Source organism: Canis aureus, chromosome 5 (genome assembly GCF_053574225.1).
Source record: "Canis aureus isolate CA01 chromosome 5, VMU_Caureus_v.1.0, whole genome shotgun sequence".
Classification (NCBI taxonomy): Eukaryota; Metazoa; Chordata; class Mammalia; order Carnivora; family Canidae; genus Canis; species Canis aureus.
The window spans coordinates 34192409-34721585 of NC_135615.1; the positions used below are offsets into that span (position 1 = coordinate 34192409).

Sequence of the window (529177 nt, forward strand, 5' to 3'; positions counted from 1 at the left end):
TGACACGGAGAGAGAGGGGAGAGGAGCGGAGAGAGGAGAGAGGGGGAGAGAAGAGAGAGAGGGAGAGAGAAGAGGAGAGAGGGAAGGGGAGAGGGAAGCGGGAGGAAGAAGGGGGGAGACAGAGCGACAGGCAGGGGAGAGGGGAGAGGAGAGAGAGGAGAGACGGGTGGAGAGCAGGTTTTAGGACAAGGTATTCTCACCTGGAAAGCATGGCTGTGTCTCTAAATCAAAGTCTGTCTCCTTCTGGGGACCCAACAACAGACAGGTGCAGCCTCGGGGCTCAGGTCGGGGGCTGGGGAACACTCCGGGTCTCGGGGTCGCGCCCTGCCGGACGGCCCTGTGTGGCCCTGAACGGGGCAGCACTTGGGGGATGGGGGCACGCGGGGCCCCTTTGTGAAAGCTGGGGGGCCAAGGACAGAGCCGGGGAGCGTGTGCGTCCCAGCGGGGAGCTCAGTGAATCGTGGGGGCAACGATGAGCCCGAGCACACGGCCTTCACCCGCAGGTCGGGGCCGCGGGGACCTGGCACTCCCGACCCTGAACGCAGGGGCCTGCCGGGCTGCTGCTTAGCTCTGTCGGCTGCTCCGGGTCGCGCTTGTTCTGCTGCGTCGTGTTCCTTCCACCCGAAGGCCTGGCGCCGGTCCCCGGGCGAGCAGACGGAGAGGGCTCCGCGCGGGAAGGCCGCGCACCCCGGCATCTCTGAGGGCCCCAGAGAAGCAGCCCCCCCCGCCCCCGGGCTCTGGCCTCTCCTCCACCCGAGGGGGCTGCGGGCCAGTCTGCGCCTCTGGGAGACTGGGCGTCTCGTCTCCCTCTCCTGCATAGACGGGGGTCAGAGGCGCTCCAAGGGTTGTTCCGGCCTCCACCCTGACCCCAGGGCCTGAACCATCGGCCTTTGCAGCATAATGATCGCACCGTTAGGGCCCCTGTGTCCGGCACAGCAGCAGAGCCGTGACTGTCCCCGCTCCCGACCCCAGGACCCCAGGACCCCAAGACTTGGCCCCCGCGCTCTGCACCTGCTGCTCCTCCTCGCTCAGCCCCAGGAACCGTAACCAGCCTTGGCGGCCGCGTCCTTAACCCACACTCAGTCCTCAGCAGGAGGCGGGCACTGGGGTGCACCCCCCGGTAACAGGGCACACACTCGGGGCAGGAGAAAAGCATTTATCTTTGCAAAAAGAGCAAGATTCCTGCTAACTTACTTTGTGATTCATTTCATGAGACACAGATGATGCGAGAACCCATGAAGGGGACGCGGCTGTCACGCTTACCTGACTACACGCGGGCGGATGTCGGGGCGTACGCGTGAATACGCTTGCTCCAACACATGTGCCAACGTCCAGCGCCCCGCACTTGCGGCTGGACCCTTGTTTCCGACGGCTCCGACGTAACATCACCGTGTAATGAGAAATCTCCGGCCAGGCAGCTGAATTTCACTTTTAGTTTTTTTTTTTTTTTCTCGAGAACATCAAGATTGGTAACTCGCAAAGGAAAACAAAAATTAGGAGAAAAACCCCAAACTTCTTTAGATCTAAAGGAAATATGTATTAAGGCCAGAGAAATCTTTTCTCTGACTTTAGAGATTTCTTTGACTTTAGAGATTGAATTAATGTTAATTATGGTGAGAGCACAAAGTTCTCTTTCATCCATTTTTTTTCTTTTCTGTTTTTGAAAGAAACTTTTAAATACAGCGTAGGTAAAAGTACAAACAAATGGGGTTGAACACTTGGGTGTTAACTAAACATTAGAAATAAGCTACCTCCTGGGGCAACTGGGGGGCTCAGCCGCCTTCAGCTCAGGTCATGATCCCGGGGTCCTGGGTTCGAGTCTCACATCTGGCTCGGAGCTCAGCCGAGAATCCGCTTCTCCCTCTGCCCCTCTCCCCTTCCACTCTCTCTCTCTCGAATCAATGAATAAAAGCTTAAAAAGAAATCCATATCCTATTGGATGTGTGAGTCATGAAAATTTCTATTTTGAGTTGTGGGGAAGGTGGAGTGATGTGCTTAATATCCACGCCCAGATACAGTCGGAACCGAATCCTGGGGGGACTTTTCCACCAGCGGTAGAAATTATAATATATAATATATATATATATATAATAAACAGTGTGGTTTGGAAGCATTTGGCTTTCGTGGAGATGTGGGTTTCTCGTTTTTCCTCCCTGCCGGTTTTAGAAAGCTGCCTCCTCTCCGGGTCCGCTGGGACGTCGTGTCGAGCCTTCACTGTGGCTCACTTCATGAGCCTTTCCATAAGGAAAAAGGCCCAGGTGCACTCGAAAGGACAGCCAAGCGGGAGGACGACCTGCTCGAGCCGCAGCCCTGCTCCTTCCCGGTTCACGCCCCCGCAGTAGACCCGGTGTCACCGTCTGTCCTTGGGACCCTCCTGAATAGACACTTTAAATACACAGTTCTCCTTCTCTAGTGTCAGTAAGTGAAGTGCACGCGTCCGGCACCTGCCCCTCCCGCTGCCTCCCCGGGACGCCGGCGCGTGCTCAGCACACCTGTCTCCTTAGCTGGGCCTGCGGGAGTCATCCTCGCCCTCGTAACCAGCGTGCCCACGGGAAACCCGTAGTTAAGACACACTTATAGCATGGATCTAGCATGTGAGGTTTGCTAACCGCCTCCCTTGGGCGCCCTGTCAGCCCCCCGGGTCCTGCCGCCGCCGTCGGTGTCTGAGCGCGTGCTCTCGGCTGGCACTGGGCTTCAGACCACGACCCTTGAATAAGACTCCCGTTCGGGGCCGTGTGAACCCCAAAAAGCCTCGTTGACCAGAACGCACTTGTGGTAGTTATCCTGGTTTACTCAAATTCTCCTTGATCGAAGTAAGAGGCCAACAGTAATGTTGATTTTCCAAAATCCGCTGAAAATGATTGCAGAGCTGCTGGCCAGACTGGGGACGCACGGTCCTGTCCCGGTCCATGAAGGTGTGTGACCTGCGGGGGTGGTTCGGGAGTCAATGGCCCCGCACTGTGTGGCACGGGGTCCTTGGGCCCGGGGCAACCCTGATGACGCTGGTGCCCCCTGCCCCCCGCCGAGCCTCCAAGCCCGCCTTCCACGGAGGCCTGAACACCTGCTGTCCGTGTAATGCCCCAGCGGGGCTGAGATTCCCCGTGGCCAGCCCTGATGGGACCACCTGGTGGCCTGCGGAACTTCCGGCTCAGAGTGTCTTGAACTTCTACAAAGCTCTGATACCCATTTGCTTTCTCGCTTTTCTTCTCTGGTTCCCAACTGTGAAGTCCTGAGAATCGTCGCAGCTCACGGAAGGCGCGCCTAGTTAGAATGGCTTTTACATGAAATTGAGCTGCGACAAGGCAACGGACTACGCCGGTTTGGGCGTCTGCGGGGCGAGCTGTTGCTGGGCGGCTGGAGGCACCTGCCAGCGGTCGGGATCATCGCTTTTACGTAATGTGTTTAAATATATGCCAGGGCTGCCCGGGGGGCTCAGCAGCCTAGCGCCGCCTTCAGCCCAGGGCGTGGTCCTGGAGACCCGGGATCGAGTCCCACGTCGGGGACATGGAGCCTGCTTCTCCCTCTGCTTGTGTCTCTGCCTCTCTCTCTGTGTCTTTCATGAATAAATAAATAAAATCTTTAAAAAATAATAAAAAAATAAAAATAAACATATGCCTAACCTGAAATACTTTTCATTTGTCAAGAGGACTCCATGCACAGGACCTAGATATAGGCCCCGTCCTAAGCAGACTGACTCTTTTGAGAAAGATGGCTTAGAGAATTACCTCCGTCGTCACATAACATGAGCAGGTTTTCTAACAATGTCTCCTTCGATAAAGGTGCCCTTGCCTTAACCAACATGTGATGTGCTCACGTATTTTACCTCCTTTCTCATGTCTGTAACAGGAACGGTCACTGTCTCCAGATACGCGTTTGATGCAGCTACAGTGGGAGGGGGGCCTTGACCTGTATTTTTAAAGCTTCTTATATTTGCAATTAATAGATGTATTTCAGAGCAGTTTTATGTTTTATAGGAAAGTTTTACTGAGACTTCCTGAAGAATCTCTCCCCCTGCCCCCTGGAAGCCGTATCACCAGTATCTTGCGCTAGAGTGGCACATTTTGTTGCAACAGATGATCCAATACTATTAATTGATTAATGATTGATTATTACTAGCTGAATCAGCAGTTTGCCTTAGGAGGCACCTGGCTGATTTAGTCAGAAGAGCACGTGGCTCTTGATGTTGAGGCCATAGTTTGAGCTCCATCTTGGGTAGAGAGATTACTTCAATAAATAAATGAGCTTAAAAAAATAGCTTGCTCTAGGATCCACTCTGATGTCACACATTGTATGGGTTTGGACATGTGTGTAAGGACATGTAGCCACCATGACGGTGTCATACAGAGTCGTGTCACTGCCCCCCCAAATCCCGCATGTTCCAGCAGCTCATCCCTCCCACCCCTCAACTCCTAGAAATTACTGTTATTTCTTACTGTCCCCCTAGTTATGCCTTCTCCACAGCGTCATATAGCGGGAATGACGCAGGAGGAAGGCTTGTCAGACTGACGTCCTTCACCGCGTAACACGCTTTCCAGTTCCATCTACGTCTTTCGACGGCTTGTCAGCTCACTTCATTTAAGTGCCGAATCGTCTGGATGGACCACAGCTATTTATCCATCACCTGCTGAAGGACATCTGGATGCCTCCAAGTTTTCACAATTTTAAATAAAGCTGCTTGCAAACATCTGTGTGCTGTTTTTTTGTATAAACGTTGTTTTCGAGATCCTCGGGTGGCTCAGCAGTTGAGCGTCTGCCTTCGGCCCAGGGCGTGATCCCGGGGACCCAGGATCGAGTCCCACGTCGGGCTCCCTGCATGGAGCCTGCTTCTCCCTCTGTCTGTGTCTCTGCCTCTCTCTCTCTCTCTCTGTGTCTCTCATAAATAAATAAATAAATCTTAAAAAATAAATGAACGTAGTTTTCAGCTCATCTGAGTCAATACCAAGGAGCATAATTGCTGGATCGTGGGGTAAGGGTACGTTTAGTTTTGTGGGAAACCACCGACCGTCCTCCAGGGTGGCGGCCCCGTCTGCATGCCCACCAGCAGCCAGGGAGTGTCCCTGGGCCTCCGAGTCCCTGCCAGCACCTGCTGGTGTCAGGGTCCTGGATTCCAGCCCCTCTGATGGGCCTGCTGTGGTGTCTCCTTGCTGTTTGAATTTGCATTTCCCTGATAAAATACGATATTGAGCTTCTTTGCAGATGCTCATCTGCCATCTGTATCTCTTCTTTGGAGAGGTGTCTTTTCAGATAATTAGATCATTTTCTTAACTGTGGAGGTTTTTAGGATTTTTTTTTCAATGAATGAAATTTTCATTCAAATGAAGATGAAAAAAACATTTTTTAGATATCCATAATAGACTAGTTGAACAAATTATGATAGATTATATGGTACAATATTAAGACAACTCTGACCGTTATCTTTTATTTATTTATTATTTTTTAAGTATTGTCAGCTATATTTTACGAGTTATAAAGCAACATCATTGTAGAAAACACTTGAAATGTTTAGAATCATTGGCAAATATTGCTTTCAGTCTTTTAAACTCAAAAGTATTATTTAAACTGAATTTATTTTTTTTTAAATTTTCAGATTAATGACGATTTAAGCACTTTTCTTTGGCATTAATCTTTTGGACCATATCACTTTAATTACCGTGGAGTTTTAAGAGCTCTTTGTACATTTTGGATGCCAGTCCTTTATCAGATATGTGTTATGCAAATATTTCCCGCAATCTGTGGTTTGTCTTTTTCTTCATTTTTGAAGGGTAATTTTGCTAGCTACAGAATTCTAGGTTTAGTTGGGTCTTTCCTTTCTACACTTTGAATATTTCACTCCTCTCTCTTACTCTCCTAGTTTCCGAAAAGTCCAGTGCAACTCATGTCTTCGTGCCCCTGTGGGTAAGGAGGGTTATCTCTCAGCTTTTTAAAAAATCTTTGTCCTTGATTTTCTGCAGCTCACCTCAAGCCTTGGTGTAGACATATTTGCATTCATCCTTCTTGGAGCTCCCTGGGCTTCCTGTCTCTGTGGTGTGCTGTGTGCCATTTCCAACTGGCACTTCCTGCTCTTCCTTGTCCTCCAGGTAGTCCCATTACGCCTGTTATAGTGATACCAGTTTTTGCATATTCTCTTGTCTTCTTTCTCTGTCTATCTCTGTATTTCAGTTTCGGAAGTTTCTCCAAGCCGCCTGATGCTTCTCCCCTCAGCTGTGTTGTCTCCTCACGAGCCCATCAAAGGCATCCTTCATTTCTACAGTATGCTTGATCCCTGGCCTTTCCTTGTGAGTCATCCTGGGATTTCCATCTCTCTGCTCATGACTCACCTGTACCTGTCTGGTGTCCACGGTTTTCCATTAGAGCCTCCAGCCTATTATCCATAGTTGTTCTATATTCCTGGTCTGCTAGTTCCATCATCTCTGCAGCTTCTGCTGTTTCTCTGTCTCTTTAAACCGTCTTCATTTGTCTTTTCATATGTCTTTTGTCTTTTCATATGCCTTTTCATATGCCTGCTCTGTTGTTGAGAGCCAGACATAATGCACTGGGTGAAGAGGCTTTAGCTAGAAGTTAGGACTGTTTTACTGCTTGCTGTCACTGTATATATCAGACTGAAATTTCCTCCAGTGTCCTTGTTTTGTCTTTTCTGTCATCTTTGGATATCCCTAGAGACTTCTTTCTAGATGAGGTCTGAGATGTGACCCCTGTTTTCACTCAGGAGCCCTTCTGATGTGGTGGTGGGGGGACCGGGGAGATGCATTGTGCGGCCCCAGGATTGCGATTAGGTCTCACTCTTTCTGTGGCCAGCTGCCCCTGGGCTACAACCTTCACAGCCCCTCTCAATTTTCTCCACTTTAGGTGGGACAGGTGATGACCATGGACTGGAGTTGGGTCCATCTCTTCCTTCAGATCTGTTAGACTCTGATAAAACCCAAAAATATTAGGCTCGGCTGAGCCAGCTCCCCCCACCCCACCCCACCCCCGCCGGCAGGCCTTGTAGAGAACCGAGTGCCCCATCCTATCACAAGATGGTTTGCACCCCTGCCCATACTAGAAACCCAAGGGATTTTCTCTGATATTCATTATGACGACCTGGTAGGGCTCCAGGAGGTAAAACTCTCAGAGGTGTGGGCTCCCGCGCTCGACTGGGTCTCAGAATTGTCCTCACCGAGCCTCCTGGTTCCTGCGCCAGCACGTTAGGAGTCTCTGCCTCCCTAATCCTGGGGTGGTAGTTTCTAACCAGATGAGTCCACAAGAGTGACTGTGCTGATGTGTCCAACTGGAAACTCCAAGTCTCATCATTCAAATAGAAAACCAGTATTCCTGTGCTCTGATTATCAAGAATCCAAACCTAATCCTCACTTCTGAAGATAAAGAGGTTTTAAAATAATGATCACCTAATATTTTCCTCTTTCACATGGGCCAACGGAGCTGAGACCCCGTGGGATGAACTCACACAGGAGTGTGTCTACACGGAACCACCCGCCTTATGAGCACATGAAGCAAAATTTCATAAAAACAAAACTCAAGGTAATTATGATAGAAAAATAGGTAGCTATTTTTAGAAACAAGACTATTAGGTACAGCTTCTTGGGTGACCAAGTTAGGAGCAGACAATGAGAGACATCCGTCATTCACTTACTGGACCTAGGGACTCAGTTTCCCCACCTGCAAATGAAGGGAGCAGGTCAATCATTTTTGTATTGCTCCCCTGGAGGACATGGAGCAAGGCTGTGCCCCGGAGGCGTCCCCAGAGCATGGGGCACCTGAGGTGGTGGAGCCCAGGGTGTCCCGTACCCGGCTCCGTTTACAGTGGACTCACGGGCACTCCGCACGCTCCTTCATGCAAACATAGGCACTCTGGATTTGAAAACCCTTGGATATTCATTGCTTTAGTTGATCACTTAAGGTTCCTTTCGGTTCTACATTTTCATAAAATCCATGAGCTGATGTGATGAGGAAGAGTAAATTATTTGGAGAATAAAGGGTGGAGCAAAATTTACTTAAAATCATAAATATGGCTTCCTTTTAAACTTGTGTCTGAGGCAGGCTGGTTTTAAGGCTGGGCATGTGAGCTTGTGTGGCCCTTTCCCCGTCACCAGCTTCCATTCTCGTCGTTGCTTTACCTGGATTGACTTGCCTGGATGAACCAGAAAGTGCCTTCTGAGGCCTACCCACCTCTCAAAACCTGGGACTGGCATGCCCGTAACAGCAGCCTCTTGACCCCTGGCACCTCGGGGCTAGGAGAGCTCGCCGGACCCACGACAGGTGTACAGGGTACTGATGCCTCTCAGACAAAGGTCACATAATCCACGTAGCATCGCAACAGCCATAACAGATAGGGACCGAGGTCTGCAGATCTTTACCAAACGTCTTTTATTACAATATAAAAATTAAAGGTATCGTTTACCAAAGAAAACAGTTTTCATCAAGACTCTGCTTTGTTCCAATAAACACTCCTTTGGCCTATAAACCCTGAAAAAACTAATGCTTGTTAATGAACATTATTACACTGTGTGCCTCCCTGAAATATTTTTCTTAATTATGTGGGCAAATCAATGTTTGGAGAAATAGGTGAGAATATGCAAGACTGTTAACAACTGTTGTTACGTGAGAGCGAAGACAGCGGCAGAAAGCGGGTTTGGAATGTGACACACTTGAAGAAGCACAAGCCTGAGGGTGGGGAGCTGCCCACGTGCCCACGCTGGCCCCAGGGGACGGCTGGGGGTCCCCTGGCCTCACTCCTGGAGGTCAGAAAACCCACCTTCCAGAGGGAGAAACCCGCGTTTGGTGTCCAGTTATCCATCCTGAGAAGGTGACCGGCTCCAGGGTCCGGCCTCGCCGACCGCATTGGTGCCTTAGTGCTCTTTAGTAGCGCGACATAATCATCAGATGAATTTGTTTTCCTAGTATACTTAAAGCTTTAAAGACTCTAAAAAGCAATATATTTAATTATTAATACAGTAATCCTTAGATAAGTGGTCATTTCAGTCATAAAACTGTGAGTTCCTTGTAAAAGTCCGACGATGACAGCGCCTGGTAATATTGTGCTATGATTTAAAAAGCAAACAAATGGTTTTAGGGGCACCTGGGTGGCTCAGTCGATGAAGCGTCTGACTTTTGACTTCGGCTCAGGTCGTGATCTCAGGGTTGCGATCTCAGATCCGTGAGGTCCAGCCCGGTGTCAGGCTCCACGCTGAGCAGGGAGTCTGCTTAGGATTCTCTCCCTCTCCCTCTGCCCCCACTTCTCTGTCCAAAAACAAAAGCAAAGCAACAACAACAACAATAAAAAAAAAACACAGTTTTAGGGAAATAGAAATATATTCACAATGTTAGAGGTCATGAAAACCCACATTTCAAAATTATTAAATTCCGATTATCAGACCTAGCAAGACGCCACTGTACGGGCCAGTCATAGACATAAGACTAATTTTTCAAATTGCGTCTCAAATTTCCCCTTTTTTAACAGAAACAGCATATTAGCATATTTCCCTTCATTTGTCACAAACTGTTTCTTGAATACCGGAGACATTGAAAACATTTTAATGATAGCCCAAAGTGATTGTGCATTCCGGTCCTCCTCCAGGAGAGCCCCAGAATTCATTATTGCTTTAATGACAGGCCTCTTGACTCCAGACGAGGAGGCTCGGCATTTTCCACGGTGTCTCGTCCACCGGGAGGTGGTCACTGACAGGACGGATCAGCAGCCTGCGCCACACGGAACCGCAGCACAAATGCAGCTGAGCACCTGCCCTCCGCGCCTCGGCGCTCCGCTGCCACTAGCAATTACCAGGGACAGGAGCACCGGCGCGCTCGCAGCAGGGACTCCTGACCCGAACGCGGCGGCTCATTTTGCACCGCACTCATTCAATACGGCCCTGCCCTGCAATTTTCCCTGCATTGTTATCTGCCGGCGTTTACACAGTCACACCTGCATTATGTCCCCAGTCGCCAGCATTAGCTGTTTGTCATATCTATTGATTGCACTCAAACTGCAATTTACATGGATCGCTTTCGACGGTCCTGAGAAAATCCCACCTGCCTCCGTCGGGATGGCGGCTGGCTGGTGGGGACCCGAGGCCATCGCTGGGAGTGCAGTGTAGACCAGCATGACCCGACGCAGGCCTGCGGTCATATCAGGGCGTCACCCAAGACGTGGCCTTCCCATTTGCCGTGATAATAAGATGCAAGTGACGTGCGGGGAAGTAAGTGCCATGGATAACATCCTGTTCCCTGCGTGGGGACAGAGAACACAGTCGGGTCACAGAAGGACCCCTAGGGCAAGCCCCTGGTGCCCACGCCTTACATAAACAGGTGTGTCTGAGCATCTGTGTCCCCGTCCCGCAGATGAGGGAACTGAGGCCCGTGGACAACTTGCCATATGCCCTGGTCCATGCAGATGCTCAGCAAAGCACAGGTCTGCGTGGCTCAGAGCACCTGTCGTCTTGCCCCGCACCCTGTCTCCCACAAACGGGCCTCTGCTCCGTGTGTCCGGGGCCTTTGCTCGTTCCTGTTTGGCTGTAACATCCTTCCCCCGCCCCCCTCGTTTCTCTTGGAATGTTCCTGACTTAGCTCCTTTCTGCATCCTTCCCTCTTCAAAGCCTGTGGTTGCCTCTCCCATCCCTTCTCCACAAAGTATCCTTCAATGACACCTTGAGGTACAAAGAAGGCTCCTCACGGGGAGGCGTAGGCTAAGGATTGGGCACAGCGTCGGCACCGCCCCGGGCCCCGCTCTGCTTGGGTTCGCGCTCGGCAGCCCGGCCTGCAGGGGAGAGGAAGACCCAGGGTCACCACGCTGGTGTGAGAGGCCGGCCACCAGCGCCGTGTCAGGGTAGTGCCATGATGTCATGGGGGCCTGCACCGCCGCGCACCGTGCATGTGACTCACCCAGGCCAGCCACTGGTCCAAGTGGGCAATGGGTGTCGCTCTGTTGGCCGTGGTCTGGACGCAGCTGTCAGCCCTGGCCCCGACTATCCAGGCTGCAGTACCATCCGCAGATGATCTATATCCTCGCATCTGCACAAGCTTCCCAGCGTTCGAATAATGTTCACAAATCCTGCCTCCCCATCTTGGCTTCGAGGCTTTGGAGAAAACGCGCTTCCCCTGGTGCACCAGGGAGCCCGGGCCGCAGGCTCACACCCCCCAGGATTGCCACCGACCCCCCGAGGACTTCCCGCAAAGTGGGATTCCCCAAAGTCATGGTTTGGGCTGCAAGTATAAGAATAGGAAGGAGGAAGCCTGGGGGTGGACCCCTGGGGGGCAGCCTCCGCTGGGAAGACCAGGGTGCCCGTTGGTGGGGTTGCAGGCCGGTGGGGAGAGCCAGGGTTCTCAGAGGTAGAGGGGGTCTCGCTGCGGAGAAGGTCTCATGAGCTCACCTCTTTCACTTTGCTGTCATCAATGTGTCTGTCCCCCCCCATGGGACACCTTCACCCGCCCTCTGTGTCCGCGTCTCCAGCTCGCGGTGGCCGCGGCCGTTTCCACCCTAGCGAGCGTGGGGAGGAGTGCCCTCCTGGCCGCCCTGGGAACACTGAGGAGCGCTCTCCCCAGGCCAAGAGTCTCTGTGAATATGAGAATAGTGGGGCAACTCTGGGAATTCAGACACTCAACCAGCCGGGGTGCGTCTTGCGTTGACAGATGACGGCCAAGCTGCCATCTGAGTACAGCGACGCTGTCACATGCTCTTTGCATAAACCTCTTCTAACCAAATTAGGTTCCTTGCTAATATGTCTGGTTACCTTTCCCGAGGACCATGTCTCTTCAGTGACAGGATCGTGTTAAGCGCTTTCCGCTCTGAGGGACCCCCCACAGCCCGCGAGCCCGTCTGCTGCTCAGGAGCAGGATCGGGGGGACAAGGCGGGAGGAGGCCCCCGAGCCGAGGGTCCTCTCAGAGAGGTCGGGGCAGGTGCGTGCACTTTCCATTTGAGTTTCAAACCCTCTGAGGAACCCACATCCACATTCCTTCTAGTATTTCCCTGGCTCTGTCTTCTTTGCCTTGTCCAAAAGTTGGCAATTATCATACAAGCTTTTAAAAATCACCTCTGTGAAATGGTAGAAGATCCCAGTTGGGACCACCCCATTCCCCCAATTCCGGTTGTTGCGGGCAGACGAAGGGGAGAGACGCGGACACCAACCAGCTGGAGCTTCATCACGTCCGCACAGCCCACGGCTCAGATGATGGGAGCATCCAGGAAACCGTGGGAGGAAGCGAAGTGTTCAGACTTTAAACATCCGGGTAGAGAACAAACATAAATCCATCCATCAGCCTACCCCATTCTCACGACAGAAATGTATTCCTGACGTGCTTTCATCCTGCCTTTCAATTTATTACACTGATTAACACCCCAAACCATTAATTCCATCTGTGTTCCCTTCTCTTCCTTTCTTCGTGCTGTCACATGGCACTCTGGGGATGCGACATTGTTCCTTCTGAAAACCACGGGTTCCAGGAGAAGATTTGGAACATAAATGCATATATATGTTAAGTGTTTGAACTGTATTGGTTTAAGGGTATGTCTAGGATGGGGTATGCATTAGTAAAGGTTTTAAATAATGGTAGCTCTTTATGAATAAAATGTTAGGGTTTCACACTTCAAAACCTGGCAACCAAGGGCCTTTTAAGTGTAAGTGCGGGTAACTGGATCTATCCACAGTGTTGTGGAGGAGGAGTATTTCAGTCATGGTTTCTCGTACCCTACACAAATATTTGGTAGTAAAATGCCGCACTTTGCTCTACCAAGAGATGGATGGCTCCATCACCTGTGCTGCGTGATCCATGGGGCCCCGAGACGTGCGGGGTCGACACGGGGGCAGGCCGTCTTCTCATGGGCCCTGCTTATCCCAAAGACCATCTTGATTTGCATTGGTTTTGCTGGTTGTTGGGGAGTCACTGGTTCAAAGGCGGGAAGACAGCAGCAAACACAGTCAGGGACGTTGGCAGGCCAGAGTGTCCTCCTTTCACCGGCATTTTCTAAGTCGTGCTCCTTTAAACGTTAAGACGAACTCCAGTAAGTTCTAGCCTAAAGATGCGCTCTGGCGAATGTACGTTGGAGTTAAAACCTGTGGTGCTGACCCATGAAGAAAACTTTGCATTCCTGAATTATCTGACCCAAGAATGCGTGTGCGTGCGTGTGTACGTGCGTGCACGCGTGCGTGTACCAGCAAGCGCATCCCATGGACGTCTGAGAAAGGGATCTCGGAAACCTGCTCTACACCACGTTCATTCAGGAAACTGATAAGAATGCATCTGGTGTTCTCTCGAACCGTAGACATGCTTAGGAGAAAGAAAAAGAACAAAGGGAAAATAATTCTAGTAATAACATCGTACAAAGAGCATCTCCACATTCAGGACTGTGTCCTGCACCTGGGGGCCTCCCAGCGCTCCCTCTGCGCCCTCGGGCAGAATGTGAATATGGATGCCTGTGTCGTAGCAGCTGTTGCCTTGATATATCATTTTCCGATACTTTCAGGTCTCATGTCTAAGTTCTTTGATGTGAGTTATTTAAATTTAAGAACAATGGGCGAAGATGAAAGAGTAAAAAAAAAGGCGCTCTTGTGCTATTTCCCTGTTTGTGAAAAGTAATGATTTCATGCCGTCTGTGAGACCGTTGTGAGTCAGCAGACATACATATCTCCGGGGGGGGGGGGGGGGGCTTTGTTCTGCTGCTTTCCACCTAGAGGGCATAGCCTCCCCGGGGATGGGGTACTGGCCAAAATTTGGATTCTAAAGAAGTCACAGTAGTTTCCGTGGTATTCTTAGCAGTTGGGGGAGCCCAAAAGAAACCGAGTTAACTATACTTTTAACTGACTAGAAATGTGTGGTGAACACTGATGAATCAGGAAGTGAAGTCCTTGTAAGTTGGCCAAGGAGTCTGGAAGAAAACTCCATCGGGGATGGCGATAAAGGGACTTGCGTTTTGGCCAGGAGGTACAATTCCTGGAACCATCCATCCCCGTGCACCCCTCAGGCTCCTCTTTGGCAGAAAGAGAAGGTCAGGCCAGTGGTGTGAGCCCCTGAGAGTTCTGATTTGTGTTGTTGCTGGAAGACGATGGAACATCCTAACCCAGACTTGGCTCTTCCTCCGTCTAGTAATGCAAGGGACGCGCCAACACTCAGAGCCTGCATAACCCCGGGGGGAAGATAAGGATGATACGGTCTTTCCTGCCCATGTCAGAGGCTCGTTCTGAGAAAGGAGGGTAAACGTGGAAGGCTCAAGAGTGATAAACACGTGTGCAGGACTCTGCAGGTGTGCCCAGGAATGGTGGACGTCACAGTGAGCATCGATGACCAGCTCCCCACTCGTACAGACGCACATGTCCACATCCAGGTGTTCACAGATACCTGTGGGTCTAGAGGCCCATCGTGATGGAGACATCCAGGTGCGGAGGTAAAGGTACAGGCGTAGGTACAGGTAGGAGTTATCTCGGGGTTCTATGTGACCCTACATATTTATAAATCACACACACGTTAACACTGAAGCTCGGAGTCACTATTTGACAGAGTGTCACATATCTCAGAGTCGGCTTGTACAAGTCCCCAGAATGCACCAGCCTCCGAATCTAGAATGAAAACTGGTAGAGCAATGCGGTAAAGGTCACGGGCCGGCCAGCTCGGATGACCCAGGTGTGAATCCGCCATCTGAGCCTCGCCACTTTGGGCAAGTTGCTGTGTTCTCTGAGCCCCCTCCTCCCTGCGTGTAGGAGGAACTCAGCTTCAGGTCCGCGCTCTCCGAGTCGAGTCTTCGGGAACATCAAAGTCGGTGCAGCGCCGCAGGCCATCAATCTTGAGCAAACGGCCGCCACCATCAGGACTCCCGCGGGGCCACTTCTGCACTGGCTCAGGGTGCTCCACAGTGAGTGACAGAGGCCGCGCCCCTCGTGCTTCGTCTGGTGGGTGGAGAGGCACACGGGGAGACGGGGCAGACAAAACAAGAGGTAGCGGCGCAGCTAGAGTCCCAGCAAGGGCGAGGAGGGAAGGCAGGGGGGCCGCCCAGCCGCTGTGGGAGCCACCTGCCCGGCACAGACGGGGAGGCTGGGCCTGCGGAGCCCCTACTACCATCCCATGGCCGGCCCCCGGCCTGCAGCCCCGTCTGCCCTGGGAGCCTCCTGCCTGGGTCTTCGTTCTGTGGAAGGGCAGGGAGCGGCTCAGACAGGCAAAGCCATGCATCAGTGACGGCTCCTGATGGGCATAGGGTGACGTTGGCTCCTGCTCCTCTTCCAACTTCTGCTTGTCCCTTTAGGCTGCCGAAGCCTCCTGGGAAACAGACAAAAGGCAGAGCAAAGGATGGCAGGTTGTGGACATCGCTCACTTGACGCCACCCTTGAGTTAAAAATATTAGTAATCACGAACCTTTTCGAAGCCCGCCCTCCTACGAGGGACAGACTTTTTTTTTTCTTTTCTGGGGCTCATGCGCTGTGCATTATTGTGTGCAAAATAAATACGGAAAGTAGGACATTTCTAGGCTAAAGCCGTGTTTGCGGAAACTACACCAAAATAAATAAGGAAATAAACGGGAACCTCAGGAAAGGCCAAGATTGGCCAAGATTTTTTATCTTGACCAACGTTTAAATCTGGATCCACACGAAGGGTTAAAATCCAAGTTTTTGTTTTGATTTTGGTTCTGTGCCCCACACCCCCCACACACACCCCCGAAGTCGGAAGCAACACGTAAGCACAAGCAGCTGTATTCTCTGCTTTTCGAACCCACGCTTCAAAACAGTAGGAGTCAATGCACCCGCGTGTCTCGGGCGCAGCATCTATGCCTCCTACAAGGCTGGGGGTGTGAACCAGGCCGGCACTGGGTGCAAGCAGCCTTGAGGGTGACTGTGCATCTGTTTGCAGGGCTCCCCTAAAGTGCCCTCCCTGGGTTTCTGGGCTCGGGAACCAGTTCTAAGTGGGGCAACCTCGTGTGAGCGTGGAGGAGGTGCAGGGAGCCAGGAGCCCGAGCGTCCCACCCCTGCGTCTCCGCGTGCAGTGCCTGCTCTCAACTATCTCTTGTCCCACAGACAGTAGGTGGGCGCGTCATGCCCTCGTCCAGCATCTGAGACCAGTTGCGGGCGGCTTTCCTTAGCTGCGCTGCTGGAGGAAGGCAGCACGTGCGTCTCCATAGCAGCCTGAAATGGGCCAGACGGGGAAGGCGCCTTCTCTCTGAGGCCCACCTGTGACACGCGCTCAGTCTCCCCAACGCATTTCCCGGATTCACGCACCGAACAATGACACGTACCGAGTAATTAACGTGCGGGTGAAGCCACGCGGCGGATGCCGCTGTGACGCCCCTTTCGCAGGTGGGGAAACTGAGGCACTGTGTACTCACCCAAAGTCAGAGCAGGGGACCAAAGACTTGAAATCGCACGTCCTGTTCTCTCTCTCACCAGTGAAAAATGAGTTCTGACTCCTCAGCTCAGCACGTAACACACGTGAACCTCCTGATTATTTCCCACATTCCCTAAGGGGTTATTTTTTTCTTATAGAAGAAAATCATCAAGACATTTCTAGGTCCGTCAAGAGCTTGGAAACAGTAGGGATAAGGTAGTCAATAGCATACAGATACTTGTGTGCCATCTCCACATCAACATACGACAATAACGCTGGCTAACAACTCCGCGGGTGGATTTTTTTTTTCCCAAATCATTACTATTACAATTAATAGCTTATTGGACCTGAAGGCAAAAAGGCAGTAATGATGCCTCGATTATTTTTCTTCTTATAGCTCGTGTTAGATTTTTAGTGTTCCATAAGTACAGTCTTGAAACAATAGGATAGCCCTGAAAAAAATATTGTTGAAAACTATTTCAATTTGCAATCCACCTCCTGGTTAAATATGACTTTTCTTTCATCTGAATGTTTTATTTGGCGTTAAACCCATCAGATGAAAGCCCTTTCTCTGTGCATTTCATTGTTACCTCCATAAAGCAACCCATTAAAATCCCTCTCCTTAAAAACCAGACTCCGATCCCAACACCTCTGTCTTTATGCAATTTCTGCCTTTTGCAAAGGGAACAGCCAAGGGGTAGGAAGGGGAAAGCAAAACAAAACAAACAAGCAAACAGACAAACGTGCCTTCTCTGGAAAAAAAAAAAAAAAAAGAAAAAAGAAAAGAAAAGAAAAAAAAACCCGAATACCCCTAAGAGGCTGTCTTCCGGGGGAATTGCAAATCTTAGTCCCCTCCTCCGGGGGAGGTGAGGTCTCCAGCATTTCTTGGAGAGATATTTCCCCCCTGGCACAAGGAGCATTATAATGAATTAACTAGTTAAAAACTGTTGGGCTGGAGAGAGAGCCGCTGCATCTTGCCGGGTGTGCGGGGTCGGGCGCTGTCCTGCGGTCTGAGGCCGGGAGCCTGCAGCCCCGGGGCTGAGCCCTCCTGCAAGCGGCCCCCTCGGGCTGCTCCCCGATGAGCTGGCTCTGCGTGTTGTTCCCTCCCTCCCGAGCAGTCTCCTTCCCTTTCAACCGGGTCCTGGGCAGCTCCATCCGTCCAAATGGGAGCTGAGTTTGCAAGCTGACAGAGGATGCAAAGGGCTGGTGGTGCTGATGTCAGAGCCAGAAGACAGTTGTGATTGGACCTAATTAGACTTTGCAGCAGCAAATAGACAAGCTCCCTGCGTGATTGGCTTCAAAGTGGCTGGTGCCAAACAACTAGCAGAGGTGCCAAAGTAGAAGCCCTGCGTCTGGAGCCCAGATCAAGAGAGGCCGCCCGGAAGAGGAGGAGAGCCGGGGAGGGAGCGCCCACGGCGCCCGGCGCACCTTTCCTTCCCAGCGCGTCCTGTCGTCCTGCCGCGGAGCGCGGAGCTGCTGGCAGGCGGTGGGCTCTCAGCCCAGCCCCAGCCGGTGACAGAGAACAATTAGGGGGAAGGAGGCGGGAGCGAGCGAGGAGGGCTCCGTCCTAAAAAGTGAGCCCCGCCGCCTGGTTTGCAGAAGCGGGGAGCGGCGGCGGTGCAGGAGCAGGAAAGGTGAGCTGCTGGGAGGCAGGATCCCCTCCCACGCTCGTGCGGAGCCCCAGCCATGGCATCCGTCCTGGGGACCAGCAGAGGGTCCGGAGGGCTGAGCGGCCAACTCAGATGCAAGTCTAAGAGGCGGCGGCGGCGGCGGTCGAAGAGGAAAGGTAAGGACCTGGCTTTCTGTGCTGCCTCCACTAACTGCACTCTTCTCCGCCTTGCTCGGGTCGTGCCCCCCCTTCAGCAGCTTCGGTGCGGGTGCTGGGGGGTGTCCGTTCGAAGCAGAGCGCGCTGGAGTCCCGATCCCTTTGTAAAGGGCCGGGGGCTTCTGCGAGCTCAGAGGGGACGGCGCGCAGCGGACAGACAGCCGCGGGCTCAGCCCAGCCGGGCTGCGAGCGGCCGGGAAGCAGGGCAGGGACCAAGGATGGGGCAGCCGTGCCCTGGAGTGCAGCACGGTCCCCTCCCTGGTCCCCTCCCTGGCTCGCGCTCCGCAGTCCAGCTCTGCCTCTGACCCTCTCCGAGGCGACATTAGCACGCGGTGCCAAAGGAAACACTCACTTAAGCCAGCAGCCCCAGAAACAGGGACAGGACCCGGTGCCAGCGCCTCCATCCAAATTGTCTCGGAGGAAGGAGTGGGCACAGCCCCGGCCGTCACGTTTCCAAACTGGCCCACAGTTCCTACTTAGTCTGGTTGGTACCCGTTGTTCCATAAACACCAGGACCCGCGGGAAGCACGGGCTGGTCCCGGGGGGGGGGGGGGGGAGAGGATGAGCAGAAATTAAAATCTGGAAAGAGACATAGGGACCGCGGCTCGTTGGCGGCAAAGCCCTGCAAAGCAGAAAGGGAGGAAAAGCAGCCGGGTGACAGGTTGCCGCTGACTCCCTGTCGCGTCCGTGCCCGTCCCCGATATTCCGGGGACCGCTGCCCCAAACTTAGTGCGTTCCATCAGCAGCCCGGGGCTTCCCGCGGGGAGCCCAGGGGAAATGCCCTGAAATGCCATCGGAGCCTGCACGCAGTCCACGGGGCGAGCTCCAAGCTGCCGGCGCCGCTAGCTTTCTTTCCCGGAGAGGAACTTGTTATCAGCAGCTCCCCGTGATGAGTCCACCGGAGAAAGTTCGGCTCTTATTATTATTTGAGATGTGCTGATTAATAAAACAATAATAATAATAATAACAGAGTGAATACAGAGCCTTGCAGAACAGTGGGGCAGACACCAGACAGGACCCAATCTCTCAGATTTTCCAGTTTTCTGCGGCAGGGCGCATTGTCGGCTACGGTGGCGGTGGCTCGCCCTGCCTGGAGATCACTGTATTTGCAGGGCCTGCCCTAAGTTTCTGACACATGGCTCTCCCCGCTGCTCTCAGACACCCCCGGCTCCTTCCAGTAACAGAAATGAGCGAGGCGGTTTGGAGAGGCGTGGGCCGACGTCCAAGGTCCCCGCTGACGGCTTTGTGTCAAGACCGCAGGGAGCAGGGGTGGCCGACACCGTGCCCCCCAGAGGGCTCCCAACCGGGGGGACCCGGAGATTCTGGTGTAACTCAGAGCTGCTGCTCAGTCTGTTACCTGAAAAACCTCATCCTGACACGGATCTGTGGGTGCCTTCCAAAACAATGCCCGCTGAAAGTGGCAATAAAGGGGGGGGGGAGGCACAGAATTTAATTAATAAGGAATATAACTTTTAAAAGAAGAGAAAAGGAAACACTGCCTTGTAAATCGTAAGTGGTCGTGTTTCCCAAGACCTCCCTTTAGTCTATTTTGAATATTTAGTAATATTTTCCCTTTATGTTGAATATTGAGTAATATTTTCCCTTTAGTCTATTTTGAATATTAAAATGTTGGACTATGGACTCCTGTTTCACCATAAAACAGCGTTCCACAGAAATAAAATGCAAGCTGACGGACGCTGGTGCCTTTCTCCAAATTCATTTTTCTTACCTTTAAATGTCAGTCGTGCTGGCTTAGAAAACATCCAATTTTGGAAAAAAAAAAATAAGGAATCTGAACGAAGACTTCCTTTGCTATAAACTTACTGACAACAAATCAGAGTGAAATTTCTAGATGAGATGTTTGTATGCCTTGGTTATTTGGAATAGACCAAGTCCCCTCATTTCCACACCCCAAAACTGAGGAGGGGAAGGGCTCGCGGGCACGCGTGTGCTAATTCCAATGCCTCAGAGATGCACGGGTGGGGGTGAAGCCTCCTGCGCACCTGCTACCTGGGTCGGAGAGTCAAGTCGAACTGCTAAATACTTCTTAGGGAAAAGTTAGTAATATAAATGTGAGTGAGCCGATGAAAAGAAAGCATAGCGACCGTGGGGCACGTCAGACCGTGATTTGCACTTGCTGGGAATAGGTCAGTGGATGTGCAATTCCTAATTATTACAGATCCTTGTTTTTCTCTTGTACCAAGAAAAATGGTGGATTTAAATCATGCTCTAACGGTCATGGGTCTCGACAACAGCCATAGGATGGGATGGCTTCGGCTCTGAAGCCCAACCAGTTATGAAAACTCTATTTGTCACGATTTAGAATCCACGTGTGTATGGATGGTTGTTAAGGAATTTGGAGAAGGCTCCGTGGGCACTAACGGGGGCTCTTCTCATACGGGAATAAGTAAATTAGGATAAATGTTGCCCCGATCTGCCAGCGGAACGCATTTTTCCACCTATTCTAATCAACGAGGGTGATTTTTTTGGCTCCACCATAACTTTTAGCTCCCGGGCTGTGCAAAGCTGTCCATATTCTGTGTGCAAACTCCAAACACGGCTTTGATATGATCTTGTTGTTTTGTTTTGTTTCACTTATTATTGTCAACATACTCTATGGGTTTTGAAATAAAAAAAAAAACTGTAGCTACAGTTTAAGTGTGGGATTGATCCAGGGCTCTCATTGCTCTTAGGTGTGATCCAGGGCCTCAGAAATAAAATATTTTCCTGTGCTCAGTATTTTATAGTCCCGATAGCACACGGGGGAGAGGATATATCTTTAAGAATCCAGAAAAAATGTGAAAACTGAAAAAACTTAGTCCCAAGTATTAACTTGGGGGGACCTGCATTTGTTCCCCAGATAAACTTTAAAGGAGATGCTCAGAGGAAAAACCCACGCACCCACCCATGTGTTCCCACTCTCTCATCAGGACCCAGGATGATGCATTTCTGCACTTCCTCTCTCCGTTACTTTTCAGTCGGGACTTTATCTTAAAATTATTTACGAATGATTTACATTTTCTATACCAGGGAAACAGTGTCAAAATTTGAGTTTCGAGTAGGAGAAAAATAGGCAGCTAAGAAAAAAAAGGGAAAAAAAAAAAGACAACAGCAGTGTAAAGGACGAGGAAGCCGTGTAATTTCTCCACATGTGACGATACAGGATGCTCACACGCCGGGTCACACGTGGGAGACGTATCAGCTCCGTGTCAGGAGATACCGGCAGCGCTTAGTAGTTTGTAGAGTCTGTTTATCTGCTAAGTACCCACGGAGCTCGCTGCTTGGGGGGTTCCGGGAGGCAGCCCTTTATCCGGTGGCTCCGCGTGGAATCCTACGATGTGATTGTGCACGACCAAGTGTGCGTTAGGTGCTTAGGGCGGCGTCTCTTGTGCGAGACAGGAACTTGGATGCGTGAATATTGTCAAGGATCTGTCTTGTGGCCCAAAATAATGAAGGTTAAAGGTTTAAGGTTATTTGGGATTTAGTGCCCACTCGGCCAGGTGGAATAAGAGGCAGGGACTGATGGAAACGGTAGGATCTATGAAGATAGATCACTTCAGATTCGATCAGGTAATCTCTCCACCATCGGCTGCATTCCGGGCAACGTGTCCAAGGGATTTCACAGGCGCATTTTTAATCATTGAAGTAGTAGCTGCGTTCTGTTGTGTTTGCGTGCAGTTCTCTCTTCCGTGGGTGTGCTTGTCCTACAGGAAGCTCTGCACCAGCATGAAATGCATTTTGTAAATAAAATATCTTGAGTGTTGGACCGTGAGCTCCTACAACGTATCAAAGTGACTCAAGTTTGTGGAAATTTTTTTAAAAGATTGTTTTTTTGTTTTGTTTTGTTTTGTTTTGTTTTTTTGATGCAAACCTATTTGGAGATGGATCAGGACGCTGGTTCCCAGAGGTAGACAGGAGGACAGGGTTCTGAGCCGGGGCCACAGTCACCAGACACAGAAGGGGAAGGAACTTGAGAAAACTCTGTGAAATGCTCTATAAACAATCATTTGTTAAGTCGGCAAATTGGATTCGGTCATCAGCACATGACCTTTCTTTTTCTTTTTCTTTTCTTTTTTTTTTTTTTTTTTTTTTTAAGGCATTCGGCAGCAAGATAAGCTAACAGTTGAGATCTAGCTATTGTTGCAAGGTGATGGGTTATCGAGAGTTTCAGGAGATCGGAGGTGAATTTTGGAAACGGCCACACAGGGTGTTGCTCTGTAGAGGTCAGGCGAGGGATCCCGGCTGGAGCAGGAGCGCGGGCTGCTTGCCGCGTGTTGTGAAATGCGGATAAAAAGTTGGCAAAAGGAGCAGAATAAGTGCAGCAGATGGACGACAGACGCAGGCTTGTGGTGAAACGGGATTCCATGAAAAATTAATGAAATAGAAAGAGTGTGTCAAGGATGAGGTGGGCAGGCTGTGGGGCTCTTCCTCCCCGGCGGGCGCCCAGGTGCCGGGAGCGAGCCTCACCCCGGCCGTGGGGACGCGGCGCAGTGCCACCGCCACGCGTCCCCGTGAGCCCGCCCGCCCGCTGCTGACAGCTCCCGAGGAACAACTGGATGTCGTGATAAAACTAAATTGATTAAACCGTTCGCCATCATCTAATTGTGTCGGGCTTCCTGCCCCCCTCCCCTTTCTCTCTTTAAAATTTGTGTTAGTACCTCTGGTTTCTGGTGACCCGTGTCACAAGCAGTAATTTGAGATTGCTTCGAGGGCATTAGATATGATGAGTGAACTTGAATTTAGAATGAAAATGTGACATTCGTGTATCCGTATCTAAATAGGGGTGATCCAGCGATTGCCGAAGCGCTGTCCCAGAAGAGCATTATGTAAGGAAATACAGAATGAGGAAATTGTATTTTTCTTGTTGGAGGCATGGAAAGATAACTCAGGCTCCGAAAGCATTCGGTGTCCAATTTAAAAACCACATATGTGCTTGTGGTTGTGCCTGTGTGCGCCTGCATGCACAGTGCAGACAGTTGAAACCTTTGAGCATTCTCTATGTCTGCCTGCCTCTTTTTCCAAAATGCTGGAGAATGAATGTTGGTGTTTTCGTGACATGAGCAATTCTAAGCAATTCGTAAGAACAAAAATAATTATACTACTCTGCTCTTCGTCATTTAAATATGTTGTTTCTAAATAGATGCTGCATTGACTAATTGGGCTCTTAATTACCAGCAAAGAAGATTTCTAAAAGGATAGATTTCCACGTAGTAAAAGCAAGATTTTAGAAGCACTTCTTAGAGCCATTTCTAAACTTTAAAAAAAAAAAAAAGGCGAAGGCCAAGCGAAATATGAAAAGCACGATGTCCTTCACAAAATATTTCAACTATTGAGTGATAGCGCTAACCATGCAGCTCTGAATTACGCGGAAAAACAGCCCAGCAGTGCCCCGTCTGAATTCACATTGTTAAGTATCTGTAAATAGAGTGAACCTGAATTAACCCCATCTCTTCAATTAAAATGTTTTTCCTCCCACTGAAATACAGAAGTATATGCCGTTAAATCGTCCGCTAGGCAAAGAGAATTGTTTCCTCCTAGCCGTTAATATACTGCGATTCACTTAAGAACGCACCACTATCCAATAAAGGGACGTTACTTTCAGAAAGAGGAGAGCATTTGTTCAATTCCTGACCACGTGTAAATCTGATACGCTCCGTGAGGCTTTAGGAAACGGGAAGGAAGGCACGTCTAGAAATTTGTGAGAGACTCCTGCCCCTGCATGGGCCTAACACATGCTCCCTCCGTCATTAAACTCACATTGATCTGTTTATTTTATTTCTAAAGAGAGGGGTGCAGAGGCCATTGCGCCTGGTTTTTGACCGGCTCCGTCTCGGGAAGGCCCTGGCGCACACAGCTCTTACAGCCCCCGTCCCCACTGCACAGTGAGGAGTGGGTGAGCTTCCCAGGAACCACATCAAACTATCACAACCTACAAATGGATAGATTTGCTCCTTAAGAGATCTATAATTTTCCCAAAAGTAAGCCTGATCCCTTGCAAAGACAGAAGGTGTTGTTTTTGTTTTTGTTTTCTGAAGAGTGATAAATTTTTTTGGGGGGGAAAAACCTTAATCTGAATGTCTGGGTCTTCTCCATACCCTGTGGGCATTTACTCATCTTTTATTCTACTTACAGATATTGCATATGAAGGGCAGCAAAAAAACAAGTTGATTTCATTATTTTATTGATGAGAAATGAATACAATTAGTATCTGGTTTCTGTAAGAGAGCGGCTAGTGAACGTCCTCTTTGCATTACGCGCACACACACACACACACAGAATTACTATTACCTGTTTCAAATCATAAAAATCATCAATAGTTAACGTTACCTTTTAAATCTCACAAAATAGCCAACAGGTAACATCAATTTTATATTTATGCTGAGGAGGGGACTTTAAGATTAAGAAATAGTGTCCAGAAAAAAAAAAAAAAGAAAAAAAAAGAAATAGTATCCGGGAAAGGGGCCATTTAGGTAAAGAAAAGTAGCGTTTATGTTTAGGATGGAAGGGACCTATGACATAAACTCTCAGTTGGCTCCCAGATTCTAAGATGGTCTCTCTTGACTCTCTAAGAGGTGAGGCGGTGAACGCTCCTCCTGTGCTGTGTCCACTTGAAATGCAGGAGCGAAGGTGGCTCGGCCAAGCATCCAGTGCAAGGACAGCCCGAGTGGCCGCGTGTGCAGCCGCTAATCCCGCTCCAACGTGACGATTCCCAGGAGCTGGCCTCCAGCCGAAAGGCACAGCTCTGTCTCCACTCCCAGGAGGATCAAAATCGCTGAGGGATTAGGGAGCGAAGTCCAGCAGTGTAGACAAAAGGTGGACAGGACAGTTATTATTTCTAGGGTAAGCACCTGCTCACTTAGCCGGAGTCTGCTTGCATTCATCCCACTGAGCGTGTTTGTCACAGCGCCCACGGAGCACTTATTTATGAAAGAGATTGAGGTTTCTATCTGGTGCTGTTGCTTCACCATTTGGTCAAAAAAAAAATGAAACAGAGATTACTCAGAATTTATTAGTAAACACTTTTTTCTGGAGTCTCTACTATACAGAAGTGAATCTTACACCTGAGTGATGATAGCCCCATACTTCTAGGTGATTTGCACATAATAGGAAGTGTTCTTTTAAATACCTTGACCAGGATGTGCTTAGGAGAATTTTATAGATTTAATTAATCTTTGCTGCTCCATTTGTTTCGGATGAAACCCCTGACTCTTGTTTCCCACAGCCGAGAGATAGAAGACGGCCTCGTCGTTTTGCAGTGTCTGACACCGTGTCTCAAATACGTCTTTCTAGATGTGGCCTTAAAACAGGGTGGAGGGGACCCGGCTCTCTGAAACCGGACCTGTGACTCGTTGAAAATGCAAACCCGAGCGGAGCCCCCTTTTGGGCTTAAAAACAATAAAAAGTGGGGGAGCTACTGTTCCTGAGAGGTAGGACCCGGGAATCATAATAAACCAGCTCAGAGCATATGCCTGGGACCCCAGCAATTGATTAAAAAACAGATTTTATCAGTCTGAGTCCGTCGGAAGTACCCAGATTCCCTCTCGTTAAAATTAATGCAGTATTTCCTAAAAGTTTAATTGCTTTTGGAAAAGTGCAATTTAATAAACATGACAGAAACGTCAGCAAAATAGATTCTGACCTCCTCTGCACCCCAAGTCTGGCTGGGTTCACTCAACCCTGGCGGTAACAGATGCTCCACTTGCGTTAGGCTCGGGGCTGTGAAAGCATCGTGTCCTTAAAGGAAACTCGCTCTCTCTCTGTCTCTCTCTCTCTCACCCGGACCGTGTGGGGCCCGAGAGCCGAGGCAGCAAACGTGCAGGAGCTCAGGAGGTCTGACATGTCTGATGTGCATCCTTCAAACAAAAGAAGACTTCTCTAAATTTGGGTGTGCAGAGAAAGAATATTTAAAAAAAAAAAAAAAACCCTTCTACTGTTCCTTGGGTGGATAAAAACACAGAGGGCCAAATTCGACCACTGACATAAAGGTACATTTACGTGTGCCTCAGCCTCCCTACTAACACTGGAGGCGAAAGTTTTTAAGGGACAACCCAGATTCCAGCAGAATCACAACAGGAAGTGACTTTTTCACTCCAAACATATGGTTCAAGGATATGTTTTGTTTTGTTTTTTTATTCAAATGACTCGATGCTGCTCATTTTCCTCCTAAAGAAAAAAATAAATTTGGACTAGAAATCATTGCTATACTCCCAAGGAAAAATCCTAGGATAATCAGCAGCTTGTAAAAAAAAAACCCAAGGCAGCAGAGTGGGGGTCCCCTTGCTTTGCCGGCCCATGAAAGACACAGTACTGGGGGCAGACACGGCGCCCTGGGCAGGTGGCCTTGCCGTGTGCTAAACGTGTGCTCGGTCCTCACATCCGTGCTCCGTCAGCATCTGCAGACGGGCGTCTGTTGGGTTCTGATTGAAACTCAGGGAAATGTTCACTTACCAAGCATTTAGGATGATCCTTATTTTAGATCTAACAAATTTGAGGGTTCATATAATTTTATGTAATCACCTGAATTTTTTCGTCCAATTTGTAAGGGAAGTTAAATTATGATTTGGGCTTTTGTGTGTAGATAATGGATAGAACTCAAGTCATTTAAAAAATTGCACTTGTGTGTTTTTGGTAGATTCCTCATACATGGAAGCCATATGTAGAGATGGCTGAGACTGGATTTAAAACACAGCTGACCCTCGAACAATGCGGGTTTGAACCCCAAGGGCCCACCCATGCACAGGTTTTTTTTCCCATAAATACAGGGCGGTCCTGTAAGTTTATTTTCTCTTCCTTACAATTTTCCTAACGACGTTTTCTTTTGTTTAGCTTGCTTTATTGCGCAAATATAGTATTCAATACATACAACGTACACGCTGCGTTACGTTATCAATAAGGCTTCCTGTCAACAGCAGGCCTTAGTAGTTAGATTGGGGGGGGGGGTTCAGATGTCATACGCGGATTTTCAGCCACACAGGGGTTGGCCCCTGTACCCCGATGTTACTCACGGGTCCACTACACACATAAGCATTTGTCAAAACGAGGGATAGATATCGAAATATTAAAAGATTATCTGACTCTGAAACAGCAAATATAATATATACGCACATTTTTTAGACGGGCATTTATAAAATCGTGTACAGAAAACAAAAATCCTGAGTAAACTTCTGAGAGCACAGACTCCTTGAGAGAGAGCGTAAAAAAATGCCGTTGGTTGACGACCATGCTTTCTGGTCCTGAGGTCAACGCTCGTTCATTGTAAAGTTCCAAAATATTGTCTCACATCACAAAACAAGAGGGAAACATAAACCACGTGGTTGGACAAGATCTCAATGACCAGAGAATGACAGAGACAGGAAGACGGAGGGACAATAACCTCTTTCCCTTCCTTCCTCTGCTCCCATCAGAGCGTACCTTCCTACATTTTCTCTTCTGTACCTTCTGAAACAGAAAGGGCCCTTCACATAAAAGTGCTCTGCTTGCAGGTTTGCCCTCAACATTTTATGTCTATTTAGACAACGGCTGTATCTGATGGAAGGACCATGTCTTCATTATGGGCAAAGAGCTACGAACTAAAAACACACACCAAAAAATCAGTTGGCATGGTCCTCGTCTCTGGGATTATGTTGTATTTGGGGATACACACATACCAACATGAAATAAAAAATACAGAATAAAAATAGAATAAAAGCACAGAATAAAAATACACCATCAAGACCCTAACGCACTATTAGGTTCTATGGGAAATTTTTTTTCAATGCAAAATATTATTGTATTCTTTACAAAATTGTTGGATTCCTATTATATTTCTTGTATTACATCAAGTGAAACTCCTGTGTGAAAAGTAACTCATTAAAATATAAACCCCTCCAGGTTTGAAGGGTTTTATTTCCACACAATGTCAAAACGTAATAGCTACTCAATTAAAACCCACTGAGAAAATGGATTTTTGTTTTTGAAATAAGAATTGCTTAGAGAAATAATCAAGACAGGATAGTAGGAAGGAACATTTTCTAAGGGGATTGTATACAGACCGTATGAGCTGTACCAGTTTACATAAAGGAACAAACCATGGGCGACAGCAGGTGGGGTAATGCTCCAAAGCCATCCCCGGGAGGATGACGTGGAATTACCTGCTGGTGTGAGTGGCAGGCATCGTTCTGTGTGTGTAGTGACTTTGGGCGTGGGGGCCTCGATGAGCTGTGTTCCCATAAATCAGGACAGTGGCTATCTCATTGTACACCATCAATAAACGGTTGCCGTAGAATCAATTATTAGATTTAGATTGCAACTTTGTAAAGGCTGCTGTCTGACTTACCTTGAAGTTGTTGCTATGTAAATCTGAATTTATTCGCGCAGCAAACATTTATGGGACACCTTTATATGTCGGCCACCATGGTAAATGGCAGGGATTAAGCGGTAACAAAAGCTGTGAAGATGTCCTAAAAGAGTCAGGAAGCACATCTCACTTGGCTCTGGCGTCTTTGTAGTCCACACGGAAGAAATAGCTTACAAAACCCCCTTCCAGAGAGCTGGAGGCACATCTGTATCGTTTGTCAACCCAGCTACACCGATGATTGGTTGTTTGTGGGTTATTTGTGTGGATGGGGTGACATGAAACCCTGAGGCCCATACAAACTCCAAAGATGCTTCTCGGGGAGCAGGCTCCCAGAGCGGGGTGTCCCGTGGCCCTGACTCTTCAGCAGCCTCTCTCCTGTGCCTCTAGCTTGCACACCAGGCCACACCTCCTGCCTCGAGGGTGCATGTCTGTCCCTGACTCTCCCAAACCTGTAACTGGTGCCAAGCTCCTCCTATAGAGGTGCAGGCACTGCTCAAGAACTCAGCCACCATCTTGCTACTTGGCTCACAAAAGTCCAGCTCTGTCCTCCTTGCTAAGGGCACACATTGTGTGTGTCTGTGTAATGCAAAAGTCCAGCACCAAGGCTAAGAAACAAAGCAAACATGGCATCTAACTCATGATGCAGCTTGGCTCTCTTTGTGACAAGGATGGCAGGTCTTTGCCTGGAGGTCTTGCAAAGTAGGACATAGATCTCATCTGAATAGTCCTAGAAGCTGTTCCCACTGCCGTGTCCACTCAATACTGTGGACACAGACCATGTCCTGAAGAAGAGAGGGCCCCTGAATCTGTCCCCCGCTCGCCTCTGTGCAGATGGCTTGATTCTTGGTCTTTCTTGACTCTCACCTATTAGAGACCTCTGGAGTTATCTCTGTCCCTCTGTCTCTGTTCCTGTCTCAACCTTGTTCACGAAGCAGGATGTGTGCGGAACCCATGCCCACGCTGGAGCCCTGGAAGAGAAAAGTCATCCGTGCGTCCTACTTACTTGTCTGCTGACGTCGGCGGCAGAGATGCTGGCTGCAGTCATTAGGTCTAGATGTTTATCTATCATGAGACTTGGGAACATTTCCAAACTCAAACATCAGGGCAACAATAAGAGTGGGAATTGATAAAATTGAAGCCAGCAGAAAGCTGACATTAGCATCCACACTTCTCCACCAGGAAACCGTCTGATCCTTAATCCAGGTGGTTAAGGAAATCCGTAAGTCCAGCTGCCCTTGACTCCTTTGGACTTTTCTTCTTTGAGTGTTTAGGCCGAGCTGATCTGTTTCCCTAAATAGCCTTGACTCGTTTCTTTCCACTCTAAAATGTTACTGCTTATATTGAGGTTCTTATCACTAGTATCAAAATCCTCTCCATCCAAAAATATTTAAGTTTCACACAGGAATGCAGAGACATCACCAACACTTACATGCATGTGTGTGTACGTATATATGTACTCACACAGTGTCATATTTAGGTGACCTATAAATAAAGTTCTAAGATAAAATTTAGAATAGGAAGAGCTGTAGATCCTGAGGGTTTCAGTGGGGTGAAGCGTCTGCCTTCAGCTCAGGTCATGGTCTCAGGGTCCTGGGACCAAGGCCCGAGTTGGGCTCCCCGCTCAGCAGGGAGTCTGCTCCTCTTGTTCTCTCTGCCCCTCTTCCTGCTTGTGCTTTCTCCCTTTCTCAAATAAATAAATAAAATAAATAAAATCTTTTTTTTAAAGAAACTTTAGAATAGGAAGGGTACTCATTAGTCAAAATAACTATACAAAAACATGTAAATCCCAGCGTATGAGTGCGCTAGAGCTGCTGTAATGAAGCACCACGGATGGAGCAGCTTCAACAAAGTTCACTGCCTCACGTCCTGGAGGCTGGAGCCCACGGTCCGGGCGGGCGGGGCAGGTGTCCCCGAGGCCTCCGCCCTGGGTGTGCGGATGCCGTCCCCTCCCCGTGTCCCCACACGGTCATCCCTCTGCACATGTCTGTGTCCTCATCTCCTCTTCCTATGAGGACCCCAGTCAACCTGGATCAGGGTCCATCCTAGTGACCACATCTTACCTTAGTCACCTCTCTAAAGACCCCGTCCCCAGATGCAGGCTCATTCTGAGATCCTCGGGGTTAGGAGTCTATCACATGGATTTCAGGCACATAATCCAGCCCATAACAGACAGAAAAGCACAATTCTATTCACTTTCAGAGATATTTTCTGAAAACTAAGGGTTCTATGGGTTTTCAGAGCCCCCTCTCCAGAAACACCACGTCTGCCTCTGTGCGGGCCAGAGAATCCATGGGTTCCGTGTCATGACCGTCATATCTCCAGCATGTGAACCATGATATCTCCAGTGGATGATCTACACTCGTATAGTTGGGCTAAAAGAGATTTGATTAAATAGCATCCAGACTGTTTTTCTCCAGGATTTGCCATGAGTGTTGTCAGCTGACGTAGGGAAACAAAGCTCAGTGAATTTGACCTTATCCTGCCTTGTTTCCTCGTCTCCTCCCCTCTGATAGTGAACTAGCATGATTGTAAGGGGAGTGAATGGGGGAGGATCATTTTCAGCCCCGACTGACCACTCTTCTTCCAAGTGGAGTAGGATCCGCGCTGTACCTTTCTTACCAGGATCCTAGGATACCATCGACTCAACATCAGCTTCGTGTTGGATGAGGGAAGTGGGACCCAAAAAGATAAGCAGCTACTTCGGGAAGCTAAGGAGTGAGAGCCTGGAGCTTGGGTCCTCAGTCAGCTGCTCTTGGGCAAGAGGCACCATCACCGTGGGTGGAACGGAAAGCCCACGGAAGCGCTGTGGTGGCAGCGCGGGGCCCTAGGTCTGGGGGATTCCACGCACCGGCAGGGGTGGGCCGCGCACCGAGCCCGCGTTCCCTGAGCCACCAGGGGTCCTCCTGGGGAAACTCTCAGAAGCAGCGTGGCCGGTGCCCGTAATAGCCGCAACACAGAGCTGGGTGCAAGGGCTCCAAGGAGGTCTCCCACGTGCCATGTTCACCGTGAAACCAGCTCATAACATCTTAATGACTGTGTGGATGTGGATGAGTTTGTATATATGTAAATACACACATATGCAAATATTTGTGTCTGCATATCTTCCACTGTGCGTTCATTTGCTTAAGTGGTATCAGTAACACAATTTTCTGATTTGAAGATTAAAGAGACCGTAGAGATCATTGAACAAACTCAGGCATCAGCATTTTCAGTTTTCAGACGCCTGTGTAGCACGTATATTGAATTCCAAAATAAACGTATTCCAAAATAAGGATAGCGCGCATATTAAATTCCCAAATAAATTGTCGCATAAGGCAAAAATTTTTTAAGGAATACCACAAATTAAGATTAGAGATGAGGACGTTTTAAAATTCTCTCAAAAGACAAATGGGAAAAAAACGAAGCCGGCATGCTGTACATACACTGCACCGTATGCAGATGAAGCACCTTGTCTGTGGTGACTTTCAGATTAGTTAACGCTTCACAATGAAAATAATACATACTGTTCATTCAGTGAAATGCCGGAACTAAATTTGGATATTATAGAATGAATTCATCAGATTTATTTGCACTTTTTTGGGTTATTCTGCATCTGGATTTAAAACGAAAACACCCTGCGTTACTTTGTGTGTGTGTTTCTGTGTGTTTGTGTACAGGATGCGTTTTATCCACTCTCATGCGTAAAGGATAAGTTCGCCGTTCCAATTTCCTAGATTAAGCTGGCTCAGACTCTGTGCTGGAGAAACAAAGTCAAAATCACATCGAAGCCACAGGTAAACATATAGGCTGTGTTTTAAATTCACTGAGTAAATGGATGAAATCTGGACTCCAGAAACAAATCTGGACTCCAAAACAAAACTCCAGAGGACGGAATAGTTAAGAGGACATCTGAACTCACCCTGGGAGCACCGATTCTGGAAATGCCAACTGGAACACAAAACGGTGAAAGCACACACCCTCGTAAGGAAGCACCGTGCGCTCCCACAACATATCAAAGGGGCGGTAACGCGGACGACGAGATACACACACACACCTCGTCCGCGCACAAGCTCGGAAATCACTCCTGCCCTCTGTTCAGAATCTTACTTATAAAATCATTCCACCTCGACACACACAGGCGGGATCTCTGTTGTTTTTCCAGTTCCTCTGTAGACAACTCACTCATTCTTGGTGACATTTTATCTATGAATCTTGATCCCTTTTCCCCAGAAATGAGAATGGGAAGTCCCCTCCGGCCTGAACTTAGAGAGCGAGCGGAGATTTGGGGCGGCTCCCCCGCCAGTTACATGGACTGAGGGAGGCTCTGCATCAGGGATCGTAGTGTGAACTCGCATGATTGAAGGGGAGTCAATGGGGGAGGATCATTTTCACCCCCGGACTGACCACTCTTCTTCCAAGTGGAGTAGGATCCGCGCTGTACCTTTCTTACCAGGATCCTAGGATACCATCGACTCAACATCGGCTTCGTGTTGGATGAGGGAAGTGGGACCCAAAGAGATAAGCAGCTACTTCAGGAAGCTACGGGGTGAGAGAGCAGGGAAGAGGGGAGAGCTGAGAAATGATAAAGGGCAGATTGCATCGCGGCAGAAGGGGCTTGAGCCTGGGACGTGGAGCCCAGTCCACCAAGGGTGCAGCCTCTCAACAGCCATATGCATGGGACTCAGGCGACACGTGGCGGGCAGTATATCTGGCTTCACTGGGCTTTTGTGAACGTCCCGCTGGCGTAATACATATCCATAAATTTCTTTATTTGTAAACCTGTCTTCCAACTCCCCGTTGATTTACAACAAAAATTGCGCCTAATCTGAGAGACTTAAAATGTGTGTGCAAGGCCTCTGCCCTTCGTGTTACGAGTATGAAAACAGCAAAGCCCGGTCGCGGAATCTAACTGCTGATGTTTCCAGATGAAAACAATACATGGGCAAATTTAGAAAATACTCTGATGATAACCTTGTAGTTTTTAAGTTAGTTTTTAATACCTGTTCTTTCTGAATTCTTTTAGATCCACATTAACATTTATTTGGCCCTAAAACAGAGTAAACGTTTACCTCTTGTAATATTTTGGTCCATTTCCTTCTTCTTTGTAGCTTTGTTGTTTATTTGTTTGTTTCTAAGTGGTTTTAATTTTTTTTTAAGTGGCTTTAATTCTTTACACAAGTTGGATAATAATGAATCAGTTACTGTCCTGGTCCGGCTTCTGCTGAGAGTCCCCCAAGCTGACGAAGGGAAAACTCTGGAATTTGAGATGTAGGTCTATTCATCAATCCCTTGCTACCTTCATTGGGGCGAGCACTGCCTTGGCTCTCCGCTGTGATCATTGCAGGTCTTGTAGAGTTTCAGAGCGGAACAGTATTTGTGGGATCATTTTCATTAAAGGAATGAGAACATCGAACGGATAATGTCTAATGTGGACCCACCTAAGGAAAAGTTACAGATGCCATAAGCCTGATAACCTTCCAGATAGATGCATCCACACCAGGCACATGCAAGTCAAAAAAAAATCAGTAACAAAACAATAAATACAACTGTTCATCTACTTGTCTTTTATACTCTTTCCTCTTCTTCTTCACTGTTAGATTAGTTGGTGTCCCAAAATTTCCTGCAAGTGGACTGTCAAGCCTCCACCAATGATTTCCTGACAAGGGTAGTCACGGGGCACACAGAGCGGGTCCGCCAGAGTAGGGCCAGGGTCCATCTGCAGTGGGGGACTACTTAGAAATGATGCTTGTAAGCTCCCCGATTTAGACGGTCAAGCTCACCGGCCCCGGAATTTATGAAACAGCACTAAATATTATTATAATTCTGCTAATTACCCAAAGACCCCACACACACAAGACATTCTTTTCTCCTTCCCTTTTTTTGTTACACCTCCCCGAGCTGCATTACTTACCCATCTGTGACTTTGGTGTTCCTGCTTTATATCTGCCTAAGACAGCATTTAATTTTTTTATGGTTTTCACAAAATCAACTCAAAGCCATCCTTGGTGCGCGTGTATATTGAAACAGACCAGAACCTTTTCTAGAGTCTCAGAACAGGGATGAAAGCAGAGAGCCAGTGCAGTGGATGGAGGACTACCAGTGGGGGAGTGGAGGACACGACCTGGGACAGGACCGAGACACCCATGGTCGGGCGGGGCCGCCACAGGGTGTCACTGCCCCCCAGGCCCCAGCGCTGCCCCTTGTCACACCCATGGTGGCCAGACATCAACCGCCATCACATGTACCTGCTGATGTCTCTGCTCCAAATCGCTGAGAAATCCCGATTTGTGCCCGCAAATGAGAAGAGTTCAGAAAACTTGAAAAATTAAAACTGACGCAAAACTCGTGACCTAGTCAAGCAGATACAGGAAGTGTGGCTTTGTGCACCTGTGCGGGGAGGCCCATTTGCGGTCCTGCCAGGGGACGGGCGGGTCAGGAATGCATGACCTGAAAGTGTGAGGACACACACTCAGTGGGATCTCGAGAGCGCTGCCTGGTGGGAACCCAAAAGGCGCGAGTACACCTCCGGGTCCTCCAAGGCAGATGTGAACTTGAGGACTATTTTCTAAACTTTTAAAGGAACTAATATTTTATTATAATACTCTCTTCAGCAGATCCTTGTCATCCATGGGAGATATATATATATTCAGAGATTTGTGAATCGTAAATTTGGCAACATTTTATAGCACGTCATTTCTCCCATGGAATGGAGTAAAGTAAAATTTCCAAATGGGGAGATTCATGCAACGTTCAAGATGCATGGTTTAGTTTGGTTTGGTCTTTTTTTTTTTTTAAGCTTGGGATATTTTGATTTTTATAAATTTATTTTTTTTAATTTTTATTTATTTATGATAGTCACACAGGGAGAGAGAGAGAGAGAGGCAGAGACACAGGCAGAGGGAGAAGCAGGCTCCATGCACCAGGAGCCCAACGTGGGATTTGATCTCAGGTCTCCAGGATCGCGCCCTGGGCCAAAGGCAGGCGCCAAACCACTGCGCCACCCAGGGATCCCTGATTTTTATAAATTTAACAAACTGTTTTACTGAAAGACTTCTCAGAGCTAGTGCTTGTTGATAAGATCTAAGGCGAGAAGAAGCAGGCAGTGTGATTTATTTTTAAAAATTTTGGTGTAATATTTTAAACTTAACTTTTGTGGGCCATACGTGAAAGCCTCACTTAACATTAACATTCTGTGGGATAAAGTTTAGGAAATGTCCAAATAATTGAGCACTGCTGACCTTTCCCATAGGCTCCTTCACAATGGAATCTGCTGTATTAGGATTTTTAATTTCCCTACACCTATTTTCTTCCTCAGAACCATAATTTTTTTAGACCCATTGATACCTTCTTTATTACTGTCACCAGCTATATTAGAGGACTATCTACGAGATTTCAGGTGACTTTCTATCATCTGTTCAGAATCCGAGCCACCTTTATGGGTAAGCCACGTAGCCCATGGTGGCACTTCCACGTACACTAGCACATGACACAGCACACAAACGATGGATCTGGAGGGGCTTCCCCAAAGCAAAACCCACGACTAAAGTTCATCCTTGTCCAGCAAGGTGTCCAGAGCTCTGTCCGTCATCTGGAGGAGAGGGGAGGCCAGTGGTGATGGAGGCATCCAGCCCCACTGTCCCACCACCCAGCTCTGGAGACTTCTGGAGCATCTCCTCCCTTCCCTCCACTTCCCCAGCCTCTGTCACTCTATGAGTCCCCTCCCTATTCCCAGTAAATGCTCTTTTAGCTTAAAACTGGCTTGTTTAGTTTCAACTGCTTATAAATAAGAATATCATATTACTTTCTTTTCAGAGTCCTTTTAAAATAATAGAGCAAAGCACAAATGAGACACACAGTGTCGGGAAGTGGGTGGTGAGTCATTGGTGGGGTCACCCTCCCGTGCAGTGATTTGACTCCCGTTCAGCATCTCTTGGGAGGCTATTCAGTTTCAATACCACAATACCTGCACATCTCTACATTTCCTAGATCTTTGGGGTCAATTGTCAGCCACAGTTTTAAAAGAATTATGTTATTACATTTAATATGAAATAAACCCTGAAAGTTTCCCAATCAGCTAATCAACATCTATTATTCAAATAGAAAAGAAAATGCACTTAGTGGTCTTTGTTTCTTCCTTAAACCCCACTTACTTTCAGAAAGAAGGTTATATGATCATCCTATCCTCCCACAGTGAGACTCTGCGAATAAAAATACACGACCAGATTGAATGGAAGAGTTTGGGAGGATAATCTGACTACCGAGCGTTAGAGGAAGTGCTGGTCTTCCTGGTGGCCAAGGCAAAAGGGGAAACAGAAAGAGGGGTGTTATGGACTTCTTGTTTTCTAGTCAAAGCAGTCAACCAGGGTGTGAAGAAAAAAAAAATAGGTTATTTGACTCCGGAACATAAGAGAGCATATGTAACTAATTGGATATGATGGTTATAAAAGGACTTCATTAAGGTTTCACCGAAGCATCTGGTTCTCCATCAGCTGGTCCTGACGGACCATCCACACACAGCCAGATCTAAAATGTGCTCCCGATGGCTGGAGGAGCTCACGGTCTTCGTGGGGTCACTCCATACAGTCCAGGCTGGCACGGCCATGTCAGGGCCATACAGGTGGGTGTGAAGCGCCCTATGAATCCAATACATTAATATGCCAACCCAAGTTGATTAAATGAAAAATGTAAGAAGTGGGTTAGGATTCACACCTAGTCTTTACCACGTAAAGGCTGAATTTTGAGGATACCATTTTTACATTCTGAATGCACGCCCAGTACGCCAGCGCTGATCAGCAAAGTAAAGGCTCCAGGCACGTAAGACATGCTCGTTAGGTGAATTATTTTAGCTTTAGTTTTTAGTAAACAAAACAAAGATTAGAATTTAGCCTTAAAAATACCATGCCTCAATTTTGCTTGCTCCTCCTGCTGGCTTCTGGATGGAGAGGCTCACCCCTCAGCTGACCAAAGGGCCTGACAGCCCAGCGTAGACACATCCGATGTTGGATGACCTCCCTGCCCCCCAGATAACCATCGACCTGGAGCACTGACCTCTAATGCTTCCAAATCCTGGCCTCCAATTTTATATAGAAGCTGTTCAAATTTTCTTTCTTTCTTTTTTTTTTTAAACTGCCATTACAGCTCAGATAAAACCTTTCTTCTCCTAAGTTTTTTACACACACACTGTCCTACCTATTCTCGCCAAATGTTTTTTAAGCAGTGGAATGCTTGGTAACTGAAATCACATGGAGTCTCCTCATGCAAAAGAAAGAAGTAAGCTTTGAAAACCGTTAGAACTGCAGGGAAAGGTTTTGTAAGCCCTGGTGGACGGAGCACTGGGCCCTGATGGGGCTGTGCTGTAGTTACCACCCCGCGGTAGGGACTGTCCTGCGCACTCTGCCGTCACTTTCCCTGTTTCCCGTGGAAGCAGTAGAGCCCTTACGCGGATGGCCACCTCGAAGGTGGCAGAGCGTGACTTCAGCATTTCATGTCCCCCCGAGACCTGGGACATGGGCTTCACGATCCACGGGAGGTGCTCTGTAGTGCCCATGGATGGAATTCTGCTCCCGCCGTCATCGAGCAATCTTCTGTGCCTAAGGCAGCGAGGTGGACTTACAGTCTCGTCATAGGGCACCTTGCCTGAAACGCTCAATTCCCATCTCCTTTTGGCCAAAGCAAAGAGGATGTGGGGCCTTGAAAAAGCTCCTTAACCCCCTGAGAGGGGGGAAACCTGAGAACAACCCCGTAGCACAGTCCCGCCAGGGTACTTCACATGCCCAGACTATGCATTTCTGTGTGCGTGCTTGTCATGTCCGAGCATCCCCTTCCCTCACCAGGCTCCACACCCCGCTACCCGCTCATCCGATTGTGAAATCCCAAGGTTGATATGACTTGACGTAATTTTCTTTCTTGAGTCCCCCCGTGGCCGGGACAGTTCCACACGTAAGGCGAGAGCTGGCCAGGGACACGGTTTTACTGGGTGCTCTGTGCCCTTCAGCTTAAAGCATTTCTGAAACAGGTCAGCCCCATTCCCCTGGTGACCCGTCACCTGCCAGCCTCTCCGGGTTGTCTTCCTCCCAGGTGTTCCGGGGCTTCCGTCTGACTTCTCATGGCCCAGGCTCTGACTCCACCTGTCTCCTTCCAACGAGACTTTTCTCTTCAACTGGTCACTCTTACAACCTGATGTCACCTAGCTGACGTTGGCAACCATTCAATACACCTTCACAAGGAAGAATGAGTGACCAAAAAACACGTTGTTGTAACTAAGGAGCTTGCTTGCTAATAGGAAGAGAAGAGCGTTTTTACCCAATGCAATCACGACACTGTGGTTTCAGTCATCCACAGCGAGACTGGGAGAGATCTTTCTGGAGAATGGTGAAGGAAGCCTTCCCAGTGCCCTCAGTTCATGCTCCACAGGCACAGCTCTCCGCACAGAAACCACACGAGGTGCTCCCACACCGACTTCCTCATACAGAGCATACGCAAAGAAAAAGAAAAGAAAGGAATGAATAATGTAATACACCTGGTAATTTCTTACTTTTGTAGGAAACAGAGCTCATCAGAAGTATGTAATGTTTGCCTACATACGAGCTGTGTGAGCTCTTTCCGAAAATACTAATTTTTTACAAGATGAAAAACTATTATATTTCTGTTTGGAAAATAACCAGTGAGTATAGAGCACCTGTTGTGAACGCCCATTGTGTTGTCAGCAGCTGGACAGAGATTCAGTCATAAATTAGAAAATAGTCCCTGTCACTTAGGCTTCCGTCCTGGAGGGACTTGGAGGCATGAATTTGGAACACCCGTTTCAGATACAGCTTAGAACATTATTGCTTTGTGAATTGTCTTAATGGATCTGAGGCATACATAATTTGGAAATTAATTTTTTTAATAGGGTGGATTTTGAACAGCACAAATAATGGGCAGTTTGAATGTCCTGGAAATAAAAATTAAGCATTGGTCTAACTTTGGGTGGATAAAACACATAGAGAATGTAATTAAGCTTTACCTTTCTTATTGGGAAGCTTTTGGAGGCGTGGAAGCACAATTCAGAGTCGTACTGAATTCTAGGCAGCTATAAGAAGTCTACCACCATCTGGAATAACCTAGAAATGTCAGAGCCAACACTCTTCCTATTCCATTTAAGGAAGAAGTTACACGTGTAAATCTACAATAAAACAGACAAAGAGGAAACACTTTATCAGTCATCTTCATGAAAAGAGATAGCACTCATCCCTTCCAAGGGCCCAGCCAGGCTGCAGCCCCATTCACCAGAATCCATAATGCAAGACAAGACTGAGTTCCTGAGATGTTAAGTAGCTTGCCTGAGATCACACAGCTGGTAGATTAGCTCTGAACATCTCCAAATTTCTTATCGTCGTCACCTCTCTCCTCTGTCAAGCGTAGGAAACCCTCAGGGAGGAGTCCCCCATGAGAACTCCTCTGTCAAAGGGCAGGAAATGAAACCTGGGCCCAGAATCAAGTGTTCATGGACGTGCCCGAGGCTCCCCACTGGCACCGCGGTGCCAGGGATATCTAATAGCCATCTTTGCTTCTCACGTTGAAGGTGCCAGTGCCAACTCCCCTTGGAAAGAATGGCCAGATCCAGGCCAGCCGTAGCACGAGAGCTGGCTGATGTCCCAGAGTTCCTCAGGGTTGGGTTAAGATGCCCCGAGCCTGTTTCAGGGGCCAGGTGAGCACTGGGCCAGGCCTCAGGTGACCCACTGTCACTCCACCAGTGGCTGAATGCTCCCTGAGACTTTTTGAGAACTGACTTCCAAACACTGACATACACTGCGTAGAACACAATGCCTTTCCACACTCGGCCCCTTGGTTTGGCTGTATTTGCTCTGCAGCCTCCCTGGGAAGTCCTTGTAAACATTTCAGGCGTGTGTGGAAAGCCCTGCTCTTCCCCATGCTGGTCTGAACAGGTTGGGAAATGGTATATGGAGCAAAGTCCAAGACCCATTATGGCTTTTATGGCCAATAAAAACAAGGTTGAAGGCGAGAGCGTGGAGTGAACTGTGAAGTGGGTGATGAGATCCCGAGGATAGGTAACCCCATGTCTTCCTCGGGCTCCTGCCCACGGAGGAGTGACAGAGGACACCATCAGGCCTCCCGAATTTCCCAGGTAAGCAAGCGTGTCCACTTCCTCATGGGGGGGGGGAGCAAACCAAGGGACGAAGGCGCCCCTCCAACACCCACATGAATGTTGAGTGTACCAAATATCTCATGCTGATTGATCCAGTTTCTCCTCTATTGGGCTCGTGCCAATGACAGATACAACGTTTATGTGACCAACATCAAATCCAGAAATTCATACCTCGTTTCTCTTCCAAATAGTAACTTTTTAGGAGAAAGGGTGATAATCATCCAAGACTCATAAAGCCCAGAGTGTTTAATTCAGTGCCACACAACACTCCCGAGGACTCAGATACTCAGGATTTATTATTAAGATTCAGAGATGATGACGGAAAAATAGAGATATATTAGAAATTAAATGTACTCTTCTGGTCTGAGTATGAAGGACAATAAATATTGTTGTCATGGGACAAATTAATAAGTAATATAAATCACTGATGACGAGGACATTGACTGTCCTAGAAGATCTCCAGTCTTGCTTCCCTTTCTGATGGACTATAAACCTTCACAGACTCGGGGTGTGGAGGTTCAGGACGTGCTGTCCTCCACCAAGCACCTCAGAGGGAAGGCGATTAACACATGGAGGGGACAGTCTCTCAGGAGAGCTGCACGTAAAATGACCGGGGAAGGGAAAGGCAGCTACTTCTCAAATTAGCATAATTAGTAATTATCTCTTAATAGCCCCACTTGGCTTTGGAGACTTGGCACTTGAAATTCTGCTTAAAGTTCAGTGAGGAAAAACAAATTTCACGCTGAAATGTCTCAATAACACAGCCGAGCTGCTGAGGTAATGGTCTGGGTGAGGCGAGGGGAAGGAGGTGAGCATATGGACACCTCTGGCTCTCCCCTATAAGAACCAGGTAGGCAATCGCACGTATTTTGACAGAAAACACCAAAGAGCATGTAGCACCACTGAAACTCCCCCTGGTCTTTCTGTCTTTGAAAATACTTTCAGAATTTTCCCTCCCTGGGGAGCCCGTGTCACCAGCTAGGTATTGAGAGTCATCCCATCTAATAAAAACATAATATAGCTTCCCTGAGTTCAAAATAATAAAAAAAAAGATGAAAAATAAAAATAAACTACAATAAGAGAAAGAAAAACAGCATCAATGTCATAATCAGCCTCTAACAAATCCTAGAAGGACCTTCCTAAGTTGCTTACAGAATTTAAATCCAAATAAGATTCATAAGCAGCAAAGGGCTAATGGCAAGGAAACCGGTGGATGATTTTCATTTTTTATTAAGATATGGTTGGCAGGACACGAAGAAGACATATTTACATTTTTACGTAGCTCAATGACATCCTTCTTTAGCCTGGACAAGGTACACTTTGCCACTTGTCAAAGCAATCTTTTGTTATTAATCAGCTGCACTTGATTTGTGTATTGTAGCAATTTGAGGGAAGTCTAAACTATCACCTTACAATATTGATCGATAAACCACTGGATGATGGGTTCAAAGAGGAAGGTAAGCAAGTCTCCAGTCTGCAGACATTTATTTAGCTATTTAGCACAGGAGCAAAAAAAAAAAAAGATGCCCACGGGGTTGGTCATTCTTACTTTAAGAGCGCAATAGTGTCAAGAGGTTGAGAGTGAACACATTCATGGGGATCTGACACTACTCATCCTCCTTCCTCCATGTTTAAAATATTCTGCTTGGGCCCTCCTCCTTCCTCCTTCCCTAACCTCAACCTCATTTCTTCCAGCCATCACATGCTCCTCTCGATTATATTCATGATTCATGCAGCACTCCCCGGTCCCAAGCCCAGATCTGCCCACGGTGTTGGGTGTTCTTTGATGTGGCTCACAGGCTGATGGGTTGATCGCATAAATGACTCTTGAAAGAGGAAGAAGAAAGGAAGGATTTAATATTCATGATCCCTCAGTGCAGAGCACATGCACATCATCTCACTGAATCTTCACAAGAACCCAAGCAGATAGATGCTATTATTTCTGTTTTCCAGGAAAGGAGAATCAAGTCTTAAAATTATATGAAATATGGCAGAAAGAGAACTTGAACCTACACTTTTCCTCCCTCAAAGCTCATGCCTTCCCCCCTAAAATGATGTAGCCACACAGCACATTAGCAGCTACGGTTTTTGAGGAACTTCCGTACTGTTTTCCAGAGTGGCTGCACCAGTTTGCATTCCCACCAACAGTACACAAGGGTTCCCCTTTCTCTACATACTCACCAACACTGGTTGTTTTGGGGTTCTTTGAAAGTAGCCATTTTAGTAGGTGTGAAGTGACATCTCATTGTGGTTTTGACTTGCATTTCCCTGATTATTGGTGATGTTGAGCACTTTTTCATGTGTCTGTTGACCTTCTGTGTAGCTTCATTGAAGAGATGTCTGCGAAGTCCTTTGCTCATTTTTTAATCTGGTTATTTGTTTTTGCTATTGAGTTGTAGGAGTTCCTTATATATTTCGGAATTAACCGCTTCTCAGTTGTATGGTTTGCAAATATTTTCTCCCATTCTATAGGTTCCTTTTTCTCTTCTGTAGTTTCCTTTGCTGTGCAGAAGCTTTTTCATTTTATGGAGTATTGCTTGCTTATTTTTACTTACGTAGTCTATGCTTTTGGTATAAATAAATGTTCAACTTTATTTTTTCATATGGTTATCTAGTTTTCTCAATATCATTTATTTAAGAGACTGTCCTGTGCCCTTTCTGTAATCCTGGCTCCCTTGTCAAAGATCATTAACCACATGTGTGAGTTTATCTATAAGCTTTATGCTGGTCGATCAGTATACACGTCTGCCTTTACACCAGTGCCATATTGTTTTAACTACTGCATCTTTGAAATATATTTTGAAATCTAGAAGGGTGATGCCTTCAGCTTGCCTATTTTTCTCCAGATTGATTTGGCTATTTGGGATCTTTTATGGTTCCACGTGAATTTTAGGATTATCTATTCTATTTCCATAAAAGATGCTATTGAGATTTTGATGGAGATAACGTTGAATCTGTAGATTGCGTTGAGTAGTATGAACTATCTAACAATAGTTAGTCTTCCAATCCATGAACATGGAATGTCTTTCCATTTATTTATATCTCCTTTAATTTCTTTCATCAGTGTTTTATACTTTTCAGTGTATAAATCTTTCACTTCCTTGGTTAAGTTTATTTTTAAATATTTTATTCTTTTTGATGTTATCATAAGTGGGATTATTTTCTTAGTTCCCCTTTCAGATGGTCCAGTGTTTATGTATAGAAATTAAACGGACTTTTGTATGTTGATTTTGTATTCTGCAACTTTACTGAATGTATTATGTCCAGAAATTTTTTAATGTGGCGTCTTCAGGGTTTTCTGACTATAAGATCATATCATCTGCAAATATAACCATTTTACTTCTTCCTTTCTGATTTAGATTTCTTTTATTTCCTTTTTCTTGACTAATTTATCTAGCTATGGCTTACATACTGTGTTGAATAGAAGTGGTGAGAGTAGGCATCTTTGTCTTGTTCCTGATCTTCAAGGAAAAGCTTTCAATTTTTCATTATTGAGTAATGTAAACAATCTCATTTCTGGGTATATATCCTAAAAAATGAAATAGAAATCACAAAAGCTATCTTATCCCCATCTTTATTGAAGCATTACTCATAATAACAAAGATATGAAAATGATCCATATCTTGGAATAAGTTAGAATGTTATATTTCAGACTTAAAAAAAAAAAGAAAATCCTGCCATTTTTGTCAATACAGATGAACCCGGAGGACATTATGCTAAGTGCAATAAGCCAGTCACAGAAGCACAAATAGTACATGATTCCTCTTCTGTGAGATATCTAAAGTAGTCAAATTCATAAAAGTAAAGATTCTGACACTTGTCAGGAGTGTGGGAAATAGAAGATGCAAGATGAGCAAGTTATAGTGATCTGCTGTACAACATAGAGCCTGTGGTCAACAATACAGTTTTGTGCACTTAAACATTATTTAGGAGGGCAGATCTCATGTTGTGTTCTTAACACGCATACACATCAAACCTAAAGGAACACAAGGAAACTTTGGGAGGTATCGGGTATCTCTATTTCCTGATCGTGGTGATGGTATCACAGATGTTTGCATATGTACAAACTCATCAAAATGTGCACATTTAGGATGTGCAGTTCTTTGTACATCAATTATACCTTGGTAAAGCTGTAAAAAAATTATTCTGGAAGTTAGGGAGTAGAATCATGTAATACTGACACGTCCTCAGTCGCCATCTTACATGGATGAATCTTGACCTGCTGTGTTTGCCAGCAGAGTGCCTTGCTGCAGGGTCTAAGCAGGGAAGATGTGAGCACAGTCATACTTTCCTGTCCATGCAAAGTTAACATTCTTACAGTCAAGGTCAATCTGTATCACTGCCTACTACTTAAATGAACACATCACTGCATCTTTGGATGGAACAGACTGTGCTCTCCAGACCAAAGCTTGGTTTCTGTAGTTTGGCTTTGAAAGTCCAATATATTTTTTCTTTGCCCCCACCAATTTTCTCATGTCATCCCTAATACACAGGGTTTTCCCTCAGTTTCTATAATTTTCCTGTTCTTACAAGGCACTGGATGATATATAAAGTTAAATTAGAGTCTTTGCCCCTGAGAAACAGAAATCCCAAGGGCACCAAGGAAGCCTGTGCTGAACAGAATCCCAGATAGAATCACTATTAGCCATGTGGTTTCCAGATCTTGTATCTTCCCTAAGGTGAGCATGAGTCAATGTGTCACTTTTCCCAAAGAGACCTAAGTCTTAAGCTTCAGCATATATAGGATGTTGGAGATGTTCAGAGTCCCTACCCCTCCATGAGTATAGGAAGTCCTGGTTTCCTCCACAGGGGGAGATGAAACAGAGAAAATCTTTAATTCTATGATGCTATGGAAACCAGAACTTTAGTCCTAGTTTAATGCCAGTTTTCTGAGCCTGATGTCTACTTACTTATAACCAGAGGAGAAGCCAAGATGTTTCTTTTGGAAAACTCAAGGTTGATGAACTAAGTCAACAATGCTTGCATATGCACTAGGCCCCACTCTCCCATTCTAAGGTGACATGTGGCACTGGGCCTCTAGAACGGTGCTCAAACCACATACTTCTAATAAAATAATAAAGTTCATATTCCAAATCAGAAGATTGGAAGGCTGAAAAATACAGGATTATGAAACTGAATCAAAATGATGATACGAAAAAAATATGGTATGAAGGAAGCACCAGGGCTGAACAGATGTCAAACCAGAGATTAAAGTGGCATCCCTGAGCCACACAAGTGTTTACAAGAAGAATAAGATTCTAGAAAATGGGATTAATGAGAACTTGAAGAATTGTGGGTTACATCTGTTCCTCCCCCCACCTCAGAGCATCCCCTCGGCCGCCTCTGGTGAGGTAGATATGAAGTGAAAGTAATAAACGAGTGTCATGTGGAAAGGTTGACAGCCGACCAGGGTCACAAGTGTTGAACTGTGAAACTGTGAAATTGTGTAAGAATCTGGGACACTTTGAAAAGTAGGCTCCAAAACAGGAATCCTGTGAGGGAGAGAATGTCTTTGGAAGCAATATTTGTTTCAATGGAAATAATTTGTTATCGATTTGATAAAATAAGAAAAACCCTGAACTTTTCACTCTTTGTGCATAGCTCCTTTGGGGCAGGGTATGGAGAGAAGGGCGCATGAGGTGCGGCATCGGAGGCACTGGGGGGAGGGTGGCCCCAGTGGGAGCTCTGCTGTCCACTATGCTCCCGGGCATCATTCAGGAAGAGATGATGTTCATTCGATCCTGAAGGGTCTCCTACCAAAAGGGCAGTGCTCTGGCAAGGTTTGCCTTTCTGGCCAATTCCTCAGGGTGTGTTGTTCATTTAATGGGGCCAGAACTGTGAGCTCAGGTGCAGCAAGAACAGCTTCTGAGGAACCTGGTTCTGCAAATCATCGTGTAAAGCTGTGCCTTCCACCGTATGGTCCTAGAATGGAAGGTCTGGAGACACGGCGCTCCACTGGGGGAAGAATAGGGCCATTTTTCTTTGGAATCAAACTGCTCAGAGGACTGCACAGAACTGAAATACTGCTCCTGGGGCATTCCAGGCTCCTGGATCCTAGTCTTGAAAGGAGGGACAAAAAGACTACAGAGCAGAGTACCATCAAAATACATAAATACTGCAGTTTGCCTTCCCTTAGCTTCCAGAATGAAGACAAACGCAGGCAAACAAGATCAGATTTGGGGTAGGGACACCTACCTTCTGTGCTCCTAGTTGGCCTTTCCCTGCCTCGCCGGTCTCTCTGTATCCATTTCTCACCTTGCCATGAGACGCGGAGGCTGACGGCTTCTGAGCAGCAAGTAAGTCAATGTGGTGATGCAATGAGCATACTTGGACATTAGTCAATAGCCCCATTTAGGAGAAGAAAGGAGCCGCCTACATTTCCAGAGCAGGTTGAAAAAGCACCAGCATTTTCACAGACAAAGTAAATAACCTAGCTAAAAAAGACAAAGTAGAAAGGCTAGCCAGCCCTGTGAGTTCTTTTTATCTAATAAAAGCAGGACAGCGTGTTTCGCTGCTCATATTGGTGTCATCCTTTTTACCTTGACTAATAAAAACCAATGGCTGGTTAACTATTAGTGTGGGCCAGAAGCTCAGATAAAGAATAAAAAGTAAGATAAAATGGTAAATATGCATTTAAAAATCAGGCATTAAAGCACTAAAATAGTCCTAAGATATGTTTTGTAACTTTCTGATTCTATGATACCTAGGGAAGAAATTTTTAAGAGAATGAAAATCAACCCAAAATTTGGTCTCACAATTCCAGTGACTTCCAAACAAACTCTTATTAATACCTTTAGCTGCCCCTCCAAGATGCCGACAATGGAGCTGGTTGCCAACTAGAATCTTTGAGCGGGAAATCCGGAGAGAGGCATAACAATATAATGTGTTTCTCTGAAAGAATGACTCTAGGCTGTGACATATGTCAAACCATCCAGTGCTGAATGCTGAAATAGAGGAAGCCCCTGAACAACCCTCCCCAGTCACCATACCCTGCATTTTGGGGCCGTTCTATGTCAAGATTTCAGTTTATCCATCTTATTCTCCACAAGGGTCCTCGTAGACACTTCCCTGCTCACCTCCTGAGCCCTACCACCCTTCGACCACCACTTGGTGCATTTGCTGCACCCAGCATTCTCCTACTCCATCCGTCCTCCTCTCTCCCAGGGGTTGCTGCCTACTGCTGCCCCCATGCTTCCCTAGGGGCTAAAGGAGTCGTCCATCCACAGCCCTTGGCCTCATCCGTTCTACCAGCAACTCTTCAAAGCCCTGTCCACCCTCCCAGGCTCAGAATCCACACAAGACAGCCGTGGGCTCAACACAGAGCACAGACGTGCCCTTCAAATACAGCCACCCCATGGGCCAAAAAGCTTTAAAATCACTACTTTATTAAATCGAGATGACCAACATGTCAAAGCCATTCTAACACTGCAGAAGTTTGGAAAATTAAATTTTAATTAAATAATGGGAAAACCAATCTAATTTGTCCTTTAATTTTTAATGAAATTAGGGATTTCGAGTATTTTTTTTTTGTGCACTGATGAAACAAATCAAAAGGATTTCTATCACCCTTTTGCCGGCGGATGTGTGGACTCAGCACCTCTGGAAACTAGGGCTCGACTGTTCACATCCTCGCCGTCTCTGTCTACTCTTCCCATGTAGACCGGTGAGTTAGGTAACAAGAAAACAGAGAGGATGATCCAGAAGGGGACATGTGAAGGCTGGAGCATTCGACTGATTCGCAGAGTGACTGGCCAGTGGCCTAGATCACAATATGCAAGGGAGTGTGAGGGACCTGGGGGCCCTACGTCAGGAGAAGTCGTAGGTCCCACTAAATTCCCCTTTCTCAGGATTCTCATGCTCAGCCTGCTGCTGGGACCAAATTATCCCTAAAATCCATCCTGTCCACCATTCTGTTTGCCACTGATACAGTTGAGGCCTTCCTCGGTGCTTTTCCAGGCAGCCAGAGTAGTTAAGAGTGGGTCCTGGAATCACAAAGACACACACTGACACTCAGCTCCTTGACCACGTAGAGGCTTGACCTTGGAGCCTCTGCTTTTCAGCTGTTACAGGAGCTTGCGGTTGAGATGGAAGGAACACAATGCACGTGAAGTGCTTGTTGTTGTCTCAAATTATGTGACATGATGAGCGGTCATTACTGGTAGGTCGCGGGGATCATCATGTCTTTTCCTACCACAGCTCGTCCTCTGTGCCCTTCACGAACCTAGCCTACAAAGAATGCAGTTAATCGTGTCACTCTTGGGATTGGAAATCCTCAGTGCCCCCCTCCCCAGACCAACCGAACCTTACTCCAAAGCCTTGGCAGTGGGTGCAAGGGCTATATGACCTGATGCAGCTGTCCCTCCGCAACCGTGTCACCCATATCCCTCACCCAGCCACGCAGGGCTTCGGTGCCCATGTCCTGGTATATTTATCAGACAGTCACCGAATGCCCATCTGTGGCCAGGTGTAGCGGATGCATCCGTGAGTGAAACAAACAAACAACAAAACAACAACAACAACAACAAAAACAACAACAAAAACAGTCCTGAGCCTTAAGTAATTTTCATTCTGTCTTTTTTTGGGGGACATTCTTTGTTCTCCCATTTCTCTTCTCTGCTCCTTCTCTTGGGATTTAATCTAATTACTGATTCTTGGTTAAAATATTCTGTGGACTCTCCGAAGTCACACATTCAACTAGGGCACTTGCTTTATGAGATTTGCCACCTTGTGTTCTAATTATTCTTCTGTGTGTCGTCTCCCCTACTGAGCTGGGAGCTCCTCTGAAGGCTGGATCCTTCATCCTAGCGTTCTCGACGCCAGCATGGTACCTAGCACAGAGGAGGCGTCTGTATCGAGTTGGTCTCTTTGTTTGCAAGCACCATAAGTCAAATCTGAGTAACTTTAGTGAATAATTTATGGGAAATGTGCTGGGTGGGTAATGAGATCAAAGCTGGGGGTAAACAAACAGAGCACAGTACTAATAACAGGTACCAGAGGTGGCTCTTGGGAGCCGCCGTGAATCGCCAGCTCAGGGTGTTTCCATCAAGGGCTCCAGATGCCTGCGGATTGGTTTATGGAGATGAGGCACCCCTCTTGAAGAACGAAGGAGTAGGAGCTCACCAACGGAGAAGTGGGGTGCTCTACCCAGAAAAGAGAGCCTGAGACAGGTGCTTCCTACAGCATTTGTCTTAAATTATTACAGTCTCCTTTGTTTATTGTCAAACAATGATTTTCAATGGTGCTGTCCCAGGAGACAATGTGCACGGTGTGCAATACATTAAACATGCTCAAAATCAAAGTCCAGAGTACATCCCAGTGAGCAAGTGATTATGTGTTCACCTGCCCCCTCGCCCCTACACCAGATACCACAGTGAGTAATGGAGAAAAACAAAGTCACGCTGTGCCCCCAGAAGTCCGAGGACCCGCATGTCATGTAACCGCCTCCCGCGCACAAACCCAGCTTGAGGGCAGCCAGAGAGACCTCGCTTCTGATGACTGGAGTACGACAAAAGCAATGGGCAGCCACTTCTGAGATGAGGGGACACAGTGACTGAGCCTTGCGTCTGGCTTGCCCTCTTGCTGTTGCTTGCAAGGCTTGACTGCCTTGCCGTGAGCCGCTCCACGGAGGGGCCCACGAGGCCAACCACAAGCAGCTAAGTCCCCCGGGGAGCACGGGGGTGAGCGTGGATTGGGTCCCCTCCGTCCTGTGTCCAGGCAAGACCCGCAGCCTGGGGAGAGGCCTCGGCCAGAGCGACGCTCGGCTGCTCGCAGAGTAGGGAGAGATGAGCCCCTGCCACCCGAGTTCTCGTGGGCGCTGCTCCGGGGCCCCGGAGCCTCCTACATCGCTGCTGGTCTCCAGGGCACAGCTCCTCTCCCACGCCCCCACCCCTCTCCCACCTCGTCGGACGGATGGACGGACATGTCGGAAGCACCAGCTCTGCACGGAGCGCAGTTGTAACTTGCAGGTGGCCGCGTGCAAGGCCCTGGTTTGGTGACCTTCCTTGTGTAACATTGCTCTGGTACCCCGTTGGTCAGGCGACGAGGGGGGCGGGGGACAGACACAGAGAAATAGGGCCTTTTCCCGCTGATTTGCAGCTCCACTAGCTAATTACAATTAAATGTGCTTTCCACTCCTCTGCTCCCTTTGAACTACTCTTTCACAAGACAGAGAGCTGGGCCTTTTTCCGACATTAGAAATTACTCCTTAAAGCAAGTTTTCGCTCGTACCCATTCCCCTCTCCCAACTGGAATGCTGGCCGACGGCCGTTCAGGGCGTCGTCAAGGAGGAGTGTTTGAAGCCCGCCCTCGCCGGGAATAGCATGTAGTTGCCCGGTCGGGTCGAGAATCGGTCGTGATCTCGGGGTCCTGGGATGGAGCCCCGTGTCGGGTTCCCTGCAGTCGGGAGCCTGCTGCTCCCTCTCACTCTGTCCCTCTCCCTGCTCTTGCTCTTACTCTTAAATACATAAAATCTTAAAAAAAAAACAAAAAACAAAAAACTAGAATCTTGGAGGAGATAAAAGGGAATGGATACATATAAAACTCTGTTAAGAGTTTTCATTTTTGTTTCAAAGTCATCATATTCCATTTTGACAGGGCGATGAGATGTGTGTTCGTCACAAGACTTGAAGGGAGGGACGCTGGCCAGCACGTGGCCACTGAGCAGACAGGCACGTGCAAACGGCGCCGGCAGGGCTGCGGGGCCCATCACAGAGAGGAAGAGTAGTAGGGCGGTGGGAGGCGGAGCTGGTTTCCGCTGACTCGGGACTTGTGCTCCAGCGTACGTGTGGCCGTAGCTTAAAGTCAGGTAAACCCAGAGGATAAACAAAGCACCTGGAGGAACGATGTGCCAACGTGTGTGTCGGGAGCGGCTCCCCGTATCATGAACTGCAGTGCAGCCTACAGCGGCTGACCGTTTGCAGGGTTTTTCAAGGTACAGCTCAAGTGTTCAAAGACCTCACAGGCAGGCCTGGCTGTTTGGGGCTGTGTTTCCATCGGCCTCTGAGGACCCGGGTGGAAAGTGTGAAGGGATGTAGGACGGGGAGACACCGCTAGCAAGCGTCTCTCTTGGAAGAACTGTGAGCGCCCGCAGAGAGCGTACTCGCCTTAGGGGCACTGGAGATTTTCCAGCCAGAGCACTTGCCTACCAAACACTGAGTGCCTTGGAGGGATTTAATGGGATGGGATAGGATGAGGTGGGATGGGATGGGATGGGATGGGATGGGATGGGATGGGATGGGATGGGGAGAGATGGGATGGGGAGGGATGGGGAGGGATGGGATGGGATGGGATGGGATGGGATGGGGAGGGATGGGGAGGGATGGGATGGGTTGGGATAGGATGGGATGGGATGGGGAGGGATGGGAAGGGATGGGATGGGATGGGATAGGATGGGATGGGATGGGATGGGGAGGGACGAGGAAGGATGGGATGGGGCCCACCGACCTTGCCCTTGCTCCACAGCACCTTTGTGCCTCTCCCTCCCGCCTTGGGGCCCTCAACCGAATGTACACTGAGCTTCTACACTGACCAACCGGGCGGGGAACCTGGTTCACCAAACTGCAGAACAGCGGGCTCCGTGGCCCCCTCCCCAAGTGTCAGCACACGTCTGTTCCAGACAAAGTCCCAGCCATGAGAAAGTGCCGCTAACTGTTGTGGGTGGGCCGTGTGCAGAGTTCATAAAGCCTGATTTGTGTTCAATTAAAGACCGAATAAAAGTTAAAAATCAGCATCCAGGAGACAAAATAAGCACATACATTATTTATATTCCATTGACCCTCGCGGAAGACTAATTGCGTGCTCCACCTGACACTTCGCAAGACAATGAATTAGCTGAATATCACGTTACTCTTAATTAATATATGAAATGGTTTGCTATTCACAAGTATATGGATTTCGGAAACTTTGAATTTCACACGGAGGACTGCACCTTAATCAATATTTCCTCGTGGATTAATACGTGAAATAAGGGCATACAGACTATTTTAAAGAAACACTCTTTGGAATTAAATCGGAATAAAAATGTAATGGTCCTAAAAGTAACTCAGGCGATATAAGGAACTTGCATGCCATATACATGGGGTTGTAGGATAGCACCTGCTCCGGGAAGCCCTCCCGGACTGTGGCTAAAGACTTGCTTCTCCGTGCAGCGCCGGCTGCCTCTCCGCCCCAGGATCTCACGGCGCACAGTTCGGGGAACCCCCCGGGGTGGGTGGTACCACCGGATTCCCCACCTGCTTGGAGGAGAGACCACAGCCACATAGTGGTCTCTAAAGTAATTTTTGAGAGTCACCCGGGCAGCTCCGCGGGCGAAGCGTGTGCCCTCAGCTCAGGTCACAATCCCCGGGTCCTGGGGTCGAGCCCCCGCGTCGGGCTCCCTGCTCAGCGAGGAGCCTGCTTCTCCCTCTCCCTCTGCCCCTGCTCGTGCTTTCTCTCTCGAATACATAAATAACATCTTTAAAATTAATAACAACAAAATAAAAATAAATTTTGAAGTAACGAGAGACTATACGATGCCAAAATCCATTCTTAACAGGGAAACTGGAGGAGCGTATTATTTTTCTTCTCTTTTCCTCAGTAGAACGACTATAAATATTTGAGATGACTTTCCTTTTAATTTAAGCTTCTATCCATTGTTCCTCTGCAGCGAAGCTCTCGGGTCACTGTGTGCAGAGCAGGCTATCGTGCTAGCACGTTGGCTGCGACACATTCACACCCTGCTATGCAAGTCAACTATGTCGGAGAATGAGTGGATTTCCAGTGTAATTTATAAGAATTTTATTACTGGCGATTCTACTTTTTTTTTTTTTTTAATCTAAAAACAATAGGGACACCTGGGTGGCTCAGCGATTGAGCATCTGCCTTCGGCCCAGGGCGTGATCCTGGAGTCCCGGGATCGAGTCCCACGTCGGGCTCCCTGCATGGAGCCTGCTTCTCCCTCTGCCTGTGTCTCTGCCTCTCTCTCTGTGTGTGTGTCTCCTATGAATAAATAAATAAAAATCTTTAAAAAAAATTTTTAAAAATAAAAAAAAATCTAAAAATAATAGTGCAAGTCATTTTAGAGTGAGCGGATGCTAAATGAAAAATACCTTCTTCATCTGGCTGTGCTGGGTTACTGTTTTGAGTTATATTCTTGTCTTTTCGTGATGTGGCAAAAATAAAAATGAGAGAAAACAGAAGCAGTTTATTAGGGGTGTTTTGGCTCCTCGGCGCCCTCCTTCCCACCTTATATGTCCAGGAACCGAGCAGGACCCCCTGAGAGGCCCCTCTGGGCCCAGATCGCACAGGGGTCGTGGCTGAGGCTTCAAAGGTCACGAGTCCATGGTGCTGATGCCTCCGGCTCTCAGCAGGAAACAAAGCCATCGGTCCCCTAATTAGCAATAAAAGGCTTCACCCCTACATGAGAGAGCCCATGACCCTCCCCTGCAGGGCAGCACATCCAATCCCACCCTGCTGACTGGGCAGGGAATGTTCCAGAGATGGGGAGGCCTGGGGCCCCGGGAGGGCGAGGACAAGCGTGAAGGGAGCACGTGGAAGGGGGAAGAAAATGCTCTGGGAACCGAGGAGCCCAGGAATGTGGTGGAAGCCTGAGTCCGCTCCGGCCTCTGCTCACGCAGGAACCAGAGTCCTCCCCAACCCCTCGGGGCGGCCCCTAGAATCTGCCGCCCTGGTGTGGCTCCCCCCGGGGGCGCGCCCTGCTCCCACCCGCCCGGTAGCACGGGCACGGCCATCCGTGGCAGGCGTCTGCGTGTTTCCAGTTTGAAGGGGACGGTGACTCCCAGCAGCCTCGCAGGGAGTGGGGGCCTCGGGAGCCCGCAGAGGGTCAGCTGGCTGCCCACGCATGCAGCCTCTGAGCCGGGGAGTCTGGCCAAGCCCCCCACTCGCTCTCGCCATCTTGGTAACACGGCACCCCTGCTCCGTAACCTGTCGGCATTTTCACCAAGATCCCCCGTGGGAGTCCAAAGCCATCCCTCCCGACTTGGGGAATCGGGACACGGTGGCGTGGAAGCGTGTGCTGGCTCCCCGAGCTCACGTCTGACCCTAGTCACGAGGCCCTGTAAACCCAGCATGTGTCCCTATGCACCCTCCGCAGCAGACCTGGCTGGTCCGTGTGCGACCACGGACGGCCCTGGGCCCAGCACCCGTGGATAGGGCAATGCCACCTGTCACCCAGTGCTGCCCGGCAAATAAGTTTCGTTGGGGAGAACTGATTCTCTAGTGTTGACCCTAAAAGTTGATGCTGGGCTTTTGAACCCCGGCTGTGAGAAGAGTCACGACCCCTACCCGGTGCCCGCTGCCGGGGGCCTGTTAGAGGGCCTCCACCTCCCACACAGAGGCCAGCGGCCAGGAGACCCAGGGGACCCCGGTCCACTCGTCATCGTTGGGGACACAGGTGATTCCAGCAGACACAGCGAGAGCATGTTCAACAGTAAATAAACCTCGTCAGCCCAATATATTCGAATATCATCCTTCCAACAAGGACTCAAAATGAACGTTGTGAGTGAGACGGTTCACATTATTTGCTCATATTGGTCTATGAGATGGACAAGAGCAAAGGCTCCATCCCCGTGTTGGTCAGCTCGGGTCCCCGTGACGGGCAGCCCAGCTCGGGGCTCACAGCAGGCCTTCGCCCTCCCCGTCCTAGAGGCGGGGGGCCCAGGGTCCGGGTGGGCAGGGAGCCCGGGGTGTGGGTGGGCAGGGAACCCTGAGATCCTGGAGGCCAGAAGCCTGGGTTCTGGGTGGGTAGGAACCTTGAGGTCCAGATGGGTGGGAACCCTGAGATTCCGGAGGTGGGGAGCCTGGGGTTTGGGTGGGCAGAGAACCCCAAGATCCTGGAGGTGGGGAGCCCGGGGTCCACGTGGGCAGCGAACCCCAAGATCCTGGAGGCAGGCAGCCCAGGGTCTGGGTGGGTGGGGAACCCTGAGGTCCTGGAGGTGGGGGGCCCTCAGTCCCGGGGTAGGCAGGACTGGTGTCCCTGAGGCCTCTATCCTGGGCACGCAGACACTGTCCCCTCCCCGTGTCCTCACATGGCGGTCCCTCTGTGGGACCTCAGATCCTCTCCCGATAAGGGCACCATCACATTGGATCCCAGTCCACCCTAGTGACCTCCTGTTACCTTACCTGCCGCCCTAAAGACCCTGTGTGGGAACATGATCACATTCTGAGGTCCTGAGAGCCAGGGCATCAGCATCGGAATTCGGGGTAGGCCCGTCGGGCCAGAGTGCCTGGGGTGCCCGTACCTAGATGGGTGGGGACACCGTTTGGGGGTGGGGAGGTGGGCACAGGGCGCAGGAGGCACCAGGTTTGATCCACCAGAGCTGGGCGGCCAGGCTCAGACACGCATTCCTGAGAGGTCCCGGGCGGCTGCGTGGAGACAGACAGATGGAGCAGGGGAGGAAGCGGGACAGACGGGATGGAGTGCAGGAGCGGGGGGTGCGTGCCTTGGTGGGGGAGTAGGTGCAGGGAGGTCTGCACGTGGGTCCTGGAGCCGCGGCGGGAGCAGAGGGGAGCCCGGGGTCTGGGACACCTTGCCTCCCAGAAGCCCTAGTGCTGTGGAGCCACCGCGTGGACACACATACCTGCCCCGGGGCAGGAGTACCTGGGCCCTGCCACTTTCATCCGGGGGCCCCTCACCCTCCGCCCGTCACAGGAGCATCCAGGGCTCCGGTTTGCCCACACCAAGGCCCTGGATCAGCTGCAGCACCGCCGCGCGCCGACGACCTGCGTCTAACACCCTGAGCCGACCCGTCCTAAGCTGCCGGCGTTGGCATTGATCCGACACCAAAACAAGGCTTCCTGTTAGGGGCTGCTGTGAGCCCGGCACAAGCTCCTTCCTGCAAGCCGCACCTCGGCCTGGGGCCCTGCCGTGGATCTGTGACCGCTCAGTGGAAATTACTCTCTCAGCGCGTGTGGCTCTCTCTCGAGCTCCCGTGTGACAGGGGCCACTGCACTAGCGTGTGTTCTGCTCCCCACACACCCGGCGCCCCATCCCGTCACCCGCAGGGAGGCCCGGCTTTGCAAGGGAAGCTTGTTTCTCTCTACGATCATATTTTCCTTAACGGAGTTTCCCCGTTGGATTTTTCCAGAAATCGGGTTAGACAGGTAGGGAGAGGGGCTCCAACCCAGTCGTTGTGCATGTGGCTCGCTGGCCGCTGTAACCCCCTCGCGTTCCAAAGCCCGGCCACCCGAGACTTGGCCATTCCGCGTTAGGTGAGCTCGTGTTTGCCGCACGGGCGTGGGTGCAGCAGAGGAGCTTTGCAGGAGGGCGCGTGTTGCTGCATCTCCTGTGAGAGCTAAAGCCCCCCGAGGTCTCCCCGAGCGCCCAGCAGGAGGAGGCGATGCAAGGACTGGGGTCGGCCCTGCCACCGAGTACGCCCGGGGCAGGTGTGCCTGTGTGGCTGCGGAACCTTGTCCAGGACGCGCAGTCGGGTGCTGTGTAGGGACTCCTCTTTCCCCCGGCCGTCGTGTGAGTCCAGATGACCCCATGTCCCGAAGGCCCTGCCGCTGCTGCTTCCCGAGTGAGCGGCCCTGGGGACGGAAGCTGCCTTACTTTCTCTGTATATGCTTTACATATTCTTCCTGAACATGTTTCCAATGTGCGATTATTACATTTTTTTTTACTTCGAAATATTTTTAAGGAGTTCTCCAGCCCTCAAGTTTGGTAATGGGGAGCAGAAATCCTACAGAAGCTTTTAAGAATGTTTTTGTGATGTCAGGAAGTGCTTGGACGCGCTGCAACAAGGTTAAGGAAGAAAGAGTTGGTGCTAATCCACGGGTTCCCTCTCAAATGGAACCAGTAAATTAATTAGTGTTTAGTTCTAGGCCCTTTGTTTAATGAGTCATGACCTTCAGCATCTCTGTTATTTGGCAGGGGGTGGGGGGTACACCGAGGAAGCAGGATGGACGGAAGGGTTTGGGGGGGAAGGGAGACAGGTGTGGGAGGCCCTGGGTGGACCCGTGGCTTCTCTAAACTGCTGACATGTGCACAGAGCCTGCCCCACCCCGGGAGCTCGGCGTGCATCTGCTACCTGCCCGGAGGCTGCGGCTTCGTGGGTGCGGCCCTGTACCCTGTGCTCACCCTCAGAGTCGGCGGCTCAGGGCCCGATTACACCTGACCGGGGCGGTGGGCAGGGTGGAGGGCGGGCTGGCGAGGCCGGAGCCTGGCGCTGCAGAGCCGCCAACGCCGCGCCGCCCAGGGTTCGCTCGTCGGGAGGAGCCGCACAGGCCTTTGTGCGGCTCAGAGCTGCCCCGGCCTCCCAGCCGCTGGCCCCACCGCCAGCCTGGTGTCCTGGTGTCCTGGGGGTTGGCGGTGGAAGGGGCAAGTTACATGGTTCTGCTTTGGGACATGATTCTATCTTTGGGATGCCCGGGGGGGGGGGCTCTCAGTTGAGCGTCCGCCTCTTGGTCTCGGCTCCCGTCATGATCTCGGGGTCCGTGTCCAACCTCGCGTCCAGCCCCCCATCGGGCTTCGGATTCTCTCCCTCCACCCCTCCCCCTGCCCACACGCCCGCACGTGCTCGCTCACTCTCTAATAAATAAATAAAATCTTTAAAAACAAACGGTTCTGTCTTTGAGACATCCTTCCACCATGTACTTGAAGAGAATCATGATATTATAAACAAAGTGCCAGCTGCTCGGAGCCTTTTTAAAAAGTAGGCTGTGAATCTAAATGACATATGTGACATGCAAACATTTAAACTGTTCTATTTAGAACTGTCACTTTACATGCACTAGTAACTTTAATATTTTCTTACCTAAACGTCCTTCATCTGGGGCCAGTGGTGGCAAATGGCACCTGCCGGGGTCCCCAGGTTCCCCGTCAGGACCCGTGAGTGTCTGTGGCCGCTGGGGTCCATCCAGCCATCGGCCCAAGTCTTTAAGGGCTTGGCGGGAACATCGTCGTTGCAAAAACGCTCTTTTACAGAAAGAAGGGTATTGATATTTAAATAATCTAGCGCGTGTCGTATTTGTCGTTATGAATCTACTTTACGAACCCTGTCTCATGAGATCAATCAAGGAGAAGGGTGAGGGGGTGTCTGCAGCACCGGATTTTAAACCTGAGAGTTTCTACAGCGTCGGTTAGTGTACTTACTGATTTACCACTTATTTTATTTTTATTACTATTTTGAGCAGCTTTACTATTGTGTGACGTTTGTGGTGCGGTGGGTTCAGCCACACGCACCACAGGGAGCTGTGATAAGAACATGCAGATGGCTTCGTAGATAAACTCCGTATTTCAGGAAACTTAAAAAGCTCTACTTTTGGGGGAGGAAAAGCTCTACTCTGGCACCGAAACGACCACCCTGGGAGGAAGGTTGAGGTGTGTCAAATGCAGCTAAGAAGTAGGCAGTAGGACATAAATATGTGTAAAAAAAAGTAATAATGATGATGATGTCTTCAGTTTCCTTATTTTTATTTTTATGTCTTCAGTGTAGATTTTGGTCGTGGTTAACTAGTTGGAACTTTCAAATGTCAAAGTTCAATATACTGACTGTCTGGGATTTTCGTGACTTGTGGGAATAATCACCGACACACGTGTGCAGACGCTAACGCTGTATGGATAGTCGTATTCCTCACAACTACAGTGGCTCTGGTGACCCTTTGCCGTGCCCTCTGCATAAAGGGTCTGGGAACCCTCGACCTTCACGTGGGCACAGCCCAATCCCCAAGGTAACCGGGCCCCTGAGGACCCACCGGGTGCGGGGCACACCTGCTGACCGTGGCCCGGGGCTGCGTGCCCCTCAGCCGCCTGCTGAGCACCCAGCTATCCACGCAAGATTGATGGAGCGCTCAGCGCCCGCAGCTTTTGTCTCTTATCACCTCGACGCCATTAGACGTTTTTCTGGTTTCACGCAAATTAACTGCTCATCAATTCCATGATTGCAAAACCTTGCAGCAGCTGTACCTCTCAAACTATGATTATTTTAAACCTATTTGGTCCTAACTTCCCAGCACATCGTCTCCCTTTGTCGGCTCAATTGATTAATTCCAACCAGTTTATAACCAAGCCATTTATTTCACTCAACTACCTGCGCAGCCCACAGGAACGTCCCGCGCCGGCCGATCGATGCCCCGGCCGCCACTCGAGCCTCCCAATTACGGAGCTCGGCCCCACTAACTAGCTTCCGTCGGTTTCTGTTGTTGTTTTCGTAGATAGTATTCCAAGAGGCGAGTGGAACGTCTGATAGCCCTCAAGTACTGAGGTTCATCTCACTTAGAAGTGTTTATTCCTTCTGGCCTGATGTGATTAAAGCAGGAAACCAAGCTTAAGAGAGGTGATTCTGTGAAGGCTGTGAGGCGGGGGGCGGGGGACAGCCGGGCAGGTGCTGTGTGGAGGTGGGCCGGGCCTGGGTCAGCACCCAGCTGCGGGGTGGAAGCCCCATCCCAACCACCGCCGGCCCGTCTTCAAGAGCACTCGGGGGCATCAACATCCCGTGTCGTGATGCCCACCAGGCACCTTGCTCCAGCTGGCAGAGGCCTGCTCCGGGCTCTCTGGATGCGTGCATGTTCTAAAGACATGTGGGTATTTATAGTTTAAAAACCGTACCATCTCCCTCCCTTTCCTCTGTTCAATGTCTGCTGCACACAGAGGTGAAAAGGTTAACCCACATTTTGAAATAGAAAGCAAATATGTAACTAGTGCTTTGAGTTATGTATTGGGTTCGGTTGTATAAGGAAATGAGAATTTATTGAAATGTGTTCCAGAGAGAATTCTAAATTTTCTCAAGGATTAGGCCCTCGAAGACAAATACATTATCTTGTTCTAGGATCCCTTCAGTTGGGGTGTGCCGTGCAGGATTCATCGGCTGGGCTCCTTGAACCTCATCATTTCTCGCCCACAAGGCGGGACGTCATGCCCCGTGGTCCTAATCCCGTCCCATGTGCTCATGGACCCCACGGAAGGGACTGGGGCTCAGGCTAACTGTGCCTGCTGACTTCTGGGTTGGCGCAGCCCCCCGGGGCTCATAAGGCAATCGGGATGTTTGTCGCAGAGAGGTGAAAGGGCAAATGGACGGGTAAGCCTCCTGGTAACAGACAAGAGGGAGGGAAGCCAGAGCTTTGCTCCTGCTGACACTGATGTTCCCATGCTTATTCCTGGTGACATCCAAAACTCAGAGTGTCCCTTGGCCATTGCTATTATATCCACTCACACTTTCCATTGAGAGGGAGAGACACACACATATGTGGACCCACATGCATGTATGTGAACACATACATGTGTACATGGACACATATACATACACATGGACACACATACACATACATGGACACAAATACAAGTATGTGGGCATGGACACATGTACAAGTATGTGGACACACATGTATGTGGACACACATACATGTACATGGATGCAGATACACCTACATGGACATATGTGGATATGGACATGCATACATGTACGTGGACACACATACATGCATGCAGAGTCATGTGAATGTATGTGGACACGCATACATGTACATGGATGCAGATACACTTACATGGAGGTACATGCATGTATATGAACATACGTACATGTGCGTGGACACACATACATGCATGTAGAGTCACATGAATGTATGTGGACACACACACATACATGGACACAAATACACGTACTTGGACATACATACAGGTACATGGACACACATACACATATATGGACACATACATGTATGTGGGCACATACACATATGTGGAGCCAGTATGCGGACACACACACACATACATGGACACACATGTACATGGACACACATATAAGTACATGAGATACGTACAGGTACATGGATACATATAGGTTTACATGGGCACACATACATGTATATGGACACAAATACACATAAGTGAACACAAATACATGCACATGGACATACGTACAGGTACATAGACACATATACATGTACGTGGACCCACATACATGTTCATGGACATACACAAATTTACATGGACACAATACATGTATGTGGACACACACGCACCTACATGGACATACACACAGGTACATGGACACATACACGTACGTGGACACATGTACAGGACACAGATTCATGTACGTGGACACACATATGTGGATACACAGACACAGACACACATACACGTATGTGGACAGACACATGACATACAAACATTTTTTCAGTACAAAATTCCACTTTGAACCTTAAGACAAACTCTTGCATTGACTGCTTCTTTGAGTTCCAGAAAATATTTTTAGGGTTTCTTAGACATTCAGGCCATTTTTTTAAAAAAATCTTCCAGTAGCTGAGAATCATGTCTTCAGTTTTTCACTGTCTTCTCAAAAAAAAAAAAAAAAAACTCTCAGAAAGACGCGTTTTTTTCTGCCATAGATTTCCGAAGGACAGGATTTTCGACTCAAGGTCTGAGCACACCATGGGAGGAGTCGGAGTCTGTGCTCCGGAGAACGGTTGAGACGCTCACCTCTTTTGTTTAAGTTCATTAAATCATGCTGTGTAGACTCTAAAAATGCACGTGTTCCCTGTCACGAGGAGCTTGGTCCCCACCTTCCCCGTGATCCCAGCACACAGACTCCCATACTACGTTCTGGGAATCTGACTCAAGGCCAGAGGTGCTGCAGGCTGACCTGAGTCTGTCCTTAGAAGCCCTTTTAGAGGAGGCCAGGTCAGGGCGGCTTCTCGGCTGGGAGGAGCGGCGTCTGCAGCGTGCGTCCGTCAGGGTGCCTGCTGGCGCCTCCCCTCCCCGCCCCCCGTTCTCTGACACCACCGCTTGTCTCACCTGCGTCTCATGCCCACGTCACATGACTTTGAGAATGCTCATCGTGTCTCTTCTCTCCTTTCCACCCACCCCCATTTCACATGTGATGGCTGTGCAAAGCTAGCCCGGTAATACGCGTCATCTAGACCCAGTCCACATCTTTGAACCCGGAATGATGGATAGCCCATACGAAATTCCGAAAGCACACAAAACTATGTATATGGCGTTAATCATCTCTTTCCACTCAAATAAACCTATGATTAATTGCAACGTTCGATGATGATATGCCTCTTAGATCCCACCCCCAGTCCTGCTTCGGCAGTTGGGCCTACACTTCCAAGAGCTGGTACGCGTCACCAGCCTACCCATCCCCCGGCCCTCGCAACCACGATCCTGAGCACGGAGGCAGCCATCGGCACCAAGGTGTCTTCATTACCCACTGACCTGAACGTTCGTGCATTTTGGTAAATACATGGCATTCGAATTTCGTGTCTCGTGCTCTCGGCCCCCGCCCTGGGGAGACGGCGTGAGAGTCGGGCCCGCGTCTGCTGCCTGCAGGGTGGCTGTGAGTACCCGCCGCACGTCTGAGCCCCAGGGAGCGGGACGACAATGGCCCGGACGGGGAGCCGGGTCAGCCCACAGACGCAGCAGCCAACCCCGCAGGGCGCCCGGGGGACGGGAGACCATGACCGGCCCGGGGGCATAAGCAAAACAACTGTCCACACCGGAGGGTGCTTTTTGGTATTTTGGTTTGGGGTCATTTTGTTCCATTGGTGTGACCGGTTGGTTTCTTAAGACACACCTGCAGGTGACACTTTCTGTGTCTGCGTTTGTCCGTAACTACGAGCTGTGTGCCAGGCGGCTTCCCTCGCTTGTCGCCCATTGGGCAGATTCTCTTACTTACCGGCTCCGAGAAAACACGGAAGGGAAGCCGGGCCCTCCCCGAACCCCCTTGCGCCCCAGCCGTGCTGCAGTCTGCGCGACGTCGGCCGGCCTGGGATGCAGGGCCGGGGGCTGGCGTCACCTCGCTGGAGAATCACAGGATGCTGCGAGTCCATCACCTCATTTTCTGGGGCAGATGGGGTGACCCTGAGGCCAAACAATTTGCCTGGAGCCGCAGATAATTTACTGCAGACGAGGCCTAGCATCTGCGCGTCCTAATTCCTGGTCTAGGGCTCTTCCTGTGGGGCTGGGCTCCGGGCTTCCCCGGGCGGACAGAAACAGAGCGGCAGCCCCGCCGGATACCTACCGGGCCAGTCGGTGGGAAAAGGCCCACGAGGCCCACGAGGAGTCGCGTGCGACGCACATGGGCGGGGGAGGGACGGATGCAGAGAAGTTCATGCCCCGGCCAGTGACCCCGACACAGACAGCATCTTGCTGCCACCGCGTGGGCAGCGCTTCCTCCCGAGCCACACACCAGCTGATTCCTCCACGGAAGTCGGGACGATGAGAAGCCTGTACGCGGTTGGCGGGACGGCGCTGCTGTGCTTCCCCCCGACGCCCTGACACCTGGCGGTTCCCAGGTCCCTTGTGAGATTTTTAAGACGTGACTCCAGAGGGGTCCCAGCCCCCACTAATAGGCACTTGACCATCACCACTGCTGTGGGAAGCCTGTGTTCTTTGGGGGGTGGGGAAAGGAACATTATCCTAGCACCAGTTATGGAGTTTGGGGAATAGACACTTTTTTTAAAGATTTTATTTATTTATTCATGAGACACAGAGAAAGAGAGACACAGGCAGAGGGAGAAGCAGGCTCCGTGCAGGGAGCCCGACGCAGGACTCAATCCCGGGACCCCGGGGTCACGCCCTGGGCCGAAGGCGGCGCTAAACTGCTGAGCACCCCCCCCCCCCCCCCCCCCCCGGGCTGCCCGACATTTTTATTTTCAAGCTCCATCCCCGCGTACTGAAATCTGAGCCGGTGCCTGGCCTGAGGCAGAGGAGCTTGTTGCAGGGTGGCCCCTGGCAACAGGCGCAGCACGTCCTGACGTGCCAGGAGCGCGGGCTGAAGTGGGCCGTCCCGGGGCAGCGGGAGGACGTCACGGACGGGGGTCAGCCTTGCCCCAGGCAGTGAGCTGCTCCACCGGGCCTCCCGCCGCTCCTTCGGGCCCGCCCTGGGGACTCGGGCGCAGGCTCTCCCGCTGCTCTTGCGGTGCAAGCTCCCGGGGCAGCGCTGCGTGACGTCGGTGGCCTTCGAGTGACCTAACCCATCCTGCCGGGTCCAGGGGCCGCCCTGGGGAAGGCGAGCAGCACGTCCACACGTGGGCAGCCCGGCTGGTCCCCCCGCGGGCATGGGATATCCGTGGGCAAATCTGGAAATGGGAGCATGGGGGTGACAGAGCCCATGGGAGGAGACAGAGGGATCAGGGTCCAGGGGATGGAGATGCGGGGCCCGGAAAGGACAGAGCCCTGGCCAGGGTGTCTCAACTGTGACTTTTGCACAAAAAGGAGGGGTTGATAAATGAGATTTGGGGCCAGAGAGAGAGGGCAGCGCTCTGGAGTCTGAGTGCTGGGTTGTTTTGCTGCATCATATGACTGTTTTATTTAGTACAAAAATGTCCTGCCCTCATCACCACCCCCCTATCCAGAGGCCAGGAAAGCAGACGCTGCAATGACCTGCACTGACCTGCACCCTCCATACAGCACACCTGTACCCCCCGCACACACCTGTCCCCCCAGCACACGTACCTGTCTCCCAGCACACACACCTGTTCCCTGGCACACATACCTCTCCCCCCAACACACACATTTGTCCCCCAGCACATGTACCTGTCCCCCAGCTCACATACCTGTCCCCCTGTGCACATACCCCCACACACACCTGTCTGTCCCCCGCACACATACCTGTCACCCAGCACACACCTGTCTCCCCCAGCACACACCTGTCCCCCATGGCACACCATACCTGGAGCCGCCAATCAGCATTTGGAATGAGTGGGGCAGGTTGGCTCGATGCCCAGCACCTGCTAGGGGTTGGCACAGGTGTGCACGGAGATTCCTAAACGTTTGCAAGGGTGTGGGGGAACGTCAGGTAGAAACTAAGGAGGATAACCGTCATGACGAAGGAGAAGGAGCCACCCTGCCCCCCACGGGGCAGGTGTCTCGAGCGAGGTCCTAGGAGCAGAGCCCAGGAGTCCGAGTTCAGTGATGGGAGCCCGACCCGTCTGCAGCCCTAAAACCTGGCCTTAGGGCACAGGGTGGTCACGAAGCCCTCCCCTCAGCGGCCACAGTGAGGCCGCGGGAGCCCCGACCCCGTGGCCCTGGCTGCCAGCAGAGGAGTCCGTCCCCGCGTGGTGGTGGCGCGCACGAGGCCCTGGCGAGCTCTGCTTGGGGAGGCTGGTGTCCGGCGGGGGCAGGGGGCACGGGAGCCCAGGACCCCGAGGCCGCGGCTGCCCACGCAGGCCACCCCCACGTGGGGGGCTCACGTGATCCAGCCTCCAAACCAGGACACTCTTGAAAGTGGCAGAAGGCACTATTAATAATGAGGCCGGGACAATAGGCACAAACCTCGACCGTCCCAGCCCCGGGCGCCCGCGGCCACCGCCTCCCGGGATAAATGACCAGGACCGCCCCCTCTGTCTTTCATCTTCCCGGGGCCTGTGCGCTCGGCAGAAATGAAACGGCAAGTGCCCCATATTTGTTGGGGAGTGGCGGCTCCCCAGAAATGGAGCTCAGGGCGCGTGTCTGCCGGCTGTCCCAGATCGTGACTGCTGGGGCCGGGCGGAGACCACAGCATCTCCCCGTGTGCAGCTTCCGTGGGGGTGCGGAACCCGTCCTCCCTCGCCTGTTGGTGCCCCTGAGGGGACACCTGGCTAGGCCTGGGCAGCGCTGAGAACAGTTCCAGAGACCAGCGCGGGGGGCCGCTCGGGGGACAGCTCTGGGGGGACAGCTGTAGGGTCAGCTCTGGGGGCAGCTCTGGGGTGTCAGCTCTGGGGGTGGCTTTGGGGGCAGCTCTGAGGGGACAGCTCTGGGGGCAGTTCTGGGGGCAGCTGTAGGGTCAGCTCTGGGTGCAGCTGTAGGGACAGCTCTGGGGCAGCTCTGGGGAGGCAGCTCTGGGGGCAGCTCTGGGGGGCAGCTCTGGGGGGGGTCAAGCTCTGGGGGGGTCAAGCTCTGGGGGGTCAAGCTCTAGGGGCAGCTCTGGAGGGGAAGCTCTGGGGGCAGCTCTGGGGGGCAGCTCTGAGGGAACAGCTCTGGGGGCAGCTGTCAGGTCAGCTCTGGGGGGGCATCTCTGTGGGCAGCTGTGGGGGCACCTGTGGGGTCAGCTGTGGGGTGTCAGCTCTGGGGTGAGCTCTGGGGGCAGTTCTGGGTACAGCTGTAGGGATAGCTCTGGGGGATCAAGCTCTAGGGGCAGCTCTGGGGGCAGCTCTGGGGTGTCAGCTCTGGGGGGGCAGCTCTGGGTGCAGCTGTAGGGACAGCTCTGGGGAAAGCTCTGGGGGGATCTCTGAGGTGTCAACTCTGGGGGGGCAGCTCTGGGGGGAGCTCTGGGAGGGCAACTCTGGGGACAGCTCTGGGGTCAGCTGTAGGGTCAGCTCTGGGGACAGCTCTGGGATCAGCTGTGGGGGCAGCTGTGGGGGCAGCTGCGGGGACAGCCCTGGGGGGCTCTGGCTGAGGAGCAGGGGCACACAGGAGTCCTGATGCCCTGGCTGTAAGATGTGCAGGGAACAAGCCATGTGGAGGGGTTCCGGGGAGGCCGCCGCACTGCTCTCATATGTGGGGGCGGCCCTGATGCAGAACGGAGCACACTCCCTGCTGGTGTAGACGCTGCCCCTGAGACCCTCACAGTGGGAAATCCTGCAGAAGGAGGCGCCCACTTCAAACGAAGTGAGGTCCCCCCATGACGTGCATGAACTTGCCAGGAAGGGGTGCAGAAGGCAGGCCCTCCCCCGGGTCCGTGTGCAGCTCTGGGCTGCAGCGGAGGGAGGAGCACCCTGCTCACCCACCTGCCCCACCTGACCTGCCTGAGTGTGTGCAGGTGCTGCCAGGGTCAGGCCAGGTGCGGGCTGATGCAGGGCTGGCTGGATGAGACGTGGGCCCACAGGGACCGCCTGCCACTTTCTGCATCACCCACGGCGCCCCCGAAGCTGACCCTGCCCCGATGCTGACCCTGTCCCTCCATGCTGACCCCTGCCCCGATGCTGACCCCTGCCCCCATGCTGACCCTGCCCCCATGCTGACCCCTGCCCCAATGTTAACCTTCCCCCATCCTGACCCTGCCCCCATGCTGACCCCTGTCCCCGATGCTGACCCTGCCCCCATGCTGACCCTGCCTCCGATGCAGAACCTGCCCTGATGCTGACCCCTGCCCCGATGCTGACCTTGCCCCGATGCTGACCCCTGCCCCCATGCTGACCCTGCCCCCATGCTGACCCTGCCCCAATGTTAACCTTCCGCCCATGCTGACCCTGCCCCCATGCTGACCCCTGCCCCAATGTTAACCTTCCCCCCATCCTGCCCCTGCCCCCATGCTGACCCCTGTCCCCGATGCTGACCCTGCCCCATGCTGACTCCTGCCCCCATGCTGACCCCTGCCCCCATGCTGACCCCACCCCCATGCTGACCCTGCCCCATGTTGACCCTGCCCCCGGGCGGTGGTGTCCCCATGTGGCCCTGCTCCAGTGCTTCCCTCTCACGCACATCGGTGCGGCCATGGGCCGCAGAAGCAGCTGCGTTCCCAGCAGGGCCTGGTTCTCTGGAGTCTGCAAACACGCTCAGGGCTGTTTATGGGGGCAGAAAGATTAGTGGACGTGCCCAGTGGGCGGAGCCAGCATCGTGGGGTGGGGGGGAGCAGAGGAGCCTGGCACACTGGGTGCCCCTCAGGGGTCCAGAATGTGCCCCAGCGCGGGTGGGGGTGACAGGGAGGGAGAGGGTGGGGGTAACGGGGGCAGGGGCAGGGTGATGGGGTGGGAATAGTGATGGGGAGGGAGGGGTGACGGAGATGGGGGCGGGGGTGATGGTGAAGGAGGGGGTGGGGGTAACATGGGATGGGGGTAGGGTGGGGGTGACAGGGGGATAGGAGCAGGGTTACGGGAATGGGGGCAGGGTGACGGGGAGGCAGTAGTGATGGGGAGGGTGAGGTGATGGGGAGGCAGGGGTGATGGGGAGGGAGGGCCCTGCTGCTCTGTAAATCGGCCCAGGGTGCGCTTAGGGATGAGAGCCCACCGGAGTGTGCCCAAGTGGCCTCAGAGGTGGGAGGCAGCCCTCCCACTGCTGCGAACCGTGATCCGGGGGACAGGCAGGAGTGCCCGGCCTGGCGGGCAGCGCTGGGTGGGGGTGTTGTGCTGCTCGGTCTTCCTGACCCCCGGAGCTCCCTGGACACCTCCACCTGCGGGCTCTTGGCTGCCTCAATTTCCCTTCCAGGGGTGCCGGTCGCCCCTTTCCACCCTCCTACCCGAAACAAAACCTGCCCAGCTTTGCTCTTTCCAGTACTTTCTATCATTAGGAGCGCCGTCGGGCCTCAGTGGAACAAAGCGGCTACACCCCTTCTAGTATTTTGATACTAAAATCGTGTTGCTCAAGCGTCGAGCTGCCCGTCTGCTACCTGACCTGGAAGTCTCTAAGTCATTCAAAGAAACCAGGGATAAAACCCACCACGTGAGCCCCGCAGCCACTCTAGTCTGAACCCCAACGGGCATGTTTCCAGCTCAGAGTGCGCCCCCGTATGCTTTATCCTTTCAATAGAAATTACAAACCGGTTTCACCTTCTCTGGAGGGCGACGGAGCCGTGGACAGAGCGCGCGGCCCGCCGTCCTCAGGAAAGCCTCTCTCTACCCGGCTTGCGTCCTGAGTGGGCCGTGCCCAGGGCACCCGGGTGGCCGGCAGAGAGGCCAGGGGGCAAGGAGCGGAGCGGGGCCCCGGGCGTGGATGCTCAGCCCCTCGTGAAGGCGCCACCTGCCCGGGCAGCAGGCGGAGGGTGTGCACCTGCCCGGCCACGGGGGTTTCCAGAACAGGGCACGGAGGCTCTAACCGGGGGAAAGGGCACGTGAGAACGGTTTACTAAGAAAGAGGAGCGTCCCAGTCCTTCCTGCGGGCTCGCGGCTGACCCTGTCCACTCCCCCATCCTCTGCGGCTCTGCTGTGGCCACCCCTGCAGTGAGCAAATGCTCTTTCCACCTTAAAAAATTAGAATAATACATTGAAACGAGGGACAAGGATGTCGGAGAGAGCAGGCTCCTGAGAAGGTCACGCCTCATCACGGAGATGCTCCCGAGACCCTCGGCGGCTCCCCCGCAAACCCCGGAGCGGCCGGCGGGGAGAGGAGGACGGCCCCCCGGCTGTTTGGCAGCTAAGGCGGTCGTGTGTCACCCTGAGATACGTCACTGAAACCAATGAGCAATTTTTGAATATTCAGAATATTCACTATAGCTATTTCTGAAAGTAGTGTCAGTGTGTGCCTCAGAGATCTCACCATAAAATTTTCATGGGCCTTTAACTTAAACACGTAAGTCCCTGAAAGTCAAGGGCCACGCGCCAGAGCGCATCCAGGGAAGCCTGGACGGCGGCCCGGTGGCCCCGGGGTGGGTCTGCGAGCCCAGCGCCGAGGAGGCCACGGCCGGGCCCCGCGGGGTCTCCCCGTCTCCCAGGGCAGGCGCGGGGTTCCAGTGACACCCTGATTAGTCCCCGACGACCTGTGCCCAGTGCATCGCTATCGCCCGCCACTCGCGGGGCCTCTGACGGCATTTGTGCCCGACCATGCATGTGGTGATCCTGAAACCTCGAAGCTCCTGCACCCCGGGCCGCCGTTCCGGAGCTGGAGCCCATGGCCCTTTCCCGTCCAGTGAGCGCCTACCACGGGGCGACGAAGTTCTGCTCACGGAGAGGGTCCGGGATGTGGCAATAGCACCGCGCCTGCTGGCCGGCACCAACACCAAAGGGAAAGCTGCCGCCAGCACTAGACTGCAGGTTCGGGGTGACAATCGGTCCACGCTGCCTTGAATCCAAAACCCAGCCCCGCGCTGCTAACGTCATCGTACCCATGGCAGGAAAAGTTTCAGACTAGCTCATTTGAGGGACGTCCGTGGCCCCTGGTTTGTCTTCACTACCGGGCTTCCTGGGGCTACGTGTTGCTTTCCCCTGCTGGCAGCTGGTCAAGGGGCAGCGCTGGACTGCGGGTCACGTCGAGAAGCGTCGTGGCAGGACCCAGCGACTGGAAATCAAAACCCGCGCGCGCCCCGTGACCTTTTCAACTGACACGCGGGCAGAGGGCTTGCCACAAATAACTCCAGGGTTCAGCCCGGCGCTCCGCGTGCAGTTTATCAAATGGCAAACGTCAGAATTCCCCATTAGGTCGGCTCGGAGTTCCCACGCGAGCCCGCACCGTCTGGGTCAAGCCCGTACCATGACGAGGGCCGCCTCCCGGGACGCGGAACGCCACGAGAGCTTCGGCAGGCCAGCCCAGCAAATCCACGGGGCCAAGCGCAGCCAGGCCCGCGGCACTGACTCGCCAAGATTCAGCGTGAAAGTCACTCCACAGCGAGACATTCCGGACGTGCACACGTGAAGCTGAGCGCCTGCACACTCTCCAGTTTTCCACCGTGGGGGATTTAAAAAAAAAATTAAAAAATAAAAAAAAGGATCTTTCAAAGAGTCATTTGTTCTGAAGAAGAGAGACAAAAAGAAAACGTTATGAAAGCACTCACACATAAGTCCTCGTTTCTGGGCAGCCAGCCAGCGGGGTCGCTCCTGGTCGCCTTTGCTCTCGGCTGGCGCCTCCTGTCCCGCTTCCCCCCGACGGCAGCCGCTAAAACTTGTCCTACAGAAAACTCCGGTTATTAACACCTCGCTTGCCTTCATGTTTCACGCTTAACACATGCTCTAGGTGGATTACGGATACCGCGTCGATCCACGCAAAAACCCCAAAACGTAGACGCCGTCGTGGACGTTATCCCGCAAATGGGGGAGGGAGTGAGGGCCCTGGGGACTTCCCACACTCGCCTGAGTCCCCGGCTGCACACAGTCGGTGCTCAGTACGTGCTGGCACGACCAGGGCGCTGCTCTCCATCACATCCAGGCTTTTGGGGTTTCCGTTCGTCGTCTCGACAGTGTAAATAGTGCAACGTGCTTTCTGTTTCCTCCTCCCGGGGAGAGTCCCCGTGGTCACGATCAAGCCATCACTGCGGCCGTGCAATCAGTCACGTGGGCTCTTCGTTTCTTTGACCTGCTGCTGAGATGTAAAGAAAATCTTCATCATGTCATACTTTTTCCCGTTTCGAAGGAGACAGTGTGGTGTCACAGACCTTCCCCATAAGACAAAAAAAAAAAAAAAAAAAAACAGTATTATAAGGATTCTTGGGATATTCAAAAAAAAAAAAAAAAAACCAGACCACTTGCGCATCTGATATATATTCCCTGAAAAATATCCACCTTTTCATCTAATAGGATTTGAGTCGGGCCACAATCCTAGGCCTCTTAGGGTTGGTGTCCGGCTCCAGGTCCGGAGCACGTGCGCTGGATGAGCTGAGCCAACAGGAGACTGAGACAGAATGTGTGTCGGCCATTCGTCCCACTCTGATTTCTGGAAGGTTCTGTCCTCTTCGTGCAATGTGGCATTAGCATTTGGGCAGGTTAGCTTTCATCCCAGGGATGCACGTCTCCTGGAAACCCCTGGACCTCGGGTCAGCAGGCCTGGTCAGAGGGGGCGAGCGCTGAACGCGTGGAACAGACACTCCTGGAAAGGACGCAGCAGGGGGGCGCTGAGAAAACCGTGCGACGGTGCACGCCCACGGCGGGGACCCGGGGACACGACGACGTCCAGAGGAGGCCCTGCCGTACGACGCAGATGGGGCAAGCGGGCTGTTCTGCTGGGCCAGTGTGGTTCGGGTGCAAACCAGACCAGCTACGATGGGCGGCTCCTCTGGATACTCTCCGTCCGACGACGAGGACAATGAGCTGGGCCCCTGCCCTCTCCAGGCTGCAGCTTCACCCACAGGAGAAGCAGCCCCGGACCACACATGCACCCCCTCCCCACCCCCAGGGCCAGCAGCCGTGAACCCCCTCCCATGGGACCTGGAGATGGGAAACCCTCAGGAGGGAGGGAGCTGACCAGGGGCACGAGGGAGTCCAGCACGGCCGAGGGCGAGGGTGGAGGGGGCACCCGACGCGGCCCTCCCCAGTCCTCGCACCCCCGGCCCAGGCTCACACCCCAGAACAGGGGAGATGAGAGCAGCTGAGGAGTGGACAGCAGGCCTGGAAACCACATTCAGGAAGTGGATGCGCGGCACGAACGTGAAAATACCTGCCTGACCTTTCGTTTTCTTTCCATATGAAGAATTTGAAATTCCATTTAAAAATCAGAGGAAGAGAAAGGCCGAGATGTGTAGCTGACTGACTGGGTAGATGTGCGGTGACGCGATTCACGTGTGCCTGGGGCCTCACAGTCTCCCCGCCCGTCCCCCCGCGCCTGTGAGCGCTGCCGAGTGCTCTCTTCGCCGTGGCTTTCGCACGGGGATCCCGTCCACCTGGGCGGTGTCGAGAAGCAAAATACGCTGCCCGATTCACGCCCCCTGAAGTCTGATCCCAGCTCTGCACGGAGGATCCGTGGGTGTTTATGGGGACCCTGGGCCCCTTGACTGCATCGGACGTCACCGGGGGTTCCGGGTGCCAGGCGGACCATGGCCACGAGCACAGACGGGTGTCGAGAGAGGTAGGTGTAGCGCGGGGAGTGCAGACCCAGAGCCAGAGGCGCAGACCCTCCGGTCTTCCGAGTGACACCAATAACCCCAATCTTAAGGTAAAAATTCTGGTTTTCAAACTGATAATTTAAAACTTTGTAACTAACGTGGCCCAAGCAAAATGCATCTCCCGCTGGATCCAGCGCCCTGAAGATCTGTGCTCCCCTTCTGAGCACCAGTGCTCGGTCCCTCCGAAAACTCCATGGGCCACGGAAAGAGGTGGGATTCAGCAGCAGCTCCGCAGAGCCTCCCGGATGTTACGACTCCCAGGGATGCGACCAGCAGCACGAGTACAGCCAAACGAACGGGGTGCTTAACGGGAGAAGACGACAGGTGGGTTCGTCCTGATCCAGTTTCCCAACCGCCGCGCTCCGTCTTCAGGGCGGAGAGTTCACCGCGGCCCTGCGGCCCCTGCCGCCGTCAGACGTGCGTCCCGCTGTCGAGTCCCGGGGCTGCACGCTGCCAGGCACCTGCATGCTCGTGTCAAAGGCAGGTGAGGGAGGCCTCCTGGGGCCCCCGGGGCGGCAGGTTGGGGCCTCCATTTCCCGCTGAGAATGGATGCTCCGTCCTCTGGGAGGACGTGTGCGTCCAGCACCCCAGGGCCTCCCGAGCCTCTGCACAGATGGCAGGGCCACCCCCCACCCCGCTCCGTGGGCTGCAAGCTCTGTGGTTGCACGGCCCTCACAGGCCAGGGGGAGCCTATCTCATTGGGTGGCGGGAGGGTCTGAGCACCCATTATACCCTGCCCTACGTGGCGGGACCTCTGCTGTCAGGAGCTCTCAGAGGCACGTCTTCCTGAACGTAACAGGGACATCTGGCCGTGTCCGGAGTCTCTCCTGCAAGCAGCAAAATGGGGGAGGCTGTTGCATTTATTTTTATTTTTATTTATTCATTTTTAAAGATTTTTATTCATTTATTCATGAGAGACACAGAGAGAGAGGCAGAGACCCAGGCAGAGGGAGAAGCAGGCTCCACGCAGGGAGCCTGACGTGGGACTCAATCCCAGGTCTCCAGGATTACGCCCTGGACTGAAGGCGGCGCTAAACCGCTGAGCTACCCGGGGATCCTCTGTTGCATTTTTTTTTTTTAAACAAATCTGCGAGATGGCTGCTGGGAAAACCGTCGGAGACATGAATCGATCTTTCCATGGAGACCTGATGCTCGTCGTCATGAAAACTAGTCGTCGGATCCTCAGGAGCCAGGTGTCTGGAAACGTGTCGGGAGGACACAGCTGCTGCCACGTATCTGAGGGGCTTTCTGCTGAACAAGCAGGGTCTAAACACGAGCGGGTGTGCAGACTTTGAGACGTGTATTTTGAGCTTGACACCCCATTCCGGGGTAGACTGAGCCATCATCACAGCTGGGCGCAGACAAGCCAGAGCCGCGGGACAGCGACGTCGCCACAGGCGGTTAAACGGGCCAGACAGGAGGAGCGCTCTGGGAGGAGGGAGATCCCCGCAGAGAGGCCGGGTCAGCTGGCGCCGGGACCCACGGTGGGCCTGACCTGACAAGGTGTAGACGCCGACCGGCCAACCGAGGAGTCTGAGCGTGTGCTGGAGGACAGGCCCTCCTCGGCCTGCCCAGGGTGCCGCCCCTGGGGCCACTCGGTGAGGCCCCGTCCCCCCCGGGGGACTCCCCGGTTTCTACGGACAGCTTCAGGATTATTTTCACCAAAGGTTACCAAGCCGGGAAGATGGCCCTCCTGGAGCTCAAGCAGAGGACCGATACAGAAGAAAACCAGAATTTCATCATCACTTTCAGAAATCACTCAGGATAACCCCGGAATGCCTCTAATTTGTGGCTTTGTAGGACAATTGAGCAGCACTCTTGCTTATTTATCTAAAGGGCTTGCAACAAATAATTTAGGGCCTATTTTGAAGCCCGCTAAATGTGGGCTCTACTTAAACTGTCAAGTGTCTTCCAATTACGGTAAACAGCCCTCTGAATATTCAGCTGTGGAAACAAGGATCGTTCAGTTCCGCGGCAGACGGGAAAATTGCTTAGTTTGCTCCTTTCAAGCAGTTGCTGTTTATAAATGCATGATTTATTTTCCCGGGCCTATCTCTGGGATTATCTACGAAATGAAAATGTTTTTTATTAGCAAAGATGTTTACAAAGAACCCCGTTTGCAACTCGGCGTGCGATTTTACTTACACCGCACGATACACGCGTTCAGCTCCGACACACCGATAATTTGAACGTCTGTATCGTCCTTTAAGAAGAGCTCGATGAGATGTTCACATGTTTTATGACCCTCATAAAACACGTGCTTCGGTCCCCATTACCTAAAGAAAAGAGAGAGTCAGGCAGATCCTAGGTCTAAGCTCACAGAAGCTGACTAATTATCAAGTGGCATTTAATTTGATGTGTGATTTATCTTCCTGGACTTTCCAGTGAGACAAGATGGTGAAATCTATGGTCTCAAATTAAATTCTATTTGGGACCATCTACGCAAGTGATTTGTCCCACAAATGTACCCAGCAGGGATGCAAAACCACCTCCTAGGTCCCACCGCTAATACAGATGTTAATTCTATGATAATGACAAAAACACGCCCGCCCCTCTGTGTTTTTAGCAGGTTAGGACGGGGGCTATTTCTTTTTTTTTTTTTTTTTGGACGAGGGCTATTTCTTTTTTTTTTTTGGATGGGGGCTATTTCTTTTGTTTTTTGTTTTGTTTTGTTTTGTTTTTGGGTGGGGGCCATTTCATTTTTTTTTTTTTTTGGACGGGGGTTATTTCATTTTTTTGGGGGGATGGGGAGTATTTTATTTTTTTTGGACGGGAGCTATTTTTTTGGTTTTTTTTTTTTTTTTGGACAGGGGCTATTTCATTTTTTTTTTTTCTTTTTGATCAGGGGCTATTTCTTTTCTTGTCTTTTTTTTTTTTTTTTTTTTCGACGGGGCTATTTCAGAGTCCACGGATTCTAAAGGTACACCGAAGCCTACAGCTTTGTTGGAAAGTACCCATGTGACCCGAGCGACCGGGTCTCCCAAAGCCAGGTGGGTTTAGCTGTGGAGCAGCCAACGTCACATCATCACAATAGTAATCGTTCAGAGCTGCTGTGTCTCCACATCGCAGATTTTTTAAAGGATGAGTTCAAAACATGGCGACTTATTGGTACGTAACATGTCCTGAGGATTCGGATGCTCCCAGTGCCCCGGGGGCCTTGGCAGAACAGGACAAAGCAGGAAGCTAAAGATGAGGTTCGTGATAAATGCTACAGACCCGACGTATCGACAAACCTGTTGCTGACGGGACACTTGAAATTGTCCCTCGAGCCGAAGGGCATCCCTTGACTGGGGAGGATGTGGCACCCGAGAGGGCAGATTGTGGAACCCCCAGAAGACAGGATGGGGGGTGGGTGCCCTTGGAGAGGGGACAGGCCTAGAGTTTCCCTAGCAAAATGCTGCTCCAGAGGACGGTCTTCCATGTACATCCCAGAGCAAAGACCTGCCTGGACCCCCTGGGGCCGGGTCACAGGGCCGGACCACGGACCCCGAGAGCCCTCCTGGGCCCGGGTCATGCACCAGCTCTGCAGGCTGCTCCAGGACAGGCCCTGTACACATCACAGACGGGGCGGATAGCTGTCCTCGGCTCCCTCGCCCTCATCTGGCTCCATTGCAACCCTGTCCTCACCACCCTGCCCTGCCCTGACTCCGCTCATGTCCCTTCCTGACATCATAAGGCTGTGCGGGTGCCCCTGCACACAGCCTCTGGGGACCTAAGTCCGTAAGGCATCCTCGTTGAGTTCTGAGGTTTAGCTGGTTCTGTGCCCATCGTGAGCCTGCATGAGCCGCAGGGGCCCAAGGTCTGTCGCACGCTGCTCCCCAGGAAATGCCCCACCCCGCAGACCCCCTTGTCTCTGGGGGTTCGGTGTCCTCTCTTCCTGTGTGTCCCCACTGGGTTCCTGTGGATTCCAGGCCTGTGACGCGTGCGCTGCTCTGTCCTGGGATGTTCTCCACCCCTTACCCGCCTCCTTCTAGGAGTAGAGGTCTGTCTGGGGTGAGCCCCAAGATTCCACAAATCTAAGAAGCCCCCAAAAGCCTCACCACTGCTGGTCTGGGGCCCCCTTTCTGGGAAGCAGAGCCCCACAGAAGAGTGTCTTCCCCGGGGAGCTTCCCAGAAGGATCCCCGTCGGCTCCCGTTCTACTCCGGCCAGGCAACCACCCCCCATTTCTCTGCTGTGGGTGTCCTCAGGACAGAGGAGTGGAGTCCTCTGTGCCACTTCGTAGCTGCTGACCCTTTGCTTCATTGTCCATGGTCCCTTGGCATGAAGAAGATGCAAGGACAGACCCGCCCATGCTCCAGGGATGGGGCTCGTGGGGTGCATAGCCTTTGAGCTTCCTGCAGCACCTTGAAAACAGCGTGCATTAGGGCAGCCCTGAGGTCGGCGCCCGCTTTGACCTGGCTGGGCTCTAGGGCGATGCACATCCCCTGGCTCCGCGTGGGCGCCGTGCAACATCCCCAGACCCCACGTGGGCGCCGTGCAACATCCCCAGACCCCACGTGGGCGTCGTGCAACGTCCCCAGACCCCACGTGGGCGCCGTGCAACATCCCCCCAGGCCCCACATCCGAGGCTCGCGCTGCTTCCCTGGCCCCTTGCCACGGACCAAGCGCAGCATCTGTGCACGACTCCTCCCCATGTGCTTTTTGAGCTAGCTGGAAACGGTGGCGTCGGTTTTATATGAACCGTTATGCAGACTTTTAAATATTGAAGAAAGATCTAGGGCAATAAGCGAAGGAGCCAGGGGAAATAACCAAAATTAAAGATGTTCAAATCAGAAGTTAGCAATGACTTAAGCTTTTTTTTTTCTTTCTTTCTTTAATTATGATTCCGCTGCTTCCTTGGGAAATGGGGAGCGGGCTGGCGGATAGCCCCGGTGCGCCTTGCACTTTGATGACAGGACGCGGGGCCTCCATCCACCTGGGCAAGGTGCACACATGACAGTCCTCGAATTCGACCGTGCCCCGTCTTGCATGATCTCTCCCCTCTATTTTCCCTCCCTGTGCCTCACCCATCTCGTCCTGGGCAGGTAGGCCTACATGGCTCGGCTGAGTGCAGAACTGCCCCTGGAAGAGCTCCCGAAGGCATAGCTGACATGAGCACTGTCGACATGGCCCAGAGAGGCCCTCCCAGTGGGGGACACAGGCCCCAGCAACAGCCAGATGGGAGTTTCACATCCCGCGGTTGCCAGTTGTGATTTGTGTAAAGTTAGGTAACCCCCCCAGTCGCGGGTTTCTTCCTAGTAAACAAAAGATAACAGAGCGTGCGCAGCTGTCCCCTGAGACCACAGCAGGGGACAGTGGCCATGAAACCCGCAGCACACGGCACGCGCTCCATAGCCGGCACCCGTCACTAGTGAGACGCGGTTCTCTGAGCTGTGACCCTTCCTGACGGGGAAGCCTGACATCAGCTTTGTGCGGGACTTTGAAGGACAGAGAGCAACGGGACCTCGCTGTCACCGCTGGTGGGAACGCAGAACGTCCCGGAGCGCTGGGGAAGGGTGTGGGCCCACGAGGCTCAACGCACTTGAACCGAGCAATCCGGCGGTCGCAGCAAAAACCTGCGCGCGGATGTCTCCGGCAGCTTTATTCCTAATTGCCAGACTTGGAAGCAACCAGGGTGTCCCTCAGCGAGTGGTGGATATGCAAACGGCGGTCCATCCAGATGATGGAACATTATCCAGCGCTGAAAAGACATGAGCTCAGAGGCCGTGGGAAGATACGGAGGAAGCCCGCATGCACCGCACTCAGCAGGAGGTCGACCCACCCTAGGCGTCCAGCTGCAGGACGCTCTGGACGAGTCTCCACGGGGGAGCCTGTGACCAGAGGACAGGTTGCCCGGGGAGGGGGGGCGGGGGCCAGCTCAGGTGAGCCCAGGACTTTTAGGGCAGGGAGATGACCCCTGGTGACGCTCACCTGGCAGATACGTTTTAGACAACAGCGGGGACGGACCCAAGTGTAAACCCAGGTAGCGGCGATGCGTCCAAGCCACTTCCCGTTATCGTCACACGGGCCAGACGCCAGCACTGCTGGGAAGCTGTGAGACGGGGCGCGGGGCCTACATGTACTCTCCGCCCACTTTTCTGTGCGCCCAAAACTCCCTGGAAAAAGATGCTATTGACTTAAAAAACACTTCCATGACGCGCATCATTGTTTATTAACTCGATTTGTCTAATATGTCAATTGGACACATAGGTTCTGCGTGATTTAAGCTCAGCTTTGCCCCAGGGACTCGCCAACCGCCTGAGGCATCACAGGCTGCTCCATCCGCCTGGGTCAGCGGCTCCCCTGGGGTCATCGCTCGGGTCTTGCCGCCGCCCAGTCTGTCCAGTGCAAACGTCCCCGAGGGGACGGCCAGGACGCCACCGTCTGGGCGAGGACCACACAGCTGTCCGTGGACGTCTGTCCGTCTCCCACTGGGAGAGGTCCCTCCCCAAGGGTGGGCTCCCCGCCCTGCGATCCCATCATTGTGGCCACGAGGCTGCTCCTCGGGTGGAAATGAGCAGAAATGCAGCACCCCTCCTGGGCCAGGGCCTTTGTTCCTTCCTTGACCAGCCGAAGGAGTTGGTCTCAAGGGTCCGTCATTGAACACAGGGCCCAGACCGCTATGCGGAGCCATCCAGAGCTTTCGGTCCCGGGGCAGGAGCTGCTGCTGTTCCTGCTCATGCTCCGCCCCTTCCCAGATCTCTGAGCCCCCTCCTCCGGGGAGCCTCGCGGTTTGGTGGAAGCGGAGACAAGACCTGAAGCCCAGGGACAGGAGTCCGCAGTGTGTCTCCATCCCTTTCCACGGAGATTTAGGGTGAGTTTGGGAACATTAACGCGTGAAGTGCCTAGTCTGTAACTGGGAGTAATTGTAATGTTATCCAACAGATGTTTTGAAAAGTGATTATGAGCACACTATTGCCGGCAGGTGTTTAGTCAATAAACGTGGCTGTCTGCGCGGGATCCTCCCTCTGCGTGAGGCTGTGTGTCTCCCGGCTGGGCCTGGGCCCCCTGGGTGTCCCTGCGCTCACGCGGTGCTGGGGTCGCCCCACAGCAGGGGCGCCTCTGCAGAGCCCTAAGGACAGATGCTGAGGCGCCCAACAAGGAAGGAAAGGGAGAGAAACGTGGCCCAGCCAGGTGGGTGCCCTCATCCTTTCTCTCCACTGATGCGGAGGTGAGGCGCGGGCCTGCAGAGCAGAGATGCGGGGCCTGTGTGGGCAGCGGGAGGCCCCTCCGCTGGCTCAGGGGTGCAGGCCAGCGGGCACCCACACTGTGACCTGGGGACATGACCCGGCTGGGCCGGGCCGGGACGCACGATGAAGAAAGGAGTGGCCAACCATGTCCCGAGCCCCCCCCGCCCCACCCCCCATACACCGGGGACAAGGGAGCCGTCCCCTCGGTGGTCTGCCTCTCCCTGCACCTGCTTGTCCGGGACACGGATCCCAAGGTTGGGTGCAGGAAACACCGGCAGAAAGCGATGGTGAGCACCACAGCCCCGCGCCTGGGCCCCGCCTGAGCCTCGGTCAGCTGGCCGGGTGAGGCCCGCCCGGTGCGTCCGGGAGGCACCCTCTGCTAGGGCTTCACTGCCCGTCACAGGTGCTGACACGGCCGCCACCTCCTTGCAGGTTTAGTCCACGAACAGACTCAGGGCCGGATGTGGATGATCATCGGCTTTAACATAATTCCTGGTACGAGATAAAATTCTCGAGGAGGGTCTGGTGAGTCAAGAATTGGACAAAGCACCTGTGAGCATATACCTAGGATTTTGCCGCAGGAGGCTCGGTGAATGCTTTGCACGTGTGATGGGAGGGACAAGAGGCAGGTGTGTGACCGGAGGGTCTCCGCGTCCTCCCTCCACAGGTCGGGGAAGGGGGCGGGTACGGCAGGCGGCGCCCACCCCAGGCCATGCTCAGGGTCCTCAAGGGTGGGAGTCCAGGTGCGGAGCATCGGGACACACCTGCACAGACACCTGCAGACCCGGCGTGAGCAGGAGCATTCCCGGAGGGCCAGGCGGCCGAGATCACGTTGCCTGGATCGCGGGGGCTGCTGCTGGCATGTCCCCACCTCCCCGGTCCGCGGCGTCCAGCGGGTAGTGATGCTCCAGGAATGAGGACAAACGGGAGCAAACGACAGGCCCCGCAGCTCCAGAATTCTCCACCTGTGCCATCTGCGCGCGTGTCTGCATGTGCCTTTCGGTTCTCTCTCTCTCTCTCTGTTTTTTTTTTTTTTTTTTTTTTTTTTTTTTTTGCCTTTCGGTTCTCACCTGGGATCCTGCTCCACACCAAGTAGGCGACGGTTTCCTTCGGCCACGTGGCGGGGGGTCCGCATTGCCTGAGGGACGGGGCGGCTCCCTCCTGGAGACCCGTCGAGCGTGCGGGCGCCTGCCCCTCTGCACGTCCCAGACAGGACGAGAATCTGCTAAGCTGGGACGCCCAGGGCCAGGCCGGTAAAGACGGCCATTATCATTTATTAAAGCAGGTGCCGAACGAATCGGGCTTTTTATCGCAACGCAGATTTACAGTGCAATAGGCTATCCATTTTTCAATTTGCTGTACCGCCGCTGATAAATTAACAGATGTCGATTGATTTTTTTTTTCCCTCCAGTCCCCTGTTTACACCTGACAGGCCGTACTTTATAGCTGAGCAGTTATTTGAAGTTATAAACATTATAATTAGCAATTTTTTAATTAGGCTGACAATTAACGGGAGATTTGCAAAGCTGCTAATTTGACATGTCCTACTCTCTGTGGTGTTTATGTTAACCACAACTTGAGTGAATTCAATTGAACAGAACCGTGGTGTCTGGAACAAAAAAAAAAAAAAAATCAATCTCCGTAGAACCTTTTCTCCCCACTTGGCTAGCGCCCTGGCAGCTCCGACAGGCAAGTGGGAGTTGAGCGTGATTCCACAAGACCGCGGCACTAACGGCACCAGCCAGACCCGGAGCCGAGCCCGAGCTGGAGCTCAGGGCGCCCAGCACGGCAGCGGTTCTCTTGTGGACCCCGGGCGGCTTGGTGGCCACGTCCTGCGCAGCGCGGCCTGGGACCCGGCGGCTCCAGGACCCTGGTCCCCAGCAGAGCCGGACAGAGATGGAGATGGAGACGTTGGCTCTGGGTTTCCACGGCCTCTGCTGTCTTCCCACTGACTCCTCCAAACAGAGGCAGGTTATCGGATTCTGGGGTTCGGGAGCTGCGTTCCGCGCGCAGGACGGACGGCACCTGACTCCTCGGAAGCCTCCCGGGTCCTGTTCCTTGGCCACTGTTTCCGGCAAAGGCGACGGCACCTTCCACGGGGTCCCTCAGCGGCTTCGTCCCTCTCGTCCGTCGCGGAAACCACGGCGTTGGGACAACAGGGAAGGCGCTTGGTCTCCGTAACCTGACACGGCCAAGGAGGAGGGGAGGAGAGAGGACTTGAGGCCTTCCTGCAAGATGAAAAGAGAGCGCTACTTTCATGGTGGATTTTATTATTTTTATTATTTTTATTTTTTTCATGGTGGATTTTAAAAGGAGGAAAAGAAATCGTTCACGTGAAAGACCGTGGATTCTTGAAATTCCAGGGTTTTTTCCTCACTGTCTTTTCCCGGGTCCCACGGCACTTGCTCGCAGCAAGGAAGGCATTAATTAAAACCAGCGGCATGACCAGGAGCAGCGCATTGAAGCTGAGCTCTACCGTTGGGCTCTGATTAAGAACATCTCACTGCTTTCATACTTTTTTTTTTTTTTGAGAATCTAGATCTGAAGAAATTTGCCGCCTGGAGGAGCTGGATCCAAAGCCGTCCTCCCAGGCGTGCACCACTCGGCGCGTGTCGCCAACCAATGGCGCTGCGAGGGCGGAGCGCCCAGCAGACAGGGACCCCGTGCTCCCCGCACCTCTGCTCTGCTCGAAAGCAAGGTCGTGGAACGCGCTGCTTGGGGAAGAGGGACTTTGTCGATTCTGTCCCAGGGCCGCTCGTGCCCCCTCTTAAGCAGCGGGCAGCAGAGACTTTTGCATGGTCGAGGGCCATCCCCCCCATCCCTCTATTTCCCTCGCTGGATCCATGATGGGTGACAGGTGACGGGCACGGTGGGGCCTGAGGATCCCAGCGTCTGAGCACATCTGGGACCCTTAGATAGACGCAAATTGCTCTGAACACCCTACAGGCCCGAAGGAAATTATTTTAAATTACTTCCGAGGATAATGATTGATACCCCTACATATGGGCAATCGCGAGCCTTTAAAAGGTTAAGTCCTCTCAGGTGTGCTCTCCTTAAAAAGGCAGGGAAGTTATGCTATATGTTGGCAAGTTGAACTCCAAAAAATAAATAATAAATAAATAAATAAATAAATAAATAACAAAAAAAACAAAAAACAAAAAAGGCAGAGAAGTAAAACATCCCCCCAGAAACGTATTAACAAAAATGCTTGAAATTTCATACCGAACCTGCTCTTCAGTCACCCGAAGAATCAAATCCACACGTTTTGTGGCAACGCGTAGGCCCTGAGCTACCCCGCCGTGCACACGTGGGTCAGCCCCCCGCAGGACCTGCACGGCTTCTTTCAGAGCAGATGTTACAGGAACCCACTAGCTCATAAGCTCACGCGTAATGTGACCGTGAGAAATGGTCCCCTCCCCTCCCTCCTAGGGGTGACCGGACGTCACAAGGCCACTGAGGGACCGATATGCAATCTAGAACATTCCAAAGCCTGCACGTCCTGGTCTGGACTGAGACGGACCCTTCCCACCCGGTCCCCCGGCCACGGGGCTACTGGGACACCCTGCAGAGCTGGCGGGGTGCGGGGTGGGCGTGGAGGGGACTTTCTTAATAAAGAGGCACTCTCCAGCTTTCACCTTTTTTAAGCAAAATTGCTCGTTTCCTGGTGTGGGTTTGCACATCCCTCTAGAATCCACCCAAATGGTCTGTGACCTAGAGCAGAGATGTCTGAGAGTGGGAGAGACGCCGGTGCTCCTTCATCTTGACAGTGCGCCCCGCAGGACACTTTTGCAGCGGTTCCGTTGGAATGAGAGGCTGATCAATAGCAAATTAGTCACAATTAATCGTAAGGCGTTTGCAGCTCACGGATAAGTGCTCACCTCCAATGGGCCCAACGGGTGGTGCAGGAAGCCCCCCCGGAGGGCACATCTGAGAACCGCTCTGATGCCTGGTCCTGGCTCCCCATGCTCCCTTCGGTTCACATGGTGGGGGGAGGGCACCCCAATTCTGCGGCACCGGGCTCCGCTTTAGGAAACCCTCCAGTTCGAGCAGTTTCTCTCTCAGGGCTCTGACAGGTGGTCATAGATCGAGCCACCGAGCTCCCCACGGACACCCCTAGAGAGGAGGGCTGCCGTCCAGATGCCCCTCCCACTGTCTGTCCGCCCCCTGCACCTGCCCCCAGGATCAGGACAGGCCTCCTAGGCCCCAGGCCGTCCTCCCTGTCCACCCCCCGACCCGCTGCCTGCCTTGGGACAACGTGGCACTAGAACGGAACGAGGGAGCATGAAACCCGGTGCAGCCCCCACAGGCGGGCGGCTCCCCTGCGCAGGTGAGGTCACCGTGAGAGCTGGGGGCCTGGGACCCCTCCAGCCCTGGACAGGGCATGTGGAGGAGGGGGACGGAGGAGGATGGCTGCAGCCCCAGGATCTCGGCCTTGGCCGCCGTGTCACTGTGCACTGGTGGCACTGCTGTGATGACCCGAGCCTGCTGAGAGGCCTCATTCCCTGAGTGTGGGCTGGGGGAAAGCTGCAGACTCCACCCCACATAGCCTGGAAAGTGTGAGACTGACCGTGGCCTCGTGGGACTCACATCCCGGGGGAGCGGGCACACGGAAGGCAATAAACAGGACATGACATCGAGGGCTTGTAAACGGGGGAGCAGCTGGGGGCCAGGGACAGGGACGGAGGGATCCCGGCATGAAATGGCGAGCTGTGGCAGGCGGCCTGAGGAACAGGCCCCAAGGAGGTGACCCTTGGCCAAGGGGAGCATGGGGAAGTCGGTGGAGAGCAGAGGCCAGCTCACTTCAGGCCAGGATGGGGCAGGGGTGTGGACAGTCCACACAGGGCCCCGTAGGACCCTATGAGCCTGTGGCTCCTGTTTCGAGCATCACAGGGAGCCCTTGACACAGAACTTGGATTCTTGGATTTCAGAATGGTCCACTTGGGGCTTGGACAGGTGGGTGACCTGGGGGCAGGAGGCTGCAGGGAGTGAGGGGCTGGGTGATGGGTGACCTGGGGGCAGGAGGCTGCAGGGGGTGGGTGCCCTGGTTGGGGGGGGTTCAGGCAGGTGGGTAAGCTGGGCCCACAGAGTTGTCAGAGGAATCGAGGGAGATCACCATGTGGAGACAGCATCATCGCTAGGACCTCCCACCCTGTGCTGCCCCATTCCCGCCAGCACCCTGCGGGCCCCGGCCCTCCTCCTCCCTCCCCCGTCCATCTCTAGGCCTAAGCGGAGCCCATAGGGTCCCCTGCGCAGCCTGCTTCTCATCCTGGCACCGCCTGACCTCTACAGAGCAGCAGGTGCAGGCGGCCGGCGGAACATTCCAGATGAGCGTTGCAAGCACTGTGTGGCCGTGGCGGAGACGAGGATGGTCAGGAGAGGATCCCAGCATCCAGGGGGCGGGCGAGCGTTTCCTGGAAGATGTGGTCGGAACAATCAGGGGAAGAAGAGCCGTTCTGCATCGCATACAAATCCACAGTAACTGTCACTGTGACAAGTGACCGGTTTTTATGCGTATTTGTCTAACGCAGGACTAAAGACCGAGGGGAAGGTAGGCGGGGACTCCCCCAGAGAGAAAACAGGCGGCCAGGGTCAGCAGCACCCCGTCATTATAGAAAACAGGTAATAAATCCCCGTGTCGGCGATGCGCAGGCAGGCACCGACGGTTCAGTATCAGGAGGACGGAGAAGCGCAAAGAGAACCAGGAGAGCAACGTGCTGGCCCGAGGGCAAGAGGGAAGGATGACGTAACAACAGCACCTCCAATCCCATCTAGTGGTCGTTACTATCGATAGACGTTCCTCGTGCACAAAGGATCCCTCTGTGCAGAGAGCGACGCCGCAGAACAAAACTAGATATATATAATCCGCCGGTCCTCCCTGGGGAGCACGTGTCAGCGGGCAAGAAAGGAATGCAAAGTGGGAAAGCCCTGCACAGAGTGGGTGCTAACAGCTTGGGGGGGCCCCAGAGCCAGCTGAGGGGCACACCGCGTGCAGGGAGGTCTGGCCTGGCCCTGCAGGCCGCGTACACAGCGGGTGCTCCAGCAGCTCTGGGAAATGATCCCGAGATGGCGAGCGGCTGCGCGTGTGGTCTGAGGCCTGAGCAGGGGTGTGGGGGGGTGGGCAGAGGCCAGAGCAGCCTTCGTCGCGGCAGGGACACCAGGTCGCAGCCGGAAGTCCCCACAACCTGTAAAAGGCAGGGTCGTGCTCGCGGGAGGAGCCGCGTTGACCCGACGGCCGGATGACAGGACAGCCTGTTCCCATTTAAATCCATTTTATTCATAGCGCGTTACTGTGAACTTAACTGTTTGTCTCTTACCTTTGCTTTTATCTTTATTTGTCTTGATTGTTTCTCAAGAATTGACATTTCCAACCGATGGTTTCTTAAGATAACATTTAAACTATAAGCGTTTGAAATGCAAGGATGAGACACAGCAGTCCGCATCTCCCGCTGCAGGTGGCTCCGGACTCCCAACCCGGGGCGCCGGGGGCCCCGTGCAGGCAGGAACCGCACCCCCATGCCTGGGGTCAGCCAGGGCATAAGCCTCCTAGGGCTCCCAGGAGAAACGGCACAGATCATGGCAGCCCCCATTTCTTCATATTTATTTTTTAGTTTAACTTTTTACCACTTAATTGAGGCCTGAATGACATGTAAAAGAAGTTGTATATATTCAATACAAGTGGGTGAGTTTGGGGACATGTACACATGGTGAAAGTATCCCCACCAGGGCCATGGGCATGCCCATGAGCCCCCAAAGTCCCCTGATGGCAGTGGGGGCAGTGGTGGGTGGTGGTGGTGGTGGTGGTGGCGGTGACAGTGGTGATGATGGTGTTGGTGGTGGTGATGGTAATGATGGCGGTGGTGGTGGTAGTGATGGCAGTGGTGGTGATGGTAATGGGGGTGGTAATGATGATGGTGGTGGTGATAGTGATGGTGGTGATGGTGGTGATGGTGATGGTGATGGTGGTGATGATGGTGGTAATGACGGTGGTGATATTGATGATGGTAGTGATGGCAGTGGTGATGGTGGTGGTGATGATGATGGTGATGATGGTGGTGATGGTGATGGTGCAGTTGGTCTCCCAGTGGTCACGCAGCACCCACTCTGTTAGCAAAATCTAAGGCCACGGCGCGGCATCGTTGCCCAGAGTCAGCCCGCCGGACAGGAGCTCCCAGTAGGGCCTGGTAGCTGGAGGCCTATGCCCTTGGACCAGCGCCCCCCCCCCCAGCTCCAGCTCCGCGCCCCCGTACCCACCGGTGCCGTCTCCTGTCTGCTTCTAAGCATCATCTGTTGCAGGCTCCACGTGACACGGCCCAGCACCTACTTCTCCTCAGAAGGGAGTGCTTCCCCGACTGCCGTTGCTCACACACGCAGTGCGTCCCCCATGGCGGTGGCCACCAAAGACAGCGTCCGCCCCGAGTTTCTGTGTTGGGACAGGTGACTTTAGTTACCGGAGCAGCAGTGCTGTGACCACGGGGGCAGCCTCCCTCCCCACGCCATCCACGGTTGTGTCGCGTGGTCCCAGGGACCCGCCGGGCAGGGGCCTGGGCGTCTCCAAGCCTTGCCTTCACAGCCCCAGGGCAACGCACATGCCGGGCGTTCCCGGTGCTGCTCCTGGAGGGATCCGCATCCCGAGCTGGTTGTTGGAGCACAGGACGGTTGCTAATGGAGCCGTCAGACCCACGCATTGGCTAATAGTTTAATTAGGCCCATCTGGAGGGGGCTGCGTGGAGGACTGTCACAGCTCCGATGCTGGCAGGGAGGTAATTTGTCACCCTGTGGCCACTGACCACACAGCAGCACCCTCAAGCCACGCGGAGCCCAGTCTGCGGTGTGTGGTTCACCTTGACACCAAGGAGAAACGCACGGCTCCCCGACGTCCTTGGGGTGGTCTCGTCCAGGGAAGAGAGGGCTTCTGAAGGTCAGCCAGTCCTGGTAGAGTGGGGGACTGCCTCTGCATGGGCACACGCACACGCACACGCATGCACATGCATGCACAGAATGTAAGCGTCCATACCTGTCAGCACCTGCTGGTGGCCTCCAGCTAGAGGAGTACGTCCCACGGCAACGGTGAATCCTGGAGACACGTGTGTCTTGTTTGGTCCGACGGTGTCCGTCCCCCGTGGTGGAGCCCAAGCCCGGCCCGCGTGCTCCCCGGGGCAGGCGGCAGCAGGCGGGGGGAGGCTGTAGCGCCCCATCCTGACAGTCGGGGGGCGGCTGCCCCGTGGAATTTAAGGCGGGAGGGACACAGCAGATCAGACATGTGGGGCCGAGAGCGGGGCCGTGCGCACGGTCGGGTCAGGGCCTGCCACCTCCGTGTCGGGGCCGCTACGAAGTCCACGAAGGTGAGCCACGGGGAGGCTCGCGTCTGTGTCTCCGGGTCTGCCGCAGGCCTGCTCACCCGCGCGTTTACGAGGCTGCTTCCCTGTTCTTCTCCCTTCTGTGCCTTCTTGTTTATCACCAGCCCTAAAGCACTGAGCTTGTCAAGCACTTCGTGCAAGTGCTTCCACATTCTCGGGGTGAGGACGCTGATGGGGAGAAGCAGGTCCCACTGTGCACCCGGCGCTCTCTTCCCGCATTAGAGGCCAGGCCAGGGTGTGGCTTGCAGAGGCCGTGGGGCTCCCCGTCCTCGCAGGAAATGTAGACATACACGAGCCTGCCTGGAGGTCCCCGCGGGTAACCAGGCCCCTCAGAGGAGGCGGGACAGAGCTCCTGGAGGTCCCAGGGCAGCCGTCACAGCCCACAGGGCCCGCCCTCCGCACGGAGCAGCAGCACCAGCAAACACGTGCTGCTTTAATTGCCCACCGATGTCTGGTGTTGCAGCGTCCGTCCGGGAGTCTGGGGTTTGCCCGTAATCCGGAGACGGAAAAAGCCTTTTGGAGCAGCCGGGCCCCGCATGGGAAGGTGAGCCCACTGCCCCGCCCACCCATCAGCCGCCATGCGCACTCAGAGATCCCTTGATTGGAGGACCTTTGGCAGTGACAAGGGGTTGAGGACATCATGCCTTTGAGCCCAGATTCCAGGCCATGGGATTCGAGGCTCCCCCCCCTGCCCAGGGGCTGAGACGCAGGGTTTCACAGACGCCACCTCCAGGGGCGAGAGGCCACCCGGGCATCAGACCCGGTGCCCCCAACACCACCAGCCTGATAGCACGAATCAGCTTCCAGAGTCATGAGCAGCTTTTCTTAGACGTCTGTTTGCTCTCATCTCGCTCAAGGAGACTGATGGTCACTGATTCCGGACCTAGATGATGGGCAGGCGTGCACAGGAAACACCGAAGCTTCATGACGTTCCCCAGAGTCCGTGCAGCCCCCCAGGCATGCAGGGCCGGGGGCTCCATCTATGTCCTGGGTGACGAAGCTCAGGGGGGCTACAGCGGCAGCAGGCATGAGGGCCGGTGCGGAGGACCTGGGCCGCGTCAGTAGGTCTGGACCTCTGCTAACGGAAATCCCTTGGCTTCCAGCGGGTGCTGGCAAACGCTCTCAGCCTTACCAAGTCAGCTGAAGTGTCACTTCCCCCTAGGACTTCCCAGCTCCCCGCACAAGGCTGGCGCCGAGGCCGCGCGTCCCCACGATGTCCACCCTGATGCTTCTCACCATCACAGCCTCCTCATTGCTGCTGAGCCGCTTCCCAGAGGCAGGGGTGGAGTCAACGGGCTTGAGCACCTGCCTCTGTGAATGAATAAACCTGATGGATGAAGGAGAAAGAAGAGTTTCAGGCCAAAAAGGAGCTGCTGTGTGTGGGTGCGGGGACATCACGATGGACACGGAGGAGAGGGAGCATTGGCGGGGGGACGGTGCTGGGCGGAGAGGCCAGGGGTGGGCTGTGGTCCCACAAAGGGCTGGATGAGAAGCCACGGGGGCTGTGGCAGGTCTTTCCCCGGGTGAAGGGGGTGTGCACACACATCACCGGGGTAAGGTTAGCTTGTTTGACCACATCCTTAGCCCAGGTTAGGAAGCTGCTGCACCATGACTTGCTCTTCAGGCACGTGCTGTCCTCTTACTAACTCAAGGCCTCAGGGGTGAGGCTTTTATCCAAGACCGACCATGCGGGTGTCTTGTTCCATCTGCTGCAGCTCACTGGCATTGACGGCGGGGGTGGGGGTTTCCAATGGCCACGCTCTCCCCAGGGTCTGCAGGCCTGCCTGCATCTCCTACCCCGGTGCATCTACTCCCTCAGCCCAGGCATCCCCAAGCTCTGTCTTTTGGCTCAGCCCCACTTGAGACAGTAGGACCCACCAGCGAGCTGACGTAAGAGAGCGATGGCTGGTGACACCACATCAATCCGCTAAGGCCCCTTCCTCAGCCCCTGCAGGCATCCTGCTGGCTCTTTCCTGGAGCAAATGTCCCACGCATTGAGAATTTTGCCAAAAAACCTCTCTTGTACATCCAATAACCATGCGAAGATGCTGGTTGACCAGAAGTCGGACTCCTACCTTCTGCCTCCATCTTTACAGTGCGTGTTTGCATAGACATTTAAGTGCATTTTTGATAAAGGTTGTGGAGGTTAGCATGAGAGAGTCGCACCGGAAGAAACTCCAGGCGTGGGTTTCTCCTGTCACACCCTTAAACCTCAACAAAACAAAATGAAAACCCCAAGCCAAAAGAGAAGTTGGATGCCACTGTCACCTATCACTTTATCCCAAAAGTCATTTAAAAGGCTCCTTGCCCTTTGTAAAAGTGTGAGACCGCTCAGTGCGGGGAGCTCCGTGCAGCTCCTCTCGTGCAAGCAAGAAAAATTGCACGCACCGCGGCGTTATCACTGACTGTCCACTCCGGGCCGGTGCCAGGCAGGACAAGACAAAGCTCTTGTGACAGCCTTTGGAACAGCCTCACATTTCTCTGTCACTGCCTATGATAACCTGTGTCACTGCCAGCGTGTGCTCATTTTGCTTTTCCAAGGAAAAGCCTGAGCGCTGTGCTCCTTTGTCCTTCTCCTTCCCTCTGCTCCCCCGCCCGAGCCTTGATAGCCAAGTGAGGTGATAGATGTAGGCAGCTAAAAATAGTTTGTTTTGCATGTAACATACAAGCAAGTGAATAATTTTCTTCTGTAAGCAAGATGCCCGGGGACAGGGAGAGCTTGGTGGCAGTGGCAGCCAGGGGACGTTGATGGAGTGCTGCTCCCAGCGCAGTAAATCAGCAGCGGCGTAGCTTGGCACGCTCGCAAATGCTGCTGCAGCCTGCAGGAAGAAAAATCAAAGCCCTGCAGAAATACTTCCTGCATTTAAAAATTGTGCTTGAGCTCTTTGTGGTTGACGCAGGGAGTTCGATCATTTATCCTTGGCCTGTGTAAACGGCATCATGAGTGCCGCGGCTCCCTGCGCTGGCTGTTTCCACCCCTGCCTTTGAGGTAACCCGGAGCGTTAGCGTCTCCTGAGCCAGGGGAGCGGGCGTGATGAATGAAGCCTTCCCAGCGACGCTCAGGGAGGGCATCTCCCAGACCGAGGGCAGTTTTCTGGCACCTCCCCCTGCCACTCCCAGGCTCCCGATCCAGGAGGTTCGGTCTCTGCAGATTTGGACAGAGCATCTCCTCCCAGCCAACCTGTGGGTCTTGTGGGGGCGGGGGGAGGCGGGGCATGGGCTGGGCGAGCTGTCCATGGTGCTGACCCCGTGGGCGCTGCCCATGGTGCTGACCCTGTGGGGGGTACTGCCCTGGACTCTCTGGTGCTACCCCATGGGTGCTACTCGTGGTGTTGGCCATGGGTGCTGCCCGTGGTGCTGATCCCATGGGCGCTGTCCGTGGTGCTGCCCTGGGCTCTCTGGTGCTGCCCATGGCACTGGCCATGGGTGCTGGCCATGGTGCTGACCCCATGGGGCGCTGCCCTGGGCTGTCTCTGGTGATGTCCATGGGCGCTGTCTGTGGTGCTGCCCCCATGGGGGCGCTGCTCTGGGCTCTCTGGTGCTGCCCCATGGGTGCTGCCCATGGTTCTGGCCATGGGTGCTGTCCATGGTGTTGACCCTGTGGGCACTGCCCATGGTGCTGATCCCCATGGGGGGCGTTGCCCTGGGCTGTCTCTGGTGCTGCCCCCGTTGGGCACTGTCCATGATGCTGCCCCATGGGCGCTGCCCTTGGTGCTGCCGCCAGTGGAGGCCACCCATGGAGGCACCCAGTCTTCCCTGTCACCCAAGGGGTCATGGGCTCCTCAGCCTCACTCACATGTTCCTTCCCCTTCTGGGAGAATCTAAGGGACTCAGCATGAGATGGTTGCAGTGTTGACACAAAGTAAGAGAGGGCAAGGAGGAAGGGTCACTAAGCTTCAACCTGCCCCCCGCAGGTGGCTGAATTTATTGGTGCAAAGATTTGATATCAAAAACTCCACAAAAGGGAGGTTTCAGGGCCAGTCCTTTAGAATCATTAATGTGCCACATGCAGAAGTGTCTTTCACTCTGCTTTCTGCTGCACGTTAGGACATGTTTGACTGTGGGTGCTGCACATTAGGTAAAGCAGACCTGTTAGAGTTTATGAGAACTGAGTTTTAAATTCCAGCTTGGACTGAGTATGCAGATTGCTCAGCTTCCTCATCTGGAAGTGAGGAAGAGTGCCTATGTCCTTGTTAATTTGGAGGATTGCATGAGATAAGGCTTCCTAGCATTGGGCTTGCACACAGTGGTGATCAGTTAATGCTGACATTGTTGCTGACTGAATAAGTGAAGGGACAAGCAGGATGGCATCTTCCTAGATTTAGAGGGAACCTAAACCTGCCTGGAGTTTCCCCCAGAGTATCTCCATGGCTCCCGGCCAAAGGACTGGGAGTATGTGTGTGAGTGTGCGCATGTTCATAGGGGATGATCTTGAGCTAATCTGTTATTTTGAAAAGTCCAAGGTAGATTGTATTTATTGGTGTAGGCCAACTCTAATGTGTTTTCCCTTGCTTTTGTTTAGTTCATATAAATTATATAAATAAGGTGCTTTTATTCTGATCCAATGATCTGATTGGCAGTAAGATATGCTCTGAGAAATGAGAACTGGGGAATGCTCAATTATAATAAATAAATACTTAAATAAATTTGCCAAACTGTGTGTCGGGCTCCCTTTAGCTGCTGATGGTTTTTACCAGTCTTTAACTCATCACAGACAGATGTGGAAACTCAGAAGGCCCACATACCTCCTCAAGGGCCTCACTAGTTTCAATAATATTCACAGTTCACAGATATGAGCTGATTGTTCATGCAACAAGTAATTGCTCAGCGCCTGCCGCATATCAAGCATCGCATTGAGTGCTTTTGAAAGAATATGGACAAAGTCAATGTCCTTTGTAAGTTTGTGATCTTATGCAACAACCAGTTTTGATTTCTGGGCCAAATTATCCAAAAATAAATAAATAATGTCACTAATGACACAGAAATGGAGGATAAGACTTTCTGGTCTAAAAAAAAAAGATCAAGAACAAACCATAATAAATGCCAAATGTGTCTATACTGAGGTGAAGTGTATAATGATATGTAACCATTCGGGGCAGATTTGTAAAAACATTTATAGCATCTTAACAGGCTGATGGGAGAAGCAGAATGAGGCAAGGTGCTTGGCTGCTTAATGAGCAGGAGCTCAGATGCATCTGCGGCCAGAGTTCTCCCGGGCAGTGCTCCCAAAACAAAGATGTGAGGAACATCAAGGAGCTGCCCCATCTGAGACACAGCTCCCAAGAGCTAATAACATGCAGCTCAGCCTGCTCTTTTAACTGTGATTTTCAGCTTAAAACCCACCAGCTCCTGTGTTCTAGAAAGAAATTGTATGCCTTTCTTTCCTTTAAAAAACACACAGTGGCTTAAACAACACTGCAGTTTTAAGCACTTATGCTGGGTTGTCCCCAACATCAGTTTCTAAGAAACTGCAATTAACAATTAACTCTGTTACCCCAGGTTTGCCAGTGGAGGCCAGATGTGAACAAGCCCATTTCGTAGTGTTGCTTTGACTGAAAACTATCAGCTTTTATAAACCCTTTTGGAGCTATCTCATTCTTTGCCGATGACAGATTTAGACTTAGGTGCCCCAAAGACTCGTTTTATTGAATTATTTTGTATCAGGTGCCAAATAACAGAAGGAGTGCCAACATTGCTAAATCATGGCGTCCACATTAACTACCAGTACTTCTTTCATTGAATAGATATTTGTGATTTACTGAAGTTTTTCTGAATTCAGCTCTCACCTTTGAGCAAGGGCATCTAAGCATGAGGATAGAAACCTTTTTTTTTTTTTTTTTTTCACCTAGAAGCTAAACTTTTTTCTGAGTTCATTGTAGCCATTCACTTTAGCTAGGAATAAATGTTAGGCTCTTGTTATTTTTGCCAGGTGGGCATAAACAGCTGCTTTTGCCCTGTGGGTATGAGCTGTTTACCATGCTGCCTCATTTAGAAATCCCTTCTTATGTGGTTCATTTTCTACGAAAATTTATTATCTACCATTAACCTCCTTTTAAGAAGTGAGTTTTTCACGAATGTATTTTTCAACTGACATACAAAGGTGGAAAACGTGTCTTGTTACAGTTCACAGGGGTTTCAGAGGACCTCCCACAGAAGTATTTGTTGATAGCATGTGCATATGCATGTACAACTATATATAATATTCTTTACTGCACGCAGGTGTCACATGGCCAAGTGAGTCTCTAGCCAATGATGGGCCTCACTTTAACTTGGCCCTTTATCTGCAAAAAGTTTGGTTCAACGTCCACATTTAGTTTAGAGCAGCCACGGTTCTTACCATTTCTCCTTCAATGTTGTTTTCTTCACGATTCAAGTCAAAATGTTAATGGGCCACCTGACCCCCTTCGCCTTGATGGACTGTGGGGTCTGACGCCTGCCTTTAACCTTTCCCAAAGGCAGAGGTGTGTGTTTTTGCTCCCTTGGCATCTTCCACCAGGCTCTTTTCAACTTCACTAGTGATTATCATGCTGACAGGGAAAAGTAATACCCTCCCCCATCCAGCCTGTCCCCCTTCAAAACTGAGCCCTTAGGAGAGAGTGTAAATTTAATCCTGTCAATCTGAGGAGTTAGACTATGACTATCAAACATAAAAATTCAGGTCTGCACAGTCTGCAGAAGAACAATTTCCGACAAACTGCCTGCAGACAGAATAGGTTTCCTCGGGAGAAACAGGAAAGGCCCCCCGGGGGTGGTGAGTTTTCCATCACGGGAAGTGTGTAAGCGTACGTAACGTGCGTCAGGGCCAATGGCATCCAAGCATGTGTGAATAGTGGGGTGAGATGTTCTGCTGACGCTGCCAACCCTTGACGCCCCATGGGGTCTGAGGTTTCACTATGAAGGAGCCACATCGAAGGTCACTCTGCTCCAAGGGCAAGTCTGAGGATTTGACCCTGCTCCTGGGGTTCCTAATGTCTATAGTCTGGAGCATTGGCAGGAGTCAGGTGTGGTACCCAGAGCTTTCCTTTTTTCAACACAGAGCGAATATTTCTTCCCTTTGGTGATTGCTGAGTGTTAATGAGAAATATTTAGTCCAGGGGCCAAATGGCTCAGAAAATAAAACAGGGAGAAGAAAATGCCTGAGAAAAAGGGTGGTTCAGAGCACAGCTCATGGCGTGTCCCAGGACTGCCCTGGGGGAGTGGCTTGTGCAGCCAGCCAGCATCCCAGGCAGAGAAGGGCACTCCGGGGCCGAGGAAAGGAAGACCACTGGGCCCACGGGGCCCTGGCCCCTTCCATTCTTCTAGAACTTTCTGACTATTGGATGCAAAAGCCCCTTGACAGAAGTGAAGGATAACAGCCCCAATAGTCCACAACACAGGCCTTCGCCGAGACCACTCCTTCCCAGCTGGCAAGCCGCGTGACTGTGGGCAAGTCAGGTAGTGCCTTGGTTTAAAAAGACGGGCGCACTATGACCTGCAAGGTGAACGCAGGAACGGGAAACGCCCGAAGTCAGAGCAGCCGTGTGAGGCCGTGGAAGACGCTTAGCCACTGGCAGCTCTTCCTTTCCCTTGGCTTAGTGTGGCCCCCATTGCTTTGTCTTGTGGACATGAAGCCAATGAGGAGCGGTGCTGCTGGCCCTCGCAGCTTCTGGGAGAATGAGCTGCACCAGGAGCCACCGTTCATTAGACGTGGGACCCCGGAAAAACACTTGATCCCAAGTCTGGGTTCCCACCCCGGGAAACGAGGACGGGAAAGTGACCTGCTGCCTCAGGCACCTGGGGCGTAAGGGACCGCGTTCGTCCCATAGTCAACACTTGAGAAATGTTAGCTCAAAATATAATTCCTTTCCTATAATGGGTCTGGAAGAAAAAAAAAATCCTAATGAAGGTAGAACAATAGACTGAGCTTCTCAAGGTCTCAATTGAGTAAAACTGTTTAAGAAAGCCTTTAGCAATATTCATTATAGCTTTTATAAATGCCATTTTTATATTAATGCTAAAAGATTTATTTGACATCAAGTTGCTCAAATATATGTACTTTTGGCATTTAAATTAACTTCTTGTCCCAAACTCTAAATGGGGAAATATGTCACCTTTCCTCAAACAATCAAGGCTCATTGTTAATTCAAAAGTTAATGACATTTCAAGGCTATTTCCATATATTGAAGTGTTATATCTACATCTGTCGCCCGTCTCTCCCGGAATGATTAAAAGTTGCCTCATTTGTATTGGGCGTCGAGCCTGACAGGGTAATTCAAGAAATATCATGGCAGCCAACGGAAGTTGGGAAGGAAAGTTCTCATGGTTGCTAAGTTCCCTCGGGCTCAGAACAACCTCCAGGGTCACCGTTCTGTCCCCAAACTTTGGAGGCTTTATCTGCTGGTGAAAGGAGTTCCAGTTGTCCCTGCTCATCACGTGGAAATATTTGCTAGTTTTGTCTCAAAGCCAGACACATCAATCTGCCACCGTAATTTCCATCTTCCCATCTGGCATCCCCGATCCAAACACCTTCAGAGAAGTCCCAGAAGCACGTCAGGAGGCATCCAGGAGCGGGAGGCGGCTTGCTCTGCTTCAACAATCAGAGGTCCTCTGACCTGCCAGCTTAGCAAAGAGGCGAGTTCCTGAGAGTGACTATTAACACATGATCCCAGGAAAATATGGTTGAGGAGCGGCCCCAGATTTAGATCATGCCCACGTCCGCGGGGCGGGGGCCAGCCGTGTGGGAAGACGGTCCTAACAGGTGACGTGAGCCTACCTTACGGAACGTGTTCCCTGCATCCTGCCACGGACTCTGTTGCACTTTTTAGTATCATGGGGCAAAAATGAGTTAGTTCATGTAAAAGTCTCTGAAGACTTCAAAACTCAACGCTGAGTGTAATTACGTGAGAAAAAAACTCTTCACCTTCTCCTGAAGAAAAACACGTCTCCTTTGCAAGAGCATCGTGGGTTCCGTGAGCCCCATACTTCTCCTTGGAGACCCGGACACAGGAAGCTCCGGGCGATCACAGCTCGGATCCAGGAGAGATGTACCTTTAGAGAATGACATTTGTCAGGGCGCCTGGGGGGTCCGCGGTTGAGCATCTGCCTTCAGCTCAAGTTGTGACCCCAGGTCCTGGGATCGAGTCCTGCATCGGGCTCCCTGCATGGAGCCTGCTTCTCCCTCTGCCTGTGTCTCTGCCTCTGCCTCTGTGTCGAATAAATAAATAAAATCTTTTTTTTAAATGCCTTTATTTAAAAAAAAAAAAACAGAATGACGCTTGTCACGAGCAGCACAAGTGGAGGCACAATTCCCAAGCCTCCTGCTCTCTCCTGCCCTAGGACTGACAAGAGCCGGAACGGGAAGGATTCCCTGCGAACAGGGCGTGCGGGCGCCGTCACCGTCACCGGCAGCGTCTGCTGGGAGCCGCAGGAGAGCCCCCGTCCAGGCACCCGCACAGTCCAGAACACAGCGGCTCTTCTAGTCACGCCGGGAACACCTCCCTCCAGATGTCAACCGCGGCCTTGCAGGTTCCCGAAGCGCATTAGATCCTAATGACAGCGTCCAGAAAGAAGGCCCGTGCCTTTATGCGCCAAAAGTTAAATGAAAGCAACCAAAACTCATTGGTTGGAAATTATTTTTATATATATTTATGTACATAAGTGTATATATTCGCCTGGAGGAAGTTCAGCTACCCCGTCCTCGGAGGCCCCTGGTGGCACGATGGGGATGGGAACGAGCGAGCATCCCCAGGGCTTCTGCACTTTCTGAGCAAGCAGGTCAGCACTTGCCAATTTCTCTCTCGTTTTCCCATCAGCCTCACTGGCGCCCTCCCGTCTGGCTCCCCTTGTGCCCCAAGCGCCTTGCACACCGCAGGTGGGGAGCCGCCATTACCCTCAGATCACATGTAAGGAGGAGCAACGGGCTCCCAGGGCGCCGGCCTGTCAGGCTCCGCAGCCTTGTCCTCCCCCACCCCTTCGGGTTTCCTCACGACGACGTTCCGATGGCTTGCTTGCTCGCCGAGAGGCCTCCGGGTAAGTGGAGTGGTGCTTTGATAGCAACACACCAGAGATGAAAACACGGAGTGGCTCGCAGAAAAGCCAAAGCCTGTTCCGAGGGAAATTCAGGGAGATGAAAGCGAGCAGCATTCCCCCACGAGACACGCAGGGGAACGGGGAGCAGCCTGGAGGTGGTTCTGAATTCTGGCCAGCTGCTTCTGCTCCGGGAGGAGACAGCCTGGCAGGCCGTAGGCCAGCGTGACTTGGGCGTGAGGACCTCGGGGTGGGGAAGCTGCCGTCGCAGGAGTGGGTCCCAGCCGACGACGTGTGCAGCTTGTCCTTGGAAATTTCGGGCGTAGAGACATCTTGAGTGGGACCTTCAGCTCGGTCCTCCCCAACGGCACAGCTGACGTAAGGGCCGCTTGGTGAGCATGGGGAGCGTGACCCAAGGGCTCACCCCTGTGTTAGACGGACGGACGGACAGACGGACGTCCCTCAGATGGCTTAAGAGCTGTGTGTGCTGTAGCCCCGCCCGGCACACAGTGGGCCAAGCTCCCGGGGACTGCACCTGCCGCGCTCACCACTCCATCCCCAGCACTTTGCAGACAGACGGGTTCCAAAATCTTGTTACCGAATGAATCCATGTAGGAGCATTTCACCCTGGGAAGCATTTAAATAATGAATGGAAAAAATAAATAAATAAATAAATAAATAAATAAATAAATAAATAAGATGATCTGTCTCGGGATAACCTATTAAAATGTTGTATATTAGGGCAGTCCTGATGGCTTAGCGGTTTAGCGCTGCCTGCAGCTCAGGGCATGATCCTGGAGACCCGGGATCGAGTCCCACGTTGGGCTCCCTGCATGGAGCCTGCTTCTCCCTCTGCCTGGGTCTCTGCTTCTCTCTGTGTGTGTCTCTATGAATAAATAAATAAAATCTTAAAAAAAAAAAAAGAACGTTGTATATTCTTAAACCTTGGCAACCACGGTGGGGGGGGTGAGGTATAATCAGAAAGCGTCAGTGCAACAAAAACGCAAACCCGTAAAAACGCCACAGACCATTCCAGCGCACATTCCGATCCTCCAGTTCCACAGATACACTTATTTCCCTCAAGATGCGTTGGATCCCGGAGACACGCTTACATTTCTACCCGCCTTCCAGGGTTTAAATGAAAATTGGCTTCTATAAATACAGATTGGTTTGCTTAACTGCATCCAGCTGCGGCAGCGAATTGACTAGAATGAACACAGACCAGAAAAAAAATTAAGAAGTGTTTGTTTTGGAGAGTAACTACTGGTTTTTACGAAGAGCTTATTAGAGCTAGTTAAAGCTGGATTATTAATGAATATTTGCACATTTATATTGCTTCTGTTAACCAGTGCTGGCTGTCCCAGTAATGAGATGAATCCAATTAAAACACTTCTATCACATGTGCATGCACCTCTTTAGAGCGTGTCGGCCGGGAAAACCGCATGGAGACACTGTTCTTCTAAAGCTCTTGAAGTAATTTGAAATATTGTGGTAAACATACATTCGGTGCAGAAATGTTGCTGCGTGTGCGTCGATACTCGGCAGAAACCCCCAACCACCATCGACAGCCAGAGCTAGGAAGTCTCCCCTGGATGGGAGGGGTTGCTGGTTTGGGGCCAGCGGGCTGTGCACGCACAGTCAGGGTTGAGAATAACCTGGCCCGTCCAGATCCCTTTTGTTACCTGCCCGCGCTGGGCTGGATACATGGAGAATTTCAGGAGAGTGTCCCTGTTGTTTCTCTGCTTTCACCAGACATCTCTCATGTGCTGGGGCTGCCGCCCTGATCTCAAAACACACGTGTGGAAGTCAAACTCTGTCACCTTTGGGTTGAAGCCGAAGCCAGCATGTTGAAGGCGGCAACTGGCCATGTGGGGATCCGACTGTGGAGCCGGCATGGTCCCGTGTGCGTCCACACACAGCAGGTGTTGGGGGAAGAGAAGGTGCGGGTCAGGGAGGGCGGACGGAGCAGGAACCCAGGGAGTCGACGCCCGGCGTGGGGTGGTGTGTCCCACTGTGGCCACATGGTGGGGGACACAGGTGCAGGTGGCAGGCAGGGGCGAGGTCTCGGATACCCCGTGCTTGCAAGAAGCCCCATCAGAACGGCCCCCGGGAAACGTCCTCGAGCTCCAAGCAGGTGGTGGGACCCGGGCAAACGATGCTCCCTCTGGCTTCAGATCCCGATTTTGCTCGAGGCACGACGGGGACACAGAGCGTGATGGCCGGAGCTAGATGTGCTGGACCGCCGTCCCAGGGCTGCCACCAAGCTTCCTAGGACAGCCAGGCAGGCTGCCCCAGCCATTAGGGCACTCCAAGGCTGCTCTGTTCTGTGCGCCAATCAACAGGGGCCTGTCCTGTCGGAATGTTCTGGAAATTGCTCCAGACTGTGGGGTGTAAGACAGGATGGGCCTCACGGGGCAGCTGGTTCTTGGTAACGGCTGCTCTGCTAGTGTCTGTTCGCCGGAAACCCAGTGGAGCAGTCCCGTAGGAGAGTAGGGGCCCTAGAGAGGTCACAGAGGCCGCGCTGCCCACCCGGACTTCCCAGGGTCCCTGGTCGCTTACCTGGTGGCCGTGCCCAGCAGACTGGTCTCCAGGGGGAGGTGGCGGCTGCGACTCAGCGCCAGGCGCCTGCATAGGACCAGTTCTATGGGTAAGTGCAAGGTCGAGGTCGGGGCACACGCATGACCTCGTGTGTGCAGGCGATTGGAAGGCTCCATGTGTTTCTTTGTGTTTAACAATGAGTTTCTCACCCAGTTGGGATTTCTTTCTGGCCCTAAGAGAAGCTTCGAGATTTGCTGGAAGCAGTGCCATTTCTAAGATGTATGACTTTGAAAGCCAACAGCATTTCAGTCCTGCCAAAATGTGCTGACGAGCCCCTCTGGGAGGCACCGCGGCCAGCCCGCCCCAGGGTGCGCGCGGCAACGGCACCTTTGGGTGGCAGTTTCGAAGGAGACACAAAATGCCTCCCAACATAACTAGGAAGATCTGATTAAATTCCCCCAATTGCTTTCAGAAATCAACCTTTTAAGCGATGTATCCTCCTTTATAAAAGGAGCACGAGCAGCCTCAAGTTCCGAGAGGCGCTGTGGCCAGAGGAGGACGGACAGTATTTACTGCTTCATATCAGAGTGTTGTGTTACACTTTCTCTAAAATACCATGGGAAAAAAAAGGGGGAAGAAAAAAAAAAGGAAAAAGAAAGGAAAAAAAAAGAAAAAAGAAAGTAAATAAAATCACCACGAAAAAGACATCACATCACCGGACTGGTCTGTCTCCATCTACTACACCTCCACCAGCCCGCCCTTCCTGCCGGGGTCTGTGCCACGGCTCGTCATGGCTACGCGGCACACACACTTGGCCGCAGCCTCACCTGGGTGCTGGACGGGGTTTGGGTGATGTTGGGACAACGTCTGGGTCCAGGCCTGTGAGGTCGCTAGGGGCGTGACCTTCCCATAGTAATAGGGCAGCCGAATGTGAAGGGCTTTGCTTCCCGCCGTCCCCAGGTTCCCAGCACCCGGTGACAGCAGGTGCTCCACACACCCCACAGTAGGGAGGTAGGGAGAGAGGGCGGATGCGTCTCAGCCCGGCGTGAGGCTCCCCCGTGAGACCACCCGGTAAATCGTTAAGTAAATCCGGGATGCGCACGGACCTCCCCATAGCACCCGAGGAAATACGGACGGACGAGCACCAGGGTTCCTCTGCCTAAATTCGCGGCTCCTGTGCACCAGACAAAGCACTTCCTCCACCCCCAGCTCGGACTTATGTCCACAGATAAGACCCCAGTAGTTGACCAGGGTGGAGGCCAAGGTCGCAGCTTTGGTTCTAAAGCATGAGTGATGGCAGCCCCGGTGGCTCAGTGGTTTAGCACCACCTTCAGCTCAGGGTGTGATCCTGGAGACCCGGGATCGAGTGCCACATCGGGCTCCCTGCATGGAGCCTGCTTCTCCCTCTGCCTGTGTCCCTGCCTCTCTCTCTCTCTCTCTCTCTCTCTCTCTGCATCTCTCATGAATGAATAAATAAAATCTTTTTAAAAATAAAATAAATAATAAAGCATGAGTGACCCACCTGCCCCGGTTGAGCATTCCCGGAGCGCGCAGCAGAGCATGGGACGCGGTCCTATTGCTCCTAAGGACACACCCGGACTCGAGGGTGAGTGACAGCGCCGGCGGGCCATGCGCCCACTGCCCTGGCCCTCTGTACCCCGTCTCCCCGTCCAGAGCAGTCCTCGCCATGTGCCCTCACCCACCCGTCTCCGGCAGCGACCCAGGGCAGGCCCGCCGTGCGTATTTGTTAAATGCAGGAGGAAATAAGTGTCTCCCACTCCTGCACTGGCACACGTGAAGCCAAACTACCTAGCGATTGTTCATCCCTTGTACGTGAGCCGTAGGACCTGGCCAGCAGCCTGCAGGGGCTGCTGACACGAGATGCGCCCCGGGACGGAGCCCCTCTGTCCTCACCCTGGCGTCGCCCTTACACCCACTGTCTCCGTTGGCTATTTTGCCATAGAGCCTCTTCACGTGGTAGATATTCCCTGGGTGGCGTGAGCGAGGCTGTGGTACAAACTCCGTACTCATTCTGTTGGCCTTTTGGGGTCGCTAGCAAGTGGGGGACACAACCTGGCAGTGTTTCCCCAACTGTCCCCTCCTGGAGTCATTGGAAAGAGCTTGTGCGCCCCAGAGCACAAGCCCGGAGGGGTCTGCAGAAGAGAGGCGACCGTCTGGGACGCAACAGCTGGGGGAGGCCAGACGAAGGAGGAAGGGCAGCGCCGGGGAAGGGACGGGGCATGCGTGGAGGGGCGGGGAGAGAACACGGGTGGGAACATGCGGCTGTGCATGGCTTCCCCTGGGGCCTGATGGGCTTGGGCTGCAGGGGAAGAGGAGGCAAAGTAGAGAAGACTCATGGGAACCACGGTGGGGGCGCAGCCAGTCCAGTCTGACTCTTGGTTTCAGCTCAGGTCGACCTTAAGGTCATGGGATCAAGCCCGCGTAGGGCTACGTGCTCAGCGTGGCGTCTGCCTAGGACCCTCTGACCTTTGCCCTGGTACACGCGAGTGCACACCATCTCAGTCTCTCTCCCTTTCTCAAATAAATAAACATCTTTTTTAAAATTTTATTTATTTATTCATGAGAGACACAGAGAGAGAGGCAGACACAGGCAGAGGGAGAAGCAGGCTCCATGCAGGGAGCCCAATGCGGGACTCGATCTCGGGACCCCAGGGTCACGCCCTGGGCTAAAGGCGGTGCTAAACTGCTGGGCCACCCAGGGAACCCTAATAAACAACATCTTTAAAAAAAATTCTTTAGGGCCCACCGTGGACACCAGAGACCACGATGGTCCTAAACGAACCCCACTGTAAGGAATAAGCCCACACCATTTTAGAAAAGCTTCCTGGCCTAAAAGGCCACGGGAAGAACCCAAGCGTGAGAGGGAGCTCTGTGTTCCAGGCCCAGGCGAGGACCTGGGGGAGGCTCTGGAGTCGGGGTCTTTATGGGAATAAGGAGCAAAGACGAAGCTCTAAAAGCAAAACTTGGAGAATCCGGAGGAGCCCGCTGCTGTGTTGCCCGTCATTTAGGGCCACCGGAGGGAACGCGCCACTTCTGATGTGTTTCCTCCTGAAGGAACATCCCCATTTCAAGGATGGCGGCCTCCATCTGGCTCATGGTGGAGCCTCGAGAACATAAAAATCCGGCACTTCCCCACCACACTCTGTGCTAACCCCGGTCTCCAAGGCCCTCACGGAACGAGACAAAATTCTGGCTGCTTGCCCGGTGCCGCCATGAAACAAAGAAGCAGGGACCGATCTGGAAGGGAAGCGCCAGCCCCCGGGAGCAGCCGTGGTGCAGCTGGGGCAGCCACGGCCTGCAGGGCGCACCGGGGCGGCGGGAGGGACGGCGGGAGCAGGCCGGAGGGGCTTTGAGCTCCACGTTACCTGCAGAGAAGCTGACCCGGGGTGGGGGGGAGCCTTTCTGCACCCACTGCACCTACAGAGGCGCTGGGCCCTGCTGAGGCCTCTCGGGATTCAAACTCATTCCCCAGGGACCCCAGCCGCTGAGAGATTCGGGCTCCCAGAGCTCGGACCCAGACCGGGATCCCCGGTGGCTGAGAGTCGCTGCTGCCGTTCGGTGGGACGTTACAACTACGTTTTTGCCAGCAATAGCTTGGGGGGAAAAACTGTAATTAAATTATTTTCCTGTTCTAAAATATCTGTTTGTCTTTCTTAGGTAGAACCGTGGTTTATTAAATCCCTCCCCGTGCCCTCACTGCAGCAGAATCCCAAAATGTTTTGAAAACACTCCTTAGAGCCACACAACAATAATTAACAGCCTAGCAAGTGCCGAACAGCAAGCGGCTGATAATAACGCAGCCTAATGTCGGCGGAGCACAATTAATCATGGAACTACCCATCGCGCCGAGGATTTACACTCGGTTATCATAAAGCACTGATGAGGCCCCGCTGGTCCTTTACGATGTATGTGTGAAGCGCATCTTTCCCCCAAAGCGTATCGGGAGGAGCAGAAGGAAGGCTCGGCGACGTGGTTTCCTAATATGCTCACTCTTGCCCCGGTGTTCCCGGAGGAGAGCCGCGTCCTGGGGCATCCGCTGCGCCTCCTCCCTTCCCCCAGAGTGACCACAGCCGTCGCAGGTGGACGCTTGGCTGCCGGCCCAGGGCCCGGAGCCCACGGGATGACGGTCCGAGCTGACCCAGGTGTCCCTGCAGGCGTGCTGGGTGGGCAGCAGTAAACTAGCGTCCACGCTTGTGGGATCCAGATGTGCCTCTTCCTCATACAGACGACAGCGAACAGTGGGCCATGGGGCAGAGACGCATGGAGGGAGCATGGTGTGGGCACCAGGGGTGGGGGCGGGCACTGAACCCGCTGGCGCAGGATCCCCGCGTGGTGGGTGAGCACCGAGCAGCGGAGGGGACAGGCTTGTGCCGTTACATCGTCTGTCGTGTGTTAGCGTCTGCGGGCGGCGTGCAGACGAGGGGCCCCACAGTGCGACACGGAAGGGAGCACGCGGCGGGAGAGAGCAGCCAAAGGATGGAGGAGACCCGGGTCGGGGAGGCCCGCCGAGGCGCTTCGGCGTTTCCGACCCTGCAGTGGATGCCTCGTTGAGAAGAAGCAAGATCAGAAGGACAACTGGTCACCTTCCGTACAATTTTACCGTATTTGATTAGCGCAGTGGAGGACGTGCAGTTGGCGGGGAGGACGGAAGCCGCCGGTAGGGCCGGGCGCAAGAAGAGAAGCGGCTGCAGAGCAAGGAAACCGGGGAAGGCCCTCGCCTTCGGGCGTGCTCCTCTTCCTCTCCTGGGACAAGGGAACCAAACTAGTTAATTCCTCAGAAATCTAGGAATGTTCGGTTGTGTAGCCATGGCTTTGCCTGTGCGGCCGAGCTTCCGTACATTTTCTATGAAAAGGCTCGTGTTTTTATACTTCGACGAAGGTCTGCGCAAAGACCGAGATTTAACTTGAAGTCGAAGCTGTTTTGGCAGACACGGGCCCTCCAGCAGACGGACACCGAACAGAAGTCGAGACAGAAAAGCAGTGGAGACGGAGAGCTGGTGGGGCTTTCCGTCCCGGAGACAAGGCGGCCTTGAGTGCGAGGATCATCCTCCTCCTCGAAACGCTGTCCTCTCCTGTCTCACGTTCTGTGACAATCTCCCAGGATTCGAATCCCCAGGAACTTGGGCTAGAAAAGCCACCTCTGAATCAATAAATCAATCCAAAGCCCGTCGTCCCCTCTGTGTGCATGTCGAGTCATTAACATGGAGAACCTCAGCCCGAGTCCTTGCGGAGCCAACAATCCACTTGAGGAGCTGACTGCGGGGCGAGACGAGTGTCCCTCGCTTGCACGTGTGCGGAGCCACAGGCCGGGAGGGCGTGTGGGCCCCGGGGCACGGGTGGGCTGGAGCTCGCTAGGCAGGGAGATGTAGTCACTAGGAGGAGGCACACGCGGACTTTGATGAATGAGAACAGAGGGAAGTAAGCAGAGCAGACCCTCGAATCTCGTTAGCCCGGATGTAGGGTTGGGCAGGTTCAGCATCTGTGCACTACCTTGTGGATGCGTCTAACTGGTCGCGGTGCTGGAGGACATCCCGGAAGCCCGGCCACACCACCTGCCTTCCCGGTGGCCCCGTGGAGCCCAGGTTTGGCCACAAAATACCAGGAGTGATGGGAAGGTTGGAGCTGAAGCAGGAGTGATGGCAGCAAACCCCACTCCGTGCAGAGAAGACGTCGCCGGGGGAGGAGACGGGGCAGGCGGGCCAGAGAGGTGGTCCCACCCGTAAGGTGGAGACAAGCTGAAGACAGCGGACCAGGTGCTCGGCGGTGCCGGAAACCCCGTGAGGACCGCCGCCCGCCCAGGAGAGCGAGGCCAGGTGGGCAGGAACCTGCCCTGCTGCTGTGTGAGGAGCAAGGCGCCAGGAATCGGGGAAGAAATGAGGTGGATAAACCCGAGGTGGAGCACGGGAGGTCATTTTAAGATGTCTGGGCCGCCGGGACCCAAACGACAGAGGGCTCTCCTCCCAGATCGCCTCTGGTCTGATGGCCCACCCGCATCTCTCCACCCCGCGACTTGCCACCCGCTTCCTCCTGCTAAATGCCAATTTGATGATGCTTCAAAACTGGCTGCTGTTCCCTGATTCTTCAAGAAGCAAGTGGGCCCCCCGTGGCAGGCCAGGCCACGAACCCGCAACGTCGTCTTAGCACACAAAGCCAGCCGTCCCGAGTCCCATTTCCTCAGCCAGACACGCACAGGGCTGCGGACCCGCAACCGAGGCCCAGACCTAGGTCCCCGTAAGCTGGTCCCCGCCGGCCCCAGCCCTGGGCCGCCTCACCCACTTGTGACGGGTGGTGCCCTAGCTGCTCACGGAGAAGGACAGCTTCCCTCAAATGGGGGTAAAGGGTTGACTTAGGGCTCAGTGTAACCGCGCGACCCAGCACCCGCGTTAAGTCTGTAAACCCTTCCATCTTACCCCAGACACGTTTTTATATCCCAGAAAACAAGCTACGGAAACGTCTCTCAGGATTCAGATCTCAGGGCTCATCGTTAATTCTGAATAATGTATGGAGGCACTTTGCCAAATCCGAACAGGGACGGATAAATTCACATTTTTCCAGAGGGCTCAAAAAAATGATCAACAGTGGGAATAAAGGCCTCAAAACCTCTCTACAAGTCTATTTTTTTTGTTTTATTTTTATTGAGCTATACATTTTTTTAATTAGTCGCTTGCCTCTCCTTAAATACACAGAGCATGAATGACATCACCTGTCATTTAACCTTTAGATTCTTTTTTTTTATTATTATTATTCCAAGTTGGGAAAAATCTCAAGCACTTACAAAAGCTGGCTTCTCTTCATAGTTTACTTCCTTTTAAAGTACTTTCTTACCTTTACAGACGCCGAAGATGAAATTAGAAGTCATTTTGTTCCTGCATATTGGTAATGAATAATTATGCTGTCATGCGGTGCATAACTATTAATTACACGGCTGCCTTTTTATTTCAAGGAGTTATTTAATAATTTTTTAATAAAGAGTTACATATGTCAGTCTCTTAAAAACATATCAATCAATGTTATTTTCCAAGGTATGGAATTGTCATAACCTTGTGAAGATCTGCTTGGTCTGTGATTACAGACGTCGCCGGCCTGCGTGCTTCGCCGCGCCGAGAGTTGTCGGCACCGTGTGGAAAAACACCAGCTTTTGCAGACGGTAGGGCCGGGTGGCACGATCGTGCACACGGCTGGCGCGGCTCAAATCACCTGCTGGAAAGCCGCCCTGCAGAGAAGCCGGTGGGGGTGCAGTTCCATCCGCGGTGGTGGCAGGAATCGGCAATGGCCTTTGCTGGTTACGCCTGGAGGCTGCCTGGGTTCGTATCCTGAATCCATCCCCGACCAGCCAAGTTACCCCAGGCAAATCCTTCTCCTTCGCATCCTGCATAGGATGAGGAGGACGATGGTGGCGTTTGAGGAGTAGAGGCATCGTTCACCCACCCTGCTCTGTGAACATCAGCGGGTCTTGGCCTCACGCCGGGTACTCTCAAGGGTGAAAGAAGCTTAGTCCCTGGTTCTGCACCCGGTGGGGGCTTCCAATCCATTCAAGGAGACGGGAGACTCATCGATGAGGCAGGAAAGCTTGGCTAAAACTGCTTATTCTTTAGAGAAGGCCATGACGGGGATCGGTGCGGGCTGCAGGCTCCAGGCGGAGACTGGAGGGGAGGTGGCGGGCGGGGCAGGGGGGGATTTGGTGCCAAGGATGGAATCCTGTGGTTAGTAACAAAAACAGAGGCTCAGGTGGACTATGGGAGATCTGGTTTGGTAACAGAAACATTCCCAGAATAACACGGTGGACACTCTTCCTTGAGTAAACTAAGTGGCACGCGAGGGCCCGCGGTAGGCTGAACCTTCCGTGCTGAAGGGTAACTGAGATACAACTTATGTGCCATTGCCGCTCACCCACGCGCAGGGCACCGTTAGCCTAGGACACGTGTGGAGTCGGACAACCATCATCAGCGCTGCCACCGCGCAGGAAGCTCCTTCATGTCCCCTCACAGTCAAACGCCGTTCCCGCCCTCAGCCCTAAGCAACCACTAATCCACTCAACGCCTATAATTGGACATAAATAGATTCAGGCAATACGTGGTGTCTTACTTCTAAGCGGCTTCACCCAGCGTGCCGCAGCCTGTAGCAGCAGCTCCCCGCTTCTACTGGCCCAGTAGTGCTTTGCAGTACAGATACGTACCCCTCCTTGCATTTGTCCCTCACTGTTGACGGGCGTTCATGGGGCCCCTGGCTCTCGTCTGTAATGAGCAGCATCTCTGCACATGTCCCCTTTCACATCCCCACGCAGCCACGTGTGTTCGTCCCCCGGGGCAGATTCCTAGGTGTGGAATCTCCCGTGCTACGGGGGCTGGAACATGATTAACTATTTCAGAAACTACCCAACCGTCTTCCAAAGTGGCTGTACATTTTTACGTTCCCAACATCAACGTGTGAGGTTTCTAGTGTTTCCATATTGTACCCAGTACTTGGGGTCTTCTGTCTTTTTTCATCAGAGTTATTCTACTGGGAGAGTACTTCTATCTTATTATAGTTTTATTTGCATTTCCCTCATGACTGATGACATTAAGCATCTTCTCGTGTTCTTATGTGCTGTCTGGGTGTCGTCTTTGGTGGAGTCACTACTCAAACTTCTAGTCATTTTTTTTTTATTGGATTTTGTCTTCTCATTATTTAGTTGTAAGATTCTTTATATATTCTGGATAAAATCCTTCATCAAATATGATAACAAAAATCAAAATATTTTCTCTCGGTTTGGAACTTATCCTTTCATTTCCTTAATGGTGTTTTATGAGACTTGAAGGTTTCGAATTTTGGTGACATCTAATTTCAAGTGTTTCCTTTTAAGGAGAGTGGTTTTGTGTTGTATCTAAGAGTTATTTGCCAAGTTCAAACTGATGAAGATTTTTTACTATGTTTCCTTCTAGAAATTCCAAACTTTTAGCTATTATCTTTAGGTCTATGATCCGTCTTGAGCTGATATTTGTGTGTGGTGTGAGGTAAAGATCCCAGTACATTTCTTTGCATGTAATCACACAATTGTTGAAAAGACCGTCCTTTCTCTATTGAATTGTCTTGGCTTATTTGCAAAAATTACTTTCCCATAAATGTTAAGTATTTATTTCTGCACATTCAATACTGTTCAACTAACCTAGATTACTGTGCCTCTATAGTAAGTTTGAAATCAGTTAGTGTAAGTTTTCCAACTTTGTTCTTATTTTGCAAAATCATTTTGGCTATTAGGTCTTCTCATTTCCATATACATTTTAGGATCAACTTGTCATTTTCTACCAAAAAAAAAAAATAGTTCTGGGATTTGAGAGGGATTGCACTGAACCCATAGAGCAACTTGGGAAGAATTGCTATCTTGACATTACGGAGTCTTTTAATCCACAAGCATGAGATGTCTCTTTATTTACTTAGATCTCCTTTAATTTCTCTCAGAAATGTTTTGTGGCTTCCAATATACAACTCTTGCCCTTATGTTAAATTTATTAATAATTATTTATTTTTTGTTGCTCTTATAAACAGAGAGATTGTTACTAGAATATAAAAACACAATTGATGTTTCTACATCAATCCTGTATCTCGCAATCTTGCTAAAATCACTTATACAGTATATTTTCTCTCAATTTCACTAGATCTATATAGGCAGTACTGCCATCTGCAAATAAAACAGTTTTATTTCTGTCTTTCCATGCTGGATGCCTTGATTTATTTATTAGTTAGCTGGTTTGGTTGTGTTTTGCTTATTTGTTTGTTTGTGTTTATCACATTAACTAGAACCAACAATATACTGTTGAATTTAATGTTGAATATAGATGTGAAGGTGGGCTTTCTTTCCTTGTTCTTGTCCTTATGAGAAAGCATTCAATCATTTATGATAAACTGTGACGTTAGCTGTGGGTTTCATATGTGCTTTTTTCAATTTGACAAATATCTGTCCAGTCATTGTTGAGAGATTTTCTCATGAATGGATATTGGATTTTGTCAAATACTTTTCTCTACATTTATTGTGACCATCAATTGTTGACCTTTATGTGATTAGTAAGGTGCATTATGGTAATAGATGTTCATACGTTAAGCCAAGGCTGCATTACAAGCATAAATCTCACCTGGTCTTGATGTGTGTATCAAAGGTATATGTACATATACCTCTTTATATGATGCAGGATTCAATTCTATAATACTTTGTTTTTAGTTTTTGCATCCATACTCATGGGGGATTTCAGTCTATGGTTTTCTTTCTTATCTTCTCTCAAAGCTTAGAAGCAATCTCTATTGAATGAGATAATAGTTGCTTCTTCCTTCTTGATTTTCTGAAAACTTCAGTGGAAAATGGCTATTATTTCTCCTTTAAATATTTAATAGATCACTAGTGATACCATCTGAACCTAGACTTTTCTTGTGGAAAGATATTGTTAATTATCAATTTAATTTTGTTACTTGTTACGGTCTATTCAGGCTTTCTGTTCCTTGTTTAGTCAATTTGGAAATGTGTGCATTTCCAGGAATTCCCCCCATTTCATTTAAGTTGTCTCATTTCGAGGGATAAAGATGTTCATAACAACATTCCCATATGATCCTTTTAATTTCTATACATTGGTGTTAATATTCATTCCTTCTTTCTTTCCTGATTTCAGAAAGTTGAGGATTTTATCTTTTTTTCCTTGATCAGTCTATTTTTTTATTTATTTTTTATTAGTGTTCAATTTACCAACATACAGAATAACCCCCAGTGCCCATCACCCATTCACTCCCACCCCCCACCCTCCTCCCCTTCTACCACCCCTAGTTCGTTTCCCAGAGTTAGCAGTCTTTACGTTCTGTCTCCCTTTCTGATATTTCCCACACATTTCTTCTCCCTTCCCTTATATTCCCTTTCACTATTATTTATATTCCCCACATGAATGAGAACATATAATGTTTGTCCTTCTCCGACTGACTTACTTCACTCAGCATAATACCCTCCAGTTCCATCCACATTGAAGCAAATGGTGGGTATTTGTCATTTCTAATGGCTGAGTAATTTTCCATTGTATACATAGACCACATCTTCTTTATCCACTCATCTTTCGATGGACACCAAGGCTCCTTCCACAGTTTGGCTATTGTGGCCATTGCTGCTATAAACATCGGGGTGCAGGTGTCCCAGAGTTTCATTGCATCTGTATCTTTGGGGTAAATCCCCAACAGTGCAATTGCTGGGTCGTAGGGCAGGACTATTTTTAACTTTTTGAGGAACCTCCACACAGTTTTCCAGAGTGACTGCACCAGTTCACATTCCCACCAACAGTGCAAGAGGGTTCCCTTTTCTCCGCATCCTCTCCAACATTTGTGGTTTCCTGCCTTGTTAATTTTCCCCATTCTCACTGGTGTGAGGTGGTATCTCATTGTGGTTTTGATTTGTATTTCCCTGATGGCAAGTGATGCAGAGCATTTTCTCATGTGCGTGTTGGCCATGTCTATGTCTTCCTCTGTGAGATTTCTCTTCATGTCTTTTGCCCATTTCATGATTGGATTGTTTGTTTCTTTGGTGTTGAGTTTAATAAGTTCTTTATAGATCTTGGAAACTAGCCCTTTATCTGATATGTCATTTGCAAATATCTTCTCCCATTCTGTAGGTTGTCTTTTAGTTTTGTTGACTGTATCCTTTGCTGTGCAAAAGCTTCTTATTGATGAAGACTTGTCAAGTTTGACTTTTGTTCACTTTCTATTTCACTGATTTCTGCTCTAATCTTTATTCTGTCTTAATTTATTTTGCTCTGCTTTTTCTATTTTCTTTAGGTGGCAGTTTGACTTACTGATTTGAGAACTTTCTTCTTTTCTCACATAAGTGTTTAAAACTATCAATTGACCTCTAAGTACTGTCTTAGCTGCATCTCAGAAATTTTAATATGTGATACTTCTGCTTTCATTCACTTAAAAATATTTTCCAATTTTCCTTGTGGTTTCTTCATTGATCCATGGGTTATCCAGAAGTGCATTGTTTGACTTCTAACTTTAGGGGGGTTTCCCAGTTTCTTTCTCTCACTGATTTCTATTCTATTGTAGCCAGAGAATATACTATGTATAGTTTCAATCCTATTAAATTTACTGAAATTTGCTTTATAGCCTAGCATACTGTCTATCCTATCAGATGTTCAATTTGTACTTAAAAAGAATATTAACTCACAGTTATTACATAGAATGTCTATATTTGTCAATTAGGTTGAATTGGTTTATACCTTTGTTTAAGTCTTCTACATACTTGCTAATTTTCCACTGAATTGTTCCATCAATTAGTAATATAGCAAACATAGCTTTCTTAAGGTGTGACAGGTATTTTTTTTCATTCCTTATTCATTTATCTTATTTGAATCTATGGTGTGTATCTTGTAGCAGCTTATCTGTAAATCTTCATTTACCTGAACTGATCATCACTGCCTTTGTATTTGGGTGATTGGACCATTTATATTTACTGTAATTTTTGATATGGCTGGATTTACCTACTATTTTCCATGTGTCTCCTGACATTTTTGTTTCTCAGATCTCTCTTTGAATGACTAAATGTGTTACTTTAATTCTTATGCTGACTTTTTCACATCATCCATTTTTCCAAATCAACTGAGCTACTGAGTACAACCAAGAAATTCCAGGTCTTCACAGCTTGTCCTACCTTGACAGAACTTCCACCAGCAGCAGGGTGTGGGGAACAAGCAGTTTTAGAGTTGCTTTTGAGAAGAGGATTTGATTTTTCCCCTAAACTGGTCATTGACAGGAGTCCTGCCTGCTATATGCTGTTTAGTGGTTTTAATGTTTTGTTGTAATTAGACCTGATACAATGTATTTTCTAGCAAAATTAGGCCCTTATATCCTGTTTATTTAATTCATTTGAACAACTGTTAATCACCAACTACCTCAGCCCTGGTAGGTGACATTACTTGTGACTTAATTTTAAAACTTAGTGGCATTGATACCTGGAAAAACTGACTTGTTAGAGGTAAAAATTACTTTGAAAAACAATGACAGGGATCCCTGGGTGGCGCAGCGGTTTGGCGCCTGCCTTTGGCCCAGGGCGCGATCCTGGAGACCCGGGATCGAATCCCACGTCGGGCTCCCGGTGCATGGAGCCTGCTTCTCCCTCTGCCTGTGTCTCTGCCTCTCTCTCTCTCTCTTTCTCTGTGTGACTACCATAAATAAATAAATAAATAAATAAATAAATAAATAAATAAATAAATAAAACAATGACAAATTTTTTCTATAATTGACTATAACAGCATTTCCTATAAATATATGAGTTTTCAGAATCAATAGAACTTTCTCATTCTTTTAAGTGTGTTGCCACTACAGGACTATTTAAATACTTGATAAACAATAAATTTTATAATACCCACCAAACAATTATAATTTCTAGTTGTCGAATGGCAATAAAGGGGTGATATTAATGGTGATGAATATTTTTTTAAATAAAGTTAGAATCATAAGATCTTAAATTTAAAAACAGCTCATACATAAGTCCATTTTTCTTCAAACTTACCAAGCAATTATATGAATGGCATATGGGCACATGTTAGAACAAAGACTAGAAGTTGGGCTTACCAGCTTGGGCAGTCAGTAGGGTATACTCTGAGAGATAAATATGGGAATGGAAATGTTAGGGGACTTACCAGGGATGGTGAACTGCCCAGAACGTGTAGTAGATGGGAGCCACTGCTTCACGAAAAGGGAGGTAGTATTATCTGAACTTGGGGGCTCTATTGCCAAGGGAGAAGAGCCATCGGGGGCGGAGGGGGAGCCAGGATCTCAGAGGAAGGAACATAGCAAGTCCTGAATGGAGGCCAATGAGAAAGTACCCAGCATTGTCCTCTGAAACAAGCCTGCTTCAGCAGATTGCTTGAAGCCAAGAGAACCCAGAGGTGAGGCGACCCCCAGAGGTTGCCTTGCCAGGATGCAGAGCAGAAGGCAACAGGTAGAGAAGGCATCTGGGCAGGCAGGTGGAGAACTCCCAGCACTGTTAATTTCTTTCCACCCTCATTAGTTTTTTGTTGTTGCTGTTGTTGTTTCCTGGGGGGGAAAAAAAAAAAAACATTCAAGTTTCCAACACAAGGGAAACAGAGTACCATCAACGGAGGTATTTTTGAATGATGATTTTACACTCCCACTGCAGTCCTCTATTGAAATGTAAGCCACCATCAATGTCTTCCCTATATGGTGGCAAGAAAAATGTGGGAAAGGTATAATTAATCAGCTTAAAATATAGCTGCCACGGTCTTCAGTTCTGAAGCAGATTACAAAGTCTAAATGTGTACTTCTTGCTTTTTTCTGCCATCTGATTCGTAAAATTTCCCCTACACTTTGCCAGCCCCTCAGCTGGTGAGACCTTTACTGTAACTGGTGGGGTGGCCTAAATTGTTTTTTTCTGCCATCTGATTCGTAAAATTTCCCCTACACTTTGCCAGCCCCTCAGCTGGTGAGACCTTTACTGTAACTGGTGGGGTGGCCTAAATTGTCACTCCCAAGGGATCCCATCCTTGGTGGTCTGTCCTTACGGGGTGGCCACAGGTTCCCAATGACAGATGCAATGGACATGGAAGTGCAGGTCAGTGCCCCGCTGATGGGAGCACCCCAACTTCCAACATGGGTGAGTTCTGGCATCCAGAACAATAACCTCTTCTCTGACAAATAGTAGGGATTGAGGAGTGGAAAACATCTTAGCCTCCTATTTAAAGAAACCTTGGCCATGCTCTCTGGTAGAGGTAGACTCCTTTGGTCATCAACACTTCTGACCCACCACACCCAGGGGTATGGGGCTGGGAAAAAGCCCTCTAGGTGAGGTGTAACAGTGAGAGGAGCCATGTTCCCCTTCCACATGACCTCATTCTGAGGGAGGCAGCACACACTCTGGCTCCACATGTCCATTTGGTCACGTCTCCACAGGAAGTACAGTTGAGCTGTGGCCAGCGGGTCCTCCAGTCAGAGATGACCCCGAGCCTGGCAAAGGACAGGCATCTTGAGTCCACACGTGCTGCTGCGAGCAGAGCGCTACAGGAGAGGAGGGCCACAGGGGGACAGACCATACCAAGAGGAGACCTAGAGGTCTCTGATTCTTCCAGATTCTTCCAGAATTCTCCCCTGCTCCCTTCTTTCACCATTTCAAGTTTGCATCATTCTCCAATAGCAAAAAGTAAAAATAATAAAATATTAGGCCTTGGAGAAATGTATTTTGTTGTTGTTGTTCTCAGCCAGTCTGACACACACACATCTCAGTAGATGGAAGCCTAAAAGGGGCCAGTGCCACGGTTCTACTACGAGGTTTCTCTCAGTGAAGGAAACCCTAGAGATCTGCCATTTGCCTGCACCCAAAAGAAAACGGGTATTTTTATAAAATTCTCCCACACATTCCTGAAACAGACACACATCTTCTCCCTGCAGGTGCACATTGAGGTAAACCATTTTCTTATCCTACTAACACTAGACCACAAAATCCCAACATTTTTTTCACTCATTTATAAACCCTCATAGCATTTCCAAGTTTTACTAACTTTCAAGAATTGATCTAGTATTAGGAAAATAAAATCTGTTTTTTTTTTTTAATTTTATAACGTTCACATTAAAACCTGGACTGATGTACCCAAATGTATTTGCTTTACTTGGTTTAAAAGTCCCAAGGAGAAGATGGTGGTCTAAGGAGAAAAATATTATTTATCTTGCTTTTAAGACTGCAATAAAGCCACATTTTGATATTCTGATAATATAGTGTAATCAACTTTTTATACTTTACTTGTCTTCATAGTCTTATGTTTTATAATTTTAAGTTGGTGACATCTGTACAAAATATACACTTTCCCCTCGAGAAGATGGAAAGGTTCTACTTCTCCATTAGCAGCTTTGGCTGCTTTCAGGCCTGAATTAACGTGTCTGTCTGTGTTGCATCGGTGATGGACATTTAGACTTGAAGGTATAATTTCCAGTAAAGAAAAGTCATTTTATTTCCATCTGAATAAGCACTCTATCATACTAACCAAGTCAAACAAAGTTATTATCTGGCTTTTTGCCAAGGTGTGAAAAATAGAAAGGTCATATTTTTAATAGCTTTGTACTCTATCGTAATCAAATTTGTAAGCCTGGAGAAATAAACTACTTGCATCCACCCGGGCTCCTGAGCGCAGTTAACCACTGGCTTGCTGTGCGCAGCCACAATACAGCACATTGCTGCAGCTTATCTTGCTATTCGGTGTGGACACGGAGGCATCGTGTTCTCATCATCAAGTGGCGGAAACCCGCCAATACGAAGCATGTCAGTTCAGATCTACCTTCAGAGGCTGCTCCAGCCAGATTTCGCCTCATGGAGGAGCGAGATTACAGCACATAGGCCCGGATACACTCAGGCGTTCACGGATGACTCAAATCAATGCACTGGATGTTATTCTATATGTTGGCAAATTGAACACCAATAAAAAATAAATTTACGATTTATTGGGGAAAAAAAAAACAAAATTCATTAAAGCACACACCTGTGTTAAAAGTCCCTTTTGCCTTGGGTGGCAGCACTGTGTTCCTTGAAGTTCTAACAGCTTACTCTGGAGCCCTACTGCAGCAGACTTTCAAGTTACGCTGTGAAATTACCTATAATCCTGAGACTAAAGAGGGTCTTTATGGATCTCGGCATCCAAACAGTCATGAGAGAAAGAAGGGGAAAAGTTTATGGAGACACCCTGTTGAGTGACCATAAAATTTACATTTTTGCTCAAAAATTTTTCATAGAATGGCTTTCGGTTAAGTCCACTGACCGGCACATGGGACACCGATGACCAGGTTTGCCCCAGAGATTCCCAAGAACCGTGTTATTACCTAACAGATCTATTATAAGTGTCTTTCCTGGAGTATTTCTTCCACGCATCCCTCCTCTGGAGAGACGAGTCTTTTTTTTTTTTTTTTTTTTTTTTTGAGAGGAGTCATTTTTATCTCTGGCGTGCACATCCCAATGAGCTGTGCATTCGACTCTAGTTCTGGATTTGCTGAAAACCCTTTACTCAACGTGGCTGAGATGGGTGAAGTCCAGCGTTCTAACACTGAGTGAGTGTTAACCCGCTCGCACCTTGTTACCAATCCAATGGTCCCACCAAAACTTCAGACACTCCTGTCACTTAGAACAAAATGTCTTTCATAGCCCGATAGTTTGAAAGTGTTCAGCGAGCTTTTCCTAAAAGCCAGATAGTAAACAGTTTAGGATTTGCAGGTCAAGAGGTAAAACTGGAATATTAAGGAAGTACTTATGCAAACTTTTAAAAATGCAGCCACTTAAAACTGTAAAAAAGCATCCTTAGCTTATGGGTAATAAAATAAATACGCAATTCTCACACACGTGCATGTGCACGCAAATCGAAGCAGAACGACAGGCGGCTGACTGACCTCTGGCCTAAGTGCAGAGCCTCAGGAAGGATAATCTAGCGCAAAACAGTATAACGTGTAAGTTCACACCAAGCCGGGCTGCAATACTGGCTCCTGAGGTGGACCTTCAGCTCCGGTGCTGTCTGCACCCCGAGATGGGACCGGTTCTGCCTCGGAGTCACAGAGGCGGACGGCATCTATGGCAGGGAAAGCCTAGCGAGCAATTGCTAGCCCAGTCCTACCGTCAACACAACTTAATGAGCACTTTCTACGTGTTTATGGGTTTTGACCAGTGGTCATTGTGCTGGATGCCATGGCGTGCCCCCAGGGACCAGGAGCATTGACAACCAGAGGCCTGGCCTGTTAGAGAGCTGCCTTAGCTGAGGACGGAGGAGGGGCAGGTGAGGAAGCACGGAGACACCGAGCCCTTCGGTGGGATGCCCTACGCTCTCTGCTCCTGCTTCCTTCGTGATCTCAGCACTTGGGCCTCAGAGCCTTCCGGAGACCCCCAGGGGTGCAGATCCCCATCTCAGAGCCTGCGACAGGCATTGCTGCAGACAATGCGTGCAAGGCCGAATAAGCAGATGGAAATTCCCTAAGGGAAAGTCCCCCACTCGTCCCTGAGGAGGGACAGAGTGATTGGCGTAAGTGCTGGAAAGACTGTTCCAATTTTGACAGGTTGGGTTTGAGGAATCTCAACAGGCCTTGACACCCTTTCACGTGTGACCCTTCTTAATTTCTTGTGATGCTGGGAGACAGGCATCGCTCCGCAAAGACTGGAAAAAAAAAACAAAAAAAAGGATGCCAACCTAGGGAAGAGCCCGGGTGTGCAGTGACAGCAGGCCCCAGCCTTTCCAGGGCGACATCTTCTTTATTTACTTATTTGTAAAATAATTAACTTTTTTAACCTGTGCAAGGATCTCTCCCAGAAGAGGAAGAGTGGATAAGACAGATACCAAAAAAAAAAAAAAAAAACTCTTGCCAGGAAAATATATCAAGTCACCTTGAGCTAAGGTCATCTAGAATGAATCCTGTATCTGGGCTGAAATTACACCAAAGGCAAAATTATTTTTTTTTCCTTCTCCCTTCAGCCTAATGTACGTGTCATATTCCTGTCTTAGAATGTCACAGGATGACAGTCTCGATTCCAAGGACAGAGGAGGAGGCCTGGGATGCCTGTGGGACAGGACTGGTAAAGTCATGGGTGGAAGCAGAGTCCTTCCCTTGCAAGGCCCCCGTAGGACGGCCAGGCGGGGGAGCGGGGTGCTCAGGTCATTAGGTCTTGATTAGTGAGGCTGTAAGAGGAGAAAACCAGTTATTGGAAAGAGAATATCGTGTAGACAGGTGATTCCCAAAGAAACGGGAGTGAATTTCCACCTAGCACCACCCGCGACGGTCGGGCGTCTTAAATTATTCTGAGAGTACATCGAAGGGGGAGCCAAGTAGCACAGGTTTGAGCAGCGGCTGGGAGCGCCGGCTGATTTATGGGCCTTCAGCGCTCTGAAGGTCCAAAGAGAAAAGGGAAGATCAGCTACTTGGAACAAGAGGTCATCTTATCTGGGCCTCGAAAATGGACTTAGAAGCAGCAGGGTGTGAGGGTGCGACTTCCCTCGGCCTTTCTTGGACAAAGGTGGGCGGCCCTCACCGACCTCCCCATACGCGGTGTTTCTCTGCTCAGGTCTCAGAACTTTGCAGCTCTACGAATAAAACAAAGGATCCAACTTAGTTTTTGATGCGTGAAAGCTGCGCATGTTTAACAAATACAACTCAATGGTCGGGGGATAAGCATGGACCCTTGAAACCGTAGAGTCCCAATTTATGAGTATAGAGCAAAGGAATTTAAGTCAGGACCTTGAAAAGGTATCTGCACCCCACCCCCCATGGTTATAGCAGCGTTACCTACAACAGCCAGGATGCAAACGACCCCGGGGTCTGCAGATGGAGGGATGGATGGATGGATGGAGGGAGGGAGGGAGGGAGGGAGGGAATGCAGTGTGTACACACAATGGGATGTTCCTCGGCCACAAAAATAAAGGAACTCGGGGATCCCTGGGTGGCTCAGCGGTTTGGCGCCTGCCTTTGGCCCAGGGCGTGATTCTGGAGTCCCGGGATCTGGTCCCACATCGGGCTCCCTGCATGGAGCCTGCTTCTCCCTCTGCCTGTGTCTCTGCCTCTCTCTCTCTCTCTCTCTCTCTCTCTCTCTCTCTGTGTCTATCATAAGTAAATAAGTCTTTAAAAAAAAAAAATGAAGGAACTCCTGCCACGTGCACCAGCCAGGATGAAGCCTGAGGGCATCCTGCTTAGGGAAGGCAGTCACAGGAAGGCGGACGCGGCGTGATCCCTGAGGGATGCAGGGCGGTCACACCCACAGAACACGTTATCCTGGAGTGGGCTGGGGGAGGCCAGGAGCTGGGAAATGACGAGGCGCCGGTCCACGGGCACAAACTCTCAGGGAGGAGACGAGTGGGCCGCTGGGACCTCGTGTGCAGCAGGGTGACTGACTGTCACACGTGTGGGGGCGCCGGGGGGCACACGTGGTTTGGCGTCCGTCTGACTCTTGACTGTGGCTCAGGTCGTGCCCTCAGGGTCCTGGGATCGAGGATGGCGTCAGGCTCCACGCTCAGAGGGGAGTCTGCTCGAGGTCCTCTCTTCCTCTCTCGCTCCTGCGTGCTCACGGGCGCACACGCTCTTTCTCTCCAATAGATAAATATTTGAAAAAAGTGAAATGATGCTGTCATACACACTTGCAACCTGCTAAGAGGGTAGACCTTATGCTGTACCTGCTCACCGTGAGATAATAGTAGCGAAGGGGCCGGAGGAGTCTTTGGGGGCCCAGGGGACGTGGGGGTGGCTGTGGCTTCTGTGGTGGTGGTGGCCGCGGCTTCACGTGCTGGGTTCCTGCACGGCTCTATCATAGTTGTGGGGTCGTGGTTCTTATCTTGGAATCTTGCTTATAAAACCGGAGAAAACCTGCACCGGCGGATGACACGCAACATGTCCAGGGCCCCGCTGCTCGGACCTGGAGAGAGAGCTCTTACCAGGCGCCGCTCCAGCGTGACCCGGGCCCAGCAGGTCAGCTGCACACGGTGGATCTCTGGGGGCTGAAGCATCACCCCTCCCGCGGGCTTGCTCCTACACCAGCCCCACAGGCTCCATTGGCCAGAACCAGGAGTAACTCACGACCCCAAGGAATCTACTCCCGTCCTGCAGGGGTTGTGACCCTCCCCTCGGCTCGTTTTACCCCAAAGAGCGGTGCCAACTCCCGAAAATGTCTGTCCTTCCCTTCTCGGCAAAGACGTGCACCGAACGTGCGTGAAAAGCCCAGCACCGCGCCGGGTGTAGAGAAGGGAGGCTGATGGAGGACGTTTCTGGCCGCGTCTCGGAGCCACTCGGGTAGGGGACAGAGGGACACTGGGGAGTCCGTTGCTGAGGGGCAATGCCCTGGGGCCGCGTGAGCCCCGTGTGCAGGGAGAGCCTGGCGTTGGAGAGGGTGCGACGGGCTTCGGGGAGGCTGTGGGGGAGACCAGGGAGACACTGTGAGGGCTAGTGAGGGCTGGCCTGGGGTGCCCGGGGTGCCCGGGGTGGACAGAGGGACACTGCGCCTCCCTCCCTGCTCATCCCTGTTAAAAAACCACCCCTGCCCCAAACTCCGAGGGATGCTGCCCCCAACGCCGCCTGAACCATTACCCCTTGCCTGGAAGCGACGGGATCTGAGAAGGCAGACCTGACCCAGAGTCCCCTCCCCCACCGGTGTCCCCTGTGGCTTGGGTGGCCGAAAAAACTCTCCTGGCAGAAGGGGCCTGACTTGAGGGCTGCCCTCCCGAACGCGGCATCCGCACACCGCCCAGCGCCACCCGCTCGGCTCCCGGGCTCTGAGGACACCCGCGCGACCCCGGGAGCCCATCCCCACGCTGCTCTCGCCCCTCACAGGCCAGCCAGGCCACCCCGGCCACCCACGGCCAGTCATTGCCGCGCATTACAGTTTATCACCGTGCGATTTAACGCCTCTGACCTGTTGGGGCCCCTCCTCATAAAACAATCTTAAGAAGGAAAACAGGCGGTAATAATAAGATATTTAAAAAATTTTTTTCAGCAATCCAATTCAGCCGGTGGCTGCCCAAGCTTGAAGGTCTCCGGGCACCTTTGCTTAAAGAGCTAAAAACAAAATTATAATAAACGGATGCATTAGGCGCCAATGTGAAGGCGCCCTGCTACCCTCGTAATGAAAGGGGCAGACGGCGGCTGTGAGCGGCCCTGCTATTAATTACTCGCCTCGAAACGCGGGAGGAGCGTATTTAAGTCAGACACCTGGAGAGGCTGCCAGCTAATTGCACGCGTTGTAATGACGACAGATGCAGGGGGACCAGCCCGCCGCCTCCACAACCGCCCTAGCGTCCACACCGGCGAGCGTGCGGATTCCAGCCTCACCCGGGCCTTGGCGTGCGGTGGGGATGGACGGCTGCAGACGAGGTCCCAGCTCCAGGCCCCCCGGGAGGGCAGCCAAGTCCCACAGATGGGTCGGCTGGAGCGCGGTGCTCGGGGGCACACGCGCGGGGTGACTGCACAAGGGCCCCTCCAGCCACAGGAGCCCCCCGGGGCCGGGAGATGGACAGTGCGGCCATGTCCACGTGCCCCCGGCCTCCCCCCGCGGCCCGCCCACCGCTGGCCTCTCGGGCAGCACCAGAGCCATCAGCGGTTAACGCGGGACAGACCCCGGTGTGACCAGCGGGTCCCCGGCAATCACCGGGAGAACTAGCTATTATAGCCAGTTTAATAGCTTGAAAATGAACTCATTAGTGGTCTTTTATCAGTGGAGAAAAGTCTATTAACTCCGGATGTGTGAAGCAGCCGCGCAGAAGCTCATTTCCATCACGCGTGTGACCTGAACAAATCCGAGACGCGCTTTTCTGGGAGCCGGGGTCAGGCTCCGTGGGAGGGGAGCTCGGATCCCGAGGCCGCCCCGGCCCGCATGCATCCCTCCCGGGGGCTCCCAGGCTGCTCCCGAGAACCTGGTCGGTGTCCTTCCTCCTGGCCTCCCATGCTGTCCCCTCAGCCAACCACCCACAGGGCGGCTGCCCGAGCCGGCCGCTGCTCCAGAGCCATCAGCTTCACCAAGTGTGGCAGGACTGTCCGCACGTCTACACTGCTAAACAGGCTCAGACGCGGCAGGAGGAGATGTGGCAGGCGGAGGGCGCTGGTCCTCCTCCCTCCTCCATCCCCCTCCTCCTCCATCCTCCTCCTCCCTCCTCACTCCCTCCTCCTCCTTCTTCCCTCCTCTTTCCTCCTTCTCCATCCTCCTCCCTTCTCTTCCCTTCTCCCTCTCTCCCCCTCCTCCCTCCCTCCTTCCTCCTTCTTCATGCCTCCTCCCTCCCCCTCTCCTCCTCCCTCTCTTCCTCTCCTCCCTCCTCCTCCCTCTTTCCTCCTCCTCCTCCCTCCCCCTTCCTCTTCCCTCCATCCTCCTCCCTCCCCCTCCTCCTTCCTCATGCCTCTTCCCTCCTCTTCCTTCCTCCTCCCTCCTCCCCCTCCTCCCATCCTGCCTCCTCCTCCCTCCTCCTCTCTCCTCTTCCCCCTCTCCTCTCTGCCCCCCCCCACCCAAGGGCACCAGCAGACTGGGAGCACTTAGGAGCACATTCAGTGTTCCCTGCCGCTAACCACAGCATCAGCTCTCAGGGACAAGCTGGAGCCTGAGCACAGGCACGCAGACTCTTGGTCAGCTCCAGGGGAGGGTCCCCGTTAGCAGGAGCCCCTGAAATAAACAGCAGGTGCATGGACAAGGCTGTCATTGCTCCTCCCAGGCCGGGCTCACGGTTGTAATGAGCCCTGTGCCCTCACCCCTGCGACCCCAGCTCTTCAGCCGAACACAAGGGGCTTGGCTGGCTGGAGAGACCCTGTCCCCCTTTACAGGGCCCTCAGCCCTGACACTGGCCTGGCACATCCGTGAGGCATGAAGCCAGGGGTCCCGGCCGGTTGGCCCCTTGGGAGCCAGCTGGGCCAGGTCAGTCATTACCCTGCTGGGCTTATACCGTCGGGCCGGGGGGAGGGCTGACCTGGCCACTGCTCACCTGTCGGAAGCCCTTCCCACCTGCATCTCACCCGCCCTGCAGGTGCTCCCGCGGAGGGGGTCGGATCCCCCTGATGAACCTGTGAGTGACACATGCCCGCTGCCATAGCTTGGTTCTCGCCGACCCGTCTCCAGGCAAGAGGGCGTCCTGTCAGGCTGCCCCTCCTCACCCGCCCTCCGCAGTCCCCCCTGCCCCCCTCAGCCTCTGATGTGGAGGGAGGAGGGTCTCAGCCAGAAAGGACCTGCCCTTCCTGGCCATTCCATCTGCCCGGCTTGCAGAGCCTCTCTCTGGGGTCCGTGGGGTTGCAGGCCCAAACCTCCTCCCCGACTCGCTTCCCCAGCTGTCTGTGCAGGGGAGGGGGCCTCCAAGCCCCGTGCGTCCTCACCCAGCCCAGATGGCTCCGGATCAGGAGGTGGGGCCCCGAGGTGGGCCTCCTTCGGCCCTCCGCCAAAGGAGGGTATGCATCTGGGCAGATCACCTTGCTCTTCCTCCCAAGTCCTGGTCCACCATTGCGTCCCCAGATCCTTGGGAAGCCCTTGGCATCCCGGTCTTGCCGCCGAGCCGCCTGGAGCACAAACTCCAGTCTGTTCCGAGGGGAGGGCCCTGTTTCCTCACTTGGCAGTAGCTGCACGCTGGGTACCCGTTGCTATCGTTTCCAGCTTTGTGGAGGCTGAACAGACAACTGAAGACTGTATGTGTGTGGGGGGCACAGCGTGATGGCTCGGGATGTGGACCTGCGAGACCATCACCCCAGCCAAGCCAATTAACGCCTCCCTCGCTTCGCTCGGTTACCTCTCTGTGTATTTCCATGTGATGAGAACGCGGAGGGTCTACGCCCTTGGCCAACCGCAAGTAGGCAATCCACTGGCCTTAACTACCCTCACCATGCTGTGCGTCAGGTGGGGTTCTTTGAGGAAATACTACGATTCTCATAAGGTGTACTTTTCTTCTCTCCAATAGAACCTGCGCCTTTTAAAAATAAACTACAGGGGATCCCCAGGTGGCTCAGTGGTTTGGCACCGGCCTTTGGCCCAGGGCGGGATCCTGGAGTCCCGGGATCGAGTCCCGCATCGGGCTCCCTGCATGGAGCCTGCTTCTCCCTCTGCCTGTGTCTCTGCCTCTCTCTCTCTCTCTCTCTCTCTCTGTCTATCATAAATAAATAAATAAATAAATCTTTAAAAAATAAATAAAAAATAAAGTACAGCTCAGGGTGGGATGCATTACTAACTCCAGCTGCAGAGACTCCTTGGCCAACCAGGGGTTCTGCTGCTCCTCGGGGCCAGGCCGCCCCTGCCCGGCGGTCGCCCAGCATGTTTTATGGAGCCGTTTTGCTCAGGGGAGACTTCTCCCTTCTTGTAAACCAGAATCTGAGAGACGGCAAACAGGTGTCGTCCAGACCACCCTGCCCCACCCTGAGGTGTCTCTAATACCAGGGGTGGGTGACATCGGTTAAGTGGGGGCCGCGTGCAATCAAAAAACTCAAGATTAGTAACCAGTGGGTCTGAAGATGGGCTCTGACCCGTTGGCTGATGGGAATGAGGCGATGGAGGCCCCGGGAGGCCTCGGCGGCAGAGGTGGGTGTGCCAGGCAGCGCCAAGACGAGAGAGGAAGGCTCCCCGAGCTGATTATTTCTCCCCTGGAAACCCGTCTGGAAACAACAGCTTCTTCCTCCTGGTTTTTATACCGACGAGGCGTCCCGTCACCTCTGAGTCATTTCCTCAGCAGGAAATTTAATACGCTATTTATTAGTGGAACTCCATTATATAAATAGGTTGATTCTGCTATCACAAAAATAATCGCGTGGAAACATGCCTCTGGATTCTCTGACCGTAGTATTTTGCCCCTTTTTTCCCCGAAAGCTCATCCTTCTGAGTTTTAGCTACGACATTGGAGACATGACAGAAAGAGCAGATTAAAAAAAAAAAAAGAAAAGAAAAGAAAAAAAGAAAAAATACACCCCACCGTGCTTCCTCTGCAAGGCACAAACAATAAAACGGAGGAACCCAGTGTGAGAGCAACCAGATGCTCACGGACGTCCTCGCGGACTCCGTCCCGAGTGGTGGCTGGGCGACCTCCGAATCTAGAACCAAATGCTATGCACCCTACGCTCTTTGGTGCATTATCTATCTATCTATCTATCTATCTATCTATCTATCTATCTATCTATTTTTTTATTGTTTTTATCTACTTATTTAGTACATGACCTTATTTATGAAAGAGGAGTAACCCCAAAAGGACAACAGTCTGAGCAGAGGTGAGGACCAGTTTCCAGTCAATAGCTTCATTCGGGTTCGTGCCCGTCGAGCCCAGCCGTCAGGACAACACGCACACGCCATGCATTTCCCCATGAGAACAAGCCTCACCCAAAAGCTGCTTAACAGTTAACGAGAGCCGTCCCGGGTTTTCACGCGCGACCCCAGCGCTGCTCCGGAAGGGTGTTTGGGGTCAAGTGCTAACAAGATGCCCGTTTCACTCTGGGCTGACCGTGGACCTGCACGTGGATGTGTTTTCCATGTCTGCAGGCCCCCTCGGGGTGACCCCCCCAATGGGATTCCCACTGCCATTATCACAATTGGCTTTGACCTTCAGCGTGAAAGAAGAGGGAGCCTGTGCGCGCCCCTACTGACGGGGGGAGACGCTTCCGTCCTTCCGGGGCCTGGGCTGGGGCCGCGTAACACGAGACAGATGAACAAGTTCAAAGCAGACGGACGTATACTGACATGCACGTCTCATTTGCGCACGGGAGAAAGGCAGGAGCCCCTCTTGGGGGAGGTGGCTGGGTCTCAGGCTCCCGCGCTGTCGACAGGGGAAGAGGAAGAGGGGCTGGGGTCCCCCGAGAGAAGCCCCGCCAACATGGCTGGGCTGTTCTGCAGCTCGGGCCAGGGCCTGCTCCTACGACGGGTGACTTGGGCATCCCGCACCTGCCGCAGGGGCTGCCAGGGATCCCCTGATACGCGGCGATTTCCTTCATCGGCGCAGATTCACCTGACACGCGGGCCACGGATGCTGTTTTCAGAGCGTCTCCCGGGGGGGCTGGGCCTCAGAACAACCGGCGGGAGACCGTACCTGCTTTCCTCCTGTGGGGAAAGACCCCCTGTGGGGGTCTCCTACGGTGCACAGGCGTATATTCGTCTGTACGCAAACGTCCGTACGTGTGTGCACAGGTGCAGACACAGGGATGTGTGCGTGCGGTGTATGTGTGTCTGCGACTCCCCCAATGACCTTGACGGAGACTTTTTTTTCCATAAGTGAAGTGAAGTGTTTCTTCCTTGTTGCAAAACCTCAGGTTGTCCCTGGCAATTGTTGTTCTTCTCTGCGGCTCAGCTCTCTTTTGAAAATGAACTTCCTGCCCGCCGTCTACGAGGATTGCATTGACCCCTACTAAAGCTGTCTTTGTAAGCTTTCTGGAAATATCCCGAAACACAGACAGCGACCTGTGATGCGGAATCGGGGTGGGGTCCTGGAGAGGGACGCACGGCCCCCCTGCCGGATCCCGGGTCCAGGCACGCGAGGTTGGGCCACAGCAGGTGCCACCTGCCCACAAAGGGGTGACCGTCTTGGGGAGACAAGGGTTGACAACGACAGGGCGACGTCACGGCCCTGGCCTCTGAGACACGTCACAAAACGCTCATGAGTCCTGCGTAATGGAGGATCCACGAGCCCCAGACTACGACGAGAAGATCCCCAAACTACCGGCTCAAGCTCCCCGGAGAGGATGCGGGAGCCAGGGCACCTGTCCACGGAGTTTAACTCCAAGTTCTTGGCCTTAAGCTATGACGCAGAGTAAAATATATAACACACATGATCTACAATATAAATAAATATGACTTAAATATGAATCTATTATAAAATATAAATGCGTATGGAATGTGAATATATAATATAAAATATATGACACGTATGAATGTTACGTACACATCCTACGTGCATAAAACATAGAATGTCCATAATATAGATACATATGCAAATAAAATATGAAATGTCTGTAGAATAAATATAGAAACTGGCAAAAGAGAAGTTAGAGAAAAATTGCTGTAAGATTTTCAGCAGCAAGGGACAACTGCGTCCCGCCTGGGTAGCGAGCAGATGAGAGAGGGTGCATGAAGAAGGGAGGCTTGAATCATGTTTCAGAAAAATCAACGGCTTCTGCCGCGGCGGAGATGGGGACATTCGTGGGGCCACAGAGCACGACGGCGAGAGATGCCATCCTGCGGGGGACAGGACGCTGGGAGGAGGACTGGCAGGAAGGAGACGTAGAGTCAGATTACTGAGGACCAGGCTGCTGACCTCATGAGACAGCCGATAGCCACCTGACGCTCACCTGACCCCACCTGACCCCACCTGACCCCACCTGGTACCCACCTGACACCCATCTGATACCCTCCTGGTACCCACCTGACGCCCACCTGGTACTCTCCTGGTACCTACCTGATGCCCACTTGACCCCACCTGGTACCCACCTGATGCCCACATGACCCCACCTGACACCCACCTGATGACCACCTGACGCCCACCTGGTACCTACCTGGCACCCACCTGATACCCACCTGACCCCACCTGACACCCACCTGATGACCACCTGACACCCACCTGATGCCCACCTGACAACCACCTGGTACCCACCTGATGCCTACCTGGTACCCACCTGGCACCCACCTGACACCCACCTGGTGCCCACCTGACGTCTACCTGATGCCCACCTGGTACCCACCTGATACCCACCTGACCCCACCTGACACCCACCTGATGACCACCTGACACCCACCTGATGCCCACCTGACAACCACCTGATACCCACCTGATGCCTACCTGGTACCCACGTGATGCCCACCTGATGATACCCACCTGATGATGCCCCTCCATTACGTGACAACATTCTCCGTTTGGTCATTGAAGCCTTGGGCCCTGGCGACCGTTCACCTGCCATCGGGGGCGGCCTGTCTCGAGTCCGCGGCCACGTGGAGGCATCCCTGAGAGCCTGGGAGGCACACCCGGAGCTTGGGGGGAGGCAGTAGGGCGGGGCCTCCGAAGCCCGTGTGACTTTGCTTCCGGGAACTGCAGCTGCCTCACTCAGACACTGCTTCTCCCGATAAATAAAGCCTCTGACTCAAGAGGACCCTGCCGCCGCCCTGGCCAGCGATGGGTCACTGCCACGGTCACCCCGCTGCCCGCTCACCTGGGCTGGCACCACAGACCGACGCCTGGCACCTGCTGTGGCACGCAGTCCTCACAGGCACCTGGACAGAGGTCCTGGGACACCCCAGCGTTGGAGACAGGGACTCCGCGGTGTGGGGAAATCACAGGCGTGCTGCAGACACGCAGCTGGTAAGCGGGAGGTGGGAGTGGAAATACGCTCTGAGCCGTCGGTCCGGGTGCAGTTACCTGCCCGTGTCCCCTCGAGCCCAGTGCCCGTCATGCCCGGGGTTCATGGTGACGTTGCTAGAACACGGAGCCGCAGCCGATCCATCACGAGCCACCACGGCGCCCAGCCCGGGGAGCTAAGGACCGTGCTAACCCAGCCCCTCAAGGGCACATCCGCACAGGTGCATTTCTGAGCCACTCACAGGTGACCTGCCTGCACCTCAGCATGACCTTCCGTCCCCAGTCTCCCCGCGCCAGGCTGTTCCCTTCACGCGACCCCAGGAGGTGTGTGCGGCCTCGCCCGGGCTCCCGTGTGTGCACCCGCTGACGCGTTGTGTGTAAACAGCACGCGTACTACACCTGTAATTATGACATGATGAATCGATCGGTCCTATCATGGAAACCCCGTGGGGTAGCACCCGCTCAGAAACCGGAAATCGGGGCACAATTTGTGGGGAATCGAGCGTCCATCCTCCTTAGTACTAGGTTCCTGCCACACGATGGCGAATCCACATGCTGGGAGGAAGTATAGACAGCCTGCCGGCCTCTCGTGACCGTACGTCGTGACTTCTGTCGTGATTACTCGTCGACTTCGGGGAACTCAACGAGACGGCTCGGCGAGCCAGCGTCTTCCCATTGGGATTTTAGGGTCAGCGTGGGAGGCCTGCGTCTTCCAGAGAACGCGCAGACGCCTGGGTAGTGTATTAGATACCGACCACAGTCACCTCGGGAGCGCAGCCTCCCGAAACCACGTGCCCCGGCGCCCCGTACCCCGACTCCCATGTCTGGGGCTCGTACGGCGCTCCGTGTGGGGTTGGGCGTGAGGTCTTGGCGGCGATAACGGTGCTAACAGCACAGCAACGCTAACGCCTTAGCTGGAAGCGCCCGTGCTTCCAAGGCCGACCATGCACGAAGCAACACGTCCCGTGTTTTTCTCGCTGGGTCATCCCGACCACGTGTGAACTTGGGTTATCAGACCAGCAGACTGAGGACCGTGACGCGGCCCTGGCATCGTGAGGTTTTCTGAGGTCCGTGTCCCACCAACCTCCAGGCCCCGGGACCCTTTACCGGGTGGGCCCACGTTGGCCGAAGCCTGTCGGCACCACGTCAAACACTAAAATGTCAGAATTGCATGTTTAGGATGCACAGTTAGCTCGAAAAACATACTTTCCAAAATGATCGATGGAATTTATTTTTAGAGGGGCCCCTGGGGGGCTCAGTGGGTTAAGTTCCAACTGATGATTTCGGCTCAGGTCATGTTCTCAGGGTAATGGGATGGGATCCGCGCGGGACGTGCAGCCTGCTTAAGATTCTCTCTCTCTCTCTCTGTCTGTCTCTCTCTCTCTTGCTGCCCCTGGACCTCAGCTCATGCTTTCTCCAAAAGATGAATTAATTTGATTTGATTGACTTTAGCTCCGTTAACCCCCATAAGTCATATTCCTGAATTGCAGGCAAAGGAAAGACGTGCGCTAAGCACGGGGTGCGCATGTCCCTGCTGGCCACGGGTCCCACGCTGCCTGGGAGCCCGGCCTGCACGCTCTCCCTGAGCTCAGCACAGCCAGTACGCAGGACGGCCCAGGACCGGGCGGCTCTGACCCCGTGACGTGGCTCCCCACCCCCACCCGCGGGCTGCAGGCCGTCCCTGCCCCCAATGCACTTCCTCCCCCGTTGGGTCCCAGAGTTCAGCCTCCCAAGCAGGCCCACCCCGGGGGCCCGTGGCTGGTTCTGGGGCTCATGAGGGAGTGGCCAGGGCTCAGGGCTCCCGGGGCAGCCGGCTCCTCCTGCTGGCCCCACCACGGTGTCCCACTCGCCTTTACCCCTTCCAGAGCCTTCTGCTCCAGGCCCCGTGCAGCCCCCACTGCTCGGGCAGCTTCTCCTCCTGCTGGGTCCCGAGGAACAGGACGCAGCTCCACACCGCGGCTCTAAGAAAGGGACCCCACTGACCACTAGCTTCCAGGTGGGCTCCTCGGCAGCTTGCAGGAGCTTGCATAAAAACCTCACTAGTTTTTACGGGGCTCCTGGTGGGGGTTCCGGCGGTGAAGCACCTGCTCCCGGCTCAGGTCGTGGTCCCGGGGGTCCTGGGATCGAGCCCCGTGTCCGGCCTCCTGCTCAGCGGTAGGGGAGGCCCTGCTTCTCCCCACCCCCCACTCATGCTCTTGCTTTCTCTCTCAAATAAATAAATAAAATCTTCTTTAAAAGTTTTATCGGTCACCTAAACACTGGCTTTATTTTTGCTAATACACAGATCAAAAAAAATAAAGAGACCCAGAGGGCTTGAGTTGAAAGGCTTTATTTTCGTTCCATTACTGTCATTTGTAGGATTTTAATGAAGCCTCACGACTCTTCAAAAGAAAGTCACAGTCAGCATAATGTGCCATCATTTGATGCCCTTTGCCTATATAACCAGGATTCCTTAACACCGGGGTGGGTGGCTCCGGAGAACCGCCGTGGGTCTAGTAGCTACGGGGCCGAGGTTCATTTCACCTGTAACACCTGGCACTATCTCCGAATGGTGCCGAGAAGCCCCTCCACCTCCACGCGCTCAGGCTCCAGAAGACCCTGATGGCCCCAGAGACGGGGAGCTGCCCGCAGAACAGCTCAGGTCGCTGCCCCACAGGACAGCACGTCCCCTCTCTGTTCCCTGAAGCACGTGAGCATCGCAGCCCCATTCCAAGAACCCACAAGCCTTCCCACAAGGGAGACGCAAGCGCACATGCCAACATCTCCGCCGCAGCAGGTGCCCCTGGCACTTGGAGACCTAGGAAGGTGACCCCAGGTACGGGTCCAGGGACACAGCAAAAGGCCCCTGCAGTTTAGCTCGTTCTATGTGGTAAGCCCCCCCGCCCCGGAGGAGACCCCACAGATACTTATTCCCATCGCGATGGAGAACTCCAATAACCAAGTCAACGCCCATCGATGCCAAGACATTTGAGAAATGTGTCCTTTGGGACAATGATGGCTGCGAGCCTTCTCCGCTCCTTCTGGGGCCTTTGCAGAGCCACCAGATGCTTGAGGAGAGCCGTAGGAATGGGTGCTGGCCGCCAGCGGAGGTCAGGCCCACCTCCTCAGCCCACCCTGTCTGACGCACCCACCGTCCATACGGCTCTGCTGCTGTTGGTGCCCCCCGAGTATGCTTAGGCTTCACGTGTGCGCAGGCCCAGGTCTACGTCGGGCTGCTGGGTGCTTCCTCTCACGGGTACCCCCAGGGCTCTTTCCCTGTGCCACTCCATTGCACCCTGTACACCCTGTTGCACCTGGCCTACCCCATTGTACCCCGTCCTACCCCATTGCACCCCATCCCACCCTATTGCACCTGGTTCCATCCCATCCTGCCCAGCCCCACCCCTTTGCACTCAGTCCCACCCCTTTGCACCCCGTGCCACCCTATTGTACCCTGTCCCACCCTATTGTACCCAGCCTACCCCACTGTACCCCAGCCTACCCCATTGCACCCTGTCCTACCCCATTGCACCCGGTCCCACCCCATCCTGCCTGGTCCTACCCCATTGCACCCCGTCCCACCCCATTGCACCCCGTCCCACCCTATTGCACCCGGTCCTATCCCATCCTGCCCATCCCACCCCATTGCACCCCATGCCACCCTATTGCACCCTGTCCCACCCTATTGCACCCGGCCTACCCCATTGTACCCCAGCCTACCCCATTGCACCCTGTCCTACCCCATTGCACCCGGTCCCACCCCGTCCTGCCCAGTCCTGCCCACCCTGCTTGGTCCCACCCCATTGCACCTCATCCTACCCCATTGCACGGTGTCCCACCCTATTGCACCCCATCACACCCCATCCTGCCCAGTCCCACCCCATTGCCCTCAGTCCCACACCATTGTACCCGGTCCCATCCCATCTTGCCCAGTCCCACCCCATTGCACCCGGTCCTATCCCATTGCACCCCCTCCACCCCATTGTACCCAGTCCCACCCCATCCTGCCCAGTCCTGCCCTGTCCTGCCTGGTCCCACTCCATTGCACCCCGTCCCACCCCATTGGTGGGTTCATACACTAGTACGCTCTCCAGGGAGCTCACTCACCCTTGCATGTTGGCATTTCTGAGGAAGCCGGGTGTAAGGTGCCCCGTGCGCAGGGCTAGACATGGAGTGGAGCACTGCTTCCCGGGGGACTCGGCCACCCCTCTGTCCCCGTTCACCCTGAGGCCAACAGCATCGGCTGCGAGAGTCTGATCTGCGTTTCCCGAGATAGCGGGTGAGCGGATTCTCTTGCATTGTAATCACTTACCCCTTCCGAGGTACTGGGGCTGCGGAGAGCCGGCAGGTAACAGGTGAATCGTGCTGAAGTGGGTTTCTGCCCTCAGGAGCTTTCCACACACGGGCCCCCAGGGCACCATGGCCAACCATCGCCGCGCAATCCTCCCGCTGCATCTGCCCAGCCGGGGACACAGGACTCTGGGTGAGAGGGCGAGTCAGACGGAGCTGGAGACGTGGTCGGGGACAGGGTCGGGAGCTAGTGTCATGCGGGAGACAAGGTGGCTCAGGGCGGGCCCTGCCGGTGGCTCGGGCATGGACGGCGAGGCAGGAGCAGTGCCCCTACGAGGTGCAGCATGACCACAGAGGGCTCCGCAGAGAACCTCTGCCCCCAGGACACACCCCGGTTCTGGGGGCCCCAGAGGGCTGTGGGTTCAGATTCACCAGCGAATGCAAATGGGGGACTCTGACCTGCTAATGCTTCAACAGCGTTGGATGGGAGGAGGTGGTCCACGGGGGATGAAGCCACACTTTAGGGACAAGAGTGGGGAGGAAGGGCTCCCCAAACCCCAGTGTGGCCAGTCTCCCCATCCCGCTGCCCGCGTTTACACATAGTCCTGAAACGCAGAGACGCGGAGTCTCTGGCCGTTCACCCCGGTGACTCACCACCCTTTCGGGGGCTCCCTGTGAGTCCACGGACCCCCCCGGCACACGCCTCCCCGCCCAGGACGCTTCTGCAGCGGCCGACGGTGGGAGCTCCGCGGCTGATTCTCTAACAGGAGGAAATCAAAGTTAGTGACACGCAGACGGAGAGTGCGCGTGTCCTCCTTGAGCAGCGGGAGCGTGGCCACTGTCTGGAGGCCCCAAGAGGGAGGAGGTTCAGGGCCAGGCCCAACGTCAGCAGGCCGGGCTGCGCGTCCCCGCCGGTCCTGCCTCGTGTCACACGCCGCCTTTTTACCATGATGCCTTCATTCCCGGACAGTGAGAGTGGGCGCTTTCCATCCGGGGCGGCAGTCAGAGTGTGGCCGGGGAGCTGGGGAGTCGGACTGTGAGTCACATGCGCCGGGCTGTGCCTCTCGTGGACGTGGACGGCTGGGCTGACGCGTTTCAGATCCCAGAGCTTGGGAGCTTCTCAGACTGGAAGGAGCCACGCCGTGGGCCCACTGGGCTCCCCCCGCCCACGTGCGGCCCCTCCCAGCATCTCCCCGGGTCCCGCTTGCAGCTCACAGACACGCTGCACCCACACGTGTGGAGGCACAGCACCCAGACCCTCGGCAGCCAGTCACACAGCCTCGGGGCCACCCCTTGGTGGCCAGGGCCTGGAGCCCCACACATGTCCATTGGATGGGCTGGCACAGGGGGGCACTTGGACAGCGGAAGCGAGCCGATACGCCCCCAGAGCAGAAGCACAGCTTTACGTGATCCGTGCTGGCGGGTCTGCAGAAGGGAGCCGCCGTCCAGCGGGGGATAGCAAGAGAGCACTTGGCAACTTTAATTTTCTGGAGGAGTTTAACGGGAAGATCTGGTCTCACACCTGCCCGGGACGGCCCGGGGGAGGGGATCCGAGGCAGGAGGAGAGATGGCCGCTTCACACGGCGCCCGTCTAGAACCCACTTCTTCAGACACCTCTGGCCCGGGCTGCGTGACCATAAAGTGATGGCGACGTCCTCCATCACGTTCGTCAAACGTTCCTAGACATCCCTGCAGGACAGGGAGGGAACAGTTTGCACCTGCTGGGAGGTGAGCCCGTGCCCGTCCGACCGTCCTGCACGCCAAGGTCCTGACCTCTTGGTCCCCCGTGGCTGCAGGTGAAGCCCGGGGGGGCTCCATGCCCGACTGTCCGTCTGCTACGCAGCACGTTCTGCTCGGGGCCCGCGCCCACACTAGGTGGTCCGTGTGTGTTTGGATAATCGAGGTGGACCCCGGGGACCTTTCCAACTTGTGATTAATTAGCAAGCAGCTAGTTCACTGTAGTCTGGCCACAAAATGCCATCATGACACGTGGAAGATGCAAGCCAAGCCCCAGACTGAATTGTCACATTAGCAGGCAGGAGGAATCGTGTGGAGGAGAGGGTGGAGGAGGCACGGCCTTGGGGTCCCACGAGGTTCAAGCCCCCCAAGCCCACGTACAGCAGCCTGGACACTGATCACGCAGCCTTGGCCCCTCTTTGCCGCCCCCCAACCTGAACCTGCCTCACTCTGCACAGTCACATTCTTGCCAAGTCCTCCGTGCACTGAGCACAGGTCTCCCTCCCCGCCCACGGGTCCTGGCTGCCTTTGCACACACACAGATGCAATAAAACTGTACGTTTAAAAATCATTTGAAAACGATTAATCTTGGATGCCTGGGAGGCTCAGCGGTTAAGCGTCTGCCTCCGGCTCAGGTCCTGGGATCGAGTCCCGCGTCAGGCGCCCTGCATGGAGCCTGCTTCTCCCTCTGACTGTGTCTCTGCCTCTCTCTGTGTGTCTCTCACAAATAAATAAATAAAATCTTTTTTTAAAAAAACCTGACAGTTAGCCCCCTTGCCCATCCTCCACATGCCTCCCCATCCCGTGTTCTCATGTCTGATGCTAACGTCTCATCACTGGACTTGGCTTCCTGGATTTCTCTCTCAACATGCGGCAATCGGAATGAAACAGAGTCCGTCCTTGCTGCTCAAGGTGCGGTCCGGTGACCGGCAGCCTGTGGAGGCCCCAGGCGGACAGACCGCGCCCCAACCCGAAGGGGGCCGGGCAGGCATCGGTGCTTGGCGCGCAGCCACCCTCCGCCGTTCCTTGAAGCGCCTGCCTCCCTCCGGGGTCTCATGTGCAGGAAGATCTTCCCCACCTTCACCCCTGGGAGATTTTTACTGCAGAAGGATGGCCTTGGGGCGGGCCAGACCCTTGCCTGGTGTTAGGGTTAGCTGGTCACGGGCAAACCCTCCTAAGGCAGCACCAGACAGCCAGCCTAGCTCCATCTCACCGAGCTGGATTTTTTTTTTTAAGACCATTTGCACATGGTTACGTCCTCTTTGACCTATTAGGTCTCTTATGTAGGTCAATGATTCCCCGAAAAGACCAAAAGAGGACTTGCCGGTCCAGCAAAGCAAAGTTCATTAGGCTTGCTGCAGAGAACACTGCTTGACATGGCATCTGTAGGGCCTCAAAAATGGGAACAGCGGAGGATTGGAGGGGTTTGGGGCCTGGGCCTGCTGACTGTCCCATAGGTCCTGCAGGGCAGCCAGCTGCTCGGGTTGGGCAGAGTTCATGACCTTAGGGCTCAGAGCCGGCTGGCAGGTGCAGAGAGTCTGGAAGTGATCTTGGTAGCCGGCGCAGTCTCGGGAACTATGCTCGCTGGCCCACCGACTTATCGTTCAGAAACAAGGATTTCCCGGAGCTAGCTTAGTTCTTCCCTGTCCTAATAGTGTTGAGCAACAGAAAAAAAAAATATGCTTTCTTCCAAATTGTTCAGCGAGGACACAAGGAAGGTGTTTGCACCCTCAGTGTGACCCCCTGCCCCCGTGCTACCTGCATGGCTTTGTAAGCACCTGTCATCCGATAAGGAGCAAAACGCGGTCAAAACCAGCCAGCAGGGCATCCCCGGGTGGCTCAGGGGTTCAGCGCCTGCCTTTGGCCCAGGGCGTGATCCTGGAGTCCCAGGATCAGGTCCCGGGTCGGGCTCCCTGCATGGAGCCTGCTTCTCCCTCTGCCTGTGTCTCTGCCTCTCTCTCTCTCTCTCTCTATCATAAATAAATAAATAAATAAATAAATAAATAAATAAATAAATAAATAAATAAATCTTTAAAAAAAAAGAGAATATTATTTTTAAAAAAACAGCCAGCAAATGCACCGAATGCATAACCACGTTCACTCACAATCGTTTTCTTCTGGCTGAAACCTAACCCAGGTGACGATCATGAGCCCCACGGATGCAGTGCTTTTCAACATTATTTTTCACGACGAGCAAGGAAGCAAAATATTAAAACAAATAAAACCAAGCTCTTCTGTTTCCTGGATGAGAGTAAAGCTTCGGCGGCTCCTTCTCTTGCCAAAGGGACCCCTGAAGGCCCAAAGAACTCGATTAATACTCAGGAGCCTTCATACCAGAAATCATTATTATTTTTTTTTTTGAGGTCAAAACCCTTGCTCAGAGGAAAACCAATTGCACAGCCAAATTATGTGTAAACAAGAGAGGAGATGAGAACCCTTGGTAGGGGAAATGAATATACACGCAGCTATAATAATTTTAACCAGAATTTAAAGCAAACTCTTTTGAGTGCCAGAAGACAGAAAATTTGCAATTCCCCAATGTAATTGAGTATACTTTTATAGACTTCATTTTTGTTTTGGAAATTAATTCTTCCACAATAGAGATACTCCAGTTAATTTAAGTTATAATTAAAAACAACCGTAGCTTATATATATTGATTTCATTACATTGTATTTCATTTCTATTTATTGTTTCACATTTTAACGAGTTAATAAAGGAGCGGTTTTATGTATTCCCTCCTACTACTCACGAACCCAAGCTACTTTTTGAATAGAAATCACATTTGTGCAGCACATTTTTTTTTGTCTCCCGCGACCATAATGACAGTTGTGCATTGCTGACATAAGTCATGGGGTAGAAGTCAGGAGTCTGTGGTGTGTCTGGGGCCGGGGATGGGGTGGGGGGAGGCTGTTTTCGGGGCTTTACAGGCAAAAGCAAATCCAGCTTTCACTGGAAAGACCAAGGTCCTGAGGGACTTCCTGGTCCCCACCTGCCGGCTGGGGTGTGAACTTACCACCCGGGAGGTCGGGTGACTGCGTGGGGAGGTCACATCAGGGCAGCGGCCCCATCCCACAGGCACTTGGAGATACCGGCCTGGCCCGGCCAGGCTGCTCCCAGCACAGCCTCTCGCGTCTGGAAGGAACGGGACAGCAGGTGCATCAGAGGACGTCGGCTGAGCCTCTCCCGACCATCCCTCCTCTATGTCTCGGCTTCTTTTTTTTTTTTTTAAGATTTTATTTATTTATTCATGAGAGACACACAGAGAGAGGGGCAGAGACACAGGCAGAGGGAGAAGCAGGCTCCATGCAGGGAGCCCAATGTGGGACTCGATCCCGGCTCTCCAGGATCACGCCCTGGGCTGAAGGCGGTGCTAAACCACTGAGCCACCAGGGATCCCCCGCGTCTCGGCTTCTTAAGTTCGAGACGTGTGGCCCTCAGACGCGTGGCCCCGTGTGCTCCTGCCGGCCTGGCTCGGCCTTGACATCCCTCTGGCTGCCGCCCTCTGCGTCCTCAAGTATCTTGTCACCAGCCCGGGAGTGGAAAATCCCAGCCTGGAGTGCAGGACCCCAGGGCCCTTTCGCGACGTGACGTTTGATCTTGGGGAGGCACCCGTTCCCTTAGGCCTGCGTCTCCGGCCCTATCCGCGCCCCAGGCAGTGGGGAGGACAGCCTAACAGACCACATGCAGAAACCCTTTGTAACATGGGGAGCTCCGCAGATGCTCGAGATCATACCCGTGTTATCAAAGGTCCTGTCGGGATACAGAATTCTGTCAACCTTTGTAGGACGGTGACCCCTTGCACCGTCTTACTGTGCGGCGCGTGAAGTTTCACTTGCCTCCTGGGGTAGAGAGCAGACTTTTCGGAGCATTTGATGTTGAAATGCAGCCTCTGCGGAATTAGGCTTCGTCAGTGGTGATCTAAGGCCGGAAGCCAGGGGGGTTGTGATTCCAGGGGATCGCGGGGGCTTTTATTAAAGCACGACCCAACAATGACCTCGTGGCGACAGGCAGGATCCAGCAGCTCGCGGGGAGGAAGGGCGACGTGGATTACCACGGGGACCAAAGGGGAGTCTGTGGGCACGCAGCCACGCAGCAGGCTCCGCCCAGAGCTTGGGGCGCGCTCTCAAAGGGGACTCACGGTGGCTCTTCCGTGGAGTGAGGAAGGCAAGCAGAGCCGGGAGTCTCCTGCTCCATCCGACGGGATGTGGGGGTGTGAAGCCAGGCAGGGCGGGCCACCGGGCCGTGACTGCCAGGCTTCCCTGTAAGCGGGGACTTGGGGCCGTTGATAAGGAGGACCAGGAGGCCAGCAGCCTGAGGACACAGTTGCGTGCAGGGGGGTGAGCGGCTGGGCCACCGAGGCCTCCGCGATCTTTACCGTGGGCCTGGCCTGACGTGCGTCCTTACTCTCAGGTGAAGGAAAGCCCACCAGGAGAAAAAATGCCCAGGTTTAGTTGTTCTTAACGGCTCCACGCGGTCCGTTGTGGCTGCATGACCTTGTCAGATCCCCCCAAAGAGCACATCTCCGCAGGGACAGTCAAGGCAACCAGGGCAATCAGGGCAGCAGGGGAAGCCGCTTGCTTCCCACACCATGGCACGTGCAGCAGGGTTGGGGTCGTCCACGGTGGCTCCGTGGCCTGGAGCCTCAGTGACCTGGAGCACCTGATGGGGCAGGGGGCTGAGCGGCCCCCTTCGGCTGACGGCGGCTCTGTGACGGGGATCGCCCATCCCCAGGACAGGGGGCGTGGCTGGAGCGGACACAGAGCTGAGCGGGTCCCCACGGCCCTCCTGCGTGCATCGGTCAGCATGCAGGTGAGACGGGGACCCGCCCCAAGCCTGTTCAACGGGCTGCCAGCCCCTCCAGCAGGACGTTACAGCTGGTTGGCAAGGGGCCGGGGTCTGTGGCAACCCCAATCAAGAGCCACGGGTGCGGCTGCAGTGCCAGCTGTGCCCCGTGGGCCGCGATGGGGAGGGAGGCACGCTCTGCTTCGTGGCTGCAAGGCCTGGTGTGGGCTTGTCACCGCGGGCATCGCCCTTGCCACGCGTGCGTCGGCTTGCCTCCTTTGTTGTAGATGAATAAGCCATATAGACATGAGCTGCTTTCTGGACTCCCCTCTGTTCTGATGACCTGGGGCCTGTTTTTGTGCCAGGCCCACACTGTTGGGATCCCTACAGCCTTGCGGGGTCTCTTGAAGTCTGGGATTATGACGCTCCCGGGTTTGTTCGTTCTCGCCATTGCTCTGGCGATTATATGGGGTCTTCCGTGGTTTCCACCCGAGTTTTAACATTATTGGCTCCGGTTCTGTGAAAAATGATGGTGGTGTTTGGACAAGGCTTGCATTCAACCTAGATTGTTCAGGGTGGTGGGGACATTTTGACCATTTTGGTTCTTCCAACCCGTGAGCATGTGATGCCTTTCCATTTCTTTGTGTCCTCTTCAATGTCTTTCATCTGCATTTTATACTTTCCAGAATACAGGTCTTTTACCTTCTTGGTTAAATTTATTCCCAGGTATTTTAGTCTTTTGGGTACAATTGTACATGGAATCGTTTTCTTAATTTCTCATTCTGCTACTTCGTTATTAATGTACAGAAATGCAACAGATTTCTGCATATTAATTTTGTATCCTACGATTCAACTGAATTCATTTGTCAGTTCTCATGGTTCTTTTGGTGGAGTCTTAGGGTTTTCTATGGATAGTATCACGTCATCTGCAAGGAGTGATAGTTTTACTTCTTCCTCAGCAAAGGGGATGCCTCTTATTTCTTTATCTTGTCTAACTGCTGCAGCTGGGAGGGAACGCAAGCTGGGGCAGCCCATGTGGAAAACAGTACGGAGGTTCCTCAAAAAAAATTAAAAATAGAGCTAGCTACCCTACGATCTAGTAGTTCTGCTACTGGGTATATGTTCAAAGAAAATGAAAACACTAACTCAAAAAAATAAAACTGGGTGGCAGGCACTGAGGAGGGCAGTTGACGGGATGAGCACTGGGTGCTATTCTGTATGTTGGCAAGTTGAACACCAATAAAAAATAAATTTATTATTAAAAAATAAATAAATAAATAAATAAATAAATAAATAAATAAATAATAAAAAAATTAAAGGCCAAAAAAAATTAATGCAAAAAAAAGAAAGAAAGAAAGAAAAGAAAAGAAAAGAAAAGAAAAGAAAAGAAAAGAAAAGAAAAGAAAAGAAAAGAAAAAAGAAATGCACCCCTATGTTTACAGCAGCATTTTCAATGATAACCAAATTATGGAAAGAACCCAAATGCCCATCAACTGATGGATGGATAAAGAAGGCACAGTGTATTTAGATGAGGGAGCATTACTCAGCCATCAAAAAGAATAAAATCTGGCCATTTGCAATGACCTGGGTGGACCTAGAGTATATTATGCTAAGTGAAACCAGTTCGTCAGAGAAAGACAATTGTCATATGATTTTGCTTATATGCAAAATCTAAAAAAACAAAACAAACAGAAAAAAAACTACGGATTCTTTGTTTTTAAGATTTTATTTATTTATTCATGAGAAACACAGAGAGGAGAGAGAGAGAGGCACAGACCCAGGCAGAGGGATAAGCAGGCTCCATGCAGGGAGCCCGACGCAGGACTCGATCCTGGGTCTCCAGGATCATGCCCCGGGCTGAAGGTGGTGCTAAACCGCTGAGCCCCCCGGGCTGCCCAACCTACGGATTCTTAAATGCAGGGAACCAACTGGTGGTGGCCAGACAGGAAGTGGGTGGGTCAGGAGATGGGCAAAAAATAAAAAAATGGAATTAAAAAGGTACAAACTTCCAGTTACAAAATAAATCAGTAACTCAGAGGGAAAGTAGAGCGTGGGGAACATAGCCAGCGATCCTGCACTAGTGGCGTGTGGGGGCAGAGGGCGGCACACTTACGGGGTGAGCACTACGTCGTGTATGGGGTGTGGGATCAATGCACCGTACACCTAGAACGAAGATAACATCGTGCGATGATTATCCTTCAGTTTAAGAAACAGAAATACACGTATAGGGACAGACACATGCAGAGTCGCTGAGACTCACACGGAAGAGCCCAGGAGGAGATACCGTGAAACACTCAGAAGCGACCCCGTTGTTCCATCTCGCAGATGTGCACTGAGGCCATGAGCCCGTGCACGGTCACGCCGGGTCCCAGGCTGGCTGGTTTCGGAGCTCCTGCTCACGGGTGAAGGCACCACGTGGCCCTGAGCTCCCTGCACGCACGGAGATGGTTGGCATCCCCCCACCACCACCACCACGAGCAAACATAGACGAACCCTCTGGTACCTCCTGCTCAATTCTGCTATGATGCTAAAACTGATCTAAAACTAACGTCTTTGAGACAAATGTCTTCATTGCCAAAAGGAAGGCCGGGGCAGAGACGCCACCAGCAGACCGAGGCCTCTCTGCTCTTTTGGAACTATGGCAACGACAGAAACAACTAGAATGCCTTGTTCCCTAATAGACAATCGCTTGTACATCTGGTGGACCCACCTGCAAATCCCGTGGTTTATGGAGGGGGACGGTGTCTCTGTAAACAGGGCACAACGTGTGTCCGTTGGAGACCAGGCAGGGGGACTGCATGGACCGCTGGACAGGGTCGGCAGCTTCAGGAAGACGTGTCATGCGCAACCGAGAGGGGTCACACTGGGAGAACCCGAGAGCAGACTCGGCACAGGGAGGGTCCGGATGGGAGCGAAGGGTGGGTCGTGAGGTCGGAGCTGCCACGGGGTCGAGGTCTCCGTGTCGTGTGGTCGCTCTTCCCCGGCTGTCTTCATCGTTACGGGGCGTTCGGGCTCCATGTAGACAAGCAGAGTGCGGGGAGCACGGGGGCCCCCAGAGTCCCCAAGTGACTCAGAACGAAGCCGCTTCCCCAAACGCACGGTAGGGTGTGCGCGGCGGCTGGACACAGTGCCCCGACGTGCTCGACAACTTTCTCTCAAGTCATGTGTATCCTGCAACTCCCTGTCTTCGTCTTTCTTCAATAAAATGCAGAAGTTACACATATAAGCCGTGGAAGTGAGTGTGAGCCGGACCTCAGCGAGCTGGCGTGGGGGGCCTCGGGGTCTGCGGGGCAATCCCACCTCTCGCCAACGACGGGCGGCCAGGGCGGGACTCGCACACTGCATCGCTCCCTCCAATGAGCTGCAGACAAGGGGATGCACATGGGGATGCAAGCCAGGCGGGGCTGGGCAGCAGGGTAAACTGAGTCAGCAGGGGCTCAGAGGCCTCGTCCCGTGGGCGCCTCCCCATTCTGCCCGCCTGGCAGCCAGGCCCCTGGTCTGGGCACCTCAGCTACCACTGGACTAAGCCTTCAGCCTGCGCCCCAGTCCGCCACCCACCGCCCGCCGCCTGCCTCTGCTCCGCTGGCCCCGACTCATCCACCTCAGCCTGGCTCACGGGCTCTGCTCCCCGGGGACGCCCCAGTCTTGGTCCTGCCGTGCAGAAAAGTATGAAAATTTTAGCCAAAAAAAAAGTTTGTTCTGTATTCATTGGTAACGGGGGCAAGACGCCAGGTGGTGTCTGTGACCTGGGAGATGTAGGGCCGGCAGCCTACCTGCTGTGGTCGCTTCACGCCGGGGTCCTGGCTCCCACCCAGCGAGCTGCCCTGAGAAGTGGCCGCTACATTCGCCTGCAGTTCGCCCGGAACTCACGGTCAGGGGCGTCCCGCACTGCCCTCGGTCTGGCAGCCGCCGTCCTGGGCCGCGGTAGGTCCCCCTCACCCCCACCAAGGCATCTGCTAACGCGGTTACTTGAGTTGCTGTGTCTGGAGTAGCTTTGTATGCTCCACTGCGGGGAACTTTCGGGGCGGGGGGTGTGGACAGCAGAGGGACCGAATGAGCGCCTGCTGGCCCGGCGTCCTGCAGCGAGTGGGCACCGTGCCCCTTACCCCGCTCACCTCCCAGCAGCGCTGCACACGCTCCCACCCTCCCTGCATCCCAGGGGGCACACAGGCTCCGAGGGGGTGGCTTCCCCAGGACCCCCGGTTCTTAGGGGCAGGATGGAGCCCAAACCGTGACGGTCCAGTGCCGACTCACTTGTGGATGCAGAACCCAAACATCACCCCTCGGAGACCACATGCAACATGCCTGGGAACCATCCCGTGGGCCGTGAACAGCACCCAGGGTCACCGGCTCATGGGAAAACCCACACACAGTGCCTCCCGGCCCCTCCCCAGAAGGATGTGGGAGGGGATCACACACCCCATCTCCTCAGCACCCCCACCCCCCTTCCAGCAGCCCCTAGAGGTCCCCTTGGTGCTGGGCCCTAACAGACAGGGGGTGAGGGATGGAAGGCGGGTGGTTCAGGGAGACGCAGCCCCTCCAACCTTGGGGGGGGTCCCATCTGGAAACCCCGCGCCTCCTGACCCCACTCAGCCCCCCAGCCGGCTCGTCCACCTGCCCAAGGGCACCACCTGGCCAATGGCCCAGACAGGTGCATCAGCAGGTGCAAGAAGGGGGAAACCCTGGGGGCGTGGAGTGGGTGCACCCCCCCCCGCAGATGGCCCCACAGACGCACATCTGCGCGGCTCTCACACGCGGGTTACTGTCGCTCTGCCTATTTCTCTGCTGCCAAACGGGCTGCTCCGCGTCTTTAGGACCCATTATTCGCCGTGATGACCACCTGCGAGCTGGCACTAACGAGTCATACATTTCTTCCTACCAGAAAATAATCAGCAGTGAGAATACAGAATCAAACCACTACCTTTTTAATGAGCTAAGCAGTCTGGCCATTAATTTATAGCAGCTCCTTAAGCAGCCAGGGGAATATATTAGCTTTCGGGTTTTTTCTTTCTTCTCCTTCTTCTTCTTTTGAAAAACAAAAACAGAATTGCTCTGCTCATAAAAACCAGTCCTGGGCAAGCCGCTCCATGAGGGGTGAATTAATTAGCACGACTTATTAAGGTTTTACTGCTATTGATTCATTCTGCTCTATCAATAATCTTAATTCATCCACAAAACCAATTCAGTTTAATAACTTGTAAGGGGAAGTTAGAGACCTGTGTTGCCGATTAAAAAGCGACTTCCCACATGCTCCCGTCGGGTTGTTTCTCTGCGGGTCGTTACGTCCCTGGGTCTCCTGGTGGCCTCGCTGGCAAGGATGCATCCCGGAGCCCTGGCTTCCTGGTCACCCTGCACCATAGGCTCCTCCCACTGCGTGCCAGGTAACGCGTCCCCGCCTGTCCCCGCTGAATTGTGTCCCCCAAGTTCTTGTGTGTAACCCTAACCCCAAGACCTCAGAACATGACCGTGTTTGGAGATGGGGTCTTTGAAGAGATGGCTAAGGTAAGACGGGGTCACTCGGATGGACCCCAATCCAGTCTGGCTGGGGTCCTTATAAGAAGAGATCAGGACACAGACACGTACAGAGGGACAGCCACGTGGGGACACGGGGAGGGGACGGCGTCCACACACCCAGGATGGAGGCCTCGGGGACACCTGCCCTGCCCCCCGGACCACAGGCTTCAGCCTCCAGGACGGGGGACAGTGAACATCTGTTCTGTGAGCCCCCAGGTTGGGGTGTCGGTTACAGCCGCCCCAGCGACCTCCCGAGGTCCCCTTGTTTCCTCCTTCCCCTGCATCTGCTCGGCCTGTTTCTTCCCCTAAATCTGCACCACGTGTCAGCACCGTCCGCTCAGGAGCACCAGGTGCCTCCGTCAGGCGCAGGAGTCCTGACCTCTGTGAGCAGGAGAGGGCAGTAGGCAGGCCCTGGGCGCCCCCTCCCGACTGTCCACCCACCTGAGCTGCTCCCCCTCCTCACCTCCCCGACTGGCAAGGACCCCCGCTCCCTGGCCCCACACCTCCCTCCAAGGCCTGCTGTGAACGCTGTTCCTGGGTCACCCGGTCCCTCTGGGACATGTGTGGGGTTCCAATCAACGGGACGCTGGCCTGTGCGGTATGTCGTGTGTCGGTCTTGCCGGGCATCTGGTTTGCTGGCATGGGCGTGACTCGCACCAGCTTCCTTCCCGCCCAGGAGCGCTGGTCCCAGGTGACATCCTGGGCGAGAACAGCCCTGGAGGCTGCTGACACGTGCTCCCTTTGAGGAGAGTGCTCTCCTCTCCCTTCTAAAGTCCAGGCCAGCCCAGGTTTGCCCTCAGGAAGCGCAGCGTCTGGTACCGGCCGAGCCTTACCTTGCGCACATCTTGTTTCTTTCCAAGAGCTCGCTCAGACAGACCAGGGAGTCCATCAAGGAGGTAGATTAGCATTGTCTGGGAGTAAGGGCCAGGGGTCCCCAAAGCCCAAGCGATCTGGCCGTGCTGGCAGGAGGGCTGGCGCGGAGCACCCTGACTGCCTGTCCAGCGGACCTTCCATCATACGTCCAGGGAAAAAATCCCTTCCTTCATACGCCTCGGCCACCAGTTTGAGGGGCTGATTACAGTGGGCTCAGCGGGCAGTAGGAGCGGCAGCAGATGGCCTTCTCAAGGGACACTGTGCAGACCAAAACCCAGGCTGGGTGACTCAGTTTCCCCCTGCAGTCACGCGGAGCCTGGTTCACAGCCTGGTTGCCTGTGCTGTACCAGAGATGGTTTGTCACAGAAAGCCCTGAAGGAAGGCCGGGGGCAGACAGCGTGTGTGCGAGACAGGTTGCGCAGTGCTCGGGGCTGGGGGGGGACAGGTGGAGACAGAAAGGGGCCCCCCCGCAGACATGCTCGTGGTTCACCTTCAGCAGGAGCACATTTCGGATCCCGGCGGTTTGCTGATTTGGGCGGCAGCACGTTGTTAGTCTGTGTGTAGCCTCAACGTAGGAAGAGAAAATGCCGGAGAAAGCAGAGAGGCCTGGGATAAATTATAGTTTGCAACAAGCACTCTGTAAATATTTTTATGAAACCGCAAACAAAACCTGTCATATCGGCTTTAAGGAAAATAAAAGCAGATCAAAAGTCCCACTTCTCAAGTCGGCTATCTGATTTAAGGATCGTGGTCGCCGCGCCTCACGGCAAGTACGGCGCTGCCGCGGGGAACGGACACGCGTCCAGGCGGGACCCACCACGGAGCAGCTTTAGGACGTGGTCCTGCTTTTAAATGTATCTTCACTTGGAGCACATTTGAAGTTATTCTTAGAAACATTGATTCTTTCACATCAGTCAACGCTTATTTATTGGAACAAACACACGGAATTGATTTAATTCCATTAAACCAAGAAGACCCCAAACCCATATCATCTGAGAGGCAGATTTCCCATCCAAACTCAGTGGATATTCGTTCCGAGTTATGGCCCAGATTCATTGTGACGTGATTTTTTTTTAATTATACGATGAAACCAGTCTTGTTCTTCATTTTCATCATTAACGTCAAACAGCTAACATTTCCAGAAAAAGAAACAGCCCCCACCCCCACCTGAGCTTCCTGGAAGAGCCAAGAGGCTGTCGTCGTCCCCCGCGCTCTGCACCCTCGCCCTCCTCCACCTCCCATCTGTCCCCACGCTGCCCCATCCTTGTCCTGTGCGAGTGTCAGACTGGCCGTCCCACCACAAGTGTGGCCCTTCTAGGGTAACGACTCACACGCCAACCCAGCAGGCAGGTGCTGAGGACACCCCATGTCGGCATCACCCTGGGTAATAAGGTAGCACCTCAACACGGGCCTCCAGGAAGACACAGGCAGATTCGGCACACGTCCACTGCAGGGCCACCCGTGTAGGAGGGAGGCGTGTGTCCCCCACCTTCACGGGTTGCTGGAGGGCTCACTGAGCACCTACCATGCCATGGCCCCCACGTTGGTGCTAAACAGCTAAGTGCCCCATGCAGGAAGGTACCCAGGCCGAGACACAGCTCAGTGAACAAGCATTTCCAGTGCATTTACCAAAACGTCCGATCCCAGCCTTGATCTGCTGGACCCTAAACCCCTTCCAGCATGGCCCACTCAGCACCCAGAAATACCATTAGAAGACAACACCTCACGATTAAACACATCATAGCAGACTGCCTCTAAGAACATATAAGTTGGGGGCACCCAGCTGGTTCAGTCGGTGGAGATTGTCTTGACCTCAGGATCGTGACTTCGAGACCCATGTTCAGTGTAGGAATTATTTAAAAAGAAATAAAATCTCGGGATCCCTGGGTGGCTCAGTGGTTTGGCCCCTGCCTTCTGCCCAGGGTGTAACCCTGGAGTCCCGGGATCAAGTCCCACATCGGGCTCCCTGCACAGAGCCTGCTTCTCCCTCTGCCTGTGTCTCTGCCTCTCTCTCACACACATCTCTGTGTTTCTCATGAATAAATAAATAAAATCTTTTTTAAAATAAATAAATAAATAAATAAATAAATTTTTAAAAAGAAATAAAATCTTAAAATTTTTTTTAAAATTCTTAAAAATTAGATAAAAGTATATGTTATACTAGAGTTTGGTGGTAATTTAAAAATATCTAGACATATATGTGCACGAGAAAAGAAAGCTCGTTCTTGCTGCTACAGACCAACATGTATGAAGTTTTTTATGCACAGAGTGAACTCTTACTTCCAGAATGCGGTTCTCAGGAGTGATTTAGTAATGTATTCAAGGAAGAAAACAATGATGAACGATGAAAATTATTCTTAGCTTCCTTTTTGATTTAAATAGTAATTGCCAATATCCCAAGGCAGTATATGGAAATGTAGGAATAAAAAACAAGCAGCCCCCATTTCTGCCATTCTTTCAAGAAGTCATTTACAAGAAAGTCTTGAGCATCGTATCTTATAAAACCAGCAGCATAATGCATTTCAAGGGGGAAAAGTCCTGATATTCTCAGAAAATAATTTCTCTGTGTCTAGAATACTAAGGTAAAGATGATCAGATTTATAGGCAATTAAATCCTTAGCTGATTTGAAGATGCGGCGAATGGATACATCTAATTTTTAATAGGGAGACAGGTGCTCAGGTAAAAATATTCATTTCCTAAGGCTTCCTCCTCTGCAGCTCATCGCAATGGAATTTAAGAATAAAATTAGAAACTGAAAAATAGGCTGCGTGTGGGCCCAGAGGCAGGCTTCGCTGGCCGCGTGGTGTATCACCGACTCGGCTGTGCCAGCCCCACTCCCGTGCAGGGGGAGCCAGGACCGCCGTCCCCTCCGTGGCCCGCTGGCCAGGCCGGGGCTTCTGCAGACAGCTCGTGGGGGCGGAGCTGCACGAGGGGTGACGCCGTTGACACGGTCACCACAGGTGTGACGAGTCAGCACATGAATTCCGGATTCCAGTCTCCTCTGTCCGTCTGTCTCCCACCCCTTCCCCTGACCCCTGTCCTGACTCAGGCCGTTCCCGGTCATCTAGTCCATCACTCTTACCCCTCTGGGGAGGAGGTGGGGGGTAAAATTGCCGGAGGGGCCCAAGGTGAAGGGCGAGCCTAACATGCATGCTTCCTCCAACTGGTGCATCAATTTTTTTAAAAAAGACATCATTTTGGGTGCAAAAGTCAACATTTCGGGAGCTTGGCACAGGTGTTAGTAAATCACACATACTCACCGTTTCCCAAGCATCGCTTTCAGACGCCTCAGAGAAGAGTCACGTGGTAACTCCTCCTCGAAGACCACCTGCCTCTTTGTGTCCCTCCTCCTTCCCCTCCTCCCCTGATCCTCCTCCTCCCGCTCCTCCCCTCCTTCCTCTCTTCCTTCCTCCCCCTCCCTCCTCTTCTTTTGTAGTTTGTAAACTAGTAACTAGGCAAAGGGCCACTTACTAAAACCACAAACTCTACTCCGAGGCTCAGTTCCCCCAGGCCGTTTGGCGTGACATTGACTTTGGGTGGAGCCCTCTTAACAGAGACCCCGGTGCAAGTGTCCCTCCAGGCACCCCTGGTCTCTGGCCGGTGCGGGTCCCCTCGCCTGAGCACTTCCTCTCCGACCCCAGGTTCCTCTAGAGAAGTGCATCCAGAGTCAAAGCACGGCCTCTGCCATTGCCCCCCGGGCTTCAGCTTCTGCAGGCATCAGCACAGCCTAAGGCCTGGTGACCCGGGCACGCCTCCCATGTAACCTGCGAAGTGTCCTGCTCACTTAGAGCAGGTGCCACAGCATGGATTCATGAGCCACACAGAGCTGCTCCGGACAGGGTCACGCTGTGCGCTGTGGTGTCTGAGCGTCATTCAGAGACCAGGCCTCGGAGCCGGGCGCCCCAGGAGAAGTCGCTGAGGCTGCTAAGCAGCCTGGGGTCAGGTGAGGTACTCAGCCATTCTGGGACCCGCTTCCTTGTCTGAGAAGCCGCTGTCCCTTCACAAATGTTCTCGAGCCCCCGCCACGCGTGGGGCAATGTGGGAATCCTCGTCAGGAAGCAGGGGTGAGACACCGCCATCCAAGACACTGAGCACTTGGATGTGTCATTGACGGAGTGATGTCATTAAAGCGTCGGCATGAAATGCATCCATGGCCGTGCTCTGGGGGTGTCGGGGCAGAGCTGGGGAAGCACAGAGTCCTGAGCACTGCGCCTCCCTGAAGAGGGCTGCTGGCTTTGCAAAGCAGGAGCCCATCCCGAGGGGCAGCGGTGGGCAGAGCAGTGGGCCTGGTCACGCCGCGGGAGGTCTGAACGTCAAGCTGAGGCTGCAGAACGGCACCAGGTCTGGGGAACCGACTTCTGCTGTCTAGGCAGGGGCTGGGGTGACCACTGCGCCGCGCGAGGGAGCTCATGTGTCCGAAGTTTAGCAAACGTTGGGGGAAAGCAAGCCTGGAATGCACGGGGTTTGTTGGGTTTTCTTAGAAGAGCATTCAGAAGCCCGGGGGCGGGTTTCCAAGAGGCCAGACAATGACTTCCAAATGCTCACACAAAATTGTGAGGTCTGGGGTTCTTTCAAGAGGGGACCCATAGGGGCACTGGGCTCAGTCAGTTAAGTGCCTGACTCTTGATTTTGGCTCAGGTCATGATCTCAGGGTCCTGGGGTGGAACCCTTGCATCAGGCTCTGAGCTGGCAGGGAGTCTGCTTCTCCTTTTTCCTAACACCCACCCCCCAACCCCAGCTTGCACACTGCTCTCTCGCTCTCTCTCAAATAAATAAATAAAACCTTAAAAAAAAGAAGACCCCATAGACATCTTGTGATTATCAGAAAGAACTTTAATCAGCAATATCTACAATCGCTGGATCTAGTGATACCATCTAGTCCTTCATTCCTTCAGTTTGCAAAGCCTGCAATTCCCTGCGCCAGCTCTGAAGCCTAAAGGAGAAAGAATCCTTACGTAAATCGTGTGCCTTCTGCCCCAGAGCTTCTATTTTCTTTCCTGATGGGAGTCTTCTGTACTTATATATCTGCTTCTCTTACTCTTTTTGAGTGGATCGTGATCGTATCATTAGATGTTCATAAAAATCTCCTTACCTTGGGATTAGAATTTAAAAGAATATAGTTTTAAAAAATAAAAGAATATAGTTTTTATATGAGCCAGTTTTAAAGAAAAGAACACACAGCATCAGAGCAACCAAAGGTCATAGCAGTCGGATGGCTCCGTACAGGCTACAGAGGGTCGCGTGTGGCATACGGGTAAGTGCAAAGTGTGTGACTCGCACTCGGGTTCAGAGTACAAATCGCCATACCCGGCTAAGCGTTGCTGGCTGTCAGCTGACGATCAGAGCTGCACTTGCTCCAGAAGAGCAGCCTCTGCTACTGGATGGTCAACATCCCTGAGATGCTCGGTTGTGGGTTCGCTGGAAGGGAAGTGCGCTGAACCTCCCACGGTAAACTCCCCGCTAACCGGTAAAACTGACAGCGCACAGCTCGTGAGGGCACGCGGCCGGGATTCCAGGCACCCGTTCTTCGGAGCAGCAGCTTTTTGGGAAGAGAAATTAAGATTGCCGGGAACGGGATCCCTGGGTGGCGCAGCGGTTTGGCACCTGCCTTTGGCCCAGGGCGCGATCCTGGAGACCCGGGATCGAATCCCACGTAGGGCTCCCGGTGGATGGAGCCTGCTTCTCCCTCTGCCTGTGTCTCTGCCTCTCTCTCTCTCTCTCTCTGTGTGTGTGTGTGTAACTATCATAAAAAAAAAAAAAAAAAAAAGATTGCCGGGAAGAAGGAACAATTTCCTAGTCCCGTCCTTTCAAAGAGACACACGTCCACAGTAACGATGGGTGACCGTGTACTCGTTGCCCGAACCTCGAACCTACTGGGGACTGGCCAAGGGGACGTGCGTAAAAAGGAAACCATCACGGGGCGGGGAGGGGGTATCCATGAGGTCTGCCCCCAGGCAACCAGACCACTGGTACATGCTCGGGGTAGAATCAAACATTACAAGTGGTTAAATCAACAGATACTGACCTTCTTACGAAGCAATAGGATCTGGTAAAAAGACAGAAATTTTTTAAAAATCAATGATGATGTCATTAAAATCAGATGTTGTATGTGGAGGAACCCAAAGTGCACAGGACTCGGCCAAAGCAGCCAATCTGAGAAGTCTACACGCTGCAGGGTTCCAGTTTGCGGGATGTTCAGGGAAAGGCACCGCGGGAAAAGATCCGGGAGGGGCTGGGGGTGAACAGGTGGGGTTGGGGGGCGGCCTATGGGGCAGGGGGCCCAGGGATGCTGTGATGACACATGCATGTCGTGCATCCATCCAGACCCCGAGATGCACAGCACCAGGGTGAGCCGGTGTAGACTCTGGATTCAGGTGACGCCACGTGTCCACACGGGCTCATCCCTGGTAACGGATGTACCATGGGGGTGGCTGTGATGATAATGGGGAGGTTGTGCGTCCGGCAGACAGGGGTATATGTGGGGGTCTCTGTACCTTCCGCTCAGTTTCCCTGTGAACCTGAAACTGCTGTAAAAAAAAAAAAAATTCAGTTTGGACTGAACATGATGCCCTACCGACCCAGGAAGATCTAGTGTCTCTGTCTCCGTGTCCCCCACCTTGTGCGTGTTTGGGGGTGCGTGTGCCATGCACACCCACAGGGAAGGGTCTGCTTGCTCTGCAGAGGCCCCATTGTTCATCATCATTCATTCATTCAGTGGCTTCTGCTGATGACCTCTCAGCAGCACCTCAGCGGCCACAGGGGTGGAGAGGAGGATCCTGCTGGGCTCCTGGGAGTCCCACAGGGGACGGGGTGCTCCCTGGGGCCAAGGGGAAAAGGGACTCCTGGGGGGAGAAAGCTAATGGGACCTAGGAGTTGGGCACCCATGTGCGCCCCGTGCTAGCTGGGAAACTGAGGCAGAGGTGTTAGAGCCCGGTGGCCTGTGTCGCCACCTCCCTTCCTCAGGCCCGTCACGGTTCTTTCCCGCCTCAAGATGAAGCATCCGTCCAGTCTACAGAGAATCCTAGATTTTCTACAGCCCCGTGCGGTAGGCTCCCCAGCAAAACCACGCAGGGGCCGAGCATGGCCCATTCTCCTGGCCTCTCTGCTTCTTCCCCGACCGCCATCGGCTCGGTGCTTGTGCCCCCAGTCAGGATCCCAACAAGACCCTGCTACTCAGCGTTAGCAGCTGGAGTGGCAGTTAGCTCAGCCCCGCGCGGGCCACATCCCGCATCCCACAGGGATCGCGTGCCCTGAGACCCGCCGGCGTTCACGGCGGGTGGACGTCCTCTGGTGTCTGGGCCGCGCTCCCCACCCGCGACCTCCGTCCCGGGGACATCCCACCCCAAGGCACTCAGGGGGAGGCGGGATCCTAGGAGACGCAGGGCCTCGCGGCGCTCACAGGCATCCAGGGGGTCGTGAGGCCTGCGTCCAGGGTCAGCTTCAAGGGCGAGCGCTCACAAAATTCAGCACAACCCCTGCTCCACCCGTGGAGCCTCGCCGACCCAGCGTCTCCTGTGCACAGCACCTCAGAACCCCCGACAAGGCCCTGCCAGCCTCAGAGCCTTCATCCCTCTCTGTTGAACTCTGAGACGATACTACGGCCTTTGTTTATTTATAGTCAAAGTACTTCATTGATGTATAATTGACCTAAAATGCTGTACATATTCGATGCGGAGAGCTCGGTAGTCTGGGGACACGTACACACGCACGACGCCACCACCACCAAGGCACGCACGTGCCCATGGCCTCCCAGAGTCCTCTCTACCCCCCTTTTATTATTTTATTAATATTAATATTGGTATTTTGCAATGAGAACACTCAATGTGAGGTCAACTCTCTTAGCAGCGTCAAGTGAGCAGTACATGCAATATCATTAGCTGTGGGCACGGTGACGGGTGGACCTTTAGACCTCGTTCGTCCCGCGTCGGGGCTTGAAAGCCCCCCGAGAATGCAGGACTGGTGAGGTCACAGGGAGGGGTGTGCTGGCAAGAGCACCCCTTGCTTGCCCAACCCTTGAACACTCCGCCATGCGTCCCGCTTGCCCACCTGCCGGGACCCAGGGCACGAGGTGGCGGTTTAGAGGGATCCCCAGGAGCCGCTCTAGGGGGAGGCCCCCATGCAGGCCGGGGGGAGGGAAGGATGGGCAGGTGGGCAGGGGGCTTCCTGGAGGCGCCTGCTTCCCCTTGGGGGGTTGGGGGTTCCTTGGCCAAACTGCTCGTACGCTTCCAGAAATCACAGGTGTGGTGGCCAACATGCCATGAGCCCCTGGTTTTCCTAGAAAGGACAACTGAGCCACAAACTGTCCTTAAGGTACATGCACTTTTGGGACACCTGGCAGGCTCAGCGGTGGAGCATCTGCCTTCGGCTCAGGGTGTGACCCCAGGGTCCTGGGTTCAAGTCCCACATCAGGCTCCCCGCAGGGAGCCTTCTTCTCCCTCTGCCTGGGTCTCTGCCTCTCTCTCTGTGTCTCTCTCTCTCTGTGTCTCTCTCTGTGTCTCTCATGAATAAATAAATAAAATCTTTTTTTTAAAAAATGATATACGCCCTTTTAATGATGAAGCTCTGAAGTTATCCTAGAACTGAGAGGAAGATAGGCCCCCGGGGCCCGTTGCTGACACTTGTAAGGACCTTATGGGAGCGGCGATGGGGATGCAGGTGACGCCCGGACCTGGAAAGGCTGAGCCGCTCCGGCCGACCTCCAGAGACTCAGGGGGGGAGAGCCCCCCTGCTTGGGACGGCCGGAGGGACGACGTCGGAGGGACGCGGGGTGCGGGAGGGCTGGGGCGTCAGGCATCTGTAGGGGAAGGTGCAGCAGGCCACACAGTCGGCGTCCTGGAGGGATGCTGGTTGGTGGCTCTCGTCAGGGCCCCAGAAGGAGATCAAATCCACTGTGAGCGTTTCAACAGGGGAAGCTGGGAGCGGGGAGCTGACCTCACAGGCCAGGCCGAGGTGCAGAGCCACAGGGCAAGGCGCCGCCGGAGGCCACTGCCCCGGGGACTGGGGGTGCAGAGGGCGGGGGCGCCACGGAGTCCAGGCCGGGCCCCGGGTGGAGACGGAGCCGGGTCGGTCCCCCTGGATCAGCTCTCTGATTAAAGGAGCTCTCCCCGCCGTGATGGGGCCGGGCCGCCCCCCTCGCCCGGAGCCCCGAGGCCCCGGCCCTGCACAGCCCGTCGCTGGCATAATTGATCGCCGGCGCTCAGAAGCCACAGAGGTTTGAACCTCATCCAAGACGCGTGCGCCATGTAGCTGGGGAAAACGCAGCAATTAAAAGCAGCTAAAACTAAGCAATTTATGACTTACAGATGTCAATTTATGACAGAAATCACTGCATATATTGTACCAGCAAAGTGACATTTATTTGGTAATTAATGATTAAAACAGTAATCTCCTGATGTCAGCAGCCACCTGGCGTCTGGCGGCGCGGAGGGAACGCGCCCTCACCCGGGCCAGGACGGCCTGTGCTCCCTCGGCCGCCTCGGCGGAAAGTCTCAGGCCAGGAGCTGTGCGCCCCGGGCTGTGCTGCGCCACGTCCCCGGGATGTTCCTGAGCAGGGAGGCGAGCACGCCGCGCCTGCCTCGAGCGTCCTTACACATAGGCGCTCAGCGGGCGACCGGACGAACTCCTGAACCGTTGGATCAGCGAAAACCAAACCCAGCAGGAAACGGAGGCCAGTGAGCGGGTGTGCCAAGGCCCCGGGGACCCCGTCCCTCCCCCAGATGGACGTCTGGCCGGACCGGAGTAGGTCCGGGCCTTCTTCTCCTCCTTGTCCGTCCTCGTCTTCACACACTAGCTCCTGACACAGGAACGAGGTCCTCGGTCCCGACCTGCGGCCCCAGGCCCACGCTCCTGCTTGGGCGCACCTGCCCCGGGGCATCCGTGTGGGGTGAGCAGGGCGGCCTCTCCGGGTCTGCGTCTTCTCCTCTGGCAGGTGGGCAGGCGGGCGTCCAGAGCGGGTACGCTGGGGCCTCCACGTCCGTGCCCAGTGGGGGCGGCCCCCCTCGCAGGGTCCTGGGCAGACGACTTGGGCCCTGGCCACAGGAGCCCGGCCTCCTCCAGTGGGGTGTCCCGTGCACCCGTGAGGTGTGGGGGTCGGTCCCCGTGTCAACCTCGGCGGTGCCTTCGGGACTTCATCAGCCGCCTGGTCCTACACGCCAGCTCAGCGCCTTGGTGCCGGTTCCCTCCGAGAGCCAGGCCCTGACCCCGACCACGGGCAGAGGGAGGATTTGGAAGAGCAGAGCCCGGGGCCCCGGAGCCTGCCCAGGCGGGGGGGGGGGGAGGTGCGCGGGCGGGGGGGATCTCCTGGCTTATTTTTCCTTCTTGGTCATTGAAAGAAAGACATCTTGCTTTAAAAAATAACTGTAAGCACTTTACAAGTTCCAGAACCCGTGTCCCAGGGGGACGTGCGGCCCCTGCGGTTGCCCAGGGCCCAGAGCTCCCGGGGGGTGGGCGCCGAAGGGAGAGGCGGAGGCGCATGGAGAGCCGGCTGCAGCCATCCGCACATCCACTGCCCTAGCGACAAGCGCTGACGACCCGCGTCCGCCGTCGTGACTTGGCCGACCGACCTTCCCGTTGAGCAAGTGTGGGCCACGTGGACTCGCCCGGGAGCGGGGGGGCGCGGCCGGGGTGACGGGCCATCTAAGGGGGTGGAGGTCGTCCTCTATTTAGAAACACACAGAAAAGTCGTTCACTTTGTTCTTTTCCGCGGTCGGAGGATTTCAAAGTCCGGGCAGCTCACGTCCCGGAACTGCCTGATTTCTGAGGCTGGTGCATGTGAAGCCGATCGCGCGGAATCCTGGCAGGCCTCACTTCGCTTCTAGAATGTTCTGCAAACCCTCTGACTTGCAAATAGGCCGAGCGACCGCGGGCTGAGGACGAGGAGCCCTGAGGGCCCCGTACCAGCCTTGGGAACCAGGAGCATTGGGTTGGGACCCCCGAGATTCCTCCTACACCTGAGGTCCTACGACTCCCCGGTGTTGAGGGGACCCCATCCCCCCGGGCCGTAGACGTGTAACCTGCCCCCATGTCCGGGGACACAGAGGGCAGCATCTTCCAAACAGGCTCAGTAACGTGTCCCAAAACGGAAGCCAGAGAAGCGTCCGCGGCACCGACAGGATCCACAAAAGGACGGTCACACCATCCAGACCCCCACACGTCCCCTCTTCGTTTTCCAAAGTCCAGTGAGCGAGAGAACTTGATTTGTGGGGCGCAGAGAAAGACGGCGCCCAGAAAGGAAAAGTGTAAGGCGCGTGAATTCCATGCAGCCTTCCTCGGGTGAACCACCTGCCCTCACGTCCCCAAGGTCAGTGAGGGGCACTCAGCCCTGGGCCCTACCTCGGGCCACACGCTTTCCGTCCTCAAAGCGGATGGAGCGTGTCGGGGAGGAGGCCACCTGAGTCAGCTTGGGCTGCGTAACAAGAACCCCAGCCCGGGCACCTGCAACGACACACGTTCCCCGTCCCCGTCCTGGAGCCTGGAGCCCGCGGTCGGGCAGGCCGAGGCCTCCATCCTGGGTGTGCAGACGCCGTTCCCTCCCCGTGTCCCCCGCGTGGCCATCCCTCTGTGCGTCTGTGTACTCATCTCCTGGATCAGGGTCCATCCTGGCGACCACGTTGTACCTTAGTCACATCTTTAAGACCAACTGTGGTCACACCCTGAGGTCCTGGGGTTAGACGTCTGGTTCCCGATCCACCACCTGTTGGCCACATTTATTCCTGCCGAGCGCTTGGCGCCAAGGGGGTCTCAGTCTTCTTGTCTGTACCTTGCTGTCCCTCCCGGACATTGTCACTCACAGAGCCCCAAGTGCCCAGTAGGACCACCCCATCCTGCGGCCATGCACATGCCTTAGTGGGAGCCCGTGGGACATGACGACTGGGGGGCCCCGAGGCTTGGCCCGCAGACGCCCCATCAGGAGGAGGCAAGTCCTTGACTGCAAGCTCCCATCGCAGGAGGAGCGTGAGCACCATGGGTGCGTGGAGAGCGTGGCGCTCCTGCAACCCCGTGCCTCGTCCTCCGTGCACGGACCTGAGTGCACGGACCCACCCCTCACGTCGCTCAGGCTTACACGGCACCCCTGGCCGGCCGTGGCCGTGCTGACGGCGCTAGAACCTTCTACAGCGCTGGGCCATGGGGCCACAGGCGTTTCCATCACCTTCACTCTGAGACCACCGGTTGGTTGCAAACATCAGTATGAGGTCCGTTAAGGTTTTTAAGAGTCTTTCTTGGGTGGCCCTGACCACATGGCTGCCGCGGCGTTCAGGAGGACCCGGGCTGTGGGCTGCCCTCCTGCCCTGTCTCAGCCGAGCACCCAGAATGGGGCTCTCAGGGCAAGGGCTGCGCCGCAGGTGGGGCCCCGCCTCCTCCTGCTTCCCTCCCCCCCAACATGCTCTCGCCAGGAGAAGATGCCGCCGTGTGGGCAGCAGGTGCATCGCCGGGGAGACGGGGGGGGGGGGGGGGGGAGGGGGGAAAGGTAGCCAGGCACCCCTCACCTCCCAAACCCTCACTGGGGTCCTGCCCAGCAGGGGAGGCTTCCTGAGGCCGTGCGGGCTCCCTCCGGGCCTGCCCATGAGGCTCGGTGCTCCCGCCGGCCTCCCTGCCCTTCCCCGACAGCAGCCCTGGTCCGCAGCCCCAGGAAGCCCCCGTGGCCCCCCGAGGCTCGCAGGGTCCCTCCCTTGCGTCGTCCCTGTCGGCTCCTCCACGGGCGTCATTTGGGAGCAGCAGCCATAGGCAGACCCTGTCGCCCAACCCTTCCCAGGATGCCCGGCATCCCCTGCAGCACCCAGCGGCTCAATGCACGACGCTCGGCTTTGCCACAGCACGGGCTGGGGAGTAACCCCATCACCAGACCTGGCGGCGGCTCTTCGGGCCTCTAACTGACCCGTGTCCACACAGCGCCTGGCACCACTGCTCCGCGTCCCTCCGTCGCCCTGTGGCTCCTGCACGAGGCCCCTGCCACATCCCCTTCTCCCTGCAAGCTGACCTCTCCGTGCTGCCCCCGCCTCCACGGCATCTGTTCTCACACACCCCACGGGTTCTGGGCCTGCTCAGCACCCCCGCCGTCTCAGTAAGGGCTCCCCGGCAGCTCCGGGTCCCCCCGACCACGGCCAGGCTGGGGACTCCCTGCAAGAACCCCAGGACTCATGCTGAGGGCCTGTTGGGGATGAGGGGTGCAGGGTGGAGGAGAAGGAACGCGGGACGGTGCCTCGGGAGGCCCCGCGACCCCCACGGCAGGCTTGACCCTCCCCAAACACCCCGCACGCTCTATGGGGTGCCCACAGGCTCCCCCCGCTGGGCCCCAGTACTGGGGTGACAGCTATTGGGCTTCCCGGCCTTGCAGGAGTGATTAGTGGGGACCCTTCCATCGCGGCGCTTATCAGCAGGTCGGTAATGAGTCCCGGGCCCTAAACCTCGGCTGCACTGTGTCCACGCCAAGATCATTGCCTCTTTCTAGGCGGGAGGGCCCTTCCCGAGAAGCTTCTGCGGCTCTGTTAATGGGCAGAGAGTGGCCTGCAAGGGGTCAGGCTCTCGTCCTGGAGGGGAGGCCAGAGAACAGGGCTGTACCCCCGGCCACGTGCTGGACTCGCCAGCTCGTGTGCACACGGGGCCCCGGCACATCTGCACCGACCTGGGGAGGCTTCCTGAGCACGAGGCCCTTTGTGCTGCCCCGAGGCACCTGTAGCTTGTCCCGGGGGAGCGGCGAGGCCCCCAAGCACCCGAGCCCACCTGGTTCCCGACACCCCAAGCCACCTCTCCGTGGTGACCTGGGCCCCAGGACACCCGGCCTTGGAGAGGGGTGGAGGCCGCCCTGGGTTAGGAAGGGGTCGGGTGCAGTCTCCCCACGGAGCGAGGAGGGGGACAGTGGGGACAGTGGGAGGCCCCGGGGCGGACGGGGTCACCTCTGATCCAAGAGGCACCCGGCTGGCCCCGGACGCCGGGATTCCTCCTCAGACGGGCTCTCCCCTGTGTGTGCTCGAGCACAGAACACAGACGGCGGGGCCCACAGCCCACGGAACCAGCCTGGGGCACACCTGTACCAACCAGCCACGCTGCCATGGACACACACATGTGTGCACACGTGTCCCTGCGTGGAGCCAGCACTCCCACTGGCTCCAGTCAAGCCTGCCTGGCCAGCTCCATCCTTCCTGCCCCTCGAGCTCCAGGGGGTCAGGGAAGCCAGAAGGGAACAGTCCCAGGTGGGTGACAGTCCTCAGCACCCTGCCCGTGTCTGGTGGGCGGTCATGAGGCTGCACCCCGGTGGGGTCCTGTCCCCCGATGCCGCACCCAGGAGATCCGGACCGGCCCCGGGCGTGGGTGGAGATGCCCCCCAGGCTCTGTGTCACACCGGGAGGGCCGCACGTCTGCAGAGGGCAGAACCCGGTGCCCCCGGCCAGGCCCTCCTCCCTACCCCTTAGACCCCCCCTTCCAATCCCTACGTTAGGGCCGGATCCGCGAGACCCCCCACCGTCCGCGTCCCCCCAGGACAGCCCTGCTGGTGCAGGAAGCCTCTGCGCCAAGGCCTGAGAGCCGCGGTCGTCCCCTCAACGCTCTCCCCTCAACCACGAGCCTCCCTTTCAAAGGAAGAACTACCCGTGGGCTCTGTGGAAAACATTGCAAAGCCCCATTTTGCGAAAACTAAGTCCTCAAGGTAAAGGCGAGCTCTGGGGGCGCCTGGGAGGTTCAGCGGTTGAGCGAGCATCCGACTCCTGGTTTCAGCTCGGGTCCTGGTCTCAGGGCCCTGAAATCGAGTCCCGCGTCCGAGCCCGCATGGGGCACGCGGGCTGCTTGAGATCCTCGCCTTCCCTGCCCCTCCCCCACTACAAAAAAAAAAAAAAGACAAATTCTGCAAATACTCCCGCGCCTCCTGCCCTTGTGGGGCACCCGCGCCCCCTCTGCGTGGAGGAGCAAAGGGACGGATACTCCCATCGAATCATTTGTCAGGGGCGCTGTGGATTTCAAAATCTCCCCTCATCCTTTGAAGAATAGAGCCGGTGACCATTTATCTTCGTCCCGATGCTGGCATCTCCTTCCTGCGTGAAATCTGCGCATCTGCAGAGGGTGTGCGGGGGGCCAGGCGCGGCCCGGAGAGTGCCCCGGGGCAGTGCAGGACGGCGGCATCCGCGTGCGGCTCTCACGTCTACGTTGCCCTTCAGTTAAGTCTGAGAGGCTTGCGAGGGCGCTGATGGATCTCTCTCCGGATACGAGGAGCCAGCAACAACGGACGGCAAATAACTGGCTTTTGTGTCTGCGCGCGCTCTGGACGGGAGGACGGAGCGGCTTTAAAGAGCGTCCCCAGCATATTGGTGACGGGAGGGCCTCGGCGGGCCCTGCAGACCCCGCACCCCGGGGCGTCACGCTGTCAGGGCGAGAAGGCCCGGATGGGCGGCTGTCCTACATGGAGGGACCCGGGTGTCCGTGTCCAGCGCCGGCTGAGGACGCCGTCGCCCACGGGACGGGGCAGGGAGACAGAGCGAGCGTGCAGGGCCCCTGCTGGTGGTGCCCCACGTGGGACACGGCTTCATGGCAGCCGACTTCGGCGCCGTCAGCAACCAGGCACCTCGGCGTGGGGGACGGTCCACCCCTCAGGTCCGTGTCGGGGGCCTCCAGGTCTGGGGCCCTTCCTCCAGCCGCTGGGACGTTCCCTAAGGCGGTCTGACCAGCAGCGGCAGGTGCCCGGTGGCCCGAGCTTCCTGGCAAACCCTGACCTTATTCACCTTACGTTCCTGACCGTTCTCTTGGTTTCCTAGGTTACTGGTGGACGCACCCTTCCCTCCCCAAATCAGGGCCCCCAGACCTCCCTTGAGGGACCAGAGAGCGCATCCCCCCCCCCACCGTCCACTGGCCACGAGAAACTGAACACACAGCCCTGTTTTCTTCTGTCGTTGTTGAGAAACAGGGGCCTTGATTTCGGTTCCCAGCTTTAAAAATTTTTTTAAATTTTAAAAATTTAAAAAAAAAACCCAGAGCCGCCTCCGTTGAGATAAAATCCAAACTGTCTGCTACACCTCTAATTATCAGCCTGCCTCCTGGGTAAAATGGTACTATTCAATTATTGGTTTTTATTCACTTGTCAGCTAGCAAAAAAAAAAAAAAAATCATCACTGCTTTCAAACCAGCTAAAAGAACAGAAATTCTGCAAATTGCTTTCTCGACATCGTTCCTTCAGACCTCATACCTCTTCGCAGAGTGTCAGGAATTGTATAATGCAACGTTGCATGCAAATCGTTTTAATGTGGCTGTTTCAGTGATTCGCTTTATGTTATGTAATTTCATCGAAATGATCCTTTTGTCACCACTTTACATGTGGCTCATTTTGACACTTCCCACTTATCGGGTAAAAATATTCGTTTGATCCGGTCCCTGTAAATAAAAAGCCGCGTTGTCAAACAGGAGCGTGGCGCTCTGCGGCTCCTTGCGGGGAGCAGTCCCCCCCACCCCACCCCCCGCGGCCTCCCGGCGTCCAGCTGGAGCCCGAGACCCGGCGTCGGTGGCATCAGAGTGTGAGACTCAGGAAATTAAACAAAAATCCCCTACCCCTGGACGAGCAGAGCAGGACTGACTCCATTTTGTGCTGCCCCCGCCTTGTGCCGACCTGCTTAGGGCACTGCCCCGCCCTAGTCAAGCCTGGGGCACGCCCTAATCGGAAATCGGCTCAGTGATAGGCCAGTTCAAATGGATACTTTAGGGTAAAATGTAACTCAATCGGCCACCTGCGTGTGGACCCACATGACTGTGCAACTTTCTGCGTATCCCATTGGCCACTGGCCCCTATAAAGCTGCTGCGCCTCTTAGCCTCGGGGTCCAAGTCCCTGCTCCGCTGTGTCGGGTACACTTGGACCCAAGCTCGAGCTTGTAATAAACCCTCGTGTGTTTGCATCGGTGTCGGTTCCTCGGTGGTTTCTCGGATTCACAATCTCGGGCAGGACAACAGCACCCGGACGGCCCGCGGGCCCTGCGTCTGCACCTGCTTCCTGAGCAGGAGGATCCCCGCCAGGCGGCCGCCGTGCCCATGAGCCTCACCACAGCCGCCCCGCATCCGGGAGGGACCCGAGGCTCCGTGTCAGGTTCCCCGGCAACATCTGTGTCCCAAAGCTGAACAAAGTCACTGTAACCAGGGGGTTAGGACGTTCTAAGTCTCGCTGAGTCCGTCGTGGAACCGACCGCAGCTCGGGCCGTCGCCCGTTGCTGCAGCTTCTTAGAGGACACTCTGCCCTCGGGGCACGAAGACCCGGTGCCAGCGTGCATGAACCACAGCTCAGGCTGCAGCCAGGCCCCGCCGGCCCCGCCTCCTTCCTCAGTTTCTCCATCAGCCCTTACGTCCGCGGCCCAGATCACCCTCCCCAACGGTCGCCCGGGGTGAGATCACCCCGTAACCCCTGCCACGTGCCTGTCCTGCTCCTCCCTCCGGCCCTTGGCGTCGGCGGGCTGTTTCTGCACCTCCGGAGCCAGCACAGCTCAGGGGTGTGTGTGCGTGTGAACGAAGGGCCGTCGGGTTCAAGGGTCTGGCTCCGTGCAACACTGGCCATCGCCAGCCTCTCCTGAGACGTGGCTAACAGCTTCCAAACCCATATCTGCGGGTTTGGACCAGTGGGTCGCTGGGACCCCGGGAACAGCATCGGCCCCCAGGTGGATGCGCCTACAGGGTCAGCTGTTCCTTTATCATGACCCCCGGTTCCCCCTGGGGCAGCCATCCTCAGGCTGCGGTGACCCGGTCGGTGCTTCCGTGCATCCTCTGTGTGGACCCAAGAGCGTCCACTCCAAACGCACCGTTCACCGTCCCATCACCGTAGCCCCTGCTGCGGCCAATCCGAACCCACTTCTAATTTTTAAAGACGAGCAATCTCGGCGCCCCGTTCCGATCGGGACCGTTCTATGAAAAGCAGTCGTATTTCCTGGCTCCTGGGACCACGGTCCTGGGGGGCACTGTTTCAGTTTGTGGAACATCCGCAAGAGAACCACGGGTGCACGTCCGGGGGCCCGGCGGCTGGGATGCCGTAACAGGCGTGGTCCTCAGGACTGCAGCTCCCGCTAATCCCCCCCCTGGAGGGCACACGTCCCCTCCAGCTGAGAGGCCAGAGAGCGTGGAGGAAGGTCCGCGGGGTCCCCCACCGTGGCAGATCGGTGTTGGGCGCCCTCTGAGTGGACGGGGAGGGGACCCCAGACCAGGAGGTTCTCGGGCCTTGGTCCAGCCAGAGGGGACCCCACGGCCCTCAGAGGCGCCAGGGAAGAGGCCCCTGGGCCCCTGAGGACCCTGGACCTGCGAGGACCCCGGCTCCAGGGCGCAGTGACAGCGTGAGTTATGTTGACAGGCTCCCCTCGAAGGGAGAGCCCGCGTCCTGCCGGGGAGATGAAACATGCTTCACTGTCACCCTCCGCACGGAACAAACGGATGGCCCGAATCTTGCCATCAGCGACATCACTGTCTGGGGAGAAACGCAGGAGTCGAGTTTGATGTTATAAATCACCATAATTTGTTACAGTTTCCAAAGACAAATATGACAGCATGGAATTACTCTGCAGAGCTGAGGCAGGCGTCGGCAGAGGCCGTAAAGGGCCAGAATGAGTCCGGGGATGAGATCGATGTACTCTGGGCGGCGAGGCTGGTACAGGCCCGGCCTGCGGCACCTGCCGCCCCACGGACACGCTGGCACGGGGGAGCCGGGCCGCGCTTGCCTGGGGGCCCCACGTGACCGCCCGGGATGGGGTCTGGGTCCTCAGAAACGCTGGGTCCCCTCCGGCAGGGAGTGTGCAGGGTGTGTGCCTGGCGTCGGAGGAGCAATGCAGGAAGCTCTGCAGAAACACACGGCCGTGGCCCCAGCCCGGCGAACCTCCTCGGTGCTCCTGAGCTAGATGCCCCCCTTTTGTGCCCACGCAGCCCGCGGAGAACCGGGCAGTGCAGGAAAAACCCGAGCCCACGGTCGAACCCCGAACCCACGGTCACCAGGGGGGATGCAGCGGCATCAACCGACCAACCATCGCGACGGTGCTCTGCTGCCGGCCTCCTCTGAGGGGGCAACAACCACATTCTTAAAGATTTTATTATTAGAGCGACCCAGGTGGCTCAGCAGTTTAGCGCCTGCCTTCAGCCCGGGGCGTGACCCCGGAGACCCGGGATTGAGTCCCACGTCAGGCTCCCTGCAGGGAGCCTGCTTCTCCCTCTGCCTGTGTCTCTGCCTTGCTGTCTCTGTGCCTCTCATGAATAAATAAATAAAGCCCCCAGGCTCGCCAGGTTCAGGACAAGTACAGTGTGAGGAAGCCAGTCGGACGCCGTCCCCGTGACCCCCCTGCCCTACAGGCCATGAGCCGAAATGTTCCTGAAAGCGGGCGTTGGTGAGGAGGCCGGGGCCTCCCCCCAGGGCCCGTGCTCCGTGTGCTTGCTGCTCCATAAACCGAGCGCCCTTCACAGGCTCACGGAGAACGCCGCCCCAGGGGACGGGGCCACGCAGCTGCAGGGGGCGCAGCCCTGGACGCACACGGCCGGTCCTCTGCGTCCTGCGCTGGGAGCAATGCGCACCCCGGTGGGTCCCCAGGAGGGATCCGTGGGAAGCTACACGAGTCGCCGAAAGTGCAGCGCTGAGTGCGGCAGGCAGGGCGGGAGCAGGGAAGGGGGCAGGTGGGGCCTGGGCCTGCCCGGGGCAGGTGGGTGAGGAGGTCGGCCTCGGGAGCCCTGGGGGCAGGTCGGAGGCTGCTAACAGCGGGCAGGGCGGTGGCGGTGCAGCACAGCAGAGGCCCTGCGCTCAGGCTGGCTGCACCCCTCCCAGACCCGCGACGGCCCCGTGGCCCCCACTGGACAGCAGGTGCCCGAGGAGTGTCCCTGGAAGGCGCCTCCGCCCCCCTCCGGCTTCGGTGCACAGACGGTGTGCGTCCTCCCGCGACCCAAGCTCCACACCCCAGACTTGCTCTCAGAACAACCCCCGGCCCTTGCTGTGTCTCCAGCTGGCGGTGAGCGGTGTGTGCGTCTCGGGCCCAGGCTCCCGTCCCGGCCGGGCCCGCAGGCTCCCTGGGCAGAGGCGGTGCGGACCCCCGGCGACACCCAGCCCCGGTCTGTGTGGATGTGAAGCCGTCCCGCCGGGCCCGCTGCCTCCGTGTGGTGGCGGCAACACACCTGCTCCACTCGCTTTGTCTCTGTTTCCGTGGAGGACGGTGCGGCCTCATTGTTGGTTTGGGAACAGAGCCAACATCGAATACGTCCCCCGTTCCACGCGGGCGGCTGGGGAGGGGACCTGACGTGCAGCCCAAGGCCCCGTGGCCGCGCTGAGCCTCGCAGCCCCTCTACAAGGTGGGAACCAACTCTGCGAGCAGCTCAAAGCACAGGGAGCGTTCTGGGTTCTGGTTCCGGGAAGAGCATCCAGTACCTGGTCTCTGTCTCGTGGACGGGGATGCGGCGGGAAGCGTGGTCCAGGTCTACGCTCCAGAAAACCAGCAGCCTGCGGTCCCAGAGAGCCCAGGTCCCGGGTCGGCTGCACTGCCCAGGAGACTCCCGGCTCCTGCTCTGGGCGTCCTTGGCCCCAGGCACGCAGGGGGGCAGGGACTGGCTCAGGGGGCGGCCCCAGCTCAGCCTCTCAGAGGAGTCTCCTCGCGATCCGACAACCGACTGAAGATCCAAACCGCTAAGCTCGCTGCGCATCCGCCCGTCCGGACGCCCGTGCCGCCGAGAAGGGGCAATGGAGTAATCGGGACAGCTTGCTCGAAGCCGCCAGCGTCGCAGGGCCAGTACCTTCTCCAGCCGGTTGTCTCCCCATGACCGGGGTGGAGACCTCACGTCCACCCCCGGCTGGTGCCCCTCGGCTCACGTGACACGGCAGCTGATTGTGGTCAGGGCTAAGTGCCTGCTGGCAGGTCTGCGGGGATCACGCCAGGCACCGTGGGCTCTCCGGGGCCCAGAATGCCAGCAACAGGACTGGGCTGCTCCAGGCGTCCTGACCGAGCTCGCCCAGGAGACACCCCCCCCAAAAGCGCCAACGCAAGCAGGGAGCTCCCAGCGGCAGGGTCGCCGCCCCGGGGGGCAGGTGCGTCCTGAACATGCTGCTCCATTTCTCTGGCTCGCTCCCCCGTGGGGGCTCATCAAACCAGGGTGCACCCGTCCTCCCCTCCTTCGTGGGCTCCTGCCCTCGGACAGCTTGTGCACGGATCCCAGGATGGCACCAGAGTTTTCATGATCACTTTTCTGGGTCAGCTTAAGTGTACCACGGGGTCCCCAGATCTTTGGGGAAACGTTATCTCTGGAGGGGGCTTCCTGATGGAATTGAATCTGAGCTGAGGAAAGCAGACTGCCCTCCCCGGTACGGGTGGGCCCCATTTCATCAGTTGAAGGCCTGAACAGAACAAAGTCAGAACGAGAAAGAAGTCTTTCCCTCTGCAGGCCTCCCAGCCTCCAGATACAGACGGGAACTAGATCCGCGGCCCTCCTGGGACCCCGTGAACCGACCCTAAACCTAGGACCTCTCAGGCCCCCCAATTCCGTGAGCCCACTCTGTACAGTGAACGTGTGTGTGCATAGGCTTTGTTCTCAGGAAAACCAGCTAACACACTTGGGGGGAGGTAAGAACAGTGGGGCAGGGGTTTCCCGGGCTCATCTGTCACGGGGGGACCCTACTGAGGCTTCACAAGGTGAGACCCCCAGAGGGACACAGGACGGTGTGGACGCCTCTCGATGGGACAGAGGGACCAAGATCAGAACAGCAATGGTGTGGGGAGAGGGTACGGCCAGGCCCCCGTGCTTTAGGGTGGCAGGGGTTGGGCACTACTCCCAGTGGTGATTCTGGGGGCTTCTTAAAAGAAGAAGAGTACGGGGCGTTAGGGACTGACCCGGCGTCTCGGCGGGAGAGCCTTACCAGCATCAAGGATGGTCTGTCGTGGGGTGAGGAGCGCGGGCGGGATCGGAAAGTGCCTGCGGGGAGGATACGGAGCGAGCATGAATAATTAACTCTTCGGGGACAGAGCCCGGGGATGCTTTGCTCTGATTCAATGGCAGGCAGCAGTGTCCGATGTAGGCTTGCAGCCTGCGATGCCAGGCCACGTCTTGTGAAGACGGCAGGCAGACAGCTCAGGGCGCCGCGAGGATTTGATGTGAGGCGGGAAATCAGGCTGGTGAGGCTGCCCATTCCCCCAGGAGGACAACCTGCACCGTGGGGCCTGACCCGCAGCGACCAGCTGGCAAGGTCAGTGCCCCAGGGAATAGGATGCGTAGGATCCTAGAGCCCAGGCCTGGATTTGGGGCTAGACCGGGGTTTTCATGCCAGGAGCTGGACATGGCCAGACACCACGGAGCATTCAACTGTGCTCCAGACGGCCTGTCCCCGCAGGTGCCCAGCAGAGGGTATGACGCACAGCACCCTCCTTGTTCCTCCCATTCCATAAGAACAGATGCACAAAGTGACCCCATCGTCTCAGGAAGCCCAGGCCTGTTGCCTCACTCCGCAGCAGGTGCTCATGACACCACACCGTGTGGAGCACAACGCTGCACCTGGGACAGGTGGGAAGCCTGCCTGGGGCCCAGAGGGGAGGACCCCAGTGCCTATGAGCTGAGCCAGACTCCAGGTGTCATGACAATGTGATGAGCTCACAGAGAGTCCTTGCTCCAGGAATTTGGGAGTCAGCACAGCTTCTCTGAGGACTGACAATGACTGCAGGCCTGAGGGATGAGCAGGGTGGCACAGGGTGAGAGGTGTGCTACCACAGAGGCCTAGGGTCGGAGTGAGAAGGTGAGCAGGTGAGCAGGGCCAGGAGTGAGCAGGTGAGCAGGTGAGTCAGGGCCAGGAGCAAGAAGGTGAGCAGGTGAGCAGGGCCAGGGTGAGTGGGTGAGCAGGTGAGCAGGGCCAGGAGTGAGCAGGTGAGTCAGGGCCAGGAGTGAGCAGGTGAGCAGGGCGGAGAGTGAGCAGGTGAGGGGATGTGGGAGGCCCGGGCCCCACCCTGCTGTGGGGAGGCAGCCTAACGTGCATGGCAGGGTGTCCGCTGCGCCGTGGCGAGCACACGGGCGTCCATGTCAGTGACTGACCAGCGAGGAGGCCACCCACAGGGCCGTGGCCCAGGAAGGGGATGGAGAGGGGACCCGTGGGGAGGATGGGGTGTGGTAGTGACCGGATCTGCCGGGGGCTGCGGGTCCCCAGCAGGGCCGTGTTTCTGGGCAGGAGGTGGCAGGTGAGGCAGGCCACAGCTGCGGGGGGCAAGCAAGAGGAGGTGTGACCCGCGTCCGGGTCACCTGGTGTCGGGAGGGAGGCCATCGATGTCCAGAGAGTGGCAGTGGCGGCAAGGCACCCAGACATCCCCCTGCAGCGGGTTGGTGGCAGGTGAGCATGGACAGCGGTGATGGGCACGGCGGCCGCAGGAGGCTCGGCAGGCGAGCCCACACCTCAGCCTCGTGCTCCTTGAGGCCCCGCAGTCATCGTCACGGCCGAGTCTTGGGTGCTGTCAGGTGTTGGGTGCCAGCACAGCCCCGAGTTGTGACAGGCACGCATGTGCAGACGCTGTCACGTGCCCCCCGAGGGGCCCCCCAGGAAACCGCTGACCTGGGGGCCAAATAAGAGGTGCCTCCTTTTTAGTGGGAGAGACTTGGGAACGTTTGCAATCTGGCGGTGAGGGCGCGGTCGTGGGGAGAACTCGGAGGAGGGGACGGTGGCCTGCGCCATGCGGGGAGGTGGGGGACTCAGGACAGGCAGGCAGGTCACCGGCAACAGGGCGGCTTTGGGCAGGTGTGGGCAGTGGGTGCCAGGGACCCGCAGCTCAGGACCCCCGGAGTCACACCCTCTGGGGTCCTCGCCCCCCAACCAGCACCGGAGGGTGAAACTTGGCCGGGGGGGGGGGGGCGTGTCACAGTGGCTCGCGAGCACAGAGGGTCCAGAGGGAGTGCAACGCGGGGGTCAGGGAGGGTGGGCGTCCAAGAGGCAGGGGCCGCAGCCCAGCAGGGAGGACGGCGGCTCCCAGAGCCGAGGGTGCACCGACACCCCTCCAAAGCAGGGGCTGGGGCACGTGGGGGGCTCCGGCCGGGGGACACAGACGGGGGTCCTAGGCGGGTGGCGACCACGGCGACCCGGATTCCCGGCCTGACTCCATTGGCTCCCAGGCAGGACGGGCAGCCGTGTCCTCGGGGGTGGGGCCCTCATGCCCCGCCCTGCTCCGCTCGGGGCCCCAGGGGGCAACATCGCATATTTAAACTCCGAGGGGCAGCACCTGCCCCAGGAAACGCTTCACATGGCCTGAGCGCCAAGAAGCAGGGGTCGCGGCGGGGAGTGCGTGGGCCAGGGCTGCTGGTGGCCGCTCGGGCATCCCTTGCCACAGAGATGGATCCTCCGGGCACCTCCTCCTGCCCCGGGGGCCGCAGCACAGGGGCACCCCAGCTTGGGGAATTGTTTTAATTAGTGCATCCGGAGTGGTGGGCTTTGAATGTTAGTGTCAGCAAGGAGGCCGCCCTCAGCCCTGCTGCAGGGGTGCCCTGCTGGGACACCTTCTTGCTCTTTAAAAAAAAAAAAAAAAAAAAAAAGATCTTATTTATTTATTCATGAGAGACACAGAGAGAGGCAGAGACCCAGGCAGAGGGAGAAGCAGGCTCCATGCAGGGAGCACAACGCGGGACTCGATCCTGGGACCCCGGGGTCACGACCTGGGCCGAAGGCAGACACTCCACCCCTGAGCCCCCAGGGATCCCCGATTCCAGCTTCTTCACTCATGACCTGAGCCGGTCAGCATGCGACATGCTCAGGGGCTGCTCCTCGCACGAGCGCGGGTCCCTGCAGACAGACCGGCGTTCCGGTACCTTCCCCCCCGTGCGTGCTCCCCCGGGAGGCACTGTGGCCTGGCCGCCGGGTGTTGAGGACTCATGGCTCTGCTGGTGGCAGCGGCCTGATTCACAGTTTGCGGGTGTCAAGTGTCGGGCGGTGCTCCTCCTTCTGTGCTCACTGGGTTGATGTGACCCCCAAAAGCCGAAGGTTCCGAAAATCTGAGGAGAGTGATGGGAGTGATGAGGGGACGGCTTCTCCATTTCACCTAATTATTGATGCAAGCGGGTCGCCAGGCTCCAGGTGCTTCCAACCCAGGACTGGAGCTGGTAGGGGGAGGACAGTGGAGCAGCACCTGTGCTTGTTCGTGGAGGCTCCGCCCACGCGGGGCCTGAGGATGCCCCAGGCACCTGCCTCCACGCAGTGACCACACCTCCTGGACGCGAGGTGGCGGGATGGTCGCCACCCTTGTGCCCCATGGCACACTCTGCATACAGCGGCTGCGGAGGACCTTCTAGTCCGTGTCCTTCACGGCGAAGATGTGCCCTCCCCGGGGCAAGGCCTCTCGGGGCTCCCTGGCTTCTGCTCAGGATGCCGGCTCTGCCCAGGATGTGTGGGTCCCTGGACGTGTAGGTACCCCCGGGACATGTGTGTCCCCCCACGACGTGTGTGTCCCCCCACGATGTGCAAGTCCCCCCATGACGTGCATGTCCCCACACAATGTGTGTGTCTCTCCAGGACACGTCTGTCCCCTCTGGGACGTGTGGGTCTCCCCAGGATGTGCGGGTCCCCCCATGACGTGCGTGTCCCCCCGGATGCCCACCGCCCCACAGGTGTGCCTGAGTCGCCGGCCGCCAAGGCCACCTTGTCTCGCCGTGCTCCCTGGCGGCTCCTCCACGTGCCCAGGAAACCACCACAGGCAAAGCTGTCAGGGCAGAGGGAGAGTCAACCATGTCGGGCCGTAGAAACACTCTGAATGGAAGGCCCCGCATGCACCTGTGCGGCTCAGGTGAAGATGCAAACCGGGCTGGGGCGTGACCGGCGGTTGTCAGGACATGGACTTACAGGACGTCACATCACACTTTCCCTCCCTCGGTGCGATGATGAGATTTCTGAAGGAAAGGCTGTGTTTGATGATTTTATGACACAGCTTTAGTTGTGAGGACGTGGAAATTTCAGGGTGACGATGACACGCACAGAGCGAGGGGAGTCTGGAACCCTCGTCCCCCGAAGTCACCCAAGACAAAGAAATCCTTTGGGTCAGGCTGCTGCCTTCCCCGGGGCCGCGAGCCCCCACGCGCGTGCCGGCCAGCTTTCCTGGCGTGACCGTCCTGCTGGAGCCTGGCCCTGGCTGGGGACTTGCTACAACTCGGTTACCACGGCCATGGCGGCCGCTGGGGGTGCGCATGTGGGCGTGTGGCTGTGAACCGGAGGGGTGAGAAGAGAGTGGCACACGCTAGCGGACATGTTACCCTTAAACCTTGCGGCTCACGCTAAGATTAGACCGTGGTGTTTCGCGTGAGTTTCGTGTCAGCCAGATCCAAGTTCTGAGACCGGAATATTAAGCACAGAGCTGCAGATCTCCGCGCGGCCTGTCACATCGATGGGGCCCACGGCACACAGGCCTGCCCGGGGGGGCACATGCACACGCACACACAGATGTGCACACACGTGTACACACTCCCACACACCTGCACACATGCCCCCACAGGCACACCTGCACACGCACATGTGCACACACACCTGCATGCACACACGTGAATGTACGTACACAGATGTGCACACACTCCCATGTACCTGCACACATCCCCCCACATGCACACCTGCACACACACACGTGCTCACACGTCTGCATGCACACATGTGTGCACACACAGATGTGCACACATGTACACACACTCCCACGCACCTGCACACATGCCCCACATGCACACCTGCACACGCACATGTGTGCACACGCCTGCATGCACACACAGATGTGCAACCACATACACACACTCCCATGCACCTGCACACATGCCCCTACATCCACACATGCACACACAGATGTGCACACACTCCCATGCACCTGCACACATGCCCCCACGTGCACACAGCTGCATGCATACATGCACACGCCTGCACACGCTCACACTTGCATGCACACATGGATGCATACACACACACATGCCCACGCACGCACTGTGCCACCCCCTTCCCTCCACCTCCCTCTAGGCGGCCACCCTGCTGGGCTGTCCTCTTAATCAAAGGCTAAGGGGACGAGAAAGCATCTGCCTACAGCAAACACTCACAGAAATAGATTCCTGTGGAAACCAAACAAAAAGGCAATAGAAAGAGGAAGTGGAGATATTAAATTTTTCATTAGATCCATTGCTCCAAAGCTTTTAGGCTCTGAGCTCAACACACTGATTTCTTGCTGACCATAATCCAGTTGAGTTGGAGGAACTTGGCGAAGACTCAAAATTGTGATGCCGACGGGTTTGAAAAACTGCCCAAAAGGCCAAGGAAATGGATGCATGTGTGTGGTGGGAAAAGAGATGATTAAGGAACCCTCATAATTTGGATCTTATTTTATGTCTTTGCTACTGAATTTTGGGAGCGCACGGCTGTTACCTTAGCTGAACTCGTACTCGGTGATTCCGGGTGCATGAACACATCCTCTAGGCTCCAGGGCAGAGTCCGCACAGAGCCCAGATCTTGTGTTTGCTCTCTTGCACCAACGGTGCATGGTCTGGGGTGTCTTACACCCGAGCCTCTCCTGCACAGCCCCGCGCACCCACATACAGTGACCCTGCGGCACGGGCCATCCGCCATTTGTCCCGCTGTGTCGTCTCCATCATCTCTTCATGCATGTACCCATCACCGAGCCCCCTGTTCCTCAGACGTTGTCTGAAACATAGCAAGTGTGGGAAAAAGGAACAAAAACCTTAATAAAAACGTGTGAATGCATAAATGGATGATAGGTGAACACATAAACCCAAGGGATGGGAACCACACAGAAGCTTCTCCACACATGTGTAACACACAGGACAGGCATTAGCAGGAGGACCATGAAAGGGGCACATGCAGCTGAGAAGGTACGAGAAGGTGGTGGGCAGGGATGTAGGGGTCTAGGCAGGCTGGACACGGGATGGAACCCCGGAGCAAAGAATCTGGACCTCGATCCTTGGTCATCGCTGCCATCGGTTGCTCTTGAGAAGGGAAGAGCCACCGTCACTTTGGGGGATACGCTTCGTATGTTCACAGAGACCAGAGGCCCTAACATCACTGGCGTGTGGGGACCCGAGTATGGTCCAGATGCCGGCGTTGGGGCCCGCAGCCTCGGATAGGCTGGATAGGACGGTGTGCCGGACCAGGGCCGAGGCAGGTCCCCGAGGCCACCCTCACGTGGGGAGGAAGCCGTCCGGGAAGCTCAGGGCCCCTGCCCTCGCTCACCAGCACTAAGCCTTCTGAAGTCGCCAGAGCACACCCGCGTTTACCTTTAGGATCTGTACCACCTTTCTGCTTGGGAATTAAAAATATTTATGATGAAATGTTATTTTCACGTTCTGAGTCAGGTAACTAAGTGGATGACGGTCGTCGTCGTCGCCTGGTTAGGCAGAGAGCCACACAGAATAGCCTAACTTCTCCCCTGGAAGGAAACGCATGTCAAAAACCCTCGTTACCAAGTGGCCGACGCCAGATCCGTCCCTATTGATCCGCAGAGGGGATGTTCTGCTGGTCGGGCTCTTACTCACGAGAGGACTGACTGACGGACACAGGCTGGGAGGAGGCGAAGCTTTGGCCGCCCGTCTGTGCCTTCGTCCAGCCCGCCCGCTGCCCGCCGGGCCCTGGGTGGTGCAGGGAGGATTTGAAACAAACCCGAAAACGAGAGCTTAACGGCTTTACAAGCAATCACACTGTGATCCTCATGAGGAGTCCTGAATGGCGCAGGGCCAGCTGCACCGACGGGGAGGTGTCCGGGAGGACCCTCACGGCCCCCGGGGGCGCAAACTCCCCTCCAGGCTCCACGTGTGGACGCTCTCAGGAGCAGAACTGAAGTCCTCCACGGGGAACACAGGACGCCGCCTTCCAATGTACCCGTTTAACAACTAACCAGTTTGAAGGAAGAAGAAATACGTAATTACTAGAAAGGGGGAATCTGGTGGCGGGCGGGCGTGAGAATCACACCACCCAAGGAAACGCCGAGAGTCGGGAGGCGAGGAGCAAATACACACGCAGACGTGGGGTGGTCACGCCAGCCACAGACACAGAGGGGCTTTGAGCCTGGGCCTTCGTGGGAGCCAGGCTGTGCCGACCCCGTGTCCTCCACCCGTGTTTCCACGGATGCTGGTCTACATGGCACCCGGGCGCCCGCAGAGCCCCTAGTACTGGCCCAGCGAGTTCCCAGGGCTGGACGGGGCTCCGATGCCCGCCTCCCACTCCCTGGCCTGGCTGAAGCTCTCACGCGTGGCTCTGTGTCCGCATCCGACGCCGGCTGCTCGTCAGGACCCAGCCTGGCTGTCGACAAAGGGGGACCTCGTTGCTGTCGGCTGTCGCCAACGTGAGCCAGAGAGGACAGGCACGGCTGTGTCCAGCACACGCCTGCCAACAAAGGCACCACGAGCAGCCATCTCAACACCAATAATGACGCAGATAATCACCATGTGTAATTGCTCCAGGCAACGGTACACTTATCGAGGACTCCTTTGATTTTTCTCAATCATCCTATGGGGTAGATGTTTTTTAACTAAGGATTATACGTGAAAAAAAAAAAAAAACCCGAACCGCAGAGAATTACAGAGATTAGGAAAAGATAGTCAAGATTGTACAGGTTGAGAGTAGCAAAGCCAAGATCGGAGCCCACGTCTGCTGGTTACGAAGCCCCGTGCCGCGGGGACACACAGACCCGTCCGTGTGGTTGGGGAACAGGACTGCACTGCACGGGCCCCACACGGAGCCTCCGGTGGCTCCAAACTACATGATGTCCATGAAGAGCATGGACGGCGGTTTGTGTGGCCCCTGTGCCGCTCGTCCCACGTCACAGCTCAAGCCCTGGGGCCCTCTGTCTCTGTCTGTCGTATCCGTGATGCTGCGTTCCCAGGGAGCAAGGCTCGGTGCCCGCCCCGTGCAACTGGTCAGCATCAAAGTTAGGGGAGCTAGCCCCGGACAACCTCGTTCAGCATGTCTGACGTGTGCTCCTCCAGATGGAGCCTTTTGGTTTCGATCATGGCCTTGCTTCATTCTCAGGAACAGAAAAGGTCAAGGAACCATCTAGAAAGGTTGCACCTTGGCCTCCTATGTGTGGCCAGTACGTAAACATTGTCCGAGACCGTCATTATGTCCGTCGCGGAGAAATCCCTGAAAGCCCATCGTCCGGGAATGTGTGAACTGGCTGCCCCTTAATTTTCTTCCTGAGGAAGTGACCCGTGTCAAGCAAAAATGATTGTGGGTGACATTCATTGGGTTTTCCCATCTGGCCGCTCGTCCAAACAGCAGACAGACCAGAAGGGGGGGGGTTCCGGTGCTCTGCACTGAAACTTCAGAACGGAGATGCAGACTTAGCCTGGCGGAGGCTCCCAACCCCGATGGTCAGCGGGCGATGTGCTTGTTACCATGTGCTGGGAACGGGGAGGACCCACTCTCTTTCTTCTCTGTGTTAAGCTTATTGTTTGTTCTTAAAAATATAATGCATGCCCGTGGTGAGAATCCAGACGATTCATACAGATACTAAGACTCCAAGCGAAAACTCGCTCACAGTCCCCGCACCCAGACGTAAGCGTTACTATCATTTCCGTGCGTGTCCTTCTGGATACTCGTCTTACACAAACACATACACACCAAATTGTCACCTAAAAGAAAATGTAAGGCGCATGCCATTCCGTGTCTGCATTTCCAAACCCAGCACCGTGGTGCACGAAAGCTCCTGCGTAAATGCGTCATCGGGGTGGGAGGGTCACAGGAGCTCCTTTGTTGGGATACAACACAACTTAGTTTTGGTTGGACCTCTATTCCACGTGCGCTTGCTGATCCTGTGCAAGTGGTGGCAGGAACGCTCTCGGACAGGTCCCCGCCCGCGTGCACTTGTCCAGTTGCTGTCTCAGGACAAAGTCCCCCATGAGATTCCGGGGTCCGGGGCAGCAGGGCATTGACACCGAATGTCACCGAGGCCCCAGGAGAGACATTCCCAGATTGTAGAATGTGGCCCACAGCGATTATTCTAACATCCTACAGGCTCTCTTTTCAAGAGAAGAAAGGAAGGAAAGAGTGACCAACATACGTAAGACGGAAGCGTAGGTGGGTCTGAGGTCTCGGTGACACGCTACGGTGCATCCCAAATGCCAACTGAGTCGCAGCATCGGGCGCGGTAACACAGTAAACAGGCCAGAGCAGCAGAGAGGGCCCTGAGACGAAGGAACAGACGTGGGCTGGCAGATGGGACCCCGCCTGCCATACGATGCCCTCGGGGGTCAAAACAAGGGGCAGGAGGAGCGGGCTCAGCCTCAGACGGCTCCTCCATGGGGCTGTCAGGTGTATGGATGCACGCAGCCTCACCTGGAGTCCCCGTACCATATCCGTGCGTCCCACCAGAGAGCCAGGAGCCCTTCTATGTCCCCAGAAGATTCGTGCACAGCCTGGTTTTGACCGGACATGCGCCCACATGCAAACAAACCTACGTTCCCGGGGCTGCTGTACGGGCTGCACGGCCTCGGACTCGTGCCAACAAACAGACACCAGTCTTCAAGTACAGGTTACAACAACCACTGAGTGACTTTAGAAGTCACCACTTGGGTGGTCATCGAATGAAGTGTCTGGGGTTTTATTTCCCTTATCAGAGGAAGAACCACTGTAAAATTAAGTAGCAGATAGATTTTTTTTTAAATCAAAAAATAAATTAATTAGGGGATCCCTAACGCTCTAAGTTTCCTCTTTGGCTACCTTTCCCTCACACTCAGGCTTCCATTTAATGTGAATCATCTGTGCAGTCCTCAAGTAAACTTTGCTGTTGACCTCTGTTCCTCTTTCAGGAACAGAGGGATCCTATGGGGTCTGTTCTGTGCTACAGGATGCTGGATTGGAAGGCGTTCTTTTGCAGCAAATTCTGTTTCTGAGCTGGACACAGGGGATGTGGGTCTCAAAGCATTTCTGCTCAGTGTCATCTTGCTCCCCTCCAGCAGGGACCACTGGTGGGAGGTTTATGTGATAGGTTCCCATTCTACAGGGGAGGGATCTGTGAGCATGGGATCAGTTTGATGATGTGGTCTTGGATAACTTCACATTATGACATTATCAACACAAGGGACATCAAGAAACCTATTAAATATTCAGACTGTGGGGATCCCTGGGTGGCTCAGTGGTTTAGCATCTGCCTTTGGCCTGGGGCGTGATCCTGGAACCCCGGGATCGAGTCCCACGTCAGGCTCCTGGCATGGAGCCTGCTTCTCTTTCCACCTGTGTCTCTGCCCCCTCTCTCTCTTTCTTTCTATGTCTATCATAAATGAATAAATAAAATCTAAAAATAAAAATAATTAATTAATTAAAAAGTAGCAGATAAATGCACAACTGCATGAGCTCACCTTTTTGAACCACTGCTTCTAGTTGAGAGGGACTGAGTTTCGAGCACCTGGGTGGCGCAGTCGGTGAAGCAGTCAACCCTTGGTTTCAGCTCAGGTCATGATCTCAGGGTCAAGAGATGGAACCCCTGCATCAGGCTCTGCGCTCAGCAAGGAGTCTGCTTAGGATTGTCTCTCTGCCTCTCGCTCTGCTCCTTCTGCTCATTCTCTCTCTCTCTAATATATCTTTATAAAAGAGGGGGAAGAGGTCAACGGGGGACGGGCATGAAGGCGGGCACAGGACGTGATGGGCTCTGGGAGCTGTACACAACTGATGAGTCATCGCACTCTACTCTGAGGCTAATGACGTGCTTACTGTGTGTTAGTGGAATTTAAATTTAAAAAAAAAAGAGGGATTGAGTTTCCCTCGATTTCCGATTTCCCTGGAGGGGCCCAGTGTCCATAATTTCGCTGCTGGGACACCGACACTCTTCAACGGGCTGGCCCTTGACACGCAAACTGAATACGGCTCTGTGTCACCTGCTGTGTTATCCTCGCACTGGCTGGACGGGAAGGGGCGTGAACAAGCCCTCCGTCCCTCGCTGGAGAAGACTCCGCGGGCCCCTGCCACCCGCAGGCTCTGTCCTCCCGCGGGTGTAGGGGAACCCCCATCCCCGTGGACCCTCATGCTGGCCATTCAGATGGGGAAGCAGAGGCCCGACGCCATGCCGCGTGGCAGTACGGAGCTGGGGCTGGCGCTCGGTGCCTTGTCACCGCTCCACGTTCAGCGCTGGGCCCCAGGCTGTCCTGGGGGAGCATGTGGACGTGAGAAGCCCCCCGTGGCCCACAGCGTTCGCACATCCAGGAGTGGACGGATGAGGACAACTGGGCAGGGAATAATAAATGTAGAATCGTGACTTCCAGCGCATGGAAAGAGCAAGTGGGTCCCAACCCTTCCTCCTCCTGAGAGCTGATTGCCAAACCACCAACCGGATTCACCCCCTTAATACTCAGTGGAGCTCTCGGTGGTCACGCCAGCCTCCGTGCGTGGTCGCTTCCCCCCAGATAAAATCACAGTGTCCCGGGATGCCTCTGCCTCGCCTGGCAATTAGCGAGAACACAGAGAAGACAAGAAAATTCACTCTTGGGTGTTAAGTTGCTTAAGGGATCTGAGGGGGGTGGGGAGAACAAATTAGAACCGTTTCCTGCCCGACTCACTGTTTCAGGAAATGCTGCCGTTTCTGGGGAAAGAACGGCCGGCAGGAGGCCAGAGTTACTTCCAGGGGCTGCGTGTGACTGACATTATCTGTCGCTCCCTCGGAGCAGCTGCCTCCAGCTCGGAATGTGGAATTGCCTGATGGGAACTCGCCGTCCAGGGGGCAGGGGATCCTACCCCCCACCCGGCAGCCGCACGCGCTGGGGTCAGTGTGCTCAGACACAAGCCCTACCCGCCCCCAGCCTGGTGGAGGTGCCTCGTCTTCTCCACTTCTCGGGATGAGTCACGACTCCCTCCCCGGGCACATGTAAGACCGAACCACAGACAAACAGGCTGACAATAGCCACCTGGCAAGTCTCCCACCCGCTCTCATCGCTGAGACCTTTAAAATCCAGACGCCCCGGGGGTGGCTGTGTGCGGCCCTCCTGCTCTCATCCCATATGTCATTCTCGCGCCTGAAACGGGAGGGCACGATCCTAGGACATGACGCCAAACTTCACTTCTCGAAGCGTAGAACAGCCAACGTGGGTAAATAAGCAGACGTTCCGTGCAAGGTGCAGGTGTCAGGGACATGCACTTGAGCCATAAGCTGGGGGGGGGGGGTGCATGTGTGCACAAAAAGGAGAAGAGAAAGGAGGAAGCCTGGCTCTGTGGGGTCAGTGGCTATCAGGGACGGCAGTCAGCGGACTCTGCCGGCTGCCCTGGTGCTGCTGAGTTGGGAGCAGCTTCTCCAAAAGGACTGGGTGGGGGGGGTTACTTGGAGGGAGGGGGGAGGTGGGCATAGCATCCAGCCAGCTAGCCCGGTGCCCCCCCCGAGTCAGTCCTCTTGGGGACACAGGGCCTCGGTGTGGGACACACGTGGGTGTCCGAGCACCAGCTGCCGCTCCCGCACAAGGGAGGACCCGAGGCCAAGAAGCGCAAGTGCAGAGAGGAGCTCGCTCTCAGCGCAGCGGGACGTGTGGGGCCTTTGTCAGAGCCCCAACTCCTGCCACAACACAGATGCCTGGGTGGACTTCGATTTGGGGTTCTCCCACCCAACCTGGGCGTGGGACACGACACGGGGTGTGTACTGGGTGCTGACGCTGGGCAGGAGGAAGCACAGGTGAAGCCCTTGCCCTCCCTGGGGCGACACCTGCTAGCAGAAGCGCCAAGCGGGAACAGCCATCGCTTCTACTATTAGCACCTGGCGGCTCCCTAATTTTTCTAGGGTCTGGATAAAGTGTTCTGGGGTCTCAGGTCACTTTTTCCCCAGGTCCCGGGTGACACTGGCTGCAGGAGTGGGCGGCACTTGGGTCCAGCTTCTCTTTCCCCCACAGAAAGGTCAGAGCTCGGGGACCTGGGAGAGCTGTCTTGGTTCCTCACGTTCTTGGATTGCAGGGTCTCCGCTGTCTGGTGACCTTGGAAGGACGTCCTTGCTAGTTGTGACATGAGGCTTCCCCACAGCAGCCAGAAAGCCGGACAGGAGTGAGGGGGGTGGAGCGTTCCCGCCGGCAGCCGCCGGACAGGATGGGGGGGCATCCTACCTGACAGTGGGCACCGCGCCCTTGGGTTCCCCTGGCGGCTGGCCCGGGGCTGACGTCCGGACGCCATCGGACGGCCCCAAGTCATGGGAGCAGGGTGTGGGCTGCAGGCTGCCCTGCTCCTGGGGACGGCGGGTGCGTCCAGATCTGCCACAGGCTCGGCCCCCACCACCCAGGCCGCTCCCGTTTCCCCCTTCCTCCTGGGGCTCTAAGTCCGCGGCAGCTACAGTATCTCGGGCAGGGCCTCCAGCTAAAAACGCGAACGTGGGCACCGGATTTGCCTTTCAGCTCTAAGCCCCTGGTCCGCAATCGGTGCTTGCTCATGTCATGCCTCTCGGTCTTCTCCTCCCCTTTACCTCCGTCTCTGTGCTCCTCTCCTACCCTGACAGTCCCCTCCTCCCTCGACGTGAGAGTTTCCCGAGCTTCCAAGAATAAGCGGTGGAAACCTGCTTCCCTTGCTGGGAGCTTTGCAGATGCCCCCGTTGCCTGCCAGATTCCATGACTTTCCGTGCACTTGCCGAGATGCAAATACCCCTTCGTAAAGGGCTTCTGAGGCCCACCACATGAAACCCAGCAGAAATGGGAGTACCCCGGAATTTTAAGCTTCCTAGATAGCAGCTTATCCATCACTCCTAGCCCTGCTCTAACGCAGTAGCTATCAGCCACACGCGGCTCCTCTAATCGGACCAGGACTCAATAGTAAAAATTAAAATGCAGTTTTTCGGTCTCACCTGCCACACAGCAAGTGCTCAGCAGCCACGGGTGGCCAGTGGCCACCATATTGGACGGCACGGGCCCCGAACATCCCCATGACTGCCCCCGGGTCTGTCGGTCACGCTGTCCAGACTGAAACGGCGTTCTAACCGCAGGATGGACGGTATCTGGAAATGTTCTCCAGATAATGGGCATTAAAAAAAAAAAAGCCATATTCAGTATCACACGGTCATCAAGAAACATTAAAATTCCAAACTCATTTCTTATTTGTATAATTGAAAAGCAATGGAGAGTTAATGGTTGTTGGAAATAGCTATACAAGCGCGCGTTAGACGAGTCCCCAAATGACAAATCCTTCCATGTTCAGGGGTGCTCTGGATCGGCAATACCAGGTCCACTGGGTGCATTTGTGGTCCTCCTGAATGGATTACTCCAACGGGCAGGCCGGGGGGTTGAGGGTTAACACAGTTAAGAAGAAGCCGGAGGAGGCGAGAAACATGAAAATATACTCGAGTTAAAGGGTTTTCACTACAACCAAAAGCTTCTCGGCAACCAACGCAGGGAGGAGCCTGCCCAGCGTGACTGCTCAGTGCAGAGGTGGCCACGCCATCCATGCCCCTTCCTCACCAAGCAAGCCCATCAATCTCCACATGGTCGCCTGGCTTCTGAACGCCGATGCTGAACCACGTGTCCTGAACCGCGAGGAGGACGGCTGCCCAGGACTTGGAGGATGGCCCCGGGACGCCGCACGTAAGTAACCAGTGCTCACCGCCAGGCATGTGCCTCATGGGACTGAGAAACCACACCTGCAGCGGCCGGGCCCCCAGCCCCACCGAGGCAGAGAGAGCCCGGCGCCAGACAGGCCGCCCCACGAGGCCAGCGCCGGGGATGCTGGCCCAGGACAAGGCCTGATCGTCATCTGATCCCCGTGCAAGGTCACATAGCAGCAGGCCCATCACCGAGCACGTGTATCAAGGAATTTCAGGTACTGACGGGTTGCTCACAGCTCGAGGTTAAACAGGTGCCTTAGAACCGGTGAGCTTTCAGGGAAACTTTCAGGTAAAGTTTAAGGGAATCAGGGTGCCATCCGATTCGGTGACTCTCTGCGGAACGTTGGCCACGAAGAAGGCCCCACGACAGTACACGGACCAGGAACGCTTCCCGTGTAAGGAGATCAGTGCCCAGCCCACCTCATCTGGCTGAAAACACCGAAGACCCCTCCGTGTCTCTCAGGACAGCACCCGATTTCACCCTCCCATGTCTATCGTTCATTGGCAGGACCCTTGGGAGGGAGTGTCTCCATCCGCCACGACACAGGATTTGCTATTAAGGCAAGTGCCCTTGGACTAAAATCCCAACCCTTGCACATAATGGCGCATGACCCTCATCCCTCCCGAAGCAGCGCCCCCTCTGTGGACGTCATATTTCCCGCCGGCAAACGACAATGACCTCATTCAGCGGTTTGGACGTGTGGCGGCAAGCGCAGGTGCCAAGTGCGGGGCACGTGTGTGGAAGGCGTTGCTGCTTCGGTACGTGACCCGCTGATCCGTCGTCCTGTGTGTCCCACTGGGCCTTTGCCCAAACGCCCGTCACACCGCGCCAGGCCCCACGGAGCCCCGCACCCCAACCTCCAAGGATTGCACACACGTGCACGCGCGTGCGGTCTGCCTCTTGTACCTGGAACGTAAGCCACACGAGGAAACAGATTCCTTCCTTTTGTTCACCACTCGTTCCGAGCATGAGAACAAAGCCTGCCATAGGATAGCTGTTCAATAAATATTTGTTGAACTCATAAAAAAATTCCTATCTGTAACCGGTGTGTTGAGATTAGATCCTCAATTTAGCATTCACCAGTATCGTAAGTGCACCTGCCCCCGAGCCCCCGGGCACACACGCAAGCAAACAGAACAAACCAAGCAAAAGGGGGAAAAAATACCTTGGAATTGAGAGTTCCTTGTATAATGATATTTGATTATTACTGATTTTATGACAAAAGGTTTTAGTGTTCTGGTGCCGATTTAGGTTAGATCCCAGGGAAGAAGTGACTGCAGTGGAGAGCTATTGATCCAAGATTAGCGATAATTACAACAGAACCATGAGGGGTTCAAGGCGCCATTGATTCTACTCTTCAGCTCCCATGATCTCCAGGTAGATAAATAGGAAATTCGGGAGAGAAGCTACTCCCACAGTTAGCTTCAGACATCTCTTAAATTCGAGTTTTAGTTTGAAAATTTAGTTCGCAGATAAGCGTCCTTGGTGGCTGAAAACAGCCCTCCGACACAGCTCCTTTGTGCAAACGGGGTTTCAGGCGGCGGGAGCCCAAGAGCGAGCCCCGCGTTGCAGCACGCACGGGCCCAGATCAAATCCCGCGGCGACGCCTGCCGGTCCGGATCGGTGGCACGGCCTCAGCGACGCCCCTTGATGCCTCTGGTCGGGGGGCCCCATTTAAATTCCCCTTCCCATTGCACAGCTGTTACAGCATTTCCCAAAAAGACCCTGGAGCTTCATTTGGATTTGAGCACTTTAGAGCCTGCATGGACCTAATGAGAAACGGCACGTCGGCGGTCTGGTGCCACTTGCACATCCTCTCCTCAAACAAACAATCTAATACCTCTTCTGTGAGTCAATGAATTTATTAAAGACAAATAGTCAGTCCCATCTGCAAATCCTGCAGAATCCGGCGTTTTGACTAAATGACATTTAGTCGAGTTGTAGCTCTGATGGCAAAGACAACAGTAGCAGCTCAGTCTTTAAGCCTCCGTCCCAGGGCAGATATCATTTCCAATATCCCACACAGATCCTTCGAAGGGTTTGCGCCTGGCGGACCCCAGAGGGCTTCTTCAGGATTAGTTAATAGTGAGAAAGCACCAGGCCAAATTTATGGGTTATGGTCTCCCATGATTGCATAAAAAATAAAATTAAAAGGAAGCCCCCAAAGAATAGTTTATCAAGCGTGGTGATGGTACCCTCTCTGACAGGGAGGTCATAAAAGCATATTAGCAACCCCCCGATGGGATGTGTTTACTGGTGAAGTCAAGGAGATTGATCATTTTATCCAGGAATGGCATTTTCGTTCAACATACTGTTGCCATTAGCCCGAAAAAACACACTAATCATCCCATGCATGGCACGCAATAAAAGCAGGAAACAAGTGCAATTATCGGGGTCTTTATAGACCTAGCTCCTCGTGGGATGCCCTGAAATGCGCTCTATTTATAGACTCTCTTCCAGAAACGCCTGTGCTCCCCCGGGCTCTGGAGTGAGAGGAGCGGATGTCTTTCCTGCCTGAAGGCAGAGGAGAGTGAACAGCCCTCAGAGGAGCGGGGCTCACCGTGGGGGACTTGCGGCAACCCTGTGCACCTCCCACGCCCACCAAATCAGCACTGATTCCTTAGTGGCCGGCACAGCGAGGGTGGCCTCTTCCGGGAGCACTATACGTGTGCAGTGTGTGCGGATCACCACTCAGGGTTTCTGGGTCTCAACCCCGGCCTGCTCGGCAGTTGTGCTGCATCCCCATTGGCCAGGTGCTGGCACGGGGGGCCCGAGGTGCCCGGGACTGTGAAGCCAGGACTCACGCACGCAGCCCCCCAGTCCACCTGCTCATCTGCACTGGTCGTCGTCGAAGGTGACACCAATCAAGAGGCCGCAGGACGCTGGCCCGGAGGAGGAAGGAAGCACAATCAGCCGCGTGGCGTTGGGCACTTAGCTTCCCCTCAGATGCGCTCAACTGGCAAAGTCGGCCACACTCTCGAGGGCCGACCGCCTCACACTGAGAGGCAGGACAGCTAGGCGGTGCACGCTTCAGGGCCCGTCTCCACCGTCGGATCTATACCTGACACCTGGAGACGTGCAGGAGCTTGCCTGAGGTCACACCGTCAGTAAGTCCTGGAGCCTCCCGGCTCTTCTCCTCCCTGGTTCTCCACACACCTGTGCCAGGAGAGCTGCATGTCTGCCAACGACAGCACCTGCCATCCCTCCCGGTGTGCTGCACACCTGGTTCAGATAAGTCACTGAATCAGAGAAGCCCCTATGTCCACTGAGTCCACGCCAGCTCACCGTGGGGCCGGGAAAGGCACTGACGTCAGGGCTGCCCTTCCTGTTAATAGGTAAACGGAGCTATTGGAAAAAGGAAGACAGAGGAAGGAAGGAAGGAAGGAAGGAAGGAAGGAAGGAAGGAAGGAAGGAAGGAGATGAGGGAGGGAGGGGGAAAGAGGAAGAAGGAAGAAAGAAGGAGGCAGGGAGGGAGAAAGAAAGGAAAGGAGGAAAGGAGAAAGGAAGGAGGAAGGGAGGGAGGGAGGAAGGAAGGAGGGAAGGAAAAAGGAAGGAGGGGGAAGGAAGTAGAAAGGAAGGAGGAAAGAAGGAAGGAGGGAAGGAAGAAGGAGGGAGGAAGGAAAGGAGGGAGGGAGGGAGGAAAGAAGAAGAAAGGAAAGAGGAAGGAAGAAGGAAGGAGGGAGGAAGGAAAGAAAGAAAGGAGGGAAGGAAGGGAGGAGGGAAGAAGGAAGGAAGGAAGAGGAAGAAGGAAGAAAGAAGGAGGGAGTGAGGGAAGGAGGAAGGAAGGAGGCAGGGAGGGAGGGAAGAAGGAGGGAAGGAAGCAGGGGAGGAAGGAAGGAAGAAGGAGGGAGAGAGGCAGGGAGAGAGGAAGGAGGGAGGGAGGAGAAAGGAAGGAAGGAAGAAGGAAGGAAAGAAAGAAAGGAGAGAAGGAAGAAGGAGGGAATGAAGGAAAGGAGGGAGGGAGGGAGGAAGGAAGGAAAGAGGAAGGAAGAAGGAAGGAAGGAGAAAGGAAGGAGGGAGGGAGGGAGGGAGAGAGGCAGGAAGGAAGACGGAGGGAGGAGGAAGGAAGGAGGGAGGAAGAAGGAAGGAGCAGGCAGGCAGGCTTTACTATTACTCCATGGCTGTGGCCCTTCCGGCTCTACTGTCGTGTGCAGAACACGGTGAAAGTGGACGCAGGCAGGTCACGCACCGCGATCAACCTATGATGCGTTGTCCCGCGTGTGCAACCGTGGGACGAGGCTCCCGGACTCAGGGATGGCAGCGGCCGGCACAATGTAACAAAATGTTGGGCACGACAGAGTTTATGACGTCCTAACATCTTCCCACTGAGCAACAAAAATAGTAAAAATATTTTGAAGCAATTTCTAGGTATTGAAAAAAAATGAAGCTTCAGTGTGCCCGTGTGTCCTCCTCCCGTCACCGCTGCTGGAAGGGGTCGGCCACCAGCCCGCAGAAGGGGCTTCGCCGATGCCCAGCTGAGCAGCTGGAGCAGAAAGGCAAAGCCCAGCGTCCTGTGACCCGGGCGTGAGCCGTGAGCACCACACTCGCCCACTCACGCCCAGGCCGCCTTGCCGCCTGCCCCGTCCAGCAGCTGCACACGCACCACGCAGCCCGCAGCTCCTGCCTCGGGCTCTTTGCAGAAGACCCTCCGGATGGAAGCACGCTGTGTAGACAACATGTGATAATTTGCATGAAATAGTACTGGTTGTTGAAAGCACATCCAGAGTGGAAGACAAAGCCCACACTCCTGCGCTCGGGGTCCTGGTCACCTTTCCACGTAGAGCCCACCCTCTGAGCCGTCCTCGTGTGCCAGGAACCTGGCGGGGCCACGTTTTCCTGGCTCCCCAAAGACAAATGATAAACCTACTGAATTCACGTAGTTTTTCCCTCGGAGGGCTAGTGTGCTGCCTCGCGATCTGGGGTTTGAACACCAGTTATCACCCTGTAAACCACCCGTGTAGTTTCTCGTGGTCGGAGCGATGACACGTAGGGAATGTGAGCAGAAGCGTCACCCCTGGCTTACGGGAGGCCTCGCGTGCGCTCTGGCACACCCCTCATGGAGGCTGTGCTGTTGCATAACGAGTGCGTCTTTCCGCGGCAGCTCTGCGCACACGGACCGCGCGCGGGTAGAGGCGACCTAATGACAAAGCCCCGGATGGTGGAGGCAGACTCTGAGTTCTCTTTGCTTTTTCTTCTTGAGTTCTGTTGTGCCCATTACGGGTGCATCCAGGCTTCATCTTACTGCCATTGCTAATGTCTTTCCAAAAGTTATTTAAAACATAATTAAGATAATATGCTCGATTGCAGCAGGAAAATATAGGAGATGAATAAATGGGAAGAGGGAAGACAGAGCACCATATGGTCCTGCCGTCACGGAGATCCATCCAAAATACAGACATCTCAACAAAATGTATTGAAAACTAAGTCCTCCTTGCATGCATAGAGATTATTTTTATGCAATAATCAGACACCGTGATCCCATTTCTTTTTCTACTTGACAGGGGTTGGTGAGGAAAAAAGACAAACGTTTGGCTTATACAGGTCGGGCAGGGATGACCTCAACACCCCAGCCGCACCCCCAGGAGCACTCCTGCAAGCGAAGACGGCCCGTGGGTGTGGGCTGGGAGCAGGGCGGGGAGGGCCCCGAGGGGGCCCGTCACGGGTGGCCGCGCTGGCGCCGAGCTCCTCTGCAGAGACAAGTCAAGTCAGTGGGCTTGGTCCTCCGTGGGCTGCCACGTGTGACTCTCAGAGCTGGAGGCCCAATGGGAGGCGGAGAGACCTGCGGCGCTAGGAGGCGGCGCATGGTGTATAAAAGCACAGTTTCTCTCTCCGGAGAAGGAGGAGGGCTGTGTGCGTGGGCGGGTGCGGGTGTGGGTGCGGGTGCATCATGTGCTTCTGCACAGACCACAGGTAAACCTCTCCCGGCCGCGTGAGCGACAACATGAAACGGGCGACAAGTGATGCTTCTTGAGCCCCGCGGGCAGGGCCAGCAGGTACAGCAGAGGCAGCACCTGAGGGGGGCCAGGACCCCCGCCGCCCCCGGACGGGGCCTGCTGGGTGGGCAGCCGTTGACTTCCTCTGTGAAAGCAGCAGATGCCGAGTCCGCTCCTGGTGACTCACTCGTAGGTGTTCTTGGCACCCGTCCCTGCCGACGGGCCTAGTCATGGGTCCCCGCGCTCTGGGATCGCCGATTAGGCTGTAATTGCAGGGCTCACCGGGCTCTTCCCGCCAGGCAGCGTGTGTCAGCGGCCGGCTCTGGCACCGGGTGGCCAGCGACCACTCAGCTGGGCCGCGTTGTCGGGAAGAAGAGAACACAGCCTCAATCCTGCCCGCCGCCCGGCTGGTTAACAAATCCAACAGCTTTGTCCTTAGTTGAGACACTGAATTTCTGGCCTACGGGTTCTCGTCAGTGAAGAAAACCTTGAATTCTGTTTCTAATCCTCCTGAAATGCCCAGTGGGGAGAAATTATATTTATGGAGGATTGTCTGAAGGACACGAAGTCCATAAATCCCCCTGGCTAGTTTACATTTTACCCTTGGATCAAAACAGACCTGCTGGAGAGCGATATATTTGAGCTGTCTTGATTGGAGCCCTCTGTGGGATTGGTTCTTTGTGAATTGTTGTTCACTACTTTTTGTCTTTAATTGAATTAAGGATAGTTGCAAGAAACTGATACATGAGCTGGTTTGGGTTTGTACGTGTGTGCGCGTGTGCACGTGTGCATGGAGAGAAGGTCATTCTAACGTCAGGGAGAGGATTCAGACCGGCCACTTATTAAAATGCAAATCTGGGGGTTCCACCTTCAGTGATTCTGTTCTGGGGAGAGCCCAGGGCCCTTCGTCGTATCAAACTATCAGTGATACTGATGCAAGTGGCCCATGGAGCACATTTTGAAGAAGATTAACCCTGAGAACCTGGAGAAAACTCTGGATACTTAACTCTAGAGAAAAAATCATGTAAAATTCTGTATGCAATTCCGAGGGAATCAGAAGGATTCACCCAGATACCAAAATAAAAATCCCTTTGTTCTAAAAAAAAAAAAAATCCCCTTTGTTGCATAAATGTTTAAGCTGACCAAACATGTCAGTTGTCACCTGTTGAAAAAGGCACAGCAGAGACCCTGTCTCCAGGATTCAGGATCAGCAAAACCAGTGCTTTTCCAAAACTAGTGGTTTATATTGATTTTGTGATTATTGTGAATCTTGCCGGATACCATTTCTTCGCACTGGTGATGAGGAAGCTCTTACCTAAACGTGCAAACCCAGCTCTACCAGCCGGACAGGACTACAGTATTATTGCAGTATGCCTGTTGCAGTCATTTTATGGACTTAGCCAAAATTTTCTTAGCCACGAATCATCCAAAAGTCCTTTTGTCCTTTTCTGCTGTGTTTACAAATGAGGAAAGACATCTTACGAATGAGGAAAGATAATTCAATTATTATTTCAAGTTGACAATTAAGTTAATGTTTAAGCCAATCTAAAATTGCCGAGATGGAGACTGGGAATCCCCCTTGTTTGTGATGTGTGGCCCTTCCTGAGAACTATGAAAATAGAATTCTGACAGGAATGCCAAGTCTAAGTCTGATAACTCTCTTATTCAGAGTCTCTATTCGAGACAAACATACAGGACTTTGATTTATGTAACACATGTTCGGTTAAAAATCTTCAGGGCACAGGCGGAAAGCCGAAATATCAGGAGGCACCAGGCAGACAAGTAGACATGAGGAAGCCAATGGGGTGTGTGAGTACAGAGGGCTTCTGAAGCCGTGGGGATGGACTCACAGCTGGACTCAGGAGCAGACACAGGCTTGAAATAACTTCAGTTTTGACAAAAACCTGGCATTCTTAGGTAAAAAATACCCAAATACGGCAGCCCCAGTGGCACAGTGGTTTAGTGCCACCTGCAGCCCAGGGCGTGATCCAGACCTGAGATCGAGTCCCACATCGGGCTCCTGCATGGAGCCTGCTTCTCCCTCCTCCTGTGTCTCTGCCTCTCTCTCTCTCTGTGTCTATCATAAATAAATAAATAAATCTTTAAAAAAAAAAATACCCAAATAGAGACTATGACTCATGTGTGGCCACATGTAGCCTGTCAATTGTCACTTTAAGTATCTGCTGCATAGGCCCTTTCTTCATGGAGACAGAGGCCTTGGTGAGCGGTGAGTGAACACACTCCTCTCCCACAGTGAGTAAACAGCAGCTTATTATTTTTGATATTAAAATACTGGTGTTACGCAATTTCTTGAATTAATATTACCCTGAATGTTTGTTTTGGTTTGGATGCGGTAATGACCTTGTGATTTTATGAAGAGTCAAATCTAAACAATCGAACTTATTCTCTAGATAAATTCTGGAAGAGTCACAGGGGAGGGATTCATTAGTTTTTACTATAGTACTTATGTGTTCTATGAGAAACTCTGTTAAGGGATTTTGTGGAAACTACTCTGGAGAATTTGATTTTTTTTTCTCATTAATAATAATCTCTAGGACTTGTTTTCTTCTATTTGCATTTTTCTTTTGAAATCAGGACTATGGTTTTCCATGTTTCCTCTCAGTGATTTCTTCTAACAACATTTAGATGCATGTTGAAAAGCTCAAGTCAGATTTTTTTTCTGGCTCTATTCTATAAATCTTATACTTTCATTATAAAAGTCTTAATTGCGTGCTAGCAGCTGACAGTTGAGCTTTATTAAAATCTGACATTGGGGGCCACCTGGGTGGCTCAGCAGTTAAGCATCTGCCTTTGGCTCATGTCATGATCCTAGGGTGCTGGGATCGAGTCCCACATCAGACCCTCTATGGGGAGCCTGCTTCTCCCTCTGCCTGTGTCTCTGCCTCTCTCTGTGTCTCTCATGAATAAATAAATAAAATATTTTAAGAAAACTGACATTGGGATGGAATTACATATATGTAGATGCAGTTTGGGTTGCAGTGCATAGAGATTTGCTACTTTCACCATGCAGCTGGGGGAGCTTGAAGAGTGTCATGAGCCAGTGAGAGACTTAAACAAAGTTCTTTTTCCCAGAAAAGCCATTACTGAATTTTAGTAGCAACATACTTAAAAACACATGCTTGATTAAGGGATTTTCTTAAAGGAGATGAGACTGGGGAGATGGAATCCAGAGTCTAGGCTCTGGTGTGGGGCCACTCTGGCCACCTGTAGCACCTCCCTGACCCCAGTGCTTAACTGAGAGAGCAGCAGGGACTGAGAAGACTGCTAGCTCCAGACTATTAGGAAACAGTGTGTTTACTGGAACATTCAATTAACAACATAATCCATTTGTACAGATATAAAACTAGGTTTGCAAGAATCTACCTAAAGGTATTTCTGATATGCAATTGCACACATGTGTACATGTGTGTGCGCATGTGTGCATGCATGCCTTTGTGTGTGCGCACGTGTGTGTGTGTGTATGCAGGGCAGGGATGTGCATTGAGGAGGAGATAAAAGTAAGGGGAAAAGAAAGAGGAAAATACATTCCCAAGATCTATCAACATTTTCAAAACAACTTCCCTGCTACTATCTTTTCCTCCAGCTCCAAATGTGCAATTATATATGTAAAGTGGTTATTTATATATGTGATAATATATATTTATCATATATATGATTATATGCGTGCATATATATTCATCTGGATTCATTAACATATGTTAACTGGCATGTAAATGGAGAATACAAACAATATTAGAAGTGTCTATAATAATAGACTAGAAATTGAGTTTCTTTCATCCTTGCACAAAGTGCTTCTGCCTCCGTGTGGCCCCATTGCAGCCTTCCAAACATAGGCCCTCGTGTTCCTCTTTATGGAACTCCCATAAGGCACACCCACTAAATATGCCAGACACATTCCCATAGTCAAGTACAGGCTAATGAATTTTCTCCCTTTAGAAGTTTTACTTGGCTTTTTTTAAATCACGAATTACAGCATATAGGCACGCATGACATATACATCAAGTGTGTATGACACTATAACCAACCCCAGCCTAGCAGTGAGAGTGTGTCCATACCCCGGGCTTCCCGTGTCCACTTCCAAGTACAACTCTCCCCCTCCACCCTGGATGGGACGACTGCCTTTTCTGACAACCATTATTTTTTTAATTATAATTTTACCATTTAGAGATCTCTACACTATGTAGTTTGGTTTCCTTGTTTCTACATTTTGTGTAAATTTGTGTATGTAAATTCTATTGCTTTACCTCTTTCACTCAACATCATATTTGTGAAATCCAGCCACGTTGCTGCACGTAGCTCTCATTTGTTTTCATTGCTGTGTCATGTTACATGGAAATTGAAACTCTACATGTGTACTGAACACACACCACCACCATATATTTTTCCATTCTAAGGTAGGTGGGCATTTGGATTTTTTCACTGTTTTTTTACAGACAGTAGTGTTTATGTATCTTGGAGCACCTCTCATTCATACTACTACCAATAGAATTACTTAGGCATAGAATATCTGTCCCTTCAGACTTATCAGACAATGACAAACAGTCTTCCAGAGTATCTACTGACTTATACCACCACAAGCAGTGAAGGAGGCTGCTTATCGTCCCACAGATACACAACCATTTGATCTTGTGAGGCTTTTTCAAGTTTATCAAGCAGGTACTGCTAATATTTCCTTACCTCGAAAAATGAGCTATTCTCTCCCATCCTCTCAGGCACGTTCTCTTCCATGCCACAGATCCCATGTCCTTCAAGGAACCTTCCCCACCTCACCAGCCAACTTTTTTTTTTATTTCACACAGAACAAGTTATTTTTAAAAGGCAATTCCAAGTTGAAGAGAGATTGAGGCATAATTGGTGTGACGTGCATCCATATCATGTATAGTTTATATGTTATACATGTTATATAATTACATATCATATACACATTTAATTTATGAGTAGTTTTGTACTGAATATTTATAAGAGAAGGAGGGGACAGCCTGGGTGGCTCAGCGGTTTAGCTCCGCCTTCAGCCCAGGGCATGATCCTGGAGTCCCGGGATCGAGTCCCACGTCGGACTCCCTGCATGGAGCCTGCTTCTCCCTCTGCCTGTGTCTCTGCCTCTGTGTGTGTGTGTGTGTGTGTGTGTGTGTGTGTGTGTGTGAGGAATAAATAAATAAAGTCTTTAAAAATATATATATAAGAGAGGAGGAACAATAACCATTTAATGGAACAGAGGGAACTGATGGATTACAAAACAATTTGTAAATGGACTTCATTTTACATGAGCTCATTCTAAAATCCATCTCAAATAAAAGAGTAAATTTTCTGCATATTTCCACAAACTTACCTACAAATTTCTTGTGAGTCTTTAAAATGGAAAGCAGCAATGAACGTGCAACATCCCATATTATGGAAGCACTACAGACAAGTGGTTAGCAGCATGAATTCTCTAATTGAAAAGACCCCAACTCATACTCAGAGTCTGCCATTTGAGAGCTCCACTTCCTTGTGTAACCTACTTAACCTTTGTGAGCTCGATTTTCTGCTTGCAATATGGGCATTTTGATGAGGATACTATGTGCAATCCAGAACTTCTGAGACAAGTGGTATTATTGTTGTTGTTATTATTATTACTCCATCTGAAGCATGAGAGAGACAACTTGGACTCGTGGAGCTTAAGGGACAAGCCTTTGACCAAACACTAGTGATTGCTAGAGGTAGGACTGGATCTAAAGTCCTCTGAATCCGTACTCTGAGTCTTTGCCACAGGATCATGGTGTCATAAGTAGCTATTCTAAAATTCCTTGTTTCTATTTCAGGTCTCAGCCAAACCAGCCAAAGTACACAATAATGTATGTACTCTACCTAATTGTTCAGTGTTTATTATCCTCCATAAGTAGAAGATCACTTACACATTGGTGATGCTGCTACTCTTGGTGGGGACATTGATGATGATGGTGACAATGATGATGGTGGTGATGATGGTGATGGTGATGATGGTGGTGATTGTCATGATGGTGGTGATGATGGTGGTGATGATGGTGATGGTGATGATGGTGGTGATGATGGTGGTGATGGTCATGATGGTGATGATGATGGTGGTGATGGTGATGATGGTGATGATGGTGATGGTGATGGTGATGATGATGGTGATGATGGTGATGGTGATGATCGTGGTGATGATGGTGATGGTGATGGTGGTGGTGATGATGGTGATGGTCATGATGGTGGTGATGATGGTGGTGATGGTCATGATGGTGATGATGGTGATGGTGGTGATGGTGATGATGGTGATGGTGCTGGTGGTGATGGTGATGAGCACCACTGTGACTAGAAAAGTCTACTTTTCTTTAACTCATACAGCATGATGAGGTTCTCGTCTCTATTTCTAATCAGTGATATGAAACGTTTCCACAGCTCACACATCTTAACAACTGAAGCCTCCTCCAAATCTTTTACAAGACTAAGTTATGCCCAAATATAGATTGGGGCTGGAATTCTATTTATCAGTCTATGTGTACATGTTTAAATCCATTGTATAGTGGCACTGGTTTGGATTTATTTTCACTCGGCAGCATAACCCCTGGGACTCTTTTCATTGAATTCAGAAATTATGAGCTCTCCCTTTGTCCTTAGCAAGGTAGAAATTCTCTGAAGGATTTCATAAATAAACGTAAAGGTGAACTTCTTTATATGAATTTTACATATTCGACGTACGACTTGGAAACCTCCACCAGCATGGCTCTCCAGCTGGTTGCTTTTTACTGGTGATGCTCTCAGAGCCTTGTGCTAAAACTGAGGGAATACTCTTGCGAGACTGATTCTGTAACAAGACCTAATGCAGTTCAGATTGCCAATTTCTACAGCTTAAGCTGAAAGGCAATTTTCAAATCTGCCATATAATGTGAGAACTGTGATCTAAAAACTACTTTAACCAGAATCAAACTACTTAAAATTAGTGGATAACCCAAGGCTTCCTACACAGAAAAATACAAGTCATACCTGCGCTTTGGTTGGGAATTTTAAACAACACAAAGGAGGAAGCCTAGAAAACCACTAAGCCGGTGAAATCTTCTGGGATTTTCGGCAGAGGTGACTGGAGAATTTCAATATAGCAGAGGTTTGTAGTGTGGCAGGGGGTTAGTATGGGAAGTGGTTTGTCTTGAAGCTGAACTAACCCACCAGGCATACTTTTTGCTCGGTTATAAATTTATTTAGGGTGGTTTGGGGCATGTAGTGGGCATTCAGGAGGTCAAAGCCCCCGACTCACCCCTTGGCTCAGCCTGCAGTTTATATTTAGGAATTAGAGTGAACCGAATCCCACGTGCCTGTGGAGTTACTCAGTCTCTCTAAAATGACACACGAGTCTTGTCACCTGGCTACAGCACGTTTGCCATATTTCAAAAGAGATGGGACTGAGGCACCCCAGCAGTTGGTGCTCTGCCAAGCTGAAAATAACACTTAACAGGCTTTTAATCTACTGTGTGGGTTACTGTCCTCATGAGTGCTGTTGTAGTCCACAGATTTAAAAAATCAGAACAAAGGGTTATTTTCACACTTGGCATTCGTAGCTGGCGGTGTTATCATTGTGGCTTCAGGAATCAGACAGAGGTCGCCTAACAAGTGCAGCCTTTCCATTCACCACTTAGGCAAAAACGCTCACATTTAATAATAAACAAGACGCGAAATCCAGACAGGACACCATTTCAATCAAAGCCGGGTGATTAGCCTTAGACCTGATTTTCAGAAGGAGACGTGGATACTGTCTAAAAACATGCTCACGCCATCAGGCTCCTAAGGTCTGTGTACAGGAGAACAAGCGGAGCGCAGGGCAGGCCCAGGGCAGGGCGCACCTCATAAGGCTGTGTCCCCACCACTGGTCACTTGAGAAATACTTGGTAAATGAACGAGTCGGCCGGTTAATTCCTGAGTGAACGGGTGTCGACAGGCCGCCCGCAGGACCACAAGCAGCTCACTGGCTCCTCGTGCGACTCCTTGTCGTGACCGTCCTGGTGTCCGTTCCCCCTCTGCACCCTCGCATGTCCATTATTCTGACCTGAATCTATCATGATGTCAAACGAGAATGTGCAGACTTAATGCAAAAATATGCCTAAAGAAATAAGCAAAATAAATAAACTGGCCATCCATGAATTAGCAAAAAAAATAAAATAAAATAAAATAAAATAAAATAAAATAAAATAAAATAAATAAGATAAAATAAAATATAAAATAAGGAATTTTATGTTTTTCTCTCCAATCTGCACCCCCCTAAGATCTCCGCAGACACAGCACAAACACATCATCAAATGCAAAAATAAAAATGATAGATACAGTGTGGCCAAAAATCTGAATGCTGATTTTTTTAGCTTTTTTTTTTTTGCTTTTCTTAGCCTGGAGGAAATTTTATCACTTACTTAGCAAACATGGGCACAGGGCAGTCACTGTGGCGGTGGTGGAAGTTCTGATGAAGCATTTTTACGTCTACTGAACAGAAACAGAAATTGTCACATCCCGTCCCCGTGAAGATGCGCGTGTGGCCCATGGAGTCACCGTGGCACGGGAGGCTCTGGGGTGGGTCGCGGCTGGTGGGCCCCGTCTGCACCACGTGCTCACGGCGCCCCTCTGCAGGGCACCCGCGGGGTAGGGGGGCTCCCTTCCAGCTGCTGCTCAGACGCCCCCTTCCCCCGCACCGCTGCTGGGAGGACGGCCAAGCTCAGGCCGCCCGTGGTGGGGACGGTGCTCCCCGATTCACAGCCGCACCCGCTTCCCTGGTCGGGGTCAGAGGCACTGCGGTGGGCGCAGACAGGGCGGCGAGCAGCAGGTGCAGCGGCCTTCTGGCTCTGGAGGCCAGGGGATCCCAAGTCAAGGGGTGGGCAGGGCTGCCCTCCCCCTGAAGCCCCCAGGGGAGGAGCCTCCCGCCTCACCCAGCCTCTGGGGTCGGCCTCCATCCACAGGCACTCTCGCGGGCGGGGGGTAGGGGGTCAGGACCCCCGGGAGCCCTGCGACCTCACACACCATCGTGCCCGCACCTGCCATGACCCCACTCCTCCCTCCCCAGGCCCTGGGGCCCGGGGCTCCCACGGATCGGCCAGGCTGTATGCACGTGTGCTGGCCCTTCCTCGTCATGGGACCCCCGCGCCCCCTGCACAGCCTGGGCTGCGCCTGCCTGGGTCCCGCCCCCCGTGCCGCTGGACTGTCAGCCCCGTGACTGTGAGAGCCTTTTCTGTCCCCTTCTCTGCCCAATTCCCTAAATCAAGACGCAGAGGCCCAGTGCGGAATGAATGAACGACGCTTCCAACACGGGATAAACGTGCCCCCGCTACCGGCAGCCAGCGGTTTACGTGGGCCGCGCAGAGGCAGAGCTGGCGTTGAAGCATCCCTCGAATTAAAACCAGCTTCCTCACACCTTCCCGCCTTCGACGTCTTCCACCGTCGATGGCGCCAGCGAGGCAGGGGCGCACGGCTCGGCCCATCTGCCTTCCCCGGAAGGACAGTGATCTCCCTTCGGGGCTCTTTATGAGCTGACCCTGTCACTTGTCAGGCGGAACGGTGACCGAGGTGACAAGAAAGAGAAGCCAGGGGAGAAAGAATGGTGGCTGCTTGCCCACGGCCTCTGCCCCAACCTGCTGCCCTCTCACCCCAGTGCTTCCTCCGGGCTGGCGCCAGGTTGGGCTTGCATCTCCCCGAGTCTTATTCTGGGTGTAAAAAGTGCTTGTTTGGGAAGCTTATCGTTCGTCTCATTTAAAGACTGGTCAGGTCGAAAGAACTGAGACAGTGTTTACTCAAGAATTACTATTTGGGAACATGTCCCATCTTCGCGTTTCCTCGCGGTGGAGGAATCGCCGAGGCCTGCCGTCACCTTCCCCCGGCCAATGCGGATGGAGAGGCGCCTCTGCCCGTCTCCACGCTGCGGAGACTCTGCTCCTCCGGGGTCAAGAAAAGCCCATGTCGGAGGGCTCGGGGAGATGTGGGATGCACGTGAATGTGCAAATGCCACCAGATGGTGGAGCCAGATCTAGGGCCCTGGCCTGCAGAAGCTTCCAGAAATACCAGGTTGGAGCCCACCAAGAGACACGAGGTCAGATGAGCCCCCGGGTCCCCACAAATGGCACACTGGCCAAATGTCTCCGGGTTAAAATATCAGAGGACGATTGCGGCGGAGGAAGGAGCAGATGGGGCGACATGTGGCCACGGCACGTCGCATGGCCAAAGGGTAGCTGGCCGGGGTGGGCTGCGCGGCGGGCTGAGAGCAGAGCCGCCCGTGTGCAGGCTGCGGAGGTGGTCCCCGCTCCTCTCACGGGGTACTGCAAACGTCGCGCCCTGTGCTCCCGGCCCTGTCTGCTTTGCAGACCGAGAAGGAAGCACGTCCTAAAATAGGGGCCAGTCAGGCCACGACCTCCAGAACCCCAGAACCATCCCAGCGCACCCGGCCAGTGGGAAGTAGATGAAAGCACCCTCGGTCAGGAGGGGACGTGTGCTCAGGCTGGGGCCTATAGGGCCATGGACTCACGCACAGCGCAGGCCGCCTCCTGGGGGGCTGGGGCTCACGGTGCACAATCGGCGGAGGAGAACACGCGGTCAGCGGGTCCCCCGAGCCACTGCTGCCATCCGGGCGTCCGTTAGTTCTGGCGCCAACTTGGTGCCGCGCTCCCTGAAGGGCACTCTTTAGGAGAGAGGCCTTAATTAAGATTTCTGCCTGCAGCAAACGGCACGGGCCGCAATACATCACACTACAGCAGCCCGGACACAGATCATTGGCCACTCAGGCCCACTCAGATGGTGTGAACAAATATTACCACTTTCACTTTGCCGTGGATCGTTGCTGAATATGATTAAAAAGGCAGCGCCAACTGTAGGCATCTCAGACATTCATTTTTCACCAAATCTGAGAAAACGTCCGCGCATTCTCGAAGCACTTGCCTTCAAAGTTGGGTAACGTCTCGCAAGTTACAGAAGAGGTGTGCGCTTACGAGAGTTTTAGATGGAGGGAGGAAAAAAAAGAGAGGAGGGACACTTTATAGCAAATGCTTCCATGGGGCAAATCCAGAAACAGACATATGATCTCCTCCCGTAATTTCTGCAACGTCTGAAATACGTTAATACTGAAATGAGCACTGCAGAGGCTCCGATGCGCTGACTTGCGTTCATTCCCCTCCGTCTGTTTGTTCCCCCCTCGCTGCTGCTGGAATCGGGGCACATCTTTGCTCACGCCGGGGGCTGCTCCTCTTATTTTGGACCAGCGGCAGCACCCGTGCCTGCACCACCGCTCTGTGTCTCCGGTCCCTCAGAGGCACCCAGAAGTGCAGCTGTGCTCCGCGAACACAGGCCTGAGAGCGGGAGTCGAACGGCGAACACCTCTTTGCATGTTCTGTCCTTAAAACGTCTTTCTGAAACCTGGCCGGTCACGGATGACACGCGCCCTTTTGTTCTTTTTTCTTTTTCTATTTTTTTCTTTTTTTTTCTTCTTTTTTTTTTTTTTAAGCCCGACCACATCTTGGGAGTAAGTCAGAGGTCCCTGCTGCAGCACTGTGACCGCCTGTGGGGCCTGGGGCTCAGCTGACCCCAGCCACTCCGCCCAGTGCGTGTCCGCCTGACACGGCACCTGCAGCCACCCGGGCACACGGCGAGGATCCAAGGCCCCGGAAACAGCCACCGGCAAGGCCCCACACTGACGAGGCGGGGAAGGCGTCCTGTTTCCTCGCTGCCCTCCTCTTCCTGCGCCGAGGCCTGTACACGTGCTGGGCCGTACACCCCTGAATCCCGGCGGTGCTCGCGCTCGCCTTGCCACGCTACATTTGAGGACCTCACACGCAAATCCAGGTTTCTGCTTCCGCTTGAAGTCTCCGTAGGAAGGTTCTGGGCCACCTTCCCGTTCGGTAACAGGTGCATCCGGGCCGGTCCGCAGGAAGCCCAGTTTTCCCCAATGCCGAGGCTATTCATCGTCACTCCCGGCTCTCGCTCTCACTCTCTCGCTCTCCCTGGGGGTAGCTAAGACCTCTGTACGACCGACTCTGCCTCAGGATAAGACAGCGGGACCCAGGCCGGGGCGGACCGTGGAGCATCGCCGCGGAGGGCCGGTCCTCACGCTCTCGGTCGGTACCGCTCAGCCCACCACGCGATACCCTCAGCTGTCCATCCAGAACCTCCCATGTGGAAGTCAGGGAGAACGATGCCATATTCAGGAATTTGACTCCTCACGTCCCAGCCAACAGATAAGCTCTCTCATGGTGGCCACCTAGAAAGCTGCGTGTGGATGTACGTTGGTGCTTAATCTGCGCACACAGACACGCACACGTGCACACACGCACACTGCTGCCTGTCTTGGTGTCCCAGAGGTGCAGCACCCCCGAGCCTTCGCCCATCGAAATAGATTTCAGTTCCCCACCAGGCCTCAGTGTCCCCGTCACACACTCAGCTGCTGGAATCTGATGATGCGGCCAGGAGAGGGAGGGACAGTCGTATATTTTATTTCTCATCGGGTGACCCTTGAGCTCCACGGCCAGGCGGCCGTTTGGAGAACTGCGCGGGAGTCGGTTCCGGTTCCAACACACACAGTCTCTCAGTAAATGCAAGCAGGTGAGGCACCTGGGTAAACGAAGGATGCTCGTGGCGGCCGTTTATTCTGACATCCAACACCTGTGGGAAAGCCTGGTCACCACCGTGAGATGGGGCTTTGTGTCAGGCACGTGTCACAGCAAGGGGACAGGGCATCCTCCCTCAAACTCACTGCTCTGGACACTGGCCAGCTGAAGTCACTGATACATACCTACACCTTTACCTACCTGTGTGCCTACCTGCTTACCTACCTGTGTGCCTATCTGCATACCTGTGTGCCTACCTGCCTACCTACCTGTGTGTTACCTGCCTACCTGCCTACCTGTGTGCCTACCTGCATACCTACCTGTGTGCCTACCTGCCCACCTGCATACCCACCTGTGTGCCTACCTGCCCACCTGCATACCCACCTGTGTGCCACCTGCCTACCTGCCTACCTGCATACCCACCTGTGTGCTACCTGCCTACCTGCCTACCTGCATACTCACCTGTGTGCTACCTGCCTACCTGCCTACCTGTGTGCCTACCTGCATACCCACCTGTGTGCCTACCTGCCCACCTGCATACCCACCTGTGTGCTACCTGCCTACCTGCATACCCACCTGTGTGCTACCTGCCTACCTGCCTACCTGTGTGCCTACCTGCATACCCACCTGTGTGCCTACATATCTACACCTGTACCTACCTGCGTGCCTCCATGACTACCTGCATACATACTTACATACCTATTTACACATATACCTATATCCTTACCTCCATACATACATATGCACATGCACGCATGTGTAGCTACATATATACACACGTATGTACGTACCTACTTGCGCACATGCCTACCTACCTACGTGTGTACACGTCTACCGTGTGTGCACCTACCTGCTGCACAGCCACCTCCTTACAGGGACAGGCAGGTTTCTACGCTCTGAGCTGTGCCATCCTCACCGACGGAGCGGCCCGGAGAATACAGTTTTGATGCCCAGGTCAATTCAAAGACCACAGGGCTTGCCCCCTCCCCGCGCGCGGGCGGCCGTCCTGGAGCGTCCCGGGCACAGCAGAGCTGCTGGGGACCCGGCGGGCGGCGCTAGCACAGCCTCTGGGTGCAGCCCGGGCGCGCGGCCCTCTGTGCAGGGCTCTCCGCGGTCACTCTTCTTATTCTGAATTTCTCTCACGTGTGAGTGTTTAACAAATGACACGTTGTGAAAACATTAGTGCTTATGGAAAACTGTGCACGCCGGGAATTTCAGCCCTGGCTTGCGTGTCTGTCACTTTTCAAACCAATTTCCCGGGATTTGTTTTCTTTGCGGCAGAATGAGATAAATAAGGTGAGAGGTAGCATCGTCCCGGGAAAATCCCGGGGATTAATGTGCCTGAGCGCGCAGGAAACGGTGTTCTGGCGGTGCCCACGGGCTGCTTGCGGACACGTCACATCGAGGACAGTTTGTTAAGCAGGAAATAGTGGGGGTGGACACGGGACGGCAAAGTGGGGAAGGACAGATCCAAGAGTAGCTCCGATGTGTCTGCGTCGCTAATAAAGGATAGGCCAACTCTTGCATTCAGTTAATAAAAAAAAAATATTCCCCGGACGCCGTAGATGGAGAAGGGATGCTCTCGCTTCAGTCACTTCCGTGTCCCACACGAAGCTGGGGGGGGACGGGTTCCCACACCGCCAGCTTGAGGGTGCGGGGAAAGCCCAGCAGATGGCAGTGGCTCAGCTCGAACTCGATTCATTAGACGGCAGCCGACCCCAGTGACCTCGCCGCCCCCTTAAACGCCTCCTTGCTGCCCCATCTGAGGGAAGTCGAGGCAGGGCAGACACCTGGCTGACGTCAAGGGTCACCAAGGGTCAAAGATGAGACGCGGCCAATTCCCGCTCGGTTTTGGCTCTGCTTTGTCGGGTCCCTTGTAAGAATTCCGTTGGCGGGCAGCCGGGGTGGCTCAGCGGTTCAGCGCCACCTTCAGCCCAGGGCGTGACCCCGGGGTCCCAGGATCGAATCCCGCGTCGGGCTCCCTGCATGGAGCCTGCTTCTCCCTCTGCCTGTGTCTCTGCCTCTCTCTGTCTCTCTCATGAATAAATGAATAACATTTTAAAAAAAAGAATTCCGTTGGCATCACATAACAGACTGACTTTCTGGGTAAACACCCCTGAGCCATGGCATCGACAGCATCTCCTGTCGGGAGGACCAGGGGATTTCTGAGTCTCCCAGACAGACCTTTGTTCCTTCCCAAGCAAAATGCCGTTGGAAATTACTCACTCGAGAACTTAGCATTGTTTTCGGTAAATATCTGTGTGTCTAGCACAAAATGACTATAACATTTTCTTGGAATGAGTGCTGAATTACACCATGAAAACTATTATATGATAACGTATGATGTTAGGGTCCTGGAGTTCCAGCATGGGGTTCTCCGGACCCCAACGACCTAGAGCAGAAAGTGTCCAGAAAGATAATGAACAGAGCAGCGACATGGCCTGAAGCACAGAGCAGTGCTGGGATATGCCGTTTAGAAGTGCAGTGTTTTGCTTGACTTTTACTCTCAGGGTGATGTGAACCTATAATCGAAGTCCTGTAAGATTTTTAGAGAAAAAGAAAACAGGAGAGAAATAAGAGGGTTTCCTGTAGATGCAAAGATGTGTCCCAGCACGATCGTTGAGACATCACAGCAAAGCCAGCTGGTTTTCCATGCTTACGACGGAAAACAACAGAAAAATAAAAACTCACTAAAATCACACCGAGAAACAGGACGAGAGAGAAGTTCGATCCCACGTCCGAGCACTTAGATGTGCAGCTGAGCTACTAATTTCACCCTGAGCTTCCTCATAGCCAGAACATAAAGGGAAATTAGACCGTATCTCAGTGTTGCGCACTCGCGGCCACAAGGAAACAAGCACCGCACTGTCTCGAAAGGAGCGTAGGCCATGGGCTGGGGCGGGCTCCCGCGTGAGCTTCCACAGCCGTGGTTCCAACTGGGAGGAACGTCCTCGCGGTAAACCCCGCCCGGTCTGCGCGCGTGCACACACGTGTGTGGTTAATGTCCCATTTCCGTGGCTCTTTCATTGCAGTGAAACTATGTGACGTATCACTTACCATGCTAACCACGTTTTGGGGACAACTCGGTGGCATTAAGTGGATGTCCCGTCCTTGTACTCCTGGGGGAAGACGAAACTTCGTCTTCATCACGTGGTAAGCCAGTCACAAAGCTGTCAGGGACAGGGGTAGGATTCGAACCCAGGCCGCTCAGCACGGAGTTCACACCGGCAGCCGCGAAGCGATTCTGTTCCACCTGGTTGGGTGAGGGCAGTGCCCCTTGGGGATGCTGTCTCTTGAGGGGCGTAGAGCCCCACAGGGGTCACCTGCTACGGGGTCCCCGCAAACGCTCTGTTGTCAGGCAGCCACTCGCTCCCACCCCCACCCACGCTGTGCAATGTGGGCCCAGGAAATAGGGTGCCCCGCCCGAGCCACGCAGAGCTCCAGATACAGCACCGTGTCCTGGGGGCAAGCCTGGCAGCCAGTGGCGGTTCTGGGCTGGCCGCGCCGCAGGCCCTGAGACGTGGGTGCGGGAACACGGGAGTATAAATGTCTAGCGAAGACGCTCCCGTGCACCGGGTGCAGAGTGCTTGCACACTGGTGGTGCCCACACGGGCCAGTCCAAAACCCCAACGGGGGGCTTCCTCCCTGGGCCGGCGTGGAGGCAGAGAGCTCCTTCCAGCGGATGAGACACGGAGACGTAGACACGTCACCCGCGCGGGCGCAGGGGGAAGGTCCAGACCTGCCTTCAGATGTCCAGAGACCGGTGTGGCCACACGGATCCCAAATTAGGTGGAAACGTAGCGTGGCGCTCCAGCCCGTACCCAGATCCGCAGACGCCGGAGCCCAGAAGCTCTCTGACGACGGACGGTCGCACCTGCCATCCGGGACCAGATGCACAGGCGGCGCTCTCTTCTGTTCTACATATTTTATATATATATATATATTTTTTTTTTTTGCTTTCGTGCTACTTTTCCGTGTCGCTGGGCACCTCGCACGCAGTGGGTGTGTCAGCCCTTTCGAATGAGGAAGCATCACGAGCCTCGTTGGTCAGAAGAGAAAGCTGGGGTTTCCCAGGGGTGCCTGCCCCACGTCCACCTGCCTGAGGGGCAGCGTGTTCTCCAGCAGAAGGCGCTCGTGGCCACGCGCAGCGGCCAGGACCCGCCCGTGGACGTCATACGCATCTTCACCCGCGGGCAGCCTGAGACCCTAACCTCGGGTTGTGAGGGCAGGAAATTCCCGCGGGCCCTGAGTCGTCCTCCGCGTGTGAACCTCACACGGCCACACACGTCCAAGCCGCCGCTGGACACGGCGTGGGGACTGCCCTCTACGCCACACGGGGCCATGGCGCCCAGGAGCCTGCGGGGGTTTCCCCCCGGCCTGGCCCAGTGTGGGCGGAGGAGGAGGCGCCCTCACCTCCCGGGACGAGGCCGGTAGCCCTCCCGCACGCAAAATCCACCGTGCAAATAAGAGTTCTGGTGCCGATGGCCTTTCTGATCCGGTTGCTATGGGAACGGCGGTCAGATGGAAGAGGATAAGGAAGGGAAGTTATAAAAAGAAGGCTGTCTTTAAAACCCTTACCTTGTCTCCCCCAATCTGGCGCGTTTCCATGGAAGCAGAGCAATAACTGGGTGCCGGGCGCGCTCAGGGCCCCTGCTCCCCTGGGCTGTCAATCAGGCGGCTCGGCCTCTTCCAGGGGCGTCGATTCATCCCGAAGGTGAGGACAGCAGGGTTCACGAGGCCTCCACGTGTGGGATCCTGCAAACGGCCCAGGGCCGGGGCGTACAGGTCCCCCCAGCCGTGGTGGCCGGCAGGGCTGCAGCTCCCTCCGGGAGGGCGGCCTCAAGGGACAGGGTGGGCCCCACGGAGGGGTGGCCTGGGCCGGGGGTTCTCTGTGATCTGCAAGCCCCCTGCCCAGGGCCCCTGCTGCTGCCATCAGCCTGCCCTGCCTGCCCCGAGGCCACAGAGCTCCCCCTGCACCCCCTGCCTGCGCGGGCTCTCCCGTGGGGTCTGCATGACGCCCTGCGGTCCCTTCCAGGGCGTCTCACCCCTGAAGACGGTCCCCTTTAATCAGGCACCGACAACTTCCCGCCTCTGAAGGGCACCTCCTGTGTTGGCAGCGCCAGGTGGTCTCACCGTCCACAGAGCAGCTGCACCTGTTCCCAGGCACGTCTAACTGCCTCCGGGACAGCGACTTGTCACCCAGATCAGAGGAGAAACAAATCTGTGTCCCAGAGCGGACAGACGACTCGCCTCCCCGTGGCCTGCGCCCTCGGATCCTTGGCCCGCACTCTTCACCTGAAGCTCCCTCGCAAAGGCCCGGTGCTCACGGCCCTGCCCGGGTCCGCTCTGCGTCCAGCCTCAGCTCCAAATCCACACAAACACCCAGGGCACCCGCCGCGTGAGGTCACGCGGGGTCTCTCCCACCAGCGGCGCTCACAGTATCCATGGGGGCCAGGGGACAAAAGATCAGGCTCGGAGCTACTCCGCGGCTGTCCTGTTAGGGTCCCTCGGGCTGGGGGCAATTCTGCGGGTGCCGGCCTCCGGGCAGGGAGGTAGGGGAAGGCCTAGTCTCCGTGTCCAGAGAGGGCAGGCGAGGCCCAGGAACACGCAGCCGGGATGACGGGGACGCGGGGTTGGGACAAACGTCTCCTGTCGCCCATCCTGTGGTCCCAGGCAAACACGCAAGGAGACCAAGCGGCGCAGCCCCAGGAAGACGGCAGCTCAGAGGAGGCTGTAAGGGCAGCGGGCGCGGGAGGTCGGCCCGAGGGCCCGGCCCGGAACACACGGCCTGCCCCGCCTGCTGCACCCTGGCTGCCCCTCCAGCCCGCGGTGCTCCCTCCCAGTCACCGCGTCCTCGGCCTCCCAGCTCCTCCCTCGGGGACCCCCATGGGACCCCCCCATCCCCGGGGCACCCTGGCCACCATCCCCTGTACCACCTGCACCCCCCAAGGCCGAGCCACTCTGGCCCCGGCTGCCCCTCCAGCCCGTGGTGCTCCCGGTCACCGCGTCCCCGGCCTCCCAGCTCCTCCCGACACCTGCCCCGGGGCTCCGTCACCCTCACGGCCGCCCCACTCTCGTGCCTCCCCTCATCCCTTTCCCAGCTCCGGCTATATCTGCTTGCTTGTCCCTTAAGTCACAGGACTCTAACTCCAAAATTTCAGACACGGGCTTTCCTTTGCGTGCAAGGCTCTGCGTCCGCCCTAGGAACGGCCAGGTCCCCCAGGCATTGAAACTAAGCAAAAATTTCCTGGTTTCAAAACACGTCGGCATGCATCCTAAAAACCAAAGCTCACCAGGTGTAGTATCCGTCATGGGAAAAACGTCCCAGGAAGATTATCCCCATAGATCGTTTAGAAATCTCATGCTGAAACTGATGGCCAAGGTTTGCTCAGGAGGAGACGCGCTGAATGGGTGTCCTGCTCGGATGTTTCCAGACGAGGAGGCCAGGAGGCTGCTGGAGCCCCGCTCATCATCAATCCTGCTCACCTCCCCACACCGTTCTCTCCCGATTGGATGCACGCCCTCGTGGCACAGACCGGGCTGGGCCCGATCTGCTTCAGCCACACCTGTCCTGACACCTCAGGCGGGGCTCCTCTGAGTCCCTCCGCCTGGATGGCCCTCCTCCTCATCCTTCCAGAAGGACTCCCTTGAAGGTGACCCGGTTGCAGCAGCTCCTCACCCACGCTCGCTGGGCCAGGCGCCCTTCCACCACTGCACTAGTCACAACGTTCTGGAACCATCTCCTTGATCCGTTCTCTCAAAAGACCTTATCTCAAGGTTAGAACGACATCTTGCTCATCCCGGGAACCTCATGACCCGGCATTCAGTAGATGCTTACATAAGTCGCTTGAGCTCTTAGACCCAACCGTTCCCTCTGCGGGCAAAATGAGGAAGTGCCTGCTGACTTGTAACACAAGAAAAGCTGCCTAGTCATCCTCATGACCACAGCCCGAGACTACCGCCCCGTTGAAGCGGCCTCTGCCTGAAACCACCGCTCCCAGGAAGAAGGCCTGATGGCGAGATGGCCCCTTCGTTAGTTTTAGATGTGAGAACCGATTGCGGGTTCAAGGAGACACCCACATGCCCAGGAAGCACGGTTCCTGCCGCGGGAGTTATAATGGGAACGCCGTAACCCGGCCTGGGATAATGGAGCAACGTGAGGTCTACCGGAAAACATCACCTCTGGATCTCACCCCGTCCCCCTACAGAAAGCAAAAACGTAACGAGAACAAGTCTCATTCGTGCGGTAGCTGGAGACATCCAGACACAGCGCTCTGCTGGCACAGTGGCGTTTCCGAGGGACGGCAGGCGACTTCACGAGGAGGTGGATCCTAAAAACCTAAGGAGACCTTTCTGCTGAGCTCCGACGATAGAAAGAAATCTTCTGCGGGACAGTGGTGTGCTCATTCATTGGAGGCTGAGATACCACTCCTTCCAGATCGTTCCGCAGCAGGGCGCCGGGCTGCTGAGAAATGTGAGGGTGTCTTTATGGGTTCTCCTTTCTTGCGTCCTTATGAGCAATCGAGTTCGGTAGATTTTTACCTGTATTCGCATCTAGAGGTCGCTTACACACAACCCACCGTGGGAGTCACAGAATCTGCTAAAAATGGGAGCCGCTGGGTTCATAAAGGCTGAAGTCACGTGTTTACGGCAAATCCAAGCTCCCGTAAGCCCACGCACACCCAGATGAGTGGGGTTCCTGCGGTCCGAGCGACACACTTGTAGGAATGCACCCTGGCGTTACCTGGTATTAGTCGGGATTTTCGGTGGCTGCTCGGCGCTCTGGCATAAAGTTCTGTGAGGTTCACCTGGACATAGGTCTTCAACCCGGCGGCCTACGGTGATGCCACGCAGATGCGCACCGGCCGCAGTCTCACCCTTCCCTCCCGCCAGCTGCACTTGCAGGGGTGCGTGTAGAGCGGCTCGTGTGGTCAGACCGGGGCCGAGAAGGCAGACGAGCAGCCCACCCCCCGCCCTGACGAGCCCTGGGGACAGTGCTGCTGCTGCTGCTGCTGCTGCATCGGACAAGTGGCGCCCGGGGATCCCCTATTAGGCGGCCCTCGGCTGGGGCGGCATGCAGCAGGATGGGCACCTGGGCCAGGTGAGGTGGGTGGCCTTCCGGAGCTCGGATCCGCCGACGACGACAAAACCCAAGCCAGCCGGGCTCCTGCACGTCCCCGCCCGGCACCCATTGGAAGCTCGTTTGCGTCACCCACGCTGACCCGCTCCGTCCTCGCTCCTCGTGCAAGTGCTGTTCACTCTCGGCTCCAAGACGCTGCTGTTTTCTCCGTTTGGTTGGATTCATTCCGCAAGCTCAAAATTCACCCCCTCCCACCCGAGCTCTGCTCACTCATCACCGAGACCTTCTAAAATCATCTCTGCAATCTCGCCCCGAACTCTCTTAGCATCTCGCCTGTGCCTCCTCCATGGAGTCAGAGGAGCTCACATCTTCTCCACAGGCCGCAGACGCCCTGAGCACAGCCGTGCTCTACCTACAGGTCCATCCCCAGAGGTGACTGACGGTGCCTCGGTGCCTCGGCGACAGCAGCTTCAAGACACATGTAAATAGGGCAGCCCTGGTGGTGCATTGGCTTAGCGCCACCTGCAGCCCAGGGCATGACCCTGGAGACCTGGGATCAAGTCCCAGGTCAGGCTCCCCACATGGAGCCTGCTTCTCCCTCTGCCTGGGTCTCTGCCCCTCTCTCTCTGTCTGTCTCTATGAATAAATAAATAAAATCTTAAAAAAAAAAAAAGAAAAAAGACACGTGTCAATAGTGCGCCGTGCGCCCCGGCCTGTAGATTCAGCTTCACAATCCTGTTTCCGGTGCTTCTGCGTCCAGACCCAGGAGTGGGATTGGTGGGTCATAGGGTCGTCGTGTTTTTTTATTTCTTGAACAGTGTCCTTGCTGTTTTCCAGTGGCTGTGCTATCATGCGTTTCCTCCAATAAACTGAAAATTTTTTGAAAATTAAAACTTGGCAGGGGCCCCTGGGTGGCTCATTCGGTTAAGTCTCTGATTCTTGGTTGTGGCTCAGGTCATGATCTCAAGGTCGTGAGATCGAGCCCCACGTCGGGCTCCACGCTCAGCAGAGATCCTGCTTCGGGTTCTTTCTCCCTCTGCCCCTCACCACTCTGGCTTTCTCTTTCTCTCTCTCAAATAAATCTTTTTTTTTTTTTAAAGGGTGCCTGGGTGGCTCAGGCGGTTAAGGGTCTGTCTGCCTTCGGCTCAGGGCAGGATCCCCGGGTCCCGGGATCAAGCCCCACATGGGGCTCCCCACTCAGCGGGGAGTCTGCTTCTCCCTCTCCCTCTGCTACTCCCCCTGCTGGTGCTCCCTCCCACTCACTCTCTCTCTCAAGTGAATAAAATCTTTAAAAAAATAAATAATAGAAAATAAAAACTGCAACTTGGCAATCACCATCGGATAGCTTAAGTAAAATCAGGATGTCTAATGGTTTTCAAGTCTTTGTACTTCTTTTAAAAACAAATGCTAAGATCGTGACGCTAAAAGGAAACAATCATCATCATCATCTCAAATCCCGGGAGGAGTTGAGACGTGACCAAGAATTACCCGGAAACTTTGCGTTTCGCCAGCAGGACAAAGGTGGTAACCGTCGGCATCCAAAGCAGCAGGACGGACGTGTGGTCAGCGAGAGCGGAGGTAACGCGGCATCGCCCCGTCTGCCGTGCTGGAGCCGCCCCAGTGACACCCGGCCCGCGGCCCCAGCAGGAAGCGCGCACTGGCCAGGCCGCTCCCGCGGGAGGCCTGGGACCCGCGGCCTGAGCACTGGGCCCACCTGCACGCCGAGCCGGGCGCTCATGGGCATCCCGCCCCCCTCCGCCTCCACCCCAAGGAAAGCCTCATTCTGAAGAGACCAAAGAAGAGACAACTGGGTTTGACTTTATTTTGACTTGCCTTGCTGCTGTTTTACTTTTCAGCTTCAAAAATATTTGAGAATGTCCAAGTGATCATATTATTTCAGAAGGAGGAAACCCAAGGGAAAAAAAAAAGAGAAAAAAAAAGGATGGGATCAATCCCCCCCACAACCTTGCATGGATGACACGTCACACACACCTTGGCCGAGACGCGGCCCTCACACACAGTGGGCACGGAGGCACAGTGCACCGCCGCAATTGCAGGAGGAAGGCTCCGGGCCCTGCGGGGTGCGGGGGGAGCATTTAGAGCCGCGGCTGAGCTAAAGAATTACTGACGCTCGGTGCCCTGGTCAGACGGATGGCTGTCACTTCACGAGCAGGGGCGCAGCGCGGTGCCAGTGCCAGCCACCTCCGGCCAGCGCCAGCGGTCTATTTAAAAGTACAAGATAGGGGGATCCCTGGGTGGCGCAGCGGTTTGGCGCCTGCCTTTGGCCCAGGGCACGATCCTGGAGACCCAGGATCGAATCCCACGTCGGGCTCCCGGTGCATGGAGCCTGCTTCTCCCTCTGCCTGTGTCTCTGCCTCTCTCTCTTTCTCTCTCTGTGACTATCATAAATAAATAAACATTTTTAAAAAAAAGGAAAAGTACAAGATAGAATAAAGGAAATAGTACATTTTACATTTTGCCAGCATAAACATTTATTTTTATTTTCCCAAAGCGCCGAGTGCCGGAACTGCGTCAGGGGTGCTTACAGGATTGCTTCCACTTTCTGCCCTCCGCGCCCCGGGGTCGCGGGCTGACTGCCCGGTGTGTAGACCGCGTGTGGGGGCTGCTGGCTCGGCCCTTTGCACGTCCCACGCCTCCTCTGTCAGCCCGCCTGGCGCTCCCAGGCCTGCTGCAGGAGCCAAGGGGCCGCCCGACATCAGCACAGCCCGACGGCCGCTGGGCGGGAGCCGCATCCCTGGGCTTCCGAAGCTCGGCCCGGCGTTCAACGCCTGAGAAGACGCAGAAGGAGATCGTCCTGGGGCAAGGCTGCACGGTCCGTGATTCGTTCTCCAGAACACAATCGGACGGTTGTTTGGGTTTTTTTTTTTTTTTAATTGGTTCCCCCACGAGGACTCTTGGCTTCAAGACCTCACAGAAGCTCCAAACCCGGCAATGCCTTTGTGCGCAAATGCTCTTCCCAAATCACGTGCCTCTCGAATCAGCGCCGGGAGCTGACGTGATGAGCGCTTACAGTGTTGCAGACAGCTGCGCACGAAGCGGCTCCAAAGTGGCTCCCTTGTGTGTGGGGTGTAAGCCAGCCGGGCACTCCCTGTCTCCGAGGGAAGAGCAGAGATGGGGGGAGTCGAGGCACAGCCGCAAACCTCCTGAGCTGACACCTGCGCGCACCTCGTCCTGCTCCAGAACGCCCTGCCTTCCGCACTCAGCACCCAGGGACCTGCCCTTCCCCATGTCCCGTCCGTCCGTGTGTCCCGCAGGGGCCGCCCAGACTCCTGGGCCCGGAGCCACACCGCAGCTGCAGGCGCTCGGCTCCAGAGGCAAAGGGGAAGCCTTTGTCGCGCCGTCCCGGGATGCAATCCTGGGAAAGTGTGATGAATTCAGAGGGTGGGGACTGTGGGCACCAGGGCGCAGCCTGAGGAAAATCTTTCCACGCAGATTGATGCCCGCCCGCCGGCCCCGCACTCTCTGAGCGCAGCTGCTCCACCGAGGACCGTGGGCCCGAGTCTCTTGGCCGCGCATGAACCTGGGATAAATCAACCTAACTGTGAAGATGTAGCCGCCCCCCTGGGGCCCTGAGAGGAGGAAGGAACTGTCTGTGTCCCCCGCGTGTGTGGCATTTCCAAGGATCTAGACCCATTTAGAGAGAGCGTCCAAGCCGCTGAGCACTTGGGTGAATCTGCGTGTGGTTGCTGGGGCGGCGTCTCTCTGGGCCACCCGGGGTTCCTGACCTATGCCCACCACAGAGCGTGGGAGGAGGGCAGCTTGGAGGTCGTGGGAACTGAGGGCAGGGAGTCCATGCGTGGCCTCCGCGGGACCCTCCCCAGGCGCACAGTGGCTCCCCTGTGCCCCCCCGGAGCCCCGGGCCGCGAACCCGTGGCCGTGAGCTCCCGCCTAACCCAGTCCCACCTTGGGCCTGCAGCCTGACCCCTCCATCTGCGCAAAATGCAAGACAAAAATTTATACAAGAGAGTAAGAGTCTCGCTTCAGTCGAGCGCCGCTGCTGCCGCGGGCTGTGGCTGCGGCCTGGGCGGCGGCACGATGGCCAGTGTCAAAGCAAAGTCCCCCCACCTGCCTCCCGCTGGGCACCCGGCTCATCGCGCCCTCCCGCGGGGCTGGGCCTGGGTGGGCAGCACACCTGGGCACCGAGGGGGCCACACGCTGACGCGCTCCCCGTCCCCAGTGCTTGCCTCGGGCCAGGAGCCGTGCAAAATGCTTCACAAGGGTGACAGAGGGACGGTGTCGCTGCGGCCCAGTGACGGGCACGGCTCTCGCCGGCTCCCCCCCCCCCCCACCCACCCACCGTAGCTGGCAGCCCTGAGCCCCTTCCCCACGTGCACGGAGGGGTTTCCTGTCAGCACCAGGGCTGCAGACCGGCTGCCGGCAACTCCCAGGTGGGACGCGCACCCAGTCCCCGCCGGCCCCTGGCGCCCTGGGAGGCAGCAGCGGGCGGCACAGGGCAGGGGCAGAGGCATCAGCGTGGGCCTGTCCTCTCCGCCGGCCTCTGGCAGCTCCTGTTTGCAGGCCTGGCTCCGGGGCCCACTGGCCGGGTTCCCCCAACGGCCTCAGGCTGGGGAGGCACTTCCAGCCACGCTCTGTTCTCTGTTGCCCCAGAGTTGGACCACGGCCCAGAAAATACGGGCGCCCGACGTTAAAAACCTCAAATGAGAAAAGACCCAAAATGAGTGATTAGGGTGAAGGTGGCTACAGACCGGAACAGGAGTCCCGGGAGCCGAGAGCCCAAGGGTCTGGCCCGCACTCAGGCTGCCACCACGGCGGCAAGCAGAGCTCCCGGGAGCTGCTCTTCGGGGCCCCGAGGCCGCCGTGGGCTCCGAGGGGCGCCCCCGACCCCGACCCCACGCCACCCACCCCCACACCTTTGTGGACTTCTCCCCAGGCCCCCACTGTCCCGAGGTGCTGTGAGATGCTCAAACACTGACCACCACCTCCAGGAAGCCTCTCAACCTCAAGAAGTGCTTGCAGCGCTTCGGGGGCTTTCTTGACATTTGCAAACTGAAAGAGGCGCGGTGCTTCCTCCCTGGCCTGCTCTTCAAGCTTTCCGACAGGGTGTAAGTAACGCACAGTACAGCTCCCCCTTTTTAAGGCACACCCTTCGAGCTTGGATGCACAGAAAGCCTTAAAAGCACCATCAAAATATGAAATAGTCCCATCATCCCAGAAACATTCAGTTCCTGCCCCCAATCCCTCGACTGCTCTCTCTCCTGCCCCTAAAACGGAGCGCAGGTCAGGAGCGCACGGTCAGGAGCACATCCCCAGGAGTGCGTGGTCAGGAGCTCAGGGTCAGGAGCACATCCCCAGGAGCAGGGGGAGCCAGGAGTGCGGGGCCAGTAGCCTGGGGTCAGGAGCATGGAGTCAGGAGTGCAGGGCCGGGAGCACGGGGTCAGGAGCACATCCCCAGGAGCATGGAGCCAGGAGCACGGGGTCAGGAGCACATCCCCAGGAGCATGGAGCCAGGAGCACGGGGTCAGGAGCACATCCCCAGGAGCATGTGCTCAGGAGCTCAGGGTCAGGAGCACATCCTCAGGAGCATGGGGCCAGGAGCGTGGGGCCAGGAGCGTGGGGCCAGGAGGGGGGCGTGGCCAGGCGCACGACGGGGTCAGGAGCGGGGGGCCGGGAGCACGGGCCCAGGAGCACACAGTCAGGAGCTCAGGGTCAGGAGCACATCCCCAGGAGCGTGGGGCCAGGAGTGTGGGGCCAAGAGAGCAGGGTCAGGAGCGAGGGGGCCGGGAGCGCGGGCCCAGGAGCACCCACAGAATAGGGGGCTTGTCAACCACCAGCCTCCACTGTCCGCAGCGCTGGCGGCCAGGGGACCTGGGCCTGGTGTCTGGTGAGAGCCGCCTCCCAGTCCACACACTGCACGTCTCCTGCCCCTCACCTGGGGAGTGAGGGGCTCCCGGGGGCTGTGTTAGAAGGTCACTGACCCCTCGTGGGGGCCCCCTGGCCACCTCCTCACCCCCGAAGCCCACCTCCTGGCGCCAGCACGCTGGGGCAGGACGCAGACATTCCCTCGCAGCAGCCACTGCTTCATGTCTCCCTGGCAGGTCCCGGCCACCCGTAGGGTCTTCTGGGGAGTCAGTCCGTGTGAAACCCTAACGCAGAAGTACTTGGGGGGAGACGGGTGCCTGCCTGAGGGTGCGGAGGTCACGGGGTGGGAGGGGGCGGGGGGCAGAGGGACGGGAGGGGGGCGGGAGGCCTGCAGACGGTCACAGGCCCAGGGGCGCACGCGGGGCAGGGCCGAGAGCAAACTTCTGCAGTTTTGCCTGAGAAAACAAACCCGGCGGCTACATAATTAGTAAAATAATTTAAAAATCATCTGTGCTACTTCCAGAGAGAAAGATTCAGAAACTCACCTTGTAGCTTAATTGGGACAATTACTTAAAGTCCATCAGAGGCGGGGAAGGCACGGGAGATCGATATCTTTAAGGAATCACTCTTCAAAACATACCTTTCCTCATCAGGGCAAATGTCTTTTTTTTAAAAAAAAAAAATCCTAAGCAGAGAAAGAATTAGACAAATTGCCCTTGAAATTTCTCCATCCTCGTTCTGCAAGGAATAAATCCTCGGGCTCCGTGATGAAAGGGTTATGTGCTGGTTCTCGCGTCCCGACTCGGGAGGAGCTGTAACCGCAGTGAGCGTGTCTCCTGCGCCGGCGTCGGGGCGGCCCCCCACACAGGCACGCGAGTGCACCGGGCCCGCGGACGCCAGGGCTGTGCCGAGCCGCCGGGGCGGGGAAATCACTTGGGGTCGGGGCCTCTTCCACGGTGTCCCGGGTCTGAGGTCGGCTGTCGAGGTCCGAAGCCCAAGGCTGTTCCCGGCGCGGCTTCCCCACGTCCCATCCACCGCACAGGCAGGCGCGGACTCCCAAGGAGCTCGTTCCTTCGACTCCGAGCAGCCACGTTTCTCCGTCCTGGTAAACGGAAGCCGAAAACAGTGGGATACGTACTGTTCAGGTTAGCTTTCGCACTGGGCCATAAACCTGTGCGCACCCCGGACACGCGCTCGGTCCACGGAGCAGGGGCCTCTCTCGCTTCAGGCAAACCTGATACTACGCTCTGGGGGCCACACGTCAAGGAGCGTCCCCAACCTTGAGGTGGTAAAGCCTCACACCAGCTTCTTTCAGGTGGAGCCTCCCAGGCCCCGGGTGCGTCCAGGTGCTGAGCTGCCGAGAGCAGAGGGCGGGAGGTGTCCAGACGAGGACGCCTTTGCAGGGGGAAGGTCCGTAGGCCGGAGACGGGGCACCGACACGGTGCTGCGGAAGCAGGGCTGGTCCACAGAGGCCGGGGCCCGAGCTGCGGCCGCCCTCCGACAAATGCACAGGCACACGGCAAGTTCCAGTGTGTGTGGGTGGGGGGGTAAGGATCATTCGAGACCTGCTCCTGGGAGGCTGTCCGTCCATGAGGGACTGGGGTCCGTGCGGGGGGAAGCTCTCTGTACACAGAGGGCCATGGTCCATGCGGGACCTTCACACGGAAACCCCTCCTGGAGGGCCCACCCCCAGGGCCATGACCACCCCCCGGGAACTCATCACCCCCGCTGGGGCTGGCGCAGAGCCAGGGCCCCCGAGGGTCAGCGTCTGCACAGGCCTGTCTCCGGAGCTCCCCCCCGCCCCCCGCCTACACCCTTCCCTCTGTGCAGGTCCGGGGTGGCAGACCCCTTCCTACAAGGACACCTGTGTCACCTCCTTACACACCTTATGTCCACGAACGCTCTGAAGGGCCAGGGATCAGGCTCAAGCACAGAACCTGGGCCACACGGGTCCCCCTGCGCCACGGGGTGTGACCGGGCCACCCGGGGCGGGGAGGCGGCATCCGGCTCCCACCCACACGGCCATGGGGCAGACACCGGGAGCGGGCCAGGGTCTGAGGCCCCAGGGCTCAACGGGGAGGACAGTGGGTTTCAGGGTACACAGAGAAGAGGGGCTTGTCCCGGGGATGCTGGGCGACACAGCTCCGGAGCCAAGAGCCGACTCCTGGCCTCTCTGTCTTTGCTGCTTCAGTAGAAACGTGCCCGTCATCAGCACTGAAGGGCGGAACAGCCTGATTTCCCAGACTCCTCACTAGACCAGGGGCCCGGGCTGCGTGGGGCTCCCCCGTTGGCAGAGGACTGAGCGGGTCGGGGGGTGCTCGCGTGCACTGGGAAGGACCTGCAGCTGTGACGGCGGCCGCTGTCCCTGGAGCCCTGCAGGGGTGCGGCTGTGGGCGCGCTGGTGGCAGGACGGTCCCCGGGGGCAGCAAGCTGCTTCTGGGGGGGGGGGGCGGCTAATGAGGTTCCCTCGCCCGCTGGAAGCGCCCCACGGAGGCTGTGTGGGGTCGGGGCGCCTCCAAGCCGATCGCCCGTCTGGGTCAGAGTCTGCATGTCCCCGGAGCGCCCCACCCCTCCCCGCAGTCCTCACAGCCACCGACCTGGCCCAACAGAGCGGAGTCTTACATCTAAATTATTCTGTATTTCTGTTACCGGGAGGTTATTCTCTTAAGATTTCCTTGTGGTTTCGACCGGTTTTATCTTACTCAAACAAAACGTGTTGTTTAGGGTGAAACTGTCCTGGGAGATCATGAGATGCCATCTCCTTTCGAGGGAAGGAACTGACACCTCCCGGGTGGCCCAGAGAGCCCGTGTCTCCCGGGGAAGGCTCGGTCTTCCGTGTCACCGAGTGGGGGGCTGGACAGGCCCTTGTGGGGTGGGGGCAGCAAGGACGGGGCTTCCGGTCACCTTGTCACCGCCGGGGGCTCCAGGTCATCTCGCCGACCAGCAGGGTCACAAAGGCCTCCGGGGCCACTGTCATCGGCGTGCGAGACTCGCTGCCGCGGGAACAATGCCCCTGATGGTGGCCTCGGCTGTCCTCAAGGAGCAGCTGGGGCAGGGCGTTTGTCCAAGGGGCGGGCAGGGGACGGGATATCCCGACGGGCGTCCTCAGGCATGCTCCGGAGGTGGGCGGTGGTCACGCTGTTCCGTTGGTGGTCATGCCGTCCTTCAGTGCCCGGGGAAGCGGCACGGCTGGGGTGGATGGTCCCGAACGCAGGGACCAGGACTTAGACTGGCTTCTGTTCTCGCTAGGAGATGTGATCTAGAACGTTCTCTGAGCTTCCTCTCCAGCAGGTCCCAAGGCTGCGCCTCACTGATGTGGGATTTTTACTTGTGACAGAATTATAGGTTTCATCCAGCGGGGCCGTTGGTCTGCCTGGAAAGCGCATGCCAATAACTGGAGCCAGGTTACGTATTCAGGACGCCCTACCGCGAACGAGACCTGGCAACCACCCGCTTAGGAATGGGCTGACCAGCCACGAACCGTGTGCTCCCTTGCACGACGCGAACTAGAATGTGTTTTTCATTTGTGTTCCTGTAAAAAACGTGTCTGTGTGCTCGCGGTTGAGAAGGAGCAGTTTCCAGGTGCAAAAATTGCTTTTTTTTTTTTTTAAGGTAAACTCATTACGATAAAAAAAAAAAAAAGTCTGTAGTTGGATGGATTAGAACTGAGTTTGTACCCATTAAGAAAAATCAGAAGTTGGCCATCACGAATGGCCCCAAAATAGTAGTAAAAATGTTCATTTTTAAAAACATGAACAAAGCCAGTAGGAAAACTTTCTGATTCTATTAAAAAAAATGGAGACATCGTTTTTAGAGGATAAAAGGGCAATACCTCAAACACAGTGCTAGCTCTGAACGGAGCTTAACTCTCCACGAAAGGGTGTCGGGTGGCTTTTATCTGTGTTCTTGCCCAATCGTTGCTTGTTTTCCTTCCTTTAAAGTCTTGTTCTCGTATTTGTTGGCTTAGATGTGGCTGCTGCACCTGCAGATGCACTAGGAACTCTGTACTGTCAGGGTCTGAATTACCTGGCAATCTGTATTTCCTAATAATTTTGCTCATCATCTTCATTATAAATTAAAGCTTTAAACTGAGACAGGGACTATTTTTAAAATACGTATCAAATGGGCAGCCCAGGTGGCTCAGCGGTTTAGGGCCGCCTTCAGCCCAGGGCGTGACCCCGGGGTCCTGAGATCGAGTCCCGCATCGGGCTCCCTGCACGGAACCTGCTTCTCCCTCTGCCTGGGTCTCTGCCTCTCTCTCTCTCATGAATAAGTAAATAAAATCTTTTAAAAAAATACATATCAAACGATGAGACTTCTTCTCCTTCCGGGTGGCGTTCCATCCGCATCTGGCGAGCGGACTGGGGCGGCCGCGCCACGACAAGCCAACCCACCGCCTCCTCCTCACCGCGGCTTTCAGCCGCATCTGCCCACCGCGCAGGCCTTGCAGGCGGGACTTGGAGTCCACTTGCAAGTGCACGGTGCCCGTGAAAATCACGTAGCTCGGCGTCGGCGACTCATCCTTTCCCCGGAGGGTGAAAAAGCCTTGGATGGATCGGATTCCAGGACTGGGTTTTTTTGTTGTTGTTATTAAGGATTTTATTTATTTACTCACGAGAGGTACAGAGAGGGAGGCAGAGTTTTGTAAGCAGATTTCCTCGGTGGGAGTGAACTCATGTAGACCTGCGTCCGCCGCCGGCTGGTGTCAGAACAGCAACAAGGCCCGGTCTCAGTTCCTGCAGAATCTCAGGGGACAGGCGGGAATTCTCTTAAAGCTTGGCCTTGGGGTCTTCTTTTCTTCTTTAAAAAACAAAAATGTGGTAAGACACACATAACGTAGACACCCATTACTGTCTTTAGGCGCACGGTTCCCTGGCCTTAAGTACATTCGCCGTTGGGCAGCCGTCCCTGCCGCCATCGCCCCAACCCAAAACTGTCCCCAGCCAACACTAACTAACCCCAGCCCCTGGTGCCATCTTTCTTACTGTCCCCATGACTTTTATCGCCCTAAGTACCTCGTGGAAGGGGGATCACACAGCATTTGCCCTTTGGTGACTGACTCACGTCGCTGAACGTAACATCCTCAAGGGTCATCCGTGCTCCAGCGTGGGTCCCCGTCTCCATCCTTTGTCCCTCACCCATCTACACCACACTTGTTCACCCAGACATCAGGGTTGCTTCCAACTTGCGGCTGCTGTGAATGACGAGCCGTGAACGTGCGAGTGCAGGCACCGGAAGTGGGGTGGCCGGGTCGCTGTCGGGAGGCAGAGCCACACCGTTCCCCGCAGCGTCGTGCCGTTTTACATTCCTGCCGGGAGTGCTCTTCGCCAACCCTCCTCCCTTCCTGTGAGAGCTCCCATCTTGCTGGGCGCGCGCTGGAATCTTCCACTACTCTCCGTGTGCGCTTCCCTCACCGCCGGCGGAGCCGAACGTTTTTCTCTATGCTCATTCCATTCATTCGTCATTCTTGTTTGGACAAAAGTCTCTTCGTTTTAATCGGGTTCTGTGTTTTTTGTTGTTGTTTCTTTAGAGTTTGTTCTTGTTTGTGGTTTGGTTTGGTGTTCGGTTGTAGGGGTCGTTCAACTACTCGGGATATGAACCCTTGATCACATACATGATTTGCAGGTCTTTTCTCCCACTCTGGAGGTTGCCTTCTCGCTCTGTTGTCTTCTTGATGTGCAAAATATTTTAATTTTGGTTAAGTTCAATCCATTTGTTTTGTTTGTTTGTTTCCTGTGCTTGGGTGTCATATCCAAGAAACCACTGCCAAATCCAACGTCGTGAAGCTCTCATTCCGTTTCCTTCCAAGAATAGCACAGTTTTAGCTCTCGCATTTAGGCCACTGATCCATTTTGAATTACTTTTTGTATATGGGATTAGGTAACGTTTCAGCTTCATTCTGTTGTATGTGGAAGCATTTGTTGGAAAGACGGCCCTCTCCCCACTGAATAGTTTTGACGAGGCTTTTGAAAAATAATTTGGCCGTATATACAAGGGCTTATTTCCAGGCTATCTGTTCTAATCCACGGGTCCACACGTCTGTCTTGCTGCTAGGACTGCTCTGTTTTGATCGCTGTAGTTTTGTAGTAAGTTTTGAAGTCGGTGAGAGACGGCCTCCTTTCCTGTTTATCAAGACTGTTTTGAAGATCCCATAAGCATTTTAGGATGAATTTTTCTAATCGCGCAGAAGAGAACATCATGGATTTTGTTAGGGATTTCACCATGCCTTCCAGCGCTTCGCGTAGCATCCACACCTTGCAGTCCACAGACACGGGACGTCTTTCTGCGTATTGCCTCTTCTTCACTTCCTTTCAGCAACGCTTTGTAGTTTCCAGTGGACACGTCTTTGTCTTCTGGGTTTAAGTTTATTCCCAGGCATTCAACAGCTTCTACTGCAAGTTGAGTTATTTTCTCAGTGTCATCTTCGGGTTGTTCGTTGTGAGTTTGTGGAAATGCAACTGATTTTGGTGGGTCGATTCCGTTTCCTGCAGCGTTGCTGGATTTGGTTGTTGTTCTAACAGGCTATTTGTGTGGAACCACTGGCGTTCTCTACACGTGAGGCCACACACACTTGTAGGCCATCTACATATGCAGCTCGTCTGCGTGGAAGATGTTCTCTGTGAACAGACATATTTTACTTTTTCCTCTCCAATGTGGACGTCATTTATTTGTTTTTCTTGCCTAATTGCTTGGCTAGGACTTCTAGTACCATCTTGGATGGCAAAAGTGGCAAAAGCAGGTATCCTAGTCTTGTTCCTGATCTTAGAGGGAGTGCTTTCAACATTTCACCGTTGAGCATATTAGTTATCGGCTTTTCACGTATGGCCTTTGTTAGTTGATAAACGAATTAGATGAGCATGTTTCCCCCCCACACTCTCATTTTGTTGGTTCCATGTATTTTACCAATTGATTTTTGGTGTGGAATCATCCCTGCATTTCAGCAATAAATCCCACGTGGCCATAGTGTGTTATCCTTTTCATGCGCTGTTGAATTGTGTTCTCTAGTATTGTGTTCGGGATTTTTGCATCAATATTTACCAGGGATATTAGTCTATAGTTCTCTTTTCTCATAGTGTTTTTTTGTCTGGATTTGGAATCAGGGGGATACTGGCTTCAAATGATGAGTTGAGATATGTTCCCCCCTCTTCAGTTTTTCAGCAGAGTTTGAAAGGATCCACATTATTTCTTCTTTAAACATTTGGCTTCCCCAGTGAAGCCATTTATTCTTGGGCTTTTCTTGGTTGGTAGGTTTTACTACTAATTACTGACTTAGTCTCCTTACTAATTATAGATCTACTCAGATTTTCTACCTTTTCATAATTCAGTCTTGTTAGGTTATGTGTTTCTAGGAATTTTTTTCATTTTGTATGGATTATCCAAATTGTTGGTATTTTTTTCATAGTACTTTGTTTATAATCCTTTTTTTTAATAAAATCAACAGTAATGGTCCCTTTTCATTTCTGATTTTAGATATTCCATTCTTCTCTCTCTTCTTCAGACAGTCTAGCTAAAATTTGTCAATTTTATTGATCTTTTAGAACTAACTCTTGGGTTTGCTGATTTTCTCTATCTCCCTGTTTTCATCTCTGTTCCAATCCTTATTACTTCCTTTTTTCTACCTTTGGGTTTGGTTTGTTCTTTTCTGTTCTTTAAGGCATAAAGTTAGGATATTGATTTGAGGTCTTTCTTCTTTTTTAATGTACATGTTTATAGCTACAAATTTCCCTCCTAGCATGCCTTCTCAGCTTCCCATGTGTTTTGCTATATTGTGTTTTTATTTTCATTTGCCTTAAAATAATTTCTAATTTCCCTGGTGATTTCTTCTCTGACCCATTAGTTGTTTTAGAGTATGCTGTTTAATTTCTACATATTTATGGATTTTCCAGTTTCAATATGCTATTGACTTCTAGTTTCATTCCATTGTGACAAAAAAAAAGATTCTTTGCATGATCTCAATTTTTTAAAATTTAATAATCCTTGTTTTGTGGTCTATCGTATGGTTTATCCTAGAAATGTTCTATGTGTACTTGAGAAAAGTGAGTGTTTTGCTATTGTTAGGTGGGGGGCTCTGCACATGTCAGGTCCCATTGGTCAAGAGGGCTGTTCACGACCTCTGTTTCCTCACTGACCATCTGTCTGACTGTCCTATGTATTCTTTAAGGTGACATATTGGAGGTCCCACGATTATTGCAATATTGTCTGTCGCTCCCTTCAATTCTGTCAAAGTTTGCCTAGTATCCTTAGGAGCTCTGATGCTTAATGCATATAAGTTTATAATTGTTATATCTTCCTGGTAATTTGACCTTTTGTCATTATGTAATGTCCTTGTCTCTTACAACAGTTTTTTTTATATAACAATTTTTTACTTAAACTCTATTTTCTCTGATATTAGTATAGCCACCCCTGCTTTCTTTTGGTTAATATTGGCATGGAATATCTTTTTCAATCCTTTTACTTTCAGCTTATTTGTGTCCTTACATTTAATGTGAGTCTCTTATAGATCCAGCCGATAGTTGGATTTTATTTTATTTTTTTATCCATTCTGCCAATCTGTATCTTTTGCCTGGGGAGTTTAATCCACTTACATTTAAAGTTAAGTACTGATAGGAAGGGACTTATTTCTGACATTTTACTATTTTTCTCTCTGTATGGCTTATAGTCTTTTGTTGTTCTTGTTCCTCATTTCCTGCTTTACTGCATTCTTTTGTGTTTAGTTGATTTTTTGTAATGACAAGTTTTGATTCCCTTCTCACTTCCTTTTGTGTATATTTTACAGATATTTTCTTTGTGGGTGCTGTGGGAATTACCCAAAGTATCACAGTCACAACAACCTATTTTAAACTCATGATAATTAGCTTCAACAGCATATAAAAATTCTACTCTTTTACTGCTGTGTCCCCCACACTTTACGTTACTGATGTCACAGATTACATCTTTCTGAACTGTGTACCCATTGCAGTACATCAAACCCTGTAAAGGGACAAAAAGTGGACTTGATGAACCAAAATTAAATACACCCGAGTTTTATTCTTGTCCGTGTATTTATGTAGTGGAGAATTTTATATTTTCATGTGGCTTTAATTTGCTGTCTAGCAGCTTTTACTGCAACTTGAAGGGCTCCTTTCTGCATTTATGATGGAGCAGGCCTGTCGGTAAAGAACGCTCTCAGCTTTTGTCTGTCTGGAAATGTCTTCATTTCTCCCTGACTTTTAAAGGACAGTGTTTCCAGATGTAGAATTTTTGGCTGGCAGTACTTATAGTTCAGGTGAGACAAATCAGTCCTGGAGAGCACTGCCCCCATCCCCCACCCCCCCCAAAAAAAAAAAAAAAACCATAGCATGCAGAGAAGTTCCACTCTTTTCCTGTGTCTGAAGGAGGAACAGAGACTCGGGTGGCCGCTTTCATCCACGCTGAGCTGCACCAGGGCTGGTGGGACAAGAGCGACCAATGACACCAGGGCTTTCCTGCTGCCGTGAGCATGGCTTCTTCATAAATGGGCATTTGCTAGGTTGCTGTGGATGCTGACTGGTTCCTAGAGTTCTCACGGGGCCCTTTTAGCCAGTCTGCTGTTGTTTACCTGGTATTTCTGTGGGGAAGCCAGGCCCCAGAGCTCTGTGGTCCACCGCCATGCTGACAATCATCCTCTCAGGTAAGGGCCGGGAGAACAGACCGGCAGCCCTCAGTGTGGTCCTGACGGGCAGTGTCAGCATCACCTGGACTCCAGGGATGCAGATTCTCAGATGCACCACACAGCTGTTGAGTCAGGTACTCTGGGGGTGATTCTAGAGCAGACTAACATTTCAGAACAACTGTCGTCAACTTTCACGTCTTAGAAATTCTTGAGGCTGAGGAAAAGAACCTTCTAGAAAGTCATGGAGAGAGAGAAAGCCAGGCTTCTCCCCTCGACTGTTCACCCGTGGGGCACAGGTGTGAATCCTGGTCTAACCAAGGCTTAGACTGATGCTGTGGGCATAGTGGACCGGCGCTTCCACATCCATTATCCCCTTGGCTGTGCTAAGTCATCATGCCACCAGGTTCCTGCAGCTGCAAAGTTAGCATCACAGATTAAAGCAAACTTTGTTGTCTGGCAGAGGCAGAGATTCTGACTTTGAAGAAGGCTGGTCCCCCTGCGGGCCAGGTGGCTGCCTCTCACGGCCAGGGTACAGCACTCCGCAGGGGGAGCGGAGCCTCAGCTCTCCCATTGTCTGCAGCTCCGGGCTGCTTATGTCATCTCAGTGTTCATGCGTCTGTCCTTTAACAAACAGCTGAGATCATCCCTGAACTCTCTCTCTGAAAAAGGAAACATCAGCACCATTCTTCTCTGTAAACCTATAAGCAAAATGCCAGAACGCCCACCCCTCGCGTCTATGAAAGAGAAGAGAGCGCTGATCCTGCAGCAGGTCCTCCTAGGATGGTCTCACGTCCCACTGGGCTATTCATCCGAGGCTGTAGCTCCCCCCGCCCGCGCACCTGTGCCCCCTCCGGCACAACAGTCCACCCCAGGGGTCCCTGCCGTGTCAGTCAGACCGTGAGCCCCACGTGGCCTCAGGAGCGGGGTTCGGGCCATCGGTGGGTGTCCGCCGCTAGCAAAGCCCACACGCGTTCCCCTCCACCATCCCCAGGGGTGGGCGCTCCGCGCGTGTGGGCCCCACTCTGCCAACTTCCCCATAACAAGGGCGGGGGCCGCTTTTACCGTATCGCTCGTTTATCGTTTCATAAAGCGTTTCACGTGACATGACCGGGGCGAGTGGGGGAAGAAGGTGTTCCCCACGAACTGTGCCAGGAGCTGGGAGCCTAACGGGTTGGGCTGATCTATCTCAGCAGAGGACTTCTAGGAGCCCCTAATACGGAAACGTGGAGGTGCTGCGACCGATGAGCATGTGGCCAGGCTCCAGGCTGTGCTTGAACACGACCCTTATTTTTCTCTTTGCTCGAACAGTCTCGTGAGAACACGTAACAGAAACCCCAGTGCCACCTTCCCCTCAACACCCTGCAGCCTTCTGGGGACTGTATGACTCGGTGTGAACTTCGGGGGCTGATTTTGTGCAGACCAGCTAGCGGATCAGGGCATTGACACCCCGACCCCCAGCAGCGGCCCTCGCCAGTGACGGCTGGGGTGACCGGTGACCACCCCACTTGTTGGTCCCCGGCGTGGCGCAATGGACGCAAGTTCTGCACCACCTCCCGGGGGCCAGCAGGGCACAGGCTCCGTCTCTGTCACCCTTCGGCATCAGCCCCACAAGGCCTCCCGGTGTTGTCTCCAGAACAATTCTCCCTGCATGCAGATCCTTGTCTAAGAGCTCGCTCTGAGGGGAAGATACTTGCGACAGCCCATTCTTGTCCAGTCCCCTTCGTGATCTAATTCAAGTAGGGAGGAGCCAAGAGTACCCCAGGGCGGGGTGGGGGGGCACCCGATGCGTATGCAGGCCTGCTCTGAGAAGCCGAAGTACCTGGTGAGCCCACCGGTACCCAGGGAATCCCAAAGGCCTGAGCACTGCAGGAGAGATCCCAAACGCCGTGTCCGTGCACCGAAACACAACCACAGGTACAAAAAAAAAAAAAAAAAAAAAGGTATCATTTAGAGAGGAAATAAGGTGGACAGAACCTTAATAATAATTTCTCGGAGACTGTGAAAGTCTCTTCTACAGGGGACGATAATTGGAGAAGAGGAGATAGTTTGTCACTGATCTTTATGGGAGAAAAGGGGAAGGGCTTACAACCGAGGGTCAAGGCCACGCATGAAGCCGGGACAGACACAGTCCTGTGTGCTCAGGACGCAGCTCCCCGGAGGCTGTCTGCAGGGCGCAGGGCGCAGGGCCCCGTCCCCATCCACCCCCACGACGGCCCCTAGACCGTGAGCCTCCTTCCCGCCCCAAGTCGTCCATCAAGGTCAGCGAGACGCAATTAGAATGCAGAGGCCTCCGTGCCTACGCCCTTGGCTAATTGAACTCACCCAGATGTTTTCTTTTCTACTCAGTGAAATGATGACATTATTGGAGGTTAATAGTTAAGGGTTTATCTAAATTAGGTATCCGCAAAGTTCTTAATTTAGCCACTGAGTGCCTAATAGAAATGAAATTGGACCTGGAGATACCGACTGTATTTCAATCCTGCGGGAGCCACTCTGCACAAAGCACCCAGGGCTAGGTCACTAACAAATCCCCTCTTTCTACATAATACCTTTAATTTCTGCTAACAAGGACCTCATTTGACGTAGGCGCTCTTAGGCTTCTCCCTTGGGAATTCTCTTTGGAAAAGGCTCTGATTTCTGCTCTAAGAAATCCTTCATGAAAAGAAATCCTTCGTAAAGCTGCTTGATCGGCTGGCGGAGAGCTTCGTGGAAAGGGTTAAACGAAAAGAAATAGAGGTCACGGGAGAGGTTTGGGGTAGGAAAGGGAGAAAATCGATGAGATCAATGGATATGTGACTTTTAATTTTTTTTCTTTTTTTTTTTTCTTTTTTCTTTTTTCGCCTTAAGGATAAATTGCATGTGCTTAGACACCGTGGGGGCTGGGAAGCCGGATAATAAGGCAGGGTACCAAGAGCTGAAGGGCACAGGGTATGAGTATGAAAAAAAGTATGATACTGGCCAAACGGAAGCGAGAATGATGGCAAGAAGCAGGCAGGTGTGGCAAAGTGACAGCTAATGATGAGAGCAGACGGGGCGAATCGGCCCTGGGACAGAGGACGCGGGGGCTGGGGTCGCTGCGGGTGACACGGGTTCGTCTTAGCCAGTCTGATAAGGGCATCAGAGAAGGAGCCCGCTACCCAGGACAACGCCTCGCGGCCCCGAGTCAGGGGGGCACACGCGCATCCCAGAGCACCCCAAGGCCGCCTGCAGGAGCTCGGGGAGGCCTGCCCGGCCACCTGGGTGGCGCGTGCGCTCGGCAGGTTGGCAGGAGCAGTGCACCCATGTGGGCCATGGTGGCCAGGCTGGGGGTCAGAGACCAGGCGCGGAAGGAACCCCACGGGGTGGCGGGCCGTCTTCCCCCACGAAGTCCTGCACCCACTCCTGGGGTGAGGAGCTGAGCGTCCAGGAGGGCGACCGGGCCTCGGCGGCGTCAGCGGGTGGGGCCAGCCCCAGGAGCGGGCAGCACAGCACCGGGACCAGACCCACACCGGGCAAGGCCTTCCCTGTTACCCGTGTCTGTCCGTTTGGGTTCTCGGGGACATTGTCCCAAAAAGGCAATTTCAGGTCATCCGTATTCCAACTTACACATTTCCTCGAAAGCCAGCATTGTATGACATTTGCATTCACTCGTTCACCCAGGACCGTGAGTTATGTGCCTTTTATCGGTTTAATCTTTTCCTTGTTAATCCGTATTTCACGTGTCTTGACAAGCCCTGTGAGTCACTGAGGCCCGCGTTCCCTATCTCTCCCGCTGCCCCGCGGCGATGAGGCTTCCTCCCTCCGTGTCCCTTGCCGAGCCCCCCGTGGGACCTGCCCTGGCTTCCCCACGCCCCTGTGTCCTGGCTGTGGGGACCCGCGCGGCAGCAGAGCCTCTCTGGGCCTGAATTCTGGGCCCCTCGAGTCGGCATCCTCCCCTTTCTCTCCCGGCTTGCGTCCTGGAAATGGTGACATCTACGGCAAGCCTGTCATTATTAATATTAATATCACGGTCACGTGAGCAGCTGGTATTTCCAGGCAAGTTGCAAACGCCTGGCGCTGTCCTCAGGTGCTTTGTGTTCATGACGGTGTCAGCTGGCCACGGGGTCTCAGAGGTGGCGGTCATGTCCCTGGGGGGGAAGGAGCACATTCCAACACAGCTTGAGTGACGACGTCCCAGTCACCTCATGCGTCGCTGTTGGGTGGATGTGATGCTGAAGTAGGTGAAAGCAGCAATGAGAGCCGGAGGGGAGTAAGCACAGACGTTGTTCACGAGTTCACGCGTGTTCTCCAACGTGGCTCTGCTGCTGTTGCCTGTTTTCCAACACGATTCCTGTTTCCAATTCAAATATCTACGTTTTGTGTATCGAACACCACAGGGCATGTAACAACCCAAAAGCATCAGGTTGACCTGTTTTCTTTTAACTCTTCTTTCTTTTTTAGGATTTTTCTTTATTTTAGAGAAACAGAGAGAGGGAGAGGGCGGGGGGGGGGGAGGTGAGAGGCAGAGAGAGAAGCAGCTCCCCATGAGTGGGGCGCCCAAGGTGGGGCTCGACCCCAGGCCCCCGGGATCATGACCTGAGCCGAAGGCAGATGCTTAACCCACTGAGCCACCCAGGCGCCCCAACTCTTCCTTTCTTTAAATTAAAATCACACACGAATTCTCGTCACTCAAAACCGCAGCAATGTGAGCTGGACGCAGGCATTCCTGCCCGACCCCATGCGGCCCGCGGGGGCTGCGGTAACATCCTGTCCCAGGCAGCTCGGGTAACAAAGGACCATAAGCCGAGAGCTCGTGAGCATGAGACGTTTGTTTCAGCTCTGGAGGCTGGACGTCTGCGATCCAGCTTCTGAAGACTTCCGTGTCGGGCCAGAGCTCCCGGCTCCTGGGCGGTGTCTTGCTGGGTCCTCACGTCGGGGAGAGCAGATTCGTGTTCTTATGAGGACTGTGATCCCGTCCACGCGGGCCGCCCCCCACGACCTCAAAGGCCCCGCCTCCCAGCACCACCACAATGGGGGTAGGTGTCCACCTGCGGATTTGGGGGGACACAGCCATTCAGGCCACAGCCCGTGTCTCTAGCCATGCCTCTTCCCCCCGAGACCTGAGGGCCAGGCGCTCATGGCCTGGGATGGACCTCGGGTAAGATCATCGTGTCCTGACAACGCCTTCCGCAGAGAGACATAAAAACTCCATTTTATAGAAGGGAAAACCAAAACCCAAGGAGCTTAAGTGAATTTTTTCCAGGATAATCTCAAATATTTTTAAAGCAATTTTTAAAAGATTTATTTATTTATTTATTTATTTATTTATTTATGATAGACATAGAGAGAGAGAGAGGCAGAGACACAGGCAGAGGGAGAAGCAGGCTCCATGCAGGGAGCCCAATGGGGGACTCGATCCCAGGACCCCGGGGTCACGCCCTGGGCCAAAGGCAGGCGCCAAACCGCTGAGCCACCCAGAGATCCCCTCAAATATTTTTAGAGACAGGGCAGTGTCTTGCTTTCCCAACTTCGAACATCAGGCTTGTCCTCTGTGCTGCTCTCATGCACTTCATGTGCCCCGAAAAGACCCCACTGACCTGTTCGCCCAAAGATTCCTAATGTAAGTCTGCCATTAAGATACTCTGCCTAAGTCTGGCATACAGAATTATAATTAAACTCTTACCCACCAGCTTCCATTAATTAAGAAGTTCCATTCATGTTTTACAATTAAGTGATTAAATAATCAATTTTCAACTATTTCCTTAATGAAGTCGTAAGCTCCAAGAAACCGAGTGCTACAATTAAATTAAGGAGAAGAATGGGCTAGAACGCTGACGGGCGGGCGCTCTCTGGGTGTAAGTCAAGGGCTTCAGAAGGAGTATCAGTAGGAGGAAGAACAACGGTGGCGAACACGGGAGAGAGAGGTGCTCGCCGAGCCCCCCAGGAACCGCACCCGGGAAGAGGCGAGCCACGTATCGTAACACGTAACCCTCACGACAGCACCGGAAGATACCTTATTATTACCTTTTTTGAACAAATGTACGGACTCGTACAGGTGTTGGCGGACAGAGAGGTGTGAGCCCGGCGCCCGCCACGCAGAGTCTGCACCCCTGCCTCCATGCCCCTTAGCAGGGAGCAGCAGGGTGACGGCTGGTGTGCCCGCCCCCCGCTCCCATTACTGCCGCCGTCACCCCTGGGCGGCCTGCAGAGCCCTCCCGCAATTGCACAGCAAACACCTGAAGCGAGAGGAAGAACGTGCTCCAGAAACAGGCACAGAGGCTCAAAGAGACGGGAGTACTTGCCAGGGAGTCCCTCCCGGAGGGCGGGAGAGCTGGGGGCCCGGGCTCCCGACCCACGAGGCCCAGAGCGCTCCCTCCACACCTCTTGGCCCATGGCCCCCCATGAGGGCGCGCGGTGACCATCCCGCCCGGCTTCGGCTTCACGAGCACACGGACGGTGTCCGGGACTCAGGGCGCCACCGCAGGGAGCGTGGTCCTCGCCCGGCTGCCCTCACACGCTCGACGGCCCACTGCCGAGTGTCAGCAGCTGCATCTCCCGACGGCCCCGTGCAGACGGCCACCTGGCCTCTCACACACACACACACACACGCGCACACGTGTGGTCGCAGGACAAGTCGGAAGACAGAGGGCACAATGTAGTCCCCACATCGGTTCAGGACGGCAGGGACAGAACGAGGCGTCGGGCGTCTGGACAGCATTCAGCAAATGGAACATGTTAGGAACACGTGGGATTTCATCAGCTTGTAGAATTGGGAGGGACACCAAGGATGCAGAGCCTGGGGGACAGTAGTGGCGGGGAGCCCGCGGCCGAGGGGCTGAGGGAGCCTCCCACGGAGCCAGAGGAACGGCCCGCAAACGCCGGAGAGGACAGCTTGGCTCTGGGGGCGTCTCCCCCTTGGTCTCCGCCTCGGTGCAGACCTGGGACTTCACTGGTACTCGGCTGCGTCTTGGAAATGTCGCTGTCGGTGGGCCCCACACTTCTTCCCAGGCTTATCATCTCTGCTGTCGCTGCTGTGTTTTCACCCCACGGGCGCTTCTGTCTCACGCTGGTCGAGGCGCAGCCACCTCACTCTCCAGGCCGGCGGATGGCCCGAGCCACTTGTCCTTGTTTTTGTGTTTCTTGCATTCGGTTCCTCTGGGCGCCACCCCCCGCCCCCCGCCCCCTGCCACCCGCCGCGCCCCCGGCGTCTCCGGGTCCATTTCCATCTTGGCCAAGCTCAGAATTCTCTTTGTTACTCTTCAAGTTTCAGAGGGGAAAATAAGAGAGACAAGTGTTCAACTGAGTTTTTTCCATTTTCTGTGTTTTTATCTTACGCAATATAATGTTTGACCGAGTTCTTATTGATCTTTTCATTTAATCTCGTAAGTAGTGAGTGCCTTATCCTCAAGAGGGTAGCTACTGATTCTTTCATTTTCTGAAAATCTTTACAATCAGTTGGCTAGGAAGGGGCCAGCCTACGCCAACACTGCCACGATGTGCACCGATTGGTGAACGCGATCCAGTGGACGCTTCTGTTTTGGTTCCTCAGCTCAGGCTCCAGGAGTGTCTGGCCTTCCCTGCTCGGCCTATGGCGCGAGCTTAGAGTCTGACACGGGGAGCCTTGGCACGCGCCAACACAGGGAAAGCTGGAAATGTAGACTGAAACCCAAGGCCGGCTCGGGATCCCCGCGGGGCGATGGGTAGCTGTGGCGTCACAGACGGCACACGGCTGGAGCAGGAGGAGACCCGTCCCACATGGGAGAGAAGCCCTGGGCAAGCCCCTGATGACCCAGGAAGGCTTCACGGAAGAAACGGAAGCACCTACTGGGTCAGGGCGGGAAGGAGAAAAGCTATCCCAGGGAATCTCGGTAACCCAGATGTTCTACAATTACGCGATTTAAATCTCATTAGCTTCTGTATCTCCACGGAGTGTTTAACTTCATAGTTATGAGAAAGCTTTAGAAAGATCCTATTTCAAGAATTTTTTCTAGTCTGAGTTGCTTAAAACCCAACCTGCCATTTATTTGAAATTTTTTTGTGTTTTTCTGATGTTAACTGGGGTCAGTATGTTGAGCGTCCACGCCATTCGCCTAGGAGTTGACGTGGATATAAAATCGAACGAACGTTCCTTGTTATTTCCATAATGTAAAAAGAAAATCCAGAATAACAGGATTAGCACAAGTTACTTAATTCCTCTGAACCCAATTCCTGTGCAGAATGCAGGGAGTAAACTGCCATTATTATGTCAATTTTGAAAATTAAAGAGATCATTTGTATGAAGTACTTAGCATTAGAAGCACCAACACTCCAACAAATGTTAAAATCCCTTTTGATTCTTACATTAAGAGACTCTCAAAGGAAAATATATATAACTTCAAATTCCATGCAAATAAGTAAAAATGTTTGACTTTACTGGCATATGTGAAGAGTTTACCAACCCAGTGTGGAGGCCTGGATGTGAGGGCTGTGGACATGGTATGTCCACCAGGCTTCGGAAAATAACATTAGCTACTGTTATCACTATTAGGAAAACTGTCCTCAAAAAACACTGTAGGCAAACTGTGAATTTTCTGCGACAACTTTTGTTAGAGAAGTCACCTCTTTATTTCTGAAATATTAATCACACACGTGCTTCTTTCTTTCAGATGCTAGAAAGCATACGCTAAAAGGGGGGCATACGAAGAAAAATAATGAAAACAGTAGACAGGAATACTGATTTCCCAAAAAACTATTTTTTTTCAGACCATTTAGCTTGTCAGGAGGAAAAAGATTTTTCTAGAAACACTTCTCATCCTGCTGTCCCCGTCCCACCACTCCCACAGCAAATGAAACTATCTCATGCCCAGATCCGAAAGCTGGCATCTGGTCTACCTGATTGTACTTAGGTACAGATGTACTTGCACATCTGCTTGTACTTAGGGGCATGATGCAGCCGATGCCATCGGGTGAGCTAAAAAACGGGTTGCCGTGGCACCCGGGTAGAAAGTCTAGTCAAAAGATCTCTTCAGTGTGCGAGCTGTTCACTCTCTTAGCTCTGGCAATGACTGATGTGAGGTGTGTACACATGAATTCTCATTGCCGGGTCCTTCATGGCCTCTGCTGGAGCATGAGTAACCACGTGAAACTCAGTCCTTGTGGCTCATGTCGTCCTAAAGATCCCCTTTCTCCATTTAGAACAAGCCCCATCCCCTGGTACACTATGTATTTCTCCTGTTGGGCTCTGGAAAATACTTGAGGGAGTATTTTACAAATAACGCTTGGTTCATGATTTGCCCTGGACGGGAGTGTTGCATGATCTTGATTGATTTATATTACACACTCGCCATGCCTCAGGACGCCAGCACAGAGCAGCCTCCGGGGTGGGCTACAAGTAAATTAGGCGGTGGGAAACTAAAACTTAAAATTGGAAGTAAAATCCACCGCTGGAGTCATTCATCATTATGACACTGAAATTGTGCTACAACCTGGGGACATGCATGGGGGCTGACGGGTTCCAAAGAGCCACCTCTGAGATCAGGGGCTGCATGTTTTAAGGATGGCACCAAAAATGGAAGCAGAAATGACTAGCTTGTTGGAGAAAAGGTTGTGGAGACCTGGAGTTGGGACAGGGAGCATCAGCTAGAGAGTCAATAGGCTTTAAACCATGAGGACCGGAGTGACCGGCCCACAGTCGCTCAGTCACAAGTGGTCTGTGTCTCCCTGAACACCAGCTCCGTTCCCTTCACCCCTGGTTGCAGATTCTCATGCTTGTTGGCCGGACAGATGCACAACAGGGACTAGAGGGATTGAAAATTGGTTAGTTGCCCCAATCTGTGAAAAAATTGTGTGCCTCAAGCGCAGAGTCGATAGTCAGCTGAGCCCGGCTTTGCAAGCCTGCATCACGCACGTTGTCTAGTTCACAGAGGAGGAGGCAAGGGGCAGCGGCCAAGGGTGGGGGATAGACAGCAGGCTGCGTGCGAATCTCCGTTCTCCTGAAGCGGACAGTCCATTCGGAGAAGAGGCAAGTGGGGTGGAAGGCGGGAAGCTTCTATAGGATAAAGAATAAAGAACAAGGCAGAGACGGGGAGCAAACATCGGATCAGCTGGGGTCATGCAGTCACCGCTGTCGGGGCGAGAGAACCCAGAGTGGGTGGGCCGACTAAAAAGTCTGCATTTCTGCTCAAGCGGGCCATTGACAAGGACGCGGAGGTTATCCAGGTCCCGCTTGCTGACGTGGCCTCAGGGCAAGAGCGGCTCCATCTCGGGCCCAGAAATGTATCCCGACACATCTTTCTGATCAGCGTCCTTTACGTTACCAGTGGTGGGCACACCGGCTGCTGTTTGACCTCTTGTGCAGAGACCAAGGGCTGCGTGTTCATCTGTGAGTGTCCTTGCTGGACCGTGGATCCTAACGTATGGCACATGTGCTACAAACATAGGTATACGAACTGCAACCACACAGATGTAAGACCATAGATACGCATAAGCCACAGCGAAGTACAGATGTGTCGGGTACACGTTGGCTACATATGTGGGTGCATAAATCCATACAAGGTCATAAAAATTTTTTTTTCTTCACTTATAGTTTTTACAAAATAATTTCTAACATTTTCACACACTCTATACAACTCTAGAGGATGGAGAACCTATCTACTATCTTTCCTCTCTCCAGCAAAAATGCCTCTTAGCCCTTGAAGAGCCCCTGGCACAGCGAGCGGCAGGCTGCACACAGCTCATCCATCCGGGTGAACAGAAAGTGTTAATCCTTGCAGGAGTGTATCCACATATGTAACCACTGCCTATTTCTAATTTTTTATCCAAATAGCATGAACACAGATATGGTGAGATTAATAGAAAGTGCCAAAGAGTAAGAAATATAAGGATTCTTGCATAATGTCTTTAGAAGAATATTCTCCTTGAAACAGAATAGAGTCAATAATAAATCAAGATGCTTCAGAGTTACATGAAGCAGATGAATTTTCATCATAGAAAATAAGACCCTTTTATTTAAATGAAATCATTCATTTAGAGCAAAAATGTAAAACTTGAAATGGCAGTTAAGGTAGCTTCTCCCCAAGGGAAATTCAGATGCATCCATGTGCATTAACATATTTTAATGTTCTATTCCCTAAAAGCTTTGGGAGGTGGAAATTTTTAGAAAACAGAAATTAAGTGTTCACAATGTAAATGCTTCTTTATTATTATAAAGGTGTTTATATTACTACAAAGTATTATAGGAAGAATAACCCAATTCCAGTCCTAACAGTGTCACAAATTATGTTTTTGTAATAGCAAAGTCACTTTTGAATGAAAATCCGGGCTTAATTGACTTTTAAGCCACAGACTTCACCAGGTTTTGAGCACAAGAAATAAATGTGGTCGTTGAAAATCAGTAAAGAATTCCTTTAAAACAAAAATGATCTGGGCTAAGTACAAAAGGAATTTAAAAAAAAAAAAAAAAACCTGTTAGGAAATTATAGGTTTCCCTCATGATGATTCTCTATATTGCAAAATTCTGGAAAATGACAGATAAATAGAAGTGGTTTCTGAGGAGCAGATCTGTATGAAAATGTGCAGACACACGGCGAGGGCCTTCTAAGAGCTGCTTTTTTTTTTTTTTTTTTTAATAAAATGAAGCTATATTACCAAAGGTGAGGCCTGGGGTTTGAACCTAAAATATCCCCCTGATGTCTCCAGTTTGTAGATAATTTCACTCAACTCAGCCAACATTTGTTTGGTTAACAAGACAAATATTCCCCCAGGGAAAGACGGGCTGGTCCTTAGCAACGTGACCCGAAAGCCGTCTCATTGTTGAGCTATTCTTTCCCCTTCTTTTGAAAACATTAGTACGCATTCTACCAAATTCCCTCTTACGAGACCGGTGTGTAGACTAGACCCTTCCCTAAAGCCCGTCCTCGCTCACCTTGGGAGCTGGGAGGCTCAGATGTCGCCGGAGACGCGGCCGTGCCTGAGGTGTGCAGCACGGGATGCCCAGCCCCCACAGTGCGAGGACAGGTGGTGGGGAGCGGGGGGCCGTCTCCGTAGTCGGGTAGCCCCAACTTCCACTGAGCCAGGACATGACCCTTAACACGCTTTCTCCACCAGAAACCCCCCGAGAGGCTCAGAGCATCAGAAAGCCCCTACACTGAGCGGCACACGAACCCCAAGGGTGTGCCCCCCCACCCCGTGCTGCCTGCCCTGCAGACGCGCCCGCCCAGGACGCGTCACTGGGGGCAGCCCTGACCCCCTGCCAGGCGGGTGACGCCCAGCTCTACGCTCTCAGGGCGCCCCAGGTGAGCTGCAGGTGCGCAGGGTTGAGCCCGGGCCAGGAGCCCAAGGAGGCAGGGGCCCTGGCTGACCTGGGAATCACCGCGGGGCCGGCCCTGCCTGGAGCAAGCCCTCGGCCAACACCTGCTGAGCATATTTATTCATATATGGGGGCTGGGGGCTCAGCGGTGGAGCGGCTGCCTTGGGCTCAGGTGTGACCCTGGAGACCTGGGATCGAGTCCCACGTCGGGCTCCCTGCAGGGAGCCTGCTTCTCCCTCTGCCTGGGTCTCTATCTCTCATGAATAAATAAATAAAATCTTTAAAATAAAATAATAAAAATTATAAACAGCAATAAGGAAACAATTTCCGATTATATTTGAACGGGGATTCCTGATGCCAGGCTGGGGCCTCATCTGCCTCTACGTCACCTTGAACTTCCTCTCTTCGCCACCCTGCCCCCCCCAACAGCTTCACCCCGGCCCCATGCGCCCTGCCTGGCGTCCTTACTACCCTTACTGTCCTGTCCCCGAGGGCCAGCGTCAGCACCTGGCCTCGGCGCCCCCGTGGCTCCTCCCCGCCCATGAGCCGCAGCAGAAGGGCTGGCACAAGTGCACACCCAGGCGGCCAAGGGTCAGCGGGGGAACAGCCATGCCGCGACGTGCGGTAGACTGAGGCTCGCCGCAATGGAAATCCTGCTCGTTTTTCCAAGTTTACTTCAGACCCGTATTTTAGGTCGGTGAAAGTCCTCAGGGGATCATTGGGGTTCTTCGGGCATCCAGCCCACGCGGAACGGCCCCCGAGCCACCCATTAAACCATCCCTGCACTGGCCGTGAAGCCTCCAGGGCGCTCATCCACAGGGTCCCCGTCCATGCGCGGGCAGCTGCCCCCCATGTGTCTGCCCGGTGAGCTGGTCACACGATCTAAGCCCGCGGCCCGGGCTCCATGCAGGGTGGCCGCGGGGGCGCCAGGCCCTGGATGCAGGCTGCCCGGTGTTCGCACCCCTTCCCCGGGAGCACAACTCCCTCTTCTTCCTCTAAAATTACCTTAAACCAATCACCAGCCATATGGCCTCCAGGTGGGCTCAGCGAGCACGAGAGAGGGGCCTTCGGGCCGCGCCGCCCCTGCGCATACCTCCAGGCGACACGGGAGTCCTACCTGCCTGGACGGGTCTCGAGCGGCTGCAAGTCCGGGGGAGTCATGAGCAGTGCTCGTCTCACTTCTGCTCCTTCCTGGGCTTGCTGTCCTCTCAAACGACTTTTATTATCCTCTCTTAATTTTACGCCCTCCTGGATTATGATAATCGCTGTTCTCAAAGCTTACATCAGAGTTGAAATGCCAAACTGAATTATTTATGGGCCAGATGGAAAACAAGACATTTTTGAAACTTGGGATGAACTAGAAAGCAGAAGACTTTTGGAAGGTTTTTTTTTTTTTCTTTTTTTGCTTGTTTGCTTATTTCTGTTTCTCTCCTTAAGTCTGTGTATCAGACAAGTTCACGTCGAGCTGGGACCGTCTTCAAAATGAACTGCTCACTCAGCCATTCATCCCTTCGTTCATTCATTCCGGAAATTGTCGCGGCGACCGTGTTCTGGTGCACGTCGCGGGGCGGGCTGAGCAGTCCTCCTCGCCCGCGGGGCGTCAGCCGCCGCCTTCCCGGCCCCGCCTCGACCGACTCGGTCAGGACGGTCACCGAGAGCAGTGAGACAAAGGAGAAATGGAGCCCTTGGGACCTCATCATTTACTCTTTGAATAAATACTTGTTAAGCCGCCACCGCGAGGCTGGCAGCAAGCTCACACTGCCAGACAAAGAAAATAAATAACAATCTCGACCTTCATTAAGGAGATCGGGAACCCCAGGATTTGGGACTTTTCATTTGGAAAAGCAAGTGAGCATGTTAGGTCGAAATACACTAATGAAAACAATTTCTTAGCAACAGTAGTAAACGGAGACATCACGGTCGTTAGCTAAGACTTCATAAAAAGGGAAACAAGCTTGGTATTTGGTAAAAATGCAGAGGACCGGGGGGCGTATGCTCTGTTCCTGCTTCCGTCCCCCTCTGCTCCCACTGGCCGCGGCGACCGTTCCCGTCGGCTAACGTGTGTCAACAACGAAGACGTTTCCAAGCTGAACAGAAGCCATCGTGACATGCCAGCCGTTTCCTCCAAGGCGCTGGGGTTAGGGACGTGACGTCCTTCGTGGCGTCCTTTGGTCCCCCCTTTCCGTAGCTCGGGACTTGTTACCATGTCCCTGGGATCTTCCTAGCATCAGTGATCTCTTCTTATCTTTCTCGGGCCAGCAAGATGTTTATCAGTTTTACAGATATTTTTTAAGAACTAGCTTTAATCCACCAATTGTCTTTGTTTTCCCATTTTTAACTACATTGATCTCTTTTCTTTTTTTTTTCCTTCCTTCTGCCTGCTTTGGGTTTACTCTTCCTTTTCTAGTTTCTTAGGATAAGAATGTTAACTATTGATTTGAGAACTTTCTTCATTTCCCACATGCGTAAGCACTCAGGGCTATCAAGTGCCCTGTTGGCACGGCTTTAGCTACACCCCATAGATCTTCATTTCCTCTGAGACTCCCTCTTTGATGCACGGATTGCTGAGAAACACGTGGTTTAATATCTGAGGATTTGGAGACTTTCGTGTTGTTATTGATGTGTGTTATTGATTTCTGGTTTAATTTCGCTATGGTGGAAAACGTGCTCGGTATGGAACGTGTTGAGGTTGGTTGTATGGCCCAGTGCACGGTGTAGCTTGATGACCGTCTTGGACAGTGTGCGAGGTCTGTGCTGCTGGCTGAGATGCTCTAGAAACCCCTGCTGGTCCGCGGAGTGGCGCAGCTCCTCTAGGGTCCTGATGGCTTTCAGCCAGGGGGGTCCCATCATTTGCTGGCAGTGGGGTGGGGGGTCTCCACCCAGCATGCGGGATTGGTTGACTTCTCATCTCGGGTCTTTCAGCCTTTGCTTCACACGCTTTGATGCTTTGCGGTACGGGGCACACACATTTAGGACAATTATGTCTTCCCAGCAGTTTGATCCTGCCATTATGACCTAATTCCCCTCTTTATCTCTAGTCATTTTCTTTGCTATAGGACCTCCTTTATCTGGTGCTAATATGATCACTCCTGATACTTTAATTCAGAGTCACATGGTGTATCTCGCCCTGTCCTTCACTTTCAACCTACTTATGTCACTGTAACTTGAGGGAATTTCATGAAAACAACATATCGTTGGATCATGGTTTTATTTCTTTTTTGATTTACTCTGTCGATATCTGTCACGTAAGTGGTATTTTGGAGCATTTACACGTAAGCTCGTCGCTGCTAGGTTGGGGCGTTAGCCTCCCATTTTTTGGGCTGTGCGTCTGTGGAGAGGGGAAGAAGACAGCACGGCGAGCAAATAACCATTGTTCAGTGCAACGAAATAAGGCCTTAAGAAATCATCGTAAATAACATGAAGCCAAAAAATAGAAATAAAAAATAAAATAAAAATAAAATAAAATAATTAAAAAATAAATAACATGAAGCCAAACTCCTCTGACTACACACAAGGACAAGGCTGACGTTGTGTGACAGAGCCCCAGCCTCCTTGCAAACGTCGCACGTGATTGCCTGTCGAGGAACCAGAAGTTGTGAGCTCTGCACATAAGCGAGCACTTGGTTCTAAGAAATTGCGAATGAGGACCTGGGATACCACATGCATTAGAGAGAGCAGAACTGAAGAAGAACGGGCTTTGGGTTCAAGTGACTTGGCTCTTCTCCCAACACGATCATTTATTAGCTGAGTGGCACCTACCAAATGGCTCCCTGGGTGTCAGTTTTCTCATCTGTGAAGTGGGGATAAGAGTACGTTTCTCGCAGGGTGGCGGAGGGCATTCATTCAGTCACTGGTAGGTCTCAGTGTCCTTCTGTGTGTGGAGCTCCCCATCTGAGGAGGGCTCCCAGAACCTGGGAGAGCGAGGGGCCCCCTCCAGGGACCGGGGGACCAGAGGTGGGGCTGCCAGGTGGTCCTGCTGGTGTCGGGCAGGGTTTGAGGTCAGGAGTCGCTGCAGGACTGACCAGTGCTCTGGCTCCTTGTCACCTTAGTTGCTGGCCACCTTTGTGTTTTGTCCCACACAAAACCCCCTAATAAGAGTCTGCCCTCATCTGATGGGACAAGCTGTCACACTGCAGGCTTATGAGGGTCCATCAAGAACAAGCCGTCTGTGCACCCAGCCTCACTGCTCCTCTGGCCACTGCAGACCCTGCCCCCCATGGCCCTAGAACCACGGCTCTGTAAACCCCGTTATCACATACAAAAACCCCTGCCCCTTCCCCTGGGGAAGCCGAGCTCCTTTCCCTTCACCCTACAATGGGGAGAGTGAGAAAAAATGGGAGGACCCCAGGGCTCAGGGGGACAGGAACGTGCTTCCATCTTCATCCCAACCTGTAACGGTGAGTGCGTGTGCTTGCTGACTTTATCAGTTCTCTGAACCATCACGTCGGAGCCGCCGTCTACTTCACAACAGCGAGAGCAAAGTAAAATCACATGAAAAAGGAAAGGGTTAAAAGGGCCGATGCCCAGAAGACAGGTAGAGTTCTCCCTGTTGGTTCTTCTACTGTGAAATAACCTCATTCATTTACAGACGAAGGAGTCACACCCTTCGAAGAGTCACGAGGCCCCTGGGCAGCCACGTGCCGGCCACGCTGCTCAGCCTCAAGCGCCCCCAGCGTCCAAACCACGGGCTCTGCTACACGTCAGATCTCGAGTCCCATTCTCTAGGTTAGTTTTGTTTTGTCTCTTTAGGTCAGATACGAAACATAAACACAGCCCTGAGGAGCCAGCACGGCGCAAAACGACCTGCCCGAAGGGTGGAAGGAAGCCGTGCACCGGCCTGAAGGGCTACGCTCAGCATGTCTGCGTAACCTGCCCCGGGGTCGCACCCCGACCTGCTGGGCTCCTCTGTGAGCTGGCCCTCCTCCCCCTCCCACTCCTCCCCTCCATTCTCTCCCCTCCCCTCCCCCTCTTCCTCTCCATCACCCTCCTCCTCCTCACCCTCCTCCTCACCCTCCTCCTCCTCACCCTCCTCCTTCTCCCCATCCCCCTCCTGCTCCCCCTCCTCCTCCCCCTCCCCCCTCTCCCCCTCCTCCCCCTCCTCCTCCTTCTCTGCCCCCTCCCCCTCGGCACAGCTGTCCCTGCTGCTGGGCTTTGCAGCAGGACGACGACGGCCAGGGCAGGCGTCAGCATGTGCTAACCGGCTCCAGCACGTTGCCGCACGCCCATGATGTCTCCACAGGGACCAGAACCCCCCGACTCAATCACGTAATTCAGATTATAAACGAGCCTGCTGCCAAGTTGGGGAGTGAGAGAAAGGCAAGAGCTGAAGGGTCAGAAGTCAAGAGCAAAGCTGGCTCTCATTGGCTGCACCTTATGGGGCCTCAGAAGACTCCAGCCCGGACTGTCGTGGAGTTCTCTGCGAGAACGAGCCGGGGGGTACTGTCCACCCAGCGGTGGCTCCCCAGCAACCTTCTGAAGGAGTACGTGGACAGGAAGCCTCAGAGAAGCCTTTGGAACAGTAAACGGCGGCAGGTTAGGTTTAGCAGGTTAGCGCATTTCACATGTCGTTGCAGACGCATACATTTCGGTTTATTTGATCTACGTAACATCCGTTGAGCTTCTAGCGTGTCCCAGGGCAAAGCGTGGTCTCTCTGCTCCCGGAAGATCGGGACTTACTCAGGGAGACGGACGTTTAAACGAATAAATGCCATGTAGCATAACATGTCCTGAGAAACGGGGGCTGAGCCAGGCAGGCTGAAGCCCGGCACGGGGGTGCGGGTGGGGTGCCATGACGGGATTACGTCAGCATGAGATCAAAATGAAGCCACACAAACGAACTCTGGATTCTTGCTTCCGCAAACGGAGACAAATTACGGGGAAAATGTTCTGTTTCCTTTGACCAGGAGGCCTTAAATACCACAGAGCAGGACCCATCCCGTTGGAGGTCTGACCGGCCCGTGCCGTTGTCTCTCCAACCGGTAACGAGGGTCAGACGAGCACCCACAGGCGCGGACGTGGGGAGAAGCAGATCCGTTCTCCTGTTATGGTGATTAGCTTTCTTCGTGCAGCTGCTAAATGCCTTTGAGAGGTTAGGTTAAAATTTCCGCGTTAAAAATATCACAGTTGATGTTCCTTAGAACAGCTGGTGGTTTCCACCCCTCACTCCCGGGTGGCCACAGTTCCAATTTGTGGCTAGCCTTGTCTTCAAACATCTCGGGGCAACCAAAATACGACAGGATGACAGATCGTCCTCTCAATGGATACTGACAAACAAATTAGTGCAAAGATGCTTTTCGTAGCACACCAGATGTGTTGAGCTCTATCATATGGAACAAGCAATGAGAAACTGTCCGTGCCCCATCTGTGCCTTTTATTTTTTATTTATCTCTCCCTCCCCCTCTCCCTCCCTCCTTCTCTCTCTATCTCTATCTCCCAACGCGCTATTATGAAACACAAAGCGCTGGGTTGACACGTGCACCTAATGAACCCATTGGGAAGCCGGCTTCACCGCTGCGTCGGAAACTTTCCTAGGGTGCCATCCAGGAGAATCAGACCAACCTTTCACGGACCTCCGCGGCGGCAGATGAAAGCCATTTGCAGACAGCCCGCCCGAAGCCGAGCTTTAGCACAAGTCAGCAACACCCGAGGAGGCTGTGGAGAGCTCACCCCTCACGAGGCTCTGGCATAGACTCCCGTGTCCTCCTGCCGCGGGAGGGCAGCCCCCACCAGACGAGGACGCGGGTAGCTAGGCCTCAGGGCGCATGAAAAATGTTAAGATTCTCCATTTCTCAGTTGAGATGCATCAGCAGTCCCTGAGGGCCTGCTGTTCGGTTGCAACCCCAGCGGGCACTAAGGAGGGTGTAAGGAGGAGTCAGGAACGGACGCTCTCGGGGGGCACTTGACGGGATGAGCACTGGGTGTTATTCTGTATGTTGGCAAATTGAACACCAATAAAAAATAAATTTATTATAAAAAAAAAAAGGAACGGCCGCTCCCTCAGCCCCTCCAAGGAGCCCAGCATCCCGCTGAGTCCGGGGAACACCCGTGAGCAGTACCTGCCGGTGCAGAGCGTCACAGGGGCTGGCTTGAGGCTGGAGACCGTGGCTGTTTCAGGAGCGTGGGGGCTGGCGAGGTCTCCGGAAGGCTCGCAGAGGGGACCCAGAACTGCGGTCGGTCCTAAGGGGTGGCCGGGGTCCGGTCGGCAGAGGTGGTGCCGTCAGCGGGGGCAGGCCGGTGACCAGAGCAGTCGCGCGATGCTGCGAGCACAGGCCTGTGCACCGCTGGGGCTGGGGGGGCGGTGGGCTGCAGGGAGTGTGCAGCCAGGGGGCGAGCTGGGGCCGTGGGAAGGGGCTTGGCCCCGCAGGATCTGAGTGGGGAGGGGGCTCCGCCCGGCACCCCCATGTCGTGGGATGCAGAGCACCTCTCCAGGGCTCTGCAACGTGGGGCAAACATCACCCGGGTGTGTAGCCACAGGGTGGGTCTGCTGTGATGCCCCCGAAAGCTGTTGGGGTGGCCTTGCGGCAAGTGGCCATTCTTAGGCAGACCCCGTCGTTTCCCTTCCACAGAACAGATCTGGGGAACGGCAGCATGCCCACGCCCCTCATACCCAAGCACCACCCGAATCTGAGCACCGTGTGCCGGCCCAGCGGTCCCTTCCAGTCTAACGGCAAAGCCCGTGTCCCCTGCTTCATGTCCGTGGGTTAGGGGCCGCCGTTCCTACAGTTTTGGAGTGTCGCTGGTTACTGTCACCAAATGGCTGGTAAATGTGCCAGCTCTCTGGAGATAGATATACGTGTGAGCGGCTTGCCATTGCGGCGGCCCCTGGGGGACCCGGGGCACGACCCCACTGGGAAGGAGGCTTGCTGCCCCCTGCCCTGCCGAGCGCGCAGGTCTGGTGCCCACCGCTCCCCCCGTAGGCGGCCCAGGTTGGGTTTGACCTTGCACGTGCCACAGGTTGGAGCCCCTGCCCCCGAAGCATTACAGGCCCCCCTGCCCCCCACTGGCACTCCGCAGCTCCGGGACGGCGGTCTCTGCAGATCGGTCTCCGGCGAAGGAGCACCCGCAGCCGCTGCCCTCACGGGAGAGCGGAAAGCTGCGGGATACTGTCCCCGCCTGAACGGACCCCGTGGATCTGCCCCCTCCTCTCGCACACTCTGACGTGTCCGTATTCCGCTCCTTTCGACGACCTTGGATGGCAAGCGTGGAGGTCAGGAACTCAGTCTTTGTTTCCATGGAAGCTTCCAGAGCTTTGGTGGAAACGTTGGCATATAGCCGGCTTCTCAGGTGCTGGGGTCCCCAGAATAGCTGTCAGACTTGGACGCTGCAAGCCTAAGACTCCACCTTGAGAGCTTGATGCCTCAGGCCGTGTTCTTTCCATGGGGCCTCAGGGGGAGGTAGCGTGTCTGTGGGCGCCTCACGCTTGGACCGGCAGTGGCAGGTCCAGGACCCCGGAGGATCGTGCAGCATGTGACGGCCCTCCCTTCTAGTCCAGGGACGCCTCCTGAGCCTTCCCACTCCCCAGGAGGAGCGTCCTGGCTGGGTTCAGGGGGACAGCAATGACCCCTGCCCTCCCGCCACCTCCATCAAACTGTCCCTGTCCTGGGCGCCTTTAGGCGACAGAGGAGCGGCTCTGACAGTGGGAGGGGCAGAGAAAACTAGCGGCCTGTCACGGTCCTCGCACCGTTGTGCCCGAGCACCACGCCCTCCCACCGCGTGGGGTTCAAGCCCCAGCACGTGAGCTCACGAGGGCAGGACTTTGACCCATTTTGCTCACTGCTACACCCGCAGGGCCTGGAACAGTGTCTGGCCCGTGGGGGGGTGGAGCCAAGACACAGATATTCAGCAGGAGAATAAAATTCTGTGACAAAAGGGATCTTAAACAAGACCAAGCGGAAGTCCCTCCGTGGCCTCTCACCCCACCAAGGCTTTTAGAAATTGGCCAACTGCCGTGACATCACAAGGTGGCAACCCTGGAGCTAGAGCCTGGGTCACTTGAGATCCTTTATTTCAGTTGCGTGGACTGAACGAGAGGCTGGATTTCCAAGCCCTGACAAGCCTGGAAACCAACGACTCCTGCAAATCCGCACAGGACACCAAGAGCACAGAACGCGTGGGCACGTGGATCTGCACCGCGCTCGGGTCTCAGGCTGCCTCAGCCCACGGGGCTGCTGTAACGGAACCCTTCACACGGGAGGCCTGAAACACCGGGAATCGCTGCCCCGGAATCCCTCTGGAGGCCGGAGGGCCGAGGCCCAGGCGCCTTCTGGTGATACCCCGCTTCCTGGCTCCTCCTCCCCGTGTCCTCCCATGGCGGGGCGTGGGGCGAGGGGCTCTCTGGGGACACCTATCCCATCTGAGGGAGCCCCCCATGCCCTCGTCCCCTCCCAGAGGCCCCGCCTCCTCTCCAGGGACACCCATCCCATCCGAGGGAGCCCCCCATGCCCTCGTCCCCTCCAGAGGCCCCGCCTCCTCGCACCATCACCCCGGGGGCTCCGTTTTAACACAGCAGTTTGGGGAGGGCACGAGCATTCAGTGCAGAACTGAACTTTCAACTCCCACCCAACGTGGAAGTTTCCTTTCGTCTGGAGTAAATCAACGCAGGTCCGAGGAAGTGTCCGCGCCGTCCCTTCTCCACCCAGGACCCCACCCTGGTGACCTGAAGCACCTCAGTCCACCTGGGGTCTCACCCACACTCTTGCACCTGCGGTGGAGGCTCTGGGGGCTCCGAGCTCCCCCTAGGGGCCAGTGGCTGCCACGGCCGCCCGGGAGGGACAGCCCAGCAGGTGCAGGGGCGGCTTAGGGATGCCAAGGCTTCCATCTGCATCTCTTCTCTACAGACAGACTCGCTTGCTCGGGTCCGTGCACCGTGCAAACCCCTGTAAAACACGGCTTCCGGGTGAGCACGCGCAGGAAGTGTGACAGGGGGGGCGTTTAGGGCGGCTCTCCCGTCTGTCCGGGGTGCTCGGCAGGCGCTAAGGGGCAGGGCCCTCCAGAGCTCCCCTCTCCCCCTCTCGTCGTTCTCTTTCCGGAACTCCCGACCTGCCGGCCTGGGTGCAGGGTCCTCTGCAGCAGGCTGCCCCTCGCACCCAGGGCGCCCCGCTCGCTCGCCCGCTCGCGCTGCCTCCATCTCTCTCTGTTCCACGCAGGCTCCTCCGTTTCCTCGGCCTTTTATGTTGATGCCTCTTTCTGGGAGATGAGGTCCTGCCATCATCCATCAGGGATTTTATTCTTCATCGTGAAAAACCGTAGCCCGGAGGCCAGCTTCTACGTGGTAGATAGTCGGGAGATCAGCCTTAACTCCCAATCTTATAAACCTCTTAGAATAAAATCCCCTCAGATGTAAATGCGCCGTCTCAATAATTAGATAAATATGCCCGACCACCGGTTACCAGCCTAGTGACGGATCTAATTATATTATTTTCCATGACTGCGCTGGCCTGACAATCCCTCATCAAACATCTGTCTCTGTGACTTCTTGCCGGTCTTACACATAGCTGTCGATGTAAAAATACTTATAAAAGTAACTGCTCAAACATGAACATCTCAAGGCAGGAGCTCATTAAACAAAGAAATGGTATGAGCTGTGTTGTGTGCTAGATTAGAACTTTAAGTGATATTTTCTGCAAGCAAGGAAGGTACGGGGCTTTTAAATATTATTATTCACATTTAATCATGCACCAAATGCTCCTGCCTAATTGCTAAATGTTTTCTCTTGTGCTTAAATTCCATGCCACAGATTATTAAAAATTGACTTTACAATATTTATTTTACTTATCTTCTCAAGCCAGACTGGGCTTTAGCCCATAGATTTTGTGAATTATTAATTTTTAAAGGCAATTTGTGCTACATTTTACACTTGGATGGTATCCAGAGAGACACTGATTTCTAATCCAAAACTTGCAGGACTGAGTCACTTTGATTCATCTTTAATCTAAAGGCTCCTAAAGCACACACACCCGGAGACGGAAGCGCTAATGAATCCCTCCGACGTAATGTGGAAAGCTAACAAGCACTTAGTTAACATTTAGATCCGTGTGATAAAACGGGGAGACTTCATAGGTTATCTGAGCAATAACCTTGGGCAGCATAATTCACCCGGTTGTGCAACAAGAGCCGTGGGGAGGGACAACGAGGGGTGAGTAAAGCCAGGGCGCCAGCAGCATCCCCGACCACCCTTCACGCACCTGCAGCCCCGGGCTCCCCGTCTGCCACAGCCGCACCGTCCACGGAGCACCTGGCCTCCCGCTCGGCTGGGAGCCGACGTACACCTGTCACGCTGATTGCCACTTGATTTTCTCACCAGCACATCGCAGGGAGGTTCTGCTCCGCACACGCCGTGTCCTAAAGTAGAATTACAGGCTCCATGGATAGAGCCCCTGCAGGGGTGAGATGACCGGGCGTGTGTGTGCATAAACCCCTGCGCCTACCTCATTCTGCTTAAAACCAGCTTCCCTTTCCTGAACTCCATCATGTGCTCGAGATCAGAGCTGGAGGGCAATCCTTTGCTCCCCCGGGCTATGCGGTTACACTTACCAAAAAAAAAAAAAAAAAAAAGACGCCTGGGTGGCTCAGAGGTTGAGCATCTGCCTTCGGCTCAGGGCATGATCCCGGGATCCTGGATCGAGTCCCGCATCGGGCTCCCTGCGAGGAGCCTGCTTCTCCCTCTGCCTATGTCTTTGCCTCTCTCTGTGTGTCTCTCATGAATAAATAAATAAATCTTTAAAAAAAAAAAAAAAACAGGATGTAGGTAACCGGTTCGCAGCATAAAGCACGTGCAACAGAACGGGGAAATTCCCAAGGAAATCAATAAACATCAAGGCGCAGATCCTTCCCCCCACTGCCGCCCCGCCCCAGACTATCCAAAACCTCAAATGTGCCAGAAAACAAAACAAGTGAACGAGCATCCAAACTGTACTAGGAAAATAAAACAACGAAATGACGCATCACTTGACAATGCCGGCGTCTTGCTGGGTTTTTCAGTGTTTTCGGAAACTTGACAGTGACATCCGTATATTTATATATAAACATATGTAATTGGAAGAGTTCGTAGAGTTTCAGGAATTTCGATGCTCTTTGCGGGTTATTTTTACAACTACCCTGTCCACGTGGTTCACCCTAAAACTACCCTGGGCGGCGAGCAGGACGTGATTTGGACCCGGGCGCGGTTCGACAGCTCTTGCAGACATGAGCTTCAGTTCTCGCATCTACAGGGAGCGCGATACAGAACGAATTTACCCACGACAGTAGACGCCTTAGAGAACCGCCGTTTACCGCAGACGACTTCTCTTCCGTCTGGTTTCCGTTGTTCCGTGGACACATCGACGAGGCGGCCATCGGGAGAGCACTGCTCCCCGGCACCCGCGCCTCGGGGTCCCCGCCAGGGGACATGCAGGGTGGTGTGGGGATGCGCGGGGACGTGCGGGGTGGTGCGCGGTGGTGTGACCCAAGAGACCCGGGCTGGCGGCAGCTGAGCCATGCTCAGTGGAGCCCGCAGGCCACGGCCCAGCCTGAACAGAGCCCACTGCTACTCCCTCCAGCCCGCGTCCTGCGTGACAAGAGGACGATCGTGATAAACTTGGGACTGCTGTGAGCATTAGGAGAGGAAACACCTGAAAGTGGGTGCTTCCCACTTTGTGCCGACACGGTCAACACGCAATAGGTATGCACTAGTGCTTCAGACGCGGGGTGCACGGAGGGGCTGCCCCCTGACCCCACCCCTGCAGTGGGGACTGGGCCCCGGGACCCTGAGGGCTCTGGGTGAGAGCGTCCACACCGGGTGCAGGGGGCAGGGATGCAGACTCCGCGTCCCCACTCGGCCGGGACACCAGGAATCTGACCCACGAGGCTTCTAGGACCTGAGATTGAATTTGGACAAAAAGAGGAGCATTTTGCTTAAACAATCCATGCGTCTTTAAATGATTTAAACTAAAAAATAAAAATAATAATTTAAAAAAAATGAAAAAAGGGGCCCCTGGGTGGCTCAGTGAGCATCTGCCCTTGGCTCAGGGCATGATCCTGGAGACCCGGGATGGAGTCCCGCATCGGGCTCCCGGAGCGGAGCTTGCTTCTCCCTCTGCCTGTGTCTCTGCCTCTCTCTGTGTGTCTCTCATGAATAAATAAAATATTTTAAAAAATAATAATAGTAAATAAGTAAATAAATGAACTGACAAGAAATAAGCCCAGTCCCGTCAGCATCCCTCTGGGTCCAGGGATTTCAGGGAAGCAACGCGAGGCTCCCTGGGCTGCAGGCGAGGCCCCGGGGGGTGGTGGGAGGGACGCCTGGCAGTAAACCCGAGGGGCCGCCTGGGCTTGCACCCCCGCCCACGGAGTCGGCCCTGTGGGCGCTCAGGAAACCCACGGCCGAGTGGCGGAAGGACGTGTCCTCACCTAACGCAGGGGCAGCGGGAGGGCGGGTGTTCCCCAGGCCCGGTACGTGGTCGTCTCTGTGCCCGGCCTGCTGCGCCGGGGACACCGTGAAACGCCAGCGGAGCTGTGACAACCCAGCAAACGCGGGCCCCGTCTTTGCAGAGTTATGGGCCATCCGGACGCTCAAGGACAGGCTGTCAGCTGGCCGCCCGGGGACCCAGACGCACGGCCCCCATTATCGCTCCTGATGCGCGTCACCGCAACCGGGCCTCTGAGACACGTGAAGAAATGTGTCCTCAGAAGCCTGACAGCCCCGAGGAAGGCCCCTTCGCCCAGCCCCCCGCGCGGACCCTTCAGCCCCCAGCCCCCAGCTGCAGCCCCCCTGGCCACACTCGCTCGGCGGCTCCCGGAAACACTTCCCACTCCAAGGGGACGCCGGCCGCCTCCTCCCCTTGGGGCCCCAAAGCGGATGTTTTACTTGAAGGAGACCTAGGGCGCTCCCCACCACGTCAGCGACAGACCCTAGTGGCGTGAGCCCTTGGCCACCTGGCACCTCCCCTGCTGGTCAGCCCTGGGCCCCCACGCTCGGTCCTGTGGGAGCCCCGAGAGTCCCCCGCACCCCAGTTCATGGGAATCAGGCCCGAAACCCGCTCCCATGAGGACGCAGGCGGCAGCCCTACCTGGGGCGAGCCGGCCTCCTCCTGCCGGGGCGCCGCGGCCGTCTCCGGGACGGACAGCGGGACGGACAGTGTGACCGCCACGCTCATGAGGGTGGGTCAGGGCCCCCCAGGAGGCCCAGGCCCCGAATGCCGCATGGACTGAGACAGCCCCAGTGTTAAAACGACGTCACCACGTCAGGGTCAGCGGCCAAGCTCTGCGGTTCTTCCCGCCGTCGTGCCTGGAGCTCCAGCCGCCGCCGCCGTGGGTGGGTGGGCGACGACGCGGACGAGGTCCCCCTGTCACGCAGGTGGCCACGGCCGTGTCAGCCACGGGGCGGATGCAGAGCCCTCCCGCACCTGCTCGTCGGTGGGACCGTCCCGTCTCCCCAATGAACCAAAGCCAACCGGGCAAGTGCAGATATTTTCCATGTTTCGTCCCGAGTGTTTACAGAGGGCGGGGGTGTACTTGGCTCCACGTCTCAGAAGACCAGTCGTGGTACTGGCGAGGGGCCACTGGCAGGATTCAGACCCGCATGGCTCCGTCCGGCCCCTCGTTCCATGGGAGCCATGCGGCGGCCTGGGGACCCAGCCTTTCTCACAGCCGCAGGGCTCAGCTCCAGGCCCACAGTCTCGCCCTGAACTCCCCAAGAAGGGGCTGCTGTGCCCCCTCTCGCCCGCCGGCTGGGGCCAGGTGCCCACGCCAGGAACAGCCGCACCTGCAGCCCGGGCTCTGCTGGACCCGCCACCAGGCTCCTTGCGCGCTCACCTCGCCGCGGCCCAGGCTCTGTCCGGCCCCGCGCCCCGCACGCCTGCCCTCCCACCCGGCCGGGAGTGGGGTTCCGGGGCTAGGCCCCCCAGAGCCGGCGCAGCTGACAGCCCAAGGCTGCTGTCAGGAGCAGCGTCCCCCCCCGCCCCGGAGGCTCCGTGGGGAAGACGATGAGCCTGCCGAGCTTTCACGGGCCTGTACCCCGGGGCGGGATGGACGCCGACCCTGGGCCCGTGCGGGGCGACTCCTCGTAGGCGCTCAACAAACACACAGCAGATGCTACGGGGGAGCGGACCTGACCACAGGGAGGCCGAGGATGGCGCCTCCCTCGATGCCCCAAGCTCCGCACCGCGCACACCTTCACACTCACCTTCACACTCACCTCCAAGTGCGGCAGGCCCGGCCCGGCCCGGGACGGGGGGTGGGGGTAGCAGTCGCAGCCACCGCTGCGTGGGGTCACCCGCAGAGCTACGCCCCAGACAGGAGGCGGCTCCGCCTGCCCATAGCACTTCCCACGGGGCACCTCATGGAGCGGAAGCTCGGGCGATGCCATGAAGGACACGCTCCAAGGCCATGAGGAAGGCTGCGGCTCCGCTTCGGACATTTTCTTTTTTTTTTTTTAAAGATTTTATTTATTCATGAGAGACACAGAGAGAGAAAGAGAGGCAGAGACACAGGCAGAGGGAGAAGCAGGCTCCATGCAGGGAGCCTGACGCGGGACTCGATCTCGGGACCCCAGGATCATGCCCTGGGCTGAAGGCAGGCACCAAACTGCTGAACCACCCGGGGATCCCCACATTTTCAAGTCACGTTAGCACATCACCCATTAGGAGCCCCCACAAGCCCCTCGGGGGACAGACCTGCTTAATGTCACAGAACTGAGCATTCCTCAAGCGTATTTGCTCATGGAAGTGATGCCCGTCCTGGGGGCTTCAGCTTTAGTCTGGTCCTCGGAGCACAGCGGTTCTGGGGGACGGGGCAGGCTGTGCCCAGCAGGGGGCTGAGGCTGCCTGATGGGGGCCCCGCAGCCCAGGCCCTGCCACCCTCATGCCAGGCTATATCCCTGGCATCCCCAGGTCATGGACCTTCTACCGTGTCACCTCCCTGCCTCCCCAGCTGGCGGGTGGGAGCCAGCAGGGCCTGCGTGCTCCCCAACGGGGTGGGTCATTCCTTCTAATCTCCACGCCCCGTGGGCTCTGTCTCTGAGGGACTCTCACGAATAAGCACGCACACCCCTGTGCTTCGGCTGTTTCATGCACACGCCCCACAGGCCCACAGAACCCGGTGGCCAGCAGAGTCTGCAGCCACAGGCCAGGCTCGTCCCAGGTCCAGAGCTCGGGGGTGGCACATGGGCTTCTGGGCGTGCTGTCCTCGGCCGTGTCCATCCGAGTGGGGCTCTGGGTCGTGTCCCCATCTAGTAGGGGCCCTGGGCCTCGGCAGCCCCGTGCCTGCACCTGGCCCCTCCCAGGTGGGAGACCCCAGTCTGGCTGCGGAGGCCTGTGGACCGGGAGTGCAGGAGGGTGGCTGGCCCAGCCCAGCAGGAGCAGGAGAGAATCCTCCCTTCAACCCCAAAAGGCTGTGCAGGCCTCGACTTATTAGGTGAGGCCCACCCTTGCGAGGAGGCCTCTGCTTTACTCAGTCCTCCACTTCGAATGCTGGTCTCTTTTTTTTTTTAAGATTTTATTTATTCATTAGAGTCGCAGAGAGAGAGAGAGAGGCAGAGACCCAGGCAGAGGGAGAAGCAGGGTCCCTGCAGGGAGCCCGATGTGGGACTCGATCCCGGGACTCCAGGATCACACACCCGGCTGGAAGCAGGCACCAACCCGCTCAGCCACCCGGGCGTCCCTCGAATGCTGGTCTCGATGAGAAACCCCCTCATGTGTGGCCAGACCTCAGGGCTCCCGGGGCCTGGGCACGGGGACACCTACGATTAACCAGCACGACACGGCGTTTCTGTCGAGCAGCGGTCGCCACCTGACAAACGCACGACTCGGTGCTCAGAAAACCTGGCGACCTCGGGTCGGCGCTGGACTCCTGTGATGTTTTCCATCCCATGCAGACCTATGGTGCAGGGTGCAGCCTCCAGCGCGGGAAGGGTGGGAGGCGGGAAAGGTCAGGGATGCTCTTGGCTAGAAAACGCTGATCTGGGCAATCTTCTTATCCAATAGAAAAACAGAATGTGAAATCCTGAAATAAAAGGACTTTGGTTAAGCCTGTGTCCAAAGAAAACAGAGGGTGCTAAGGGAGGAAGCCCAGGGAGCTCTAAGGAACAACGGTGTTGGGGTGACTTTGGGGGGAGACACTTCTGTAGGGTTGGGAAACCCACCAGGAGCCTGTTACCTGCCCAGCGGGGCTGCGGCGAGGACCGTGTCCAGGCTGCATGGGCATCAGATCTGAAGCCGCAAATCGCCGAGCGGAGAAGAGACGGAGCCTCTGGGCTGATGTGGAGGACGGTGTCCTGCACCCTGCAGCATCCACGCCCCGGCGCAGCGCCGCTGAGGGCCCGGCACATCCCCTGGGAGGCCTGGGCTCTCCCGGTGGGGTGTGAACACGCACCTTCACATGTATGTACCTAAAACCTAAACGCACTTTGTGGCAAAGAGTCGCCTTGGTCGGTCGATCATTTGAGGGACAGTGAGCAGGGGGCACTGGCTTGTTTCTCCCCCGCGGCCAAAAATAAGCTGGGCTCGCAGGGCAGGGAACCCGTCCACAAGTGCCGGGTCTGCGACACTGTTCACAGCGCCGTGGTCGTGGCCCCGTGAGCCCCCACCGGGGTGCGTCCCACATTGGCTCGGGGACCGCTCGGCCGTGACCCGGGAGCCATCAGGGGCAGGACAGCATGCCCGGAACCCAGCCTGAGCGCGGTCGGGGGCCGTGTCAGACCTCCCACCTGTGCCGTCCGACTCCGGGGGCCGAGCTCCGTGGGCGGGGTGCTTGTGGTGATCTTGGCCTGGGGACTGCCCCCTGGGGACCGGGCGCCGTGTGGAGGGACCCCCAGAGTCCCAGGTCCGTAAGACCCGCACTGCCCGTCGCTAGAGCGCACTCCAGCCCCCGGGTCCCCCTGAAGCACGCCGAGGCTGGGGGGTGGCCGAGGGCAGAGCCCACGGGTCCCCAGGAGGCTCCACCCTTACTCTGCACCCCCAGCCCCAGCAAATCTCAGGGGAGCCTCCACCCCCCAGTCGTGTCCCCCCCACAAGGCCCACCCTGGCCTAACTAAGGTTCCCATCTAGGAAGGTCTGAGCCCCCCAGGGCAGGGGGAGGGGGAGGAACCTCGGCTCTCCCGGGGCAGCGCTGCTGGCGAGGACCCGCCTCCTCTGTACGGGAGCTGTCTGTCTCTCTCCCTGTCTCTGTCTCCCTGTCTCTGTCTCTCACTGTCTCTCCCCCCTCTCTGTCTCTCTCCCTGTCTCTGTCTCTTGCTGTCTCTGTCTCTCCCTCTCTCTCTTCTCCTCCCTCTCCCCCTGTCTCTCTCTGTCTCTCTCCTTGTCACTGTCTCTCTCCCTGTCTCTGTCTCTCACCTTGTCTCTGTCTCTCTCCCTATCTCTGTCTCTCTGTCTCTCTCCCTGTCTTTTACTCTTGCTCTTTCTCTCTGTCTCTCCCTCTCTCCCCCTCCCTCTCTCCCTGTCTGTCTCTCCCCCTGTCTCTCCCTCTCTCTCCCCCTCCCTCTCTCCCTATCTCTGTCTCTCCCTGTCTCTGTCTCTCTCCCTGTCTCTGTCTCTCCCTGTCTCTGTGTCTCCCCGTCTCTCCCTCCCTCTCTCCCCCTCTCTGCCCTCCAGCTCATCTGTCCCAACCCAGAGGTCTGGCGTTGGTCTCACGTGGCCGCCCTCTGGTCCCCCCACCCTGGTCCCCCCGGGGCTCAGGGTTTCGGGCGCAATGCTGGTGCGCTTACCAGGGCGTGTGCAGGAGCCGCTCCTCCCCTCGGGGCGCCCTCCGCCCCCTGAGCTGGGTGAGCCCACCCCCCTTCCCGCAGGAGTCTCCAGCTCTGGACAGACGGCCCAGTTCGGCACATGGGGACGTGGCTGCCACCTGTCAGGTCTCGGCGGCCCGAGCACCTCCCGAAGGGCCCCTCCCTGACTTCCAGGTCCCAGGCCAGCGGCCGTGTCTCTGCCTCCGTCCCTCTGGATGCGACTGGACCAGAGACGCGCAGCGGCCCTCCACATCTGCGTCCTGGAGGCCGGAGTCCGCAGTCGGGCGGGCAGGGCCGGTGTCCCCGAGGCCTCCATCCTGGGTGTGCGGACGCCGTCCCCTCCCTGTGTCCCCGCGTGGCCGTCCCCCTGCGTGTCTGTGTCCTCATCTCCTCTTCCCATGAGGACCTGGATCGGGGTCCATCCTGGTGACCGCGTCTTACCTTAGTCCCCTCTTCAAAGACCCCGTCTCCAGCTACATCCCACCCCAAGGTCCTGGGGGTCTGGCTCCTGCAGGAGTTTCCAGGGAAGCCGTGGCTCACTGAGTGTGCGGCGTGGTTACTGCCCGGCCGCCTGCTGGCCTGCACCCTGATTCAGGGCCTCCCGTGGCTGCTACCCGCCCAGAAGCTGCCCCGGGTCCTCACCCCCATGACAATCAGACCTTCCCGTCGGCGACACAACCCCACGCAGACCCCGGGTCTCTCCTATAATGAGGCCTGAGCTCCCTGGGGCCGCTCGTCGGACAGCAGCTGGGGAGCCGCGTCGAAAACACACATTCCTGAAAGTGCGTGAGAAAAACTCTTTGCCTTTACCCCAAAACCCTTACTCCTTGCCTCCTGCCTGCACTGAGGCTAATTATTTCCTTGCTTCCCCGGGGGCGCCCACCTGTCCAGGCTGGCCCATGTCTGTGTTTAGCTGGAAGTCACATCCACGAGGGACGTACCTGGACGCGATCGGAGCACACGGCTGGGAAGGAAAGTGGGTCGGGAGGGAGGGAGGCCATCTGTCCGGCCGTGTTCTGGCAACACGAGACCCTGAGACGGCGCGTGAGGGGGGCCGAGGTGCGCCGCCCGGGGGCTGTCGCAGAGCTCTGTGCCTTCCGACGGTCACCTTCCTCTCGGGGGACGCACGGGCCCCGGAGCCACGCCTGCTGCGGCCAACCAGACGGAGATAATTGTACAGAACTCGAAATTGTTGAGATGGGGGCGGCGCCAAAGGGCTCAATTCATGGGCCTCTTGAAAACAACCCGCGCCGGGAAGTAGTGGGCACTGCTGGGAGGCGCAGAGCACGGGGTCAAACTCGTACATGTTCTGGCAATTGCGGTGTTTATCGGAAGTTGGGGCGGGCGTGCTGTCTCACATGAACGGACCGTCCAGGGAGCTCCGCGCGCTCAGGCCCCGGAGGACTCCAAGGTGCTCGTCCTACTTGGTCAAGAGGCGAACACAGTCCTCACGGAGCAGGACCCAAACTATGGGCCCCTCCCTGCCCGTCCTGACCCCGCCGTGGGTAAGCAGGGTCCTCCCAGGCCGGGTTTATAACCCATTTTGTGATGATTTTCGGGTGTGGTGTGCGGTCGAGCTCAGGATTCACCTTCTCCAAGCTGGTGTACAGTTTTTTCAACTCTATTTGTCAATAAGACTTTCTTCTGCCCCATCGTGTGACTCGCAGATCTCTGTTGGGAATCCATTGACCGTATGCATACGATTCCCTCCCTGAATGCAGTTGTGTTCTGGCCTATTTATCTGCCTCTACGCCATGACCCTTGCCACTGGAGTTTGCTCTTTGTTATCAACATTCCCAGACTGTGGTCTCACATGGTTCCAGAGAAGAGCTCCCGGCCCCTGAGAGCACTTCCCCCAGGCTCTGAAAATACACGAAATCACTTCCAAGGGGCCACAGCCACTTATTTTGCAAAGAGCAATGAGGTCTCCAATGCAAATGTCCTGGATCCCTTCAGAGGATGCGTTAGAAAGGGCGCCGGCCAGGCCTCCCCTGGAAGTGACCCTTGGCCGGAGGGCAGCCCGGTGCCGCCCGGCACCTCTGCCAGCCCAGGTCGGCCGTCTCTCCAGTTGGGTCACTCTCTGCAGGTTTGCAGCAAACACTCTGGGTGCAGGGAGAGACTTTCCCTCCAGAAACACCTTCTCCATCTTCCAGACTTTGCAACGGGGGGTGGAGGGCTGCGGGAAGCGCAGGGAATTCTGTATGAGCCGGCTCCTCCGAGCTTGCCCCCAGACGTCCGGACCTGAGTAAAGTAGAAGCCCGGTCTCCATGTCCCTCCGTACCCGCGTGAGCCCAGCGTGGGGTGGTGCTGAGCCCAGTGAACAGAGCAGGCTGGACATCCGAGCGCTGCTCAGATGCAACCAACCCAACGCAGAGTGCGTCAAGGGAACAGCCACCAACAAAGACGCTGACGAGGAATCTTCGTTGCGATTTTTCCAAATAAAAAAAAATGTAATCCCCGCCGTCTTTCCTAATGACACGCTACGGCTGCAGCCGGCCCCCTCCTGGCGCAGAGTTGCAGGTGGGCCTGCCCAGCAAACGGGCCAGCCGCTCGCTAGGTGTCCTGCTCTGTTCCGGGTCGGGGGCCTAAGCTGGAAACCTGGAACCCACAGCGCTGGAGGAGCTGCTAGGGCATGAAAGACGTCCCGTTAGATTTGATTTATTAAACTGGCAAAATATACACAATGTAAAATTTGCCGTCTTACCCGTCTTTAAGCATACAGTTCGGCGGCATCCAATACACACGGGTAGATACGTCGTTGTGCCACCACCGCCACCATCCATCTCCAGACCCTTATTTTCTCGAACCGAAGCTCTGTCCTCATTACACACTGAGCCCTTCACTCCCCAGCCCCTGGCTCCCACCGTTGCATTTCCTGTGTCTACGGATTTGGGTCCTCTGGGGACCTCGGACAAGAGGATGACATGGTGCGTGTCCTTCGGGTACCCGTTTATCCCACTCAGGCCCATGGTCCACACATGTCGTAGCCTGTGGCAGTGTCCCCTGCCCCGTTTTTCAGGATGAGTAATAGTCCATTGTGTTGTCCATTCATCTGCTGGTGGACACTCAGGGCCCGTCCACCCTTCAGCGGCTATGAACACTGGTGTGCACGGATCTCTTTGAGACCTCACTTTAGATCGAGGCAGCCTTGCTGGTTACACAGGGGCTGCGCCACCATTCCCTCAATCCCGACCCCTCCGCACCGGCACCGACGCTCGCTACTTCCCAGTTGGCGTCTACACGGCAGCCATGCCAGCGGCGGGGAGGTGGCGTCCGTGTGCCTTTGGTCTGCATCTCCCTGCCCATGACAGTGTCCGTTGGCCATCTGTCTGTATGTCTCCTTTGGAGAAGTGTCTACTCAAGTCTTTTGCCTTAAATCTGGATTTCAGATAGATTGAATGATGTTCCAGTGTATGTTTGCCCCACACAATACTGGAGATAGATAGATAGATAGATAGATAGATAGATAGATAGATAGATAGATAGATAATTGATAGATGATTGATGATTGATAGATATAGACAGATAATAGATGATAGATGATAGATGACTGATAGATAATAGATGATTAATTGATAGATCATAGATGATTGATAGATGATAGATGATTGATATAGACAGATAATAGATGATAGATAATAGATGATAGATAGATTAGATAGATAGATAGATAGATAGATAGATAGATAGATAGATAGATAAACACTAAATAAGTATCTGGTGTTTACCCGAAATTCAATTTTAACTCAGTGTCTGGGGTTTTTATTCGATGAATCTGGCAACCCTAGAAAGCAAGAACATTGAGGACCTGAAACAATCTTTAAATATTTCACAATTTTGCTAAGGTGAGCTCTGAAATGGTTTAGTGTATTTTTGTGGGTGTTTGGCCGGTAGCCCTGCTTTATTAGAAAAAAATGTAATTTCATTTTGAGATGCTCCAGACTAAATCATTTGAGCTTCACACTCTTTGTGTAACATTATTGGGCGCCCTTAATGAAATTATAACTCAAGCAAGAGATTTCATTCCCTTGTAGTAAATTAGCTTGGGCTGTAGGGTTTGGGAGAGCCAATCCCTCCCTGGCTTATTCTTCTCGTTCCGTAGAATGAAGAAAGAGCAGGCATTTTATATTTGAGTTATTTATTGTTCTCTCTGAGTGAACATTATACCGTTGCCCGTCCCTACTGGAAACAACAGCTGTTAACAGGCTCCTGAGTGAATTTCAATGCGAGCTCCCCCGGCCTCTGGAAAGCCTGGGAAAGGGAGCGCAGGCTCGGAATTGAAAGAGAAAGAGCACAATCAGGGCCTGGTCTGGATGCCTGGAGGCGAACGGCGAGAAAGCCAGGAGTGGAGGTGTTGGTGCAGAGTCACAGGTGATGTGTGCACCAAGGGACCCTCCCTCCCGGGCCAACCGTCCCCGCTCTGAGGACACAGGCAGACGGGCCCCGAGAGCCAGCGAGTTCCTAGAGATGTGTCTCCTGCCCCTGCGGCCGGGCCAGGCCCCAGAAGAGCGGCAAGGCCCCTTGCTGGCCCCAGGACTCCGGGACAGGCGGGTGCAGGAGAATAGGGGGCGTGTGAGCCGTCCGTGGGCGCTCTCCTCCACCCCAGAGTAGGTTCCCCTGAGGACCGGGGCTCCTAGGCTCCCCTGGTGGTGGTGGTGGGGGGGTTAGTTGGTGGAATCTCTATGGAACGGAGCTTTTCCTTTGGCCCCTTCATTAGTTGTTTTTCAAGTCTCCCAATTGCACTCCCATCCCACAATTCCCCGATCTTTCCGGCTGACAGATTGCGGGGGGGGGACACTTGGGGGGCTCAGTGGGTGAAACGTCTGCCTTTGACTCAGGTCATGATCTCAGGGTCCCGGGTCGAGCCCCGTGTCGGGCTCCCTGCTCAGTGAGCCTGCTTCTCCCTCTGCCTCTGCCCTGCTTGTTCCCGCTCTCTCTCTTTCTCTCAAATAAATAAAATCTTTAGTAAAGGGAGAGAAAGAGAAGCTGCAGGGCCTGATGTGGAAGCACAGGTCGTACAGGTCCTGAGCGGCATCCCCCAGGGCCAGCTGCCCGCCCCAGGCCGACCCAGGACAGGTGGTGCCTTCGCTCCCCCGTCACTGGGCCGCGGGTGAAGGGCGCTCTCTCGGGCTCCTCTCCCTGCTCGGCGGCGGGCCCATCAGCAGGGGCACAGTGGGGGCCTCCACCCCGCGCCCCTTTCTCCTTCGTGGGCCGCTGCTTCTCCTGCTGCCCAGATGCCGCCGGGTGTATTGTACAGCGTTAAAGTCCACCCTGGTGCATGCACCTCGAGCCCACAAAGCAAGCTCTCCGCTAACAGGGAGAGATGGTCTTGGCTCTGTTTGCACCATCCCCGTCCCGTCTAATGAGGGCTTTTTATCTTAACCCACTTCACTCCCTCTCTGTGAAGTGCCCTGGGTCCGAGGCGCTGCCCACCCAGCCTCCTGCAAGCCCCCGGGAGGCTGTTGCCCCAGGGACCATCGCTTTGAGTTTGGAGGAACACAGAACCAGAGGAGGAGAGATGCCAAAAATGAGAAAAGAAGAAAGATGGAAATCATAAAGTTTAAAATGGAACGGAGAGAGGAGTTTGATAAAAATGCTGTCAGAAATTCAATAAAAGACTGAACCAGAATGAAGTGGCTGAAACCAAAACGAGCTTTCAACCTCCCTTGTCCAAACCCTCAGTAATAAGAACCTAGGACAGCATTGAGTTTTTCTGAAACTCGATGTCAAAAGTGCATTTCCTGTTCTTCTTTTCTTTCCAGACAAAGTAAGCATGTTGTCAGCCTTGATCGCTCCCTTCAAGCACTTAAGCCCCGAGGCCACAAACACGGAGGATGAAGACAATCTAAGTAAGCGGCTCCCTTCCCTGAGCAGTCGCCCCCGGCGCACCAGGGTCCCCTACTGTCCCCAAACACGGAGACCCCTCGGGGTGACAGCACGGCTGTCGGGCTTCCTGGAGGAGGGGGCTCTGCTCCCATCCACCCCTCAATCCCTTCCGCCTCATGAATCCCATCCCCACCCGGAATCCTGTCCCTACCTAGAATCCCGTCCTCACCTAGAATCCTGTCCCCATCATGAATCCCGTCCCCACCGGGGTCCTCCACCTGGAATCCTGTCCCACCCGGGATCCCGTCCTCAGCTAGAATCCTGTCTCCATGTACAGTCTCCTCTCTACCCGGGATCCCGTCTTCAACCAGGATCCTGTCCCCACCTGGCATCCTGTCCCACCGGGAGCCCCATCCCTACCATGAAATCCCGCCCCCACCTGGAATCCCCTCCCACTCTGGGTAGTAGAAAAACATGAACAGCGACTATAATTGAGCACTCGAGGGATTGCAGGGAAATGATCAGTCTCTCGACCCCCGCACCCCCGCCCCGTCTTTCCTTTGTGCTTCCCCTTCAAAAGGAAGAAAGGAAGGGAAAGAGGGCGGGAAGAAGGTGAGGAGGGAAGACAATGAACAGTTTGGACGATTATTTAACAAGGAAAGAGCTGGACGGGTGCCTGCTTGCTGGAACATCTCTGGCTCGTGAGTGAGACCGGAGAGGCTCCAACACAGTGTGGGGTGGGGACGGGAGAGTGGGCTGGGGAGGGAATCCCGGGGGCCACGGGGGAGCCAGGATTGGTCTGTGTGTGCATGTGGGGGTCCTGGGTGTGTCCCGTGCACTGTCACCCCTAAACAAAGGGACGGCACACTCCAAACCACACAGACCCCCCTGTATGTCAGCGTCATGTCACAGATGGGTCACCGTCCAGATGTGGACTGCGCCCACGGCTTGCTGGGGGCTGGCCCACGGGGTAACCACAGGACCGCAGGGACCTGGACAGCAGGCACGTGGGAGGCCCCACACAGGAGTGCCGTCCCCTCTGCCATCTGCTCATGAGGAACACGGCCGTCAACGGGACCAAGGCTGAGGCACTACCCTGCGTCGCCCCGCAAATCAAAGCCACCGAGCCACTGCGTCAGAACCAGGGCGGACTCAGACCCCGGCCACTTGAAGTAAGGGCTGTGGGGTGCGGACTCAGTACGCCCGGAATCAGAGCCTCGGGATCGTCAGGTCCGGCGCCCTCCTCAGCACGGCACCTGCGTCAAAAGGAAGTGTGACAGATGCTTGCTCCTGTCCTCTCGGGGCCTAGTGGGGAAAGCTGCAGGACTCGGTCAGTTCACTGCTACCTGCTTCAGAAATGGGCAACACACATGTGCGTACACATACTAGGAAACTGAGCTTGCACGCGCACGTGCCCCCAGCTGACCTGGACGTGTGGACAATGCGGTTTGATCAAACGTGTGGAATAAACACGTTGGGAAAGAAAGTCTTCCTCTGCTCACCCTCCTCTTTTCCACCTCGGTGGGCTCAGTCCCCGCCAAGTCCACTTGGAGCCCAGCGTGGGGTGAGACCCCCCGACACGACCTCATGCTCCGGTCCACCTCCCCGGGAGCCCGTGCCCCACGCTCCACCACTCAGCCCCAGGGCTTCATCCCCACGGTGGGCAGGGAAACGTGACCAGAATCACGGAGTTGAGACGGGAGTGTACTAGGACGGCACGTGGAGACCCGCAGCAAGAGCCTGGAACAGAGTAAACGCACAAGCTGGCCATCTCCCCTAATTCAGCTCGCTGGCTAACGGGTGGGAGCCTACAGGCAAGGACGGCGTGGGAGAGCCTTTGCGGTGCTTAGAAAATCTTCTTGGGAAACCCTATTCTCATGCACTGTTCAGACCTCCACGTAACGTCCTCGTCTTCAACTTCTGGTCGTGCTGAGTACTGGGTCTCAGCAATTTGTAATCCAAGCACCATTGGGACGTGGAAGAGAAGTGGGTGGTGTGAGCAGGGTGTGTATGACAAGTGTGATGTGTGCTGTATGCGTGCACACACCAGTGCAGGGAGGAAGGGTGGGTGGGCACACACTTGTGCAAGGAGGAAGGGTGGGCATACACACACCTGTGCAGGGAGGAAGGGTGGGCGTGCACACACCTGTGCAGGGATGCAGGGTGGGCCTGCACTCACCAATGCAGGGAGGAAGGCTAAGCATGCACATACCTGTGCAGGGGGTAAGGCTGGGCAGGCACACACCTGTACAAGGAGGAAGGCTGGGCGTGCACATAGCTGTGCGGGGGGAGGGGGAGGCTGGGCGTGTACGCACCTGTGTGGGGGGGAAGGCTGGGCGTGCACGCACGTGTGAGGGGGGGAAGGCTGGGCGTGCACGCACCTGTGCGGGGGAGGGGGGAGGCTGGGCGTGCACGCACCTGTGCGGGGGAGAGGGGAGGCTGGGCGTGCACGCACACAGCTGTGCAAGCAGAAGAGTAGGCAGGTAGAAGCGAGTGTGAACCTGCCTTGAAGCCTCCCTTGCTTCCTAAGCCGCGTGACTCGGTGTGTCTGGCCTATTACACGGGGTGCTCCGCCCGTTTCGCGGCGAGGTCGCGCCTGCAGCCTGCGTGGGCTTCCGCGGCCCCGCGTCCACGCCCGCGTGTCCCTGCAGCCGAGCCCGAGCCCGCGGACACGGCGGCTGTGGGCGCCCCGGAGCCCGGGGGGGTGGAGGTGGGGGTGGGGGTGGGGGTGGGGGTGGGGTCTGCCCCGAGGTCCCCTGGGCAGCCGCGGGCGACTGTGGCGCTGCCCGGGGCCTCCGCGCCCGCGGCCGACCCGGGCCACACGAGGGCTCACGCCGGGGCCTCGCTCACACCTGCCCCGCGCAGCCGGCCTGCCCTCGGCCTGGGCGGTCCGACTCCCCGGCAAGCGAAGTTCCAGGCGCGGACACACACGCGCACACACGCGCACACACGCAAAATCCCGCGCTTCGTCCCGGGGTGCAGGCCGCACGCGCTGGGCCTCGAAGGCGGCCGCGGGGTCGGGGGCGCCGGAGGGAGGACGCGGCCCGGCCGAGGAGGGCACCTGCGGGCCACGGGACGCGAGCCCCACGCGAGCCCCACGCGAGCCCCACGCGAGCCGGGCGGGGCGGGGCGGGGCGGCGGCTCCCTCGTGGACGGTGGCCGGGTCCTCGCCCGCCGGCCGCTCACGTGCCCCCGGAGCCGCTCGCCGAGGCCGCAGCGTGGACGTGCCGGTCCCAGCCCGCGAGGATGCGCGCCCCGGGGTGTCGGACCCGCTCTGCCCCATCCGCGGCCGCCCCCGCCCCCGCCCCGTGCGCCTGCGCAGACACAGGCCGTGGCGGGGGCGGGGGCGCGGAGAGGGCGGGGCCGAGGCGGGAGAGGGCGGGGCCGAGGAGGGAGGGGCGTGGACTGGGGCGGGGCGGGGACTGAGGAGGGGCGGGGCCCGGGGAGGGGCGGGGCCGGCCGACCGGCACGTGCATGACCCTGCAGCCGTGCAGCCGACCTGACCCGACCCAACTGCTGACCCGCGGCGGCGCCTCCCGCGGCGACGGGAGTTTCCTGCGAGTGGCTCGAGGCCCTGTGTCCTGAGAGTCTCTGAGTTATGACTGAGGAGAAAAGCAATTATTTGGGAGAATGAGCTCCAGGGTGGAATTAAAGGACTCACTAATTCTTATAACCTAGTGTGACCCGTCCGGTCGGGCTGTTCCGAGTGTACAACAAATACAGTCTCAGAAACAAATCATTTTTATCACATCATAAAGATTCTAGTGCCAAATCTTGCCCCCCGACCCCAGGGAGAGCCCTGGCAGGTGGGTGGGCGGCCGCCGCTATGGCCATGGGGGTGACAGTGCTCAGGGAGCACACAGCCTGGGAGGCCGCAGCGCTCACGGATCACTGTGTACAGATTCCCGGGTCTCCCCTGAGCCACGCACAACACCCAGCAGCCGGCTCTGCACACCCGTCGCCCCCCGCACCCAGAGCCCAAGTCCCACCTGCGCTCACCCACAGCGTCCCCTCCATGAGGCCTGGGACAGTCCCCGGAGAAGACCGAGTCTGAGCAGCGAGGAATGCAGGTCAGCCTGCAGGGTCAGCACTGGACAAGCTCCAGGACGACTCCGGATCAGAGCAAGCCTGCTGCCCACATCGGGTGACCCAGTGGACAGGGTACAAGGTTCGAGGCCTGCGACCAGCCCGAGCGGTGATGCCCCCAGGGCAGATTGGACGAGGAGCATCTGTTTCCGCCCACATCCCCAAGGGTAACCCACGACTGTGCGCTTGGATCCCGCGGGGCCTGGGCCCAAGGGAGCACATGCAGGGCCAGGCACCCCGCGGCCTGCATGACGACAAAGAGGCTCTCTGTGGCCTCCTGACCTCTTATGTCCGGGTCATTCTGACGACAGAGCACGGGAAGCCCAGGAGCTAACAGTGAGGGCCACTCCCTGGGTCGGGAGGGACTGCGATGCACCTAGTACCTTCCACGTGGAAGAAGGAAATGTGAGTTTGCAGGGTCAGAGCTGGAGTCCCGTGGGAAGTCCGTGTGGAACGACAGTAGCGAGATGGCCCGGACCTGGCGAAGGGGCCGGAGGCTTTCCAGCGTAGGCTGCCGATCTTCCAGCGCGGGCTCCCGATCTTTAGGTGGCGCCAGGCCTGCGGGCTGGTCTCTTCGCCAGGTGGCCTTCCCGGGCCCTCGCCACCATCCTCTGGCGACAGACAGGGCATCTGTCTGTGTCCCACTGGACTGGGCCTCCCAAGAGACCAAGGCCATTTACCCAAGGCTGTGGGCTCTGGGGAGCTGGGAGGGTGGGGCCAACGTCCGCCTTGCTGTCGGAGGGGAGATGCGGGGTGGGCGCCGGGCTCAGACGGTGACAGTGTCCTGGGGGCCCTGGGCTAGTCCGAAGGAGGGACTGCCTCTGTCTCCTGCCGGTCTCAAAACACACAGAGAAACATGCTTCCTGTGTGTCGGGGGCCTGGCTCCTTTGGTTCACGCTCAAAATAACGTCAGAAGGCACGTGCTCTGAACACTGATGTGTGACATTTTAAGAAAACAGAGTTTGGGCATGTGAAGGACCTGCCCCTGGTCACTCCAACCCGAGAGGCATGAGCAGGAGCCCCGAGCTGGCAAAGTGACCGCCGCCCCCCGGACCCTATGGGCCAGTGAAAGAACACTCGGCCGTGTGCACGGGAGCCCAACGCCCGGCCTGCGCATCTGCAGAAACCAGGGATTGTGGCCAGGATGTCCAGGATGCGGCCCAGATGCCCGCTTTCTCCATCAATTATTATTAGTTGTTGGTTAACAAGGAAGCAAGCGGCCTTCCTGCCGCAGCGCGGTCGCCCCGGCTCGGGCCCCGGGCAGCGGTCACGGCGGCGGCCGTGGGTGTCGGGGAGCCGGGCAAGAGGACACAGAACCAGTTCCGTGCAGGTGGGGGAGGTCGGGCCGCAGGGCTGTTCCTCCAAGAGGAACCTTTGTACCTCGAAGGCAGGAGAGTTGCTCACCGAGCCCCGCCTTCCGGGAACCAGTTCGGATTTAGAGCAGCCCCAGCAGTTTTCTACGCGGTCTACCCTGCGGCTCCTGGGTTGGGTTTTTTTCCCCATCTTTGCCTTCAATTTGAGAAACTGCATGCATGGTTCATCTGATCTACTATCTCCGGGCCTGAAATACCCCGAAAGGCACAGCTCTTGGCTCTCTGTCCCTCAGATGCGTCACGATTAACAAAAGAGGCAGAGATTAACTGCTTGGTATCTGGGAGGTAAGTCCTTCTACCACAGCAGCCTGTAAAGGGACGGCATCCGCCTCCCGCTGAAGGACCCTCGGCATCACGCCTTTGAGCAAAGTTACGGCCGCAAACCTACCACCACGCGTCACGCAGAAGCAAACTGCCCGAGGAAACACGGACCCAAGGATCCATCGTTGAGCGGTTGGGGTTTTAGCAGACGGAAAACACCTCCCCCCGCACCTGACCCCGGGGCTGGCACAGGAGCCCTGAGGACGCGGCCCCCAGAGAGGGCACCCCTCCCGTGGGCACCTCGCACTTTACCAGTACGTTCTCTGCCAGCAACGCCCCAGGGGCGAGGTCGCAGGGTCTACGGCTCTTACTGCTGCCGGCCTGGGGCAGAGCTCAGGGAGCCCACCGGATGTCTGTTCAGGAGCTATGGGCTGGCTGTAAGAAGCACCCCAAGTCTCCACGTGCTCAAGGGGAGCCAAGTGACTCCCGACTCCCGGGGATCTGCATGGGCCCTGCCTGGCCCCGGGCGGCCACCTTGCCTCCCACCTCTGTCAGAACCGAGGGCCAACCGCGCTCAGCATCCTCAGGCCACCCAGAGCCCAGCACAGGGGTCCCCGGGAGGTAGCCCAGAAGATGATGGGGCGATTCTGCTTCCATAAAATCAGCCTTACAGTGGCTGCAAAGGTTCCCAGGACGCCAATGCCCCAACCACCGAGCCCAGATCCAGCGCCTCCCTGCTTGAGCCTCGTTCCTTCCAGAACATGGTGCTGCGATCCCCACACAGGGTGGATTTTAGGAATAGGATGTGCAGCTCGGTGAAGGTGTGAGGCACCTGCGGCACCCACCTCCACCTCGGGGGATTCCAGGGGAGCCCGAGGGGTCAGCGCCCCGGAAGCATGTTCACCCGTGGGGCCATCGGGACTCTCAACCCGAAGCGACCACACCTGAGATCTCCTGCACAGAGCCGCGTTATCGGCTGCAGGTGCCCCAAGATGGCCAGTCCACGGAGCACACGTGTACCACCCACGGTTAGCAGAAAACAGTTCTGCCGAATTTACTTTGTATCATTTCGAAGGAAGGAAGGAAGGAAGGAAGGAAGGAAGGAAGGAAGGAAGGAAGGAAGGAAGGAAGGACCGACTGTAGACACAGAGCGGCCCCTGAGCCCGCATCATTTTCCTCCATGTGTCTCGGGGGCAGTACAGATGTCTCAAACCTTTACCACCCACGTGTGACCACACCATCTGTGTGTGTCATTTAAAGTCCCTATACCCTTACCTGCATGTTGTTCACCATCTAGCATGTTCCTGAGATTCACCCACGCTGACGGACACAGATGTAACTCATGCTCATGACATTAGTGTGTGCCCTGTCGTGTAAGACATCACAGTTTACATACCCCCACCCCAAACCTCATAGAAGGGCTGGGCTGCCTGTTGGTCTGCTCTGGGGCGGCTTTGGGACACGGGAATGCAGGGCCTCGGACGGCTGGCCTCAGCCCCAGACATCACAGCCGGCGCCCAGGGCCGCAGATGGCAGCCGTGCCAGGGGTGCTGTGCTCCCCCACATGCCCCCAACACCTTCTGCTCTGAAATGCGTCTGTGCAAGAACTGCCCCGGGGGACGCGGGTCCTTCTGCCTCCGGGCAGGTGGCCCCCCTGTCTGGGGCTGCGGCATCACACGTGTCCCCGCAGGTGCCCGCCCAGGGTGCTCCTCCCGGCTGGCTTTCGGTTCGGGCCAGGCCGAGCTGCGCCCTGGAGCCCCCCGTCCTGCGTGTGGCCGGTAGCGAGCTGCCAGGGCCCTGGGTCACTGCTGTCTTTCTCACTTGCAGGTACCAGCAGCGCCGACGTGAAAGAGAACCGCAACGTGAGCAACCTGGAGGCCCGGCCCCTGCCCGCGGGCGACAGGGCCCGGGGGGGCGCACCCAGCGTGAAGAGGAAGCGGCCCCTGGAGGAGGGCAACGGCAGCCACCTGTGCCAGCTGCAGCTCATCTGGAAGAAGCTGTCGTGGTCCGTGGCGCCCAAGAACGCGCTGGTGCAGCTGCACGACCTGCGCCCGGGCCTGCAGTACCGCATGGTGTCGCAGACCGGCCCGGTGCACGCGCCCGTGTTCGCCGTGGCTGTGGAGGTGAACGGCCTCACCTTCGAGGGCACCGGGCCCACCAAAAAGAAAGCCAAGATGCGGGCGGCGGAGCTGGCCCTGCGGTCTTTCGTGCAGTTCCCCAACGCCTGCCAGGCTCAGCTGGCCATGGGCGGCGGCGTGGGGCCGTCCCCGGACTTCACCTCCGACCAGGCCGACTTCCCCGACACGCTGTTCAAGCAGTTCGAGCCCGCGGCGCCCCCGGAGGCCTTCCCGGGCCGCCACCCCGCGGACGCGGCGCTGCTGGGCTCGGGCTGCCGGCGCGGGCGGCTGCTCTGCCGGCCCCTGGACCTGGTGGGCGCCGCCCCGCGCGACCGCAACCCCGTGGTGGTGCTCAACGAGCTGCGCTCCGGCCTGCGCTACGTGTGCCTCGCCGAGCCTGCCGACGGCCAGCGCGCCAAGGGCTTCGTCATGGCCGTGAGCGTGGACGGCAGGACGTTCGAGGGCTCGGGCCGCAGCAAGAAGCTGGCCAAGAGCCAGGCGGCGCGGGCGGCCCTGCAGGCCCTTTTCGACATCCGCCTGCCCGGCCACGCGCCCAGCAGGCCTCGGAGCCCGCTGCTGCCCCAGGTGAGACGCGAGGGCGGCGGGCGGCGGGGGCGGGGCGGCCGGACGCTGACGCCCGACACCCCCTCGCCCCCCCTGCCCCGGCCGGGCGCCGACGCCCCCCCCACCCCAAACTGGCGCTGACTCCCGGCCCCCCACCCCTCCCTTTCCCCCCGTGCCACGGCCAGGCACCGATCCCGCCCCCCCACCCCAGCCAGACACCGACCCCCCTCCCTCGCTCCCCCTGCCTTCCTCCGCCCCAGCCGGGGGCCGACCGCCCCCCACCCCCAACCCCCCTGCCCCGCCCCGGCCTCGTACTCGTCGCCAGGAGCGACTTCCCAGCGGCCGAAGAGAGCAAGCCTGTGAGTGTGCAGAGCGTCCATACCCGCCTGGCGTGCGGGTCACGGGGGGCAGCGGCCGTCCCAGGGGTTATGGCGGGGGCCCCGCGCCTCCAGCAGGCCCGTCAGCGCCCGTGGGGGCTGGGACCCACTGGGCTTCGGGGACAGGCCCCTGAGCCCGCCCATCCCGTGTCGGGGCCGCTGGGGGACGCAGGGCCCGGGATGCGCGGGGCGGAGGGCTCGGCGACAGGTGCGGCTGGAGGCGTGCGGGCACGCGGTGGTCACGCGGTGGGCACAGCAGGCACGCGGTGGTCACACGGTGGTCACACAGTGGTCACGCAGCGGTCACGTCGCAGTCGCGTGGTGGTCACGTCCCGGCCGCTAGGATCGCGGCGCGGGGTTGCAGCTCACGCTGGGGCCCAGGTCAGTGCGCGTGCGCGGCCGGCCCGTGCCCGGTTCCCAGCCCCAGGCGCTCGGGTCCAGGCGCCCCTGGAGCCGCAGGCGGGCTGGGGGGCGGGGGCGGGGGCGGGGGTGGGGCCGGCGGCCCCCACCCCTCCCGTGCAGACCCCGGGGCCGAGCCGCGACAGGACGGCCCCGCTCGTGGGCTCCTGGTTCAGCGGCAGGTGGGGCTCGGGGTCGGACCCACCGCGAGGCCCGAGCGGGAATTCCTGCTCCGCCGCCGCCCCGGCCTCCGTCCGCGCGGCCCTGGAGCTCCTGAGCACCTGGAGGCGCCTGGACCGGCCCCGCCTTTCACCCCACGCTCACCTGTCCAGGTGCGCGCCCCTTGGCCTCCATGACCCACCCTGAGCACGGGGCAGGGGGGGGTGGAGGGTGCGCAGCCCGGCTCCCTCCTCCCCACCCCTGTCCTGGGGGTCACGGCCCTGCCTCTTCCCCCCTCACATGTCCAGGTGTGCAGCGCTTAGTCTCCATGACGCACCTGAACCCTGGGGGGAGGAAGGAAGGGGTGCACAGCCTTGCACTCTCCTCCTCACCCCTGTCTTGGGGGTCACGGCCCTGCTCCCTCCTCCCCACCCCTGCTCCCTCCTCCCCCACCCCTGCTCTGTCCTCCCCCACCTGTCCAGGTGTGCTGCCCCTAACCTCCATGACCCACCCGACCCCCTGGGGGGGGTGCACGGTCTTGCCCCCCTCCTCCCCCCTCGTCCCCCTCCCCCCCCCCCCCCCGTCCTGTTCCTTTCTGTGCCGCGTCTCAGGGTCTATGGCTCAGCCTTGCCGACAGGGAGGGCAGAGCGGCCTCACGCAGGATGGGCCCCGCGTGTCTGAGCACCACCCAGGAGCGCCCTCCGCCTGGCCTCTGCCCCGCCCCCCCGCGCCCACGGGGCTGGCAGTCGGAAGGCATCCGCGTGCTGCGGCTGGAGGCCTTCTCCTTGGCTGAGGCGACCCCGGGGTGGGGGGCGGGGCAGCGCCCTTGCCCCTGCTGAGTAGCAGCGGTTGACCGGGAAGGCAGCCCGTCCCCTAGAGCCGGCCTTGGAGTCGGGTGACAGAGAGCGCAGGCAGCCCAGCCGGGCCCACGGGGAGGACGGCGCCCTGCCCTGCTCGGGGTGAGCGTGGAGGGTCCCGGGCCCGTCCCCGCGGGCTGTGAACGCTCGGGGCCCTCTGCAGGAAGCCTCCTGTGGACTGACACGCGGCGAAGGAGAAGCTCCTATGTGGTCCCACGCGGTCCCACGGGGAGCGGCTTCCAAGGCCGCGGTGGGCCCCACGCGAGACACCCGTCCAGCAGGTGCCGGTGTGCAGAGCGGGACCCTGCAGGTCGCCTCACCTGCACCCTCCGGCCCCGAGCGCAGGACCACGCTCCCCAGCCCTGCTCTGCCCCAGCACCCATGCGGGGAGCACAGCCGCCCTGTGCCCCCAGCTCTAGGCCTGCGGGGACCCTGTCTGGGTGGCCCAAGTACCGGCCCTGTTGGGGTGTGGAGCGCGTGCTTCTCCACGCTGTCCACCTGGAAAGGCAACCTTCACACACTTGCTTCTGCTTCCAGTGAAGAGCAGTAGCCTCCGCAGAATGAAAACCCAAGGCTGAGACTCCTCCGGGATCGGGTTTTCACCGATTCCTTTATCGGGCGCGTTTCTCAGAACTGGGCTAGTTTCCTTCCTTCGCTTTCCCGAGATCAGGCTTTAGGTCTCGGACCAAGATTGTATTCCACTAAGACGCGGTGCAGACCTCGGGGGGAGGCTAGGACATCACACAGGCGCACAGGCTGCGCACTCTGTAAGTCCGTTGCTGAGGACGGCGACAGACCCGGAGGCAGCAGGCCCCTTCCCTGGCCTGTGCCTGGCGCCTCTCCTCCGCACAGGGGTCCTGTAGCTTACAAGGTATCTTCAAGGAACGAAGAGACCGTGTCAGGATCCACGCACGGTGCCCAACCTGAGATGGTTCGCCGTGACCGTGTTTAGGCTTCACGGGGGCGCATCAGCGGTGCACGTTCAGCAGATGCCATCCTGTGAACTTTGAACATAGACCTCGCCCCGGGCCAGCGGCAGGCGGGACAGTCCTCGCTCGTGAGCGGCTCCCAGTCGCCCTGCGATCACGGGAGGAACTGCGGGCACAGGGACCACCGTCCTGCACCCGCACCGCCATCCACTCTTCAGGTTGAGCACCGCCTTCAACACACCGTGTGAGACCGTCAACACCCGAGCATCAAGCAGGCTCCGCGTTAGGGGCCTCATCCCAACCGCAGGCCGACGTGAGGGTTGTGAGCACGAGCCAGGTCGGCCGGGCCCAGCTGGCACGTTCCAGGTCACGGGCGTTAGAGGCACTTTGGACGTAAGGATGTTTCGGGAGGTAACCTCCAAATGCTCATTCCCTGGGAGTGTTATCATAAAGTAAGATAAAGTCACAAAATCCTTCTCTGTTAGGCCTTTACTTCCCACCCCCAGCACGAGAATTGCTGACTTCACGAAAACATTAGATTCAACGGCAAAGGCGGCTCTCCCGGCGACGCCTGTAAAAGGAGAGTGGGTCAAAGTCGCGTGATTTCAGGAAACAGCCCCTCCGGTGAAGACAAGGACATTTACTGACTTGTGTGAGCTTCTCTCTCACACTCACTGTATTTAACTTTGTTTTAATTTCCACGTGTCTCAAAGATTAGTTTTTCCCTTAGAGTAAGAGGGAGAATCACCTAAACGTGTTCCCGCAGGTGCGTCGCTCCAACCGCACCCTCGGGAGTCCTTGCCCAGCTCTGGTCCCGCGTGTGCCACTGTGGCTGAGACAGGAGGAACCTTGGGACTCTAGGACACGATGGACAGGAGCAATTATTTTTTTCTTTAAGTTTCCGCGTTCGGCAGCCGATGTGGAGCAGAGCGCCGGTGCGCAGCCCCATTTCATGGAGCCTGCCCCCGGAATTAGCTGCAGAATGGGGCCGGGGGGACCGCTGGGCCTTCTCCACAGCTGTGCGGCGGGACGCTAATAGGCCCCCGCGCCGTCCTTCCCCAAACCGCAAGGTCACCCCCAGCCGCCTCCGGCCGCTTCCCAGGTTGTGTTTCTCCACGCTCTGTCCGTAGGGTGGCCTCCTAACCGCCCCAACGCGAAACCGCTAATTACTGTCGCCGCAACAACTCAGCAGGGCTGGGGCCCTCAGACCTTAAATAGGCGTAAATTGGAAACAGCAGTGGAAATAAATCATACCCACGTGGCTTTGAGATGGCTGGACACTGTCCACGCCGGTTCCCCCGGGGACACACAAAGCAGACGCCCACGCCTTCCCACACGGCTCTGGGGACACAGGAGGGCACAGCCAGGGCAGACTGTGCCAGCGGCCGCGGGTCCAGCCTGAGGCAAGCCCTGGGTGTCGTCTGGACAGAGTCCTACAGCTCCGCGGGCCCCACACGCAGGAACAGCAGTCTAGACCCGAAGTCACTTCCCTGGGAAAGGGTCCAGGAAGGCATAGGAAAGAAAAAGCAGCGAAGATCCAGGCTGGGGCGGATGGAGCATGTTTACAAACCGCTGGTGAATTGGTGGGGGGCTCTGATTGAGCCGCACGTTGTCAGCCAGCACCCAGGGGGCGCCGCTCTGCTGAGGCTGCGGCCTGCGGACAGTGCAAGAGACCCTCGCCTGGCCGCAGCGCTGCAGACCCCAGCCCGATGCGCAGGTTCCCTGGGACGCAGGGTGAGCCCTGATTGGAGGCCGCTGTGGGCTGGGTGTCCGGTGACGCCGTCGGGCCGGCCCTGGGGCTGCCAGGGAGGGACCCAGCCACTGGGGAGCCGGGCAGGCAAGGACCAGAGGGATCCCAAGAGAAGACGGTGCTTCGGATCCAGCATCTGCACCCCCGCGGGGGCTGCGGGTGATGGCGACGAGCACGCAGGCCGGGACCCAGGGGGCAGCAGGATGAGCGCACAGGGGCACACAGCCCAGGTCCCCACGGACCAGCAGGGAGCGCGCCCGGGGCGCCCATTTAGAACCTGGAACCGACTCTCTGGTGGGGAGGAGAGGAAAGCGGCTCCGTGTCCACTCAGCCAGAGGTCCCTGCCTCTCCGTCCACCGGGCTGGGTCCCGGGGAGCAGCATCCTGCAGGCCCGACTGTGGCTGGCTGTCCTGGAGGAGCCCTGGTCCGGCCGGCCGTCCCAAGTGGAAAACCCACGTGAGTTAAAACTCCGCACCTTCTAGAGGAGCCCTCACACCACCAGTCGGACCTGACTTTCTTGTTTCTGTATGTTCCCCGTAGAGGGATTTGGGAGGGAGGTTAAAGTGAGCATTTTATTAATGTGATCTGAAGAATGGAAATTGGACACGAGGAACGATTGATAAAAGGATAAAGTATGTGCAGCGCAGTTCCCGGGGCGCGGGAGCCGCCAGGATCTCCCACCGGTGAACGAGCCAGAAGGTGAAGGCCACGTCCTCGTCGGCTGGCATGGCTGGCATGGCTGGCGGAGACGTGGGTGTCACCGTGTGTCGGCCTTCCTGCGCCCAGGAGGTGCCTGGGGGTCTGGAAGCTGCCGCCCTCCGCGGGCTCCCCCGTGTGGACTGGCTCCCACGAGTCTCCTCACCTGAATGGATGCTGCAGGACGTGCGCCTTCCCTCGGCGGCAACGTGAAGGGCCCAGACAAGGCCCGCGTGGGCCCCGGGTCCCGAGCAGGCTGGGAGCAGACTCCAGCCTGTGAGTAAGTGTCCCAGCAGCTGCCTTGAGTGACTCCGTGACTCGTTCCCTAACGTGTCCTGGCGCGTGAGATGAGAGCTAGACAGTGACCGCAATGTGGTGCAAGAGCGTGGACAGCGGGAACCCCGACCGCACAGCGGGTGCCAGACCCCGTCCTAATGGCCCACGGCGCCCCCTCGACGAGGGCGGAGAGACAAGGAGAGGGACGGGAGGCGGGAGGGGTGGGCATCGCCTAAACCCGTGGTCGGAAGAAGCTCGACGGGCCACTCGCCTCAACACGCGGGAACTGGAGCCTCTAGGTCCCCGTCGCGGCGCCCGGCCACCCGTTGCTCCACGGTGCCTGGCCCAAGCCCCAGCGCGGTCAGCTCCTAGATTTACGGGGCCACAAGCCCACCCCAGCCCAGCACCTTGCATGGGGGGCCCCTTCACGTACCTGGGAAGGTCGGCTCACGCTCCATAGAAAGCTCCCGGACAGACCCTCACGGGAGAGGGAGGAAAGGCTCCGAGTTACATGACCTGCTGCTGCTGGTTCCCAGTGTCCTGCGAGGATCCCCGCACCCGGCCACGTGGGCGCCCCCTGCGGGGAGGGGCGGGCGGCAGAGGGAGGCCGCACACGGGACACAAAGGCCACGGCCACCGAGGACGGCACACAGGAGCGGGTGTAATTCTTCCTGGTACTAAGGACAGCCATAAACTTCACCTGACACAGGGAACTCTCGGCGGGCTCAGAAGGGGCGGGTTTTTTCCTACAGAGAACTCCCGCGGCCTTCGGAGGGGGAGCAGGGTGCAGGAAATGTCTTTTCCGTGAGGAGCACCTCATAAGTCACCAGGAGCTGAACCTAAATGGAGTTGCAAAGGTCATTCTTATTTTATAACAAGAAGAAATTTCCAAGGAGCCCTCAAACCCTTCATTTCCACAGCCGTGCGCGCTCGTACATCATCCGCTGCTGTCAGCCGCCTTCCGCGGCCAGGGTATTCATTTAACGAGCATCCAGAGGGCTCCCACGGTGTGTTCGGAATCTCAAGGGACGGAGGTGCTGGAGAAGCCGAAAACCAGCCTTTAGATGCTTACGTTAACTAGGCTCTGAGTATTTAGAGCTCTGGTGAGCGGAGGGTGGGCGGGACGAAGTCATTAAAGTCACAGCGCGCGCGAGCGAGGGCCACAAGAACGGCACAGTGAGGCCAGTGCCTTGGTGGAGGTGCCGGGGCACTCCCTCCGGCCCGTCGGATTATTGCAGAGTGAGCGGCAACCTTTGAGTCTCTCACAGAAGCCCACTGTTGGGAGCCTCCTGCCCTGAATCCCGGGGCCAACCGAAGGATGATTCTGAAATGAGTTGGTGCTGAATTTATAGGCATTCCACAAATTAGAATGTTTGTGTATCGGAGTTTCTTAATATGGGGGACACATTTAGAAATCACTAGATTTTACAACCAAATAGCTTTTGAATAAGAGTTAATTATGTTTACGTTTGTCACGGAGATAGGAGATACGTGGAAACACACTATGAATGGTCCTATTAACCACACAGCCAAATGTGAAGACCCACTTAGTCCCATTCAAATCCAAATTCAGTGTTAAGGCACTTGGAAGGCAGTTTATTTGTGATGCAAACGTATCTCTGACTTGTATGCACTAAATGGAATAAACAAAGCAAGAGCTACTTACAAAAACAATGAGATAATCAGGATGTGCGAATTTTGCTTTGATGATTTTTAAAATGGGGGGGGGGAGCGAGAGAGTATATCTTATCTAGGCAGAGACTTGCTTATTCTGATTTAAGATATATCAAAATGTTCCCTAAATTGAGAAAAGACATAAATGACTGCCAGAGTTTGTTCATAGCTCAACAAATGACTTGTAAACTGTCAGGGCTACTTGCAAAGAGACTGGTTTCCATGGATCCATCCGTCCATCCATGCGTCATTGCCTCAATATATCCATCCTCCCCTCTTAGCATCCGTCCATCCATCCATCCACCTAGCCAGCCATCTGTCCACCATCTAGCCATCCATGTATCCATATATCCTTCCATCCACTTGTCCATCAGCCCATCCATCTGTCTATCCATCTCTCCATCTCTCCAGCCAGCCAGCCATCTATCCACCATCCCTCCATACATCCATCCATGTATCCATCTATCCATCCATCTGTCCATCCGTCCATCTGTCCAGCCATCCAGCCATCCAGCCATTCATCCATCAGTGTATCCATCCTCCCATCTTAGCATCCATCCATCTATCCAGCCAGCCATCTATCCATCTATCCACCATCCATCTATGTATCCATCTGTCCAGCTGCCCATCCATCTGTCCATCCACCCATCCTTCCATCCATTTTACAAGTAATTAATGAGCATACGCTGCCTCAGGTGATGTGCCAGGTGCTAGGAATACGCAGAGGTGAATAGGATAAAGACCTCCCTCCTGGGAATTGCTCACGGCTGGTCAATGGGTTCCCCAAATTGTGCCCCAGTAATTCCCAGCATAGCATCTGCCTGCGCATCACATCTTAAAATGCAGATACTGGGCACTCGGCCTAGACTTGCCACATCAGAACATCTCGGGTTGCATTTTCACAAAGTCCTCCGAATGATCCTTAGTCACCTGAAAATTTCAGAATTGAACTTGGGGAACGGTTTGAAATGAAAACAAATAATTACGATACGTTTCACTGCACCATTATAGGGATGTGTTAAGTGTTGGGTAAAAGCTGAGGGGAGAGGACTAAGACCCGCAAAATAAACACTCTTTGTTAATGAGAGCACGACGTCCTCCACACTGGAGCTGCACAAAAAAGTTCCACACATCCTGTAGAGAAACCAAACGGTCGAATGTGAAGCTAATGTTAACTCTGTGCAAATGTGTTTGGCTTCGTGAGGCGACTTTCCTTATAAAAGGAAAGCTGCAAAATCACAGAAAATAATCCACCTTGAAATCTCAAGGGCTCATCTGTTAAGGTTGTAAATCTTAATGAAGGAATCCGTATCAAAGTAGCTGGATTGACAGGTGTGAATTATGACGATAAATGTCCACGTGCACACACGGAGTGCGTGTGTACACAATGAAAGCAAATATTCTCTTTTCTTATTCTTTTTATTCTGACTCTTCTGAGGCCTGTTTCTCTTTAAGAGGCACAGGGTGACAGACCCACAGGGTTCACATGTGACTGCTTCAGACGTTACTGCCCCCGGCACCTAATAGCAGTCATAATTTTCAATATATTTGACCCAAAAGAGAGGCTGACCTCTTTCATGCGTCATGTCATTCACTAATTAATTAATATGAAACTGATAATTAATCCATTTGCTGGATATCCGCTGAACACCTGCTCCGTGGTGCGTGCGGCCGTCTTCCTCCAAAATGTGTCCCGCTGCACGGCTGATGCCAGGGAGGGGGCCGCGCAGCAGGGTGCCTTGGGTCCTGGCTCCCACCTTCCCAGAGGCGACAGGCAGGCACATGGGCACGGAAATGACTTCATTGTGCCTCCAGCCCAATTCTCATCTGATTTATAAACATTTCCACCATGAAGTTTATCTGCATTTGTGAAAATGTCTCTGGAGTGCGCGGCGCCCGTCTTTGAGAGACTCCCTGATCAAGGCCGGCACGGAGGGAGCAGGGATCGTGTCTGGGGCCGGGGCCCTGCAGGTGCGCACGGGGGCACAGGTGCAGCGTGGGGCCTGAGCTGGCCCGACGCCCGCCCTCCCGCCAATTCTACAGCAGCAGCCCCACGGAGCAGGGCCGCGAGCCTCTCCTCCTACTCAATTCGGCTTTCCGGGCTTGGGCTGCTGAGCTATTTTCCTATGCGACCGTTCTCAGCCACACACACACACCTCTGCCTAGTTACTAGAAGTACGTATTAGGGTGATGAGAAAAACTACACCGGGTATAAGGACAATCACCCGCTGACCCCAGAAGCAGCCACGGAGGTGCTCTGGACTCAGCAGACCGTGGCGGAGCCGGCTGGCCCCGTGGTCGAGGCCGTGGCCGTGGACGCGGGAGCCCGAGCCTCTGCCCCACGGCCGGCGCCGTCTGTGTGACTTGGGCACACCGCCTGTTCTGTGAGGTTGGCGACGAGGGGTACCGCCCTCACAGGGCCGTGGTGACGACAGAAGTGCCTCGTGTGCCCTGGACCTCATCCTTCCCGACAATGCAACGCCAGCCGCCTAAATATTGTGTAACGGGGGGGCGACTCCAGAGTAAGCGATCAGGCACCAAAGTTCATCAAAACTGAGGGGAAAGCCAGTAAAAATTGAGTAAACTCAGCTAAGTCCGGGGCACTTCTCATGAGCTCGGTAACGGAAGGAGAAATGGATCAAGCACTTCCCTTAACGAGCTCAGGGACCGCACTCTGCGATGGTCACCTGCAAGTGGCGCTGGCAGTGGGTGGTGTGCACGGGCCCAAGCCCCAGCAGTGGGCCCGCCTGCGACGGGGCTCCCCACAAACGGCTGTGCCCCTGCCCGCAGTGTCTGCCGCTCCGTTCCTGGCCTTCTTTTTCTGTTAAGGACAGGGAAGGAGACAAGGAAAAATCTGGATGACCTAAAACCTAGAGAAAGGGAAACAGCAGCTGGGCCTCCCAGGGTAAGCAGATAAATTATTTTTACTTATAGTCAATTTAGTCAAATCATTTGAAAGCTTTACGGGTTTTCCACAAATTCATGTATCCTATCTGAAATTAACCAGATATCCTCAAAAAACCAAAATTGCAAAAACATAGAAGGGGAGGGGATGGGCACCTGGGGGCTCAGTCACTGAAGCATCTGCCTTCGGCTTAGGTCATGATCCCGGATCCTGGGCTCAAGGCCCATATCGGGCTTCCTGCTCAGTGCACAATCTGCGTCTCCCTCTCCCTTGGCTCCTCCACCCTGCTTGGCTCTGTCTGTCTCTCTCCTCTCTGTCGAATACATAAAAATCTTTTAAAAAAAAGAAGAGGAGGAGGAGGGGAGTTCTCTCCATTCCTATCCTCTGTGCTCACCGGTATAAACACGTGCACGCTCCTGGGGCCCTGAGAATCCTTATTTCCAAATATCAAAAATATGCCATTCTTTGTTGCAGTATTTCTCATTAATCAGTAAAAGGTCTGAAACTTCTCTATTAGATGCCCCCAAACAGCAGCAGGAACCTGTGCCAGTCAACACGTATTTCCAGCCTTTCCCGTTTGCAGATTTAGGATCTCAACAGCCGGCTTCGTGGGCCCTGATGCTCCAACATATGGGAGTGGCAAGAACAGGAGGTGGCTTCCTGCGTCAGACCAAAACCATCCCGTGGCCCGACGGTGTCCAGAGGGGTTTATCTGGAAGCCGGGGAACACCACCACAATCACAGCTACGGGGACTTCTAAACACACCGAACAGCTCGCCCGGTCGTCGCAAATGGTTCAGACCATTACCTGGTCAGCGTCGTGTGTTCAAGTCTCCAACGTGTGGTGTGTGTAGATGGTGCATCAGGGAGAAAGAGGAAAATCTAGACCTTCGATTACGTGGTCTCTTAATCTCATTATTTTTATAACACTCCTATTAAGCTAGATCAGGGGCCGTAAATTCTTCCTGTCAGCGTGCGTGATCCAGAGGTTTTTAGTACACTCAGAGTCGTGCAACTGTTACCGCTAACGTTAGAACATTTTCACCACCACCACCCCAAAAACCCCAAAAAACGGTATTAGCATTCTCCCCACCCCCCACGCCCAGCCCTGGCAACCACAGAACTACCTCCTGTCTCTAAGGACCAGCCTATTCTGCACATTTCACGTAAATGGAATCACGCCCCTGGCAGCCTTTTGTGTCTGGCTTCTTGCACTTAGCGTATTTTATTCAAGGTCCATCAATGATCTAGAATATTACCAGTGGTTCACTCATTTTTAGAGCCAAACTGCATTTGATTATATGGATGTGCCACCTTGTCTTTACCCATTTGTATGTCGATCGTTCAACATTTGGGTTGTTTCCACCTCTTTGGCATATTATGAGTAGTGCTGCTACGAACGCTTGCATCCATGTTCTTGTGTGGACACGCGTCTCTGTTTCTCGCGGGTGTACGCCTAGCAGGGGAGCTGCTGTTTCTAAATACGCTTAACATCTTGAGAGGTTTCCAAACTGGCTGCGTCCATCACTTACGGTTCCTCCAGAAACGCACGGAGGCCCCGGCTTCCCCACGTCCTCGCCAACCGCTCCTAGGACCCGCCCTCCATATCTTAGCCAGCCTCGTTGGTGTGAAATGGGATCTTCTGGTAGTTTTGACTTGCATTTCCCTGATGACTAATGATCTTGAGGATCCTTTCATGTGCCGCTTGCCATGTGCACATCTGCTACGGAGAAATATCTGTCTGGGTTCTCGGGCTGTTTTTATCTGGGTCTTTCATTTTCTGAATTATAGGATTCTTTATATATTCTGGATACTAGTCCCTTATCAGACACACGACTTGCCAAGATCTTCTCCCATCCTGAGCTTTGTCTTTGTACTTTCTTGACGACGTCCTTTCAAGCGTGAAAGTTTTTAATTTTGATGAAGCCCAAATGATCCATTTTTCCTTTTGTGACTTATGCTTTTGGTATCACAGATGAGAGATCATTGTCCCGCCAAGGTCATGGACATGGACGACTGTGTTTTCTCGTAATGGCTTTATAATTTCAGTTAGAACCTGCAGGGTGGTGTTGAATAGAAGTGGTGAGAGCAGACCCCCTGGTCTCATCCCTGAGGGGAGGGCAAAAGCTCCCAGTCTCTCCCATTGAGTGTGACTCGAGCTGTGGGCTCTCATAGTTGTTTCTCAGGTTGAGGGGGTTCCTTTCTGTCCCTCGTGGGTGGACCACGTCTCCTTGTTTTTCAAGTTTTACTTTTGTGTGTGTTTTACAAGTTACATTAGCATAACAGCTTACAGGATCTGTAAACAAGCGGATATGCTAGGTGGGAGGAACCCTCAGAGCTGCTCTAGGCAGAACAGCGCACCGCCAGTTCGAGGACCCCAGGGCCCTAGCATGGCACTGCCAAGCCCCTGGCAAGGAGTCCGCTCCACAGTACACATCACGCCACAGACTCTGCTGATTCTGTTCCGAGGCCCGAGATGAAACCAAGCAGGCGTGCAGCTCAGTCAACCCAGACTTATCCCTCCTTGCTGAGGACGCCCCACATCCACCTTCAGGTGCAAAAGAACGTGGATAGAACTCAGCAATTAACCAGCTCTACCCCACTTCTGTGGCAATACCAACAGAGTACCACTCAAGGGAAGAGACCATTGAACATGTCGCTTCGGTCGGAGAAAACCCTCCAGTGCTGTGTGTAGATGCTCCAGAAACGCCGGAGATCACGGCCTCCATACAACTTCCCCAGCCCAGACCCTGACCCACAGGCATCCGTCCTGGAGCATCGTCTACGGGCGGCCAGGCCCACTGCACCCGGAGGGCCCCGCCCGTGTGGACCCAGGTTGGCCCAGGACTCGCGGAACCCGGGGCGGGCACCTGCCCGGCTGAGATGCCGCACGGATGGATCTCAGAAGGGCAAAGACCCCGGGTTCCCGAGAGCGGGGGCAGAGAGAACTGGAGGCTGGTGTCCACGGGGACGGGGCTCCCAGAGCAACCGCCGAGCGGCCAAGCTCTGCGGGAGCTGCAGGGACAGAACCAGCCAGAGGGCCGAGGCGGGGTGCCCGGGAGGAGGCGCCCGGGAGGAGGTGCCCGGGAGGAGGTGCCCGGGAGGAGGCGCCCGGGAGGAGGCGCCCTGGAGGAGGCACCTGGCCCGCCCGCTCGCCCCGCAGCCAGACACCTGCTTGAACATCCTGGGTCGTCAGGCCTCCGGTTCCCAGTTTCAAAGATTTGGAACAAATGGTCCATTTTAATAGATTTAATTATTTGAACTTTTAAGAATCGCTGGCACAGATTGAATGGCAGGGGGTTTTCTGATCTTATTCACACTTTCATTACTGTCGATGCCTGGATTTCCACTCAGAAATAGTCTGACAATCTTACATCTCACCGGGCAGCGTGCACAAGAGGCGGCGGTTGCCAAGGAGCCCAACCGCCGAGACGGGTGCTGCCGCCCAGGGAGCTGCGTGTTGGAGCAGCAACGCGTCCCAACCCGACGGTCGGACAGTAAACTGATGCCGTGACCAACTCCTGCACCCGCACGTGGGGGGCCAGGCCCTGCCAAGGACAGCGGGGACCAAGCCCGCGGCGCCACAGCTTCCCCTCGGCGGATGGGGGGACCGCCCACGGGCTGACCTCCAGGAGCTCCGCGGCGTCCCTCCTCCCTCTGACCACCTGGGTCCAGCCCCCCACAACGGCGGCCATGGGTGGTTCTCCCCGCCTCACCCCACCTGCTGCAGCCATGCCCCCTGCTGCCCTCCCCCAGCTGATCCAGGGACACCCCACTCCCCCCGCTGCCCTCCCCCAGCTAATCCCGGACCCTCACTGCATATTTTCATGAATCCAGAGTATCTGCGGCTCCGTGCGGCGCGGCCCGTGGCGAGGCGACCCTGCCGACGGAGGTGCACGTGGCCCGCTCGGGGTCTGTGCTGGTCGTTGCCGCGCGTATTCGTCACTAACTCATGTAGCAAAAGTAGCTTCTGGAAAAGGGCTTCCCCTCTGCTGACCTCAATACTTCCAAGTCCGGATTTACTTTTCAAGTCCATCCACTCACAGAGCAGACGGATGTATTCCTGCCCTCCTCCCGTGGAATCCCGTCCCAGGGACACGCCTCAGATGCCGTCCTGTTTCTCTACGTTCCGGAAACTAGAAGTGCATGAATTCGAAATGGAGTTTTGAAATAACTGGAAATTTTATCTCCTACTGGCAGACTTGGACAGGAATCGTGATAAATGCAACACCATCCCTTCGCACCCAGAGCGTGGCAAGGAGACTGTTCTAGATCCTCCGCACCGTGGACCTGGAAGGTCACACGCCATGAAGCGAGTGACATGCTCAGTGGCCGTCGTGATGCGTGCCCTGTTTTTGCTTCAGGAAAACGGCCCCAGACGGCCAGCTGTTTCGAGCATCCGTGGCTGGCGTTCTTCGCTGCGTCTTGACCCGCCTAGTGGGCACGCCGCGTGCTCTGGCCCCCCGCCCCTCACTGCAGCTCCTCCCCAAGCTCCCAGACTCACCACTCGGTCCCCAAACCAAGAACTTGCACAGTCGGCAGTGAGAAGAATCCACTCAAGGGCCCTGAAGTCTGAAGAATCAGGGAAACTGTAAGAAGGCGGACAGAGACGAACTGGGTTGAGACCCCATCCCGCTGGAGCCAAGCCTGAGCCCCACGCGGCGCTGAGCTTTTTGAAAAAGACAGACGGTCTCCTCGACGGACGGCGCCTCCCAAAGTTTTTATCAAACAGGACTGCGCTCCTTCCAGCAGCAGAAACTGAGATTTAGCACCAAACGCAGGAAATGGAGTTTATGGCCCGTCCTTAATGATTTCCAGCTCTCCCGTCGCCTCCTCTCACCAAGCTTCAGAGACTTTCATTAAAGACATAGCGAGGAATGTTGAGACCTGCACTTTTCTCTGGTGCTGAGTTATTTAGAAATATCACCAGGGACCAATTTGTGCCTCCCGAGCCCAGAGCTGGGGTTGCTCTAGGAGAGGGCGGCGCGGAAAACAGAGCAGGGCGCATCTATTTGTGCTTCGGGCCCTCTTCCTGCCGCCAAGGGGACGCGGACCTCGCGTAGGTGCTCTCCGCCCCCATGGCCACTCCCGCAGCGGGAAGGTGGGGTTGTGCCGCCGCGCGGGCTCCGGCTCTGGTGAGGGTCTCGGGAGCTGGGATGCTGACCCCAGAACAGAGCGTACTGACGGGGTAGCGTCACCCTGCCTCTGAGGACGGCAGGCGCCACGCTGGTCCTTGCTCACGGTGGGACATCCCCGAGCGGAGCAGGTTGGGGTGTCGTCTCTGGAATCAGGATGACCCCCGCCCCAGGTTTGCCCATGGCCGAGAAGTGGGAAGGGTTTGGGCTCCGCCCCTGCGAGAGGGCAAGACGCCCGCCAGAGCACTGCCTCATGGGGAGGCCTGTAATGAGCCACTGGGACGGGTCTGGTTCCAAATGACTTCTATTGGCAGATTTATTTTATTTTTATTTATTCATGAGAGACAGAGAGAGAGAGAGAGAGAGAGAGAGGCAGAGACCCAGGCAGACGGGGAAACGGCTCCATGCAGGGAGCCTGACATGGGACTCGATCTCAGGACCCCAGGGTCACGCCCCGGGCCCAAGGCAGACGCTCCACCGCTGAGCCCCCCAGGTGCCCCCGATGTCGGCAGACTTCAGCGACAGAGCCGTATGACCCATCAGCAGAGATGGAGGCCCAGGGGTGTCCAGTCCCTGTTGTCTAGGGGGTGGGGGTTTTACATTTTTCAGTGTAACTGGGACATTTAACAGGAAAGTACGCGCCCACTGAAGAGCCAATCCCAACAACCGTGTGCGGACACAGTGTCAGGTCCGTGTAGACCTGCAACACCGCGCGACACAGGCACCTGCCTGGCTCTCCACGTTGTCTTATCCGAGGGCCTAAAAAGCAGGAAAAACGGGCATTTTATCACTGCCCGCCAGCACTACCGCGTGCCGATGTTTTCTCCTTGGGGAATGGCTTTATCATCTGTGTCTTACTGCGCGGCGCCACCTTATCATCTGCCCCATTACAGGAAGTGAATGAATTTATGGGGCCCGGCAGCCTGTCAGCAAACCTCATCTTATCTGGAGGAACGACAGTTATAAAGTCAAGCCCAGGGTGACTAAGTCAGTCATGGTGAGGACCCCCCGCCGCAGGCAGTGCTTCAGTCGCGCGTGTCGCAGCGGGAACCGCCGGCCGCCCCCGCCCTGCATCCTCTCGGCCTGCGGGCACCTGCTGGGGTGCGGCCCCGGGTGCAGGGGACAGCTGGCCGCCTCTGGCCACTCGCCGAAGTCATGACCCCCGTGGACGTCGCTGCCTCCCGCCCGACGGATCGTTCCCTTCTCGCTCGCAATGTCAGGTACCCCCAGAGCCTACGTGGCTGCAAGAACCACCAGCGTGAGGCCGCCGTGTCCCGCGCCGCACGTCCAGGACCCAGAGTCGCACGTCCAGGACCCGGGGCCCCACGACGTCGGGGCAGGGCTGGGCACTGGAGCCACACACGGTGCCCGACCGGCACACTGGTGGGGAAGCCCCGGCCGCCCTGAGGCAGGACGGCAGAGGCCGGAAAGAGGCAGAAGCGCCAGGGAGTCCTAGTCCCCGCTGGGCGTCCCGAGGGAGCCACTCGTCCAGGCGAGGGCCACGCTGCATCGGTGACGGCTCCCCCCGAGGGGCCGCGGCCTGCAGGAACAGCCGGGAGCCCCCCCAGTGCTCCTCAAGGGGGGATGCCTGCAGCCCCGCCCCGGGCCTCCCCCAGCTCCGACGTGCCCGTGTCCCGGGAGAGCTTGGTTCTGGCCTCACAGGTGACAGGGTGAGCAAAGCGATAGAGACCTACCCAGCAGAGGCCGGAGGGCACCTGAGAACCCCAACCCCCAGGGCCATTTTATAGGAAATGAATTGGGTGAGCGTCTTGTCAACGTCCAGGTAGACCTGCGAACATCGGGTCTACGTTCAGAACAGACGCACGGACTCGGAACGAACAAGATGTGCTCGGGGCTCCCTCTCCTCTGCAACGTTCCACACCCGGGGTGTCTGTGGTTACTTAGTAGCCACTAAAGGGGGAGACTCCCCAACATTGGGAGCTGGGAGCCAGGTTTATTTCTCCTGCTTCCGTCTTCCCTCCGTTCCCTCGGGCTGGGTAGGAGCCTGGCGCTGGGGCCCTTCCCCCAGCTTTCCCCGCCTGGCCCGTCTACCCTGACTCGTTCCTACAGTAACAGGAACTCAAGCGGCGAGTTCTGGTCCACGGGCTGCAGGACGCCCGCCCCCTGCGACCCTGCGGCTCCACCCCACGGGCCCCACGGATGGTGAGTTTCACGTTTTACCCCCATCACGACGGGCAGAGTGTGATACGCACGAATGTTGGATTTGAGCAGCTGACTCTGAGCAGGGAGCAGCACCCCACTGCTAAGTGCCCCCGGGAGCATGTGCAGCGCTTCTCGTTGCTGCCAGACAACTCCGGTGCCGGCGTCTCCCCGGATGCCCCGGCCTGCGTGGTGCACAGATCCTCCGGGAGCGGTCAGCACCCGGCGTGAACGGGACGTCCTGGCGTCGTGCCACCAGGGTTGGTCCTGCCGCCGCGAGCCCGCGGTTACCTGGGATTGGCACCACCTCCGAGTGGGTTTTGTGTCTGTTCCCTTGTCGTTCCTGTGAGACTCAGGTTGCGACAGACACTGAAGATAACGTGCGTTGCACTCTGTCCAACGGAACTGCAGTGTAGTCTTCACCGCCTCGAACGGTCCAGCCGCGCAGAACGTACACAGATCAGCCCCAGGGGCTCCGATCCCCCCACGCGGGGTGGGGCCCGCTCCTGGTGCCGACGTGCTCGTGGTGGGCATCAGCTGCACTCTCGCCAGGCGGCGAGGGACCCTCCCCGCGCGTGGCCTGGGCGGAGGGAGCGCCAGAGAACGTGCATCCTGTGGGCAGGTGGGAGTGAGGGTAGGAGCGGGCCGGCCCCACACGCGCCCCACCGCCCACCCGCCCCCAGAGAGCAGGGAGGGGCTCACTTTAGGATTCAATGTACCCCAAGGGCCTGCAACTTCCACACCGCACCCAAATCAGAAGTGGTGCCCAAGAAAGGGACGTCGTGGGGGGATAGGCAGTGATTTATATGAAAAGTCTTCCAGAGCCATGAAACCCTAACTCATATTTGCTCGGATCTTTAAAACTTTCTCCTTCATTGGAAATAATCAAAGTATGTGAGATCCCCACCGAGCTGGGAAGATCCCGGCCATACGATCACTCAGGATGCCGACAACCCCTGCGTGCCAGGTGTTCGTGATCACAGGATCGTGCACAGTCGCGCTCAGGATGTCGTGCCCGTGTAAGGGACGCTCAGGAAGTCTCAGGGAGCACCGCCTCGCTCCAGGTAGAGAAGGGCCGGTGCAGCCATCACTGCCTGCCTGCCTCTGCGACCATTTTTCCTAATAAAGCAGAAAAGTAAGATGCAAGCACAAGGGAGAAACACACAAACCACCAAATAGACTAAAATAAAAAATAAAAGGCAGCACATAATACAGGGAGGATACAGCACACAATTTCCACGGACGTTCTAGAAATGGGAGGGTTTCATTTGGTTTCAGAAAGACCCATAAATGTGGTTTTCCTTCCAGCCTGAAATGCTGGCAGCTCAGGAGGAAAGGGGTCGGGTCCCAGATGGGGCTTAACTGGGAGAAAAACAGTGGAGCTACATTTTGTACACAAGCAAGCACATGAGTGTGCATCCACACACATGTGCACACACGCATAAACACATGCTCACGTGTACACATGCAAGTGTACACCTGTGTGCAAACACAGGCACACACGTACATGCACAGGTGCAGACACACAAATATGTGTGCGTGCCTGCACATGCATAAACATGAATACATGCACATGTACACGGTACGCTTGTGCACATGCATGCACATAGGTGCACACATGCACATGTGCTGACACATGAACATATGCACACATTCACAGGTGCAAGCACACGTGCACACACACATAAACACATGCTCACAGCATACATGCAAATGTACACCCACCTGTGATCACATGCACACACATGTACGTGCACACATATGCAAAGGTACCCCAAGCACACATACATGCACATTCACACAGATGTACATGTGCAGACATGCCTACATGTGTGTGCGTGCACACACATGCACATGTGAATACATGCGCATGTGAACAGTACACTTGTGCACATGCATGCACACATATACACATGTGTGCACGTGCACAATACACATGAGCACCTGTACAGGCTTGTGCATATATGTGCGCACACTCACACGTGCACACCCGCAGCCTGGGCCTCAGGAGCCGGGAGCAGAGCACGTCACTCATTTGCCGTGAAATGATGGGAAATCTGTCATTGACACTTCGTTTTCAGAGCTAAACGCCACAAAATCTGGCGGAGCCGAGGCAGTTTACTTCTCTTAGGCCCAGGCTGCTGACGTGGGGGGAGCGTCATAGGCTGGGACTGCTTTGCTGTTTAATAAGAACAGCCCCTGCCTCTTGAATGTGAAGGCCTTAGGGAGCCACTGTTGGGAGCAGGAGGAAAGTCCACGCCTCCGAGTGGCTGCACTACTGCAGGTCCTGTAGCAGAGGGGCTCCCACATGCCCAGGCCGGGACCTGGCGCCGCCCGCACCCTGCACCCCGCACACAGCCGTCCCCCAGACCGAGGGCCAGGGGCCCATCTCACAGGGGCGGGCACGGGGCGAAGGGTCCCAGGCGCAGCCGCGGAGCTGACACCCAACCACTGTGCATCCTTGGACACCAAACCAACTCACAAGTGCAAAGGGATTTACTTCCAGCAATAAATGACAAGTGGGAGAGCATCCGCACTTTCCAATCTGAGCAAGAATGAAATTAAGAACTGCAAAGTTCATCCTGGTTTTGAAAAAAAATTAAACTTTTAACATTAATTGCTCCTGAACATTTGTGAGTGCCCCAAATCCTGACATAAAAGCTTTAATTTCTATGCAAAGCAGATAGGATGATTGAGTTATAATTAAAATGATAATTATACCCTTAATGCTCCATATTTGACTTTTCAAAAAAAATGTTATGCTCCAAGAAAAGCTATTTAAAGATCAGAGGAAAATGTTTGAAAATGAATGTATTCAAGACATTTTAAATCTTTTAAAATCCAGTTATTGATTTTTACATGCTTTCAAGTGTAGTCTAAAACAGTTCTTCATTTATTTTGGTCGATGGAAATAATAAAAAATCATTGGGACGTGAAAAGCTTAAATGAAGGCAGTATTCTGGAGGTTGCTATATAATGTGATAAATATTTGAAATGTTGGGGGTGCAGAGGAGGGGCGTCAGGCCTGAGCACGGGGCGCTCTGAGCCCCACAGTGGCGGCAGCGAGGAGCCCACCGGCGGAAGCCACCTCGGGCCGCCCCCCTTCCCGGCCCCTGGGTGTCACTGGGCTTGAACACTGCAAATATGACATTTCCTTTGATCCTCTATCGACCGTTTAGAATTAAAAAGAACACCTAAAGCTATAAATCAAATGTCAGGTGCGGAAATCTGGTGGAACCCTATCAATACCCCATGATGCGTGGCTTGCGGGGGGCCTCGGACATCCGGGGGCAGCAGGGCGGCAGGCGCTGCGGTTGGGGAGCGTGGACACTCAGGAGGCCGCGTGTGGGCTGGGCCTGACCGAGCCGTGGCCGCAGACGCTCCTCGAACCCCTCGCCCAGGCCCCAGACGTCCCAGGAGAGGACACTGTGGCCGGGAGGAGGGAGGCCAGGGAAGGAGGCTGCCCCGAGGGCTCGCTTGCACGGTGGCTGCGGCACTGGGGTCACAGCGCGGCGTCCACGGAGCCGGCGCCAGCCCCACCCTGGCCTTTCTGGGAGACGCTCCTGCCCCCTCTTCCGCCTGAAGGGCCCCGACTCTTCCAGGAAATTCCACAGCAGCAGTGAAACACCCAAGGAGCAGAAGAGGCCCCGACGGCACAGGCGCAGCGGCACAGGCAGAGCCCCCCGGGTGGGGTGGGGTTCCCCCTGGGAGAGGCCGGCCTTCCAGAATCTGCAAGAACTTCCCACCCTCAGCATGTCTGTGTGCTGATGGACAGGCCTCCCACGGAGGCCCGTGACTGCAGGTGGACAGACCCCGCGTTTCGGAACCTCAGGTCGCTTGTCGGGCACCCTACAGTCTGCACGTCCGCGTGGGTGTTTGCAGACCCCAGGGGACGCAGGCAGAGGGCTGGAGGCAGTGGACCCCGAAGGCGCTGTAGCGGGGCTCTGTGCGAGCCCATCACCCAGTGGGTCCCGCGGGGGGACCTGCGACGGCGGGGACATCCTGGGGCCAGGCTCCCTCGGGGCCTCCCCTCCTGCGACCTGGGTGCTGCTGGGGAGGGTGTCGGTGTCTCTGGCTGCGAGGACACCGGGGAGGGTGGCCAGGATGCACTTCCTGGGATGAGCCCAGCGGGACCTGGGGCCGTGGGCCCGTGGAGCTCCAAGCGTCAGGCCCGGGCAGCAGGAACCGCGACCCCAGGCGCCGCAGGCCTCACCACCAGCCTGTCCCTCCGTCAGAGCGGCCCAGAGTCAGCCTGCGGAACGTGCCGACCCACGGCTCTGCCGTCACCAGGTAGCGCTGCCCGCGGCCCAGACCCAGGGCGGGGACCACCCGCTGGCCTGGGCATCCTGGAACATCTGCGGACTCGCAAAGCCACCAACGTGAGCAGACGTCCCTGTGGGAGCTTCGTGCAGCAGAAGTGTGGCCCCTGCAGCCTCGCCTCCTCGCTGTCCCCACCGGGAGGCCCCGCGGCCCTGCAGCGCAGCCGGTCCCCAGGGAGCAGTGACTGCAACCCTGGCGGCTCCCGCAGGACACTGTGCGCCTTCCCGGTTCAGGGACAGTCGCTGCAGCGACCCATACATGCGGGGACAGGCTCCCAGGAGGGGCGGTGGCCCATCCGCTGAGCGTGGGGTCCCAGCCTCGTGCTGCGCAGTGGGCAGCCCTCACCGGGTTCCCCGCTGCGCACGCCGACGCAGGTGGGCAGAAACAGACCCCGCTCCACGTGGACCCGGGTGCGCGGCTCACACTGTGCTCCCGCCCCGGGGAAGGCAGGCAGTCGCCGAGCAGGCCGTGCAAGTGAGGGAGGCCGTGCACGCACCTGTGCTCTCCTGTCTGCACACGGTCGTCGGGTCGAGATGAGGGGAGGCCGCCGGTGCCCATCACAGCACTGCACGGAAGAGCCAGCACCTGAGCAGCCTTGGCGCGCTTCCTGACTCTACAGAAGCAGGTAATCCAGGGGGACAGCCCGGGACGGCGGGCTTTGGGAGGAGGAGCGCAGACAGGAGTTCCCGGCCCTGTGGTGGGCCCCCTCCCCCACCTGGAGCTGACAGTGGCCGGCACGTCCCCGGGGCCCTGGCCTCGCTCCCGGAGGACGTTTCCGCACCGCCGGTGTCCAGGAAGGGCAGGTGCCAAGGCCCCGGGAGAGGACGCAGCAGAGAGCAGAGGTGGGCGCGGGGCCGGCAGGCCGACTGCAGTTATTTTTCTGTTCCATTTCACCTCCAAGTTGAATTATTGATTCTAATACTTTATTTTCACACGAGTTTATTTGAGCGACAGATGCTACTCAGGTAGCCGCCGAAGCAGAAATGAGATTCTGGTAATTAAGGATTCCACCCGGGGTCGAGCACCGGCGGGGATTAGGCTGCTCAGCGGAGTGAGCACAGAGACTCGGGGGGATTAGGACACCAAGTCAATAATTTCTTCCAGTTTCTTAAATTACACTTCGGTTCTCAGGAAGGCTTAGGATCCGGCCCATTGGCTCCAGAGAGAAATTCATTTAACTTGGCTTCCATCCTTCAGGGCGGGGACTGTCCCGGGGGCAGCGGGGCTGCGGGCGGGCGGGTCCCTGCGCAAGAGCGTCCGCCTCAGGCTGCCCGCACCTCCCAGCGTTGGCCTACGTCCCTGTCCCACCTGGGCTGGCGAGTCACAGCCTGCATCCCGGGACTTGGAGGGCTCGGCCGCGCGGCTCCCACTTGACCTGGGGCCCCTGAGCAGCCCTGTGCCTCCGGCTCAGACGGGCATCCAGCGCTTGTGCAAGCATGTGGGCAGCTGCAGGCTCACACCCGTCCCCACTCTGCGCCAGGGTGTCCGTGCCCCCGCATCCTTGCACGGCCAGCATGTCCCGCATCCCAGGGCAGGTGAGCCCAGGACACCAACCCCCCCCACTGCAGAGCAGACGCACCCCCGGAGCAGCACCACCACCCCCTGTGCTCACAGCTCCTTTACAGCCAAGTCTACACTGTTGGTGGGCCTGGGAGGACCGGGCCCGAGTAACTGAAATCCGCATTTACCTCGGAGCACGGGGCTGAACGGTGAGGCTGTGGGATGGGTGTTGCCGAGCTCGCAGGCCGCACTGTGGCCCGGGTCATACGGCTCCACATTCCACCTTCAACCTCGATCTTGACCGAAGGGTAGCCTCCTCCTCTTTCTAACGGTGTCTCCTCCTTCCCCGACTTGGGAGTTGGGGGGTCAGGCTGCCGATGGGCGAGGTGGACCTGCGCCAGCGCCCAGGGAGATGTCCCATCGGAGCCCACACCGTGTCACCCCGACCCGGAGCGCACCCGGCACACTGGGCCTCCCCGGGGGCCACGTGGTCCCCTCTCCTCTGCTCGCCTTCCCACCATGCCGCACATGCAGTAGGAAGGCCTGCCTCTCCGCCCTGGGTCTCGGCGGCCTGTGGTTTATCAGCGGCTGACCTGCCCCCGGAGAAGCCCGGGTATCATCCTCCAGGAGCGCTTCTCCCCGGGCCCGGCGGGAATCCGCAGTAATTCTCATCCCATGGGCACCGGGCCCCGGAGAACACCAGCCATGGACGTGGGCCGGCTGCACAACCGCCGCAGCAACAAGTTGCGGGGGGCTCTCCCAAGGCCAGGGTGGACGACCAGGGTCCGGTGCAGAAGGAAGGGGAGACGCTGAGTCCAGACGAGCGCAGAAACGGAGGCTGCGCCGGCCAGCAGACGGAGGGAGCCGCAGGCAGGAGCAGCTCTAGGCGGACGGGGGGGCAGGTGCCTGGGGAAGGTGGGAAAGCCCCATAAAGCAGGAGCGCGGGAAGACGGCTAACGGGAGATAGGGTCTGGCGCTTTGAAAGGGAGGTGGATTCGCGGCAGACGGTGCCTCAGCGCCCGCAGCCTGGGCCGCCCCTGGAGACCCGGGCCGAAGACGTTCAGCCGGCCGGGCCAGACCCGGAACGTGGATGTAAACACCCAGCAAGGCCAGAAACCAAACAAGCAAATTATAATGTGTGATTTTCTTGAGATCCCTGCTGTTGGGACGGTGGTCGTTGGTACTGGTAAGCTTCACGGAACCCATCAAACTTTAAATCTAAGCGAGAAACCAAAGAGCATCAGGGCGGCTCTCAGCTGGATGTGCCCCCGAAGCCCCCACGACCACCCCGGACTGCGACAGGGCAGCCCCGCAGAATCTGCGTCCGGGAGCAGAGCCGCTGGGGCTGCCATCGGCACGTACCGGTCAAGCAGGTGGCCACGACCGTGACCTGCACGGAGACGGTGTGCCTGTTAGCGAAAGTAAGATCGAAAGTCAACCTCGCGGCAGCTGCCGCCGACCCCGACATCCCGGCATTTGGGCAACGGCACCATTTGTTTCTAATCGAGTTCGTCGCTCGGTTGCTCCAGAGCCGCGGCCGACGTCCGTCGGTCACGCCGTGAGGCTAGAGTCCCGAACCTCCCAGAAGCTGCTCCCCGGAGCATCAGTCCCTCAGGCGCCACTCACAGGGTTAACTGTGGGGCACGGAGCAGGTGCGGGTCCAGTGCAGGTCCCCGTTAGCCAAAGAGCCCCATCGCATACAAGGGTCACCTGTTTTGTTTACCCCGTAGGAAATCTCCGTCGTGGGCCTAATAGGATCCGATCCTCGCCAAAATCAGCTTATGAGAAACCACATCTCTTTGTTGTAGAAAACCATTTTTATAAACTTTTTCCATTAGGAAAAAAAAGTGGCGACGTGACGACGGTGTCATGCGGGAGCTATCGGCACAAAGTCCCGTGGCAGGAAACGCGCCTCCAGGAGCTCCGTACTGATTTCCTGGGGGGCCTCCCATGACTCCGCAGACGCTCTCGTTAGGCTCCCCGGTATCGAACGAACCCTGCGCGCAGGAGACACGGAGTCCAAGACAGAGACACGGGAACGAACGCCCCGCCCACGTGAGCTTGACGTCCCGACGGCTGGCGTTGACAGGTGCGTCCGTGTCCCGGCGGCGAGCATCCTCGGCACAGATAAGCTCCTCCTCAGTCGTCGGCGCAGATGCCCAAGGCACCGTGTTCAGGTGTAGCGAGTCCCACATCGCCGTCCGACGGCGGGGCCCGGCCTCCTGTTGTTCCCGTCCACGTTCACATGATAATCAAGATCAGAAGTTCTCGGCAAGCCCCCCCCCCCACACACACACACACACTCTGGCCAACGAATAAACCCAGGAGTAGACACAGGGCCAAGCCCACCACCACCACTGCGGGTGTCCCTGTGCTGCCCTGGTGGCCGCGCAAGGAATACGCCGTGAGGGGCCCGGAGGTATGCACCAACCCACGCACACCCTCCCGCTGGTGTCCAAACCCCAATGGCCTCGTGGCCTCTCGGACCCAGACACGGGAGGCCACTCCCTGACTGCCCTGCTCGGACGCTTCCCTGCGCCCCCAGCCACCCACCACGGCGCGGGGTCAGCATGGGCCGCAGGCGGCCGCCGAGCACCTGAGGCTGACCGGTGGGCAAGGAGGCACACAGCTAGCGACGTCCAGGACGTCTTCCCCGGGCAGGGGCGTCTGCCGTCTCCCTGGACGTGGTGCCGTCCGCCGTGTCCGCTCCTGAGCACGGGGACGTCCTGGCCTCTGCCCCAGGTGGGCATCGCAGTCCGGCCGGTGGGGCCATCGGAAGTGGCGGAGCCAGGCAGGCGGCGGCACAGGGACAGGCGCTCTGGCCAGAAGGCCGGCCACGGCATCTCCAGCAGCGCGACCATCTCGGGAGTTGGGAGAGGGAGCAAGGAAGGCAAGAGCGCTCGGGCTGCGGCCAGGCATTCGCTGGGAGCCAATGGGGTGCACGGCCAAGGGACGATGGAAGGGGCCCGAGGACGGCGCTGGCAGGGGCACCACGGGCCTGATGGCGCCTCACAGCGAGTAAGAGGCCGCGACCAGAGCCGTCACTCCCGCCCGCGGCCGCTCCGGGTCCCCGGCCTCTCCTCTCACAAGCGCTGCGGGCGACACATCTCAGCACCCCCACCTTGGGGACGCCACAGACCCCACTGCCCGCGGCAGACCCTGCAGGAGCCCATGGGCCGGGAGGGGCGGCGAGCACGCCTCACCGAGCACGGGCGCAACCCTTCGTCTCCCACCGGAGAGAGCTTACCCTCTTCCCCTTCCTTTCGCCCCACACAGCTCAGTCCGGGCCCCTCACCCCACCCCACAGTCCCACCGCCAGGTGCTCACCCTCGGGGTCGCCCTCAGCACCCTCACCCCACGCCCATGCCCCGGCCCTGCCCCGGCCGCAGACGCCGCCTTCTGTTTTGCATTTATGTCTCGAGAAAGGCATTGCCCTGGCGACACTCCGCGAAGTGTCGGTGAGTAGAGTCTGTTATGCGGGCTGCAACGCCATCTGGACTTCCTGATGAAAAGGCTGGACACGGTTAGGCAAGATTTTTATCAGATCTGAAAGAGGAAGGGAAAAAAAGAAGCCTTGAATGCATTACCATCTTCCAAGGTTGATGTCAGATTTTTTCCCCCTTGTCGGCTGCAAAACAAAGACGACAAACCAGAGGCGCTGAGGATACAGACGTGCATCTCCGGAGGAAGATGCCAAAGGAAGTGGAGCATAAACAAAAAATACATTGGTTTTGGTTTTACCAGAAACTGGACAGACTTCGGTCGGTATGGTCGTTTGTGGCGGGTCCAGGCCGTCCCAAGGAGGGCCCTCAAAGTGCAAACGGGAAGCCCCAGACGCTCACAACCAAACAAGAGCTGCTCTCCGAAACCTATTAACGGCGTCTTCAATGCGCAGGAGAGGAAAGACTGAGGGAGGCCAAGGATGGGGCCTCGTGAGGGTGACTGCGCGGAGATCCCCCAGCCCGCACCCTCTGGACGGGACACACTCTTCCAAAAAGGTTCAAATTCTGGTCAAAGCATGTCGGTATCTTAGCAACACACTTGCGACCACCCGGCTTTGCCGGCAGAATGAGTTCTCGGGTCAGGGCACCCCCGCAGCAGGGGCTCCGGCTCGGACAACGGGCCACACCACCCATCAGCTGCAGCGCGGGAGAACTCACTCCTTTCTAAGCGCGTTGACTCGGGAAGATGTCTTCATGGAGAAGGACCAGAGCTTGGCCTCAGGTCAAAAGCATTTCGTCTAATTAGGGGATAAACAGGCTGCACAAAGTGATGGTGATCGATCCTGAAGAAGTAATTGATGTAACATTTCCTGTTTTCTCCTAAACATTTTATTGCAACAAGCACGGCTCATTAATGCACGTGCAGAAGCCAGGGGACGTGAGATACCACGTCGGACGGGAAACAAGTCCCCTCTGCGGCGGTCAGAGGCCCCTGGTGGGAATCGGTTCTGCAGCCCAGGTGTCTCTGAGCCACCGGTCCTCGGGCTGCCGTCCCCGCAGCTTCCAAGGGGAGAGGACGCCCACAGCCTGCGTCGGAGCTGCCACCCGGCCCCAAGGCTCGTCCAGAGGCAGACGCGCTGGTGGCCTTACTGTTAGGGTCACGGGAAGTCCCCACACAGCCCCTGAGCTCCCACGGCAGCAGAATGCTCCTCTCTGCACGGCACTAACCGCACCCCGGCCTTAGAGGAAGGCAGTGGAACCCCGACCCCGTGTCCGTAGCAGAGGGTGGACGTATGGTGGGCCGTGGGCAGAGGTGGGCAGACCCTGCCATGAGCAGTGTCCACGGTCCCCTCCGCGCACCTGCCGGAGTGCGACCCAGCTCTCTCGTCCCCACGTCAGACTCTGGCTCTGCGGTCGGCTCCGAGGTCGGCTCCCAGGTGGGCTCCCAGGTGGGCTCCCAGGTCAGCTCCGAGGTCGGCTCCCACACTCTCCCAGACCCTTCTCACCTTGAGACTCAATCTAATAAAAGTCCACCTGCCATCACACCGGGGTACACCCAAAGGAGCCGCCCCAGTTTCATGTTTGTTCTGAACAAATTTGAAATGTGACCCAGCCAAACAGACTGCGTCACCACTTTGTGAGGCTTTTTCATATAAACGCCCTTTGATCACTGTCACTGTTAACACACCGTCCACTGGGGTTCGCTGGGACTTCTGCACCTACCTTCTGCCGTTTTCTTGTCTCGTGTTGTGTCAGACTTTGGCATCTGTGTGACTCGGCCTCATAGAATGAGTCGCGAGTGTCCTCTCCTGTATCTGTTGGACGACTTCTAAAAGTATTGGTATTAATTCTCTGAATGTGTAGTAGAATTCACCAGTGAAGCCGTCTGGTCCTAAGCTTTTCTTTGTTGGTTTTTAACTTTTTAAAACTAAAATATAGTTGACTTTTTTTTTTGCTAATTCAATTTCTGTCTTTTGTTATAACACTGTTTTATATTGTTATATTCAAGGCATTCGATTTCCTCATTCAGTTTGGGGAGGTTATACGTTTCTGGGGATTTATCCATTTCTTCTATATTATTCGATTTGTTGGCACATAATTGTTCATAAGAGTCCCTTATGATCATTTTCATTTCTGAGGCACATGTTGTAATGTCTCCTCTTTCATATCTAATTTTGAGTTTTCTCTCTTTCTTTCTCAGTTAACCTAGCTGAAGATTTGTCCATTTTGTTTATCTTTTTCGCAAAACCAGAGCAAATTTCAAAACTTTGTGGATTTTTTTTCCGTTGTTTCCTATTCTCAATTTATTTCAGCTCTACTCTTTATTATCTCCTTCCTTTTGCTTCCTTTGGGCTTAACTTGTTCTTCTTTTTCTAGATGAGGTGTACAGGTAGGTTCTCTATTTGAGATCTTTCTTCTTTTTCGCTGTTGGTGTTTATTGCTCTGACTTCCCTCTTAGCTCAGGTTTGGCTGCCTCCCATAAGTTTTAGTGCTGTGCTTTCATTTTCATTTGTTTCAAGACATTTTTTTTAGTGTCCTTTCTATTTCCTCTTTGAACCAATAGCTATTCAAGAGTGTGCTCTTTGGTTTCCATTTATTTGTGGACTTTCCCCCTTAAAAAAAAAAATCTAGTTTCATTCCATTGTGGTTGGGAAAGAGGCTTGGGAGGATTTCTATATTCTTAAATTTGTTAAGACTTGATGGGTGACCTAACATGTGATTTATGCTGGAGAATACTCGCTGGGTGCTTTAGTAGGACGTGTACTCTTCTGCTTGGGGATGGAGAGTTCTTTACCTGCCTGTTAGATCCGCTCGGCCTATATTGTTGTTCAATCCACCTGTTTATTGACTTTTTATCTTAATGTTCTATCCATTATTGAAAATAATAGCCTCTTATTATTTCACAATACTTTATGAAAATGTAATATTATCGTTAGTATTATTAATGGCATTATGTATAATCTACTCTTCTTGTGTTGATGTCGATCGCCCCCTTCAGGCCTGTCAATATTTGTTTTCTATATTTAGGCGCTCTGATATTGGGTGTATAGATGTTTATAATTGTTAAATCCTTCTGTTGAACTGACTCCTTTGTCATTGTATAATGACCGTCTTTGTTTTTTGTTACGGTTTTTAGTAGTTTACTATTTTGTCTGGTAGGAGTATAGCCGCCTCTCCTTTCTTCTGGTGGCCATTTGAATGGACTGTCTTTTCCATCCCGTCTCTCTCAGCCTACATGTGTCCTCACATATAAAGGGGACCTCTTGTAGGCAGCATATCACCGCACCGTGTGCTTGTTTCAGCCACTCCAAGCCTTTTGTTCGGGGAGTTTAATCCATTTTACATTCAGAATCATTATGGGCAGGAGAGGACCTACTATTGCCATTTTGTTACTTGTTTTCTATCTGGTTTATGATTTTTTTTTCTTTTTTTGTTACTTTGCTCCTCTCTTGTCCTCCTTTGTTACTTGGTTGTGGCTTTTTTTTTTTTTTTTTTGCAATGATGTGTGTTGATTCTTTTCTTTTTATCTTTTATTCATCTATTGCAGTTTTTTTGTGGCTGCCTTAAGGCACACATAAAATATCTTGTAATTTTAGTTATTTTAGGTTGGTAAAGATTGCATTTCAGTCACACACAAAGTCACTCACCACACTACTGTCGTGTAGTCTGTCTTTGGTGTGTCTACTCCGTCCGCCTTCAGGAGTGAGATTTAGGCCTTCATATGTTTTCACGTGGCTATTTGGAGTGTTTTTGTTTTAATTTTAATAACTTTCTTCAGCATTTCTTGTAAGGCAGGTCTAGAGGTGATAAACTCCCTCAGTTTTTGTCTGGGAAAGTCTCTATCTCTTCTTCATTTTTAAAGGGTAGTTTGCCAGGGATAGTACTTGGTTGGCTTTCTTTTTCTTTCAGTACTTTGAATATATCACCCACTGTCTTCTGGTCTCTGAGGTTTCTGCTGAGAAATTTACTGGCAGTCTTGTGGGTGTTCCCTTGTATGTGATGTCACTTTTGTCTTGCTGCTTTTGAAATTCTCTTTGTCTTTGATTTCTACAACATAATTACAATGTGTCTCCAAGTAGACCTCTTTATGTTTAATCTATTTGGAATCTGGTGGCTTCTTGAATCTGTATGTCTATTTCCTTCCCTAGATGTTGAGGGGGAGGTTGTCATTATTTCTTTAAATATCCTTTCTGCCTCTTTTTTCTTCTTTGCTGCTGTTGGACTCTCAAGAACATATTATGTTCCTTTGGAAGCATCCTATAAATCTCATAGGCTTTTTTCACTACTTTTCATTCTTCTTTTGTTTTTTCTCCTCTGGATAATTTCAAATGCCTTGGCTTTGAGTTCATAGTTACTTTCTTTTCCTTGATTGAGTCTGCTATTAAAGCTGCGTGTTGCATTTTTTTTTCATTACAGTCATTGTATTCTTCAAATACAATGCATTTGTATGCTCCAAAATGTCCATCTGGTTCCATTTTATGATATCTATCTCTTTGTTAAACTCATCATTTTGTTCATGTATTGTTTTCCCAATTTTATCATGTTGTCTATCTTGGTTCTCTTGCAGCTCAGTGAGCTTCCTTAATATCATTATTTTGAATTCTTTGTCAGGAAATTCATGGATCTCCATTCCTTTGAGGCTGGTTACCAGAAAGGTTTTGTGTGTTACTAGAAAGGCTACAAGTAGCCTTGCTTTGCTGTCTATACATTTGAAGGAACAGTCACTTCTTCCAGAGTGAAAGCGCTCACCTCCATGGGAAAGGTCTTCACTGGCCAATGAGTGCAAGGATGCCAGCCGGATGGCATGCTTAGTGGTGCCAGATTTGCCACGGGTTCCAGGGAGTGTGACAGAAGGGAGTCCAGGTCACAGGTGTGCACATGACAGTGGTGAGACCAGGGCATGGGGGCAATGCCTTTCTCGTTCGTGGAAGTCTACCTGAAAGAAGAAGCATTTTCTGGGCCATCTCTGTCCTGTTTGTTACACGTAGTAAAAAGGGCTGGAATGTATGTATCTCTCTCGTCTCAAGTATCTCTATGAGCTTGAGGAAATGCACAATCGTGGCCAAGTCCTGGTGTTAGTGCCTCAGATGCACTATTTGAAATTATTTAGCAATTTTCATCTACTTCATTACTCCTCCTCCCCAGAACCTATTTTCAGGGTAAAGAAAGAACACTGGGGGAGGAGGGAATGAATCATCAGACAAAGGCATTTCGAGTTTGTCCTTAATAGCATTCATAAGTGAGTGTGACACTGATGTCAATGGTGATATTGCAAAACAAGTGTTAGCATACTTTATTATTTAGCCAATAACTAAAACACTCTTCTTGAATTTAACAAAAGCTGGGAAAGTAAATATTACTTCCTTTATGGGACAACTACTTTTTCCATTGTGAATCTTTTTCTCTTGATGCACTGAAATGGCTCTTGTTGTTCATGTCTTTTTAAATCCTGATGAACTCAAACAACCATGAATCAATCCCAAACAGAGGACCTCATCTGTTAGCACCCTCATATTAGCACACTAATGACATTTTAAAGATTCTAATTAAACCCAGATGCAAAATATCTTCCCTGAGTACATCGGAAATCACGAGAATAAGGAAAAGAGAAATACCATATTTTTCCAATGCAGTTTCAGTTTATTTTCTATATTTTTTTGTATTCCAATTTTAAGTTGATTGCTATAGTAGTAACCACCATTAACATGTATAAACAGATCTGTGGTTATCTAACAATTTAGGTAATTGTGAATAGCTGCAAATTTACTTAAGTAGGTGTAAAACTACCTGCGCACATAACCCTCAGCCCTCAATTATCAAGATAATGAACTTGTGGTCTCTCGTTGTAGGCTTTTCTAAAATCCTCAGTTAGTAAAAATGCCTTAGAAGGTACACTGTGGCTAAAAGCCCAAATGTCGGAGCCAGAATTCAAACATGTGGATGTGATTCTAATCCAACACTGACTGGCTGAGTCAGCTCCTGTGTCTCAGCCTTGGCTGCCCATCCATAAAGCATTCATCCCACTGCGCCTGGTTCCTGGGAACTGCCCAGGGTGGGCAGTGGTGTTGGCACCGCTCTCCTCTCACCTGCCAGAAGAGGGGGCCTTCAACTGCCACCCAGCCGCTGAGTCCCCCGGGCCTCCAGCCACTCTCCACTGAAGGTGCTCAGGAGCCAGATGGCAAATTCATGAAATAAACAGCAGAAAATGGGTAGTGTAATCGATTTATCAGACACAGGAGAGAGAAGGTCAGCTCCTGATGTTACTTAACCTTTGTTATCAACATAGCATGAGCCATTCACATAACTATCCCCCTCTTTTTACTTTATGCAGATCATTTATTTTAAAAAAATAAGAACTATATTCCTCATTTTTCCTAGACTGTTTATTCTTATTGTAACCTTGTAGAATTTTAAAATGCCACAATACCTGACCTAAAGTGCCTTCATGTCTATGAAATTTTATTTACAGACATGACCATCCCCAGCCCTGTCTACTCATATCTATCCCATCATATGTAGGAGGGTCTTCCTATCCACTGGCAGAGAATCCTCTTGTTCAGCAAAATCCCATCCCTTTGGGGAGGCAGCAGCAGAGGGAACCTCACTGGATTTGTTTGTTTGGTCTCGACACAGGAAGAGGGAGGCATACGGGTCATGGTCTTCCTTGAGGAGCCGAATTTGGCGGGGGTCACTGTGTGGCACCGAGTGGGGTGAGGCCTGCAGAAGCCAACGGGGGAGATGGGAGGGGAGGCACAGAGCTGGCGAGAGGGAACGGGCAGCCGCGTGGGGGCCCGAGACGACCACATGGTAAGATGGGCTAATGTCTCGTGGCACACGCCCCTGCTCTTGCAGGGAGAGGTGGCCCGTTCCTAACCCCAGGAGAGGTGGAGGGCCTGGCCCACGCCAGCCCAGCTGTGTCTCCCGACTGCTGACCCGCAGGCCGGCTCCATGTGTCACACGATCCTGGCAGGTGAGGGGCCATTGCGGCAGGAGCGAATGCAGCATGGGAAGTGGGGGTTACAGCCATGGAGCAGGCGGGGTCAGCGCATGGAAATCACAGAGAGGAAACATCGGGGGTGAAGGCGGTCCTGGCTAAACTGACCAACAGGACCCTCGCTGAGGACGGGCCAGATGGTCAGGCGTCACCTGGGGGAGCTGGGGACGAGGACCTGGGTCGGGTATCAGGTATGGAGAGCGGGGGCTTCTGGTCTTGAGGAGATTGAGTGATGTGGGGAGGAACATGGAGGCCCAGACGGCAGGGTTGGTTGAGCACAGCTCAGGGGAAGCTCACGGAGCTCGGCCAACGAGACGACACATCGCTGTTGGTTCGTTGCACTTACCAATCCCTGAGCAGCCTGCAGACAACGCCAGAGCGGGCCATGTGGCCTGACATTCTGACTCGGTGGTCCTCGAGGGATCTGCGGGCCTGTACGCAGCCCCAGGTGGCTTCCTGTCCCCTGCGAAGTCCTCCTCCAATTACCAGGGGTCATTTGCTCCCTAAACTCCTACAGTGAAGACACTCATAAAACCCAAATATGTGTGGGGCACTTGGGGGCTCAGGGGTTGAGCCTCTGCCTTCAGCTCAGGGCGTGACCCCGGGGTCCTGGGATCGAGTCCCATGTTGGGCTCCCTGCAGGGATGGAGCCTGCTTCTCCCTCTGCCTGTGTCTCTGCCTCTCTCTGTGTCTCTCATATACGAATAAATAAAATCTTTAAAAAAACCTTCCATATTCCCTGCCTCCCGCCTCCGTGGCTGGGTCTGCATTCGTCAGGCTCAGGTGCTCAGTTTGGTCTGAGAACGCAAGCCATGCAGCCCGGCCTTCATGGGCTCTGCGCCCCGCCGGCTCCCCGGAGGCAGATGGGCCCCGGGGTCCGACCGCAGGAGCGTGCCCGGGAGCCCCGTGCTCCGGGCAGGGAGGTGGCCTTGTCTCGGCCTGAGCTTGCCACTCTGTAAAGCAGGGTGACACGCAAACGCCCCCAGGACAGTAACGTCCAGTAAGGGAAACGGCACGCCGGGCGCTTAGCAGCTGCACGTGGTGCGTCCTTGAGAAACGGCGGCTTCCGTCCATCACCGGGGTTCTGTTTCCTGCGTCATATGCTGGGCCTCTTCACACCGAGGACCTTGTCTTCCTCGTCTCTATACCTCATCAGGGTCTTGCTCAATGAGTTCTGGTTTATTCTTTCCCCCAGGGGATGGGTGTAGCAGTGAGTGTGGAAGTGCTGCGCACGCCGTGTGCACCGTGGCTCCTCCGGGGTGAGCGCTCCCTGGTGACAGCTCCAGTTCTGTTCCTGCCCACCTTTGGGGGCGCCTCGGGAGCCAGGTGCGCTGGCCCAAGCCCCCGAGGCAAACACACACCTCGATTGGGGCGCACGGTGCACGTGCTGACGCTGCGGTTGCCAAGGGGAGTGAGGAGGGGTCGTCCCCCGGCATCCGGGCCGTCGGGGTGACGCTCGTGCCAACAGTCACACAGTAATGTGGCCCGCGGGTGAAGTCAGACAGAAGGGGCCAAAGTCAGGGGACCGTGAGCAGACGGGTAGCCCACAGCACGGGGCCACGCGGCTCTGGACAACATGGGACGTTCAAACACGCTGTTGCCAAGGACACTGTCTCCCGAGTGAAAGAGTGTCACAACTTTAAAGCTGAGGAAAGATCAAGTAAAGAGCTCAGCTCGGCCCAGAACTGACTGACGTTTTCGCTGGACGGGGTGACACGCGTGTACGCTCTCCCCAGGCTCTGGGTCCGTGCGGGGGCGACAGCAGGCCAAGCGCAGCCTCCAGGGGCCATGCTACAGCGGGGCCGGGCTCGGGGGGCCAGGGCGCCAGGAACGCAGCCGGCAGGACGGGCCTCAGCGCCGTCGGGGTTGACTCCGGATTCCACGAGGTTCCACCTCCGTGCGTCCTCGGCTGTGCCCAGCAGGTCCCTCACGCGGCTGGTTGCCAACAAAACGTTCATTTCGTGCAAGGAAGTGACAAGCGTTCCTCTGTGGTTTCTAAGAAACTCTGTCTTGCACATGTCTGGGCAAGAGCCGCGTCACCCACGGGTGGCCCTCGAGCTGCGTCACCCACGGGTGGCCCCCTGACCCACATGGAGGCATCGCCTCCCCGCTCGGTCCCACCTGGGATAACCCCGGGCCGTCGGCACAACTCCACGTTCAGAGAAGAGGACACCGAGGCCTACGTCACTTTCAGAGTCGGGCCACGGTCCAGCAGCAACCCCAGGGTCTGAGTCTGGGCCAGGACGACTCCAGCATCCACCCTGAGCCCCGGCCAAGGGCCCTGTGGTCCATGCGTGGTGTCTACCGGCCTGCCCTGTCTGCGTCCTTCACCGCAGCCTAACGAGCCACGCCGCCACGCAGCAGCTTCGCAAGCCAGGCTTTTGTTGGGCTCCCGCACCTACCGTGCAGGCAGGGCTCGGCGGGGATGGTGCTCCTCTGCTTCTGGGCCTGAGGTTCCCTCCCTGGGGGCGCCCGGGGGACACAGGGTGGTGCTGACTGTGGCCTGGGGGCCCCTCTCGGGATTCCTCCTGGCTGGGTTCCAGGAGGGAGCACCCCGGGGACCGGGCGCAGGTCACGTGTCCGCTGGGACGGTGTCCAGGGGAGGACGCAGAGGAGGCACGCAGGGGTTAGCGGCCAGAAGAGCTCGCAGGACAGGCGACGCCGGCACGGCCATGCTTGGAAGACGCAAGCTGCCAGACAGCAGGACGTCCTGGCCTTGGGGCCCACGCCGTGTCCTGCTGCCGCCCCCGGGCGGGGACCCCAGCCACAGGAGGGGCTGGAGGGGCCACGTGCTGCCAGCCTGGCACTGGGACTGGGGGCCGGGTGCGCAGAGTCCTCCCAGGGCGCTGGTCAGGCCCCGCGGCTCCCAGGCCCCAGCACGGCCCCTCACCTGGCTTGTCCCTGTGGCCCGTGGACGACGGAAGCGCTGACCCACGGCAGCGCCTCCTGGCCTTGGTTTCCTCCTCCGGCCGTGGCCCCTGGCTGCCCGAGCACCACTGCTTCTGGAGACACAGCAGGCGTCCCCCAGGGGAAAGCATATCACCCAGGTCCCCGCTGGAGAATCGGAACCAGGCCGTCGGGTCGCCCGGACGCCACGCCACACACGGGGATGCCACACCTCCGAGGGGCGGAGGTGGCCCACCTCGGGGACTCCAGGCTCAGGCCTCTTCTGCCCCGGGGGCCCAGTCGGGACATCCTCATCTGCCGTGACTTCCTTCAGGTCTGTTAGGGCCCCTGCATGATTCGAGGTAGAGAAGAACTGAAGAGTCCACGCATCTGAGTTACGGAGTTGGGCCTGGAAATTAATGAGGCTTGATGGCCATCGTCAGCAAACCCGGAATCACGACGGGACCTCGAGGTGCGCCTTCCACGGACACGCAAAGGGCCGCGGGCACGGAGCCACTCAGCAGGGTCTCTCGGGGCCGCTGGGAGCCGCCCTTGCGCTGCCCGGTTCCGGAGGGGGGCCCAGCCGGCCACGACCCCTGGGGGCGGCCACCTGCCCAGCGCGCCCCAAACTTACCATGCGGGGGGCCACCCCGCAGGCACGAAGGGACCCCGGGGCGGGGGGTGGCGCCCTGAGCTCCCAGATCCGGGCCGGCCCCACCCATATGCAAATCTAACCTTTCCGGTATCTCAGCATCATAAACCTAAAGACGGGATTTCAACGAGAAAATATTTACTGGAGGCTTTTTCTCTTTCATAATCTATCGATTTTAATATCCTTCCCACTTTGGCTAAATGTCAATTTTACCCTGAGGACTGCTGTTGCAAACTTGAACACATTTTATTTATTTATGGCATTCAAAATATTAGCGTTGGAAACGAGTGCAGTGTGAGTCTTCCGGTGTTCCCGCTCAGAGTTTATTTTTCCTGTTGGGATAACGCTGGTGATTCGCCACGGTACCTGGGGCCAACGGGCGGCGCGGCAACCTCCGGCCAAAGCCGAAGCGCGTGTCCCACAGCGACGCGCGGTCACCACCACGGGGCCGCCTTCCCCACTAACCCTTTGGGGCCGGAAGCACCCTATGGTCGCTCTCAGCCAGAGGCCACATCCTCTCCCCCGACCATTTCCACTGCACTCGTCGTGCATGAACGGCCCCCGCGCTGCCCACGGCAGATCCGGGCACGTCGGAGCCCCGGGCGGCTGCCAGGACGAGCCCCATGTCCCGGGAGGCTGGGCCCGCCCCGAAGGACACGCCCCCCGCCGCTGTGAGGGCCCCCGCGGGCGCCTTCTCGGTCACCAGGAGCGGTACAGCCGACGCCGCTATTTCCTGGTCAGTGAAGGGCTGATGCTGCGAGCGACGTCCGTCCGTTTCTCCCGAGTCTTGGGGTGAGGGTCTTGAGAGCCACTCTGTGCGGGGCTTCCTCTTGCCAAGCCGGCTTCCACACGGGATGGGGCGCAGCCTCGCGGCCCCACCCAGACCACAGGGACCTCTGCAAGGCCACCACCACTACCCTCACCACCAGGACCCCCACCCCCGGCCCGGGACGGGGCTGCAAGGACCGCAGGGGGCTCCGCGGACATGAGGGGTCCTCCCCTCATGGTCACAGCCCTGGGCACCCTCAGCCTGGCAGCTGCTCCTGCCTCCACCTCCCTCCTGCAGATCCCCGCTCCCCCCTGGCCAGCCCCATGGAGGACATGCATCGTGGGCCGTCTACACTGCACCCGACCCACATGGAGGACCACACCCCCCCCCGCCAGCCCCACAGAGGACGCGCATCGTGGGCCGTCTATACTGCACCCGACCCACATGGAGGACCACGCCCTCACCCGGCCAGCTCCACAGAGGATGCCCATCGTGGGCCATCTACACGATCATGAATTCACATGATCATTAACAAAACCAGCAGACAGAGCGCTGACGGCCCCTTAGGCGCGGGCGGCTTGCTGATGGCTGACTCCCATCCGCTGTCCCCGTTCACAGTGTGTGAGGAGCGACCTCAGCGCAGCCCCAGCTGCCGTCACCACGACCATCACGTCAGGGGCCCTCCTGGCCCCTTGTCCACGGGGCTGCACTTGGTGACACATGGAAGACAAAGAAAAGCTGCCCTCGGAGGATGAGCGGGGCAAGGACCCGGCTTGAGGAGCCCTGGGCCCGCAGGAGGACTGGGAACCCCGTGGAGGGCGGACGGGGCGGCCACCGCCTGTGACGCTCGTGTGACTCAAGCGGGAGGTGGCGGCATGGACGTGGCACCAGCCCAGGGACGCGAGGCTGCGGCTGGGAGTCGCAGGGAGGGCCTGTGTGCTCGCGGTCGGGGAAATGTTAATTAACTTCACTGATTTAGGACGCGACACTACACTGTGGCCTGACCCACGAGGCACGAAAATGCTCGAGTGGCGTGTAGCAGTCCATGTGCCGTGTGTCCCGTGGCCCCAGGCGGACCCCGGGATCTGCATTTATAGAAAGAATCCGTGACGCGAGCTGCTTCTAGGCACCTTAGCAGCTTCTGCCATAAACCAAGTGCCAGGCGGGTTTGCAGCAACCAGAAGTGACTGCGTGTTCAGTCCCAAGTGATTAAAACATAAAAAATGCCTGGCGTTAAGTTAGGCAGCGAGGATGCACCTCCCGGTGCGGACCCCACACTTGCGACCGGCGTGGAGCCCCCGCAATCAACCATGTCATCCACGTGCACCCGCCCCGCGAGCCCCGCCGGCAGCTGCAGGCTTGGGTGCCGCTCGCTAACCACCAAGCCCCCGAGGTAGCGGCGGGCGGGCGAGGGCGGCTGGCCGGGCAGGCTCCTCCGGCCCCCACGGCCACGCACGTCCACTCCTCGGGGCTCCAATCCGTGCGAGGACCAGCTGGCAGTGCCCTCCGATTCTCTTCCTTCCAGCCCCACAGCCAGGTCAGCGAGGGTCACGGCTCCAGGCACGTCCACACGGCCCCGATGGTTGCCACGTGGGTTCCGTGTCCCAGGTGGGCCTGAACAGCACGCCAGGCCCTTGTCCTCGCTTCAGTGGGCAGAGCCGCCACCCCAGGGAGCAGAGCGCAAGACCTCTCCGCCCTTCCTGCCAGACGTGAATGGGAAAGCGCTGGGCAGAGGTGTCGAGGAGGTCGCGGCGGCCCCGGTGGGGGGCAGGGGCAGGGGGTCCAGGCTGGCGCGGGTCAGGGAGCCAGCGCACCCCACTAGCCCTCCCTGCCCCGGAGCCACCTGTCTGCCCCCCACCGCAGCAGAGCACCCGCAACCCGGGCAAGCGGCCGGCGCCTGATGACCCGTCTCACGGGCCCCTGGACCCTACACGTTCCTCCAGGGACGCCCAGAACCGCTGCACGTCCGACAGATGTTCTTAAGCAGCAACGGAACTGCGCACAGTGGCCGACCCACGCAGTCAGGCCTGCAGCTCCCAGAGCCCCCCCAGAGGCCCCCAGAGACCCCAGAGCCCCCCAGAGGCCCCAGATCCCCCAAGAGCCACCCAGAGCCCCCAGAGTCCCCTTAGAGGCCCCAGAGCCCCCCAGAGGCCCCAGATCCCCCAAGAGCCCCCGAGAGCCCCCAGAGCCTCCCAGAGGCCCCAGAGCCCCCCAGAGGCCCCAGAAGCCCCAGAGGCCCGAAGAGCCTATGAGAGCCCCCAGAATCCCCCAGAGCCCCCCAGAGCCTCTAAACCCCCCGGCGCCCCCCAGAGCCCCAACAGGTGCCCGGGCTACAGGTGGCTCCCCTGGATGGATGCTGCCTGCTGGGTCCGCTGTGCGGCATGGTGCTCTGCGCACTCCTTGCTCTTCTGTGACGTGTCAGGACCTACTCGCCTTTTTATGACAAATTCCCCGCGTTCTTGCCACCGGGGTCAGCAGAGCCGTTGCTGAAACCCCACATCCTCAGAGCCCGTGACCGCTCAGGGCTGGCGGTGGGTGGGCAGCAGGGCGCCCGGCCCCTCCGTGGCGGCTCCAGCCCCGGGGTCTGCAGCAAGGGGACACGGGACAGGAGACGAGGGGCCCCTCACTCTCCAACAGCCAGACTCACGCGTGACACCACTACCAGGAAGGTCACTGAGACCACAGCACGTGTCACAGGTCTGTGGGCGGGACGTTTGTCCCCCCAGGTCCCCGTGTTGTAACCGCACCGCGGGGTGGCTGCGTTTGGAGAAGGGCCTGCATGCAGCGCTTGGGGTCAGGCGAGGCCGTGGGGGGGCACGTCCTTCGGGAGGACCTCGGGGGACAGCCCGCCGTCCACCTGCACCCGCGCTGACACCAGCCTGCGGAGCTGGTGGGAACCCGGGGCCACAGCGAGGGAAGCAGCCTCGCCCACCCCAGCCCCCGGCCCGGCCCCCGTGCACAGCCTGCAGCGTGGGCAGCGGCTTCTCCGTGGGGTCGAGCAGGACACGCGGGTGCCACACACGGGGCAGCAGGTCTGCGCCTCCGCGGAACGGACGCTGGAGCTGCTTTTCTGAGCACTTTATGTTATCACCAGCCGCTGGGACGCCGCCCTCTGGGGCCTGTCCCCACGGAGCAGAGATGCCTCCGCCTTGGACACCCGGCGGCGTCAAGGAGGGGACACTCACAGCCACAAGGGCCTGCTCGGCGCAGCACGCAGCCCAGGGTCCGAGCCGCACCTGCAGGCGGAAGCCAGCGGCCGCGTGGCGGGCGAAGGCTGGGCGGGAGACGACCCCGGCACACGACACGTCCTGCAAGGCACTAACATCCAAGACTCGTGAAGACGCGTACAAATCAGCACCAAAAATGAAAGACAGAAAACAAACAATCCAGTTAGCACGGGCAGAGCGCCTGGATACATGTTTTTTCCCAAAGACAAGACCCAGACAGTGCACGGGCAGGTGACAGATGCTCGACACCACGGGCCGTCAGCGACACACACGTCACAACCACGGTGCGGTCCCGCCTCGCCCGTCGGGAGAGCTCGGGTGTCGCGAGGCCGCGGAGACACGGGAGGCCCCGGGCCCTGCGGCGGGAGCGCTGGGGGCCGGGAGGTCAGAGTGGAGCCGCCCCTGCCCGCAAACTCTCGTGTTCTCCAAAGGAGAGGAGAACGCGATCTCCGGGGCGGCCCCAACGTTATAGCCGCCGAGTCCACGGCGCCCACGGAGGGGGGGCAGCCCAGCGCCCGCCCACGAGCCCCTCGGCCACCGGCTACGGCTCAGCACGAAGATGGACACCTGGCCGCTGGCGGCGGTGCCGAGGGAGCTAGAGGGTACGCAGAGCAGAGACGTCGGAGGACACGCGCACCGTGACCCCCCTCACACACGGAGAGAGACCGAGACACAGGCTCCAGGCTCCAGTGCACCCAGCAGATCCCCTGGGCGGGGACAGGGGCGGGGACGGGGGCCAAGAGGCGCTTGTCCCCACCGGCAGTGACGCACGGAATTGGTCCTGCTGCTCCTGACGGTCACACCTGGGGGCGCCATCCGTGGTCCTACCGCTACTTAACCTGTTGTCGGAGGAGCCGACGGGGTCCTCCCTGTGCCCTGCCCGTGACCTCTGTGCCCCCCGCGTCCTCTCTGTGTCCTCCCCATGTGTCCCCCTGTGCCCTCCCCACGTCCTCCCGGTGTCCCTCCCGTGTCCTGCGCCTGCGTCTGTGAAGAGCTGAGCTGGGGGTGGCCCAGAATCCAGGGCCGGGCATCCTCGCACGAGGCAGGGACAGACAGACACGCTGGAGGAGGCAGGGACGGACGCACCCGCAGCCTCGGGGGAGAGCAGCCTGCGGCACCTTGCCCTCAGCTGCTGTCCCCAGGCCGGGAGGGGACAGAGTCAGTGGCTCCGAGCCACCCCGCCTGTGGTCCCTGGTTCCGGTCACGGCGGCCCCCACGCCATGTGCCTGGGACACATGCCCGGTCCCCCCCGGACCTCGGCGCCCAGGTCACAAAGGTCAGGACGGCTCCAGGCCCGGGGCTGGCTCCACAGCTCCCAGCGGAGGAGCAGCACCTCACCCACGGCAGCGACCCTCTGCGGCCGAGCGGGGGTCTGCACCCCCTGCGGGGCCTGGGGGTCCCGGCTGTAGCGCGCCGGCCCACAGAGCGCATGCCCCGCTGCTGTCCCGGGCGGGCTTCTGGTGTGGGAGGCAGGCCTGCTGCCACGTGAACGTGTTGACCGCCTGCAAGCGGGATTTTTATAAAACCGTCTCCTTTCTTGCTCTTTGGCTCCTGTGTTGAGACCTGTTCTTACCTGTAGCACTGCGTCCGACACCCGGTGGCAGGTGGAGCTGCACGCCACCCGGAGACGGGCCATGTCCCCTCGCCCGGGATAACCACCCAGAGGCGGCTGGTCTGCGGCCACCAGGGAAATGATAGTAATAATCACAAGGAGAGAAGGGGCACCTTCCTGAGCACTCACGTGCAGGGGGCGGCAAGCCACACGTGTAACACGCTCACGGTGCTCACGAAGGCACCGTCGGGCGGGAATGAGGAGAATCACCTTATAAATCAGGAAAATGGGCCCACACGACTCACAGCAGAGCCCTCTGTGTCCACTGCCCGCGGCACCGCCACTGCCTGCCTCCCACAGCAGAGAAGCGACACATCCGCCTGGGGGGCCGCATGGGAGGGAGGGGGAGACGAAAACCACAGCCATGGGCCTCGTCGTAGATGAGCTGTTCTAAGAGGGACACGGGCCACACGAGGAAAACCCAACAAGTGGGATTCCGACAACTTGCGGGTGTGTGTGTGTGTGTGTGTGTGTGCACCTCCTGAATGTATGTGTGCACGAGTGTGGGGGGGTGTACCGTGATGTGGGCACACATGTGCACCTGTGTGTATGCAGCTCATGAGTGTGTGGGGACCTGCACACGTGCATTGTCTCTGGCTGCACTGTGTGCACATAGACGTGTACCTCTGAGCACACGTGTGCTTGCACATCTCTGCGAGTGCACGTGTGTGCCTGTGTGTGCGTGTCTCTGAGCGCACACGTGTGTGCATGTGCACGTGTGCAGAAACCCGATGGGGGAGACCGTGGGGTGGGCACGGGGAGCAGCTCGGCCAGGAGGCACCCGAGGCGGTGGGCGTCTACGCGCTGGACCCCGCCCGGCCCCCAGGCGTCTTTGGGTCGAGCGCCCCCCCCATGGGAGCGCAGGCGGGCCCCCCAACAGGCGGGACAGTGGCCGTGCTCAGGCACGGGGCCAGGCGGGGCCCCTCAGAACCAGGGCCTGCTGCCGCTTCTGCACACCCTCTGCTTGTCCCAAGGCCCCGGGGCGTCGGCCCAGCGCAGGCGGGGGCGCCTGGGACGCGGTGTGGAGGGCGGGAGGCCCGGACGCCACCGCTCAGCCGTCAAACAGGCCTGGTGCTTGTGTCTTTCAGGAATTCGCAGACTCCGTGTCCCAGCTGGTCACGCAGAAGTTCCGCGAGCTGACCGTGGGCCTGGCGTCCGCGCACGCCCGCCACAAGGCCCTGGCAGGAATCGTCATGACCACAGGTAACGCCTCCCGTTCCCCCGGTGGGATCCCACCTGCCGCAACGCACACCTCGTGTTTGCCTGACCTTGGGGACTAGGAGCCTGTCTTCCCCATGAGGACGTGAGAGGACACGCGGCACCAGGACCCACTGGGGGCTGTGGCCCCCGGTCACGGCTGCGCCCAAGCGCCCGCCGCCCGCCCAGAGGCCGCGTGTGGGCCCTGCCGGGGCCTTTCCCGTTAGGCCCCACCTCAGGGTCGGAGCGCCGCGGCTGTGGGTGCTGCTATGGCTGGAGCCCGAGGCCGGCCACCGACAGGGCGCCCCAGGCGGGTGGCTGACGAGGCTTTCCCGCCGCAGCCTCCCTGCGGCAGGTCCCCTGCCCTGAGGACACCGACTGCAGCGGTGCAAAGAGACGGGGTGCCCTCCTTCCTGCTGGACGGTTCGCGGCCGTGGGACCCTATGCCCCACGAGCGTCAGGACAGGAGGGCAAGGTGGTGGCCTCGGACCGCCGGGGCGGGAGACACGATGGCTCGTGTCCTGCAGTTGTGGTGAGAACATCTATGAGTGGTAACTAACTGGCTGGTGCTTCGAATCCTACTGCCTCCGCTTGCAGGGTTGGTGACGGCCGACCCCAAACGAGGCTGCAGAAATAACTGCCTCTGGGTTGACTTCCACGCGAGACACCATCTACAGGAGGACCCGTACTCATGTGGACAGGCAGTGGGAAGGCAGATAGTGGGCCCACCATCCCCGTCCTTCCACCCCGAGGGCTCCTCGGGTCCCGCCGCACGCAGGACGCGAGACCCCGGGGCCTTGGCACAAGGGCGTACATCACTCGACCTTTCCATTGCCGGCCTCTGAGCAAAACAGAGATAGAAGTGCCTCCGCTGCCCTAACGTGCTGAGTGGAATAAGGCGCGTGAAGTGGTGGGACAGGGACCAGCGACTTTAGGAGGACGATGCGCCGAGGCAAAGCCACTCAGTTCCCCCAGGGACAGCACTGTGTGCGCCCGCCAAGCCCAGCGCCCCCCACGGGAGCCCAGACACTGCCTCCTGGTCGGAAGCCAAATATTCCAAACTGAGCACCGGGGTCCACCTCCGTTAAGACCCCTCCCCTGGACGGGGCTTTCCTCCCTCCGGCAGCCGCTGGTCACACGCATCTGCATGCGGGCACCGTTCTACACACCCAGTGGGGTGATGAGGAAACACGCGGCCCCACCCAGGACGTAGCCTGGGGGCAATGAGGGGAGGCGCAGGCCAGGAACTGCTGCCCGGGGCTGAACCCCAGCTCTTCCCGCAACTGGTGACCTCAGGTCCCTCGGCCTGTTGGCAACTCGGGGCGGGAGGGGAGGGGACAGGAGGGGTAAGAAGGAGGAAGGAAGGAGGGAGGAGCTACGGGAGGCCCCGAGCCCCCTGCAGTCGACCCCATTCCCGACCCCCCACGTGTAGGTCTCAGGTCGCTGTGACCTGCCAGGTAGATTTCCCAGCCTGGAGATGACCGTCCAGTACCCTCTGAGTTTTCTGGAAAATTCAATGCTGGGAAGTCCCGGGGCCGCTCTTGGATCCCCTTGGAGCACAGCAACATTTTGCAGGGACTCGGGGACGGCGCTGCGTGGCCAGTGAGCACACAGCCGACCACGGCCGAGGCTGAGCGGGTCCGCCCCCCGCCAGCGACGCGAGCGCTGAAGGACGAGCTGCCGAACATCGCCTTCCCAGTATAAGAGGAGGTTCAGCGGCGGCACCAACTCCCAAGAGGCGGGCAGATGGGTGCAAACCCCCGGGAGAAATAGCTCTAAAACCCACTGCGTGAAGCTGGTGTGACACGTGACCTCACCTGGAGTCCGGGTGCTGAGCACACGCGCTGCGGGAAGAGGAGCAGGTCCCGGTCCCCGGTCGCGTCGCGACAAAGCTGGCAAGCGCGGCATCAGGTCTAAGGCTGTCGGCTGCGGGGCAGGCGTGCGTGGCCCCCGCAGACCCGGCTGCCTTCTGTGGCCCCGTTCCCCCCGAGGGCTGCTGGTGTGCGCTGCCAACATCTGACATGTGGTGATTTCTCATCCTCGTACGTGTGACGTTGGTTTCAGTGACGCGCGGTCCCGGCTTCCGCCATCAGGCTGAGGGGCGCCCCTGCAGGCCACGCTGCCACGGAGCCCCCGGCTCCCCTGTCCCATCAGAGCCACACACGCAGCCCCCGCCCCCAGGCCACACCAAAGCCCTCCACGGTCGGTCGGGTGGACCCGAACGTGGCACCCACTACGGCCACACGCGGTCAGCACACGGCAGGACCCCCGGGCACGGGGTCGTGGGGTCATGGGCTGTGAGCGGCCCGGCTGGTATATCCCCCTGCGCCAGCACCTGCCCGAAGCCACCTGCACGCAGGGCTGACCCCAGACCGTGGACAGCTTCTGGGCCAGCGCGCGCGTTTTCCCGATGCTCAATTTTCTTTTCTTTCGCTGAAAAGAAGGACACGCCTTTGGCACATGGGCTGGGTGACGCACCCCATGCCCTCCCCAGCCCCCGCCGCCCTGGCACCAGCCTCACCTCGCTCTTCTCCCTTCTCCAGCCCCAACAAACACCCGTCAAAACTCCCTGCGAATCACGTGGGGGCAGAAACTCGGCGCACTCACTCACGGGCCGCGCCCGCCCGCTCTCGGCCACCGGAGCAGCTCGGCTTGGGGACGATCCTGCGCCACCGCGATCTCCCCCGCGTCTTTGAAGGGGATGTTGCTATCGTCTCCTACACGGCGCTTCTACCTGGAGACACCGGCTGGCGTCCCTGCCCGCGGGGCGGAGGCCCTTCCTGTAAACTGCATGTTTGGTCATTTCCCAAGAATGTGAATAGGCGCGAGCCACACACCTGCCCTGATTTACTGAAGCTGTCGATTCCTGTACTTCCTCTAATTTCTTTGATGAATTGCTTCCTTTTCCCCCCTTTTCTTGGTCGAATTTTCCGTATTCCGACCGGATCCTCGGTCTCTTAGGTTTCCAGGCGCCGTCCACCCTGTGTGCTTGGAGGCCCCGAGCACTTCCCTGACCGCTCCTCGACCCCGCTGCATGCTGCGTCCTAGTCTCCGCCAGTCCCTGTATCACTCAAGACGTCCTTCCTCTTGTTCTACAGATGTGACGCTCCTCACAGGGCCCCGGAGACACTCGCCAGCTGATGCCCGAGCCTTCTCTGTCCTCAGACTCTGCTCCCTGTGATCTGACCCGCTCTGTTTATTGTCAGTCTTTCTCTGTTATTCTGCTCGTGGCTTGTGTCTGAATAGTCACACCTGTGAGAACAAGGCTCCAGTTTCCCCTGAAACTGTGTCTCTTTCCCCCGCGGAAGGCGGGGGCTCCTCTGAGCACGAGCCTCCTGACCTGGGTGGCCGGGGCCAGCGCCAAAGGTCACCTGGTGAGGCCCCCCAGGTGCCTGCTGGCTCCGCGCCCACCTTCTCCGAGCCCACCTGTGGGCGGCTGCTCCCTCGGGGCAGCTCCTCCACACGGTGCTGGGGTTTCACCCCGTCCCCCCACGGCCCCCGGAATCCTTCCCGCCTGTGGATCCCATGGGAGGGGAAGCACCGTATCGCTCGCTCTGCCCTCCTAATCGGGAAACCTGGACGTGGTTTAGCCAAGTTGCCGAGCAATGGCTCTGTCTTCTTTGTTAAGAAATCCTGGTGTTTCCCGGGAAGTGGGTCTTGAAGGACTATTAATAATGATGATTTTCATTTGATATGCAAATGCACACTGTTGATAGCACTCTCCAATACGCTAATCAAGTTAATTGCTGCAACCCTGGGAAGTGGGAGAGGCAGGAATCTTAATTACGGCTTTTAAGAAACACCGACAAGGAGATGAAGGGGACGGGTGCCTTTCCCCGGGCCGCGGGGAGGCGCGTGGGGTCACGGGTGGCCACAGGCTCTGCAGCATCCCCCGCCCGCCCGCTGCGGGGCCCCTACACGCATGCCCGAGGCGTGGTGCTGTGATGCAAGATCTTCGCCTGCAAAATTATTGACTTCTGGGCTTATTAAGTGAGTAACCAGCAAAAAGATGTCCCTGGTGCGTGCTTTTGGAGGTTCGTGTTCCAGCCTCCCTGCGAGCCCAGCCTGCACAGCACATCCAGGTGCTGTAGCTCTGACAAGACCCTTCCGGTTTAAGCTGACGGGCCGCGCTCATCACCCCACAACGCCTGGCACGGGTGACCGCCCGGCGCATCTCTCGAGGGCTGGGTGGGGAGGACACAGCCCCTAGGTGGGATGGTGGGAGAGCAGCCCAGGAGAGCTCCGTGCACGGTGGCAGACACTTGAGGGCAGAGGGCACTGGCCCGTCGTCCAGGGAGGATCCCAAAGTCCCACTGAACGACACGGCATGTGTGCTCTGCCGTTTCAGAGCTTCTTGCACTGAACCAACGTGAGCACACGGGCGACCAGATCTGCTCTCGTGCTGGGCACCGCGCTCTGCGGGATGAGGAGTCTGCCAGGGCGCCATCGGGGGGGGGGGGGGGGGGGGGCGGCCCCCCCCCCCCCCGGCACACCTGCTGGGTCCCAGCATCTCGGCAGGGGACTCTCGCAGGCGCTTGCCGCAAGCTTGCTCCCCAGGCTCCCAAACCCCTTTCTCCCCACTCTCTCCCTTGAGTGACGGCAATGACTTTGATCAAAGAAACAAAAGTGGATGTCTCCGTTCCCGCCCAGGAGGCCGTGGGGAAGGCGGGTTGAGGCCGTGGGCAGGGCCTTGCATGGGGGGGGACACGCGAGTGAGCGGTCGGCAGGACTTCAGAGACTGGTCCCGGAAGCCCCTCGCAGCGAGGCGCAGAGCCCTGTGGGGCGGAGGAAGGTCCCCGCATTCGGGGAGGTTGACAATGGCGGGGGCCGACGCCCCGCACGGCGAGGGGCAGGTCTAAACCGCGGACAAACACAGGCTCTGTTTCACTCCTGACGTGGCCCGTCTAGAGATAAGGGGCTCAGCCCACAGGCACACAAGGGCCAGCAGCCCCACCCGGGCCAGCCCCCTCTGGGCCAGCAGGTGCACCAGGAAACGCGGGAATCGGAGAGGAGGATGGCACGTCCACTGCACCCCCCAAATCCCGAGCCCCGTCCACGCTGTCCAGGTGCTCCTGCTTTCTCACCATCACATCGTAACCCAGCGTCCAACTGCCCAAGAGTTCACCGGGGCATGAAAGCCAAACACCACCTTTTACCTCAAGGCCATAAAGCGAACCCCACTTTGTTCCAGTCTCTTCAACCACAGTCTTTTTCCAATGGGAACGTGACACAGGCCTTGCTGGTGTCAGGAGGAGAGGGAGACCCTCCTCCCTACGTGCTGATCGTGGGCGCAGGGCAGCGAGAAGGGAGGAGGAAAGGAGATTTCTGGAAGATCCTTGTGCGTCCCATGTTCCCAGGAGCCCCCGTTACCTCCGATGCCCACCCCGCCCCGGGTGGCGGGGCTGTAACGTGCAGCTCTGGACGCCCGATAACACCGAGCGCACGGCCAGCTGGGGAAGCTGACGGCCTGCAAGCTCTCGGACTTTCGAGTGTGTTCACGGTCTATGTCCCTGTCCGACCGGCCACAGGAGATAACTGGTCCATGGGACGGTGCGGAGCCCCCAAGGGGGCTGCGCTGCACCAGGTCACCTTTCATCTCCTCACCTGTACCTCACCCACCCGGGACTCCGTGGGAGCGTGCATCCAAGCTGACCGAGTAGGAACGCATCCAACATCCGACATCCAACGGCAGGAAAGACTAGACGATGGGCAGGCTCCTAAGCACAAATCCCTGTGGTCCGCATTGGGCCTGAGGGTCTCAGCTCCTAATTCCCCTCCTCCTGCCTCAGTCGCACCCCGGGGCCCTTGCAGGGCAGGAAGGAGGAGGCACCCTGCAGACTTGACCGCAGAGGCCGACTGGAGGGACACACGTGGAGCTGGGGGTGGCCCCTCGCTGTCCCCCGTCAGTGCCAGAAGCCGACCCGGCGTCTCCTCCCCACACGAAGCCCAGCCTCAGCGGCGGCCCCCAGGTCTGGGGGCAGCTCAGTCCTGGCACCACAGACCCATCACCCGACCCTCGTGTGTTCCCTGGGGCAGCGGCCTCTCAGGAGCCACCGGGCTGCGCGTGGACAGCCACTTAAGAAACCAGCGCAGCATTGAAAAAGCCGAGTCGTTCATCCCTAGCGCCCCCAAGTCCAAGCCCCCCGCCCACTGGGCCCCGGGCAGGCCTGGGAGCAGGGTGCCCGCCCTCCTGGCTCCCTGGGGCTGCTGCCAAGCCAGGTGATGCTGCACCGTCCGCCCTGGGGCAGCAGGCCCGCGGGACCCCAGCTGCGAGGGGCTTCAGGGGCCACGGGGTTCCTGCACTTGCGACAGCAGCCCCGGGGCTGTGCTGTAATCCTAGCAACGGGCAGAGAAGAGCCCGGCTGCAGCACCGACAGCTCGGGTCCCAGCACTCGGGACACTCGCACTGGCCCCTTGCACGTTGCAGCTCCTTCCTGCCGCCCCAAACCCTTGGGAGCCCTCGTTTTGTCCCCATCTTTCACACGACACAGCGGACGAGCTCTAGCAGCCCGGATGGTGCAGGCCCCCAGGTCCCCCCAGGTCTCCCCCCTGGCCCTGACCCCAGCCCCCGACCCCGGCCCCCGGGGCTCCTTGGGCAAAGTGCGAGGACCTGCACTGGCACACCTGCGGGCGTCCTCGGCCGTTTCCTGCAGGAAGCCTAGGTCGCGGCGCACCTTTCTCGGCACCTTGCAGCTTACGTGCGATGCTGCGCCCTGGGAATCTTTCCACCCGCGCTGTGCGGCCACCATGCCCCACCGGGACGCTGCGGCCACTGGTGGGGCCCACCCGGCTTGCAGCCCCGCTCACGCATGTGGAGGGCCGGAGGGGGGGCACCCCGGGGCAGCTCCTCCCCCCCCAGGGGCCCGCCCCCCCCCCCTCGCGGCCAGAGGCTCCCAGAGCCCCTCCTTCTGTGCCCGATGAAGTTCCAGGGCCTCCCCGACCCAACACACGCAGGACTGCGGCGCACTGACCTCCAGGGATCCCTTGGCCCCAGTGACACTGTCCTACCCGTCGGAGCCCTTTCTCGGGTCTCTGGGCCCTGCCCTCGGGGCCTTCCCGACATCCACGGGGACACCCCCCCGGGGCCTTCCCGTCACCCATGGGGACACTCCCCTCCGCGAGCTCTTACCTGGGAAGCCACATCGCATCGTGGCTTGGCCGCGGGCTCCCTGCAGCCCTGCCCTCTTATTGATCTCTTGCTGCCCCGACAGGCGCTGTTGTCGGCTGGGCGGGACTTGGCCCAGCGGGGCTGAGGGCCTGTGCTGCGCGGAGAGCTCGTCATCAGCAAGGCCTCCACCCTCCAGACCCGCACGGTTACCCGCACGTGCCCTCCAGCACCTTCGCATCCTGTCCTCTCTTCCATCAGCCAAGTGCGCGGCTTCCGTTTTTGGTGCGGCGTGCTCCGTGGGCGCGGACAGGCGTGTGAGGCCGCCGGTGACCCGGCGCCGCCCAGACCCGCTCACCTCCCCCGCCCAGCGCTCTGCTTCCCCAGGGCGCCCGCAGGTGCCATCCCACTTGCTGGCTGGTGCCCTGGGTGATAGGCGCCCTGGCTTCCCGCGTCTCTCCACAGGGGATGGCTCAGGTCGCTTCGCACCGTGTGGACGGACCGCAGATCTTTATCTGTCACCTGCTTGAGGACACGCTTCCAAGTTGGGGTCATTGTGAGCAGAGCCGCTGGAAACACCGCGTGCAGCCCATCTTGCGTGTTGCTCCACCCGGACGCAGCCGCTGCACGTGAGGAAGGAGGTGGCTGTGGCCAGACGGCCCTTCAGGGACGCGACAGCCCCCTGGGACGGTCTCCAGTGTCCCCACCCGCAGCTCCGAGGCGTCACCACCTTCACCGGCACTAAGCTCTAAGCTCGTCTATGACTTCGGGTGGAAGCGCAGCATGAGGCTCCCAAGCCCTTGGAACCTGCCGGGTGTCTCCTAGGGTGTGTCCCACTGCTGCTTCTCCCCAGCACTTCCCGGGTCACCACTAAGATCAGCGCGCCTGGTTCAAAAACAAGTAACGCAAAGGTTACTTGTTCAAAAACCTTTAAACCAGGTTTTGTCAAGGACAAAGCCTCAGTGCCGCCCCGGCGGGAATCCCGTTAACCTTAACAATCACGTTAGATTGGGGGGACCCCGGGCGCCAAACCTTCCCGTCCAAGGAGGGCACCATCCATCGGTTCAGGTTTTTTGGTGTCTTCTGCGGGGAGTCACTGTTTTCTTCATTTTTCGTCTTGGTCATGTCCTGTGAAACTCACTCCTGTTCCTCTTGGCTGCGCTCAGCGGAGCCGTTTGTCCCTCCCAGTTTCCCGCCAGCGGCCGTGTGTACACGCGAGAGCTACTGAGTTCTGTACACTCGCTCATGCCCTGTGACTTCACGGACTCTCCAACGATGTCCACAGTCTCCCGGCTGGGCTCTCTGGAGATTTCCACACCCACAATCGTGGCGCCGTGCAGAGACACCACGACTTCTCTGTCCCCATTGCTCTGGCTGCACCTTCCTTCTCTTGTTGAGTCAGTCGGCTAACGGCTCCGGGGAGCGCCGAGGGACGGAGTGGCGCAGGCATCCTTGCCGCGTCCCCGAGCCACACACAGCCTCTAGGGCCGCCCCAGCGAGCGGCCACAGGAGGGAGGGGGGTGTGCGCGCACCTATGTCCACAGTGCGCACACCTGTCTCTGTGTGTGCACCTGTTGTGTGTGCACACCTATGTCCACATGTGTGCATACCTGTCATGTGTACACCTGTTTCCGTGTGCACACCTATTGTGTGTGTACACCTATGTCCACATGAGCACACCTGTCATGTGCACACACCTATCTCTGTGTGCACACCTCTCTGCACATATCACACGTGTGTGCCTGTGTGTACACCCCTGTGTGGTGTGTGTATGTAACATCACATTGGAAAAATCCCTCTATTTTGTTTTTCGAGTTTTTAACAAAGTCCTTGTAGGATTTTGTCAGGTGCCTCCTCAGTGCCCATAATTGTCATATTTTTGTATTGCGTTTTAACTGACTATAAGCCATTGCTGCACCTCCAGCACAGGCCCCTGTGGCGAGTACTGTACTGCTCCTTCGCCCCCACGCGTGGCAGCTGGTATTTCACTGAGACTCTGCGGCGTCTGTCCCTGAATAGATGACAAACAGGCATCCCAGGATGAAAAGGATTTGAGGTCTCCTGGTCTCCGCGGGCTCCAGAACCCTCTAAACGGCCTTGGCCGCGGCTGCCGCATCACGGTGGGAAGGATTCTCCCAAAGAAGTGGGCCCGGAGCTTCGGGGGCAGGTCGCTCGCCGAGTTTCCACCCGTTCCACCGACGTCAGCGCACTGTGCCTTCTGCCACGTCCCTCCTGCCGTCCCTCAGCCATGTCCCAGGACCGGAGTCTGCACCGGGTCCCACGTCCACTGTGCATCTCACAGGGGCCGCCCCACAGGGGGAGACTGTGGGGCGCGGTGGACTCCAGGGTGCCCGGGGGCTTTGGAGGGTGAAGGCACAGCCGTGAGTGTTTGTGCAGCGGCCGGCGGCACACGGGAGGAGCGGGGAGCGTCCCCGCAGAGCTCCGTGCTGCTGGGCTGGCCTGCGCGTGCCCCCGACGGCGAAGGTCCGAGAGCCGAGAAGACAACTGTGAGTGTCACCTTCCACGACTCCAAGTCCCCGCACCTGCAGAACGCGGAGCAGGAACAGGCACCGCTTCCTCCGACGCTGAGACGCGGAAGGTCACTGAGGTCCTTGGGCTGGACTCTGCTTCCTGGACGAGGTGCCGGGAACAGCGGCAGGACCCGAACTCAGGGCCTCGCGTCCAGGCCCAGACGCGGGCAGGAGCCGGCTGCCAAGGCATCGTTGTCATCCTCGCAGTGGACAGCGCTCGGCCGGGGCCTGCCAGGGTCTCCCCAGCGCCGGTGGCCCCGCGCAGCCTGCCGTTCCTTCCCAGTGGTTCTTCTGTTCGGCTTGCTTTCGGCTCCGGGCTCAGCGAGGATCCCGGGGCGGGAAAGGAAGTGCGGGGGGTGGAGGGGGGCGTACAGGCCGCGGGGCCTCTGCCGGGTCAGTGGCTGGGAACCGGGGCGCAGAGACGGTCCGAAAACCATAGTGGGTCTGACCTCAGAACTCTGCTCGTACATATGTAAAGAGAGCACTCCGAACAATGACGCGCCGCTCTGGAGGCTCACGGCCCAGGCCCACAGGCACCGAAGCCGGCTGCCCGGGGCTCGGCAGGGCTGCGGGGACTGGGGGAGGTGGCCCCGCAGGGCTCCCTCAGGCCCCCACGCGAGTACGGGGTGGGGGGGCATGATCGCCGGCTCCTTCCCTCCCACCCGGCCCAGGCTCCTCAGGAAAAGCACGAAGCCCTGGCGCCGAACCCAGAGACTCACACATTTTCACGGGTCTGGGAAGCGCGATGTTGCACACTGGCCTCGAGTTCCGGGAAGCGGAGTCCGCAGTGTAGACGGTGCCCCCAAAATGCGATGAGGTCAGGGCAGGGGTGGGAGGACTCTCCGGGCCCTGTCCCGTCGGAGGTGCACGTCTTCGAGGGTTGCCCCTGGGCCAGCAGTGCTGCAGGTCCCCCCCTGTGGCTGCCCCAGGCCCAGGCCGCGCCTGTGACCCCGTCGTCCGCGCATCCTGCAGGCCCTGGGCCTCGCACCCCCAGGCAGAGACGGGTACCAGCTTCAGGGGGGGAGAGAGCCGCGGTAGAGCCAGCAATTCAGCACCCGACTGCTCAGCTCCGCCCCCATCTCCACAGGCCCCCCCACAACCCCCTGTCCCCGTGGGCCCATCCCCCCGTCCCCCCATTCCCCCTTTCCCGCATCCCCCATCCTCTGGCCCCCTGGCCCTGCAGCCCCTATCCCCCATCCCCCCATCACCCATCCCCACAGCACCCTGTCCCCACCGTTCCATTCCCCGAGGCCCCCTGTCATCCTGTCCCTGCAGCCCCCTGTCCCCTCTAGCCCCCCGTCCCCCGCCCCCCTGGCCTCCCATCCCCCCGTCCCCCTATCCCCTGTCCCCCATCCCCCCATCCTCCCTGTTCCCCCATCCCCCATCCCCCATTCCCGTGGCCCCCGTCCCCCTGTCCCCCCTCTCCCCTGTCCCCCATCCCCCATCCCCCCATCCCCCTGTGCCCCCATCCCCGTCCCCCGTCTCCCGGTCCCCCCATCCCCGCATCCCCCATCCCCCGCAGCCCCCATCCCCCATCCCTATGCCCCCCCCCGTCCCCCTGTCCCCCATCCCATCACCCATCCCCACGGCACCCTGTCCCCCCTAACCCCCCCATTCCATTTCCCATGGCCCCGTCACCCTGTCCCTGCGGCCCCCTGTCCCCTCTAGCCCCCCATCCCCTGTCCCCCATCCCCCCATCCTCCCCGTTCCCCCATCCCCCATCCCCCATCCCCGTGGCCCCCGTCCCCCTGTCCCCCCTCTCCCCCATCCTCTGTCCCCCTGTCCCCCCATCCCTCATCCCCCGTCCCCCTGTCCCCCCGTCCCCACGTGCTGGGGCGGAGCAGGCCCGCTGCCCGTGGCTGAGTGTGCGTGGGGTCTCTCTTGTGTCCTGGGTGGCACCTGGGGGGGCCGGGGCCTGTGCTCACCGGAGTCTATGAGGACGCGATTCCCCGCCCCATGAGGGGAGGCGGCGGCAGGATGGGGGGCTGCTGCCCACAGCTCAGCGCCCCACACCTGCGGCCTGACCCCGGGGGCCGCCAGGTCTCTCTGCCTCCGGTGTTGCTCGCGCATTGATGTTGGGGGGCAGGCTGGGCACTGTCTGCACAGACGTGGGGAGGGGCCAACAGTCCGTGTCCCTCCGAGAACCAGCCTGCGGTCACTCAGGGCACCCGTGGGTCCGCGGGGGCGGAGGAGCTTCCCGGGTGCCCAGGCCACGGGGTGCTCTGGGCCTGCACCCCCCACACCTGGCGACACTGCCGACAGTGCCCGCGAGGCTCCAGGTGGGGGGCTCCTGCCGCGGGGGGAGGCTCCGGGGGCAGGCAGGGGCGCAGGCCCGGCCCCCACACGTGGGCTGACGGTCTCTCTGTCCCCCAGGCCTGGATGTCAGGCAGGCGCAGGTGGTCGTCCTGTCATCGGGGACCAAGTGCATCAGCGGCGAGTACCTCAACGACCAGGGGCTGGTGGTGAACGACTGCCACGCAGAGATCGTGGCCAGGCGGGCGCTGGTGCACTTCATGTACGCGCAGCTGGAGCTGCACCTGAGGTGAGGGCCGCCTGCGGCCACGCGGAGCCCCAGGGCCCTCCCAGCCCCCCCCCCCCGGCCCCGGCACCTGCCGCCCTGCCGTGCAGCTCCTGGGGCTCCCTGCCTGCTAACCCCGTCCCCCTGGGCCAGGACCCCACAGCTGCTTGGGGGACACGAGCTCGCAGGCCCTGGAAGGAGGTCGCCTCCAGCTGCCGTCCAGCCGAGGACACGGCTCCTTGGGGGAGGGAGAGGGGGGCGGCCCGTGCGACATGCACCCCCGCGGCTGCCGAGCTGCTCCAGCTACTCCCGGGCCCCCTCTCCAGGGGCCCCCACACCCCACCCCTCCCACCACCAGCCTCTGCTCGGTCATCCCACAACCACCCTACGTTTTCAAAAGAAGGAACGAAAGAAGCCCCAAAAGAAAAGCCCACTGTCCCCGGGAGATAGGCGCGGACCCCAAGTTCCTGGCCGCGGGAGGGGACGGCGCCTCGGCCTGAGGCTGACCCTGCGCCCCGGCCTTACGGGCCATCCTTTCCGGCCCTTTCAGCCGCGGGCGGCGGGCGAGCTGAGAGCCTCTATGCACCTGTTGGTGCCACTTCTGAGAATCCCCGCGCTTCCCCGGGCCTCATCCCGAGGCTCATCTGGGGCCTCGTGCCACAACCTAGTCCGGGGACCTCGTCCCAGGGGCTCATCCTGGGGTCTCCTCCCAGGGACCTCGTCCTGGGGGCTCGTCCTGGGGCTTCGTCCTGGGGTCTCCTCCCGGGGCCTCGTCCCAGGGCCTCGTCCACGGGCTTGGTCACCACCAGCCAGGCCACAGGCCAGCAGCTCCCAGCCCTGGTGACACCCAGACCGGGCCCAAGTCTCCCTGCGCCCCACAGTTCCGAATGGATTCCACTTCCCAGAATGTGTCCCCCAGGACTGTGACCCCAGTGGCCCTGAAGGTCTGTTTCTTGCCTCCTTGCAACGCGTGTGTTTGAGGGGGTCACGAGGAAGGGGCCCCGAGGCCGGGGTGGCCGTCACCATCACTGGCCTCACTCTGCATGACACACTAAATGTGCAGAATTGAGGTGCTTGTGGGAACCCGATGCGCCAGGGCTGGTGCCCGCACGATCCGGCCATGGTGACTTGACCACTGCCGGCGTCTCTGCCAGAAGCGTCCCCAGTCCTGACCTGCGGGCAGGGCTCCTCACTCCCCCTGTGAGCCGCCGGCACCCACAGCAGGCCCAGGAGGGTGGGGGAGGCCTGTGGGCAGACTCCCAGCAGCTGCGGGGGGAAGGGGTCCTGCGGGGCCGGGGGCCGAGCCCCCCCCACGAGCAGGAGGGCCGCTCCTGCCAGGGAGCTGGCTCGGTGACACCTGAGCCCAAGACGGGGTCTGCGCCCCGCGAGCCTCCGCCTGTTGCAGATGCGGCCCCGCGGCGGGAGGCACCACGCAGAGGGCACGCGGGACAGCTGGGGAGCCATGGCGTCGGCCGGTGGGCGCCCTCCCGCTCGGCTCACGGCGGGTGACCAGGCCTCTCTGTGACCCTAGCAAGCGGCGCGAGGACTCGGAGCACTCGATATTCGAGCGGTCCAAGGACGGCGGCTACCGGCTGAGAGACAACGTGCTGTTCCACCTGTACGTGAGCACGTCCCCCTGCGGAGACGCCAGGCTGCACTCGCCCTACGAGATCACGGCGGACCGTAAGCACAGCCCCACCCGCTGCGCCCACGACAGCCCGGCCGTGCTGACCGTGCATGGCCTGTGCCGTGCGGGACGGTCCTCCCCGAGGCCCGGGGTCGGGGTCCCAGGCACGGAGGGCAGGCGCTCCCGTCCACGTCACCCGGTGGGCGGCCCACGCCCCAGGAGACAGGGGACAGGGCGGGAGAAGGGGGGAGCGGCTCGGGGCACAAGCAGTCTAGGTGGCGTCCCTCGCCGTTGTGGGCAACTTGGCGGAGAGAAGCGCCGGCCGCGTCGGCTCACATGTAACTACGCCGGTGGCAGGTGTGGCCTTGGGGTGACAAGCTCCGCTGGGCGCTGGGCAGCAGCTGCCCTCTGGGGGCTTCTCAGGGGCGTGTCCCACGGCATCCACCCAACGGAGGTGACGGTTCCAGAGTCGGGACACAGGCCGCCTCCGTGTGTGGTTCCATGACGTCCGCACCTCCAGGAGGTGCAGCTGCTCCACAGGGCACGGACTCATCCCTGGTGCGACGTGTGCAAGCGGCACAGACTGTGCTCGCACCACCACACGCGCAGACCCGTCCCAGAAGCCCAGGTACATACGACATGTACTGCACATGCATGCACACCACACACATGCACACACGTGCACACATGCACATCACATGGGTGCACACACGCACACCACACGTGTGCACACGCATGCACACATGCATGCCACACGTGTGGACACATGCACACCTCACCCGTGCACACACACATGCACACATGCACAGGCCTGTTCCAGGTATGTGCACACAACACGTACTGTACATGCATGTGCATCACACGTGTGCACACACACAGACACACGTGCACACGCATGCACACACGCAGGCCCGTCCCAGCAGCAGCACCAGGCCAACTGTCTGACGTGGGCAGTGATACCGAGCATGTGCATGATGAGGGATCTGGTCCCACCAAGATGCTGACACCCCAGGAAACCCCCGGCAGGAGCACAGTGGCCGAAACACACGTAGGGAGGTTTATTTGTGGCTGGTGATGTCGCATCCCCCCGACCCCCGGTGGCTCAAAAAAGTCTAAATTCCCCAGTTTCACTTGTTTCCTCAAAAAGATTTGTCCACGCTGACTGTAATCCTTCCTCCCGGAGTCTGTACGACTGAACTCGAAGCCCCGGGTGTGAGGTGCTTGGGGGGCTCCCTGCCGGCAGGCCAGCGCTCCTGGGCTTGTGTGCAGCCTGGCTCATCCAGGGCCACCGGGGGCGTCCGCACACGCAGCTGCCCGCTGCCCTGCTCCGCCCAGGATTCCGGTCACTGGGTGCAGTGGGGAACTGGCACAGCCGTCCTGAGCATCCACACATGTCCAGCTACGGGACTGACCCCCACGCAGTCCCCGCACAGACCGGGTGTGTCTCCCTACACACAGGGCCGGGCCGCCCGGGCAGGTGTACGGCTCCTGCGGGGCCCGGCCTGCGCGACGGGAGTGACTCCGCTCACCCCGGGGGACCAGACGGGGGATGATGCCGCGTCCTGGGGCTCCGGGCAGACGGGGCTGGCCCCACCACTCCGAGGGGGCCCCGTGCAAGGAGCCCTGACAAGACCCGGGGCACCGCCCTCCCTCCGACCCCCACATCCCAACGCACACGCCACGTCCATGGGCATCTCTAACTACCCTGGGAAATTCAGTTCTCGCTGCCGTTAGCCAAGGTTTAACGGCGTGCGCAGATCCTCCCCTCCGTCTTCCCCCAAAACCCACGGGAAAGGGCGGATTACGTCGTATCCCACGAGCATGTGCTGAGCCAACCCACTGGTCCTACGTTAGGGACGTTCGAGCGGTCAGGCCACAGCCAGCCCGTCACAGATCTACAGCTGCCTCCTGGAAGCCCCGTCTTCAGGTCCATCTACTGAGTCACAGGCCGTGGCTGAGAAGGTCCGTGCGCGGGGGCAGGGCCATCCAGGGGCCCCCCTGTGCTCGCCGCTGCCCCCCCAAGACACACGTGACGGGGGCTACAGACACTGCCGCAGTGTCACCGCAGATGGCGCCGCAGCCGTACCTTCTGGGACGCACATACCACTCAGAGATGGCTTGGAAACTAAGTAATGTGGCACTTAGACGCATCGTCTGCCCTTCCTAGACCTTTGTCTCCCGTTTCCGGCTCTCCTCCTCCCTGCAGCACGGCGGCCGCCACGCACCGCTCCTCAGACACGCCGCGTTCCCTCAGTGGACGCCCTCCATGGCCGTCGGTCTCCATCTCCTCCTGGTTCTGTCCTAGAAATACAATACTCACCTGAACGACCCCGTAAAGCACAGGACCACCCGTACGTCATCTCGTCATCCGTCTCCAAAGGTTTCAGGGTGACCAAGCCCACAAGAAGGAGTCCGCGGACTTGGAATACCAACAGCGGACGAGAACGTTCTGTGGATTTGGGAGGGCTCATACGCACGCCGCACCCCACCGCCAGGGCCGCTGCAGCTCGGGGAGATTCGGTCCCCTGCAGCCCCTGGCTGGACCGGGGCCTGTTCTGCCTCCAGTGCCAACGTCAGCTCCCCCCACCCCCCAGCCAGGCGAGGAAGAGCCACAGGAAGCAGGCTCCACGAGACCCCCAAGGCTCCCAACGCAGCCCCCTGTCCCGGGACTGATGACACTCGTCCGAAAGCAGCCTGAGACGTAGCGCCCCCCCAAAATAAACAGTTTTCAGGAGCGCCTCATGCACCTGGCCCTTCAGGCAAAATCAATCCACCCGAAAACTGCGTGAACTCCTGCCCACCGGCTGCTATTCAGGCCAGGACTCCCTGCCGTCACGGCATTAACCGCCTGTAAAGTCTACTTGCTGGAAAGTTACTTGTGCAGAAGCAGTGGGTGGGAACCCAGAGAAGCCTTGCATGGTGACAGGCAACCTCCCAGGTCTGAAAAATGACACAGTATTTGAAGCACCCGGAGAGTGACAAGGACGCCATAATTATTACAAAGAGGCGGAAGGAAGTACCATGCTCCCTGAGAAAATCCCCGTGGAGAACTCCCAGTCCCTGATGCTGCAACCAACTGGAAACTGAGGCGTACTGGTCCTCTGCTCTCAGTCTGCCTGACCTGGGAAGCTGACGGGGCCAGTAAGGCCCCACACGCACAGGGTAGTCAGGTCCAAGCAAAGTTTTGGTCAAGGGGTTTTGAGTCATAGGAACTACTTTATATTTCAATTTATCATCATTGCCACCATCATCCCCATAACCTTCACCATCACCACCACCTCCAACACCGTTATCTATGATGATCACTACCAGCATCGTCATCACCATCATCACTACCACCACCATCATGACCACCAGCATCACTGACATCATCATCACCACCACCAGCATCACCACCAGCACCATCATCTTTCTCCTTATGGTCCCTCTGGTCTCCTGGTGACCATCATCATCACCATCACCATCACTACCATCATCTTCATCAACATGAACATCACCATCACCACCACCACCATCATGACCACCAGCATCACTGCCATCATCCTCACCATCCTCACCATCATCACCATCATCTTTCTCCTTATGGGCACCCTGGTCTCCTCATGGCCATCATCATCATCATCTGATTCCTGGTGCCACCTAAAGCTGCAGGGATTGGCTCTCTCACCATCACCACCGTGGCGCATCTTTGGCTGTGCCTACCCGGGCTCAGTCTCTCCTCTTGGTTCTTCCTTCTGTGGACGACTCACGGACCGGTCAAGATTGGATCCCGCCAAGCACCTGGTTGCTGACGACCAAAAAGCAACCTGAGCCCTTTTAAATTCACTTTCTGCGAGGAGTACAGCGTCTTTCTCCCTATGACATGGACGTCCGTCACTATGGAAACGTAGTACAAGAACTAAAGTTCCCAGAAACAATGAGAAAATATACCAGCAGTTATTTCGAGATCTGTAAAAGGAGGTGCACCTGTAAACCCACGCGTTATTACTTGCTGCCTTCGGTAAGGATAAATAGGGCAGAAACCCTATTTCCACGACTTCAAAACTTACATAGAAACTTTTAAAGAGAGTCCCCTCAGCATCCATCCACATCACCACGTGCGCGGGAGCACGGGGCTCACGTGCTGTTTTCTGTATCATTCGCACGCACAGCAGTTGGCCATTTCCATATGCGACATGTGCCAGACGTAACGAGCAGAACTTTTAAGAGATGATAAGAGGTGACGGGCACGGAAGGGGGCACTTGACGGCATGAGCACTGTGTGTTACACTATGTGGGCAAATCGAACTCCAGTAAAGAAATATACAAAAAAAAAAGTTGACTGTCTCGGCCTTGCTCATGCTCATTCTCCAAGTAACCGTGGGGTGGGCAGTGTGTGTGCACGTGCGTGCGCCTGTGACGGGGCTCTGGGAAGGAGAGTGGGAGGGTATGGGACCAAGGCTCGAGGGGCCCCCAGGGAACGATTCGTAGCTCCCCAGGGTGGTAGCGGATGCCCTGCTGCACCGTGCACGGCCTACCTCACCCATCCCTGCAGCGCAGGGGGCAGGCACGGCCGCGGCCCAAGTCAGGGCGCAAGAGCCGCGTCCGGCCGTCACCAGTAACCTTGCCGAGGTCACGGAGCTAGAAAACAGTTGGGCCAGGATGAAATCTAGCCGGGGTCTGCAGACCACAGGCCTCAGGCCCGAGCCCCCCACCGCCCCATGGTCCGGGGACCAAGCACGGCTGAGGGGTGCATCCACGGACCTCCGACCTCAGCGTCCACGTGCAAAGCGTTTGGAATGCAGCCATGCTCCCTGGCCGCCGGCCGTGCCGCTGTGCACGCAGCCAAGGAGCCAGGCCGGAGGCCGGGTGACCACAGAGCCCTGGACGCTCGGTGCCGGGCCCGTATGGAGCCGTCGTGGCCGGGTCTCGAGGTGGCGCTGGGCGCAGCTGTGCAGCGGCCTCTGCTCAGAGGCAAGTCCCCTCCGCTGGGCCACTTACCTGTGCTTCCACGGCCGGCGGCCACCCACAGCGCCGGGGTCCCCCAGAGGTCCCTGCACACCTGCCCCTCCTCCACACCACCTCGGGGGGCGGGGGCTCCTGTCCCTGCACAAACAGGTCCCAGCTGCTCACGGCCACCTCTTCCCTCCTAGTGAACAGCAGCAAGCACATCGTCAGGAAGCTCCGCGGGCACCTGCGCACGAAGATCGAGTCTGGGGAAGGGACAGTCCCCGTGCGGGGCCCCAGCGCGGTGCAGACGTGGGACGGCGTCCTGCTGGGTGAGCAGCTCGTCACCATGTCCTGCACCGACAAGATCGCCAGGTAACAGCCCCCTCGCCCGCCTCCTCCCAGGGGGCCGCGGCCTGGCAGGGCCTGAGGGAGGGAGGGACAGGGAAGGCGCCCAGGGGAGGAGGGCCTCTCGGCGGCCTCGCTCATGGCCACCCTCCCCGCGCCATGTGCCTCTGAGCGGAGGCACAGCCGGTCCAGGCGCTGCCGCCGTCGGCCCTCATCTGAAGCCTGGGAGGTCAGGACAGCCCGCGGGCCCGTCGGAGGCAGATGGCAGACGTGCCCCCTTCGCCGGCCAGGCCACGTGCACCCTCCAGGCCTGGGTCCCCGGCACGTGGGCTCCCGAGAGGCGGGACTGTGGCCCACGGACCCTCGCGGGCCCCCCCCAGGCCTGTGCTGACCTTCTCCCTGGGAGGCCACGGAGCCGTCGGGGGCAGGCGAGGTGCAGGCTAGGCCCCGTGAGGGCTCAGATCCACCAAGGGGCACAGGGGAGTCGGGCGGTCGCCCTCTGGGCTGTGGCAGCCCCGGGCCAGGGGACAAGCTGTGGCACCGGTTTCCGCCTCAGAGGGACTGGCCCCCATGCGTCAGGCGCCCCCTGCTCCCTGTAGCATTCTCACCTTCCGTGAAGCAGGAGGGGCGACTTCCTCCTCCGGGAAAACCTCTGGGCACCTGGGGTCACGGGGCTCTCAGCCACCCCCCGGGGCCCTGGGGACCCCGCGCGAGGGCACGGTGCAACCAGCCGCGTCTGTGGGTCCCACACACACGAGCGTCACGGGGCATGGCCGCCCAGGGTGGCTGTGGGTGGGTGGCAGCCTGCGCCCTTCCCAGACCTCTCCTGCGGGAGGCCCGGCCCCCGATGGCGGCCCGTGGGACGCGCTCAGCTCTGCAGGCGGCTGCGCTGGGGCTGCGGGTGGGGGGCGTCCCCTCGACATCACTCGGCCCCGCGTGTGTGTGCACGCCCGCCCCTGGTCCCCACCCTGGGCCGAGGCCACCGGGGGCACGCAGGCCGGGCAGGAGCCCAGTCCCGTCCACCCCGCCCGTCGGGTCCCTGTGTCTCCGTCTCTGCCCTCCCCATCGTCTCCCCCATATCTCCATCTCCGTCTCTGTCCCCCCCATTGTGTCCCCCGCCTTTCTGTCTGTCTCCACCCTCCCACCCGTCGTCTCCCGTCTCTCTGTCTCCCCTCCTCCTCTCCCCCGTCTCTGCCCCCCCATCATTCCCCCCCCCCGCCGTGTCTCCATCTCCACCCCCTGACACTGGGGCTGCAGGAACACCAAGCACCAGTACCGTTGGCTCCTGCTCCTAAGAGCGGGGCGCCGGGGGCCCCTTCACAGTGACGTGCACGTGTGGCCCTTGACAGTTCTTGTGGCAGCCCTGAGCCTGGGTCAGGGTGACGCCACCTGCCCTGGGTCCTGCCACAGCCGCCACCTTCCGTGGGGCATGCACCGATGGCTCCAGGCCGCGAGCTCCTGCGACGTTGCACTCCGTGCACGGAGGCTTCCAAAGAGACGCTCTGACAATGGGCGCGTTCGCCTGTTTCCTTCCCTCCTGCACGGACCCACACGGCAAACCAGGGCATGGACAACACCCAAAATACGGGCTCTTCCCACGGAGACACGGACAGTGTCCTGACTTGGCTGCTGCCACCATCCCAACCCATCCCCTGGGGCTGCAGCCCCGCCCACACCCCGACCTCCCACGCTGGCCTCCGGGACCCTGACCTAAGTCACGGCTACTGATTCACGCCTCCCGGGTTGTGGGGTGCACCGTGGCGGCCCCGGGAGACCATAGCCACCAGGGGAGGCAGTTTCCTCCTTCGCCCATTCCTCTTGGTCTTTGGAAAATTCTGGAACCAGATGAAGTCATCGTAAAATCGATTCCCAGGACGCCCAGGTGACGTTGGAGCGTCATGACAGAGGGGCTGTCCCCGGGCATGAAGGGGGACCCCCCAACCGCAGCAGCGGGGGGCAGTGGCCGCAGAGCAGAGGGGATGTCACCCGCGGGAGGGGAGGGGGGCCCGGGCGCTGGTCCGCTCCCCGCGGGGTCGCTGCGCCCCTAGACCGAGGGCTCTCCGCCTTCGCCGCCAAGGATCCAACCAGAGCGGCACATAAAAATCTAAATCTTCTGGAACTAATGTTCCTTTAGATATGGTTTCTAATTTTAAGTACCTGAGCTCGATTATTGATCGCGATGTGTCTTTAAATGAACAGATTAAAACTTTCTGCATAAAAATGAACTGTAAAAAATTATAGGTGTCCTCCAGGGACCAAGGCGCTGTCTGACTTCCAAACTCAGATTCCAGGCGGTGAAGAGGGACGCCGTCCTGACCTAAGCGGAGGGCCCGCCCGCCAGAGGCCGCCCTGTGTTTGCGTGTCACCAGCTCCATGGAAATCCAGTCGAAGCGTTGCCCATAGTTTCCAATCCCAAAATACAGGTCCTTTTAACACGGTCCGTCCTGAACGCCCGCCTCGGGGCGCTCACAGCTGGGTCAAGGGTCCCGCTGCGTCCTGCACCGAGGTCCGTGCGCCCCGCCACCCCTGCCGCCCCTGCCGCCCCGCTGCGCCCACACCAAGTCCTACCCAACCTCCGCCCATGGACCCACTGGCAGGTCTCCACCATCAGGGATGCTCCGGATCTGGCGCCTCCTGTACCTCAAGCAGACACAGGCCTGAGGAGCCGCCCGCCGTCCACCCCCGGACTCCGCAAAGGGCGGGGAAGCTCGGTTCCTGCAAAACCATCTGGGCATCCGGCTTGCCCCACGGGAGACGGTGCCCAGGTCCCAGGAAAGCGCAGGGGTCGGCGAGGTGGCCAGGGAGGCCACAGACATCTCGCGGACGGCACGGTGTTGGGGACGTGGCAGGGTCCCGACGACGGGGCTGAGGGGAAGGAGAGGCAGCCTGGGGACCTGGGGGAAACAGCCTCGCGTGCAGTCCAGGCCCACACGGGCCTGGAGCTTTGCCGCAGGGCTTCCATCTTCACAGAAGGAACACAAGGCGACATGTGTCCTCCAGGAACCTCTACGGGGGACGCAGAGCCAGAGCCCAGGGCGGGCGAAGCCCCATGTACCCAGAGACGCCGGCCCCCACCCAGGACGTGACTCTGGGGCACCCGCAGTGGAGACGCACAATCAGAACCACCCGGTCACGGCGAGGACGCGCGCGGTCAGTGCTGGGCAGGTGCAGCCAGAGGCGCCACATCAAGGGAGCACGTGCCACGTAGGCCTCGGGAACAGAGCAGGGACACGGCGCTAAGCAGAAGTCATTTCTTTCAGCTGAAGATGACCAGAGCGGCACGACGTCATCCTGACCCCAACTTGTGCAGTCGGTGCCAACATCCGGGGGACTCCGCTCGCTGTGACGTACACAGACGGCCTGGGGGTCGCGTCCGAGCATGCAGGGGACGCTGGGACCACTGTCCACTGTCTGTAACGACCGCCCCGAAACACACTGGCCTCAACAAGCCACATGTCGGCTGCAAACCTTCCCGTGCGCAGGGCTCGCTCGGCGTCCAACGAAGCTCCCCGGGGCGGGCCACCCCCTGGCCGGCGGGTGCTGACCGCCAGCGGGGAGCTCAGGCTCGCCGAGGCCTCCCTCCACGGAGCGCCCGCTGCCAGGACGGGCGCGCGCGTGGCTTCCACGGCGATGGCAGGCCGCCCGGCTCCTGCCTCCGAGGGCCGCACTCCTTCCCCAGGCCAACCGGGTCGACTGCCCAGTCCTACCGACGGGCGCGCGGAGGACACCAGGCCTTTCATCTCACCGTGTGGCGTGTGCTTCGCAACAGCAGACACTTCTCTGGGAGCTGCTTGTCCGAGCATCTGCCGTTGGACCGAGGGCGTGTCCATGGATGAACCCGTCGCGGCAACGGGGCTGAGCAGCTGGCTCGCGGGTCTGGCCCTGCGCTCGTTTCGAAAGGCCCAACCCGCAGACCGGACAGGCGACGGGTCGCTCGCACAGAAATGTGTCTAATGTCATGGCGTCATCATCACCCACCTTGGTCAAAAGGCAGGAGAAGAAGGTTGGAGATTTGGGAACAGGAGGCTGTGGGGCGGAGGCTGTGGGGCCAGGGTCGGGGGTATCAACCCGCAGGCCGGTAGGAGAGTAAATCCCCTCTCTGGGTGGCTGGACCCGCGGGGATTAGTATTCTGTCCAGCACGGGGACCCCCGTCAGCAGCGTGGGAAACAAGCTGGATAGGTGGGACCCCCGGCTGCGCCCCAGCCCCATGACTCAGAGCCGAGGGCACCCGGCGCCCCCAGAACACTCTCAGGGTCGACACTGGGTGTGTCACGCCTCCTGCACCTCCTGTCAGGCTTCTGGCTGGAGCACCGTCGGGCCATTTCTCCCAGGTGGGCAGGGCTCTACTTCCGGATCATGGGCAGGTTTCCCCCCGAAGAAGAAAAGGGGAGGGTTAGTCCGTATGCCCACCCCCGCTTCGGGGGACGCGGCCCATGCTGAGGCATGCGGTTCACAGCGTAGCACGGCTCGATGGGACGGTCACATGGCGACGCAATCCCCTCGCCCTCCCCCCCCCCCCCCCCCCCCCCCCCCCCGTGGCTTCAGCGAACACCGCCATCAGGTCCCGGAGGTTCTGTTTCCCTCCTGCAGTGAGAACCTTCCGGACCCACCCTGAGCCCTTCTCAGGGGCATCGTACGGCACTATTACATACAGTCCCCGAACGCCTCCTGTCACAGCTGCAAGTCCTCGCGCTGTGACTGACGTCTCCCCACGCCCTGCTGCCTCCGCTGACCGCCGCTCTACTCGGTTTCTGGGGGTTCGGCTTTTCCGTGCTTCCCTGAGAAGTGACATCCTAGGGTATTTGTCTCTCATGTAGGATGACGCCCCCAAGAGCCATCCCAGGCATCACAAATGTAAGACCTGGCGTCGAGTCTTTAATCCACTGCAAGAGTTTGGGTTTGCGCCCAGTGGGCGACAGCGGTCCAGTTTCATTCTTCCGCGTGTGGCTGCCCAGCTCTCCCAGCACCATCTACTGAAGAGGCCGTCTCCTCCCCGTTGCGTGTTCTTGGATGCTTTGTCGTGAACTGAGTGGCCATATGTGTGTGAGTCCACTCCTGGGCTCTCTATCCTGTCCCATTGACCTGGGTGTCTGTTTTTTGCCAAGTACCTATGTTGATGGTACTGAAGACTGAACCACGGGCTTCACCATATGTAGGAGACATCACCCCGCGGGACCGCAGCAAGGTGGCAAGAAGCCCAACTGTCCCAAACATGCACCACTAACGGCTGCCCCCCTCCATCCCGTGTGCAGGTGCGCCGCGTGGTGACCACAGAGGTTGGGCTCACCCCTGCCACCGCTTCCCCCGGTCCTTGGAGGCCAAGATTCGAACTGAGCGAGGGGATTCCACAGAAAGGCAGTTTTTTTCCCCCAAGATCTCTCCTCCACACATCTTTTGGTATTTCCGTGATTGACAAACGGACAGAAATCTGTTTATTGAGGGATTATCTATATTGAAAACCAGACACGGGATCTCTTTCTTTCTCTGTCAACATCGCAGGAGTATCAGCTGTTTGAACAAAAAGGAGAGGCATTCTCATTCAGTCCTCAACGCCGACGGTTCCCCAGTTCATATTCAGGAAGACATTTGGTTTTATCGATCGTGTGAGCTGAATGCGTTCAAACTCCTAGAGCCAGACAAGGAGAGGGTTGATTTTCTCTTTATTATGAAGGTTATTAAGAGGAAGCCACATAGAGAAGTCATTTGTTTTCAGACAATCCTGCCGAATCAGAACCACTCAGTTATGTTCCAGAACTTTTGTTCACAGCCAACACCCGAAGAGCCTATCACGCTCTCCCAGGAACGCCAACCTTGTTGTTCGAGACTTGGCCGATTTCGGGCGAGTGCTTCGTTATGGGGGGGGGGGGGGGATGTCCATTTCCTTGCTTTCAACTCGTAAGAAATGTTAAAGGTTCACTAATGGTCAGACATAAGAACAGACGCAGCCCAGAACCCCTGGCGGCCGGCGGTGACGTAGCACCCTACCTGCGGGCAGATGGCGTCTGTGACTTCGTCCGCAAGAGTTCCTGTGCTCATCACTTGGTGCCAACACAGGAAAGCCTCCACGTGGGTCGGGAATAACGTGTGCACTTGACAGCGGATGCTGGAAACCATCGCACTAACTGCTACCCTTGCTCCTGCTTTCTTGCGCTCTTCTGACCCAAGGAGGAGGCATCCAAAGTAGCATCCGACCAAGTGACTTTATTGGATTTTTTTCCGTCACTCCCTGGTACTCCTGGAAATCCTGGCCCCATCCCTCAATGACCACTCAAAACACCGCGGTGCTCCTTCCACGGAAAGCTCACATGCCCCAAACCCCCTCCCGGATTCTGCGCTTCGTCGGCAGGAGTGCACAGGCCAGCTCACACGCCCGCGACGGCGGAGTCCGGCAGCAGCCACGTCGCCAAGGGAAGGCCCCCGCGGCTGGGGACACGTGCTCCGGTCGCCTTCAGGAGTCCACGCCTCCGAAACTTTTTGATGTTCTCTTTGGTAGAAACCATGTGAGTCTCCGAAGGACGGCGGGTTCGGCCCTTTCTGAAAGAGGTGATGGGACCTACAGAAATGACCACAATTATTTTTTTAAGCGAAGTTATGCAAATCTGATAGACTAAAGTAAATGTTTCATAAAACCAATGACTGTTTAAATTGTAGGACTAAACTGTTTGTATATAAATATTACCTTTTATATTCCATTTGAGTTTTATGTAGATGAACACATTACTTTAATGACCTGCGTTTGCGGGGAGAGCAGGAGACTCGCTCTCTCGATCCTCGCCCGCCAGATGGCTGCCTTTTCTTGCATGAGATTAAAACATGTCTCTCATTCGCCACGATGCTTCTGAGGCAAATTAATATCGCCAGCTAAATTGCTTGTGTTTTCGGAATAAAATTTAAAGAGAACTTTTTAAAGCAATTGGTGTCACAGGTTCCCGGAGCAGATTGCTCTCCAGGTAGGGCATGCTGGCTTTAAACGTTCGGTAATTAATGGAAAGGATTCCGTGTTAATTGACTGCTTCAGGAAAAGGGGAATATAATGACTCCTTATTAATCATGAAAAGAAATGTACGGCACGGAGGCACCACAATAATTGCTCTAACAGCGGAGAAATGTTAATTAATGAAAAGAACAATGATGTAAGAAATTAGCTGCATAATGTTCGCTGCTGATGGAGGTTGGGTTTTAACACGTTATTTACAGTGGAAACCACGAAATGTTACCTCAGACCGATGCACGTAACCTTGTACCACCCAAGTTTAGGGGAAAAAAAAGAAAAAAAAAATCCTCATCGGGGCTGGCAGAAGCAACCACACTTGCCCGGGGCTGTATTTATTCCCGAGGACAGCCCCGTCCTTCGTGTCTGATCTGAGCTTCTAAAATCAAAATCTTCCTCAGAGCAGAGCAGGGTCATTTATTAATGTCATTTAATGACACAACAGGTCATCCTGGCTGCTGAGGACAAAAGGGGGAGAACGTCTTTTCCCCTAAACGGAAATAAACAAACTCCGTTTCTGATACTTCCCGGCTCACATGAAGAAAAATTCAGATTCGCTTTGGGGACATGGTATTTTTTTTTTTTAATCTAACTCCAGTCCCTGAGAGAATATATAGTTTCCACGCCATCTAACAACTTGTTTTCCAGGAAAGGAAGCCCCGATCATGGAAACGCAGAGCCCCCGTCGCGGCGCCCATGGGTTTAGGGGCTCAGCGCCCTGAGCCACCCAAGCCTGCAGCCCCTCCCTGGGGCCAGGTGTGGCCAAGGGTGCTCCTCCCTTGGGCCTGCCTGTCCCCACAACACGGCCAAGCCCAGCGGAGGCAGGCCAGGCCCGGGGCTTCCGGGGCTTTGGGGGTGTGGAGGGAGGCCCTGGGCACTGCCATCCGCCCGGTGAGTACCACACTGACCCTGTCCTTGCAGGTGGAATGTGCTGGGCCTGCAGGGCGCGCTGCTGTGCCACTTCATCGAGCCCGTGTACCTGCACAGCATCATCGTGGGGAGTCTGCACCACACGGGCCACCTGTCCCGGGTCATGAGCCACCGGACCGAGGACATCGGCCAGCTGCCCACCTCCTACCGGCACAATCGGCCCCTCCTCAGCGGTAAGAGCACGCTGTCCCCATAGACGCGGGAATAAGGGCCCATCGGCCGCACCCGTGGGTCCGGACTCGGGCTGATCTTACCCATTTTGGCTGATGGCTATTGAGATGTAGCGAGCAGGGGCGCCCGGGGCTCGTCGGTGAGGCGTCTGCCTTCGGCTCAGGTCGTGATCTCAGGGTCCTGGGATCGGGTACCGTGTCGGGCTCCCTGCTCAGCGGGGAGGCTGCTCCTCCCTCGGCTCGTTCTCTCCCTCCCTCTCTATCAAATTTATTAAAACCTTAAAAAAAAAACAAAAGGCTTAGCAAGCAAAGTGACACCACTCCAGGGCTTCAGAGAGGAAGGTACAGCATGGCCCGGAGGCAGGGGAGAGGACAGGAGGCTGCCACCGCGCCGCAGCCCCACGTAACCGGGAACCGCGTGTGGACAGGGTAGTCTCTCCCTCCGCTGGGCGGGAGGTGCCTCCCCGGGGGCCGTGCAGGCCGCTGGCTGCCCCAGGGGCTGCGGGAGCCCCCCCGCCACGGCGCCCGGGGGACAGCCCACGTCGGCAGCTGCTCAGCCCCGCGCCGCGGGTGGGCACCGGGTCGGCGGGGCCGGGGTCGCGCTGGGAGGGGGAGAGCGCGTGGAGAGCCCCTCCTGGTTCCTGAGAATGAGCCTGGGCGCAGCCTGGCGGGGGAGGTGGGGGGGCGAGGACCGTGCCCGGGGGCAGGGGGCCACCCCGCGTGGAGCAGGAGCGGGCGGTGGGTGTGCCCGCAGGAGTCGGTGGGGCTGCCGGCGGCCCGAGGCTTTCCTGCCCGTCTCCCACAGCTCCCTGGAGCCCGGGAGGGGGGGGGGGCGCGGGGACAGGCGCGGGGACAGGAGCACCTTGGGACATGAGGCGGCGTCCGGGCCCGTGGGCGCCCGCTCGGCCCAGGCTGCTGGGGAAGAGGTGGGAGGAGCGGTGCCCATGGCCGGCTCGCCCAGCGCCCCAGGACGGGGGCAAACGCGCTCCAATTCAAAGTCTATAAAGGCACATTTATTTTTTTAAACGGTTGGTGAGTTCAGTTTGTATTCTGATCACAGCACTTTGGCTCAGTTTCAACCTCTTTCTTTCATTCCCCGCCCCCTTTCCCCTTTATTTCTCTCAAAATGGCAAACTTCTCACAGCCGAACTGCCAACCCGACCCTGGAGCCCAAAGTCCTAGAACGAGGACTAGGTTTGGTGCTAAATCAAATGCTCCCAACTCGGGGGCCCCACAAACCTCAGTCCTTCGGGCTCTAAGTTAATATAAGAATCCTCACGGCTCCGATGAGGGTCGCGGTACACTGCTCCGTGGCTCCACTTCCCTCTCCTAGTGGGGAATTCACTCAAGCTTCACGAACACAAGGAAATGCACCTGCAAATCCTTACTCCCCTTCCCGCAAGGGGCTGGCTGGCTTGCTTTTTTTTTTTTTTTTTAAGATTTTATTTATTTATCTGACACAGAGACAGAGAGAGAGAGAGAGAGAGAGAGAGAGAGCGCACAAGAAAGAGGGGCAGAGAGAGAAGCAGATGCCCCGCTGAGCAGGGAGGCCAGTGGGGCTCGAACCCGGGGTCCTCAGGATCATGACCTTCGCCGACCGAGCCACCCAGGCGCCCCTGGAGGGGCTGGTTCTCACCCACCCTTTGGGTTCTGGACGTTAATGTCTGGCCATCCGTTCCCTTGCAAAGCTATTTTAAAATCATATGTTCAACTGGAACTATGCAAGCACAGATTAAAACAGGAATTTTGAATGATCATTGTAAATGCAGTGAATTAAAAAAAAAAAAAAAAAAGCTCCTTTAGAGAAATTCAGAACACCCCAAACCATCAAGCGGTGCAACCTGATGGCGAAGTGCCTGAGCCTCCCGTGTGAACCCCCGCCCTGGGGAGACGCTCACCCCTACCCGCAACCAGGACGACCTGACTGGACGTTTCAGTCCATCCTCAGATGCTGATTTAAAACACAGCTTTTGTTACTGCAGAGATGCAAATAAGCCTAAACTGTGGTGTCTCACCTGCATGCTCTTAGCTGCTCTGCTCTGGATGATATTTAAAAGCTAATCATGCAAATTTTGGGAGGAAATTATCGGGACTTTCTGCAACAGGGAGAGACGGAGAGATCTTGTATGAGGATAGTAATGAAAAGCGCACTCAGACAAGCACATGAAATCTGCTTGAAGATTCCCTCAAGGTCAGTTTGCAAAACTGCCCGAGGAGATGAAGCCCACGTGCCGTAGGAGTAGCTTCGTGGGGGCTCCGTCAGCTCTGGGTTAATAAGAAGCGGCCGAGCCGAAAAAGACACCCTATTGACACAGTTGTAGGACGCATATTAATGTCCTCCACGGATATCCTGAGACAGTCCGCACAGACCAGTCTGCACCTGTAGGCGGAACCGAGGCCGGACGTCAGAAGTCCAGACGGCGAGTCACATCCCCCATGAGAGCAGCCACCCTAAGGGAACTGGCCCTCCATCTTTCTCGCATATTCGATACGATGAGGACATGGTGATGAAGATAATTAAGGAAAATCTCTGTTCCGAATACTCATTTTTTTAGAAAAACACTAAGTGGAGTAGAAAGTGACTTCGAAGCTGTTCTGCTAGGCTGAGGGTGTGGTTTGTGTGAGCTTCTGCGCTCAACCTAAGTCTCCTTTTTCTTCATCGGGAAGAAGAGCAGCCCGGGTGGGATACACACGGTCTTTGTTCCTAGTAGCGGCCGTATCCAATGGCCCTGGTGTTCAACGTCGAACATCCTTAGTCCACACCGAAGAGAACACTCGGGAGGAGGCTACGGCCCGTGGCAAGCTCCTGGCCACGGAGACAAAACTGGAGAGACGGGCCTTGGGGATTGGACATCAGAGCCGCAGGCTGTCTCGGACCCCGGTTTACAATCCACGATGGGAATCACAGGCTGTGATAAGGGGAGCACCTCCCTGAAGGAGTAATAGTGGGTCGCCGGTGGGTCAGGGCCTCATGGACTCCATGTTTCTCAAGCAGCTGGTTCACGGAGATGTCGCCAACAGCATAAAGCCTGCCCCCGGCACCTGCGGGCCGCGCTTCGGACACCTCTGTGCAGGAGGGAAGTGGGTGGGATGGAGGAGGCCCGAGGCCAGGCAGACCCACATTTCTGTGAGTCTCAATCTCCGTGTATTGTCACACTGAGCTGCGGAACCTGAGGTGGAGAGCCAAAGCCTCTTTGAATCAGGAGAAATTCCTAAAGTTAATGATCATTAACAGTATCTTGCAAAACCATCCAGTGGGGGATAGTAGCAAACTTCGTTTTTTATGCAGGTGGTAACTAATACGCAATATTATATTCATCGTAAAATAAGGACTGGAGCACCTGGGGGGCTCAGTCGGTGAAGCATCTGCCTTTGGCTCAGGTCATGATTCCAGGGTCTTGGGATCAAGTCCCACGTGGGGCTCCCTGCTCAGTGGGGAACCTGCTTCTCCCTCTCCCTCTACCCCTCCCCACCCCTGTGCACACTCACACTCTCTGTGTCTTAAATAAATGAAATCTTTTTTAAAATAATAGATGAATAAAAATAAACACAACTGAGGAGAGAATTAGTAAATTGGAACATCGGCCTGAAGGAAACCTCCAGAACGCAGTGGGGGTTTTCCAGAGAAGAGAACCAGTAGAGTATATTCATTCCCCTAATAGAAAAGAGATATGCTTCAAGCAACTGCTCACGTGTGTGCAGGGCTGGCAGGTGTGGTCCCCAGGCAGTCTGGAAATTCCAGCTGGAGACCATGCTGCCACCGAGTCCACGGAGAGTTGACCGATGGCATGAGGCCCTGCACAGAGGACAGTCATCTCTTTCCTCCACGTCAGTCACACCCGCAAGCACCCTCACAGCAATGGCTGGCCAGTGTTTGACGAGACAGCTGGACACCACGGACCAACCAAGCTGAGTCATGAAAGTAACCGTCCAGCGGGAAAACACAAAGAGGTCAGAGACGGGGCGAGGAAGTGCGACTAACCTGCTCCAGACGGAGAGAGAAGCCGCGGAGCAGGAGCCGCATGCAGAGAGCCAACAGCCAGTCTCTCCCCAGGACACGCGTGGAGCATCAGCGACAGACCCAGGAGCACAGCGTGGCCCAAGAAGAACCTCAAGTCCTCCTCCCAGCGGCAAAACTGCTACCAAACCAAACCAACGAAGAGACAAAAGGAAGATGATAAAAGCAGTCGGGGACATACAGGAGCAGCTCCAGGGGGCCGGATCAGCTGCTTCGTGGAAGATAAAAAACAACAAAACAGTATCTCTAAGATGCTGATAGGAAATCAATCTCAACCGAAAATCCTAGACTCACTGAAAGTATCCTGTAAAAATGAGGGCAAGGAGGGGACCCCGGGGGGGGGGGGGCTCCGTGGGGGAGAGCGTCTGCCTTCAGCTCAGGTCCTGGGATCCAGTCCCGCTTCGGGCTCCCTGCTCAGCGGGGTGTCTGCTTCTCCCTCCGCCTCTGACCCTCCTCCCCTACTCGTGTGCATGCTCGCTCGCTCGCTCTCTAAAATAACAAATAAGTCTTTAAAAAGTAAAAATGAGGGCAAGACCACATTCCGGACAGACACAGAGCTGACGCGCCTCAAGACTCACACCCCAGGAGACATTAGTTGGGCCACTTGGGCACAAGGAAAACCACCCCCAATGGATAGAGCAGAATAAAGACCAATGAAGATAATCCCCTTTTTTATCCAGTACAACCCTCGGCTTATTACATCAGTTTAGGCGCCTTAGGAGAGAAACATGTGTCATAGGAGGAAACCATGACCATGTTCTGCTGAAGTCCCCTCGTCCTGTGTCTCCCGAAGAAATGACAACCCTTACAGGTGCCAAGAACCGTGTCACTGTCAGGTTGCAACATGAAGTAGTCACACTTTTTCCTGCCACAGAGGAGAGGTCACAGCCTTCAGAGCTGTCCTGGGAGCCCGTGCATTTTGAGCTGTGAGGACCACAGACCACGGTCACTATTCAGACTCCCACGGCTCCTGTCAGCCGCAGGAAGGCAGCCCCTGAAAATCAGGGGGAAGCGCTCATGACAACAGGAGGCCCCAGCGCCCGAGCAGGTGCCCCAGCGCCCAGCAGGTGCCCCAGCGCCTGAGCAGGTGCCCCAGTGCCCAGCAGGTGCCCCAGCATCTAAGCAGGTGCCTCAGTGCCCAGCAGGTGCCCCAGTGCCCCGCAGGTGCCCCAGCACCCGAGGAGGTGGCCCAGTGCCCAGCAGGTGCCCCAGCAGCCAGCAGGTGTCCCAGCGCCCAGCAGGTGCCCCAGCATCTAAGCAGGTGCCCCAGCGCCCAAGCAGGTGCCCCAGTGCCCTCCCTAGCACTGCACACACCCGGCAACCACCGGCTCACCGCCGCTCAGACGAGGGGACACCGGGGAAAAGCCCAGTTATTCCTATGTGTGTCCCTCAGACCTTAGGAACCTGCAGGACGAGCAACAGGCGTCGCTCGGCAGAAAGACCACACCCAGTTCTCACCCTCTCCAGACCCTACTATGCTCTGCACACTCACCCCGAGATGTGCTCTCGTAGGACGAGGCAGTGGCTGTAAAATCACTGCCAATCGTCTCGATGTTTGCGCTGATGCGAGCGAGCGGACCGACCCCACATCTGTGAGTCCGCGCCAGTTAGTCCAAGCTCCACTCCCGTTAGAAGCACATGCACCGTGCCATGTCCGTGTGCGCACGCCTACGTGCGAGGGCCGCACACGGGGTCTGGCAGGGGGCAGAGCACACTAGCGGCCTGGTCTACACCCGCCTGTCACTGCAGGACTCGATGTTGAATCCGTCTCACAAGATGGAAGCCAGTGCTGCCTGAGATAGGGACTTGGCCCTCTTCCTATAAAAATTCTATTTCTGAATGTCGTGTGTAGATAGAATTCGGAGAAAGGGAATTAAATCTTAAATACGCCCGGCCCACCAGCGACCTAAAGAAACGCTCCATGGCCTCGCTTTTTAAACAGAGGCGCACAAGGGTTTTCTCAAACTAGGGTGTCGGTTAGCAGTTAGACGAGCCCTTAGGGCCTCCCACTCGGGGCGCAGGCGCTGTAGCCGCCGGGGGCGGGCACACAGAGGGGGGCCCCAGATGATGGGGGGAGCCTCAAATTAGGGGATGGTGGGGGGGGCCTCGGATGGTAGGGGAGCCTTGGACGGGGGAGCCCTGGATGGTGGGGGGGCCTCAGACAGGGGGAGCCCTGGATGGTGGGGGGAACCCGGGTGGTGGGGGGGGCCTCAGATGGTGGGGGGTGGACTTGTATCTGTAGCTTGGCAGCACCCAGAGCTGACGGGCCAGCTGCCCCGGGAGGGCCTGGGGTGCGGGGCCCCCAGACATGGGGTCACCGCCTCACACCTGCCCAGTCCCTCGCACTCAGACGCTTCCCGACACCAGGCGTCCCCACTGCACTGTGACCCACAGTCCAGTGGCAGCATGAGCACCGTCTGTGAAACCGGCGCCCACCCTCCCTGGACACAGGCCCGGGGAAGCCCCTGGGCCCTCCAGGCCAGGACAAGGGGCACTCAGGTCGGGGAGGCGGCCTGGGGAGGGGTGCAGGGGGGTGCATGGGGCTGTTCCCCCTCCTGGCGCCCACGTGCCTTCCCCGGGTCACCCTCGGGGGGCGCCGGGCAGGGGCAGCAGGTGCGCAGCGCAGAGGCCAGGGCGGCCTGGACTGCTGGGCTCTCGCCGCTGCCGGGCCTCAGGGCCTTGTCTCCCAGGAGCAGCCTGCGCCGTTCCCGGGGGCTCGCCCAGCCGACCCGCTGAGCCCGGCTCCCGCGCTGTGTTGCCAGGAGTGAGCCACGCGGAGGCGCGCCAGCCGGGGAAGTCGCCGCACTTCAGCGTGAACTGGGTGATGGGCAACGCAGACGTGGAGGTCATCGACGGCACCACGGGCAAGAGGAGCTGCGGGGGCTCGTCGCGGCTCTGCAAGCACGTGTTCTCGGCGCGGTGGGCCAGGCTCTACGGAAAGGTAGGGCCCGGGAGCCCGCAGGAGGCTGGGCTGGTCCCGCCGGCGTGGCCCAGCGCGGGCTCCACTATTTCCTCCCCACCGACGCCCTGCAGACTCGGGGGTGCCGCTCCACGTGGGCCCGGCCGGCGAGCGCGGCCTCCAGGGCTGCAGAGCAGGCACTAGCTGCGGCATCAGGGCAGTGTAGGGACGTCCCCAGGAGGCCCCTGGAGCGGCCCTGGAGTCTGAGTCCGTCCAGGTCAGACAGACAAAGACTGGCAAGTAACCTGCACTGGACAGACGCAGGGCGGAGGATGCGACGGTCTGCCGTGCACCCGTGGGGTGGCCGCCAGGTCGGGCCGGGTGGCGCCCCGAGGACGCCTGATGGAAGCAGCAGCTTTGGGCAAGCCCCAAGCACTCGGGCCTCCGCCGCGGCCCCGTCCGTGTCTGGGGAGGGGGAGGGCGGGCGGCCGGGAGCCGTGTCGGCCCGGCTCACCTGTTGTCTTGTCCCGCCCACAGCTGAGCACGCGGATCCCGAGCCCGGGAGACACGCCGTCCATGTACTGTGAGGCCAAGCGGGGCGCGGGCACCTACCAGTCCGTGAAGCAGCAGCTGTTCCAGGCGTTCCAGAAGGCGGGGCTGGGCACCTGGGTGAGAAAGCCGCCCGAGCAGGACCAGTTCCTCCTGACGCTCTGAGCCGGACGAGCTCCCGGGCGGAGCGAGCGCCCGGACAGGGCAGGGCAGGGCAGGGCGAGCGGGCGCCAGCGCGGCCAGCGGCGGGGCTCCCTGGCTCTTCGCACTCATTTCCCTTTGGCGTTCCAGAAGCACGCGCGGGCGGCGCCCCATGGGCTCCCGGACTCCCGCTCGGAGCCTGGGGCTCCCCAGGGGGCTGCTCCCTCGTGGTCAGAGCCCAGGCACCCCAGCCCGGAGGCAAGGGCACCGCCGCACGGCTCTTCCCACTGCGTCCAACGGAAAGTTTCCGTCCAGGCCGAAGGGTCTTGGGTGCGGCCGTGCCCAGCGGAGCCTCGTCCCACCCCACGCCCCCCGCCCGCCACGCGCCCGCAGCACCGCGCCCGGTTCTCACGAGCACAAGCCGACGCGATACTTCAGGATAAGCCACAATGAAGAGAAAAGCCATGGGCTCCTCCCCAAAGAAGCCAACAGGACGCTCGACCACCCTCATCACCCACTTAAGTTTTTACTCCACCTCCTTCCCAAGCGGATGGGAGACGCGCAAGCACTGAGGAAGCCGAGAAGCAGGACGGGAGACGCGGACCCGGAGTCGCAGAGCGCGTGCGCCCCGGCCTGGGTCCCAGGGGTGGGCTCCCAGGATGTGGCCCGCAGGTGCCCTCGGCCGCCGGCTGCACCCGGGGCCTGCAGGTGACGAGCTAACGGGGGCCCCGGCCAGACCACGCTCCGACTTTCCCTGAAATCCCATTAGACGGTGAGCAAGCTCGACAGAGCCTCAGCAACAACCTCCGCCCCGGGGCTGCAGGGCCACCAGCTCTCCCCGCCTTCGTCCCCCGGTCACCGTCCCGCATGACGGAAACAAAGCACGCAGAGCAGCGGCTGAAACACGAGGGGTGGGATGGTGTCCTGCTGAGAGCGGGCGATGGCGTCGGGCCATGTGGGGTCCGTCCCTCGGCCCCGGCAGGGCTCCGCTCTGACCACAAGGACGCGCATCTCACACCCACCACGCTCGTCCCCAGGCCTGCGGTTTCTCCAACCCGAGCAGGCCCCGTGACCTTGAGGACGCCCGAAGGCCCGGCTCCAGGGTCCTGGGGTCCCGGGGTCCCGGCGAGCATCCGGCCGGAGGGGAGCGCAGCGGCGGCCAGACACGGCAGAGGACAGGCTGCAGGTATGACAACGCAGCAGCAAAGAAACACAATGAGTTTGAGACGTTAGGGGACAGGGAGCAGCGGGCTAGCGTGCAGAGTCCTCCCGGGACGTCACCCGGGACGGGTCACCCCACCTTCTTCTGGGTCTGAAAACGGACACAGAGTGCACGACTCCCTCAAGGGACGGTTTTGGAAGATACGAAAAGATTTTTGCAAGGGGTTTCCTGTCGTCGGCACCCCTTAAGGAAATGGGGTGCGATCTCAACGCGCTACGAAAACAGCCATCAAACGGCCGGTGGGCGTGGGCTTCTGACACGTAAGCAGGACGAGGCCTGGGGCACAGAGCCCGGAACCCACGGAACCCACGGTGACCACGGTGTGATTCGACCCCCCCGGGAGCTGCCCCGAGGGCACCGACGCCCAGCCTGTCAACGCCCCGTTCTGGGCCCTGGCGCCAAAGAACGCCCCTCCTGCAGCGAGGACACAGCAGAGGAGCCACCGCCCGGGACAGGCGAGTGGGCCCGTCCCCACACAGCACTGCGGGTGCCCCCCGACCACCTGCCCCGGGGACCTGGGCAGCACCTGCCCCCCCAACTACCGGGCACCCTGAGGCCCCCACCGCAGTGCTGGTGTGCGGCGTTTCCACGGCAGCAGGAAGCCGCCCGAGAGGCCAGGCCGAGCGGGACAGGGCTGGACGCGCACCGGGGAGGGCGGCCCGCTCTGGGCGCACGCGGGGCCGGGGCCGGGGCAGGGGCACGGGGCTCTGCCGGGCCGGCGGGACAGGGGCCCGAGAGCCTCCATGTGCTGCGCAGCCGGGCACCGGCCTGAGCGCCTTCCGTGCTGAGGACGTGCCCGCCACCCTCGGGCTCCCCTGCGGCCCTGGGGCTCGGGGTCCTCTGCTGCCTCCGGCCATGCTGCACCCCGAGCCCCGGCCCTGCTCGCATCCACGCCGTCCACGCCGGCAACCTGCCCCCAAAGCGCGGGCTGTGTTCCCAGCACCGTCCAGCCCACGGTCCGCGTCCACAGGCCTCTCCATGGGGCAGGCGCCTGTGCCGTCCCAGCACGCGGGGGCTGGGGGGCGGGGAGGGCTCTGGGGGCGTCTGCCGAGGGACGGGTTCGTGGGCCGGTGACCGCCTGTCTGTCCCCGTGGGTCCCTCGTCTGTACATACCCCCACGTCACTGCTGACTTCGTGAGTCTTGTTCCTCAGAAACGTCAAGTTGAGTTTCTCACACATAATTTCTCATATAATTTCCTTTTTGCAGGAAGCTGTTCTTATCAATAAAGTTAAATGGTTGTTTTGGGGGGGTCTGTTTGGTTTTGGTTTTTTGGGGGGGCTTATTTTGGTATAGTGTTTACTGCGTCTGGAGAGCCATACACCGAGAACACATGGTACGTTGATGCCCAGAATAGACTAGCCAGAGTATTTTGATGAAATGCTATTTTTAGATTATAAATTTCAAGATGTGTCTATAGTATCTTGTTTTAAAAAAATAATAATAAAATTTAAAAAGACGTTTGAAATTTAGACATTTTTAATTTAGAGAGAGTTCGACAACCATTTTTTTAAGAAGCCATTCGGAAGAAATCATCCCAAAACACAGTAAATGTCTGTTTCTCATAAAGATAAAAGAAAGGGAAGTCGGGACGAGCCCTTGTCCTCATGACCACTCGCCTCCACGGAGAGTCCGGGCTGACGCGGCGTCGGCATTGCTGCCCCACCCGCCCGGTCCGGTCCGCAGGGCCCTGCAGGAGGGAAACCGGAGCTTGGAGCCCTACACTCAGTGGGGAGGCCGCCCTCCCCTGGGGTCCCCGCTGCCCTTCTTCCCCCTTCGCAGATGCAGGGCAGCCACCGGGGAGTGGGATCCGGGATCCGGAGTGGGGTGCGGAGTGAGGTCAGAGCCGGGCACGCGGCCCCTGCAAGGGGTCCTGCCCAAGGGGCTGCAAGGAGGCGTGGGGATCCCGCCAGGGGAGCCCTCCCACACATTCAGAGTCACGTAAGGGACTGGGGTGGAGGGTGATGCAGCAGACACAGATACAAAACACGCAGTCACTGACGAGGAGGCCGGGGCCGGGAACGTCTCCGTTCTGGGGGGGCCTCATCCTCCCAACGGCTGGCTCTGGCCTCCCCACACACCCTGCCCCCCGCCGTCCTGGTTTAGTGCCTGTTTGTCCCCCACCAACACCTGTGATTCCCTGGACAGTCGGGTCTCCAGCCGCCCTGCGCGGATGCCCAGGTGGGGGCTCCTCGAGTGCCCGTGTGTTCAGTCCTGGGGGATTTGCCGGGGTCCTTCTGTGGACTCCTGGGACGTGTCCGCTGGTCATGGGCTCCACCCAAGGGACGGTGGTGGCCGGGTCCCCAGGAAGTCAGAACCAACAAAAGCCGCACCGCAGGGAGCTGCCACCGGCGTCAGCCCCGGAGAAAGGGACACGCGATTTCCCAGCCGCTCGTGGCGGAATCAAATGTGCAGGGACGAAATGCCCGCCAAGGGGAAAGGTGCGACGAGGCGCATCGTACGGCCTCCTTCGTGCCGGCACGGGTTCCTACCATCGACAGGAGACACACAAAAGACACACTTTCCCAGCAGTGCCCAGTTAGTTTTCGGCTAATTTTTGGCATTTTTTAAGCAAATGAACTTAATAAATAGTAATTCTTAAGCAAAGGTATGTACATAAAAAGCATGAATGAATGGCAATATTGGATGTACATTTATAATATTTGTAAAAAAAAAAAAAACAAAAACAAAAAATCCCAAACCTTAAGGTATTATTTTACATGTTACTTTGCCTCTAAGTTCTGTAAACCGCACTCCGGTGACACCTGATAAGTGGATGTTTCTGTTAAGTGAATAAAAACATGGAGTCCAGCCGCGCTTCCCTGGCTGCCGGGCCTGTTTGTTGGAGCAGGGCCTGGGGGCCCGGGGGGCCGGGGGCATAGGGCCCGGCCGCCCACTTGTGCCGGAGACTCTTCCAGGGTGCGGGGGTTAGGGCACCTGCCAGCACGTCGCCCTGGGAAGGACCCAAGTGGGAGCCAGGTGTGGACATGGCAGGTGTGGACACGGGTGCAGGGCCTCTGCCCCCGGGGCGCACCGCTTCCAGGCCCCGCACCACCTCGGTTCCTCCCCTCGGGAAGCACGCAGCCCGGGGACCTGCCTCCTGACGCCACACGTCCCAAACCTCAGGGTTTATAGGACAGCGGCGGGGTCGGCTCAGGGGACACATGGACACCCTCCCCCTCCCCCTCCAGCCCTCCCTGCCCTCTCTGCTCCCTGCTCCCCTCCCTCCCCCTCCTCCCCTCCTCCACATCCATCCTCCTCCCCCTTCCTCCTCCTCCTCTTCTTCCCTCTCCTTCCCCCCTCCTGCTGGTTATGCCCCTCCCCTACTCTCCCCCTCCCCTCCCACCTCCTCTATCCCTACTCCTCCCTCCCTCCCCCCCCACCGTCTGTCCCTCCCCTCTCCCCCTCCTTCCTCAGTCTCTCCCACCCCTCTTCCCTTCCCTCCCCTCCCCTTCTGCCTCCAACTCCCTCCCTCCCCCCCTCCCCCACACCCTCACACCCTCAGACTTTGCAGCTGCAGGACAGACACAGAGTCACTGCTCCCTGGAGGACCATAGCTCACCCCGCTCACCCCATCACTCAGTAATGTCACCGTGCTCCAGCCTCCAGGTGGGCCGAGCCTATAAATGTCCCTTGCCACCAGAGCCCTGCTATCGTGGCACTGCCCCAGACACGTGCAGCCGAGCGACACCTCCGTGGGTGTCCCCGGGTCACACTCCCCAGACCGCGGCCATCAGCTCTGATTTGTGCGGCGCTCACACAGGCTCCGGGACCCTCTGGCCCAGGCCTCGGGCCAGGGTGGGGCGTCAGAGCCAACGTGGGCTGCGGGCACGCTCAGGGCATGGGGCCTGGGCCCTGCTGAGGCTCATGTTGCCACGGGTGGAAGGTCCTCCCCAGGATCGACGCCAGCACGGGCAAGGCGGCTGGTGGGCCAGGAAGGGCGGGGCGGGCCCTCGGGGATGGCGCCCGCATGACCTGGGGACACACGAACGTGGCCCCAAGGACAGTGGACCCCAGAGCATCACACTCGCGCCGCAGGGAGGAGCCCAGCTCCTGCCATCCAGGCCCAGGCCCTCCAACCCCAGGGCGGGACTAGCGGCTGCGGCGGCCACACACCCGCACAAGGTCCTGACACCCACGGGGCACCCCCCCCTCCCATGGGCCTCACGGACCCTCTGCAGCGGCTGCTTCCCACCCGCGGGGCGGTTGGGGCGGTTGGAGCCCCAGAACCGGGCGTCAGTGAGACCACGGCTCAGCCTCTGCCGCGGCCGAGTCCCCCCCGCCCCCCCCCCCCCGTGTTCGCTCTCGTCCCCACGAAGACCCGGAGGGCCCCTGGGTCACCAGAGTCCCTGCAAAGGCAGCCCGGCCCCGCGGCCACCAACCGCTTCACCCGGACAGCAGGTGAGCAAGGGAACATCTGCCCCTCACGGGGACCAAGGCGGGAGGGATGCCGCGGCCACCCCATGCCCACGGGGCCACGACTGTCCCACGGGCCTGCGTGCCCCAGCCCGGTGCTGGAACAGCCTGGCCAAGCCTAAGCGGATGGGCTGCTTGGAGGACGGGCAGCGCCCGCGACGTGGCCACCACTGCTGGCCCAGAGGCGGACGGGTGGCTGCGCTGTCGTCCGACCGGGACAGCCTGGGGTGGAGCTGCCCACAGGGCCACCGAAGGAGCGAGCGTAGCCCCCGCCCCCTACGACACCAGTGCGTCCTGAGCCCTCTGTGGACCGGCCACGTGCTCAGTCCTGAGCTAGAGCTGGGAGGTGAGACGTGGGGGCACAGGACAGATCCGGGTCCCAGCCAGGGCACCCCCAACCCGAGGCTGTCAAGCCTCTGCTCAGAGCCCCGGGCCACCGCCCGCGGGGGCCAAACCCCATGGCCGTCAGCAGCGGTGCTCGCTGAGCTCTGGCCCGAGCTGAGCCGGGGGGGACCGTAGAGCACAGGCGCCCCGACGGGCCCAGAGCCCCTCCGTGCCACAGCCAAGGCCGCAAGGAGCAAACACTGAGTCTCTCCTCACCCACGGCCGCCGGGACCCGGCCTCCTGGGGCTCGGGATGCAAGACGCACATCAGCCGCCACACGCAGGGGCCTGGACGCGTTAGGGCCACACCGCCTCCCTTCCTGGGGCCGGTCATCCCAGGGACACAGGTGCCACCGCGCTCCCTCTCCCCATTCCGGTCCACGCCCGATCGCCCCGAGTTAGCCCCCAAACCCCAAGCCTCTGCGCCAGGAGCAAGACCACACCCAGGACGTGCACAGCCGCCCCCGATGCTCCATCCCCCGGAAGGAAATGCGGGGCCTGGGCCGTCGCTCCTGCCAGCGGGACGCTGCTCCCGACCCACCTGCTCACTCACCTAGCGCAGCGCCGTCAGGGGCCGTCCATGCCGTAGGCCCCGCTGGGGCCTCTTCACTCCTCGTTTCTTTTTTTTTTTTTTTTTTAATTTTATTTATTTATGATAGTCACAGAGAGAGACAGAGAGAGAGAGAGGCAGAGACATAGGCAGAGGGAGAAGCAGGCTCCATGCAGGGAGCCTGACGTGGGATTCGACCCTGGGTCTCCAGGATCGCGCCCTGGGCCAAAGGCAGGCGCTAAACCGCTGCGCCACCCAGGGATCCCATCACTCCTCGTTTCTGAATGATACTCCCGAGGAATCCACCCATCAGTTGATGGGTACTCGGGTTGCTTCCACTTTGTCACGATTACGAATAATTTGGCTACAAACACTTGCGTGCAGGCGTTTCTCCAGACCTGGGTTGGTTTTTGTTTTTTTTTGTTTTTTTTTAAGAATTTATTCATTTGGGGATCCCTGGGTGGCTCAGCGGTTTGGTGCCTGCCCTCGGCCCAGGGCATGATCCTGGAGTCTCGGGATCGAGTCCCACGTTGGGCTCCCCACATGGAGCCTGCTTCTCCCTCTGCTGTCTCTGCCTCTCTCTCTCTCTCTCTCTTTCTCTCTCTTCTCTCTCTCTCTCAAATAAATAAATAAATAAATAAATAAATAAATAAATCTTTAAAAAAAAAGAATTTATTCATTTATTCACAAGAGACACACAGAGAGAGGCAGAGACACAGGCAGAGGGAGAAGCAGGCTCCCTGCGGGGACCCCGGTGTGGGACTCGATCCCGGGACCCCGGCCGGGGCCACGACCTGGTCCAGAGGGACCGGACCTGAGTTTTCCAATTCTCGTGGGTGTACACCCAGCCTCAGGATTGCTACGTCAGCCAGTACCCCATCTACCATTCTGAGAAACTGTGGACTGTTCTGCAGAGTGGCTGCATCTCTGTACCTCCCTCCAGTGGGGCACGAGCACCCCACTTTCCCCTACACCCTCACCAGCACCCACTACTTCGATGCAACAGGCAGCCGTCTGTCTTAGCCACTGCAGCCACCTAGTGGGTGTGAGGTGCGAGCTCATGGCAGGTCGAGCTGCATTTCCCTCAACACTAATGATGCTGAGCTTTCCGAGGGCTGATGGGTCGTGAGTCGTAGGTCTCTTTTTGGAAACTATCTATCAGATCCCTTGCCCGCTTTGAACTTGGGTTACCTGCCTTTTTATTGTTGAGTTACAAGGTTCCTTGATATATTCTGGATACTGGTCCCTTCTCAGATAAATCACAAAAACATTTTAAAGGTTTTTCCTCTCGCTCTGTACACAGCTGTTTCACTTTCTTGCTGTCCTTTGAAGCACAAAAGTGTTTGACTGTAAAGAAATCCAATTTATCTATTTTTTTCCCTTTTGCTGCTTATGCTATTCCTTTGAGGTCTAAGAAAGTGGGAATCCTGTCCAGCCCGACGCTAGAGAGATTTAAACTGTGTTTCCTTCTAAGAGTTGTACAGCTTAAGCTCTTACGTGTGGGTAACTGATCCTCTTTGGGTTAATTTTTACATACGGAGTGAGGTAGGGGTGCAGCGTCGCTCCTTGGGAATCCAGACGGCCGATCACGCGCCGAAGAGCGCTCGCCCTCCACTGAATGGTCTTGTCAAAAACCCACTGACCGTAAATGTAAGGAGGGGTGACGAGCTCTCGTGGTTCTGGTGTGGATTCCTCGGGACGTTCTATACACAAGATCACATCTGCAGACACAGAAACCATGTGATTTCTTCCTCCCCAAGATTTATGTCCTCCACTTACTTTTCTTGCTTAATTTCTGGGCTAGAACCTTCGGTACGGTGTTGGACAGAGTGGTGACAATAGTTATTCCATCTTGATCTAAATCTCAGGGACAAGGATTTCAGCCTTTCGCCACGGAGTGGGAGGTTGGCTGCGGGTTGTTCGCAGACGTCCCTCGTTGGGTTGAGAAAGCCGCCTTCCACTCCCGGTCTCTGAGGGTCTCATCAGGAGACAGCGCTGGATTTTGCCCCGTGTTTTCCCCGCATCTCCTGAGAGCACCGTTCAAGGTACTACCCAGTGTCCTTCCATTTCAGCCCGAAGGACCGACGTGTTTCTCGGAGGGCAGGTCTGCTGCAGACAAATCCTCAGTCTGTGTTTATTGGGGGCCACCTAATGCTCTCCTTCGTTTCTGACGGATAATTGGCCTTTCTCGTCTGGCTTCTTGGCGGATGCCTTCTTCCAGCACTTTGAGCAGGTCACCCTGATGCCGATCCAGTTTCCAATCAGAAATCAGCTACTAGGGGCACCTGGGGGGCTCAGTGGTTGAGGGTCTGCCTTGGGCTCAGGACATGATCCCAGGGTCCTACATCTGGCTCCCCGCTCAGCGGGAAGTCTGCTTCTCCCTCTCCCTCTGCCTCTCCCTCTGTTTGTTCTCTCTCCTCTGTCAAGTAAATAAAATCTTAAAAAAAAAAAAAAACTCAGCTATTAATACTATTGAGGATCCCCTGCATGGGATAAGGTGTTTCTCTCTTGCTACGCCCAAGATTCCTTGTCTTTTTTTGACAATTTAAGATGCATCTAGGTACAGATCTCTACGTTTATTTATCCTTAGAGTTCATTGAGACTAACGTTTTTCATGAAATTTGGCAAGTTTGGTCATTCTTTTTTCCAATATTCGTTCAGCCCCCATCTTTCCCTCCTCCCGTGGGATCTCATGGGCACGTTGGTCACCTGATGGTCCCTGAAGATCTGTTTCTTTCACTTCATTCCTATTTCCTTCTATTCCCCAGATGGGATCATCTCAATGGGCCCATCCTCAACTTCCATGATTATTTATTGTCCCAACTCAGACCTGTTGTTAAGTCCTTTGTGTGGTCTGGATCAGGCCTTCTTCCTCCCAAAGACGTCCACATCCTAATCCCGGGGACTCGTGTCGCCTTGGAGAGCAAAGGGACTCTGCATATGTGATTAAGTTAAGGATCTTGAGATGGAGGATTATCTTGACTCCTCTGAATCAGCCCCAGTGCGGTCACTAGGGCTCCCACAAAAGAACCAGAGGACCAGGGTGGGTAATAGAAGATGTCAGGACGGATGCAAGAGGCACAGGCGATGTGGAAGGGAGCCCAGCTCAAGAACGCAGGCCGATGGCAACGCTGCGAAAAGCAGGGGAAAGGCTCTTCCCGGAGGTCTCCAGAAGGAGCACGGCCCCACAAGGATCTCGCTGACTTCAGATTTCTGACTTCAGGACGGCAAGGGAGTACATTTGTGTTGCTTGAAGCCACCATGTTTATTTGTTACAACAGGACCCTAATGAAAGCCCTCTTTCAAAGCGAAATTTTATTTCAGTGATCGTATGTTTCAACTCCACAATTTCCATTTGGTTCCTTCTACAATTTCTATTCCTTTACCGATATTCTGTTTGGTGAGACAGCACTCGCGTCGCCGTACTGCACTTCTTTATGCAGGCTTTCCCACAGTTTGACATCCTTATAATAGCTCATTTAAAGTCGCCGTCTGGGAAGTCAGCATCTGGGCTTCCTCGGGGACACATTCTGCTGCCTGCTTCCCTTCCTGTGTGTGGGCCATACTCCTCTGCTTATTGCATGCCTCGTAAGTTGTCGCACAAAACTAGACATTTTTAAGAAGATGATGTGACAACTCAGTAAACTAGATCCCCCTCCACCACCAGGGCTTACTGTTGCTGCTGTTTGTTAGCTTCATGACCTTCTTGAACTAATTCCATGAAGTCTCTACTCTTTGTCACGTGTGGGCCACGGAAGTCTCCGTGCAGTCAGCCTGGCAGTCGGCTAAGGGGGCCTTCCACAATCTCCTTTGATGCTTTGAACAACCGGGGGGCGCCTGGGGGCGCAGTCAGTTGAGCCTCCGACCCTTGGTTTCAGCTCAGGTCATGATCGCAGGGTCGTGAGATCAAGCTCCGCCTTGGGCTCCCTGCTCATTGGGGAGTCTGCTGGAGATTCTCGGTCTCTCCCTCTGCCCCTCTCTTCCTGCTTACTCCCACTCTAAAATAACTAAATCTTTAAAAAGAGAAAATGCCTTAAACAAGTGAGATCCCCGGCATTTACAGAGGGGCTCCGTGAGCACGGTGGAGGAAGCCTTCGGTGCTCCCCTGGGTACTTTACAGCCCTGGCCTAGCCCTCACTCTGTAGCTGCGCGGAGCCCCGAGGTCGGACAGACACCAACTCCGGTGTCCCCTGGGCACGGAGCTGTGCACGGGCCTGCGGGTGTGTGTGACCTTCCAGACTCCTGGGACAACACTGCAGCCTCCCCAAAGCCCTCTGTGAACATCCACGCCCCCAGCCCCTCAAGATCTCCGGTCAGCTTCTTTGCCTTGCTACGGTCACCTCTGGCGGCCGTGACGTTGAACAACTAACTGACCCAGGGAAAAAGGCTGCTCACAGTGGGCAAGCTGGGGGTCAGGCCAACTGGAGACGAGCCCCAGGAGTGAGGGTTCCCGGGAGGTGCCACTTCTGACAGCTGCCAGGGGGCAGTGCCTGGGGACAGGGCTTCGGGGAGCTCCAGACCCACCCGGCCCCCTCCAGCGGCAGCCAGGCCATACCATGCTGTGCCACTGCCCCTGTGAGGCCACCAGAGAGCTGGGTGATGGCGCGGCTCGGACTGAACCACCACTGGACTGTTTTTACCAGAATTCAGGCACTTTTCCTTGAGCTGCTGCAGCCTCTGGGTATTCTCCAGAGTTCTGAAAAGGCTGACTTTGACCTGACTTTGACGTTTTTGTCAGTGTTCTCAGAGCTTTCACGGAGGAGCCGGTCCACTTCGAAAGCACCTTCAGCAAAGCATCTGCTTCCACGCCCAGTGTTCTGGTTGCTCAGACACGAGGTGGAAGGAAAAGCCTAAGCTTCAACGTCTGTTCCAGAAGTTTCACTGCACATCATTAAACATCTGAGCGCGCCCCTTGGTCCCCCCATAAAGCTTCCCAGTCTTTGTTACCTGCTCCAAAGATCAATTTTCTTCCAGATGAAGAGGCTTTGTCCCCTGTTGAGCATTTTTTGATGAACAGAGATAACTTTTCCTGTCCATTTAGCTATAATAGCTCCAGAACATCTGAGAGCTTGAAAATAGTTAATGGAAAGCCATGCGCGGTGTGTCACTAAAAATGATCCACTAGAAATACGGGTCTCCAAGAGCCCAAGTATAATAAGTGACAGAACTATGTGAGATGACCTTACAGGACACCGGACGACGGAATTTTAAGAAAAAGAAGCAAAATGCATAAGGAGTTAAAGACAAAAAACAAAGCTGTCGTTATTTACAGACGACAACATCTTGTGTGGAGGAAGCCCAAGATAATTCACACCTAAATTATCAGACTTGAAAGGAGCGTGTGTGTAAGTGGAGGGGGCCACGCTGTGCTCACCCGTATTCCTGGGGCAGCCTGGGGGGTGCCGGGAGCGGAGCCCAGCGGCCCTGCTGGGAGGAGAGGAGCGCGGCGCCGACCAGCAGCAGCCCACGGTGTGCGCCCTCCCGTGACCCCGCCAACCCTGCCCCGGGGTCCCGCGGGGCTCCCACCTGGGAGGCTGCCCGTGGCCGGGTTCACGGTGCCGCGGGCCGGGGCGGGGCGCAGGGGGTGTGAGCGCCGGGTGGACGCGGCCCTCGGCCTCCTCGGCGGCTACAAACGTGGCCGGACCGCGCGTGTCACCAGGGCGAGCCTGTGAGCTCCGTGGGGAAGAGGCCACACAGCTCTAACCCTCACACGAGGCTCCAACACATGCCATCCAAGCAATCGCGACCCAAGGGGCACAGTCACAGGGACGCCACGGAGAAGTGTCACGACGTCAAGGCAACGGTCACCTTGAGGGAGAGGAAATAAGACAGGACGACAGGCATGGGTGAGGGCCATGTCCCTGTCCAGGCCCCCTCCCCGGCTCCACATCGCCCTCCGCCTACATCACGCACGGAAGGCCGCCTTCTGAAGACGAACAGCACTTCTAGGAGCTTCGCGTTCCTTCGACTCCAGCTCGTGAATAGGTGGCAAACAGGTGGAGTGGCCGCTGCTGTCGGGCTCCTAGGTGCCCTTTAGGAGAGCCGTGGTTCCTGGGGTGGGGACCTCCCACGCAGCACGTGCACCGTCGCCACTACGCTTTCAATGCCTGCGCGCTGTGGGTTTCTGGTTCTCCCCATCACAATTTTTCTGACTTGTTTCACTCACTGCTCACTGTTGCATTAATTCATCTAGAATCCTATGGAGATTTTTATTGGGATTACATTAAATTTATGGACTAACTTGAGGGCGATTGGTGGTTTTTTGATATTGAGCCTTTTTGCCAAAAATGTGCAATGCCTTTCCATATGTTCAAATTAAAAAAAAAAAGTTCCCCTTCACCCTGTTTTTACATCCCCACCCCTAGTCTGTTCTGCACCTACAAGTTTGTTTTTTGGGGTCTTTTTTATTTTAGATCCTACAGATAAGGCCATACAGTGTCTGTCTTCATCTGACCTATTTCGCTTAGCTGAATGCCCTTGAAATCCATCCATATGGTCACAAATGTCAAGATTTTGTTCTTTTCTGTGACTGAATAAGACTCTGTATCCCCATCTTCTTTATCCATTCACTGGTCCATGGATACATGGGCTGCTCCCCCATATCATGGCTACTGCAAATAATGCTGCTGAGAGCAAAGGGGGCAGATATCTTATTGATCTAGTGTTTTCATATTTTTTAGATAAATATCCAAGCTGGTTGGCTAGGTAATTCTACTTTTAATTTCCTGAGGACCATCCACACTGTTCTCCAGAGGGTCTGCGCCGGCTTGCATTCCTACCAGCAGCGCACGAGGCCCCCCTTTCTCCACATCCTCCCCAGCACCTGTTGTTTCCTGTTGTTGACGTTAGCCACTCCGACAGGTGTGAGGTGATAGCTCATTGTGGCGCTGACCTGCGTTTCCCCGGTGACAAGTGACGTGGAGCATCTTTTCATGTGTCTGCTGGCCATCTGGATGTCTTCTTTGGGAAGATACCTCCTCGAATCATCCACCCATATTTTAATCAGATTGTCTTTTGGCCGCTGAGCTGCATGAGTTCTTTACCCATCTTGGACATTAGCCTCGGATCAGAGACATGATCTGCAAAGATCTCCCCTTCTGCAGGCAGCCTTTCCCTCGGTTGATGGTTTCCTTCGCTGGGCAGCAGCTCTCTAGTTTGATGTCTCATTCATTTGCGGTTTTTGTTGTCTTTGCGTTTGGTGTCAAATCCCAAAAATGTCATCACCAAGACCGACGTTAAGGAGTTTACCTCCTGTATCCTTCTAGGAGTTTTATGGTTTCAGGTCTTACATTCCAGTCTTTCATCCATTTTGAGTGTATCTGTGTGTCTGGTGTGAGAAAGTGGTCGTTTCATCCTTCTGCATGTGGCTGTCCAGTGTCCAGTTTTCCCAGTACCATCGGTAGAAGAGACGGTCTTTTTTCCACTGGATAGTCTTCCTTGCTTTGTCGAAGATGAGCTGACCACAGAGCTGAGGGTCTGTTTCCGGGTTCTCTATTCTGTTCCGTTGATCTATGTGTTTTTGTGCCCGTCCCACACTGTTCTGATTACTCTAACTTTGTAATATGGTTTAAAATCAAGGAGCACAGGCAGCCCGGGTGGCCCAGCGGATTAGCACCGCCTGCAGCCCAGGGTGTGATCCTGGAGACCCGGGATCGGGTCCCGCGTCGGGCTCCCTGCGTGGAGCCTGCTTCTCCCTCTGCCTGTGTCTCTGCCTCTCTCTCTCTCTCTCTGTGTCTCTATGAATAAATAAATAAAATCTTAAAAAAAAAAAAATCGACGCGTACGACAGGCCCACACCCCGAAGTGACACTCAGCCGCTACAGCGGCGATCAGAGAAGTACAATGTGACTTCTCCTTGGAAAAGAAAACTATTGAGTGGGCTGAAGATATTAAGAAAATCCAAGAAGCCTAGCGGGAAGCAGAACGCAAGGTTGAGGAAGTAGAAGCTAAAGTGAATTCTAAGAGTGGCCCAGAGGGTGACAGCAAAATGAGCTTCTCCACGACTCACAGTACAGCCACAGTGCCACATCCTATTAACCCCATCCTTGCCAGCTTACAGCACAACAGCATCCTCACCCCAACTCGGATCAGCAGCAGCGCCACGCAGTAGAAAGTTTTCAGCCCACCCCACGCAAAGGCAGATTTCAATCCTGCTGACTTTGAGTGTGAAGAAGACCCATTTGATAATCTGGAGTTAAAAACTACTGATGAGAAGGAAGAGCTGAGAAACATTCTGGTAGGAACCACTGGACCCATTATGGCTCAGTTATTAGACAACAATTTGCCCAGAGATGGCTCTCGGTCTGTGTTACAGGATGAGGAGGTCCTGGCATCCCTGGAGCGGGCGAGACCTTGGATATCAAACCTCTTCACAAACCTAACGGCTTTATGACCTTCCCACAGTTGGGCAACTGTGAAAAGATGTCTCTGTCTTCTAAAGTGTCCCTCCCCCCCATTCCTGCAGTAACCAATATCAAATCCCTGTCCTTCACCAAACTTGACTCTGATGACAGCAATCAGAAGACAGCCAGGCTGGCGAGCACTTTCCATAGCACATCCTGCCTCCGCAATGGCACCTTCCAGAATTCCCTGAAGCCTTCCGCCCAAAGCAGTGCCAGTGAGCTCAATGGGCATCATACTTTTGGGCTTTCAGCTTTGAACTTAGACAGTGGCACAGAGGTGCCAACCCTGAACCCCTCAGATCTGATCTTCCAGAGGCCTTCCCTCCCTGTCTTGTCTGTGTGCACAGAAGAATCATCACCTCCAAATACAGGTGCCACGGTCACACCTCCTAACTTCTCAACGTCACAAGTGCCCAACGCTCCCAGCTGTCCCCAGGCCTATTCAGAACTGCAGACACTGTCCCCCAGTGAGCAGCAGTGTGTGGAGACAGTGGTCAACACGGGCTGCTCATAGGAGTGTGCCCTGAGAGCCATGAAGAAGAAAGGAGGGAATATTGAACAGATTCTCAACTGTCTCTTTGCACATGGACAGCTTTGTGAGAAGGGCTTCGACCCTCTTTTAGCGGAAGCAGCTCTGGAAACACACCAGTGTTAAGAAAAGATGATGGAATTTTTTCAGTTAATGAGCAAATTTAAGGAAATGGGCTTTGAACTGAAAGACATTGAGGAAGTTCTGCTACTACACAACGATGACCAGGACAATGCTCTCGAACACCTTACGGCTTGGGCAGGAGCCAGCTGAGACCAGGCTCTGTGTAGGCCCTGCCCTGGAATGAACCACCCCTGCAGGAGGCGCTGAGGAGCCCACGTGTGGGGAACCAGAGCGGGGGGGGGGGCACATGTCCCCGTTTTCTTTTGGGGGTGGAAGGTCAGGTGTGGAGACTGTGCTTGCCAGTCTCTGAGCTGGGGAGAAAGTAGGAAAGATTGGGGCATGTGAATGCCTCTAGCGCTGCCCTGGCTTCTTCCATATTAAACGTATTTGTATTTTGAGAAGTGTCCTTCCCACCTCCGCCCTCCAGAGAAACTTCCCTGGTCCTTCTGGAGTCTGTACATCCTCACCTGAAACCTGGCCCAGCTGCCAAAAGGAGGCAGGGAGGAGCAGTGGGAGGGCCAGACTCAGTGCTGCTTTCGGGCTAGATGCTTCCCTCCCCCTGCACCGGTGGACTGAACTCTTAATCCAAGTTGACTGCAATTGGAAGTTTCCTCCAAGGTGGTTTTTTTCTTCTTCTAACAAAGTCTCTTAGTGGTAACATTGGTCCTGCAACATCTCTGAGGTGCAAAGATGCCCTTTCCACGTGGGGTGCTGAGTTTGCCCCTTCTGCTAGGCAGTTACTATGCTTCCCTGGCTCAGCCTGTTCCTTTTGGCTTGGTTTGGACCACAGCCTTCCGCTACCCAGGATTTTAGAGCCCCCTAGCAAACAGTCATCAGTTTAAGAAATCATTGGTCCCTTCCCAGCACACGAGTGGAGGAGAAACAGGCTGCAGTACAGTAGCCCAGCACCGACTCCACCTCAGATCTCTGGAGAACGGCCTCTCCCTCCAGCCCGGCTCTAGGATGACACGAGGAACACCTAGTCATGGAAATCAGTCTCTTTCGTTTGCTCTATATTCTGTTGTACATCGTTAAAGATCTAAATACAAAGGAAAAAAAAATCAAGGAGCATGATGCCTGCAGCTTTGTTCTCTCTCAAGATTGCTTTTGATTTTCGGGGTCTTTTGCGGTCCCATACAAATATCAGGATTTTCTCTAGTTCTGTGAACAAAGGTGCGAGGGGAGCTGCTTGCGTGGCAGTAGCGCTGCCCCTCGCACAAGCTGGGTGGTCACAGCGGCTTCTCCCAAAGCCAAGCTCCCTGCCCCGTGGAGGGGGGGCACCCCGCGCTCAGAAGCCATGAGGCATCACTGGGCCAGAGTGAAACCGCGGAGTGAGGCCCCAGACACGCAGGTGCAAGCGCAACCACAGCAGCTCTCAGGGCGAGGTTGGAGTGTCATCACTGCTGGTGCTGCGACGCACGGGCCCCCGGCCAGACTCACCGTCACGACCCGCCTGTAGGCCCAACGGGACGGGGACGCCGTCACAGTGGGTGGGGAAGCCGAGGGGGGCCACGGTCACGGTGCGCAAGGCAGCAGGACAACGGTGACTCAGCCAGGACGGGGTCTGTCACCTTCCAGGACGGCCCAGAGTGGGGATGACGTCTGTGCCTCCTGTCTCAGGGACGAGGGCCTGGGACGTGCCCACCAGCCTGGAGCAGTGGCACCCACCCCACGGCTCAGAGAGCTGGTGGCCGCGGTCGGGGTGGTGTCTGCCCAGCTCACACACAGGAGTCTGGAAGGAGGACGGGGGACGGGCATCGGGGACAGGCCGCAGGCTCCCACGGCAGTGCCGGGGCTGGGGGGTCAAGAGTCAGGGGCCGGAGGTCGGGGTGGTTGGGGCCAGGGGTAGAGGGTCTGGGGCCAGAGGTCAGGGGCCAGGGTGGGGACCGGGGTCGGGGCAGGGGGCCAGGGCCGGGGGTCGAGGGTTGGGGGCCAGGGGTGGAGAGTTAGGGGCCGGGTTCAGGGGTCAGGGCAGGGGGCCGGGGCCAGGGGTCGGAGGCACTCCAGCTGCCGTGACCAGAGGCCCTCAGGCCCAGCGAGCACCCTGCCTGCCCAGCCGTGCAAGGCCCCAGTGCATGTCCCGAGCGAGGCCGAGCTCTTGGAACCCACAAGCCTCGGTGGAACCTGTGCATATGAAGGGTGCTGCACCCGCTGTTGCACACGCAGTGAAATGCCGCTGCAGCGCCCCACCTGCACGCACGGGTCCCCGCTGCATGGGTGGTGAGCACCCCCAACAGCCTCCCAGCAGGGCCAGGACTGGGACTGGTTCCCGGAGGGTCTGTAAGGAGCGACAGAGCAGCTCACACGGGCAGAATCAGGGCCCCAAAGTGTGCACACCTTGATCCCCGGACTCTGGGAACGTGGGGCAGCCTCCCCGGCGCTGAACGCGACCGATGTGGCAATAGAGGCAGGGAGGGAAAGCCAGTGTTACTCGCACGGACTCCAGAGACATGGAAGGATGATGAGGGAGGCCTAGGGACGTGCCGGTGAGACCGATAAACCCAACAGCTCTGATAAGGTGCACACGCTCTTGAAACGCAAACCATGAACGCTTATTCAGGCACAGACTAATCACCTGACACTCTTTTACCTGTAAAACTTAATTTATAGTGGAAAAATCCCCCCCGACACACACACACACACACACACACACACACACACAAAGCCACAGAAAACTCCAGGCCATGACCTCACTAGCAAACTCAGTAATAGCAACTCTACAAAAAGTCTTCCAGAAAACTGAAAAAGAAGGCTTCCAAACTCATTCTATGAGACTGCATTACCTTAGTGCCAAAACCAGGCAACGGTACAAAAATACAAAGTACAGACCAGTATCTCCCATTGACGTAGACACCAAAACCCTCAACAAAGTAATAGCAAATCAAGCCCAGTGATATAAATAATAATGCATTATGACAAAATAGGGTTTGTCCCAAAAATGCAAGGTTGGTTTAACATTCATATGAATCCATCAATATAGGGGCACCTGGGGGCTCAGTGGTTGAGTGTCTGCCTTCAGCTCAGGGCGTGACCCCGGGGTCCCAGGATCGAGTCCCCCACTGGGCTCCCTGCAGGGAGCCTACTTCTCCCTCTGCCTGTGTCTCTGCCTCTCTCTGTGTGTCTCTCATGAGTAAATAAAATCTTTACAGAAACAAAGAAATAAAAAATAAACTCATCGATATAAAGCATTGTTATCAGCAAACTAAAAAAGAAAAATCATAGATTATCTCAATAAACACATAAAATGGCACTTGGGAGAAAAACCCTTCGACAATCAACGAGGAGTCCCTCCAAGGAAGCAAGCGCATGTGGAAGCACTGCTCACGCGGAAGCTCATGACAAAACACGAGTGTCTTCGCATCAGAAGCAAGACGGGGTGAGGGGCCCACCGGCATCTTCGATGCCGCGCTGGGCTCCCACCAATGCAGCAAGGTGAGGCGAGGAAGTCACAGGATGGCCTGTGCAGAGGGTCCGACGGGATCTACTTAAAACTCTGCTAGAACAAACAGCAGGCAAGTCCGGGAAACCCTGCAGGCTGCAGGATGAATCACAAATGCTCCCGTTTGTGCTTGTTGGAGAGACGCTGTCCTTTCCCTCACCCCCACGGGGTAGCTTCTCCAGACACGGAACTTGGGACTGGGGCTCTGACCTTTCGAGACTTCCGCTCCGCTCTCCTGTGGCCTGCGTGCTTCCCATCACTGCTCCCGTCGGTGGAGTGTGCTTTCTCTAGCTCCTTGCAACATCTGCTCTTTGTCTTTAGTGTCCTCCAGTACTTTTTGTCTGCTTGCTTTTTAAACATTTTACCTTTAAGTAATCTCTACACCCAACAGGGGCTCCAACTCTCAACCCCGAGATCCCCGCCAGAGCCAGCCGGGCCCCATGTCACGTAGTTTTCACTTGACGTGCACAGTCCTGACCTTTTAGCACTTATTCACCTGGGATATTCCCTGAGCTTCCTTGACTTGTGGTTTGGTTTGTGTCATTAATTTTGGAAAAGTCTCAATGATGCATATTTCAAATCTTTCTCCTGCTCCCTTCCCTGTCCCCTTGTGTCACACCTTCTTGCGATTGCCCCACAACGCCAGGGCGTCCTGTTCTGCTTCTTTAACTCTGGTTTCTTGTTGCTTTTCCATCTGGGAAGTTTCTATTGACGAACCGGAAAGCCTTCTTGGGGTTTTGTCCCTCGGCCGGGTCGGGTCTCTCAAAGCATCTGTTCCCATTAGAGGTTCTTGGGCCCAGTACTTCTGCAGGTGCCCCGCTCACCGTCCCCACTGTCCTCCCACGGCGGCCCCGTTACCGCAGCTGCCTCCCACCGCACCCGCACCTGCTGCCACTTCACAGGGGCCTGAGCCCTGGGCGGGGACCTCAAGCACTTCTCGGCCGCCATCCCCTCCGTGGGACAGGCGGTGGCTCCGGGAGGCCTTTATCTCAGGAGCCGATGTCCCTGCTGGAGGCCGCTCGGCTCAGTGGCGAACCCAGAGGCGCTATGCTGCCCACAGCCCCCCAGGCGCGAAGGGGGCCCTCTGATCCTCACCATGGGAGCCTGCCCGTCCTCAGCGCCTGACTCCTGCTGCGCAGCCTCCAGTCCACACGGTGACTCTCGGCCTCTGCCTGTGTCCCCGACCCCGACCTCAAGTCTCTGACGGATCTGAGGGGCCTGGACGGGAGTCTGTCCGCCTTTTTTAGTCATTAAGAAGGAAGACAGGGGGAGGGCAGGACTCCCGGGCTCTTGACGGGTCAGGGCAGAAACCAGAAGTCTCCAGCGGGCCCCTCTGCCGGTGCGCAGCCAGCCCGTAAGGGATGTGGGGTGCACATGGAGCGCACACGGGGCGCGGGCGTCTGTTGCAACGCTCGGCAATGACCAGACAGGGCCTAGGCCCCCACGGCTCTGGTGGACGGGGACAACGATCAGGGCCCACGCTGCGAGTGAACTGCTCCGAGATGCTAGATAATGCAAATCATCCTTTAGCGACAGAAAGCGGATTGGCGGTCCCCGGAGATGGGGCCCGGGGGGCGGAGCGGACGGTGACCGCTGGGGACCTCGTGGCTGAATATGTCACAACCTACCGCACTTTACACTGTATGTGCGCTCGGTGGGCGTCGCGTCAGTTATCCCGCAATGAAGCCGCTGTTAAGAGAAAATCACATCAGCTTCATGTAACACTTAGGGGTTGATTACAGAACATCTACAACTACTTTTGTCCCTGCAAAAGAAAAAATAGACTTTACCCCAAGATTTTTATTCTTCATCTTATTTATCTGGGGGGGGGGGGGGGGGGGGGGGGGAGCCGAGCTGAGCGTGGAGCCTGACCCGGGCAGGGCTCCAGCTCACGACCCCGAAATCAGGACCAAAGCTGAAACCAAGAGTCGGGCGCCCAACGGACTTGAGCCACCTCAGGCGTCCCGATTTTATTTTTATTTATTGAAAATTAATTCAGAGCTACAAGACCTCTGTAACACACATGCACTGTAGAAAAAATGATTATATTTTTTAACAGATATACCACAACTTACCCACCTGGACAAATAAGCGCTGCTTCCACCAAAACACAGACTGTGAGAATAAACGTGCTTGTTCTGGTGTGTGGCCATTTACACAATATGGTTTTTGGACCGTCTCCTGGATTTGAAATTACTTCAGTCCCAATTTATGAGCAGCATAAGAAAGCTACTTTTATTGCTTTATGATCACACCTGGTAAATGAAATGCTTATTGCATTTCCCACTTCAAAGCTGGGATTTCCGAAATGTATTTGAAAACAACACAATTTCGACACCGTGGAACGCTGCCGCCTTTTGACAATTTCCTTGGTGGGTATTTTTTCCGAGAACATTATCTTGGAACAAAATTGGCTTTGTCTTCCCTCCCACGGAACATACACGCTGAGGAATCGGTCATCGCAGAAAAATACAGCTGCGTGTTTGTAAGTGGAAGAGGGACGAGGGCGTGAAGTGAGTAAAATACGGGTAAGCAAGAAGCCCGACCTTGACACGGGCAAAAATCTCTCAGTTCCCCGATTTGATCACCATATGCCCTCACCCACCCTTGCAACAGCTCCTCCTCTTTAGCGTTTTCTGTAGGACGCTTCAACTGCATAACGTAGCCCCGTGAACAGAAGAGCCGTACGACGCCTTACAGACGCGTGGGCTGTGCGTGTGCGAGCTGGCCACCGCCCGCCCGGAGACCACTGTCCACCGCCCACGACGGGGAATTTGTTCTCCCATGTTCCACACACGGGACCTAACTGCGTGGGGCAGGGCTGGCTTGTGCTCCGGGACGGCCCCAGGGCATGAGTCCTCTGTGGCTCTCGGGTCCCCGGCGTCCGCCCCCAGCCTGGGTCAGCTGCTCCTGCGTGCACAGGGCCCACCCACCCCGCTTCACAAGCAGGGTGCCCACAGACCCCTCGGGCAGCGGGGGCCCGGGGCACTCGCACGACCGCTCACGTCATGCTTTCCTGTTTGCTGTCCTATTTTATATCCCAGCCAGTACGTGTAGGTCCCAACAGAACCCACGTCGCAGAGCTTCCTTCCCAAATCTAATAGTTGTGAAATGGCATTTCCATTTTGCCTTAACTTTTTTTTTTTTTTAATTTCTACATTTATTTCATTGTTGACTATCCAAGGTTTCCCCCTGGTGACACACCTAATCACTCCTGCCGCCCAGTCCCGACTCTCTGGTGGGAATGTGGAATTCCGTGGATTACGAACGCGGCCACGACCACCTGCGGTTTGTCATTTCGCCTCTTCGAGGCTGTCCTAGTCCTACACGGCTACGAACCTGTACCCTGAACGTCGCTGAACGTGTCCCTCTTTCCCAGTACGGTCAACGCATCGTCTGTGGAGAGCTAACAAACACAACGTCGTATAAATGTGCTCTAGATTTTGGGTTAATGCTTTTTATTTCACATGCGGCCCGAACTGTGTTTGGTGTGAGGCAGCACCAGATTCATTTCTGTTCCGTGTGACTTTAAACACGTGACGTTTTCAGAGAAGCTTGAATCACCGTGACGTGTGTCCCACCTCACTGGTCAACTCCTCCGTCCCAAGCGAATCCCGCACACCACCTGCCACCGCCCTGCCAGGCTCAAGGGGCACCCCGGTTCCCCCCTTCCCCCTCGTTTCATCGGCACCTCATCATCCCTGCCCTTTGCCTCACATGACTTTAGGAATCAGAGGCCCAATTCTACAAAAAAAAAAAAAACTCAGGGGTGATTTGCATTGAAATAGCATCAAATCATCTTGTCAACATGGGGAAAACTGACGTATTTACAACATCGCCTCTTCCTGTTGGTGCACAGGGGTCTCTCACTTTACCGCTTTCAATGTGTTTATTGAAGTTTTTAAGTCTTTCCATGGGTGATTTCATCTGTCGGATGTCCCCCACTCGGCACCTTTTGTCTTTGTCGTTAGCATCAAGCGGAAAATTTTCAAATACTGGGTGATGGACTGCGATGGTTCCAAAATTTTACACCTATTAAAAAAACTACTAAAAAACTACTTCTGTTCCGGTTCTTACTTACTACACTTCCCAACCCCCTTACAGTAATCACTTGTAGTCATTCCTTCTTTTCTTCTTTGTGGTGACCCTCGAAGTCCTACTCTGTGTATTTAAGACAAATAGAAACTGAAGCCCCTCCGTCCGGACGCTGCAGCCCATAGGTCTCTGTCGGCATTAGCCCATTTCGAAAGCCCCCCCACCCCGTGACTGTCATCCCCTCAGCACCCCGAGTTCTGGGGAGAACCACCCTTGTTCACCAGACCCTACCCCTGAGAGAGGGCGACATGAGCTCACGGGCCTGGCTCCTTCCTCCCGGCCCCCCGCAGCTCAAAGCAACTGCAGACACCCCGACTTCTGCTCCACAGCCCGCATCAGGGCGAGGGGCACAGTGCCGAGTGCTAGGGGCCCTGTTTCCCGGTGGGGACCCTCCTGAACCCACAAAGCCCGCCGGCATCACCTGCACCTCACACAGCTCCCACAGCCCCCGAGCTGCCTAATCTAATTTGTGACTAAAACGCTTTAAAATGTTCTCATAAAATTAGCTTTCAACTACTCAACAGGGGCAGCCCGGGTGGCTCAGCGGTTAGCGCCGCCTTCACCCCAGGGTGTGACCCCGGGGGCTGGGGATCGAGTCCCACGTCAGGCTCCCTGCATGGAGCCTGCTTCTCCCTCTGCCTGGTTCTCTGCCTCTCTGTTTCTCATGAATAAATAAAATCCTTTAAAAATAAATAAATAAAATAAAACAAACTACTCAACACTTGCATGTGATTTCATTCTCAGCTTCTTCCCACCACACGGACCATATACCACCCATGACATAGAACAATCGAGGTGTTCTCATTTTCTGAAGTAACCTATTAATTAAGAGAAACCAGAAAAATCTATGCATAGTAAGCGAGACACATTTTAGAGGCATTCTGATTAAATTACAGCAATAGAAGTTTTGCCTTTGTGATTTTTAAAATATTTAAGTAATCTCTGCACCCAACGTGGGGCTCAAACTCATGACCCCAAGATCAAAAGTCGCACGCTCTTCCAACAGAGCCAGCCAGGAGCCCCACCTCCGTAACTCTTTATACTAATAGGTAAACTTCTACATGTAACTGTGAAAACTGGACAACCATCACATGTTCTAAGATAAGAAAGAGAAGTAATCTGGGGACTGAACGAAGGCAGCGAGCCCAATCAGTCTGAAGAGGGGGCGCCGCAGGCAGAGACCTACGGACACCTCCCACACCTCCCGAGGTTCCCACACCTGCTGCCACGCCTCGCCCACGGGGTAAGAAGGAAGGGCCAATCCAGATGCACAGTCTCCAGGGGGTGAACACGGCCTACTGCCTGTAACTGCAGTTGTCGCAAACTTTCAAATAAGCTTAACTGTCGTTAAGAACAAGACAAGCGTCTCCCGAAACTCAGGAACCTGGACAATGCCGCACCTGCATTATTATATCAAATCATTAACTCCCTCCAGAAACGGCCGGGGCGGTGATGCTGGAATGGAGAAGCGTAATTACCTGTCACTTCACGTTAGCCTGACGGACAGGAAATAGAACAAAACTCATCTTTTAAGTCTAAAGTCACAACTTTTCAAGTGGGCAATACTATAATTTGACTCCTACATCATTGTGGTGTTTAGCAGCCATTACCGGTATTTAACCAAAGCAAAACATTTTTGAAAATAAATATTAAAAAAAAAAGAGACTCCTGATAAAATAAAACTTTTACAACAGTGATTATGGAACATGGATTTTTAATGAATTTCATATTGCAATGAAGACATTCAACACTTAAAAACAATTACATCAATACAATAAAAACACTTGCTTCTACACAACATTTATAAATGCATACTCCCCCCAAAGAAACTTGTATTTCACAGATTTAAGCAACAAATGATTTACATAGGATTCTTCAAATTCCAAAATATGTACAGAATTTTTGTCTCTCCAGAAACTGATGTGCAGTGGTTGAGGAAGAGTGCTGTTTTGTCCAACAACATAGTTCTTATGAAGTTCTCTATCAGTACACATTTTCCAGTAACCACACGTTTTCCTTCCATTATTAAATGAAATTCTGGACACGTGAGCATATAAGACAAAACCACTCCCATTTCCAAACACTATTTCAGATGAGATCGCGTGTGGCTGATCACGGGACTTAATCTGAGCCACACAGGTACCTCCGCGCACAGACTCCCACACATTCACACACACGCACACACACGCACTCTCTAACCCAAATCTCCGGGACTCCGGACAACACCGCCATGAAGGTCACAGGAGCAGCTGAATGGCCGCTGCGCAGGTGAGCAGCAGGTGCCCTATCCTGAGAACTGACGCACACACGACAAGGCCCGCCCTGAGGAGGGGAGGGCGGAGTGGGGAGGAGGTGAGCAGCTGCCGGGCGGGCGCCGCGCGGAGGGCGTTGGGCCGCAGAGCACTGAATGAACATCAGAAAGGGAGTTAAAAGCTTCAAATGTTTTTAATCTGGCAGAGATCTGGTTTTTAAGTTTGATCTGCTTGTTTACCTTTTTCAGTGTTCCTGACAATGATTCTAAGACACCCAGACATTCAAATTAAAATCCAACAGGAGCCCAAAAGCACGGACGCTCAGCTTACTGTCTCAAAGCCGCTGGGGCGCCGCCGCGGGGGAGGGGGCACTCGGGTCAGCGGGGGCGGGACACAGATGTTCCGGCCCATGTTCCCAATGTGACGCGGGCAGGTGCCGGGCTTTGGGAAGACAGCTGCTCACAAGCATCTGTCTGTCATTCGGTCTAGTTGGCAACCTCAGCTCTAACTACATCACGATGGGTTTCTCCTGGCCCTTCTTCCCTTCCAGACTGTGTAGGTCATTTCAGAATACTCCAGATACTTCAGGGCTGAAGCTCCTAAGATGAGCTACCGCACGTAGGACCTAAGCAGAGGAGCCTGAGGCGAGGCGCGTTCACGCAGGCCCGTGGGCGGCACGCATGCTCTGCCGACATCACACCTCACCAAATGGTGCTCCACCAGCTGTCACCACCTGGAGTGGGGGGCACCCGTGATTGCTGTCATTGTTACCCTCTGTGCCTCTCCAAGTGGACACAAAGACTTAAAAAGAGGAGGGCAGTACACGGACATGGCTCTTTATCAAAACCATAACTGAGCAAGAAACAAACTCACGAACACCAGACGACAGTAACGCCTAAGAAGGCAAGAGTGACAGGCTCGCCCAGGCAGTGAAAGGACTGGCACTGAGAGGTGTCCCAGCTGCCGAAACAGGAGCACCTTGGTACCCCGCGAAGCATGGTTTCGGCTCCCACCTTGTCAGCTAATGTGAGAGCTTTCCTCCTCGGATGCACCTGCTGTGATTGTCTTCCTTCCCCTCCTAACTGAATTCGGCATTCCAGCTATAAGTCAAAAGTGCTCTAGCTAGGCAACAGTGAGACTCCGTTTTCCAAATACATTGATTTTTGAGGTAGTACTCATTTATTTGCATTGTTGGCTCTCAAACACCACCAAGGAAGTGAACTCATTTAGAAATATGCAAACCAAAGTGTAGAAAATAAATAAGGTTTTGTCTTCAGGTAGCAGGCAGGGTCTTCTTAAAAGCTCAAGTCACATTCACTGGATAACTCATTTGTAACTTCTAAAAACTGTTTATAACCACAGCTATAAACTAAAGTGCTTTAAATTTTGCTTAATATCTGAAATCAGTGATGAGAATCATCCTATTTTTGAATTTGCTAATCTGAGACCTCAGGAGATTGAAAGGATTTTCTATAAAAAGAGCAGAAACATTTTCTTTTCAAAAAAACTTTCCAAACATTGCAAAGTCGGCATTGTTTTTGTTAACTTCTAAATTCCAGGTAAATTTTACATTAACTATACCAGAATACAGAGGTGAAGCTGAGTTACACACAGCACACGCGAAACCCTCAAACAGAAGTAAACATGAAATCTTCCGTCACGCCCGCCATCTGTCAGCCCCTGCAAACGCAGCCTCGGGCCCGTCCCAGTACAAGGTAGGTATGTCTAATTACTCCAGAAATGCCACAGACTGCGTACGCCTCACAGTAAGTACACAGGTTCACACTGAACTCACGCAAACGTAATGCCCTCCTGTCACCTGTCAATCACCCAGAACTCACAACACACGACGTGCTACAGGGAAGGGGCTTCATGTCCACTGACCAGAGGGTGCCGACACACACACGAGACGAAAATAAGACATGTGACCATACATTTTGCTGTACATTTCATGCAAGCTCGGTACAATGAGAAAAGAACATACAAACCGCCCTTTCCAGGGTGCAACTCTCACAAAAAGGGCTTGACCAATATGAGAAAAGTGGCAGCGGTCCACAGGTCCATGGCCAACTACGTCGCAGAGGACGCCGGCAACCTTATTTCTCTTGTAACAATGCAGGGATGTTGATGCTCCAGCCAATGGCCTGCCTGTCAAAGCCACAGGTGAACAGATTGCACATGGGGTGGTCCTCGCTCCACGCCGAGCAGCACACCATTCTTCTGTGGCCCTGTTTCCAATCACACAAACCACAGTTAGTACGTCATTCCGGAGCATCCGCGCCATAAAGCCTCAGCCAAGTTAACAACTACGCCACTCAACACAACTGACTTCAAAGGAAAAAACTGAACAGGCAGCTTCAGTCCGCATGGCAACGAGCTTCAGTGATGCGCCGTGGGCACGCGGGGACAAAGCAAGGGACGTCAGAACAGATAATCAAATCAAATCAGGGAGACGCACACCGGAAGTACTTTGGGATTCATTTAAAAAAAAAAAAGTAAGATTACGGTCAGAAAAAAAGAACAAATGATGAATTTGAAGTTTTTTAATGAGGCTACATAATATTTGGGAACATATTAAACAAAACTCATTTAAAGACCTCAAAGAAAAAAAAAAAAAAAAAAGACCTCAAAGACCGGGATCCCTGGGTGGCGCAGCGGTTTAGCGCCTGCCTTTGGCCCAGGGCGCAATCCTAGAGACCCGGGATCGAATCCCACATCGGGCTCCTGGTGCATGGAGCCTGCTTCTCCCTCTGCCTATGTCTCCGCCTCTCTCTCTCTCAATGTGTGACTATCATAAATAAATAAAAAATAAAAAAAAATAAAAAAGACCTCAAAGACCATTTTAACAAATAACTAACTCAGGTAATAAGGGACCCAGAGAAATATATTTGGTACCAAATAAAACAAGGATAAAATAAATGGCCTTTTCAAGTAAATTCCTGCCACCTTCAGAATTCCAGCTAAATATCAGGACGTTGAAAAAAAATCATTGCAAATCATTAGCAAAGTTTATAATGTGATGTACGTGGTGTACGTGTACAGAGACACGGGCAGTGCCTTCAGACGTGTGCATACGTTCCAGGTTAACAAGGTCGCTCTGTGCTGCTGCTACTAGGGCATCACACAATGAAGTACAAGAACCAGGATTAAGAGAAGCTGACAAATTTATTAAGTAAAAGAAACATTCCAAAGAATGACACCAAAGTTCCCTCCGCAAAACATCCCCACGTGAACAGTGCTGTCTACACGAGACAACAGGGCACACGATAAAGATACTGCAAGTGCAAGGCCACGTAACAAAGGATTGAGAGCAACCTTCTATCACTTCTTCGTTACGAATCTAAAGAAAAGGAGGGAACAACGCATCCACTAACTGGTAGTAAAATCGAGAGTCTGCACAGGAACCAGTTAAAGATGATCACTCAATTCAAGGCATTCACAGTAGAAACACTGAGATGAGCGCTGAGTTAGTGGGTATGGAAAAGAGAACCCCTGGAACCCAGAACGTGGGTCTGCACACGCAGCCCGCCCAGGACAGAGCTGGAAGCCAAGTCAGGTTTGGAGTCCAGCCTCCCGTCTCCCAGGGACCACCTGAACACGCACCGACGTGCCTGGGGCTCGTGTCCGAAGAGGTTCTGTGAGCATGAGGGCTCCCAAAGCCCACGCCCTCCCTCATCACAGTGCACACAGCCTCAGCAGGGGCGCTGACACCCACCACGGGAGCCTGTGTCCTCGCCGTACACATCTCACATTCACCTGCATGTGAGCCTCCCTGCTCTGTCCCTCCCAGCACCCTACGGAGCTCACCTTGCTTCAAACACACTTTGGGAAATGCCACTCACACTCTCCCCAAAGTAAGACAAGTTTACGCTGTTAGCCACCTCCTCTCTCGCTACCAGTTCAAAGAAGGGTTGTTTTGTTTCCTTTTTTAAACCCAGCAGCTGAAAGAAGCCAGGGATTTCCAGCTGTGGTTCTATGACACTGAAAACCACGTCTGCGTATCTGAGGAAGCATTACCAGCTCAGAACGCAGAGACATGCTATTCACTAATGTTAAAGACTAGTCTACTTAACACAACGCTTTGAGAACAAATCCAAACACAATAAATTCTGCAGTCTCAACAAGGCTGAAAGTTTACAAATAACTAAAAATGTCATGCTCTCTGCCAAATAGATAAATAAAATCTTAAATAAAAAATAAAATCACTTCCCTGGAATAAATACCACCAGGCATCTCTTATAACTCCGTGTTTTTTTTTTTTTTGAAGAAAATCTTCCCAAAGTCAGGAAGCCACACACGCACAACCCTGTTTCAGGCACACCTCTCACGCGCTGCACACAGACTGGGGGAACACGGGCACCTCCGCAAGGGGATCCAGCGTGTTAACAATGCAGTGGGGGCACACCAGACTCTCCACAGGTACCAAGCATGAGAAATTCCCTGTTAGCAGGTGTGACGCTCCTATTAGATACTCTAACTTCACGAGTAGTTTTCACTGACATGTACTCAAATAAAAGTTCAATAACCCACTTCCAACAGTATGCACAGAAGCCCTAAAAGGGGAGAACAGATGAGAGGCCTTTCACAAAAGGTTGGTGCCACTTAAAGAAAAGGTGTCAGGACGCCCGGGTGGTGAGCATCTGCCTCCGGCTCAGAGCGTGATCCTGGAGACCCAGGATCGAGTCCCACATCAGGCTCCCTGCATGGAGCCTGCTTCTTCCTCTGCCTATGTCTCTGCCTCTCTCTGTGCCTCTCATGAAAATAAAATCTCTAAAAAATAAAAAAATAAAAGCTGTCTCCATGTTGACAGAACCCCTTCATAATCGTCCTCTTAAAACACCCTAGGTCAACAGTTCCTAAAGCTGCCCTCACCCGCTAAGCTGGCCTGCAGGCTGTACTGTGAGGCTGTGCAGGAAGATGAGACAGGGTGTCCCCACAAAGGTCAGCAGAGCCGCGGCCATAGGGTGGCAAGGGTGGTGGGCGCTGAGGGGCACAGACACGCTGACCACAGGCTCAGGGGACACATGAAGGCACGGGCTTGCCATACAGCTCAGTGTCACAGTGACACACTGCAGAGGCCAAAGGACAAAAGAACAGGGGCTGTGGGGTGGGGCCCCACAGAGCACGGAGCCTGCAGAGGTGCTGCTCGGCCGGAGGACGGGTCTTTATCACAGTGACCTCCACTCCCCAAAGGAGGAGCTGGTAATTCACACACTTTGCGCCTCTCCCCACACTTTAAACCGCCCCAGAGCTACCTAAGGACAGGGGCCCGGATGGCCCTCCGAGATCCCACATCAGCAGGGCTGAGCTGGCACCACAAGCCGAGCACCAACCAACTCCCAGCATGGATGCAGACACCTGGTGGGCGGTCCAGCCAGCACCGCGGACACCGGCCCGCTTCCCTGCGACGCACCAGCTGAGCTGACTCACGAGAAAGCTGCATTTTCTGGTCCTGGACCTGGTTGGAAAGGTGTCTCCTGGTTGTGGGTGAAGTGAGTTCTCCTCCCAAAGGGGCCCCAGAGTCCACACCACCACTTCTGCGTATTCAATACTCATCATCTACCACACTTGCAGTTGTACACTTTCACTTGCCAAGATCCAAGTGTGCTTTCCCACGTGGAAACCACTACCACATGTGCAAACAGCCCCTCAAATCTGAGAGTGAGGAACTGAACAATCTTATTCAAGTTTTTAAAAAACCCGACACTCTCAGTTCAGGTTGGGAAACACTTTCAACTTCAAATTTTATGAGCTGTAAATACACATCAAGTATTTCCAATGAAAATCTAGCATCCAAAGTAAAAACAAGAATACAAAATCTTTAATATCGTTATATTGATTATAGTTGCAATTATATCACCTCGTCTACCTGTATAAATTTAACATCTTGTTAAAATTAGTTTCTCTTTTTAAAAAAAAAAAAAAAAACAACTTAAGACAGATGTGGGGCTCGCAGCATGTTTCTATCCATGGTGACCTAGGACACAGACTCCGAGATGTCAACATGCGGATCAAGAGCACACTTACCTGCCGGCTGCTTCGGGGGAGCCGCGCTAGCCTCACACCTGACATGTCAAACAACCTCACTTGTCGGTTGTCATGTGGGAGGGCAATGATTTTTTGGCCAACACAGACATTGATCCTGCAAATAAGAGATAAAATTGGGTTACATACAGGGACACCTGGGTGGTTCCATGGGTTAGGGGCTGCCGGCGGCTCAGGGTGTGACCCGGGTCCCGGGATCAAGTCCCACATTGGGCTCCCTGCGTGGAGCCTGCTGCTCCCTCTGCCTGTGTTTCTGACTCTCTCTCTCTCTGTCTCTCATGAATAAGTAAATAAAATCTTCTTTAAAAAAATGTGGGTTACATACAAAACAGTGACAGCATGCGTGTCTGAGTTTACAGAGAATCCTGTAGGAGACTCCACACCATTCACATTTCAAGGCAAAACACACTAGCAAACCCAGCAGGCAACACCCAACAGCAGCATCAGAGCACAGAGACCACGTGACTCACACGTAACGTGCACACACTACACAGGAACTCAAGCATGGCCCTACAGGGGACCCGTTCTTAATCTGGAAGCTCACTGCACCAGCCTGATTTTACACTTACGTGTCAGCATACAGGACCTAACTAAATTTGCATTAGAGGATCAATAAGAATGTTCCTCTCCCCCCAAAACATCCTCCCCCAGGAGTCTAAACCACTTTTCCAAGGCTCTATTAAACACTAACATTACACGAACAAGACTCCACATTACAGTGCACCCTTTTCAAGGCACAACAAGCAGCTCTCATCACCTGTTGATGGCAGAGTCTGTGCGAATAGTCGCAATGGGGGACCTCATATTCCTTAAGTCCCAGACCTTCACCGTGCGGTCATCGCTGCCCGAAACGACATTATCTCCCACGGTGAACACGGCAGATGTCACGGTGCTGCAAGTAAAGAACACAGGTTCAGAAGACCATCAGGGAGTTGCAGGGTACAGACATGAGTTCCCCCCACCCGTGTAACAAGCACGTGGTCCCGCTGCCAGAGGCCCCGGCAAGGCAGGCGGACAGGATGCTGTGGACGTGGAGGCAGACAGGGGTCTCTGCTAACTGCTCCTCCTGCTTAAACCTCTCTGTGAGGGTAAACTTGCGCAAACCGAGCCTCTCCTCAGCAGACTAGAAATGAGTCCATCGTATTGTTCAACCTCCTCAGGCAATGGAGTGAAGAGAAGCTACCCGAAGACACGGATTGGACAGGACGTGCCAGTATCACACCTGATAGCAGAAAATTAAGGAGAGAGAAATCCACACCAACTCTGTTTAATCAGAACACTGGAGAAAAATTTATTCAACTCAACCACTACCACCACCTCTACCTTAAAAATGTGTAAAGAGAGGCGCCTGGGGGGCTCTGTCACTTAGGCACGGACTCTTGGTGTCGGCTCGGGTCATGATCTCAAGGGCATGGGATCCAGCTGCATCGGGCCCTGCGCTCCACGGGGAGTCGGCCTGAGATTCTCTCTCTCTCCCTCTGCCCCTCCCCTGCTTGCACGTGTGCACGCTTGCTCTCTCCCTGCCCTGCAAATCAATCTTTAAAAAAAAAAGGTGCAAAGAACTTAAATAGACCTTTCTCCCAGGAAGATTTATGAATGGCCAAAAAGCCCAGGAAAAGGCCGTTAACGTTACCGATCATGAGAGAAATGCACCAAACCACAGGATCCCACTCACACCCACCAGAAGGCCTACCATCAAAAAAAAAGAAAAAAAAAAAAGGAAAAAACCCAAATGTTGGCAAAGACGTGGAGAAAGGGGAGCCCTCGTGCACTGCTGGTGGGAATGCAAGCTGCTGCAGCCAATCTAGAAAACAGTAAGGAGGGTCCTCAAGAAGGTAATAGGGCTGGCCTACGACCCAGCAACCCTACTCCTGGGCATACATCCCGAGGAAATGAAACAGCCTCCTGAAGAGCACCCTGCGCTCCCACGTTCACTGCAGCACTATTCCCAGTAGCCAAGACCCAGGACCCACAAGAGCGGCCGTCACAGATGCATGGGGAAAGAAGATGCGACATGTGGACAGGTAGTGGGCTCCTACGCAGCCGTAAGAGAAGGAACTCCTGCCATCTGTCACAGGTGGACGAGCGTGGAGGACAATGTCCCACTGAGACTGCAGAGGGACCACACGGGCCGCACAGGGACCCGGGCAGGGTGAGCCAGAGCCCGCCCTGCGGGCGCCCCTCAACTCCAAGTTTCAATCTACAGGCCGGCCCGGAAACGAGGGGCGCAGGCAGGTGCAGGGGCCCCCGCAGGCTCTGAGGACCTCACCCTCTGGCCGAGCTGTGCAGACACGGGGGACTTCTCCGCAGACTCGCCTTGTCAGGGGGCCGTGGCCAAGTGAAGTTTTCGCGAACACTCGGCTAAATTAATGAAAAAAGTCTCCACAAAAGACTGTCTCACCTTATGTTAATGAAATGCTGAAAGACATTAGGTTTTTAATAAATCACAATCCTGACAGGTATTGTGGGGCATCAAAGGGAAGAGCTGGCGCCAGGCACTCGCTCGAAAGGCACCCTCAGCCTCGGTCCCATGGGGAAGCGGCTGCGCCACAACCGCTCACTGGAAAAGCTCAGACTCTGCCCAACTCCAGCCAACTCATTTATCTTGTCGCCGAGAGCAGCCGACCATGTGCTTCCAGCTGACAGCGCGGTACCTCCTCGCCGCACTCCACTGCCCGATCTGGAACATTCCGCTCCCTCCGTGGGTCTCAATCAAGGAAAGACAGCAATGCCAGCACTCCTCATTAGGACGAACAGCTGTCTTCCCAGTCACACAGAGACGCTGACTGCTTTGCATAACAATCTGCCCAAATGCATGGCTCAGAGAAGAGGCCCAGGACACCGAAGACGCCTCGGCGCACCTTCCCGGCCCGTGTCAGCAGCCTGCTCGGCTCCCCGTTTCTGTTTCAGATGGAGCTTCCCACAAACGAGCCCTAATTTTACATCCAAGCAGGACAGGGGAGCAAGCAGGCGACATAGGCCACAGGGGCAGCGCTGTTCGGGGGACACAGGTCACCCGGCCACACGGAGCATGTGTGCAGAGCCCAGCACGGCTGTGCCCCCGAGAGACCCCACGACAGCCCTGTGGCCCAGAGCCACCAGCAAGGCCAGAGAGAAGGCTGAGGCTGCGAGGGAGGGCCACGAGGGCCACGAGGGCCACGAGGAAGGCCGCCGGGAAGGCCGCGAGGGAGGGCCGGGAAGGCATGCCACCACACCACTGCCGCCTCCCCCGCAACCGCTTCTCAGTTTCAATGATGCTGCTACCACCCCACCCGGTCTCCCAACCCATGAGCTTCTAGAGCACACGCCACTGGGAGCTCACAGATCAGGAGCCCGATGCCTGAAGGAGAGGCCGGTGGCTGTGCCCTGAGGGAACCCCGTCTCAACAGCCCTCGGTGGCCGACACCCACCAAAGCAGGCCGAGATCACAGCATTCCGAGGAAGATCCCATCGTGTCCCACAGGATCTCTTTCCAGACTGGAAATCAAGGGCTCCCAGAACAGGGTCCACAAGCAGGAGCTCCGTGCGGGACCCGGTTAGGCTGCTCGCTACAGCCTCTGCGCGTCAGGGGGACGCCGCACCGCCTCACACACGGACGCGACCACAGGGCCGTGGCTCGGCAGGGTCCTGGTCTGCGGTGACTTGTCACAGGCGTGAAGAGTCCCCTCCTCTTCACCAGTTAAAGGAGCGGGTGAGGCAGCCATCCCGCACGCCGCAGTGGGGGTGACTCCCGCCAGAAAACTGGGCTGCAGGGGCCTGAGGTCACCCACAGCCCAGGACTGAGTGCAAGTGAGCCTCAGGATGGTGAGTGGGAGTGCGCCCAGGCGAGGCCACAGGTCCACAGGAAGGCAACACAGATGTGACATGCAGACGCTGGCTGCACGGAACAAGACGTGTGCATGTGCATGTCATAAAACACGCCAGAACTCACCCACCCGACAGCGAGCAGCTGCTACCTTGGCCACTCTGACGAGCAGTGTCCTTTCATCAGGCTTACGATTTACTCTCCGAGGGGCAAGAAACACCAGGCCCTGGAAGCACCATGGCCAAGCACGGTCTGACGGCCTACAGCTCCGTATCTGCATGGGACAGTGACCCAGGCGACAGGCCCCTCCGCGTCGGCCTGACCCGCTGAGGATTACTGTCCCAGGGTCCTGGCACTCACAGGCCCAACAGGACAGGCGCTGGCCTGGACCAGGGGCACAGGCCTCTCCCTAGCACACGCCGCGGGATGCCCGCTGTCGCAGTAACGGGGGCTGGGTGACAGCCACCTTTGCCCCGAGTTTCTTGAGCTTCAGCCAGACTAAACTCTCTCAAGCCAAGGTTCAGCCCTTGTGCTGCATGACTCCGAGCCAGGAACTGTCCAGAACTGCGAGTCCCAGTGCCCGGTCCTGTGTGTCCGGCGAGAAGCCCCGGAGAATGACAGGGGCAAGGACACAACACGGACGACGACCGCCATCCTCACAAGCACGGTGTCCGCAGTGCGCAGTCACGGCCTGCCTGCCCACACACGCAACTCCAGAGCATCATCACAATTACACCCCTGACGGTGTTCAACAACAGCCGGGTCTGTGTGCTCCAGGCTGGCCCCAGGACTGCTGACCACAGCCACCCCGACAGGCACCCCGTTCCCCACGTGGCCGTGTCAGTCATGCCCACGGGCCCAGGAGGTGTGCACATGCTGCGCCCCAGCCTTCTACAGAGGAGGCTTCGTCAGACTCAGCGCATAGCAGCACACAGTCAGTACTGGGTCAAGTACCAGCACATGGTTTATTCTCTAGACTAAGCACCAGCATTCTGCTGTGTTCTCAGGACTGAGTGACATAGCACTCAGCTGCATGGACTCTGCAAAGAGTACTAACTGTCAGCACTCAGCTCATGGGAGACACAAGCTCTCCCAGGGAAGCCAACCCAAACACGCACACACCAAACCTGAGGTGCAGAGCATGAGGAGCCGCCAGGTGCGGGGCTCACACAGCACATAGGAGACTGCTAAAAACACCCAGAATCCCTCTCTGCACACACGCATGCACACACGCACACACTTGAAATCTTTTTTAAACAGTCCTGGTCTGTGAGGGACTCTGGAGAAACCACTCCGGGGAGCTCTTGAGGACAGAAAGGAAATGGAGTGTTATGCTCCTCTGGTGGCGGCACTCGCACCCACTGGGCCGATGACAAGGCTGAGTGCGAGCGGGTGCGGGTATGGGGCTGGCAATCAGAGGCCCGGCCTGGCAGCGTGGGCAGGGGCCAGGCGCAGACCCCAGGCAGCACCACCTTCCAGAAGCCAGCTCTGCCTTCAGGCAGCTGCTCCCCCTGTCTGCTCGCTGCACACATCACTCGGTGGTCCCGGCCCACACTTGCAGGCCGCTCCACACACACCACAGGTCCGTCTGGAGGAGTCTGCGACTGTGCAGCCAGAAGGGTTTCATCTGTGTTAACAGCCTGACGATTCTTTCTCACATCATCTCAGGGAAAAGTAAAGTGATAGCTCACAACAAAGCTGTCAAACACACTAACGGGCCCAAGTCCACGTCTGTACTAGCTACCTCTTAGCCCTCTTCAACCACGGGGGCTTGCTTACTTACACGTTACCTATATATATTATATACTCACTATTTACTTACTTAAAAGAGCAAATAAATCTTGAATTTCCTCTTACTTTTAAAAACTGTACTCTGAATCAGAAACAGCTTTTAAATCTACCAACAGGGCTGTGAAGTGAATTCCCGGGGCCCAAGGCACAGGCTAGAAGCCACGGGTGAAGGGCAAGTGCAGGTGCTCACGCAGGAAGACTGCGAGATCTCTCCACAAAACGCCAACACCTGCAAAACGGCTGCATCTGCAGGAAAACCACAGGCTCGTCTGTGAATGTGAGGTGCGGAGCTGCCACGCAGCCACTCACGCCACACCCCGTATTCACGACCCTCTCCTGCCTCATTTCCGTGACGCCATGACAAAATAAGCACTAACTCATACAAATGACACTTCCAAAAATACAGCTTACCACGACCCCTGGGGCAGCGTCCTGGGGAGGTCCTCATCTCTCCCAACCCTGGTTCTATGGTACTGTTATCAACCACCCATGATCAGGAGTTATGTAACTCGCTAAACCTCAAAATTATTTCCAAACTACGTAATTAAAAAAAAAAAAAAAGACAACATCAGACTGCCAGGCACACAGGCAGGGAGTAGAACAGTGACAGGCGTGCAGGCTCAAAGGCATGAGAAGGCCCCGTCTTCCTACCATCACTCGCCCCCTAGAGGCCCTCTGGAGCTGTCCTCCGGTCCCAGGAGGAACGAAGTAGCACCACACATAGGTCGTTGTCTCCGTCTCCTCCTCCTCCTCCTCCTCCTCTTCCTCCTCCTCCTCTCGGACAAGGGCTTACAGGTGATCACCAAGGGTAATGTACTTCAAACCACATGCAGCCTACCCAAATCCCAGCCTCCAACATGTTCTGTCACCAGACGGCCGCCTACCCGCACCAGGGGCCTGCACACAACCTGCGTCACAGACCACACACACAATCCAACACTTAAAATCAACCACTACCCAGGTAAAAAGGCCATGCTGTCGGGCAGCCCAGGGGGCTCAGTGGTTTAGTGCTGCCTTCAGCCCAGGGTGTGACCCCGGGGTCCCAGCATCGAGTCCCATGTCGGGCTCCCCACACGGAGCCTGCTTCTCCCCCTGCCTATGTCTCTCCCTCTCTCTCTCTCTCTGTGTCTCATGAATAAAAAATTTTTTTTAAAAAAGGTCATACTATCAAAATGCTTTCTCTCTTCAAAAATTGCTTATCGCAAAACACAAAATTCAAAGCTATTTTCACCTTCATACATATATGACCTAGAATTTGGTATTTAGTACTTAATATCTTCTCTGAGTATTTGGGAGTAAAAGCAAATAATGTGTTAACTTTAAAGCAATCATTATTGTTCATCTAATATTTGAAAATTTTGTTAGATGTGGTATTTTGTTTTCTTTAGAAGAAAATACCAAAACTCACATTTGAAGGATAAAGTTATCATTATATGGGAAGAATTAAAGCAAAACAGAAAAAGAAACACTCTGCATTCTCAGATATTTTACCCATGTTGAGCTAATTTCAGAGTTTATTCACACTTATGAATACCGTCAGCTGGGTACAGACTGGAGTCATTGGCCACCCATGGAGGAAGCTTAATGACCAGTGACTGCCTCAACTGTCAGTCCCTTTGTATAGCAATTGAAACAAAACAAAACAAAGCATCAGAAAGGGAGGGCCTCCACCAAAACCACAGAGAAACGGTGGTGCCAGGAGGGAGGAATCTGGACCCTCTGTTAGAGAACAATCCAAATGGGCAGCTCTCGTGTTCCTCTCCAAGGAAGGACAGTTAGTGGATTTAACCTCAGGATACGTCTTCTTACCATCAAGGCCCCCTGCAGACATGTCCCTGAATACACAGCCCACATGGCCAGGGTCCGGCTGTGCTGACCGGGGGTGCAGGGCCCCAGCCCCCGGGAGTGTGCGCCAACGTACAGGGAGGGAAGGGCAGGCTACCATTCACAGCACGAGCCCTCTTGAAACAGCTCACTTACTGCATTATGCTGTCAGGGGACACACACATGAACACAGAAGGATTTCATTATTTTAGATGAAAAGCACTGGATTTCAGTTCTAACTCCTGATGAAGACAGAAATACAGGAAAACAAACTGCCAGCAGCTGAAATTCCTGACGTTCCAAAATATTTCAATTAACAGTTCTATTATTTCCAAGAAGAGTATAATTTCCCATTCTTGCTATTAGGAAAACGTGTTACATACAGTACCTAAAATTCATCTTCACGTAACTCGGTGCTCCGGCAGCGAGCCCAACACTCACAGCCACGCAGCTGCAGCAAGTAAAACCCTATTATGGTAACGTTCCTATCATGATGAAGAGCTTTCACAATACAGTGAAAAACAGAAATGGATCATATCAAGAAGTAAAAAACCATGATCTGTCCTTTCTAAACGTTTACAATGCGAACCTTAAACAGAACTTATGTCAAGGAGCTTGCTCTCTCTCCAGCAGAAACAAGGGCACACAGACTTCAAGGGGACCCATGTGGCTACTGATTCTATCCCTACAGTGAGGCGCCCCACTCAAACTCTCCTTTTACAAAAAGGCACAGAATCCACATAGCAGCACAAGGATAACAGTAAGATGAAACGAAAAAGAAAAAATATCTCTCTCCCAGATCCTAGAGAAATCAAATTATAAAACTAGGCCAATAGTCTTGAAACCTATACCCTTACAATTTGCCTTAAAAAAAAACCAACATATGGGGGCACCTGGGGGGCTCAGTCAGTTAAGCGTCTGCCCTCAGTGCAGGTCATGATCTCTGGGTCCTGGGATCCGGCCCCTCGTCAGGCTCCCTGCTCAGCAGGGACTTGGCTTCTCCTTCTCCCCCTCCTTGTGTGCTTTTCTCTATCTTCCTCTCTCTCAAATAAGTAAAATCTTTAAAATATAACATACTTACTAAAGAGTATGTGATGAAAAGACGCCCTAGGATAGTAAGCTCTGCACAGTGTGACTCACTTCAGGTCCAAACGAAACATGTCATGTATTTTTAAGGAACACTGCCTCTGCCTAAGCCATGATCCACGGAAAGAACACTCCACCTACGACTCTTCAGGTGACCCCAACAAGTAAGGAACAGAAAAGCTCTTCAGGACAGTGTGCTGAGTTGCGCTTTTAATGTTCAGAAAAGAAAGAGGTTAAAAGAACTCAAGGAAGTCACCATGGAAAACCAAGAGTTAGCTCCCCGACAAGAGGACAGCCCTGCAGGCATAAAAACGAGCTCCAGAGAGAACATTCTGACTTACTTCCTACGGTGACAGGCTCTGCTGGAGGCTGGAAATGCAGCCTCGGGTCTGCGACGGTAGCCGTGGCCACCAGGAACACCCGAGGGCAGCAGGGGTGTCTGTCAGGGGGACCAAGGGTTTGAGGGGAGGCAGGAGCCCCTAATATGTTGAGAAGCCACACAGGTGAGGGATTAAACTGAACACAGCCAAAACCAGCCACTCCTGTGCTCTTGGTTGGGACTTAGGCTCCTGCGTTCTAGTAAAGCAAGCCCTTGTGTGGGTCACTGCCATCACCTGCACAGGGACCATCTTCTGTAGGACTGATGTGTCCTATAAGCTCACACCTGGAGAACCCATGCCAGAGACCCAAAAAAAGCAATCTTTTTTTACTGACAGGCTCACCTAAAAACCCTATAAATGTCCCACCTCCTCCTTTTCTGAATTGCAGGATTTCCAGAGACTTCAGCTAACGTAACACAGGACTGCTTGGTACGGATGACGCAGGCTGCAGCCCCACCTGCTGACCACGCGGTGTGGGGTCTCTCCATACTGTGGGAGCAGAGGCTGCCCCCCGCTCGTGGCCAGGGCTGGGGGAACAGGACAGACTCAGTCCTCAGGCACAGCCAACAAGCCCCCGGCCAGGCCTTACCAATACCCAGAGGCTTAACAACAGGTAAAACTTTCCCTTCTCTGACACCTACCACGGGAAGTCAGCACCAAAGGGAGAACTTGTTCTTATCCCTGTAACAACACATCAACAAACACGCTAGAGTTTGTCCCAACTCGACTAAGAGAAAACATACAGTCTAAGTAAGACCGGTGCTCGGACACATTCTATTTTTGCTCAGAAGCCCACAGGTCCTCAGCTACAGTGAATGGAAGCATCCACTTATATCCTGGGGGATCTGGATGCAAGAGGCCCAGGGGCGGATAGGTTCAGGCCTGCTCTGAGCCACTCCTGACTCCATGAGAAAAACAAACCAGAAGAACCCTTTCATAATCAATTCTGTTCCTCCTAAGTATACCTCTCCAAAAACAGCCATTGTTTCATATACCCACCAGCTGCTAAACTACCCCCAGTGTCAAACTGACCTGAGAAACATGACAGTCCCTGCCGTATTCCCCCCAATTTCACTTATGCTTGAAACTCCTCAAAACAGAACACCCAGGAGAAGAGAAGTGCAAGCTCCAGGTAGGGCCATGCGTGCCGGGGCCCCATGTCGCCGTGAGTGCCAGTGACAGCGCATGGCTCCACCCGTCCTCTGGGCCTGGAGCAACCTCACCGTAAATGCAGATGAAGGGCAGCTGCTCCTGGCCCACCCCCAGCCCTACGGCTGCCCCTCGAGATTGTCCAGGCTCGCCTGACAGGAAACCGTCCCCTCCGTGGCCAAGACCTATGAAAGAGGGACATGGCAAGAGCCACCCTGGATAAACCACTGAGAAATAGAGATCTTCTCTTCTGGGGCTATGGTTATTCTAGCTGGTAGGAAAAAAAAAAAAAACACGATTAAATAGCCATGGAAGCTCTCTGAACACACTGAGATTTCAACATGTGCTGGCTACTGCCTACCACCAACACCACAGTGCACCTCAGACGCAAGACGCTTCTTTCCCGATCTCAATCTTCTTAAAAAATCTCTGTCCGGTTTCCTTGTGAACATTTCATTAACTCTGAACGTAGAACCTTAGTATTCTAATGTCAAACACATAAAGCAGATTTATTTACTGCTTCCTATGAAGGAATGAAGAAAATCTATATTTTCAAGCAGCCAAATAAGCAAGTATTCAGTCATTAAGAAGTGTTTACTGGGCATGCGGGAGCTCTTCTGGTCATGCAGACACTCAAGCAGGCCAGGCACTGCCAGAGAGAAGCAGGTGTGTGGTGACATGGGGAGCAGGTGACAAGACACATTCAGGAGGTAGGACAGGACAGCAGTCCTGCTCATGGAGCGGGTGGGGCATGGAGGGGTGGGGGGGATAGGGACATCCATGGGACGAGTCACTGGAAAGGTGGTCATGTAATTTATCAGGAATGGACACATCGGGAGAAAAGTTTTGAAGGAAATAAATGCTCTGTTAAGAAATGATTATGTCTGAGCTGCCCACCAGATGGCCAGGCAGAGGGAGGCACAAGACGAGGGTCGGGGGTGTGTGTGTGTCTTCCCCAGCTCTGGCCAGGCCCTCTCAGCAGAGGACCTGAGTGCCACCACGCCTAGAGCATTTCCTAACTTCCCCCACTGCTCCATTCGGCCATCTCATTCCTTGTGGGAACTTTGGTGAGTTTGTCTTCTAAATGCTTGCAAATATGCAAATGGAGCTAAACATTTAGGAAAAGAATAGCCATTCTGGAAGACAGTGGAGTTGGAAATTAAGAATAAAGTTTTAATATCCACCCATAAAACCTTTTCCACAAATAGTTAGAGAGAGATCTCCAAATCACTGTGACTCACTCCGTATGGCCCTGGAAGACATTCACGGAGTGGATGGAAGGGTCCCTGAAATCCCAAAGACGGAAAGTCGTGTCCCGGGAGGAGGTCACCACAAGCCGCTGGGTGGGGTGTGTGCAACAGTGCGTTAGCTCCTGGTCATGCCCTACAACCAAAGATGACAAAAATGCAAGATCATCCACCTGCAGGTAGTTATAGAGACACAAGAATCACACAATAGTCTTTATGGTCTCTACTGCTAATACTCACTGTGAAAGTAAATGAAGGCAGTGAAAAGAAAGAAATCACTTAAAAATAGCACATGAGGTCACGCTGGGACTGGTTCTGCCTCAGGAACTACAAGTCCTTTCAGTCATGCACTCAGAGGGATGAGGAAAACGAGTGTGAGTGGAACCCACTTCCTGATCCTGACAGTTGGAAAGTCTGGCAAATCTCTTCAAAAGGCTAGGCGTGTGAACAGATTAATTCTCAATTCTTCACTCTCAGAGTAACGTCTAATAATATGGTATGTGGAGCCCTTAGTACAATACGATCTTTAATACTCAATGAGGAAATTCATTTACTGACAAATTTGCAAAAACATCTGAGGTGGGCATAATTCTAAGATCTCCCGGTAACCCCCATCTCTGGTATACACACCCTGGAGGACACCTTGCCTTGGTTTGGGCAGAACCTGTAAATGTGACGAGATTTCATTCTGGTAAGCTCAGGACATTAAAAGGAAAACAGATTTTACAGGTATAATTGAGACCTCCAAACCAGGTGGCTTTAAGTTACTCAAAAGAAACTGCCCTGGGTGGGCCTGACCTACTCAGGCAGGCCCCTTAAAAGAGATGTTCTCCAGTAATCCAGAAGACAGCACACAATTATGTGGGAAACACCTCTGGAGGGCGCCACAGGGACCTGAGGGCACCTCTGGATGCTCAGAGTGGTCCGCAGCTGACAGGCAGCAAGGAAATAAGGACCTCAGCCTCACGCCACAACAAAAGGAGTCCTTCCAACAACAGTAGTAAGAGGACAGGCCCTAACCCTCAGATGAATTCCCAGCCCCAAGCAACACCACTTCGTCCACAAGGGCCAACGAGCATATCTGCCTAGAACTCCTGACCTAGGGAAACCATGAAGTTTTAAATCCATGTTATTTTAAGGCACTTTTCTGGAAATCTGCTACAAAGTAATAGGGAGCTAACAGACCGCCCCTTTTTCAAATATCTAGATACTACTACATGCTACGATGAAATCCCCTCAAGATAAATGTAGCTAACCAACAGCTCTCCAATGTAAAAGGGATTCTTAAAAAATCACAACCTGAATAGCATGGGAACTAAAGATAATTCTGGATAAGGAGCAACTTGCAAGGTAAGACATAAACATATGCACATAAATCAAAATACACAACCGGAAAGCACAAACGTTTCTAGTACCTGTCAGAGAGTGAACAAGTTCTGCTGTCTCCACGTCGAACAGATTCGCCGTCCTGTCCCAGGAGGCCGTCACCGCCTGCTTCCCCCCAACCAGCCAGTCAGCAGCTATGACCACTCCCTGGTGGCTCTTAAGAGAGGTGAGTGGCACCCGGATGGTAGGACAGTCGCTGGACACGTCTGCGTCTACATCAGGCTCGTCTTTATCAGAGCACTCTACTTCGTCTTCGCCACATATCTGCTGCTGATGGTGAGAGCAAAGAAGAAATTCCCTGGGAATCTGGAGTCTTTTCGGACACAGCTACACAATCAAACTGTTGTCATTTGAGTTTACAGGACTCGATCTTCATTGTGGCCAATACCAGCACAGCATCCACTGCGTAACTGGAGCTCACTATCAGCTTCACGATCATCTACTTGCCTGGATCCCATGACCAAGTAGAAGAAAAAAAAAAACTAAGGCCACTATGACATCAAATGAGCTCCAGTCCATTTCCACTAACCACTAAAATAGCAAAGAAAATGATTACAAGTGTTCACCACATATTAGTAGAAATGTAATAAAATATCATTCAGAGTCAGTAATTCATCACAATAAGAAAAGAAATATTTCAGTTCTCAGGAGGTACTTAGAATTCTATTGCTATAGGAATATATACAAGAGTTCGCTTTTATTTTCCTACGACATCAAGAAGGTATCTTGTTAAAAGCTAAAATGAAAACATAAAGGCTTCAGCTCTTTAAGGAAATATGTTCACCTATTCATTCAACAAATATTTACCAGGCGCTTACACACTGCCAGGCCACATGGCGGTCTCATAGCCCGGGAGGGAGATGACCACCGTCTGACACAGACATACCGAACAACGCACAGGCCAGGTGAGGAGGGCTTGGAGCCAGAGACTGGCAATGTCCTCCTTTCACGGAGCTTACACGCTAGCAAGGCAGACAGACCACACACAAGCCTGCATGCACACACACTAGTGTGGTCACGTATGTCACACAGTAAGACACACATAGTACAGAGAAGTAATTCCCATGTACATGCACAGTGCAGAGATACAGGCCACATGTACACGTCAAATAGGAACACGTCACATACACAGTGCAGGGATATGGGGCACACGTACACACACGTGGTATAAAGGTATGTCATACGTATACTCAGTCAGTAATAGGTGCTAATAAGGAAAACAGCAGATGAAGGGATGGACAGTCATAAGGCTGCTATCTGATACAAAATTATCAGGAAGAGACTCTCTGCTAGAGTAACACTTGGGTTGGGACATGAAGGAAGCAAGGGAGTGAGGCACACAAACATCAAGGGAACAGCATTCTCAGCCGAGGAATAGCAGGTGCAGAAGCCCCAAGAAGGAAGCCGACTGGGAGCCACAAGAACAAGGCCATGGCAGCAGAGGTGGGAGCAGTGAAGTTAGAGATGCACGCCAACAAGACTCAATAGAGAGAAGGTGGGAGAAACACAGATGTGGACCAAGGTCATAGCATCAAATATGAGTAGGGACTCCCAGGATAGAGCCCGGCAAGGTGGGAGGATGCTGATGAGCAGGCCCCGCAGCAGCAGGGAGCAGCAGAGAGCAGCAGGGACACACAGCTGAGCCCAGAGGACCATGCTGAGAGCATGAACGGTCCAAGGTCTGCACAGGAAACCAGGGGGCGGGGGGGGGGGGGGGGGGACACAGATGCCACTGCACGGGGTCTGAGAACTGGCTGGAACGATCTGGACGAGAGGCAGGGAGGTGGAAATCCTTGAGAAGCCTGGGCAGCATGCTGGGAGTGCACAGCTCAGGACACTCACAGGTCAGGTGCAGGGAGCAGAAGAAAAGGCCTGGTGGAAACAGGTGGGATTTCTCCAGGGAGACAGGGACTCACAATCTAGTAGTAAAGTTAGACACACGTAAGTATACACAGTTACCAATTTCAAAGCGCACTAAAGACTACAAAGCAAAATGCAGGGGCAGTGCGTCAGGCAGGTGGTGTGCAGCTGAGCAGGACTGCAGGGTGGACAGCATAAGGGAGTGAGCACACAGCACCTAGAAGGGGCCAAGCAGGCCCACGGAGTGAAGAGCACAGCAAGACCATCCAGCCTGGGCTAGAGCCAGGGAGAGTCACACTAAGGCCAGGGGCTGGCCAAGGGCTCCCCAAGGTGACCAGTGCCACTCCAGAGAGACCCCTCCTGACATCATGCAGAGAGAAGACAATGTGGGCAGCCAGGCCTGAGACAGGGAACCAGTCAGGGGCAGGGACTGGAGATGATGACAGCTAGGGCTTAACAGCACCTGCCCCGAAGACGAAGACAGGTCCCAGCACTGTAACCTGCTCGAGGTGAGAGGGGCCTGACTGCTGACCTCATCCAGATGGGAGAAGCAACACGGTCACTAGAAATCCCGCAGGAGGAGGCCCCAATTCCTGGGCCACACGGCTTCTCAGCTCCCAGAGACCCTCGCTGCCCCCAGCAGGCAGGGGTGGTGTGGACAGTGCCTTGGGCAGGTGCAGAAGAGGGGTGCTGGGTGGGGCGGCAGGCAGCTCAACCAGCGTCGCTGGGTGCGTGTTACAGAAGGGGTATCCCGGGGCCAGAGAGGAGTGCATCCAAGAATTATGTAAGAACCAGAAGCAGTAAGATGTGACCGACCAGTGGAAATGAAAGACAAGAAGGGAAAGAAGAGACCTATCAAAGATAATCCCAAACGTCCTCAGAGTTTTGTTCACTGTTACCCAGATGTGCGGCAGTGCACCTACGGGGCGGTTCCAAGTGACAAGGAAGCGTGAACACGGGGATGCCCTCAGAGCGGGTCCAGGGGAGAGACCCCAGGTGCCGAAACAGATGCCAAGAACAAGGAAGAGTGGCCTGGGCTCCCATTTTAGAATGCCCCACCTATCACAATCCACGGTGGAAAGGTCGGAGTCAGAACCTTGACACAAGTCATTTTTCCAAACTACACAAGGAACTAAAAGATATTTTAAATGCGAATGTGCTAAATCCTACTCACGAGTAACTGTAAGATCTTTTAACACTAACGTGGCAAAGGGCAGGGGAAGGAGGAGAGCTGTTTGTGTGCTCTCTGCCCACGTCCTGGGGATAATTAATGTCACGTTAGCCGCTTCTAATGCCAGCAACGTCGGAACAGGAAGTACAGCACCGAATGCTAGCAGTGCCCAGAACCAAGGAGTCACCAAATCTCTCACAGAATCCAGGCTCCCGGGCAGGAAGGGCCTCTGGAAGCCACTCAGGTAACTCGCTTCGATTTTCACTTCCCAACAGGAAAAATTAAGCCACTCACTATATTAAGATAGTCAAGTCACACAAGGCTGTCACACGGTGACTTAACAGGTCATCTGTACGGCTTCCAGACACCGCCCAAGCACCTCTTTACCGATGTGGTGAACACCAAGGAAAACTCCCTGGTACATATTAACAAGCGAAAACATACGGGCACCTGGCAACTCAGCCGGAGAAGCGTCTGCCTTCAGCCCAGGTCATGATCCCAGGGTCCCAGGGTCAAGTCCTGTGTCGGGCTCCATGTTCACTGCTTCTCCCTCTCCCTCTATCTCTCCCACCCACCTGTGCTCTCGCTTACACTCTCTCTCTCGAATAAATTTAAAATCTTTAAAAAAATAGAAAAGGAGAAAACATCTGCCTAAAAGCTGTACTGCTGAAAATAACAAAATCTTTGCAGATGAGTATCTGTTCTAACATGTGGGAGAAGCACTAAGGAAACGTGAGCCACGACTAGCAGCAAATGCTGCAGACTAGCGCAGCGTGCGTGCTGGGGGCGGCGCGGAGGGCAGGCCGCGGGGGCCTTCCGAGGCTCTGCGGAGGCTCTGCGGAGGCTCTGCGGAGGCTCTGCTCCCTGCCGGACACAGGCTCAGCTCCATTCAGGTTACCCCCAAGCCTGAGGCAGCCCGACGCGAGCAAAATCATAAAGAAAAAAAATCAATTTAACACTGTAAATAATCTACTTGGTGTTTTTTTTTTTTTAGATTCTATTTTTATTTATTCATGAGACACAGAGAGGCAGAGAGAGAGGTAGAGACACAGGCAGAGGGAGAAGCAGGATCCATGCGGGGAGCCCGACGCAGAACTCGATCCCGGGACCCCAGGGTCAGGCCCTGGGCTGAAGGCAGCGCTGAACCGCTGAGCCACCCGGGCTGCCCTCTACTTGGTTTTCATCAAAGTACCGGACATAATTCCCTACCTCTGCCAGAACTGGCATGTTTCTTTCTTTCTTTGAAAACAAATCCACAGCCAGCTAACGCCTTCCTTCTCTGAATCCTCTGAGGGGACCTTGGCCTCCCCTCTGCCCTGTCCTTTGTCAGCAGTACTTCCTGAGTGAACACCTATGTTAAGCGACGAAGTCTTAAGCGACTAAGGCTAAGTTAAGAATAAGTCTGATTATTCCATAATGAGAGAACATGTTGCGATAAAGATGCACTCAATTAAAAATGAACCGTTCAGACTTCTTCACTAAAGAAAACTCTTACTCACCACTGCAATTTATTAATTAGTCCATCTGCAGAGAGAACGATGTTTAAACTGCTTTAAAAAAAAAAAATTGGGGGCACCTGGGTGTTTCAGTCAGTTGAGCGACTGACTCTTGATTTTGGCGCAGGTCATGATCACCAGGTCCTGGGATTGAGCCCCATGTTGGGCTCTGAGCTCAGTGGGGCATCTGCTTGAGTGTCCCTCTCCCTCTCCCACTGCCCCCCACTCGCTCATGCTCTCTCTCAAATAAAAAAATAAATCCTGGGCAGCCCGGGTGGCTCAGCGGTCTAACCGCCTTCAGCTCAGCACAGGATCCTGGAGTCCCGGGATCGAGTCCCACATCGGGCTCCCTGCAGGGGAGCCTGCTTCTCCCTCTGCCTGTGTTTCTGCCTCTCTCTGTGTCTCTCATGAATAAATAAGTAAAATCTTTAATAAATAAATAAACCCTTAAAAAAATTTACAATTGAATGTAAAGGCATGCCATCCTCCCGTCCAACTACGGCCTGAGCACACAGGCCAGGCTCCTCCTGCGCTCAGGTGCCTGGCGGGTCTCCACCCGCGTTTGCAGCACAGGACAGGCTAACCACTCGGGAAGACCAGACAGCAGAACACTGCCCAGCAGGGGAAACCGGGGAGGGGTCTCCCTGGGGAGGTCGCCCGAGGTCTCCGTGTGGCCACAAACACAGGGTGCTGGGCTGAGGGGAACAGCTGCACCCAACAGGACAAAGGTCAGCCAAGGCTCTGCGGTTTAAGCCTCAGTATGCGGGATCCCTGGGTGGCGCAGCAGTTTAGCGCCTGCCTTTGGCCCAGGGCATGATCCTGGAGACCCGGGATCGAATCCCACGTCGGGCTCCCGGTGCATGGAGCCTGCTTCTCCCTCTGCCTGTGTCTCTGCCTCTCTCTCTCTCTGTGTGTGACTATCATAAGTAAATAAAAAATTAAAAAAAAAAAAAATAAGCCTCAGTACACAACCTCTCCCTAACTGCAGCAAAACCTCACGATAATCACACGAACGGACTTACACGGTTTACCTTACCAACAGAAACATGACCTAAGGATACAACTTTTAAATATTTATGGCAAATGTTTAGTATTCGAGGAAAGTGGGGTGAGAACAAACAATGCACATGTAAATGAAAGCCCCGCGTTTTCAATACCGTCTTGGCCTGTGTGGACATGGGGTGCCTGTGATGGAGGCACAGCCAGTTCGGTTTCCAGTGAGGGCCTTCCTGGATTGTCAATACGTCCTCCCACGGCTGCCACACAAGCTCTCTGTGTCTGTAAGGACACTAACCCCATGGAACCAAGGCCCCAGCCTCAGGACCTTATTACCACCTCCTTAGAGGCCCATCTCCAAATACAGCCACACTGGCAGGTTAGGGCGTCCAACTGTGGGATGAGGGGGCAGGGGGGTCACATACATCCAATCCACAAGGTACTACAGATTTATCCTAAGCTTTGCAAGTGTCCAGAACCCAACCAACATACCCCGTGTCGCGCTTTCAGGGTAAGTAAAGGTGCTGCTTACAGTAGTGTCGGCAATGGGCTGGGGTGTCGGCAGCTGGACAGCGTAACTCCAAATGTGGGCGGTCTGATCTCCAGAAGCTGAGGACAGAAATGAGGGGACAATTACCCAAGGTGCACACATGTAAAATGTGCTTTCTGCTAGGCTCTGTCACTCCGGGATCCTGAGCCACTGACAGGAGGTTCAGTGTATGATTAAGACAGTGGTTAAAAATATTCCCCCAGGCAGCCCGGGTGGCTCAGTGGTTTAGGGCCTGCCTTCAGCCCAGGGCATTACTCCGGGGTCCTGGGATCGAGTCCCACATCGGGCTCCCTGCATGGAGCCTGCTTCTCCCTCTGCCTGTGTCCCTGTCCCTCTCGGTCTCTCTGGTCTCTCATGAATAAAATAAACAAAATCTTTAAAAAAATATATCCCCCCTTTCATTTTGGGGTAAAAAGCTACAAAGGGCCAAGCAAAATTTACACCTACATTTTATCCACCATCTATCTAACCTCAGGACTCTAGTAACCCATCACACGCTACGCTGCAGCTTCTGACCATGAGGGTTCCGAGGCGTTCCCGTGCAAGTGTGTGTTCCCTCCGTTCCATATGGATGGGCTCACCACCTGCCGGGCCCCCGTGAGTGCTGAGACCTTACCTGCCCCCGCCAAGTGTGCAAGGTGCCACTCAGACGGAGCCGAAAGACAGGGCAGTGAGGGCACACACCGGCCCAGGGACAGGCCAGACAGGCATCTGCACTCACCCTCACCGGGTACCTGCATCCTACTCCTCTCCATGGCCGCCGATGTCCCCCAAAGCGGCCTGTGTGGGTGGTGCACATTTCCTGTGCTGTCACAGGAGCTCCCTGGCTAACCTCATGCAAGCCCCCGTCGTACAGGCCTCTCTCCAGCACCATGTGCTCTGCTTCGGTTTCCAGCAGCTCTTCTCAAGTGTCTTCATCTCCTCCCTGCCCCACCTCTGCTAGTCACTGGTCTCCCTCTTCACGGTCACACACCCAACAACTTCATAAGGTGGACAGTCCCCCTTACTTTATTCCCCAATTGCTCATTCAGGCATCAACTAGCTGTGGTCGAGGCCTGTTCATGCAGGGGGCTCCCAAAGTGACTTTCCTACCACACTCTACTTTTTTTTTTCCCGTGGAAAAGCACCTGATCAGCCCCACGTTCATCCTCTAGCCTCTATCCCACGGGCCAAAGCCAGGCAGGCTTTGCTATCCACCGTGAGGATACGGCTGGCTGCCCACAGCCATGGCTGCTCACCCAGGCACCACCTCTGCCACTCTCACACTAACACAGAGCGGAGTACTTGTGACAGACCATGTGGCCCTCAAAAATAAGAACATTTACTTCTGGTCCTTCACAAAAAAGCTTGCTGACTTCCACTGTCTCCAAACATTTAACCATTTAACCTTCAAGATCACTGCCAGGGTCCCCAAAAGTCACAGGAGACTATGCGTCTCAGACTCCTCAGCCCGACAATGAAAGTGTTTTTAAAAACTACTATATAAAATGGTAGCAAACCCACACTCCCACAGCCCAGGAGCCCTACTCAGAAAGGAGTAAAAGCACTGGCCCTGCAGAACACCAGGACCTGGGCCACTATTTTCCCCCTCTCGGTTTCAGGTGTGTGCAGGAACTCAGCAGCAGTGACAGGGCTCCGGAGAACCCAGTGCCCTCGGCGGAGAAACACCCAGGGCGAGCAGGAAAGCGGGCAACCAGGATGGGTGTCGTAGAGGACCTCCTGGTGGGTCACCTGCACTCTTACAGGAGCTCATCTGACTCACAATCCATGATGGTTTTAAAAAGTTCTACTCGATGTGCTTTTCTTTCTCCATTTCTCAAGTTTCACATGAAACAGCTACTGATGACCTTGTGACTTTTGTGTAAGGCACCAGTGAGAGGCAGCTCTTTCAAGATCATCAATAACTTTGCTCAAAAAGGAAAAAAAAAAAAAAATCAACATACCAGTAAGAGCCAACTGCTCTGAAGGATGAAACTTTATAGAATTTACTGCAAAAAAAAAAAGAAAGGAAGAAATTACAAAAACAGGTTTAAAATACTTATCACCACTACAGCATGTATCACAACGAAACTTTAAAAGAATTATAATAGTTCAATATTAGATCCATTCAATTAGGCAACGAATAAACACATAAGAGACTAGAGACACAAAAACACAACTGAATATAAACTATCATGTCGACAAAGTACAGGCCACACAGAAGAATACGAATAATCTACTTCTTTTCATAGATAAAGAAATCACCTAGAGTTAAAATACTTCAGGATGAAACAGAAACCACACTTAGACGACATATGGACAAGGAATACAGCAGGCGCAGGGTGACAGCCCACCCTTCCTCCTGTCCTGTTCAAGGAGCCCCCAGGAACGAAGAAGGCAGGCCCCTGCCAGCTCGGAGCAGGTCAGGATCAGAGCGGACAGCGTCCTCCTCCAGGTGTGGTAATCTGCCCACCATCTTCCCAGGGGGTGCTCCTGCACTGGATTGCATGACGGAGGAGGGAGTCCAGGGGCAAGACAGCAGCAGGAGCACACAGAGGCTGGGGCAGGTGGAGGCTGGGGGCACGTGGAGGCCGGGGGGCACATGGCGGCCGGGGGCACATGGAGGCTGTGGGGCACGCGGAAGCAGGGACACGCAGAGGCTGGGGGGCAGGCAGAGGCCAGGGGACACAGAGGCTGGGGGGCACGCAAAGGGAAGCCAGGGGCACACGGAGGCTGAGGGCACACGGAGGCTGAGGGCACACGGAGGCCGGGGGCACGCGGAGGCTGGGGGCCTGGTCGCCGGGACCTCCCTGCCCCCAGCGAGCTCATCCTGGGGAACCGGCAACCCTGTCTCCCAGTCACCCCAACAGAGCTGAACTGGGTCAGGGCACGCCGGGCATCAGCCCTCACACCCACACGGGAGCACGTGCACGGTGTGCAAAAGAATACACAGGAGTTTCAGCAAACCGGAGCAAGGGCTTTCTGGAAGATTCAGCCAACTACGTCACTGGGATTCTATTTTTCTGAGGAACTGGAAATGCTAGAAGACACCCTATTAACTCTAGACGACAGATCACTGTGGGAAGAGCCAGTGGCAGCTGTGCCTAAACTACCAACGGCCATGTGGAGTAACGCCCCAGTGTCAAGAGGCAACTGTAAGATGAGCAGCCGCTTTGCGCCTTGACGTCTATGTGACCTGGAGCTCATTCCTGGTGACGCGGGGCACAGACACAGCTTCTCTCACAGGCCCCGTGAGGTATGCGTGAAAGAACACGTGCTGAGTGCTCGGCCAAGAACTGGCATACAGCAGGCGCTTAATGACTGTTCGCAGCTGCCATGCTGGCTATGTTTAGCACTGTTTACACCGGCATAATACATGACACCTAGCACAGATCTCACCGAGGGACAATGCCACTGAACAGGCGCAGGACTGGAGGCAAGCTCAGGAGCCACGGGCAGTGGGCGGGCTGGAGCTACACCGCCCCCCAGTCAGCACATCGTGGCTAATGCAGAGAGGGAGGACAGGGAGCCCCGCAAGCACCCTCATCAAAGACTGGCGGCAGCCCCCACACGCAGCTAGCTCAACTCCCAGGGGCCAGCCCGGTAGCAGACACGTGGTCTCCACAGGGAGCTTCGAAGACACCCGATCCGTACATGGTTTGTGTGCCGACTTTAACACAAACGTCAGAGGAACAGCACACGGAGAAAGGACAAGCTCCTGCACGGAGGCCTCCAGGTGGGCGCAGTGGCTCTAGCAGGGGCAGCTGCGCAGCTCAGCATGGGACCCTTGAGGCAGAGGGCAGGTGCACAGGAGACCCGCACACGAGGAACCAGCCAGGACGGACACGTGTCGCACCACCTATAGTGAGTCACACGGATGAGAAATCCCGGGGGGCAGAACTCCACCCTTTAGGTTCAAGGGACCCTCCAGCGGGGAAAGCAAAAGCCAAGACACAAGCGACACACACACGGTGCCCTGGAGGACAGTGGCCGCAGAGGAAGGGAAGGCCAGACACGTCCCACTGCGTGTCACCCGGCCTCACCAAACCCAGGGCGGCGCCACACGCCATGTGCTGGCACAGAAGGGACGTGGAAGGGACACGTGTAGGACACCCCGAAAGAGCTGGGGGTCAAAGCTGCCAGCAGGAGGGGAGGTTCCAAAGAAGGGAGAAGAGCGACAACTAGGGAACAGAGATGTTGCGCTGAGTCTGGCCACGGGCAAGGAATGTCACACGAGGGGTGGAGCACAGGGATAAGTCTGGGATACACAAAAACCAGCCAAATAAAAAGGCAATGGCAAGTAGAGCACGTACGTGGACAGCTGTGAACAATACACACATCGCCTTAATTAGATAAATCTGAGTATCCGTTTGACAATGCGTCACGCTGCAGCTACTTGGCGAGGACAAGAGTGGAGGGTGACATATGTGGCAAGGGAGCAGGTCAGGTCCTCGGTGCCTCAGGAAGAATCACTCGTCTAAAGCTCAAAAATTCAGAAATAATAAAACAGGCTATTCAGAAAAATGGAAGAAAAAAGCAGAATACATGAAGCTGTTAAAGTGGCTCCGTGTTGGGCAAGTGGAGTAAGGAGGCAGGGAACTGCAGTCGTACTTTACAGGCGGCCAAACATCCGCTTCATTCGTAGGCAACATGTACACGTTTAACCGTATACAGGTCTTTCGAGGAACAAACACGCGGCAAGGAGACAAAGGCTGCAGCGCATGCTCACTTGAGCACCACCTCCACCTGTCCAGGCGCCGTTCCGCAGCCCCCAGAAGAGACTCCGTGTGAAAGGACACGAGACCCCGACGGAGGGGTGTGGCTCACAGCCCCAACAGGACAACCGATACGCCCCCGCTGCACGAAGGGGGCTCACCCAGGCCCGCAGGTGGGGGCACACCAAGCTGTGGGGTGAAGCCAGGCACCCCCTGGACCTGTCTGTGGTGCGGGGGGGAGAGGGAGCCGGGAGGCAGCACACAGGCTGGCGCAGAGGGCCCCCAGAGGGCAGTGTGCAAGATGCAGGAAGGGGCCCCCGCAGGGGGCACTCAGGGGGGCAGGAAAAGCTGCTGCGCCTGCTGCAGCAGGAAATGCAGGCAGGAAGCCCAGCGAGGACAGCAGCCCCTCAGGGCCCCACTACACGCAAAGCCGCATCAGGCTGAAGAGGAACCTCTGAAATGAACACTCGGCCTTTGACAAACATGTATTTCAGTTCCAAACTCGCTGACCTGGGGCTTTCTAGGCAACGGTAAAGGCAACGCACACCAAGTCCTACCTGCGGTCAGGGCGGCTCACACTGCTCCAGGCACAGCACCTCCCTGACCACCCACCACGGACCCACCTGCCCCCTGCAGCCAGATCAGCACACCTCCCATCAGAAGACGCCGCACGCTCAGGGTTGCTCACCTGACCCCACGTGGCCTGAGTACTTGACGAGGCACCTCCCCGTCTCTATACTCCACAGCAGAGCCGTGTGATCTGCAAGATCCAAAGAACAAGAGTAACTGACCCATCACCAACTTTATGGCCATTTCAATAAAAGGGAGAAGTTACATTTTCACTAGCATCTCTTCTACACTAATATATAATTAACTAATCAAACCATTTCCGAGGAGACAGAAGTTGGTGACCTGTCAACTGAGGCCAGGAAGTAGTAAATAGAAAACCAGGGACTTGGGACTCCCAGCGCCTTGTCACACTGACTGCATCTCGCCTGAGTCCCTACAGGACAAGACTGTTGTTTTGTTGAATTAACACTTTCCAGAGTATCACGGAACAATGAAATGCAAACCCAAATTCAGTTACGAATTATTTAAAATAAGAATATTCTTTTGGGCCTTTCTTCTCATATAACATGAAAATCTGGGAAATAAATGCAAATGATCCAAACAGGATTTCTGAGATAGGGGTGCCTGGGTGGCTCAGTCGGTGAAGCATCTGCCTTCAGCTCAGGCCATGATCCCAGTGTCCTGGGACGAAACCCCACATCAGGCTGTGTGTGTTAAATAAACAAAATCTTTAAAGAAAAAAAATTCTGGGACCAAAAAAGGACTCTTTCTCATTTATTTGTAATTTCCAAACATGGTGAAATGCTCGTGTGTAAATACAATTTTAAACAAGAAAGAGAACTTTCTTCGTGATTCTAACTGCTGCAACATTTTCTACTTCTTTAAAAAGCAGAACCAGGGATCCCTGGGTGGTTCAGCAGTTGAGCATCTGCCTTCGGCTCAGGTCATGACCCCGGGGTCCCTGGATCAAGTCCCATGTCGGGCTCCCTGCATGGAGCCTGCTTCTCCCTCTGCCTGTGTCTCTGCCTCTCTCTGTGTCTCTCATGAATAAATGAATAATAAATAAACAAAAATCTTAAAAAATAAAAAGCAGAACCTAGTAAATTCTCACAAGGTAGAAAGGTCATTTTCAACAAGTGAGCACCATTTTTAACTTTAGCAATTTTAATCTGAAAGAGTATTAGGTTATACACCTTGGATAGCTTTCAAAAAAACATCTTTACTTTAACGAGAAAAAAAGGATTTCTGATGCCTGCCCTGGGAGTCCCACAGGCAAACAGGGCTACCAGGGGTCCTGCTTCCACTTAAATCCTAGAACGAGACCACACAGCCCCTCCCTCGGCCGTGCCTCACAATTCAAGCAGATACGCACTCAACTGGGAGTAACAAGAAAGCCAATCAAAAAACTACCTGGTCTGTGTAAACGACATTCTCCCTTACGCTGCCGAGAACAGTACTCTGACCTAATGCCAGTGTCTGCTCACGCCGACACACGACATCACACCAGTGGACTGCAGCGACACCCACGGAGCACGCAGGGCCACGTGCTTTGGTTTCAATGACTGCTCGGCCTCCTGCCCGCGTCCAGAGCCAACGCTGCCACCAACATGGGCAGGTCAGGCGTCTGCACTGGCTATTGTGCCCGAAGTGGAGGGAGTAGCTGCGGACTCACCAGCAGACGCAGTGCCCAGCACCACGGGCTGTGTCCTCGCCACGCTGACGTCCCAGATGCCATCCCTGTGGCCAATGTATTCCTTCACAAGCTGGCACACGGCCCTCGACGTGGTGGTCTTGAAGCTGGAGACAATCTAAAACCGTGACGGGAAGGAGTATTATAGACAATTTACTGACCAAATGCATTTAAGTTAAAAAAAAAAAAAGAAGGTAAAACTGAGTAAGAGCTCTTGAACTGCGTAAGCCTCTGAACGGGCTATTTCAAGCATTAAGGGAACACACCGTAAGTGTAAGCAGCAGCATCCCTCCAGCTGGGTGTCACAAAGAACGAAGGCCATCCTAAGGCCTCGGAAGACCCTGACACCCCTGGCGAATCACGTGTGTCCTCCCACGGAGAAGAGAAGGTTCTGTTTACACGCTGCAAGGCTCTTCTACAAATCCAAACCATCAGCCAAATTTCCAGATTCTTTTTTTTTTTTTTTTTTTTTAAAGAGCTGCCAGGACATGAAAGTCGGGAAGGTATACCCACACCCTTAAAATTGCTTGAATTATTGGGGAATTTTATTTTTTCCCCATTTTTAGTAATTTACACCAACCACATATTATCAGGAGGAAAAGAGCCCAAGGTGGGGAGGAATCCAAAGACGACACTTCTAACAGACAAGGTTTGTCCAATACTGTTTATTGAGCGCGTGCTTGGGGCCGGCACTGCTCTAGGAGATGCACATGGAGCAACAGCGGCCCCGGCCCCGGGCAGCTCACAGTCCGACGGGAACAGACAGGAGAACCACAAAGGTACACACGAGAGTGACAATGGTCTCGTATGATACACACAGCAAACAAATCTCACTTTCTCTTACAAGGAAAAATAGAAAGTGCATGAGAAAGGAAATAATGAAACACAACTCTTCAGAGTTTGGTTTTTAAACTGTTCTCAGACGGAATGGCTTTTCAGCGTTTAAGCAAATCAGAATAAAAGATTAATCAGAATAATGAAACTATAAAATCAAGTGAAAAAGACAACTTTGTGGTATTAAACAGCTATTTTGAACACTGATTTAACAAAGCCCAGAAAATCAGTCTAAATTCATTCTTAGGATAAAGACATTACAACACGATCCACTGTTACATCAACTTGGGTGTGAACAATCCAACTGTCCTCTGAAGCCGAGGAGAACTAATACAACATGTGTAACGAAGACGGACTCTTTCGGCAGAAATTCGTCTGACTCGGTTTGAATTTTATAAAAGGACTCGCTCAAACGCAAACCCATCATCTTCTTTTTCCTTCCGAAAGCTCCTATCGCATCTAAACTAGTGACACTTGACCCCACCACACAGGACAATTTCTCTGCTGGTGTAAGGTGCCACCAGGACGTTCAATAATGAAACACGGGAGAGAATGGAGCCCGAGAAGGTGCGGAGCCCGCCTCACGTAAGTCTGAAGCCTCCTGCCCTTTCTCACACAGACGTGGCTGTCCGGAGACATGAGCCACTGCAGCCACACTCCTCACCAACCCCACGCACGCAGGAACAACAGAACGTCACCACTCAACACTCATGCCAACCCCGGGTCTGGTGGGATTTTGGAAGCAGACAATATGCAATTCATTAATGTTGTAACAAATCACTTCATGTGTTGCTTCCAAACGCTCACTACGCTTCTTTGTTCTTAAAAATCCTGACTCCCTCAAGACAGCAGAGGCTCCACAAAGACTGAATCACTCAGAGTGAATGTTCATGACAGAAAAGCAGAATGAAGTGACAAAGTGATGCTTTCACCTGTCGTCCTAGTTATTGTTTTAATTAAGATACAACCTAAAGCACTTCAACAAAACTGGAAGGGCTTTTTCACAGTGAGAGTGAGTTATCTTTATAAAAACGTGTATGAGGGACGCCTGGGGGGCTCAGCAGTTGGGCGTCTGCCTTTGGCCCAGGTCAAGATCCCAGGGTCCTGGGATCGAGCCCTGCGTCGGGCTCCCTTCATGGAGCCTGCTTCTCCCTCTGCCTGTGTCTCTGCCTCTCTCTGTTGTCTCTCATGAATAAATAAATAAAATCTTTAAAAATAAATAAATAAATAAAAATAAAAACATGTATGTACATTCCGGAAGTTTCTCTACAGCAACTGCCACTTAGACGGGCACACCTTCCTCCCGGCAGACACGAGCGGCCCGTCCTCAGGTGCCCAGGAAGGCAGGCCTCTTCTGGTCCGCTGAGCGCACGTGGGAGCACCAAGCACCGAGCACACTGCTCGTCGTCAGGGCTGAGTCAGGAAGCAAGTACTGCTGCCTTTAAGTGCGCTCCCGCCTCGTGCTACCACCAAGAACACACGCTGCAGCATGGATCAGAGTCCATGGGTCAGACTCTGGTATCAGAGTCCTTCCTCAAGTTTTAGACAACATCTCACAATATTATTCCTTTCTGCGCACAATAAAGATCAGTAATAGCATGTTTCTTATACATGGACATTAATTTGAAAGATCTAAAATGACTGGGGCTTTAAATATATTGTAATACATTTTTTTTAAAAGCAGAGTATTCTAGTTTGTATCCTTCCCTTGGCCCAAATCTTGGTTTTCACTAATGCCAATAAGGGATAACTTTACACACTCCTTGCATCTTCTACTTCAGCAATACCCTAAAGGTCCCCAAATTCTAACACTGTACATTGTATAAATAAGCTGTACCCAGTGGAATGAACAATATACTTCAAAATAACATACCGAGGTCAGATGACGAAGAACATAATCTTACAACACGTTTTGAATAAAAGTTTAATGTTAATACATCTAAAAACTTAAATATAAGCTAAATACATAATAAATTTTTTAATTAAGCACTGTTACTCTAGAGTTATCAAAGGAAACACAAGAAAATGTAATCTACATTCGTATTAGAAAATGCAATCTACATTCATATTTTAATAACGAAGAAGTACTAAAAATTTTCAAATCAACAGAAGCAGCCGTAGGACCGCATGTGCTCTATTGACTGCAGTTAACCTCACCGTGGATGTCCTGCTCAGTAACTCCAAGCCCAAGGAAAACAATGGGAAACGCAGGACGTTACCAAGAACTACTTACACTGCCACAGCACACTCACCACAAATTTCAACTTTTCCCTCAGGTTTAGCAAAAGGAACGTCCATTTGTTACGGTCATGAATTAATTTATCTTTTGTATATTCAAAACACTCCAAAGTAAAAATGCACACAAAGTTACTGCAAAATATTACCTTAATGCAGAACTCCCTCCTCACAGGTAAACTTGTTTCCAAATAATTAAATCCTTGCCACTTTCAGAGGGTCAGAACAAGATAATTTTTTAAAAACCAAAATATCACAAGTGTCCCTATGAGCCCTGGAGACAGACCTTCAGGAAGATAGGATACTTAGAAAATGAGAAAGAAGAGGCAGCTAAACGGGAAAACGTGGCTGTGGCTCAGAAGCGCATCTTCGCTGCTTCCCGGCAGCACATTCTCCACACGCAGAGCCTCTGCCCCAAGCCACAGAACAATGCAAAATGTCTCTTCCCTCAAAAATGACAACACGTTTGACCGTCAGCAAGTACCCGGGCGGAGCAGCAGGCCGGTGTGCACACCCAGAGTACTCCCTGCAAAAGCCCAGCGTCTCTACACACCAGAAGCTCCTCTTTGCCGGTTACACATTTCTAACTGGAAAATGTGCAGCTTCAAGTACACGTCAGCGCAGCGCAAATACCACAGGAGCGGCCCGAGGGCCAGCGCCCGGCATACCTTGCTGGTGGAAGCCTTGTACGTGGTCTTCAGTTTCTGAGAGAGCTGGCTGGTGCTGTGGCTGGCTGCAGAGACAGAGAAGCGACAGTCGGGATACGCGCATAGCCGCCGGGCGGGCCGACCTCAGCGGGGCAGGCCGGGGCCAGCCAACTCCGGCTCTCATCCCGCACGGGAGGACGGTGGACGCCGAGGGTGCGTCTGTCCGTGCGGGTGAGGCAGCCACAGCACTGCGGCAACAAGAGGCTGGGCTCCCCAGGGCCTCCTCCCCCCTCTCCGCCCAGGCCAGCCCAGGACTGCTGACAGCACCGAGCAAATCAGTCCACGGCCCGCGCTCAGTCCCACGCGCCCCCACCGGCGGGGAGCAGGGCAACCCCAGGGGGAAGGCCCCGGGGGGAAGGCTGGGGCAACCCCATCAGGCGCGCTCGCCCTCACCTTTCGTTTTGAGCTGGCCCTTACTCAGTTCCGCACCATCGATGGCTTGTCCTTCAGCTGCTAAGCGTTCATTCAGAGTCTCGATTTCCCTACGCACTGGGAATAAAAAAGTGGTTTTCAAAGACGTAAGGCACGCACTTCCGGAACCTGAGTACAAAAGAACGTCAATACAGAAGTACCTCTAATGCAGGTATGAACGTGCCCCTGAGGCACAAGATCACAGTTCAGAGAGTTCTCAAAAAACTCAAGACGCCTGTCAGAGACTCGGAGCCCCCTCCCTCCCGCGCTCCCCCCCAGTGGGAGGACTGTGCTATCAGGGCTCTGGAGCATGGCTCCTGGACTGCACTCCAGCTCATGGCCTTTGTACTTTACTCTCTACATGGACAGTTTTCTGAGGCCGTCCAAAATTTAGTGAAATGTGTAGAGTCCAGCTGAGGACGCTGAAACTGGGGTAAACACACACCATGACAAAGCGCGGCCACTGCTGTGTGGCACCACAGAGCACCAAGCAAGGATCCTATACAACAGACGAACAACTGAGGGACAGTGAGGAGACGAAACTAGGAAGCACGGAGCCACAGCGCAAGAAGAGGAAGGACATTAGTCATCAAGAAGAGAATCAGCAGACACTCAGCTGAGGCTCTTCCTGGCACCAAGGCCTCCGGAACAGGCCTCCTCGTCCACCCACAGGGATGAGCAACACCCAGGGAAGGGACCTGGCCACAGACCCCAGCCATGGCAGCAATGCGGCAGGACCATGACGCGGCCACACATCCCCCCGCGCCAGGACCGTGCACCTGCCACTACGCCATGCCACCTCCCAGCACCGGGCACCCTCTCCTCGGGCTCCAGGGAGATGAAGGGGCTGGGTCAGGCCACGGAGAGGCTGAGGGCAAAGGCTCTGAGCTGATCCACCTGAGCGCTCTTGCTTGTCGCTCACAGGCCATGGGGGCGCCATCAAAACCAGTCAGCATGAAACTGTATAAACTCAAAGTACCTCTAGCATTGGTCATTTGTGACCCTATAGTTGTTCTTTTTTTTTTTTTTTTTTTTTTCAGTATGCTCCACATGAAGAACAAGGCAGGGCTTGAACTCATGACCCTGAGGATCAAGACCTGAGCCGAGATCAAAAGTCGGACATTTAACTGACTGAGCCACCCAGGCACCCCTGTAATCCTATTCTTTTCTTCAACTAACTGCATGAATTCATAAGACAGAAGGCCTTACATCACAACAGACACTCACTAACACTTAGGTCATTACAACTGATACTTTAAAGAAAAAAACCCTTAAAAATCAGAAGCAGTGGGGATCCCTGGGTGGCTCAGCAGTTTGGCGTCTGCCTTCGGCCCAGGGCGTGATCCTGGAGTCCCAGGATCGAGTCCCGCATCAGGGTCCCCGCAGGGAGCCTGCTTCTCCCTCTGCCTGTGTCTCTGCCTCTCTCTCTCGGTCTCTCTCATGAATAAATAAAATCTTTAAAAAAAAAAAATCAGAAGCAGTGCATGGTACCTAATTTTTACTTCATAAAAACTTTGAATAATTTCTCCCTCTATAAATTTCCAAGATGAACTTAAATAAGAATCCAAAAACAAAACACTAAATTGTCCAAGAGCAGAGTTTAAATGACATGGGATTACATTCTCTTCACTACAGATTCAATCACATCACTTAGTTCTAGAGCAAAAATTATTTTAATGCAAATGCTGTTTACTACTACTCAATTCTGAAATAATGGTAGAAAGCATGAAGAGCAGATTATAGTTACATTTGCATAGTATAGATTTTATCAACACACACCTTACAAAAATAATTAGCACTGTGAAGTCATGGAACAGTGAGTAGGTACAGGACAGGTTTGTTTCCTGATGTTCCACAGGGAAGCTTGAGTGCACATGGCCTAAAGCTGACAAGTTAAAAGTGAACTACGTTTACAAAAATAATCACAAGAACTAAAAGCAAAAAAATGCAGAAAATGTTTTCCTTTGCAGAATGGAATAGGTCGACAGGCAAGGGTAATAATGGTAATTATCTTCTTATATTGCTTCTTTTTCTTTTTTTGCAAGTTATCTCTACACCCAATGTGGGGCTCGAACTCACAACCCCAATATCAAGAGCCAACTGAGCTGGCCAGGAGCCCCTATGCTGCTTGATTCTTTAAGCAAAGGCAGGCATTCCTTCTAAAATAAAATTTCAAAAGAAAAAACACAGCTAATAAGCTAATTAAAAAATTCTTTTGATTTACCTTTAATAAGTCAAACAGATAATACATTCAGGAAATTCTCAATATACAGTGTACTTTGTGTAGGAGTGGTTATGAGATGCATTTATTTTTCATAAAATCGCAATGTGGCCAAGTGAGGCTGGCACAATAGTACCCAACCCAAAAGTAACCTGTGGGCACATTGCTTCCATGCTGAAGGGGCCCTGCAGGTGCAATGAAGGGGAGGACTTCTGATGGGGAGGTCACCCTGCATGACCCGGTGACGCATCTCCCCTCCCATCCGAGGAACGGCCCTGGGACGTGCTAGGAGGACTCCAGCCACTGACAGCTGTGAAGGTGGAGTCGAAAGACTTCGAAGCGAAGAGTGAGTCAGGCTCGAGATGCCAGGAGTGCCAACAGGGAGACGGCCACCGCCGTCCCCACACTGCAGGGAACTGCAACCCGCCACATGGCACACAAGCCGGAGATGGGCTCCCCCTCACAGCTCCAGGAGCACAGCACCCCGACACTGGGTTTTAGTGTGGTGACAGAGCCACGCCAGGCTTCTGACTACTGAGCCTGAAGTCACTAAGTCTGTGGGATTCTACGTCACTACACATGATACTGAGTAGGAGCAGACACAGTGGTGAAGGTCTACCCAAAAACTGTATAGAAGTTTATTAACACAGGAAATACTCACATTCTAAGTTTTCAATATAAAGGTTTTCAAACTCTCTCTCTATTTGACCAAACAGTTCCAGAAGTGTACTGCGAACCGAGGAAGGCAGCTTAGAATCCTGAAAAGGAAGATTCTGTTCAAAATGAAGAAGAAACTCTTCCAAAGTCAATTGTCATGTCTTAAATTCTCATTTCTTACACGTAAAATATTTAAAGAACTTATTTTCACATCTCTACAGATAGACGAAACTACGATCCAGCAATATAAGAGGCCACCCAGCAGAGTACAGGATTCAAGAACAGGCACTTGTTCAAAGGAACATTTCTCCTTTAACACGGCAAGGAATAAGCCTACCTTATTCAAAAACTTCCAAATCTGTAGAGAAGGAAAACAGTTCCCATAAATGAAGTGTTATTATTCGCAGCCTTTAAGTTCTACCATACAATATAATAAATCAGTTTTAATGAACTATATGCTAATAGAAGTGCTTTCAAAATTCTCTCAACTAGTGTGCTTCAGGCAAAAGTACTGGACACTTCCCGCAACTACACTTAATACCTACAAGAGTAGGGAAGAGGGAAACCCGAGAAATCTGACCTGGAAGAGCAAAACGTGTAAGCTCGACAAAACCGGACTGTTCCGTGCCCAGCAGCACCACACTCTGCGTGCCTGCCTCTCCACGTGTCTGTACACCTGCAGCTGCGTCCACACTCACGGGAAGCCCATGAGCAGAAGCTACATCTCTGCCGAACTTCTAGGTACAAAGGGGTGGGCGGTGTCCTCGGCACCACCTGAGCTCACACGCACGTACTTCCTGGACGCTGCCGGAGATGGGAGAGTGCACACTCTGCTCCCATCTCCAGAGGGCAAGGCCTGGGCCCTCCTTTGTGTGCCTTCCACACTTACGAGTATTTTCAAGTAGAATTTAATGAATTGCAAATAAAAAGACATACAATGTGTATTCAACTTCCTGATTAAGTTCCAAGAAGACAAAAATTTGAAGCAAAATGACCTCTAATGGCCTATGTATTTCAGCAATGTTTTCAAATAACATGATGTACAAGTAAATTTGACAAACTAGTTAAAACTGTTTATGAAGTCACATGTTCAAAACCTAAAACCTGCCAGAATGGTAACACAGCCTCCATCAGCACCCCTCTAAAGGGCCAACGAAAAATATGAAAAGAGAGAGAACTTGAAGGAACAGTGAAAAGTAAAACAGACCATCACCATGAACACTTACCGCGCTCCCCACCTTGCCTCGGGGCCTATGCATATTCCGTTCCCTCTCTGCACCATGCTCCTCCTGCACCCTCGTCCAGAAGTCCCTCTCACCAGGGCACCCGGAGAGAAGCCTGTCTGCACCCTACAGCGAGGCCAAATCTCCTCAGTGTATTAATTCCTACTCACCTATGCCCACAGTGTTTTAGATCCTGTTAGTCATAGCACTGAACTATGACATTCATCGAGCAGTAAATGCAGACGGTCATCGTAACCAGAGACAGAACTGGGACGTCCACACGAACCTCACCTGACAATCAGGAAGCGGGATGCGCAGGGAGACGAGACCTGTTCCAAGAGGCACGTGGAGCCACGTGAGCGCACTCCGGGCCAGGCTGCTGGGGCCGTCCCATTGCACAGACCCTACGGAGAAGTGCTGAGCTCTGGGTACCACTTCAGGAAAAAAACTCAGGGCACAAAAGCCAGTGACTCGGCAAAGCTTTTAAACCCACACCTGATCCCATCAGCACATCCTGGATGCAGGAGGCCCGTGTGCACAACGTGCACAGATTCAGCAGCACTCTGCAGCCACGGGCTTCGCGCCCCCGCACTGAGCATGCACATCTGTGAACCTAGGAAGCGTGAACCACCACCATGGCTCATTCACACTATCTTCATGTGGGAGGGCACCGCTCCCCAACAAATGACCGTAACCTTGTCTAGAAAGCGCTGGGCTGCTGTTTAACTCGAATCCACTGGTCATGGGCCACGCATCTCAGACCCCTCCACCTCACCTACCATGCCAACTGCTGGCAACAGACACCACTGCTACTGTCTTCCTGCTGAGCCAGACAGAGCACCTCACCCCAGCCATCCAGGGAACTCCTCAACAAGGCGGCCCCGTCAAGGGAATGCCAACAACACAAAGACGAGGACCCTCCGAGCGGCGTGGTAGCCAGGCTGCTCAGCTTGCAGGACTCTACATGACCTCCACAAGGGTTACCCTGACGCCATCACCCACTGTCTTACATCATAATGGAGGAGGGGCATTCACAAGGCCATGCAAAGACACATTTACCTCAAATGGCAGCTAACTCCAGAAGATGCTAGCAAAGGAGAGTGCGGGACTTTCACCACTAGAAACCTAAATAAACCTAACAAAAAAAGTATCCTAGGCTATTTACCTGCACGGTCCAATATGGTGGCCAGCAGCCACATGTGGCTATTTAAATGTAAACATAAATTACAAACTTAAAAATCTCTCAGTCACACTAGCCACATGTGTCTCTGTGTAGGTGTTATATCTGATAGTTGTTTGAATGGGTTATTAAGGGAAGAGGGGATTGTTTTGTTTTGGTAACCCACTCTTTTTCTCTACTTTGGAGACCTCTATGTATTTGGCTATTTCTAGAACATCACAGACACAATCAGCACAAACTCACCTGTCCTTCCAACATTTCTCTGGGTAGAGCTGTCCTCTCTTGCTCGGAGCTGTTAGTTCTTCGTATGGAAAGGCTGTGAGATTTGCGTTTCTGTTTTGCTTGGCGAGCAGCAGAGCAAGTCCCGCTTTCTGTGGGCATTACTTCTAGAAGGTGATGTCCTGCTCCCTCCTGCAATAAGCTAAACAACAGGAAAACAAGTACTTGATTTCAGATATGGCAAACTAAAATGAAGGAAAAAATGGTCAACAATTTGTACTTTAAATTCCAATCGCCTTTACTGTGGCTGTATTTACTATGTCATTTAGAATGTGACAAATTAATGTTTGGTAAGACAGAGGGACTGGGTGGCTCAGTGGTTGAGCACCTGCCTCCGGCCCAGGGCGTGATCCTGGGATTCCCAGGATTGAGTCCCGCACTGGGCTCCCAGCAGGCAGCCTGCTTCTCCCTCTGCCTGTGTCTCCACCTCTGTCTTCCATAAATAAGTAAATAAGTAAATAAATAAATAAATATTTTTAAAAATACATCTTTGTTAAGAAAGAGACCACAGCCTTTGTCAAAGAAGTCATTTTTTATTAAATTTTGTTAACAAGTTTTGAAAAAAATCAACTAGCATAGAAGGGCTTAAAATACAGTTTTCCATTAACTAACCTTCCCAGCCTTGGCCTCCTCCCCAGAGAGAACAGAGTCTAATCACATGTCCTAGCCTCACAGCAATGCTGTCCAAGAGAAATGCAATACAAACCACACACACAACGGCAAATTTTCTAGTAGCCACATTAAAAAAAAAAAAAAAAAGGTAAAAACAAGTGAAATCACTTTTAATGATTTATTTAGTCCACTGTGCCTCAAATACTCTAGGCAATGTGAAAAACACAAACCACCAAAATATTCTCCAAAGCAGCTCTAATCTCTTCTAGTCCCATCATCGATGCAGGAGGATCCTGTTCTCCAGTCTTATTTGCTACGTTCACTATGCTGATTTTCAGCGGCCCGGACAGGCAGAGGAGTATTTTCAGCGGCCCGGACCGTATTTTCACACGGTCTTCACGTGTGGCACGCACACTCCCCCGGGGGCTGCTCATACCCCACATCTTTCTGTGCACTTATCTGCAGTCTAAATACCCTTCACAGTAAAATGTTTCCCCTCACCTTTTGCCCATTTTCTAATAGGACATTGGGTTTTTACTATCTAGATTTGAGAGTTCTCCATTTTTCCCTCATGAATTACACGTCAGGTGTGCGGGTTGCCAAGTTTCCGCTGGTATGTAACTTGTCTTTTATCCTAAAGGGGTTTTTTCCAAAGCAAAACTTTCAAATTCTGATGAAATCCCACTGATCAATTATCTTCCTCCTATGGATCATACTTCTAGAGTCATGTCTAAGAACTTTTTATCAATCCTAGCTCCTAAAAAATTGTTTTCTTCTTTAAATTTTAGTACACAATATTTAAATTTACAAGCTCCTCTGGGCTCATATTTGCATCAAGCTGTGAAGTTTAGATCGAAGAGTATCTTTGTTTTGGGTTTTCTTATTTCATTCTTTGCTGATAATATCCAATTATTCTAGCACATGTTGAAAACTATCCACCCTACAATGTGTTGAGAAACTTTGGCATCTTGATCAAAAATCAGTTGGCTATAGTTACGTGGGATTATTTCTCAGTTCTCTATTCTGTTCACCTGATCTATGTTATCTATTTCTCTACAAACAACACAGTACTTTTCAAGCTTTATTTGGTCTCTACACTCAATATGGGGCTCAAACTCACCACCCCAAGATCCAGAGCCAGAGGCTCTTCCTACTGAGCCAGCCAGGCACCCCTGCCATTCATAGTCCCGATGACTGTGCTATCTTGAAACCATTTAGTGATTCCTATCACTTAAATCTTTTTCAAAATTGTGTTAGCTCTTCTAGTTCCTTTGCCTTTCCATATAAATTTGGAATAATCTTTCCCAAATCTACAAAAATCTTCATGGAATTTTAACAGGAATTGTTTAGTCTATTCATCAATTTGGAGAGAAGTAGCATCTTTATCATGTTGAGCCTTCCGATCTATGAATATGGTATATGACTCATTTATTGAGATCATCTTTTCTTCCCTCAGTTTTGTAGATTTCCACAAAGGAGTCCTACATATGTCCTTTCAAATTTACACTCAAGTCTGAATTTTTATTTTCTGAATAATTTTAAATAAAACTGTATTTTTAATTCCATTTCAGGTTAATTGGTAGTATCCTACTTTGTTGAACTCCTTAGTTCTAGGAGATTTCTTATAGATACTTTGGCATTTTTTTAAGTAGACTATTATGTCATCTGAAAAAAAGGACAGTTTTTCTTCCTTTCTAATCCTTATTGATCTGGCTAGAAATTCCAGTTCTATGTTTTAAATAGTGACAACACTTATTTTGTTTTGACCTCAAGGAAAAAAAAAAAAAAAACTGTTTTTGACCATTAAGTATGATACTAGCTGTATATTAACTGTAGATTCGGTCTACTGAGATGAGAAGGCTCCCCTCCGGAGTCTCACAATTACATGCTGAATTTTGTCATGTTTTTTTTTTGTGTGCATCACTTAATGGTAAGGCTTTTCTTTAGCCTCTAAACAGATCAATTACACTGATGATTTTCAAATGCTAATCCAAATTTGCACGCACAGAATAAATGCCACTCGTTCCTAGTATATAAGTCCATCTCCGTTCTTTTTTTTTCTTCTGCCTTCTTCCTATGGGTTATTTAAACATTTTTTAGAATTTCATTTTGATTTATGGTATAGTTTCTGAGTTTACCTCTTCTGTATGACTTTCTTTAGTGATTGCTCTAGGTATATTTTCACAACTATCACAGGCTACTGACGATCAACATTTTACCAGTTCATGGTAACATACAGAAACCTTTCCTTCCCATCCCCTTACACTCCCCCACTTGCGACAGTCAAGTGAAAACACCACCTCCACCGAGAACATCAAGAGCTATGCTTCAACCTTCAAATATGAAAGGAGCGTCTCCTGAATTTACCAGTGTTTGCTCTTTCCATTGTCTGTTCTTCCTTCCTGGTGTCCCCACATTGCTTTACGTCATTTCCGTTCTGTTCAGAGAACTTCCTCTAGTTATTATCTTAGGGTGGGTCGGCTGGTGACAGATCACATGAAAGATGTTTTCACTTGATCCAGAATTCTGAGTTGACGGTTCTTTTCCTTCAGCACTTGAAAAATATGCCACTTCCTTACAGCGTCTATGGCCACTGATGAGAAATCTACTCCAATTGCTTTCCCACTACTGGTAAACTTACATCTCTCTCACTGCTTTTTGTCTTTAAATCTCAGAAGCTTGAATTCGATGGGTCTTAGAAAGTATTTGAGTTTATCTTATCTGGGTTTCACTAAGCTTGATTCAATAGGTTTATGACTTGCTAAATTTAGGAAATATTCAGCCAGTATATTTCTTCAAATACGTTTTCAGCCCCCCCACTGTCTTTCTCTCTTTCTGGGATCATAACAAGAATGATAGGCCTTTTTTTTTGTTTTGTTTTTGTTTTTTTTTTTTTGTTTTAAAGAATGATAGGTCTTTTGTCAAAGTTCCACCGGTCCCTGACGGTCTGTTCACTTTCTTCCAGTTATTTTCTCTCTGTCGTTCAAACTGGGCAGTTTCTATCTCTTTAATCTTTCCTCTGTCTTCTCCTTTCTGCTGTTCAGCCATTACTGGGTTTTTTCCTTCAATTACATTTTTCAGTTCTAAATTTTCATTTGTTTCTTTATATCCTGTGTTTTCTTCCTCAGATTTTGTTTTTCCATGGGTTCCAAGCATCACTAACTACACACTGACACATCTTCATGACGGCTGTCTTAAAATTCCTGTCCAATCATACTAACATCTGCGACATCTCTGTGTTACTGTCAGTTGTCGTTTCTCATTCAGGTTGAAATTTTCCCAGTTCTTCCTATGACATGTAATTCTCAACTGCAGCCTCAACATTTTGGATTTCATATTATCAGACTTGGAATCTGATTTAAATCTTCTAATATAGCAGGCCACAGAAATTTATGTCAGCCAGGTGTCTGCAAAGGTGGAGACGGAAGGCAGGGTTCTCCGCTCGGCCTCCGCTGACCCTGGGTGGAGCTACTCCTCGAAGTGCTGGGTTCCCTGAGAGTCCAAACTCTCCCTTGCCTTCTACTCACACCACCCTGTCTGCAAGAGAGGCCCTTGTTACAGTACTCGACGTGGCCTTGTTACCACCAAGCAGTGGTAACATTCCTGAATCTCTACTAGTTTTCCCCTAAACCACCCCAGCAGGAAGAGCATGTTCCTATCACCCAACACAGGCGAAAACGCCACTGGCTGCTCACCCAGCCTTCTCTGATACCACTGTCAAAGGTAAAAGTCTAGATTCTCCATCGAGCCGTAGACATGAGTGAGGGTAGGTGCTGCAGTGTTTTCCAAAAGTGTTGTCTAGGGCTGTCACTTTCCTGGACTTTTGCCCAGAGTAGGCTTTCCTGGAGGCTTTTGGTCTGAGCCCTTCAGTGTTGCTGGGTTGCTACTTCTTCAGGCCCAAGTCTGAGACATACGAGGCGAAAAGAAAACCCAGGGAATGGGCATCCCGGGTGGCTCAGCAGTTTAGCGCCGCCTTCGGCCCAGGGTGTGACCCTGGAGTCCCGGGATCGAGTCCCAATGCGGGCTCCCTGCACGGAGCCTGCTTCTCCCTCTGCCTGTGTCTTGCCTCTGTGTGTGTGTGTGTGTGTGTGTGTGTGTGTGTGTTTCTCATGAATTAATAAAATAAAAATTAAAAATATTTTTAAAATAAAGAAAAAAAAGCCAGGGAACTCAGCTCTGTGTCATCTCTGAGGTCCCAATACACCAAGTCACTATCCTTCCTCCTCTTCACCTTTCAGTCTTGTACATTTTTATATATAACGTCCAGTGTTTTCAGATATACTTAGTGCAATAGGGAAGTACCTCTACTCTGTATTTTCGTAAGTACAAAACCAGAGACCTTTAGTGTCTCAAGTTTTATGTGCAAAACTTGTGTTAAAATTGCAACAAGGAAGCAAATCTTCTTTTACATCACATTAAAAACTTTCAAACTGGTCAAACAATTATGTGTTTTTAGGTTTAAAATTCTGAAATCTATTAATTTATTAAAATCATCACCTATTTTCTATAGTATTATGTAAACAATTCAAGTCTCAGATTTTTTTTTAAAAAAATGAAATAGAAGCAAGATAACTATAGCTTTTATCTCTAAAATTCTCTTGGTTTTCTTTCTAAACTTCTATTTCTCACTTTTTTGGGTATTCTATTTGTCAAAGCAAGACACAAGGCCAACCCAGACTCAAGTGGAGGGCAAACAGACTTAACCTCCTGAAAGAAAAAGAATGAGAAAGAATTTGTAGCCACCTTTCATCCATCACACCTTATTCCACTTACAAATTCTGGCTATACAATGAATAATACTTTGCTTCCTTAAAAACTAACAAGGAGTGGAACTACTGCCACCTCAAATACTTAGTGAAATAAAATGGAGATAAATAATCCAGTTAAGTAAGTTAAATACCTGTCGAAATAAAATCCAAACAAGAGCACAACAGTTAAGATCATGACTTTCAGGGGTGCCTGGGTGCCTGAGCAGGTTAAGCGTCTACCTTCGGTTCAAGTCATGATCCCAGGTTCCTGGGACCAAGCCCCACATCCTACATTTGGCTCCTTGCTCAGCAGGGAGCCTGCTTCTCCTTCTCCCTCTGCCATTCCTCCTGCTTATGCTGTCTGGCTCTTTATCTCTGTCAAATAAATAAATAAAATCTTTAAAAAAGAAAAAAAAAAAATAGAACATGACTTTTAAAGCCATGCAACCCGCCCAACTCTTCAAAGCATCAGCTCAACTTCATCATGAAGCCTCTGCTTAAATGTTACCTCCTCAAAACAGCTTCCTTCCACCACTGCTAGTCACAGCACCACACGATCCTAATCACCTCCACATCTAGATCTTACTTGTGGTTTACTCACTTAATAAATGCTCCTCCCACAGCACCACCAATGTCTTACCTGGGATATTATTTGGGCTCACTACTATACTTGTAGGGTTGACCATGTGGGCTGACATAAATGCATCCCAAAATATTTGATGAATATGTCAGTGAATGAATAAACACATCTCTTAGCAACTAGCTATACAACCTTGGTCAAGGTACTCAACCACCTCCCTAAGGCTTAATTTTATCATCTTTAAAGTGGAGATTATCAACAGCCATTTATTTTAGGTCACACATCAAATACTCTTCCGTTCATAACAGCACTGCCTACTGGGAATACAGCCATGAACTAAACAGGCCTGGTCCCTACTTTCAGGTATTTAGGGTTGTGAGACAGACCTTAAACATTATCTCAAGATTTATTACAGAAATTAGAAGTCGTTGGTATCCCTGGGTGGCTCAGTGGTTGAGCGGCTGCCTTCGGCTCAGGGCGTGATCCAGGGGTCCTGGGATGGAGTCTCACATCAGGCTCCCTGTAGGGAACCTGCTTCTCCCTCCGTCTGTGTCTCACCCTCTGTGTGTGTGTGTGTGTCTCATGAATAAATAAAATCTTAAAAAAAAAGAAAGAAAGAAAGAAATTAGAAGTTACGGTGACTGCTCTGGAAGATGTACAAGTATTACAAGACAAGATACAAGCTAAAGAGCAAGGCTTCTCTGAGAAACTGACCTTTAAATTGAGACTGAAGAATTAGGAAGTGTTAACCATGGACATGCAGAGGGGGAATGGGGTTTCCAAGAACAGGAACAGCATGTGCAAATACCCTGAGCTGGGAATGAGACTAGTTTATTAGAGATTCTAAAAAAGAGATCATGTGGCTAAAACATAGCAAACAATAGAGAGAATGGTAACAAAATAAGTGGGAGAGAGAGGCTTAGAGTCGGTCTTTTTTTCTTTAGTTTTTTTTTTTTACATTTCTTTTTTTTTTTTTTAAAGATTTTATTTATTTATTCATGACAGTCACAGAGAGAGAGAGAGAGAGAGAGAGAGAGGCAGAGACACAGGCAGAGGGAGAAGCAGGCTCCATGCAGGGAGCCCGACGTGGGATTCGATCCCGGGTCCCCAGGATCGCGCCCTGGGCCAAAGGCAGGCGCTAAACCGCTGCGCCACCCAGGATCCCTAGAGTCGGTCTTTTATGTTTAGATTTTATTCTAGAACAAAAAGCCAGCCACTTCAAGGTGTAAGTAAAAAAATGACAACCGAATTTGCATGAAAAATCACTCTTGCTGTGTAGGAAACACAGAAAACTCAGATGACTAGGAGTGGGGAAGAAGCTGGTCAGGAAGTTAGTAAATGTCTAGGCAATTAATGATGGCCCTTAAGATGAGAGGGTACAGGAAGGGATGTGGGGTGGGGAGGGCGGTGGGGCAGAAGAGAGATTTCAAGCACAGCCCTCAGCCCTCATTTCTGAAGTAAGAAGGTGAGAGAGATCAGATTATTGAGATATTGAGGCAGCAAATGTGGAGAAGAAATCAAGAACTAAATATTGAAGGTATGAAGTTTGCAATGCCTCTGAAGACCTAAGACACAGAAGAGGGAAAGAAGTACACAGATCTAGAGATGCAAAGACCACTGGGCTAAATGTACAAATCTGGGAGAGATCTACACTTAAAGTGGAGATGGGCATTTTGACTCCATCATGCCTCCAGATTTGATGCCTTATCAAACATTACTCTTCCAATAAGATGATAAAAAAGCTTATAATGAACGTTACTGGTAGAAACAAGCAACATTTAATAAAGCCAGCACTCCTTCAAATGACATATGGAAAATTTATTTTTGACTGAAAATTAAAGAACCAATTTTCTGATGAAGTCTGAAAAATATGAGCTATAGAAATTAGAGATGGCTGAAATTAAAAAAAGCAGAATCTGTAATTGGCTGAATTTCATATGCACAAAGATTACATTGATATTAAATTTGACAAATTGGGGGCACCCGGGTGACTGAGTCAGTTAAGCCTCTGCCTTCAGCAGGTCACTATCCAGGCTCCTGGGATCAAGCCCCACGTAGGGCTCCCTGCTCAGCCTGCTTCTCCCTCTCCCTCCGCCTGCCACTCCCCATGCTTGTGCTTGCATGCACGCACATGCTCTCCCTCTTGCTCTCTCATAAATAAAAAATCTTTAAAAATTTTTTGAAAAATTTGAAAAAAAGCCAAATTGTTAAGCAATTCATATGATCCCGCTTAAGAGTATTTCAGTGATTTTTTTCTTTATTTTTATTTTTTAGTGGAAACATTTAGAACTATTTAATCGTGTCACATACGAAATACTGGCCAAGAAATCAAACTGACTTAATGGAATCTTACACCCAGAGAGTATATTCTTCAATAAAAAAAATAGGGATAGACATAATTCTTTGTTAGCGATTACACATTTTAATTAGTCACTTCATTAAGCATCTCAGTTGTGTCAAAATCATTAACACAACAATTTACCATAGTTACCTTGCAGTTTATAAGGCGCATTTCGTAAAGGAAGAAAAATAACAAAACCTTGTGAAACCAGTCCTAACGGAGCCACAGAGAAAAGAGAAAACTTTGTAGACATTTCAATCAAGTAAATAAGCCAGTAAAGGTCTTTTCTTTCCTCTCTGAAGACCTGCATCATTGGAAATATTCCAGTAAGTATAAGCTGAAAAATTAATGCATTTAAAAGCTTCTACAAGTTGGTTATATAAAGTGCAAAAACTGCAACACCAACCTTCCTTTCACCTTAATGTCGTAGTTTTTTTGGGTTTTTGACTTTTTTAAGTAAACTCTATACCCCACCAAGGCTCGAAATCACAACCATCAGATCAAAACTCACACACTCTACCAACCGAGCCAACCAGGCATCCCTCAAAGTTGCAGGTTTTGAATCCATGATTTTCTCTCTGAAGTATCATACCACTGGCTTTCCAGACACTGGAAAATCTGGGAAAGCTTATATATTTCTTATCTTCAGTAAGAAATCAGCAGTCTTCTAATCACTGATGTTAAAAATCTTCACCCTCTGGGAGTGCTTGGCTGGCTCAGTGGGAGGAGTGACTCCTGACCTTGGGGCCCTGTGTTGAGTCCTCACTGGGGTGTAGAGATCACTTAAATAGAACTTCAAAAAACAAATCTTCACCCTCTGCCTTTCACTGAGGCTCTCACCTCCATCCCCCCACAAACCCCATAAGCTGTTGTTCTGGGCTTTTCTTGTTTTTAGCACTTCACCAAACCGTCCATACACTAGTAATCTTTTTGCACTGATCAACTTCCAAGCAAATATATACACTTCATGCAATTATAAACTATAAATCTGGAACAGCTTTTGGTTCCCCAAAACCTGGCTCAAATGGAGATTTTTCATCCTGAGTCGATTTTTTATCCCTTAGTACCCTCGGAAGCTCCGTGAGGTGCCATCTCAAATATGGGCTCATAATCCCTGGGCCCTGCGCTTCACAGTCGAAGACCACCTGGCTATTTCCACTCATTTCCTCAGCCACCTTCACCATTCTTCCAAAACTACACTGATAGGTTCCTCTAGTTTTTCTAACCTCTTCTCAATTTTTTTTTCTGTTAATCTTTCCATCGCAATTTTCTTCCTGAATCTTTTTCAAAATTTCACTCCTGTCCTCTTGGTTCACATCCTCTGCCTCCTCCAGCAGTGCACCCTGGCGCCAACATCACTTCCTTCCTTCCACACCAGTCCCTCTGGGGAGAACAAGCCCTTGTTCAGCCGGGGAACCAAAGTGTCTACGTTCTTCACCGGCCATGGGTCACTGTTAGTACAAACCCAACACCAAGGCTTGAAAGGGTTTTCAGGTTGAGATTACAGAGACAGGCAAGGAAACTGCAGGTGTGTGTGAAAGGAATAGCGAACTGCTACAGCGTGAACTGCTACAGCATGGACTGCGAGCTGGATGAGGAGGGACGTGCAGTGAGTCGTACTGCAGCAACGCCGTTACGGGGTGGGCAGAAACAGGAACCACTACAAAGGTGCTCAGTCTGTAAGAACTGCAGCTACTGCTCCAACATCCCTGTGAGGCACAGTTCCTGAGTAGTTAGGATGCACACACTTTGGTAAACTGCTATAGTACTATAAAGGGAGGGGCGGGAAGAAGAAGAAAAACAAATAACTGTAAAGGGGGAAAAAAAAGCACCTTCACTTTAAAACTAACCTTGTGTAACCCGTGTCAAAAGCTGTGCCAGGGGCAGCCGGGGGGGGGGGGGGGGGGGGTGCTCAGCGGTTTGGCGCCTGCCTTCATCCCAGGCCATGACCCCGGGTCTTGGGATCGAGTCCCACATCAGGCTCCCTGCATGGAGCCTGCTTCTCCCTCTGCCTGTGTCTCTGTCTCTCTGTGTCTCTTATGAATAAATTAAAAAACCTCGGGCAGCCCTGGTGGCTCAGCAGTTCAGCACCTGCCTTCAGCCCAGGGCCTGATCCTGGAGTCCCGGGATCGAATCCCACGTCGGGTTCCCCGCATGGAGCCTGCTTCTCCCTCTGCCCGTGCCTCTGCCTCTCTCTCTGTGAATATCATCAATAAATGAATCTTGGGGGGGGGGGGGGGAAGCTGTGCCATTTCACCTAAATATAACCAGAAACGAAGCCTGAAATTCCAAAACAAATCACATTTCATCAAAACGTTGGTAGTAACCCACTATCCTAGGACAGGTCACGTTAAGGAAGTTGATGGAGAGGAAAAAAAAAAAATCCTACTGGTCTCCAAAAACCTCCTGACCGGGGGCGCACGAACGGCTCCCTCCGGGACTCCGCGCTCCCAAAGCGCCACCCGGCAGCTCCCGGCAGCTCCCGGCGCCCGCGGGCCGCCACGTGCCCCTCGCCGCGCCGGCGCGACTCCCACGTCCTCGCGGAGGGGCTCCCAAGCACTCCCTGGGAGCAAGGGAGGGCGGCTGGGACGCACGCAGGGAGCGAGGCAGCAGCGGGCAGCGCGCGGGGCAGCCCGGGGGGTGTCCCCGGGACGCGGCGGCCGCATCTCCAGAAGCAGCTGGAGCCCGGAGCCCCCGAGGCGGAGCCGGGCTGCACCCTGCCCCGAGCTCGACGGCGCCCACCGCGCAGGCCGCGGCCCGACAGCAGCACCGCGCGCCCGGCGCAGCGTCACCCCAGGTCACGCCGGGCACCGGGCGACCCCGGGCGGCGACCCCGGGCGGCGACCCCGGGCGGCGGGCCCGCACGTGCTCCGCGGGCAGCAGCGTCGCGACCCCGGGCGCGGAGCTGCAAAGGACGCGGGCACGCCCCCCACCGCGCGCAGGCCGCGGCCGCCCGCCCCCCGCCTCACCTGGCCCGCCGCCGCCGCCGCCGCCGCCGCCGCCGCCGCCCAACAACCGCGCCGAGCGCCGCCGTCCGTCCGTTCGCGACCACGCGGCGCCCGCGACGGACAGACAGACGCTGGACCCCGAGTCTCCGCCCTGACGCGGCCCCGCGACCCCGCAGCCCGACGCCCCGCACTTCCGGCGCCGCCGGAAGCTCCGACCTCGCCTCGCGCGCAGGCCGCCGGAAGTCCCGCCCCGCCCCCGCCCCCCGCGCGCGCCGGAAGTGCCGCGTCCGCCCGCGCCCGCGGGGGCCGGTGGCGCGGGGAGCCCGGGGCGGCGGGGGCGCGGCGGCGATCCTCCGCCTCCCCCCGGCCGCCGCCCCCGGCCCGCGGCCCGGCGCCCCCCCGCGGGCGCGGGGGCGCGGGCGGGCCGTGTGGGCGGCTGCGCTGCGCCGGTACTCACCGCGGCGGGGTCCCGCGGGGGTCGCGGGGGTCGCGGCCATCGGGCCGGGGGCGGCTGCGGGCGGCTGCGGGCTGCGGGCCGCGGGCCGGGATGTGGCGGCGGCGCCGCGGCGGGGGCAGCTATGAACGTTGCGGCTCCTCCGCAGAGATGACTCACGCGCGCTCCTCGCCGGGGCCGGGGTTCGCCATTGGCTCGCGGCGACAACAGCATCAGCTGCTCCCCCGGGGCGCCCACCCCCGCGGCCGAGCGCCGAGCGCCGAGCGGCCCGACCCGGGCGCGGGGTCAGGGGCCTGGCCTCCCTGCGGGGCCGCGGCTGCACGGGACGGTGAAGACGAGTGCTCGGCAAACACTTGTTTGTTTGCTGAGCCCCCAGAAACTGGGGCATGGACCCGGCGAGCTCCCTCGCTGTCCGCCAAGGGCTTGACGGCTCCTCGCGGAACTTGCTGATGGGACAGGTGATGGGTACGGAGCGGCGAGGTGTGCTGACACCTGCAGCATCTGCGTAGTTTAGGGGTTTTCCAAGTGACCTGATATCGCAGAATAACGCGTGAGAGGGGCCCCCGGGGGTCAGACATGGAGCCAAAAAACTACCATTTTTGTGTCCTGCTGTGTCATCAAAAAAGAATGGCCATGATCATCGGAAAAGGCTGAGCTGCTTGCCGGTTGTCCGGGGTATCTCCGTGAAGCGAGAGTTTCTTCGTGGACCTGAGCCACGGCGGGGGCCCGGGAGGCCTGCAAGGGTCAACCTCTCCGCTGCCTCTTCGGACGGTGCTTGTTTGGAGAACAGGTTCATCCAAATGTCGATTTGTATTTATCACCGTCTTTAAATGAACGAACAAACACTAATATAAGTCCTAAAATTTCTGGCATAGTTTAGGGATCGATACGGAAGAGGAAGCCGAGGTTCCCGAAGGCTGCGGTGACGGCCAAGGCCAGAGGTGCCCCGAGGCCGGACACGAGGCCCCGCAGCTGCTCCTGCCGCGGGCCACAGCCCGAGTCCCACGGGCGGGAGAGGAAGGAACGGGCGCTCGTACACGGTTGATGCGTATTGAAACACAAATAATTTCACAGGCAATCGGAATTAAGGATAAAGCACACTTTATTCAGTCTTTATTCAATCTCTTGGAATAAAAGCGTTACCTGATGGGAACTTTAGTTATTTTGACATTTTTAAGATCTAAGCAGATAAAATAATTTTTTTAAAATGACCAGTTAACAGATTTTGCTGTTTGGTGTTTTAATACCGAGCGGCCGTGACGTGTAGGGCGTATGGGGTGAACGGGGCCCCCGGGGCCCAGGGAGGGAGTGACGGCCCGGCGCGTAGGGGCCCGCGCGTGGGTGCGGGGCGGGGGCCGGGCGGCGGGACCACGGGGAGGGGGAGCCGCGCAGGCGCACCTAGGCCGCCTCGGGCAGCCGCGCTCCGGGCGACCCCGCCCGTAGTCCCGCCCCCGACGTCGGGACGAGAGAGCGCAGCGTCCCCGGCCCCGTAACGAGCGCTTGCCCGCCGGGGGCGCCCGGTGCGCGCGGCCTGAGGGCGTGGACGGGGCCGCTCGGCCCGCCCCCCGCTTCCGGGCGCCCCGCTTTAAACAGGGCCCGTGGAGACCCGATCGCCAGACGCCGAGCGCCGAGGGCGGAACCGCGGGCCCCGGGCTCAGGACGCGGCCCCGCCCCTCCCTCGCGCGATCGTGACGTCAGGCGCAGCCGGTGCGCGATTGGCTGCGGAGCATGTGGCGCGCGGTGGCGCGGGCGCTGGCGATTGGGCCGGCGGCGCGGAGGAGGGGGCGGGGCCCGGGGGAGGAGCGCGCGGCGGAGCGTGTCTGGCGGGGCGCCGGGAGCTCGGGGTAGGCGGGGCCGGGCCGGGCCGGGCCGGGCCGGGCGGGCGGGCGGCGGGCGCTGCGGGAGCGGCCCGGGCTCACGGGCTCCTGTCGTGTGTCGGCGCCAGGGTCGCGGGCCGGGACGGGCGGGCCGCCAGCATGCGGGAGGTGGACCTGGACGAGCTGGACGCGCAGCAGGTGCAGCTGCTGGCCGAGATGTGCATCCTCATCGATGAGCACGACCGGCGGATCGGGGCGGAGACCAAGCACAACTGCCACCTGAACGAGAACATAGACCGAGGTGGGGGCAGGTGCGCGGGCGGGGGTGTGTGCGGCGGCGGGGCACGTGCGGGGGCGGGAGGGCAGGTGCGGGGAGGGCAGGTGTGCGGGGTGGGGGCAGGTGTGCGGAGGGGGCAGGTGCCGGGAGGGCAGGTGTGCGGCGGCGGGGCACGTGCGGGGGCGGGAGGGCAGGTGCGGGGAGGGCAGGTGTGCGGGGTGGGGGCAGGTGCCGGGAGGGCAAGTGCGCGGGCGGGAGGGACAGGTGCGGGGAGGGCAGGTGTGCGGCGGCGGGGCACGTTCGGGGGCGTGGGGGGGGGCAGGTGCGGGGAGGGCAGGTGCGGGGGCCGGGCGGCGGGGGGGGGCAGGGCGGCTGGGAGGCAGGTGCGCTGTCTGCAGCGGGTCCAGGGCTCTGGGCTGCGGGCTGAGTGGGCCGCGTAACTGCTGTTTTACGTGAAGTGAAGTAACCGCTCGTGTTGGCCCGCAGGGTTATTGCATCGAGCCTTCAGCGTGTTTTTATTCAACACAGAAAATAAGCTCCTGCTGCAGCAGAGGTCGGATGCTAAGATCACCTTTCCAGGTCAGTGTGCTTCTGACTTCAGCGTTTTGTGCGGAGCGGGATCCAGGTGGCTCTGCCAGGGGCACCGTTGGTGGCAAAGGCCGATGCGGTGGGTGCCATCATTTCGTGTTCTGCATAAAGAAGCGTGTCGCATGAGTGCAACCTGCTAAAACAGCGATGAAAACTGCTGCCTGGGACGCCTGGGGGCTCAGCAGGAGCGCCTGCCTTCGGCCCAGGCCGTGACCCCAGGGTCCCGGGATCGAGTCCCGCGTCGGGCTCCCTGCGAGGAACCTGCTTCTCCCTCTACCTGTGTCTCTGCCTCTCTCTTTCTCTATCTCTCATGAATAAATAAATAAATATTTTTTAAAACACACACAAAAACAAACCTACCTACCTGTATATGTACATGTATTTCTTTTTTTTCTATTTTATTTTATTTATATATTCATGAGAGAAGCAGAGACGCAGGCAAAGGGAGAAGCAGGGAGCCCAACATGGGACTCAGTCCCAGACCCAGGATCACACCCCGGGCAGAAGGCAGCTGCTCCACCGCTGAGCCCCCCAGGCGTCCCCACCTGCCTTTCTAACATCTGTTTTTACAAGTGTTGTAGGTTTAGCTGTGTACACTTCGCTCTCTTTGGTTAAGCAGGTGTTCATAAAGAACTTATCTAGTCGTGTCTCCTAGAACAGTTACTGATAGCTCATCATAATTGACTTAGAAATCCTTATTTTCCTGTTACTTTTAAGTTTTCTTGATTTTTTAGACCTGTTTCGAAGAACAGTTAATCTACACGCTTTAACCTCTTCCAGGTTGTTTTACCAACACATGTTGCAGTCATCCATTAAGTAATCCACAAGAGCTTGAGGAAAGCGACGCGATCGGAGTAAGACGAGCAGCACAGAGGCGTTTAGAGGCTGAATTAGGAATTCCCATGGAAGAGGTAACCAGGTTTACTGCACAGTTGTACAAGCTGAAATCTTGTTTACAGATTCAAATATGCATTAAACCATTTTAAATAAAATTTTAAATTTAAGGTGAGTCTCTGCCTTGTAACCTTGTGAGTTCCTGGCCCCAGAAAGCCCCCCCATTAAAGATGATTTAAGTTTTGATTTCCTCATATTATGTGAGAATCTTTTTTTTTTTTTTTTTTTTTTTTTTTTTTTGAGAGTGAGAGAGAGAGAGAGATTAAGCACAAGCAAGGGGAGCTGCAGAGGGAGAGGGAGAAGCAGCCTCCCGCTGAGCAGGGAGCCTGACACGGGGCTCCATCCCAAGACCCTAAGATCACGACCTGAGCCCAAGGCAGATGCTTCACCTACTGAGCCACCCAGCTGTCCCAGCTTAAGAGAATTTAGCTCAATGCTGAAATGGATTGATCTAATAACCAGTATATGAAATTAACTATTTTTATGAATTTTTTTGAAACTTATTTATTCACGAGAGACACAGAGAGGCAGAGATACAGACAGAGGGAGAAGCAGGCTCCCTGAGGGGAGAGCGATGTAGGACTCGATCCCGGGACCCCGGGATCACGCCCTGGGCCAAAGGCAGATGCTCAACCACTGAGTCCCCCCGCCAGGCGTCCCAACTATTTTTTTTTCCGTCCCAACTATTTTTATAATTAATCAGATCAAAGATGATACAGAAATCCTTACAAATATGTACTATAAATCTGATTGGATAAATAGGAATCTTCCTTTTTTTCTGGCATTGTCCCTTTTTAAATAAAACCTGGGTAAATAAAGTATATCTCCTGTAGCAAATAGTTTTTTTCCCTTGGAAAAGTACCATTAAGATGTGAAGAAGAAAAATAAATAAAAATCAAAAAAAAAATTTAAAAAAAGTGAAGAAGAATGTCACACATCTAGTGTGAGGAACTGCTTTTTTATATATATATATATATTTCGATAAATTTAACTTAACTTTTTGGTCATATGGGGGAAAAAAATCTAGGCACGTTAAACTTTGTAATACTATCTTCATGTGTCATCACTCGGAGATTAATGTTTTAAGAATTCTAATTCTGCAGCTACGGCTGTGTTCAGGATGTTACGGAGTGAGGTGGGCTGTTTGACGTTACCCGTGTTGTTGGTGTTTTTTGCTGAGGTTTTCTTTTCATCCCAGGTTCCTCCAGAAGAAATTAATTATCTAACACGAATTCACTACAAGGCTCAGTCGGACGGCATCTGGGGGGAACACGAAATTGATTACATTCTGTTCGTGCGGAAGAACGTGACCTTGAATCCAGATCCCAATGAGATTAAGAGCTACTGTTACGTGACAAAGGAAGAGCTAAAAGAACTTCTGGAAAAGGCAGCCCGTGGTGAAATTAAGATAACTCCGTGGTTTCAGATTATCGCCGATGCTTTTCTCTTTAAGTGGTGGGATAACTTAAATCATTTGAATCAGTTCGTTGACCATGAGAAAATACATAGAATGTGAATGTGGAGATGAGTGATTAGTAAAATACGGAAAAATTTCTCCACTTAGTAAACTTAATATGATTTTTTTTTAATTTTTGGTTCCCCTTAAGAACTCATCATCTAGGGATCCCTGGGTGGCGCAGCGGTTTGGCGCCTGCCTTTGGCCCAGGGTGCGATCCTGGAGACCCGGGATCGAATCCCACGTCAGGCTCCCGGTGCATGGAGCCTGCTTCTCCCTCTGCCTATGTCTCTGCCTCTCTCTCTCTCTCTCTCTGTGACTATCATAAATAAAAAATTAAAAAAAAAAAAAAAAAACTCATCATCTAAAATATTGGTATTTTACAACGAGAATTTGGAAAAGTACAACCAACTTGTTCACTTTGTATCACATGGCCCATAAGTGTGGGTTGCTGTTTGTAAAAAAAACATGTGGGAGATTATAGTTAAAAAAGGGGGGGGATTCACTTCATTTAACCTGTCTAATCACATAGTCCAAACAAATAAGTGAAGCTCTTGATTTTTGAGATGTCATGATAAACATCGTCCGCACACTTTGCTCTTTGCCAAATGCTTTATAAATCATTACATTTTTATCAGTCTAGAAAAATGTGCAGTGGGAACTGTTTGCTTAGTTACTCCAGAACAGTCCAAGCTAACTTTCCATACGAGCCGATTAAACTAGTAAAACAGGTTCAAGAGAAATTAAACGGTGTGTGTTCTGATTTCTGTCATTCTAAGTTGATTCTGTGGTTTACTCATTCGGGAAGTATTTTGATGCTGAAAGTCACACGCTGTGGGTGACGATGCTGCTCAGGTCCCTTCTGTTAGAGCCTCTGCCCCTTCCTGACGTGTTTTCGGAACACGCCGGGCAGGCGGGCAGTCTGTAAAGTGGGAATTGGGTTAATTGAGGGAGTCCAGCACCGGATTTCTTAAGCTGGACACTTGGCGTGTGGGTGGTAGTCCTTTATGGGGAGAGTTCACCCCGTGTGTTGTAGGACGTGTAGCAACTCCCGGTTGCCGCCCGCCCACAGCCATTCACCCCTGTTGCCCGTGAGTCACAGTGACACCAGGTGCCAAGTGCCTCCTGGGGCACAGGCGCCCCCAGCTGAAAACCAGTGTTCTCCAAAGTCAGGCTGTATTGTAGGGGGGGAAATCTGCAGGAAGATTAATGTCCACATGAGATTCGGGGTGTGGGGTGTGTATTTATTCGTATTTAAATTGTACCTCGACAAATGCATTTTTTTAAAACTCTTGCCATAGATTTCTCGGACCTGAAATCTTACAACAGCTGTATTATCCTCGAATGTTGTATAATAAACACTGGGAAGATGAAAAATTATTTAACAGAGCTAAATGTTTTGTGAATTCAGTAGAAAAGCCCATTTGTTAAGCCTGAAGAGTTGCTTAAAACTTCAGGCAAGACGATGTGGCAAGTACTAATTTTACTGAGAAGCAAAACCAATAAAAGGAATTACCACATTTTAATATTGTTGTCTGGTTTGTCAAAACTTTAATCCCGTAAAACTTTAATCCCACAATTTAGTCTTTTGATGAAGTTACGGGGCCAGAGCAGGAGCTCCGTGGACGTGCCAGAGGATGGACGGTCCTTGACCTGATGAACCCTCAGAGCTCTCCCATGTGTTTCATGAAGGAACTTTTTTATAATAGTTTTGTTTTTTAAAGATTGTATTTATTTATTCATGAGAGACAGAGAGGCAGAGAAACAGGCAGGGGGAGAAGCAGGGTCCCTGCAGGGAGCCTGACACAGGACTCAATCCCGGGACCCGGGGTCACGCCCTGGGCTGAAGGCGGCACCCACCTGCCCCCCGCTGCCCCCTCGCTGACTTCTTGTAAAGTTTTATTTGAGACCCGAGATCCTAGGCTGGGGAGGGGGGCAGCGAGCGGAGCAGTGTCCCCGCTGAGCAGGGAGCCCGACCCGACGGCCCCAGGATCCCGAGGCCACCTTCCCATGCCTCGGCCCCACTTGCCTCACGTGGTCTCAGAGCATCGATTCTATCCTGAAGACTTCACACAGTCTGCATCCCAACGTGGGGGCTCAAGCCCGCGACCCCGGGGTGCAGGGCACTGTGGCAGGACCCGGCCCCCCACACCTGCACCTGCTCCCACACCCCCTCCGCCACCGCCGGCCGCTGCAGCCCCACGCTTCCCCCCTTCGCGGCGGCACCCACCAATGCAGACCCTTCGCCTTGGCCCAGATGTGAGCCCCGATGGGTCACCTCTCCAGGTCCTTTGCCTCCGCCCCAACCCTGGCGGCCTCCGTCCGTGGTCCTAGCCCGGCTCCCGCGCGGAGGCGGCAACCTGGGCCCACGCAGCCCCCGCCTACCCCGAGGCTGCTTCTCCCCAGAATCACTGCTTTCCACGTCCATCCATGACCGGCCTTCGCTCCTGCAGGGCGGCCGGGCTTGGGCGCGTGGGCTGCCCACGGGGGCGTCAGGGGTTGTGGCCGGGGGGACGGGCGCCCACGCAGGCAGCAGCCACCCACTTCTCCGTGCCGTGAGGTCGGCCGGCGGCAGGGCGAGGACAGCACACCGGGTCCCCGGCGCCCGGACACACCCCTGCCCGGTGACCCCGCTGCAGCGGCTGCCAGGAGCCCAGGCTCGTGCACGGCCAACAGGAGCAGCTCAGCGCCCACGCGGGCAGGTGAACACGCCAGACCTTCCCCTAAGTGCGGCCCGGGCACGGGGGCTCTGGCCGGGGTCTCGGGGGCACGGGATCGAGTCCCCATCGGGCCCCGCTCAGCGACGAGCCTGCTCCTCCCTCTGCCTCTGTGCTTGCTCCTGGTCTTTAAATAATAAAATAAAAATAAAAATAAAAATAAAAATAAGGGATCCCTGGGTGGCTCAGCGGTTTAGCGCCTGCCTTTGGCCCAGGGCGCGATCCTGGAGACCCGGGATCGAATCCCACATCAGGCTCCTGGTGCATGGAGCCTGCTTCTCCCTCTGCCTATGTCTCTGCCTCTCTCTCTCTCTCTCTGTGACTATAATAAATAAGTAAAAAAAAAATAAAAATAAAAATAAAAATAAAATACAGTACCCGGGGCACCTGGGCAGCTGAGTCGGCGGAGCGCCCGGCTCTTGGTTTCAGCTCCGGTCTTGGTCTCGGGGTCATGAGTTCAAGCCCAGCGTGAATCCTACTTATAAAGTAAATAAACAAAACCCAGTATCGGGTAAGGAGGGTGCCTCCCTCACCCCAGAGTCTTCCACTGAACCAAGAATTCAACTGACCTGAAGCAGACGGAGGGAGGAAAGCTCCAGCCCCTCCCGTGGGCACAGGGGGCCGTGGAGTGACTGGGGCAGGGCGACCCCCGTGACGCAGAGACGGGGCCGGGGGCTGAGGGCCCGCAGGTGCGCAAGCAGGTGGCTGCAGCTTCCGTTACTAACGGAGTTTTCGTCACACTGGGCTGGGGGAAGGCGAGCACACAGCAACGAGGCCTCTTTTTTTTTATTATTTTTTTAAAGGTTCCACTCATTTATTCATGAGACCCCCAGAGAGAAGCAGACCCAGGCCGAGGCAGGAGCAGGCTCCGTGCGGGGGGCCCGACGCGGGACTCGATCCCGGGACCCCAGGATCACGCCCTGGGCTGAAGGCGGCACTAAACCGCTGCGCTACCCGGGGATCCCCTGAAATTTTCTTTAGATAAGTCCCAAGGTGGGACAGCTGGCGGGCTCAGCGCAGCGTGAGGCTCGATCTCAGGGTCTTGAGTCCAAGCCCCATGTTGGCTGTGGGGTCTACGGAAAACACACACGCGGGGCACCCAGGTGGCGCAGCGGTTGAGCACCTGCCTGCGGCCCAGGGCGTGACCCCACGGTCCTGGGATCGAGTCCCATGTTGGGCTCCCCGCAGGGATGGAGCCTGCTTCTCCCTCTGCCTGGGTCTCTCATGAATAAATAAATAAAATATTTTTTTTTAAAAAGGGAGAGAAGTAAAGCGAAAAGAAAGCTAACAAACCTGCGGGAGGGGAGGTGCTCCCGATGAGGCGTGCTGCCACCCGCGTGGGGCCCGCTTCCCGGGCAGGACAGGACTGTCCCCCTCGGGGCTCGGGCTTCCTCCAGCACTGCGGGGGTTTCCCCCCCCCCCACCCGGGCTGCTCAGCCCCTCTGTGGCTGCCGGCCCAGAGCCAACGGCCAGTTGCTCCCCCTGGAGGCCCCTGAAAGTTGGCGCCCAGGGGGAGCTGCCGTCCTGGGGCCGCAGCCCCTGCCCTCCCGGAGTCCGGGCGTCCTTGCGCCCTTGGTCCCCCCACAAGGCTGCAGGGTCGCCCCCCCATCCCCCCTGATCCCCCCCGCAGCAGCAGGAGCGCCCTCTGCTTGCCGCAGCTCTGAGGCACGGCCTGAGACCAGGGAGCGTGCAGTCCTCCGGTTTCGCTCCTTCCCTGACTCTTTCAGCTACTCCCTGAACATCCCTGTGACCCTTAGGAAGGACGGATTTCTACAGAAAGCATCACTGGGACCTTGACAAGGGTCGCGCCGGATCCGTAGGCCACAGCGGGCAGCGGGCACTGGGCACGGACTCAGCGCTGGGCGTCCTCACCTCTCCCGGCAACAGGTCACGCCTTCCAGTGGACGCTCCTTTCACGTCCACGGCTAACTCCCAAGGGTTGTATTCCTTTTCATCCTATTACAGATGGATTATTTTAAGGTAGTTCTGGGCTGTTCACCATTAACGCATAGAATCGTTAAGTCTTTTTTTATTTTACATCCTGGAAAGTTTGCTGAGTTCATATTTTTTGGCATGAAACACTTGGGGCTCCCTACAAATAAAATCATGCTGTCTGGGCAGACAAGATTTACTTGTTTCCTTCCAAATTTGTATGCCTTTTCCTTCTCTTTCTCATGAACTGCCCCAGCGAGGACTGGGGGCTGCTACGCGGAGTGGCCAGGGCGGCGTGCGGGCCACGTCCCTGACCTGAGGAGGCCTTCAGGTTTGCACCCCCCAGGGAGGCGCCGCCCGCGGGTTTTCCACAGCTGGCGTTTACTGTGCGGCACTAACTTCCGTCTCAGTTGAGTCCTTTCATCATGAAAGGGCACTGAATCTCACCAAGTGCTCGTTCCGCATCCCGGCGAGACCCATGGGGTTCTCGTCCTTCGCTGTCAACGTGGTGCGGCACCTGCGCGCTGGTCACCCCCGACGCCCGGCCCCACCGATCACGCCGCGCAATCCTTCTGACGCGCACGCTGTGGCTGCTGGCTTTTCGTTGAGGACCCGAGGGTCGATATTCCAGAGGGATCCTGGCCCCCGGTTTTCTTGTGATGCCATCTGGTCTCGGTATCCGGGCAATGCTGGCCTCATGGAATGAGGTAGAAATGGACCCTTCCTTCATTTGGGGGGGGGACCATTTAAGGATGGGAGGGGGTTTTTATGTTTGGCACAACTCACCAGGGAAGCCACCTGGACCAGGGCTTTTCCTTGCTGGGAATTTTACTGGTAAAAAACACTTAAACCTTAAGTTTATCATCTTAACCCATTTTCAAGTGCACGCTGGTAAGTCTGTTCACGTAGGTGTACAGATCTCTGGTGCTCTTGCGTCTTGCAACTGAAACTGTCGCTATGAAACACTCCCTGTGGCCCAGCTCCAACCTCTCAAATCCGTGTTTCGGGAATTTTGACTAAGTTACTACTTTGGGGTGAACCACAGGGCACTCGGCTCTCCTCCCTCAGCAGGGCCCCTTGCAGTCCGGGCGCGCCACGCGCCAGGCTCCTGGAGGCTGCGGGCTGCACGGGCTCCCGGGCCGGCCCCTCTGCAGCCAGCCATCCCACACTGGCGGGAGCGTCTTCCTAGTGAGGATCCGGAGTAATTCTGCTCGGAAGCGAGGCCGCACACGCCTCTGGGCCGTCCTACGCTGAATTTCTTGGCCCCGTACCGACAGGCGGGATAGTGCACACTGTTACCCGAGGACTCGGACTTGAGGAACCTCCATACTCTTCTCCAGAGGAACTGCTCCCGGTTGCGTTCCCAACAGTAGTGCACAAGGTTGCGATTTCTCTACATCCTTCGCCACCATCCGTGTATCTCGAGTGTCCATCCTCGCGGGAGTGAGCTCACGTGGGTTTCATCTTCATTTCTCTGTATGAGTGATTTTCAGTATCTTTGCATGTGCCGGTTATTTGTGCGTCTTCTCTGGAGAATTGTTTGAATTTCCTGCCCAATTTTTAATCAGGTGGTTTTAGGTGAGTTGCAGGAATCCCTTATGTGTTCTGAACATTAATTTCATAAAAAATTATTTTTATTGATGTTTTATTTCATAAAAAAAGGTTTGCAAATATCTCCCATTTCATAAGGTGTCTTTCACAGTTATTTCCGTGGAAGCACAGAGATTTGATGTCATCCCATCTATCTTTTTGGTTTTATTACTTGTACTTTCCAGCTTGGGAATTGGGGGGCACCTATTGGACTTTTTGCTATTCCTCTTTTGTTCATGCCCCATTTTTTGTATGCCTTATGATTTTGTTGAACACCGGACATCTGAAATCTCCTAACGTGGTAATTCCGGAAACCAGATATTCTCCTTCCCCAGAACGGCTGGGTGTTTTGAGGGGCATCACTGTGCCAGCCAGAGGTAAAGACTGAAGGTCTCCTTAGTTCTCTGACGATGTGTCCTCCCCTGGGCACGTGCGGTCTTTCCAAATTCCCTTGACAGCAGCTGCTTTTCAAAATCCTAATTCTTTAATGTCTGGCCCCCACAAGGTAAAGCAGGAAAAATGCAAAGAAACAGGCCCTGGCTCTTCAAACCCCCTGCATCTGGCTCGGCGGGTGGGGACTGAAGGACGGGGCCCACCTGTGCCCACACCTCTGCCATTAGAAGCAGCAACGAGCAATCTACCGTGACAATCCTCATCTTCGGGGAGCAAGGTCCTCAGCAAACCCCGAAGCACACAAGCAGCCACAGGAACACGCAGGCGCAGTGGCTCCCCGGGGCTGGGGTGGGGAACCCGTGACCGTCGAAGCCACGAGGGCTAAAATGACCAAAGTGAATGGACCTGCCAGCCAAGCGTGTCCCTAAAGACGCAAGCCTCCAGAGACTCGAGTTCCAGGACAGCTCGGCGACTGTGATCCTCGCGAGGAGATGGGCTCCTGTCTCCCCAGAAGCACTTGTGTTTTATGTTCTCTTAATGAATCCTTTGCAGCACACGTAGGTGAAAATCTTGCTTTATATCCCCCCAAATGCAACACTTGTTAGAAAGTGACATCACATGACAAACCACTGCAGACCATCCGACACGGTGTCCTCAAGAAGCGCCCTGCTGCCCACGCGCCTTGGCTGGACACTGCACGACCCAGCGGTTACCCCGGTACCGTCTGAAGGTCTCCAGCACTCTGCGTCCCACTGTCCTGTGCTTCGGACTCTGCGTCCACGTGTTTGGGAGAAAGGGAAGCGGGTGCCCGCAGGTGACCCCGTGGCAGCGCTGGGGTGTTTGGGGCTCGCTGGATACGCGGGTCACCGCCACCCAAGCGGCACAGGCCATCCTTAGTTGCTGCGCGGTATCAGGTAACATTTTACCCCACAAAAAAGAACTTTCTGTTTTGAAAACAACACAGTTCATTTTTTTTCTCTTTTCTCATGTGGCCAAACTGACAGGGATTTGTAAGTAAACCAAAAACAAAGTAAAACCAGAAAAACCCAACCAAACACAAAAACAAAATACATCAACCAAAACCACTTTATTCTGAAGTTTATTTTGGACAAAGTAGTTGAAGACAGGTTACAACGGTACACACGTCGAAAGATGGGAAAATCAGCCGGCGCTGGAGCTTGCTCTGCTGCAGGCAGGCATGGCTGGCAGCCCTGGGCCCACGCCCACCACCAGAGGGGCTTTCCTCACAAAAAAAAAAAACCCCACTAGACCTACGTAAATTCGAAGTTCCCTCTTGCAGAAAAGAGTAAGACACACGTTCACGTCAACCAATCTTTCCGGTTCTGTAGATCTGGAGCAATCAAGGCTCCGTGGAATGCCACACCCACCGTCTGCTCGGAACACCTGGGCTGCGAGGCAGCAACAGCACCTCCCACAGCCGCGCGCCCCAGGTGAGCAAAGCAACAAGAGCCTCAGGTTTGCTTATTATCTGCAGTTCATGGGCCAGGACTCCGACCCCGTGACCGCACGCCTGGCGGGCTGGAGACACCCCGCACAGCCAGACCACTGCAGCCGCAGAACACTACCTCCTGTCCTTTTTACCCGCTTTCCTCTTCCCGGAGAGCAAGTGCTTGGGCTTCATATCAAACACGTGTCTGTCGGCTTCTCCTTTCTTCCCCAGGCGGTTCATCTTCCTCTGAGCGTTCTTCATCATAGTCTTGGCTTTCTTCACCATCTGCACAGGGACACACAACACACGTCAGCTCCCGACTCTCCGTGGGCCCCGTCGTGACCCCGTCAACAGCCTTCCCTAACTGTCCAGATCTGTCCTGCCAGAAGTGCTGGCGGGTCTCCGTCCCCGCAGTCTGCCCTGGGGCCCAGGATCTGCAGACCTCAGCCCTGTGCGCTCAAGGACGGGATGAACGCTGTACCCAGACGAGGCCTGCGCCCCGCGGGACCTGGGAGGTCAGGGCCTACGTGCCGTAGCTCCACTCAGACAAGCAAGAAAACGGACAGTCAGCCCAGGAAACCACGCTGCTCGCGTCAGACTCACAAACAGCCATGCTGGTACTAAAATCCAGATTTCTAGGAGATGGCACAGTACAATGGAAAACTCTGTACCTAAACTTTCAAAATGCAAAATCTAACAATTTATTGTGTTTATTTAAATAAAAAAAAAATTTAAGTGAAACAGACTATGTATATCTCAAGTGTCTTTCCCAAAGACTGACCAAAACCACTCCCTACAGGGGCTCCGGCCTCCAGGCTCTGAAGCAGTATCCTATGACATCACAGCGCCCTATGATATCATACTCCCGTCCACCCACTCCGCAGGGGGCACCAGCCCTCCCCTGGTGGTCGCTGCCCTCTACACGACAGCTGTAGGGTGTGTCCGGAGCCCAGGAGACCCCAGCAGAGGCACATCACAAGGACTAACCTTGACATCCCGAAGACCAGAGACATCCCGCGGAGTCCGAGAGCAGCTGCGGCTGCGGGCTATAGACGTGGGTGGAACGGAGTCCTCCCGTTTCCTCTTCCTAGTAACACTCCGAGACCTTCTCGCCTGGACTGCGTAATGGGCCTGAAGAGCACAAAAGCAAATTTAAGGCTGTAATCACACACACAAAATTACACCATCAAGAGGACAAGTCGCTGAAGAGTTTTTTAAGATTTTATCAAATAAGCTAAAGCTCTTTCACATATTAGTACTGGTCAAATGTTCCTCCTCACTTAACACAGCTGCTTCACGTTACAAGTGATTTTAACTCCAACAGAAAGCATCGACTTAACACTGGCCACTGCATGATGTCCTTCCCTTAGCCTGGATCACGAGACTGACATGCCAATTTCTATTTCCGGTGTAAAGCGTCCTCTCCCCGCAACCTTGGGCTTATGTACCTGAACACCAGGAGCAGCCCTCAGAAAGCTCAGAGCTGACGTTAAGCAGACACACCCACTGCACCTGGGCGGGGTAGCCCTGCTCGCTGTGGTGGGCGCCCTGGTCACCCGTTTCCTGTCTGCAAACACCACAATGCCTCGACAGGCGCACTGGCACTCGGCCGGCACGTGAAACGTCTATTAAAGTAACGCTCCACATGAGCAAGGCACTGTACACGTTCCTGATTAAAATTAAAATTAATCCCTTTGGAAAAGGAATTTAATAAGTTATCTTTTGATTTTGATTATTGTAAGAATGTTTCAATAAAATAATTAAGAATATGAAAAAGCTATTTTATACAAGACTGTGTATGCTCCAGAGCTGCCTGCGTGGCTTAATTAAGCAACTAAGTCATTTTTCCCACCCCAACTAACTCTTAATTTTGACTCCGGTCATCCGGGTCTTGAGATCAAACACACGATGGGCTCACGGGCTCCGCACTCAGCAGGGAGTCGGCTTCAGATGGTCTCTCCCTCTGCCCCTCCCCCCACTTACATGCACTTGCTCTAAAATAAAATATTTTTATTTTTATTTTTTTAAATTTTTATTTATTTATGATAGTCACACAGAGAGAGAGAGAGAGAGAGAGAGGCAGAGACACAGGCAGAGGGAGAAGCAGGCTCCATGCACCAGGAGCCCGACGTGGGATTCGAGCCCAGGTCTCCAGGATCGCGCCCTGGGCCAAAGGCAGGCGCCAAACCGCTGCGCCACCCAGGGATCCCTAAAATAAAATCTTTAAAAAAGTATTTGCTCCAGCATAATTCTTCAGGGATAAAAAAATTCCAATAGTTACCTCACAAACCCGACAATCTCTGGGCCCCCAGGAAAACAGTTCTGAACTGTTTTCAGACAGCCTAAGCTCTCCCCACCGGTGAGAGAGCCTGGGCCCTAAGGCACAGCCGTATGCAGCCCAGGACATATGTGACCGGGACCATCTCCACGCACTTACATTGTCTTTGTCATCCATGTCAACGCCAAGACTGCGCATCTCATTCTCTAACACCTTCCGCTGAACCTGAACACAGAGAAAAAGGGATTGAAGCAAAATTAGTTTGATGAAATGTTTAAAAAAAAAAGTTCAACAGAAAATGGGAACACGTACCTTACAATGATCTAGGATACATTTCTTTTAGGAATTATATCTTTTAATCGTCTCACGTTCATATTTTGGGACAATCACTAAAGCCGAGGAAACCAACATTTCCCAGGAAGTAGCCACGTCTAAGACAACATACTCTTCGCATCCTCGGATTCTGCACAACTCTGCAGGAAGTCTGCGTTCAAGAGGCCCCGAGGCTGAGCTCACAGGATGCGCCCCAAGACACAAACTCCAGGGGCAGCTTCTCCTCCCATGCCCACTGAGCACCACCTGGGAACCAGGCGGATTCCAGTGTGCCAAGGGGCTATCATGTGCCACCCCGTGAACACAGTATCTCAGACACACGAGCGTCCACTGAGACGCGTGGGGAACATCATCGTCCCCCCCCCCCCGCTCACAGTCTAGTTGCCCTGCACACCGTCCTGGCTTGGGGAGGCTCCCACTGTTTGCTGTCACATCCTGGGGCTGGAAGGCACCCAAGGACCCAGCCTGACCTGCTGCCCTGATGGGCACAGAGCAGATGAAGATTCTACAAAGACGGGGACGAGACGGAAAGAACTGCTATCACGTGGCCAATCTGCACCTAAAGTGTAAGTCTCCTTGTCCTCTCCAGTCATGGAGGCCAAGAAATCGCCCAAGGATTTAACCCGGACTGGCATAGGTTTCTGTATACTGCAAAGGATTAGAGTCCTGACTCGCAGAGAAATTAAAGAGGAATTATTGACTGATGGCTTTTCTGCCACAGATCCCAAATCACAACCTCACAGGTCTGGCAGAGAGGCTGACTCCCACAGTGCTGGACCAGGAAGCCACCAGGACGGCGCCATCAGCCAACACGGCCGACCAGAGCTCCACCCGCCTCAGACGGCAGCACGCATCAACATCAACAGAACAGTACGTGCGATCCGATCCCACGGCCACACGTGGGACGAAATGTCGCAGTTAGCAAATCGGATCCATACAAGCCGTCCGGCACTTTGGAAACACGGAACTTGCCTTCCTAGCCGTCCGAGGCATCCTGGGGCCCTGTGTGTTCTTCTCCTTGGACTGCAGAATTTTCAGCTTCTTTTTTTCCCGAATTTGCTTTGCCAGCTGGCGGATCTCCCCCATCTCTTCGTCCTCGCTCTCAGACTCACTGTCGTACTCGCCAGCTGCTGTCCTCAGCTCTTCTTCTTTTTCTAACTCTTCTAATTTCTTTAAAAAAAAAAAAGAATAAACAATTCTAATGAAGCACAATAACGAAAAACTCTTAAGTGTAGCAACGCTGTACAGGAGCTCGGTTCCCCTTGGTCCTTCAGGGGGCGACGAGTGCCATCACCTGGTCCCAGTGATGCTCATGGGCTCGATTCCCAGCAGTGAGCTCACAGGCCCCATGAGCTGTCCTGTGCTGTTTCTCTCACTTTACCAACTACTGCAGACATCAGGGTGCAATGTGCAGACATCACCTCCCTCCCTCCCCAGTACAGCCCCTCCCCACACTCGAGAGCACCACCGTGCACAGAAAAGTAAACCTTATAGATGTGAGCGGATAAGACCCTACAACATCCCCTTCATTCATTCTAAGCCCATCCCCAAGCACGAACGCCACTGCTGGCAGCAGCTGGGAAGGAACAGGAAATGAGGCAACACTGGCAGGAAATATTCTTTCTTTAAAAACCCTGAGGACAGGACGCCTGGGTGGCTCAGTGGCTGAGCATCTGCCTTCGGCTCAGGGCGTGATCCTGGGGAGTCCTGGGATCGAGTCCCACATCGGGCTCCTTCCATGAACCTGCTTCTCCCTCTGCCTGGGTCTCTCCCTCTCTCCATGTGTCTCATGAATAAATAAATAAGATCTTACTAAAAAAAATAAAATAAAAATACAAAGGAGAAAAAAATGGGAGAACTAGAGAAAAAAGATTTTTTTAAAAATTTTTTTTAGGAACAGGTTTTATAAAGGTTTTGTTTTTTTTTTTTTTAAGATTGTACTTCTCCATTTATGAGAGAGGCAGAGAGAGAGAGAGGCAGAGACACAGGCAGAGGGAGAAGCTGGCTCCATGCAGGGAGCCTGATGTGGGACTCGATCCCGGGACCCGGGGTCATGCCCTGGGCTGAAGGCAGCGCTAAACCGCTGAGCCACCCCAGCTGCCTGCAAGATTGTTTTTAAAGAGGAACCTGCTAAGAGACATCCAGTAAGAAGAAGCCGCCACTGAAGAACAAAAGCCCCAGGTTGGGCCGACAGGTCAGGCCAGAGGACCGTGGCAGCAGCAGCACAGGACCTGAGGAGGACAGGGAGCTCGCGGCCAGCAGAGTCCACCTGCCCCACACAGGAGGCCAGGGCTGAACCGGAGGGGAGCACGGTGCAGGGCCGAGCAGCAGAGCCCTGGGGTCTCCAGGACCCTCGCAGAAGGCTGCTGCTGGAGGGGACGGGTGAGGGGAGCGCCGTGATGCAGAAGGCACACGGCAACAAGTACGGTCAGGCCCACACAGTGCTTGTACCTTCCCGGTTACTGAGGAACAGAAACCACACGCTTCAGCAAGTGACACAGACCTGCATGATGTCGGGATCAATGTAATCAGCTACGTTATGGCCTTCCCAGATCTCGGGTATCTTATCGTGCTTCTCAGAGGAGTTCATCAGATCCCAGTACTCTGAAGTTAAAAAAAAGGTTACGTTTACTGTAACATCCAATACCTGCAACCACGACGTGCCCGAAATGACTCCTCACACACGTCTCTCCGGGAAGACGACGGGCGTTTGTGCTCAGCACAGCAGAGCACCCCATGAAGGAGGAGATGCAAACACCCCGGCTCGCCCAGCACCTCCAGCCCCAGGGTCCAGGGTGGGAGGCCAAGGCAACGGACGCCTGCACCTGCACCCACGCGCCACGCAAGCAAACCCAACCCTCCTCCTGAAGCCACAGACCCCGGCGGCACACAGGTCATCTCTAAGAAGTGAAGGGCACCGCCGCCCTCCCACAGCTCCCTGAGCACCAGCGGCCTTACTCTGAAGGTCCAGAATGTAATCATCCCCCAGCTCCACTTCGAGGTCTCGTTCCTGCAATGAAGGAGCAGACAACTCCATCAGCCCCCGTTGGCCGTCCAGGCGCGCAAATGCGGAGCCCCCTCCTTGCCCTGGGAGACAGCCTCTTCTCCCAACCCACAGCCCACCCCTGACACCTGTGTGGCCCGGCTCCCGTGTCCCAGCGGTCCCACCGTGTCCACTTCCCTCCCACCCACGAGGGTAGGGGCCTTGGTCAGGTCATGGCCGTGCTCGTAGAGCCCGACAGCACGGCCCAGACGCCTTCAGCGTTACGCCCCCTGCCCACTCCAGGCTCACACGGCCTTCTGCACCCCTGAAGCAGACCTACCCGCTTCCTCCTGGGCTCCCCGATGTCCATTCTCTTCCTGCGTGCCACCACTCCCTCGGGGATGAAAGGGGGCCTCTCCTGAGGAGACATCACCAGAGAGAGTTTTGTGCAACACCTTGCTGAATGCAAAGGAGCACAAAGGTGGAAAACCAGAGGCACACTCCCTCTCTGCAAAGCCAGACTAACAACACCAGCAGAGAACTGGGCAGGGGTACAGGCCAACTGGGCAAGGAAATGGGAAGACTCCATAGGGATCTGCAGTTTATTTAGAAAAAATAAATGCCAAGATTCTCAGGCAAAATCACCAACAAAAAAGCAAGAACAGGTGAAACAAAGTAGATGAAAGCAATCTAGACGGAAACTCAGTACACAGGAGAATTTAACAGGAAGATACAGCATTTCATCATCAGTTCTGAGAAAAATGACTCTCCTGGCAAAAACAGAGCTGGGGAGCTGCCTGCTTCCTAAGAACAAAGCGATGTAAGACTGAGCAAAAACTTCTGTTCAAGGCAGGAAAAATTAAAAAATGAAACCATCCAAGAATAGAAGAAAAATACTTTTAAAAAGTATTTTTGGAATGAATGGTTTTGTGTTTGACACAAAACTGATAGCTGCAAAAAAATACCAATGTTAGTTAATAGCACATAATTAAGTTTTAAATAGCCTATGTTAAATACGTGTAATCTAAGATTGAAAAAGGAAACCCCAATCAAAAAGCAAATGACCAAAAGAAAAAAAAAAATCTCACCCAAAAGAACCCCCCCAAAAAACCAACCTAGGGACACCTGGGTGGCTCAGGGGTTGAGCATCCACCTTCAGCCCAGGGCGTGACCCTGGGGTCCCGGGATCGAGTCCCGCATCGGGTTCCCTGCAGGGAGCCTGCTTCTCCCTCTGCCTGGGTCTCTGTGTCTCTTTCTCATGAATAAATAACATCTTAAAAAACAAAAGAACCCTACAAACCACACGAGTCTGATTTCCTTTACGTAAAAACTTTAAATTAAATGAGTAAAAGATCAATGACCTGAAGAACCAACGGGCCAATAAGCTCACGAAAAGGCTTGCGTGACAGGGCACCTTGCTGGGTCATGAGTTCAAGCCCCACATGGGGTATAAAGATCACTTTAAAATCTTCAAGAATAAAATAATGCTCGCCTACACTAATCATTACAGAAATCCCAAATATGGGACCAACTTTAATGGGTCAGACTGACGTCAGTGATCCGGGCCATGCGCAGTATAATCCAGGCAGGCATGTCTGCAGGACACGGAGCTCTCAGTGCCCACCATAAAGTTCACTCTACACACACACATCTGTAATTAAAAACAAAGACGTAAAGAAAAAAGATGTGCAGCTGAGTACCACGGATGCAATGAAACAAAAAAAATTTTTTTTTGAGAGACAGCAAGCATGAGAGTGCACACAAGCCAGGGGAGGGGCAGAGGGCGAAGCGGACCCCCCACTGCAGGGAGCTCGACACAGGATTCGATCCCATGACCCTAAGATCATAATCTTTTTTTTTTTTTTTTTTTTTTTTTTTTTTTCTAAGATCATAATCTGAGCCGAGGGCAGACGCTTCACCCACAGGGACACCCAGGTGCCCCAAAAAATATTTTTTTGAAGCTTGATTTTCACATTTTAGAGAGAGCAGGAGTGGGAGGGATGGAGAGGGGGAGAGAATCTCAAGCTGCCCGCCCCCACTCCCCGACACAGGGCTCGATCCCACGACTCGGAGATCATGACCTTAGCTGAAGCCCAGAGTCAGACATGTAACCGGCTACGCCACCCAGGCGCTCCAGAAAACAAAAATTTTCAAAGAACATGACACATTTCCATGCTTGAAAACTTTTTTAAACGTTCACACACTACAAAGATTTCTCAGAAGATACACAAGACAGCCGCTAACCACCACGGTGGAGTGGGCGGCAGGGTCTCCCTCGGCACCTGTACAGCCTGGAACGCACCACGTGGTTTCCACAGGGGCCTGCGTGAGGCAGGAGCCCAGTCGGCGCAGGCCCCGGCTCGCAGGCCCGAGGGAAGGCAGCCTCACCTTGTCGTCTCTCTTGTGCGGCACAGCCAGGTGCAGCCTGTTCAGCACCTCGTTCACTTTATTTCCTTTCATTTTGGTTTCGACTCGATGAGCCAGAAGCCTGTCACAAGCCTGAGAAGTGAGGAAACAGGGCAGGACTCACGAGGCAACCCGGCTGCAGGGCCGCAGGGGGACCCGTGGCGGAACCGAGCCCCATGCTCACCAGCTGCCTGCGTTCCAAAGCTCTGGACCTACTACACGCTTCTCCTCAGGAGTCAGAGCGGCCGCTGCTGTCTTGGGGTCACCTCAAGGTCCCCGTAAGCCCCCAGGACAGGGCCCTTCCCAGGCACCCCACGCCCAGGCACCCCACGCCCCTTCCAGGCCTGCCTCCCGCCTCTAGGGAGCCCCTGCCATGCCCCTCTCAGGTTCACGACCCCCCAGACTCCAACTGGAGCGCCGGGGCAGCAGCAACCACAGCATCGGATGGGTCCCGGTTCACAGGAAAAGGACGACGGTGTAAAAGTGATCAGACTCGCACGGGAAATCTAACGGGAGCAGCCTTCCTCCACGTTCCTCTTGCTCCTTCTGCCTCGGGACAAGTTGTGCAACAGCACAGCTCCCACAGCCTGCCTGGCAGGACCAGGGCAGCAGGTGGTGGACGAGGCGGACGCCCCTCGTGCAGGGGGAGTCACAGTATCCCCGCCAGCCCCCACTCAACTGGGTGGGTGGGGAGCGGGGCTCTCTCCTGCCTGGCCCTCAAGGGCTCCCTGCCCACAATGGACGCCTCTCAACGACAAAGGCAGTAACGGGATGGACAAGGCACTGACCTCGGTTTTCACTTGGATAACCCCTTCCTCCGTCAGGGTGCTGGTCTCAACCACAGGAAATCCTGCAGCCTGCAAATCTGCAAATATTTTCTGGGAAGACAAAACAAAAACGAGAGCGCCACTGTTTCCACTTCTGCATGTAATGATTCTCGCTGTTTTTCATGTGGGTATCACAAATGCTAACTGGCACATCCGTGGTTCGTTTCAAATTCTTCTAAATGATACTTCCCCCAAATACTGAATTTTCCCTATATTCTTCTGTGATTAAGAAAACACCACCGCCAGGATCAAACCAGATTACAGAAGCCAACTACAGAGGTTCCCTGGAACATTCTGTAAGACATGGTGCTGGTGTGGTTCCTTAGAAGGAACCTGGCAACATCAAGCTACAGTTTTTAAAATGTTTTCAATACTATTTTTATTTTATTTTTTAAATAAATTTATTTTTTATTGGTGTTCAATTTGCCAACATACAGAATAACACCCAGTGCTCATCCTGTCAAGTGCCCCCCTCAGTGCCCATCACCCATTCACCCCCACCCCCTGCCCTCAATACTATTTTTAAATAAAACATTTGGCCTCTGAGACCTCAGGGAATCCCTTATCAAACAACACAACATGCACACGTCACTAAGATCTCTCTCGTCACAGACAAGGCCATGCAGCCCCACCACAGGGAGAAGGGCAGAGGTCTTGGGCAGCACTGAGGTCTGACTAGTCTGTGGTCCGGACAGTCTGCCTAGACCTCACAGGGGCCACGTTCATCACAACAGCAAGCCAGGGTGCCCAGGCACAAGGCCAGGGTGCGCCGTCAGGTTAACCAAACAGCGACGTCAGGACGACACCCGCCGCCCAGTTGCTTTCCAGTTTCGTTCGATCTGCCTGCCAACGGTGCCGACGAACCACCCGGGGATGCTGCTGTTACTATGAGCGACTGCAGAATGGAGTGTCCCATGTCCCCCCGGAGCTTGCCACACCTCGAAGCCTGCTGCTCCTTCACTCATTCAACTCGTGCCCCAAACTCATTTTCCCACAAATCTGTGCGGCAGGCAAGAGGCCCTCCGAAACCCACCCCCCCCACCTAAATCCCAACTCTGCAGGTGCTACTCAGAGCACAGGGCCACCCCAGGCCTGAAGAGACAAGGCCTATCTTCAGGCACGTGGGGTGCTGTAAGGCACACGGGCACCGTCCTGATGAAGGCAGGCCATTCCCACAGCCTCCACGGAGGGCAGAGGTCAGGGAAGGTCAGCTTTAGCCGGCCAGTAAGAAAACAAAGCTGAACTAGTATTGCTAAAATCCTTCTGGACTTCAGTTGTCTGAAATGATGACTTGGAATCAGCAGGTAACAAACCTGACGACATGGAGGAGACTTACCTGATCGTCTTCAGGAAGCTCAGCTATCCTCTTCACGTCACACTTGTTTGCTACGACTATGAGCGGCTGGAACAGAACAATGAAGTACGTGTCCTCAGGGCACAGGTTCTATGCCGACAGCACGCCCCCCCCCCACCCCCCCCCCACCCCGTACCTTATTGATAAAGAGAGGCTTGATGTTCTGGAAGAGCTCCAGCTGCTCCCTCAGCCCATGCCCACACTGCTCAGACAGGTCCATCACATACAGAACCGCGGCGCGCAGGTGAGCCAGGGCCGTGATGGCCTGCATCTCGATGGTGTTCCGATCCTCCAAGGGGTGGTCCAGGATCCCCGGCGTGTCTACGACCTAATGATCAGATCTGTTACCGCAAAGCGCACATTCCCACAGCCTTCCTGCCAGCACACCCTGGAAGTGACACCCATACCCAAACCAGGAAATAAAATGTTAAAATGTAGCTCTCCTGACTGACCATAATGAAATAACCTTTAAATATTAAGAAATAAGGTGGATGAGGTGAACCCCAGGGAGCTCACTAAAGAGCCAGCCGATGACCTGGAGAAAAAGACTTTTTTTTTTTTAAAACACAAGCTCTATGCCAACATGGGGCTTGAACTCCTGTCCCCGACGTCAAGAGCCGCACGTCTACTGAGCCAGCCAGGGGCCCCGACGGCACAGCCTACCACAGAGCAGGGCAAAAGGAACACTGATCATTTATAAAATTAAATTTTACTGTGGAAACTGCTCCACCCTCTAAAATGGCTAATAAATGTCGTTTCTCGTGACAGGGTCAGAAACACCAAGGAGACTTGTTTCTTTGGAAGCACCACCGTCAGCACAGCGCAGACATCCACTTGGGCCACTGGCCGCCTCCCTGAGTTCTATCAGAACCAAGAACCGCCCTCGGGCAGCCGAGAAGCTCAGGGGAGTTTTGTCCATGGGGAGGTCCTGGTGACCCCGAGAACGTCTCCCACCCCTCGCGTCCTCCTCCGAGTGCCGCGGGAATGGGGGAGACACTCCAGGCGTGTGCTGTTAAAGGGGAGAGCTCTGACCTGCCAGCGCAGATACTTATAATCCATGTGCCCCACAAACAGAGACTTGGTTGTAAACGCATAAGGCTGGACATCCACATCCGCTCTCGTCACCTAAAACAAGACAATCACACAAGTTCCAAACCTCGTTCTCCCTCAAATAAGATAAATGTGGCAGCTATGTGTTATTAAGACTAATGATTTTGGCATTAAAACAAAACCACGGGCAGCCCAGGTGGCTCAGCGATTCAGCGCCACCTTCAGCCCAGGGCCTGATCCTGGAGTCCCGGGATCAAGTCCCACATCAGGGTCCCTGCAGGGAGCCTGCTTCTCCCTCTGCCTGTGTCTCTCTGTCTCTCTCAAGAATAAATTTTAAAAATCTTAACGGAGAGAGACCTCACACAATCACACTGCTGAGGACAGAAGCTGCTGCTCCCTGATGGTCGGACAGGCTCCACTCCCTCACGCCACAGGCCCGCGCAGGAACACTGCAAATCAGACGGGGAGGTAAGGGGCCTGGTACTCGGAGCGTCCATTAGCTTCTGCTCTGATCCACCCCAGCCCCGGTGACACCCCACAAACTTGCTGTGAAGACAGAAATGCTCACTGCTGATCCACCAGCCACACGGTCCCACAAACTCTCAAAATGTGGTCGGTGCAACCGAGGAACTGTTTACTGTTTAATTCTAACTTTGTTTTTTAAAGATTTTATTTATTTATTCATGAGACACGCAAAGAGAGAGGCAGACACAGGCAGAGGGAGAAGCAGGCTCCGTGAGCCCCATGTGGGACTCGATCCCAGGACCCCGGGGTCATGCCCTGGGCTGATGGTGGCACTAAACCACTGGGTTACCCAGGCTGCCCTATTCTAACTGATGAAGTGGCCACTGGCTCACAAGCGTTTGAGCCATCAGCTTGGTCATCACGGGTCACGTCAGCACAACTTGGGGACAAAATAAAAACCTGCAAATTGGCTTAAAGTCGACATGTTCCTGGCAGTAAGCAGTCACACATACGTAACCGCTGTTGTTTGGCACCTGAGCTGTTGCTGGTTGTGAATGGACTTTTTATTACTTATGAACCAACAATTTTTTTTAAAGATTTATGTATTTATTTTAGAGAGCATGCACTGAAGAGCATGACTGGGAGGGGCAGAGGGAAAGAGAGAATCTCAAGCAGACCCTACTGCGCAGGAGCCTGATGGAGGGCTCCATCTGACAACCCCGAGGTCATGACCTGAGCAGAAATCAAGAGTTGGATGCTAACAGACTGAGCCACCTGGGCGCCCCTCCGTTGCTATCTCTGCTCAGGTCCCTGAAGCTCAGCTTCGTTGTCTTGAAGCACGAAGTTACTAAATAGTGTCGAGTCCCAATTAATAAACTCACTCAAGTAAAGAGTAGCTCAGCCACTCCCCACTACGTGGACCAAATACTTCACATGAGAAGTGGCCCATCAACCAAGGGGAGATTCACCCACAAAATATCTCAGGAAGCCCAACTCAGCGAGTGCAGCCCGCCACAGTAGGCACAGGCACGCCCAGACTAGGCTGAGACAGCACATCCTGGGAGAGGCTCTCTGTGTGTTAACTAAACTGTACTTGAACGTCTTCAATCCCTTAGAAACTTATGAAACACGTACCAGAATAGAAAATACAATGTTTTTCGTAACAGCAATACAAATGTGGGTTCAGATGGACTTAATCCTTCCCTCGAGTAAAGGGCTGTGAGAGCCAAGGGCAGTATGACTCAAGGACTAATCGGCTGGTCATCCTCCCCATGGGGACAGGACACAGCAGCCCTCGGGCCTCAAGTCCTTGGTCACCTGCCTTATCAACAGAGACTAACCTTATTGATGAAGCTGGACTTGCCAACGTTCGGGTATCCACAGAGGAGCAGGGTCCTCGTATTCGGGTCAATAGTTGGCAGACGGGACAGATGCTGGCGCACTGTGAGGTTCAGATTGCATATACTTAATTTCGCAAGAACAATCCAGAAACACTTTAAGATACGCTTCTCTTAGTTGGACTACAGTTTTATTAACCCCGCTCCAACGCTCTGCCATTCCGACATACAAAATGTGAGAAACAGGAAAAATACAAACAGGAAAAGGATTGGCTGGAGGCGCACCACAGTACACAGATGAGCATCTCCCCAATCTCGCTGTACCAGAATCCCAGTCAACAGGTCAGACGTGGAGGCAGAAACACACGTCTAAGTGCCCAGACCACTCTTACTAAGTGAGATGGTACTGGAAAGCATGTCTGAAGCACGCGTACGTGCCACGGCTTCCTGCCCAGGCCATGGGCTGTTTCCACACAAGGACCACGTGCCTCATCGGCAAGGCACAGTCACACCACTAGACTACCCTCAAGATTAAGCAAGAGAGACACAGGATGCACTGCAAGGCAGAGGAGCACAACTTGTTACAAACTATTTGCAAGATGTGGGGGGGGGGGGAATCAAATGACTTTACAACATTTGTAGCACAAAAATATATGTAAAAAGCCAAACAACTGTTTCATTAAAAATACTACACTAATTCAGACTCTTAAATAAAAATACCACGTAACAAAACTGGAGTAGCAATTTCATGCTAACACATATTACAAAGCCTTTTTTTTTTTTTTTTGTAAAGATTTGGGAGTGTGCACACTCAGGGGAGCTGGGGGAGGGCAGAGGGAGAGACTCTCAAGCAGACTCCCTGCTGAGCAGAGCCCGACAGGGGCGGATCCCACAACCCTGGGATCATGACCTGAGCTGAAACCAGAAGTCGGACACTTGACCAACTAAGCGGCTAGGGCACCCTATATTGCAAAGCTTGGAAGAAAAAAAAATTAAAATCTCAATAGATAAAAAACTACGGGTCATTTCCCCCACCATATTTTTGGGTATTTTCTTGTGATTTATAACGTATGTGCCTTATGTACTATTAAAAGAATTTGTGTTTGCCATATTTAATAGTACTAGTGATTTGTAAGAATTTTATTTTTTAAAAAAGATTTTATTTATTTATTCATGAGAGACCCAGAGTGGCAGAGAGACAGGCAGAGGGAGAAGCAGGCTCCCTGCGGGGGGGCCCGATGAGGGACTCGATCCCAGGACCCCGAGGTCATGCCCTGAGCTAAAGCCAGACGTTCCACCACTGAGCCATGCAGGGATCCCCAGCGTTTTCACTAACTGCTTTTTCAATAATAACTAGCCTGCTGGAATTTCTCATAAGCTGGGTGGGAAAAGTAATTTGATCCTGTCAGGTCTAAAATAAAACAAAACGAACATTCCAAAAATAAGTTCTTGACAAAAATCAAGAACCGGAACAGCACACAGTAACCACCGTTCTTGCTTACGGACAACAGATACCTTGCTCCAGGTACTCCAAACTCTGCTTCTGTCTCCGGATGATTGTACACATCCGCCCGAGGGCAGCACGCTTCAGCTGCTTGCAGCGGTACAGAGAGTCTCCGTACTTCATAAGCCGCACGTAATCTTTGGCCACACTTGAAGAAATCAGAACAAACACATAAAAGGTTTTTCACTTTCCTCAGTAATTCAAAACCTACTATGATAAGAAAATACCTACTTGTCCACTAAGTTTTTGGCAATGTTTATTTGTCCCAGAGCCAACTTGTAATGATCCTTGTCATAGAGAATGTTCATCAAATCGGCATAAAATGGATGGATATCCTAGAACAGAAACAAAGCAGTGTTTTGGCACAGGAGTCTCATCTCAACGTGTCAGTAATCCTGGAGGTCACTTCTGTCTGCCCCGCCGTGCCCCCTTCATCCCTCCCACGGCAGCCAACTCTCCACTTGGGCACGCGCCCCCTCCCCCACTTCTCAAGACCCGAATCCACGCCTGCAGACACCTGGTCATTGCACCCCGCCCCCCCAAATGTAAAGGTCTGCAAGCCCCTTTGGCCCCTGACCCTCTGCTCCTATCTTCGCACGCATCACAGGAACGGCTCTTTTCTTCCCTAAACCCCATCACGCCAGGAGCGTGTCCACCAGTCATCAGCTCGGACCCTCCCCAAACTCCTTTCTTCCTCCCGGAATTTTGCAGACAGCCGCCACTCAGGCTTCGTGATGCTTCCTATCAGCTGCCCCCAGGACCGACCTTCTGCTCCTGCAGGCTCGTGCTCCCACCCAACACTCAACACCAGCGTTCCCGGGGGCACTTCTCTCTCCACACTCACGTCCTGGGTGACTTCGCATGGATCTAGGAGCACAGACGTCTCCAGGCCAGAGCGCTCATAAACCTCCCCTTGCACGTATGCGCGGATGTCTGACCCACACTTTGGATCCCTCCTCCTCCTCCGGCCTCCCCTGCCCCCCTGTGGACAGATGGCCACCCTGCTGTCGCAGGTGCTCCGGGCCACCCGCCCTGTGAGAAGACCTACGAGCTCTTCCTCTCAAGCACTCCACTCTCCAGCACCGCAGATGTGTAACTCGGTGCATCACCTTCAAGCGGTCTGCTCCCCCCAAGGGCCGCTCGGCGGCATGAGGCTCAACTTGGAAGGCCTAAGGACAGAACTCATGCCCTGCGGCAGCCCTGCAGCAGCCGGCTGGCCCGCACATCCGCCCGACCCAGCCCTGGTACTCTCCCTCCGCCACCCTGCTCCACTGCCCGGGTCTTAATGGCTGTCGTGCTCCCAGGGCCTGAACAGAACCCAGACACGTCAATCACTGCACGAGCGCAGCTACTCTAATCTTCTTCTCAGCTTAAAAAACGTGGGTGAGGGGGTATCTGGGGGCTCCGTCGGTTAAGCACCTGACTCTTGGTTTCAGCTCAGGTCATGATCTCGTGGGATCAAGCCCCACGTCCATGCTGAGCACGGAGCCTGCTACAGATTCTCTCGTGCTTCTTCCCAGGTAACTTCTAGGGTTCTCACCCTTTCCCCAAAAGCTTTCGCGTGTTCAAGCGGCCTCTAGCAAGCACCTGTGGCATGCCGGGCCGGTTGACTAGCACAATCTCCGCTCTTATTTTAAGCACACCTGTAATGGTTTAAAGGAGGGATCCCTGGGTGGCACAGCGGTTTGGCGCCTGCCTTTGGCCCAGGGCGCAATCCTGGAGACCCGGGATCGAATCCCACATCGGGCTCCCGGTGCATGGAGCCTGCTTCTCTCTCTGCCTCTCTCTCTCTCCCTCTCTCTCTCTCTGTGTGATTATCATAAATTAAAAAAAAAAAAAATTTAAAGGAACTCGTCCCCTCTGCCTTAACCTAGCTTTGCGGGCCATCTTGGGACAGTGGCAAATGCAGGCTCGCCCCCTGTACTGCTGACCTGCCCTCACACCACCCTGCAGCGGTGTGACCTGCACAGCGACCCCACACGCAGTGCCTGCCCTCGCTTTCTCCGGCTCCGTCAACGGGCAAACTTGACTACGCCGGGAAGGCTTCAACTGTTTTAGCTTAATGCACAGACTGTAGCCACCGCCCCCCCGCCCCCAGACCACAAAGAGGCCCATGCGGAGCCGAGCATGATCAGTGGCGGACCTCGCGCCACGGACACGACCTGAGACCACGGGAGAAAGAGCCTTGCCAACAGGGAGGGAGGAAGGTCACGCCCGCTGGCAGGCTGCCAGGCGCAGTGCAGGCTCTGGGAGAGCTGAGCTGGTTGGAGGGAAGGCCTGCAGCACGGCTCCGGACCCCCGTACGTGGGCTCTGGCTGTGGGACAGAAATCCAAACACCTGCGCTCTGTGCCCAGCTTTGCCACCAACTCAGGAAGTGTGACGGGTGTGCATGTCGGGGAAGTACCTGAACCGGCTGCAGACACCGGTGACCTGAACGCTCACGCTCACACCATTTACTACAGGGTCCCTGGGGCACTTACATCCAACTTGGGGAAGTCCATTAGAATCTGCGACAGTCGGTCATGGTAATTCTGCTGAGTGAATTTGACCTTCCTCATGTAAAAATGTCTAATGCGGTGGATTTGGTAATGTTTGTGGACGACCGTCGGAGTCTTGCGTTGAGTCTTCGACAAGGTCAGGTCGATAAAGTCCTGCAACCAAATCAGACACAGCAGGTACAGCAGAAGTGTCTGCTTCTTACCCGTTCATCTGAAACCCTCTTAGAAGACCAACGGTACCGTGTGTGGAACTACGGTTTTCTAACTATATCTTTAATTTCTTATATTCAACTCCGTTCGCGTTCATAGTTTCAAGCCTATAAAAAACCACTTAGCAGCTGGCTGCCAGGACCAGTCCCGCCCTTAACCTCTCCAGGCCTTCTTCCCAGCAAGGCTCCTCCCCCTGCAGTCCGGTGCCTGAAGCGTAAGTCAGAGAAAAACACTCGGAGGGAAAACAAGTCCTGCAGTTTCAGTTCGCAGGTCTTTGTGGAAACACGGACGTCAGTAAGACTGACACCCGCTCGGTGGTCTCCCAGGTCGCAGCGGCCGCGAGGACACAGGGTCTCGCCTGAAGCGCCCCCGCGGTCAGGCCGGGACGGGGTCCTGCTGGAGCCGGCACGGCCCTCCCCCCCCGCCTCCCCGTGGCCCGCCGGGCGGGGCCGAGGGACCCTACCGCACCTCCCGTCCTCTGGGGGGAGGGCCCTGCGCACAGGACCCAGGCTGACCCGGCCCTGGAGACGACCCCCGAGCCCGGGGGGGGCCTGACCCCGAGGGAGGAACGTGACCCCCGAGCGGGGACCAGGACCCTAGGGAGGGACCCGTGGCCCCGAGAGGGGACCCAGGACCTCGAGGTGGGGGAGCCCTGACCCCGAGGGGGGGGACCAGGAGCCCGCGACCCGAAGGAGGGGCCCAGGACCCCGAGGGAGGAACCCCCGACCCGAGGGAGGCCCCTCCGCGTCCCCGGGGCCCCGCTAAGCCAGGCGGCCCTAGTCCGGAGACTACGTGGCGTAAGAGCGGTGGGCGCTGGAGGTGACCCCGTGCCCGCGAGGCGCAGGCCCGGCCCGCCCCGCCCCTCCGCCGCCTACCTTGGCGGACGGCACCACCGTGATCTTCTTGAAGTTGTAGTGCGCCATGCCGGCTGCCAGCCACGCGGGACGGTGGGGGCGGGACTTCCGCCGGATGCGCGTCACTTCCGGGCGCTCCGGCGTCCTCGGGCACGGCTTCCGGGTGTCACGGCGCCCCCTCCCGGCCGGAGGTCCCAGGGGGCGGAGGGCGGGTGGACGGGGACGGGGGCGGGGCGGACAGGCCTGCGGGGCGGGGACCCGGAGCTCGGGGTCCTCGGGGGACGTGGTGTCTGGGGGTCACGGGCCCGGGAACTGGAGAGCCCGGAGGACTCGGGGCGTCGGGGCGCCGGGGTGTCGGCGGGGAATCCGATGGGGAGCGAGGCGGAGGCCGCGGTCAGCAGGGGCGGGCGGGGGCGGGGACAAGCCCTGGGGCCCGCGTCCGCGCAGCGCCTTCGCCCGCTGGGCGCCCCGACCCCCGTGACCCTGCCGTGAGGTTCCGGCTGCCCTGCGGGACCCCGCCCCCGGGCGCGCCGGCCCAGCTCTCCCCGCAGCCCCGCCCGCTCGGCCCGACCCGGCGCCCCAGGCCGGCGTCTCCCCGTCGCACGCGTTGGCCGTCACTCGTGACCTGCCCGCGTGCGGGACTCCGGGGCGTCTCGGCCTCCCGGCCCGCGAGAGGATGCGCGATCGCCGACCCCGACCCCCGACCCCCGACCCCTGACCCCCAGGACTCCGGAGCCCAGAGCGCGTGGCTCCGACGGGGCGCCCGGGGCGCAGGGACAGACGGACGGGGACGGTAGGGCGGCGGCGAGCGGCGGGGCCTCGGCTCCCCGCACATACCCCCGCGCCGCGCCCCGCACCGCCTCCCCTCCCCGTCCTGCCTCACACCCCGCCCCCCCGCACCGCCTCACACCTCACACCTCGCCCCCCGCCCCGCACCGCCTCACCCCTCCCCCTCCCGCCTCACACCCCGCCCCCCCGCACCGCCTCCCCATCCCGCCTCCCGACCCCCGCAGCGCCTCCCCCTCCCCCTCCTGCCTCATACTCCGCCCCCCGCACGGCCGCCCCCCCCTCCCCACATCCCGCCGCCCAGCACCGTCTCCCCCCTCCCCCATCCCTCCTCACACCCCGCCCCGCCCCCCCCGCACCGCCTCCCCTCCCCCGTCCCGCCTCACGCCCCGCCCTCTGCACCGCCTCCCGACCCCCGTAGCGCCTCCCCCTCCCCCTCCTGCCTCATACTCCGCCCCCCCGCACGGCCGCCCCCCCCCCACATCCCGCCGCCCCGCACCGTCTCCCCCCTCCCCCCTCCCGCCTCACACCCCGCCCCCCTGCACCGCCTCCCGACCCCCGCAGCGCCTCCCCCTCCCCGCCTCACATTCCCCCCACCCCTCACAGCTCGGCCCTCGCTGGTCCCCGCGGCCGGTGACCCCTGCCCCTCCCCCGCCCGCTCCCCCTGTTGAGAACCAAAGCGTGAGCAGCCCCGCTGCAGCCGCCCCCAGCCCCTCGGGCGGGCTGCGGGGTCAGGGCCCGGCACCCCGACGGCAGGGCCCACAGGCGAGGACAGCCCGGAGGACGCCGGGGCCCCAGGTAGCCTGCCGCCAGCCTGTCGAGGAGCCCGCGGAGCGGGGGAGGACACGGCAGCAGGTTGCGGTCCACGCTCCTGGCACACGCGCTGTCACCACCGCCTGGCCCCTGGCGCTCCGCCCTGGTTTCTCCACCCACAGCCTGACCCACACCTGCTGGCCCACAGCCTCCTGCCCCAGGGTCTCCTGCCCCACGGCCTCCTGCCCCACACCTCCTGGCCGTGGTCTACTGCCTTGGATCAATGCCTCAACTGCTGGGCCCGGGGACGGAGGCTGAGTCCACGCCACTTGGTTGCTGGTGTGATCGGTTATGAAGGGACCTCCCCGAGGGGTAAAGAAGCAGAGGTTTACTCGTCCTGGTTTTCCTTTCACGTGACAGTACAAACCCGAGGGAGCGTCACTGTCACGGTGTTGCTCAGTGCGTCGGTGGCTGGTGCTGTGTGGCCGAGGGAGCACAGACACGGGGCTCCCGGAGGACTGACACGTGCGTCCACCGCTCGGGGGGCTGCAGGCGCAGGGCTGGCACGGCCGCTGGGCTGAACACCCAGTGCCGTGGAAGCGGCCGGAGCTTGGGGCTCGTAAGGACGCCACGGCCCACGGCCCTGCCTCGTAGCCTCATCGTGTGGGCCCGGGTCTTCACCACACGGATTCCCAGGCACACGCTCTGTCCCTCGTACCCACCGGCGGACCTGGTCCCCGTGACCACTGAATTTACGCCGCGTCTGTCAACCCAATCCCATGAGTGTTGTTGAATGTGCAGGGCAGGAACGCCGCCCTACCTCAGCCAAGGCAGGAGTCAGTGGGGTCGTGCTCACCCAGGGCGGGAGGTAACGGCACCAGAGCCACCCCCAGGGGTGTAACGTGCCCTTCAGAGCGACGTGGACTGCGGCCGGGGCCTGGGGCCCGTGTCCACCCTCTCAGCCGAGGTGCTTGACCTCACTAAGCCTCGCTATTTTCCCTTAGAAATCGGGGGTGATGATGACGCCTGCAGAATGGGGCTGGGGTGAGGCCAGGTGAGTGGGTGTGGGGCTCCGGTTGGTGCCGGCGTGGCAGGCATGTGGGGCCCGAGCATGGGTGCTAATGGGTGTGCCCCCTGCCCGGTGCCAGCGACGTTCCCGGGCGCTGACTGTTAAGCCCCGGGCTCCCCGCGATCGCGGTGCGGGTACCCGTCCTCCGTGCCCGTGACGCCGCCTGCCCACAGGAGCTCAGGGGGGTGACGGATCGTCCGTCGTACAGATGAGAGCGTGGACTTTGCAGAGGTCAGGGGGCGCGTTCAGTGTCGCACAGCCGGGAGTGGCGCAGCTGGGACGGAGCCCAGGGCCATCTTCCTCTTGCGCGACGCTGGGAGCGACTGTCATTGAGCCCTTCCAGCCACTGCTCTATCCAGTGCTGGTGCAGATGCTGAGGGACGGCACGAGAGCAAACGCCGCGAACAGTCCTGTGACGACGCTGCGCCCTGGCCGCATGTCCACGTGTGGGTCTGCGGGGGGACAGGCAGGCGGGCCAGGGGGGCAGCCTCCTTGCTCGCACCGCAGCCGTCAGGAGACACCGAACCCCAGTGCAGTACGGGGGCCACTCTGCCCCGGAGCTCATGGCCAGGCCTGCCCCGTTCACTGTTCCCTAAAGGACTTTGGTTTCGATAAAGTCTTGCACCTCTTTTCCAGAAGAAAATAAAAGGTAATGACCAAAGGTTTCTAATCTGTGCACTTTGGCTTGCACGACTAATTCCTAAGGGATTCCAAAGTACCTGCAGGCAGAGTTTCTTGAAATTGATATTCTGGGGCGCCCGGTGGCTCAGTGCGCTAAGCATCTGCCTTCGGCTTGGGTCATGCGCTCAAGGCCCTGGGATCGAGCCCCACGTGGGGCTCCCTGCTCAGCGGGGAGCCTGCTTCTCCCTCCCTCTCTGTCTCCCTCTCTGACCCTCCCCATCTTGTGCTCACTCTCTCTCCTTCTATCAAATTATTGAAATCTTAAAAAAAAAAAAAATGGCATTCTGCATGACACCCAAAGACCAAGAGATGCACGGACAGTTTCACGTTGCAGCAGACATCTGAGGTCTCGGTACTCGTGTTGTGCCATCCACCCCTCAGGTAAAAGCAGCAACAACATCCACTTTGATGACACTGTCACAAGTTTATTATTGACTGTGAAGTTCTGCATGCGAAAGCATGCTGCCCTTGCAGTCTCCATTTCCCACCCTGCCTGCCACCAACTTTTGTAGTAGCAGCCAGCTAAGTACCTTCCCACTATTTGTTTTGCACACACACGTACCCGCCCAGGAGGATGTATTGGTCTGCGTCGTCTGAGTTACGTGGTGGGAACACACAGCGCCCTGATCACAGCATCGTGTTATATGTCTTGTGGTGCCTAGAGCCATCGTCAGCGGCAGGGGCTCTGTGCTGGATGGCCACCTGGGGGACAGACCGCCTGAGCAAACGCTGCCAGTTGTGCCGGGGAAAAAGATGTTTGATTGACACTTTACTATTTCTCCCTCGATTCCTCAGCCAGCCGCAGCCACATGGGGCAGGACGCAGGAGGAAGGGCAAGAAGCAGTTATTTGCCAACAGTGCCAATTCCCACCGTCCTGGCCTTTCAAGTGGTCACTCCATAAGGGTGAGCTCAATCAATACCTCAAGTATTGTTTTAAGATTGTATTTATTCATGACAGACACACACACAGAGAGAGGGAGAGGCAGAGGGAGAAGCAGGCTCCACGCAGGGAGCCGCAGGGAGCTCAACACAGGACTCCATCCCAGGACCCCGGGGTCACGGCCTGGGCTGAAGGCGGCGTTGAACTGCTGGGCCACCCGGGCTGCCCATAACTCAAGTATTGTACAACATGGAAGATAATACCAAAATACACCATTGAACTAGAAAATTTGAGTTCACAACGAAGCTGATGAAGGGCAGGCAATAACCCTTTCCTGTTTATCCACCCCCAGCTCGCAACCACACTGGCTGACAGAGGTACAAACCTTCATACTATTTATTCCCCCAAAACATCACAAACATAGCAGCGTCTCTGGGACCTGAGAAGTGCGTGTTCTGAGCTCTTCCGCAACCACGAGAGGACCCTAGTGAGTAAGCCCTACCTGCTGCTTTAGGCTCTCTTGCTTCCTTCTGCTACAGTCGGCTTCCACAGATAGGAGTCTTCAGAGCTCCCTTCCCATTGGGACTAATTGAGATAAGGTTCTATTTTTATTTTATTGAGTTGTGCTCATTTTCAAAATTTCAACAGAAGAGTGCCATGCCAACATTCAGTAAACGTCAGTTAAAACACTCAGAATGGAAAAGATCTAGAATAAGCACATGAAGGATGGAGAAAATGGAGTCATAAGGACTTTAAAACCGGTAATAAATCCACAGGCAGAAGGCGCATCGTGACTGGGTATCTCGGGCCGCGCCCTGTGCCCTGCTGTGTTGGCCTCACCTTCTTGGAGTGCTCCCTGTTTGCGGCCTGACACGACTAGCGGCCTTTCCCCCTTTCACTTCACTGGCCCACTCTGTGATCCTTACTTTAAGCAAATGTGGTCTAGTCCATTTTATTTTAAAAATGAAATGTGAATGAGAACATGCTCCGCATCACTGGCCATCGGGGAAACACAAATCAAAGCCACCATGAGATCCCACCTCACCCCAGTGAGAATGGGGACAATTGACAAGGCAGGAAACCACAAATGTTGGCGAGGATGTGGAGCAAGGGGAGCCCTCTGCACTGTGGGTGGGAATGTGACCTGGTGCAGCCACTCTGGAAAACTGCGTGGAGGGTCCTCAAAGAGTAAAAAATAGATCTGCCCTACGACCCAGCAATTGCACTGCTGGGGATTTACCCCAACAATGCAGATGCAGTGAAACGGCAGGACACCTGCACCCCAACGGACACCGAGGCTGTTGGCCCGTGATCCCAGACCTCAGCCTCCAGTGGCACAGAGGTGGCCTTCGCAGCCCCAACGGGCCACACCACGCTTACAGGTGAGACCACCTGTGCTCCTGTACATCCCCACACAGCCCGGAAATACAGAAGTGTTGCCTTATTAGCAATAACAAGCTTGATACTGGTCATTCTTCTTCTTTCCTTGTAGACAAGTCCTTTAACCTCCCTGCCTCCTTTCTTCATCCGTAAAACGCAAACCGTAACTCGGAGTCACCCACTCGCCGCATGTAACTGTGACACGGCGGCGGCACGCGCCCCGGGGGTGTGGGCATGGGGAGGAGGCCCCTGCACCCGAGCCCCGGCAGCTCAGTGGGCCCAGGCACGCAACTCTACCGCTCGCAATCTCTGAAAGCAGTGAGTTGAGCCGGGCCGGGGGCCGGGAGCCAGACTGTTCACAGGAAAGATGTTTTGCATCTTCCAAATCCACCCGCGTGGGTCACAGTTCCTTCTAACACTGAATGGAAGCGCTGAGACTTTCATTATTTCTATTTAGACAAAAATCGAAGCTGACACGTTATGAATGAGATAACGTGCTCTGTGTCTGATACTTTCCTAACACGCTTTTTTTTTTTTAATGAACTTTTTCTTTTTTAGAGAGAAGGCAGGGGGAGAGCATGTGAACAGAGGAGGGGCAGGGAAGAGGGAGAGAGGGGACCTGCTCAGCGCCCAGCGGGGCTGAATCTCACGACCCTGAGGTCATGACCTGACCTTATTTCCTTTTTTATGACATTTCTAAGGAATTATCTTCGTTATTCCGCTGGGCCATCCTTTTAAATCCCGTAATACCTTATTTAATAATGACGTTAAATTCTCTTTTAATATGGTGACCCAAGACTTTTTAAATTTAATGTAAACCAAAGTTCTCATTATTTGCCATCACATCAATACTCACTATGCTTATTCTACTTAATATCAGCCTAAGATGACTGCAGTTATTTCCAGAAGTTAAAGGGACTAGAAATACGCATTGTGCCATCACCCAGCCCAGGGCTGTCACATGAGCTCCTGGTGCGATGTCCCACCTGCCATCTTGAGAAGAGGCAGCAAAAATTAACTCAAAATGGATTAAGTACTTAAACGTAACGCTCGTGGCCATAAAAAACCCTTGGCTTAAGTCTTGGCAAGGATTTTACAGACAGGACACCAGAGCGCAAAGTAACAAAAGCCAAAATTGACAAGTAGGATTGCATCAAACTAAAAAGCTCCTGTTCGGTAAAGGGAACAACCAACGGAGTAAAAAGTGCCCTTGGGGAGCGGGAGAGAGCACCTGCACATGTGCCCCCGATGGGTCGCGGCCAGAAGCTCACGCTACTCGACAGCAGAAAGCACAGACAATCCGATTTTTAAAATGAACAGAGCACTTGGACAGACATTCCTCCAAAGACAAGATCCAGACGATGCACAGGTACATGGAAGGAGGCTTGACATCACGGGTCATCAGGGAAATGGGCATGGAAACCACGGTGAGGTCCCGCCTGGCGGTGTCGCGAGGCCGCAGAGACACGGGAGGCCGTAGGCCCTGTGGCAGGAGCGTAGGCTGGTGCGGCCGCGTGGGGAGCGATGGGGGGGGCCTCAAAACGGAGCTACCCTCCGACCCCACAGCCCCACTGCTGGGAATCTGCTCAAAGGAAGTGAAACCGGGACGCTGCAGACACGGGCGGGCCCATGTCACTGCAGCAGGTGCACAAGGCACGGTCTCCGCACACCAGGGCAGGGGTGAAGGCTGCAGATCCGCATAGACGGAAACGCAGCGCAGAAGCAAGGCCTGCCGGGAGCGACGACACGGGCCTCTGGGGGACGTTATGAGGGTGAAGGGAGTCGGACAGGCACCCATGGCGTCACGTGCTAGTGGAATCCAGGACATAAGACTTGATGACAGCGGGATGGTGGTGGCCAGGGGTGGGGGGCGGGCGGCATTGCTTGAGGGACAGACTGTGGGCCACCAGAGGGTCAGGGCCCAGGACCTAACAGACCGTGGTCACGGCACGAGGGTGACGCTGGGTGCACGGAGGGATCACAGACCATCGAGCGGCTGGGCGCTGCGCCCGGGCCAATATGACACCGCACCGACCAGCTGCAGCGTGAGAATGGAAACAGTCGAGAGGCAAAAGGTCAAAAAACCTCCAGTTAATGAGGCCAATTCCTGGCGACCGAGTGTCAGCAGGCGGCTGGGGTCTTGTGGTGCAGGTGATAAAGCGAGCCCTGCAAACGCCCCCGACAGCCCAGGCCAGCCCAGCACAGCCCGCACCTCCATCCCCCCATGGCCGTGGTCCCGCCGCCCTGCTGAGGACACATGGGCCAACCGCCCACCGCACCCGGCACTCCCGCGGCTGCGCCCTTGTTTCCCAGAGGAAACGGCACCTCCTCCATTTCCCCAAATCCAAGGTTTCTGCATTTGAGGCCGCAGCCCGGGACACGGTAAGGACCACAGGCCTGGCCCCAGGGCATGCGCTTGGGTCCTGCCGATGTTGACCAACCGGCAGCCACGTAGCATCACCACTGGTGCGTGAAACCACAAGCGCCGCGTGGACAGGACCGTGTGCGGAGAGCCACGAGCCCACAGTCCCGCAGGAACTGCCTCCCGTGAGCAGGCTCGGTCCCGGGGGCCCTGAAACCGCCGCACGGTCGGGTCTGAACATCAGTCCCAGGCCTCGCGTCTGCCTACCCCCTCAATAGGCCCGATTGAGGGGCCTGATCCAGGGCCTGATTTGGGGGGGCCTGGACCAGGGCCAGGGGGCATGATCCGGGGGGCCTGACCGTGGGGCCTGATCAGGGGGCCTGACAGGGAGGGGCTCACGGGGGGGGGCTTGATCCGGACCCACGGGTGGCGACAGCAGGCAGTGACACCCGGTGGGACTGACCGCACCCGGCCCCGTGCTCCAGGCCCTTGGCGCACATCCACCCGCATCCGCCGCTTGCAGCACCTCATCTATGGGTCCATCAACACGAGGTGACACTTATGTCCAATGACGACTTTCTGGACCTTCATGAGCAGAAATGCAACCGAGGCGTCCACACTGCCCGACTGCCACCCGGTGGCGACTCCACACCCGGCGCTTGGCCGCCTGCACTGGCTCCACTACTTTATCACCGGGATGGTCTGGGCCATGGTGGACACAGGTTACCCCTTGGGGACGGGAGAGCACAGGATGCTCTAACCCGCGGTGGCCTCCGCGTGAGGCAGAGGCTGGTGTGAGCGCCGTGTGCCACCCAGTGTGCGCCGAGCCATCATCACCGGGTCACTGTGTCACCGTGCCGGGATGCCATTGCTGCTCCGCTCAGCTGTGGAGACACGTGGGCCCCTGCAGCCCTGGCCTGTGTGCCCGTGGGCACTCCCTGCACTGCCGGCTGCGGGGACTTGTGGCCACATGGCTCCGCCTTCCCGAGGCTGGGGCTGCGGTGGCAGCAGCGCCAGGAACGCCTGGAGGCCCGGGAGCGTGGGTCACCCCTGTGTCACCCCAGCACCTCGGCTTCTGCGCTAACTCCCAGCTGAAGGTCACCTGTTCACACCTTTCAGATCTGAGGCTTTAAACTAGGATGCAGACTAGGAGGTGCTACGGCCACGGCGCTGGGGCCCGCGAGAGGCTGGCAGAGGGCCCCTGGTCTGCTCTGGGGACACCACTTGCAGACCTGATGGAGGCCTTGGCATCTGCTGCCCGAGCCGGCAGTGACACGGCCATGAGGACACATCCGGGGGGGTAGAGCTCCCCACGACCCGGCACCGGGAACGCCCCTGGTGCCAACGTACAACCACGCACATCAGTGCGGCCCCCACACCAGCACCGCCTTGTGAGCCACGCGGTGGCATCCACAGCTTGGTTTTGGCCACAAGCCGCCTCTCTTATAATCTGTAAAAGAAATGATGAGAATATGAAAAACCAAGAAGCAGATGCCCCAACCCCAAGCCGCAGATCAGATTCAAGGACAGCGGGAGATACTTGGCCTGCGCGTGGATAATAGGACACGAGCTGGGGAGGGTTTCCCGCCTGCAAGGAGCCGGTGCTTGCTGGTGACAGCGGGGACAGTGTGTAACCTCCAAGCTCTCCGCTGTTCCCGTCGGGGCCACGTACCTTCCGCGGGTCCTTGTGCACCGTGCAAATGACCCCATGCAGGGGGGAGACGGGCGCTGGGGCTGGGGCGGGGGCACGCATGTTACGCGCCAACCAGAGGCAGGGCGGGGGCGGGCAAGGTCCCCGCACACCGGGGGCCTCTGATCCAGGAGCCGCCCCGCACCCCCGCACTCCCCGCGGAGCCCACAGTCAGGAACCTACTTGGGGTGCCGAGTGCAGGCCCGCGGGGCCCTCCCACCACCCGGCTCCACAGCCTCCCCCTGGGGCAGCAGAGCACCTGCTGAGGCTGCGCTCACCGGGGGCGCAGGGGCGGCACCCGAGGGGGGACCCCAGGAAGGACGGCGGGGCTCCAGTGGTTCCCGCGCTCACCACCTCACACGATGGCAGACGCTTTGGGCAGTTTTTCTGGAGGATGCGCCACAGGCCCCCCCCCCTTCTGGGACATCTCTCCGGGCTGCACCGAGCCCAGCGCTAGCAAGTCCCAGCTGGGGGACCTGAGCGCGGTGCCCACGGCGGGTCGGCCTGGCCCCGAGGTGGTCGGTAACCGTCGCCGACGGTTCTTCACCTCGGGATTATTGAGGTGTCGGGGTCAGGGGGACGCTGGGCCCAGGCCCCGAGCAGCTCACGGCTCCATGCCCACGGCCCGGCGCACGTTCGGGCTCTGTGCGCCCCGGGAGGGTGCGTGGGCCCCGAGTCCTTGGAGAGGCCCCAGGGAGCCGGGGTAGGCAGGTCACCCCGCGCTGTCCCGGTGCTGCTGTGTCACCGAGGGCACCGTTGGGTTTGAACCCCTCGGGCTCCAGGTGTTTGCATCTCCGGCCAAATGGGGAGCGGGGAGCACCGGTCGGCCTCCGAGGAGCGGGCACCCACGGGCCCAGGGTGCACAGGCCCGCTGCCGGGAGCAGCATCCGCGTGGCCAGCGAGCACTTAGCTGAGAGCCTGAGGGACGGTGCTTGGACACACACAAGTGAGTGGCCGTCACCTGGACTCACTGCTAAGGCCTGGCTGATCCGGGAGCTTGGGTACCGAAGTCCACTTCCTTCCTTCCTTTATTCAGAGGTCTCCCGTCAGGCCTGCGTGGTGCCCTGCGGACAGCGTGTGCTCAGCACGGTGGCCCTGTGGTCCCGTCCGCACGTGAGGGCGTCACCAGGCCGCGGAACGGGCTGCGCCGAAGGCCAATGACGCTGGTGAGCTGAGTGGCGTCGGCGGGCTGGGCGCAGGTGGCTCCAGGGGCCCTGCGGGGGACACGGCAGGGCGGTGACAGGTGTGCTTGGCTGCTGCGAGGATAGGAGGGAGGCGTGGGCGGGCGGCAGAGGCTGCGAAGGGCAAGGATGGAGCTTCCCAATGGTGCAGAGGGGCGGCCCCATGACACCCTTCCGGCCAGCAGCCTGGAGGACGGAGGGCTCCGCCTGCCGTCCCAACCCTGTCTGCAGCCACCGTCCCGCACCAGCCAGTTCATCCCCGGAGCTGAGAAAAAACCGCCGAGACGTGGCCCTAGACCTGCAGAGACAGCCGTGGGGAGGTCATGCTGCCCGCACACGGGTGTGTACGCGGCTGTGCACAGGGACACGCATGCTGTCCGGGCAGAGGGGCAGCATCACAGCGGGCTGGCCCGTCCCTACTGCATGAGCCGCCCTGGGGCCGTCGTCCCCCCGCGGCCTGGAGGGGACAAGGCCGCACACATCCCTCCTTCCGACGCCCCGACGGTTGGCACTAGGCCGTGTGCTCCCGGGTGGCCAACACCACTGGCTTGTGCGGGGACGTGGGTGCCCTCGGCCGCCCTGGCCCTGTGAGCGGGGACCCACCTGGGACTGGCCATGGCCACACTGTCCGTGGCTTTGGATTCTCTGCTGGATGAGGCAACGCCAGCCCCGAGGAAGACATTAGGCTGCTGTCGTCGGGAAACATGCCCATCACACTTCCCATCTGAGCGCACGTGGGCCTGGGCCCTGGTGACGGGCCTGCCTTCCTGTTGCCTAGGCCACTCAGGCCACACTTCTGAAGCCTCCTGCGGGCTGTTCTTTGGACGTGCGTCAGCACCCCCCCGCCCAGCTCTGCTAACAAGGTTTCTGGGTACCCTTGGGCTGTTCCAGAACGTTCCATCTGGGAGGCGCTGGCAAGCCTGTGGGCACGGGGAACTAACTCAGTGTCGGCGGGTGTGCAGCCCCTCTTCTGCCTCTGGGAACCCAGCCATGGTAGGACGGCCCCCTGAATCTCGGGGGCACTTAGCGCTCCCGCACAGCACCTGCCTGGCTCTGAGCCTGCGGGGCGCCTGCGGGGCGCCTGCGGGGGCGGCGGTCAGGTTTCCCACTCGGCAGGGCCCCCCTGTCCATGACGCTGGGCTCAGCTGCGCCCCAAAGTCCCTGGGATGCTCAAGCAGCTGCCGCAGAGCTGGCGTCCCCCCAGCCCTCTCCCCCATGCGAGGTGCTGCCCGGCAGGAGGAGCACCGGGTGCGACCCGGGAGCCACCCCCAAAGGTGGCGGAGACTCGTTGTCCCCAATGACACCTCTCCTGCTGGGGAGGCTGGGGCCATGCAGGGGACGGACACTCGGCCTCCCCTGCCTGTTGACACAGGTGCGCAGCCAGGCCACATGGGCGCCACCCGAGACCCCAACGGGCCTCGCCCACGTCCCCGCAGGGCTGAACCAGCACCTGTCTCACTCATGGCCAATAGTGTCCCCAGCAGCCCCCTGGGGCCTCGGCGTGGAAACCGTCCACCAGGGGACCGCGAATTCTCCACATTTCATACCTGCCAACACCTATATTTTACAAGTAATAGGTTTTTGAAGAGAAAACAAGAGGGCATCGCAGGGTGAGATCCACACCACAACCCAGCCGCACTATCGCAACCCTGGTGCGTGAAATACGGATGTTCCCGCGGGTCTGGGGGGCTCCTGCAGGGGGGTGCATAGGGTGGGGGTGGGGGAAGGGTGGAGGTAGGGGTGGGGAGGGGCGAACTAGCACTCGGGACTGTGGCAGGCGATGCGGGGCTGTGACGCACAGGCTTTCACGCGGCTGCCTATTAATCCTGATGCCCAGGCCACCGCCCAGCACAAGGGGACCAGAGCTCCTCATGTGCAGCTCTTGGGGGCCCATGCACAGGGAGGGGGAGGGCGTGTGCTGCCGGGGTTGCTGGCAGGGAAGGGTGGAGGGTAGGGCAGTGGGCAGCTGCCGGGCCTCCCGCACCTGTGCACACGTGCACACAGCCCGCTCTGCCCTGGGGGTCAGGTCGCCACCACTCCAGCAGCCTCTGCGCCCATGTCACTAGTCCACGTAGGATGCACGTGGCCCTGTGGGCTCCGTTGTGGTCCTGAACACCGGCCCCAGGTCTAAATCCCGGGCGTCGGAGCCAAGGTGCACACTGAACGTGAACGCCCTGTGGAGGCCTCTGTGTAGCGGCGTCGAGTCTTAGCTGTGGCGGGTTGCATGCGTGGGTTACAAAAAGGAGTCTGCGTGGTTTCCTCGTACTTGTCAGAAGGGTAGTTACTAGGCCACAGTAGTCACGGTCACGGCCGCACAGGCCCAGACCAGGCCCCTAGGCCCGCCCGGCTGGCTCCCGAGGGGCTCCTGTGGGCCGCGGGCTGCACGCACCTGCCCCCGCACTACCCCGCACCTGCCCCCGCACCTGCCCCCATACCGGACATTGTTAAATTTTGTTATTTAATCAGTTTCCGTCTTCACGTGGGAGAAACCTGAAACCCAGTGACGGTCTGAGACTTGCCACGCAGCTAGTGACGGCACAACCGCAGCTGGAATGCATGTCTCTTCGTGGCCAGGCCAATACTTTTCCACCTTAAGATGCTTGTCCTCTCCTGGTGCAGGGCAGCCTGCAGTATGAGGCCGGGCCCTGTGGTGTCTCACTGGACCACAAGGCTTCCTGTCCCCTAGTATTGGAGAAGCCTCTGATTTATTAAAAACATCTGAGTTGGGGCAGCCCGGGTGGCTCAGCGGTTTAGCGCCACCTTCCACCCAGGGCGTGATTCTGGGGACCCGGGATTGAGTCCTACGTCGGGCTCCCTGCATGGAGCCTGCTTCTCCCTCTGCCTGTTTCTCTCTCTCTCTCTCTCTCTAATAAATAAATAAATAATCTTAAAAAAAACAAACAAACATCTGAGTGCTTCAAGCTTCCTGTCCATTTGTAGCCCAGCATCACAGAAGCTGCTGTGGCCCCATTTCTGTCCCAGGCTCTGGGTGTCAGGGGTGCTCCTTCAGGGTCACAGAGCAGGATTCCCACTCCTGACTTGCACCAGATAACCCCAAGGAGGGGTGGCGGGTGGCTCACAGCTAAAGCTCCCGACGGAGATGTGTTCATCTAACGTGTGTTTACTTCGCACGAACATGCTGGGCGCTGCTGCGGGCTCTGGCGCACAGGACTGAGCAAATCAGAAGCCCACACGACGGAATGTCACCCAGCCATAGGAAAGAATAAAATCCCGCCATTAGCGGTAACTCAGATGGCCCTAGAGTGTGTTACACTAAGCGAAAGAAGTCAGAGAAAGACAAATACCTTATATCTGGAATCTAAAAAACAAAGCAGAAGCAGAAAGAAGCTCATAATTACAAAAACCAAAACAGGTGGTTGCCAGGGAAGAGTGGGTTAGGGAGAAGGCAAAATGGATGAAGGGGGGAAAGGGGGACAAACGTCCAGTTATAAAATAAATAAGTCATGGGGGTGAAAAATACAGCATAGGGAATATGGTCGGAAAGAAAATCCTGTGACTCTAACGAATTTATTGGCTCTATTGATTTTTTTTTGGTGGAGCCTTTCAGATTTTCTTGCATATTATATTATATCATGCCATCTGCAAATACTTACAGTTCTTACTTCTTTCTTGCTGATTTGAGAGCCTTTTATTTCTTTTTCTTGCCTGACTGCTGTCATAGGACTTCAGGACCAGGTTGAATAAAGTGCTGAGAGTGGCCGTACCTGACCTGACGTTTCCCAGGTCTCGGTGGAAAAGCCCCCAGCTTTCCACCATTGAGTATGATGGTGGGTCTTCCCTACGGGGCCTTTATGACATGGAGGTAGGTGCTCCTACAGTCCGTTGAGAGAACTCACCGTGAATGGATACGGACTTCAAGGCTTCCATTCTGGGCCGCCTGCGTGGCTCAGTTGTCAGGTGTCTGCCTCACGTCGTGTGACGGTCCCAGGGTCCTAGGACCCAGGCCCTCCTTGGGCTCCCTGCTCAGGGGGGAGTCTGCTCTCCCCTCCCCCTCTGCTCCTCTCTGCTACACTCCTGCTCACTTGCGCTCTTTCTCTCTCAAAATAAATAAATAAATAATCTTTTAAAAAATAATGCTGGGCAGCCCAGGTGACTCAGCAGATGAGCGCCTGCCTTCAGCCCGGGGCGTGAACCTGGAGACCCGGGATCGAGTCCCCGCGTCGGGCTCCCAGCGTGGAGCCTGCTCCTCCCTCTGCCTGTGTCTCTGGCGCTCTCTCTGTGTGTCTCTCATTAATAAATAAAATCTTTTAAAAAAATAAAGCTTTCCTTCTGTAACTATTGAGTATGATTTTATTTGTAGATCAGGTTGAGAAAGTTTCCTTCTAGCTGCAATTTATTGAGTATTTCTACCAGGAAGGGGCACTGAGTTTCATCAAATTCTTTTCTACATCAATTAAGATGATCATGTGTTTTTTTTTCCTGTGTTCTATTAATGTATCATATTCCATTAATTAATCTTCATATGTTGTACCATTCTTGCAATCTAGTGACAAATGCTACTTGGTAATGGTGTGTGATCTTTCCAATATGGTGCTGAATTCAGTGTGCTAGTGCTTTGTTAAGGATTTTTGCATCAATATTCATAAGAGATGCTGGTCCATAGTTTTCTTCCAATGTCTATATCTGGTTTTGATATCATTGTAATTTGATAACTTTCCATTTTTTTAACCCTTGCTTTTTAAAATAAATCCCAAGGATGGGGTGAGTATACCTTTCTACATAATTAAATTTGGTATAATCTAGAACAAATGCAATCACCTACCTAAATGTACTTATTAAAAAATATCTCCCACTTCTAGTTTTGTAACACCACTTTGGAATATCACTTCAATTATTTCAAAGGGTTTCAACATATCTTCCAAAAGTTTTCAAAGTTACACTTAATTCAGCTTAATTAAATAAGTCCTTTTAGGGGTGTAATATTGGGAAAAATATACAGTAAGATAGCCATCAAATTTCCAGCTTCCTTTTGATGATCATTGCTTCCCCCTAAACATTTTCTTTCATGGTTTTAAAGACCCATGTCGTACTTTTTTCCCCATGTCATAATCTTGATGCTTAAACACAAATCTGAATAGTTTACCATAAAATAGTCGCAAAACACCTGAAAAAAAGTAATTTGCACCTCCATTTCTCTCTGAACTGTATTCTTTTTGGATGTCTATGTACTTAATATAAGTTTATAAAATTTTATAATATTTTCTGATATTAATACAGCCACATTAGCATTTTGTTTTTTTTATTTATGATAGTCACAGAGAGAGAGAGAGAGGCAGAGACACAGGCAGAGGGAGAAGCAGGCTCCATGCACCGGGAGCCCGACGTGGGATTCGATCCCGGGTCTCCAGGATCGCGCCCTGGGCCAAAGGCAGGCGCCAAACCGCTGCGCCACCCAGGGATCCCTACATTAGCATTTTTGAAATTAGATTTTGCATGGTGTGTCTCTGTCCTTTCACTTTCAATCTGTCTTTGTCTTTACATTTAAAATATTCTGATGTAAGTAGCAGAGAGTTAGATTTGGTCTTCTCCCAGTCTACTGATTCTATTAGACTATTCAGACCATTCATATTTAATGTAATTTTTTAATGTAATTTTCTATTTGTTCTTTATTCCTCCTTTCCTCCCTTCTTTTCCACTAGTAAATCGTTGTTGGGACTTCATTTATTGTTTCTATTGGCTTTTTAGCTATATATCTTTTTTATTATCTTTTAATGGTAATTCTAGTGATTCCAATATGCACCTTTAGTTTATCACAGTCTACCTTAATCTTACCAGACTTCAATTCAATGTAAGAAATCTACAATATTCCTGTATCCCTTAGCACATTATATTATTGTTGTTTTACTTCTATGTGTGTCATAAATCCCACAATATGTCATCATTATCATCATCACCACAATGATTACTATTCCTTCAAACAGACTTTAAAAAATTATTATAGAAAATTTTTTTAAATACTTTATTTATTTATTTGACAGAGAGAGAGCAAGCACAAGTAGGGGAGGAGCACAGGGAAAGGCAGAAACAGGCTCCCCACTGAACAGGGAGCCCGACATGGGGCTCTATCCCAGGATTTTGGGATCATGACCTGAGCTGAAGACACTTAACCGACTGAACTACCCAGGTGCCCCTGAAAGTAAAATTTTTACAGTTACCTATATATTGAATTTCTGATACTTTTCATTCCCTCATGCAGATCCAGATTTCCATCTTGAATACTTTTCCTTTAAGGTTTAACAACTTCCTTTAGCATTATTTTTTTAAAGATTTTATTTATTCATGAGACACACAGAGACACACAGGCAGAGACACAGGCAGAGGGAGAAGCAGGCTCCATGCAGGGAGCCTGATGTGGGACTCAATCCCGGGACCCTGGGGTCACACCCTGGGCTGGAGGCAGATGCTCAACCGCTGAGCCACCCAGGCGTCCGTCCCTTCTTTAGCATTTCTTATAGTGCAGGTCCGTTGTTGCAAAAATCCGTGAGATTTTTATCATTTAATCCCCTGAATGTAATGTGCACTTTTTTCTAGCTATATTTAAGATTTACTCTTTATCTGTTTTTCAGTAATCTAACTATCATATGCCTAGGAGTGGTTTGTGTTTCTTCTGACCAGGATTCACTGAGTTTCTCAGATCTGTGAGTTTGTGTCTTTTATCAGTTATAGAAAATCTTGTCCATTAGCTCTTCAGATATAGAAGTGATGGCTCTATGTTTTATTATCTCTCTTTATTTGGCCCATTCCTTCTCTCCTCTTTCTGAAGCTCCACTAACATGTATTTTTAACCAATTTATAATTCCACACATCTTAGATGTTCCTTTATTTCTTCCATTCTTTCCTGTTTAATTTTGATACTTTCTAATGAAGTATTTTCAAATTAACTGATCCTTTTTCTTCTGTACCCATAACGCTGTTAAATCTATCTAATGAGTTTTTCATTTCAGATATTGTATTTTTTCACTTCCAGAATTTTCATTCCATTAATTTTTTTATAGCTCCCATTTCCCTAGTGAGAATTTTCATTTGTTCACCTGTTCTGTACATCTCTTCATATTTGTTTTCGTAAGTTGCTTGTTTTATATATATAAAAGTTGTTTTAAAGTCTTATTCTGCTAATTGTAACATCCAGACCATCTGTTGATCTTTTATAGACTCTTTTCTGGATCATGTCTCGTATTTCTTGACATAGCTGGTGGTTTTCGTTGTATACTTGACTTTGTGGGTGATACACTATAGAAACTCTGGATTGTGTTATCTTCCTCTATAAAGAATTGACATTTGTTATTCTGGTAGGCAGTTAAATTTGTGGCAGATTCGATCCTGTGGAAGGTTGGTTTTAATCTCTGTTAGGATAGTCTGCTTTGGTTTTTTTTTTTTTGGTCTGGAGTACACTCTTTTGTATTGTTGATATTTTTAATTTTTTGTGTATTAGGATATTTTGGCATCTTTAAGACGTTTCTGTCTGGGGAGAGACTGCCTGTTCCAGAGCCAGCCAGTCCTTGGAGATGCCAGAAGGCTCAGCGGGAAGCACACCTTTGATACGCAGACTGACCAATGCGGAGCTGGACCTCCCCAGTCCGGCCCTGCCCCCCCAGAAGGCAGCATTCGTCTGTCTCATTTCAGACCCTGATGGAATTACTCAAACTAGGGCCATCTTGCCTCTCTTGCTCCCAGAAATCCTCGTAAAGGTGTTGATTTTGTCTTCCCCCACACAGCTAAGGAACGGCGGTTTCTGTAAGTGACGTTCCATTTGCACCCAAGCGTCCCTCCAGGACCAGCGGCCATGCTCGGTGTGGGTGACGATGACGTTCCCGGCCAACAGCGGATAGCCACAGGGCATGAAGAGTCCCCATGGGCCTGCACAGATCAAACATTCAGGGACATTCGTCAGGCCCCTCGCGCTCGTGCCACTGGAGCACTCGGGGTGCTGCTGGTCTGCGGTGGGCACGGCTGCTCAGCCACCCCACCGTCCAGGGCAGCCTCAGGGTCACTAGCCATAGGGCAAGGCACCCACGTCCACCTCCTCGGCTTGAAGCCCCCGGCCCTGGACACCCCTGGAGCGTGCCCGAGTGTGCTGGGGTGCAGGGGCGGCAGGAAGAAATGGGAAGGCAGGAGGACCACGCACAGGGCTCGTCTGCCACACCAAGTACACGGGAGTCATTTTTTTAAAATTTCCTTCCAAACATTTGAAACTCTCGATCTCATTGGCCTCAAATGCTATCCAATTCCTGTTTCCTTCTGTGACTTCCCCCAGAGTCTCCAGGCTTTCCGTCCCTGTCTCAGCCCGTCTCCCCTAAAATATGCTGCCAAAGCCCAAACGTGGAGCCCAGGCAGGGTCGGGTCCAGGCCGTGGCCACAGCCTGTGTGAGTCGGCGTCTGTCCCCAGCCCCTTGTGCGGGCCGCCCGCCCTCATTTTGCAGTTCAGACACGGCTCCCGCGCTCCTTCCAGCACTTTCTGCCGTGAGGGAAGGAGCTCTCCTGCGTGGCCCAGGCTCAGGAAACAAGCTGTCTCCAGCCACGCTCTTCCAGCCACACGTTTGGAGGAATTTCCGCTGTTTGAGAAATCACCAGCACAGCGAGCGGAGCGGTCAGGGGAGCCAGCCTGGCAGGAGCAGCTGGCAGGGCCACCCCGCATCCTGTGAGTCGTCCTTACGTGTGTTTGATCAGCAGAGACTCATTAAAATCTTTCTGCGTCTGCAGTTAACATGCCCACGTGGAGCAAAACCCTGTCAATTTAGGCTAATTGGAGGGACACCAAGTACATTTAGAAACCAAAATATGCTAATAAAGGGTTGCTAAGGAGAACAAAATTCTTTGGAAACTTTCTAAGAATTATTTTAATTAGCATTCAAGTTGTTCATCTGGAGTAGCTATAGTATTTGGCCCCGACTTGCTTACGAAAGCCCTTTTATTAGTTCAAAGGTACACAACCGCTGGAGGCTGGTACGATCACTACAAATTGCCAGGTCCTGTCTTAATGAGGTTTTCATGTCACAGGATCATGGGGTCTTGGAGACAGAAATCCCAGGGGCCATTGAATCTAAATTTCTACCCACTGCTACGAGCCTCCAGCTGAGTGTTTCCTGAGCAAGGACCATGTAATACATTACGTGGACAAATGCATCTCCTGTGATATTCGGGGGGGACGAAGCAGCGAGGGAGAGGCATGCTTATTTTAGAGGCGTCGAAATCTTTCCCGGGTGGCCTCCACCTCCTGCCTCAGAGAAACACCACGTGGGGAAACAAAGAGCAAGAAGGCCACAGCCCACTCCTCTGACTTTTCCCCACGGATTAGGGAGCAGGCCCCAGGCCTGCACGGCGCCTGCTCTTGCTAACCACCCGGTGCTCAGGGGTCGGGGTGCTTGACTGCCCGCCTGGAGCCAGCGTGTCTGCACCCCAACCCCGGCCTGTCTGCCTGTGTATGTTCCACGGGGAGTACTGTGTGCAACACCCAGCACAGTGCTGGGCCCCAGCAGTGGTAACTACGGACTGCCTCTGCCCCTTCCTTGCCAATCCCCGGCAGGGTCCCCCTACCTGGCTCCCAACATCCTTGTTCCCCGTGACGGGGCGTGGGAGGCAAACACAGGCTGCCCTGAGAGGTGTCATGGCCTGCGCCACCCGGGCACCCATCACGGCCTGTGCCACCCTGCGCCACCCGGGCGCCACCCGGGCTCCTACTCTTGGCTGCACATCAGGTCACCGGGAACCTCAAACACGGTGATGCCAGGCCACACCAGGACCACGAAGGCACCCTTTTTAACCCCGAAGATATGTCGATAGTGCCACGTCCTGCTTCGTCTCGGGGGTTGTGCGCCGACGTTCACGTTGTGCCGGCTGCCGCACACGCACGCCCCCGTGTCGGCGCACATGCAGCACACGCACATCTGCCTCAGCCACCGATTCTCAACATGCTCCACCCCACATGTCTGCTTATTCCACTTGTATCTATGTAAACAGCATTCACACCGAAAACTATGACCCCGTTTCCTTTTTTTGTTTTTTTTTTTTTCTCCCTAACGTGAGTACCTGCGCTGCTCTTTCAGCTGTTAACTCCCGCCCTTGCTGTGGATCTCCTGGGCCACAGGCCCGCCCCTGGCTCGTGGGCTGCCCCGCGCTGCGGGCTGTCAGCCACCCAGCCCAGGAATCCCGGCGCTCTTTCCTCTCTCCTGTGCCGGACTTCTCTCCTTGGGGCCAGCGCCCGGGCCTGTTTGCTTCCTCAGCCCTCTGCCGGCTTCCCGAGAGTGCAGGAGGTCACGCTGGATGGTCCTCGGTTGCGAGTTGTGGGGTCTGGGTCAGGCACCCTGATGGGAAGCGAGCGGTGTGCCCTCATGATCTTTGCAGCAGTCGGCGACCTGTTCCCAGTTCTGCACCCAGGACCCTGCACACACTCCGGCCAGGGTCCCAGCACACCTGGTGGCACTCGTCCCGCTGGATGCTGCTCAGCCTCCTGGCTGGAGCTCCGGTCTCCTTACAGGGGCTAGCTGCCGACGCACAGGTGTAACTTATTTCATATCTGTTTTTCATCCCATTCCTGTTGGGACTTTTGAGGGTTTTAAAAAAAATTAAACCAACCGTTCTGTTGAGATTGGCATTTATACTTTGTTATTTTTACAAAAGCTTTCCCTGCCTTCAGGGTTTTCCTTTTTTTTTTTTTTTTTTTTTTAGGATTATATTTATTTATTCATTAGAGACCGAGAGAGAGAAAGAGAGAGGCAGAGACACAGGCAGAGGGAGAAGCAGGCTCCATCCCAGGACTCCAGGATCACGCCCTGGGCTGAAGGCGGCGCTAAACCCCTGAGCCACCCAGGGATCCCCAAGTGTTTTCCTTTTTTTTTTTTTTTCAATTTTTATTTATTTATGATAGTCACAGAGAGAGAGAGAGAGAGAGGCAGAGACACAGGCAGAGGGAGAAGCAGGCTCCATGCACCGGGAGCCCGACGTGGGATTCGATCCCGGGTCTCCAGGATCGCGCCCTGGGCCAAAGGCAGGCGCCAAACCGCTGCGCCACCCAGGGATCCCGTGTTTTCCTTTTTAAGGCATTCTTCCCTGGGGCACCTGGGTGGCTCAGTTGGTTCATGCCTGACTCTTGATTTCGGTTCAGGTCATGATCTCAGGGTCGATGGAGCCCTGACCTGGGCTCTGTGCTCAGGGCAGAATCTGCTTGAGATTCTCTCCCTCCCCCTCTGCCCCTGCCCCCACTCAAACTCATGCATGCTCTCTCTCTCTAAAAACATAATAAATAAATCTTAAAAAAAAAATTCTCTCCCTCTCCATCTGCCCCTCCTGCCCTCCTACACACACGCCCTCTCTCTCTAGAAATAAGGAAATAAGTAAGCCTCAATTTTAAAACAAACCATCCTGCTCTATTCCCCAGGTGCACTATGTACCCCGCTCTCTCCGAGGATGCCATTCAAGCATTTCCATCCCTTGAGGCTGCCCCCCCCCCACGTGTCTATATCCTCTGGATGCTTCCTTCTTCCCTTTTCTCCACGTGTGAATGCCTTACTGGGTGCTGACCTCCAGGGCCTGCCGGTTCCAGCTGTCCACACCTAAGAGCTGTGCTCCCCATTGGGTGCGCTGCTGGTCAGGTGCCGTGCAGCTCCTCACTTACAATCTTTGGGCATTCCTGGAGGACCAGCGAGACTTCATGGGAGGGCCTGTCACACGATGTGTGGACGGCAGTCCTGAGGCCGCTCCGTGAACCCAGGCAGGAGAGACCCTGGCCGGGACCTCATCCAGCAGCCAGCTTTCTACAGCTCCATGGGCGGCGGAGGGAAAGGGCCTCCAGTTCCCCAGGAGCCTTTTATTTTTCGGCTGACCCTCTCCCACCTCTGTGCACCCTGGGGTGCTGTAGTGCCAAGTGCCTGCTGGCCAGCGTCCCTTTCAACCTCACGGGGCCAAGGACCTGGTCGTCACACCCCTGTGCTCCCCAGCTCCGGGCTCTCCTTGCTCTTGCCTCCTGTCCCCTCTGTCCAACCATCTGCACCACATGCTGCTTTCCGCTTTCCTCGTCTTCCTCCTTCTGTGTCTTTGCGTCTATCTCTTGAAGAGACTCCAACAGGAACAGAGGAAGGACTGTGCCTTCAAGTCAAGGCAGCTCCTGGGCTCCCGTCTACACTTCAGGCAATGCTGTGCTCCAGACGCGGGGTGAGTGGATCCCTTCCACGGTGGGGAGAGGGCCAGGGCGCTGCGGACCCCAAGGTCCGTCTGCTGCTTGTCTGACGACAGGCCGGTGGCTCTGACACACTGGGCCCAGTTTCTGTTCTCCAGCTCCCGCGGCGCCGTGCTCCACCTGATGGAGGTGACAGTCATCCCAGGGCAGCCACCGCATCCCTTGTGATCCTTAGGCTCTGGCTCCAGCAGGTGCTGCACCAGGACCTCGTCCATTACCTGACTACTTGACTACTCAACAACTGGCTAGAGCACAAATGACTCAAAATGAGTCACTTTTCTTCAGTTTTCTCTTGCTCACGTACAAATATCGGGTTTGCTAATTCCCTCATATCTTCTGCTGCATTTTTGGTCCCTGACTACATCATAAACCATCTGTCAGGCACAGAGAGACATCCTGGGATCGCCAATGGGCCCCATGTGCCATGAGTCACAAGGCACAGACAGACTGGCTGGAAATGAGGTGGAAGAGGAGCCCACACCATGTGGGGGCCGAGTCAGGACCAGAACATGGTCCCCGGCGGTCGCAGACGTGAGCCCACAACACGGCCCCCTGTCCTCCAGGGCCTCCCGCGGACTGAGCCAGCGCCCGTGGCCAGGAGGTGCACCTGTTCTCATGCCCTCCCTGGTCACGGAAGTCCGTGCTGCTCAGGGCGCTGCCACCCAGATGAGATCGGAGGATGGACGTTCTCCAACAGAAGCTGGAGCTGCACAGGATAAGTTCCGCCTCGGGGCTTGGCGCCCTCTCACTCCGTGGACCGCCCGGCAGGGGCTACCTCTGGGCTGAGCCTGGAAGCCAGGGGATGAGGGTGGGGGCACCAACTGCAGGTCAAGGCTCCGTGACCTTCCTTTCTGGCGCCCCGGGCTGCCTGTCTCCGTCCCACCCTGTCCCACGTCTGCACCTTCCTGGGAGGGCCCCCGGCGCCCAGCAGCTCAGCCTGCTGCCCTGCCTCACAGGAGCCTGCACACAGCCTGACCGCGGGGTGACTTCGGTCACTTCCAGGTTTATGTAGCCCCAACTGATTATTTGCTGGAACAATATCTGAAATCCTGGCTTTAGGTTTCTGTACCTGTCCTTGGCCCTACTCTGGATGTCTGGAGCTTGTGCCCTGGCCTATGACAGAAGCACAGTCTGTGATCAAGAATGCTGAAGCTTGGGATCCCTGGGTGGCTCAGCGGTTTGGCGCCTGCCTTTGGCCCAGGGCGCGATCCTCGAGACCCGGGATCAAATCCCACATCGGGTTCCCGGTGCATGGAGCCTGCTTCTCCCTCTGCCTATGTCTCTGCCTCTCTCTCTCTGTATGACTATCATAAGTAAACAAAATTAAAAAAAAAATTTGTTTAAAAAAAAAGAATGCTGAAGCTTTATTTCATTTTATTAAAAAGATTTATTTATTTAAGAGAGAGAGAGAGAGAGAAGAACATGTGCACAAGTTGGGGAGGGGCAGGGGGAGAGAATCTCCAGCGGACTGCACACTGTGTGTGAGCCCGATGCAGGCCTCGATCCCACAAGCATGAGATCACAACCTTAGCTGAAACCAAGAGTCTGATGCTTAGCCAACTGCACCACCCAATGTGCCCCTGAAATTGTATTTTAAAAAACTAGCCAGATCTTGGCTTGTGGACAACTCTACAAATATGGGCATCTACATTTTTATTTCTGTAGAGTTGTTTAATGGGACTTGCCAACATTCCCCCCTATGCTGTCATTCTGCACATCTTTTCCTCTTTGTTAGGTGAATTCGTGGACTCCTGGAAGACAGAGACCATGACACTTCCATCTTTATATTTCCTAAACTTCTTTTGAGATGCCCGAGGAATTATTACATGTTCATACATCCAGGAGTTACCTGGAGAACTCATAACATGTGCAAATGCCCTGGCCCCTTTGCAGGAGATTCTGGTTCTGTATGTCTGAGGCAGGGCCTAGTGATGTGCACTTTATCAAGCTCCCTCAGCAATGGGAGACAGGGGTCCTCATGATGCAGGAAAAGATGTTAGGGTTCAAAGCCAACGGCCAAGAAAGAATTCTTGAGACGTCTTTGGTGCAAAAACTTGGCTTTATGAAGGCACGGGGCCAGGACCCATAGGCAGAAAGAGCTGTATCAGGGTCATGAGGAGGGGCCCATTATTTATGGACTTTCAAGTTGGGAGAGGGTTAGGGAGAGTGTGAGTCTCTAAGGAATTTGGAAGCAAGGTTTCCAGGACCTCGAGGGGGCTAGCCGTTGTTGGGAAAGGTCATTTATTACTGTCTAATAAAACCTGAGTCATGAGACCCTTCAGACGTACATCGGTGGGTCATATGCTTGGGGGATGATTGCCAACACATATCTTAGAGGGTTTAGAGATAAAGGAAATTTCAAAGGAAATTTCAAAAGTAGTGAAAGACTCATGGGATCCTGGGGATCAGGCCCTTTGCCTTTTGTCCTCAGCAAAGTGTCTGTCGAGGCAATTGAGTCCCTAGAGAAAGGTCCTCTGCCTGTTTTAAGGACGTGTCAATGGGCTGAAAGGAGTTAGGATATTTAATAATTTCCCTTCTGCCTTTGTTTCCCTCCTTATTCCCCCCTGAACAATTTAGACCCAAATCTTTAAAGTTGCTGAGGGTAGAAGTTCTCACCTTCTGTAACCTCCTCCTGCTGAGTAGGGGCGTAGAGTCGTCCCTGCCTGTGGGTCACCTTGGGGCAGTTGGGGCTTACACATATAGGAGTTAGGACAGCACAGGCAGCTGAGTCCACGGGAGACGGCATGTGTGGATCTTCCCCAGTGGAAAGGATCATCTGTCGGCTGAAAGTTAGGGCAGCAAAGGTGTCTTGGCACGGAAGAAAACAGCAAAACATGATTAGAATAACAAAGAGAAAAAGAAGCCTGAATGAGAGTCCTTTGATAGTTGATGAAAATCCAGTCCAAGAGTTTAACCAATCATTAAAGGAAAAAGGAATCATTTAAAGCGCCAATGTGGGAATATAAAAAATAGTGAAAGGGAATAAAGGGAAAGGAGAAAAAGTGAGTGGGAAATATCAGAAAGGGAGACAGAACATGAGAGACTCCTAACTCTGGGGAAAGAACTAGGGGTGGTGGATGGGGAGGTGGGAGGGGGGGTGGGGGTGATTGGGTGACGGGCACTGAGGGGGACACTTGATGGGATGAGCACTGGGTGTTATTCTATATGTTGGCAAATTGAACACCAATAAAAAATGAATTTACAAAAAAAAAAATAAAGCGCAATGTGAGTATCCATGTCAGAAACCCAGAAATTTTTCGTGGTAATCTGGAATGTATACAGTGCTCTGTTTTTGTGCTAGCCCATAGGTAGCAGTTAACACATCTAATACCGTGCAATTTTGTAAAACTGCTTTACACGTTTGCGTTACTTTGGTTTTTTTTTTTTTTTTTTTTTTTTTATTCATGATAGTCACACACACAGAGAGAGAGAGAGAGAGGCAGAGACACAGGCGGAGGGAGAAGCAGGCTCCATGCACCAGGAGCCCGACGTGGGATTCGATCCTAGGTCTCCAGGATCACACCCTGGGCCAAAGGCAGGCGCCAAACCGCTGCGCCACCCAGGGATCCCTACTTTGGTTTTTAATAGGGAAATGCTATTTTGAGTGCCACTTAGGTCTTTGACTGTGTATTTATTAAGAATCTCCATGTGCCAAACAACATCGTCCAGTCCCAAAGAAGGAACAACGATGGATATTGGGTGGTCATACCAATGAGACAAAGAACGTGACCATCATTGTTTTAAATTTGGAAATTTGGCTGGATTCATAATAGTTTTAATACTGCGTCTATGCATCCAGATGAAACCCAGAGTCTAGGGACCTATCCAACCTGGGGGAAGCTGTTGGACACAAGTTAGAGCCACACAGCCCCTGGGTCCCATTAGGATCCAGCCATATAATTCTGGGCCTCCTTGAGCTGCAGTCAAGGTATTAAGGACAATTTGGTTTTGAGGGCCATCTTTTGAATTTATATAATAAAAGATGGCCTGTTGTCACTTTGTAGGAAACAAGGGAGTCCAATTCTTTTAGCAAAGTGGGGTTTGTTTTTTTTTGTTTTGTTTTGTTTCTGTTTTTTTGTTTTTGTTTTTGTTTTTTCTGGTCATGTCCATGGCCTTTTTTACCCAAATTAGTAGCCTGTTATAAACGCTGTATTATCTTCCATTGGTTATTTCTGGGTATAAAGATTTTTTTCTCATTATTAACAAGCCAGTCTTGTGCATTTCTTGGGGTGAATAAACTGGACTTATGGTCTTCATTGGAGTTAAGACTGGTAAAATACTTAATATTTGTTTATTGTGTGCTTCCTTTAGGTTCTAAGGTCTTATCCTCTGAAGTCTTTTGAATTACAGCTACCTACTTAGGTAGGTGTACAGCCTCAAGAAGAGTAATAATTTCAGGCCCATATTTGATTGGAGAGTTATGGCTTGATAATTATTCCCTTTTCTTCTAAATTGCACTGTGGGCATGTAAGACTAGGAAAGCATATTTGGAGTCAGTACAAATATTAATTTTTAAGGCTTTGCTAATTGCAAAGCACGATTGAGTGCTATAGCATGCCCAGCTTTTCTCACTCTCTTTTCCATGACAACACTGTTGCCATCAGTAAGCCAACTGTCATCTGCATTTTTGATAGGGGAAGCTTTTACATCTGGTCGACTAGAATATACAAAATCAATAGAGCACTCTGAACAGTTGTGCTTAAGGAAGTATGATGCTCAGGTCCAGGCAGAAGGGTAGCTGGGTTTCAAGTATATCTCAAGCATATCTATAAGCGTAGCCTGGTGTTTAATAAGCCGGCCTCCCATCATCTGTTGGTGGTCTTTGGTCTCTAAGACACGACACTCTGGACCTGATGTGAAGTCGTTACAGTCAGAGATTGTCCAGGAGTGAGCTTTGAGGCTTATTTTACCAGGAGCGCTGTTGCGTGCTTGGCTAAATCCTTTACCTGGAATTGTACAATAGAGGTGGCTTCTGGGATAAATATGACTTTGAGGGATGAAACCATCAGGAAGCCCTCTTTGTTTGAGGTCCAGCCATAACATTGTCCTAATTATAAGGAATTGCTGGCAAGTGGGAGATGACTGAGATGACTTGTCTCAGGAGATAACGACACTTGTCCCAAGTGGATCATCCAGTCCAATCATAAAGAAAGTGGGGCCATCTGCTATCTCCACAAGCCCATAGTTTGCCCCATAGACTGAGGTACACTCTTGGTTTTAAGGAGTGATTTTGTCACCCCAGCCACACGGAATTGCTCGGGTGCTAGCTGGGTTATGGAATTGTGGGGGAATCAACCCCACTTTTCAGCTGTTCAAATAAGCATATGCCCGTGGTGTCCTCTTAGGATCCGCACAGAATAACAAGCAGAGAGAGTGTCTATATGAGCTATTTATTGTAGCAGTTTCTCTGAAGTTTACTTCCAGTTGTCTAGCTCAGGCAAACAACAAACATTTAGAGACAATTAAATCTAGAATTTAACATCCACAAGGTATGTTACTGAAACATAATTTTTCTCTAATATAACTTTCATTTTAAATCAGAAATAGCCAAATCAGAACTAATTTATTTGAAAAACAAGTGCACTTTTAACAAACTCAGCCTAATTGTTTACATAAGCTCAGCAAGAATAATGATTAGTCATACAAATCTTCTAAAATCTGCTTTGCTCGAACTTTTATAAGAAATCTCTAGGCTGGGGCACTTGGGTGGCTCAGTGGCTGAGGATCTGCCTTTGGCCCAGGTCTTGACCCTGGGGTCCTGGGATGGATTACCTCATTGGGCTCCCTATGTGGAGGTTGCTTCTCCCTCTGCCTGTGTCTCTGCCTCTCTCTGTGTGTCTCTCATGAATAAATAAATAAAATCTTAAAAAAAAAAAAAAGTAATCTCTAGGCTGAACTTTATTAGTCTCTCTCAGCCAGAAGCCAAGCCCAGTACTTGTCATCAGACCCTGCAATTCCTGTAGATGTGGGCAGATTCCTCTTCACCAGGTCCCCAAGGTATCCTGAGGTTCCTGCACCTGCCTGGAAGTGACATTCTTTCTCACCTGGTGAGGCCTCTGGGAACTCTGTAACCAGGTATCAGGCCAACAGTTCCAGGCAGCTTTCTGGCTCTAGGTTTCATAAAGTCTACCTCGGTTCCTTAGAGCTGTTTGGTTCTGAGTCTATGCGTGTCTCTCAGATGTGACATTCCAGTCAAAGCCTTGGTAAAATAACCAGCGTTTCCAAGGTGTCCTGTTACAAGGAGGACAGATTCTTAGTGAACTTATGCAAATGACTATGATCGCCATGGGAAAGAGATCACTCACTGAGATCTGTTGAATTTCAGGGGGTTTAGGGAGAGAGAAAGTTAATGCTTTAATTTGTTTACAAAGGAATACTTTATCACATTTCTGTAAGTCATAGCTACCTTAAGAGGAAGTTTCCTTAATCTAAGAGAGCAAACATTAGAGAACCAGCAGTGTTTCAAACAAGAGTCACAAAACTATAATCATCCTTTAGGTCCTTTAGTCCCATGTAACTATTCTTGTTCAGTTTGAATGCAGCTTCAAGTCTGGAAATTTCAGTTTTATGATCTTAGAGATATTGAATACCTGTATTTGTCCTAAAAATCCTTTATACGAACCCTCCTGAAGATGAAACTCATTTTGCAAGAGCATAAGAACAGTTAGGAATGACAAAAACTCAGCCATGGACATTGTTAATGATCTGATAGGAGTTCGTTATGATGCGATTGACAAGGAGACTCCGTTTCTGTGACCCGCAGCCCTTGGACAGCCTGAACACCCAGTGATGACCTTATACTGGAAGATAACATACCAAACAAGCCTAATTAGTCAATGAGACTTTGTTCACGATTTAAATCTTGGAGAAGTTTGTTAAAACCTTAGAAAGTTTTAAAGCACACACCTAAATAGGATTAAAGTCCTGATAAAGGCAAAACATAGAAACTGGTTTTTCTGGGCAGGCAAAGAGAAAACACCTCTTTAGATTTTCTTATCAAGAGCAGACCAACTAATCGAGAAAACTTTTGAACAGAAAGTAGACTTTCAATCTTATACCCTTGTACTTTAAAATCCATTCACTTCGATCTTAGTCTGTCCTGACCACACCTAAAATTCCTTTCCAAGGATTTCCCTTCACAAACCTTCTACACCTTCCTTTGCATTCAGAATTTGTCCCAAGCCATTTCTTTCCAGTCAGTCTCATTTAGGACAAAATTGCTTTCTCTTACCTTGAACAAAAATGTATTCCCATTCCTTATATTTTTCTTATACATCTCCTACTTTTCTACATACAGAGTTGTTTCCCTTATTCCCATCAGTCTTAATTATATTTAGCAGAGTTTTTCACTCTTAGAAATCTTAGTCTCCAGTGAAAACTAAGGAGTAACCGATTTTGAACTGTCACACCAGAACTCCTTAGACAGCAAATTTATGAAACAGTTAAGTACAAAGCATGTTCACCAACAGATTCAAATATCCTTAGTTCCTTTGCAATCAGAAGTCAAAAGCACAAACTAATGTCCAGGAATCAACACTTCAGCACTTTATCCTGTTTGGAAAAGACCTAGATGTCCAATGAATTTAATCCTATTTATCATCCAAGCGAAACTTTAAGGCTTCAGGTTACCAAAGACTTTGAAAGGTATCTTAACAATTACCTACGAATACTTGGAAACAGACAATTCACCATCATTTTAATCATTTTCTTACTAACAAATTGCAAAGAGATAACAGAGCTTATTTGACCTTCAGTAAACCTCAATAGAATAAAAGTTTCAGGCTCAGTAGTGATAATTTTCAAGACCTATCTTAGTTAAACCAACAAATTTAGTTTAAGTACCTACTATATCCCACCTGGATCCACTTAAAGTCAATCGATTTGCTCCCCATTGTCAATTTTTACCTGAGACATTGGTGGGGGAATCTGGAGTGGGCAGTGTTAAGTCCAGGGACGGGAGAGGGAGCGCCTGCGCCTTAGGCACCGGGGATGGCCTAGAAGCCAGCTATGCAGGCCAAATCGGGGCTGCAGAAACAGGAGGAGGGGGAGGGGAGGCAGAGAAAGGGTTCCCGGTTCTAGAGCTCATCAGCTCTGACAGAGGGGCAGACGCCACGTTTTCCCGCCAACAAGGGGGAAGAGGCAGTCCACATCAGGCCAGAGAAGACAGGGAATTTTCCCTGAAACAGAGGGACTTTGGGCAGCTGCTTGGGAATATTCCTTAAAGTCTCTGTCCCCAGATAGACCAACCCCAGTTGGCTCCAATTACAGTCTTGCACCCGGGAGGTGAGGGAGGCAGGAGTTCCTACATCCACTAGGAGGAGGAATAGGAAGGGAGAGTCAGAGTCCCCTCTGCTAGGGAGCCTGTGTTTGCTCCATCAACCTCAGTTTATTCAGAGGCCTATGTAGATAATTATCCAATACATCAGGCGGGAGTTTACTGGTCTGGTTGTGACCAAACACGTTCTGCAAAAGGCCCATAGGTCCGGGTCCTGATTTAGAGCCCTGAAGGCCTGGGATGGACCTGTACCTCCATCCATCTGCCCTGTTTCCTGTAGAAGAGATGGCACTGACAGATCTTACCGAGGCCATGTGGTGTTACAGGAGCTCAGTCCTTTCCCAAGTTTTCAATCAGAATTGTTTCTAGTGGGTTAAAAGGCACCCCAAGGAAGAGTCCTTGGGGACTGAAGAAGACAGAAGGTTCATTATCTAGAAAATCCCCCCGACTTCCAGGTGGCATCCCATGTGCAGGATATGTCAGAGGTTCCTGGTGTCAAACTGACCCTAGGAGCCCCTGGATCAAAATGGCTATGACCACCACCGCCAGTAAAGGCCCCTGTAGGAGGGATGTTAGCATCGCCCTGCCTCCCCATCACATCCTAGGCTACAGGTGGGTGCTGGCTACGGAACAAAATACCGTGCCTTGAAGGTTGTGCCATGAAAGTCATGCTTTATTTTACCTGCCTTGAAGAACTTCCCTTTTTAACCCATGAAGAACACTAGAAAGGTTTTATAGGGGAAATCACCGAATTTTGTAGCTTGAGTAGTTAGTAGATGACACTGACAGAAAACAGTAAAGATAGAAATCCATCACGGTCTAAGCAATATTCCATATGATGCAGGAAAAGTTGTCAGGGTTCAAAGCCAATAGCCAAAAAAGAATTCTTTTTTTTTTTTAAAGATTTTATTTATTCATTCATGAGAGACACAGAGAAAGAGAGAGGCAGAGACGCAGGCAGAGGGAGAAGCAGGCTCCACGCAGGGAGCCCAATGTGGGACTCGATCCTGGAACCCCAGGATTACGCCCTGGGCCAAAGTCTGGCGCCAAACCACTAAGCCACCCAGGGATCCCCAAGAAAGAATTCTTGAGACATCTTTGGTGCAAAAAGGTGGTTTTAATTAAAGCATGGGGACAGGACCCGTGGGCAGGAAGAGCTGCCCTGGGGTCATGAGGGGTGGCCCATTATATATTTTCAAGTTGGGAGGGGGTCAGGGAGAGAGTGAGGCTCTAAAAATTTTGGAAGCAAGGTTTCCAGGACCTACAGGGGGCTAGCTGTTGTTGGGAAAAGATCATTTATTACCGTCTAATAAAGCCTGAGTCATGAGACCCTTCAGATGTATATCGGTGGGTCACATTGCTCGAGGGATGATTGCCAACACGTATCTTGGGGGATTTAGAGATAAAGGAAGTTCTAAAGGAATTTTTATATGTGAAAGTAGACTTATAGGATCCTGGGGGTCGGGCTAGGATTGCCTGTCGACCTCAGCAGTGTTCACATTGAGGCAGCTGAGTCACTAGAGGAAGGTCACTCTGTTTCAAGAATGTGTCAATGGACTCTAGGGAGTAAGGAAATTTAATAATTTCCCTCTGCCTTTGTTTCCCACATCACTCAGCACACATTGAGAAAACTTGGGGAAAGGAATGTGTGGTGAAAATGAATACAGAAAGGAAATTGGGCATGCTAGAAATCTAGGGTTACTTGTGAATTCAGGATCTCTCTGGAAATCCAACTCCATGGAGTTGGCCTGCTTCTGCATCCCTGCCCCATTTAGAACATTTGTGTGCATTTCCCTTCCCAAGACTGACATTGCACCTAAAGACTTCTGGATATGCAAAGCTGAGAGGAAAATCTTTTCCTGGAGGCCTCTGAATTCTGACAGAAGACAGATGAAAAAAGAAAAAAAAAAAAAAAGAGTTTCTTGGGACACCTGGGTGGTGCAGCAGTTGAGCAGCTAGCTGCCTTTCTTTCAGGGCATGATCCCAGAGCCCTGCATTGGGCTCCCCACAGGGAGCCTGCTTCTCCCTCTGCCTGTGTCTCTGTCTCTCTCTGTATCTCTCATTAATAAATAAATAAAATATTAAAAAAAAAAGAATTTCTTTATTCCTGCAACGTGCATAGCACAGGAGGCCTCAGTGTTGATCAACTCAAAGGGGCAGTTAGAACTTGGGGCTTGTCTACCTAACTTAGTAGGGGAAGGGGGAAGAACAGCTTCCATGGGAAGAACAAGGTTTCTTTAGGAAAGACAGATGTGTTTTTAGGAAAACAAACAGCAGATAATAGAGTTTGGGATCATGTTTGTTTATATAGGTATGAGTGGTCTGACTTCTTCATGCCCCTGAGACTCTCCCAGAGAGGGGGATTTATGGTAGGTTTACTTGATCTCTCTGCTAGGCTTAGAAGTCACCCTGAGAGGGAAATTATGGCAGTTGTCGTTTTCCCAGATGCTGCTTTTAGTCAGGTAAGGCAAGCTTTGAGAAGGCTCCTTTCTGCATCTGTTGGATCAGATGTCTTGAATTTAAGATAATCTCCATATTAATTCTGGGGTTCTGAGTGGGTCCCCAACAGTCTCAAACTCTTTCCTGGTTTTAAAAAGAAAGTGAAAAAGTGGAAGCCTGTCAGGAGTATAAGAATCTTCCAATGACAGACAGTTCAGTGGCTGGTAGGAAAGGCCCTATAAATGTATTCCATTACTCCCTAGAAAAAGATGTCCATTTATTTCCAGTCAGCTCTAAAGCTACCAGGGCACTGCTCTCTCACTGCAGATACAATTGTTGGCAAGTGAAATGAATCCTGACGAGTAAAGCTATAATACAACAACCGAAAGTATGTGAGAAAGTAAGCAACGACATCCTTTTCTTTTTTGTAATATATATATATTTAAAGAAATTATATATGTATTCAACAGAGAGAGAGAGAGAGCGCGAGCACAAGCGGGGGCGGGGGGGGAAGACAAAGGGAGAGGGAGAAGCAGGTTCCCCACTGAGCAGGGAGCTGACTTGGGGCTCGATCCCAGGACCCTGGGATCATGACCTGAGCTGAAGGCAGACGGATGCCCAACCAACTGAGCCACCCTGGTGTCCCAAGGATGTTCATTTCTTGATAGGAAAATTGTTATGCCTTATGAGATAATGATTAGTTATTTAAAATGTCAGTGTTTTGCCTTGAGGGGAAGTTTCCTCATGATTGTCCCTGGGTGGAGCCAGGCTCTTGATCTACCTTATCTTTAGTACCTCCCCAAATCCTACCCATGCAGAATATAACAGGATGCTTTCAGATAAATACATATCAACACAGCCTAGAGACACCCTGTCGGGCTGGCACAACTGGTTTCTGCTTGGGGGAACCTAAGAAAGTGGAAGATAAACTTCCTTTTACTTTCAATGAAGAAAAGGCCTCGGCCAGCATCACCTTAATTCCAAAACCAGACAAAGACTCCACCAAAAAGGAGAATTACAGACCAATATCCCTGATGAACATGGATGCAAAAATTCTCAACAAGATACTGGCCAATAGGATCCAACAGTACATTAAGAAAATTATTCACCATGACCAAGTAGGATTTATCCCTGGGACACAAGGCTGGTTCAACACCCATAAAACAATCAATGTGATTCATCATATCAGCAAGAGAAAAACCAAGAACCATATGATCCTCTCATTAGATGCAGAGAAAGCATTTGACAAAATACAGCATCCATTCCTGATCAAAACTCTTCAGAGTGTAGGGATAGAGGGAACATTCCTCGACATCTTAAAAGCCATCTATGAAAAGCCCACAGCAAATATCATTCTCAATGGGGAAGGACTGGGAGCCTTTCCCCTAAGATCAGGAACAAGACAGGGATGTCCCCTCTCACCACTGCTGTTCAACATAGTACTGGAAGTCCTAGCCTCAGCAGTCAGACAACAAAAAGACATTAAAGGCATTCAAATTGGCAAAGAAGAAGTCAAACTCTCCCTCTTCGCCGATGACATGATACTCTACATAGAAAACCCAAAAGTCTCCACCCCAAGATTGCTAGAACTCATACAGCAATTCGGTAGCGTGGCAGGATACAAAATCAATGCCCAGAAGTCAGTGGCATTTCTATACACTAACAATGAGACTGAAGAAAGAGAAATTAAGGAGTCAATCCCATTTACAATTGTACCCAAAAGCATAAGATACCTAGGAATAAACCTAACCAAAGATGTAAAGGATCTATACCCTCAAAACTATAGAACACTTCTGAAAGAAATTGAGGAAGACACAAAGAGATGGAAAAATATTCCATGCTCATGGATTGGGAGAATTAATATTGTGAAAATGTCAATGTTACCCAGGGCAATATACACGTTTAATGCAATCCCTATCAAAATACCATGGACTTTCTTCAGAGAGTTAGAACAAATTATTTTAAGATTTGTGTGGAATCAGAAAAGACCCCGAATAGCCAGGGGAATTTTAAAAAAGAAAACCATATCTGGGGGCATCACAATGCCAGATTTCAGGTTGTACTACAAAGCTGTGGTCATCAAGACAGTGTGGTACTGGCACAAAAACAGACACATAGATCAGTGGAACAGAATAGAGAATCCAGAAGTGGACCCTGAACTTTATGGGCAACTAATATTCGATAAAGGAGGAAAGACTATCCATTGGAAGAAAGACAGTCTCTTCAATAAATGGTGCTGGGAAAATTGGACATCCACATGCAGAAGAATGAAACTAGACCACTCTCTTTCACCATACACAAAGATAAACTCAAAATGGATGAAAGATCTCAATGTGAGACAAGAGTCCATCAAAATCCTAGAGAAGAACACAGGCAACACCCTTTTTGAACTCGGCCATAGTAACTTCTTGCAAGATACATCCACGAAGGCAAAAGAAACAAAAGCAAAAATGAACTATTGGGACTTCATCAAGATAAGAAGCTTTTGCACAGCAAAGGATACAGTCAACAAAACTCAAAGACAACCTACAGAATGGGAGAAGATATTTGCAAATGACCTATCAGATAAAGGGCTAGTGTCCAAGATCTATAAAGAACTTATTAAACTCAACACCAAAGAAACAAACAATCCAATCATGAAATGGGCAAAAGACATGAACAGAAATCTCACAGAGGAAGACATAGACATGGCCAACATGCATATGAGAAAATGCTCTGCATCACTTGCCATCAGGGAAATACAAATCAAAACCACAATGAGATACCACCTCACACCAGTGAGAATGGGGAAAATTAACAAGGCAGGAAACAACAAATGTTGGAGAGGATGCGGAGAAAAGGGAACTCTCATACACTGTTGGTGGGAATGTGAACTGGTGCAGCCACTCTGGAAAACTGTGTGGAGGTTCCTCAAACAGTTAAAAATATACCTGCCCTACAACCCAGCAATTGCACTGTTGGGGATTTACCCCAAAGATACAAATGCAATGAAACGCCAGGACACCTGCACCCCGATGTTTATAGCAGCAATGGCCACGATAGCCAAACTGTGGAAGGAGCCTCGGTGTCCAACGAAAGATAAATGGATAAAGAAGATGTGGTTTATGTATACAATGGAATATTACTCAGCAATTAGAAATGACAAATACCCACCATTTGCTTCAACGTGGATGGAACTGGAGGGTATTATGCTGAGTGAAGTAAGTCAGTCGGAGAAGGACAAACATTATATGTTCTCATTCATTTGGGGAATATAAATAATAGTGAAAGGGAATATAAGGGAAGGGAGAAGAAATGTGTGGGAAATATGAGAAAGGGAGACAGACCGTAAAGACTGCTAACTCTGGGAAACGAACTAGAGGTGGTAGAAGGGGAGGAGGGCGGGGGGTGGGAGTGAACGGGTGACGGGCACTGGGGGTTATTCTGTATGTTAGTAAATTGAACACCAATAAAAAATAAATTAAAAAATAAAAAAATAAAAAAAAAAGAAAAGGCCTCAATCCTGCTCAAGCATTGACTATCTGTGGTTCTCAAAATTCTGTTATTTTAGGACTGCATCTTTGGTTAGCATCAGCCAAAACAATCACATGACTAGTGCTACTCTAAGTTGCATATTTTAATTCTGAAATGGGAGGCCTTACAAAGCCACAGGGTGCAAGGAAAGAAGAGCACTGAGAGTCGGAAATGAAAGAGGCAGAACTGTGCTCTTGCAATGTGGAAGTTGGAAGGGGAAATCCATTCAGTTTGTGTGTCACACTCCCATCACAACAAACATGGAAGTGACCTCTGGACATTAGATGGTTGCAGAGAGAAAGCCACCACGTCAGGCTTAAGAGATACAGCACTCCCCATTTTTTAAAGTCTGCCTTCTTCCCATTAGCAATTTGAGTGTTCAGTAGATGGTTGCAAAACCTATCCCACTCATCTTCCTACAGCTGATTCCATGGCAGGTATGCAACACCAAGCCACAACGCAGCTCCTCCCTGGTGAGGAGGCAGCTACTGTCTGTCCCCTCAGGCTTGCAGGAGCCGTGCTGCACAGGACCTTACTCCAGGACTGGACCTTAGGGGCAACTAGCTGAAGCATGCATGTCCAGAGGAGCGGGGAACAAAGTACTCCCCGCTTCTCCATCATGGAAGAGTAAGAAAAATTAAGGATGAACAAATTAGAGAAAACAAATGCAAGTACAGCTATGGAGATGCTGTGCTAACATATTCAGAAGAACACACTAAAAAAAAAAAAAAGAAAAAAGAAATGTCTTAAAAGAGGATAACTTAGCTTGTGAAGAACATTATTTATGCCCCACAAATAAAGAAATTAACTGCAGACGAAAAGAAACATCTTCCTAGTCCTCTTAAGTAGCCAAGTTCTAGCCCTTTAGAACTTGGTTTTCTAGGCTTAGATTTTTTTTTTTTTTTTGAGGGAGCATAGGTGAGCAGGGGGGAGGTACAGAGGAAGAGAGAATGAGAGAGAATCTCAAGCAGACTCCCAGCTGAGCATGGAGTCCAACACAGGGCTCCATCCCACAACCCTGAGGTTGTGACCTGAGCCGAAATCAAGAATTGGGGCACTTATCCGACTGAGCTACCCAGGAGCCCCAAGGGGGACAGAGAATCTTAAGCAGGCTCCATGCTCAGCACAGAGCCTGATCCCAGGACCTTGAGATCATGGCCTGAGCCAAAATCAAGAGTTGGATGCTTTACCGACTGAGCTGTCAGGCTTTGTCTTATTATGGTTTTGATACTTTGATTCCTTCTCTCTTCTCGACTTATGATCAGACCATTACAAAATGGTTCTATATGAACACTCCCCTTTTTCTTTTCTTTTTGTTTTTTTACTTTGAAGCATAATATACATATGAATATCAGTAATGATGCACACTCAACTAATAACCTCTCAGAGAAAGAAACATAGCATCAAAAACCAACCCTGGGCACCTCCTCTTATATATTCCATCTCTTACATTCATTTTCACCATGTGTCTGGGGCAGTGGTGCTGGTGGGCACAGGACCTCCACCTCACACCACAGAGGCAGTAGCTGTGTAACTCTGGGCAGTTTCCTCACTGCTGAGCCTCCATCTCCTCACACGTATATGGTGAGGGGACACCTATCTCACAAGCTTGTGTGCTGAGTACATGGGAACCCTGCCTCTGAGCTGCATCAGCAGGCCTGAGGCACAGACCACAAGTCAGGATGTTAAACACTCTACGTTATTCTTTTGTACAAATGTCTCTTCTCCATCCCCTTACTTACTATCAGGACTGAAAGTACACTACTATAGATAGATAATCCAGTGATTAATTTTCAACAATGTTTTGTCAGAGGAAAGGGAGATTTTGGTTGTCACAATAGCTGGAAAGCAGTTCTGACTTTAATGGAAGGGCCAGGGCTGCCAAACATGCAACATGCAGCACAACACCACACAGCAAAACGTGGCCTCGTCCAGAATGCTCTTAACATCCCCTCTGAGAAACAAAACCATGTCTGAGAATCCAGAAGGAAAGAAAAAAGGCTCAAACAAGTCTCTTAAACATGTAGATCAATGTTTATATTCTATAATTATATAGTTTTTCCAGTGTCTAAATTATATAATCTTTGTCATATTTTAAAATAATAATTTTTTATTCTATTTGAAGAAGGAAAGAGAACAGCTGATCATTTGGTTTTGTGTTTGTGGAAAATACAAGTACATAGAAAATAAATTTGCTTAATGAAAACTAGAATGGGAAAGGTCTCTCTCTCTTTATATATATATATATATATATATATATATATATATATGCAGTTTAATAAATTGGGGTACTCATTCATAAATAGTGTATTCTACAGTCATATAAAATCACATCATAGAAGACTCTTTCGCTGGCATGGGAAAATACTAGTGTTAGGTGGCTAAATGATAAAGAAGGATAAAAAACAGACAAATAGAAATCACAATTAAAAGACGTACAAAGGAAAATATAACCCAGACACCAAAAAAAAAAAAAAAAAAAAAAAAGAGAGAGAGAGAGAGAGAGAGAAGAAAAGAAAAGAAAAGCAAGCAAAAGAAACTGCCCCTGAGAGTAACAAGACTGGATATTAACTAAGACTTCAAAGTAGCCATTATAAATATATTCACAGAACTACATGTAACCATAGTTTACAAAGTAAAGGATGGTATGATGACAATGCCATCAAAAGAGAAAATATCAATAAGAGCCAGAAATTATTTTTAAAAATAGAAATTCTGAAGTTGAAACTACAATGAAAAAAAAAAGAAAAAAAAAGAAACTACAATGACTAAAATGAAACATCCACTGGACAGTAAATTTTAATTAGCAGAAAAAAGTGAGCACAATTTAAGGTAGATCAATACTGATTATGCAATCTATAGAATGGAAAAGGAATAATGAAGAGATATGAATACAGCCTTACAAAATTTGTGGAACAATATTAAGGGCACCAACATATATTTAACAGAAATAGAAGGAGAAAAGATAAAGGACCAAAAAGAATATTCCAAGAAATAATGGCTGAAAATTTTCCAAAGTTATTAAAAAACATTACTCCAGGATGCTCAATAAATTCTACACTGGATAAATACAAAGAGTTCCATAACAGATACATCCTACTATAAATGTTCAAGGCTAAGAACAAGGGGAAAATCTTAAAAGCACAAAAACAACTCATCACTTACAAGGGAACCCCAATAAGATTGACGACAGACTTCTCACTAGAAGCAATGGAATTCAGGAGGAGTACATTTTCAAAATGCTCAAAGAAATAAAAATATGTCAACCAGGATTTTTCTATCTAGTAAATATTTCATAGATTAAGATGAAATAAAGACTTTCCCAAAAGAACAAAAGCTAAGATAACTTGTTGCCTGTGTCACCTTACACAAAATACTAAAGGAGGGGATCTGGGCGGCTCAGTCAGTGAAGTACCTGCCTTTGGCTCAGGTTCTGATCTCCAGGTCCTGGGATGGAGCCTTGCCTCAGGCTCCTCACTCATCGGGAACCCTGCTTCTCCCTCTTCCTCTGCCTCCTGCTCCCCCGTTTGTTCTCTCTCTTTCTCTCTGTCAAATAAATAAATAAAATCTTAAAAATAGAGGAATACTAAAGGAAGTCTTGAAAGCTAGTGACCCCAGTGGTAATTCAAATACTTATACCAACAAAAAATCAGAGCATAGCAAAGATAATTATGTAATTATAATAGTATAAATGCATATTTACTTTCTTTTCTTAATTTAAAAAGCAGTATATAAAAATATGTATATGGTATATTGTTAGGCCTACAATATATAGAAATACATTTGTCAACAACAGCACAAAAGAGATGAATTGCAGCAAAGCTGTATTGTGCTCAGGAAATGTTTCCACATGGTAACCTGAATTCATTCAGAAAAAAATGAAGATAATCTGAAATGATAAGTAAAAAGCTTAATATAACAAAAGTTTTAAAAGGAGCTTTTTTAAAAATTTTATTTATTTATTTATTCATGAGAGACACACACAGAGAGAGGCACAGACACAGGCAGAGGGAGAAGCAGGCCCCATGTAGGGAGCCTGACATGGGACTCGATCCCTGGTCTCCAGGATCATACCCTGGGCTGAGGGCAGCGCTAAACCGCTGAGCCACCCGGGCTGCCCATAACAAAAGTTTTAAATTTATAATTGTTCTCTTCTAGTTTAGGCTTTAAAATATATAAAATATTATAAAGTGATAATAATAACTAGGTTTGTTGGGTCTGTGAGATTAACACAAATAACACACATATAACTTATACTACATGGGACGCCTGGGTGGCTCAGCAGTTGGGCAGTTGCCTTTGGCTCAGGTCATGGTCCCAGGATCCGGGATCGAGTGAGTTCCGCATTGGGCTCCTGTGGGGAGCCTGCTTCTCCTCTGCCTGTGGCTCTGCCTCTCTCTCTGTATCTCTCATGAATGAATAAATAAATCTTAAAAAGAAAAGCAACTTATACCACAAAAAGGAAGGATAGAGAATGGAACTACATAGGAGGAACATTTTTTTTAAATTGTATTTATTTATTTGATGCAGAGAGAAAGAAAGCACAAGCAGGAGGAGTGAGAAAGCAGAAGCAGACTCCCTGCTGAGCAGGGAGCCCGACCGGGGCTCCATTCCAGGAGCCTGAGGTCATGACCTGAGCCAAAGGTAAACACTTAACTCACTGAACCACCCGGGTGCCCCAGGAGGAACAGTTCTGTATCTCACCGAAATTAAATGTAAATCTGAAGCTGATTCTGATAAGATGCTTACAATAAGTTCTAGAGTAACCATTAAGGAAATAACTCAAAAATATACAATGAAAATCACTAAAGAAATTAAATGCTACCTTAGAAAACATTAACTCAATGCAAAAAAACAAAAAAAAAACAAACAAAAAAACACACAAATCATTAAAGGAGTAATAGTGTAAAAGAAGATATGAGACACATATAAAACAAAAAGCAAAATGGTAGACATAAATCCAACTATATCAATAGGAATGTTAAATGTGGATGGATTACAGAATCCAGTAAACAAAGCAATAAACATCTTGTCAAATTAGATGTTAAAAAGCAAGATCCAATTTTATGCTGTCTCAAAAGACTTTTTGTAGACTCAAAAATGGAAAGAGACTGCAAGTAAAATAATGGAAAAAGATATAGCATGCAAATGGTAACCACAGAAAGCTGGAGTGGCTACACTAACATGGACTTCATTTTAAAAATAATTTTACATTAATTTCAGTTAGTTAACATACAGTGTTATATTAGTTTCTGGTGTACAATGTAGTAATTCAACACTTTCATACGACACCCGGTGCTCATTACAGTAAGTGCCTTTCGTAATCCCCATCACCTATCTCACCATGCTTCCTACCTCCCCTCTGGTGACCATCAGTGTGTTCTTTGTAAAGAGTCGCTTTTTTGGTTTGCCTCTCTCTCTCTTATCTCTTTGATCATTTGTTTTATTTTTGAGTGAAATCGCATGGTATTTGTCTTTCTCGGACTGATTTATTTCACTTAGCATAATACTCTCTAGTTTCATCCACATCATTACAAATGGCAAGATCTCATTCTTTTTTCTATCCAAGTAATATTCCGTTGTATACATGTACCATATTTTCTTTATCCATTCATCAATCAATGGATACTTGGGCTATTTCCATAATTTGGCTGTTGTAAATAATGCTGCTGTAAACATTGGAGTGCATGTATCCCTTTGAATTAATATTTTTGTATTCTTTGGGTAAATTCCTAGTAGTGCAATTGCTAAATCATATGGTAGTTCTATTTTTAACCTCTTGAGGATCCTCCATACTGTTTTCCACAGTGGCTACACCAGCTTGCACCACCAACAGGATAAGAGGGCTCCCCTTTCTCCACATCCTCGCCAACACCGGCTGTTGATTTTAGCCATCCTGACAGGTGTGAGGTGGTATCTCATTATGGTTTTGATTTGTATTTCGCTGGTGATGAGTGATGTTGAACATCTTTTCCTGTGACTCTTGGCCACCTGGGTATCTTCTTTGGAAAAATGTCTATTCATGTCTTCTGCCCATTTTTATTGAGATTATTCAATTTTGGGGTGTTGAGTTTTATAAGTTCTTTATTTTGGACACTAACCCTTCAACAAATATGTTATTTGCAAATACTTCTCCCATTCCATAAGTTGCATTTCAGTTTTGTTGATTGTTTCCTTTGCTGTGCAGAAGCTTTTTATTTGGATGTAGTTGCAATAGTTTATTTTTGTTTTTGTTTCCTTTGCTTCAGGAGACATATCTGGAAAGAAGTTGCTATGGCCAATTGTCAAAGAAGTTACCATCTGTTTTCTCTTGGAGGATTTTTGTAGTTTCAGGTCTCACCTCTAGGTCTTTCAGCCATTTTGGATTTTTCTGTTTGATGTAAAAAGTGGTTCAGTTTCCTTCTTTTACATGTGGCTGTCCAGTTTTCCCAACAACATTGTTGAAGAGATTGTCTTTTTCTCATTGGATAATCTTTCCTGCTTTGTCAAAGATTAATTGACCATATATTTGTGGGTCATTTCTGGGTTTTCATTTCATTTCATTTCATTTCTGTTGATGTGTCTATTTTTGTGCCTGTACCACACCATTTTCATCACTACAGCTTTGTAATAGAGCTTGAAGTCCAGAACTGCTTTGGCTATGTGAGGTCTTTTGCAGTTCCATACAAATTTTAGGATCATTTTGTTCTAACTCTGAAAAATACTGTTGGCATTTTGATAGAGATTGCATTAAATGTGTAGACTGCTTTGGATAGTATAGACATTTTAACAATATTTGTTCTTCTGATCCATAAGCATGAAATGTCTGACAAAATAGACCCTAAAACAAAAATGTTACTGGAAATAGAGATATTTATTTATTATTTATTTTAAAAGATTTTATTTGTTTATTTGAGAGGGAGGTAGAGAATGAGTAGGGGGTAAAGAAGAGGGAGAGAAAAAAGCAGAGTCCCTGCTGAGTACAGAGCTTTGAGATCATGACTTCGGCCAATATCCACAAACTACTCACAAAGCAAAGCCCAGGTCTCCATGGCTTCACTGGTGAAGTTTACTAAATATTTAAGGAAGGATTAATACCAATTCTCTAAGATTCCTTCAAAAAGTAGAAGATGAAGGACTACTTCTCAACTTAATCTGTGAAGGCAATATTACCCTGATACCAAAACAAGACGAAGACATTACAAGAAACTATAGATCAATATCTCTTATGAATATAAATCTAAAAATTCTCAATGAGATAGTAAGTGGAATACAAAAAAAAGCACATAAAAAGAATTATACACCATAATCAAGTGGGACTTATTCCAAGAAGACAAGGTTGGTTTAACATTTGAAAATCAAATTAACATAATAAACCATATCAATAGAATAAAAAGAAACTTCAAATCACATGATCATCTCAACAGATAAAGAGGAATCATTTGAAAAAATACAATAACTTTTCATAATAAAAACTGAATAAATTGTGATGTAAGGAAAATTCTTCAACATGATGAAGAATACTAAAAACAAAATCTACAGTTACCATTACACTTACTGGTAAAAGACTAGATGTTTCATGCTAAGATAACATATAAAACAAGGATGTCCACTCTCGCCTATGTACCATTGCACCAGGGCAATTAGGAAGGAAAAAGAAATAAAAGGCAGAAGCAAAACTATGTTTATTCCTAGATGACATGATATTGTATACAGGAAATATTAAGGAATCACTAAAAAACTAATAGAACTAATAAATGAATTCAGCAAGTTTGCAGAATATAAAGTCAGTATACGAAAATCAACTGTATTTCTAGATGCTATTTACAACAGCATCAAAAATACTTAATAATAAAATGAAGTTTAGAACTTACACACTGAAAATTATAAAACAGTATTGAGAGAAATTAAATAAGATCTAAATAAATGGAAATGTATCCATGGTCATGAACTGGAAAACTTAATGATGTTAAAATGGCAATACTCTCCAAATTGATTTATAGACTCAATGCAATCCTTATCAGAATCTCAGTTGGGTTCTTTGTAGAAATTGACAAGATAATTGTGAAATTCACATGGAATTGCAAAGGGCTCAGAATAGTCAAAACAATCCAAAGGACCAAGTAAGAGAATGCACATTTTCCAATTTTAAAACATAACAACAAAGCATGATCTCAATAGTAATTGAGACAATATGGTGCTTCACAATATTCTGTGAAGTCAACAGAATAAAAATGAGATTCCAGAAATAAACATACATATCTATGATCAAATGATTTTTCATTTGGGTACCAAGGGTACCAAGACATCTGATGGGGAAAGGATAGACTTTGTAACAAATGGTGCTGGAACAACTGGACAGCCACATGCAAAAGAGTGCAACTGCACCCTTGTCTCCCACCTTATACAAAAGTTAACTCAAAAGGGACCAAAGACATGTGTTGACAACATGGTAGAGGATCAGAACCCTCTATACACTGCCCATGAAAATGGAATATGGTGCACTTGCTTTGGAAAACAGTCTGGCAGTTCCTCAAGTGATCAGAGTTACCACATGACCCAGCAATTCCACTCCTGGTACACATCTAAGAAAAATGAAAACATGTCCACACAAAACCTTGAACATGAAAGCTCAGAGAAGCAGTATTTATAATAGCTAAAAAGTCTAAACAACTCAAATGTCCATCAACTGACAAATGGGTAGACAAAATGTGGTATATTCATAGAATAAAGTTTCATGCTGCCATAAAAAGGAATGAAGTACTGATACATGTGTCAACACAGATGAATTTGAAAAACATGCTAAGTGAAAGAGGTCAGTTACAACAGACCACATATTATACGATTCCATTCATATGGAATGTCCAGAAGAGGGAAATCTAGACAGAAAGTAGATTATGGTTGCTTAAGGCTAGGGGAAGAGGAGTATGGAGGGTAATAGCTAAATGGTACAGCTTTTCTTCTTGAGGTGGTGAAAATGTTCTAAAGTGAACTGTGGAGATGCTTCAACACGTCTGTGAAAATGCTAAAAACCACTGATTTTTATACTTCAAATGGGTGAATTGTATTGATATGTGATTTATATCTCAAAGAAGCTATTATTTTTTATTAAAGACAGTATAAACGATGTGACACTATTTTTGTTTAAAAAAATAACTATGTGGGGGCACCTGAGTGGCTCAGTAGTTGAGTGTCTGCCTTTGGTTCAGGCTGTGATCCCGGGGTCCTAGGATTGAGTCCCACATCGGGCTCCTCACAGGGAGCCTGCTTCCCCCTCTGCCTGTGTCTTTGCCTCTCTCTCTGTATCTCTCATGAATAAATAAAGAGTCTTAAAAACAAAACAAAACTACGTATAGGTAGAAGTCCGGAAGGACATATAACAAAATGTTTACTGTGCGTATTGCCTCTCTCTTTGTGGTGTAATTATAGATTACTTTTATTGATTACTTCTACACATATGTTTTGTTTTTCAAATTTTATTATTTTGCAATAAGAACAAAAGTATTTGGAACATGAAAGTCAATAAACATATTGCAAGACAGCTTCTAAATTAGTTTATTAACCCCAAATTCTTCAACACATCACAAAAAGAATTTTACCATCATGAACATTTTCCTCATTTATTTCATTTGCCCACAGGCCATAGATTAATCAGCAAGCACATCAGGAACTTCCTGGTTGCTAAATGCAGAGGACATTTTCTGCCTGTCTTTCTTGTTTACTTGCCTTGAATAGTGCTGACCATTCCCTCCTCAAGACCATCACCAGGCAGTGTTGGACACATTGTACATGCTCCAGAAGTACGTGCTGCATAACTGAAGTCTGAGCATCCGCTGGTTTAGGATTTAAAACTAAGGCATATGGAAGAATTGGAGGACAAACTATGTAATTTAGTGCTGTATTTCCTGGTTTGGAGCACAAATGCTATTTCACAGGTGAGAAAGATGAAGCCAGCAGTATCATTTATGCCAAATGCACTTCACAAATAGAGATGTCATGGAGGCCGGTTCAAGAGGAAGGAGGACTTTCTTGCCAGCTACGCTCTGTGCTTCCTGGAAAGAGTCTGTGTCTAACTAGAGTGGTCCAGCAGGTTCCCCAGTGTGGCTCTGCTTTCTTTCCCCCATGCCAACCCCTCCTCTTTATGTCACTGCTGATGAATGAAATGCCCTTCTTTCTTTTTCTTTTTTTAAGATTTTATTTATGTATTTGAGAGAGAGAGAGAGAGAGTAGGAGAGAGAGAGAGAGAGAGAGAGAGAATCTGAAGTAGACTCCACACTGACCTCAGAGCCAGACACAGGGCTTGATCCCATGACTGTGAGATCATGACCGAGCTGAAACCAAGAGTCAGATGATTAACCAACTGAGCCATCCAGGTGTCCCTGATATGCCTTTTTTCTAACATCCACCTGTCAAGACCCAATTCTTAGCCCTGGTGGCATCATCTGACCTGTCGCATGACATTCTTGTTCTTCTCAGAGCAAACATCTTCCTTCCCTGAAGACCTTGGCTCTGTCCCTGACTATTCTTTCCTCTCCACTCCACCCATTGATTGGCCCTTGTTGGTTCTCATCCATGCTCCAGGTAGAGAAAGGTGCTATTGGTGAAGGAACAGCGTTTGTGTATGTTGAAGTTGAACTATGGCATGACCACGAAAAATGGTAAGGGTCCAATGTGGGTGAAGAAGGAAGTGGGAAGAAGTGAGTGTGAAGAGGGAAATGGAGCCAGATCAGGAAGGGCTCTGGGTGTTCCCACTGTGATGGGACTGGTGTCCTTTCTGAAGAGGAGGAGGTGCCAGAGAGCTCTCTCTCCACACTTGCACAGGAAGCACTATCTAAGGACATGGTGAGAAGGGCCCTCTCCTGGGATTGGGCCTCTCCAATCCCAGGACCTTATCATGGACTTCTAGCCCCCAGAACTGTGAGAAAAAAAATGCTGGTTGTCCAAGCTACACATCCAAGGCGTGTTGTTAAGGTAGCCAAGCCGACTTGCACAAACCTCATCATCTCACTGGGAACCCTACGAGATACCTCATGCTTACCCCAACCTGTGCAGACTCGTGGCTTCCACTGCAAATCCACTTCTCACCCACTTCTCTGTTTTACAGTAAGTACTGTGATCAGCCAATCAGTCTCTTGAGTCAAATTCCCAGATTCACTTTCAATTCTTCTTTTTCCTCACTCTCTGTTAGTTCATTAGCAAGTTCAGTGCCTCTCTCTTCAGGATATATCCTAAACCCATTCTCATTTCTCAAAATCTAATGGCACCACCCTATCAACTTTCTTTAACCTGTTACTGCAGCTCCCTTCTAGTGGTTCATTCTCCTTTTTTACTCCATTGCCCTTTACAAGCCATGGTCTACATAGCAAAAAAACGATCTTTACACTGCACGCCACATGACATTACTTTGCTGTTCAAAACCTCTGATGGGTTCCACTCCACAGAGAGGAGATCCAAGCCCAAGGGCCCCTGTGCACCTCCCACCTTGCCTTGGACGCTCCTTGCACCCACTAGGTCCCATTCTGTTTCTGCACACAGCAGGGCCTCGGTCTGGCCTCAGGGCATCTGGTATACCTGATAGAACCCTGGCGGGCCTGTTCCTCCCAGTAGATGTTGCTCCTTGCAGAGGCCTCCTGTCACCACACTCCCTGAAGGACACCTCAATGTCTAAGTCTCCCCAGCACACAGAATAAAGCAGAATAAAGGCAGGCCGAATAAAGCCCACAAAGATGTCCTCCTCTTCATTCCAGGAAGCCATGGGCGGTCCTTGTACATTGCCAAGGGTGATTTCCATAGCAGGTACATTAAAGGCTGCTAATCAGATGACCTTAAAATGGAGAGATTATTCGGGATTACCTGGGTGGGGCCCACGTAATCATAAGGACCCTTAAAAGCGGAAGACAGAGGCAGGATGGTCAGCTCAGATGCATAGGACAACAGATTCAACACTCCACTGCTGGTGTTGAAGGTGGAGGAAGGAGCGTAAGAACGAGTGTGGGCAGCCCACGTTATAGGAAGACGCAAGACCAGGTTCTCCCGTAGGGCCTCCAGAAAGGGCCGCCTGACTATAGCCCGTGAGGCCCATGGCAGACTTCTGACCTCCAGAACTGGAAGGTGATAAATGTAGGCTGTTTAGGCCACTAAGTTGGTGATAATTTGGTACAGCAGTGAAAGGAAAATAATACAGTCCCGTTTTGGTTACTACACAGTGCTCATTACCACCCAGAATGATCTCGTCTAGTCACGCTGCCGGCGTCTCCCCGTGCCACAGGCTACTCCGCACCGAGCAGGAGCTCGGCGATCTTGCTCATGACAGTCTCCCTCAGCTCTGACCAGCACTGAACAAAGTGGGTGCTAAATAAAGATCTGTGGCTAAGAAGAGGCGAACAGAGACGTGAGGCATTAAGGCAGGTGCTCTTGTGTGTTTGACAGGCAAGTGAAGCAGAGGAACAGGATTAGGTTGGAAGGGAGTGAGAAATGCAGGACAGGAGCCGTCTCAGCAACATCGGGCATCTTCTCTCCTGCGGAAGCAGGGAGGTGGGCAGGCCGGGCTCCTGGTGTTGCTGCTCTGGGAAATCCTCAGGGACCCAGGTTCCCTGGATGTCCTTCCATCCTTATGGGAGGCTTCATCCTCCCCGTCCCAAGTGGCCTCCTAATGAAAGCTTCCAGAAACTGCCACACAACCTGTCCCACTTCTAAAGCGCTTGGTACCACAGACAGTGAAAAGGCCACTCTGCAAGCATTATAGGCCCCAGACAACAAACAGGCACGTCATTGGAAGGGCTTGTATCAACGACTAAAGAATATTTTTTCTTGGGGGTAGATACAGGAAGCTTTTTACTGCTTTGGGCTTTTGTGTTTTCCATATGAATGGTGATGAGTATGAACTGCTCTTGTAATCAGGAAAATCCATTAAAAGCTTTTCAGGATAAGGGAGGATGTCATAGTGCAGGGCGTGACTGTAGCAATTTATGCGGAAATCCGGGCGGGCCAGTGTGCAGCTAAGGGGAGCACACGTAGCAGGTAGCCGGTGAGAGGAGGGTTAGTTCCAGATTCACCGGAGACCAGCTTTTACTCTCCCACTGTTGAGAATGTTTACAAACAGTCTGAAGGCTTGGGAGTTTAGGCTTAGTTATATTTTGACCTGGAGTTTATTCTCTTCATGAAATGACAGACTCTAAAGGAACAAAACTTGCACCACAGCTCAGGCTATAGACGAGGCCAGGGACGTAAACACCGGATCTTGAAAATGTCGAGCCTGCAGCCCGCAGCCCACCATGCACAGGGAAATGGTCCTGTTGGAACCTGCTTCTTTCTGGTTGTTTTAGGCTGAATGAAATTATAAGTTAAAGTCAAATATTCTTTTGCATCAGCCTATGCTTCTTAGTGCCCTAGGCATGTCGACAGGAGCTCTGTAAGCACTCTGGTAACATAACTACATAGTTTGTAGTCTGTGGTGTAAATCAAGCTCCAAGCTGCCATTACTCTGAGCTGTAGGGGTTGGTGCATATATAATTTGATTCAATCCGTCAGGGTTCACAGGGTCAGCAGTTTGGGAGCAGAAGTTGGTCTGAGTCAGCTCCCAGGGCAGCTGTACAAAGAAGGCTCTGGCTTGGTGGGCAGACCAGAAACCTGGCCTGGAGCCCCTTCTCTGCAGTGGGGCTGGTGTGGTGTGGACCTGAAGTGGGAGCGGCACATGTGGGGACCAGAGTGGGGAGGAAGCGATTTCTCGGCCAGCCAGGAACAGTTTCAGTCAGGCAGGATTAAGACAGAAATGAAGATCTGAGGTTCCAGACGCCCTACACATTTTCCTTCTTGTCAGGGTTTCCAAAGGATCATACTTTTTGAAAAAAATTAACAGTGCAGTTTCAAGTTATTCCAGTTATTCCATAGTGTTTACTTTGCCTAGTTCCTGCTACAACTTCAAGCAGAAGGAGTATTTAGCTCCTCAGATTTTACAGTAAGGCAGGTTCAAGAAGCTCTTAAATCCATGGAGCAAGAAAACATCAGCTACACATCCTAGGCAACAGGTAAAGACACATGTTGCCCAGGCAGTAAAATATTTTACTGAACAGCAATGACCTGGGTCAAAGCTCTTCCTTAATCGCAAAGCCTAATAACAGCATGGGATGGGAGGTGCCTCATGTACCGTACAGCGCCGGCACCAGCACCAGGGAAAGGGGAGTCATTTCAGGAAACACAAGTGCTAGGCACTTCCCATCTCATGACCTATTGAGGCCTGAGAAGAAGAATCCAGCAGCATATCTTGGTGCCTGCCGGTGCCTGTGGTGTGGTACCTGCCACCGGTACAGTCCTGGCAGGTTATGGAAGAGAGGAGCAGGGCTGATGACAGAAGATGGTGGAAGAGGAGGTCCCAGCCCTTGGCCCTGACCCCAAAACAGCAACCGAACAACTATCCTCGTATGATAACGCCTCTTGGAGAGCTGTGGCGTACACCTAACCGAAGCCATCCAGTGGAACACAAAAACAGGACAGTCACGTAAAAAGGCACGGCAACATTTTATGTGCGTCACCCCATGCCCCATGCTGGCACATCTCTGGGCCAAAAGGGTCCCTTCTCAGTGTGAGCTCCCCTGCACAGAGAAAGGAAGAGCAGGAAACCCCCAGCAGTTTCGTTACTGAGGCCCCGCAGCCCGGGTCACTGCCAAAGACCCCACAGTCTTGGGATCCCTGGGTGGCTCAGCAGTTTAGTGCCTGCCTTCAGCCCAGGGTGTGACCCTGGGGTCCTGGGATCGAGTCCCATGTCAGGCTCCCTGCATGGAGCCTGCTTCTCCCTCTGCCTGTGTCTCTGCCCCCCTCTCTCTCTGTCTCTCATGAATAAATAAATAAAATCTTAAAAAAAAAAAAAAAGACCCCATAGTCTTGGCTAACATAGACTCCCATTGCCAGAGACAACCACAGCACATGCCCCCTTGGAGCTGGACCCTGTTCATCCCCCAGAGATGGTACCATTGTGCCTTTCCTCTGACCCAGGGCAGCCACGATGCATGTGCCCAGTCATCTTGCTGCTCTGCATCTGCCCTGGACCCTGTACCCCCATACTCTTACTAGACCAAGCGGCCTGTGTGCCCACCAGGCCTGGCACACCTCCCCCTGCCCAGTCCCGGGGCTGCTATGCACCCTACTTGGCAAATGGCTTCCCTGAAGCCAGTCTGTCAAGTTTGGAGGACATGATTTCTTCTTCAAGTGTGAGGACACCCATACCAACAAGGCTACAAGGCACACACAAATTCAGGAACAAAGGAACACAATACATTTCCAATAGCTGAGTCCAAAGAAATTAATTTCTTTGGAAGAAATTGGATCTTTGGAGATCTATGAATTTCATGACAAGAATTCAAAATAATAGTTTTTTTTAAAAAAGATTTTATTTATTTATTTGAGAGAGAGAAAGAGAGATAGAGATAGAGAGAGAGAGACACCATGAGCAGGGGAGAGGGGCAGACGGAGTGGGAGAAGTAGACTCCTTGCTAAGCAGGGAGCTCAATGCAGGGTTGGATCCCAGGACACTGGGATCATGACCTGAGCCAAAGGCAGAATGAGCCACCCAGGTGCCCCACAAAATAATTTTAAAGGAGCTCAGTGAGCTCTAAGAGAACATAGACAACTCAAAAAAATTAGGAAACCAGACACAAACAAAATGAGAAGTTCAACAGGAGACAGAGATAAAAATCATTAAAAAAAAAAAAAAAAAAAGAATAACCCAAACTTTGGAGCTTGAGGAAGACAGGGATTGAAGAATTGAATAGAGAGCTCCCACAGCAGACCTGATCAAGCAGAAGAAAGAATCTGAAATCTAAGACAAGCCATTTGAAATTATCTAGTCAGAGCTGCAAAGACAAAACAGAATGAAGAAGAGTGAAGAAAGCCCATGGAACTTATGGAACACTATCAAAGTCACTAATACAGTAGTGCCCTCCTTATCCAGTTTCAGTTATCTGTGGCCAATAGTCTGGAAGCAGATGATCCTTCTTCTGAAGTATCATCAGAAGGCCAATAGTGGCCTCACGCTATGTCACAGTGCTTACATCATCTACCTGACTTCATCTCACCATGTAGGCATTTTATCATCTGATGTCATCACAAGAAGAGAGGTGAATACAGACCGTAAGATTTTGAGAGAGATCACATTCACATAACTTTTATCACAGTATACTGTTATAATCGCTCTACTTAGTTATTATTGTTATTACTCTCTTTTTGTGTCTAATCTATAATTTAAGTTTATCATAGGTATGTATGTAAAGGGAAAAATGTAGCATACATGGGATTTGGTACTATCTGTGGTTTCAGACATCCACCGAAAGTCTTGGAATGTATCCCCTATAGATATGCATTATGAGAGTCTGAGAAGGAGGAGAGAAAGGAGCGGAATGCCTATTTAAAGAAATAATGCCCTCATGTTCCCAAATCTGGTGAATAAAACAGACATTCAGATTCATGAAGCCCAAAGGATGCCAAATAGGTTGAAGACAAAGCGGTCTACACCAAGACACATTACTATTAAATTGTCAAAAGTCAAATATAAGGAATTTTGTTTATTTTTTTTAAAGATTTTATTTATTGGGGACCCTGGGTGGCGCAGTGGTTCAGCGCCTGTCTTTGGCCCAGGGCGTGATCCTGGAGACCCAGGATCGAATCCCATGTCGGGCTCCCTGTACATGGAGCCTGCTTCTCCCTCTGCCTGTGTCTCTGCCTCTCTCTTTCTCTGTGTGTGACTATCATAAATGAATAAAAATTTAAAAAAAAAGAAAAGATTTTATTTATTTATGAGAGACAGAGATACAGAGAGAGAGAGAGAGAGAGAGAGGGGGGCAGAGACCCAGGCAGAGGGAGAAGCAGGCTCCATGCAGGGAGCCCGATGTGGGACTTGATCCCGGGTCTCCAGGATCATACCCTGGGCGAAAGGCGGTGCTAAACCACCGAGCCACGCAGGCTGCCCAAATATAAGGAATTTTAAAAGCAATAGGTGGAAAATGACATGTTGCATATAAGGAAACCCCACCCCCACCCCAGATGATGATAGGCAAATTTCTCAGAAGAAACCTCACAGGCCAGGAAAAACTAAGATGATATAAATTAAAGTTTGGAAAGGAAAAACCTGCCAAGCAAGAGTACTATATCCCACAAAACTATTCTTTTAACAATGAAGAACAGATAAAGTCTTTGACAGAGAAGCAAAAAAATGAGGGATTTTGTCACCATGAGACCTGCTTTACAATATATGCTTAAAGGGGTTACTCAAATTGAAATGAAAACACCCTAAATAGCGCAACACAACAGTGCAGCAAAGCATAACTCTCACTGGCAAAGGTAAGTATACAGAACACTGGAACACTGTGATGGTGGCATGTAAGTTATTTTCAACCCGAAAATAAAAGTTAAAAGACAAAATACTAAGATTAGCTGTAACCACAGGAGTAACCTGTGTCGGGAGGCCTGGGCCCCCCTTGGTTGGATCAAAGCCTGCCCCACCATCTCAGCCGCCTCTTCCAGAGTGACAACACCTACATAACTTAAGCAGGTTCCCCTCCTTCCCTGGATCTTGTTTTTGTCCCTGGATGTTTTTCAGAAGATTTTAATTCGCTGCCTCTTCAGGTCACAATCTGCCGGCCTGCCATCACTGGAAGCAGAAACCTTTGTGTCCCGTCTCTGTGTTTTTAGTGTCTGTTCCAGATTTCCTCTAACACATCCTGTAGGTTATTCACTTGAGTCCATTCTGTGGTTCAGTTGGTCCTTGAGTTTTATAGTTTATTTCTTTAAAAAATTGTACTTTAAATTCCTTACAACTCTTGCTTATACTGGGGTTCCTGCTGGCAGTCTGTTCTTGCTTCATGGATGCAGTGCTGTCCTGAATATGTCTGAAGGATCTACTGGGTTAACATTTTTTTAGGTTTTTGCCTGTTCCTGAATTGGTACCGTTCCATCTGGGGCTGATTATTCTAGTTCTGCCATTGATGCTCATGCCTTATGTATGTGAGGTGCCTCAGAGGCCGGGGGACAGTAGGGCCCCTCTCTTCATGGCCGACATGGGATTTCTCCACAACCAAGTGGCTCTGCTGACTGTGCTGTCCTCATTCTTCCTCCCTCAGTCTGTGGGGTAGTCTGAGCTTCAGCTTTGAGGGTCTCTCTTCATTGGGCCTGAAGATCAACTAAAGGCAGAGACTAAACTCTGAACAGAGGAAAAAAGCTCAAAGACAAAATGAGAGCTTAGTGTATTAAAGAGGAAAGTATTTCTGTATCATGACTGCATCAGTATTTATGTTTTAATTCTGTATTAATTAATTCTCTGGGCCAAATCTCTCCCTCCACAGGTGGGCTTCTGGGAAAACAGTCCTAGCTAGCAGGTATAATAAACCAGTGATGTTTTACATAGCCTGCTGCAGGTGCATGTGTGTCCTGGACAGAGGAGCGTGTACCAACTGGAACACATGACGCGGGAAAGACGAGAGCACCCGGCCGCTAACTGCAGAGCGTCCACAGCAGCGCTGTCTTCCCACAGCCCCCTGAGCCCCAGGAGCAAATCCCATCTTCTCAAGCGTTTCCCACTGACAATGAAAGATAAATGCATCTGATCAGTGTGAATACCCTGGATGCTACGGTTTTCTATTATGCCATAATTAAATGAGGAAAGGAGACCTGGAGTAGTCGTCACAAAATCCAAAGTCACAACATTTCAGCACTTGGTGAGTTACTGTCCTCCAGGAATAGACACAGCCCGAGGCAGAAGGCTGCACGAGGGCCTCACGTAGAACAGTTTTCCATGGTGTTGAATGCAGGCTCTCACAAACAGGAAGGACCTGGGCTATTCTGACGCTGCAGTGTTTCCTGACACACCGCTCAGGGGGTTCTCAAGGTACGACTAAGGCACAGTCCCAGCTAACCCGTGAATGAGATTTGTAGTAATGTCACCAATGGTATTTCAGTTCCCGGCTGACTCCCCAGATACAACAGAGGGCAAATGCTATGTCTTTTTAAAGTATCTTTGTATGCATCCAGCACACCAAGTCTCTGACAAAGGGTCACGATGAATTTTGATTGTTGAGTCCAATAATAATAGTGGCTTCTTTGGGGTGCCTGAGCATCCCGTTTAGGCAGATGTTAGGATCCACATTTTGCAGGTGAGTATACCGAGGTTGGCAAATAAGCGACTCTGCCGTGTTCACAGGTGCCGTGAGCAGCGAGGGCAGGGCCGTGTGACCCACGCCAGGCCCTCAGCAAGCCCGGCTGCAAGGCTGCATGTAGAATCCTAATTCTGCAGCTGTTCCTGGCCCACAGCCGGCCCCTGCGGGCAGGCCCCAGGGAAGAGGGGCCACTTCCCTCATGCAGAGCTGGGTGTGGTACAGTGTTCTGACTCCAACCCTCCTTTTGTGCACATCTTCCTTTCATGTGACATGTCATACCCACTGTGCCCAAGACCCCTTGCACACTGCCACACTTGTTCCCACCCCAAAGGGCTCTGTTTCCCTTCTCAACACCTGTCTCCTTCCCCCTATACCTACTGTCTCCATAGGAGCGGACTGAACCTCCTTAGAAGTGTGACCACATGATAATTGGGCACCTGTGAAGGTTTACAAGCGCTGGCAGCGCACCCAGAGGGACTGCAACAGGTGTCCATGGAGGTGTGTGGGGCAGAAGAGGTCTTTGGAGGTGTTGTGTGGGTGCTTTGACCTCAAGCTGCAGGTTCTCTGAATGTTCCACACTCGCCTGCCATGGCGGCCTGATCCTCCTGTAAGTCAGCTCGTGACCCAGGGCACCCAGTCCCTGAGCCGGACCAACCAGACCACCTGGGAAGACACCTGGACTCCCGCCCAAGTCTGGTGAGTAGATAAGGCTGTATTACATCATTCTGGAGAGCATTCTCATTAGAAGTCAGTGTCCCCACTTCCTCCTGACAATGCCTCTGCTCTTATTTGGAGCACGGCCCGGTTTTGGGCCCACTTGCGGCAGGTGTTCTTCAGGATGGTCTGTGCTCACCTCTTCAGATGCTGTCTTTCGGGAGGTAAAGCCTGCTGAAAGGGAGTCGCTTGCCCCCTTGACCATGAAAACCTGTACTTCCTAGTCATAAATAAATTCACATCACAAACCCTTCAGGTCTGCCTTAGGTCACACGGCTATTCCTTCTCAAGTCATACCAGTGGCCACTCAACCAACTCGGGAAATCCAGGAACACCTGCTTGTGTGTGGGCCACCACGCATGATTTAAAAGAGTCAGACACTGTGAACCTCAAGGTTCCAGTCTGGTCAGGGAAATATGGTATTTTGGGGTAGCTAAACGGGAAGGGCCATTCACCACGTGCAAGGCAACGCTGCCTGCAACCCCCTCAGCTGGGTTCTCCACATGTGGGGCCAGAGTCCCGGCCCTGGGAGCTGAGGACCAGGAGGAAATCCGGCCTGGGAGGAGGGACGGCCCAGCATCTGGTTATGTTGGGCATCCGACCTGGTCGAGTAGACACTCACCTCTCGGAAGAGGGCAACAAGGAGAGGTTGGGGCAGCAGAAACAGAGTGGCTGGTGCTCAGGGCTGCAGGAGGCACCAGCATGGCTCCCAGTTTTGGGAACAGAGGGAGGGAGTGGAAGGACAAGGAGGAAGACTGGCACAGGGTGCCACGGCTGTCGCCAAATGGGCCAGGTTTCTGGGCAAGACCGATTTCAGCAGCAGGAAGTGGAGATGCAGGCTGGCCCAAGCAGGGCTCCGATGTCCAGGAGTCCCCTCACCCCACTGGCCACGGTGCCAGGTCTGGGCCCGGGCCCCAGGACTTCTTGTACAAGTGCTTTCATTCGTGCTGCTTGGATGGCAAAGGCAGCACATACATGAGGCAAAGCAAATACAACCACGCAGAACAGTATCCGGTAGACGCAGGCTGTCACCGATGCTGCTGTCAGTGTGGCAGCATGCCCCAGGCGGTCGGCGCAAAGTGGCGGAGGGAGTCCGTCAAGCCCCCTTGGGCCCCAGGCCCGGTCACTGCTCCCTGGCCCCACTTCGCCCTCCTTAGGAATCAGGGTCCCGTGCAGACCACTGAGGGGCCGGGGCGGCCAGGCCAGCGTGGCCCAGGGGTGCGGACGGCCCAATGGGGCAGCGGGGCGGGAACGGAGCCACGGGCAAGGTCGGTGGGATGAGGACCTCCCAGGCAGAGGCCAGGGCCCGGTTAGGAATGGAGGGGGCTCGGCCGGGGCCTGGCGTGGGGCCAGCTGACCTGACACGGCCGTGCACCTTCTGTGCCCAACACACTGGGCTGGCAACGAGTAAACTCGTGAAGGGTCAGATCCTGGAGGCCCAGAGCTTATCCTCCGCGCAGAATCAAGACATGCAGCACACTGATGCTGGCGCTCGGACAGGTCAGCCGTGGGCAACGCTCTGGAAGATGGACAAGCCCGGGAACATGCGAAGGGATCAAGCAGCTTCCTGAGTGGGTGTGGTGGAGAGCGATGCGGGGTAAGCTAGCACTACTGGCTTCTCCTCCCGTGTTGCTCGGCGTCACTGGAACTCCCGACGGCTTGCTCATCTGTGTGACCATCCCGTCATCTCAGATCCCTGGCAAGGGCAGCAGACGGCGGGGTGAGGGGGCTGTGTGTGCGTGACACGGACGTCTCCTTCCCGCCCGCCTCCAGCGACCCTCTCTGCTTATTGACCAGGTGAGATGCCACAGTTTAGGGTGGAGTTAACCTTCTTCCTGGGGCGATGCTTCCTGGGGAGTAGAGGGGGCCAGACTTTTTGTCTCATAAAAATGGTGTGTGAATGACATTTTCAGACCAGGGTACAAACCCATGTCCCCAAGAGCGTTTCTGCTCCTGGGCTTAAACACCCCCCAGAAGGCCTGTCACAACAGATTGAAACAGCAAGCCCTCTCTGAACTAGCAGCTGGGGTCGGCGGCGCCCACACTCGCACTTCCTTCTGTCCACCTGCCTTTTCCAGGAGAGCTTAGTGTTTCACTCCAGACTCACCCAACCTCACACCACCCATCGTGAAACAAAATGCCTTTGCTCCTTCCTAGCTTATTAAGTGAGCATGGATGAGTCATTCAACCTTTGAGCCTATTTCTTGAACTGAAATATAATTAAAAGGTGAGGCTAATCCCGCCCTATTGATTTCACAACACCGATATGATAGCAAATGAAATGTGTGTGCATGAACACTGCCTCACTGCAGGAAATTCGGAGAATAATTAAAGCTTCAGCAAGTTAATCTGCACCATGACCCGTTTTGAGTGTGTCACTGCCACACCATGAAATCATAAGTGCAAAGCAACCACTTTGCCCCAAATATTAACATCTTCAAGCCAGATATTTTTGCTGCCACATTCTACCAAATGTTTAATGAATTAATTTCAATTCTGCATAATCTCTTCCGGGGTACAGAGAAGGAGAGAACACCTCTCAATTCATTTCATGAAACTAGTATTTCGTGGGCTAGTATCATCCTGATACCAAAATCAGACAAAGACAGCACAAAAAAACAAAACAAAACCCCCAAAATTCATGACAAAATAGCATGTACAATTCAGCATAAATAACAAGAATTCTATGGCATGACCAGGTACCTTCCCTGTACCCCTACTATTTATACCACTTTTTAAAAAAAATTTATTTATTTATTTGAGAGAGAGATTGTGCACACAGCAGGGGGAGGGGCAGATGGAGAAGCAGACCCCCAGCTGAGCAGGGAGCCCGACACGGGGCTGGTTCCCAGGACCCTGGAATCATGATCTGAGCTGAAGGCAGATGCTTCACCCACTGAGCCACCCAGGTACCCCATAACACTTATTTTTGGCACATTTTGTCTTCTGGTTATTTATCATTTTGTTACATATTGTATTGTTCATTAAGGTCTCATCTCTCCCCAAATACTGCACTATCTTTGAGAACACAGACCATATCAATATGTAGTATTTCCTTTGTATACCTACAAAAAAATAAGCATTTTGTTTTATACTCCTTAACAAATAACATCATGCTGAAGATAAAAATAGAGACTTTATAGGTGTTCAGTCCACAGTTGTGTTTTGGGGGGCAGGACGGGGGAGCGTATCAAGAAGAGCCACAATCACCTGCATGTGAGCAAACACATCAGGATATGCTGATCTCAAGACTGAAAGAATCCTAATTTCAAGCAGATGTAAAATAACCTGTATCTTCATTCAGTAAAGGTTGTGTAGCCAGGGCCGGACCCGCAGGAACGTCAATGTCTTCAGGAGCAGTGACAGACACTATTCTTCTCTGAGCAAGGACATCATGGTCGGATGGAATTTTATCAGGGAGCAATATATTAAGTCTGGTTAATTCTTTATATAGAAAGCCACTTGTCCTCCACTCCCCTGTTAAACAGGGTACAGCAAAGCAATTTCCACTGAGTGGAAGGTGATGTCCCATGATGGGATTTGGGTGGCGCTGACAGAGCACATGAAACACACGACCGGGGCCTGGGAAATGCCCAGACGCTCGACTCGCTAGCACAGAAGCTTACTCTGCGCCTCGGGGTGCACCTTCCTTACCAACAGGACAGAAGCGGTGGTGGCCTACATTCCAATGTCACTATAGGGATAGGAGATGCCACGTGCAAATTCAAAGCGGTAAAGAAATGCTATTTATAGTTATGACTATTAGGACATAAGGGCAATTTGGATGTGCCCTTATGGGCACCGCCGGGATGGCAGAGGACAGCCTGGGAGCGGGGTGGCCGGAGGGCCACCGCGGCGACGCGCCCATCAGCTCGGCCATGCCCTCTGTCTTTCCCGTGAGAAACCCCTCCTTTCTCCCTGCCCTCGCTCCGGACACTGCCCTTCCTTTTCCTGTTGTGTCTCACACTTCTTGAAACGACTGTGTGCAGTGGAGACCTCCAGCTCAGGCTGCGGGTACAGCAGCTGGGTGTCTCTTCGGAGCAGTCGGTCCACCCAGTTCAGACACTTACAGTAACTGTAGGAAGTATCAGACCAGTTACCAACAGAATCACACACTTAGAAATTTCAAATTGAGGAAGGAAAGATTTGCAAATTAAGATATCATTTACAGCTATACAATTAAGCCATATTTTCTATGTTCCAAACTGAGTCTTTCAACAGTGAGTTATACATGCATATTCAGGGAATTATTAGCTTGTTTTAAAAACTCTTTTTAATTATGTTGGTTCAAATGCTTTGGAAAAGGAAAGAGCCCCATGAGCTGTTGAAAATCAAGGAATAAGCTTTTGCCGCCTCAACCTCATTCAGCTCAGCAGTTCACCAATGAATGGTAGTTCTGACCACGGTGAGTCATAAATTGATTTAAATGTTGCAGCTAGAATGAACGAAAATAAACCATGATAGAGGACACCAGAGAAAATTGCACAGAGTAGGGTAAATATTATTTCACAACGCTTTAAAAAACAGTGGCAAGGGGATGCCTGGGTGGCTCAGTGGTTGAGCGTCTGCCTTTGGCCCAGGGCGTGATCCTGGGGTCCTGGGACTGAGTCCTGCATCGAACTCCCTGCGTGGAGCCTGCTTCTCCCTCTGCCTGTGTCTCTGCCTCTCTCTCTCTCTCTCTCTCTGTGTGTGTCTCTCATGAATAGATAAATAAAACCTTAAAAAAAAACAGTGGCAAGTGGCAGGATATACATAAAATGTATCATTTTAACCATTTTGAAGTGACTTTAAGCACATAGACAATGTTGTGCCGCCATCACCAGCATTTCATGAAACTCTTGCTGTGTGTGTAGTGGGCTCTAATATAAATGTATTTCTTATTGCAGGTCATGGTTTTTTAAAAAAGCAAGAAAACCCTGCGTTAGCTCACTCTTCATGTATACAAAATGGTGGAGATTTCACTACCTCTGAGACCCCAGTGGAGCCTGAGCAATAGAGAAACCTTCTAAAACTAAAGATGAGGAGATGATTCTAAAGAAAAGGATAAATTCAGATATTTGTCATATTGAAAAATTTGAAAAACCTATTTGTCTTTGCATGTGTGTGTGTGTGTGTTCCACATTTGTTCATACAACGAGTGCATGGGGATTGTACTGTGATAGAGTGACACCCCCAGGGTTGGGGGGAAGGTCGGGAGGTGTCATCCTGGGACACTGAAGGTGGAAACAGTGGCTGAGCTGCCTTCGACAGCAGTGCTGCAACTATGGTGCCTGTCTGGGTGTCACAAGGAGATTCCGGTGTTTCACCAAGGGGATTAAGGAAACAGTGTTTCCTACATCTAATCAGAGTGACTAAAATATCTATCCAGAGGAAAACACCATTGTACTAATGCCGATGTATGGAAAATTATAGTTCCCTCAACTCTGGCATGTGGTATCTAAGCTTATAAAGTTGTCAAAACAAACAGACAAAGAAACAAATAGCCGTTACCATGGAATGTTAGAAAATAAAAGTACAAATGATAAGGACTCCAATTCTACTGGATTCACTGTAGTAAACAGTGTTCAAAATAAAGGCAGCTCCCCTAGAATTGACAGGAACAGGCTGGAGGCTGGTGGGTGAGTTGGCAAAGCTGGGATGACTTCCATCCAGCAAACATCTACTAATACCAGTCACTGTGAAAGACGATGAGGGTACACATTCTAAGACCTAGTTCCTGCCTTTGCAAAATTTCTAATGGGCGGAAGATAAAGAACGTCACGTAACAGGTTTCTATGCAGTCAGAGCTGTGTCACAGGTGTACCTGCATAGGGCCGGAGCTTGAAGGACGGCCTGATTCAGCCAGCCATGGGCTGGCTGGAGGCGGGTATTCCAGGAAGTCTTCCCAGAGGAGGTCCAGGTGTCCAAGTTATGTCTTGCAAAGAACAGATGACAACTTGCCAGAAGGAAGAGGGGAGAGACAGAAGAGGAAACACACAGACGTGCAGGCAACCTACTGTGCTCAGGAACCTCTGGCTGGTTCCATGGTCGGGGAGGGGAGATTTTAAGCCCCATCAGGTGGTTGTGGTTAATATTTAAAATGGAACCTGTTGTTATTTGGGGTCTCCCTTCTTTGCAAGCTCTTCGCTGCTGGTGAGCAACAGGAGCCACACATCTTCCATGACTGGGTTGGGGTGTCCATTTCACAAAATAATGAGGCAGAGAGTCTTCATTAGAGAAGATTTTGGGGGAGAGCCTGCATCTCAGGAGACTTGTGTGAGCGCAGCTCAGGGCACCTGGCATCACTGCGGCTCAGTCTTCTGGAGGGGCTGGGGTCACGCTCCTGCTGGGGAAGAGGGGTTGTGGAAGCAGGGAGTGACTGCCCAGAAGAAACAGGAGGGAAGCCGGTGGTTGCCATGCGCACCTAGACTCAGGACATGGGCAGCTCTGTCCCGACAGTGGCTTTCTCTCTCACTGGAGGGATGCCTGTCATTTCTTAAGTAGTTGAGTGTCCACAGATGTTGGGTTAAAAGTAATATTCAGTTTGCCAGGTCTCCAAACTTAAAATGTTCCCAAGTAAATTTTTAAAAAACGCTTATTGAGTCCAGTTCTCTGCCTGGAACACCCAAGCTCGGGAATGGTTCCAAAACGTCTGTCTCATGTCCTCATCCTTCTTTCTGTGAGCGCTTCAGGCAGGCAGGCAGGCAATCAGGGTGGGAGTGCAATCTCTCCCCAGGCCTGGAGGCAGTGAGGCACCAACTAGCCCGGAAGATATCTGCTGGCAGTGCGTGGATCCTGGATCGAAGCTGCAGTTGCAGGCAGCTTTCAAAGGAAACACAGATCCAACCACAGAAGCCTTGAAGGGCCAGCCCGGCTCTTCACTGAGGGTTTCACAAAGGAGCTAGCCTGAGGGCATCACAGAGCACACTGCACAGAAGTTTCTCAGAAACTTTCTCCAGATTCGGCCCCTCCTTCCAGAATTCCATACTGGTGAACCCTGTACCTCCCTTGCAAGCCCTTGGGCATGTGGCTCTCCCTTCTGCTCCCTGCCCTGGGCCTCCTACCCCTGGGCCGGCACCTGCCAACACCCACTCTCCCAGCCTTTGCAGCTTGGAGATGTGGGGGTCTCGCCCAGGATCCTGTTGCTCTAGCCGGGAGGAGGAGCACAGCCTGGGAAGCAGTCCTCTCTCACGGGTTTTGAGAAGTACATGTTCTTGGGATTGGAAGATGACTTGAAACCCTTCATCTCATCACCATAGTTTTATTATCTTGGGAGAATTTAAAACACATCCAGAAGTGGGGAGGAGTTTAGGAACCCCCCATGTGAGGAGTCCATCATGCAGCCTGAACAGTTGTCAACTCACTACTAGCCTGTCTCATTACTTTTTATGTATTGCTACTGACCACCTCACTGTTAGAGGACTTGGAAGGAAAACCTCGACATGATATCATGTCCTTCATCAATATTTTATATTATCTCTAAAAAATAGATCTCCATTTTGAAGAGTTCCAAATTCACAGACAAGGCGTAAGCATTTACACATCCTACACCTAGACTTACAGAGTAAGATTTTGTCATATTCTCTCTCTGTGTGTGCGCCTTTCACTAAACCGTCTGAGAGAAACTTGCAGACATCTTCACCTGTCACCCCTACATACTCCTACGACCAAAGAGATTCTTTTTTAGAGAGAGAGAGCAGGTGCGTGTGTGTGCGTGTGCCAGAGTGGGGCTGGGGGAGGGAGTCCCAGGCAGGCTCCATGCTCAGGGCAGAGTCCGACGCAACCCTGAGACCATGACTGAGCCATCCGGGCACCCCCAGGGATCCTCGTACACAGCCATAAAACAAGTCTATGAATAAATTCAGGAAACTTGACCTTGCTTATAAGACTGGGAGAGAGTCCACACTGGAGTTTTGATTGTGTCCATCACAGCAAGTCGCCCTGATCGAGCACCTGGTCTGGGGTTACATGCTGCATTCACTTGTCATATCTCCTCGGTTGCCTTAAATTCGGAAAAGTTCCTCAACCTTTTAGTGTCGTTTATGACCTTAGTTTTGAAGATTACAGGCCCATCGTTCTGTATGTCTTCACTTCGAGTCTGTGATTGCTCCCTCTTTAGCTTGTGCATTTCTGGTAGGAACGGCACGTAACCGAGGTCATGTCACCTCATGTCAGTAGGTCACTGTTATTCGGGAATGTCAACCTTCAACCCTTGATTCAGATGGGGTCCACATATGTAGCACCTGTAAAAACACCCTGTTCTCCCTTAAAATTCCTCAAGCAGAAGCAGTTAGTGAGCTGTGAGCTATGAAATGGCAACATAACCTGTTTCTCAACAACCTTCCCCCAGCGACTGTAGAGTTCACTAGTGACTCCTGCCAGGGTCCCAGGACAACTGCAACATGCTGATGCTTTAAGTAATTCCTTTTCAACTTATTAGTCAGCATTCTGTAAAGAAAAGCTTTCCCTTTCCCTTCCTCATCTCTAAGATTTTTTTACTTACTCATTTATTTTTTATTTCTAGTATATGTGCTGCCGAAGCGAGCAGATATACTAGAGCACAAGAATATTTTTTATTTCTTAGTATGAACTCATGCATTCCCTTTTTCCCCCGACGTATGCTAATGTATTACTGTCATTATTCCTTTTGATACTTCCACCTAATTTGACTAAGCTAGTTCCTTATTGTATTTCTATTTAGGGACAGAGATCCACCAAAGCTTAACACATTTTTTGAGTTCCCTCTTGCCTCATAATAAATCTCAGCTCGCTGTCAAATCCAAATATCCTAAATGGCTCACAAGACCCCTGGGGTCTCTCTTGCTTGCCCCTCTGGGCTCCTGTGCCCTCCACCAACTTCAACAGCTTGGCTTTTTGCTTTGTCGTGGTCAAATACTTCTGTTCTGACCTGGACTGGCTTCCCCTTCCCTGCTGGGATGCTTATCCACAGCCTCTGCCCCCTTGTCTGCCTTGTCACTTTCTCTGATCCCCCCTCCAAGCTGGCTCTGGCCCCTCTGGCCAGGCTCTGTGCACACACCATAGTAACTGTGTCCCTGCTCATTATCCCCTACTGTCTGTTCACCTGCCTCCTGGACTGTGCTCCTCGTGCTGTCTTGCCAGCACTTGGCACAGCCCGAAGGGAGCTGCTACTTGGGGAGGACTTGTTTAATTAATAAGCGAATAGTTCTAAGTTATGAGGAATAAAGTCCGAGCAGTGTGCTTAAGCCACAAATGAGCTTGCTGACATGTAGGTAATTTTCAATGATGATATACAAAATGGAGAAAAATTATTTATTTTTCACAGAAAATTATGGGACAATAAAGAAAATATTCTCAGAAACTAGCTGAAATTTAGGCCTTTACTAAGAGAAAAATATCTTGGTTCTTTTGTTGGTTGATTTGACAGACATGCACCTCCCCCTGCTACCTCCCCCCCCCCCCCCCCACCATAGTACTAGATACCACAGATGGCTTCTGCCCTGTGCAGCTGACCACTGTTGGGGCTGACCAGCACACACATGGCAAGTTCTAGCAGTGCTGATGGAGCTATGAATAGAGCACTCTGACGACCCAGAAAGGAAACCAACTGTCTAAAAGGAAAAAATTTAAATGGTTGACATTTGAGCGGCACCTTGAACATTAAGCCTGATTTTACCAGAAGTGGAAGAAAGGACACTCCAGGCAGAAGGAAGAGAACAGATGGAGGGCAGTAAAGAACCGAAGTGCTCGGAAGTGAGAAGAGGTTCCAGGCTCTACTCTGCAAGCAGCAGACATCTGGGTGCCCAGGCTCCTCCTTCTGCTCTGTTCTTTAAACGGACCGTCAGTAAATGGTACCATTCTACAGTGTAAATAAAGCCCGTACTTCATTCATGACTACACCCAGGGACTCCCCCAGTGTCAAGCGGGTGTGACAAAGGTCAGGTGTCCAACTAGGGCAGGAAGAGAGATGTAAGGGGAACAGCTACATCAGGGACCAATTTGTGAAGGGTCTTCTGGTCCATAAAACACAAGCTGGACTTCAGCCTCCTGGGCCAACCACCAGAGGAGGGTGGTGAAGGGGCTTTTTCAGGAAATATGTGTTAGCATGACGAGTGGTGGGGTGAACAGATGTGGAACAGAGATTGGCCACCATGCTACTGAAACAAATAAGGACTGGGATGCCGGGGTGGCTCAGTAGTTGAGGATCTGCCTTCGGCTCAGGTAGTGGTCCTGGAGTCCCGGGATGGAGTCCCTCATCGGGCTCTCTGCAGGGGAGCTTCTCCCCTCTGCCTGTGTCTCTGCCTCTCTCTCTCTCATGAATAAATAAATAAAAGCTTTAAAAAAAAAATCAGGACAGCGGTAACAGCAAGCAAAACCATCCTAAAAGGGAGGAATGATTTTTTTTGGTAGGATAGGTACAACTTGTGATCACACGACATGAGAAGTGAGGGGGACCATGGGCTGAGAAATTTATAACTAAAATGTTCTTTAAAATTGATCTGATCTTTCTAAGCAAAAATGCCACAAAACCATGTTTTATGTTATAACCTCAGATTCCAAGTGAAAATGGATATTTCTTTTGAAACGCAGCTTGAAACACACACATCAAGCAAAGGGGAACAAAAAACCAGTTTTTCTTTTATTTTGTAAATTTTATTTGTATTTTAATTCCAACATAGTTAACACAGAGCTTAGTTTCAGGAGTACAATGTAGTGTCAGCATCCCCAGACATCACCGTGACCCTCAGGGTAAGTGCTCTGCTTCATCCCCATCACCTCCTCCCCCACCCCTCCCTCTGGTGACCTGCAGGGTGTTCTCTAGAGTGGAGAGTCTGAGTGTCTTGGTTTGCCTTTTTTTTTCTTTATTTCTTAAATTCCACATATAAGTGAAATCATATGGTATCTGTCTTATTTCACTTAGCATAATACACTCTAGTTGATCCATGTTGTCACAAATGGCAAGATTTTGTTCTTATTTATGGCTGAATAATATTCCATTATATATATATATATACACATACATACACACCTCGTCTTCCTTACCTATTCATCAGTGGATGGACACTTCCACAGTTTGGCTATTGAGGACATCCCGCTATGAACAATGGGGTGCAGGTGCGGCTTTGGATCACTGTTTCTAACCTTTGGGTAAATCCTAGGAGTGCAGTTGTGGGGTCATAGGGTAGCTCTATTTTTAACTTCTTGAGGACCCTCCACACAGTTCTCTGGAGTGGCTGCAGCAGCTTGCATTCCCACCCACAGGGCAAGAGGGCTCCCCTTTCTCCACAGCCTCACCAGCACCTGTTGTTTCTCGTGTTGTTGATTTTAGCCGTTGTGACAGCTGTGATATCTACAAAGAGCCAGTTTTGAAGGAGGAAGGATCACACAATGTGACTACAAAACAGGAGATGTCATTTCAATATAAAATACTCCCTTATTGCTTAGGTTACTAGCCTTTTCTACAATTTAGGAACACATCTGTGAGTCACAATGTCTGCCTGCAGGTAGACATAAGCAAAAATGATGAAAGTCTGACTTACCAACTTCGGAGAACTCCTCATCTTTCCAAGACGGTCCACATCACTGGGCTGGGGGTGATTTCGCAGTGGAGAGGCAGGGCCTGGTAAGTGCAGGTAAGCATACAGGCGCACCTGAGAAGGGGTCCCAACACGCCCCACCCGTCCTCTGGGGAACTGAGCTTTAAACGCTTTCCATAAACCCGTTAAAGTCACTGCTGTGAACATCCTGATTTAACCTGCAGGGCTCCTAGAGCTAGAACGTGACAACGTATCACAAAGCAAGGGGCACCCAGCTCTGACGCCAAGCAACACAGGGGAGTGAAAAGCACACTTGCCAGCGTTCGACCCCGGCCAGGAGGCGCGCCAGAGGCACAGGTGCAGGTATGGGTGCCGCAGCGACCCAGCTAAGACTTCCTAAGTCTTAACTCCCGCCACCGGGACCTATTCAAGTATTCAAGTGCTAGGTCGGCGCAGTCAACACTCAGGAGTAGACGCAGGACGCCAGGCAGCAAGCTCCCAGGAGGTGGACGGGGAAGGGAGCGCACCCCCAGGCCCCTGCCCCTCCCGGCCTCTGCCATGGCCCAAGGGCGCTCAGGGCCTGGGTGTCTCTGCGCAGGTGGAAGGGGCCTGGGGCTGGAAAGAGGGGGGTGAGGGGGGTAAGGGGGCGGGGGGGGGCGCGGTCCCGGGGTGAGGGGCGCGGTTCCAGGGTAAGGGGTGAGGAGGGTGAGGGGTGAGGAGGGTGAGGGGGGCGGGGGGCGCGGTCCCGAGTGAGGGGGTGAGGGGGGCGGTCCCGGGGTGAGGGAGTGAGGGGGACAGGGGGCGCGGTCCCGAGGTGAGGAGGGTGAGGAGGGTGAGGGGGGCGGGGGGGGCGGCCCCAGGGAGAGGGGGGTGAGGGGGTGAGGGGTACGCGGCCCCGGGGTGAGGGGGCGGGGGGATCGCGGCCCCAGGGTGAGGGGGGCGGAGGCCGCGGTCCTGGGGTGAGGGAGTGAGGGGGACGGGGGGGGGGGGGGGGGGCGCGGTCCCGAGGTGAGGAGGGTGAGGGGGTGAGGGGGGCGGGGGCGCGGTCCCGGGGAGAGGGGTGTGAGGAGGGTGAGGGGGTGAAGGGGTGAGGGGGGCGGGGTCGCGGTCCTGGGGTGAGGGGGTGAGGGGGGCGGGGCGCGGCCCCGGGGAGATGGGGGTGAGGAGGGCGGGGGGGTGAGGGGCGCGTGGGGCGCGGCCCCGGGGAGGGGGGGTGAAGGGGTGAGGGGGCGGGGGCGCGGTCCTGGGGTGAGGGGGTGAGGGGGGCGGGGGCGCGGCCCCGGGGAGAGGGGGTGAGGGGGGCGGGGTGTGAGGGGCGCGTGGGGCGCGGCCCCGGGGAGAGGGGGTGAGGGGGTGAGGGGGTGAGGGCGGCCCGCCGACCGCTATCTGGGAGCCAGGAGGGGGTCGCCGTACCCCGCGACAGCGCCGCCTCTCCAGGTCGCAGCGGGGGCGGGGGCGACGGCGGGGCGGGGCGGGGTTGCGTGCGCGCCCGCGCCAATCACAA

General features: G+C 54.1%; 4 protein-coding genes, 1 long non-coding RNA gene and 1 pseudogene across 23 annotated transcripts; 3 read left to right on the top strand and 3 right to left on the bottom strand.

Moving 5' to 3' along the window:
* Positions 1–8341: 8341 nt before the first annotated feature.
* On the bottom strand, positions 8342–13245 carry LOC144313929 (uncharacterized). Its single transcript, XR_013379579.1, has 3 exons — positions 10641–13245; positions 10027–10221; positions 8342–9237 (listed from the first exon to the last, which is right to left on the bottom strand). It is a non-coding gene; the product is annotated as an uncharacterized LOC144313929 (long non-coding RNA).
* Positions 13246–17467: 4222 nt separating this feature from the next.
* Positions 17468–353384, top strand: ADARB2 (adenosine deaminase RNA specific B2 (inactive)). Of its 2 annotated transcripts, XM_077897346.1 has the most exons (10): positions 17469–18083; positions 262212–262298; positions 269823–270697; positions 314485–314599; positions 326603–326771; positions 328279–328430; positions 333507–333675; positions 341562–341743; positions 348521–348699; positions 349195–353384. In XM_077897346.1, the coding sequence occupies exons 1-10, from the start codon at positions 17984–17986 to the stop codon at positions 349369–349371; spliced, it is 2205 nt and encodes a 734-aa protein (XP_077753472.1). In that variant the 5' UTR covers positions 17469–17983; the 3' UTR covers positions 349372–353384. The 2 variants fall into 2 exon arrangements, with proteins under 2 accessions (XP_077753473.1, XP_077753472.1); XM_077897347.1 differs by lacking the exon at positions 262212–262298 and having other exon boundaries at positions 17468–18083.
* On the bottom strand, positions 339321–428060 carry WDR37 (WD repeat domain 37). 15 transcript variants are annotated; one of them, XM_077897351.1, is made up of 16 exons: positions 427930–428059; positions 416208–416385; positions 413566–413662; positions 410666–410761; positions 410234–410298; positions 406479–406614; positions 404925–404996; positions 401486–401530; positions 399525–399601; positions 393499–393736; positions 392078–392219; positions 381559–381693; positions 380784–380898; positions 370038–370098; positions 341825–342018; positions 339328–340202 (listed from the first exon to the last, which is right to left on the bottom strand). In XM_077897351.1, exons 2-16 carry the CDS (start codon positions 416343–416345, stop codon positions 340098–340100), a joined length of 1716 nt encoding a protein of 571 aa, XP_077753477.1. In that variant the 5' UTR covers positions 416346–416385; positions 427930–428059; the 3' UTR covers positions 339328–340097. The 15 variants fall into 15 exon arrangements, with proteins under 15 accessions (XP_077753481.1, XP_077753480.1, XP_077753478.1 ...); XM_077897349.1 differs by having other exon boundaries at positions 339333–340202; positions 393499–393739; XM_077897350.1 differs by lacking the exon at positions 427930–428059 and adding an exon at positions 427494–427616 and having other exon boundaries at positions 339333–340202; positions 393499–393739.
* On the top strand, positions 361759–365397 carry LOC144313260 (ubiquitin-associated protein 1 pseudogene; annotated as a pseudogene).
* IDI1 (isopentenyl-diphosphate delta isomerase 1) lies at positions 428009–434484 on the top strand. 4 transcript variants are annotated; one of them, XR_013379580.1, is made up of 6 exons: positions 429754–429770; positions 429872–430044; positions 430507–430599; positions 431389–431519; positions 432701–433109; positions 433313–434484. XR_013379580.1 is itself a non-coding variant. In XM_077897367.1 (5 exons), exons 2-5 carry the CDS (start codon positions 429903–429905, stop codon positions 433016–433018), a joined length of 684 nt encoding a protein of 227 aa, XP_077753493.1. In that variant the 5' UTR covers positions 428009–428716; positions 429872–429902; the 3' UTR covers positions 433019–433117. The 4 variants fall into 4 exon arrangements, 3 of the variants coding, with proteins under 3 accessions (XP_077753493.1, XP_077753492.1, XP_077753491.1); XM_077897367.1 differs by lacking the exons at positions 429754–429770; positions 433313–434484 and adding an exon at positions 428009–428716 and having other exon boundaries at positions 432701–433117; XM_077897366.1 differs by lacking the exons at positions 429754–429770; positions 433313–434484 and adding an exon at positions 429502–429633 and having other exon boundaries at positions 432701–433117.
* Positions 434485–440658: 6174 nt separating this feature from the next.
* GTPBP4 (GTP binding protein 4) lies at positions 440659–459321 on the bottom strand. Its single transcript, XM_077897369.1, has 17 exons — positions 459162–459321; positions 458059–458229; positions 455809–455912; positions 455589–455725; positions 454077–454177; positions 452254–452346; positions 451358–451549; positions 451204–451269; positions 449829–449918; positions 449023–449133; positions 446975–447052; positions 446610–446661; positions 446155–446255; positions 444624–444821; positions 443478–443543; positions 442028–442171; positions 440659–441325 (listed from the first exon to the last, which is right to left on the bottom strand). Exons 1-17 carry the CDS (start codon positions 459207–459209, stop codon positions 441173–441175), a joined length of 1905 nt encoding a protein of 634 aa, XP_077753495.1. The 5' UTR covers positions 459210–459321; the 3' UTR covers positions 440659–441172.
* Between the last annotated feature and the right edge of the window lie 69856 nt (positions 459322–529177).

Coding starts and splice junctions, on each gene's coding strand:
- ADARB2 (XM_077897346.1), top strand. CDS start 17,984: ATGGCATCCGTCCTGGGGACCAGCAGAGGGTCCGGAGGGCTGAGCGGC. Junction 314,600..326,602: donor AGGAATCGTCATGACCACAG/GTAACGCCTCCC, acceptor TCTGTCCCCCAG/GCCTGGATGTCAGGCAGGCG. Junction 328,431..333,506: donor CTACGAGATCACGGCGGACC/GTAAGCACAGCC, acceptor CTTCCCTCCTAG/TGAACAGCAGCAAGCACATC.
- WDR37 (XM_077897349.1), bottom strand. CDS start 416,345: ATGCCCACAGAAAGCGGGACTTGCTCTGCTGCTCGCCAAGCAAAACAG. Junction 406,615..410,233: donor ACAAGGCTTCCACCAGCAAG/GTATGCCGGGCG, acceptor TCACGGTTTTAG/ATTGTCTCCAGCTTCAAGAC. Junction 404,997..406,478: donor GCTGGGCACTGCGTCTGCTG/GTGAGTCCGCAG, acceptor TGGATCTTGCAG/ATCACACGGCTCTGCTGTGG.
- IDI1 (XM_077897367.1), top strand. CDS start 429,903: ATGCGGGAGGTGGACCTGGACGAGCTGGACGCGCAGCAGGTGCAGCTG. Junction 430,045..430,506: donor GAACGAGAACATAGACCGAG/GTGGGGGCAGGT, acceptor GTTGGCCCGCAG/GGTTATTGCATCGAGCCTTC. Junction 431,520..432,700: donor TAGGAATTCCCATGGAAGAG/GTAACCAGGTTT, acceptor TTTTCATCCCAG/GTTCCTCCAGAAGAAATTAA.
- GTPBP4 (XM_077897369.1), bottom strand. CDS start 459,209: ATGGCGCACTACAACTTCAAGAAGATCACGGTGGTGCCGTCCGCCAAG. Junction 455,726..455,808: donor GCCAAAAACTTAGTGGACAA/GTAGGTATTTTC, acceptor GATTTCTTCAAG/TGTGGCCAAAGATTACGTGC. Junction 446,256..446,609: donor TTACATTCTGGACCTTCAGA/GTAAGGCCGCTG, acceptor TTTTAACTTCAG/AGTACTGGGATCTGATGAAC.